The following is a 412,500-nucleotide window of genomic DNA, read 5'->3' on the forward strand; positions in this document are numbered from 1 at the left end:
TTGGCTCTGACCTCTCATACTGAATCTGGCTCTAACCTCTCAGTCTAATTCTGGCTCTGACCTCTCAGTCTAATTCTGGCTCTGACCTCTCATACTGAATCTGGCTCTGACCTCTAAGTCTAATTCTGGCTCTGATCTCTCATACTGTCTCTGGCTCTGATCTCTCATACTGATTCTGGCTCTGACCTCTCATACTGAATCTGGCTCTGACCTCTCAGTCTAATTCTGGCTCTGACCTATCAGTCTAATTCTGGCTCTGACCTCTCATACTGAATCTGGCTCTGACCTCTCAGTCTAATTCTGGCTCTGACCTCTCAGTCTAATTCTGGCTCTGATCTCTCATACTGAATCTGGCTCTGACCTCTCAGTCTAATTCTGGCTCTGACCTCTTAGTCTAATTCTGGCTCTGATCTCTCTTACTGATTCTGGCTCTGATTCCTCATACTGAATCTGGCTCTGATCTCTCATACTGATTCTGGCTCTGACCTCTCAGTCTAATTCTGGCTCTGATCTCTCATACTTATTCTGGATCTGATCTCTCATACTGAATCTGGCTCTGACCTATCAGTCCAATTCTGGCTCTGACCTCTCAAACTGAATCTGGCTCTGACCTCTCAGTCTAATCCTGGCTCTGATCTCTCATACTGAATCTGGCTCTGACCTCTCAGTCTAATTCTGGCTCTGACCTCTCAGTCTAATTCTAGCTCTGACCTCCCAGTCTAATTCTGGCTCTGACCTCTCATACTGAATCTGGCTCTGACCTCTCAGTCTAATTCTGGCTCTGATCTCTCATACTGTCTCTGGCTCTGATCTCTCATACTGATTCTGGCTCTGATCTCTCATACTGATTCTGGCTCTGATCTCTCATACTGAATCTGGCTCTGACCTCTCAGTCTAATTCTGGCTCTGATCTCTCATACTGATTCTGGCTCTGATCTCTCATACTGATTCTGGCTCTGATCTCTCATACTGATTCTGGCTCTGATCTCTCATACTGAATCTGGCTCTGACCTCTCAGTCTAATTCTGGCTCTGATCTCTCATACTTATTCTGGATCTGATCTCTCATACTGAATCTGGCTCTGACCTATCAGTCCAATTCTGGCTCTGACCTCTCAAACTGAATCTGGCTCTGACCTCTCAGTCTAATTCTGGCTCTGATCTCTCATACTGAATCTGGCTCTGACCTCTCAGTCAAATTCTGGCTCTGACCTCTCAGTCTAATTCTAGCTCTGACCTCTCAGTCTAATTCTGGCTCTGACCTCTAATACTGAATCTGGCTTTGACCTCTCAGTCTAATTCTGGCTCTGATCTCTCATACTGTCTCTGGCACTGATCTCTCATACTGATTCTGGCTCTGATCTCTCATACTGATTCTGGCTCTGATCTCTCATACTGAATCTGGCTCTGACCTCTCAGTCTAATTCTGGCTCTGATCTCTCATACTGATTCTGGCTCTGATCTCTCATACTGATTCTGGCTCTGATCTCTCATACTGATTCTGGCTCTGATCTCTCATACTGAATCTGGCTCTGACCTCTCAGTCTAATTCTGGCTCTGAACTCTCATACTGAATCTGGCTCTGACCTCTCAGTCTAATTCTGGCTCTGACCTCTCAGTCTAATTCTGGCTCTGACCTCTCAGTCTAATTCTGGCTCTGACCTCTCATACTGAATCTGGCTCTGACCTCTCAGTCTAATTCTGGCTCTGACCTCTCATACTGACTCTGGCTCTGACCTCTCAGTCTAATTATGCTCTGACCTCTCATACTGAATCTGGCTCTGATCTCTCATACTGATTCTGGCTCTGATCTCTCATACTGAATCTGGCTCTGACCTCTCATACTGAATCTGGCTCTGACTATCAGTCTAATACTGCTCTGACCTCTCATACTGAATCTGGCTCTGACCTCTCAGTCTAATTCTGGCTCTGACCTCTCATACTGAATCTGGCTCTGACCTCTCAGTCTAATTCTGGCTCGGACCTCTCATACTGAATCTGGCTCTCACCTCTCAGTCTAATTCTGGCTCTGACCTCTCAGTCTAATTCTGGCTCTGACCTCTCATACTGAATCTGGCTCTGACCTCTCAGTCTAATTATGGCTCTGACCTCTCAGTCTAATTCTGGCTCTGACCTCTCAGTCTAATTCTGGCTCTGACCTCTCATACTGAATATGGCTCTGACCTCTCAGTCTAATTCTGGCTCTGATCTCTCATACTGATTCTGGCTCTGATCTCTCATACTGAATCTGGCTCTGACCTATCAGTCTAATTCTGGCTCTGACCACTCATACTGAATCTGGCTCTGACCTCTCAGTCTAATTCTGGCTCTGACCTCTCATACTGAATCTGGCTCTGACCTCTCAGTCTAATTCTGGCTCTGACCTCTCAGTCTAATTCTGGCTCTGACCTCTCAGTCTAATTCTGGCTCTGACCTCTCATACTGAATCTGGCTCTGACCTCTCAGTCTAATTCTGGCTCGGACCTCTCATACTGAATCTGGCTCTAACCTCTCAGTCTAATTCTGGCTCTGACCTCTCAGTCTAATTCTGGCTCTGACCTCTCATACTGAATCTGGCTCTGACCTCTAAGTCTAATTCTGGCTCTGATCTCTCATACTGTCTCTGGCTCTGATCTCTCATACTGATTCCGGCTCTGACCTCTCATACTGAATCTGACTCTGACCTCTCAGTTTAATTCTGGCTCTGACCTCTCATACTGAATCTGGCTCTGACCTCTCAGTCTAATTCTGGCTCTGACCTCTCAGTCTAATTCTGGCTCTGAATTCTCATACTGAATCTGGCTCTGACCTCTCAGTCTAATTCTGGCTCTGATCTCTCATACTGTCTCTGGCTCTGATCTCTCATACTGATTCTGGCTCTGATCTCTCATACTGAATCTGGCTCTGACCTCTCAGTCTAATTCTGGCTCTGATCCCTCATACTGATTCTGGCTCTGATCTCTCATACTGAATCTGGCTATGAAATATCAGTCTAATTCTGGCTCTGACCTCTCATACTGAATCTGGCTCTGACCTCTCAGTCTAATTCTGGCTCTGAGCTGTCAGTCTAATTCTGGCTCTGATCTCTCATACTGAATCTAGCTCTGACCTCTCAGTCTAATTCTGGCTCTGACCTCTCAGTCTAATTCTGGCTCTGATCTCTCTTACTGATTCTGGCTCTGATCTCTCATACTGAATCTGGCTCTGATCTCTCATACTGAATCTGGCTCTGACCTCTCAGTCTAATTCTGGCTCTGATCTCTCATACTTATTCTGGATCTGATCTCTCATACTGAATCAGGCTCTGACCTATCAGTCCAATTCTGGCTTTGACCTCTCAAACTGAATCTGGCTCTGACCTCTCAGTCTAATTCTGGCTCTGATCTCTCATACTGAATCTGGTTCTGACCTCTCAGTCTAATTCTGGCTCTGACCTCTCAGTCTAATTCTAGCTCTGACCTCTCAGTCTAATTCTTGCTCTGACCTCTCATACTGAATCTGGCTCTGACCTCTCAGTCTAATTCTGGCTCTGATCTCTCATACTGATTCTGGCTCTGATCTCTCATACTAATTCTGGCTCTGATCTCTCATACTGAATCTCGCTCTGACCTCTCAGTCTATTTCTTGCTCTGATCTCTCATACTGATTCTGGCTCTGATCTCTCATACTGATTCTGGCTCTGATCTCTCATACTGATTCTGGCTCTGATCTCTCATACTGAATCTGGCTCTGACCTCTCAGTCTAATTCTGGCTCTGATCTCTCATACTGAATCTGGCTCTGACCTCTCAGTCTAATTCTGGCTCTGATCTCTCATACTGAATCTGGCTCTGACCTCTCAGTCTAATTCTGGCTCTGACCTCTCAGTCTAATTCTGGCTCTGACCTCTCAGTCTAATTCTGGCTCTGACATCTCATACTGAATCTGGCTCTGACCTCTCAGTCTAATTCTGGCTCTGACCTCTCAGTCTAATTCTGGCTCTGACCTCTCAGTCTAATTCTGGCTCTGACCTCTCATACTAGATATGTCTCTGACCTCTCAGTCTAATTCTGGCTCTGATCTCTCATACTGATTCTGGCTCTGATCTCTCATACCGAATCTGGCTCTGACCTATCAGTCTAATTCTGGCTCTGACCACTCATACTGAATCTGGCTCTGACCTCTCAGTCTAATTCTGGCTCTGACCTCTCATACTGAATCTGGCTCTGACCTCTCAGTCTAATTCTGGCTCTGACCTCTCAGTCTAATTCTGGCTCTGACCTCTCATACTGAATCTGGCTCTAACCTCTCAGTCTAATTCTGGCTCTGACCTCTCAGTCTAATTCTGGCTCTGACCTCTCATACTGAATCTGGCTCTGACCTCTAAGTCTAATTCTGGCTCTGATCTCTCATACTGTCTCTGGCTCTGATCTCTCATACTGATTCTGGCTCTGACCTCTCATACTGAATCTGGCTCTGACCTCTCAGTCTAATTCTGGCTCTGACCTATCAGTCTAATTCTGGCTCTGACCTCTCATACTGAATCTGGCTCTGACCTCTCAGTCTAATTCTGGCTCTGACCTCTCAGTCTAATTCTGGCTCTGATCTCTCATACTGAATCTGGCTCTGACCTCTCAGTCTAATTCTGGCTCTGACCTCTTAGTCTAATTCTGGCTCTGATCTCTCTTACTGATTCTGGCTCTGATTCCTCATACTGAATCTGGCTCTGATCTCTCATACTGATTCTGGCTCTGACCTCTCAGTCTAATTCTGGCTCTGATCTCTCATACTTATTCTGGATCTGATCTCTCATACTGAATCTGGCTCTGACCTATCAGTCTAATTCTGGCTCTGACCTCTCAAACTGAATCTGGCTCTGACCTCTCAGTCTAATCCTGGCTCTGATCTCTCATACTGAATCTGGCTCTGACCTCTCAGTCTAATTCTGGCTCTGACCTCTCAGTCTAATTCTAGCTCTGACCTCCCAGTCTAATTCTGGCTCTGACCTCTCATACTGAATCTGGCTCTGACCTCTCAGTCTAATTCTGGCTCTGATCTCTCATACTGTCTCTGGCTCTGATCTCTCATACTGATTCTGGCTCTGATCTCTCATACTGATTCTGGCTCTGATCTCTCATACTGAATCTGGCTCTGACCTCTCAGTCTAATTCTGGCTCTGATCTCTCATACTGATTCTGGCTCTGATCTCTCATACTGATTCTGGCTCTGATCTCTCATACTGATTCTGGCTCTGATCTCTCATACTGAATCTGGCTCTGACCTCTCAGTCTAATTCTGGCTCTGATCTCTCATACTTATTCTGGATCTGATCTCTCATACTGAATCTGGCTCTGACCTATCAGTCCAATTCTGGCTCTGACCTCTCAAACTGAATCTGGCTCTGACCTCTCAGTCTAATTCTGGCTCTGATCTCTCATACTGAATCTGGCTCTGACCTCTCAGTCAAATTCTGGCTCTGACCTCTCAGTCTAATTCTAGCTCTGACCTCTCAGTCTAATTCTGGCTCTGACCTCTAATACTGAATCTGGCTCTGACCTCTCAGTCTAATTCTGGCTCTGATCTCTCATACTGTCTCTGGCACTGATCTCTCATACTGATTCTGGCTCTGATCTCTCATACTGATTCTGGCTCTGATCTCTCATACTGAATCTGGCTCTGACCTCTCAGTCTAATTCTGGCTCTGATCTCTCATACTGATTCTGGCTCTGATCTCTCATACTGATTCTGGCTCTGATCTCTCATACTGATTCTGGCTCTGATCTCTCATACTGAATCTGGCTCTGACCTCTCAGTCTAATTCTGGCTCTGAACTCTCATACTGAATCTGGCTCTGACCTCTCAGTCTAATTCTGGCTCTGACCTCTCAGTCTAATTCTGGCTCTGACCTCTCAGTCTAATTCTGGCTCTGACCTCTCATACTGAATCTGGCTCTGACCTCTCAGTCTAATTCTGGCTCTGACCTCTCATACTGACTCTGGCTCTGACCTCTCAGTCTAATTATGGCTCTGACCTCTCATACTGAATCTGGCTCTGATCTCTCATACTGATTCTGGCTCTGATCTCTCATACTGAATCTGGCTCTGACCTCTCAGTCTAATTCTGGCTCTGATCCCTCATACTGATTCTGGCTCTGATCTCTCATACTGAATCTGGCTCTGACATATCAGTCTAATACTGGCTCTGACCTCTCATACTGAATCTGGCTCTGACCTCTCAGTCTAATTCTGGCTCTGACCTCTCAGTCTAATTCTGGCTCTGATCTCTCATACTGAATCTGGCTCTGACCTCTCAGTCTAATTCTGGCTCTGACCTCTCAGTCTAATTCTGGCTCTTATCTCTCTTACTGATTCTGGCTCTGATCTCTCATACTGAATCTGGCTCTGATCTCTCATACTGAATCTGGCTCTGACCTCTCAGTCTAATTCTGGCTCTGATCTCTCATACTCATTCTGGATCTGATCTCTCATACTGAATCTGGCTCTGACCTATCAGTCCAATACTGGCTCTGATCTCTCAAACTGAATCTGGCTCTGACCTCTCAGTCTAATTCTGGCTCTGATCTCTTAAATTGAATCTGGCTCTGACCTCTCAGTCTAATTATGGCTCTGACCTCTCGGTCTAATTCTGGCTCTGACCTCTCATACTGAATCTGGCTCTGACCTCTCAGTCTAATTCTGGCTCTGATCTCTCATACTGATTCTGGCTCTGATCTCTCATACTGAATCTGGCTCTGACCTATCAGTCTAATTCTGGCTCTGACCACTCATACTGAATCTGGCTCTGACCTCTCAGTCTAATTCTGGCTCTGACCTCTCATACTGAATCTGGCTCTGACCTCTCAGTCTAATTCTGGCTCTGACCTCTCAGTCTAATTCTGGCTCTGACCTCTCAGTCTAATTCTGGCTCTGAACTCTCATACTGAATCTGGCTCTGACCTCTCAGTCTAATTCTGGCTCGGACCTCTCATACTAAATCTGGCTCTAACCTCTCAGTCTAATTCTGGCTCTGACCTCTCAGTCTAATTCTGGCTCTGACCTCTCATACTGAATCTGGCTCTGACCTCTCAGTCTAATTCTGGCTCTGATCCCTCATACTGATTCTGGCTCTGATCTCTCATACTGAATCTGGCTCTGACCTATCAGTCTAATTCTGGCTCTGTTCTCTCATACTGAATCTGGCTCTGACCTCTCAGTCTAATTCTGGCTCTGACCTCTCAGTCTAATTCTGGCTCTGATCTCTCATACTGAATCTAGCTCTGACCTCTCAGTCTAATTCTGGCTCTGACCTCTCAGTCTAATTCTGGCTCTGATCTCTCTTACTGATTCTGGCTCTGATCTCTCATACTGAATCTGGCTCTGATCTCTCATACTGAATCTGGCTCTGACCTCTCAGTCTAATTCTGGCTCTGATCTCTCATACTTATTCTGGATCTGATCTCTCATACTGAATCTGGCTCTGACCTATCAGTCCAATTGTGGCTCTGACCTCTCAAACTGAATCTGGCTCTGACCTCTCAGTCTAATTCTGGCTCTGATCTCTCATACTGAATCTGGATCTGACCTCTCAGTCTAATTCTGGCTCTGACCTCTCAGTCTAATTCTAGCTCTGACCTCTCAGTCTAATTCTGGCTCTGACCTCTCATACTGAATCTGGCTCTGACCTCTCAGTCTAATTCTGGCTCTGATCTCTCATACTGTCTCTGGCTCTGATCTCTCATACTGATTCTGGCTCTGATCTCTCATACTGATTCTGGCTCTGATCTCTCATACTGAATCTGGCTCTGACCTATCAGTCCAATTGTGGCTCTGACCTCTCAAACTGAATCTGGCTCTGACCTCTCAGTCTAATTCTGGCTCTGATCTCTCATACTGAATCTGGATCTGACCTCTCAGTCTAATTCTGGCTCTGATCTCTCATACTGATTCTGGCTCTGATCTCTCATACTGATTCTGGCTCTGACCTCTCATACTGAATCTGGCTCTGACCTCTCAGTCTAATTCTGGCTCTGAACTCTCATACTGAATCTGGCTCTGACCTCTCAGTCTAATTCTGGCTCTGACCTCTCAGTCTAATTCTGGCACTGACCTCTCAGTCTAATTCTGGCTCTGACCTCTCATACTGAATCTGGCTCTGACCTCTCATACTGACTCTGGCTCTGACCTCTCATACTGACTCTGGCTCTGACCTCTCAGTCTAATTCTGGCTCTGACCTCTCATACTGAATCTGGCTCTGATCTCTCATACTGATTCTGGCTCTGATCTCTCATACTGAATCTGGCTCTGACCTCTCAGTCTAATTCTGGCTCTGATCCCTCATACTGATTCTGGCTCTGATCTCTCATACTGAATCTGGCTCTGACATATCAGTCTAATTCTGGCTCTGACCTCTCATACTGAATCTGGCTCTGACCTCTCAGTCTAATTCTGGCTCTGACCTCTCAGTCTAATTCTGGCTCTGATCTCTCATACTGAATCTGGCTCTGACCTCTCAGTCTAATTCTGGCTCTGACCTCTCAGTCTAATTCTGGCTCTGATCTCTCTTACTGATTCTGGCTCTGACCTCTCAGTCTAATTCTGGCTCTGATCTCTCATACTTATTCTGGATCTGATCTCTCATACTGAATCTGGCTCTGACCTATCAGTCCAATTCTGGCTTTGACCTCTCAAACTGAATCTGGCTCTGACCTCTCAGTCTAATTCTGGCTCTGATCTCTCATACTGAATCTGGCTCTGACCTCTCAGTCTAATTCTGGCTCTGACCTCTCAGTCTAATTCTAGCTCTGACCTCTCAGTCTAAATCTGGCTCTGACCTCTCATACTGAATCTGGCATTGACCTCTCAGTCTAATTCTGGCTCTGATCTCTCATACTGTCTCTGGCTCTGATCTCTCATACTGATTCTGGCTCTGATCTCTCATACTGATTCTGGCTCTGATCTCTCATACTGAATCTGGCTCTGACCTCTCAGTCTAATTCTGGCTCTGATCTCTCATACTGATTCTGGCTCTGATCTCTAATACTGATTCTGGCTCTGATCTCTCTTACTGATTCTGGCTCTGATCTCTCATACTGAATCTGGCTCTGACCTCTCAGTCTAATTCTGGCTCTAAACTCTCATACTGAATCTATCTCTGACCTCTCAGTCTATTTCTGGCTCTGACCTCTCAGTCTAATTCTGGCACTGACCTCTCAGTCTAATTCTGGCTCTGACCTCTCATACTGAATCTGGCTCTGACCTCTCAGTCTAATTCTGGCTCTGACCTCTCACACTGACTCTGGCTCTGACCTCTCAGTCTAATTCTTGCTCTGACCTCTCATACTGATTCTGGCTCTGACCTCTCAGTCTAATTCTGGCTCTGACCTCTCATACTGAATCTGGCTCTGACCTCTCAGTCAAATTCTGGCTCTGACCTCTCAGTCTAATTCTGGCTCTGACCTCTCAGTCTAAATCTGGTTCTGACATCTCAGTCTAATTCTGGCTCTGACCTCTCATACTGAATCTGGCTCTGATCTCTCATACTAAATCTGGCTCTGACCTCTCAGTCTAATTCTGGCTCTGACCTCTCAGTCTAATTCTGGCTCTGATCTCTCATACTTATTCTGGATCTGATCTCTCATACTGAATCTGGCTCTGACCTCTCACTCTAATTCTGGCTCTGACCTCTCAGTCTAATTCTAGCTCTGACCTCTCAGTCTAATTATGGCTCTGACCTCTCATACTGAATCTGGCTCTGACCTCTCAGTCTAATTCTGGCTCTGAATTCTCATACTGAATCTGGCTCTGATCTCTCATACTGAATCTGGCTCTGACCTCTCAGTCTAATTCTGGCTCTGATCCCTCATACTGATTCTGGCTCTGATCTCTCATACTGAATCTGGCTCTGACCTCTCAGTCTAATTCTGGCTCTGACCTCTCAGTCTAATTCTGGCTCTGATCTCTCATACTGAATCTGGCTCTGACCTCTCAGTCTAATTCTGGCTCTGACCTCTCAGTCTAATTCTGGCTCTGATCTCTCTTACTGATTCTGGCTCTGATCTCTCATACTGAATCTGGCTCTGATCTCTCATACTGAATCTGGCTCTGACCTCTCAGTCTAATTCTGGCTCTGATCTCTCATACTTATTCTGGATCTGATCTCTCATACTGAATCTGGCTCTGACCTATCAGTCCAATTGTGGCTCTGACCTCTCAAACTGAATCTGGCTCTGACCTCTTAGTCTAATTCTGGCTCTGATCTCTCATACTGAATCTGGCTCTGACCTCTCAGTCTAATTCTGGCTCTGACCTCTCAGTCTAATTCTAGCTCTGACCTCTCAGTCTAATTCTGGCTCTGACCTCTCATACTGAATCTGGCTCTGACCTCTCAGTCTAATTCTGGCTCTGATCTCTCATACTGTCTCTGGCTCTGATCTCTCATACTGATTCTGGCTCTGATCTCTCATACTGATTCTGGCTCTGATCTCTCATACTGAATCTGGCTCTGACCTCTCAGTCTAATTCTGGCTCTGATCTCTCATACTGATTCTGGCTCTGATCTCTCATACTGATTCTGGCTCTGATCTCTCATACTGATTCTGGCTCTGACCTCTCATACTGAATCTGGCTCTGACCTCTCAGTCTAATTCTGGCTCTGAACTCTCATACTGAATCTGGCTCTGACCTCTCAGTCTAATTCTGGCTCTGACCTCTCAGTCTAATTCTGACACTGACCTCTCAGTCTAATTCTGGCTCTGACCTCTCATACTGAATCTGGCTCTGACCTCTCAGTCTAATTCTGGCTCTGACCTCTCATACTGACTCTGGCTCTGACCTCTCAGTCTAATTCTAGCTCTGACCTCTCATACTGAATCTGGCTCTGATCTCTCATACTGATTCTGGCTCTGATCTCTCATACTGAATCTGGCTCTGACCTCTCAGTCTAATTCTGGCTCTGATCCCTCATACTGATTCTGGCTCTGATCTCTCATACTGAATCTGGCTCTGACATATCAGTCTAATTCTGGCTCTGACCTCTCATACTGAATCTGGCTCTGACCTCTCAGTCTAATTCTGGCTCTGACCTCTCAGTCTAATTCTGGCTCTGACCTCTCAGTCTAATTCTGGCTCTGATCTCTCTTACTGATTCTGGCTCTGATCTGTCATACTGAATCTGGCTCTGATCTCTCATACTGAATCTGGCTCTGATCTCTCATACTGAATCTGGCTCTGACCTCTCAGTCTAATTCTGGCTCTGACCTCTCATACTGAATCTGGCTCTGACCTCTCAGTCAAATTCTGGCTCTGACCTCTCAGTCTAATTCTGGCTCTGACCTCTCAGTCTAAATCTGGTTCTGACATCTCAGTCTAATTCTGGCTCTGACCTCTCATACTGAATCTGGCTCTGATCTCTCATACTAAATCTGGCTCTGACCTCTCAGTCTAATTCTGGCTCTGACCTCTCAGTCTAATTCTGGCTCTGATCTCTCATACTTATTCTGGATCTGATCTCTCATACTGAATCTGGCTCTGACCTATCAGTCCAATTCTGGCTCTGACCTCTCAAACTGAATCTGGCTCTGACCTCTCAGTCTAATTCTGACTCTGATCTCTCATACTGAATCTGGCTCTGACCTCTCACTCTAATTCTGGCTCTGACCTCTCAGTCTAATTCTAGCTCTGACCTCTCAGTCTAATTATGGCTCTGACCTCTCATACTGAATCTGGCTCTGACCTCTCAGTCTAATTCTGGCTCTGATCTCTCATACTGTCTCTGGCTCTGATCTCTCATACTGATTCTGGCTCTGATCTCTCATACTGATTCTGGCTCTGATCTCTCATACTGAATCTGGCTGTGACCTCTCAGTCTAATTCTGACTCTGATCTCTCATACTGATTCTGGCTCTGATCTCTCATACTGATTCTGGCTCTGATCTCTCATACTGATTCTGGCTCTGATCTCTCATACTGAATCTGGCTCTGACCTCTCAGTCTAATTCTGGCTCTGATCTCTCATACTTATTCTGGATCTGATCTCTCATACTGAATCTGGCTCTGACCTATCAGTCCAATTCTGGCTCTGACCTCTCAAACTGAATCTGGCTCTGACCTCTCAGTCTAATTCTGGCTCTGATCTCTCATACTGAATCTGGCTCTGACCTCTCAGTCAAATTCTGGCTTGACCTCTCAGTCTAATTCTAGCTCTGACCTCTCAGTCTAATTCTGGCTCTGACCTCTAATACTGAATCTGGCTCTGACCTCTCAGTCTAATTCTGGCTCTGATCTCTCATACTGTCTCTGGCTCTGATCTCTCATACTGATTCTGGCTCTGATCTCATACTGATTCTGGCTCTCATCTCTCATACTGAATCTGGCTCTGACCTATCAGTCCAATTGTGGCTCTGACCTCTCAAACTGAATCTGGCTCTGACCTCTCAGTCTAATTCTGGCTCTGATCTCTCATACTGAATCTGGCTCTGACCTCTCAGTCTAATTCTGGCTCTGACCTCTCAGTCTAATTCTAGCTCTGACCTCTCAGTCTAATTCTGGCTCTGACCTCTCATACTGAATCTGGCTCTGACCTCTCAGTCTAATTCTGGCTCTGATCTCTCATACTGTCTCTGGCTCTGATCTCTCATACTGATTCTGGCTCTGATCTCTCATACTGATTCTGGCTCTGATCTCTCATACTGAATCTGGCTCTGACCTCTCAGTCTAATTCTGGCTCTGATCTCTCATACTGATTCTGGCTCTGATCTCTCATACTGATTCTGGCTCTGATCTCTCATACTGATTCTGGCTCTGACCTCTCATACTGAATCTGGCTCTGACCTCTCAGTCTAATTCTGGCTCTGAACTCTCATACTGAATCTGGCTCTGACCTCTCAGTCTAATTCTGGCTCTGACCTCTCAGTCTAATTCTGGCACTGACCTCTCAGTCTAATTCTGGCTCTGACCTCTCATACTGAATCTGGCTCTGACCTCTCAGTCTAATTCTGGCTCTGACCTCTCATACTGACTCTGGCTCTGACCTCTCAGTCTAATTCTGGCTCTGACCTCTCATACTGAATCTGGCTCTGATCTCTCATACTGATTCTGGCTCTGATCTCTCATACTGAATCTGGCTCTGACCTCTCAGTCTAATTCTGGCTCTGATCCCTCATACTGATTCTGGCTCTGATCTCTCATACTGAATCTGGCTCTGACATATCAGTCTAATTCTGGCTCTGACCTCTCATACTGAATCTGGCTCTGACCTCTCAGTCTAATTCTGGCTCTGACCTCTCAGTCTAATTCTGGCTCTGATCTCTCATACTGAATCTGGCTCTGACCTCTCAGTCTAATTCTGGCTCTGACCTCTCAGTCTAATTCTGGCTCTGATCTCTCTTACTGATTCTGGCTCTGATCTCTCATACTGAATCTGGCTCTGATCACTCATACTGAATCTGGCTCTGACCTCTCAGTCTAATTCTGGCTCTGATCTCTCATACTAATTCTGGATCTGATCTCTCATACTGAATCTGGCTCTGACCTATCAGTCCAATTCTGGCTTTGACCTCTCAAACTGAATCTGGCTCTGACCTCTCAGTCTAATTCTGGCTCTGATCTCTCATACTGAATCTGGCTCTGACCTCTCAGTCTAATTCTGGCTCTGACCTCTCATACTGAATCTGGCTCTGACCTCTCAGTCAAATTCTGGCTCTGACCTCTCAGTCTAATTCTGGCTCTGACCTCTCAGTCTAAATCTGGTTCTGACATCTCAGTCTAATTCTGGCTCTGACCTCTCATACTGAATCTGGCTCTGATCTCTCATACTAAATCTGGCTCTGACCTCTCAGTCTAATTCTGGCTCTGACCTCTCAGTCTAATTCTGGCTCTGATCTCTCATACTTATTGTGGATCTGATCTCTCATACTGAATCTGGCTCTGACCTATCAGTCCAATTCTGGCTCTGACCTCTCAAACTGAATCTGGCTCTGACCTCTCAGTCTAATTCTGACTCTGATCTCTCATACTGAATCTGGCTCTGACCTCTCACTCTAATTCTGGCTCTGACCTCTCAGTCTAATTCTAGCTCTGACCTCTCAGTCTAATTATGGCTCTGACCTCTCATACTGAATCTGGCTCTGACCTCTCAGTCTAATTCTGGCTCTGATCTCTCATACTGTCTCTGGCTCTGATCTCTCATACTGATTCTGGCTCTGATCTCTCATACTGATTCTGGCTCTGATCTCTCATACTGAATCTGGCTGTGACCTCTCAGTCTAATTCTGGCTCTGATCTCTCATACTGATTCTGGCTCTGATCTCTCATACTGATTCTGGCTCTGATCTCTCATACTGATTCTGGCTCTGATCTCTCATACTGAATCTGGCTCTGACCTCTCAGTCTAATTCTGGCTCTGATCTCTCATACTTATTCTGGATCTGATCTCTCATACTGAATCTGGCTCTGACCTATCAGTCCAATTCTGGCTCTGACCTCTCAAACTGAATCTGGCTCTGACCTCTCAGTCTAATTCTGGCTCTGATCTCTCATACTGAATCTGGCTCTGACCTCTCAGTCAAATTCTGGCTCTGACCTCTCAGTCTAATTCTAGCTCTGACCTCTCAGTCTAATTCTGGCTCTGACCTCTAATACTGAATCTGGCTCTGACCTCTCAGTCTAATTCTGGCTCTGATCTCTCATACTGTCTCTGGCTCTGATCTCTCATACTGATTCTGGCTCTCATCTCATACTGATTCTGGCTCTGATCTCTCATACTGAATCTGGCTCTGACCTCTCAGTCTAATTCTGGCTCTGATCTCTCATACTGATTCTGGCTCTGATCTCTCATACTGATTCTGGCTCTGATCTCTCATACTGATTCTGGCTCTGATCTCTCATACTGAATCTGGCTCTGACCTCTCAGTCTAATTCTGGCTCTGACCTCTCAGTCTAATTCTGGCACTGACCTCTCAGTCTAATTCTGGCTCTGACCTCTCATACTGAATCTGGCTCTGACCTCTCAGTCTAATTCTGGCTCTGACCTCTCATACTGACTCTGGCTCTGACCTCTCAGTCTAATTCTGGCTCTGACCTCTCATACTGAATCTGGCTCTGATCTCTCATACTGATTCAGGCTCTGATCTCTCATACTGAATCTGGCTCTGACCTCTCAGTCTAATTCTGGCTCTGATCCCTCATACTGATTCTGGCTCTGATCTCTCATACTGAATCTGGCTCTGACATATCAGTCTAATACTGGCTCTGACCTCTCATACTGAATCTGGCTCTGACCTCTCAGTCTAATTCTGGCTCTGACCTCTCAGTCTAATTCTTGCTCTGATCTCTAATACTGAATCTGGCTCTGACCTCTCAGTCTAATTCTGGCTCTGACCTCTCAGTCTAATTCTGGCTCTTATCTCTCTTACTGATTCTGGCTCTGATCTCTCATACTGAATCTGGCTCTGATCTCTCATACTGAATCTGGCTCTGACCTCTCAGTCTAATTCTGGCTCTGATCTCTCATACTTATTCTGGATCTGATCTCTCATACTGAATCTGGCTCTGACCTATCAGTCCAATTCTGGCTCTGACCTCTCAAACTGAATCTGGCTCTGACCTCTCAGTCTAATTATGGCTCTGATCTCTCAGTCTAATTCTGGCTCTGACCTCTCAGTCTAATTCTGGCTCTGACCTCTCATACTGAATATGGCTCTGACCTCTCAGTCTAATTCTGGCTCTGATCTCTCATACTGATTCTGGCTCTGATCTCTCATACTGAATCTGGCTCTGACCTATCAGTCTAATTCTGGCTCTGACCACTCATACTGAATCTGGCTCTGACCTCTCAGTCTAATTCTGGCTCTGACCTCTCATACTGAATCTGGCTCTGACCTCTCAGTCTAATTCTGGCTCTGACCTCTCAGTCTAATTCTGGCTCTGACCTCTCAGTCTAATTCTGGCTCTGACCTCTCATACTGAATCTGGCTCTGACCTCTCAGTCTAATTCTGGCTCGGACCTCTCATACTGAATCTGGCTCTAACCTCTCAGTCTAATTCTGGCTCTGACCTCTCAGTCTAATTCTGGCTCGAACCTCTCATACTGAATCTGGCTCTGACCTCTAAGTCTAATTCTGGCTCTGATCTCTCATACTGTCTCTGGCTCTGATCTCTCATACTGATTCTGGCTCTGACCTCTCATACTGAATCTGGCTCTGACCTCTCAGTCTAATTCTGGCTCTGACCTCTCATACTGAATCTGGCTCTGACCTCTCAGTCTAATTCTGGCTCTGACCTCTCAGTCTAATTCTGGCTCTGAATTCTCATACTGAATCTGGCTCTGACCTCTCAGTCTAATTCTGGCTCTGATCTCTCATACTGTCTCTGGCTCTGATCTCTCATACTGATTCTGGCTCTGATCTCTCATACTGAATCTGGCTCTGACCTCTCAGTCTAATTCTGGCTCTGATCCCTCATACTGATTCTGGCTCTGATCTCTCATACTGAATCTGGCTCTGACCTATCAGTCTAATTCTGGCTCTGACCTCTCATACTGAATCTTGCTCTGACCTCTCAGTCTAATTCTGGCTCTGACCTGTCAGTCTAATTCTGGCTCTGATCTCTCATACTGAATCTGGCTCTGACCTCTCAGTCTAATTCTGGCTCTGACCTCTCAGTCTAATTCTAGCTCTGACCTCTCAGTCTAATTCTGGCTCTGACCTCTCATACTGAATCTGGCTCTGACCTCTCAGTCTAATTCTTGCTCTGATCTCTCATACTGTCTCTGGCTCTGATCTCTCATACTGATTCTGGCTCTGATCTCTCATACTGATTCTGGCTCTGATCTCTCATACTGAATCTGGCTCTGACCTCTCAGTCTAATTCTGGCTCTGATCTCTCATACTGATTCTGGCTCTGATCTCTCATACTGATTCTGGCTCTGATCTCTCATACTGATTCTGGCTCTGACCTCTCATACTGAATCTGGCTCTGACCTCTCAGTCTAATTCTGGCTCTGAACTCTCATACTGAATCTGGCTCTGACCTCTCAGTCTAATTCTGGCTCTGACCTCTCAGTCTAATTCTGGCACTGACCTCTCAGTCTAATTCTGGCTCTGACCTCTCATACTGAATCTGGCTCTGACCTCTCAGTCTAATTCTGGCTCTGACCTCTCATACTGACTCTGGCTCTGACCTCTCAGTCTAATTCTGGCTCTGACCTCTCATACTGAATCTGGCTCTGATCTCTCATACTGATTCTGGCTCTGATCTCTCATACTGAATCTGGCTCTGACCTCTCAGTCTAATTCTGGCTCTGATCCCTCATACTGATTCTGGCTCTGATCTCTCATACTGAATCTGGCTCTGACATATCAGTCTAATTCTGGCTCTGACCTCTCATACTGAATCTGGCTCTGACCTCTCAGTCTAATTCTGGCTCTGACCTCTCAGTCTAATTCTGGCTCTGATCTCTCATACTGAATCTGGCTCTGACCTCTCAGTCTAATTCTGGCTCTGACCTCTCAGTCTAATTCTGGCTCTGATCTCTCTTACTGATTCTGGCTCTGATCTCTCATACTGAATCTGGCTCTGATCTCTCATACTGAATCTGGCTCTGACCTCTCAGTCTAATTCTGGCTTTGATCTCTCATACTTATTCTGGATCTGATCTCTCATACTGAATCTGGCTCTGACCTATCAGTCCAATTCTGGCTTTGACCTCTCAAACTGAATCTGGCTCTGACCTCTCAGTCTAATTCTGGCTCTGATCTCTCATACTGAATCTGGCTCTGACCTCTCAGTCTAATTCTGGCTCTGACCTCTCAGTCTAATTCTAGCTCTGACCTCTCAGTCTAAATCTGGCTCTGACCTCTCATACTGAATCTGGCTCTGACCTCTCAGTCTAATTCTGGCTCTGATCTCTCATACTGTCTCTGGCTCTGATCTCTCATACTGATTCTGGCTCTGATCTCTCATACTGATTCTGGCTCTGATCTCTCATACTGAATCTGGCTCTGACCTCTCAGTCTAATTCTGGCTCTGATCTCTCATACTGATTCTGGCTCTGATCTCTAATACTGATTCTGGCTCTGATCTCTCATACTGATTCTGGCTCTGATCTCTCATACTGAATCTGGCTCTGACCTCTCAGTCTAATTCTGGCTCTAAACTCTCATACTGAATCTATCTCTGACCTCTCAGTCTAATTCTGGCTCTGACCTCTCAGTCTAATTCTGGCACTGACCTCTCAGTCTAATTCTGGCTCTGACCTCTCATACTGAATCTGGCTCTGACCTCTCAGTCTAATTCTGGCTCTGACCTCTCACACTGACTCTGGCTCTGACCTCTCAGTCTAATTCTTGCTCTGACCTCTCATACTGATTCTGGCTCTGACCTCTCAGTCTAATTCTGGCTCTGACCTCTCATACTGAATCTGGCTCTGACCTCTCAGTCAAATTCTGGCTCTGACCTCTCAGTCTAATTCTGGCTCTGACCTCTCAGTCTAAATCTGGTTCTGACATCTCAGTCTAATTCTGGCTCTGACCTCTCATACTGAATCTGGCTCTGATCTCTCATACTAAATCTGGCTCTGACCTCTCAGTCTAATTCTGGCTCTGACCTCTCAGTCTAATTCTGGCTCTGATCTCTCATACTTATTCTGGATCTGATCTCTCATACTGAATCTGGCTCTGACCTATCAGTCCAATTCTGGCTCTGACCTCTCAAACTGAATCTGGCTCTGACCTCTCAGTCTAATTCTGACTCTGATCTCTCATACTGAATCTGGCTCTGACCTCTCACTCTAATTCTGGCTCTGACCTCTCAGTCTAATTCTAGCTCTGACCTCTCAGTCTAATTATGGCTCTGACCTCTCATACTGAATCTAGCTCTGACCTCTCAGTCTAATTCTGGCTCTGATCTCTCATACTGTCTCTGGCTCTGATCTCTCATACTGATTCTGGCTCTGATCTCTCATACTGATTCTGGCTCTGATCTCTCATACTGAATCTGGCTCTGACCTCTCAGTCTAATTCTGGCTCTGATCTCTCATACTGATTCTGGCTCTGATCTCTCATACTGATTCTGGCTCTGATCTCTCATACTGATTCTGGCTCTGATCTCTCATACTGAATCTGGCTCTGACCTCTCAGTCTAATTCTGGCTCTTATCTCTCATACTTATTCTGGATCTGATCTCTCATACTGAATCTAGCTCTGACCTATCAGTCCAATTCTGGCTCTGACCTCTCAAACTGAATCTGGCTCTGACCTCTCAGTCTAATTCTGGCTCTGATCTCTCATACTGAATCTGGCTCTGACCTCTCAGTCAAATTCTGGCTCTGACCTCTCAGTCTAATTCTAGCTCTGACCTCTCAGTCTAATTCTGGCTCTGACCTCTAATACTGAATCTGGCTCTGACCTCTCAGTCTAATTCTGGCTCTGATCTCTCATACTGTCTCTGGCTCTGATCTCTCATACTGATTCTGGCTCTGATCTCATACTGATTCTGGCTCTGATCTCTCATACTGAATCTGGCTCTGACCTCTCAGTCTAATTCTGGCTCTGATCTCTCATACTGATTCTGGCTCTGATCTCTCATACTGATTCTGGCTCTGATCTCTCATACTGATTCTGGCTCTGATCTCTCATACTGAATCTGGCTCTGACCTCTCAGTCTAATTCTGGCTCTGACCTCTCAGTCTAATTCTGGCACTGACCTCTCAGTCTAATTCTGGCTCTGACCTCTCATACTGAATCTGGCTCTGACCTCTCAGTCTAATTCTGGCTCTGACCTCTCATACTGACTCTGGCTCTGACCTCTCAGTCTAATTCTGGCTCTGACCTCTCATACTGAATCTGGCTCTGATCTCTCATACTGATTCTGGCTCTGATCTCTCATACTGAATCTGGCTCTGACCTCTCAGTCTAATTCTGGCTCTGACCTCTCAGTCTAATTCTGGCACTGACCTCTCAGTCTAATTCTGGCTCTGACCTCTCATACTGAATCTGGCTCTGACCTCTCAGTCTAATTCTGGCTCTGACCTCTCATACTGACTCTGGCTCTGACCTCTCAGTCTAATTCTGGCTCTGACCTCTCATACTGAATCTGGCTCTGATCTCTCATACTGATTCTGGCTCTGATCTCTCATACTGAATCTGGCTCTGACCTCTCAGTCTAATTCTGGCTCTGATCCCTCATACTGATTCTGGCTCTGATCTCTCATACTGAATCTGGCTCTGACATATCAGTCTAATACTGGCTCTGACCTCTCATACTGAATCTGGCTCTGACCTCTCAGTCTAATTCTGGCTCTGACCTCTCAGTCTAATTCTTGCTCTGATCTCTAATACTGAATCTGGCTCTGACCTCTCAGTCTACTTCTGGCTCTGACCTCTCAGTCTAATTCTGGCTCTTATCTCTCTTACTGATTCTGGCTCTGATCTCTCATTCTGAATCTGGCTCTGATCTCTCATACTGAATCTGGCTCTGACCTCTCAGTCTAATTCTGGCTCTGATCTCTCATACTTATTCTGGATCTGATCTCTCATACTGAATCTGGCTCTGACCTCTCAGTCTAATTCTGGCTCTGATCTCTCATACTTATTCTGGATCTGATCTCTCATACTGATTCTGGCTCTGATCTCTCATACTGAATCTGGCTCTGACCTCTCAGTCTAATTCTGGCTCTGATCTCTCATACTGATTCTGGCTCTGATCTCTCATACTTATTCTGGCTCTGATCTCTCATACTGATTCTGGCTCTGATCTCTCATACTGAATCTGGCTCTGACCTCTCAGTCTAATTCTGGCTCTGATCTCTCATACTGATTCTGGCTCTGATCTCTCATACTGATTCTGGCTCTGATCTCTCATACTGATTCTGGCTCTGACCTCTCATACTGAATCTGGCTCTGACCTCTCAGTCTAATTCTGGCTCTGAACTCTCATACTGAATCTGGCTCTGACCTCTCAGTCTAATTCTGGCTCTGACCTCTCAGTCTAATTCTGGCACTGACCTCTCAGTCTAATTCTGGCTCTGACCTCTCATACTGAATCTGGCTCTGACCTCTCAGTCTAATTCTGGCTCTGACCTCTCATACTGACTCTGGCTCTGACCTCTCAGTCTAATTCTGGCTCTGACCTCTCATACTGAATCTGGCTCTGATCTCTCATACTGATTCTGGCTCTGATCTCTCATACTGAATCTGGCTCTGACCTCTCAGTCTAATTCTGGCTCTGATCCCTCATACTGATTCTGGCTCTGATCTCTCATACTGAATCTGGCTCTGACATATCAGTCTAATTCTGGCTCTGACCTCTCATACTGAATCTGGCTCTGACCTCTCAGTCTAATTCTGGCTCTGACCTCTCAGTCTAATTCTGGCTCTGATCTCTCATACTGAATCTGGCTCTGACCTCTCAGTCTAATTCTGGCTCTGACCTCTCAGTCTAATTCTGGCTCTGATCTCTCTTACTGATTCTGGCTCTGATCTCTCATACTGAATCTGGCTCTGATCTCTCATACTGAATCTGGCTCTGACCTCTCAGTCTAATTCTGGCTTTGATCTCTCATACTTATTCTGGATCTGATCTCTCATACTGAATCTGGCTCTGACCTATCAGTCCAATTCTGGCTTTGACCTCTCAAACTGAATCTGGCTCTGACCTCTCAGTCTAATTCTGGCTCTGATCTCTCATACTGAATCTGGCTCTGACCTCTCAGTCTAATTCTGGCTCTGACCTCTCAGTCTAATTCTAGCTCTGACCTCTCAGTCTAAATCTGGCTCTGACCTCTCATACTGAATCTGGCTCTGACCTCTCAGTCTAATTCTGGCTCTGATCTCTCATACTGTCTCTGGCTCTGATCTCTCATACTGATTCTGGCTCTGATCTCTCATACTGATTCTGGCTCTGATCTCTCATACTGAATCTGGCTCTGACCTCTCAGTCTAATTCTGGCTCTGATCTCTCATACTGATTCTGGCTCTGATCTCTAATACTGATTCTGGCTCTGATCTCTCATACTGATTCTGGCTCTGATCTCTCATACTGAATCTGGCTCTGACCTCTCAGTCTAATTCTGGCTCTAAACTCTCATACTGAATCTATCTCTGACCTCTCAGTCTAATTCTGGCTCTGACCTCTCAGTCTAATTCTGGCACTGACCTCTCAGTCTAATTCTGGCTCTGACCTCTCATACTGAATCTGGCTCTGACCTCTCAGTCTAATTCTGGCTCTGACCTCTCACACTGACTCTGGCTCTGACCTCTCAGTCTAATTCTTGCTCTGACCTCTCATACTGATTCTGGCTCTGACCTCTCAGTCTAATTCTGGCTCTGACCTCTCATACTGAATCTGGCTCTGACCTCTCAGTCAAATTCTGGCTCTGACCTCTCAGTCTAATTCTGGCTCTGACCTCTCAGTCTAAATCTGGTTCTGACATCTCAGTCTAATTCTGGCTCTGACCTCTCATACTGAATCTGGCTCTGATCTCTCATACTAAATCTGGCTCTGACCTCTCAGTCTAATTCTGGCTCTGACCTCTCAGTCTAATTCTGGCTCTGATCTCTCATACTTATTCTGGATCTGATCTCTCATACTGAATCTGGCTCTGACCTATCAGTCCAATTCTGGCTCTGACCTCTCAAACTGAATCTGGCTCTGACCTCTCAGTCTAATTCTGACTCTGATCTCTCATACTGAATCTGGCTCTGACCTCTCACTCTAATTCTGGCTCTGACCTCTCAGTCTAATTCTAGCTCTGACCTCTCAGTCTAATTATGGCTCTGACCTCTCATACTGAATCTAGCTCTGACCTCTCAGTCTAATTCTGGCTCTGATCTCTCATACTGTCTCTGGCTCTGATCTCTCATACTGATTCTGGCTCTGATCTCTCATACTGATTCTGGCTCTGATCTCTCATACTGAATCTGGCTCTGACCTCTCAGTCTAATTCTGGCTCTGATCTCTCATACTGATTCTGGCTCTGATCTCTCATACTGATTCTGGCTCTGATCTCTCATACTGATTCTGGCTCTGATCTCTCATACTGAATCTGGCTCTGACCTCTCAGTCTAATTCTGGCTCTTATCTCTCATACTTATTCTGGATCTGATCTCTCATACTGAATCTAGCTCTGACCTATCAGTCCAATTCTGGCTCTGACCTCTCAAACTGAATCTGGCTCTGACCTCTCAGTCTAATTCTGGCTCTGATCTCTCATACTGAATCTGGCTCTGACCTCTCAGTCAAATTCTGGCTCTGACCTCTCAGTCTAATTCTAGCTCTGACCTCTCAGTCTAATTCTGGCTCTGACCTCTAATACTGAATCTGGCTCTGACCTCTCAGTCTAATTCTGGCTCTGATCTCTCATACTGTCTCTGGCTCTGATCTCTCATACTGATTCTGGCTCTGATCTCATACTGATTCTGGCTCTGATCTCTCATACTGAATCTGGCTCTGACCTCTCAGTCTAATTCTGGCTCTGATCTCTCATACTGATTCTGGCTCTGATCTCTCATACTGATTCTGGCTCTGATCTCTCATACTGATTCTGGCTCTGATCTCTCATACTGAATCTGGCTCTGACCTCTCAGTCTAATTCTGGCTCTGACCTCTCAGTCTAATTCTGGCACTGACCTCTCAGTCTAATTCTGGCTCTGACCTCTCATACTGAATCTGGCTCTGACCTCTCAGTCTAATTCTGGCTCTGACCTCTCATACTGACTCTGGCTCTGACCTCTCAGTCTAATTCTGGCTCTGACCTCTCATACTGAATCTGGCTCTGATCTCTCATACTGATTCTGGCTCTGATCTCTCATACTGAATCTGGCTCTGACCTCTCAGTCTAATTCTGGCTCTGACCTCTCAGTCTAATTCTGGCACTGACCTCTCAGTCTAATTCTGGCTCTGACCTCTCATACTGAATCTGGCTCTGACCTCTCAGTCTAATTCTGGCTCTGACCTCTCATACTGACTCTGGCTCTGACCTCTCAGTCTAATTCTGGCTCTGACCTCTCATACTGAATCTGGCTCTGATCTCTCATACTGATTCTGGCTCTGATCTCTCATACTGAATCTGGCTCTGACCTCTCAGTCTAATTCTGGCTCTGATCCCTCATACTGATTCTGGCTCTGATCTCTCATACTGAATCTGGCTCTGACATATCAGTCTAATACTGGCTCTGACCTCTCATACTGAATCTGGCTCTGACCTCTCAGTCTAATTCTGGCTCTGACCTCTCAGTCTAATTCTTGCTCTGATCTCTAATACTGAATCTGGCTCTGACCTCTCAGTCTACTTCTGGCTCTGACCTCTCAGTCTAATTCTGGCTCTTATCTCTCTTACTGATTCTGGCTCTGATCTCTCATTCTGAATCTGGCTCTGATCTCTCATACTGAATCTGGCTCTGACCTCTCAGTCTAATTCTGGCTCTGATCTCTCATACTTATTCTGGATCTGATCTCTCATACTGAATCTGGCTCTGACCTATCAGTCCAATTCTGGCTCTGACCTCTCAAACTGAATCTGGCTCTGACCTCTCAGTCTAATTATGGCTCTGATCTCTTATACTGAATCTGGCTCTGACCTCTCAGTCTAATTATGGCTCTGACCTCTCAGTCTAATTCTGGCTCTGACCTCTCAGTCTAATTCTGGCTCTGACCTCTCATACTGAATATGGCTCTGACCTCTCAGTCTAATTTTGGCTCTGATCTCTCATACTGATTCTGGCTCTGATCTCTCATACTGAATCTGGCTCTGACCTATCAGTCTAATTCTGGCTCTGACCACTCATACTGAATCTGGCTCTGACCTCTCAGTCTAATTCTGGCTCTGACCTCTCATACTGAATCTGGCTCTGACCTCTCAGTCTAATTCTGGCTCTGACCTCTCAGTCTAATTCTGGCTCTGACCTCTCAGTCTAATTCTGGCTCTGACCTCTCATACTGAATCTGGCTCTGACCTCTCAGTCTAATTCTGGCTCGGACCTCTCATACTGAATCTGGCTCTAACCTCTCAGTCTAATTCTGGCTCTGACCTCTCAGTCTAATTCTGGCTCTGACCTCTCATACTGAATCTGGCTCTGACATCTCAGTCTAATTCTGGCTCTGACCTCTCATACTGAATCTGGCTCTGACCTCTCATACTGAATCTGGCTCTGACCTCTCAGTCTAATTCTGGCTCTGACCTCTCAGTCTAATTCTGGCTCTGACCTCTCATACTGAATCTGGCTCTGACCTCTCAGTCTAATTCTGGCTCTGACCTCTCAGTTTAATTCTGGCTCTGACCTCTCATACTGAATCTGGCTCTGACCTCTCAGTCTAATTCTGGCTCTGATCTCTCATACTGTCTCTGGCTCTGATCTCTCATACTGATTCTGGCTCTGACTTATCATACTGAACCTGGCTCTGACCTCTCAGTCTAATTCTGGCTCTGATCTCTCATACTGATTCGGGCTCTGACCTCTCATACTGAATCTGGCTCTGACCTCTCAGTCTAATTCTGGCTCTGACCTCTCATACTGAATCTGACTCTGACCTCTCAGTCTAATTCTGGCTCTGACCTCTCAGTCTAATTCTGGCTCTGACCTCTCAGTCTAATTCTGGCTCTAACCTCTCATACTGAATCTGGCTCTGACCTCTCAGTCTAATTCTGGCTCTGACCTCTCAGTCTAATTCTGGCTCTGATCTCTCATACTGTCTCTGGCTCTGATCTCTCATACTGAATCTGGCTCTGACCTCTCAGTCTAATTTTGGCTCTGACCTCTCAGTCTAATTCTGGCTCTGACCTCTCATACTGATTCTGGCTCTGACCTCTCAGTCTAATTCTGGCTCTGACCTCTCAGTCTAATTCTGGCTCTGATCTCTCATACTGTGTCTGGCTCTGATCTCTCATACTGAATCTGGCTCTGACTTCTCAGTCTAATTCTGACTCTGACCTCTCAGTCTAATTCTGGCTCTGACCTCTCAGTCTAATTCTGGCTCTGACCTCTCATACTGAATCTGGCTCTGACCTCTCATACTGAATCTGGCTCTGACCTCTCAGTCTAATTCTGGCTCTGACCTCTCAGTCTATTTCTCTCTCTGACCTCTCAGTCTAATTCTGCCTCTGATCTCTCCGTCTAATTCTGGCTCTGACCTCTCAGTCTAATTCTGGCTCTGACCTCTCATACTGAAACTGGCTCTGACCTCTCAGTCTAATTCTGGCTCTGACCTCTCATACTGTCTCTGGCTCTGATCCCTCATACTGAATCTGGCTCTGACCTCTCAGTCTAATTCTGGCTCTTACCTCTCAGTCTAATTCTTGCTCTGACCTCTCATACTGAAACAGGCTCTGTCCTCTCAGTCTAATTCTGGCTCTGACCTCTCAGTCTATTTCTGGCTCTGACCTCTCAGTCTAATTCTGGCTCTGACCTCTCAGTCTAATTCTGGCTCTGACCTCTCATACTGAATCTGGCTCTGACCTCTCAAACTGGCTCTGACCTCTGGCTCTGGCTCTGACCTCTCAGTCTAATTCTGGCTCTGACCTCCCAGTCTAATTCTGGCTCTGACCTTTCAGTCTAATTCTGGCTCTTACCTCTCAGTCTAATTCTGGCTCTGACCTCTCATACTGAAACAGGCTCTGACGTCTCAGTCTAATTCTGGCTCTGACCTCTCAGTCTATTTCTGGCTCTGACCTCTCAGTCTAATTCTGGCTCTGACCTCTCAGTCTAATTCTGGCTCTGATCTCTCATACTGATTCTGGCTCTGATCTCTCATACTGATTCTGGCTCTGATCTCTCATACTGAATCTGGCTCTGACCTCTCAGTCTAATTCTGGCTCTGACCTCTCAGTCTAATTCTGGCTCTGACCTCTCAGTCTAATTCTGGCTCTGACCTCTCAGTCTAATTCTGGCTCTGACCTCTCACACTGAATTTGGCTCTAACCTCTCAGTCTAATTCTGGCTCTGACCTCTCAGTCTAATTCTGGCTCTGACCTCTCAGTCTAATTCTGGCTCTGACCTCTCAGTCTAATTCTGGCTCTGACCTCTCATACTGAATCTGGCTCTTACCTCTCAGTCTAATAACAACAAACCAAATTTTATCCAAAGATAATCAATAGCCCCCAAACCAAAACATAGCAGAACAAAAACTAGGGGTCATAACAAATTATAAAAATATCAACAAATATTTATTAAGGCATAATATATAAACATATACAAAACATACATAACAGAAATTCTAGAGGGCAGCACAAGTGGGGTCTGGCTGTAATATAACAGTCAGACAAAAACCGTAACCCTCTCACCGGTGATGTACCCGAAGTAACAACCCAAATAACAAGATCACATTAAATATAGATGTAAACACTGCTGCAGATAAAGAATGCACCTAGGAATTAGTCTAAGTAACAGACTTCAGGGGATAATATCCCATATAGCAAAAAGTCACTTTTTCAGATTTATAATATATTTATAATAAGAACCAACTCCAAAAAGAATCTGCAATGAATATATACAACGTGTGTAAACAATGCATATCAAAGGAATACACTAGTAGGTAACCTAAGTCAAGTGATAGTACATACCTACAGACATTGTTGAGCAGTGTGAACAGAACAATTGTAGAAGGTTAACTCCGGGACATCCGCGGTGAGGAAACCAAAACACCCCGACGCGCGTTTCGCCTTATCGTGGCTTCATCAGGGGTATGTAATACTGACATATTATACACTGTCTGTAATACTGACATATTATACACTGTCTGTAATACTGACATATTATACACTGACTGTAATACTGACATTCTGTAGAAATGTTTCCCTGGGGGCTTTCCTGCTATTCTGGTACCCTTAGTGCACAGTGAGACGCTCTTTCTAGCTTCTATACAGCTTGTTCTTGTTTTCAGATGGATTTTTGGCACGTTTCTAGTTTGTCTGTCCCATCGTCCTCACAATTGTGTTTCCCATTTGCGAGCCCCCGGGTGCCGGCGATTTTAGCTGTTACCTGTGAGTCTGAGCCAGATCAAAGCAATCAGGGCCGGATTGACGGCTGGAGATGGAATTACCGGGAAACCTGTCATTTGTTGTCTGACGGCTCACACTTTGCCATTCACTTCCTGAGATTTGCAGTTTGTGAAAGGTTTGGTTACCAGTAATAGAAAATCTCAATCTGATTCCTGTCATCACTAAAGGCTGCTAAGTACACTCGCTGTCCGATGGTTAGCGCAGAGTGCAGGGTGCAGCCGGGTACAGCGGGGGTCACACTCAGGGCTCTTACCTTTACATTTCATTCCCTATAGATGTAGATCAGGGGTCAGGTCTAGGGAGGGTTTGTAAGTAAAGACTGAGCCAGATAATCCTGCAGTGTAAAGTATAGTGACCTGTGAGCAAACACCAAATGTCATAATCTATGAGGAAACATCTTAGTAGTAGTCAGTTGTCAGTCTGTCACAATAGCCTACATCTATATGCATAGTACTTAATACTAAGATTATTACTATTACTTAACTTTTTCTACTCTCTAATATTACTACTGTTACTATTAATACTATACTCTTCTCTTTCTCCTCCACCACTTCTTAATTCTTTTTCTCCTTCTCCTCTTTATCATCCCCTCCTCCCCTCTTCTTTCTCCTTCTCTTTAATCTCCTTCTCTTCTCCTTCTATTGCTCTCTCTCTCCTCTTTCTTCCTCTTCTGCTCCTTCGCATCCTCTTCTCCTTCTCATCCTTCTCATTCTCTTCTCCTCCTCCACACTCTTTTCTTTCTCTTTTCTCCTTTTCATTTTCTTCACCTTCTCCTCCCTCTCCTCTATCCCCTTCTCCTCCTTTACATCCTCTTCCTTCTCTTCTACACAGTCCCATCTTCTTTTTTTCCCTCTTTGGTTTCTCATCCTCTTCTCCTCCTCCACTTTTGACTTTATTTCTCCTTCTCCTCCTCCACCCTTCCCTCTCTTTCTCCTCCATCTCCTCCTGTTTTCCTCCTTCACCTTTGACTTTTCTCCTCCTTCTCATACTCTTCTCCTCCTCCCCCTTTTCTTTCTCCTCCTTTTCTTATCCCCTTCTCCTCCCTCTCCTCTTCTTTCTCCTTCTCCTCATCCCCTCCTGTTTCCTCTCCTCTTATTTCTCCCTATCCTCCTTCTCATCCCCTTCTCCTCCCTCTCCTCTTCTTTCTCCTTCTCCTCCTTCTCATCCCCTCCTGTTTCCTCTCTTATTTCTCCCTATCCTCCTTCTCATCCCTTTCTCCTCCCTCTCCTCTTCTTTCTCCTTATCCTTCTTCTCCTCCTCCCTATCTCTTCTTTCTCCTTCTTCTCATCCCCTCCTGTTTCCTCTCCTCTTATTTCTCCTTCTCCTCCTTCTCATCCCCTTCTCCTCCTCATCCCCTCCTACTCCCTATCTCTTCTTTCTCCTTATCCTTCTTCTCCTCCTCCCTATCTCTTCTTTCTTCTTATCCTTCTCCTCCTCCTCCCTTTCTCTTCTTTCTTCTTATCCTTCTCCTCCTCCTCCCTATCTCTTCTTTCTCCTTCTTCTTCAGCTTCTCCCATTAGAACATGTTTTCCTCATTTGACTCTGCACACATCTAAAGATCTGACATAAAGGAACATTTCTAAAAACAATGAAAGTTCCTCCACAAGGAGACGGATGACAGGGAAACCTGAAATGAATGATCGCTGGGACAATCCTTGACTTTCCTGCACTTTCAGGGATGATTGATAAAACGAGGCTCTGGGGTCAGGAATCATTCACACACAAGATTTGCAGCGCGGCGCAGGGTCAGACTTGTTTGCTAACAATAATCTGCTGCCTCAGGAAAATCACTGACAAATCTGTCGCTTCCTCAAGGCCTCTGCTACGTCTCTGAATGATGAAGGGACTGAGCAGAGTTCTGTCTTGTAACCAATGCGCTTCCTCTGATGGATGGCGATAATACGTTTCTGCACAGTTGCGGCAACGCTTTATTTTTATGCACAGTGTACTTATAATATACAGATGGATTCAGGGCCGACTTATCAGCCATGGAGAATAATAAAGGGGCCCAGGAATGTTACAGCCCTGAAGAACACCAATCACAGCCAATAATACTGATGTAGCAGAGCTGAGCGGGTCAAGAGCCCTGGACGCAGAAAAACCTATCTATACATTGAGAGCCAGAGGAGGTGGAGGAGGAGGAGGAGGACTCCGACCCCTAAGAAGGTGAATTATATAGTCTCATTGTATCAACAACAAAAAAATAAATCAAGAAAATATTGCTGTAAATAAATAAAATACATTTTCGATCCATTAATTTTATTGAATTTCCAGTTCCTTGGAAGGTTTGAGTAATGGCGGTTTTAATAAGCTTTGGCGTGAACTGAGACGAGGCTTCACCTAATAGCGTGGATCAGATGACAAAGCCCATAAATGACTGATCCTCCAGTGTCTTACAGTCCGAGATCAATATGGCGAGCTCTGGGGAGAAGACTCTATCGATTATCTGTCTCCTTCACTAAGCATTGATAACCCAAGTAGATCCACTAGTAGATAAAACTACCTAATATCTACTACCCCTATACATAGGAGTCCTGGAAGTCCCATGTAACCATAGAAATAGTCCAACCATACCTACTAGTAGAGAACACTACCTACTATCTACTATCCCTATACATAAGACTCCTGGAAGTCCTATGTAACCATAGAAATAGTCCAACCATACCTACTAGTAGAGAACACTACCTACTATCTACTATCCCTATACATAAGACTCCTGGAAGTCCTATGTAACCATAGAACTATCCCAACCAGATTCACTAGTAGATAACACTAGTTACCAGGGCTTTCTCTCAAACCATTTTCTAGTGCTTTTTGAAGTGTGTTTTGGGTCATTGTCCTGCTGGAAGCCCCATGACCTCTGAGGGAGACCCAGCTTTCTCACACTGGGCCCTACATGATGCTGCACAATGTGTTGGTAGTCTTCAGACTTCATAATGCCATGCACACGGTCAAGCAGTCCAGTGCCAGAGGCAGCAAAGCAACCCCAAAACATCAGGGAACCTCCGCCATGTTTGACTGTAGGGACCGTGTTCTTTTCTTTGAAGGCCTCTTTTTTTTCCTGTAAACTCTATGTTGATGCCTTTTCCTACTTTTGTCTCATCTGACCAGAGAACATTCTTCCAAAATGTTTTTGGCTTTCTCAGGTAAGTTTTGGCAAACTCCAGCCTGGCTTTTTTATGTCTCTGGGTAAGAAGTGGGGTCTTCCTGGGTCTCCTACCATACAGTCCCTTCTCATTCAGACGCTGACGGATAGTACGGGCTGACACTGTTGTACCCTCGGACTGCAGGGCAGCTTGAACTTGTTTGGATGTTAGTCGAGGTTCTTTATCCACCATCCGCACAATCCTGCGTTGAAATCTCTCGTCAGTTTTTCTTTTCCGTCCACATCTAGGGAGGTTAGCCACAGTGCCATGGGCTTTAAACTTCTTGATGACCCTGCGCATGGTAGACACAGGAACATGCAGGTCTTTGGAGATGGAGTTGTAGCCTTGAGATTGCTCATGCTTCCTCACAATTTTGCTTCTCAAGTCCTCAGACAGTTCTTTGGTCTTCTTTCTTTTCTCCATGCTCAATGTGGTACACACAAGGACACAGGACAGAGGTTGAGTCAACTTTAATCCATTTCAACTGGCTGCAAGTGTGATTTAGTTATTGCCACCACCTGTTAGGTGCCTCAGGTAAGTAACAAGTGCTGTTAATTACACAAATTAGAGAAGCGTCACATGATTTTTCAAACAGTGCCAATACTTTTGTCCACCCCCTTTTTTATGTTTGCTGTGGAATTATATCCAATTTGGCTTTTTGACAATTCTTTTTGTGGTTTTCCATTGAAGACAAATTAAATGAAGATAATAATACCAAAGAATTTGTGATTGCAATCATTTTCTGGAAGAACATGAGTATTATCTGACAGAATTGCAGGGGTGCCAATACTTTTGGCAAACACTGTATATCTATTATACATAGTGTATGACACTGTCAGGGCTCCTAGGACTATATATCTATAATACATAGTGTATGACACTGTCAGGGCTCCTAGGACTATATATCTATAATACTTAGTGTATGACACTGTCAGGACTCCTAGGACTATATATCTATAATACATAGTGTATGACACTGTCAGGGCTCCTAGGACTATATATCTATAATACATAGTGTATGACACTGTCAGGGCTCCTGATACTATATATCTATAATACTTAGTGTATGACACTGTCAGGGCTCCTAGGACTATATATCTATAACACATAGTGTATGACACTGTCAGGGCTACTAGGACTACTATATATCTATAATACATAGTGTATGACACTGTCAGGGCTCCTAGGACTATATATCTATAATACATAGTGTATGACACTGTCAGGGCTCCTAGGACTATATATCTATAATACATAGTGTATGACACTGTCAGGGCTCCTAGGACTATATATCTATAATACATAGTGTATGTTGTGGGATGAGACTTGAGGATTCAAATTAAGATTATTCTCAAATCATTTGTTGAGTTTTTTGAGTGTGTTGGAATAACATAAAATAGTCTTTCTTTGGTACAAGCCCCTCATAACAGCCCAATAGAGTAATGTTCATTCCTGTTTTAGAAGTCAAAGGGATAAGGCAATTTCCTCCATATTTATGGTCATGTGAGCAGATCAATAGCTGCACCAAATGTTTAGTGAATGACCCCTTTAATAGTAACTACATAAACCTGATCCCGCTGCAGCGATAATACAGATACACTCAGTCCTATTAATACACCAGCCCCATCGTAGCTTCATCTCATTACAGAGCAGGAGAGGCAGCGGCAGAACGGCGCCTGCGACCTAAGGAATAACAATGTATGTTAGACCGTGGTTAAGATGCATCGGTCAGGCTCTGTGCAGACATGATGAATGTGCCGCCATAAATATGCATTGTGGTAAAGGGCAGTGTAGGATGCGCGGTACAGGAATGGAGTAGTCGCTGCTGATCGCTCTTTAATATTTCATTGTCGCCGTCACTTCTCACCTTGCGCTCCGCTTTCTTTATTCCTCATTTTTATTCTGTTTCTTTTACATATCAGCGGAAGTTTTCAGCCTCTTCTAATCTTGTAATTGGTCTTACTAGAGTCTCAGCCATAACAAAGCAGAAGGATAATTTCTGCAGATGAGGAAAAGTAATGTAGAGGTTAATTGATTGGCAGTCGGGTAGAAGCAGCAGGAATCTCTGATATATCTGAGCGGAGTCCTTTTATATATCTGAGCGGAGTTCTTTCATATACATCTGAGCGGAGTCTTCTCCTTTACATGGGTAAAGAATTACCTCGCTGGTTTTGGAAAAGTAACCTGGACACAATCCTCATCCGCTCCTGAGTCTCCTACAGCGGACACAATAGTTCTGGCATATTGTACACTTCAAAGTGGCGTCAGCTGTGTAGTAATGTATGTCTATGGAGGAATTATTCATTAGGTGTATGCAGGAATTCTCTGCCCATGGATCTCCTCTGTCTCTGCTTTAATCTTTGACTCTTCTTCTTCTTCTTACAACTTTTCAAATGGTTCTTGTCTCTGTCAGTGTATCTTCTGTTCTCTGTGATTGGGCGAATTGAAAAAATTCCATAGTTTTGGGTGTTAGGACCTAAGATTACTTTTGAGTCAAGTTCAGAATGAACTACACCTTAAAGGGGTTGGCCACTTTCAGACCAATATTGACAAACAAATGTACTATAAAAAGTTATACAATTTTCCAATATACTTTCTGTATCGATTCCTCACAGTTTTCTAGATTCCGGCTTGATGTCATTTATTCTGTTACTTCTAGAGGATAAAACTCTGACCATGGTCATGTGATTTACGGTCCATGGTCATGTGATGAGCACACAGGTGCCGCTCGTTATAGTCACAGCACAGTAATCAGACATCTGCCTGGTAATCAGCTGTGCACCTGTGTGCTAGTCACATGACCATGGACCGTAAATCACATGACCATGGACCGTAAATCACATGACCGTGGTCAGAGTTTTATCCTCTAGAAGTAACAGAATGAATGACAACAAGCCGGAATCTAGAAAACTGTGAGGAATCGATACAGAAAGTATATTGGCAAATTGTATAACTTTTTATTGTACATTTGTTTGTCAATATTGGTCTGAAAGTGGCCAACCCCTTTAAAGTGGCATAAAATAAAGAGTATGACACTATCAGGGCTCCTAGGACTATATATCTATAATACATAGTGTATGACACTGTCAGGGCTCCTAGGACTATATATCCATATTACATAGTGTATGACACTGTCAGGGCTCCTAGGACTATATATCCATAATACATAGTGTATGACACTGTCAGGGCTCCTAGGACTATATATCTATAATACATAGTGTATGACACTGTCAGGGCTCCTAGAACTATATATCCATAATACATAGTGTATGACACTGTAAGGGCTCCTAGGACTATATATCTATAATACATAGTGTATGACACTGTCAGGGCTCCTAGGACTATATATCCATAATACATAGTGTATGACACTGTCAGGACTCCTAGGACTATATCCATAATACATGTAAGGGCTCCTAGGATTATATATCTATAATACATAGTGTATGACACTGTCAGGGCTCCTAGGATTATATATCTATAATATATAGTGTATGACACTGTCAGGGCTCCTAGGACTATATCTATAATACATAGTGTATGACACTGTCAGGGCTCCTAGTACTATATATCTATAATACATAGTGTATGACACTGTCAGGGCTCCTAGAACTATATATTCATAATACATAGTGTATGACACTGTAAGGGCTCCTAGGACTATATATCTATAATACATAGTGTATGACACTGTCAGGGCTCCTAGGACTATATATCTATAATACATAGTGTATGACACTGTCAGGACTCCTAGGACTATATATCTATAATACATAGTGTATGACACTGTCAGGGCTCCTAGGACTATATATCTATAATACATAGTGTATTACACTGTCAGGGCTCCTAGGACTATACAGTATATCCATAATACATAGTGTATGACACTGTCAGGACTCCTAGGACTATATATCTATAATACATAGTGTATAACACTGTCAGGGCTCCTAGGACTATATATCTATAATACATAGTGTATGACACTGTCAGGGCTCCTAGGACTATATATCTATATTACATAGTGTATGACACTGTCAGGACTTCTAGTATCCTTTATATCCAGTTTCTAGCTCTGAAAGGCAAATGCTGTCGAAGTTATTTCAAAGTAAATGTCAAATTATTATTCTTTGGGTCTTTTCACACTCCATGTTATAATAGGTGGAAGTCCAGGGGAGGTCTAAAAATTCTTTTATCCTCACCTTCCCTTCCCTCTTTTGGGTGCTCTCTCTTGGCCTCCTCAGTAATATAATGAGCCCAGGATTATAACTGAATATTGTGGTCCTGGGTGCATGACGTCACCAGGAGTTTGTCATACACCGTTAGGAGGCTTGAAAGAGCTAAAGGAAGGTGAGTGTGAAAGTTTTTTTATTTTTATTTTTATTACTTCCTCTTGGCCTCCACCTATTATACTCTGGGTCTGAAGTGACCTCAGAGTACAATATGGTGGCTATTTTAGGTTGCCTCCTAGGACTATATATCTATAATACATAGTGTATAACACTGTCAGGGCTCCTAGGACTATATATCTATAATACATAGTGTATGACACTGTAAGGGCTCCTAGGACTATATATCTATAATACATAGTGTATGACACTGTCAGGGCTCCTAGGACTATATATCCATAATGCATAGTGTATGACACTGTCAGGACTCCTAGGACTATATCCATAATACATGTAAGGGCTCCTAGGATTATATATCTATAATACATAGTGTATGACACTGTCAGGGCTCCTAGGACTATATATCTATAATATATAGTGTATGACACTGTCAGGGCTCCTAGGACTATATCTATAATACATAGTGTATGACACTGTCAGGGCTCCTAGTACTATATATCTATAATACATAGTGTATGACACTGTCAGGGCTCCTAGAACTATATATTCATAATACATAGTGTATGACACTGTAAGGGCTCCTATCTATAATACATAGTGTATGACACTGTCAGGGCACCTAGGACTATATATCCATAATACATAGTGTATGACACTGTCAGGACTCCTAGGACTATATATCCATAATACATGTAAGGGCTCCTAGGACTATATATCTATAATACATAGTGTATGACACTGTCAGGGCTCCTAGGACTATATATCTATAATACATAGTGTATGACACTGTCAGGACTCCTAGGACTATATCCATAATACATGTAAGGGCTCCTAGGATTATATATCTATAATACATAGTGTATGACACTGTCAGGGCTCCTAGGACTATATATCTATAATACATAGTGTATGACACTGTCAGGGCTCCTAGGACTATATATCTATAATACATAGTGTATGACACTGTCAGGACTCCTAGGACTATATATCTATAATACATAGTGTATGACACTGTCAGGGCTCCTAGGACTATATATCTATAATACATAGTGTATTACACTGTCAGGGCTCCTAGGACTATACAGTATATCCATAATACATAGTGTATGACACTGTCAGGACTCCTAGGACTATATATCTATAATACATAGTGTATAACACTGTCAGGGCTCCTAGGACTATATATCTATAATACATAGTGTATGACACTGTCAGGGCTCCTAGGACTATATATCTATATTACATAGTGTATGACACTGTCAGGACTTCTAGTATCCTTTATATCCAGTTTCTAGCTCTGAAAGGCAAATGCTGTCGAAGTTATTTCAAAGTAAATGTCAAATTATTATTCTTTGGGTCTTTTCACACTCCATGTTATAATAGGTGGAAGTCCAGGGGAGGTCTAAAAATTCTTTTATCCTCACCTTCCCTTCCCTCTTTTGGGTGCTCTCTCTTGGCCTCCTCAGTAATATAATGAGCCCAGGATTACAACTGAATATTGTGGTCCTGGGTGCATGACGTCACCAGGAGTTTGTCATACACCGTTAGGAGGCTTGAAAGAGCTAAAGGAAGGTGAGTGTGAAAGTTTTTTTATTTTTATTACTTCCTCTTGGCCTCCACCTATTATACTCTGGGTCTGAAGTGACCTCAGAGTACAATATGGTGGCTATTTTAGGTTGCCTCAGATAGATCTTCATTTGTTCAGTTTCGTAAAAAAAAGAGAACAACTTGGAATATTGGGGTGGAAATCAGTTCACCCATTTCTAGTCCTTATATCTTTTCTTATTTGTTTTCGTTAGAGATGAGCGAGTAGTATTCGATCGAGTAGGTATTCTATCGAATACTATGGTATTTGAAATACTCGTACTCTATCGAATACTACTAGCTATTCGCAGTAAATATTCGATTCAGAGCCAGTGTTGATTGGCCGAATGCTATACAGTGTACAGCATTTGGCAAATCAATGCTGGTTCTGCAGCAGGCTCGTCCTTGCAAGTCGGGAGAGCTGGCAGCTTGCTGTTATGAGGGAGCTGACTTTTTCTCATAGGAATGAATTGACCAGCGTTGATTGGCCAGTGTACAGCATTCGGCCAATCAACGCTGGTTCTGCCGGAGGCTCGTCTGTGAGGAGGCGGAGTCTAAGATCGGACCACAGCAGTCTCCATTGTGGTCCGATTTTAGGCTCCGCCTCCTCACAGATGAGCCTCCGGCAGAACCAGCATTGATTGGCCGAATGCTGTACACTGGCCAATCAACGCTGGTCAATTCATTCCTATGAGAAAAAGTCAGCTCCCTCGTAACAACAAGCTGCTAGCTCTCCCGACTAGCAAGGACGAGCCTGTTGCAGAACCAGCGTTGATTTGTCACAGGCTCGTCTTTGCTAGTCGGGAGAGCTGGCAGCTTGCGGTTACGAGGGAGCTGACTTTTTATCAGCGCAACTGCAAGCGCTGTGCAGTTAAAACGCATGGACCCCATAGACTATAATGGGATCCGTGCACTTTAACTGCGCAGTGCTCATCCTAAACACTCTCCTCCTGCTACTCGTGGACTTGGTGACTCTCCTTTAGTTGAATAGAAACGAGCATTTTTTCCCATAGACTATAATGGGAGTCGATATTCGATCGAATAGCCGAATATTGAGGCTCTACTCAAAACGAATCTGGAATCTCGAATAGTTCACTGTTCACTCATCTCTAGTTTTCATCTTCTATTCTCTGTCTCTGCTTCCATTTACGTTTCTTCTCTTCTTTATCTTTGTTTCTTCTCTTCTCTCTTCATATATTTTCTCTTCTCTCTCTCATTCTATCTTCTCTCTCCATGAATCCTCTTCTCTCTCCATGAATCTTCTCTTCTCTGTCCTTGTATCTTCTCTTCTCTCTCCTTGTATATTCTCTTCTCTCTCCTTGTATCTTCTCTTCTCTCTCCATGAATCTTCTCTTCTCTCTCCTTGTATCTTCTCTTCTCTCTCCTTGTATCTTCTTTTCTCTCTCCTTGTATCTTCTTTTCTCTCTCCTTGTATCTTCTCTTTTCTCTCCTTGTATCTTCTCTTCTCTCTCCTTGTATCTTCTCTTCTCTCTCCTTGTATTTTATCTCCTCTCCCCATGAATCTTCTATTATCTGTCCTTGTAACTTCTCTTCTCTCTCCTTGTATCTTCTCTTCTCTCTCCTTGTATCTTCTCTTCTCTCTCCTTGTATCTTATCTCCTCTCCCCATGAATCTTCTCTTCTCTCTCCTTGTATCTTCTCTTCTCTGTCCTTGTATCTTCTCTTCTCTCTCCTTGTATCTTCTCTTCTCTCTCCTTGTATCTTCTCTTCTCTTTCCTTGTATCTTCTCTTCTTTCACTTTGTATGTTATCTCTTCTCTCCATTAATCTTCTCTTCTCTGTCCTTGTATCTTCTCTTCTCTGTCCTTGTATCTTCTCTTCTCTCTCCTTGTATCTTCTCTTCTCTCTCCATGAATCTTCTCTTCTCTCTCCTTGTATCTTCTCTTCTCTCTCCTTGTATCTTCTCTTCTCTCTCCTTGTATCTTCTCTTTTCTCTCCTTGTATCTTCTCTTCTCTCTCCTTGTATCTTCTCTTCTCTCTCCTTGTATCTTCTCTTCTCTCTCCTTTTATCTTATCTCCTCTCCCCATGAATCTTCTCTTCTCTCTCCTTGTATATTCTCTTCTCTCTCCTTGTATCTTCTCTTCTCTCTCCATGTATCTTCTCTTCTCTGTCCTTGTATCTTCTCTTCTCTCTCCTTGTATCTTCTCTTCTCTCTCCTTGTATCTTCTCTTCTCTGTCCTTGTATCTTCTCTTCTCTCTCCTTGTATCTTCTCTTCTCTCTCCATGTATCTTCTCTTCTCTGTCCTTGTATCTTCTCTTCTCTCTCCTTGTATCTTCTCTTCTCTCCTTGTATCTTCTCTTCTCTCTCCATGAATCTTCTCTTTTCTCTCCTTGTATCTTCTCTTCTCTGTCCTTGTATCTTCTCTTCTCTCTCCTTGTATCTTCTCTTCTCTCTCCTTTTATCTTATCTCCTCTCCCCATGAATCTTCTCTTCTCTCTCCTTGTATATTCTCTTCTCTCTCCTTGTATCTTCTCTTCTCTCTCCATGTATCTTCTCTTCTCTGTCCTTGTATCTTCTCTTCTCTCTCCTTGTATCTTCTCTTCTCTCTCCTTGTATCTTCTCTTCTCTGTCCTTGTATCTTCTCTTCTCTCTCCTTGTATCTTCTCTTCTCTCTCCATGTATCTTCTCTTCTCTGTCCTTGTATCTTCTCTTCTCTCTCCTTGTATCTTCTCTTCTCTCCTTGTATCTTCTCTTCTCTCTCCATGAATCTTCTCTTCTCTCTCCTTGTATCTTCTCTTCTCTGTCCTTGTATCTTCTCTTCTCTCTCCTTGTATATTCTCTTCTCTCCATGAATCTTCTCTTCTCTCTCCACGTATCTTCTCTTCTCTGTCCTTGTATCTTCTCTTCTCTCTCCTTGTATCTTCTCTTTTTTTCTCATTGTATCTTCTCTCTCCTGGTATATTGTCTCTTGATGTTTCTTGTGGTTCCTGTCCATGTATTTTCCCCTTTTTGTCTTTGTACCTTGGTTCTCTGTTTCTGCCTCTGTCTACATCTCTTTTTCTTACATTTTTTTCAATTTCTTTCTGTGCCTTCTTTCCGGACACTATATTCTAGTTCTCAGTGTATGAGGCTCATCCAGTTCCATTCATTCCCTGCTCTGTAGTGCTCTGTGTCTGGGTTGCTGTGTCTTCAGATAGAAGCTTCTACTGCTGTTGCTGGTGAATTATCTGAGGCACATGGAAGGGAATGTGATGTGCGGCTGCTTTAACCTCTCTGAAATATTCATGCTGTGTATTAATGTGACGGCCTGTGGCAGGGCAGCCAAATAAGACTGACGGCAGATTCCAATCTGTTCCCCTGCTGCTCTTACAAATCGCTGGTCTTGTCTGGAGGTTGTGACCTTATCAATGATCAAGCTCTGATATAAATCTTCTAGAATATTCCACTGTTTATTTTACAGGGATGACATATGATGATCCCTACGATGAATATTTATTGTGCTATTAATATTGAAGCAATGATAAAAGAGCAAGGCGATGATAGAAGACGTGTCCATAGTGATGTATTAGGGAGAATATCTATCTATCTATTTATTTATCAATCAATCATCTATTTATCTATCTATCTATCATCTATCAATCAATCAATCATCTATCTCATATCTATCAATCAATCATCTATCTATCTATCTCATATCTATCTATCTATCTATCTATCTCATATCTATCTATCTATCTATCTATCAATCCATCCATCCATCCATTCATCTATTTATCTAAGTCATAATCTCTCTTGTTCTCTCTCTCTCTCTCTCTCTCTCTCTCTCTCTCTCTCTCTCTCTCTCTCATTCTCTCTCTTTCTCTATCTTATATGTAGAGACTGATTCCTGAAAAACACCCCCACATTATCACAGCCTCACCAAACTATACAACTGGTACAATGTAGTAAAGCAGGAAATGTTCCCTTAGCATTCAGTTTCAGACACTGGAGCATTGGAAAGTACAAAGCCAAGTGTCAGATGGAGAGATGTAAAGTACAATGCCGAGCATCAGATGGAGGGGTGTAAAGATCAATGCCAAGCGTCAGATAAAGGGGTGTAAAGTACAATGACAAGTGTCAGATGGAGGGGTGTAAAGTACAATGCCGAGCGTCAGATAAAGGGGTGTAAAGTACAATGCCAAGTGTCAGATGGAGGGGTGTAAAGTATAATGCCAAGTGTCAGATGGAGGGGTGTAAAGTACAATGCCAAGTGTCAGATGGAGGGGTGTAAAGTACAATGCCGAGCATCAGATGGAGGGGTGTAATGTACAATGCCGAGTGTCAGATGGAGGGGTGTAAAGTACAATGCCAAGTGTCAGATGGAGAGATGTAAAGTACAATGCCAAGTGTCAGATTGAGGGGTGTAAAGTACAATGTCAAGTGTCATATGGAGGGGTGTGATGTACAATGCCAAGTGTCAGATGGAGGGGTGTAAAGTACAATCCCGAGTGTCAGATGGAGGGGTGTAAAGTACAATGCCAAGTGTCAGATGGAGAGATGTAAAGTACAATGCCAAGTGTCAGATTGAGGGGTGTAAAGTACAATCCCGAGTGTCAGATGGAGGGTAAAGTACAATGCCAAGTGTCAGATGGAGGGTAAAGTACAATGCCAAGTGTCAGATGGAGGGGTGTAAAGTACAATCCCGAGTGTCAGATGGAGGGTAAAGTACAATGCCAAGTGTCAGATGGAGGGGTGTAAAGTACAATGCCAAGTGTCATATGGAGGGGTGTGATGTACAATCCTGAGTGTCAGATGGAGGGTAAAGTACAATGCCAAGTGTCAGATGGAGGGGTGTAAAGTACAATCCCGAGTGTCAGATGGAGGGTAAAGTACAATGCCAAGTGTCAGATGGAGGGGTGTAAAGTACAATGCCAAGTGTCAGATGGAGGGGTGTAAAGTACAATGCCAAGTGTCATATGGAGGGGTGTGATGTACAATCCCGAGTGTCAGATGGAGGGTAAAGTACAATGCCAAGTGTCAGATGGAGGGGTGTAAAGTACAATCCCGAGTGTCAGATGGAGGGTAAAGTACAAGGCCAAGTGTCAGATGCAAGGGTATAAAGTACAATGCCAAGTGTCAGATGGAAGGGTGTAAAGTACAATGCCAGGTGTCAGTATATAGTATATGTTACATCTCCTCAATATTTTCTTCAAAAATAAGCCCTAGTTACAGTCAGCACCTCTAGTATTAGGCTATCTCACGTCACTGACATCATGGAATCACAGAATATGCATACCACAGCTACAAAATGTCCTGGACAAGTGCCCTGCTACCTCCCTCCACGGCAGGGCAAAATCTGCTCACCTGCTCCTGAGTCAAGCTCCAGAATCCTGGTTCCTGCCTCCAGAGTCTGCCTTCCCAGTGTCACCACCTGGGTCCTGTCTTCTGGCCATCACTATACTATGGGCTTGGCTACCTATGTGACCAGATGGCTGGTGCCAACCCTGATCAGTCCCACAGATGTAGCCACTCCACTACAGCCCCTCCCTCTTAGCGTAAAGGAGAGGAGATAGAGAGGACCCGGGACCACTGTCACACAAAGTGTTTAGTAAAAGAGACTGCCAGTAAGTTTTTTTAAGACCCTCTGACCCTGTGAATGTAAGTTAGGGTTATGATAACCATTTTACAAGATTCACTCGGGTGTCTGAAAAATGAGACGTTCCCCAAAAGTAAGCCCTAGCCTATTTATAAGAGAAAAATGAGAATAAGACTATAAGACCCTGACTTATTTTTGGAGAAACACGATATATCCCTGTTTCCCAAGTGTTTGTTTGGTTTTTTTTGTCAACCAAAGTGCCACCAATGTAATAGCAAACCCCCCCCCCCCAAAAAAAAAAAAAAAGGATTAAAACAAAACAAGCTGACTAATGAAGTTCTAGTGTAATATTCACAGATCAGGTCACACTTTTAGTGCCTTAATTCTTTTGCTATTTCTTTTTAAATAATGTTTTGTTAAAAAAAAAAAAAAAAAAGACATTCAAAAAGCTGTCCAAAATCACTATTATAATTAGCAGTGTGCAGTAAAATAACTGGAAAAAACTAGGCAGGGGACTGGGAAAAGAAGGGGGTGAAGAAAGAATCATTTGTGCAAGTACTAACAATAAGAATGGGAATGGCAACAGCAACACTACTTCTGGTCTTGATAACACCTCCAGTAGCTGCAGTATTGTTGTACTTCTGGAGAATCATCATCTCTTGTAGCCTGTTCCATCACGTTATTACGTGACCTAATATGACTCATGTAGTGACAGCTGTCACCACTAAGCCAGACATGTCCTGCAGCTCGCTCCATCACATTGCAATATACCACACTTTGGTTTCATGTTTTCTCCCATAAAGGCGGCATTTTTGGTACCTTTTTCTCACAGCCACAGCTTTTTCTCAAAATCAACAAAAATTTGGAAAGGTTTATAGGAGTCATAAGCGTATTCTAGACTAAAATATATAGATATATAGTTCTAGGAGTCCTGACAGTGTCATACACTATGTTTTATAGGTATATAGTCTTAGGAGCCCTGACAGTGTCATACACTATGTATTATAGATATATAGTCCTAGGAACCCTGACAGTGTAATACACTATGTATTACATAGATATATAGTCCTAGGAGCCCTGACAGTGTCATACACTATGTATTATAGATATATAGTCCTAGGAGCCCTGACAGTGTCATACACTGTGTATTATAGATATATAGTCCTAGGAGTCCTGACAGTGTCATATACTATGTATTATAGATATATAGTCCTAGGAGCCCTGACAGTGTCATACACTGTGTATTATAGATATATAGTCCTAGGAGTCCTGACAGTGTCATATACTATGTATTATAGATATACAGTTCTATTATGATGCACTTTGTTTTATAGATCCATAGCTATAGATTTATAGATATGTAGTCCTAGAAGTACTGACATACACTATGTTTTATATAGTCCTAGGAGTCCTATAGTCCTAAGAGTCCTTACAGTGTCATACACTATGTATTATAGATATATAATCTTAGGACTCCTGACAGTGTCATACACTATTCATTATAGATATATAGTCCTAGGAGCCCTGACAGTGTCATACACTATTCATTATAGATATATAGTCCTAGGAGCCCTGACAGTGTCATACACTATGTATTATAGATATATAGTCCTAGGACTCCTGACGGTGTCATACACTATTCATTTTAGATATATAGTGTAATAAGTTTCTCTATTGGAGATCCTTCCTCCCAACCACGGTCAGGCTTTATAATCAACATCAGGCTAAGCGAAGATCACTCCGCACAGAGAACTAAATGATCCTGAGTCTTTTTTTTCTTCTTATTTGCTATGATTCCTGGTATATTTTCTATCTGCTATGAGCTTCTATGTGTTCTTTCTTGAATTATTTTACTGTATTATCCATGCTGCTGTAACTCACTGAATTTCCCCATAGTGGGACTATGAAAGGATTATCTTATCTTATTACCCAGTATCCATGTTATATATATTACACCCTCTCTATACAGTATATATTCTTCCCTCTCCATGCTGTATATATTACCCAGTCTCCATGTTATATATAGTACACCCTCTTCATACAGTATACATTCTATCCTCTCCATGGTATATAAATATATATTACATGCTCTTCACACAATATACATTGTATCCTCTCCATGCTGTATATATTACACAGTCTCCACACTTTATATATTACACCCTCTCCATTCACATTGACTTGTTGTTTTCTCTTGTAATTATTCTGCAGGATTCCTGATCCACATCTGACCTTGTAATATAGGAAGGCATAAAGTGCGCCTTCCCGGGGTCTCGCTGCTGCCGGATGAGATTGTCACCTGCCTGTTCAGCAATGTACAGAATAATGGCTGCCTGGATAATTACACACTTAACCTCCTGCGTGCTGTATATCAACCAGGCGCTGCACTGGGACCGGAGATTGACACTCTGCTTGATTCTGAATGCCACGTACAAGCAACAATTCCCGATAATAGATCATGGAGCTTAAATCTTAATGTTTATTCAGTCTCACACCTGTACGGATGTAAACCGATAATACTGACATAAGGTGTAATAATAATACTGCAAATATCACACCGCAACACAAGAGCAATGGGAGTGGTGAGAAATGCATCAAGATCTGGAGAGTAGAAAGAGTAGTAAATGTTAAAGGGGTATCCGATATTAGATCTGTAGGGGACCCCATAGATCAGCTCTACCCAGATGGTTTAGCTCTAGGCAATGTATGCATGCTACGTGCTTTACTGCCCATACACTTCTATGGAAGACTATAATGGCGAGTCAGCAGCACAGCTCATACTATACTATATAGAATATAATGGCAAGTCAGCAGGGCAGCTTACACTATATCCTACTAATATTTATTATCCTCCTCCTATCCTATCCTTCTCCTATACTAATACTAATACTATACTATACTAAAAGTTTGGATGTTTGTTCCTCAATCACGCAAAAATGGCTAAACGTATTTGAATGAAATTTGGCACATAGATCGATTGTAACCTCGATTAACACATAGGCTACTTTTTATCCCGATAAATGACATGGCTTCACGACTGTTATGAAGTTATGTTCACATACTATATTACACTGCTCTTGCAGCAGCTTATCTCAGGTTCTGATAAAGCCAGGTCTGTTATCTCTCTATGTAAACACTCAGCTAACCCTCAGTGGATTGTGTACATGCATTTGCACATTATCTGATATGCTCCAGGCAGTCCTGATACATGATGGAAAAACACCTTTAACCCCTTCCCGCCGATGGCATTTTTTGATTTTCGTTTTTTGTTTTTGACTCTCCTCCTTCTAAACCCCATAACTTTTTTTATTTTTCCGCTACCAGAGCCATATGAGGTCTTAATCTTTGTGGGACAAATTTTTCTTCATGATGCCACCCTTAATTATTCTGTATAATGTACTGGAAGCTGGAAAAAAAATTCAGAATGGGGTGGATTTGAAGAGAATATGCATTTCTGCGACTTTCTTACGGGCTTCGGTTTTACGGCGTTCACTGTGCAGAAGACATGTCCCCTGTATTCTGTGTTTTGGTACGATTCCAGGAATACCAAATATATGTGGTAAAAGTCACCATATTCTGACAGCCGTAACTTTTTTATACTTCCATGTACGGGGATGCATAGGGCGTCTTTTCTTGCGGGGCCGGGTGTACTTTTTAGTTCTACCATTTTCGGGAAATGCTATTGCTTTCATCACTTTTTATTCAAATTTTTATCAGAATCAAAACAGTGAAAAAATGGCGGTTTGGCACTTTTGACTATTTTCGCGTTACGGCGTTTACCGTACAGGAAAAATATTTTTATAAATTGGTAGAGCGGGCGATTTTGGAAACAGGGATATCTAACATGTAGGTGTTTCACAGTATTTAACTACTTTTATATGTGTTCTAGGGAAAGGGGGGTGATTTGAATTTTTCATACTTTTAAAAAAAATTATATTTTTTTTACTTTTTTAATTTTTTTTTTTTTTTTTTTGCATTTATTAGACCCCCTAGGGGTCTTGAACCCCAGGGGGTCTGATCACTAATGCAATGCATTACAATGCTAATACATTGCAAAAATCATCATAGACCAGCCTGCAAAAGGAAATCACTGCAGACCGGCCAGGGACCGATTGGAGGCATTAGCACTGGTTGTCTACTGTGTAAAACAGTAGACACCCGGCGGCTATGGCGGCCGCCCGACTCCCGGGCGGCCGCCATAGTTAAACACCCGACATGCACCGTACTAGTACGGCGGATGTCGGGAATGGGTTAATCCAAACTATTGGCAGTTTGCCAATTTTAAACATGTTGGGAAAAAGAAAATCTAATTTGTTGCAACATTCTAAAACAACGACAGCTATGAAGGAAGCCAGAAATCACAGAGTTCTCCTCAAGTGGAGCTCAGGGGGTTATTAATGCCAACAACACGCTCATTATATGGCGTCCCAGTGAGCTGCTGGGATGGCGGAACAATCACAGGCACGGCGTGAGGAACAAGTTCAGTGACAGGCCAGCTTGACAGCTGCTGAAATGCCGGAGCAGGAGGATCATCAACGCCAACAACATGCTCATTATATGGTGTCCCAGTGAGCTGCTGAGATGCCGGAACAACCACAGGCACGGTGCAAGGAACACGTTCAGCAGCAGGACAGCTTGAGAGCTTCTGAAATGCCAGAGCAAGTGAACCATTGATGGCAGCAATTTGCTAAAAATAGGCATATCATCGATGCGAACAACACGCAGACGAAGTCACAGGCAGAGACTAGTACGCTATAATGGAGAATCATTAGCGTAGCTACCACTATAAACTGCAACTGCAGGAATCAATGAGTCATATAAACTCAATCCGTACCATGCAGCAACTGCAGGAATCAATGACCCCTCCCCTCAGAGAGAGACAAGCAGCTGCCCCCCCCCCCCCCCCCTTCCCTGCAGACTAATAAAAGCATCAGACCCTCCAACGTCCTGAAACAAGCGACCCTCCTACTGGCAGATGACTCCCCAACAGGTAGAGACAAGAAGCGGACTCCCCAACAAGCTGAGACAAGCAGCTGACCCCACACTGGACCCTCAGAAATATGATAAATAGGAGATAATTACAGTCACCTCTTCCCTAAAGCAGATGACATGAAGGACCAGGGGCAGGCAGTGAGACCTTTGTGCCACCATAGTCAGTCTACACATCTCCACCGCCATCACAGCCAGAGTAGAAATTCTTAAATCAAGATTTACTCAGCTCTTCAATGAACTGGAGCCTGTGCAGATACGATGGACTGAGGTGTATCCATAGACTTCACTATCAGTAGCAGACAGCTGGAGAACCTTGGCACACAAGGCTAGAGATGATTGACGCAGCCACACTTTAACCCTCTGATTTGTAGCTAAATTTCCATTGCTAATTTCCAATAAACAGATAAGTGTTAGTGAAGGCTGCAAGTTCTGATTACAGTGTAAGAGTGGATGTATGGAAGGCGAGGTGTGATGGATGAGGCCGCCGATATACATATGACCTGCGCTCAAGGTCGCATACATTTCCTTCTTCTGCCTCTCATCCTCAGACTTGTCAAAAGCTGATTAAATTTATAGTCGGTTATGAATTAAGAAGGAGAATATTCTAGAAAAGGCAAAGACAAATAAGGGCCAAAGTCTTCAAGTATGAAAGAACTTCACAGAATTGTCTACCCCCTGCTACTGCACTGGAAGACAAGAGACATCAGCTGCGCTCACTATTCTTCTGGTGCAGTCACTGTGTACATACATTACATTACTTATCCTGTACTGATCCTAAGTTATAGCCTGTATAATACTCCAGAGCTGCGCTCACTATTCTTCTGGTGCAGTCACTGTGTACATACATTACATTACTTATCCTGTACTGATCCTAAGTTATAGCCTGTATAATACTCCAGAGCTGTGCTCACTATTCTGCTGGTACAGTCACTGTGTACATACATTACATTACTTATCCTGTACTGATCCTGAGTTGTATCCTGTATTATACTCCAGAGCTGCGCTCACTATTCTGCTGGTACAGTCACTGTGTACATACATTACATTACTTATCCTGTATTATACTCCAGAGCTGCACTCACTATTCTGCCAGTACAGTCACTGTGTACAAACATTACATTACTTATACTGTACTGATCCTGAGTTACATCCTGTATTATACTCCAGAGCTGCGCTCACTATTCTGCTGGTACAGTCACTGTGTACATACATTACATTACTTATCCTGTACTGATCCTGAGTTACATCCTGTATTATACTCCAGAGCTGCGCTCACTATTCTGCTGGTACAGTCACTGTGTACAAACATTACATTACTTATACTGTACTGATCCTGAGTTACATCCTGTATTATACTCCAGAGCTGCGCTCACTATTCTGCTGGTACAGTCACTGTATACATACATTACATTACTTATCCTGTATTATACTACAGAGCTGCGCTCACTATTCTGCTGGTACAGTCACTGTGTACATATATTACATTACTTATCCTGTATTATACTGCAGAGCTGCGCTCACTATTCTGCTGGTACAGTCACTGTGTACATACATTACATTACTTATCCTGTATTATACTGCAGAGCTGCACTCACTATTCTGCTGGTATACTCAGAAATAAAGACTTGGAAAAGTTCCCTCTGTTTCTAATGACTCAATATAATGTATGGGGGTCACTTTTTCAATCGAATTACTAAATAAAATAAAATAACTTTTAGATGATTTATTGAGATGCCCTTGTATATTACATGACTTACTCTGGTACATTTGGCCATTCACATCAGTTTTTGATGGTTGTCATTTGTTGGTTCGTTCCATTGTGGGAACGTTTATACAAAAATCCCTCCATCGATATGAAAGACTAAACTGACTGGGGGGGGGGGGGGGTGAAGCAGGTTATTATTTTTTTTTTTTAATCTACATTATTCCCATGCCTCATGTGAGGTTCATTTACTTTGAGTAATTCTATAGATGAAGTATTTTGGGCCCCTGTGGCCTCTGACATCAAACTACTTCTGTGGTGGTACCGGAGGAGGATCTTGGATGGGGGAGTATGCTTGGTCTACTACTTGGAGCCAAACTTGCATTGACCCTCACTGACCTGCTTGCAATAACTCTCTGGAGATCATTGTCTCTGGACTTCATCCCCCAATATTCCCCTAAAAAGGCTTAGTGCTAGGAGCTGCCATAACACTTAACACATAACACACATGGTCCATGGTCCTAGCACATTTAGGTCCTCAAAGTCTTCACTGCTTAACTTGCCCCTCATCCAGCAGAAAGGCTACACAACCATAGACCACCATGCACCTGCTGCTCCCTCCCAACTCAATCCATATTATACTGTGTGGAGGCCACTGTGAGGCATATTATACTTTGTGGGGGCCACTTTGGAGCATATTATACTTTGTGGGGGGCCACTGTGGAGCATATTATACTTTGTTGGGGTCACTGTTGAGCATTTACATCTCTTAGTCTGTTAGGACCCTGCAGATCAGCTGTTTCCCACAGCACACAGCTCCCAGTATTGTTTATATGCCGGGGGCTGCTCACTCACTGTATAACTGCAGTTGTTGGTCCTATAGTTGTTTCCCTTTCAATTATCTGAGATATTGCTGCAGCACCTGTAACTGTCACTATAAAGAATTTGCTGTAGGGAGGGGGTGAGTGGCCCTAGACAAAAGTTTGCATCGGGGACCACAAGATTTTAGTTACGCAACTGTCTACTTCACACAGTGCGGCTACTGCAAAGATGTTCTCTTTATGTTCACCCTCATCTACCTGCCAGGTGCAATGGCCAAGGTTTTGCCCCAGCCTCTTGTGCACTCAGGCCTCTCTCTTGGGGCTTTCTGGGTGTCAGTGTTCAGTGTCCGCTCAGTCTGTTCTTCCAACCTTGGGCTGCATCTTGCTTTTGGACCTTCTGGCCATCCATTCACCACTGTGTGCCCAAGGCCAAAGCAAATGAGTCTTCACATGAACTTGCCCCTCTTGGATTCTCACATTTAGCTCCCTGTTCCAATCTTCACAGCCATCGTCATCCAGCAGCCATGAAGGTGCGTTCCTTATACGGGACCAAGGAATCACCTACACACATCTTTGCCCTCTGTCTCGATGGCTCCCCTGCTGGGTCAATTTCTTCTGGACTCCTCTTTCTTGTGTTGGTAGGACCTTCTACAGGCCCCACCAGTAGATACGGAAGGAGACTCCATAAACCTCTCTTCACACACTTTGCCCTGACTTTGGTGCCTGCCATGTTGGCGAGCCCTCTCCCCGATCCCCGATCGCTGCTCACATTCACAGGCTGTTATTTTTTAATACTTGATTTTTCCTTCTAAGTTATTCTAAAGATAGGAAATGATTCAGTGCAGAAATCTGCTAATTGCGGCTAATTATATGTATCTAGACGGGTAATTGGTCACATCACAGGCTTTAAACAAACACAACTTTCTGTCGGTATCTCCGGCATAATTGCCGCGAACATTATAAAGACGCTTCATTATTATTTGGATTCTAGAAATTACATTCAATAACAAAATGACTCAGAATCCGCCTCAATAACTGCAGATGGGAAGATTTATCAGGACATCAAAGACACAAAGACGACTCGGTGCAGGCTGATCCCAACTAGAAGAATCTCCAATACGTGGCCAGAAGTGAGGACCCAAGGATGGGCCAACAGGGCAGCACAAGTCATCAAGAATTGTACCTTAGTGTCTCAGCTGGCCAAAGGACTTTGATACCTTCGAGAGGTTCTCTCGTAATAGACCCGCCATCCCACCTATCATTAGATCTGGGACCAGGAGTCTCTTTTCATGAATTGAGTTAAGGAGGGACAAACCCTTTGTCCTCCATTTATGTAAGATTATAGTGGGCATGCTCCATGACCTGTGCATGAAGGTCTCTACAGTGAGGGGGAGGAGCTGTGACCATTCCCTATTTACTTCTAGGGACATTATAGTGAGCATGCTCCATAACCTGTACATAGAGGTCTCCGCAGTGAGGGGGAGGAGCCTGCAACCATTCCCTATTTCATACACTTCACGTCATATACTTCATGTCATACACTCCACATCATATTTGTCACATCATATGCTACACATCATATACTCCCCATCATACATTCCACAACAGATTCTTCCTCCAAACCAGATTCACTCCTCCTGAATTGTGATCTGCTTGGCATGGATTTCCACCCTTGCGGCCGGGAAATTGCGGCCGCAAAATCACGGCCGCAAACTAGCGCGGCGCATACGATCCCCGCTCCCATTGAAATCAATGGGAGTGTGTACGGCCCGTAAAGGCTCCCGCGGCGTAGACGTGCCACATCACGCGTCACGTTACACCATGTGAACCCTCCCTTACATTCAGCCTTGGATTTTTTGTAGGTGGCCGCAGCCATTACATCAGAATACTGAGTGACCAAGGTGAGATGGATACTGGAGACTTACCGCGCTGCGAGAGGGAAAGAGGGAGTGCGGACAAGGAGCTCACTGTACGGCTCATGTGGAGACAACCTATGGCGGTCATATGGAGCTGATGTGTATGTGGGGCTCAGTAAGGTCCCCCATACTTGTACCCTAGACTAGTCTTATGGGGGGGGTCTTTCTTGTCTTTGCTTCTGTCATTGCTGCAGAATTCTGTTCTTCTGTTTTTCATGAGCTATTCCTGCAGATCCCAACCGTTTCGTGACACGGCGGCCTCATTCTAGGCCGGGTGCGCTGTCAGCCGCTTCGTATTTGTTTTCGGTTCTTTTCTCCGGTAATTGAGTCTCCTTATTGGAAGTCATTTTTATGAAGGAAGATCTCAGGTTTATGTAAGGCTGAATGTGAAGATGAAAGGACATTCAGACGTCTCGGCTGCGGAGATCCCGGCTCCTCGCCTGCACAATGCCAGGCGGCTCTTCTGTCTCGCACAAGCTTTTATTCCAGATTTTTAAGGTTTTGTGTATTTTTCTGTCAGATTGTCGGCAGCCGAAATCCAGCACATAAAACCTTGAGCAGTAACTCAGCGCTAACAATGTCTCGCACAGACGCTCAGCCAGGAACAGAAATAGGAAAACCATAAAAATGAACATTTGTTAAAGGGAAACTACAGGAAGAGTCCCCTTTGTAGGTGCTGACAAGTCTTTGAGACTTTCATCTTCCCTAATGAATATTCTTGTGCCTGGTGTTTGCCATAAAGCGATCCACAGATACCTTCATAGCGTTGCTTAGCAACAAAGTCTCCTGCCAGTGGGTGACTCAGCTGGATCTCCAGGCCCCCATGGAGACTAATGGTGTCACTTACTGTAATACGGGCGGCTGGGCTGGGGGGGGGGGGGGGGGGCAGGGGGTATTCTCAGCAAATTATTATTATCTGTATTGCATTCTGGTTTTTATAGGTGTGGAAGGGAAACAATGTGTAGGGAGTGATAAATCATGTCCAAGATATATAATATACTAGCTGGTACCCGCGACTTCGTCTGCGGTGATTGTAGAAGTGGGTATATACAGGCGCGGGTAAGGTTTTCGTAGTGTGTATAAGGTATCTTGTATCTTGTTTTTTGCTGTAATTCAGAGAATACGGGAGACTTTTGTGTTGAAGTTACTTTGTATTAGAGCTGCTATATATACGGTGTTGTGAGAAACTTTACATAGTGACTTTGCGACAGAAGTATTTGAAGTTAACCCTTTCCCGCCGATGGCATTTTTTGATTTTCGTTTTTGACTCCCCTCCTTCTAAACCCCATAACATTTTTATTTCTGCGCTCCCAGAGTCATATGAGGTCTTAATTCTTCCTGGGACAAATTTTTCTTCATGATGCCACCATTATTTATTCTATATAATGTACTGGGAAACAGGCAAAAAATTCAGAATGGGGTGGATTTCAAGAAAAAATGCATTTCTGCGAGTTTCTTACGGGCTTTGGTTTTACGGCGTTCACTGTGCAGCCAAAATGACATGTCCCCTGTATTCTGTGTTTCGTTACGATTCCGGGGATACCAAATTTATATGGTTTTATTTACATTTTGACCCCTTCAAAAAAATCCAAAACTGTGTTAAAAAATTTTTTTTTGAAAAGTCACCATATTCCGACAGCCGTAACTTTTTTATACGTGCGTGTACGGGGATGTATAGGGCGTCTTTTTTTGCGGGACCGGGTGTACTTTGTAGTTCTACCATTACTGGGAAATGTTATTGCTTTGATCACTTTTTATTCAAATTTTTATCAGAATCATAACAGTAAAAAAATGGCGGTTTGGTACTTTTGACCATTTTTCCCGCTACGGCATTTACCGAACAGGAAAAATATTTGTATAGCTTTGTAGAGCGGGCGATTTCGGACGTGGGAATACCTAATATGTATGTGTTTCACAGTATTTAACTACTTTTATATGTGTTCTAGGGAAAGGGGGGGTGATTTGAATTTTTAATCCTTTTTATTTTTTTTTTATATTTTTTTTTACTTTTTTTAAACTTTTTTTTTGCATTTATTAGACCGCCTAGGGGTATTGACATGGGTGGGCGGTGTCGCGGATTGTCAGAGCGGTGGGGGTCGGCAAACATGGCTGCTCTGGAGCATTAAAGAGAGCCTCCTGGAGTATCGTTAAGGTGAGGGGCAAAGTGGTAAAGTATATGTATATGTGATTGTGTGGGGTTAGGGGCGAGGCTGCAGAGGGCAATATGAATTTTGTGGCTTGCTATGGTCCAAAGTGTGTGAGATTGCAGAGATGGTGGTGTGAGTTTGGGTTTTGTGAGGGTCCTGGCACAAACGTATGTGCGCTATTGTGACAAAAAGTAGCCTATTATTTAATCGGGTGTATTAACTATGTTTGTGGAAAATTTCAGCCAAATCGGTGGAGCGGTTTTTCCGTGATTGAGGAACAAACATCCGAACATGCAAACATCCAAACACACAAACTCACAAACTTTCACATTTATAATATTAATAGGATAAGAAGACACAGAGCCAAAGTATTATATGTAATTATATTAATTACATGGAGACAGGGAGGCAGTACTATCTGTACCTACATCATTTATAGGGAGAGACAGGGAGGCAGTACTATCTGTATCTACATCCTTTACAGAGAGAGACAGGGAGGCAGTACTATCTGTACCTACATCATTTACAGGGAGAGACAGGGAGGCAGTACTATCTGTACCTACATCCTTTATAGGGAGAGACAGGGAGGCAGTACTATCTGTACCTACATCATTTACAGTCAGAGACAGGGAGGCAGTACTATCTGTACCTACATCCTTTACAGGGAGAGACAGGGAGGCAGTACTATCTGTATCTACATCCTTTACAGGGAGAGACAGGGAGGCAGTACTATCTGTATCTACATCATTTATAGGGAGATACAGGGAGGCAGCACTATCTGTGGCTACATCCTTTATAGGGAGAGACAGGGAGGCAGTACTATCTGTATCTACATCATTTACAGGGAGAGACAGGGAGGCAGTACTATCTGTATCTACATCATTTACAGGGAGAGACAGGGAGGCAGTACTATCTGTATCTACATCATTTACAGGGAGAGACAGGGAGGCAGTACTATCTGTATCTACATCATTTACAGGGAGAGACAGGGAGGCAGTACTATCTGTATCTACATCATTTATAGGGAGAGACAGGGAGGCAGTACTACATACCTCCCAATTTTTGAAGAGTAGAAAGAGGGACAAAATGTGCGGCGCGTGGCGAATTTAGCTCCACCCACTTTTATATTGACTCCGCCCATTCTCATTCATTTTTCATGTGCTCCCACACAGTATAACCCTCCTACAGTCATCTGTAAATTATATGTCTCCCCTCCATCTCTCCCCCAGTTTCATATAACCCCTTCATCTGCCCAAGTTTCATGTCCCCCATTTCTGTCCCCAGTTTCATGTCACCTTTCCATATGCCCCCCAGTTTCATGTACCCCCTCTATCTCTATCCCCAGTTTCATGTCCCCCCCATCTCTGCCCTCAGTTTCATGAACCCATCTCTGCCCTCGGCTTCATGTGCCACCTCCATCTCTGCCTCCAGTTTCATGTCCCCCCATCTCTGCCCCAGTTTCATGTCCCCCCATCTCTGTCCCCAGTTTCATGTCCCCCCATCTGTACCCCTAGTTTCATGTCCCCTCCATCTCTGCCCCCAGTTTCATGCCATTCTCTCCCCCCTTCATCTGCCCACAGTTTCATGTCCCCCCCATCTCCTCTCCTTCACTTGCCCAGCGTCATGCCCCCCCTCCCCGCCTTCATCTGCCCCCAGTTTCATGGGCCCCCTTCATTATGTTCCACCTTAATGGTTAACACAAAAAAACACTTATACTCACCTTCCAAAGCTCCCCCGCAGCTCTCTCCGCAGTCTCACTCACTCACATAGTTGTAGGCGCGATGTGATGTCATCACATTGCGCCTACATATGCAGGAGCCGGAGCGTTAAAGCAGGAGCTGAACTGTGACAGCTCCTGCTTTCATTGACTATGTATTCAACTCATCGGCGTCTGGAGGAAACCAGGACATGCCTGTACCTACATCATTTACATGGAGAGACATGGCAGCAGTACTCTCTGTACCTACATTGTATACAGTCAGAGACAGGGAGGCAGTACTATCTGTACCTACATCATATACAGTCAGAGACAGGGAGGCAGTACTATCTGTTCTTACATAATTTACAGTGAGAGACAGGGAGGCAGTACTACAGAAGAAATGTAGTACTACATGGTGACCATTCACATTGGATATCCTAATGCACTAGAATACTGAGTAAGGCAGAGTCACCCAGAATAACTGTGCTAATAAAGAGGGCAGTGCGAACGCTCCCCAATGATGTCCGTATGTTGCAGTAATAGAGGATATTGGCCGTGTCTTGGTGCGGTCGTCTGGTTGACCTCCTCTCCCGTCTCCTGGTGCAGACCCTCATATACCAGCCTCACATTGTGCTCTGTATATGGAGGTCTCTTCCTCTTCTGACATTTCCTCCAGTCTGCCTCCAGTTACGTCTTTAGGGTAGATGTTATCCGTAATTCTGGCTGCGGTGCTGTCTGGGAAGTCCCTGTTGTGCTCCTGGATGACACGGCTGCTTGTCTATTCTGCTGGAGTCGCGGCTCTCATCATGCTCTTTACTGCATAATTCACCTGCAGCCCCCCGTGGGGTCCACAAGGTGACGCCGCTGCTGCCTTTCATTAGTTTTCAAAGCCACGTTATTTGCATTCTAAAGTCCTCCTCGCCGGCAGCGCACCGCTCCTCCATCCCAGACCTCACAGAATGCAGGTGGCTCCGGTTAATTCTGCTAAGCGTCATATTCCATGCGGAGTGGATATTAAATGACTTCAAGGGCTCAGCCATCAGACGCCAAAAATCACAAAAAGGTCTAGAAGTTTCTAATGGAGTTTGGGGCTTCATTTCATCATTTTCAAGATCTCTGTCAGTGAAAGGAATCCCACCCTGACCTAATCCTCACAGCTGAGGGTTTGTTACAATTGTATCCAGCCCAGCAGCATAAATCTCTCTCCTGCTCACATAGTCGGGTTTGTGTCAATGTCTCAGTCTCAAGCTTAGGTTGTTTATATAACAGAGAATTATCTAGAAGGAAGCATTTGTAGCAGACCCTCAGCTGTGTGAACATTACTACATTTGGATGGGATCACTGGCAGCCAGAAATGAGGAAATGAAACACAAAGAACAGGGGTTGTCCCAGATTATAAGAACCTCACAGTGCAGTACCACGTACAGTCCAAGGAGAGGCGGGGCGCTAGTTCTGGAAGAAACAGCCATAGACAACCTTTATAGTTTTACATATATGAGAAGGGCTTGTAGTGAACTCCCTCTAATACACATCTCACTCACCTCCTGGTTATAACTGTATCTAGGAAAGCTGGGTAATAACCATGAATATTACAGCCCCTTTACTACAGCCCCCAATATTACAGCCCCTAATACTAAAGCTCCCTAACTACAACCCCCTTACTACAGCCCCCTTACTACAGCCCAAAATACTACAGCCCACTTTCTACAGCCCCTTACTATAGCCCCCTACTACAGCCCCCAATACTACAGCCCCCTTACTACAGCCCAAAATACTACAGCTCACTTTCTACAGCCCCTTACTACAGCCCCCTTACTACAGCTCCCTTACTACAGCCCACTTACTACAGCCTCCAATACTACAGCCCCTTACTATAGTCCCCTTACTACAGCCCCCAATACTACGACTCCCTTACTATAACCCCCTTACTTCATCCACCAATACTACAGCCCCTTACTACAGCCCATAATACTACATCCCACTTACTACAGCCCCCAATACTATAGCCCCCTTACTACATCCTCAATACTACAGCCCCCAATACTACAACCCCAAATACTACATCCTCCTTACTAAAAACCCCGATACTACAGCCCTCAATACTACAACCCCTTGTTACAACCCCTTACTACAGCCCCCTTACTAAAGCCCCCTTACTACAGCTCCCTTGCTACAACTCCCTTACTACAGCCTACTTACTAAAGCACCCTTACTACAACTCCAATACTACAACCCCTTACTACAGCCCCCTTACTAAAGCCCATATAAACTCCGACCATCCAGCCATATGTCCCATAATATAATACACCATATGGGAGGCATGACTTGACCCTTGACCTTGTAGAGCCCCATGTCTGTAGATTAAAGCCTCAGACCTGGCATAGGAAATATCCCGTATATAATCCAGAGACCGCGGCATCAACCTACAAAGGTGAAGTCAAGTCTGGATGGAGCCCAAAGCTTGTAATTAAATAGAGTCAAATCTCCGGAGATAGCGGCGACTCACAAAGGCAAATTTCTTGCTCCGATGATCCTTTTATGGCTCGTCACAAAGAACAATCATAAAAGGTTGTGGATGATACGGGCGCCGCTTCTCCACAAGGCTTGTTCTTAGTGCTTTGAAGCTTTTTATTCCTCTGAGAATAGCAATGATGGGTGCACATGAGAGCGACACGAGAGCTACACGAGAACCACCAAGCACTTGAATTAATAACCACAAACTGGGCCGAGGAGCTCGATGAAAAAACCTTAGAAAGCGTTGGAGGGGGAGGGGAGAGCAGATCTGTGACTCGCATGCTATACGATAAAAGAGTCATAAATTATTCAACCCAGTGGACACAATCCCGAAACCGAACAGCCAGAGCTTAACAAGTGCACAAACATGTCCGCCTGTCATACTAAGCCAACAATCAAGAGATAAGAGATAAGCCGCGGACATAGAAGATCTAGAACATTCTGCATGTAAATCACTGTGGAGAGAAGCAAAGTATGGAAGCAAAAGACTCCGACTGTAGGAAGAAACTGTCCTGCACCTTAGAGGGCACGGAGCAAGATGTTATAGATCGGCTGTTGGCCACACCTGCTGAAAAGTCTACGGGGCAGCTCTGATAATTACTAAGGCTCAGTTCCCACGGAGTAACGCACCGCTCATTTAGACACGTAAACACGTGTCAGAGCGAGGCGCTTCAAAACAAATCCCATTGATTTCAATGGGTGCCGGCTTATACGCGCTACCCACTGAAATCAATGGGTTATAAAGCCTCCCATTGATTTCAATGTGTAGCGCGTGTAAGTCGACACCCATTGAAATCAATGGAGTCTGTTTTGAAGCTCCTCGCTCTGACACGTGTTTATGTGTCTAAATGAGCGGCGCTTTACTCCGTGGGAACGGAGCCTAAAACCCCTGGACAGGGCTCTGAACTTCAGTGCTGGAAATTCCCATAGTAGACTATACCAGCAGAATAATGATTGCAGCTCTGGAGTACAATTTAGGATGTAACTCAGGATCAGTACATGATAAGCAATGTAATGTATGTACACAGTGATTGTACCAGCAGAATAGTGAGCACAGCTCTGGAGTATAATACAGGAAGTAACTCAGGATCAGTACAGGATAAGTAATGTAATGTATGTACACAGTGACTGTACCAGCAGAATACTGAGCGCAGCTCTGGAGTATAATACAGGATAAGTAATGTAATGTATGTACACAGTGACTGTACCAGCAGAATACTGAGCGCAGCTCTGGAGTATAATACAGGAAGTAACTCAGGATCAGTACAGGATAAGTAATGTAATGTATGTACACAGTGACTGTACCAGCAGAATACTGAGCGCAGCTCTGGAGTATAATACAGGATAAGTAATGTAATGTATGTACACAGTGACTGTACCAGCAGAATAGTGAGTGCAGCTCTGGAGTATAATACAGGATATAACTCAGGATCAATACAGGATAAGTAATGTAATGTATGTACACAGTGACTTCACCAGCAGAATAGTGAGTGCAGCTCTGAAGTATAATACAGGATATAACTGAGTAATATAATGTATGTACACAATGACAGTACCAGCAGAATAGTGAGCGCAGCTTTGAAGTATAATACAGGATGTGTAATGTAATGTATGTACACTGTGACTGTACCAGCAGAATAGTGAGCGCAGCTCTGGAGTATAATACAGGATGTGTAATGTAATGTATGTACACTGTGACTGTACCAGCAGGATAGTGAGAGCAGCTCTGGAGTATAATACAGGATAAGTAATGTAATGTATGTACACAGTGACTGTACCAGCAGAATAGTGAGTGCAGCTCTGGAGTATAATACAGGATGTGTAATGTAATGTATGTACACAGTGACTGTACCAGCAGAATAGTGAGCGCAGCTCTGAAGTATAATACAGGATGTAACTCAGGATCAGTACAGGATAAATAATGTAATGTATGTACACAGTGACTGTACCAGCAGAATAGTGAGTGCAGCTCTGGGGTATAATACAGGATGTAACACAGGATCAGTACAAGATAAGTAATGTAATGTATGTACACTGTGACTGTACCAGCAGAATAGTGAGCGCAGCTCTGGAGTATAATACAGGATGTGTAATGTAATGTATGTACACTGTGACTGTACCAGCAGGATAGTGAGAGCAGCTCTGGAGTATAATACAGGATGTGTAATGTAATGTATGTACACAGTGACTGTACCAGCAGAATAGTGAGTGCAGCTCTGGAGTATAATACAGGATATAACTCAGGATCAATACAGGATAAGTAATGTAATGTATGTACACAGTGATTGCACCAGCAGAATAGTGAGTGCAGCTCTGGAGTATAATACAGGATACAACTCAGGATCAGTACAGGATAAGTAATGTATGTACACAGTGATTGCACCAGCAGAATAGTGAGCGCAGCTCTGGAGTATAATGCAGGATACAACTCAGGATCAGTACAGGATAAGTAATGTAATGTATGTATACAGTGACTTCACCAGCAGAATAGTGAGTGCAGCTCTGAAGTATAATACAGGATATAACTGAGTAATATAATGTATGTACACAATGACAGTACCAGCAGAATAGTGAGCGCAGCTTTGAAGTATAATACAGGATGTGTAATGTAATGTATGTACACTGTGACTGTACCAGCAGAATAGTGAGCGCAGCTCTGGAGTATAATACAGGATGTGTAATGTAATGTATGTACACAGTGACTGTACCAGCAGAATAGTGAGCGCAGCTCTGAAGTATAATACAGTATGTAACTCAGGATCAGTACAGGATAAATAATGTAATGTATGTACACAGTGACTGTACCAGCAGAATAGTGAGCGCAGCTCTGGGGTATAATACAGGATGTAACACAGGATCAGTACAAAATAAGTAATGTAATGTATGTACACAGTGACTGCACCAGCAGAATAGTGAGCGCAGCTGTGGAGTATAATACAGGATGTAACTCACGATAAGTAATGTTATGTACGTATATAATGTTTATATGTAGAATGGAGTGGACATCCCCTTGAAGCCTGTACTGTAGACACTCCACCACCTATGTACACAGCTTTAAACCACTTCTTATTTGCAGTGAAACTTTATACATCATCATTCTTCCAGAATAGATAGTCAGTGGTTGTCAGTCTGGATCTCTGGACACTTTTAGGTCAGGTTCAAAGTGTTGAGTGCCTTTTCTTCTTGGCTTATTGTCTGTCACTGTGTCTTCTCTCCGCTCGGCTCTCTGGATGTGTTTGCTGAGAAAAGAATTTCTTTCAAATACAGAATATCAATTGTCAGAAGCAAAATCCCCTCCCGCTGAGGCTATAATGTTCTAATGATGGCCTGTCCATGGAAATGCGGCTAAAAACAGCTGCACAAGCTCTGCAACTCACACGGACCCGCAAGCTACAGCTAAAATATCTAATAGTTCAGACACGACATTACTGTAGTGATGCAGATTCCTGATAGATGTGACTTATGTGTCGCTGTCACCCACAAATCAATGCCGCCCCCCTTCCCCACTCCACACCATGAATTCTTATGCTGGATGGGGTCGGTCATAGTTTAGGATGAGTGAACCAGCTCTTTATCATTACAAGCAGGGTTTGGTACGAGAAACATTGGGCGAATGGATTCATTATGACAGGGATTCAACAAGGGATGATGTCAAATACAGTATATAAGATTATATCAGAGGAAGACAGAGCCTTTGTAGGATGTGTTCAAGCTGAGAGACACTTGTGTTATCATCATCATCGCTGCACGATCCAAAGCAATAGCCACAATGTCTACTGAAAACCGGCAACAGTGCAATAGAAGTGCCGACTAACAGGAGGACTAGTGAAGATTAGTCACATGTAATCCATTACAGGAAGAGAAATCATAGGAGTCGGGGTAGGGAGAATTTCTGCACTATGCTGTGACAATACAGGCACTGAACCGTAACTCCTTCATGGCCAACAACCTTATTTTCTAAAATCTTTTTTCCAACAGAGAACTTTCTTTTTTTTTTGTAACACCGTGTCAGATTGACAACAACTGTCCACAGAAAGATTTTTTGTTAAGGGATTATTGATGAGGGGGAGCAATAATATTTTTTTTCACATACAAAGTGCGGTTCTAACAGCAAAACACTAACATATCCATTGCTAGTCTGAAAAACCCCAATCTGTTAAGAATTTTTTTGTCAACCAATATAAATACAAACTCATGTTGTCACAGCTACCGACACTGCTAGCAAAGCTGGTCACACTTCCAAGCCATAAAAGCTGGTTCATTTCTAAAAAAAAACCCATTACTTTTTACAATTAAACCGCCATGTGTGTCTAAAAATCCCATGGTCAAGCAACGTTACCCCCCAAAATAGGGTCATTTCTAATGTTTTAAATTTTAAAACGTGTAAACCCAAGTATCAGTGCAGTATCATCTGCTTACCTGCCATTTTTCCATAGAAATAAATGTTACTGCCACTATGAACTGTGTTTATGTTAGAGAGCTAAAAATTGGATAGAAAGGTTACTAGGAGCCCTGACAGTGTCATACACTATGTATTATAGATATATAGTCCTAGGAGCCCTGACAGTGTCATACACTATGTATTATAGATATATAGTCCTAGGAACCCTGACAGTGTCATATACTATGTATTATAGATATATAGTCCTAGGAGCCCTGACAGTGTCATACACTATGTATTATAGATATATATAGTCCTAGGAGTCCTGACAGTGTCATATACTATGTATTATATATATATATATATATATATATATATATATATATATATATATATATATATAGTCCTAGGAGCCCTGACAGTGTCATACACTATGTATTATAGATATATAGTCCTAGGAGCCCTGACAGTGTCATATACTATGTATTATAGATAAATAGTCCTAGTAGCCATGACAGTGTCATACACTATGTATTATAGATATATAGTCCTAGGAGCCCTGACAGTGTCATATACTATGTATTATAGATATATAGTCCTAGGAGCACTGACAGTGTCATACACTATGTATTATAGATATATAGTCCTAGGAGACCTGACAGTGTCATATACTATGTATTATAGATATATAGTCCTAGGAGCACTGACAGTGTCATACACTATGTATTATAGATATATATATAGTCCTAGGAGTCCTGACAGTGTCATACACTATGTATTATAGATATAGAGTCCTAGGAGCCCTGACAGTGTTATACAGTATTTTTTAAGCCATTTCAAGGTATGATTTTAACCAAACTTGTTTGACCCAAAATTAATCTTGAACCTGAACCTTCCAAATTCAAAATGAATCCTGAGGGATTCATCTCTAGTCAGGTGACTGCACAATGTGGCTGCATTATATATAATGCCATGTGGACAGCAGGTTGTACTATATTCAGGCTATATATATATATCAATGTCCAAGGTGTCAGATTTTTGCCTGTTTGTTATTTCTCAGAAGTTGAAGAATTCTGCTTATGTAGGTGAAGCATTTCACAACGTCCAGGACATGGAGGTCTCGCCCCTTATTAGACTCTGAGTTCCCGTCACTTGTGAACAGCGGGTCGCTCAGAGCTTTCACAGTGTTGGTAATTTGTCATCATTTCCCTCCATTTAGTGCAGTAGGTGGATTGCTGAGCGGCCGTGATTTATAGTAATAATAGGTAAGTATGGACCCCGATACAGGATGTGATGACGGGGCTGCGATGCAGGAATGACTGATGGTGATGGTTTAATAGAGGGTCCTCCAGCGCAAAGGATATGGCGATAATAATGACAATCGTACTGTAAAGCATTGATACATAGAAAAGCAACAACTTTTAAAAGATTTCAATAAATGAATATATTGTATGATATACAGAGCCTACAGTATATAATGGGTGTGATGTGTATCTATAGTCACAGACTACAAACATATGCTGTGTAGTCTGATCCTTGAGCTCAAGGCTAAATTTCTCACAATGGAAGTGACATTATACTTTATACTTACATTAGATATTGACCCCCTTTTCTTAGATTTCCAGTAGATATTGACCCCCTTTTATTAGATTTCCAGTAGATATTGACCCCATTTTCTTAGATTTCCAGTAGATATTGACTCCCCTTTCCTTAGATTTCCAGTAGATATTGACTCCCCTTTTCCTTAGATTTCCAGTAGATATTGACTCCCTTTTCCTTAGATTTCCAGTAGATATTGACTCCCCTTTCCTTAGATTTCCAGTAGATATTGACTCCCCTTTTCTTAGATTTCCAGTAGATATCGACCCCCCTTTTCTTAGATTTCCAGTAGGTATTGTCTCCCATTTTTCTTAGATTTCAAGTAGATATTGACTCCCCTTTCCTTAGATTTCCAGTAGATATTGACCCCCAATTTTTTTTAGATTTCTAGTAGGTATTGACCCCCTTTTTCTTAGATTTACAGAAGATATTGACACCCTTTTCTTAGATTTCCAGTGGATATTGATTTCCCCTTTCTTTAGATTTCCAGTAGATATTGACTCCCCTTTCCTTAGATTTCCAGTAGATATCGACCCCCTCCCCTTTTTTCTAGTGGAGATTTATGTCCATTTTTCTTAGATTTCCAGTAGATATTGACCCCCATTTCTCTTAGATTTCCAGTAGATATTAACTCCATTTTTTCCCGACACATTCCAGTGCCTGCGATTTGCTGGGAGGATGAGAAGAATGTGATTTTTGCAATGAAATCCGATATTGACAGAATCCAGACTTTATTTATTGTTTTCTGCCCTCAGCTATGGTGGAGATTAATCTGGAGTAGCGCGGCGTCGGCGTTCGGATGATGCCGCGGTCTATTACATCCGCGTACACTCGGGGGGCAGAGCTCACATTTCATTATTTTTCGGTGAGTTCTGAGATGTTTAGTGAACAGTTAAACAAACCGATTCCTGTCATTTATTCTTCACCGCGTCTCGACTTCAGATAACAATTACCCGTCTGACAGCTGATCAGCCGCCACCTGCCGCTGGAATATTCTGGAAGTGTCTAATGATTGCTAGATAATGTGACAGCCAGAAATTCTACACAACGTCTTTACATATCTTAGGAGAACACAGCACAACCGCCTCCTCAGTGCAACACCTAGCAGAGCCGAGTTTGTCGTGGCTTAGATATGCTGTAGTTTAACTCTTAGTACAGCTCAGCTGGTGTTCACACTTCCCATTTCTACACATCAGGATGATCACAGCTCAGATATAAGGTAGCATTACTGAGCATACTGCCGTTGGAGGATACAGAAGAATGGAGTACATCGAGCGAGGTGACAGGTGTTCTATACGTGAACAAGTCACCGAAGGGCATCGACCCTTACATCAAAGAAACTGACACCTATAGAGATAAGAACATGTGGAACTATCAGTCCCAATCTACAGCCATTCACATACCCTCCTTGTGATGCCACCGACTGTCCATGGATTCTCACCATTCTCATCACCCCTGACATATAGTTCTTGCAGTCTTCCTGCAGGGACAGAGGGTCCCCCACAATGATATATCTCTGGGGCCCAGCTAGCAGCAGCAAAGAGTCCTGCACTAGGAAAGGGCATTTACCATGATTAAGCCCAGGGCCACAGTAATGTCACCAATGATTGTTCACAGCTATCTCTATGTTCTACCCCACTCAGAGCACCACAAAATGTGTGTGACCGATCTATACCTTGTATAATATGCTCACACTGTAATATGCCTTGGTAGAGAGAGTTGTAGAGTGTGAATGGAGACAGAAACTGGGTTCAAGCAAAGACCATCCCCACACTGCAGTAAAGTAACAGCACAAAGTAAGTTGCATTTTAGCTTTTTATCACACCGGTCCGGATGCCAATTATCGCTGCATGTTTGACCAAAGATGTCAGTCTTTGCAATGTAGCCAGGTCAACTGCCGAGGAATTGTGCCTGAAAGACTTGGAGAAAATCAGCAGACTCTCCATGTATTTTTGTCCTGTGTGAGCATGTGTAATGTAAAATAAAAATTAAGCGTGGGGAAGCCATTTTGTCTCAATACATGAGGTCAGCTCAGGTAATCTTACAATCCGCACCAAGTAAATGTTCATGAACGTAAACACCACCTGTTGCCACTTCTATTTTTAAGTCGTGGGCCTCTCCTTGGAGACCTCCTAATTGAGATGGCCACTCAGGAAAGGGGATCTCCAAGAAAGGGGAATGAATAGCATGCACTTAGCATGAGCTGTCTGCGTGCTATCTAGGAATAACCCACCCACAAGTATTATAAGGACGATTACGCCATGGATCTTCAGTGTTCACTTGTTATCGTTGCGGTACTGGGATGCCTTTACCTGACAATCGATATTGACCTGTCACTGAAGCTTGATGGGAACCGATCGGCATCAATGAGGCATGGCAGGATAGTAAGTAACTCCTAGTTTATTTGCATAATAGCTAAGTCAGTCTGTTACTTTGCATAATAAACTATGTAATCTGATAAGTGTGTGCCTGGCCTGTCTTTTTCTTTGTTCTATTACGGAATCAAAAAGAACCTTAGCAATCCTACAGGAATTCAGAGATCCCTGTCAATTTTGCAATACAGCATGCTCTGGGATGCCTCTAGTGGTACTCCACAATGGACACATTCTGTGTGATCTTAGCCTTAATGTGGTTTTCTGTGTCTTTATTTTGAAGGTTCCCTGGATTGTTTGGACTCCGTCAATAATCACTAACCTCCCATTATTATCTCACCTCCATCAGGGGTACTGGGAAGAGACAGGATGTGGTCAGTACCCAACCAATTGATGTGATGACTGAGAACTGGGGCAGCTGCTTGTTCCTGTCTTAGAAGCCCAGCATTGTATCCCATCACAATGCATTGTATGCTTCCACCTTCCTGCAGTATCTGTACTTGAATACAGGTGTGAGCAGTTATCTGTACAGTCATTCTGTGCAGGGTAAGAGTTTGAAGCATGTCTAGTGCTGCAGCGACCCTGCAGATCCTTCATTCTCATATTCAGTGAGAGTTCTAGAGTTTGGAGGATCGTTATGTGGCACAACAGAGAATTCAATGGACAGCTCAGCAGTATGGAGCCTTAAGGGAATACACGTGTTCCATAGGACTCTGTGCACACAGCTCTAGTAATGGTGGTGGGCATTCCCTTTAGAACACTACAAGGGCCCCTTGACCTCCATTAGCCCTCAATATCAAACTAACAATTATTCGCTATGAAACTCTATAGCTCCATCTGTTCTATGTAATCAATTGGATATTGTCACGGCTCCTGGGGTGTCAGTGAGGGACCTTAACCTGCGGGGCCCCCATACAGCTGCTCCTGTGGTCTGTCCACCCCTACTCTGCTGGTGGTTGGAGAAATATGTTCAGACATATCTGGAAGTCTTATCACATAAAATTCTCACCAAATATTTCGGCATTTTTCTTACATTTTATAGAAACTGTTTCAGAAAATTTTGTTTAGTTCTCATCTCAGATTTACATAATAAGAAGAAATGAAAGATTCAAAGTGAGCGGATTGACAAAATTACAGGAAAATGTCAACAAAATAACACGCAGATCTTTCAGAAAGGTCCGGAACGTGAAATGTTGTCTAAACAGAAACATCTGGAGGAGAAGATCAAGAAAAGAGATAGAGATATCCGGTTATTTAAACTGCATCATGTGATGTGGAACTGAGGACTGGACAATATAAAGGAGGGAGCAGATTACACTAATAAAGCTGAGAACCAGCAGAATAGTGAGTGCAGCTCTGGAGTATAATACAGAATGTAACTCAGGATACGTACAGGATAAGCAATGTAATGTATGTACACAGTGACTGCACCAGCAGAATAGTGAGCGCAGCTCTGGAGTATAATACAGGATAAGTAATGTAATGTATGTACACAGTGACTGCACCAGCAGAATAGTGAGCGCAGCTCTGGAGTATAATACAGGATAAGTAATGTAATGTATGTACACAGTGACTGCACCAGCAGAATAGTGAGTGCAGCTCTGGAGTATAATACAGGATGTAACTCAGGATCAGTACAGGATAAGTAATGTAATGTATGTACACAGTGACTGTACCAGCAGAATAGTGAGCGCAGCTCTGGAGTATAATACAGGATGTAACTCAGGATCAGTACAGGATAAGTAATGTATGTACACAGTGACTGCACCAGCAGAATAGTGAGCGCAGCTCTGGAGTATAATACAGGATGTAACTCAGGATCAGCACAGGATAAGTAATGTAATGTATGTACACAGTGACTGTACCAGCAGAATAGTGACCGCAGCTCTGGAGTATAATACAGGATGTAACTCAGGATCAGTACAGGATAAGTAATGTAATGTATGTACACAGTGACTGTACCAGCAGAATAGTGAGCGCAGCTCTGGAGTATAATACAGGATAAGTAATGTAATGTATGTACACAGTGACTGCACCAGCAGAATAGTGAGTGCAGCTCTGGAGTATAATACAGGATGTAACTCAGGATCAGTACAGGTAAGTAATGTAATGTATGTACACAGTGACTGCACCAGCAGAATAGTGAGTGCAGCTCTGGAGTATAATACAGGATGTAACTCTGGATTAGTACAGGATAAGTAATGTAATGTATGTACACAGTGACTGCACCAGCAGAATAGTGAGCGCAGCTCTGGAGTATAATACAGGATGTAACTCAGGATCAGTACAGGATAAGTAATGTAATGTATGTACACAGTGACTGTACCAGCAGAATAGTGAGTGCAGCTCTGGAGTATAATACAGGATAAGTAATGTAATGTATGTACACAGTGACTGTACCAGCAGAATAGTGAGCGCAGCTCTGGAGTATAATACAGGATAAGTAACGTAATGTATGTACACAGTGACTGTACCAGCAGAATAGTGAGCGCAGCTCTGGAGTATAATACAGGATATGTACTTAGTGCTTCTTCTTATGCAGATTATACATTCTATATGTAACCTCTTTCATGTGGTTCAGACGAGGACCCTCCGGCTCTGTGTACATTCCAGATTGAGGATGGTCAAATATCCACACACTGGGGAATTCATCCTACAGAAGCAGAGCAAGGATGAGAAGTTTATTGTTCCAAACACTGCAATATTAATGTGACAGAGGCAGAGCCGGTGACAGAGCGACGTCTGTGAAACATTCTATCAGCTACAACTCAAGATGCCGCTGCTGAGAAATGATGTTTACTTAATAATTTACTGTCCTGTATGTTTCACTGTGTAGCTAAATTATTCACATTTTACTGTGTGAAAGTGTTTAAAATGTGTCCCATTCTTCACTGATAGCGGAAACTATGGGAAGTAAATTGTCAGGTGAGCAAATATGACCCAAAATAAAATAGATAGATAGATATGTGATAGATAGATAGATAGATAGATAGATAGATAGATAGATAGATAGATAGATAGATATGTGATAGATAGATAGATAGATAGATAGATAGATAGATAGATATGAGATGATAGATAGATAGATAGATAGATAGATAGATAGATAGATAGATAGATACGAGATACATAGATAGATAGATAATAGATAGATAGATAGATAGATAGATAGATACGAGATACATAGATAGATAGATAGATAGATAGATAATAGATAGATAGATAGATAGATAGATAGATAGATAGATAGATAGATAGATAATAAGATAGATAGATAGATAGATAGATAGATAGATAGATAGATAGATAGGAGATAGATAGATAGATAGATAGATAGATAGATAGATAGATAGATAGATAGATACGAGATAGATTGTAGAATTCTTCGGGTGACATATTTCCTAGATAATAATCTTGAATAATCTTGTATCATGATAAAATCTCGGCCATTCTCGGCTCTGCTACATTGCTCTCTCTGGATACTGATGACATCATCCGCACCCCTTACGCCTTCTCGTATAGTTCACACGGTTTATGTTGGACTTTACACTTTTTGCTTTCACGATTGTTTTATTGTCATTATAAAGATGAGAATGTAAAATGTAATAAAATACGGCCACGAAGCGCCGGCGACGTCCAACATGAAAGGTTTACGAGGCCGCCATCGGATTTCTTACTCTCTATAAAATGGGAAATGATTCTGGGCAGGTTTATAATGGATGAGGAGTGGGGGAGGGGTCTTGGAATCGACTCGATGACTTCAGGGCTGATTTTGTCCAGGAGACTAGATCTCTCCGCAGCTGACGGTCCGCTCTCAGTCAGTCAGGTGTAAGGTCTATTCACAACCTCTTACAAGACCTCGCACCTCGTCTCCAGGACATAAAGGAGTCTGGAAAGATGGAATGGAAGGGGAAGTGATTTTTAGGTCATCAAATGTGTCTAATAAGTGTCAAATCTAAAGCGCGTCGTCTACGTAAATAGTGGTGGAAACAAGAGGGGATAGGAAAGATTAGTAATATGTGACATAATGTCAGGTGATATAGCACATATAAATATTATATGGGATACAACACGTCAAAAATATAATGAATTAAAATATAATATATGATGTAATGTCATGTAATAAAAGTCATCAAAACATAACATGATGTAGCGTGATGTGACATAATGCAAACATAGCAAATAACACCTTATCATATGACACATCAAAATGCTATATGTGAGATAGTTGGGATTATGGTGGAGAAAAGAATCTACTGGAGGGCAACCGATAACATGTAAAACTACATACAGATTATACAGTCACTACTAGGGAGAGATCACTGCATACAGATTATACAGTCACCACTAGGGAGAGATCACTGCATACAGATTATACAGTCACCACTAGGGAGAGATCATTATATACATATTATACAGTCACCACTAGGGGGAGCTCACTACATACAGATTATACAGTCACCACTAGGGAGAGATCATTATATACATATTATACAGTCACCACTAGGGGGAGCTCACTACATACAGATTATACAGTCACCACTAGGGAGAGATCACTGCATACAGATTATACAGTCACCACTAGGGAGAGATCATTATATACATATTATACAGTCACCACTAGGGGGGGCTCACTACATACAGATTATATAGTCTCCACTAGGGGGGGCTCACTACATACAGATTATACAGTCACCACTAGGGAGAGATCACTGCATACAGATTATACAGTCACCACTAGATGGAGCTCACTACATACAGATCATACAGTCACCACTAGGAGGAGCTCACTACATACAGATTATACAGACACCACTAGGGGGAGCTCACTACATACAGATTATACAGACACCACTAGGGAGAGATCACTACATATATATTATACAGTCACCACTAGAGGAAACTCACTACATACAGAATATACAGTCACCACTAGAGGGAGCTCACTACTTACATATTCTACAGTCACCACTAGAGGGAGCTCACTACATACAGATTATAAAGTCACCAGTCGGAGGAGCTCTTTATATACAGATTATACTGTCACCGCTAGGGGAAGGTTGTGAGCAGATTTGCCCCTGCCGTAAGCAGACCCCATAAGACATTACACTTATCTGGTAATTGTCACATATCATGTAGCTGTTGACGCGTTTTCCTCACACGTATAAGATATTTACATTTTTCGATGTTACTAAATAGACTTCATTCATCAACAAGTGAGCTCCTGACAGTGATGAATCACCCGCTACGTGACCTGAGACGACGCCTTATTCCTGCTGCATGAGACAGATATAAACCTCTGGATAGAGGACTATGGCCAATATCACCCCAAGAGAGGAAAATCATCACCAGTGTCTGCAAACACTAAACAGAAGATTCATGGGATCTTGGGATGACCTTCTATATGTGTAGTGGCATTATGGGGTAATGTGATCAATTTATAGCAGTGAGAAGGGGCAAATATTCTATAATAGCAGAATTATAAATGACCGCACTGTCAGAAAAATAAAGTCCAGGGTAGGAGGCATTAGATATCCATGTGTAATATCTCTGTACTGTGACATCACTGTGTGTATTATCCCTGTACTGTGACATCACTGTGTGTATTATCTCTGTACTGTGACATCACTGTGTGTATTATCTCTGTACTGTGACATCACTGTGTGTATTATCCCTGTACTGTGACATCACTGTGTGTATTATCTCTGTACTGTGACATCACTGTGTGTATTATCTCTGTACTGTGACATCACTGTGTGTATTATCCCTGTACTGTGACATCACTGTGTGTATTATCCTGCACTGTGACATCACTGTGTGTATTATCTCTGTACTGTGACATCACTGTGTGTATTATCCTGTACTGTGACATCACTGTGTGTATTATCTCTGTACTGTGACATCACTGTGTGTATTTTCCCTGTACTGTGACATCACTGTGTGTATTATCCTGTACTGTGACATCACTGTGTGTATTATCCCTGTACTGTGACATCACTGTGTGTATTATCCCTGTACTGTGACATCACTGTGTGTATTATCCCTGTACTGTGACATCACTGTGTGTATTATCCCTGTACTGTGACATCACTGTGGGTATTATCTCTGTACTGTGACATCACTGTGTGTATTATCCCTGTACTGTGACATCACTGTGTGTATTATCTCTGCACTGTGACATCACTGTGTGTATTATCCCTGTACTGTGACATCACTGTGTGTATTATCTCTGTACTGTGACATCACTATGTGTATTATCCTGTACTGTGACATCACTGTGTGTATTATCTCTGTACTGTGACATCACTGTGTATTATCTCTGTACTGTGACATCACTGTGTGTATTATCCTGTACTGTGACATCACTGTGTGTATTATCCTGTACTGTGACATCACTGTGTGTATTATCTCTGTACTGTGACATCACTGTGTGTATTATCTCTGTACTGTGACATCACTGTGTATTATCTCTGTACTGTGACATCACTGTGTGTATTATCTCTGTACTGTGACATCACTGTGTATTATCTCTGTACTGTGACATCACTGTGTGTATTATCCCTGTACTGTGACATCACTGTGTGTATTATCTCTGCACTGTGACATCACTGTGTGTATTATCCCTGTACTGTGACATCACTGTGTGTATTATCCCTGTACTGTGACATCACTGTGTGTATTATCTCTGTACTGTGACATCACTGTGTGTATTATCCCTGTACTGTGACATCACTGTGTATTATCCCTGTACTGTGACATCACTGTGTGTATTATCCCTGTACTGTGACATCACTGTGTGTATTATCCCTGTACTGTGACATCACTGTGTATTATCCCTGTACTGTGACATTACTGTGTGTATTATCCTGTACTGTGACATCACTGTGTGTATTATCCCTGTACTGTGACATCACTGTGTGTATTATCCCTGTACTGTGACATCACTGTGTGTATTATCCCTGTACTGTGACATCACTGTGTGTATTATCCCTGTACTGTGACATCACTGTGTGTATTATCTCTGTACTGTGACATCACTGTGTGTATTATCCTGTACTGTGACATCACTGTGTGTATTATCCTGTACTGTGACATCACTGTGTGTATTATCCCTGTACTGTGACATCACTGTGTGTATTATCTCTGCACTGTGACATCACTGTGTGTATTATCCCTGTACTGTGACATCACTGTGTGTATTATCCCTGTACTGTGACATCACTGTGTGTATTATCTCTGTACTATGACATCACTGTGTGTATTATCCCTGTACTGTGACATCACTGTGTATTATCCCTGTACTGTGACATCACTGTGTGTATTATCCCTGTACTGTGACATCACTGTGTGTATTATCCCTGTACTGTGACATCACTGTGTGTATTATCTCTGTACTGTGACATCACTGTGTGTATTATCCCTGTACTGTGACATCACTGTGTATTATCCCTGTACTGTGACATCACTGTGTGTATTATCCCTGCACTGTGACATCACTGTGTGTATTATCCCTGTACTGTGACATCACTGTGTGTATTATCCCTGTACTGTGACATCACTGTGTGTATTATCCCTGTACTGTGACATCACTGTGTGTATTATCCCTGTACTGTGACATCACTGTGTGTATTATCTCTGCACTGTGACATCACTGTGTGTATTATCCCTGTACTGTGACATCACTGTGTGTATTATCCCTGTACTGTGACATCACTGTGTGTATTATCCCTGTACTGTGACATCACTGTGTGTATTATCTCTGTACTGTGACATCACTGTGTGTATTATCTCTGTACTGTGACATCACTGTGTGTATTATCCTGTATTGTGACATCACTTTGTGTATTATCCTGTACTGTGATATCACTGTGTGTATTATCCCTGTACTGTGACATCACTGTGTGTATCATCCCTGCATTGTGACATCTTTGTGCTCTGTGCTTGACGCTCTCCCCGTTTTATTGGTATGGTCCATAGTTGATACCATGAGTGCAGTGATGATAGAACTTACCTGTTATCTGACTGTTAACCCTTTAGTTTATTGCCTCTGTCCTATACCCCTATAACTATTACTTTGTATGAAGTTACAGACCTACTTGTGACCTGACATTACTCTGTTACCTCAGGGGTTAATGAATAAGTGATCGCCGAGCTTCATTATACGCGACAATTTTCCTTCTGCACCTGCAGCTTCTTCTAGATTTTACCTTGCTGTCAATCCTCATCAAGAACTGAGACCGAGATTTAAGAAGATGTCTTGGCATCAAAGTATTCGTCTATCATCTCGGTGTGACGGACGATCCTCCCTGATGACATCATTAACCTGACGCCTCTGACAGGGGACGGATCTGACCTTAATAGAAATGAACTTTCTCCGAATCGTTTCTTATTCTATTTGAAGGTTTAATTATCACATTTACATAAAACAATTAGAAGATTTCCGAGGGTGCGAATATTAATGTGGTGGGTGGTGGTGTGAGCATCCACCATGGCTGTAGACGTGTTAGCCGGTACCATGGTGAAAATGGAAGACGCCTCGCAGGACACTAATACGATAGACTTCGCCCACTCGCTTACCAAAAATAACAGTTTAAGCACATAAAATCAGCTAAAAACTCAAGATATTATCGGCCTGTGCTAACATGAGACCAGGAGTCTGCCAAAAGACCCATTCACGTAGGGGGCCTCATCTCCATACTATATGGCTTCACAGCCCCCATAGGCTGCTGTAAAGCCTCCATCATCTGGTGCCACATGACATCTCTAATGGAACAACCTAGGTCATCCCCCAATGGATTCTTATAGAAGTCTCCTCTGTAATCAAATCAAATCAAACAGGCTTTATTGGCACGTCTGAATAAATATTTTGCATTGCCAAAGCTGGTAAAGTGGGGGGAGGGAGTTGGAGTCGGGGGGGGGGGGGGTGGTTTGGGGTATAACAGTCTGTGGAGTCTCATCTTCCTCTTAGTTGGTGACCGCTATTTTGGGGGGAAGGGGGAGGTTGGGGGCATAGCAGTCCGTGGGGTCTCATCTTCCTCTTAGTTGGTGACCGCTATATGGGGGGGGGGGGTGTTTGGGGGTATAACAGTTTGTGGGGTCTCATCCTCCTCTTGTTTGGTGACAGCTGGACACGTATTGGGCAGCGATCTCCACAGTGGCCTCTTCTTCTCCCAGTAGGATGTAGAGTTTCCTCTTCTCGTCTGCAGATGTGAAGCCTGGGATGTGGGCAGAGAGTCTTTCGAAGTAGACGGCATTCACAGCTGAGTATTTGGTGCAGTGTAGCAGGAAGTGGGTCTCGTCTTCTAGGGCCCCCTGGTCACAGTGCTGGCACAGTCTGTTCTCCCGTGGCTTGTACGTCTGCCTGTGTCGCCCCGTCTCCATCTCCAGGTTGTGGGCGCTCAGTCTGTACCGGCTCAGGGTCTGTCTGTGTTTGGGGTGGCGTATTCTCTCCAGGTAGGTGGCCATGGTGTAGTCTCTTTACAATGACTGGTACACGGTGAGTTTCTTGGAGTTATTTATTGTGCTTCTCCATTCCTCGATGTACCGCTCTTTGTCTCTCTCAATGACTCCTTTTATTTGAGCCTTGTTCAGGACATATTGGGTATGTCCAAGAGGAGTAACCATAACATGAGTGTGAACAGGATGACCTCATAATACTATACCTAACAGATACCACCACTTACCATCAGAGGGGCTCTTCAATTTAAGGCGGGATGTAATGGGGCAACTAAAGGGGGTGCATCTGTAACGACTGGTATAGGGCTCGGGAGCCTCAGGGGACCTAAAGGCCGCTTTACAACATAAGAAGAGATTAGTATTATAGATAGCCCAAGGTAAGAGGGGCATTTACATATTTTACATTAGGACCAAGGGGTCAAGGTCAACGGTTGTCAGAATCCATTCGAAGTTGTAGACAAACCAAAGCTCAGGGCAGGAAGCAATCATTTTTTGGTGAAACACAAGAGATCATCAGAATTAGAACAGGACCACAAATCGGGTCATGAACGAGCCGAAGTCAAGGACAAGTCAAGGCGTGCACCACGGGAGGCAATGGCAGTCTTGGGAGGAGAAGAAACACAGCAAGGGTGAAGCCAGTGAGGAGCAGGACATTCGTGTTAAAGCCTGACAGCGGAGATGTGAGAACTCAAATGAGCAAGGAGTGTCAGTTTAAGGGTCAGGGTAGATTGTTAGTGGCCACGTGAAGTGAGGTTGACATTGGACATAGACAGGAGTATAGCTGAGGGGGAGTTGGTGACCCTGGTACTGGATGCCAGGAAACGTAGAGGGAATTTATCAAGATCAGTGTTTCCCTTACCAATTTTGATCCCTTGTTTGGACAATAGGAACCAGAAATTCGTATCTGCTCCAGCAAAGAACTGGTGCCAATATGAGCCTTAATGTTCACTAGTGCCCCTCCAGCTAAGCCATGCCGACTTCTACTGAAACTGGTGTTTGGTACAAAAACAGACATATTGGTGGAGTTAATGTAATACAGGACTGAGGCGGTGGACAAAATCTTATCCCCGGGTGAGGGGGGGTCCAGTAATGTGTCTGTGCACTTGGATGTGACTACAGGTAGAACTGGGAAAGGGGGGGGTGCAGATACTTTCTATCATGTAGTTTACGATCACAGATTCTGCATTAAAATGTGAGACCTCACAATATATTTCCGATAGTTTAAGTTAAAAGCTGAGGACTCCATAAGAAAGTTCTGGAAATAAAAAGGACACTAAAACGAATGAAATCTCGCACATATTTCCCGAGCACAAGTCCGGGCAAAGCTTCGCAGCAGAATAAATCACAGACTGCGAAAGAAATTCACTCTAAAATAAAACATGTAGGATAAAGCGCCTGTGCCTGCGCGTAAATGATCCCGTCCTGTCATAAATGATATCATGAAATGTGACAGGCGGACTACCGGGAGATGGCGAAGATGGCAGCCAAGAACAGGACATGAATACCTAAGGAGGCCGCAGCGCCAGACAATGACCCATAACCGCTTCACTCCTTGGAAGGAAACTTTACAGTTTCAGCATTTTTAGATTCAGGATCTTATTGACTTTTCAACATTTTGCCTTTAAAGGTCATTTATGTTGTTTTATACCAATATAAAGATAGTTTACGACCATTATGTGGTTCTGCGGTGCGGGATCCGGACAGTCATAGACAGTGAACGCCACTCCTCACACTACCCTCCCATCATAGCTGTGCACAACCTGAAATATTTAGGGTCGCGGAAATCTTTTCCACCGTGTGAACATTCCACACCACTCCCCTAGACGGAATGCCGATGTAGCATCGGCATTCCATCGCGGCATCCTGCTCCTGTGTAGACCCGAATGAATGGACCTACACTGGAGCATGTCTTGACCAATGTTCTCTCTAAGCCCTGGAAGCTGCTGAGCGGAACAGCTAGTGAGCTGGGCAAGGCTCCATCAATGATGGGCGACCTGTTGGCCAAACAGTACCACTAATAGTAAACAAGAAAACGCTAATCTAGTGTATAGATAGTATAATGATCCTTCCTTAGTCACCCCCTCCCCCCCACACAGATTGGTGCTGAGGAAAGTGACGGGCTTACCCGGCACTCAGAGCTCAGGAGGACAGAAAGCAATATGGCGGGTGCCATATTAAACAACCGTTGGTTGCTGCCTGTCCTCCTGAGTGCATACCTCCCAACTTTTGAAAAGTTGATAGAGAGGCAAAATGTGTGGTGCGCACAGCATGCTGCGGCAAATTTAGCTCTGCCTACTTTTATGTTGACTCCGCCCATTCTCATTCATTTTCACGTGCTCCCCCACAGTATAATTCTACTACAGTCACCCGTAAATTATATGTCCCCCCTCTATCTCTCCCCCAGTTTCATATACACCCTTCATCTGCCCCCAGTTTCATGCCCCCCCTCCATCTCTGCCCCCAGATTCATGTACCCCATCTCTGCCCCCAGATTCATGTCCCCCCATCTCTGCCCCAGATTCATGTCCCCCCATCTCTGCCCCCAGATTCATGTCCCCCCATCTCTGCCCCCCAGATTCATGTACCCCATCTCTGCCCCCAGATTCATGTCCCCCCATCTCTGCCCCAGATTCATGTCCCCCCATCTCTGCCCCCAGATTCATGTCCCCCCATCTCTGCCCCCAGTGTCATTCCGTCCCCTCCTTCATCTGCCCCCAGTTTCACGTTCCACCTCAGTGTACACATTAAGTTTACCTTCTCATCGCTCCCCCGCCGCTCTCTCCGCACCTCTCTCTCTCTCTCTGTCTCTCTCGCAGATCTGAGTTGAGTGCGCAGACATTAATTCTGGCTGAGCGGGGCGGCTACAATAGGTGAGCGGCCGCCCACGCGCGCAAGCTATTGGGAACAGTGGTCTTGACCCGCGGACACCACGGCTCAAGACACGCTGGAAAAAACAACAGAATGGGGGAATTAGAAAAAAAAATAGAATGGGGGAAATAGAGAAAACCTAAGTGTGCCGGTGATCTTATGGGTTTTGCTTACATGGCATTCGCTGTGCAACCAGATTACCTGTAGTGTGCGGTCTGCGTGATTATGGAGACACCAAGTTTATTCACTATTTGTAAACTTTTAACACATTAACTAAAATGCAAAACTTTGAAATAAAAAGCGGGTCCAGATTTTATTTCTACAATTTTGGGGAATTTCTGATGTTTTGATCGCTTTTACCTGCCATGGCGCTTACTGTATGTGAAACAAACACCTATAGCGCTGTAGTTCAGGCATTTTTGGATGTTTGGTTTTATTGGTCTTTATTGCCAATTTGTGAATTTTTAGTTAACAGCCGTTCCGAACAGCACGCTCACAGCACGCTCCCATAGAAATGAATGGAAGCGGCCTGGAAGGTGCTTCCATTTATTTCTATGGGTGCGTATTGTTCGGATCTCCTGATCCGAACAGTGTTTGCTCATCTCTAAAAATGTCCATTAGAAAAAGGGTTAACTCAAAATCTGTAAAGCTTTCGGCGGCCTCACTTATTACGGCATATTCACACAGGGGAGGTTTTTCGGTTCCTTAGTAGAAGTATATAAGTATATATCGTATATTTTTGTAATAAAAAATCCTCAAAATGCCACAACAACCATAAATAAAAGGTCACCTGCGCCCTTATTGGTGTGTTAATGAGATGGTGGTTCAGAAGGTCCGTGGCGATATTATAAAAGTATGAAGCCGGCCGTACTTTACAATCACAACCCTCCCGATCCATGCATGCCCGGTTCAGTGGGCACGTGTACTGAGTGAGACGAGCTGTGTACTTGACCCTTATCTAACCTATAATTTTCAATGGAGAGAAGGTCGGATCAAATCCATCCAACTGGCCCTGATCTTATGGCCACAAAGTGGACATCCATGAACTCCATCAGCATCGATGAGACAGTATATGACGACCTTCTGTTAGTCAAGTTTTTGAGCTTTTCTTGACATACAGTATCCCACTCATCAGCTTCTCGAGGACAAATAGACCAAGGCCTTAGGTGAAGGAGGCCCTGAGGAGGACGGACACCTCAAGGATTAACTGTCCGTTCCCAAAGATGTCCGACTTTTCAAGCGGACAGCTAAACCCGACATGTAGGTTTTTGCTGTCCGCTTGAAAAGTCGGACATCTTTGGGAACGGACACTTAAGGACAGGCACGGGCTGTAAAAGATCGCACCCGATGTCCATTTAAATCAATGCAAAATGTCACGGACACAGCTAGAGTCCGATGCTAATGTCCGCACAAGATTTTGCACGGACATTAGCTGTCGGATACTGACGGTAGTGTGAACACTCCCAAAGTGATGTAATTGCTGAGTAAGGACAGAGGTGGCGCAGTGAGGCCGAGCTCCAGGTCATACTTCAGTCCATGACACTGTCAGTCCAGCTGTCGGGCCGTTTGTTGTCAGGGAGTCATTGAAGATCTTGTGTTGTCCTTCTCTTAGAAATCTATGTCCTAGGTCAGAAGTGGAGACCTCCATCATAAATGACCAATTCACCTCCCCCACTCTCCTACGTCTGGTCCTTGAACATTTTAATAAATTTCCCATTTAGTGAAGTCAAAACTTTTGAAAGAAATGGCGCCCGAGCGTTGCAGACTGGCTGGAGTCAGCTATGAGAGGGCTGATCCTCCGCGCCAGCATCTCCCTAGAACGTTCCATCTCGCCGGAGGGTATTTCACGAGCAGCTCTGGGTGAACAAGCTCACAAGTGAATTCATCCAAGTGCGGGGCTGAAAGTTTTGACATCGCATAAATCATCCGACAGGACGCAGATGTCGCTCCACCTGACCGCGCCGCCAATGCATTTGATTTGGGTTTTTCGACATCTGGATATTTCCTAATAAATCATCATCGGCTGATTGTAGAAAAAATAATATGTATCTTTCTCTTACTGAGATCCTGTAGGTCATAGGGATTGTTCCCTAAAGGTAGGAGCGGGTGCAAGCGTCTAGTGTGAACGCACTCTTAGTGACATAACTAAGATTCTTAGCACATATTGGTGGAATCCCGGGATTATACAGGGGAATCTACAAGGGATTATGGTAACCCCGGGATTCTGATGCTCAAAGTAGTTTCCTGCCTTTTCTGAGGCAGATTTTAGGTTCCCCGGTAGCCTAAGGTGGTCGGGTGACTCCTGTGACCTATGGGGTGAGTGTTGTTGGGGTCAGGTTTATCCGGTAACAGGAGATCATTGGTGAATGAGGTATCCAAAGACCTCGCTGTATTGAGGTGCACCTACCTGATAGAGGATTACACCTCACTCACCCCTCTCACTCATCTCACCCACAGCCCTTTTTCCCCCTCACCCCTCTCACACCCTCAGCCCTTTCGCCCCCTCACCCTACTTATCCCTTTCATCTTCCTCTCACGTCTCTCACCCCTCTCACTTATCACACCCTTAGCCCTTTCACCCCCTCACCCCTCACACACCCTCAGCCCTTTTGCCCCCTCACCCCTCTCACACCCTCAGCCCTTTTGCCCCCTCACCCCTCTCACACCCTCAGCCCTTTTGCCCCCTCACCCCTCTCACACCCTCAGCCCTTTTGCCCCCTCACCCCTCACACACCCTCAGCCCTTTCGCCCCCTCACCCCCTCAGACCTTTCGCCCCCTCACCCCTCTCACACCCTCAGCCCTTTCGCCCCCACACCCCTCTCACCCTACTTATCCCTTTCATCTTCCTCTCACCTCCCTCATCCTCCTCACCTCACTTATGGTCATTAAATGGTTAATATACTTGTTTTCTTGTCCCTTTTCTGGTCAGTTTTATCCAGATAGATTTTATGTCCTCGCATTTTATTGATAGAGGGTTACATTGTGCAATGTTCAGTCCAACGCACAAAAATGGACGCAGCTCCCTGAGCCTTATGGGTAGAGTCCTGTACACCAGGCTGCTGGTACCGTTGTGTGTCCTGCCATATTCTGAGAAGGTTGTACATTGGAAAGAGCAAACTACACGTTACACACCATGAGCTGTCACATTTACATCAGCATAGCGTGGAAATACATGACGAATACATTACGGCCATATCCCACAGTACACATTGCCCTATGCCTTATCCCGGGTGGATCTTATGTCTCTTAAGGCTTACTTTATGGGTGGATGTGACTTCCACCACATTACTAGCTGACACGTCCAAACCCACCTTTAGATTGTGAGCTATTATGTCTGTCTGCGACCACCATATCACGTCACCAGGTCACATGATGGCGCTGTAGGTTCATACGTTTGGTGTTATTCGGGGTTGTAAGGTCACCATCTCCTTGTCTTATATAATCCACTTGTTCACGCGGTATTGTCTTGCCCTTGACATCTTCTATATGTCAGTCTGTGCAGCGGGTGAACTAGACGGGTGTCACATCCCATCACCCATCACTCCTGTGTGTGGCCGTTTTCTTCCTTTTTGATGACTTGTTTCCTACTAACCTGCCAAACCAATTCCTGTCTATGGGTAATATTAGGATGTGCGATGTGTGAGGTCAAAGGAGAAGCCCCAGGGGTGTAAGAAATGTCATGGATGTGGTGTGAGAGCGGAAGAGACGCAGGAGGACGGCAGGGGCCGCGGGCTGAGGGTTGTAGCCGCTCTGCCGCCATCTCAGGACTTACAAGAAGCTGAGATAAAGTTTGCGAATTGTTCACATTAAAAGTTCTTGCAGTTTTGTATCTCATATGTAGATCTATGCATCATGCTCACAGATTAGGCGATGCTTACCTCCTGTACCTCTCCATGATGTCACGTGCCGCACATCAGACCTAATCACAGGCCTCAGTGATCCAGAGACCAGAAGACAATGGAACAGGCTCCAAGGGGAGAGGGAATGTATGACTGCTTGTTATTTTACTGCTTGTCATCCCCCCCCCCCCCATCACCTTCCTCCCCCAGCCTTAATGTTTTATACTCTGGGGTCTTAAAGATACGTAAAGAAGAAGAAGCTGCTGACAGGAAACCCAGAGCTCACACTATATAGAGCTACTTGATGTGTATGTGGCCCTTTAAGGAGAGGCCTGTAACCCTTTAGGTGCTGTTTATTCACCAGCGCTTGTTTTTCTGATATTGGTGAGCCTTAAATAATTTCTGTCAGAATTTGATTGCTATGCAAATGGCCCCAAGATGAAAGTTGCAAAACTCTGATTACTCTCCGTTGGATTTCTTTCCATTTAATATAAATAACAGAATTTTGCATCAAAGTCTGTATATTATGAATGTAGCAATAATGGAGGCTGTTGTTTTCAGGTGTTTCCTTCCTTCCTCCCTTCCTTCTTTCCTTCCTCCATCCCTTCCTTCCTTCTTTCCTTCCTTCCTCCATCCCTTCCTTCTTTCTTTCCTTCCTCCATCCCTTCCTTCTTTCCCTCCTTCCTCCCTTCTTTCCTTCCTTTCTCCCTCCCTTCCTTCTTTCCTTCCTTCCTCCCTTCCTTCCTTCTTTCCTTCCTCCCTCCTTCCTCCCTTCCCTCCTCCCTTCCTTCCCTCCCTCCTCCCTTCCTTTCTTTCTTCCTTCCTTCCTTCCCTCCTTCCTTCCTTCCTTCCTTCCTTCCCTCCCTCCCTCCCTCCTTCCTTCCTTCCTTCCTTCCTTCCTTCCTCCCTCCCTCTCTGGTTTATAAGCATAAGGGCTAATACTGCAACTTATAATCACAACTTGTGGTCTTTGTAGAATTATACTAGTGCAGAAAAACACGGCCACAAAGAAGTACATAGAAAACATATAGAAGAAATAGAGGGCAGGCAAATAAAGGGGAGCTACACAAGGCACAGCAGCCAGGTGAGATGTAAAGGAAAGAAATAGCCAAGAAATAAACAATAAGCCATAAGACATCCCAGAACTGCAAGGATGAACCACAGCAGCAGCAAAGATCTTACACATGAAGATACCCGGCCAAGTGCTACAACGTCTACAGAATGCTGCAAAACAAGTCAATACAAAAGAGAAAATCATGAACCCCAATACTAACTGACCTGGCTAACACTGAACCCTGACATTCCCCTTTATTTACCCCCCCCCCCCCCCCCCCCACTCACACATTTTCTCTATATGTTTTCTATATACTTCTTTGTGGCTGTGCTTTTCTGCACTAGTATAATTCTACAAGATCTTCAAGTTGTGTTTATAAGTTGCAGTATTAGCCCTTATGCTTATATTAACCAGCCCAGCCTCCGCTAGAATATTCTCGAACCATACCATGAGATTTAGGGGAACCTATCACTCCCCTGCAGCTACAGATGGTCTAGCTCTGAAATTAAAGGCACAAAATAACATCATCCGCCAGTACTTCTTCCTTCCTCCGGTTCCCTCTATCTGGATTGCAGCACATACGCACCTCTATATCTTCCAGCTGGACCTCTCTCCCATCATGTCTCTGATCCCTGTTCTTCACCATTTGAGTTGTTTTATGAAGGTTTAGGGATTTTTATTATTTTTTTTAAATGTAGATTGTGAGCCCCACATAGAGCTCACAATGTACATTTTTCCCTATCAGTATGTCTTTTTTGGAATATGGGATGGAAATCCATGCAAACATGGGGAGAACATACAAACTCCTTGCAGATGTTTTTTTGCCCTTGGTGGGATTTGAACACCAGGACCAGGCGCTGCAAGGCTGCAATGCTAACCACTGAGCCACCGTGTGGCCCTGGTTTAGGAATTTTTTCTCAGTAATTATCAGATTACTTGTTAGAATGGCCAGGACCAGATACAATCGGTACATATGACAGATTTACCATCATTGAGTTATCACTTGGGACAACAAAGTGTCTTTGAGTTCGACTTCTATGGTAAGGAGTATTATCGGTGGATGAAATGGTCTACAGGACAGGATCAGTACAGGACAGGATCAGTACAGGAATGGGATCAGTACAGGGCCAGGATTAGTAGAGGACTGGGATCAGTACAGGACAGGATCAGTACAGGACGGGGATCAGTAGAGGGCCAGGATTAGTACAGGACAGGATCAGTACAGGGCCAGGATTAGTACAGGACTGGGATCAGTACAGGGCCAGGATTTGTACAGGACTGGGATCAGTACAAGATGGGGATCAGTACAGGGCCAGGATTAGTACAGGATAGGATCAGTACAGGACTGAAATCAGTACAGGGCCAGGATCAGTACAGGATGGGAATTAGTACAGGACTGGGATCAGTACAAGATGGGGAACAGTACAGGACAGGATCAGTACAGGATGGGAATTAGTACAGGACTGGGATCAGCACAAGACAGGGATCAGTACAGGAGTAGAATCAGTAGAAGACCGAGATCAGTACACGATGAGGATCAGTCGTCCTACCAGCTGGGAGCATATGGAGAACATGATGAGATTGTTCTTGATGACATGTGTCGTTTACATTCCAGAACCCTCACGGTAGCAGGCTTGTCATCATTGTGAGACTTTTTGGATATTTCTGGAGAAATTTTTTGGGAATGAAGATGAATACAGGAGACTTACCTTCCATTGTAGTGTTAGTGTATCTGACTGTTATGTCCACCTCCATAAAAGACCGTAACTCTCCCCTACCTCACTAATATGGATTGTCAGTAACACAGAAGAACACGTGAGCCATTGTAAGCCTTCCACATTTCAGCCAGAGGTTTGGCAGCTCCTGGATCATTTGTGGCTTCCCTTCCATCTCCTGATCCTTGTGAACGTGGATGATACAGTCTTATGGATAAAACACTTGATAAATTCAGTGGGAGAGAAGATATGGACATAAGTGAGCTGTGAAATCCTCCAAGAGTCTGACAGGTATATTGATAGAAACTGCTTAATAACATTCTTTATAGAGGAACATAATGACCGGCTAATGGAGGATTTATCATCTGTATGGACACAGTAAGTTTGGGGGCTGTACAGTATCATCTGTATGGTCACGGTCAGTTTGGGGGCTGCACAGTATCATCTGTATGGTCACGGTCAGTTTGAGGGCTGTACAGTATCATCTATATCGGCATAGTCAGTTTGGGGGCTGCACAGTATCATCTGTATGGTCACGGTCAGTTTGGGGGCTGTACAGTATTGTATAATAATGGGCAGCACCCTGGCTCAATGATTAGCATGGTAGCTTGGCGATTAGCATGGCATGTTAGTGCTTAGCACCGCAACCTTGCAGCGCTGGACCCCGAGTTCAAATCTTGACAATGGCGACATCTTCAAGGAGTTTGTATGTTATCCCCATGTTTGGTGGTTTCCTCCCACACTGTGTAGACGTACTGACAGGGAATGCGAGCGCTATATGGGATAATGTCTGTATGTAATTTTAGCAGAAATTTTACTGGCGGTTAGACAAGTCTAAGTGACGGCAGCCCAGGGGTCCATCAATAGGGTCTTATGGGGCGTCTTCACTCATAGTTGTATGTGCCATAATGTGATGATTGGAAACCATGACAGGTAAAGAGGAAACTGCCAGGATTGGAGGCGTCGGCCATTACCCAGGACAGGTGAGGTTCCATATTAGTAACAAACACCATCATCTTCTTCACCAATCTATAAACCTTCTTATATATTTTTTAGAACCACGTTGGAAATTATGACCCTCAAGAATAAAGGTGTTGAGACAATCTATTTCTACAAATCTTTATATTTCTCATTCATTTTCATGTCTTGTCTATACCGGAGATGGGGATGGTCGGCCTCGTAGGTCTAAGGTCCTGTGAACTGAACCAGGGAGGTGATTGTTGGGACCACAGTGAAATGCCACCACTATGTGAAAGGTCCTGGAAGGTTCTTAGAGACATTTCAGCTATTACATGTTGGGTACAAATTCAGGACTTTGAGCAATTTCATAAAGTTGATGGATATGTTGTGGTGACTGCAAATGACATGACTAGCGGAGCCCAAAGATGAAGGTGAAGAGTCGATGAAGCGAGCCTGAGGGCCACAGTTATGATAGAAGACAGAAGTAATAATAATAATAATCACATCAGAAATGTCTTACAATGATATTACATATTACTAATAACAATAATTAATATAAACCATAAATCTATTTATTATCGGACTCTTTTATTATAGGAAGGTTTTCGTGACATGAATTAAGAAACTGCTAAGAAAACTCTAATAAAATAAATTCCCTGCCATGAACTGACAGAATGTAAGAAGATAGTCAATGCAATCCTTAGACATGCTGACACCTTATTCTTGGTTTTGGGGTGCAGCGGTTGTCAGATTGTGGATGACATCATCTTCTCTCCTCTCTTCAGTCTGTGCCGCCATCTTTAATGTCAGTACAAGCCCAGGATACCATTTCATATCGGACAATCTTCACAATCTCATTCCAACAAAAATTACGAAGTATTTTGCAGAGATATTTTTTTAGATTACCTCCAAATTTCCAAGAATTATTTTTTCCATATTTTCAGTGTTTTTACGTTTTTTACACTATCAGGTGACCTTGTACATCTCCACGTAAGGGGTCCCAGGATGGCGGACCCAGCCGGCACCAGCACTCCTAAACATCATCTCTGGACTTTCTTCTGCTCTTTCCGCATTTCACACAGAAAATCCTCAATAGAATTTCTAAATAGTTTACTTTTCCGCCTGGAGATTTGGTAAAATGTCACCTCACATGACCCCATACATTACATAGTGTAGGCTCAGACGCCTACACATGGGGGTCATCTAACATAGTGATGGGGCAGAGCCAAATAGTAACACAACTAGAGCTCCAAGACCCTGAGAGCCGCCATGTCTGCCATGTACGCTTTATAACACCGGCGTCTTCTTCTCTTCAAAGTAATTTCGGGCTAGTGGAATTATCTACAATATACACTGAGAGTACAGGTGGAATGGCCTACTAGAGATGACTATGTACTAGTATGTATTCAGCCAGGTTTGTCCAAACACAAAAGTTTGGGGGTTTGTCACCCACTAATCATTATTATACTCTGGGTCTCTTCAGTACCCCAGTGGTCATGTGGGGTGTTCCAATGTCATGATATCATGAAATTTATAAGACTTAAGAAGCCCAGTTACAGGCCCTAACAGCCCCCCAGAGCCAATGATGTCAGGCAGAAGAGACCATGAGCAGAGGTGAGGGTCAGTGACTATGGTTCTTTTTCCCCTGGTCCTTCAATATACTCTCAAATCGGGTCTGATTTCAGTTCTGTTGACCTCAAATATTAAAGGGATCCTATCATTTAAACTAAATTTTTCTGCCTATCACGTAGGAATAGCCTTAAGAAAGGCTATTCTTCTACTACCTTTAGATGTCTACTCCGCGCTGCCGTTCCGTAGAAATCCCAGTTTTCTTCGGTATGCAAATGAGTTCTCTTGCAGTGCTGGGGGCAGGCCCCGGCGCTCAAACGAGAGAACTCTACATCTTCTTCAGGAACGGGTCTTCTTCGCGTCTTCTTCTGGGGGTTGGCTTCAAACTTCTAGACCTCGGGCAAAGCCGACTGGGCACTGTGTAAGCGGCCATCGAGCATGTGCAGTCGGCTTTGCCCCTAGGCCCAAAGACTAGACGCCAACCCCCGGAAGAAGACCCGTTTCTGAAGAAGATGGAGGCATCTCTGGAGAGTTCTCTTGCAGCATTAGGGATGCCCCTAGTGCTGTTTGAGCGCTGGGGCCCGCCCACAGTGCTGCGAGAGAACTCATTTGCATGCTGGCGAAAACCAGGATTTCAACGGAAGATGTCTAAAGGTAGGAGAAGAATAGCCTTTCTTAAGACTATTCCGACGTGATAAGCAGAAAAAATTGAGTTTAAATGATAGGATCCCTTTAAAGTGTTTGCCCGGGCAGCAGCTGTTACCATACATAGGTGGTACGGTTCCCTTACAGGACAGGACGCTGCGCTGAATTGCCTTTACATTTCTTGGGGCCCTCTTTAAATTTTTTTTTTTTTTCTTGTTACCTTTTCCATTGCTTGTCTTATATACAGATGTAACCGGCAGCAATGAGACTGCGTTCTATAGAGAGAGATTTGACATATATATAGGTCACCGTGGTGTGACCCAACCTTCACTATACTTATTGACCATAGGGCTAATGATATATATCTTCATCTATACGACCTCGGTGTGATGACTATAAATCCGAAGACCCTCTTTATATTCTGAATCATTTACTCCTTGTTACCAGATGTTTTTGTGTCTCCATCGACCTGTAGATAAGTCACTTGTCCCTGCTCTACGTCTGACCATGTAATGTATCCGGCACACGTTGCGGCCCAGTCCTATAGCCCCCCCCCCCCTGAATTCTTCATAGATTCCAAAAATAACAAACTTTGTAAGTAAAATAGCCCAGTTTTCATTGCAGATTTTTTTTTTACTGTACAATTTGTAGCAAAAATGTTTTCTTATTCCACATGAATGTCATATTCTAAAACTCCAAGTAGGAAACATGACCATACAAGAGAAGTACACAGCCGCTGACAATATAGCTCCCGCTTCTTGTTCTTGTGTGATATAAAAACATTATACATTATATTCACCTTCTTAGGTGGCTTTTTTTTTCTGTACAAAAATGCTCCAGAATGTCAATGACCAGAGAAATCGTAGAAACAAAATTAAAACAGATCTAACAAGTCCGTGATGGCTGAAAATACTTTTTTTGTTTCTCTCCCTTTCAGTCTCAAGAAAGTCATTAATGAGAATGGCGGTGGACGACTGACAAATCCATATTAGTCCTCCGTAAAACGTCGTACTCTCCAGGTATTTTTTAACTAGGAAGTGCAAGCCGTCAATGAAATCCTGCTACTCCCGGACGATACGCTTGACTGTGTTGCTGACATCTGGAATGACAATTTTTATCTTGTCATATCTTATTAAATTCTGAGCACTATATATTTTGTTAGCTAGTACCCTCAGGGGAATGACAAGGCTTCAGTCACTGCTTTATGGATGGACAAGCTTCTTCCACTCCTCGGCTGTTGCTAAACCAGCTCTATGTGAAGGGCCATTGTTCATACATTCAGGGTTGGTGTATGGGTATAAGATATAAGAAAATTTTTGAAAACCAAGAGATTGATAAGACCTTTACCGACTCTCGAGTCAAGGCCTTTATCTAGTAGTCTCTAGAGGTAGATGAGCAACAGCCAAAGCTGGTGAAGTTTGTCCATCCTCCGAAACCTCCAACCCACAAAATAAGAGAAACTTTTCTACCACATTAAACCTTCCCAAAAATGCAAACAATAAACTCTCACATTTTTTTTTGGAATCCCAGTTCAGAATATTTAGATTTTCTTTTCTAATTTTTCTTAAATCTAACACACACAGAAAGTCTCCTGAAAATGATCCGTAAATCATCTCTAGAAATTTCTGTTTTATTTGTCTGAAAATAACATTTTCCCTTTATTAAGAAGCTTGACGGACTCTAAAATAACACAAGACAAGAGCAAAGAAAGAAACAAACGAGGGGGATAAGAAAAAGAAAGACAAAGGATGAGAAAAGAAAAGGAAGGGAACCAAAAATTTGAGGTGACCACGTAAGGTGCTTTTTTTGGATGGTTGTTGACTTCGTCACATCACCGATGCCTCTGCGGTTCTTCTTCTTAGGTTTGTACTTAATAACAGGAATGATAATTCCTTCCTCAGACGTCTTTTCTTGGGTTTCTATGGTAAGGAGCACTTAGATTACAAAAGGTGCTTCTTCTGAACAGTCCACCAGCGCTTACACAACTGTCTCGACTTGTGTCATGGTAACTCCTGCTGTGGGTTTTGGTGTTACCCATCTCTGACTCCAGAGACCTACTGAATTCATTGGGTATTTTCTTGTATACTATACTTGCCATTACAGGCGCCATATTTACACTGTGCTCTCCATGACCCATTCTGAGCTGTCGTAGGTGCTTCTAGTTGTGTTCCCTGTAAGTTCACTATCATCGTATTGTAGAAGCATCCCATTAACTGAGAGGCTTCTCCTAGTCCAAATATTTGTGATCTTTCGTGGGTAGCTACAACACTGGGTTGTGGCAAAGTCCCCCATGTCAAAAGAACGACTACGTTTTGCTCTTCCCTCCAGAGGTAACATAAGCAGACTACGGACTTTGGACTCTTGGTTGCCCAGCAAAGGCTCTTTGTCTGACTGGTGGACTGTGGTAGAAGTCCTGGATTCTAAAGTATCCTCCTTTTTTTGACACCTCAACTCCAGGGAGGCAAATGCTCCCATAAGTCTATCGATGTTATGCTTAGACCTGGAGACGGGTCTCCATTTATTGGACAGAGTGCTTTGGTTACTCTGCAGACTATAGTCATCACCCTCTGGGCTATTGACCGAACTAGAAGAGGATGAGACACTACTGTGCACTGAGCCACAACTGAACTCCATCAGTTCATTCCTCACCACCACTTTAGGGTTGACTTGTGGTGGCAAGCCATTCTGCACTGAGTTTCCTCCATTAGTCTGGGAATAGACATTGCTGACATTGGCCATCTTGCCCTGGGAATTGTTGCAAATTTTATATCTTACCATTAAGATAACAATGAAGACCAGCAATGTAGCAACTATGATGCCGCCAATAACTAGAATCATAGTTCCCCCTAAGAACTGGCTGTGCATGGACTGGCACTGCTGATAGTCCTCCTGGGTGAAGAACTGAGCACATCCCACAATATTGGTGGCTGTTAGAGTTGTTGCTGTGTCGTCCCAAATTGCCAAGACACACAGGTCGTACGCCGTCCCCGACACCAGGTTATTCACCACAAACGCTTTGTTTGAAGCCGGGATCATCCTTCAATAGAAAACAAAACGAGAAAAAGAAAAAAGAAATCTTTCATTATATTCTGTGCTATGGGTGGGAAAAGTAATTTCAATGTGCATCTAAGATAACAATAGGATTATTAAAGACAATGTATAGACAATCCAGGATCCCCAAAGGATTCATTACCAACATAGAAGATCTTCCTTTATTCCTTCATTTCACTTCATTTGTTCATTCATTCCCATCATTCATTCCAATAATCAATCCCTTCCTTCATTCATTCCTTATTTATTCCTTTTCTTTACTCTTTCATTCTTTTCTTTATATATTCACTCATTTAGCAATTCACTGTTATTTAATCTTGATTTCCTTTTTGCCTTCCTAATTCTCTCCGTCTCTCTTTCCTTCCTTTCTTCTTCTCTGTCGTCTTTTCTCTCTCCCTCCTTCCTTCCTTCCACTCATCCCTCCTTCCTTCTTTCCTCCTTCCCTCCATCCCTCCTTCCTTCCTCATTCACGCCATCACACCCTCAGTCCCTTCCTTCCTCACACCCTCTCTTCCATCTTTCCTTCCTTCCTTTCTTCCTCCATTCCTTCTATTTCCCCTCCCCCTTCCTTCCTCCTTCCCTTTCTTCCTCCATTCCTTCTACTTCCCCTCCCCCTTCCTTCCTCCTTCCTTCCCTTTCTTCCTCCGTTCCTTCCTTCCTTCTCTCATTCATTTCTATATTTTTATATAAGAATACTTTTGAGATTTTGTGTGATATTTTACACATTAATAAACATGGCTGATGTACGAGAGTTCATCGAAATCTAAAAATAGATCAGTGTAAGATCCCAGACTTTAACATCAAATCTTAATAAAATTGTAATATATTGCTAGCTCAGGACTAATCACGGCTGCTCCATACAAAGGACAGAGACATCAACCATAACATCATAAATATACATACCACTAAGTATACAAGGAAAAAAAAACACAAAAACATCAAGTAGAGTATAAGAAAAACACAAAAAGTTCAAGTAGAGTATCAGAAAAACAAAAACATCAAGTATAGTATCAGAAAAACACAAACACTTAGAGAAAAATACAAAAACTTTAAGTAAAGTATCATAAAATTACAAAAATATCACAATGTGCATCTCCACATCTCCACTCCATATGTCTCTAAGGAAGACAACCCTCCAAGAAGACCACCTCTCTAAAAGACAACTCTCCAAGAAGACCACCTCTCTAGAATACAATTCCCTTAGAAGATAACCTCTCTAGAAGACAACTCTCCAAGAAGACCACCTGTCTAGAAGACAACTCTCCAAGAAGATCACCTCTCTGTAATACAATCCCATTAGAAGATCACCTCTCTAGAAGACAACTCTCCAAGAAGATCACCTCTCTAGAATACAATCCCCTTAGAAGATCACCTCTCTAGAAGACAACCCTCCAAAAAGACCACCTCTCTAGAAGACAACTCTCCAAGAAGATCACCTCTCTGTAATAGAATCCCATTAGAAGATCACCTCTCTAGAAGACAACTCTCCAAGAAGATCACCTCTCTAGAATACAATCCCCTTAGAAGATCACCTCTCTAGAAGACAACCCTCCAATAAGACCACCTCTCTAGAAGACAACTCTCCAAGAAGACCACCTCTCGAGAAGACAACTCTCCAAGAAGATCACCTCTCTGTAATACAATCCTATTAGAAGACCACCTCTCTAGAAGACAACTCTCCAGGAAGATCACCTCTCTAGAATACAATCCCCTTAGAAGATCACCTCTCTAGAAAACCAGATTATGGCATATTATGGTTGTCATATTATGATTTTCAGAGAATGGTTGACAGATTATGGATGTGAAACTATGGTAGGCAGATGATGGTTGCCAGATTATGGTTGTCAGACTATGTCTGGCAGATTATGGTTGTCAGACTATGTCTGGCAGATTATGGTTATCATATGATGGTTGTCATTATGGCTCACAGATTATGGTTGTCAGAGGCCTCCTTACACATCTTCTACGATCTGGACAACTGGTTCTCTAGAAGGGGTTGTGGTTTTATCTGTTCTGTGCCAGACATGTCTGGTGGCAGCCCCCACGGACAAGCTCTGCATGCCCACCCATATTCTGCCCCTGATACGGCGCATATCTGCAGCAGAACATTCACAATACACAATGAGAATTTGTACAATGCAGAACAGACGAGGAGAAGAAAAAAAAGATGTTTTCATCATGGAAAATGCAGAGAGTGTTGAATGGATGCGGAGACTTCTAGATATCTCAGTAATCCCTTCCCTCAACCTTCTGTTCTGAGGTTCTGTGATTATTTATTAAAGAGATTTCTGCAAATCTTGTGTAATCTGTTCAGGAAGGCGGCAGAGAAGATACTGTAAGAAACCGCTCGTGTCACACATCAATAGAGTAAACAGCACGGAAATGTCACCTACATAGATACAGAGACAGAGAGGGAGGTAGATAGATAGCTAGATAGACAGATAGATATTAGATACGGTAGATAGATATTAGATAGATTGATAGATAGATATTAGAGATAGATGGATAGATAGATAAATATTAGATAGATAGAGTGATTGATAGATAGATAGATAGATTGATAGAAAAATATTAGATAGATAAATATGAGATAGATAGATAGATAGATAGATAGATAGATAGATAGATAGATGATAGATATTAGATAGATATTTAGATAGATATGAAATAGATAGATATGAGATAGATAGATAGATAGATAGATAGATAGATAGATATTAGATAGACTCATAGATAGATAGATATTAGAGATAGATGGATAGATAGATAGATAGATAGATAGATAGATAGATAGATAGATAGATAGATAGATAGATAGATAGATAGATATTAGATAGATAGATAGATAGATAGATAGATAGATAGATAGATATGAGATAGAGATATATGAAATAGATTGATAGATGGATTGATAGATAGATAGATAGATAGATAGATATGAGACAGAGATAATAATGGAGTAGTCTGAGGTCTAGTCTGGGGTCTATAATGGGGTGGACTTAGGTCTATAATGGAGTAGTCTGGGGTCTGGTCTGAGGTTTATAATATGGTGGTCTGGAGTCTGGTCTGAAGTCTATAATGGGGTAGTCTGTGGTCTTGTCTGAGGTCTATAATGGGTTAGTAAGTGATCTATAATCGGTTGTTCTGAGACCTATGATGGGGTGGACTGAGGTCTATAATGGGTTGGACTGGGGTCTATAATGGGCTAGTCTGGGGTCTTGTCTGAGGTCTATAATGGGATGGTCTGGAGTCCAGTTTTGGATCTATAATGGAGTGGTTTTGTTTTCTAGTCTGGGGTGTATAATTGGGTAGTCTGGAGTCTGGTCTTAGGTCAATAATGGGGTGGTCTGGGGTATATAATGGAGTGGTCTTTAGTGTATAATGGGGTAGTCTGGGATCTATAATGGAGTGATCTTTAGTCTATAATTGGGTTGTTTAGTTTCTATAATGGGGTAGTCTGGGTCTGGTCTGAGGTCAATAATGGGGTGGTCTGGGGTCTGGTATTTGGTGGTTTGGGGTCTATAATGGGGTAGTCTGGGGTCTGGTTTGAGGTCTATAATAGGGTGGTCTGGAGTCTGGTCTGAGGTCTATAATGGGGTAGTCTGTGATCTTGTCTGAGGTCTTCAATGGGTTGGTCTAGGATCTATAATAGGTTGGTCTGGGATCTAGAATGGGGAGGTCTTTAGTCTATAACGAGGTGGTCTGGGGTCTGGCCTGAGGTCTATAATAGGGTGGTCTTGAGTCTGGTCTGAGGTCTATAATGGGATGGTCTTTAGTCTATAATGAGGTGGTCTGGGGTCTAGTCTGAGGTCTATAATGAGGTAGTTTGTGCTCTTGTCTGAAGTCTATAATGGAGTGGTCTTTAGTGTATAATGAGGTGGTCTGGGGTCTATAATGGGATAGTCTGAGGTATGATCTGAGGTCTATAATGGTGGAGTTTGGGGTCAAGCATTAGGATTATATGCGTATTTAAGGAGTCTGATGTTTGGTCTGTATTTGTTTAATTCTTTTAGAGGGGACACTGTGGGGTCCTATATAAATGGGCGGGGCATAAAGAAACAATTGATAAGTAGAAAGCTACTCCTAATAATCCAATTATATGACCTGTGTGAGATAAAACACTCCGCTCTGCTACATCAGGACACTGACTCCGATCCCAGCGATTCCATCATCATCCTGCCTACAAGCCCTGACATCTCCGCGGGGCACTTACTTCTTTTCTTTCTTCTCTAAAAGTTTCTGTTACATTATCCTTCAGTTTAATTGAACTTCGAGTTAATGAGCAGTCGGACGGCGGTGTTGGTGGGGGGGTGTTGGCGTTGCGATGTTTAATATTCCTAGGTCTATGTGGAGCTGCAGCAGGAGAACATTTGCAGTCCCTGGAGACTCCTCGGCTCTTGCTTGGCTAATTACGACAAGGCACAGAGAGGTAAGATGTCTTCTTCACGCTCGCCCGTGTACTCCTCGCTGGGTCATGTGAGGATGACAATTCCCGCAGCCAGGCCTCAAGGATCCCGATTCCTTCCACATAATTACTTTTACACTTTTTAGTCTGAAACTTTATAAGAGCTTCAAAAATAACAGAGGCTGAGCTGAAAAACTGCAACGAAGCGCAAATACCTCAACCGGAACGCTATATGTAATAGATCATGGTTGCCCAGGCATCCGACACATCCTATATGACATATACAGGCCAGAGCTTTTCTTCTCCTTTAAGTTTCTCCCATAGTGACCCCTGCTGGGCACCCCGTTGTGGCCTGGATGCAGAAGGAGTATATATAGTATTGAAATCTGTCCAGAATCTGAACTCCTCTGTGTAGACGCGTTTCATGCCTCAAATTAATTCTAGATGGGAATGTCTAAAAGTGATCCGTAAGTCACATCCTCCGTGTGACGTGCCCCATCTAGGTAATTGGATGTTTTGGCCCCCGTGTAATGCTCCCCAGCTAGGTAATCGGATGACTCGTCCTCCGTATGGCACTCCCCAGCTAGGTAATAGGATGTCTCAACCTCCGAGTGACTCTCCCCAGCTAGTTAATAGGATGTCTTGTCCTCCATGTGGCGCTCCCCAGTTGGGTAATTGGATGTCTCGGCCTCCATGACGCCCCCAGTTGGGTAAACGGATGTCTTGTCCTCTCTGTGGCACTCCCCAGCTAGGTAATTGAATGTCTCGGTCTCCGTGCGACGCTCCCAAGTTGGGTAATCAGTGTCTTATCCTCTCTGTGGAGCTCTCCAGCTAGGTAATCAAATGTTTTGGTCTTTGTATGATGCTCCCTATTTGGGTAATCGGATGTCTCGTCCTCCTTGTGGCGCTTCCCAGCTAGGTAACCAGATGTATCGTCCTCGGCATGGCGCTCCACAGCTGGGTAATTGGATGTCTCGACCTCTGTGTGATGCTCGCCAGTTGGGTAATCAGATGTCTTGTTCTCCATGTGGCGCTCCCCAGCTAGGTAATCGGATGTTTCGTCCTTAGGGTGGTGCTCCAAAGCTAAGTAATCGAATGTCTCAGCTTACGTGTGATGCTTCCCAGCAAGTTAATTGTACAGTTGAGTAATCATATGTCTCGACCTGTGTCTCGTGTGATGCTCCACAGCTGGGTAATTGGATGTCTTGTCCTCCGTGTAGTGCTCCCAACTAGTTAATCAGATATCTTGTCCTCCGTGTGGTGCTCCCCAGCTGGGTAACTGGATGTCTCGGCCTCCATGTGGCACTCCCCAGCTAGGTAATCAAATGTATTGTCATCAGGGTGGTGCTCCAAAGCTAGGTAATCGTATGTCTTGGCCTCTGTGTGACGCTCCCCAGTTCGGTAATTGGATGTCTTGTCCACCATGTGGTGCTCCCCAGCTAGTTAATCAAATATCTTGTCTTCAGGGTGGTGCTCCAAAGCTAGGTAATCGTATGCCTCGTACTCTGTATAACGCTCCACAGTTGGGTAATCTGATGTCTTGGCCTCTGTGTGACGCTCCCCAGTTGGGTAATCTGGTGTCTCGGTATTTGCACTAGTATCGGATGTCAGTGAGGATAAAGCCATGGTTGGACAATCCCTACTTCTTAGAAAGGTGTGTTGGAAATAAGCAGCTGCCCTCCAAGGCACTTCTTACAGTCTTGTCTAATCTGTAGGATAACCTGGCAAGTGTTCAATATTCCTACAGCTCAATCATAGGAAAGACTGTGTATTACACATCACTGCTGGGTGAAGATCCTGGACATAATTCACTACAGGGAGTATGACAAGGGGTTTTCCTTGTCAGTATCCTTCTATCCTCATTTATAACAGCACTCCCTGTGGTTAGGGGTGGAATTGCAAGGGAAATACATCATTTGGATTGAGCCTGCACCATGTGACTGCTGGCACATCGGGGTTTGTATAGTAGGGAGAACGTCACATGAGCTTCTTCCAGCTGTTCTTGCCCCCTGCCTGTTGCAGGTACATCATGATCTGACCACAGCACAGGGCTCATGGTCATATCCCAGAACATTAGTATCAAGGATGACTCCGGAGGCAGCAACACAATGAACATCGACCGCCTTCATTTACTCAATTTATCAGCCCCTCCTGGATCCTGTAAATTTCTCTGACACCTCTGACGGCTCTTGAATATTACAACAGATCAGGGAAGCGGAGACAGGAGGGAATGAAGGTCAATATGTTCCCAGGGCTTCATGGTAATGCTCTGCAACACCCCAAACCCAGCCCCCCATATGAATACTCATCATATCTCTGGGGGCACAAACTAAAAGTAGAAATGTGAAATTATAGGCAAATGTGTAACATTCAGCACCGAGTGTGAACTAGATCATCCGAATCACCTCTCATTATTCACTCACATGTATCTAAGGACTGGTAAGGGTTAATGGGTTCCATTATTATGGCAAGAGGTGACCAGACCCGAGGTGGCCTCCAAAATTATACATCAGTAATCCAACTGGTGCTGAGACTTCCTGCTGTGAGAGGGGAAGAGAGTGCTGGTGCGAGAGGATAGAGAACACTGCTGTGAGAGGGAATAGATAGATAGATAGATAGATAGATAGATAGATAGATAGATAGATAGGCAGTTGTACAAGCGGGAGAACAGACTGTTACAGCACTGTGACCAGGGGGTCCTAGAAGACGAGGCCCACTCCCTACTACACTGCACCAAATACTCAGCTGTGAGGGCCATCTACTTCCAAAGACTCTCTGCCCACATCACAGACTTCACATTTGCAGAAGAGAAGAGGAAACTCTACATCCTACTTGGATAAGAGGAGTAAGAGGGGAAGATGAGACCCCAAAGACTATTATACCCCAATTCACCAACCCCACCACCCATACCCACCATTCTCCCCCCAACCCCAATTCTTCCCCCTCACACTTTACTTGCTTAGATAGATATGAGATAGATAGATAGATAGATAGATAGATAGATAGATAGATATGAGATAGATAGATAGATAGATAGATAGATAGATAGATAGATAGATGATAGACAATAGACATTTTTCTTGAAACAATAAACTTGTATGTCTGATTTGTTCTAGAAATAAACTGCAGTGAATACTTATGAGAACAATCAGCAGCGGTGTGTTCCTGTGATTTTAGCTGCGTCTCACATAATCAGAATCATCCAATTCCTGTTGCGAAAAGTGTCGGAGATTGATTTGAGATCTGGATTCATGAATTGATTATTCCCATTGTTAGGTTGTTTAAATTACAGATTAATGAACCCCACTGTAAGACTGCAGGAGACCGGGCACATAGAGAGCTCCCAGAAGGGTAATACTAGCCGTGTTGGCATTGGTGATTATTACAATGTACCAGTAGAGTTGTAAGCGTCATACCCCTCCCCCATTAATATGCTTCATATTGAATGCTGTTTTTGTTCATAGTAAACAAACTATCATATGTTTTTTTTTTCATTTATATTATAGGGTAAGTCATTTTTTATTCAGACTTACATCCTATATTTTACTCCAGAGCTGCACTCACTATTCTGCTGGTATAGTCACTGTGTACATACAGTACATTACTTATCCTGTATTATACTCCAGAGCTGCACTCACTATTCTGCTGGTACAGTCACTGTGTACATACATTACATTACTTATCCTGTACTGATCCTGTGTTACATCCTGTATTATACTCCAGAGCTGCGCTCACTTTTCTGCTGGTACAGTTACTGTGTACATACATTACATTACTTATCCTGTACTGATCCTGAGTTACATCCTGTATTATACTCCAGAGCTGCACTCACTATTCTGCTGGTGCAGTCACTGTGTACATACATTACTTATCCTGTACTGATCCTGAGTTACATCCTGTATTATACTCCAGAGCTGCACTCACTATTCTGCTGGTACAGTCACTGTGTACATACATTACTTATCCTGTACTGATCCTGAGTTACATCCTGTATTATACTCCAGAGCTGCACTCACTATTCTGCTGGTGCAGTCACTGTGTACATACATTACTTATCCTGTACTGATCTTGAGTTACATCCTGTATTATACTCCAGAGCTGCGCTCACTATTCTGCTGGTACAGTCACTGTGTACATACATTACTTATCCTGTACTGATCCTGAGTTACATCCTGTATCATACTCCAGAGCTGTGCTCACAATTCTGCTGGTATAGTCACTGTGTACATACAGTACATTACCTATCTTGTACTGCTCCTGTGTTACATCCTGTATCATACTCCAGAGCTGCGCTCACTATTCTGCTGGTACAGTCACTGTGTACATACATTACTTATCCTGTACTTATCCTGAGGTACATCCTGTATTATACTCCAGAGCTGTGTACATACATTACATTACATTACTTAGCCTGTATTATACTCCAGAGCTGCGCTCACTATTCTGCTGCTGCAATCACTGTGTACATACATTATTTATAATGTAGTGATCCTGATTTACATCCTGTATTATACTCTAGATCTGCACTCCCTATTCTTAATATCTTAGTAATGGCCATTGTCTGATTAGAGTTGATCAATAAGGTATGACTTAGTGTTAGCCGCTAAATGTAATATCCCATTAATAGCCTGGCAGTCACTGCCATCAGGAGTGCAGGGAGGAGCTGGGCACTGTTCAGTATCTGACTAGTTAGTAATGATTGAGATGACAGTTGCCTGGACTGTACCTGGTTCTTCAGGGGACACCCTAATGATGGTGGAAAAAGAAAGGAAAATAAAAAAAATAATACATAACTGAAGTATAAATAAACAACCCAATCTTCATTGTTGTGCATCCTGGTTCTAGCATTGCCTCATGTCATGTAGTAAATCAATCAGTCGCATTTTATTGCCTGTTTTACATCTTGTGATAGGAGATATTAAAGTTCTTTTACCAGTCACCTCTAATATAGAACCCTGTGCCCTGAGATACAACACATTGTGGCTCAGTGTTCCAGAGTCCAGGGACTCCTTTTTTTCCTAATGGAAGGGTCCCTGCACTTAAGGGGTTTCATTGTCATGTCAAGTCTTTGGTTAACCGTTTCTGAGGCAATCAAGGACTCTATCTCAAAGATGGAATTGCTGATTGTAGGAATCATGAGAGCAATGGTGAACGCCACTCTTGGCCGGTCGTGGGTAGAGTGGATGGTATATGCAGTCCAGAGGACCTAATAAACCTTTTGTTAGGACTCCTACATTAAGAATCTTGAGACTGAACTGGCCATACCTGAAACTAAACAACACTAGAGATGAGTGAGTAGTACTCGATCGAGTAGGTATTCGATTGAATACTACGGTATTCGAAATACTCGTACTCGATCGAGTACCACTCGCTATTCGAATGGAAAAGTTTGATGCAGAACCAGCATTGATTGGCCGAATGCTATACAGTCGGCCAATCAACGCTGGTTCTTCTCTTACCTTTAGAAGTCTTCTCCGTGCAGCGTCCCCGCGGCGTCTTCCGGCTCTGAATTCACTCTGCCAGGCATCGGGCCTGGGCAGAGCCGACTACGCATGCCCACTTGTAGTGCGGACATGTGCAGTCGACTCTGCCCAGGCCCGATGCCTGGCAGAGTGAATTCAGAGCCGGAAGATGCCGCGAGGGCGCTGCAAGGAGAAGACTTCTCGGAGGATCCGGCCCGACCCTCACTCGTGGACTTGGTAAGTATAATTTGATCGAACGTTGCCTACTCCTGAAACGAGCATTTTCCCCCCATAGACTATAATGGGGTTCGATATTCGATTCAAGTAGTCGAATATTGAGGGGCTACTCGAAATGAATCTCGAATCTCGAACATTTTACTGTTCGCTCATCTCTAAACAACACTTGTGTTATTTCCCAAGCACTAGGCAGTAGACAATAGATTCTGCCGGTGAACATTCTGTCCTATAGCGCCTCCTTCAGATGAATATTTCATAGAAATGTATTTACTTTTACTTGTCGTCCAGAAACGCTATAGTTACTGGTACAAATAGCGCAGATTATTCTTCTGGCCTGACGCCATTCTCAGCCAGGTCCCGGTTTCACGTTGGCCGTCACCAGGGAGCATTCTACTCAAATCTATGGACTTGCAACCTTTTAATAAATGAAACCACCTTCTTCTCTGAGATTTATGAACCTGCGCCGATATTTCCCCATATTTTCATTTAACATTTTCATAACGGCTCCAAGAGACGTCCGATTATTAAGAGTCTTTGCTCCGGGCCAAAAAACGCTGAATATTCACGTAATGATAAACCTGGGAAAATCCGAACGTGATGGAAATTCGGAGCTTAGAAAAAAAATCGCAAAGAATAAATGTAAAAAAAACTCTTTACATTCATTTGTTTTTCTAAAATTTTTTTCCCAAGAAAATTCTGCCTTGACTGTAAATGATGGCAGCCACATTTGAAGAGGTCTTTTCTTTCCGTCTTATTTTCCGTGACGCTGCATGATTTATACAAATAATGCATATGGCGATAAAAGATTCACGCCGTACAAAGCTGCGGCTTATGAATAAGCCAACGCTATAATGGAAATTGGCTGCTTAAAATTCTCGGAAGCTTTTGCGCTGTCAGAAATTAGTTGGGTTTCAGAGGAGTTTACAGAGACAAACAGAAGCTTCCGCCGAGCGCTCGACTGCGGGAAAGGTTTTTACATTATTATGAAACATTCACAAAAGCCGCAACAATTAAAACATTTTTTTTTCCTTTTTTCTTCTTTTTCAGAGTCTTTTGATTTTTCTGGAGAGACAGAGATTGGAGAGCTCGACATCTGTGCAGCGAGTGCGGAGATGTGTGAGCAGAGGGATGGAAGTAACAGCGCACAGCGCCTGGGGTGACGGCCAGACACAACAACGCTGCCGCTGAAGTGGTCAGAATGATTCTGCTCACTGTCAGGTGGATTTAGGTCTCTTCTGATTTTTAGACAATTTTAGATTAATTTCTTGAAAGTTTAATTTACTTCTATTAAATGTTTGATAGAAAGTCTCTAGAATATAAATGAATAAATATAGATCAACGTGACATTTAATTTGGTACACACCAGTCATTATACATACACTATACATACTACATAATACATACATACATTATACACACTAGATACATACATAATACATACATACATTATACACACTACATACATACTACACTCATACATTATACATAATACATGCATACATATGTACTACATACAAATATTATACATACTAAATACATGCATACAGTGGCGTAACTAGGAATGGCGGGGCCCCGTGACAAACCTTTGACATGGGGCCCCCCCTAAAAAGACCTCGACCGACTGCCCCTTTTCCCCCGCATTCCTGCAGGCACTATTATGCCCCATAGTGGCCCCCGTACACAATATTATACCCTATAGTGGCCCCTGCACACAGTATTATACCCTGACCCTTACACCTTGTCTGGACACAGTCTTCTCCTAACTTTGGCTAGTTAGACTTTATACGTATGTGACGCTTCCATCTATTCCACATCCTGAGGGTCACTGCTGCTGTCACTGGACTCTTTGTTCACATTAGCATGTTCCCCTTGGGTCCTCCACTACTGTTTCCGCCTTGATTCCACCACTATTATCTAGAGAAACCTCTCACACTTAAAGATATGCGACAAGCAGAATATGAAGACCTAAACCAACAGCATGGTAAAAAATGGAGGTCCTGCATAATACACCTTCTCATGGAAGGGAAGATATCCCTGTATCCATGTGGGTGTCCTGCTCCGTACTCATCCTCCTCCTCACCACTCGCATTTTCCTTCAATTTCAGATCATTCCTCGATTTACAAAGCTTCAAAATGTCAATAAATATGAATTTCTCAATAGAAATATATCACTACTAGAGGTGACCACAAGGAACTGGAGGTGACCATGAAGAGCTGGAAGTGACCACAAAGAGCTGGAGGTAACCACCAAGAACTGAATGTGACCACACTGAACTAGAAGTGACCATGAAAAACTTGACTTGACCACAATGAACTGGAGGTGACCATGAAGAACTGGAGGTGACCATGATGAGCTGGAAGTGACCATGATTTAACTAGAGGTGACCACAAAGCACTGGAGGTGACCATGAAGAACTGGAGGTAACCACCAAGAACTGAATGTGACCACACTGAACTAGAGGTGACCATGAAAAACTTGAGTTGACCACAATGAACTGGAGGTGACCACAAAGCACTGGAGGTGACCATGAAGAACTGGAGGTGACCACAAAGAACTGGAAGTGACCACAAAGAACTGGATGTGACCATGAAGAACTGAAAGGGACCACCAAGAATTGGAGATAACCACGAAGAACTGGAGGTGACCACAAAGAACTAGAAGTGACTATGAAAATCTAAAATTTGCTGAGTAGTTTCTAAGCCGTCTTCTCTGCTTGTGAAAAGTTTATTACTAAAGTCGAGTGAAATTTTAATCGCAGCTACTAAAAACCTAAACCTGCAGTCAGGAACTGGATGGTGTCTGAACTATCGCCAGTTCTACTTGTGTCTGAGTGCAGACTCTCCTGCTGCTCCACTTTATAAACCACAATTGAGAACCATCTGTGGCAGGCGAGTCCATTTGCCAGTTTCACAACGAGCAGATCTGATTGTTTTGTGTTTAGAACATATGCCGCCAGTCTCGTCATTGTCATTGTCAATGTGTCGTCTCCGGCACAACAATCCTCCATCACATCAAATATCACCTCATCTCCATCGTATCACTGCGATCTTATTGTGTACTAGAAGAAACCGCAGAGAAACTGCGCCAGTGAGACGAACGAAATACACACTGCATACATCTAGAGCCCAGATCTCCTCACATACAACCTGCAGCCTCCTAAGATAGTTCAACTGATCTCAGGACATTTATCACTATTGCCATATTACGCTGCAACATGACACAAGTGTATCAATACACAAGGCCTAAGAAGATGCGTGTCATGGCTGTAGGATGTGGAGCCACTCCGCGTGTGGTCTAAGCAACCCTCCTGGGAATATCCCTTTAACTCTCCTGCCGTATTATACTGTGTGGGGGCACAAAGAGAGGGCGGAATCAAAGTAGAAGTGGGTGGAGCTAAATTGAATATATTAAATATATTATGTTCTACTTTCTATCCTTTGAAATTTTGGCAGTAAACACACGCGACAGTCACCGTAAATGTAAATCTGTGTTTATATTTATTTCATACATCTGTGACTTATTTGAAGAGGTCACGGTTAAGTAATTATGGGACAATTTCAGATGTGGAGGTTTTTATTATGCACAATGGGATGTTTTTTTGTCCACATAGAACGCGCTATTATTATAATATTTTTATTGTATACTTATGCCATGTACCTATACTATGTGTCTATTCCATGTGCCTATACCATGCGCCTACACCATGTACATATACCATGTGCCTATACCTATACTATGTACCTTTACCATGTGTCTATTCCATGTACCTATATCATATACCTATACCATATACCGATACCACGTAGCTTTACCATGTATCTATACCATGTACTTAAACCATATACCTATACCATGTATCTATAATGTGTGTCTATACCATGTACTTATACCATATACCTATATCTATACCATGTACCTACTGTACCTATAACATGTACCTATACCATGTGTCTATACCATGTACCTATACCGGTGTCTATACCATGTACCTATACCGGTGTCTATACCATGTACCTATACCGGTGTCTATACCATGTACCTATACCATGTGTCTATACCATGTACCTATATCGGTGTCTATACCATGTACCTATACCGGTGTCTATACCATGTACCTATACCGGTGTCTATACCATGTACCTATACCGGTGTCTATACCATGTACCTATACCATGTGTCTATACAATGTACCTATTCCATTTGTGATGTTGTTATAAGTATATTCTGTATGTTCTTTTCTGCTTACTGCTTGTCTGCCTAGCAACAGTGAGATAGTAAAGGAGGAGGAGCTAAGATTAGGAGGAGGAGCTGAGCTAGGAGGAGGAGCTGAGATAGGAGGAGGAGCTACTAGACGGGGAACCTTGGAGGAAGGATGGAAAAAAAAGTCATTATTTCATAGAGAAATCATTCCAGGCAACCTGCATCCTCACTACAACACTACACCATGTGCCTATATCATGCACCTATATTATGTCCTAAATGATGCACCCGTATCATGTGCCCATACCTTTCACTTATACAATGTATGCATACCATGTACCTATACCAAGTGCCTATAGCTATACCATGTACCTATTCCATGTGCCTATATCCTGCACCTATATTATGTCGGATACCATGCATCTGTAGCATTTGCATATACCCTGCACCTATACAATGTACCTATATCATGCACATATACTATGTACCTATACCAAGTGCCTATACCATGTACCTATATCATGCAACTATTAGAGCAGCTGTCCCCATCACTTATTATCTTCTATAGGACAGTAGTGAGCATGCTCTATGACATATGCAGGTAGGCAGAGTAGGGAAAAGGAACTGAGCTTAAAGAAGACCTTTCACCACCTCCACCCATTCTAGTTCTTACCATGTGTTAATAGTCCCTCCTCCCTCACTGATTGTACCACAGTTGGATTTTTCTCTCTCGCCCCCACCATTCTTGAGTAACAAGTGCAGGTACTTTTTGTGCCTGATGTGCTATTTAAGTTCTGTTATGTCAGGTGGGTGGTGTCAGGCAGGGGGTGTGATTCAGAGATCCAATGAGAGGCAGCTAGTATCAGAGCTCAGAGTCACACCCCCTTGTCTGCTCCTGCCTTACCTTTCCCTCCTGACAGTATAGAGACTAAATAGTATATCTGGAACTAAGTAACAGCATTGATTGCTCCGGAACGGTGGGATGAGAGAAATAACTGTGCTAGAATCAGTGTGTGTGTGTGTGTGTGTGTGTGTGGAATACATTATTTACTTCAGCATTGACACTGTATTAATGCACCAGGAATCTCAATATGAACAATAGAGGAATTATAGGAGGACACGTGTGGCCTGGCCCTGTACTGTGCACCTCTTTATAATGGCACTTGGCTCTGACATCCTTGTCTGCTGCTCACAGATGTGTCCTTTACATAGAGGCTGAAGCTCACACATCATGACATGCCGATAGCGTGCACAGGTGGAGTGTGTCCTTGTGCAGCGCACGCTAGGCTGCCTTCAGACAAGCGGATTGTACGCTCTCCAGACCTAGAAAGATTCACAACTTTACTTTGTGGCATCTCTTGGGATTCAAGGGTAAAGTGAGACTGTCACATATTGACAGCGGCATATGCCACAGCGGCCGCCCAGCATATCCCGCCGCTCCCGGTGATTAATGGCTTTGTTTCACAAGCCTAAAGAGCAGAACTTATCTCACGCTTCAGTATTCAAGAATAATAGTCCTGCATCTCCCTATGCAAACCGAGGGCCCCGGTGACAAGTGCCGCGTCTCCTGCACGTCCCATCTGTCATCTGCTCTGTTTACACCTAAATTGGGAGGACTTGTCTGGAGAACTCTCATCTTACGTGTTTCTTACCTTTACTTATATCTATTTCTAGAACAACTAGGTGACTGACAACTAATGCAACAACCAAGGCCTGAAAGAGATTGTCAGCTTTTCTGAAATTCTAAAACTCTCATTTGTTTAGGTGTCTGTAGAATCGTGAGCTTCAGAAAGCTGTCTGATGACCCCTGTTATGTCTGACACTCTGAGGACCACTACCACTCCATCTTATCTAAAAGATAAGACACCATAGTAATGTGAAAGTGACAGCAACGGATATATCCATGGGTGACCGGAGCAGCCGCTGGTAATAACAGCTTGGCTAATAACGCATAGACCTGCAGGGGATTTTACACATTTAAAAATTAAGATGTGAACCTTCTGCTCTGTCTACTTCAGATCTGAGCCATGAAGCGTAAGAAGCCGTGAAAGAGGAAGAGGAATTGCAAGAAGCCATGAAAGAGGAAGAGGAATTGCAAGAAGCCATGAAAGAGGAAGTGAAACATGCAGTGAACGAGGAAGAAGTCGTGGAAGAGGATGTGTAAGTTGTCGTGTAAGAGGAAGAGGAGACATAAGAAGCCAAGAAAAAGGAAGAGAAAGTGTAAACACCCTTGAAAGAGGAAGAGGAAATGTAAGAAGACATGAAAGAGGAATTGAAACAAGCCGCGAAAGAGGAAGAGGAAATGTAGGAAGTCGTGAAAGAGGAAGTGTGAGAAGTTGTGAAAGAAGAAGTGTAATAGGTCATGTAAGAGGAAGAGGACATGTAAGAAGCCATGAAAGAGGGAGAAAAAGTGTAAACAACCTTTAAAGACGTGGAGGAAGTGTAAGAAGCCGTGAAAGAGGAAGTGGAAGTAGTTGTGAAAGAGAAGGTGCAAGAAGACGTGAAAGAGGAAGTGAAACAAGCTGCGAAAGAGTAAGTGTAAGAAACCATGAAGAGGAAGTGTAAGAAGTCATGAAAGAGGAAGAGGAAGTGTAAGGAGCTGTAAAAGAGGAAGAGGAAGTGCAATTTGTTGTGTAAGAGGAAGAGGACATGTAAGAAGCCAAGAAAGAGGAAGAGAAAGTGTAAACACCCTTGAAAGAGGAAGTGTAAGAAGCCATGAAAGAGGAAGTGAAACATGCAGTGAAAGAGGAAGAAGTCGTGGAAGAGGAAGTGTAAGGAGCTGTAAAAGAGGAAGAGGAAGTGTAATTTGTCGTGTAAGAGGAAAAGGACATGTAAGAAGCCAAGAAAGAGGAGGGAAAGTGTAAACACCCTTGAAAGAGGAAGAGGAAGTGTAAGAAGACATGAAAGAGGAAGTAAAACAAGCCGCGAAAGAGGAAGAGGAAATGTAGAAAGTCGTGAAAGAGGAAGTGTGAGAAGTTGTGAAAAAAGAAGTGTAAGGAGCTGTGAAAGAGGAAGTGTAATAGGTCAAGTAAGAGGAAGAGGACATGTAAGGAGCCATGAAAGAGGGGGAAAAAGTGTAAACAGCCTTCAAAGAGGTGGAGGAAGTGGAAGAAGCCGTGAAAGAGGAAGAGGAAGTAGTTGTGAAAGAGAAGGTGCAAGAAGACGTGAAAGAGGAAGTGAAACAAGCTGTGAAAGAGGAAGTGTAAGAAACCATGAAGAGGAAGTATCAGAAGTCGCGAAAGAGGAAGAGTAAGCGTAAGAAACCGTGAAGAGTAAGGGTCAGAAGCCGTGAAAGAAAAAAGTGTAAGACATCATGAAAGAGGAAGTGAAAGAAGTCGTGAAAGAGGAAGAGTAAGAAGCTATGAAAGAGGAAGTGTAAGACATCATGAAAGAGGAGGTGCAAGAAGCCGTGAAAGAGAAAGAGGAAGTGGAAGTAGTTGTGAAAGAGAAAGTGCAAGAAGACGTGAAAGAGGAAGTGAAACAAGCTGTGAAAGAGTAAGTGTAAGAAACTGTGAAAAAGAAGTGTAAGAAGTCATGAAAGAGGAAGAGGTAGTGTAGGAAGCTGTGAAGAAGAAGAAGAGTAAGAAGTAGTGAAAGAGAAATTGTAAGAAGTCGTGAAAGAAAAAGTGCAAGGAGCTATGAAAGAGGAAGTGTAATATGTCCTTAAAGAGATAGAGGATCTGTAAGAAGCTATTACAGAGGACAACAAAGTGTAAACAACCATGGAAGAAAAAGTGTAAGAAACCGTGAAAGAGGAAGAGGAAGTGTAAGAAGCTGTGCAAAAAGGAGGGAAAGTGAAAAAAACAGTGCGAGAGGAAGAGGAAGTCACAGAAAAAGAGGAGGTGAAAGAAGACATGCAAGAGGAAGAGGAAGTATAAGAAGTCAGGAAAGAGGAAGTGAATAGAGCAGATGGACAAGGGTGGCCCCTTTTAGGAAGCTGAAACTTACCCAGAACAGATCAGATACCTCTCAACTGTCCCGGATTTAGCAGCACAGTCCCGGATTCCGGTCAGTGAGAGTGATGTCTGGAGGAAGTAGATGAATATAATCGTGAAGCAGGAACTTTCCGCAGACAGCTCACCACTGACCGCCGGTGTGCTCCAGCCCCCGGAGCTGTAGATATGATGAGATGGCATCACTCACATTGCACCTGCAACTCCATGAAGCCTCCGTGGGTTGCAGACTAAGCAGCAAGGAGAGGGGAGGAGCGGGGGTTTTCTATGTTAAACTTTGGGGTCTGATGGAGGGGGAACATTAAACTGAAGGCTGATGGAGAGTGGGCATTAAACTGGGGGAACACATGGGAGGGGACATTAAACTGGGGGTATCTGGAAGTGGACATTATAGTATGGGGTCATATAATGTTAGGGTGACTGTAGGAGCATTATACTGTGTGGGAGCACAAAGAGAAATGGATGGGATAGGGAGGAGTCAACATATAAGTGGGTGGAGCCAAAAGTGTCACCACTTGCTATGCGTGCCGCACATACTATACCTCTGGGAGGTATGAGACGACTACCTCTTCCTATATTCTGTGGTGTATATGGAGATGTCTAACACCGTGACAGGATAGGATTGGAGGGTCACTATGGAGGGGCTCTACATGTTCTGGGGCCCTCCTCCCCTATTATTCATGATGATTTGTAGGTAGCTATAGGAATAAATCTTCGCTTTAATACAACCAAGCAGCAGAGACTTTCATAAAGTTGCATATTTTATTCTAATGACAGCAGAGAGTTCTGCGGCCCCATAAATCCCCCAGTTTATCGGGACAGACTGATAGATTTATTGATTCCCGGGGCAATAAATAAGGATCCGCCTCTCTCTGCGCTGATTATATGAGAGGAGCAGATGCAGAGGATTATTACCAGAGCACAGTGGGGATAAAACGCTCCGTGAATGGAGAAGACACCGGAGACACCGGGATTTCACTTACTGCCAAAAAAGTTTACTTAAATCTGAGAAAATTTGTGATAAAATATCAGAATTAGAGAGAAGACTTTTTGTTAGCTCTAAATGCATAAAATTATATGAAGGACAAGATGGCGGAGACCCCACAAGCAGCGGGCTGACGAAACCAAGCCGGAACGCCCACATCTGCATGAAGCCAAGTCTCCCAGGGTCTCCACTCTCATCCAAAACATATAAAAATAGCCTAAAGAATTGCCCCGGACAGTAATATGTGGTCCAGATTGTGTCCTATTCTAATGTTCCAGATTATGTCCTATCCTACTATCCCAAATTATATCCTATCCTAGTGCCCTAGATTATGACCTATCCTAATGTTCCAGATTATTTCCTATCCTAGTGACTTAGATTATGCCCTATCCTACTATCTCAGATTATGTCCTATTTTAGTGCCCTAGATTATAACCTATCCTAATGTCCTAGATTATGTCCTATCCTAGTGCCCCAGATTATGTCCTATTTTAGTGCCCTAGATTATGTCCTATCCTAGTGTCCTAGATTATGTCCTATCCTAATGTCCCGGATTATGTCCTATCCTAGTGCCCCAGATTATGTCCTATCCTAGTGCCCTAGATTATGCCCTATCCTAGTGCCCCATATTATGTCCTGTCCTAGTGCCCTAGACTATTTCCTATATTAGCGTCCTAGATTATGTCCTATCCTAATGTCCCAGATTATGTTTTATCCTATTTCCCCAGATTATGACCTATCCTAGTGCTCCAGATTATGTCCTATTCTAGTGTCCTACATTATGTCCTATCCTAATGTCCCAGATTATGTCCTATCCTAGTGCCCTAGATTCTGTCCTGTTCTAGTGCCCCAGATTATGTCCTATCCTAATGTCCTAGATTATGTCGAATTCTAGTGCCCCAGATTATGTCCTATCCTAGTGCCCTAGATTATGTTCTATCCTAGTGCCCCAGATTATGCCCTATCCTAGTGCCCCATATTATGTCCTGTCCTAGTGCCCTAGACTATTTCCTATATTAGCGTCCTAGATTATGTCCTATCCTAATGTCCCAGATTATGTTTTATCCTATTTCCCCAGATTATGACCTATCCTAGTGCTCCAGATTATGTCCTATTCTAGTGTCCTACATTATGTCCTATCCTAATGTCACAGATTATGTCCTATCCTAGTGCCCTAGATTCTGTCCTGTTCTAGTGCCCCAGATTATGTCCTATCCTAATGTCCTAGATTATGTCGAATTCTAGTGCCCCAGATTATGCTCTATCCTTTTTCTTGTCATGAGACAAGTTGCCGCAGACTAAGAACATCGGGGCGCGAGCTGTCACATTGTATGGGCGGTGACAAGTCCCTCTTCTTAAAGCTTGTGCACCAGAAGATTTATGGGCAGACCTAGTGAAATGTCCCATGTTTGGAAATCCTTGGCCATTCCAGGAGAGTCGTCAGTAGTCAGGAGTTGTTCAGAGACCCCCTTCTCCCAATAGGTGACAGTCTCAGTCTACAGTGGACATACTATCCATGATAATATCCCTTTAAATCTTATCATTGCTCCCGCAGCCGCCGTCCAGTCCGGTAACGTCTACCCACAATAAACGATAGAACGATGATAATAGCCGGAATCTCGCCAGAGCACTCAAGACTGACGGACGACTTCCCAGAATGCCTTGCAGGGGCTGCAGGTTAATCCAGTGTAAATAAATGATGTCCTGGATAAGTATTGAGCGTTTGGTGCGGATATTACAGGATAATGTAGACGAAGCGCTATAAGGAGTGACCATCAGTCATTGCGGCAGACATGATGTCATTAGTATATTGCTGGAAGGTGGAGGACATGGCAGCGTCTAGACACGTGCGGACTTCAGCTGATGGATGTGATGAGTCCTCTGCTCCCGTATAGCAGGATATAATGTCCTATACGCTCCATCAGTCTCTGATAACGCAATGTAACACAAACTGTATAAGGAGGACATTGCATTGCCGGCTGTCCAGGCATATGTGGGCTGTCATGTGGACGGGTCTATCCCTGTATGGTAAATACAGTATACATGACATTGATGGGACCCCTTCTCCTATACTGAACATGCGATGTCCCCAATATCAGACTCAATATGGATAAGATGTGATATTGATTATAATGGAACTCCCGCACAAGGTCCAGACCCCAAAGTCACGTCTTAATGCAGCCTAAGAGGACGCTCTTTATCCTGGATGGATACTGATGACAGGGGGAACCATCTTGGGCGAGGGGTTCACTCATCTCTACAAGGGATCCAGAACACACCTGATACCGACACTTGGGAATATCCTACAGAAAAAGATTGATAAATAAAATAATAGAAAGGAAAAAAAAAGAAAAAACTTTGCTTTGTGATGTTTTTCTTTTGTTAGTTTGGGGTTGTTTGTATTAAAAATCACATGCGAGGATGAGACGATCAGTAACGCGGGATGACAAGGCTTTGGCAAGGTTTCCAGAAGAACATTACTGGGAGCCTGGAAGGAATTGTCTGTATATGCTCCATAATGGGAGGCATCAATCAGCGGCTCAGGCCTCGCTCGTCTTTAGCATCGGAGCCGGGTGGAGATCTGAGGCCGCTGTGATAACAGAGCAAGTGCCAGGAAACTCAGATCAGCAGAAAGTGCAGCAAGAGCCCTAAATATTTCATCATATTATTGTCTGCTCGTGGACTGACGTGACCTGAACTCATCTCCCCCCATCCTTTATCTCCGAGCCCCCATTATAGGCCACTGGTCACTTTATATCAAGGCCACAACCTCACCAGCAGAAGGAAATGTTCCCAAATCACCATCTTGTTTTTAATAATAAATTAGTTCTCCTGGTTCTGTCCTACATGTCTTAACCTAGTAGAAGACCAGAAGTTCCCACCCATTACAGAACACATAATTGTCCTCATTTACCTACAATTAGGGGACCAGAGAAAGAGAGACTGGACCAGTGGAGACTTCTTACAACTATTGATCAATGAGGCACACATGGTATTTCTATGCGGAGAGTAGTCACCGGCTACTATGTGTGATCCCAAGCACTATAATGTTCATATCCTACACCAACTATGTACGAAAGATATGCACTCCTTACACAGGAACAAATTATTCCCATCTGTGGGTGCCAAAAAGTATTTGGGGAGTCCCGTCACAAATTGTGGTATAATACTTCAGCACACCAAAATTAAATGTATGAAAAATTTTATACCATAATATTCATATTAAAAAAAATTAAACACGCAGTCAATCAAAAATAGAGCATCTGGATATTCGATGTCAAAGTCCGAACGTTTCGATCTGCATGACATTAGATGTGGCATATCATATAGAGCAAAAACGCTGCTGACAGACACTACTGCTGAAGAGCAGAGTAGAGTGAAGAGCAGGGCAGGGTGAAGAGCAGGGTGGGGAGAAGAGCAGGGTGGGATGAAGAGCAGGGTGGGATGAAGAGCAGTGTGGGATGAAGAACAGGGCAGGGTGAAGAGCAGAGCAGGGTAAAGAGCAGAATAGGGTGAAGAGCAGGGTGGGATGAAGAGCAGGGTGGGGTAAAGAGAAGGACAGGGTGAAGAGCAGTGTGGGGTGAAGAGCAGAGTGGGGTGAAGAGAAGAGTGGGGTGAAGAGCAGGGTGGGATGAAGAGCAGGGTGGGATGAAGAGCAGTGTGGGATGAAGAACAGGGCAGGGTGAAGAGCAGAGCAGGGTAAAGAGCAGAATAGGGTGAAGAGCAGGGTGGGATGAAGAGCAGGGTGGGGTAAAGAGCAGGACAGGGTGAAGAGCAGGGTGGGGAGAAGAGCAGGGTGGGATGAAGAGCAGGGTGGGATGAAGAGCAGTGTGGGATGAAGAACAGGGCAGGGTGAAGAGCAGAGCAGGGTAAAGAGCAGAATAGGGTGAAGAGCAGGGTGGGATGAAGAGCAGGGTGGGGTAAAGAGCAGGACAGGGTGAAGAGCAGTGTGGGGTGAAGAGCAGAGTGGGGTGAAGAGCAGAGTGGGGTGAAGAGCAGGGTGGGATGAAGAGCAGTGTGGGATGAAGAGCAGGGTGGGATGAAGAGCAGGATGGGGTAAAGAGCAGAATAGGGTGAAGAGCAGGGTGGGATGAAGAGCAGTGTGGGATGAAGAGCAGGACAGGGTGAAGAACAGAGTGGGGTGAAGAGCAGAGTGGGGTTAAGAGCAGGGTAGGATGAAGAGCAGGGTGGAGTGAAGAGCAGTTGAGGTGAAAAGCAGGGTGGGATGAAGAGCAGGGTGCGATGAAGGGCAGGGCAGAGTGAAGAGCAGAGTTTGGTGAAGAGCAGGGTGGGGTGAAGAGAAGGGTGGGATGAACAGCAGGACAGAGTGAAGAGCAGAGTGAGGTGAAGAGAAGGGCAGGATGAAGAATAGAGTGGGGTAAAGAGCAAAACGAGGTAAAGAGCAGAGCGAGCTGAAGAGCAGAGTGGGGTGAAGAGCAGGGCGAGGTGAAGAGCAGAGCAGGGCAGAGTGAAGAGCAGAGCCAGGTGAAGAGCAGGGCGGAGACCTTGGCTCGATATTTTTATTATAATTCACCCCCAAAAACTGATGTGAATAATATATGAAATCTACCCCAGCTCCTGGCCCTGGTGCACAGGACGTAACCTCTTAGTAATTCAGGACACCAATCTTAGTTGCTCCCCCCCCCCCCAATGTGTTCGGTTTTATTCGTTTTACAAAATGCTTTATGTCTTCCAAGAACTCCTCTGTGTGACTGAATGAATTCTACGTCTCCTGTGTCCACTTTCTGCACTCACATGACGGCCTACCATAGAGCGCTCACCCATCCTCTGTGTCGGCTTCATACATTGAGTAAATCTTATTATAGGGCCTAAGACCTTCACTAATAGAAATGCTGAAGACACTTCTGAAGAAACTTTTTACTGATGTTTTTGAATCATTTGATATTTATTCTATTAATTCCTTTTCTTCCTGTTATTTTGTTGCCGTCTTAGATACATATTCAGTAGGGATTGGAATAGGCTAAAAATATACATCAGAAAGAGGAGAAATCCTGACAAAGGAGCATAATAAATAACAGGACCTAATATTCATGCAAAGCCGCGCTAAAAAGAGGATTAGCGGCCCAGAAAACTTTTATGTGATTATACGGCCGCAGTGACGCCGTTCTCCGGATTTACCACCGCCCCGGAATAAAATACAATGATAATTGTACATGATAGAAACCCCCAGGAGGGCGAGAAAAACAAAAAGTCACCGGAAGTGCAAAGATGGAAACATTTCCTGCTCCGAGGGACTCTTTTTCTGTTTATAGGGGTTATGAATATTCACTGAGGGATCTGTTGGATCTCCTGAATCTACGACATATTCTGTGAGTGGATGGGTTGAGATTCTTGAGAACATAGAGCTCATCTAAGGATCTGACCCCACTAGCCCCATGAAGGATTCCAGCTATGATAGATCCCTCTACAACTCAATCCCAACAATCCTTATCGTGGGATCCATTTGGTTTCCTTTGACAACGGAGGTCACGTGGGGGCTTTAAGTTTAGTGTCAGTTATTGGGGCTATTCACGGTTACTAGAGATGAGTGAACACTGTTCGGATCAGCCGATCCAAACAGCACGCACCCATAGAAATGAATGGAAGCACCTGTTACGCCGGCCGGCCGCCGGCAAAGTCAGCGTCACAGGTGCTTCCATTCATTTATATGGGTGCGTGCTGTTCAGATCGGCTGATCCGAACAGTGTTCGCTCATCTCTAACGGTTACTATCATGATCCAAAGGAGCATCAAAATTTAGGTCATGTCCTACTTTTGTCCGTGTACCAGGGTTCTTCCATACACTATAATGTGAAACGGCTGTCCTTTGGGTGGAAGATGATCGGGAAAAATGGAAGTTTTTACAGTTGTTTTGCCCCTCAGTCATCTGAATGTAGCCTTAGTGTCAGACCTAGGTAGCATAAAGGGGGCGAAACTAGCTCTGATGGTGCAAGCACCTGGAGCTTGTCTCCCGATTCCCACACTTTATTACCTGAAGGTATATTTTCACAACTAGTTGGGCAGTAGGGGGCGCTCCGTATGTGAGACCAGTGAAGTAGCAAAGGGGCCCAAAACTGTAGTTTGAGGAACCCACTAACAATGTTCACTCATTTATTACATAGCATGTAGGAACTGATGGATTTCATAGGTCTAGAGATAATTTTACCAAAATTTGTTTTGAGTCCGATTCAATAAAATTGTTCATAAGATGGCTGTGAATAGTCATGTTCGACACCCTGTGGGTTCCCGACACTGCCTGGGCCCTTTACATGTCTTTAGGGCCGGTAGTAGACCTGTCCAGGAGCTCAGAACTGTAGTCCCTCATGTTTGGCCATGCAAGATGGAGGGTCTATCCACAAGTAGGGGTTGAGCGATCGTGTTCGGAAAAGATCGGATTCCAATCGGTGATCGAGAAAATTTCACGATCGCAATCGGAATTCCGAACACAATCTTTTTAGGTGGGATTTGCTTAGCCTTCACACTGAGTATATAGTGTATACTCAGTGTGAAGGCTCTGCTGCAGTTCCATAGGAATGAATGGAAGCAGTCGGCACACAGCCTTAACCCCCTGCGCGCCGGCTGCCTCCTTTCATTCTAATGGGAGACTAAAGTAACATCTCTAGTAGCTACTTAACTCCAGAGATGGCTGCTCCAGTGCCCAGTGTTCTTCTTCGCCTTGCTGCCGCTCCACGCTGCTCTTCTCGTCTTGCTGCCCCACCTCTCAGGTTAGTGTTTAAAGAGCTAGGAAGGTGGGGCTTGTGGCTTAGGAGAGTGTGGGCGGGTACAGGTTGGGGAGACGTGATGTCTCCCCTCCCAGTCCCCCCCCTCACTCTCCTAACCCGCCCACACTCTCCTAACCTGGGAGGCAGGGGGCAGCGAGAAGAGCAGCGTGGAGTGGCAGCGAGGTGAAGAAGAACACCGGAGCAGCCATCTCTGCAGGTAAGTAGACACCAAGGGGGACTAAGTAGCCACAGGATTAAAAAAAAAAACTTTGGCTACTTAGTGATTCACTACACAGCGTGGATTCTAACAATTAAAGCGTTCAATTGTTAGATTCCATGCTGTATAGTGAATAGGATTGCTTTTAAAATCCGATCTCCGATTAATAAAAAAATCCCATTGACTTGCATTGGGATCGGAATTGGGATCGAGATCGGGTTCGAATGAAAAATGATCGGAAATCGGATTTTAAAATCGATCCTGAAAAGTCAAGATCGGCTCAACCCTATCCACAAGGCATTCTGGGGATGTCCACTGGGCTGCCACCATTCTTCTATGACTTTTTCTGATCTGGGCGGCCGCCATTTCTACCAGTTTGTTTTGGATTTCTCCAAATATTAACAAGTTTGATTGTCCTGATTTGGTTCTTTCACAATTACTGGTGACTTGTTATTTGGGAACCTCTAGTGTTAGCCCCATAAGTGGGCACTACTGTGTCCCTCTGAGGAGCCCCTGCCCCAACCTTCTTTAGAATTTCTGGTACATTGGACCTAGTACCGTGGGCAGTACCTCTGGTCTCTGGTTTAGGTCTCCGCTTCATCTGTTCTTTAGTAAAACTGAAAAACGTTTCAGCTCTGAGAGTAAAAACTAAAATAAAAGAAGGTGGAAAGAATTAGAAAGAGATCGAGGAGCGACGTGACCGGTATTATTACCGCCCATAGGCTCCTATCTACACTATCTTTGTAGGATGACACTATAGTTAGGTATGTGACATCATGTGTCATGTCCAGTTAATGGGATCCTTTAGATATGGTCGATGTTCCTGATAAAATAAAATGACTGTGAGGCAATAATAACCTACAGTGACTGTCCAATAATCTGCCATCACGGATCATCTCACCCCTACCGGATCTTCTAGGCGTTGGGGTAAAGAAACCGGAAAGGCCCTGTAATAGAGCATAAACTTAGGGCCCCAAAATACCAAATCTGCTCAGATATATTATATGATGCACACTTCTTACTATTATCAATCTATCAACTCTACAAAGATTATATACATTAACCCACTAGTGGCTGCCACGGTATATGTAGGGCAAATGTGTCCTGGGGCAATAAGCTGAGCTTGCACCTAATGTGGAACCATTTGTGTTATATAGTGGTGGTCAGACAGGATGGGGGGCATCAATGACCTGGCGATGTCACAGGGGGCGCCAATTACATAGTTGGGAGCTTATTGACAGGGAAGTAGTATGTTACTCGCAGGGATCGGACAATATACTGAAATATTATAACTAGAGATGAGTGAACAGTAAAATGTTCGATATTCGTTTTGAGTAGCCCCGCAATATTCGACTACTTGAATCGAATATCGAATCCTATTATACTCTATGGGGGAAAAATGCTCGTTTCAGGGATAGGCAACATTCAATCAACTAGAACTTACCAAGTCCACGAGTAGGGTCGGGCTGGATTCTCCGAGAAGTCTTCTCCCTTGCAGCGTCCCTGCGGTGTCTTCCGGCTCTGAATTCACTCTGCCAGGAACCGGGCCTGGGCAGAGCCGACTGCGCATGTTCGCACTACAAGAAAATGGCCGCTTACAGTCAAAGCGGCCATTTTCTTGTAGCGTGGGCATGCGTAGTCGGCTCTACCCAGACCCGATGCCTGGCAGAGTGAATTCAGAGCCGGAAGACGCAGCGGGGACGCTGCGCAGAGAAGACTTCTAAAGGTAGGAGAAGAACCAGCATTGATTGGCCGACTGTATAGCTTTCGGCCAATCAACGCTGGTTCTGCATCAAATTTTTCCATTCACATAGCGAGTAGTATTCGATCGAGTACAAGAATTTCGAATACCGTAGTATTCAATCGAATACCTACCCGATCGAATACTACTCGCTCATCTCTAATTATAACGCAAAAAGTTTTCAAAAATATATAAAAATCTAAACGTTCCCTTTCCTCATTTTACATTTACCATTTTACGCCGGAAATTTTTTGATTTTCAATTTTGATTTTGACACTTCGCTTTCCAAACCCCAAAACTTCCGTTATATTCCTATTCACAGAGCCATAGGAGGGCTTAAAGTTTGCAGGATAATTGTAATTTGGAAGGGTGCAATGTACTGAGAAACCGTGAAAAAATTAAAAATGGGGTTAGATTGGAAAAAAAACTGCATTTGTGTGACTTTCGTACAGATTTTATATTTCGGACACCGTATACTACTAGAAAGTGATGGCTCTAGGAAGACGGGACAGCGAAATGAAACCCCAAAGGGTTAAGCTCAGAAATCAAACAACAAAAATACTTTGTATATAATAAATGTATAATAGAGTCTAAAACTGCCGGAACATTCAGAACTGCCGATTCTGTGATATTATTAATATTATTATTTTATAACTTCTGGATTTAATTCCATATTGTAAGAAGAACAGAATAGAAGCAGATACTTATTTACCGTCACGCCGGCGTCCTCCACTCTAATTCCCTTATGTATAATTGATCACCACAAATTATGGAGATCGTGCTGGAATAACGTGCTCCATGAATAAGAAATGTCTAGAACTTTCCTTTACTTGGTTTCCATAATTTCAAAAGCATAAAAAAAGTCAACACCGAAACCAAAATGTTTAGTGTGGTGTCAGGCGGTGGATTTAGAGCCTTGAACAGACAGAACATTCTGCTTTCCCATGTCAGATATTCTAGAACATTATTTGGATATTAAGAAATAAATAAAACATGTGGAAAGTCGTCTGGTGAGAAGTCGAATCTGCTGTTACAGAACCCAAGAGATTGCTTTATTAATTCTTAAATCAAATGCACATTTTTGAAGCCACAAAGAAGATGGAGAAAACTCTGCTCACCTTATATTTACTTCATCTCAGTCACTCGCTCTCTCTCTCTCTTTTTCTTTCCCGCTGCTTTCTCTGTCCGCTCTATAGACTCTGCACTCCATCTACTCTGTACTATGGCCACGCTATAGACTCTTTTTTTTTTTTTTTTTCAATGTAGATTGTGAGCCCCACATAGAGCTCACAATGTACATTTTTCCCTATCAGTATGTCTTTGGAATATGGGATGGAAATCCATGCAAACACGGGGAGAACATACAAACTCCTTGCAGATGTTTAGACTCTACACTCTGTCTTCTCTATAGACTCTGCACTCCATCAACTCTTTAGACTCTGTACTCTGTCTATTCTATACTATGAACTCCATCCACTCTATAGACTCTACACTCTGTCCACTCTATAGACTCGGCACTCTCTCCTCTCTATAGACTCTACACTCTGTCCACTCTATAGACACTGCACTCTGTCCACTCTATAGACTCTGCACTCTCTCCTCTCTATAGACTCTGCACTCTGTCTACTCTATAGACTCTGCACTCTGTCCACTCTATAGACACTGCACTCTCTCCTCTCTATAGACTCTGCACTCTGTCTTTCTATAGACTCTGCACTCTCTCCTGTCTATAGACTCTGCACTCTGTCTACTCTATAGACTCTGGACTCTGTCCACTCTATAGACACTGCACTCTCTCCTCTCTATAGACTCTGCGCTCTGTCCACTCTATAGACACTGCACTCCATCTTCTCTATAGACTCTGCACTCTCTCCTGTCTATAGACTCTGCACTCTGTCTACTCTATAGACTCTGCACTCTGTCCACTCTATAGACACTGCACTCTCTCCTCTCTATAGACTCTGCACTCTCTCCTGTCTATAGACTCTGCACTCTGTCTACTCTATAGACTCTGCACTCTGTCCACTCTATAGACACTGCACTCTCTCCTGTCTATAGACTCTGCACTCTGTCTACCCTATAGACTCTGCCCTTTGTCCACTCTATAGACTCTGCGCTCTCTCCTCTCTATAGACTCTGCACTCTGTCCACTCTATAGACTCTGCACTCTGTCCACTCTATAGACACTGCACTCTCTCCTCTCTATAGACTCTGCACTCTCTCCTGTCTATAGACTCTGCACTCTATCTACTCTATAGACTCTGCACTCTGTCCACTCTATAGACTCTGCACTCTGTCTACTCCATAGACACTGCACTCCGTCCTCTCTATAGACTCTGCACTCTCTCCTCTCTATAGACTCTGCACTCTTTCCTCTCTATAGACTCTGCACTCTGTCTTTCTATAAACTCTGCACTCTCTCCTCTCTATAGACTCTGCACTCTGTCTTTCTATAGACTCTGCACTCTGTCTTTCTATAGACTCTTCACTCTGTCCACTCTATAGACTCTGCACTCTCTCCTCTCTATAGACTCTGCACTCTCTCCTCTCTATAGACTCTGCACTCTGTCTTTCTATAGACTCTGCACTCTCTATAGACTCTGCACTCTTTCCTCTCTATAGACTCTGCACTCTGTCTTTCTATAGACTCTGCACTCTGTCTTTCTATAGACTCTGCACTCTCTCCACTCTATAGACTCTGCACTCTCTCCTCTCTATAGACTCTGCACTCCGTCCTCTCTATAGACTCTGCACTCTCTCCACTCTATAGACTCTGCACTCTGTCCTCTCTATAGACTCTGCACTCTGTCTACTCTATAGACTCTGCACTCTGTCCACTCTATAGACTCTGCACTCTCTCCTCTCTATAGACTCTGCACTCTGTCCTCTCTATAGACTCTGCACTCTGTCCTCTCTATAGACTCTGCACTCTCTCCACTCTATAGACTCTGCACTCTGTCCTCTCTATAGACTCTGCACTCTGTCTACTCTATAGACTCTGCACTCTGTCCACTCTATAGACTCTGCACTCTCTCCTGTCTATAGACTCTGCACTCTCTCCTCTCTATAGACTCTGCACTCTTAACTCTCTATAGACTCTGCACTCTGTCTTTCTATAGACTCTGCACTCTGTCTTTCTATAGACTCTGCACTCTGTCCACTCTATAGACTCTGCACTCTTTCCTCTCTATAGACTCTGCACTCTGTCTTTCTATAGACTCTGCACTCTGTCTTTCTATAGACTCTGCACTCTGTCTACTCTATAGACTCTGCACTCTCTCCACTCTACAGACTCTGCACTCTGTCCACTCTATAGACTCTGCACTCTGTCTTTCTATAGACTATGCACTCTTTCCTCTCTATAGACTCTGCACTCTGTCTTTCTATAGACTCTGCACTCTGTCTTTCTATAGACTCTGCACTCTGTCTACTCTACAGACTCTGCACTCTCTCCACTCTATAGACTCTGCACTCTGTCCACTCTATAGGCTCTGCACTCTCTCCTCTCTATAGACTCTGCACTCTGTCCACTCTATGGAGTCTGCACTCTGTCCACTCTATAGACTCTGCACTCTGTCTTTCTATAGACTCTACACTCTGTCCACTCTATAGACTCTGCACTCTCTCCTCTCTATAGACTCTGCACTCTCTCCTCTCTATAGACTCTGCACTCTTAACTCTCTATAGACTCTGCACTCTGTCCACTCTATAGACTCTGCACTCTCTCCTGTCTATAGACTCTGCACTCTCTCCTCTCTATAGACTCTGCACTCTTAACTCTCTATAGACTCTGCACTCTGTCTTTCTATAGACTCTGCACTCTGTCTTTCTATAGACTCTGCACTCTGTCCACTCTATAGACTCTGCACTCTTTCCTCTCTATAGACTCTGCACTCTGTCTTTCTATAGACTCTGCACTCTGTCTTTCTATAGACTCTGCACTCTGTCTACTCTATAGACTCTGCACTCTCTCCACTCTATAGACTCTGCACTCTGTCCACTCTATAGACTCTGCACTCTGTCTTTCTATAGACTATGCACTCTTTCCTCTCTATAGACTCTGCACTCTGTCTTTCTATAGACTCTGCACTCTGTCTTTCTATAGACTCTGCACTCTGTCTTTCTATAGACTCTGCACTCTGTCTACTCTACAGACTCTGCACTCTCTCCACTCTATAGACTCTGCACTCTGTCCACTCTATAGGCTCTGCACTCTCTCCTCTCTATAGACTCTGCACTCTGTCCACTCTATGGAGTCTGCACTCTGTCCACTCTATAGACTCTGCACTCTCTCCACTCTATAGACTCTACACTCTGTCCACTCTATAGACTCTGCACTCTCTCCTCTCTATAGACTCTGCACTCTGTCCACTCTATAGACTCTGCACTCTCTCCACTCTATAGACTCTGCACTCTCTCCTCTCTATAGACTCTGCACTCTCTCCACTCTATAGACTCTGCACTCTCTCCTCTCTATAGACTCTGCACTCTGTCTTTCTATAGACTCTGCACTCTGTCTTTCTATAGACTCTGCACTCTGTCTTTCTATAGACTCTGCACTCTGTCTTTCTATAGACTCTTCACTCTGTCTACTCTATAGACTCTGCACTCTCTCCACTCTACAGACTCTGCACTCTGTCCTCTCTATAGACTCTGCACTCTGTCCTCTCTATAGACTCTGCACTCTCTCCACTCTATAGACACTGCACTCTCTCCTCTCTATAGACTCTGCACTCTCTCCACTCTATAGACTCTGCACTCTCTCCACTCTATAGACTCTACACTCTCTCCTCTCTATAGACTCTGCACTCTTTCCTCTCTATAGACTCTGCACTCTGTCTTTCTATAGACTCTGCACTCTGTCTACTCTATAGACTCTGCCCTCTCTCCACTCTATAGACTCTGCACTCTGTCCACTCTATAGGCTCTGCACTCTGTCCTCTCTATAGACTCTGCACTCTCTCCACTCTATAGACTCTGCACTCTCTCCTCTCTATAGACTCTGCACTCTGTCCACTCTATAGGCTCTGCACTCTCTCCTCTCTATAGGCTCTGCACTCCGTCCTCTCTATAGGCTCTGCACTCCGTCCTCTCTATAGGCTCTGCACTCTGTCTACTCTATAACCTTATGAGAAATCCATTCACCACCATTTTAGAGAGTCAAGCAGAACTGAACAACAATTGAATGGCGCAAAACTCTACCAGAACTTCTTCCTCTTCCTCTTATCACTCAGATCTTCTTCTTTTCATGAGATCCTTTTAACTATCAAGTATTTCCCTAGGCAGAGGACCCCTTTAAGTTTAATCCCCTTTAAATGTGAATTATCTGTATTTCTGAATAGACATTTTGGTCCATGCGTCAGTAAATAGCGCCATCCTTGATCTTTCCACCCTTTGTTTTAATTCTCGTGCCAATGATTTTTATTGCTTTCTATATTTCTGTTGTTTTTTTTTAATTGCATGTGACAAATAATAAAGCTCGATGTCCTTGATTGGTGACAAAGTCTCAGAGCAAAACATTGTGAAAGAAAGGGCAACTGGTGTATAGAAATAGAGAGAGATGTAAGTGGAGGCAAATCTGGGGTGATTGTGTAATGAAAACAGAGGCAGAAAACATCACAAATCTCTGATAAATCACCACAATATTACAGCCAAATGTGAAATAATCTCTGCATCAGATCCCATCTGTAATAGATCTGCACTAGATCATATCTGTCTAAATCTTGCACCAGATCCCATGTGTATAAGCTCTGCACCAGATCTCATCTGTCCAGTTAGATATCCTTATTATATACAGATGCTCAGCTGTGCATTCAATGGGGGGAGATTCACTAAGATAAATGCACCAGAATTCTGGCTTGATTTGAGCAAAGCCATCAATTTTTGCAAATTTTTGGTGGTTTGCAGCAGTTGGCCATGGGAGGTTGTTGGCAGTGGATGGTGGTCATTGGCCGTAGTTGGCAGGGGCTGGCAGTAGTTGGAGATGGGAGTTGGTTGGCAGTGGTTGACGGTCATTGTCAGTGGCTGGCAGTGTTTGGCCATGAGAAGTGGTTGGCAGTGGTTGGCGATAGGAGGTGGTTTGTAGCAGTTTTCCATGGGAGGTTATTGGCAGTGGTTGGCAGTGGTTGACAGTCATTGTCAGTGGCTAGCAGCAGTTGGCCATGGGAGGTTGTTGGCAGCGGTTGTTGGTGATTGGCAGAGGTTTGACAAGGGTTGGCAGTGGTTGGCGGTGTTTGGCAGTGGTTGGCCCTGGGAGGTGGTTTGCAGTGTTTGGCATTGGTTGGCCATGGGAGGTAGCTTGCAGTGTATGGTGGTCATTAGTGGTGGTTTGCAGTGGTTGGCCATGGGAGGTGGTTGGCAGTGGTTGGCAATGGTTGGCTACGCTGACATGACTTCTCTTTCTTCTGCCTCTACACTACTACTAATACAATTCTCTTTCCAGATCTGAATGTGATTGTTGCTGTACAGTAAGTAGCTTTTGACAAATCTTCTCTAGTGCGGTGTGTGAGAAGCGGCACATTACTGCATTAACTCCCCCGCCAGCAGCGCTCGGGTACGGGCCGTATGTTTAAATCCACTTACACTGGCTATTTTCTTATTTAATGCCTGAATAAGTCTTGTATATATGAAAAGTGATTGCTCGGGCTCCGCTATTGTCAAGTGACTTACGGCAATGAAGGGTCTTTTCATCCTTCACACGTCTGATTTAGAAGAGCTTCTCCTCCTTGACAATGTCTCAACGCCAGCAGTTTTCCCAATGAATAACGCAACGCGTCAACTAGAATAAATGGCTCTCCCACCCCAGTGGAGGTGCGGGCGCGGCGGAGTGGCGGGATGTCACATGTGCACGCAAAGGTTAACTATCCAGACGTTCGCACTTCATTTCATGGATTTTTGTGTTTTTGCTCGTTCTGATGTTTGATTTAGTCATTTACAGTCTTGATGGGTTGGGGGACATTCTACGGATGATTCTACATCTTTACTCCCAGGATGGTATCTAAAGGAGATCATCATAATAGACCGTGCACAGTATGGAGAGGACGGTACCTCAGAACTTCTGCTCCCCCATGACAACACTTACTGAGCACGCTCAATGTCCGTACAAAGACACCTAGAAATACTGCGGTGCAATTTGCCCTGAGAATGTGAACACATGACCTCCCTATGACAGGACTAATGAGTGTTGTTATAGAGAGTGACCAATCAGCAGCTCTGAAACAGATGACGTGACATATACTCCATGATGTCACTGGCTACGTCACAAAATCCTTTTAGGAATAGCGGACTGGCTGAGAAGGATAAGGGGGTCCGGGAGAGGTAGCAGGGGGAACCGCCAGAAGTAATGCCGTGGCAGGAGGCTGGGGGGAAAGGGGAAAATGGGGGACAGAAAATTGAGAGTCAGGGGGTGCCAGGGAGGCAGGAGGCCGGGGGAGTGGGGTTACAAAGAGAACCCACATGAAGAGGAGGGTTGCGAACAGGGGCCGCCGCAGAGTTTAGGGATTCCGCGGGAGGGGGGCCCAGAGGTATGTATGTACGCCACCGCGGGAAAGGAGGCGGGGATGTGAGGGGGGTGCTACGACACATGGGGGAAGTCGGAGGTGGGTGTTCAGGCCGAGGTGGAAGGGGGTTGTTGCGGGAGCGAAGGCCGGTGGCTGGTGCGGGGGCCGCCATGGGAGGGGAGGCGGTGGGGAAGAAGGGGGGTGCAGCGGGAGGGTAGCCTAGGGCCAGCATACCATAACCAGCACCTATTGCCCACATGTACGCTGCTCCACGTCAACGCTGATGCGCGGACGGTAGATGCTAATATATATATATATATATATATATATATATATATATATATATATATATATACAGTCCTATGAAAAAGTTTGGGCCCCCCTATTAATCGTAATCATTTTTAGTTCTAAATATTTTGGTGTTTGCAACAGCCATTTCAGTTTGAGATATCTAATAACTGATGGACACAGTAATATTTCAGGATTGAAATGAGGTTTATTGTACTAACAGAAAATGTGCAATATGCATTAAACCAAAATTTGACCAGTGCAAAAATTTTGGTACCCTTATCATTTTATTGATTTGAATACTCCTAACTACTTTTTACTGATTTACTGAAGCACAAAATTGGTTTAGTAACCTCACGGAGCTTTTAATTTCATAGCCAGGTGTATCCAATCATGAGGAAAGGTATTTAAGGTGGATAATTGCAAGTTGTTCTCCTATTTGAATCTCCTCTGAAGAGTGGCATCATGGGCTACTCAAAACAACTCTCAAATGATCTGAAAACAAAGATTGTTCAACATAGTTGTTCAGGGGAAGGATACAAAAAGCTGTCTCAGAGATTTAACCTGTCAGTTTCCACTGTGAGGAACATAGTAAGGAAATGGAAGACCACAGGGACAGTTCTTGTTAAGCCCAGAAGTGGCAGGCCAAGAAAAATATCAGAAAGGAAGAGAAGAAGAATGGTGAGAACAGTCAAGGACAATCCACAGACCACCTCCAAAGAGCTGCAGCATCATCTTGCTGCAGATGGTGTCACTGTGCATCGGTCAACAATACAGCGCACTTTGCACAAGGAGAAGCTGTATGGGAGAGTGATGAGAAAGAAGCTGTTTCTGCAAGCACGCCACAAACAGAGTCGCCTGAGGTATGTAAAAGCATATTTGGACAAGCCAGCTTCATTTTGGAAGAAGGTCCTGTGGACTGATGAAACAAAGATTGAGTTGTTTGGTCATACAAAAAGACGTTATGCATGGCGTTAAAAAAAAACAGCATTCCAAGAAAAACGCTTGCTACCCACTGTAAAATTTGGTGGAAGTTCCATCATGCTTTGGGGCTGTGTGGCCAATGCCGGCATCGGGAATCTTGTTAAAGTTGAGGGTCGCATGGATTCCACTCAGCATCCGCAGAATCTTGAGAATAATGTCCAAGAATCAGTGACGAAGTTGAAGTTAATCCGGGGATGGATATTTCAGCAAGACAATGATCCAAAACACCGCTCCAAATCGACTCAGGCATTCATGCAGAGGAACAATTACAATGTTCTGGAATGGCCATCCCAGTCCCCAGACCTGAATATCATTGAACATCTGTGGGATGATTTGAAGCGGGCTGTCCATGTTCGGCAACCATCAAACTTAACGGAACTTGAATTGTTTTGTAAAGAGGAATGGTCCAAAATACCTTCATCCAGGATCCAGGAACTGATTGAAAGCTACAGGAAGCGACTAGAGGCTGTTATCTTTGCAAAAGGAGGCTCTACTAAATATTAATGTCACTTTTCTGTTGAGGTGCCCAGACTTTTGCACCGGTCAAATTTTGGTTTAATGCATATTGCACATTTTCTGTTAGTACAATAAACCTCATTTCAATCCTGAAATATTACTGTGTCCATCAGTTATTAGATATATCAAACTGAAATGGCTGCTGCAAATACCAAAATATTTAGAACTAAAAATGATTAAGATTAATAGGGGTGCTCAAACTTTTTCATAGGACTATATATATATATATATATATATATATATATATATATCTATATATATATATATATCTCTTTATTAGGGTATCACCTAGTGTCTCATAGATTGTAAGCTCTTGCGAGCAGGGCCCTCAGTTCCATTGTGTGAAGTGACTATTTCTTTGTAATGGATCTTTTTGTCTGTACTTGAACAATACAAATTGTACAGCGCTGCGGAATATGCTGGCGCTATATAAATAAAATGTATTATTAATAATACATAATAATTTATTATGTATTATTATTAATATTACAATAGGTCAACCAAACTGACTGATTCCCTTTAAAAACATCTGTGTCACTGGATTGATATTGTGAGTTCCTGTTTCACAATAACCTATCTGCAGGGCTGGGGTGATATGCTGGTTCTGGTGACACTAATCTATCTATCTGCAGGGCTGGGGTGATATGCTGGTTCTGGTGACACTAATCTATCTATCTGCAGGGCTGGGGTGATATGCTGGTTCTGGTGACACTAATCTATCTATCTGCAGGGCTGGGGTGATATGCTGGTTCTGGTGACACTAACCTATCTGCAGGGCTGGGGTGATATGCTGGTTCTGGTGACGCTAACCTATCTGCAGGACTGGGGTGATATGCTGGTTCTGGTGACAGTAACCTATCTATCTGCAGGGCTGGGGTGATATGCTGGTTCTGGTGACACTAACCTATCTATCTGCAGAGCTGGGGTGATATGCTGGTTCTGGTGACACTAACCTATCTATCTGCAGGGCTGGGGTGATATTCTGGGGTCTGGTGACACTAACCTATCTATCTGCAGAGCTGGGGTGATATGCTGGTTCTGGTGACACTAACCTATCTATCTGCAGGGCTGGGGTGATATGCTGGTTCTGGTGACACTAACCTATCTATCTGCAGGGCTGGGGTGATATGCTGGTTCTGGTGACACTAATCTATCTATCTGCAGGGCTGGGGTGATATGCTGGTTCTGGTGACACTAATCTATCTATCTGCAGGGCTGGGGTGATATGCTGGTTCTGGTGACACTAATCTATCTATCTGCAGGGCTGGGGTGATATGCTGGTTCTGGTGACACTAACCTATCTGCAGGGCTGGGGTGATATGCTGGTTCTGGTGACGCTAACCTATCTGCAGGACTGGGGTGATATGCTGGTTCTGGTGACAGTAACCTATCTATCTGCAGGGCTGGGGTGATATGCTGGTTCTGGTGACACTAACCTATCTATCTGCAGAGCTGGGGTGATATGCTGGTTCTGGTGACACTAACCTATCTATCTGCAGGGCTGGGGTGATATTCTGGGGTCTGGTGACACTAACCTATCTATCTGCAGAGCTGGGGTGATATGCTGGTTCTGGTGACACTAACCTATCTATCTGCAGGGCTGGGGTGATATGCTGGTTCTGGTGACACTAACCTATCTATCTGCAGGGCTGGGGTGATATGCTGGTTCTGGTGACACTAACCTATCTATCTGCAGGGCTGGGGTGATATGCTGGTTCTGGTGACACTAACCTATCTATCTGCAGAGCTGGGGTGATATGCTGGGTTATGGTGACACTAACCTATCTCTCTGTGGGGCTGGAGTGATATGCTGGTTCTGGTGACACTAACCTATCTATCTGCAGGGCTGGGATGATATGCTAGTTACGGTGACAATAACCTATCTATCTGTGGGGCTGGGGTGATATACTGGGTTTTGTTGACACTAACCTATCTGTCTGCAGGGCTGGGGTGATATGCTGGTTCTGGTGACACTAACCTATCTATCTGCAGGGCTGGGGTGATATGCTGGTTCTGGTGACACTAACCTATCTATCTGCAGGGCTGGGGTGATATGCTGGTTCTGGTGACACTAACCTATCTATCTGCAGGGCTGGGGTGATATGCTGGTTCTGGTGACACTAACCTATCTATCTGCGGGGCTGAGACGATGTGCTGGGTTTTGGTGACAGACTTCACCTAAACTGGTGAAACCACAGTGCCAGGTTCCCTTTAAGCATCTAGTGAGATGCCCCCCACCCCCACAACCAATATATCATCTCCTGTGCAGATCTTGGATGAGTTGACATCTCCGCTACGCTGGTTAAAATTTAGATCTTTTTTTTGCATCAAGAATTTTCAATCACTTTTGTGGATAGAATAAAATAACTTCTCTTTTTTTAAAAGATCTGAGTTTATTTAGTAAAAAATGACAGTGATGTATGAGCGCGGCCTCTGATCACAGTACTAATGCCGCTCCACTGCTCAGCGCTCTGCCGCCTCAACAATGGGTGACACATGCCGATTCCTCAATGAAGCCTGGATAGTTGTGCTGATGGTGTAGACCTGCCCGCCCAGCCCATCAAGTAAACAACTATCAGCGCTGGATCTTTTTACTTTCATAGAGTTGATAATCTTCTTGGTCTTTTTGAGATTTCACATTAATAATTCAATTTGCTAAGCATTTGTAAAGAGCTCCTATTCAGATCTGCATTGCATCAGGCACTCCATAGTTGCAGACTACAAATATACGACTACATAGTGTAATTATATATCCTGCCCGGCTTCAGGCTGGCCTCTGCTTTCATAAGCACAAGTTATGTAGTTATGTGTAGGGCACCATGTTGACTAGCAGTCAAAACCAAAATATTAGATCTGCATCCCGGTACAGACCACAAAGTAGCGATACATACACACATGTAAAATATATATTTAAATATCTGGGTCAAAATGTACAAATTTACAACTTGCACCAAAGGTCACCTTGCAGGTCCCAACAATAAAACCTGCATATCCACAGGGAACACCCACTGAGCTCTGAATCCACAGGCCCATAGAGAAAACCCACTGAGTTCTGAACCTGCAGTTCCACAAAGTACATCCACTAAACTCTGCACCTGCAGACCCAAAAGGAACATCCACTGAGCTCTAAACCTAAGCTATCCCAGAAACATCCACTTGAGCTCTGAACCTAAAGCACCACAAGGAACCCCCATTGAGCTCTGAACCTACAGAGCAATAGAGAAAATCCACTGAGCTCTAAACTTGCAGGCTCAAGGAGAACATACACTAAGCCCTGAACCTGCAGCTTGACAACAAACATCCAAAGAGCTCTGAACCTGCAGCTCTACCAGGAACACCCACTGAAGTCTGAACTTGCAGCTCTTCCAGGAACACCCCCTGAGCTCTAAACCTGGGCTCTACCAGGAATACCCACTGAGCTGTGCAGGATCAAAGGGAACATCCACTAAGCTCAGAACCTGCAGATCTACCAAGAACATCCACCAAGTTCACATAGAACATCTACTAAGGTCTGAATCTGCAGATCTGTAAGGAACATCCACTGAACTTTGAACCTGCCTGCAGACCCAAAAGGATGCCCACTGAGCTTTGAATCTACAGCTCTACATGGAAAACACACTAAGCTCTGAACATGCAGATCTATCAGGAAAATCTACTAAATTCTGAACCTGCAGATCAATCATTAAAATCCACTGAGCTCTGAAACTGCAGTTCAATCAGGAAAATCCCCTGAGCTCTGAACCTGCAGATCAATCAAGAAAATCCCATGAGCTCTGAATTTGCAACTCTAGCAGGAATGCCCACTAAGCTCTGAACCCACAGTTCTACCAGGACAATCCAGTGAGCTCTGAATCTGAAGATCTACAAGGAACATACAGTGAGCTCTTAATCTGCGGATCTACCAGGACCATCCAGTGAGCTCTGAACCCACAGCTCTACAGGACCATGCAGTGAGCTCTGAACCCTCAGCTCTATCAGTACCATCCAGTGAGCTCTAAACCCACAGCTCTACACGACCATCCAGTGAGCTCTGAATCTAGATATACCAAGACCATCCAGTGAGCTCTGAACCCTCAGCTCTACCAGGACCATGCAGTGAGCTCTGAACCCACAGCTCTACCAGGACCATCCAGTGAGTTCTGAACCCTCAGCTCTAACAGGACCATCCAGTGAGCTCTGAATCCTCAGCTCTACCATGACAATCCAGTGAGCTCTTAATCTGCGGATCTACCAGGACCATCCAGTGAGCTCTGAACCCACAGCTCTACCAGTACCATCCAGTGAGCTCTGAACCCACAGCTCTACAGGACCATCCAGTGAGCTCTAAACCCACAGCTCTACAGGACCATCCAGTGAGCTCTGAATCTGTTGATATACCAAGACCATCCAGTGAGCTCTGAACCCTCAGCTCTTCCAGGACCATCCAGTGAGCTCTGAACCCACAGCTGTGCCAGGACCATCCAGTGAGCTCTGAACCCATAGCTCTACCAGGACCATCCAGTGAGCTCTGAACCCTCAGCTCTACCAGGACCATCCAGTGAGCTCTGAACCCACAGCTCTACCAGGACCATTCAGTGAGTTCTGAACCCTCAGCTCTACCAGGACCATCCAGTGAGTTCTGAACCCTCAGCTCTACCAGGACCATCCAGTGAGCTCTGAACCCACAGCTCTCCCAGGACCATCCAGTGAGTTTTGAAGCCTCAGCTCTACCAGGACCATCCAGTGAGCTCTGAACCCACAGCTCTACCAGGACCATCCAGTGATCTCTGAACCCACTTCTCTACCGGGACCATCCAGTGAGCTCTGAACCCACAGTTCTACAGGACCATCCAGTGAGCTCTAAACCCACAGCTCTACAGGACCATCCAGGGAGCTCTGAATCCGTAGATATACCAAGACCATCCAGTGAGCTCTGAACCCACACCTCTACCAGGAGCATCCAATGAGCTCTGAACCCACAGCTATACCAAGAACATGCTGTAGATTCATATATAATTTTTTTCAAGTTCAATTTGACACCAATTCTCAAAAAAAAAAATATATTTACGTAAAACTTTAAGCCAAATTTAGTAGAAATGGCGATGAGACAGATATGAACAGCACCTAAAGAAATTGCATTGCCCTGAGAGATAGACTCTGTATCTCAACCTATAGAAACGCAGATATCTTAATATTGGTTATATTTCTTCTACTTAATATTCCGGAATGTTCCACCTGATCTAACATTTTTTTTTTTGCAAAATAAGAGTTTCTGTCATTTTTGGGTGACAGTAATTTGCAGGCGCTGTTGCCGGTTCAGGCTTTGCTATCAGTCTGCTACAGGAGGCAGCTTTATTAAATTACTGAATCGCTAATATTTCTAAAGCATAGCAGAAATAAATGCAGAACAGCGACCCAGTGACAAGGACGTATAGGACAACCCAATGCAAAGAAGACACTGCCAGATAACAGCCTGTGTCCCTCCGAGAATGTGACGACCTGGAAGGACTGTGACCTCCTCATCACCAGCAATTATATGGCACACAGAGGAGAGGACTCCATTATACAAGAGATACAGAGAAATGTAGAAGGCTCCGAGATTTAATAAAACAGACAAAAATAACATCAGCCAATCAGAGATCGTCTCACAGTACATGTGATATAGATGAAGCTTCAGACTGTAAACGAGATGCACTGGATAGAGATGGGTGAAAATCACAAGATTTGTTACAGGTTGAACAAGTTTAGTAAAAACCACAGAGTAAATTGGTTTAAAATAAAAGTAGCAGGACTAATAGGACTATACACTCACCGGCCACTTTATTAGGTACACCATGCTAGTAACGGGTTGGACCCCCTTTTGCCTTCAGAACTGCCTCAATTCTTCGTGGCATAGATTCAACAAGGTGCTGGAAGCATTCCTCAGAGATTTTGGTCCATATTGACATGATGGCATCACACAGTTGCCGCAGATTTGTCGGCTGCACATCCATGATGCGAATCTCCCGTTCCACCACATCCCAAAGATGCTCTATTGGATTGAGATCTGGTGTCTGTGGAGGCCATTGGAGTACAGTGAACTCATTGTCATGTTCAAGAAACCAGTCTGAGATGATTCCAGCTTTATGACATGGCGCATTATCCTGCTGAAAGTAGCCATCAGATGTTGGGTACATTGTGGTCATAAAGGGATGGACATAGTCAGCAACAATACTCAGGTAGGCTTTGGCGTTGCAACGATGCTCAGTTGGTACCAAGGGGCCCAAAGAGTGCCAAGAAAATATTCCCCACACCATGACACCACCACCACCAGCCTGAACCGTTGATACAAGGCAGGATGGATCCATGCTTTCATGTTGTTGACGCCAAATTCTGACCCTACCATCCGAATGTCGCAGCAGAAATCGAGACTCATCAGACCAGGCAACGTTTTTCCAATCTTCAATTGTCCAATTTCGATGAGCTTGTGCAAATTGTAGCCTCAGTTTCCTGTTCTTAGCTGAAAGGAGTGGCACCTGGTGTGGTCTTCTGATGCTGTAGCCCATCTGCCTCAAAGTTCGACGTACTGTGCGTTCAGAGATGCTCTTCTGGCTACCTTGGTTGTAACGGGTGGCTATTTGAGTCACTGTTGCCTTTCTATCAGCTCGAACCAGTCTGGCCATTCTCCTCTGACCTCTGGCATCAACAACGCATTTCCGCCCACAGAACTGCCGCTCACTGGATGTTTTTTCTTTTTCGGACCATTCTCTGTAAACCCTAGAGATGGTTGTGCGTGAAAATCCCAGTAGATCAGCAGTTTCTGAAATACTCAGACCAGCCCTTCTGGCACCAACAACCATGCCACGTTCAAAGGCACTCAAATCACCTTTCTTCCCCATACTGATGCTCGGTTTGAACTGCAGGAGATTGTCTTGACCATGTCTACATGCCTAAATGCACTGAGTTGCCGCCATGTGATTGGCTGATTAGAAATTAAGTGTTAACGAGCAGTTGGACAGGTGTACCTAATAAAGTGGCCGGTGAGTGTATATCTATAATACATAGTGTATGACACTGTCAGGGCTCCTAGGACTATATATCTATAATACATAGTGTATGACACTGTCAGGTCTCTTAGGACTATATCTCTATAGTACATAGTGTATGACACTGTCAGGGCTCCTAGGACTATATATCTATAATACATAGTGTGTGACACTGTCAGGACTCCTAGGACTATATATATCTATAATACATAGTGTATGACACTGTCAGGACTCCTAGGACTATATATCTATAATACATAGTGTATGACACTGTCAGGACTCCTAGGACTATATATCTATAATACATAGTGTATGACACTGTCAGGACTCCTAGGACTATATATATATCTATAATACATAGTGTATGACACTGTCAGGACTCCTAGGACTATATATCTATAATACATAGTGTATGACACTGTCAGGACTCCTAGGACTATATATCTATAATACATAGTGTATGACACTGTCAGGACTCCTAGGACTATATATATCTATAATATATAGTGTATGACACTGTCAGGGCTCCTAGGACTATATATATCTATAATACATAGTGTATGACATAGTCAGGGCTCCTAGGACTATATATCTATAATACATAGTGTATGACACTGTCAGGACTCCTAGGACTATATATATATATATATAATACATAGTGTATGACACTGTCAGGGCTCCTAGGACTACATATCTATAATACATAGTATATGACACTGTCAGGGCTCCTAGGACTACATATCTATAATACATAGTGTATGACACTGTCAGGACTCCTAGGACTATATATCTATAATACATAGTGTATGACACTGTCAGGGCTCCTAGGACTATACATCTATAATACATAGTGTATGACACTGTCAGTGCTCCTAGGACTATATATCTATAATACATAGCGTATGACACTGTCAGGGCTCCTAGGACTACATATCTATAATACATAGCGTATGACACTGTCAGGGCTCCTAGGACTATATATCTATAATACATAGTGTATGACACTGTCAGGGCTCCTAGGACTATATATCTATAATACATAGTGTATGACACTGTTAGGACTCCTAGGACTATATATATATAATACATAGTGTATGTCACTGTCAGGGCTCCTAGGACTATATATCTATAATACATAGTGTATGACACTGTCAGGGCTCCTAGGACTATATATCTATAATACATAGTGTATGACACTGTCAGGGCTCCTAGGACTATACATCTATAATACATAGCGTATGACACTGTCAGGGCTCCTAGGACTATATATCTATAATACATAGTGTATGACACTGTCAGTAGTCCTAGGACTATATATCTATAATACATAGTGTATGACACTGTCAGGTCTCCTAGGACTATAAATCTATAATACATAGTGTATAACACTGTCAGGGCTCCTAGGACTATATATCCCCAATTTAGTAATCCCGATACAGTACAATGTCCCTTATATAATGGACTCATATTGAATAATTGCCCTCATATAGTGGCCCTATATTGTATAATGACCCCCATAAATTATCTATAATACAGTATAATGTTCCTCTATACTGTCCCGATACAGTATAACGATTCCATAGATACTTACGTCCCCAATACAGTGGCCCCCACACAGAATAAGCACTTCCAAATAGTGACCCCCATACAGTATAATGTATATTACATGTCTGCTCCCCGGCCACGCTGTTCCCCTGCTTAAGGGGAACATCATTTGGTCCTGAAGCAGGATGTGATGGGAGGAGTCGGGGAGCAGAGGGGTAAGTTCTCTTCTAATACTTACCTCTTGATCCCTGCGGCTTGTACAATGTAGGCCTAGTGTGGCCTGAACATCAATAACTGGTAGGGCAGGAAGCTTGAGGGTTCCTGCTCTACCAGGAGCAGAATCGAGGTCTGGGTTCCTCTTTTCCCCGTTTCTGTGATCCAGTTGTAATTTTACTGGATTTGCAGAATTAGGCATCACCATCTGCATCCCACCCCTGAAAATACAGAATGAATCTCTGGGTCAGTACAGAGTACACTGTAACATGTGGCTCATATGAACGGCCGCCATGTTGTTCTAATCCTGAGCTCCGCGGTTTCAATGGCGTTTTGCCAGTTGTGAATTTTTCCATCATTTATAACAATGGAGTTCTGGAACCTACAAGTAATAGGCGGGGAGGCGGCAGAAGTTTGCAAACAGCTTTACAGGATCTTTATGTGACCTAATGAATCGTGAGACATATTCAGAAGAGTTAATGAAGCCCAATGACCACACCGTGCCGTGCCGTTGCATAATCTACTGAACCACCGGAGGAGAAATACACAGAACACTTCCTGCGGCGTCAGGCAATGCTCTTACCCCGGGTTATGTACATGACGGACAACTGAAACTTCACAAACAACGACAACCAGTTGTAACATAAATGATAAGGGTTGTCAGCAAGAGGGGAGACCTTAGAACATGTTTATCTGGTCATGGCTCCTCCGACCTGTTAGCTGAGATTAACACCCAACACAACTTTTGAACCATAAGAAATACACACAATGTTGTCCTGCTTGAAAAGCTCACAAAATATGTGCGGTGGTAAATATATATATTTAATCTGGTATTGCAGCACATCCCCATCTAAATGAATACCAGACACCTGTAGTATAAAACTTGTCTTCCCTATTCTTCTGCAATTCAGTACACAGTAAGGGGAGCTGAATACATACAGATTATACAGTCACCACCAGAGGGAGCTCACTACATACAGATTATACAGTCACCACTAGAGGGCGCTCACTACATACAGATTATACAGTCACCACTAGAGGGAGCTCACTATGTATAGATTATACAGTCACCTCTAGAGGGAGCTCACTACATACAGATTATACAGTCACCACTAGAGGGAGCTCACTATGTATAGATTATACAGTCACCTCTAGAGGGAGCTCACTACATACAGATTATACAGTCACCACTAGAAGGAACTCACTACATACAGATTATACAGTCACCACTAGAGGGAGCTCACTACATACAGATTATGCAGTCCCCTCTAGAGGGAGCTCACTACGTACAGATTATACAGTCACCACTAGAAGGAACTCACTACATACAAGATTATACAGTCACCACCAGAGGGAGCTCACTACATCTGGAACTTTGTCTCAGAATTTAGAATTTGGCTATAATTATAGATTATGGATGTCACGGGCACAACATGCCGAACTCACAGACTGTAATGAGTTAAAAGCTGGAGACCCAAGCATAAATGATGTAGATATTGCCTTGGATCCTGGTCCTAGACATCAGCCATGATCAGCTCTCCTCCGCATATCTGGGTGATGCACTATATGGTGCCGCTCTGGCCATTCTCACCACTCTATGATTCATTTTCACTTCTATCTCATATATTGTAACATCCCTGATAACAGATTCCAGAGATGACACAATCAATATCTCATCTCCAAGAAAACCTCTGAAATACAGCGCATGGACCATCGATTCTCGGCTTTCTTATTTTCTGCTCTTAATACTGAATTCGCTGGTTCAGATTTATGGAGAGAAATATGAGGAAGAAAAGAGAAAAAAGAAAAACATTTGAGACAATTTTATTTTTCACGTTATTTTGGTGAAGTTTTTGGGATTGTATAATCTATTATCTGTACCTGAGGAATCTGACGTCAGAGATGTACATCAGGTCACAGCAGGGGTCAATATAGCACCAAGCTCCAATGGTCTTCACTATCAACTCCATGCTCTTGGGGAACCAAAGGGTCACCACCTCCTCACTGGTCTGGTCTAATGGTCCTGAATTTCTGTTGAAGAATAGTTCTGATTTGGTCCAAGTAAATTTGCGGCTTAATGTGTGTGCCAGTCTTTGCCCGAGCACTGAGATTAACAGCATTGCCATTCCCTGCCAGAGCTGGCCGACCACTGAGGTCAACACCCATGTAGATCCCTGCCAGAGCTGCACTACTGAGATCAATAGCAATGTCCATCTCTACCAGAGTCATCCTGACCACTGAGATCAACAGTAGTTCCAATCCCTGCCAGAGCTGGCCCAACCACTGAGGTCAACAGCGGTGTCTATCCGTGCCAGAGACGGCCCGATCACTGAAGTCAAACATCGGTACCCATCCCGGACAGAGCCGGCCCGACCACTGAGGTCAACATTGCTGGCAATGGATTCTTTTATGCCCACTATTGATTACAATGACAGCAGTTTACGCATGTGCAGAACATACAACACCTTTTCCGGCATTGTGTCTGCTATTTATTTAGATTTTTCCCAAATGAATCACAAAAGTTTTGGATTTTCTGGAATTTGAAAATTTTGGTAAGTATGGAATGAAGCTGGTTCGCTTTGAAGGGATTGGCTCATCTCTAATTCCTCATTCCTCTCGTCTTCTACAGACAATTCACTTGAGACTAGAAATGAGCGAGTAGTATTCGATCGAATACCTCCCCGCCATAGGGATGCATGTAAGCGGCCGAACAGCAAGGGGTTAAAGGTTCGGCCGCTTACACGCATCCCTATGGCAGGGAGGTATTCGATCGAATACTACTCGCTCATCTCTACTTGACACGTTCTTTGCAAGTTTCATGGCGGTCAGGTGGCCGGTCACTACTTTTCAGGAGGCCTCTTTGTCAATTATCATCTTATTGTAGGTGTAGTCTCATCATCGAGGTCAGTGGACTGCTGTAGGTTCAGGTTCCCAGAATGGCCACCAGTGCCTGATGTCACCAGGAGTTTCTCTATAACCACCCATTTCTTTTGCAACATTGAGTGTGTGATTATGGATGGACCAGGACATGGGCAGTTCTTTCTGACTCTATGACCTGGGTAATTGACGAGAGGTGTGCCCACCCTACTGTGGATGACCCCTATATCACATACTATACTTATAGTGTCAGATAAAATGATTGAAGGGGCCCACTCTCCAACAACCAATGGGAAATAGATAACAATACCGCCTAGGGTTAGTGTCTTGTGCTCGATTGTTATTGTCTTAGAGCCTGATCCCAATCAAGGAGTTTCTGGTGCTCTGGTGGGGCAGTCCAACAAATGAAGAACAATTGCTCTGATGGGACATTCCCTTTAAATAAATGCTTTGCCTTTAAAAGACCTGTTTTCCCCTAGAGGTTAATGTGAGTGAAATACCGCCAGAGCATGCACAGTCATTGGATCCTCGCCTCGCATTGCCCAGTTGGTAGACATCTCCGGTGGATTGGCAGATTGTCGGTTCTACTTCCAGATGGTCATGTCCAGGTCATAATACGAGATGAAATCTCCACTGAGTGCCCGCTACTCATGTAACGTCTCCACCCTCTGGATGTAATTTCCATTATCCAGGACTCTGATCTGAGCGCTCTCGGCTTCTCCGTGAGTGTCTTGTGGGGTATGTAAATGAAATGTGTTTCCTCCGATTGGCCCTTTCTGATGAGTATCCGTGGATTAGAGATAAAAGCCATTTTCTTCTTCTACAATCCTTACAGTTAGAGCTTTAACCTTCCCCCAATCAATGAGCTAACAGCGTCTGAACGGCGAGGATTAGACCGCCACGCTCATTCTACATTCTCATTTACGTGGTTCTCTAAGTTCGGGCGGCGGGGGATGGAAACCTTAGAACAACATTTAACAAGCACAGAAATTAAAGTCCTGAGATCAATCCCAAATAATGCCGCAAAGTACCCTCCGCCCAAACCTCCGCCACTTCACTGCTAACAAGTCCGAGACTCAATCAGAGCTCAATCAATAAACTCTATTACTCCATTACTTACCCGAACCTGAGATGTAGAAGTCGCACAACGAGGCTGATCAGGAGCACCGCACATAGGAAGACATCCCCGTATACAGCGGTAGACAACACCAGGATACCGCACTGTAATGTAATTTATACCGCTACCCCATTATCTCAATGTGTACTCCTCATGTCACCCTGGGGCCCAATCTTGTAGCCCCTACTATAGTTATGTACATTGGTGGCACAAGGAATGTCATAATGGAGCTAGAACTTGGAATCAAGGTCAGGCGTCTAGGAAACGAATGGTGAATATTAATGGTCCGAGGTCACTATATCTGTTGTGTGAGGCATTATGGGAGCAATGACCAGGATCAAGCCAAGGAGTGCAATAATTTGGTGAGGAGAAAATATCAGGCTTATATATGGAGACCAAGGGCAGGACTTATATAGGATGTCCAAGAATGGAGCTTATATAGGAAGTCCAAAGGGAGGGTTTATATAGGGAGACCAAGGGCAGGACTTATATAGGATGTCCAAGAATGGGGCTTATATAGGAAGTCCAAAGGTAGGGTTTATATAGGGAGACCAAGGGCAGGACTTATATAGGATGTCCAAGGATAGGGCTTATATAGGAAGTCCAAAGGGAGGGTTTATATTGGGAGACCAAGGGCAGGACTTATATAGGATGTCCAAGAATGGGGCTTATATAGGAAGTCCAAAGGTAGGGTTTATATAGGGAGACCAAGGGCAGGACTTATATAGGATGTCCAAGGATAGGGCTTATATAGGAAGTCCAAAGGTAGGGTTTATATAGGGAGACCAAGGGCAGGACTTATATAGGATGTCCAAGAATGGGGCTTATATAGGAAGTCCAAAGGGAGGGCTTATACATGGAGACCAAGGGCAGGACTTATATAGGATGTCCAAGGATAGGGCCTATATGAGGAGTCCAAGGGGAGGGTTTATATAGGAAGTCCAAGGACCGGGCTAATATAGAGAAACCAAGGGAAGGGCTTATTTATGGAGTCCAAGGAGAAGGTTTATATAGGAAGTCCAGGGATGGAGCTTATATAGGGAGTCCAAGGGAAGGGCTTATATAGGGAGTCTAAGGACGGGGCTTATATGGGGATACCATGCACAGGACTTATATAGGGAGTCCAAGAACAGGGCTTATATAGCGGGATTATGCCAGCAAAACAAGGAATCTGAAGACAACAGATTCAGCTAAGGAGTTGTCCATGATCACCAGCAGCTCAGTAAGAAAAGTAACTGTCATAGACGCTGGAATCTCTGAGATTCATCTCAGTAGCAGTGAATTACAAGTTATCTCACACCCATTTGTCATACGGAAACGTGTAGACGAATTTACAGGGTCTCACAAAGATCTACTGGGTCTCTACAGGGTCTCACACACATCTACAGGGTCTCATAGCATCCTGGTCTACGCAAAGTCCCTGTTAATGTTATATTCCTGGTGGTCTACAGAAGTGACAGTGTTAATCTCAGAATACTTTGAGGGTCTAGGACAGTAAAGGCAATATTTCCAGTATATCTGGTGGCCTTGAGCAGTGAAAGGGTTAAGTACTCACGGTGGTCGTGCAAATAAAAAAATAAATAATGGGCTTGGGACTGCTGAAAGGTGATGCTGATAGTAGCTGATACCCTTTGAGATAATTCAGTGATGTAGCAGACAGGAGGCGCTCTGCTGTGCCATACTTCAAAGTTGATAATATCGGAGGCCTTTCTGTCTGGGTCATGCTTACATTTGTTGGGAGTGTTTCTGAATTGAGGGGCCATTCTGGCATATTGGGGGCCAGGTGTCACCAGCCAGGATAGAAGGACTCCCCCATCACTATACGGTATGAATGGGACCCTTGGAGTGATGGTGTAGGGATTATGTAGGCAGTGGCGTAACTAGGAATGGTGGGGCCCCGTGGCGAACTTTTGACATGGGCCCCCCCTCTGACTGACGCCGAAGACCTTGACTGACCCCCTCCTCCGCATTCCTGCGCGCTCTATTATGTCCCTCAGTGGCCTCTGCACACAGTATTATGTCCCTCAGTGGCCCCTGCACAAAGTATTATGTCCCATAGTGGCCCCTGCACACAGTATTATGTCCCTCAGTGGCCCCTGCACACAGTATTATGTCCCTCAGTGGCCCCTGCACACAGTATTATGTCCCTTAGTGGCCCCTGCACACAGTATTATGCCCCTTAGTGGCCCCTGCACACAGTATTATGCCCCATAGTGGCCCCTGCACACAGTATTATGCCCCATAGTGGCCCCTTCACACACTATTATGTCTTTTTAGACCCCAGACTATAATAATTGGAGACCCAGGGGAATAAAAACATAAAAAAAAACACTGTTACCTGTCCCCCGGCTCCGCTGCAGTCCTCCGCTGTCGGCCTTCTTCAATGACGTCAGACCTCACATGACTGGGACGCAGGCCGGGTTCCTGTGACGTCAGACAACTAGGCCGAAGCTTTCCCGGAGCCTGGAGAGGTAAGTAACACAGGTTTTTATGTTTCTTACGTCTCCCGGGCCTCCGATCATTATACTCGGGGGTCTGCAAAGACCCCCGAGTATAATAATAGTCTTTGTGGGGCCTGCGGTGTCACTTACCGATCCCAGCCCAGCCAGGATCGGTAAGTAAATAGGGCCCATTACCGGCTGGAATAACTCCAGCCGCTAACGGCCTATGAAGAAAAAAGAAAAAAACACGGCGGTAGCTGCTGTCGCCGGGCCCCCTAATGTCCCGGGCCCTGTGGCAGCTGCCTCCTCTGCTTCCGTGGTAGTTACGCCACTGTATGTAGGGTCTGTGCCCCGCAGACCGGGCTCTCTGATGAATTATTCTGCTGCTTTCCTGAATAGGTCTCGTAAATCTCATAAATCAACAAATATAAGGAAAAGAATCAATTTTAGAGATTTTTGACTCCCAGGAACAGTAAACTTACGTCCTCTAGAAGTTTCTATGTAGATTCGGTAACTTTCTTAGAAATCTCCAGTGTTTGGCTGAATTCGCGGCCGCCCATGTGAGGATGATGAGAATAATAGGGCGACATTGGATATTATGTGCTATCCTAACAATCTTATTAAATGTTTCCAGTGCTTACACCGCGCACTGTCTGGAACCAGCCTGAGCCGTCTTATTAAAACACTTCAGTACCCAATGAGACGGGAGATGTGGAAGGGAACGTAACACGAGTGCTGGAGGATGCAGGAAACTGATGACAAGCCCCGGAGAAGGCACAAGCTGGAACGGATTTAATGTAAAAATAAGAAACTTCATGACTTGGAGGCGATTTCTCCTCATTTTACATACAAGCCTCATCAAAACATGTAAAAATATAAGCAGCAGAAGAATCGACCGATCCATCAGTAATAGAAAGTAGCAATTAATATTAATACCGCCACATAGTGCGTGTGTCCAACATCTACAGAAACCCCCATTATCCCACAGGGACGGTGACCTAAAGGCAATGTTATTGTTGCCATCCAATAAGATCTTTCAAACATATCTCCTATCGTTTTGTGTATACAGCTCTCCTGCAGACTGATAGGTCTGGTTCTGCTGTCACCTGTTACGTCACTTTATTTTCCACAGATTGCGGTTACCAAGGAGAGGCGACAGAGGGATCGGAGTAACACATGACTGTAAGATCAGACTACGCAAGGTTTGTATGTAGTCTGCAGTCATGGAAACACATTGATCTGCAGAGGAGTTGAATTCACAAAACAGCTGCAAGGGCCCGGGACATTAGGGGCCCGGTGAGAGCCGCTACCGCTGTGTTTTTTTTATTCTTAACAGGCTGTTACCGGCTGGAGTTACTTACCGATCCTCGCAGGGCCCGGGATAGGTAAGTGACGCCACGGGTCACAATTATTATACTCGGGGGTCTTTTTAGACCCCCAAGTATAATGATCGGAGGCCCGGGAAAAGTAAGGGAACATAAAAACACACCTCTCCGCGCTCCATACAGGCATCGGGCCTAGTAGTGTGACGCCCCTGATGTCTCATGACTGAGACCTGTGTCCCAGGTCATGTGACGTCCTGATGTCATTGAAGATGGCCGACACCACTGAGGACTGCAGCGGAGTCGGAGATAGGTAAGTGACAGTGTTTTTTTATGGTGTATCCCCACTCGGACTCCGATTATTATACTCTGGGGTCTGAAAAGACCCCAGAGTATAATAATTGTTCAGCAGTGTTCATTATGGGGCATAATACTGTGTACAGGGGCCACTATCCTATTAATATTATAAAGGTGAAAGTTTGTGAGTTTGGATGTTTGTGGGTTTGTGTAAGTTTGTGAGTTTGGATGTTTGTGGGTTTGTGTGTTTGGATGTTTGTTCCTCAATCACACAAAACCCACTCCACCGATTTGGCTGAAATTTTCCACAAACATAGTTACTACACTGGATTGCGCAATAGGCTACTTTTCGTCACAATAGCGCACATACGTTTTTCCCAGGACCCCCACAAAACCCAAACTCACATCACTATCTCTGCAATCTCACACACTTTGGACCATAGCAAGCCACAAAATTCATATTACCCTCTACAGCAGAGGTCAGCAACCCCTGGCACACGTGCCAAGAGTGGCACTCCTGCCATATTTCACTGGCATGCCAGCAGCACAGGACCTGCAAGAGTTAAATGAAGTCCGAGGTCCCTTCAGTGGGCTGCTAGAGCTGAGGCATAAGGACACTCCCCTTTGAGAGGGGTGCAGGAAACCCAGGGGGTGGAGCTTAATCACTCAGGTCTGTGCCTGCTATAGTGGTCTGCATCCTGCAAACATTCCCCGAGGAGGAAAGGAAGCTGCTAGCAAAGTGAAACTGAAAAACACACAGATACATAGGATTACTATTCTCATTAATGTCAGGCATTTGGGGTTATTAGTTTAGTGTTAGTAATTCCATGTGCCTCACATTAATAGGAATAAACCCCATCATGTCCCTCATATTAACCCCTGTGTGCCCCATATAAATGTTACTAATATGTGAGACATGGAGGTACTAATAAAAGACCTCAATAATGAAGATACTTAATTATTACCTCCAAGTCTCTCACATATCAGTAACTCTTACACAAGGGTTAATGTGAGGGACATGATGGGGTTAATTGCTATTAATAAGAGGCGCATGGAGTTACTAAACTGTCATGCACAGGGCCAGACTTTATGTGGCTTGCTCAAGAGTATCCTGTGCCCAAAACTTACATGTACTGGCAGAAAATAACAAATCATACATTGTCGTATATCCAAGTATATTAACCTGAAATACCTCTGTCCCAAAGACACTATGTACAGTTTATAACAACACCGTATAGCAGCTGAAATACAAATTAACTTCAACACAAAAGTCTCACGTACTCTCAGAATTACAGGAAAAACAAGATACAAAGTTACATTTCATATCCCATACCTTATACACACTACGAAAACCTTACCCGCGCCTGTTTACCCACTTCTACAATCACCGCAGACGAAGTCGCGGGTACCAGCTAGTGGGTCATAATACTGTGTACAGGGGCCACTATGGGGCATAATACTGTGTGCAGGGGCCACTATGGGGGTAATACTGTGTGCAGGGGCCACTATGGGGCATAATACTGTGTGCAGGGGCCACAATACTGTGTACAGGGACCACTATGGGGCATAATACTGTGTGCAGGTGCCACTATGGGGGATAATACTGTGTGCAGGGGCCACTATGGGACATAATACCGTGTGTAGAGGCCACTATGGGGGATAATACTGTGTGCAGGGGCCACTATGGGGCATAATACTGTGTGCAGGGGCCACTATGGGGCATAGTAGAGCGCGCAGAAATGCGGGGGGTTGGTCGGTCAAGGTCTTCGGCGTCGGTGTCCAGGAGGGGGGGGGGGGGGGCATGTCAAAAGTTTGCCACGGGGCCCCGCTATTCCTAGTTACGCCACTGCTGGTTGTTGTAATGTCCAGGGCATTTATATTTTGCTTGTATTGGAGTAATGGGATACAATTATTCGGTGGTCGCAACATCCAGGGAATTTACATGTTGATTGTATTTGGATACAGGATACAATTACCTGGTGGTCGTATTGTTCAGGGCGTTCACATTTTGCTTGGCTCTGTATTATTTGTTTTTATCTATTTTTGGATATTTTTACAGATTTTATCAATTCACTTCATCTTTTATTTTTTTTTGTTTTTCATTTCTAATGTTGAGTTCAGGTCTTTTTGTCTCCTGTGATTGATTGATGTATAAATGGCGTTACCCGTTGCGTCTATACGGCCCGCCAATCGCTGCCGCAGTTTGTGCTAATTCTAAAGTTCTAAAAATAAAGCGAGAAGAGAAATAATAGGAGTAATTATGGCGGTGTCATTCTGCAATACAATAATAAATCACTCCATAATTTTACTGCAAAAAGTTTTAATAAAGTAAAGAATCGGCGCAGTAAAGTAGGTGGCGGGAAGTCGCTGTTTACGGAGCGGGACGTTGATGTATTTACGCCGCTTCCTCCTCCAGAACTTCCCAACAAGATAAATGAGATCATTAAGAGCGCGACGTCTCAGGAACTGGCTCTGGCGGGGACACACTTTACTATTCGCCTACTCTTTACCCTCTTGTATCCTGAGTCATGGTGGCTGGGGTGGGCGAGGGGGCTCTGGGCCACAGGGGGGCTCATCATGAAATGGGGCTTGTCTTCATCAGAACACAAAGGAGCCAACCTCAGATTTCTGTGATGGAGACATTTCTGATTTTAGCACAAGTTCGGGGAATGGTGTGCAGAAATGTCCGGACAAGGCAACACACCCCAGGCCCTTATAATCCTCAACACCCCCCACATGGAGCGTAGTACAGAACCACAAGAAGTTTATGTACAAGATCTGTGCCCATACTCTTGCCTTATACAAGGTTGAATGAGATTTTTTCCATACAGCGCCTCCCTTGACCTTGGATTGTTTCTGGTATTGCAGTCTATCTAATCACTGCAGTACCAGACACAATTATGTAATTCCCACATTATGTTTGTACAAAAACTTAACCCTTCCTATTAAGATCTTTAAGAGGCTCCCAGATGTCAGGACCTTAGATGGAATTAGGATATGGACCACGCAACCACGCATCAATCATTGGGTGGCAGCAGATAGACAACAGGGTAGACATCTTGTGACACAAAATCATGATATTTCGCCATCGTCTCACACTAGACATATCTGGAGAGCTCAGGTAAGGACGGACAGATCTACAACGGGCTGTGTTGACACTTGTACTTGTGACTTTTTCACTGTACATGACTATACGTCACATTATACCGCCCTAGCCTGGGCGCCATCTATCACTGAGCATCCTTATTTACGTTATATATTGTGACATATTGGGAAATACATTATGCAATGTGTAAGTTAAACTTCACAATGAACCATTGAATGACCTATTCCTACCACTAGGTGTCATTGTAGAGAAAGGAACCAAAGGAAGAGTCTTTGTCACAGCACTCCATCTGGCTAGGCATGGTATTGCCAGTTAAACAATAAAATGCATCAAATTTAATGGTCAACTAAAACACTTATGTTATACATGTGATCCAATAAGTATCCTTACTGGGCTGGGACAGCAGAGCTGGCGTTGCGCTGCATATTTGTCTAGTTTCTATACAGAAGTAGCAACATTTTTGACTTTGTGGGGTGATAAGTCATTGATAGAGGTGCGCTAACATTCTGTGCCACAGTGTAGTTACCACGTTGCGAGCCAGTTTCCAGTCAGCTACATCCATAACAGTCTTTACGGTGACAATGGGAGGTTCGGCTTCCGCCGATCCTCAATCATTTTGATTGAAACAGTTAATTTTAATTGCCTTTCCCCAGAGATTAAGAGAAGATGAAATTGTGCCGGGGCTGACGGAATGGAAGGTTATGTAATATTTACAGTTGGGGATCGGCTGGTGATGAGTAAATTAGGATTTAAATTATGTATTAAATGGAATATAAATTGGTGCGAAACGCGTCTGCCAATCTGATTATAATGGAGATTGGAATCTGGGATAATACCGAGGAGCAGATCCTGGAAAGACGTTCTTCACAATCAGTGGCGATAACTCGCATGGCAAATATCATCATTCTCCTCAAACATCAGCCATGAGTCTACGTAGACGCGTCTCCCACACACAACACATTCTCAAGTCTTATCTACTGAAATGAACAAAGGAAGATTTTCAGAACCCTCTGGGCTGGACAAGCTCGTGCCAGTATCATACCTATGGTAGGCATCTTACTCCTTTAGTGAACCCCTACTTTCTAGCAGTATCTTCCATGGATGACGGCATCAGAAAGTCAACCTCTGCTGTGTATCCATGGAGGGCAGCAGTAGTTGGATAACGTCTACCTCCACCTTGGAAAGTTGTGTACATCTATGAGTTCATTGCATTGATGCTGCTTACCCACACTTTGCCTACATTTGGAGAACTTTTGCCCCTTTACATCACATTTGTTCTATATTTCAATCCTGACATTATTCTGTAGGTTGCCCTCACCCATTCTGCCTATGATGAGCTGACACTTGCATGTTGTTAGCCATACTGGGCAAAGCACTCTGGTTTTGCTAGTATAGAGAGCGCGTGAGCGCAGAGAGACGTAAGACAGGCCGCGCCAGTGCAGAGAGACATAAAACAGGCCACATCAGCACAGAGAGACTTAAGACAAGCCGCGTCAGCGCAGAGAGACGTGAGACAGGCCGCGTCAGCGCAGAGAAACATAAGACAGGCCGCGTCAGGGCAGAGAGACATAAGACAGGCCAGGTCAGCACAGAGAGACATAAGACAAGCCGCGTCAGCGCAGAGAGACATAAGACAAGCCGCGTCAGCACAGAGAGACATAAGACAGGCCGCGTCAGCACAGAGAGACATAAGACAAGCCGCGTCAGCGCAGAGAGACATAAGACAGGCCGCGTCAGCGCAGAGAGACATAAGACAGGCTGCGCCAATGCAGAGAGGCATAAGACAAGCCGCATCAGCACAGAGAGACATAAGACAGGCTGCATCAGTGCAGAGACATAAGACAAGCCACGTCAGCGCAGAGAGACATAAGGCAAGCTGCGTCAGCGCAGAGAAACATAAGACAGGCCGCGTCAGCACAGAGAGGCATAAGACAAGCCGCGTCAGCGCAGAGAGACATAAGACAGGCCACGCTTGTGCCGAGAGACATAAGACAGGCTGCGTCAGCACAGAGAGTCATAAGACAGGCCGGTGCAGAGAGACATAAGACAGGCTGCGCCAATACAGAGAGACATAAGACAGGCCATGCCAGTGCAGAGAGACATAAGACAAGCCGTGTCAGTGCAGAGAGACATAAGACAGGCTGCGTCAGAGCAGAGAGACATAAGACAGGCTGCGTCAGCGCAGAGAGACATAAGACAGGCCTGTGCAGAGAGACATAAGACAGGCCTGTGCAGAGAGACATAAGACAGACTGCGCCAGTACAGAGAGACATAAGACAGACTGCGCCAGTGCAGAGAGACATAAGACAGACCATGCCAGTGCAGAGAGACATAAGACAGGCCGCATCAGCACAGAGAAATATAAGACAGGCTGCGTCAGCGCAGAGAGACATTAGACAGGCTGCGCCAGCGCAGAGAGACATAAGACAGGCTGCGTCTTTCTCCGGAGGACCACCACATCTATATTTCACATGCTTGTCAAGTTTCAATGATCTATAACGTGTCACCGATTTCCCATAATCTGGTTTCCCCATTCTTGTGACCTCTGCTCTAGACTTTCATATCATCCAGGCAGTTTGGTGACCTTGACATGTCCTTCCTGCCTGGACGATATACACAGGACTAGGGACGTCTTCTCACATTGCTTTCCCTAATAAATAAGAATGTAGAGAATTTATATATTTCCAGAAAATATCAATTCTTCTTACCTTTAAGTCTTCTTAAGAAAATTTAAGAACCTTTCACATAATTTTTTTGGATAAACAGGAATTTTTTTTTTTTTTTTTGATGAATGATATTACCTCTTTTTGTAAAAATATTCAAAGTTGTACTTTACCTGTAGATGAGAACTTCATCATCTGAGCAATTGTACTGAAGTTGGTACATTTTAACTTTGGGAGCAGACTTGCTCACTGACCACTTAACTAGTGCAGAAGTAGTTGTCACCTCTGACACCACAACAGCTCTCTCCGGTTGAGTCTTGACTTCCCCTCGGGTGGTTTTGCTAGAGCTGGTGATGTCAGAAAGCCTTGATTTGGGTGGAGCAGCCCGACCTGTGCCATTGCTGAGATGTGGCAGCTGAACAATGGATAACTCAACCGGTGCCGTTAACTCCCCGGCAGCATTTGCCGCAATACAAGTGAAGGACCCATAATCCTTGGACGTGGTTATTAAGATATCTAAAGTTCCATTATCATAAACAATTGTTCTAGAGGAGTTTCCAATCAGGCGTCCATCTGGAGCGACCCAATGGATAACTGGAGCTGGATCTCCAATTGCTTTACATTTTAAGGAAGCCGTCTGACCTTCCAAAACAAGCAACTTCTGAGTATGCTGAGTGATCAGTGGTGGCTCACAAACAAACTCCTCTTCTCGAACATACCAGAAATACCTTCCTTTCAAAGCAGAAGGTGACGCACAAGTCTCCATATCATCCTCCCTTTCAAGTCTCCGTAGCCATAGTAGTTCACAATTACAGTGAAGAGGATTCCCCCCAAAGCTTAGAGACAAAGGGGGCAGAAAAGGTGTCGCAGAGATCATGGACGTTTGAGACCTAGCAAATATCGGATCTGGAGGTAGTTTTTGTAGCCTGTTAGAAGTCAAATCGAGTCTGGCCAACTTATGGAGGTCCTGAAATGTTCCCTCTGTAATGTAAGATATAAGATTGTGATCCAAGCTGAGCTGATGTAAATTTATCATCCTTCGTATGGCGTCCCAAGGAATTGTCTTAAGATTATTATACGAAAGATCAAGATCTTCCAGAGTCTGTAAAAGGTCTTCAAAAGCATCATCTGAGATGCTACTGAGTTGGTTATTATTCATGATCAAGTGTTGGAGATTGATAAGTCCCCGGAATATGTCATCTCCTAAACTGGTCAACCTGTTACTGTCCAAATGCAAAGATCGAAGGCTCTCCAGATCTATAAAAGAATAGGGCTGAATATAACTGATGGTATTTCTGGATAACGTAAGGTCTACCAGACCAGTCATATTGGCAAAGTCTTGTCTGTTAATGCTGATGATAAAATTACCCCCGAGGCGAAGTTCAACTGTCCTTCGGTCAATGTCTACAGGTACGAATAGTAAGCCTTTAGAAGGACACAAGGTTCCCAACGACTCTGACAGGTTTTGACAGACACAGTATTTTGGACATGAGTTGACCACTACTGCCATTCCAAACACCAGAAGACTGCAGAGGATTTTTTCCATTGTAAGTCCAGAAAAAGATACCTGCAATGAGAGAAGAGAAGAAGGCTTTAGTATTGGCGTATTTACCAGCTCTAGATACAGGAATATAATCCACATTTGTATTGATTTCTAGAGGGTTCATTATGATATACATGTATAGTCAGACTACCATAACCAAGCAAAGATCTCCTCCAGTCTTCTGTCTATCTGGAGTCTTTGGTACATTTGACTTTATCAGTGTTATATTTTGCAGTTTCCTCCTAGACCTTCTGGATTGGTCCTCGCCACACTACATGATTCCTTTGCCTACTGTTGGGAAGACTCTGATGACTCAAAGCTCAGGGATCTGGTCAAGGGATGGCTCCATAACTAAGTCAAAATGGAGCCCACTACAGTATCTCCACACACCTCAAAATCCGTACCCTAAAAACAGCTCCATAAAACCTCAAAAAAAAAGATTCCTCATGCTCATCTGGTGTATAAAGCTGTGAAGTGTGAAGGTCTACACGTCAGACCAGAGATGAGTGAACCTGAGAAAACTGAGTTTGTAAGGAATTTCACAAAAAAATAAAATTATAAATTCTACCGTAAAGGCAACCTGAGTATTGCCTGTGGCCGAAGCATGTCACTGCAACGTATGATGTTGTTCCTGGCCTCCACAAGTCTCAGCAGGGATGTGGAGGACAGAAGATGTCACCAGGATGGTGGATAGTCTCAGGAGAAGGTTGTTGTGACACAGTCCAGAATAGATCATTTTATAGACCTTCCTCCCCTCCAGACATCGCACTCCGAGGCCTCTAGAAACCCCACAATATAATAAACTACTTTTCCTGACACTAATTTTCCTCCTAGATCTTGTGAACATTTGTGAATCTGAACTTCTTGGATTTGCTCACCTTTAGACTAAGAGTTCATTTACATGGGCCAGTTGAGCAAGTCCGCTATTCTCTATCCTGTCTTCCCTAGACATGTGTTGTCCAACGTGGACAGCAGACACCATATTGGTTAGGTCTATAGATGGAAAGTTTTTGTATTTTCTTCACACGAGAGCACTTTTTGAACTCCCCATATGACCTTGAGAGGTGTGACTTATGGTCCACAGGATGGATGACCTATATGACCTATCACTCAGTGAACCTATGACCAGGTTCTAAGGACTTCCGTGGTGACATCGAAAACATCTACTGGACACGTAGCTAAGATGATGACCCTGCTGAGGTGATACCACATAAACATGTCCAAGACCTGCAGAAGCCTCAGACCAGCCGGAGGACTCACATATCATCACCATGTGCGGAGCAGTGACATCACTGCTACTAACACGACAGTAGACGACGCTCCAGACCTTCTGCTTGGAGACTGTTCAATAGATTTCAGTTTTCTGTGTTTTCTGAGCATTATGTTCATGTTTATAACAACTGCATCACCTTGAACCGGAATCCAGAGAAAACAACAGAGCGGAACATGAAGAACAGAGTCACATGTGGAGGCAAAACCTCCGAATCTGACAACATGAGAAAAACACAGAGAAAAAACATCCATAGAAAGTCTATCTATCTATCTATCTATCTATCTATCTATCTATCTATCTATCTATCTATCTCTTCTATCTATCTCATATCTATCTATCTATATATCTATCTATCTCCTATCTATCTATCTATCTATCTATCTTCTATCTATCTATCTATCTATCTATCTATCTATCACCTACCTCATATCTATCTATCTCATATCTATCTATCTATCTATCTATCTATCTATCTATCTATCTATCTATCTATCTATCTATCTTTCTATCTAATCTATATCATATCTATCTATCTATCTATCTATCTAATCTATCTCATATCTATCTATCTATCCATCTATCTCATATCTATCTATCTATCTATCTATCTATCTATCTATCTATCTCATATCTATCTATCTCATATCTATCCATCTGATATCTATCTATCTATCTATCTCATATCTATCTATCTATCTATCTATCTATCTATCTCCTATCTATCTATCTATCTATCTATCTCCTATCTATCTATCTATCTATCTATCTATCTCCTATCTATCTATCTATCTATCTATCTATCTATCTCCTATCTATCTATCTATCTATCTATCTATCTCCTATCTATCTATCTCCTATCTATCTATCTCCTATCTATCTATCTATCTATCTATCTATCTATCTATCTATCTATATATATATATATCTATCTATCATCTATCTATAATCTATAATCTATCTAACAACTGCATCACCTTGAACCGGAATCCAGAGAAAACAACAGAGCGGAACATGAAGAACAGAGTCACATGTGGAGGCAAAACCTCCGAATCTGACAACATGAGAAAAACACAGAGAAAAAACATCCATAGAAAGTCTATCTATCTATCTATCTATCTATCTATCTATCTATCTATCTATCTATCTATCTCTTCTATCTATCTCATATCTATCTATCTATATATATATCTATCTCCTATCTATCTATCTATCTATCTATCTATCTATCTATCTATCTATCTATCTTCTATCTATCTATCTATCTATCTATCTATCACCTACCTCATATCTATCTATCTCATATCTATCTATCTATCTATCTATCTATCTATCTATCTATCTATCTATCTATCTTTCTATCTAATCTATATCATATCTATCTATCTATCTATCTATCTATCTATCTATCTATCTATCTAATCTATCTCATATCTATCTATCTATCTATCCATCTATCTCATATCTATCTATCTATCTATCTATCTATCTCATATCTATCTATCTCATATCTATCCATCTGATATCTATCTATCTATCTATCTCATATCTATCTATCTATCTATCTATCTATCTATCTATCTATCTATCTCCTATCTATCTATCTATCTATCTATCTCCTATCTATCTATCTATCTATCTATCTATCTATCTATCTATCTATCTATCTATCTCCTATCTATCTATCTCCTATCTATCTATCTCCTATCTATCTATCATCTATCTATCTATCTATCTATCTATCTATCTATCTATCATCTATCTATCTATCTATCTATCTATCTATCTCCTATCTATCTACCTATCTATCTATCTATCTATCTATCTATCTATCTCATATCTATCTCCTATCTATCTCTCTATCTAACCATCTGTCTATCTATCTGTCAGTCTGTCTCTTCCTCTCTCTCCGGTACCTTCTGCCGCAGTTTTCTACAAGGATACCGTGGCCTTGATAACCACTGTAGCATATAAATAAAGAGACTTTCCGGCCTTTTGTATGTTCCTTGCTTGCTTATGTATTGTGTGTAGTCAGCGCAGGATCCGCCTGTAATGTATGAGAATTCCTCCGACAGTAAATGTTATATTTCTCCATTACCTACAGCTGTGGGCGACTACCTGGGGATGGCGGAGCCTCAGATCCTTCTATTGAAGAGAAAACTCACTGACAGCTACAAAAAAAACTCTAAAAGAAACGGCAATCTTTTTTTGTGATGATCTGAATGTTCGGTGTGACGGAGCCGCTGCTTTGAGGCTCTGCAGAGGTGGAGGCTTCGTGCTGCGTCGGCTCTTATCGTGCAGGGGTTAACCTGACCGCATCTTTACAGGCAGAAATTGGACAGCAATTATATTACAATTTGGGTCTTGTTAGCGCTGACGAAACGCAGGACGTTAATTATTGGGTGACGAAGGGATTTTTAGAAGGCGACGGTAAGAAGTGACAGAGCGGAGCCTGAGGGCCTGGAGGAATCCTGCTTGAGAAGTCTAAGATTTCTCCAAGGTCAGCCAAAAGAGCATTGACTGCCAAATGGAACCCAAACGCCCCCCCCCCCCTTCAAGATAGGAGCGGTGCAGCTGATGGGCCCTAAGGTCCCATGCCCTCTGTCCTACCCCCACCACCAAGGGACCACCACTGTTATCTTACCACCATACTGTGAAGGGAAATTGGAGAAAAATTGGAAATTTATAGACATTTTGGGCTCCACCTGAGCACAAAACTTTGGGGTTTCAGCATATTGGGGTCTCTTTGTATTCTCAGCATGTAATAATCAGAGGAATCATGATGTCAGAGCGCCCCATGTGTAGATGACATCATACACCCTGGGGAACTGTTCAGGCCTGTGATGTTCCCCCGGGGTACGTGATGTTACCCAGGATGCAATAAGAGGACCCTGAGAGAATATCAGATGATGTGGGAATACCCAGAGAGGTGAGGGAAGGAGAGTTGGACTATTTTCTTTCTCCATCTACCCTAGGTCTCCAATTATTACCCTCCAGGATCTGAAGAGATCTACATTATAGTAATAGCACTGCCAGCTCATGACAAATAAATTCAGCCCAAAACCAAAATTGCATACAACTATGGAGAGAGGTGTGGACTATGGAGAGATATGTGGACTATGGAGAGAGCTGTAGACTATGGACAGAGCTGTGGACTATGGAGAGAGGTGTGGACTATGGACAGAGCAGTGGACTATGGAGCGAGCTGTAGACTATGGACAGAGCTGTGGACTATGGAGAGAGCTGTAGACTATGGACAGAGCTGTGGACTATGGAGAGAGCTGTGGACTATGGAGAGAGGTGTGGACTATGGAGAGAGGTGTGGACTATGGACAAAGGTGTGGACTATGGAAAGAGCTGTAGACAATGGAGAGAGCTGTGGGCTATAGAGAGAAATGTAGACTATGGAGATAGCTGTAGACTATGGACAGAGCTGTGGACTATGGAGAGAGATATGGACTATGGAGAGAGCTGTGGACTATAAAGAGAGGTGTGAACTATGGACAAAGGTGTGGACTATGGAGAGAGGTGTGGGCTATGGAGAGAGTTGTGGACTATGGAGAGAGATATGGACTATGGAGAGAGCTGTGGACTATAAAGAGAGGTGTGGACTATGGACAAAGGTGTGGACTATGGAGAGAGGTGTGGGCTATGGAGAGAGCTGTGGACTATGGAGAGAGATATGGACTATGGAGAGAGCTGTGGACTATGGAGAGAGGCGTGGACTATGGACAAAGGTGTGGACTATAGATAGAGGTGTGGGCTATGGAAGAGCTGTAGACAGTGGAGAGAGCTGTGGACTATAGAGAGAATTGTAGACTATGGAGAAAGGTGTGGACTATGGACAGAGGCCCATTTCCTGCTACACTGCACCAAATACTCAGCTGTGAGGGTCGTCTACTTCCAAAGACTCTCTGCTCACATCCCAGACTTCATATCTGCAGATGAGAAGAGGAAACTCTACACTCTATTGGGAGAAGAGGAGTCTGCTGTGGAGATAGCTGTCCAATATGTGTCCACCTGTCACCATATGAGGGGAAGATGAGACCCCAAGGACTATTATACCCTATTATAACCCCACCTAATCATCCACCTACCCTACGCCCGCCCATACCCACATGTCCCAAACAAGAACGAGGAGACCCCAAGGACTATTGTACCTCCAAACCAATCACTCCACGTACACCAACCCCCTTCCCCACCACAAACACTCTCTGCTTTAGCAATGCCAAATGTATATTCAGTCATGCCAATAAAGCCTTTTTGACTTTGACAGAGGTGTGAACTATGGAGAGAGTTGAGGACTATGGAAAGTAGTATAGACTATGGACAGAGGTGTGGACTATGGACAGGGGTGTGGACTATGGACAGGGGTGTGGACTATGGACAGAGGTGTGGACTATGGACAGAGGTGTGGACTATGGACAGAGGTGTAGACTATGGATAGAGGTGAGGACTATGGAAAGAAGTGTAGACTATGGAAAGAAGTGTAGACTATGGACAGAGGTGTGGACTATGGACAGAGGTGTACACTATGGACAGAGGTGTAGACTATGGATAGAGGTGAGGACTATGGAAAGAAGTGTAGACTATGGACAGAGGTGTGGACTATGGACAGAGGTGTAGACTATGGACAGAGGTGTGGACTATGGACAGAGGTGTGGACTATGGACAGAGGTGTAGACTATGGACAGAGGTGTGGACTATGGAGAGAGGTGAGGACTATGGAAAGAAGTGTAGACTATGGACAGAGGTGTGGATTATGGACAGAGGTGTAGACTATGGATAGAGGTGAGGACTATGGAAAGAAGTGTAGACTATGGAAAGAAGTGTAGACTATGGACAGAGGTGTGGACTATGGACAGAGGTGTAGACTATGGACAGAGGTGTGGACTATGGAGAGAGGTGAGGACTATGGAAAGAAGTGTAGACTATGGACAGAGGTGTAGGCTAAGGATTTCTTCCTATTATACCTACAGTATATGGAAATGCGAGGATTTCTGTACATAAGATTGACATGCGGCGCCTATCAAATTGCAGCAATTCTGCTGCGGATTTTCTGCTGCAATGTGTGGATGGGATTAGCCAGATTTCAACCCACTCTGCCAATACTGTAAAACGCAACATTTTTTTTTCTGCAGCCAAACTGCTGAATTTTTGCAATGTGGGGCCTCAGCCTAACACTTAAAATGTATCGGGGTGAAGGATTTTGTGCCTATATATATATATATATATATATATATATATATATATATATATATATACAGTATATGGTTTAGCCTTCAAATAGGGTCCATTTCTTTTCCTCTTCTTTTAAAAATATGGTAGAATTAATGTATAGGGCGGTAAATATATAGGAGAGTTAATATAGAGGGCAGTGAATATATAGGAGTTAATGTATATGGCACTGAGTCTATAAGGAGTTAATATATATATATATATAAATGTAAATATGTAGGAGAGCAAACAGCAGTGTCTGGCGGTATTTAAGCTTCTTGGCTTTAATAGAAGGAGTCTTGAGGCGGCTCCGCCATAAATTAGCAGAAGATATTGCTGAGCGCAGCAGATCTGTGAGCTTTGTAGTCACGTGTTCACACAGCAGAAGATAAGACTTAATGCGTCGCTTCTACTTTGGGACATTTGAATAAAATATTCTGGAGCTTGTATGTGACAACAATGACTGCGCTTAGCGGCGACATTTACTATTATAAGGCCAGAAATGCCCTGATGTGATAATAACACAATGTACACGATCACAGCTCCATGTCATGTCATACAGAGAGGGTCTGTGTGTCTGATACTGATCCTGAGCTACAACATGTCTTATCCCACTGTCATATTGTGAATCAGAGGTTGTCACAGCCCCTCCCCTAGAGAGGAAAACTGTCTGTATACCATGTGTAAGGGGGGCATCGTCACTCCTTGGGGAGAGACCACCATATAGGTGTGTGGAGACATATTAAGCCTTTAGCACTCCACTTTGCAAGGGACTATGCAGCCTTTACTGGGCTATTTTCACTGAGATTCTGTCTTCCCAATTACATCAGGGAGGACAGGCTTGCACATTCCAGTGAGCGCCTTCTATTGGTTTGCAACACTGAGGCACCTGACTTCCTAATTACATCATGGAAGACAGATTTGCATATACCATGTGTGTAATATATTGCAGATTATATATAAGATCAAGGGCATTCAATGTCATAGAGGAACTCAATGAGAGATCTCTGCTGGCCTGGGCGATGCTGGGAGTCTCAGTAAAATACTCTCTTCATCTCATGTTGAACATCCCCTAAAGAGACAGTATATAAGAGTAATAAAAGTGGTATATTATATCCTGCTAGTACATTATACCCTGCTAGTATATTGCGTCCTGCTAGTATATTGCATCCTACTAGTATATTGTATCCTACTAGTATATTGTATCCTGCTAGTATATTGTTTCCTGCTAGTATATTGTGTCCTGCTAGTATATTGTGTCCTGCTAGTATATTGTGTCCTGCTAGTATATTGTATCCTGCTAGTATATTGTATCTTTTTTATTAAACCTACAAACCTCGACACTAGAGAACCTGTTGTATGTACTGACAGTATTAACACAACCAATGAATAAATCTAATCCACAATAGAAAAGTGTGTTTAAAATGCCAAGATGAAGTATCAATATATATTCATGTATGACAATAGAGACCAAGGTCTATCAGAACAGCATCACATGGCTACTAACAATCAAAAGAAATATATGTATACATATAGGGTCTACTTACCGCTGCCACCTCCACCCAGAGACCTGATGCGTGTTTCGCACCCTGCTTCAAAGGCTCTGGGTGGAGGTCGCAGCAGTAAGCAGACCCTATATGTATACATATATTTCTTTGGATTGTTAGTAGCCATGTGATGCTGTTCTGATAGACCTTGGTCTCTATTGTCATACATGAATATATATTGATACTTCATCTTGGCATTTTAAACACACTTTGATATTGTGGATTAGATTTATTCATTAGTTGTGTTAATACTGTCAGTACTTATTGCAGTGCGCCTGATAATAACACATTAACCCATTGTGGTTCATATCTATTGTAGTGTTGGACAGTTTTTCATACCATATATTGTATACTAGTTGTGCCATTTATTTATATGAGTGTGCATATCTATATTGTATCCTGCTAGTATATTATATCCTGTTAGTATAGTGTATCCTGCTAGTATATTGTGTCCTGCTAGTATATTGTGTCCTGCTAGTATATTGTATCCTGCTAGTATATTGTATCCTGCTAGTATATTGTATCCTGCTAGTATATTGTATCCTGCTAGTATATTGTATCCTGCTAGTATATTGTATCCTGCTAGTATATTGTGTCCTGCTAGTATATTGTGTCCTGCTAGTATATTGTATCCTGCTAGTATATTGTATCCTATCCTGCTAGTATATTGTATCCTATCCTGCTAGTATATTGTATCCTATCCTGCTAGTATATTATGTCCTGCTAGTATATTGTATCCTGCTAGTATATTGTATCCTGCTAGTATATTGTGTCCTGCTAGTATATTGTGTCCTGCTAGTATATTGTGTCCTGCTAGTATATTGTATCCTATCCTGCTAGTATATTATGTCCTGCTAGTATATTGTATCCTGCTAGTATATTGTGTCCTGCTAGTATATTGTGTCCTGCTAGTATATTGTGTCCTGCTAGTATATTGTGTCCTGCTAGTATATTGTGTCCTGCTAGTATATTGTGTCCTGCTAGTATATTGTATCCTGCTAGTATATTGTATCCTGCTAGTATATTGTATCCTGCTAGTATATTGTATCCTATCCTGCTAGTATATTGTATCCTATCCTGCTAGTATATTGTATCCTGCTAGTATATTGTATCCTATCCTGCTAGTATATTATGTCCTGCTAGTATATTGTATCCTGCTAGTATATTATATCCTGCTAGTATATTGTATCCTGCTAGTATATTGTATCCTGCTAGTATATTGTATCCTGCTAGTATATTGTATCCTGCTAGTATATTGTATCCTATCCTGCTAGTATATTGTGTCCTGCTAGTATATTGTGTCCTGCTAGTATATTGTATCCTGCTAGTATATTGTGTCCTGCTAGTATATTGTATCCTGCTAGTATATTGTATCCTGCTAGTATATTGTATCCTATCCTGCTAGTATATTGTATCCTATCCTGCTAGTATATTGTATCCTGCTAGTATATTGTATCCTATCCTGCTAGTATATTATGTCCTGCTAGTATATTGTATCCTGCTAGTATATTGTATCCTGCTAGTATATTGTATCCTGCTAGTATATTGTATCCTATCCTGCTAGTATATTGTGTCCTGCTAGTATATTGTATCCTGCTAGTATATTGTATCCTGCTAGTATATTGTATCCTATCCTGCTAGTATATTATGTCCTGCTAGTATATTGTGTTCAGACAAGCGTTCGTCTCTCCGTCGTTTGGATCAGCATTGGGTCCACCTGGAAAGACAGAGAATCCATCTGCTAAAAACGTGGTTACCTGCTGACACCCATGGACCCCATAGACTATAATGGAGCCCAATGGGTATCCACTGGTTTCAGTCCTTGCAGGACTTTTCTCTATGCCAATTTTAGACCGACTCTGCGGTGAAGTTTTCTATGAGATGTGAACTGAGCCCAACACTGGGGATTTCTCAGTACACAATGGAGAAAGAATGAAATAAAAACATGAAGACCTGAAGGAAAATGAAAGGTAAGACATATGGCGCGGTATAGAGCGGTGCAGGGATTACTGGTGAGCCAGGTCTTCTCCACCTCACAGATTTCATCTCCACTCAATGGTAATCCAGAAAACCCAGTGACGTGATTTTATTTTCCTTTGTCTTCCGATAACAATCTCCAGGAAGATTTATGTCCCAACATTCCCTCTTGTGTCAATAATGAAAGGAAATGGCACAGAAAAAAGAGGAAAAAAACAAAATGTTTACTTTTTGCTTTTCTACAATTTTTTTTTTTTTACCCATTGACTTGTTCCATAGGGTGAGTGTCCGCCACAGATCTCAGCCAGAATTTACCTGTTTCATTAATAAAGTGGATCTTAAAATTTTGAAAATAATGAAGCGGTAACCGGGTATCTAAGATATTCATGTAGACTGGTGGCGGTGAGAGCGGTGAATACTCCACCCTGGGCAGAAATACTGTATATTGTCTATATGGAGGTTTGCACTGAATGGTCAGGCCAGTTTTCTTCGCCCCAGGACAGACTGATGACTCTTTTGAGACCTTGGGTGTTTTTTAAAAATAATTTTACAAGAGAGAAAGGTAGGAGGAAATTGTGTAATAAATGTCGCCCTTCTCTCTCACCTTCCACACGTCCTGCCTAGAGATGAGAAAACCTTTCAAAATTAGGTTCAATTCACATTTAGCAGTTTGGACCAAAAGTCCAGTTTAGGCCTGAACTGGTTTGTCCCGAGAACTACAGATTACTTTAAAAAGTTGTGTCTGACTCTCCAAGAGCGTCCGGGATTCTGTCCAGCCTTAGTAATGTCAAAGTTATAGCAACAGAAATGGCTAAAGGAATGGTAACAAAAAGTCTGGTAAATAATATCACTAGCTATCACTTCACTGACATACACAGTCTGTGCTGCTGGACTAACAGTGTGACAGACCGACTGAAGGACTTCTATGTCTCTCTATCACTTCACTGACATACACAGCCTGTGCTGATGGAATAACAGTGTGACAGACAGACAGAAGGACTCCTATCTCTCTCTATCACTTCACTGACATACACAGCCTGTGCTGCTGGACTAACAGTGTGACAGACCGACTGAAGGACTCCTATTTCTCTCAATCGTGTTACTGACATACACAGCCTGTGCTACTGAACTAACAGTGTGACAGACAAAAGGACTCCTATCTCTCTCTATCATGTTACTGACATACACAGCATGTGCTGCTAGAAAACAGCGTGACAGACAGAAAGACTCCTATCTCTCTATCATGTCACTGTTCGGGGGATATTGTCACTCCTTAGGGAGAGACCACCATCTAGGTGTGTGGAGACTTGTTAAGCCTTTAGCACTCCACTTTGCAAGGAACTATGGGAAGAATATGCAAATCTGCCTTCCATGATGTAATTAGGAAGACAGTTGCTGCCTCAGTTTTGCAAACCAATAGAGGGCGCTCACTGGAATGTGCAAGCCTGTCTTAAGGCATCATGGAAGGCAGATTTGCATATTCTTCCCATAGTTCCTTGCAAAGTGGAGTGCTAAAGGCTTAACAAGTCTCCACACACCTAGATGGTGGTCTCTCCCTAAGGAGTGACAATATCCCCCGAACCCTGTCCTCTACCAGGTTATAGTCCTCTCTACATCGGGCTGAAGAGATCCAACCAGATCGAAACAGCTGTCCTCGATTGAGAGACTATACCTGGTAATAATCCCAGCGTCATTGCTAAACAAAGGCCTCTTGGAAGGTCGGGCATGAGGCTAAAGGGAGCAGCCATTATTGGGTTATTTCACTGGAATCCTGTCTTAAGACAGGCTTGCACATTCCAGTGAGCGCCCTCTATTGGTTTGCAAAACTGAGGTAGCAACTGTCTTCCTAATTACATCATGGAAGGCAGATTTGCATATTCTTCCCATAGTATCATGTCACTGACATACACAGCCTGTGCTGATGGACTAACAGTGTGATAGACAGAAGGACTCCTATCTCTCTCTATCACGTCACTGACATACACAGTCTGTGGTGTGGGACTAATAGTGTGATAGACAGAAGGATTCCTATATATCTCTATCACTTTACTGGCACTTAAAGCTTGTACTGAACTCTAACAGTGTGACAGAGTGAATCCATTCTTCTATCTCTCTCTAGCAATGAAATGTAGTTCTCATTTTGCAGTCCTAACTCTGCACTTCCCCACACTGTATTATCTGTGCATTAATCCCTATCTCTCTTAGACTGACTGTCTAAGACCATATCTGTCTAATCTCTCCCACATAATGGACGCCTTCTATTTTGGCTTTTTGTACTGCTTGAGTCATCAGTGACCTCTGACCTATATTCTTCACAGGACGCTGCTACTCCATAAATACCATATTAAATATCAAAATTGCAAAATTGTACTTGTAGTACCAAGCATTGCCACATGGTGTGCTGTTGGAGAGTAAGATGTTAACGACCAATATGAGCAAGAGGAATCTATCACTTTATCACATGTCTGAAACTGTGTGGTGACTCCTAGTGGTGTAAATGCTTACTGCACCCCGGCTTTGTACATCTGGACCGCGACATTCCTATGCACAGATAGACCCCTAGTGTTGTCAGGTTGCACACATGGTGAATCTGTCATGAACCCCCAGAACTGGGGCGCACTCGATTCTGTGGCACTGTGAGGTCTCCCACTATAATGTATGCGGTGTACTCTCCGGAGCAGGCGGTGCTCTAATTCTTGTCATTCCCTTGTGGTCTTTGCTGCCTTTGGGGAATTTTTATAAAGATCACAGATGCATATTATGTTTCCTCTCTGCGGATATGTATCGTCCCGCACTGAATATGCATGGCGTCGCGTACACCACAAAGCTGATTACTAATTAATACAGGCAACGCGGCGAGGAGCACGCCAGATTTATACACTAAGTTTTCATCTCAAAAATGAATTTTTACTTTTATCTTTTCTAGTGAAATTGTAAGAAAATCTTCATACAGGCAATTATTGTGCAGAGTCTTGCAGATGCTAGAACGTATTCATAGGCGGCGTATAAAGGAGGATATAGCGGAATACGATGGCAGTTATATACTCTGAGGTCACCACCAATCACCAGTAATAACCAGTATAGGCACTAATGTATGTTTTATACAATGTACTGGGGGTGTGAGAGAGTGAAGGGTGTAGTCTGGGAAGACAAGTATATTTCAGCCAGGCACCTAAGGGGTGTATGGTAAAGACTCACACCAGGGAGGTCAGCTGACTAATCACGCCCTAATAACAGTCTGAGTGTGAAGACTAGCAGGGTGGCACCACACTGACAAAGTTGACCTGTCCAGACCGGACCTCCAAAGCAGGTACTATGCCACCCGTTGCTGTTGCCAAGGTGGGAGACTGGTAGCCAATCTCCTGTATAGTCAGGGAAAAGTTTCATTATGTTTAAGTTAGTTTCTCAACCGAGAAGGCTTTTGTTTTGTTTATCCTGTGGCTTTGCAAAAGCAGTGTATGTGTGACATGTGAATAAAGCCTGAACTCGTGTGCAATCCAGTGTCTGTGTCCCTATTTCCTGCACTGCTACAAGCATCTACCTGAGCGGTTCCCCACAGGGGGTATATATCAGGATATAGTGGAATATGATGGCGATTATATACACTGAGGTCACCATCAATCTGCAGTAATAACCAGTATAGGCTCTAATGTATATCATATACAATGTATTGGGGGTATATATATATATCAGGATATAGCGGAATATGATGGCGGTTATATCCTCTAAGGTCACCACCAATCTGCAGTAATAACTAGTATAGGCTCTAACGTATATTTAATACAACGTATTGGGGGTATATATAAGGATATAGCGGAATATAATGGCGGTTATTACTGTTGAATGGTAACCACCAGTCACCAGTAATAACCAGTATAGACTCTAATGTATATTAAATACAATGTATTGGGAGATATATAACAGGATATAGTGGAATATCATGACGGTCATATACACTGAGGTCACTCACCACCAATACAATGGTATACCAATACCACATATACAATGTGTTGTATGGGGTATATATAAGGATATAGTGGAAGATGATGGCGGTTATATCCTGTGAGGTCACCACCAGTCACCAGTAATAACAGCATAGGCTTAAATGTATATTTTATAGAATGTATTGTGGGTGGTATAAATAAGGATATAGTGGAAGATGATGGCGGTTATATCCTGTGAGGTCACCACCAGTAATAACCAGTATAGGCTCTAATGTATATTGTATACAATGTATGGGGTGGTATATATCAGAATATAGCAGACTCTGAGGTCTGAGGAGGTTACAGTCTATAGAGAACTTCTTTCTATTCAGGAGGAAATGTGTTTGGTCCTATACAGAACTGGCGGCAAATCTTACAAATATTTGTGAAGGAGTCTTCTGAGTTTCGCCCATCTATGATCACATTGTCCCCACCTCCTGATAACTTTCTTTTCCAGTGGTGAGGGTGACATTTTTGGGCATTGTTGACTCTAGGATGACGTTCTTCGAGATGAATGTGATGGCCGCTCCGTACAATACACTACATGCGGGGCAATAACCTGCACTTCAGGACGGCATGTCTCATGACCATGGAAGGATCTAGCTATAAATAAGGGTAATGCGGCATGTAATAAACACTTCACGAGGCGCAGCCCAGAGGATGCCGCTCGCACAGCTGCTCGCCTTATCGTGCTCTTATCACACATTAGTAAATGGTTGCCTTGTTTACAGATGTCATGGCTTGACTAAGGAACATGTGCTAGTAGAGCCGTGTAGCTAAACCCCAACCTTACTTACCACTAACCCCTCCAAGAAAGACATGACACCAGAGGTTGGAAGTAAAGGCCACAGCGGCATTTATTAATTACACCTTCACACGACCAAACACAATAACCATACATTAGCAGAAATGACATCACCACCTTATTAGTATAACTTACATAAGAAAATTACCTAACCTCTACATACCAATAAAGAACTCCCCCTCCTGATTCAACAACCTTGAAAATGTTAACACATCCCCTCCAGAAAGGAGGCGCCTCTGAAGGCACGAACCCCAAGCCACCGTCACCTCCGATTATTACCCCCGGCAGTGATCCACCTAGCCCAGAGGCACCGAAATCGGAGAGTAAAAGATCCTGGATACCCTGACCAAAGGACCGTTATCCAGTCTGGTTCCCTTACCAGTATCCAAACTCCCAAGTGGGTGGAGATAACCCCTAAGTCGTCCTCCCCCATTGTGCCTCCAAAGACCCCTCCTGTGCACGCTACGATGAGCACGTGTGACCCCCTTACACGCGTTCGTCTCCCCACACCCGCACAGCATGCTCAATCCCATCCTGGATACCAAGCAGCCAAATATACTGACCAACTGCATTTAAGTGGACCCCGTCCGACCCGAACAGTTCCGGGGAGGGCCTCTCTAACTCGCGATACCGCACCACCAGGCCACCATTTCGTGCCACAAAACGACCCACAACCCGATTAACCTTCACTCTAGCCCGATCAATGCCCGCTACTGACCGAGCATGCCTGCACCGAAGCTAAGCCACTATGTCTGACCAGACCAAAAGAAGACCCGGGAAAGAAGACAACAGGCGCAGGAGATCCAACTTTATGTCTCGCATAATCTCCCTGGAAGCCCTCAACCCAAGGTCATTCCCCCCCACATGGATCACAAGTACATCTGGAGGCCTATCCATGTCCGCATAGTATTGTAGCACAGATAAAAGACGCGACCATAACAGAACCCGGACACCCAACCATTTAACCTGGACCAATGATCAATCGAAACCCAACTGCCTCCCAGAGGGCCAGACATCAGTACGCAATCCTCCCCAGTGCACGTAGGAATGGCCGACGACCCACACCAGACATGGAGCCGGACCTGTAACACAACCAAAACAGAAAAATAACACCCAACAACATGCCCTACAACCCCCATGGGCCACCCCCATCCATAATTTACAAAAGCTGCGGGCGCACGTACAGGTGGAAATGGTCGGACTCCCACCTACCAATACGCTTGATGACCTCATCAGGCAGACCCCACCTAGCCACCTCCGTCGCCGCACCGATCCTGAAAGAGTGAGAACAATATTCCTTGCAGGGAGGCCTAATGCCTCCAAGCCACGCCGCAACACCTGGATAAACTGAAAGCGGGACAAACAGGACAGGTCCCCATGCACCAACAAGGCTATGCCCCCCTGAGGGCACCTCACCATAAACGACCGAAAACAAGCCACCAGGCAAACCTCCAAACCCGTCAGGGGGCGCAACCGCACGACCAAGCCCCTACCCAACTGAACGGTCTTAGACTTCCGCACTCGGCACACAAGATCCCCGTCAGATACCTCGCAGTCAACCAAGACGGAGATACCAACTCGGACACCCTGAAAGCCCCGAAAAAAAGCTAAGGAAAAAGCAAGCTGGAACAAGACCTCCTCGTAATCCCCAAAGCACACCTGCTCCAAACCTCCAAACAACTGAACCAGAATACCAAAAGACAGCGGCCGCCGCGAGTCCCTAGACCCACACCCCCTCCGGAAACCCCTGACCGCCTGGCTAACCAGGAAGGACTTAGTAAAGTTCACGTAGCCCTTAAATTTAAACCAAAAGGCCAACTCGGCCAACTTCCTAGACAAACCCGCCGGCGAGACCCCCTCACTAAAACACAAAACCACAAAATACAAAACAGACGCCTCCCAGTCCCCAAGGGCCACTCTACCATACAGAACCCACACCAAATGTTCCCATTCGGCCCAAACACTCCAATAACTCCGCCACGTGGCGTCCCCCAAAGACCGCCTCACCAAAGCTATAACCGTCCTCATAGCAGCCGCCAGAGCTCCTCCAGACAGGGAATGCCCTCCAAACCCGCTTCCGGCGCCACCTCCCAAAACCTGTCCCACTGGAAACGAGAAATGGAGTCAGCAATCACATTCTTAGAACCTGGCAATTGCACCTCCATAAAATGTGCATTTAACTCCAACCCCCGCAAAACCAGCCTGCGCAACAACCTCACTACCGGCGGCGAGCTCGCCGTCTGTGAATTAATCGCCTGCACCACCCCCAAATTATCACAAAGAAAGCGCACGTGACGGTCACGCAAGCGCCCCCCCCCCCCCCCAAATCACGGTCGCCACAACAATCGGGAAGAGTTCAAGCAGGGCCAGATTCCTAACCAACCCTTCCTGATGCCAAGCAACGGGCCACCCCCCAGAGCACCACTGGCCCTGAAAGTATGCCACGAAACCGAAAGCCCCAGAAGCGTCTGTGTACAACTCAAGATCGACAGTAGAAACCGGCGCCGCTACAAACAAAGAACGGCCAGTATACTTTGACAAAAACTCCGCCTACACCACTAAATCCTCCCGCAAATCAGCCCCCAAATGAACAAAATGAAAGGAACGACGGACGCCCGCAGCCAGGCACCGACAAAAAACCCGCCCCATGGGCATAATTCTACAGGCGACCCAGCAAGGACTGCAGCTCCCTCAGATGCAACTTCCTCTGGCGTGCCGCCCTCTCAACCAGCGTCCGTAACTCCACTAGTTTATCCTCCGGGAGACGACACTCCATCCTCACAGTGTCAATCACAATCCCCAAGAATTCAACCTCCGTGGCAGGCCCCTCCGTCTTTTCGGGTGCTAACGGAATGCCAAACCATTGGCAAATACTTTCCATGGTCTGCAATAACAAAGGACACACCCACGTACGCGGGGGGCCAATGAACAGGAAGTCGTCCAAGTAGTACAGCACCGAGCCAACCTGAGCTCGCTGCTGCACCACCCATTCCAAAAAGGTGCCGAACTCAATGAAGGGAAAGACGGACTGCCTTCCTCTGCCGGAAGTGCTCATCGTACCGTAAACACGCATTCCCCCCATATACACGGTACACCTCACCAATGGAGTCCAAATAACAAAAAAGGGGCCGAACAATTCTCTGGTGCCTTTTCACCCACCACACAGGCCAGAATCGCAAAGGCCTGCAGCCAGTTGGAGACATCACTGCTACATCTCGGCATAGGAATGCATTGACCAGCGTTGATTGGCCGAATGCCATACAGAGTACAGCATTCGGCCAATCAACACTGGTTCTGCTGGAGGAGGCAGAGTCTAAGATCGGTCCACAGCAGTCTCCATTCTGGTCCGATCTTAGACTCCGCCTCCTCACAGACGAGCCTCCAGCAGAACCAGCGTTGATTGGCCAAATGCTCTACTCTGTATAGCATTTGGCCAATCAACGCTGGTCAATGCATTCCTATGGGAAAAAGTCAGCTCCCGCATATCGCAAGCTGACAGGGATCCCGACATAATACAGTGACTTGGGCATGTTAGATGCCCCCAGACATGCTTCCCCTGCTGTCCCAGTTACATTCCAGAAGTGTTGGCATCATTTCCTGGGGTGTCATAGTGGACTTGGTGACCCTCCTGAGTCGAACAGTGGTTTCCCCCTAAATGAGTATTTATTCCCCATAGACTATAATGGGGTTCGATGTTTGATCGAACAGTCGAGTAATGAGCGGCTACTCGAATCGAACTTCGAACTTTTCACTGTTCGCTCATCTCTACTGGCATTGTATGTGGCATCACATGAAGCTGCTACCAATGCCTTGTGATAAGCTCTTGTAATGGGGCTTACTTCGCCCGCCGTCTGATTCTCACTCTCCCATCAGGAGCCTTTTGTTTCTGGGTTTATGGCCTTGTTGACAACCTCTGGCATTGTAGTGCCCTGCGTGCCCGCTGCTGCCCGCCTTCTCTGGAGCCTTTTTAACATGAGACTATCTTAAAGCCTGGAATTAACTCTGAATCCACCTCATTGTATGATATTGTTCTCCGTCCTCTTCAAAAGGCAAAAAAGACTGGAAAACGGCAATTACCGGAACGTTAAGTACAAGCTAAATGCCAGGTAATAACTGCTGTGAATCCTTCTCGCTCCAAGCAGATTAACAGTCCATAAAAAGAGCTGATGGCCGATGGTTAATAGTCATCATGACAGACGGAGAAGATTCTGCACAAAACCCAAAGAAATTACCTACAATTTGTTTCTCTTAGCTTCCTGTAGAAAAACTGATAAATCTCTGAACCTTCAATGTTATCTCCTGCCACCACTGGGTTCTCTGAACTACTGATGTTATCTCCCACCACTGGGTTCTCTGCCCCTTTGGTGTTATCTCCCACCACTGGGTTCTCTGACCCTTCGTGTTATCTCCACTGGGTTCTCAGCCCCTTCAATGTTATCTCCCACCACTGGGTTCTCTGCCCCTTTGGTGTTATCTCCCATCATTGGGTTCTCTGCCCCTTCGGTGTTATCTCCCACCACTGGGTTCTCTGACCCTTCAATGTTATCTCCCACTACTGGATTCTCTGCCCCTTCAATATTATTTCCCAATATTGGGTTCTCAGCCCCTTCGATGTTATCTCCCACTACCGGATTCTCTGCCCCTTCGATGTTATCTCATCACTGGTTCTCTGTCCCTTTCATGTTATTTCCAAATATTGGGTTCTCATCCCCTTCGGTGTTATCTCCCACCACTGGGTTCTCTGACCCTTCAATGTTATCTCCCACTACTGGATTCTCTGCCCCTTCAATATTATTTCCCAATATTGGGTTCTCAGCCCCTTCGATGTTATCTCCCACTACCGGATTCTCTGCCCCTTCGATGTTATCTCATCACTGGTTCTCTGTCCCTTTCATGTTATTTCCCAATATTGGGTTCTCATCCCCTTCGGTGTTATCTCCCACCACTGGGTTCTCTGACCCTTCAATGTTATCTCCCACTACTGGATTCTCTGCCCCTTCAATATTATTTCCCAATATTGGGTTCTCAGCCCCTTCGATGTTATCTCCCACTACCGGATTCTCTGCCCCTTCGATGTTATCTCATCACTGGTTCTCTGTCCCTTTCATGTTATTTCCCAATATTGGGTTCTCATCCCCTTCGATGTTATCTCCCACCACTGGGTTCTCTGATCCTTCGATGTTATCTCCCACCACTGGGTTCTCTGATCCTTCGATGTTATCTCCCACCACTGGGTTCTCTGATCCTTCGATGTTATCTCCCACCACTGGATTCTCTGCCCCTTCGATGTTATCTCCCACCACTGGGTTCTCTGACCCTTCAATGTTATCTCTTACCACTGGGATCTCAGCCCCTTTAATGCTATTTCCCACCACTGGGTTCTCAGCCCCTTCGATGTTATCTCACACCAATGGATTCTCTGCCCCTTCGATGTTATCTCTCACCACTTGACTCTCTAACCCTTCGATGTTGTCTCCCACTATTGAGTTCTCTGCCCCTTCGATGGTGTCTACTACCACCACTGGGTTATTTAACCCTACAATGTTATCTCCCACCATTGGATTCTCTGACCCTTTATGAAAACCCTACCGGTAAGGACCGTCCACTCTAGTTCCATGTTCACATTTCATCACTTTCTTTCCTCTAGAATTGGCTTCTACCATTTACATATAATGTGTTTTGTTGCTAAGAAACAGAAGTGCAAACATGAAAGTGATTCCAGAAACTGCAAACAAATCATTATTTCATTATTACGTGTTGGCAAACATCGGACGCCGGGGGCCGGTTTTGCGTTTTTTTGTTTATTCTTTTCACCAAAGTTTCTTCATCGTCTTTAACCTTCTATCGATACAGAGACAATCCTGATGACTGCTGAGGGAAGCCGACTGTATTGAATGCCAGGATTGCAGATCATTCTCTCTACTGAACAGAGTGTGGGGGTGTTGGGGGGGGGGGGATATTACTGCTTTTGAGACATAGGCGGAAATTTCAGAATGCCGGCATTTTCATTGCAGATTTTTGTGTTTTCTATCTTGGTAGAAGATTTGGATGATTCATGAGACACAGAACTCTGGCCTAAATCCAGCGACCCCTCTGGCCTAAATCCAGCGACCCCCTCTGGCCTAAAGTGTCCCTCCGCTGAAATCTACACCAGCTCATAGTCCTCGTCATGCCTCCTCATGTAAAGCATGGTAGGTGGAGGATGGAGACTGAAGGGTTGGTTGGTTTCTTGACATCCATGTGCTACAACTTGCTACTCACCACAGACTGATGAGGGTGGTCTTATAGTGCGACCCTTAAGTAATCTCCTGGATGCGGGAGATTCTATGTATGAACATCTATGACCATATGGCAGCACGTAGAAGCTTTCTCCTGTCATGGCGGAGAGACAAACCAATAGGAGGCCTAACAGGAGAGACACTGGAATGACAAACGGCTCATGGTAGGAGGAGGAAGAGGGGAGGGGGCTCCATATAAGACCATTGGACATGAAGTATTCCCATAACGCTCTCTCATAGAAGTCAATAGGTTCTCAGCTCCCTTTACCTGTCCAACAACATGTGTACAGGTCACAGAGCATGTTCGCTACATTCGGTCTATATGTTATAGTCACAGCTAATCTCCTGCTCCTCTATGGCTTCTAATTCTTTAGCATGCTCACTATATTTGTCCATGAAAGTCAATAGATGATGGTAACAGCACATATCACATTTGTCCCCACAGCTTCATGTAAAAATATTGGCTTAATATACCACTAAACATAGAGCATGACCACTACATTGTGTCATAAAAGTCAATAGATAATGATAACAGCTTACCTCCCCCTCCCCACTCGTACACCTCTAGTTAGGATTTAAACCCAGAGCCTCCTCTGTCCATGGCAAGTGCTCTTCTCATTGAGCTACTGTACAACTTCTTGAACCTTCTTTCTGGACAGTTTCTTGCTCCTTATTAACCTCGCCTGATTATCTCCATCCTTGGGGCTCGTTCACACGGGGCAAGAAGGGGCGGATTTTGGCATTGAATCCTCCTCAAAATCCATCCCCTCACAATAGAGGTCTATGCAGACCGCTAGCGTTCTTTTTTCCACTAGAGGTTTGTTACCGCTAGCAGAAAAAAGAAGCGAGCTGCCCCTTTTTTTAGGCGGATTCCACGGCTAATTCAGCCCCAGTGTCTGCCACGCGGCAGCACCCTCCAGACTAGGCCCGTTCATTTGGGCCTACTCAGGATCGGGAAGCTGCGACAGTCGCGGCAGGCGTATTTTGGCCCTAATCTGAAGCGGCTTCCTGTGTCAAAATCACGACCAAAATACGCGGTCCTGTGCCCTGTGGGAACAGGGCCTTGCACTTCCTATTTAAGTCAAGCCTTGCCAGATTATTGCGCTTCCCACCTTTAGTCCATCTACTGCACCTGCCTCATGCTACAACTACTGCTTTACCTGAGTACCAACCTCAGACTGTTATATGACCATGCTTCCTTCAGTCATCTGGACTCCCATTGCACCTTCCAGACCTTGACAATTTCACATATTATTACCTTAACACCTCTATTCACAGAGCATGCCCACTACATTCTGAACATCCCTTTCAGTTTGGATATTTTGTCTTGCAGGCAGTGTCGCTCTTGCCTCACTCTTACTGTTTCTAGATTTCCGATTGTTTTGCACTACAGAAATAAAATGACCCCGGCAGCGATTAATGGAGACCCCCCACCCCCCCCCTTGCAGGACACGGCAGACATCCACCTGTGCTATTGTATTACAGAGAGCAGGAGTTGACCCCAGTGTGATCAGAGTCCAATCCCTGCACTCTAATTATAAGACAATAATTCCCACAAATATTTCACACCGGGGCTCAGGCCGTAAATTCCACATTATTGAAATAAAGGTCAAGTTTACATGTTTAATTATGTCACACAGCTAAGATTTATCTTCATGCAATACAAAATAAGAAGAATCTGCAGGATGAGGGAAAACTCCATCAGATTACTGCACATAGTTATATACATCCACCACTAGGGGGAGCTCAGAAGATTACTACATATACTTATATACACCCACCACTAGGGGGAGCTCAGAAGATTACTACATATAGTTATATACATCCACCACTGGGGGGAGCTCAGGAGATTACTACATATAGTTATATACATCCACCACTAGGGGGAGCTCAGGAAATTACTACATATAGTTATAAACACCCACCACTAGAGGAGCTCAGGAGATTACTACATATAGTTATATACATCCACCACTAGGGGGAGGTCAGGAGATTACTACATATAGTTATATACATCCACCACTAGGGGGAGCTCAAGAGATTACAACATATAGTTATATACACCCGCCACTAGGGGGACCTCAGGAGATTACTACATATAGTTATATATATCAACCACTAGGGGGAGCTCAGGAGATTACTACATATAGTTACATACATCCACCACTAGGGGGAGCTCAGGAGATTACTACATATAGTTACATACATCCACCACTAGGGGGAGCTCAGGAGATTACTGCCCATAGTTATATACATCCACCACTTGGGGGAGCTTAGGAGATTACTACATATAGTTATATACATCCACCACTAGGGGGAGCTCAGGAGATTACTACATATAGTTATATACATCCACCACTAGGGGGAGCTCAGGAGATTATTACATATAGTTACATACATCCACCACTAGGGGGAGCTCAGGAGATTACTACATATAGTTATATACATCCACCACTAGGGGGAGCTCAGGAGATTACTACATATAGTTACATACATCCACCACTAGGGGGAGCTCAAGAGATTACTACATATAATTATATACATCTACCACAAGGGGGAGCTCAGGAGATTACTACATATAGTTATATACACCCACCAATAAAGGGAGCTCAGGAGATTACTACTCTATATAGTTATATACATCCACCACTAGGGGGAGCTCAGGAGATTTCTACATATAGTTATATACATCCATCACTAGGGGGAGCTCAGGAGATTACTACATATAGTTATATACATCCACCACTAGGAGAAGCTGAGGAGATTACTACATAATAGTTATATACAACCGCCACTAGGGGGACCTCAGGAGATTACTACATATAGTTATATACACCTGCCACTAGGGGGAGATCAGGAGATTACTACATATAGTTATATACACCCACCACTAGGAGGAGCTCAGGAGATTACTACATATAGTTATATACACCCACCACTAGGGGTCTCCTAGTAGCCATTGTTTCCTCAGTGGAATTTCTTGTGATCACTTGACTGTACAGTTGATTTCCCGTCCTCTCCCTTCCCCCAGCCTCTATTGGGATAAACACCTGTTACTATTCACCCCTCACCATGTATTACTACATTCCGGGTCACTCCAGATCTGATACGCCTGTTACACCTGTAGTTTCATCCTTTTCTTTTTCACTCTTTCCATTCTGGGAAGTGTTTCAGTTTCCATCCTCGGATACAGCAGTTAAGCCCCTCCCTCATGAGACGCTGGAGATGGCGGTGCCTCGGATATTTTATCACCGCAGAGGATGCGTGTTTTCTGAGCAGATATTTCCATGTATTCTACATGTGGCTCACATCAGACAGACTCCGATATTGACCTAGATTAGACTTTCTGGAATGTTCCGCTCCCATCACGTCCTATAAATATTGGATTCCGGCTCTTTCTGGGGCCTTTGATTTGGTTTCTGCTCAAAGTGCTATAAACTTGGAACGTCTCCAAGTCGTGCAATTAGACGCTGTATCCGCCTCCACCTGCTGTTCTGCTGGTGAGGAGTCTTCTGGGGTCTTGCAGGTTGTCCTCACCAGCCACCTCCATGGATGAGGCCTTCTAAGGTCACCGTCCCCAACCCCTCACTCTCCAACCATTGCCGCTAACTCCTGTTTACAATCTTCGCCTTAAGGTTTCCATGACCACCAAACAATCTCCGCTTGGGTCTGCGAAGTCTGTCAGAACTTTAACCCCTTCCTGCCGCAGACATTTTTGATTTTCGTTTTTGATTCCCTGTCTTCCAAACCCCATAAGGCATATGAGAACTTAGTGTTTGCAGGACACATTGTACTTTGTAATGGCGCCATTTATTATTCGGCACTGGAAAGCCGGAAAATAATTCCGAATGGGGGGAATTGGAGAAAAACTGCATTTGGGCGACTTCCTTACAAGATTTTTCTTGTACCTAGATCACTGTGCAGCCAAAATGACAAGTCCCCTGTATTTTAGGGGTTGGTACGATTCTGGGGAAACCAAATTTATATAGCATTGTTGTATGTTTTTTTGTTTTTTTTAAATTATTTTTTAGCATTTTATTAGACTTTCGCTATGTTGCTATTTCAGCTTCAGTAGAGGCTTTCCTATGGCAGGCCGGGGAGCATTCAGAAGACTTTTAGTCTCGAGCCATCCAGTAACATGTGGACTTGTGGCCATCAGTACAGACCCAATAGCTATGGCGGCCACTATGGCCATCATCTTTAAAGACCCGACATCCACCGTAATAGTATGTCGAATTTTGGGAAGGGGTTAATAAGATACACATCCATCAGAGATTATGAGTTATGGCGATGTATTTAATCATTACCAAAGTTCTTGTGCCTGTGATTGTCCAGTGCACTCGGGCTCTTTTCTCTGCTAATGCTTACCCCTGGCAGACTGGATCTGGCTTTGTTCTCCTGGGTAGCCTCCTTGTTGACTAATTTGGATTTGGTTGTGACTTCTTGGTTTGACTTCGGCTTGGGCTCTCCACTGATACTCGGCTTCTCCTTACACTCCTAGACCTTGGCTTGTTGATTACTCTCTGAGTCCACCTAAGGTAGTTTGCCCTTTATAACTGTACGTTCACCTGTTCTCTAACACTTGTCCTGGCTTTGTGACCTGAGTCCCGAATGGCCAAGTCCATCCTGCCACATGGCGGCCTCTGGTGAAAACATTGCGGGAGCTGTTGACTTCACCTTCCAGGATAGTGTTGGATTATAGGTAGAAGTTTACTTGTAGAATTTAGACCTAAACTGTTTTAGGGTAACAATAACAATAGATGTGCTACACTATTTCCATAGCCTCTATTCTCCTGGAATCTGCACATTTCAGCCCGTTCCCTTTCCTCTGATGACTTCTGCATATGGTTCATCCTTGTTTGGTGGTTGGGTTGTTCTTGATTTAGTGATGTCGGAGCTGTGATGCATGTTTGTAGCCAATCAGAAGTCTTCAATTCTTCTCACATCACGCATTCTCACGCAAACAATGTAGCTGCTACAGGTGAGGATATTACTGGGTGAACACTCCACTGGGTGTGGATATTTATAGGTGTGGACAACACTGGATGAGGTTCGTCATGGGTGAGGATCAATATGGGTGAGTATCATTGTGGGTGAAGACACCATTGTGGGTGGATTGTTATAGGTGTTAACATGACCAGATGAGGATTGTTATGGGTGATGACACCTCTAGGTGAGAATACCACTGGGTGAGGACAGTTATGGGTGAGGACACCACTGGATGAGGATTGTTATGGGTGAGGATCGTTATGAGTGAAGACACCATTGGGTGAGGAGGATCTATACGGGTGAGGATACCACTGGGTGAGGACAGTTATGGGTGAGGACACCACTGGATGAGGATCGTTATGGGTGAGGATCGTTATAGGTGAAGACACCATTGGGTGAGGAGGATCGTTATGGGTGAGGACACCACTGGATGAGGATCGTTATGGGTGAGGATCGTTATAGGTGAAGGCACCATTGGGTGAGGAGGATCGTTATGGGTGAGGATACCACTGGGTGAGGACAGTTATGGGTGAGGACACCACTGGATGAGATTTGTTATGGGTGAGGATCGTTATAGGTGAAGACACCATTGAGTGAGGAGGATCGTTATGGGTGAGGATACCACTGGGTGAGGACAGTTATGGGTGAGGACACCACTGGATGAGGATTGTTATGGGTGAAGATACCCCTGGGTTAGGAAGATCATTATGGGTGAGGATACCACTGGGTGAGGACAGTTATGGGTGAGGACACCACTGGATGTGGATCGTTATGGGTGAGGATCGTTATAGGTGAAGACACCATTGGGTGAGGAGGATCATTATGGGTGAGGATACCACTGGGTGAGGACACCACTGGATGAGGACACCACTGGATGAGGATCATTATGGGTGAGGATCGTTATAGGTGAAGACACCATTGGGTGAGGAGGATCATTATGGGTGAGGATACCACTGGGTGAGGACAGTTATGGGTGAGGACACCCCTGGGAGAGGAGGATCATTATGGGTGAAGATACCACTGGGTGAGAACAGTTATGGGTGAGGATACAACTGAATGAGGATCATTTGGACAGTTATGGCGTGAGGACACCTCTGGGTGAAGACACCACCAGATGTGGATTATTATAGGTGTGGACACCACTGGAAGAGGATTGTTATGGGTGAGGCCACCTCTAAGTGAGAATACCACTGAGTGTGGACAGTTATGGGTGAAGACACCTCTGGGTGAGGACAGTTATAGGCGAGGACACCATTGGGTGAGGATTGTTATGGATGAGGATACCACTAGGTGAGATTACTGATATCACCACAGGTCTTTCTTACAGACACATAGATTGATTTGAATTAACTAGACAGACCATAATGAGCAGAATTGATGGTACTCCGGAGCACTGGCTGTTCTGAAACAGTGAATTTAAGTCTTGTATTATGGGGAGGGGGCCGCTCTGAGCTTATACCCATCACACTGCCTTCTCTCTAGAATAAAACCCTGGGGTCACTTTATTGCCAGTTAGGCGAGTGTAACACTAGTCTTACACAATCACATTAGTCTTGGCCTTTCGCTTCTGCAAGCAATTCTACGTGAAAGTAAGTCATTTGGATGGAAGGCTTCATCCGCTCATGTGTAGTAAACGCGCTACTGATGTGCTTTGCTAACGCTCCGACAAGCACCACACACAACACTTATCTGTCAACTTTTTGCTTGACCTCCAGTGGGACCTGTATTGGGGTCTCAGACGATGTCTAACTCGAGAGTATTTGGAAAGAAGAACTTTAGGACTAGAGGTAGTGACTGAGCGATCATGCAACCAAGAAATTGGGATGGGATTGCGTGAATAGGGAAGTCAAGCGACGGCCTTCGATATATACGTAGTAAAGGGTCAGTCAAACCCCCCCAGGACCTGTGCAGTAGTAGCACCTCTGCACCCTTACAATTCCCCCTGATGCATATAAATCACTGCCCTGTTCTTAGCATCATAGATGAGAGACCCGGTGTGTGCGCCCGACTATTGCATAGATGACTGGACATGGCGGAGAGCTGCTTCTTGGCGTTTTTACATTCACCTCCAGAAACCTTCTTTTCATCTTTGCTCCTTTTTTATAATAAGGGCTATTTTTGTCCATTTAATAGCAGTTAAGCCATTAATCTCAAAGACTGTAATTTCCTAAATAATCGCTCACCTATAGGGACAATAAGGTAAACACGAGGAGAGTGACGCTCCTGCTGCGCAACCACTATTCAGCAACCTCACTGTACCGTAAGTGCCGCCACTTTCTATGCGATGCACAAATTAAAGAGAACTAAAAATATAGCAAAGATTATTTCGAAGAAATGTGGAAAATACTAAATAATATGTATATAATGTATATAGTATAACATCAGGACCAGGGGAGGTCAGGAAGAGACTCACTGTATATAATGTATATAGTGTAACATCAGGACCAGGGGAGGTCAGGAAGAGAATCACACTGTATATATTGTATATAGTGTAACATCAGGACCAGGGGAGGTCAGGAAGAGAATCACACTGTATATAATGTATATAGTGTGACATCAGGACCAGGGAATGTCAGGAAGAGACTCACACTGTATATAATGTATATAGTGTAACATCAGGACCAGGGGAGGTCAGGAAGAGAATCACACTGTATATAATGTATATAGTGTAACATCAGGACCAGGGGAGGTCAGGAAGAGACTCACACTGTATATATTGTATATAGTGTAACATCAGGACGTCAGGAAGGGAATCAAATTGTATATACTGTAATATAAGGACCAGGAAAGTCAGGAAGGGAATCACACTGTATATAATGTATATACTGTAATATCAGGGCCAGGGGAGGTCAGAAAGGAAATTACACTGTATACAGTGTAACATCAGCACCAAAGGAGATCATGAAGGGAATCAATCTAAATATACTGTATATAATGTAATATCAGGACCAGAGAAGGTCAGGAAGGGAATCACTCTGTATATACTGTATATAGTATAATATCTGGACCAGGAGAGGTCAGGAAGAGAATCATACTGTATATACTGTAATATCACAACCAACGGAGGTCAGGAACTGAATCATTTTGTATAATATGTAATATCAGTTCCAGTGGAAGTCAGGAAGGGAATCACACTGTATATACTGTAATATCATGACCAGGGGAGGTCAGGAAGGGAATTGCACTGTATATACTGTACTATCAGGACCAGGGGAGGTCAGGAAGGGAATCACACTGTATATACTGTAATATCAGTTCCAGGGGAGGTCAGGAAGGGTATCACACTGTATATACTGTAATATCATAACCAGTGGAGGTCAAGTCTTAACATCCAGGACACCTCTTGTGATAGTCTAGGCAGGTATCTAGGCCAGTCTATATTGTGGGCAGGGAAGCCGCATGTACAGACCACAGCACATTCACACTGAGCAATCGCACATCAAATGACTCGGACTGTGAGGGAATCTTTAATGTTGGAGCCGCCGCCTTGTTACCAACTTCAATCCCATCTATTTCTGCCGCCCTTTCAAGTTTTCTTCAGTTGGAATGGGTGAATAATCTGCATACTAATAGGTGCGGTGGGGGAGGGGAGAACCCTGTCTCTTGTCTGAGGCTCTAGGAAAATCACAGGATTAAACTCAGGAGGAGAAAAAAGGGAGACTAAAAATATCCAGCAAAAGGCGACCCCGTCCATACAACATAAGTCATCAGGGGTCTCACTAAATAACATGTCCTGTTCTCCAGGACTCACCTGTCATGTGACACATCCATGAGGAAGGTGAGCGCAGCCTGAGGAGCAGCAACCACTAATGGTGAGAAGAACCAAAATCCAGGTCACTGCAGATCATTTTACAATGGCAACCATTCAAGTCTCAATCTCTGCTGACAGGCAAATCCCCATGAAATCCCGCTATAATACACTGCCTCACTTTGCTGCGCCTGCTATAATGCACTGCCACGCTGCCCTGCCTGCTGTAATACACTGCCCCGCCTGCTATAATACACTTCCACGCCTTCTATGATACATTGCCACGCCTGCTATAATACACTGCTATACTGCCATGTCTACTATAATATACTGCCACACCGCCGCACCTGCTATAATACACTGCCACACTGCCCCGCCTGCTATAATACACTGTCCTGCCTGCTATAATACATTGCCACACTGCCACGCCTGCTATAATACACTGCCATGCCTGCTATAATACACTGCCGCACTACCTCGCCTCCGATAGTACACTATCCTGCCTGCTATAATATACTGCCACACTGCCCCATCTGCTATAATACATTGCTGCACTGCCCCCTCTGCTATAATACAATGCCACACTGCCACGCCTGCTGTAACACACTGCCACACTGCCCTGCCTGCTATTATACACTACCCCGCCTGCTATAATATACTGCCCTTCCTGCTATAATACACTGCCTCACTGCCCCGTCTGCTATAATACACTGCCGCGCCTGCTATAGTACACTGCCACACTGCTATGCCTGCTATAATATAATATACTGCCACACTGTCGCGCCTGCTATAATACACTGCCACACTGCCGCGCCTGCTATAATACACTGCCACACCTGCTACAATACACTGCTATACTTCCCTCTCTGCTGTAATACACTGCCACACTGCCCCCTCTGCTATAATACACTGCTGTAATACACTGCCACACTGCCCCCTCTGCTATAATACACTGCTATAATACACTGCCACACTGCCCCCTCTGCTATAATACACTGCCCCGTCTGCTATAATACACTACCACACTGCCACGCCTACTACAATACACTGCCGCACAGTATGTAATATCTAATATTTCTAAGTGTTAGAGTTGTCAATGTGATGGGATGATAGTATGCGGAGAGTGCGCCGACAACCCAGATACTAGAGATGAATGACCCTCATGAGATTTTGATTCTTATGTATTGAAGTTGAGTGCCCCTCCCTGTAAGCACACCTCCCTGTAAGCGCTCCCATCTATACATCACTAGGTATTGGCCCATAGTATCAGCTTTACTTCAGGGACCCAAAGGGGCTGTTCACATTGTACAGATTCTTTGTATCTCCTGTGCAGTTACTGATGTGGCTTCTCCTTTATCTCCAGAAGCCAAGGAACTTTCCAGATAAGAGAGAAGTGTCGTGCAGTGCAGGATGTGAGCGCCGGGACCCGCCATCTCCTACAACGACATTAAGCGGCTTCACTTCAGAGGTTATCACCAGAGACTGGGGAACAATCTGAGGAGTCTTCAGGTGGGGGCTGACAACCGAGGAGCTGACAACTGAGGACAGCTCTCTCTGCGCCCTAAATGATGTCACCACTGCCAAGAGAGGAGGGGGCTGGGTGACGTCTGCTGGATATTTACCGCAGGCCGCAGATCATCTGATTTACATTAGAAAGTAATCACAAGAAATATAGGTGGAGAATACAGGTAAGTAGTCAGAAGAGTCTGCGAGGACCTTGCACTGCTGGGGAGAGGAAGGCAAGGAAAGTGTTGGCGAAGAAAAAGATAGAATTTTAAAGTGCAGTTCAGAGGGTCAGAAGGGGAACTATGGGGATTAGAAGGGGAAATATGGGGGTCAGCAGGGGATCTATGGGGTCAGAAGAGGAACTATGGGGGTCAGCAGAGGAACTATGGGGTCAGAAGGGGAATTATGGGGGTCAGAAGGGGAAATATGGGGGTTAGAAGGGGAACTATGGGGTCAGAAGGGAACTATGGGGGTCAGCAGAAGTGGAATTATGGGGGTCAGAAGGGAACTATGGGGGTCAGAAGGGAACTATGGGGGTCAGCAGGAGATCTATGGGGATCAGAAGGGGAAATATAGGGGTCAGCAGGGTATCTGTGGGGATCAGAAGGGGATCTATTGGGGTCAGAAGGGGAAATATGGGGGTCAGCAGAGGAACTATGGGGATCAGAAGGGGAATTATGGGGGTCAGAAGGGGAACTATGGGGGTCAGAAGGGAACTATGGGGGTCAGATGGAGAACAATGGGGGTCAGAAAAGGAACTATGGGGGTCAGAAGGGGAATTATGGGGGTCAGAAGGGGAACTATGGGGGTCAGAAAGGGAATAATGGGGGTCAGAAGGGAACTATGGGGGTCAGATGGAGAACAATGGGGGTCAGAAAAGGAACTATGGGGATCAGAAGGAGTACTATGTACCCTTAAGGAGAGGTCACGCCAAGGCGTACATGGATTTATAGATCATGCATGTCCTACTAGGAATCCAGGGAAAAGAATATGCAAATATCTATCTATCTATCTATCTATCTATCTATCTATCTCCTATCTATCTATCTATCTATCTATCTATCTATCTATCTATCTCATATCTATCTATCTATCTATCTATCTATCTATCTATCTGATAAGTTCCGTCTTCCGGTAGTATATGATGAATATTTCGTCATTCCTTGTAGATTAGATGTAGATTAGATTATTATGACATTCCATTGAGGTTCTGTGACTCATCCGGATATTTCTGGGTGGTGGGGTGGATACCGCAGTGATATTGGAGATGTGTATTGTGCTGTCTGACAGCTGACATGTCGTGTCATTGTTCGCGTGTCACTATTTATTCCATGCGGCAGACAAACAATCTGCTCATTGTCACACAAACATTGCAACTTGTAACACAAATGGAATGAAATGAGAAGGATCCGACACACTCAGCTCTGCTGCTCGGGTGGGGGATTAACCCCTGAGATCCTGCACAGATGAAGCAGAGCTGAATTCCTGTGATATTATATCCATTAGTCAGGTCAGGGGATACTCCTGATATACATTAACCCTGCGATAGATGCCACTAATGGGTGAAACAACGCAATGATCCACGGCCAGCAAAGTCTTCTACTGTCATAGCACCAAACACTGTCAGAGAATGCTGTGAGCATGCTCTGTGATATGTGCAAGGAGGGGGAAGAGGTGAACTATGACATCACCTATTTATTTCTATGGGACATTGTTATGGGCATGCTCTGTGATATATTTTATTGTACAGGGAGGGGGAGGAGGTGAACTATGACATCACCTATTTACTTCTATGGGACATTGTTATGGGCATGCTCTGTGATATGTCATTGTGCAGGGAGGGGGAGGAGTTGAGCTGTAACCATCACCTATGGGATAGTGTTGTGGGCATGCTTTATATCTGTTTGCAGCGTTCACTGTGCAGCGAGGTGGAGAGGACCTGTGTCTACCACATTTTGGACAATATATTTGACATGTTCTACAAAAACACTCCAAAGAGGTTTTTGTTTAGGGTCGGATGCTGGGAGACAGATTGTATAGTCTGTCCTAGAGAGACTAATCTTGAAGACGTTCTGCTGGTGTCAGCTGTACAAGGCGCGGGGTCTGCGCCCGCCACCCTCCTGACTCTGTCCATCGCCCTGCTCTATATCCACTGCAGAGGACTCTCCTGTTTGGCCCTGACCGTCTCAATCTGCTGGGACTTGTGCTGCCTCCTGCACCCGATTCTAGTTCACCTAGCACAAGGATTTGCCCCGCTCACCTCCTTGCTTTACCTCCAGTAACTTCTTTGGGCCCTTACAATGTGTCCAGAGATCCCTCCAATAATGCACTTCCCCTTTAAGGGAGCATCACTTGGAATACTGATCGTCTTATCACCAACCGTCTGGTTTTAATTTTCTCTCTCCATGTGCAATGAGATAAAGCTGAGCTCGCAGCGACACGAGGCCCCGCCGCTCCGACAATGACGTCCTGGCCCATTTCCCTTCCCTTGAGCATATTAACCGGAGTTCAGCATTGATCTTGCGCAGGTGAAGCTCCGGGTCCTATGGAAACGGCGTGGTACAGATTACCGGCGTATCCGCATAATGAGCCGCATTTATCTCGCACTGATGTGAGTTTTCAATTATAAGCGAAACATCAAAGAGCAAAAGATTAATTAAAGGAGTAACGAGAAAATAAAACTTACATATCCCAAAGGAAAATCTTCTGCAATTAGTCTGCACCTTGCCGCAGACCGGCGCCGTAATTAAGCGATGACCCGGCCCCCTGTTAGCGAATAAACATGGGCGTAGCGCAGAGGATCAGGATAGCAGAGACGCTCGCTTTACCCCACTGCAATTTGCGCTGCTCCATTTTGTCATCATATAAATTAGCATCTGAATAAATACACGGATTACGGGAAGATAAAACGCCGCGGCTTCCATTGTTGCCGGCGACATCAGACAAAATCACAGTTTTAATTGAGTGATTTGTTATCGCCCCTTGAAAAGTGATTAACGGGAAAGACAGATCTCTGAATCGCAGCGACGCAGCAGAAATACCGATACGCGGCCCATCAATCATCGACTTCTCTTGACGAGCGGCTTCTGTCAACGCTACGGCGTCTGCATAACAATTCTACAGGTTACAATCTGCAAAAGTTACTTTGCCCAGAATAGGCCCCACGTGGCTGTACTATGTGCCAGCGGGTGCAGGGCGCCTCCACGGGAGCTGGGAGCCATTGGGCCAGCAACTTAACTTTAGTGATGTCACCAAACTCCACAAGATGACGTGAGACATTCAGGCTGGTCATAAAGTGAAACCTCCATCTTTACTCGGCCTTTTGTAGGGGAGGACTGGGCCCCTAGGAGCCCCTGACCTAGGCGGCACCATGGGCATTCACTGGGCGTCCCATCACTTTTGGGTGGAAGCTCTTTTAATGGTTCCTCCACTCAGTCAGTGCAGGAAATAAATCTGCAGGTAAACTGGAAAGGTTGGTGGATCCCCCTCACGCTATGGGCCCCGGGCCCCGACATGTACTATGAATGGAGCATTCCTGTACTAACCCCACAGCACAAGATAGGAAAATGTCTGTGAGCTACCCTAGCAAAAGGACCAGTCCCAGGTCAGATGTTGTAGCCCACTAGGCCTGGTTGGCCTATGAAGACCTGGAATGTATGTACAACTGTATGTAAGAAGTTGAGACTGAGATACAGCCTGTTCTATATACAGTCCCTACTCTCTATATTGTGCCTGTGTTCTCTATACTGTGCATGTGTTCTCTATATACAGTGCCTGCTCAATAGTTTTTGTACTCTATACAGTGCCTGCTCTATATACAATGCCTGCTCTCTCTACAGTGCCTGCTCTATATACAGTGCCTGGTCTCTATACAGTGCCTGGTCTCTATACCGTGCCTGCTCTCTATATTGTGCCTGCTCTCTCTACAGTGCCTGCTCTCTATACAGTGCCTGGTCTCTATACAGTGTCTGCTCTCTATACAGTGCCTGCTCTACATACAGTGCCTGGTCTCTATATTGTGCCTGCGCTCTATACAGTGTCTGCTCTATATACAGTGCCTGCTCTCTATACCGTGCCTGCTCTCTGTATTGTGCCTGCTCTATATACAGTGCTTGCTCTATATACAGTGTCTCTTCTCTATACAATTTCTAGAGTTTCTATTCCCTGTACAGTGGATGTTCTGTATACAGTTTCTGTTCCCTATATAGTGCCTGTTCTATATACAATATGCGCTATCATATTAGTTACAGTCCATGTTGTGTGTAGACAATGTGCAGTCTTTATGTATAACACAATTCTTTGCTGTCACTGCCAGACCCTCGTATCATCCTGAGATCCTGCTGTAGATGCTGCTGAGTTGCCTTTATTTCTCAAAGTGAAAAACCTTCTTCCACGAATCCCCGACTACTCACTAATCTGCTATAGGGGCTTCACAACTGATAAGGAATGGTGTGAGGTTGTTTATTCCAGTCAATAAACAGTCTGTACATGTCTCATACCGATATACTGTAGACCTATATATACTGTATACTGATATACTACTGATATACTGTACATACACACATATATATATAGTGAATAGTGTACAGCAGTGGTGCCCAATACGTCGATCGCGATCTACCTGTTGATCGTAAAGGAAGTATGGGTCAATCACGTGACATTTTTTATTTTTTTTATTTATTTTTTTTGTGTTTGTTTGCTACCACTCTCTTGTTTGTTTGCTATCACTCTTGCGCTGGTTCAGACATCTACGTTTCAGCGTAGGCAGTGTCATCCCGCCACCTACGCTGATATGCAGATGTCTGCCAGGAGAAAAAGATGCGGCAGCGGGAGCAGCAGCAGCATCGAGGTCGGTAAGTATGAGAACTTTATGTGTGTTTGTTTGTTTTATAATAGGCCGCTACCTGCTGGAGTATTACCGACCTCCCCAGACCTGTTCTTAGACACCCCCGCTTCCCCTTGTACTATAGGCCGTGGCGGGCGGTAGTGAATAGGCCCGGACCAGGCCGCAATCCCACCACTGCTTTTAATACATTTCAGACCCCTGAGTATAATAATCGGAGCCACAGGGGAGGTGAGAGAACATAATAAACACTGTTACTTAGCTCTCTGGGATCCGATGTCAATCTCACAATGCTGCGACCCAGGCCCCGCCCACAAGGCCCGCCCACAAGAAGTTGGTAGTAGATCTTTTGACTTGGTCATTTTATAAGTAGCTCACACGCGGAAAAAGTGGGAGCACCCCTGCTGTACAGTATATATTAATGTTGATATATATATATATATATATATATATATATATATACTGTACACCAATACATATATACCGCTGTACAATATATACTGTATGGCGATGTATACTGTACACTGTTACATAGTCCAAAAATATATACCATGCACTGGTATATGCTGAACATTATCATACCTCCCAACCATCTCGATTTCCGGTTGGAGGGAGGTATGTCCCGATTTCAACTCAGATCTGCGTTGAACACATATGCGGCTGAAGCAAGGAGCTGACACAGGTCAGCTCCTCGCTTCGCCGCTGCGCGCCTCTCTTGCTGACACATATGCGCCTGAAGCGAAGAGCTGACCTGTATCAGCTCCTCGCTTCGCCGCTGCCGCCGGCTACTGGCTTGTAGACGCGATGTGATGACGGCATGACACTGGGGCAGAGATGGAGAGGACGGCATGACACTGGGGGCAGAGATGTGGGGACATGAATCTGGGGGCAGAGATGGAGAGGACATGAATCTGGGGGCAGAGATGGAGGGACATGAATCTGGGGGCAGAGATAGAGGGGACATGAATCTGGGGGCAGAGATGGAGGGACATGAATCTGGGGGCAGAGATGGGGGGACATGAATCTGGGGGCAGAGATGGAGAGGACATGAAACTGGGGGCAGAGATGGGGGGGACATGAATCTGGGGGTAGAGATCGAGGGGGAGACATGAAACTGGGGGCAGAGATAGAGGGGACATGAATCTGGGGGTAGAGATGTGGGGACATGAATCTGGGGGCAGAGATGTGGGGACATGAATCTGGGGGCAGAGATGGGGGGACATGAATCTGGGGGCAGAGATGGAGAGGACATGAAACTGGGGGCAGAGATGGGGGGGAACATGAATCTGGGGGCAGAGATCGAGGGGGAGACATGAAACTGGGGGAAGAGATGGGGGGACATGAATCTGGGGGCAGAGATGTGGGGACATGAATCTGGGGGCAGAGATGGAGGGGGGACATGAATCTGGGGGCAGAGATACGGGTGACTGTAGGAGGATTATACTGTGTGCGGGCACATGAAAAATTAACGAGTGGGCGGAGTCAATACAAAAGTGGGCGGGGCTAAATGTGCTAAATTTTGTCCCTCTTTTGGTTCTTCAAAAGTTGGGAGGTATGCAATATATATATATATATATATATATATATATATATATATATACTGTATACCAATATATACTGTACACTGTTACATAGAGTGCAACAAAATATACCGTACTGTAGTATATAGTAAACACTGATATACAGCATACTATGCATTGATATATACTCTACAACAATATATACTTTACATGATACAGACTGTGCACTGATATATACTGTACACCTATTTACACTTTACTCCATATATACTGTACTGTATGTGTATATAAATTTTCTACTGTGCACTGAAGTAAACTGTGCAATATATACTGTACATCGATATGTACTACTCAACATTATATACTGTACAAGTATGTATACTATACACTGCTATACAATGTACACCAATATATACTGTACAACTATGTATATTGTATGCTGCTATATACTGTACACCGATATATACTACACAACTATATATACTGTACAACAATGTATACTGTACATTGCTACATGGGGTGTATTAAGCCTTGTAGATACCAGCTCTGACCACAAGGAGTGCTGTAAGTGGAAACATGTTCATGAGCTACACAAACCACGGAGCACCATCCTATAGCTTATACAACCCGCCTAAAACATTTGGAGGGTTATTAATTTTTACTGTTCTGAAAAATTGTGAATATTTTTCTCTGATTCCAGGTTTCAGACCAGCCATGAAACCTCCACACTCCGCAGCAATTTCATTAACTTCAGAGTTGGGTCTGACCTGGAGGAACCGTAACCCTAAGCCAAATCTATGTACGCAGATGACCTAAAGTAGCACGGAAACTGTAATCCTAGGAACATGTGGTGGAATATAGAGAGTGCAATAATCCATTGCCAGTGGTATAAAGACCAGCAAGAGAGAAAAACTCACTATAACAGATGATAGGACATGTACATAACGAGAAAAGAGGCAATAGAGTGATGGGGGTGGGGCGGGGGGAGAGTGGTGGGTATGGGGGTGGGGCGGGGGGAGGTTGGATGTGTAGTGGGTGAGTTATCTGGGGTATAATATTCCCTGGGGTCTCATCTTCCCCTCAGTTGGTGGCAGGTGGACACATATTGGGCAGCGATCTCCACAGTGGCCTCTTCTTCTCCCCGTAGGATGTAGAGTCTCCTCTGCTCATCTACAGAAGTGAAATCCGGGATGTGAACAGAGAGTCTTTGGAAGGAGACGGCCCTCACAGCTGAGTATTTGGTGCAGTGTAGCAGGAAATGGGCCTTGTCTTCCAGGGCCCCCTGGGCACAGTGTTGGCACAGTCTGTTCTCCCATGGCTTATACGTCATATATAATTATAATTATATACCGGAGATTCCCAGGGTCTCACAGTATATACAGTATGTACATGATATATTTGCCATATGTCTGTCTCTCTCTGGTACTGGACATATCATTAAGGACATTTCACGTTTCCTATGTTCTTGCAGCAGATTGTTATTTTCTCAGTCACTTCCATCTCGTATAATGTCCTCCTCCCTGCCATCTCCCCGACCTCCTCCCTGCCTTCTCCCCGGCCTCCTCCCGGCCTTCTCCCCGGCCTCCTCCTCAGCCGCCTCCTTGGCCTCCAACTTTTCTTAAGCTGCAGTTTATAAATGACATGGAACCCTAAGGAGCTGTAGCGTTGTCTGCCCTGGAGCCTGAGCGTCGCAGTCACAGATCATCTCCTTTGTGTGCTTTGTATCTGGGGACTTTAACAACATAAGAACACAATAAAGACATTTACATTGGGTTAAAAGCTGAAGACTCCCAGCATGCGGCAGCAGAAGCAGATGAGTGTGACCGGGCCTGGAGACAGCGGAGGACGACACATTCCTTGCAGTCTAGATGAGTCATGCCAAGATGTAATTGTCCCCCGTCACTTGTAGTACTGTTGCACTCTGACTATGACGGGTTACAGATTGTAACAAACACTAAAGAGAGACCATGAGGGACTGAGCACAGGACCTCACCACACCAGGACACAGGGAGTAATCAGAAGAGTCACATAAAGGAGAAGGTGACCACCATTACCACCATCATATATATATACAGTCCTATGAAAAAGTTTGGGCACCCCTATTAATCTTAATCATTTTTAGTTTTAAATATTTTGGCATTTGCAACAGCCATTTCAGTTTGATATATCTAATAACTGATGGACACAGTAATATTTCAGGATTGAAATGAGGTTTATTGTACTAACAGAAAATGCGCAATATGCATTAAACCAAAATTTGACTGGTGCAAAAGTATGGGCACCTCAACAGAAAAGTGACATTAATATTTAGTACATCCTCCTTTTGCAAAGATAACAGCCTCTAGTCACTTCCTGTAGCTTTTAATCAGTTCCTGGATCCTGGATAAAGGTATTTTGGACAAACAATTCAAGTTCAGTTAAGTTAGATGGTCGCCGAGCATGGACAGCCCGCTTCAAATCATCCCACAGATGTTCAATGATATTCAGGTCTGGGGACTGGGATGGCCATTCCAGAACATCGTAATTGTTCCTCTGCATGAATGCCTGAGTTGATTTGGAGCGGTGTTTTGGATCACTGTCTTGCTGAAATATCCATCCCCAGCGTAACTTCAACTTCGTCACTGATTCTTGAACATTATTCTCAAGAATCCGCTGATACTGAGTGGAATCCATGCGACCCTCAACTTTAACAAGATTCCCGGTGCCGGCATTGGCTATACAGCCCCAAAGCATGATGGAAACTCCACCAAATTTTACAGTGGGTAGCATGTGTTTTTCTTGGAATGCTGTTTCTTTTTGGACGCCATGCATAACGCCTTTTTTTATAACCAAACAACTCAATCTTTGTTTCCAAAATGAAGCTGCCTTGTCCAAATGTGCTTTTGCATACCTCAGGCAACTCTATTTGTGGCGTACGTGCAGAAACGGCTTCTTTCTCATCACTCTCCCTGACAGCTTCTCCTTGTGCAAAGTGCGCTGTATTGTTACCGATGCACAGTGACACCATCTGCAGCAAGATGATGCTGCAGCTCTTTGGAGGTGGTCTGTGGATTGTCCTTGACTGTTCTCACCATTCTTCTTCTCTGCCTTTCTGATATTTTTCTTGGCCTGCCACTTCTGGGCTTAACAAGAACTGTCCCTGTGGTCTTCCATTTCCTTACTATGTTCCTCACAGTGGAAACTGACAGGTTAAATCTCTGAGACAACGTTTTGTATCCTTCCCTGAACAACTATGTTGAACAATCTTTGTTTTCAGATCATTTGAGAGCGGGCTGTCCATGTTCGGCGACCATCAAACTTAACTGAACTTGAATTGTTTTGTAGAAAGAAATGGTCCAAAATACCTTCATCCAGGATCCAGGAACTGATTAAAAGCTACAGGAAGCGACTAGAGGCTGTTATCTTTGCAAAAGGAGGATGTACTAAATATTAATGTCACTTTTCTGTTGAGGTGCCCATATTTTTGCACCGGTCAAATTTTGGTTTAATGCATATTGCGCATTTTCTGTTAGTACAATAAACCTCATTTCAATCCTGAAATATTACTGTGTCCATCAGTTATTAGATATATCAAACTGAAATGGCTGTTGCAAACACCAAAATATTTAGAACTAAAAATGATTAAGATTAATAGGGGTGCCCAAACTTTTTCATAGGACTGTATATATATACTAGCCTCTGATTTCGTATGTGGGTTGTTGGCGTCGATGATCCACGTATATTTATCAAATTGCTGCCGTCGATGGTTTGCCTGCTCCAGCATTTTGGCAGCTGAAGCTGTCCTGCTGCTGAACTTGTTCCTCACACCATGCCTGTGATTGTTCCAGCAGCGCGCTGGGACACCATATTGATGAGCGTGTTCTTGGCGTTGATGATCCGCATGCTCCGGCATTTCGCCAGCTCTCAAGCTGGCCTGCCGCTGAACTTGTTTCTTGCACTGTGCCTGGGATTGTTCTGGCATCTCAGCACCTCACTGAAACATCATATAATGAGCGTGTTGTTGGTATTGATGATCCGCCTATTCCGGTGTTTTGGCAGCTGTCAAGCTGGCCTGCCGCTGAATTCGTTCCTGGAGCTGTGCCCATGATTGTTCTGGCATCTGAACAGCTCATTGGGATGCCATATAATGAGCGTGTTGTTGGTGTTGATGATCTGCCTGCTCCGGCGTTTCGATAGCTGTCAAGCTGGCCTGCTGCTGAACTCTTACCTGGCGCTGTGCCCATGATTGTTCTGGCATCGCAGCAGCTCACTGGGACGCCATATACTGAGCGTGTTGTTGATGTTGATGATCCGCATGTTTGAGCATTTTGGCAGCTCTCAAGCTGGCCTGCCGCTGAACTTGGTTCTTGCACTGTGCCTGGGATCAGGCTGGCACAGGTCTCTGGAGTTATTTTGGCCCACTCCTCCATGCAGATCTTCTCCAAGTTATCTAGGTTCTTTGGGTGTCTCATGTGGACTTTAATCTTGAGCTCCTTCCACAAGTTTTCAATTGGGTTAAGGTCAGGAGACTGACTAGGCCACTGCAACACCTTGATTTTTTTCCCTCTTGAACCAGGCCTTGGTTTTCTTGGCTGTGTGCTTTGGGTCGTTGTCTTGTTGGAAGATGAAATGACGACCCATCTTAAGATCCTTGATGGAGTAGCAGAGGTTCTTGGCCAAAATCTCCAGGTAGGCCGTGCTATCCATCTTCCCATGGATGCAGACTAGATGGCCAGGCCCCTTGGCTGAGAAGCAGCCCCACAGCATGATGCTGCCACCACCATGCTTGACTGTAGGGATGGTATTCTTGGGGTCGTATGCAGTGCCATCCAGTCTCCAAAAGTCACGTCTGTGGTTGGCACCAAAGATCTCGATCTTGGTCTCATCAGACCAGAGAACCTTGAACCAGTCTGTCTCAGAGTCCTCCAAGTGATCATGAGCAAACTGTAGACGAGCCTTGACATGACGCTTTGAAAGTAAAGGTACCTTACGGGCTCGTCTGGAATGGAGACCATTGCGGTGGAGTACGTTACTTATGGTATTGACTGAAACCAATGTCCCCACTGCCATAAGATCTTCCCGGAGCTTCTTCCTTGTTGTCCTTGGGTTAGCCTTGACTCTTCGGACAAGCCTGGCCTCGGCACGGGAGGAAACTTTTAAAGGCTGTCCAGGCCGTGGAAGGCTAACAGTAGTTCCATAAGCCTGCCACTTCCGGATGATGCTTCCAACAGTGGAGACAGGTAGGCCCAACTCCTTGGAAAGGGTTTTGTACCCCTTGCCAGCCTTGTGACCCTCCACGATCTTGTCTCTGATGGCCTTGGAATGCTCCTTTGTCTTTCCCATGTTGATCATGTATGAGTGCTGTTCACAAGTTTGGGGAGGGTCTTAAATAGTCAGAAAAGGCTGGAAAAAGAGATAATTAATCCAAACGTGAAGCTCATTGTTCTTTGTGCCTGAACTACTTCTTAATACTTTAGGGGAACCAAACAGAATTCTGGTGGTTTGAGGGGTTGAATAATAAATGACCCTCTGAATAAACTTTTCACAATTTAAAAAAAAATTAAACAAAGAAATAACATTCTTTTTTGCTGCAGTGCATTTCACACTTCCAGGCTGATCTACAGTCCAAATGTCACAATGCCAAGTTAATTCCGAATGTGTAAACCTGCTAAATCTGCAGGCGGTTGAATACTACTTGTAGGCACTGTATATATATATATTGTGCAGACATTGTTTACTATTATCCTAGTAGCCGATACTACAAGCATGGATTCCCTTTACAAATACTGAAATGTGGTGGTAGAAAACACAAATCTATAATATGTGACATCTAAGGTCAAATGAATTAATCCCCCCGGCAATCCGCCGCCGCTTTATGCGTCCTCTGAGCCCGGCGATTAACATCGCGCTGTAAACTACGTTACTTAGTCATGAAAGAAATCTTTAATTTATGAGATAATTCCAGAAACATGAATTATTTACCGCAGTACAAGATGTCGAATTTCTGCAGCAAACAGGGAACAAATCCACCGGCTGTATCCCACTTGTCCGATAAATAAAGCGACAGCCAGCTTCTAGCATTGATGAAACTCTTCATTTACATCATATACTCCATCAGAACTGACAATGGGTGGAGATCCTAGAGGGGTCTCACAAACTTCTATTAGTTTGGTGGATCTGGGCCATGCATGATTATTATCATAGCATGATGAGATCATAGAGGGGTTTCCGGAACGTCTGTTAGCCTGGTGGACCTGGACCATCCATGGACATTATCATAGCATGAGAAGATCATAGAGCAGTCTCACAAACTTCTCTTAGTCTGGTGGACCTGGACCATCCATGATTATTATCATAGTATGAGGAGATCATAGAGGGGTTTCCAAAACGTCTGTTAGCCTGGTGGACCTGGACCATCCATGGACATTATCATAGCATGAGGAAATCATAGAGCAGTCTCACAAGCTTCTCTTAGTTTGGTGGACCTGGACCATCCATGGACATTATCATAGCATGAGGAGATCATAGAGCAGTCTCACAAACTTCTCTTAGTCTGGTGGACCTGGACCATCCATGATTATTATCATAGTATGAGGAGATCATAGAGGGGTTTCAGAAACGTCTGTTAGCCTGGTGGACCTGGACCATCCATGGACATTATCATAGCATGAGGAGATCATAGAGGGATCTCACAAACTTCTCTTAGTTTGGTGGACCTGGACTATGCATGGATATTATCACAGCATGGGGAAGTGATCATAGAGATGTTTCAGAAACTTCTCTTAGTCTGATGGACCTGGACCATTCATAAAGCGTATCACAGCATGAGGAGATCATAGAGGGGTCTTACAAACTTCTCTTAGTCTGGTGGACCTGGACTATTCATAGACAGAATTAAAGCATGAATAGGTCATAGAGGGGTCTCACAAACTTCTCTTAACCTGGTGAATCTGGTGAAACATTTTCAGAACGGTCTCTTACGCTCAGTCACATACCCTTGCTATTATGAAGGGCACCTGGTTTCTGGGGGCCCTGTGAGAGATTCCCCATTGGTCCCAGATCTTCTCTACGGCTCATAGATTTGGTATTTTCTCCTCTTCCAATATCACTTTATGTTGCCGACCTCCTTGGAGTGACAGGTGAGATCTCGGTGAGTTTTTGTTCTATTGAGCCGCTCTCTTATTATTATCAGGATTATTTTTCTTTTACTCTTCTCTTGAGTTTTTTCACAATTCTTTACTTAGAGACTTGACCCCTTTTTTGGGACTTTTCCACCATTTATATGCAGGAGTTTTGGCGACATCGCTAATGACAGTCATTGTCTGTAACTTACTAACAAATTGCAGACTTCTTAGCAGGAAAGGTTATGATCCCGATGGATGGAGGAAGGTGGAAATGAGCCGATGACTGGGAGCCGAGCTGACACCGGCTGATGAGCTCTTGGGTCAAGCTGGCAATTTTGTTCCAGAACAGATAGATGAGATATAAAGAAGATTTCTGTCTGGGAGATGAGGGATGAATAAAATCTGACATTTACCACTGCCGCTCCGCACACAGATCTATGTTACTAATTTTACAAGAAAATTTCACCCATTAACACCAAAGTTTTGCGCTTGTGACTTTCTTCATACTGTATGTCAGTGGTGTCGGAACGAACACGTTCACTGCAAACAGTGTGAACGCTCCTAAGACTGTGGCCAGGTCTGCTGTGGATGTTTCTGCAAAAAATTGCTACTATTTTGCATTGCAAATGTTGAGAACCCCAGCAACAATAATTGATCTGTTGGTGACTCAACACGCGGAGCACAAGACAAGACACAGCAACATTTCCTGCATTGTGTGGATGAGGTTTAAAGGGGTTGTCCAGGATGGTGTCATCTGAGGGAGACAGTAACGGGGGGGACATTTGCAGGCACGATGTGAGTGACGTCATCACATCATATCTACAGCTCCCGGGGCCGGAGCACACAAGGGTACAGTGTTAGGGAGTGGTCGGCTCTTGCATTACCATTGTATTCAACATAGTTTTAACTATGGGGCTGCTGGTGGGGGACATTACACTATGGCGGCAACTGGAAGGGAACATTATAAAGTGGGGGCAACTAGAGGGGAACATTATAATGTGGGGGCAACTGGAGGGGAACATTATAATGTGAGGGAAATTGGAGGGGAACATTATAATGTGGGGGCAACTGGGGGGAACATTATAATGTAGGGGCAGCAGGAGGGGAACATTATAATGTGGGGCTTATAATGTTAGGGCGACTGTAGGAGCATTATACTTTGTGGGAGCGCAAAGAGGAATGGATGGGAGTGGGTGGAGACAAAGAAGTGGGTGGAGCTAAGTATGCCACAGTGCACTGTGCTCATTTGCCCTGTGAATTCTGTCCCTCTTTTTGTCCTTCATAAGGTGGGACATCACACTGCGACGGGGACATGAGAGCCACAGGACCGGACTGCATTGGCAGACACCAGAGCATCGGGGACAGGAATGGTTTTGCTTTTATAAATAATATATATATAATGATCCTGGACAACACCTGGAAGCTTCACCCCCTAGACATACACTGCACCTCGCAGGATAACCAAGAACAGGTTTGCAGCCATGTGTATCCCCGGCCATGTGACAAGACAATGCACAGGAGAAATCCACACAGATTGCCCCCGCTACATAGTAATGGGGTCCTGAAAACCTCAGCAAATGTTTTAGTTCTGCAACAAAAATCTGCACAAATACTGCACATGTGAACATGGCCTCATAGTAACAGCTAGAATACATAAGGATTTCCAAGCAGGAATTTTCCGGCCTCTGCACCTTATTTCCAGCTGTTTGCTTTCTTCTTCGAGTTCGTTTTAAGACAAGCATCAGATGTAAATCTAATCTGAAGTTAGTGGAGTGGAAATGGTTGTTCTCTCGGCAGTAAATGGAAGGCGCTGCACACGGTGTAAGCTGTAAAGACTGGAGTTACTTGTAAATACTGAGATTCTGCTCAATATCTGCTGCCCACAATAACGTGCAATGATTTAAAGGACTGGTATACCTGGAAATAATGGAAGAAGGAGACCAATGTCTGCACAGGCTGTAGTCTGTCTACAGGACACAGGGTCATTCAAGTGGAGAGCTGCTGCAGCAGTCAGGAGCCAAACAGTCAGAGCAGGAAGAGCGTCACCACATCTACATCAATCTCTTGTACTAATGCCATGACAGATATTCCACATGAAGAGACCCAGAGAGACGTCGGAGGAGACATAAGTGCATTTCTTAGTTCCTTGGCCTTCGGCGCTCTGAGAATCAATACAGGTCGTAGCTAGAGTATACCTGAAGACATAGACAAGAGTTCTTCATGAGAAACTCAAGATGCAGCTACTGTTTTTTTTTTCTACAATCCTCTGCAGATTACATCCTGATATATATTTATAGAGATCAGAAGTCAGTTATATGTCACACAATTCTGGGTTCCTGCCGCCACCACTAGGGGGAGCAGCCAAGCCCATCAAGTTATTCATTTGGAAATTGTTCAAGGGGCATCCACAAGGCCAGATCCCCTATGAAAGCACTTATATACCGACTATAGGTCAATGACCTCCCGTACAAAAGCAGTAAAGCAGCTTAGAAGAGACTCTTAAGGTGCTGGAAGATGCTCTTAGAGATTACTGGCAGTGAAACAGTCCTTCAGTGGTTCATAGACCAGTCTTTGAGGTCCTTGTCCATGAGCTACACATCTGTAATGTGCCCTGTCCTGCCATTTATAGACAGTCAGTGACTAATCTGGGGGTTGTAATGAGGGATTCTTCGTAGTGACGTCCATTTATAAATGAGAAGGTTTAAGGGGATGAAGAGAAGGTCCTATGGACGCCCCATCTATGAGCAAGCTGTAGCGCCCGATGTGGCTGATATGGTAATCTGAACACTTGTATAAGATATAGCTGAAAAATGTTTGTTAGAGAAAACTGAGAGCTTGATGATGAACGTTCCCCTCCTCCCATAATTCAGAGGGTGAGGAGATGTCACAGCGAAGGGTCGCATAATAAACAGCCGCGTATTAGATGTAAATGACGAGACTCTCGCCACGGTTTGTCCTCCACTGATATTTCCTCATTAGTCTTTGTTTGCACATATTAGAATAGGAACGATCAATTACATTATTAGAACTAATATGAGTCGGACTGATAAATGGCGACTTCCTGGTAATGAGACTTATACGAGACCAATAAATAAATCTATCACCAAAACCATCAGCATACAAATCATAATTTATAGAGAGAATCCGGAGGAAGATTCCAGAAACATCGTTTATCTCGATGTCAGAAGTGTCCAGATATTATACGGCTCTCCATTAATAAAGCACAGAGCTAAGAAAAACAAATGAGAAGAAAAACCTAAAGAAAAGTGAGAAAAGAAGCAAAGGGAAAAGAGAGGAAAAACGCAAAGATGTGCTAAGGTGACATCTATATAAGGGGAACAAAAGCTCCTCTATGCATGAACATCTATATACAACCGAAGTAACCCCATACCATCCATGTGAGATGGGGCTATGCTTCAATACTATAATACTGCCCCTATGTACAAGAATTACACTGATATAATACTACCTCCTATGTACATGAATATAACTACTATAATACTGCTCCTATGTACAAGAATATAACTACTATAATACTACTCCTATGTACAAGAATATAACTACTATAATACTACTCCTATGTACAAGAATATAACTACTATAATACTGCTCCTATGTACAAGAATATAACTACTATAATACTGTTCCTATGTACAAGAATATAACTACTATAATACTGCTCCTATGTACAAGAATATAACTACTATAATACTGCTCCTATGTCCTGAATATAACTACTATAATACTACTCCTATGTACAAGAATATAACTACTATAATACTGCTCCTATGTACAAGAATATAACTACTATAATACTGTTCCTATGTACAATATAACTACTATAATACCTCCTCCTATGTACAAGAATATGACTACTATAATACTACTCCTATGTACAAGAATATAACTACTATAATACTGCCCCCTATGTACAAGAATATAACTACTATAATACTACTCCTGTGTACAAGAATATAACTACTATAATACTGTTCCTATGTACAATATAACTACTTTAATATTGTTCCTATGTACAAGAATATAACTACTATAATACTACTCATGTGTACAAGAATATAACTACTATAATACTACCTCCTATGTACAAGAATATAACTACTATAATACTGTTCCTATGTACAAGAATATAACTACTATAATACTGCTCCTATGTACAAGAGTATAACTACTATAATACTGCTCCTGTGTACAAGAATATAACTACTATAATACTACTCCTATGTACAAGAATATAACTACTATAATACTGCTCCTATATACAAGAATATAACTACTATAATACTGCTCCTATGTACAAGAGTATAACTACTATAATACTACTCCTATGTACAAGAATATAACTACTATAATACTGCTCCTATGTACAAGAGTATAACTACTATAATACTACTCCTATGTACAAGAATATAACTACTATAATACTGCTCCTGTGTACAAGAATATAACTACTATAATACTGCTCCTATGTACCAGAATATAACTACTATAATACTGCTCCTATGTACAAGAATATAACTACTATAATACTGCTCCTATGTACAAGAGTATAACTACTATAATACTGTTCCTATGTACAAGAATATAACTACTATAATACTGCTCCTATGTACAAGAGTATAACTACTATAATACTGCTCCTGTGTACAAGAATATAACTACTATAATACTGCTCCTATGTACAAGAATATAACTACTATAATACTGCTCCTATGTACAAGAATATAACTACTATAATATGCTCCTATGTACAAGAGTATAACTACTATAATACTACTCCTATGTACAAGAATATAACTACTATAATACTACTCCTATGTACAAGAATATAACTACTATAATACTACTCCTATGTACAAGAATATAACTACTATAATACTACTCCTGTGTACAAGAATATAACTACTATAATACTGCTCCTGTGTACAAGAATATAACTACTATAATACTGCTCCTATGTACAAGAATATAACTACTTTGTGTATATTCAGTGATAATCTCCTTGCCTTCTTTATTTACATGGTTGCGGTGCTGGGTTTATCTTGGCGGTATACATTTATCTATAGACTGTGCATTGCTCTTATGTCAGCCTCTCTCACACCTAATGAGAACTTTCCCGTCGCTGATGATTCGCTTCAATTGATTTTCTAATTACCTAATTACAGGTGGATAATCTGCGTGTGTAGTGTGATCTGTGTCCTGGGCGGCATGGAGCTGGTGAATAGCGGGAAACGGCGCTGTAATGAGCGGCCGGCCGTGAAATGAGACATAATATTAGCGCGGGCCGAGGACACTTCTCTTCCTAATTGCTTTCTTTGCCATCTATTGTCATCTGTCTTATTTACCAGAGGCGACCTGAAAGTGACGGGAGCCAGCGGGCCCTGAAGGTTATGGGCCCCATAATATCAGGCTCAGGTTAGTGGAGTATATACTGTACAGGAGGACACCCCACCTGGAGCCTGAGAGAAGCCAGTTGAAAAAGAGAGATCCCCTTAAGTCGTAGACCCTAAGGTATGTTGACATTAAGCTTTTCTCTGCTATAGAAATCCAAGGATGCGAGTTATAACCCCCTCACAGGCCCAAACCTCCAGGGGTCCTGACACTGACTCCTTGTTTACCCAAGAATACTGATAATAACACCCACTCTGTTACCAAGTAACCCCTTCTCTTACCTAAAACACCAGTTATGTTGTCTTTAACCTCTTCACTGTCCTAGACCACCAGATATGCTGACATTAACTTCTTCACTGCCTTAGACCACTAGGTATACTGACATTAACCTCTTCACTGCCCTAGACCACTAGGAATGCTGTCATTAACCTCTTCACTGTCCTAGACCACCAGGTATGCTGACATTAACCTCTTCACTGCCCTAGACCACTAGGAATGCTGTCATTAACCTCTTCACTGTCCTAGACCACCAGGTATGCTGACATTAACCTCTTCACTGCCCTAGACCACTAGGTATGCTGACATTAACCTCTTCACTGCCCTAGACCGCTAGGTATGCTGACATTAACCTCTTCACTGTCCTAGACCACGAAGTATGCTGACATTAACTTCTTCACTGCCCTAGACCACCAAATATAATGACATTAACCTTTTCACTGCCCTAGACCACAAGGTATGCTGACATTAACCTCTTCTCTTCCCTAGTACAGGAATACTAATAATAACACCCCTCTATAGCTCTACAGACTTTAACCCCTTCTTTTATCTTGGCCACATGGGATACTGATGTTAACTCTTTCTCTTACCTAAACCACCAGGGATTAACCCCTTCTCTTTGCCAGACCTCATTCATTAATCATCCATTACTCTTCACATCCTTAGTCCACCAATAGTGCTGATAATAATTCCTCCCCCAGCCCACCAGGGGTGTACACAATAATCTCTACTCTGCCCAAGACCAGTACTCTGGATTTTAACATGAACATTACAATTTTGTGCTTTCACGGACAGTACATGAATCCCTTTATGTAGATGTGACATGTTTGTGCCTGCTATATAACGTCTAAGGCACTACCTGGCAATATTCAAATCAATCTCCAGCTTGCAAATCGCCCAGGACACTACAAAGGCTTAGATGTATTGGTTGAGTTATAGAAAGTAGCAAAGCACAACAGTGCTCCCCATGTGAGAGGGCCCCTCAGCCTCTGGGCCCCAGAGAAGAAGCCATGTCTATGACTCATATACTATGGTGTAGAGAAGATAGAAAAAGTCTGACTCAAGCAGTGATCCCCAGGAGCTGGATCCCTACAAAAGTCCTCAGGACAGCAGTCTCTATAAGCTCCTGGTGGTCACGTTGCCAGCATCCGCAGTCTTCACCAGTCCCCTGCAGTGGCCAGTCAAAACTATTGGCGGAACTGGCTACTAGCTGCTTCTCCCAGCAACGTGCCCTAAGTGATTCTCCATTCCCATCTCCACAGCGTTCGTTTACTCCTGCTCGATGGGACCTAGTCCAGCACCTCTGGCAGTTTCACTTACTTACTGCTTCTGATAAGAACAGATACTACACTTGATCTTAGCCATAAGGCCGAGAAGTGACAAAGGGATGCTGTACCCTTTTGGGATGCCCCCCATCGGTCGTTTGGAGGTGAGGCCTGTAATGGGCTTCCCTCCTGTCTTCTTGGTGACCTGCCCTGGGTCGACTGGGGCAGGCGCTGGTACTTGATCTGAGTCCAGGAGTAACCCTACAAATTGTACAGCGCTGCGGAATATGTTGGCGCCATATAAATAAAATGTATTATTATATTATTGTATTATCCCAGGTGGTGGCAGCCCAGGGAGAAACTGGACGACTGGTCAGTCCTTAGTACCCTAGGTGGTGACAGCCCAAGGGGAAACGGACGTGTTAGAACTTTCTGCTTCGGTAGTTTGTCCGCTGGTACTCAACACCGCTCCGTACCTTTTGGACCTTGTGGGGATGAGTAAGTCAGGAAGGATTATTTCGGGAAATCTCAATCAACACCTTGGAGCCGCTTCACTTTTCTCTTTCTGTGGTAACCTGAAGAAACATTAGGGACATCTGGGATTCCATCTGCGTGACACCAGAATTGGGAACATCTGAAGTGCTTCGTATCGGGCGACTGGCGCAACACATGAGATATTTATAGATACGCCACTTTATATACTTATTACAAACTTCTCTTACCTCACATTGAACTTTCGTTATAATTTATCCCTTTAAAGATCGCTTCATGTTTTATTCTGAGTCGCTTTAACAACAGAAGACGCTTCAGAATAGTGAATAAAGTGAGAGGACATGAGGATTAGATGCAGCGGACAGACAAACATTTGGGGGGTACATATATAGTTTAGCTTGTTGTCCCTCCATGCCAGTTTAGTGGCTAGACACTTCCGGTGCGGTAACTTGTGCTCAGATATCTCCTCCTCCCCTCTCTTTTACTCTGGTCTCTCCTCCTTCCTCCTCCCCTCCTTTTTACTATGGACTCTCCTCTTCCCTCTTTCCCTCAGTTCTGACCCCTCGGGGTGAACTCCAGCCACCAACCAATAAGTTCCGGACAAGGCATCCGCATTGCCTTGCAGTTTCCCAGCTCTGTGCTCCACTGTGAATTTAAAGTTCTGTAGTGACAAGAACCACCCTGGCATTCTTGTCCTTGGTCCTGCTCATCCAAGTGAGGGGTGAGTGATCGGTCACTAGGCGGAACTGCCTCCCAAGCAGATAGTACCTCAGGACCTCTAATGCCCATTTTATGGCCAGACACTCCACTATGCTGTAGTTCTTTTCTGCTGGCATGAGTTTCCTGCTCAGGTAGGTGACCGGATGTTCTTCTCCATTCACCTCCTGAGACAGGACACCTCCCAGCCCTACATCTGACGCATCCGTCTGGACCACAAACTCCCTCCTAAAGTTGGGCGTAATGAGGACAGGAGATCCACACAAGGCCACCTTTAGCGCCTGAAAAGCATTTTCGGCCTGGTCATTCCACTGCACCAAAACAGACTTTTTACCCTTTAGAAGGTCCGTCAGGGGAGCAGATACCGTGGCAAAGTTGGGTATAAACCGCCTGTAATACTCAACTATGCCCAGGAATGACCTAACTTGTTTGGTGCCCAGAGGTCGAGGCCATTCCCAGATAGCGTCGACCTTGTTGACCTGGGGCTTGATTATGCCATGGCCGATCATATATCCCAAATAGCGTGTCTCCTCCATCCCCAAAGCACACTTTTTGGGGTTGGCAGTCAGGCCAGCTGCTCTCAACGAATCCACTACAGCTTGTACCTTGGACAAATGACTCTCCCAGTCATTGCTAAAAATGATGATGTCATCCAGATACGCTGAGGCGTATTTTCTATGAGGTTTCAACACTATGTCCATTAACCGTTGGAATGTAGCTGGAGCCCCATGGAGCCCAAACGGTAACACGACATAGTGAAAAAGCCCCTCAGGGGTGATAAAGGCAGTCTTTTCTTTGGCGCTATCTGTCAGGGGTACCTGCCAATATCCCTTAGTGAGATCAAGCGTGGAGAAGTACCGGGCCCCTCCCAGTCTCTCAATAAGTTCGTCTACCCGAGGCATGGGATAGGCGTCAAACTTAAACACCTCATTTAGTTTCCTTTAGTCATTGTAGAAATGCAATGTCCCATCTGGTTTGGGAACTAGAACAATAGGACTGGCCCATTCACTTTTGGACTCCTCGATGACTCTCAATTTCAGCATTTTCTGCACCTCCCCTGAAATGGCTTTATCGGCGAGCCTCGGGGACTCAGTAAGGCCTCATCTGTACTTTCACATGGGGCTCAGTAACAATATCATGTTTGATTAGGCATGTACGCCCAGGTTGCTCAGAGAACACATCTGTATTCCTAACTGCAAACTCTTTGCATTCTTGTTGCTGGCTTTTTGTGAGGGTCTCTGATATTCCTACCCCTGCTACTACCTCTGCAGTCCCAACTACAGCCTTTGGGGATTTCACGGGAGACAGTTTAGCTGGAGACGTTTCTGTAAGCAGACTCTCCTGGTTCCCTGTAAGCAGACTCTCCTGGTTCCCTGTAAGCAGACTCTCTTGGTTTAGTGTAAGCAGACTCTCTTGGTTCCCTGTAAGCAGACTCTCTCTGTCTTTCCACGCCTTTAGCAGGTTTACATGATAAACCTGTTCAGGTTTTCTCCTACCTGGCTGATGAACCTTGTAGTTCACTTCCCCTATCTTTTCCATTACCTCATAGGGGCCTTGCCATTTGGCAAGAAACTTACTCTCCACTGTGGGAATGAGTACAAGTACTCGGTCACCAGGTTTAAAGGTCCTTACCCTTGCTGACTTATTGTAAACACGGCTTTGAGTCTTTTGGGCCTCCTGCAGATGTTCTCTAACCATGGACATGACTGCCGCTATCCTGTCCTACATACCAGCAATATGTTCAATAACACTTTTGTGGGGGGTGGGTTCTTGCTCCCACGTCTCTTTGGCGATGTCCAAGAGACCCCTAGGATGTCTGCCGTAAACCAACTCGAAAGGGGTAGCCTGCAGTGGAAGCCTGCGGTACCTCACGGTTGGCAAACATCAAATAGGGTAACAAAACATCCCAATCTTTTCCATCCTTGCTTCCATCTTTCACCACCTTTTTCAGCATATTTTTTAAGGTTTTGTTAAACCATTCTACTAACCTGTCTGTCTGGGGATGGTAAATAGATGTACGCAACTGTTTGATATTAAAAAGTTTACACAATTCCCTGGTGACTTTAGACATGAACAGGGTACCCTGATCTGTGAGGATCTCCTTGGGTAGTCCCACTCGGCAAAACATGGCGAACAACTCTTTGGCTATCAATTTTGCTGACGTGTGCCGTAGAGGGATGGCTTCAGGATATCGGGTAGCATAGTCCATGACTACCAGAATATGCTGATGCCCTCGAGCGGACTTAACTAAAGGACCTACCAAGTCCATGGCAATCCTTTCAAAGGGCACCTCAATAATGGGCAGAGGTACCAGGGGGCTTCGAAAATGTGCCATGGGGGCATGCAACTGACACTCTGGACATGTTTCACAAAACACTTTAACCTCATGATATACCGCCGGCCAATAAAAACACTGCAATATGTCCAGCGTTTTTGTGGCACCTAGGTGACCCCTAGCATATGTTTATGTGCCAACTCCAACACCGTCCGGCGATAAAGCTGGGATACCAGTAACTGCTCTAAGGTCTCGCCTCGCACCCTGTCAACTCGGTATAACAACTCCTGGTTGACAACCATGCGGGGGAACACCTCATCAGCGCCTGGATGCTGAGACACACCATTGATAACACTAACATTTTCCCAGGCCCTTTGCAGAGTGGGATCCTGGTGTTATGCAGTGCCAAAGTTGTCATGAGACACTTTCAAATCTGACATCTAAAGTTCAGTACCAGCCTCCTCGGCTCTACTGCCATTACCTCTAGGGGAGACATAGAGCCACAATCCTCTTTTAACATGATCACCCCTACGGCAGGAACCCTAGAGTCTTGGTCATTAGGTTCAGGCTCAAGGACTTGACCAGACAACACTTGTGGTATTCTTGGAGTTAAATCCCTTGACCCTTGCTTTCCCCGCCACAGAGTCCAAAATAGGGGAAAGTCCCGTCCCAGAATGAGGTCATGGGGCAAGTTCTTAACAACCCCTACCTCATGTCGGCTCTCTCCACAGGAGGTCTGGATGGAGACAATCATGGTTGGGTAGTCCCTTATATCTCCATGTATGCACAGGACCCCGACTGTGCGTCCAGTGACAGTCCCGTGGTCAACATAGTTCCCATTAACAAGGGTCACCCGACTGCCAGAATCCAGTAGTGCCACCACTAAGCACCCAGCCACGGTCACCTGGCATAGGTGGCGCTCATCAACAGTGTTTGGTGTGGCAGCAGTGTATACAAGTGCAGCATAGAGGGACACCCTCCGACCCAGGCTGCAGTCCATGGGTTCAGTGGCATGGGGACAATTAGCCGCAACATGGCCCGGCTTGTGGCACTCCCAGCAGATGACAGTCCTTCTCCCCTGGGTCACTACCTTATCCTGGGGAGCCCGAGATACATTGGCCCTCTGGGCCTTGGGAGTTTGTGGGATTTGGGGGAGCCCCTTCCCAAGGGACTGTGTAACGCAGTATCACTCTACCAACTCCACCAATGCTTTTGCGTTTCTTGGGTCACCATGCCCAACCCATCTCTGGATCTTACCCGGTAAAGACCTCAGGTACTGGTCTACGACAGCCCGGTCCACAATCTGCGCTGGGGTCAATGTCTCTGGCTGGAGCCACTTCCAGACAAGTTGTACAAGGTGGTGCATTTGTGACCTTGGTGGTAACGCCTCTTGGTATTCCCAATCATGGACTCTTTGAGCCCGGACATTCTGGTCCACACGCAGTCGGGCCAGGATCTCTGCCTTCGTGCGAAGGGAATCACATGCATCCTGTTCACTCAGGTAAAAATAAGCTTGCTGGGTCTCAGCAACTAAGAAAGGAGGCAATACCTCTGCCCACAGCTGCGGTGGAAGCCTCTCACGGGTGGCCACTCTTTCAAACCCAGTCAGATAGGCCTCTACATCGTCCTCTGACGTCATCTTGGTCAACGCTTTACGGACCTCTTTCCTGGCATCCCGCTCTGGTTTTGCTGGGTCGGCCTTTTGCTGAGCAGCCAGCAACATGGACATCTGCTTGGCCAAAAGACGGTTGGTCTCCTGTTGTGCTGCATTAGCTTGCTGCTGCTGCTGACAGGCCTCTGCATGTCTCTGCTGCAACAGCCTGTTAGCCTCTTGTTGCGCTGCAGTAGTCTGCAAGTTTCAGCTGTGACTGCTGGTTAGTCTCTCGCAGTACTGCAGTGACCTCTGCATGTCTCCTGTTAGTCTCTTGTTGCACTGCAGTAACCTCTGCATGTCTCTGCTGATGATGATGATTAGCCAGTATCAGCTGTTTCACAATCTCTTCCATAGCTGTGGCTTTCTATCTCAGCTTGTGTATGTCTCACTGCACTTATGCCTGCATCCGAAGCACCATATGTGGGGAATCGCTCAGGTAGATGCTTGTAGCAGTGCAGGAAACAGGGACACAGACACTGGATTGCACACAAGTTCAGGCTTTATTCACATGTAACGCATACACTGCTTTTGCAAAGCCACAGGATAAACAAAACGAAATCCTTCTCGGCTGAGAAAACTAACTTAAATGTAAGGAAACTTTTCCCTGACTATACAGGAGACTGGCTACCAGTCTCCCACCTTGGCAACAACAACGGGTGGCACAGTACCTGCTTTGGAGGTCCGGTCTGGACAGGTAAATTCTGTCTGTGTGGTACAATGAGGTAGGGGGCCTCAGACAAAAAACGTGGGTTGGGGGTTTGAGTGTCCTTAGGGTCTTGTCGTTCTTGTTTAGGGCATGTGGGTATCAGTGAGTATGGTGTAGGGAGGTGATGGGGCTTAGTGGTCTTTTGGGTGGTGGGTTTAATAGTCCATGGGGGTTGGGGGGTTTGATAGTCCATGCGTCTCATCTTCCTCTTGTTTGGTGACAGCTAGACACGTATTGGGCAGCGATCTCCACAGTGGCCTCCTCTTCTCTCAGTAGGATGTAGAGTTTCCTCTTCTCGTCTGCAGATGTGAAGTCTGGCATGTGAGCAGAGAGTCTTTGGTAGTAGACAGACCTCACAGCTGAGTATTTGGTGCAGTATAGCAGGAAGTGCTGGCACAGTCTGTTCTCCCGTGGTTTGTCGGACTGTCTGTGCCGCCCTTTTTCGATCTCTAGGTTGTGGGCGCACAGTCTGTACCAGCTCAGGGCTTGTCTGTGTTTGGGGTGGCGTATTCTCTCCAGGTAGGGGGCAATGATGTAGTTCCTTTGCAGTGACTGGTAAACGGTCAGTTTCTTGGAGTTATTTATTTAGTTTCTCCATCCTTCGATGTACCGCTCTCTGTTTGCCTCTGTGGTCACCTTTATTTGGGCCTTGGTAATCATCTGTTGGTGTTTTTGGTTTGGTGGTTGGCTGTTGTTTGGTTGGGGGGTGTCGGGTTTGCTCAGGTCTCTGTTGTGGCTTAGCCATGCTTGGTAGGAGTCGGGGTTGCTCCCCTGAGTGTGCGCCTGGAAAGCTCTTCTGTATGGTGAGCCATAGGGGGAGTCTGCCTAGCTCTGCCCTGCAGGCCATGTTGGAGGTGTTGCGGTGGACATGGAGCAGGTATTTGCAGAACTCCAGGTGGAAGGTCTCTATTGGGCTGGAATCCCACTTTGACTGGTCTGGGTAGGTGGCTGGGCCCCAAACCTCACTGCCATAGAGAAGGATTGGAGCGATGACTGCGTCAAATATCTTCATCCAGACCCTCACCGGTGGTTTGAGGTGGTACAGTTGTCTTCTGATGGCATAGAAGGTTCTGCAGGCTTTTGCTTTCAGGGTTTCTGTTGCTGTTTTGAAGCTTCCTGATTAGCTGAGCTCCAGCCCCAGGTAGGTGTAGCTGTTGGTTTTCTCCAGTGTGAAGCCGTTCAGTGTGAATTGAGGGGTGGGGGCTTTGTTGTGGCCCTTCTTCTGAAATACCATGACTTTGGTTTTCTTGTGGTTGATGGGTAGGGCCCATGTGGTGCTGAATTTTTCCAGCACTGACAGGCTTTCTTGGAGGTCTTTCTCTTACTCTGGTCTCCCCTCCTCCCGTTTTTTTTAGGGCTCGTTCACACGGAGTAAACGTGGCGCGCAATGTGCCACGTGTACGGGACGTTTGCTCTAACGCGACCGCAAACATGCACCGTCAAAATCGCAGCGCAAACGTCCCGTACACGTGGCGCATTGCGCGCCAGGTTTACTCCGTGTGAACGAGCCCTTACTGTGGTATATCCTTCTCCCTCCTCCCCTCTCTCTTACTCAAGTCTCCATTGTACAAGCATACTGTGTCTATGGCTTCAGGATGCCTCTCATGGAGATCACATCTCTATGTGGATCATAATCATTAAATAACTAATACGAAGCAAAACAAGGCCAGGAGAATCCTCAGCTGGGATGAGTTGTGTGAATGAGGCCCTAGGGATATATATAATATGTCTGCTGGGAATGTCACTGGCACATACACCAAAAGTAGGGCGCAAACATAATGTGAACAGAGCCTTAATGAATCAATATACAGTAGAGCGACCCTAGAGAATAGGAAGCTGAGCCACGTGTGATTCTTCTGATTTCTCATCAGATCTTCAGCATTTTGTTGTAGACGATGATGACTAAATACTGGACACTAAATACTGAGCCGAATGATAAAACCTTACAGACATTCATGTATGGAGTATTCTTATGGTAACCTGCAATACGATGGATACGCGAGTTCCCCCATTATGTATTTCACATTAGGGAACCTAAGATTTATCTAAAGGGGCTGTATAGGTTGATGAAAGAGACCTTTCTCAGAAACAGCGCCCCCCTTGTCCATGGGCTGTGACTAGCATTGCAGTTCATCCATTAAAGTGAATAAAGATAAATTGTAATACCAGGCACAACCTAATGAACATGGGGGCACTGTTTCAGGGAAAAAGACATATTATACAGTCTATCCCCATAGGGGTCCAGCTCTTCAGGACAACAGAGCTAACCAGTGAGTCGACATGTCATCCATGGACCGCGATGCACTAACGTAGTTCGTGTTTGACAGCTTTATCAGAAATCCAGATTTATCTGTTTCTAAGTTTTATTTTCTCTTTTCATTAAAGTCTTTTTATGTTGATTAATTTAGAAAGATAAAATTCTAATTAAATTCAGTTTCATTCAGTTCTGTAATTCAGTATCAGACAAAACGGGAAACATGAAAAGATTCTCCTGTGCTTGGACTTCCCGCTGTGAGAGGAGAAGGAGGAGCGGAGTCATGCACAGTCTGGGTGAGAAAGTGTTAACATGCCTGCCATGGACTATTACTGCAGATCTGGGCCGGCTGCCTCCCATCACCCACTGACCTGAGTGCCTTATAATTTAGGACATTGTGTAATAAAGACACAGTCACTCACCATTAACCCCTTAAAGGGATTCTATGATTAAAAAGCACGTTTTAAACTAAACACGTAGGAATAGCCTTTATAAAGGGTATGCACAGTCAGCGGCTCCATCGGCCATTTTGTGGTGGTCTCATGTAAGAGGAGAATGACCAACGGAGCAGAAGAAAGGGGGCACTGGAATGGATGACAACACTGTGCTCAGAGTACAGGGAAATGCCCCCTGTCCTTTCTGAAGACAATGAAGAAAAATTCAAAAATGGTGGCGTGGACCTTCAAGATAAAGAGGTAATAAACCTACTAATATTATAAATGTAAAAGTTTGAATATTTGCGTTTGTTACTCAATCACGCAAAAACAACTGAACAGATTTGGATGAAATTTGGCACATAGATAGATTGTAACCTCGATTAACACATAGGCTTCTTTTTATTCCGATAAATGATATGGCTTCACGACTGTTATGAATTTATGTTCATATGCTATATTATACTGCTCTTGCCTGTAGCTTTATCTCAGTTAATTGGAATTTGCTGATAAAGCCAGGTATGTAAACACACACATAACACTAAGTCCATTGTGTACAAGTATTTGCATATTATCTGATCTTCTCTAGGCTGACACACTGCATGGGAAAACCACCTTTAATGCAAATTGGTAGTTTCCCAATTTTAAACATCCCAGGAAAAAGAAAATCTAATTTGTCACAAAGTTCTCAAAAAACGAGAGCTATGAAGGTAGCCAGAAGTCAACAGAGTTCTCCTCAAGTGGAACCGAAGAGGATTAAGGAAGCTAGGCATCAAGAAGCGCTTAGAGCATCTGAAACGCCGGAGTAAGCAGATAATTGACACCAACACATTCATTATATGGCGTCCCAGTCAGCTGCTGAGATGCCGGAACAATCCCAGGCACGGTGTGAGGAACAAGTACAGTGGCAGGCCACCTTGAGAACTGGTGAAATGCTGGAACAGGTGGATCATCGATGCCAACAACACGCTCATTATATGGCGTCCCAGCAAGCTGCTGAGATGCTGGAACAATCACAGGTGCGTCACGACAAACAAGTTTAGCAGCAGGACAGCTTGAAAGCTGCCAAAACGTTAGAGCAGGCGAACCATCAAAAGCAGCAATTTGCTGAATATAGGCGGATCACCGACGCCAACAACACGCAGACGAAGTCGCGGACAGAGGCTAGTAATTAAATAAGCCAATGAATCTCCAGAACCAAGGTAATGGTGTTGAAAATTAGTAGTTGCAATAAATAAAACAAAATACAAGAAAAAATAACACACACAAAAATAATCTATTCATATTAATAAAAAAAAATCACAAAAAACAAAAACAAAAAAAGGGTTAAAAAAAGCATGAATAAAATATATAAATTCATTAGCTAAAAAACTGTAACAATTGATTGGATTTTTATTTGTCTTTCCATCAGGAGAAATCATGGCCAGTAAGGTTGGAGCTGCGGTCAGCACAGAGGGCTTCATCACGTCACATGTACGGAACATTCCGATAGTTGTTCTTGGAAACGTCTTTGCATCATTATTGACAATTACTGCGGATAATCTGCCAGAAATGAGCCTCGGAGGGTTTGGAAGTGTTTTGGCTGAAAACCTGAAGCTTGTACAATAAAATTGATGATGTTGCATCAATAAGCCAAACAGTTTCTCTGCGTCTACTAGAGCGCGGCCACAAACACAAGGTAATATACGAGCAAACAACACGAGGGCCGTAAATCTACAGCACGACTTCCACAAGTACAACTACAACATTCCAATCACTACTGGAGGGGAAATATTCAGAATATCACACATTTATCTTATTGACCAGACGATAACGGAGATTTCCACTAAATTCAAGAGATCACAAGATAATACATTAAGAAATACTCGAGAAACAGCAGAAAGTGCAAAAAGATGAAACTCTGTAAAAAATAATAATAATATTAGATGCAGCAAGAATGAACTAATGGCGGTGATATCAATGTGTAACTATGTGCTACAATGTGATACTGAACCCTGAGAACGTACTCCATATGTCCTCTAGTTCTCCAAGAATAGACTAAAAAACATAGCAACAAAAATACAGAAACCGTCTGATAGCAACATATGGGATGGTGACTAAGAAATGTATCAAGTGAGGCAAAGCTACATTAACTTTGCCAGCATAATAGGAAGTATTATACAAATTATATTCTTGTACATAGGAGTAGTATTATAGTAGTTATATTCTTGTACATAGGAGGTAGTATTATAGTAGTTATATTCTTGTACATAGGAGGTAGTATTATAGTAGTTATATTTTTGTACATAGGAGCAGTATTATAGTAGTTATATTCTTGTACATAGGAGTAGTATTATAGTAGTTATATTCTTGTACATAGGAGGTAGTATTATAGTAGTTATATTCTTGTACATAGGAGCAGTATTATAGTAGTTATATTCTTGTACATAGGAGTAGTATTATAGTAGTTATATTCTTGTACATAGGAGGTAGTATTATAGTAGTTATATTCTTGTACATAGGAGGTAGTATTATAGTAGTTATATTTTTGTACATAGGAGCAGTATTATAGTAGTTATATTCTTGTACATAGGAGTAGTATTATAGTAGTTATATTCTTGTACATAGGAGGTAGTATTATAGTAGTTATATTCTTGTACATAGGAGCAGTATTATAGTAGTTATATTCTTGTACATAGGAGTAGTATTATAGTAGTTATATTCTTGTACATAGGAGGTAGTATTATAGTAGTTATATTCTTGTACATAGGAGTAGTATTATAGTAGTTATATTCTTGTACATAGGAGGTAGTATTATAGTAGTTATATTCTTGTACATAGGAGCAGTATTATAGTAGTTATATTCTTGTACATAGGAGTAGTATTATAGTAGTTATATTCTTGTACATAGGAGCAGTATTATAGTAGTTATATTCTTGTACATAGGAGTAGTATTATAGTAGTTATATTCTTGTACATAGGAGTAGTATTATAGTAGTTATATTCTTGTACATAGGAGTAGTATTATAGTAGTTATATTCTTGTACATAGGAGTAGTATTATAGTAGTTATATTCTTGTACATAGGAGGTAGTATTATAGTAGTTATATTCTTGTACATAGGAGCAGTATTATAGTAGTTATATTCTTGTACATAGGAGTAGTATTATAGTAGTTATATTCTTGTACATAGGAGGTAGTATTATTGTAGTTATATTTTTGTACATAGGAGTAGTATTATAGTAGTTATATTCTTGTACATAGGAGTAGTATTATAGTAGTTATATTCTTGTACATAGGAATAGTGTTATAGTAGTTATATTCTTGTACATAGGAGCAGTATTATAATAGCATACCTCCCAACTTTTGAAGAAGCAAAAGAGGGACAAAATGTGCGGCGCGCGTAGCGCGTTGTGGCAAATTTAGCCCCACCCACTTTTGTGTTGACTCCGCCCATTCTCATTAATTTTTCATATGCCCGCAAACAGTATAATCCTCCTACAGTCACCCGTAAATTATATGTCCCCCCTCTATCTCTCCCCCAGTTTTATGTCCCCTCCATCTCTGTCCCCAGATTCATGTCCTCCCATCTCTGCCCCCAGATTCATGTCCCCTCCATCTCTGCCCACGGATTCATGTCCCCCCTCCATCTCTGCCCCCAGATTCATGTCCTCTCCATCTCTGCCCCCAGATTCATGTCCTCTCCATCTCTGCCCCCAGATTCATGTCCCCACATCTCTGCCCCCAGATTCATGTCCCCTCCATCTCTGCCCCAGATTCATGTCCCCTCCATCTCTGCCCCCAGATTCATGTCCCCTCCATCTCTGCCCCAAAATTCATGTCCCTCCATCTCTGCCCCCAGATTCATGTCCCTCCACCTCTGCCCCCGATTCATGTCCCCCCTCCATCTCTGCCCCCAGATTCATGCCCTCCATCTCTGCCCCCAGATTTATGTCTCCACATCTCTGCCCCCAGTGTCATGCCGTCCTCTCCTTCATCTGCCCCCAGTTTCACGTACCACCTCAGTGTACACATTACACTTACCTTCTCCACGCTCCCTCGCCGCTCTCTGCGCGACTCTCTCTCTCTCACTCGCTCGCACACAGTTGTAGACGCGATGTGACGTCATCACATCGCGTCTACACAGCCAGTAGGCCGCGTGCAGTGGCAAAGCAAGGAGCTGAATTGTGACAGCTCCTTGCTTCAGCCGCGTATGTGTTCAACTCAGATCTGCGTCCTCTGAAATCGGGACATACCTCCCTCCAAACGGGACCGCGGGACACGTCACCGGAATCGTGAATGTCCCGCGGAAATCGGGACGGTTGGGAGGTATGTAATGGTTATATTCTTGTACATAGGAGGTAGTATTACCTTACCACTGAGACAAGGCCACCTGGGGCCAGATCACCTATCTTACCACCATGCCAGTGGTTTATCTGCCTGTGCTGTTCATCTGATGACCTCTTCTCTATTAGTCACACATTGGATTTACAGCATGTAAAGCATAAAGTATATTATGAATCAGAAAACATCCAAAGAATCAAAATAAAGTTTCTATACAATAAAGTTCTGTAAACCTCTTGATATTCTGCAAATAACTGCAGCTTTATTGTCTGCCCATTAGAGACGCAGGAAGTGCTGGGGGCATTTACTTTGTCTCTTTTTTTGCCTTTATGTGAAGCTCTTTGGTCAGAATCTTCATCGGTATAAAGTTTTCCGCTTATCATTCATGACAGCAGGGCAGAGAAATTAGGACCTGGAGCCGCTCAGTGGGCGCCCTCTGTGCCGCTGCCCTGATAACGCCGCAGACAGATGTTTTCATATTCGGTAGTCACAGATGCCGCCATATTAGAATAATCACAAGTCTGCACAAATACCTGACGCTGCCCGGAAATTCACTGCATGTTATGTATCAAGGAGGAATTCTGCACGCTCTCTATCTGATCGTCTACACAAGGAAAGGCCGAGGTCTGCAAGGAGGAAGATTGTAAGAATCCGAAAAAATCGGAAATGATAAAGTAATGAAAAGGACTATTATTGTCTGGTCTGGGATCTGAATCACTTTAGTATCTGATCTGAATGTCTGAGTTACTTCTCAATCTGATCTGGGGGTCTGAGTTACTTCTGCATCTGATCTGGGGTCTGGATCGCTTTAGTATCTGATCTGGGGTCTGAGTTACTCCTCAATTTGATCTGAGGTCTGGATTACTTTAGTATCCGATCTGGTGTCTGAGTTACTTCTCAATCTGATCTGGGGTCTGGATTGCTTTAGCATCTGATCTGGTGTCTGAGTTACTTCTCAATCTGACCTGGGGTCTGGATTGCTTTAGCATCTGATCTGGGGTCTGGATTACTTTAGGGGTTTAGTTTCTTAGGGTTTAGTAATTTTCAGATCTGTTCTGGAGTCCGGGTTACTTCTGGGGCTGTTCTGTGGACTGTATTTCTTTTGCGATTTGCTTTAAGTTACTTTTTGGGTCTTTTCTGTATTGTGAATCGCTCTGGGATCTGATCTGGATTCTAAATCACTATGGGGGTCTGATCTAAGGTCTAAATTACTTTGGGGGTCTGTCCTGAAGTCTGAAATACTTCTGAATCTACTCTGGGATCTAAAATTGGATCTGAATTACTTTGGAGTCTGAATTACTTTTGGGTCTAATTTGGAGTCTCCATTATTTTTGGATCTGATTCGGGATCTCAATGACTTTTGGGTCTGATTCGGGATCTTAATTACTTCTGGATCTCATTTAGGATCTCTGTTATTTTTGGGTCTTATTTGAGGTCTGAGTTACTTTTGGGTCTGATCTGGGTCTGATTAATTTAGATGTCTGGTCTGGAGTCTGAAACAATAATTTATGGAATTTCTACATTTTCTACTTCTCCTAGCATGGGGCCTCATTAACATTCACAAAGGTTAGGCAAATATTTGAGGGTGAGAGAATCACTTAGACATTTGGTACAAGCTGCAGACCATTGTTATGACCATTAGTGGGGTCCACCCTTAGAAACCTCGCTATCAGTTTTTCTGAGCTGCAACAGATCCATATAATTTAACTCTTGCTATAGACCCTTACTTCTAAAGATCAGCACCGGCCCATTGGTGACATAGTGTATAAGTAATGCTGAGAAATAAGGTGCTACATCATGAGACTATTCAGCCACCCTAACTATTAGTAGTCATTGTAAAGCAGGGTCTCATTTTGGCTCTTGCTATGGGGACCAAATGTGCTGCATCCCCTGCTTGTAGAGCTCCGCTTGCAGGAAATACAGAGATATTACGTGTTCTTCCAGGTAGTTTCCATTATATCATGGGTTTTATTATTCTTCACACTGGGGTAACACATGGTGGGCCACCACCATCAGCGCGCAAGGTCAGTTGTGAATCATTGTGGAGAGTAAGGGATGAGAAGGTGATCACAGATCCAGATTTACAGTAGAATCTAAGACGAAGGTAATGGCCTGACCTCGGGGACACATCAGGACTGGAAGATGAAATTATGCTTAGATAGACAAAAGGATGTGCAGATCATTCATTCTGGAGCAGTGACAGTCTGTCGCAGGGTCTCAGAGAGATCAGGTTCTTCTTCTATACACTATAGAGGCAATAGTAAGAGATGAGAAGGAGCTGACTTGACCCATCCTTTCTCTAAGATCTAAGAGTAGTACTAGGCTTCTCTTCACCTAGTGCATCAATTCAGCTTACAGACTTGAGCTAAATTCACACAGCCATATTGAACTTTGTCAGCATGTACGTCCCATATCTAAATACCTTGGCTGAGGCAGAAAGGGTAGATGGTAACTGCCCCACCAGCAGCACTAGATACACCCCTAGTGCTGATGTGATACTCCCCTCATTCAGACTATGGATTTCTTCTTCTCAGTGTTTGATCCTTTGTAGGATCTATGCAAGCAAAGAAGGACAAGAAGTGCCACCTACAATACAGTCACACCCCTCTCGATGTAGTAGTACCTACCCCTGAATTAGCCTGTTTCTACCACAGACCCCCAGTGACTGATGCAGATTCTTGTGGCCCATGGGGTTGTATTGATGTTCTTCTAGAAAGTAGAATTTATAGCACACCCTTTAATCAAATAAGGTCGTGATCTGGAGTCTAGAAATTGAGAAGCTACAACAATTGAGAAGCTTCAACAATCGAGTAGGAACAACAATCAAAAAGGAACAACAACCGAGAACTTACAACAATCGAGAAGGAAAAACAACCGAGAACCTACAACAATCGAGAACCTACAACAACCGAGAACCTACAATGATCAAGAACCAATGGCAATGAAGAAGGAACAACAACCGAGAACTTACAAAAATTGAGAACCTACAACAACCGAGAACCTACAACAATCAAGAACCTACGGTAATCAAGAAGGAACAACAACTGTGAAGCTACAACAGCCAAGAACCTACAACAATCAAGAACCCACGGTAATCAAGAAGGAACAACAACTGAGAACCTACAACAACCGAGAACCTACAACAACCGAAAACCTACAACGATCAAGAACCCACGGCAATCAAAAAGGAACAACAACCAAGAGCTTACAACAATCAAGAACCTACAACAATCGAGTAGGAAAAACAACCGAGAACCTACAACAATCAAGCACCTACAACAACCGAAAACCTACAACGATCAAGAACCTACGGCAATCAAAAAGGAACAACAACTGAGAACCTATAACAACCGAGAACCTACAACAATCAATAACCCACAGTAATCAAGAAGGAACAACAACTGAGTACTGACAACAGCCAAGAACCTACAACAATCAAGAACCCACGGCAATTAAGAAGGAACAACAACCGAGAACCTACAACAATCGAGAAGGAAAAACAACCGAAAACCTACAATCAAGAACCTACAACAACCGAGAAGATACAACAATTATGAACCAACGGCAATCAAGAAGGAACAACAACTGAGAACCTATAATAACCGAGAACCTACAACAATCAAGAACCCATGGAATTCAAGAAGAACATCATCTGAGAACCTTCAGCAATCAAGAACCTACAACAATCGAAAAGGAAAAACAACCGAGAACCTACAACAATCGAGAACCTACAACAACTGAGAACCTACTACAATTAAGAAGCTACAACCACTGAGAAGATGCAAGCTGCTCCTAAGTCATGTGGCTAAATAACAATCCCGTACAGCAGAGGATCCTCGGGCTGTGTAATGCTGCAGGACTGAAGCAGTTAATACATTTACATTCGGCGCAGGTTTTCTGTATCTTGACCATTTACAGCTCTTCACAAATTCATTTAACAGCAGAAAGGTCTCATGTTTGTCGATTGTTATCAAAAACTTATTATCCAGCTTGCAGACAAGCAATGTAAGAAGCGGTGGCGGAGATGGTGGCGGCGGTGGTCACTCAGGGGGAGCAGTCTCTTCTGTTTTAATGAGTTCCCAAAACAATGCTCAGCAAAGACAATCCTATAGCAGGTGGAAACCTCTGTATGGACATATATATATGTATACTGGTGAAGGAAGGACATACCTGTGTACATATATACTGCGCACTGCCACTGCTCATATATGCAGTGGATATTCCAGCCTGCAGTTGTCATGGTAACCTAGAGTCTCTTCTCATCGGTAACACGTTTGTCCTTCATTAAAAGTAATCCTATCCTCTTGTGGTATTCGCACTAAAACGAGTAATGTAAGAGACATAGGTTTCCCCAAAGACTGAGAGTGAAGGCAATTTTTGTTGTTTTGCTTTCCGTATGCCATTCACGACCATTGGTTCCAGACTTGTGTTGGGTTAGTTTAGGAGAATTGATAATTGATTCAATGTATTCTATAGACCCGACAAAATCTGCAAAATAAGAAATCTGGCAAATCAGGGAAAATTACTGACACCAGAGGTAATAAATTAGGTCGTGTGCCATGGGGGAAGGGGTTAAAAACGTTGTTCAAGGGGCTTTCTAGTGGATTACAAATTGAAATAAAGGGATCAGAATGGGTTAAAACTATAAGAAACTACAACACTATCTTAGAACCGGCACCAAGTCATTCATTCATCATGGTGCACTTGTCAAGAAAACACCTGTAAGAGAAGACCATCTGCATGAGAAGAACACTGTATGAGAAGACCATCTGTATGATAAAACCTCTTGTACAGTATGAGAAGACCATCTGTATAAGAAGACCATCTGCATGAGAAGACCATCTGTATAAGAAGACCATCTGCATGAGAAAGCCATCTGTATGAGAAGACCATCTGTATGAGAAGACCACTTGTATGAGAAGACCACCTGCATGAGAAAACCATCTGTATGAGAAGACCATCTGTATGAGACCACCCATATTAGATCACCACTTCTATGCAAAGAAGACCAGCTTGAGGGGAACACCTATAGGTGAAGACCACCTCTCTGTGAACATCACCTATTTGGGAAGACGACATCCATAAAAGGACCACGCTTACGAGAAGACCTCCCCTTATCCAGACTAGATTTCCTGAGATAGCTTTTCAGTTTCACCATCTTCACCACCTAGGACACCTTTGCATGCAGTTATGAGCGGACTTCTTACATGTTTATGTATATTAAGTGCATTCAGTGCTCTGTAGGGCATCACTAAGGGAATGTTTTACATATAAATCACATATTCTCTTTCTGAACGATTTTTATTTTCTGTTTGAGGATTATGTTTTTGCTTTCTGTAAATGTTAATACGGCGGCCATCTTGCAGTTTAGAGATTTGTGCTACAACAGTCACATGTACATAAGAAAACTGTTTTTGGAGGATAACTAACTGGCACGTATGGGAGAGTGTAGTGGGCATGCTCTGTGGTCAGTGTAGAAGTCAATGTGCAGAGAGGTGTGACCACTAGCTGATGAAGGGTGTATTGAGAGAGAGAGAGAGAGAGAGAGAGAGAGAGACAGTAGAAGTGAAGTTGTAGATTATCTGGTACTATCTATATACCTATATACTGGACAGCCCTGACCGTCACCAGGCTCGTCATTGCAATGCATTGGAAGCTGTATATATTGGTTGCATCTTCTACAGTACAGTTTGCAAATGCAATCTCTGTCTCTTGAGTCTGTTCCTGCCCTTCCAACCCCAGCCAGGGGCTCAATGAGGCTAAAGACCACCATAAGAGGCATCCCTGGAGAAACAACCCCCACCAGGGGATCAATGAGGCTAAAGACCACCATAAGAGCCATCCCTGGAGAAACAACTCCCACCAGGGGATCAATGAAGATTAAAACTAACACAGGAGGCACCCCTTGAGAAACAACCCCCAACCAGGGGCTCAGTGAGGCTAAATACCACCATAAGAGCCATCCCTGAAGAAACAACTCCCACCAGGGGCAAAATGAGGCTAAAGACCATCATAGGAGGCACCCTTGGAGAAACAACCCCCAACCAGGGGCTCAATGAGGCTAAAGACCACCATAAGAGGCATCCCTGGAGAAACAACCCCCACCAGGGGATCAATGAGGCTAAAGACCTCAATAAGAGCCATCTCTGAAGAAACAACTCCCACCAGGGGCAAAATGAGGCTAAAGACTATCATAAGAGGCACTCGTGGAGAAACAACCCCGACCAGGGGCTCGATGAGGCTAAAGGAGGCACACTTGGATAAACAACCCCCACCATCAGGTACCCTGTAGGACCCTCAGCAAAAGCCAACTCAAGAGGTGACTGGAGGAGACAGCCAAGAGTATTCTCCACCAGTGACTACTACTACTACTACTCTCATCTTCCAGATTGCCTCTAATGAGTTGCTGCACATGCTCTGTGCAGGGATACAGAGATATCAATTAGTTTTGGTGACTGCAGTGAAAACAGGAAAACTTTTTATCAAACATTTTGGAACCAGATATTAATTTGTAATGTATCGTCCATTATTGTCAATCCACCAGTCTAGCATCGAAAATTTGGCTGTTTTTGTAGTATTTTTGGGTTCGGTTGTGTCACTCACTCCAGGTTTACATTTTGCTCATAGACTTCTCTATCGAATTTTAGAAACACCAGAAAAGATATAAGAAGTCTGAGGGAGGCCTCATAAATATACATCAAAAAGTTCTGTTTTCACAGCACAAAAAGAATATTTTAGAAAACATCTTATCAAAAAACCTGAAACGATGTCCGATCCAGCCGGAAACTGACTGGCAAAAAGAGTTGGAATATTGCATGAAAAACTACAAAAAAAAAAAAAAAAAGATTTCCCAAAGATTTCCCGGACACCGTGTGGGAGGTGCCATCATTATGCTATAAAAAATACCGCAAGACCCCTCTGGAGATTTCAGCTCGATATATTCCGTAATGATAATAATAAAAAAACACAGAAAAAAAGAAAAACCCCTAAAATAAAAAGAGAGGAGATGAAGAGACGGAGTCTTGTGTAATGCTCGGGTCGGCTTGTTTTTACCCTTGGAAATTACCTGAGGGATCGTGTCTGATTCATGTGAACACAAAGCCTCAGTCTGTTCCTGCCATTCTCTTTCCAGCCCACGTCGCCGCTTATCTCCTCCAGATATGTTACTTTTTGTAAAAACACATCAACTGAAGAATAAAAAGGAATGGAAATTTTTAGGCTTCCAATTTTTCTGTGGGTGGATAAAATGTGTCAGATTTGCAAACAGAATAGCGAGCAGAATTGTGGAGCAGCGAGAAGATCTGGAGCCACTTTGGCTGATGTTCTAGATATGTGTGATGAATAGGGCCGAGGAGGAGGAGGAGGAGGAAATCCTCTCATCTCCTGACAGGCCATCACCTTCTACAGTCCATGGGGTAACCGGATATATATATATATATATATATATATATATATATATATATATATATATATATATATATAGCCGTACAGGTACATTTCGTGAAGGGTTAGTCAGACGTTTGTACTTTCACCCTACATATATGTCTTACACATCCCCTTTAATAGAGTGGTTTTCAGGTATTATAGTACAGTGAAATACAAGAAACTTGATATCTTTTTACAGAATAATGCTTCCTTCCCCAGGTGTCAGACTGCTCTCTTCCCATCACTCAGACTCTTAACTCTAACAACACTCATAGGCATATGAAGCCTCACACGCAGAAGTCTATGGAGAGGGAAGGGGGAGGAAGAGGCGGCGACTGCCAGCTAGTAAGTGATTTATTGCCTACGTGCTATCTTACAAGATATAATGAGATGAAAGAATGATCTTAGTTACATCATGTAGCAGAAACTCCAGAAACTGATATAAACCTAACCATCTGTGGGAAAGGCCATATTACATGACATCTATTACTACCATCCCGACTACTGCTGCCATCAATATTACTACTATCAACACTGCTACCACTACTACCCTGTTTCCCCGAAAATAAGACAGTGTCTTACATTAAAATTATCTTCCGAAATATATGACCTGTCTTATTTTGGGGGGGTGTCTTATGGAGCGGGGGACAATCGGCAGTCATGCCGGAGTGCCGGCATGACTACCAGTTGTAGGTGGTGCAAGAGGTGGTGGTGGGGAGGTATGCTAGTTACCTTCCCCATCTTCATAGCAGCGCTGGTGCTGCTGTTGGTCACGATGGTGGAAGTGGTTGGCGGGGCTTAGCAGAGATTAGTGAGGCTTCTGGCGGTTGTGCTGGAGAACCTCACTTAGTGGGCATTGCAGCCGGCTGAACGCTGTGCTCCGTGTGTACAGGAAAGCTGGCTGCCTCCTCTGCTGTGATACCACTGTTCCGGCTGCTGTGGGATGAGCTGGGAGAGTGGACTCCCCGCAGCATACGATGCTTTCCCAGCTCATCTTACAGCAGCAGTAACAGTGGTATCACAGCAGAGGCAGCAGCCGGCATACCTGTGCACACGGAACATCGTGCACAGTGTTCTGCCGGCTGCAGTGTTTTTGGGGATGTCTTATTTTCGGGGGGTGCCTTATATTAGGCAATTTTACAAAACCTCCCCCATGCCTTACTTTTGGGGGATGTCTTATTTTCGGGGAAACAGGGTATTACTGCCATCACTGTTACTACTATTACTACCGCTAATACTAGTACTATCGCCTCTTCTACTACTACCAAATGTCAGAGATCCGGTAAGCAGCGCAGTCTGGGACAGGATATCAGACCTGGAAAATAATGAGGTCACCGAGGAAGAAGAGATGGGACTGAGACTCTGAGACTTATATAACACTGAGAGGTAGATAACGCTGAGATATAGATAACCCTGAGGCGTAGATAACACCGAGCATCATCATCATCATCATTAATAATAATAATAATAGTAGTAGAGAACAATCATTAATAACAAGGAATTACACTAAATATTACTAATACTCATCATAATATTAATATTAACAACAAACAATTACCATCACTAGTCCAGCCCCAGCAATGACAGATATACCACTCTTTAACATGGGCCGTCCTCTGCTGCTGACTATACTACATTGCCCAGAGGACCCGAATGATCCAGAGCCAAGCAGTGGGGTGACCTGAGCCTTACAATGTAGATCAGTCCCCTCCAATCACCACTGCCCATTAATACTAACCTCAGTGCCATGTTACTCATATAGCATTGCACAAAATCCTCCTCAAGCTCCAGCACTATAGCTCTGCTGACCTCCATGTACTGACCTCCATGTACTGACCTCTATGTACTGACCTCAATGTACTGACATCTATGTACTGACCTCCATGTACTGACCTCAATGTACTGACCTCCATGTACTGACCTCTTTGCACTGACCTCTGTGTACTGACATCAATGTACTGACCTCTGTGTACTGACCTCCATGTACTGACCTCTATGTACTGACCTCCATGTACTGACCTCCATGTACTGACCTCCATGTACTGACCTCAATGTACTGACCTCAATGTACTGACCTCAATGTACTGACCTCAATGTACTGACCTCTATGTACTGACCTCTATGTACTGACCTCAATGTACTGACATCTATGTACTGACCTCCATGTACTGACCTCCATGTACTGACCTCCATGTACTGACCTCCATGTACTGACCTCTATGTACTGACCTCTATGTACTGACCTCAATGTACTGACATCTATGTACTGACCTCCATGTACTGACCTCCATGTACTGACCTCAATGTACTGACCTCAATGTACTGACCTCAATGTACTGACCTCTATGTACTGACCTCTATGTACTGACCTCTATGTACTGACCTCAATGTACTGACATCTATGTACTAACCTCCATGTACTGACCTCTATGTACTGACCTCCATGTACTGACCTCCATGTACTGACCTCAATGTACTGACATCTATGTGCTGACCTCTATGCACTGACCTCCATGTACTGACCTAAATGTTCTGACCTCTATGTACTGACCTCTGTGCACTGACCTCTGTATACTGACCTCTATGCACTGACCTCTGTGCACTGACCTCAATGTACTGACCTCTATGCACTGACCTCTATGTACTGACCTCAATGTACTGACCTCAATGTACTGACCTCCATGTACTGACCTCTTTGCACTGACCTCTGTGTACTGACCTCAATGTACTGACATCTATGTACTGACCTCTATGTACTGACATCTATGTACTGACCTCCATGTACTGACATCTATGTACTGACATCTATGTACTGACATCTATGTACTGACCTCCATGTACTGACCTCCATGTACTGACCTCAATGTACTGACCTCTTTGCACTGACCTCTGTGTACTGACCTCTATGTACTGACCTCTATGTACTGACCTCAATGTACTGACCTCTATGTACTGACCTCAATGTACTGACATCTATGTACTGACCTCTATGTACTGACCTCAATGTACTGACCTCAATGTACTGACATCTATGTGCTGACCTCTATGCACTGACCTCCATGTACTGACCTAAATGTTCTGACCTCTATGTACTGACCTCTGTGCACTGACCTCTGTATACTGACCTCTATGCACTGACCTCTGTGCACTGACCTCAATGTACTGACCTCTATGCACTGACCTCTATGTACTGACCTCAATGTACTGACATCTATGTACTGACCTCTATGTACTGACATCTATGTACTGACCTCCATGTACTGACATCTATGTACTGACATCTATGTACTGACATCTATGTACTGACCTCCATGTACTGACCTCCATGTACTGACCTCAATGTACTGACCTCTTTGCACTGACCTCTGTGTACTGACCTCAATGTACTGACCTCCATGTACTGACCTCAATGTACTGACCTCTTTGCACTGACCTCTGTGTACTGACCTCTATGTACTGACCTCTATGTACTGACCTCAATGTACTGACCTCCATGTACTGACCTAAATGTTCTGACCTCTGTGCACTGACCTCTATGTACTGACCTCTGTGCACTGACCTCTATGTACTGACCTCTATGTACTGACCTCTGTGCACTGACCTCTATGTACCGACCTGTGTATACTGACCTCTATGTACTGACCTCTATGTACTGACCTCTGTGCACTGACCTCTATGTACTAACCTCTATGTACTGACCTCTATGTACTGACCTCTGTGCACTGACCTCTATGTACTAACCTCTGTGCACTGACCTCTATGTACTAACCTCTGTGCACTGACCTCTATGTACTGACCTCTATGTACTGACCTCTATGTACTGACCTCTATGTACTGACCTCTATGTACTGACCTCTGTGCACTGACCTCTATGTACTGACCTCTATGTACTGACCTCTATGTACTGACCTCTGTGCACTGACCTCTATGTACTGACCTCTGTGCACTGACCTCTATGTACTGACCTCTGTGCACTGACCTCTATGTACTGACCTCTGTGCACTGACCTCTATGTACTGACCTCTGTGCACTGACCTCTATACACTGACCAGTACAGTCAGTAAAGGTGATGACACCACCGGAGCAGGAACGGAATGTTACGTAGAAGTTTCATTTATCATATTTGTCATTTTGTAAATCCCATTCTAGAACCAGTGAGATAAATAACAAACCGCTCATCTCTAGAACTGGTTCCTAACTAACGTTCAGTTATACTGGGGAAATATTAGCAAATGGCTCCATTATGGCTATTAGCAAGAAAAATCCTCCTGTAGACGTGTAAATCTGCAGACGGCGAGCTGGACTGACTTTGATTAAAACTATGAATTCTCAATGTCAGGCGGGTGCCAGAAAGCAAACAATTAATACCAATGTGGCGGGTTGTGAGGGCTAGGCCTGTCATATGTCTTATACACGACTATTAATCCATAGATATTACTCAAACGATCCTATTAACCATTTATTCGACATTTATGAGGAGAGGCTCAAACACTTGTTATTTACAACACACAATGGCACAGAAGAAGCAGAAGAATAATGGTAGTGCTTGAAAAAACTGCATGGTGTGAACCCAGCCCTATGGATAACTGCTTCTTGGCATAGGGGGGCATCATATACAGTTACACTGACTCTTCTGTAACCCCATCCCCCTGCACCTACTGTATACAGAATAGAATATTTTAGGGAGACTAAACTATTCCTCCCAAGCATGAAACGCCCCATCCACATCACAGGAAGAGTGTTAGGAGGTTTAATAGCTTACCCTAGCTTTAATGAGGGGTGTTCTGCAGGATTTCAGAGTTCATGGTCTGTGCCCTTAGAGCTCACGTGGTCTCCTGGCTGAAAAGATCCTCTAAAAGAAGAAACAAAAAGTGAATATTAGTGCAAGGGAAGGATTCTTTACCAAACAGCATATCCTAACAGTCTTAAAGAAGATGGATCACATATTTTCACTATGACATGGACTAGCAGGCAACAGAAAAAATATATATCCTTGTACCGTGTTAGCCAGTGGATATGAAATGAAAGAAATTTTTTGAGAGAAGTCCTCAGTAAGGTATCAACTACTGAGGACTTCTCTCAAAAAATTTCTTTCATAGCAGGCAATAGTCTTTCTTACTGGATTTCGAGTGCAGTTCCCAGTTGTCCAATACCAGATTTCTTCATCAATTCTGAATTGGATGGGATCCCGAACGAGCCCCCATAATCTTATCTTATTACTGCTCTGGTAGAATTTGGTTATTGTCTCACTTAGGCATCTCTCCTTATTGTCTGTGAGGTTCTTGCCTGGTGACGTACTATTATTATAGCACCAAGTAGTGGAGTCACCGCTCTTGGCTATTTAACCCTTTATATTCTACTATCAGTAATAACACAGCTACAATGATGAATAATACAAAAGCTATGACCAATAAGTGATATTATTGTGCAAAAGTAGAATAACATAAAAAAAGCAATATAAACTTGTTTTCACCATAATCCTACTGACCAGCAGGTTAAAGGTAATGAGTCATTTATGATGGTCAGTGCACCTCAGAAAGAGCGGTGGAGACGTCACATAGGGAAGATCGAGGAGAGGGCAACATAAGGTTCAAAGTGCAAATAAAATCAGATAACTGAGAAGGGTGCTTGTCTCCCAATAGATTAAGGCGTGCAGCCAAGTATACAGGAGGTAGGGGAGAGGCAAAGAGGCAGAATCAGAGAATGAAAAGAAAGGGCTGGGCTAAACAGATAGGGAAAGGGGGTCTAAGAGGGTGAGAATGGTCAATGTTGGTGGGAATTACCATCCTGCTTAGGTTCTGCGAGAAGGTCCTCCATAAGATGGATGTGTAGAATCTCCTGTAACCAAGCTACCATGGAAGGAGAAGACCTCCACACCCTTAGCATGATGGATCTGGACGTTACTAGCAAAAAGCCAATCAGTTTATGTATATGTTTTTTAAGCTTACGAAGGAAGATAGAGAGAAGAAGAGGGGCTGAGACATCCTCCAACGTCATCCTAGAAAGGGTGCAGGTACAGGACTGTTCCACCAGATGTGTAGCATCGTACCCCATCACCGTTATGTCTCCAGCATCAATCCGAAGTTGAAGGAAAGATCTCGTGGAGTACAGAGGGAACTGTGTGCCATCGTGAAAGAATTTAGTAGTTTGTCTCCTGAGCTTTACATGAGATAGATAATTTATGGCACGATTGGAAGGCGGAGAGCCACACATCTGGCAGAAAAGAAACTCCGAGCTCCCCCTCCCAGCTCACTGTGAATGTCTGAGAACAAACCATATATTGTTAACATTGGATGGGGTGGCATAGAGGGGGAAACGCAGGGACATACAAATAGACACAGGTCTATGAAGGCATTGGGACTTTTTTAAGGAGGTATAGGAATAGTGCAAGTGCACAAATTGCTGGTGGGAGTTAAGCTTTCAGGTTTCTGGAGGAACCAGATGAGAGAAGGGGATTAGTGAAGATGTAGACAATACTTGAGAGGTGATTGGCCAAGACAGTGGGAGAGAAAGGGTGGGGGAGAAGAGGAACTCTCTGGGGTGAACCATAGGAATCGTTCGAAAGAAGTACAAGAGCCAAGGTATGATGTTCAAGAGGTTGATTCGGCCTTTCCATGAGAAGCCTCTCATATCCCAGTGGTTGAAGTCGGATTGGAGGGTACCCAATATGGTAAAGAAGTTCAATGAGTAGGTGTCAGAGAGGGAGCTTGGGAGGTGTACAGCTAGGTATTTAATGGTGACCAGGCAAAAGGAAAGGTGGAACGGCAGTCAGAGGGATATTAAGTGCGGTGCTTTTGGAAAGATTGATTGTATAGTTACGGAAGAAACTATAGGTGCCAATGGGAGGGGAACGTAAGTGAAGTGATGAAGAGTAAGACGTCATCTGCAAACGCCAATATTTTGAACTGCAAGTCTCTGACATGGAGATCCTTTATGTCCAGGTTATACCGGATAGCCACCACTAGCTGCTCAATTTCTAGGGCATAAAGGATTGGGGAAAGAGAATAACCTTGGTGGATACCATTGTGGATGGTAAGGGGGGGGATGAACATGTGTCATTAACCTGAATTTGGGCCCGTGAAGAGGCATGTAAAGTGTGAAAGCATGGCAGGACCTTGGTCTAGCTGGATAAGGACAACTTGGAGTAAATTTTCATCCACCCTATTGAAGGCCTTCTCCTCATCAAGGAAAAAAACCTGACTTTATTTGGCTACTCCCCTATTAAATGGTGAATAAAATTTGACTATTAGGGTGCATTCACACTGAGTAAAATGGAGTGTAATTTGGAGCGTTTACGGAGCATTTACGGAGCGTTTAAAAAAAAACAAAAAACAATCCCTTTTATGTCTATGTCAACATAAGGAAGAAAAAGTTAAATGACACCTAGACAGGCGAACGGATTTGTCTGAAATTGCGCATATACATACCTTGGGTCCCGGATTGAGCGATAGGCTACATGGAATTCCCGTACACCACCGCAATTCACTCCCGTGACCGGTGCTTTTCACTTTTGAATTCGCTGCAGGACCTGAGACGCTGTAGGACCTGGGATGATGTCATCCCCGCCCCATCAGCAGCTCACCTGGATGGGTGCCGCTTTTCTATGTGGGCGGAGCTATCGGCTGGCCAGTGTCCACAAGAACATGGCGGCTCTCAGAGGTCCAGAGCGTCCTGAACCAGTGCCCGTACTCTGGAGCAGCGAGAAGTGCGTACGCTGCCTACGGGGTAGGAGAAAGAAGCAAGCACATGAGGGAGTGGGTAGGAAAAAAGGGGGTTGGCGGGTGCCAGGGGGGAGATGAGGAAAAGGGAGCCGCTGTGGACACAAGGCAAAGGAAGAAGCCTGCGCGGCGCTACAAGTAGGTCGCGCAGGGGGTCAGGGTTCCGCGGACGAAGTCGCGGGTACTGCTAGTTAATAATAATTAAAATAATAGTGATAACTATAAAAACAAATAATAATATTTTATTATTTTTATTATTCTCATTTCCTAGTTTTTGCTGTATTTATTATTATTATTATTATTATTATTATTATTATTATTATTATTATTATTATCCGCTTTCTAGGTTTTTCAGTAATAATAATAATAATAATAATAGCTACAGCAAAACCAAGGAAATGAGAATTATAAAAAATATTAATTATTGTTATTGTAATTATTATTATTATTATTATTATTAGTCTCATCTCATAGGTTTTGCTGTAGTTGTTATTATTATTATTATTATTATTATTATTATTATTATTATTATTTCCTAGGTTTTCCTGTAGTTATTATTATTTATGTATTATTATTATTATTATTATTATTATTATTATTATTATTATTATTGTTTCCTAGGTTTTTGCTGTAGTTATTATTATTATTATTATTATTATTATTATTATTATTATTTATTATTATTATTCTCATTTCCTAGGTTTTCCTGTAGTTATTATTTATTATTATTATTATTATTATTATTATTATTGTTGTTTCCTAGGTTTTTGCTGTAGTTATCATTATTATTATTTATTATTATGATTATGATTATTATTATTCTCATTTTCTAGGTTTTTGCTGTAGTTAAGGCTCTCGTGTCCTAATTAGTCAGATAATGTGTTAGATCAATAGAGAAGGATTATCCATCTACAATCTGAGGACTAAGCTGTGACCCTCTGGCCGCTGACAGACGAGCTCTGCTGCTGCTATGTGGGCTCTGTCCTACAATGAACCACGGCCCGTATGCCATATTCTTAATGGCATTAGTCAGACTTGCGGTTGTGACATTGCAGACAGGATGAGAACAAGCTCCATGTGACCTTTCGCAAATCATTTAATCTCCTTGTGCCTGGAGCCGGAGTATTTCTCGTAAACAGGGAGGCCACGGTAGGAAATCTACTTCATGTAATTATTATATCACAACCTTTCCTAGCGTCATACCGCAGAATGTGAAATCTATTATACGGTTTTAGTGGATGCGGCAGATTATACTGTTGCTGTCAGGGATTTGTAGTTGTGTTAGAGTCAGGTGTGAACATAGTGGCTTAACTATGTCTTGTGGGTCCCATTGTAAACTTGTGGGCCTCCCTGCCCCTTCCCTGCAGTGAATTCTTGATAGTGACGGTTACAGGTACAGCAGTCGTATCTAACATACATGAAAGGGATACAACTATAGTACCCACAACTGTGGTTATCAAGAATACTGTGGAGATTTGAATAGTGAAGGGACCCCATACTCCCCCATGCTCAACAATGGCCACACACAGTATAATATGCTCCACAGTGTCCCCCCACACCATATAATATGCTGCACAGTATCTCCTACACCATATAATATGCTCCACAGTGTCCCCCACACCATATAATATGCTGCACAGTATCTCCTACACCATATAATATGCTCCACAGTGTCCCCCACACCATATAATATGCTTCACAGTGTCTCTCACACAGTTTAATATGCTCCACAGTGTCCCACACACCATATAATATGCTCCACGGTGTCCCCCGCAATGTATAATGTGCTCAACAGTGGCCCCCACACAGTATTGTATGCTTTATAGTGTCCCCACACAGTATAATATGCTCAACAATGGCTCCACTCAGTATAATATGCTCCACAGTGTCCCGCACCCGGTATAACATGACCCTGGTAAAAGTTATGCACTGGGGCCCCAGTATTATAAATAGTTCGGTGGTTGTCCTGGTAAAGGTTATGCCCTTGGGCCCCAGTATTATAAATAGTTAGGGGGTGGCCCTGGTAAAGGCTATGCACAGGGGCCCCAGTATTATAAATAGTTTGGTGGTTGCTCTGGTAAAGGTTATGACCTTGGGCCCCAGTATTATAAATAGGGGGTGGCCCTGGTAAAGGCAATGCACAAGGGCCCCAGTATTATAAATAGTTAGTATGTGGTGGCCCTCATAAAGGTTATGCACTGGGGCCCCAGATCTCACAATGCCTCAGGGTCTGAAGCCTTAAAGATGTAGTTACTATAAAGAAAACAATTTTAATAAGATTCTGTACCTTCTGGAATCACAATCCCAAATCATAATCATATCCCTGGGGGCTGGTGCTGTCTCCGCACCTGGAAGGATGTTCTGCTTGAAGAGTTTGTTGAGATGGATTAATACTTGTTATTTTGACATTTACTTCTAGAATAATTTCCTTCCTCATCGTTCCGGTTGCTCAGGGACCTGTGAGTCATTTTGCTGTGTATTTTACCTGTTCTGCTCCAGTTCTGGAAGCCAAAAAAGAAACTTCAAGGGGTTGTCCAAGATTGCATGTTGATAGCCTATCCTTACGAGTGGTCATCAATATGAGATTGGAGGGTGTCGTCCGATGGACAAACCAGCTGATATCTGCACAGTCTATGGAATTGGAAGGGGACAACTCCGTACACGGTGCAGAAATCAGCTGATGGATGGGGGGTGCTGGGTGTCAGAACCCCAAGATCACCTACTAAGCATAGACCATCAGCATGCACTCTTTGATGTCCCCTTTAATGGAAGAAGGCAGAAGACCCAAAGAAGGTCCAATCTGGTCTCTTCCACCTTCTGAATTCAAAAACTATCTTTGGTTTTTGTGTTCTAAAGTGAAGTCCAATATCACCAAAGACTAATTGTGTTCTGGCCATCTTGACAATAGAGAGGGAAGAATAAATATTTATTGGGATTTGCCTGTTTTTGGATGATTTTTGATTAAAAGTCATTAAGGCTTTCTTAGTAGTATCTCAGCAGAATGACAACCAATATGGCCCCCATCTTAGGAGTCCCCTGGATTGGTGGACACAAGATAAGTTGTAATTTGTGTAGATGAGGAGTGACATTATTTTTGGTCATTATAGTGTATATATGTAGCCATGTTCTCTCTGCAGTTCTCCTTGAGCTAGTGGTTGGAGACTAGACAATATTATCTAGGTGTCATACACTGCACACAGTATGTAGAGGAGAATCTGCTGTCTATTACATATACTTCTATAGACATGAGGAATCTGAGTCAGGTCATCTGCAGTTCCTTATGAGGTCTTTGTTATATCCCTAGGGTCTATGTTGAAGGTTCCCAATGGCGCTCGCCATGTATCTTATATAAAGTATCTTTGACCATTTTCTTCTACCTTTGGGGTGTATTTGGGGCGTCCATCTACACAACCATGGCAGTCAGTTTGGCAGAGCTCTCCATCCCCTCAGGTCACTCTATGTAAGAACAGAATGTTTTAATCCAGAACATCACACAGCCGGCAGATCGCGGTTCGCCTCTCCGCAGTACATTGTCTTTCACAATGTTCAAAGCTTTTCATAAATAATTTGGATTTGTTTTCTACATCTCCTTAAGTTCAAGCAGCCGGAACAGATTTGACACGTTGAAGTAAAAACACAAGTACAAAGGGAAAAAAATCTCAAAAGCTTTAAAAAAAAAGCTCAGAATTCCAGCAACCTGTGTGAGTAACATGTTTGTATTGTATGGATCTTCAGATATGTCATGTCTTATACTCCAGTCACCTCCAGAGCTGCATTCATGATTCTATCCACTTGTCCTATCAGGCTGAGCCTGATATCTACTGTAAGACAAATACATGTATGAAGCAGAGCGTCTGGCCCTAACACAAGCTATGAGCCATCGCTGGTCATTTATAGTTTCCGCAGTGTGGAGAAAGGGACCTCAGGGGCGGGCTCCTGGATCTGGATGTGACCACAATGTACACGCCCCTGAGCAGAGCTGAGCTCATTTACTTGAAGTTTTATCTGTGGTATAGAAGTGACTTCCAGGTAAGGCCACTAACTACATCACTTCAGGTATACTGATGTACTAGCCCATTCAAGTCCTCATTAGTCCAGCTCTGCTACATCTGTGTGTCTTTTTTATGCTGCAGCTTACTAAGCCGCACCATACTCCAGGCCATCCCGACATTGGAGAACATGCCTCACCACCCTGCCTTCCTGATATACCTATTTTTAGGAATAGCACAATTTACATGACATATTCACTCGATAACCTCCGGACATCCAGGACTCATTTTTAGGGAACCCTACAGATGTTGGCAATGTAGCAGAGCTCAGTTCTGTCATTGGTTTATTCCAATGATTTCCTCAGACTTGGCTAATTCACTCATTTCTTTCCCTTCCCAGAGTACATCATGACACAATGAGCTCTGCTACATCATTTATCAGCTGTTTACTTCTGGTTTTCACGCCCACATTTCCACATAAGGCTTCAAAAATATTAATAAAGATCCCCTCGGGTGGGAGACAGCGATATAGATGGATATAACGGGTTTTGGATCTGATGACAATAACTTCAGCGCTGTTCACTCCAGAAAGGAAACAGCTGCTTGTTATACGGGTATTGTGTGCCGGCTCCATCTGCTCCGACTGTGCTCTATAAGAGACGACAAATACGCGCTCTGCCTCCTCCTATGTCCAGAGACTCTTTGGCTCGGCTTGTGGGTGAAGACGTAAATCCCATCGTGGCTGCCAGTTCTCACAGCGCTCCGCCATCCTCGCCATCTGGTGTTTGTTTCAGCTCTTGTGTTTCTACACATTTCCTCTTTGACAATCTAATAAATAGGGAATCGGATGATTGAGGCCTCAGCCGGAGGGATGACCGTCGCTTCACGAAGATGACCAGCTCCGCCGTGACATCCTCCCCACCAAGTCAGATATTCTTAGAGATCTTGTTTTTTGGGGGTTCGCCAAGTGGGAAGATGTGAAATCCTCAAATGTCATCTCTGATGGTTTGTGTAACCCAACATGGCACCACAGGGTGTCCCTATAAATGTGCTGAGGAAGGTGTCACACTGGGCCCTCGGGGGCCTAAGTATCTTGTCTGACATATAAGGCCCCGTGCATATCGACAAATTCAGGCCAGATCAGTACATTCACCAGGTCTGGGACTCCTTACACAGTGAGGATCTCTGGGAAATCCACCCAATGTATGACCAGAAGGCCTAAGAAGGTTCCAGAGTTATTAATGTCTCAGGAGCTTCATCTTATGACCCTGCTAATTTATTTCAGGACCTCAGGCGTTCATCTGCATTTCATTCAACGCTGTCCTGCATCTTTCCCTCCTCCAAATATCTTTCCATCTTTCTCTTTAATGTCCAGATATATAGAAATGTCAACTCATGGGGGTTGAGGTCATTGTTGGTCACTCCTTGGGCTTTATATTTCATGTTGAGCAGCCAGAAATGTTGTGCAACCTGCAGATCTTCTCTCTATCCTGGTATAGTGGGCGGGCTATTCGCTTTGATGTCATGGCTATGCGGTATGTTCTGACCAATCAGATAGCTGTCTGTGCAGCTGCATCCCCCTCCTCCCTCTTCTAGTTAGTGTTTTACATGGCATGGCTCTGCAGGCCACTGTAAGGAGAGGACGCTGACACTTCTCATGTAAGATTATTACTAAGATTATTATCTAGTGTAGATATTTGATGACAAACAACTGTGCAGCGCTAGGTCAGGAGCTCATGGAAAGCCCATACACCTAGCAATATATTTTTAGGAGAATTGGGAGTATACAAACTTCATGTATATGTTTCCCGTGGTCAGGTTTGAACCCTGGACAACCAAGATACAAGATACCTGTGTGCCAACTGTGTGATATGTATTCTTGGGAGGGTATTTGTACAAGATAACAGTGCTAACCACTGATCCACCATGCTACAGGATAACAGTGTTAACCACTGAGCCATCATGCTACAAAATAACAGTGCTCACTACTAAGCCACCATGCTACAAGATAACAGTCCTAACCACTTAGCCACCATGCTACAAGATAACAGTGCTAATTACTGAGCCACCATGCTACAAGATAAGAGTCCTAACCACTGAGCCACCATTCTACAAGATAAGAGTCCTAACCACTTAGCCACCATGCTACAAGATAACAGTGCTAACCACTGAGCCACCATGCTACAAGATAAGAGTCCTAACCACTGAGCCACCATTCTACAAGATAAGAGTCCTAACCACTGAGCCACCATTCTACAAGATAACAGTGTTAACCATTGAGTCACCATGATACAAGATAGCAGTGTTAACCACTAAGGCACTGTGCTGTTAATGACCAGAGCTGGAAGGTTATTGGAGAAGATGGAGCTGATGTTTTTTCATTTATATCCATTTCTCCTCCATTTTACTAATTTGATGAATCTAGAAACATAAATAAATAAATGTCAAATAATAATAACACAAATATGAATTTATGAATCTGTACAACCAGATGATGGCGCCCCACACCAAGCTAGTTCTGTTCTCCAGGTGGTGGGGCCCCGCACCAAGCTAGTTCTGTTCTCCAGGTGGTGGCGCCCCGCACCAAGCTAGTTCTGTTCTCCAGGTGGTGGGGCCCCGCACCAAGCTAGTTCTGTTCTCCAGGTGGTGGCGCCCCGCACCAAGCTAGTTCTGTTCTCCTGGTGGTGGCGCCAATTGCCGGCAGCCATTCGAACTCCATATTGAATGGCAAATTGGAACATTCTGTCTCAAGGACTGAACTGTCAATCATTCAACATGAATGCATGGCCACTGGACTTCTATTCCGCATGGATATGACATGTGTCGCGTAACAGACATGTCCACCTATCAGTCTAGTGGTGCGGACATTTTCGTCTTAATGCGCCTCACCTGCCCGCAGCGTCCATCTCAGAGTATGCCAATAAATATACAGGCTCGGCCACTGGAATTCTACTGTGTATGGATATGACATGCGTCATGTAATAGACATGTCCACCTATCAGTCTAGCGGTGCGGGCATCTTCATGGTTGTGCTTTTAATGTCTTTCAATAATACGAGGCAGCCGGAGTGAGATATTTCACCAAATGGGCTGCAATGTTTTCTCCCCTCCAGTGATACACAAACAGCAGAAAATGTCATCTCTGAGCAATGTTCCTCCATGTCATAACTCTCCTTCAGATAACGGCTCGGCCTCAATAGCTTATGGCTAGAAAAACTATTTTCCTTGTTAAGTGGAGTCCATTATTTTAATAAGATCTCTGGAGGCATGTTTGCCAATACGTATATTTAATAATGAGAGGCGATAGTGGAGAAGAGGAGAATTTCTGCAATAAATTGCTTTTTGACACAGAATATGTTCTCGCACTTCTCCATCTCGTGTTTGATTACTGCTCACGGTACGAGAGATGAGCACAAATCTACTGGCTATGAATATTCATCTCATTCCGGGCTGTGCCGAGAGATCACACACATAAAGTGATTTACATCAAGGATTACGGAGACACATAAACCTGGAAAATGAACTTGTCCTGAAGATTTTCTAGATTCCATATCCAGTGGCAGAGTAATGAGAGTCATAGTAGACATAATGTTCGCTGATAGGAAATTCACACCATGTAATAAAGACATTAACATTGCTGATTCTACATAACCCTCAGCCTTCATTTATTTTTATATTCAACCTGAAAAATCCAGAAGAATACAGACGAGGAGGAAATCCGATAGATGATACAATACATTCTGTTACATCTCCTACTACACACCCATGGAAATACTCACAAAGCCCAAGATTTACAAGAATATAAGCAGTGAGGATCTAGTAACTAAGTGCAATAATGATCAAAGACAACACTGCCGCTATGTACAAGAATATTACTACTATAATACTACCTCCTATGTATAAGAATATACCTACTATAATACTGCTCCTATGTACAAGAATATAACTACTATAATACTACTCCTATGTACAAGAATATAACTACTATAATACTACTCCTATGTACAAGAATATAACTACTATAATACTGCTCCTATGTACAAGAATATAACTACTATAATACTGCTCCTATGTGCAAGAATATAACTACTATAATACTGCTCCTATGTACAAGAATATAACTACTATAATACTACCTCCTATGTACAAGAATATAACTACTATAATACCACCTCCTATGTACAAGAATATAACTACTATAATACTACTCCTATGTACAAGAATATAACTACTATAATACTACTCCTATGTACAAGAATATAACTACTATAATACTGCTCCTATGTACAAGAATATAACTACTATAATATTACCTCCTATGTACAAGAATATAACTACTATAATACTGCTCCTATGTACAAGAATATAACTACTGTAATACTACTCCTATGTACAAGAATACAACTACTGTAATACTACTCCTTTGTACAAGAATACAACTACTATAATACTGCTCTTATGTACAAGAATATAACTACTATAATACTGCTCCTATGTACAAGAATATAACTACTATAATACTACTCCTATGTACAAGAATATAACTACTATAATACTGCTCCTATGTACAAGAATATAACTACTATAATACTACTCCTATGTACAAGAATATAACTACTATAATACTACTCCTATGTACAAGAATATAACTACTATAATACTACTCCTATGTGCAAGAATATAACTACTATAATACTGCTCCTATGTACAAGAATATAACTACTATAATACTACCTCATATGTACAAGAATATAACTACTATAATACCACCTCCTATGTACAAGAATATAACTACTATAATACTACTCCTATGTACAAGAATATAACTACTATAATACTACTCCTATGTACAAGAATATAACTACTATAATATTACCTCCTATGTACAAGAATATAACTACTATAATACTGCTCCTATGTACAAGAATATAACTACTGTAATACTACTCCTATGTACAAGAATACAACTACTGTAATACTACTCCTTTGTACAAGAATACAACTACTATAATACTGCTCTTATGTACAAGAATATAACTACTATAATACTGCTCTTATGTACAAGAATATAACTACTGTAATACTACTCCTATGTACAAGAATACAACTACTATAATACTACTCCTATGTACAAGAATATAACTACTGTAATACTACTCCTATGTACAAGAATACAACTACTGTAATACTACTCCTTTGTACAAGAATACAACTACTATAATACTGCTCTTATGTACAAGAATATAACTACTATAATACTGCTCCTATGTACAAGAATATAACTACTATAATACTACTCCTATGTACAAGAATATAACTACTATAATACTGCTCCTATGTACAAGAATATAACTACTATAATACTACTCCTATGTACAAGAATATAACTACTATAATACTACTCCTATGTACAAGAATATAACTACTATAATACTACTCCTATGTGCAAGAATATAACTACTATAATACTGCTCCTATGTACAAGAATATAACTACTATAATACTACCTCCTATGTACAAGAATATAACTACTATAATATCACCTCCTATGTACAAGAATATAACTACTATAATACTACTCCTATGTACAAGAATATAACTACTATAATACTACTCCTATGTACAAGAATATAACTACTATAATATTACCTCCTATGTACAAGAATATAACTACTATAATACTGCTCCTATGTACAAGAATATAACTACTGTAATACTACTCCTATGTACAAGAATACAACTACTGTAATACTACTCCTTTGTACAAGAATACAACTACTATAATACTGCTCTTATGTACAAGAATATAACTACTATAATACTGCTCTTATGTACAAGAATATAACTACTGTAATACTACTCCTATGTACAAGAATACAACTACTATAATACTACTTCTATGTACAAGAATATAACTACTATAAAACTGCCTCCTATGTATTAGAATATAACTACTATAATACTGCTCCTATGTACAAGAATATAACTACTATAATACTGCTCCTATGTACAAGAATACAACTACTATAATACTGCTCCTATGTACAAGAATACAACTACTATAATACTGCTCCTATGTACAAGAATATAACTACTATAATACTGCTCCTATGTACAAGAATATAACTACTATAATACTGCTCCTATGTACAAGAATATAACTACTATAATACTGCAGCTATGTACAAGAATATAACTACTATAATACTACTCCTATGTACAAAAATATAACTACTATAATACTGCTCCTCTGTAAAAGAATACAACTACTATAATACTACTCCTATGTACAAGAATACAACTACTATAATACTACTCCTATGTACAAGAATATAACTACTATAAAACTGCTCCTATGTACAAGAATATAACTACTATAATACTGCTCCTATGTACAAGAATATAACTACTATAATACTGCTCATATGTACAAGAATATAACTACTATAATACTGTAATATATGTTGCCCTCCAGTTTCATCCTCTTCTCCTGATATGAGATATTTTAGTACTATGTATATATTTGTATTTCACCTCCTGGGATGATTTTGGGGTGCTCTGACTATTGATCCCCTCTCTTCACTCTTTTATGCGGTGACGTTTTCCTCACATGATGGATATGATATCTCAGATAATTCTATAGATAACTGCCACATCTTCATCCTCTGGGGATATTTCAGCGTTTCTCTTTGCTCCGCTCCCGGAGGATTGATATTTCTGAGGTTCTGGTATCTTTCTGGTTAGGGGCCTTCCAGCAATGTACGAGAATCCAGGTTTTGTATATTCAGACTTCGCTCCCGGTTCTGCTGTCTCAACATCTTCTTTCTAATTAACCTCTTTCCCATACTTCGCAGCCGTTGTATCACTTCTCACTAATCCTCTCATGCCGGCATCGTTCCAATCACATGAAGGATTTCCTGATTTTTAATAGAACTTAATATCAATTGTTAATGCAGAATTTAGGGCAAGTGCCAAACCTTTGGGTCTTCCCCTATTGTCTGTGAGACATTAACCAAATGAAGATTAGCAAATGAGTGGAGACATGACAGTGAGACATGAGTGAGGGTCAGTGGAGAGCTGTGACCCCCTGAGACCCTCTGTTGTCTTGTATTAGTATATATACGTGAGTGTCTCTCCATCTGAAGGCTATATTCTTGAAGACCCAACCATGCACTGAGCAATATCTACTTATTTAACATCAGGATCTACTAGGACATGATGATCAGATCCGTCTGGCTCACACTTATTTTCTCACCTATTCCGAGTATTTGCCAGACTTCCTTTTCTTACTTCATCCAGTTTCCTTTTTTTTTTTCCTTACAAATATCTTTTCATAACTTAACCTTTCTGGATCTTTATTTGGTCTGTATCATCAGTTTTACGTCAGAGGACAGCGAATGTTATGTGACATAAAAAAATGGAGTCAAACAGGTCTTGCAAAAGTCTGACAAGATAACCATAATAGTAAATATAAGAAATAGAAAGAACACAAAGAACTGCGCAGGGATGCAGATTATATATGACATCCCACATGTGACATCTCACAGGTCATCTGACTCCTGACATTCAGCTGTTTGTCCACTTGAGAGGTTAATGATAGTATATTGAAGAGAAGAAAACATACAGTATTACTACAGCATCATCTCATAATGTCTGTCTGTATATATACATTATTACTACAGTATCATCTCATCATGTCTGTCTGCGTAATACAGTATTACTACAGCATCATCTCATCATCATGTCTGTCTGTGTATATACAATATTACTACAGAATCATCTCATCATGTCTGTCTGTATATATACAGCATTACTACAGCATCATCTCATCATGTCTGTCTGTGTATATACAGTATTACTACAGCATCATCTCATCATCATGTCTGTCTGTGTATATACAGTATTACTACAACATCATCTCATCATCATGTCTGTCTGTGTATATACAATATTACTACAGAATCATCTCATCATGTCTGTCTGTGTATATACAGCATTACTACAGCATCATCTCATCATGTCTGTCTGTGTATATACAGTATTACTACAGCATCATCTCATCATCATGTCTGTCTGTGTATATACAGTATTACTGCAGCATCATCTCATCATGTCTGTCTGTATATATACAGCATTACTGCAGCATCATCTCATCATCATGTCTGTGCATATACAGTATTACTACAACATCATCTCATCATCATGTCTGTCTGTGTATATACAGTATTACTACAGCATCATCTCATCATGTCTGTCTGTATATATACAGCATTACTGCAGCATCATCTCATCATCATGTCTGTGTATATACAGTATTACTACAACATCATCTCATCATCATGTCTGTCTGTGTATATACAGCATTACTGCAGCATCATCTCATCATGTCTGTCTGTATATATACAGCATTACTGCAGCATCATCTCATCATCATGTCTGTCTGTATATATACAGTATTACTACAGCATCATCTCATCATCATGTCTGTCTGTGTATATACAGCATTGCTAAAGCATCATTTCATTATCATGTCTGTCTGTGTATACATAGTATTACTACAGCATCATCTCATCATCATGTCTGTCTGTGTATATACAGCATTACTGCAGCATCATCTCATCATCATGTCTGTCTGTATATATACAGTATTACTACAGCATCATATCATCATCATGTCTGTCTGTGTATATACAGCATTGCTAAAGCATCATTTCATCATCATGTCTGTCTGTGTATACATAGTATTACTACAGCATCATCTCATCATGTCTATCTGTGTATATACAGTATTACTACAGCATCATTTCATATAGCGAGAAGGAGCCTATCGCCGGGGACGCCGCACCTGAGTCAGTCCCGGAATCCACGGCAAGATAGGGCAGCCCGCTTCTTTTTTCCACTACTAGCAAGCACAAAAAAGAATTGAGTGGCTCTCATTGAAGTAAATGGGAGCCATTTTTGGAGCCAGATTTTGAGGCACCTTCCATGTCAAAATCTGCTCCAAAAAACTCTGTGTGAACATACCCTTAGTGGTGCGCACACAGTATAATGCCTCCTTAATGGCCCCCTCACACTATAATATCCCCAAAGTGTTTCAACAGAGAATAATGCCACTGTAGTGATCCCCACACAATATAATGAGACCGTAGTGGTCCCCATTGAGTATAATGTCACCTTAGTGGTCCCCACACAGTATAATGTCCCCAAAATGCTTCCACAGAGTATTACGCCACCCAAGAGTACAATACCACACAGTATAATGTATCCTGAGGGTTCTTGATTACTCATAATACAGTATACAATGAAGTCTCTATCACATCTTAGGACCTCCCCTTTCCAGGTAAGCCCCTCCCTTTATTCATACGTACACCTTCACCTGCTTTATAAAGTGTATATATATAAATAACGATTTTGTTACGCTTTCTCTGACAATATGACCTGACCTTTGCTTTCTTTAGGATTTTGGGGGCGAATGTGATGTGTTTGTCATTAGAACCCCATTTCTTTACTGAAGGCAATGGCTGTTGTGTAATGGTGGGGAGGACGGTGACTGAATCGTTATCACATAATTAATGATTGTGTTCCTTCTCCCTCGTTGGTTACCATGGCAACATTCATGTTATTATATATCCACTAGTCCTTCATTGTATCTTCCTGGAGGTCTGACATATTGTATCCAATGTGAAGGCTATCCTGATACGACGCGTGTGCCTCATCCTCTATCACTATTGTGATGTCCTCATGGCAACAGCCCGTTACCATCATTAAGATATCTGATTAACATTTCACATTTTGGATTTAATCCTATAATTGTACCTGACAGAACATTTCCTGAAATACCAGATCTTATACATCACACAGCTGCCATATATAAGGAGATTCCCATGTATGACCGCCACACTGTACCAGAAACACTGCAGTGAAAATCCAAAAAATACGCATTTCTTATAATCATAGCTCAGATTTTCTGATTCAAAGCTCCAAATCCCCTGCACATAGAACTGACTCAACAAGATCAGCATAGTGTACAGCAGAATCTATAATAAAATGGAGGCCTCAACACAGATCAGGCACATTCATATTATTGTATAACATGACCACAAGAGGGAGCTCTGGAGCTTACTGCCCATAGTTATATACATCCACCACTAGGGGGAGCTCAGGAGATTACTACATATAGTTATAAACATCCACCACTAGGGGGAGCTCAGGAGATTACTACATAGAGTTATATACATCCACCACTAGGGGGAGCTCAGGAGATTACTACATAGAGTTATATACATCTACCACTAGGGGGCGCTCAGGAGATTACTACACATAGTTATATACACCCACCACTAGGGGGAGTTCAGGAGATTACTACACAGAGTTATATACATCCACCACTAGGGGGAACTCAGGAGATTACTACATATAGTTATATACATCTACCACTAAGGGGAGCTCAGGAGATTACTACATATAGTTATATACATCCACCACTAGGGGGGCTCAGGAGATTACTACATATAGTTATATACACCCGCCACTAGGGGGACCTCAGGAGATTACTACATATAGTTATATACACCCACCACTAGGGGGGCTCAGGAGATTACTACACATAGTTATATACACCCACCACTAGGGGGAGTTCAGGAGATTACTACATATAGTTATATACATCCACCACTAGGGGGAGCTCAGGAGATTACTACATATAGTTATATACACCCACCACTAGGGGGAACTCAGGAGATTACTACATATAGTTATATACATCCACCACTAGGGGGAGTTCAGGAGATTACTACATATAGTTATATACATCCACCACTAGGGGGAGCTCAGGAGATTACTACATATAGTTATATACACCCACCACTAGGGGGAACTCAGGAGATTACTACATATAGTTATATACATCCACCACTAGGGGGAACTCAGGAGATTACTACATATAGTTATATACATCCACCACTAGGGGGAGTTCAGGAGATTACTACATATAGTTATATACATCCACCACTAGGGGGCGCTCAGGAGATTACTACACATAGTTATATACACCCACCACTAGGGGGAGTTCAGGAGATTACTACATATAGTTATATACATCGACCACTAGGGGGAGCTCAGGAGATTACTACATATAGTTATATACATCCACCACTAGGGGGAGCTCAGGAGATTACTACATATAGTTATATACATCCACCACTAGGGGGAGATCAGGAGATTACTACACATAGTTATATACACCCACCACTAGGGGGAGCTCAGGAGATTACTACATATAGTTATATACACCCGCCACTAGGGGAAGCTCAGGAGATTACTACATATAGTTATATACATCCACCACTAGAGGAGCTCAGGAGATTACTACATATAGTTATATACATCCACCACTAGAGGGAAATCAGGAGATTACTACATATAGTTATATACACCCGCCACTAGGGGAAGCTCAGGAGATTACTACATATAGTTATATATATATCCACCACCAGGGGGAGCTCAGGAGATTACTACATATAGTTATATACATCCACCACTAGGGGGAGTTCAGGAGATTACTACATATAGTTATATACATCCATCACTAGGGGGAGTTCAGGAGATTACTACATATAGTTATATACATCCACCACTAGGGGAAGCTCAGTAGATTACTACATATAGTTATATACATCCACCACCAGGGGGAGCTCAGGAGATTACTACATATAGTTATATACACCCACCACTAGGGGAAGCTCAGGAGATTACTGCCCATAGTTATATACACCCACCACTAGGGGGAGCTCAGGAGATTACTACATATAGTTATATACTTCCACCACTATGGGGAGCTCAGGAGATTACTACACATACAGTCCTATGAAAAAGTTTGGGCACCCCTATTAATCTTAATCATTTTTAGTTCTAAATATTTTGGTGTTTGCAACATCCATTTCAGTTTGATATATCTAATAACTGATGGGCACAGTAATATTTCAGGATTGAAATGAGGTTTATTGTACTAACAGAAAATGTGCAATATGCATTAAACCAAAATTTGACCGGTGCAAAAATATGGGCACCTCAACAGAAAAGTGACATTAATATTTAGTACATCCTCCTTTTGCAAAGATAACAGCCTCTAGTCGCTTCCTGTAGCTTTTAATCAGTTCCTGGATCCTGGATGAAGGTATTTTGGACCATTTCTTTCTACAAAACAATTCAAGTTCAGTTAAGTTTGATGGTCGCCGAACATGGACAGCCCGCTCTCAAATGATCTGAAAACAAAGATTGTTCAACATAGTTGTTCAGGGGAAGGATACGTTGTCTCAGAGATTTAACCTGTCAGTTTCCACTGTGAGGAACATAGTAAGGAAATGGAAGACCACAGGGACAGTTCTTGTTAAGCCCAGAAGTGGCAGGCCAAGAAAAATATCAGAAAGGCAGAGAAAAAGAATGGTGAGAACAGTCAAGGACAATCCACAGACCACCTCCAAAGAGCTGCAGCATCATCTTGCTGCAGATGGTGTCACTGTGCATCGGTCAACTATACAGCGCACTTTGCACAAATAGAACCTGTACGGGAGAGTGATGAAAAAGAAGCCGTTTCTGCACGTACGCCACAAATAGAGTTGTCTGAGGTATGAAAAAGCACATTTGGACAAGGCAGCTTCATTTTGGAAACAAAAATTGAGTTGTTTGGTTATAAAAAAAAAGGCGTTATGCATGGCATCCAAAAAGAAACAGCATTCCAAGAAAAACACATGCTACCCACTGTAAAATTTGGTGGAGGTTCCATCATGCTTTGGGGCTGTGTGGCCAATGCCGGCATCGGGAATCTTGTTAAAGTTGAGAGTCGCATGGATTCCACTCAGTATCAGCAGATTCTTGAGAATAATGTTCAAGAATCAGTGACGAAGTTGAAGTTACGCCGGGGATGGATATTTCAGCAAGACAATGATCCAAAACACCGCTCCAAATCCTCAGGCATTCATGCAGAGGAACAATTACAATGTTCTGGAATGGCCATCCCAGTCCCCAGACCTGAATATCATTGAACATCTGTGGGATGATTTGAAGCGGGCTGTCCATGCTCGGCGACCATCTAACTTAACTGAACTTGAATTGTTTGTCCAAAATACCTTTATCCAGGATCCAGGAACTGATTAAAAGCTACAGGAAGCGACTAGAGGCTGTTATCTTTGCAAAAGGAGGATCTACTAAATATTAATGTCACTTTTCTGTTGAGGTGCCCATACTTTTGCACCGGTCAAATTTTGGTTTAATGCATATTGCGCATTTTCTGTTAGTACAATAAACCTCATTTCAATCCTGAAATATTACTGTGTCCATCAGTTATTAGATATATCAAACTGAAATGGCTGTTGCAAATACCAAAATATTTAGAACTAAAAATGATTAAGATTAATAGGGGTGCCCAAACTTTTTCATAGGACTGTAGTTATATACATCCACCACTAGAGGGAAATCAGGAGATTACTACATATAGTTATATACACCCGCCACTAGGGGAAGCTCAGGAGATTACTACACATAGTTATATACATCCACCACTAGGGGGAGTTCAGGAGATTACTACATATAGTTATATACATCCACCACTAGGGGGAGTTCAGGAGATTACTACATATAGTTATATACATCCACCACTATGGGGAGCTCAGGAGATTACTACATATAGTTATATACATCCACCACCAGGGGGAGCTCAGGAGATTACTACATATTGTTATATACATCCACCACTAGGGGGAGCTCAGGAGATTACTACATATAGTTATATACATCCACCACCAGGGGGAGCTCAGGAGATTACTACATATACTTATATACATCCACCACTAGGGGGAGCTCAGGAGATTACTACATATACTTATATACATCCACCACTAAGGGGAGCTCAGGAGATTACTACATATACTTATATACATCCACCACTAGGGGGAGCTCAGGAGATTACTACATATACTTATATACATCCACCACTAGGGGGAGCTCAGGAGATTACTACATATTGTTATATACATCCACCACTAGGGGGAGCTCAGGAGATTACTACATATAGTTATATACATCCACCACCAGGGGGAGCTCAGGAGATTACTACATATACTTATATACATCCACCACTAGGGGGAGCTCAGGAGATTACTACATATACTTATATACATCCACCACTAAGGGGAGCTCAGGAGATTACTACATATACTTATATACATCCACCACTAGGGGGAGCTCAGGAGATTACTACATATAGTTATATACACCCGCCACTAGGAAGAGCTCAGGAGATTACTACATATAGTTATATACACCCACCACTAGGAAGAGCTCAGGAGATTACTACATATAGTTATATACACCTGCCACTAGGGGGAGCTCAGGAGATTACTACATATAGTTATATACACCCGCCACTAGGGGGAGCTCAGGAGATTACTACATATAGTTATATACACCCACCACTAGGAAGAGCTCAGGAGATTACTACATATAGTTATATACACCTGCCACTAGGGGGAGCTCAGGAGATTACTACATATAGTTATATACATCCACCACTAGGGGGAGCTCAGGAGATTACTGCCCATAGTTATATACATCCACCACTAGGGGGAGCTCAGGAGATTACTACATATAGTTATATACACCCGCCACTAGGGGGCGCTCAGGAGATTACTACATATAGTTATATACATCCACCACTAGGAAGAGCTCAGGAGATTACTATATATAGTTATATACACCTGCCACTAGGGGGAGCTCAGGAGATTACGACATATAGTTATATACATCCACCACTAAGGGGAGCTCAGGAGATTACTAAATATAGTTATATACACCCACCACTAGGAAGAGCTCAGGAGATTACTACATATAGTTATATACACCCACCACTAGGAAGAGCTCAGGAGATTACTACATATAGTTATATACACCTGCCACTAGGGGGAGCTCAGGAGATTACTACATATAGTTATATACATCCACCACTAGGGGGAGCTCAGGAGATTACTGCCCATAGTTATATACATCCACCACTAGGGGGAGCTCAGGAGATTACTACATATAGTTATATACACCCGCCACTAGGGGGCGCTCAGGAGATTACTACATATAGTTATATACATCCACCACTAGGAAGAGCTCAGGAGATTACTATATATAGTTATATACACCTGCCACTAGGGGGAGCTCAGGAGATTACGACATATAGTTATATACATCCACCACTAAGGGGAGCTCAGGAGATTACTAAATATAGTTATATACACCCACCACTAGGAAGAGCTCAGGAGATTACTACATATAGTTATATACACCCACCACTAGGGGGAGCTCAGGAGATTACTACATATAGTTATATACACCCACCACTAGGGGGAGCTCAGGAGATTACTACATATAGTTATATACACCCACCACTAGGAAGAGCTCAGGAGATTACTACATATATGTATAAAATATGCAAATCTAATCTCCTGGATGGAATTAGGAGAACAGAGTGCACTCTGTACACCACCCTATAGAGGGCGGTATCTTTAACATCATGAACGACTCAGTTATAAAGTCTTTTAATCATAATGTGGATTTAATTGCTAAATCAGTATTTCTGTCCCAAAAGGAACAGATTCCCACCTATGGACAGCGCTGTTTCAGCCTATTGGACCATCCTCAGCATAGTGTAGGGATACTGATTTAGCAGGGTGAGAGACTATAGACCAGGGTATGGGGATAATCGTACACATTAGGGAGAGTGTTTGCCTACATAGGCAGTACGGAGACTTACAAGTCATTCCTGCTCCGCTAGGGATTATGGGTAAAAAAATATGCAAATCTAATCTCCTGGATGGAATTAGGAGAACAGAGTGCACTCTGTACACCACCCAGGAGATTAGATTTGCATATTTTTTACCCATAATCCCTAGCGGAGCAGGAATGACTTGTAAGTCTCCGTACTGCCTATGTCGGCAAACACTCTCCCTAATGTGGACGAGTGCCCCCATACCCTACATATAATGTAGTTATATACACCCACCACTAGGAAGAGCTCAGGAGATTACTACATATAGTTATATACACCTGCCACTAGGGGGAGCTCAGGAGATTACTACATATAGTTATATACACCAGCCACTAGGGGGAGCTCAAGAGATTACTACATATAGTTATATACATCCACCACTAGGGGGAGATCAGGAGATTACTACATATAGTTATATACACCCACCACTAGGGGGAGCTCAGGAGATTACTACATATAGTTATATACATCCACCACTAGGGGGAGATCAGGAGATTACTACATATAGTTATATACACCCGCCACTAGGAGGAGCTCAGGAGACTACTACATATAGTTTTATACATCCACCACTAGAGGAGCTCAGGAGATTACTACATATAGTTATATACATCTACCACTAGGGGGAGATCAGGAGATTACTACACATAGTTATATACATCCACCACTAGCGGAAGCTCAGGAGATTACTACATATAGATATATACACCCACCACTAGGAAGAGCTCAGGAGATTACTACATATAGTTATATACACCCACCACTAAGGGGAGCTCAGGAGATTACTACATATAGATATATACATCCACCACTAGGGGGAGTTCAGGAGATTACTACATATAGTTATATATATCCATCACTGGGGGAGTTCAGGAGATTACTACATGTAGTTATATACATCCATCACTAGGGGGAGTTCAGGAGATTACTACACATAGTTATATACATCCACCACTAAGGGGAGCTCAAGAGATTACCAGATATAGTTATGTATATCCACCACTAGGGGGAGCTCAGAAGACTACTTCATATAGTTATATACATCCACCACTAGGGGGAGTTCAGGAGATTACTACATATAGTTATATATATCCACCACTAGGGGGAGCTTAGGAAATTACTACATATAGTTATATATATCCATCACTAGGAGGAGCTCAGGAGATTACCACATATAGTTATATAAATCCACAACTAGGGGGAGCCCCAGGAGGTTACATATAGTTATATACATCCACAACTAGGGGGAGTTCAGGAGATTACTACATGTAGTTATATACACCCACCACTAGGGGAGCTCAGGAGATTACCAGATATAGTTATGTATATCCACCACTAGTGGGAGTTCAGGAGATTACTACATAATAGTTATATACATCTACTACTAGGGGGAGCTCAGGAGATTACTACATATAGTTATATAAATCCACAACTAGGGGGAGCCCCAGGAGATTACTACATCTAGTTATATACACCCACCACTAGGGGAGCTCAGGAGATTACCAGATATAGTTATGTATATCCACCACTAGGGGGAGCTCAGAAGACTACTACATATAGTTATATACATCCACCACTATAGGGAGCTCAGGAGATTACCAGATATAGTTATGTATATCCACCACTAGGGGGAGCTCAGAAGACCACTACATATAGTTATGTATATCCACCACTAGGGGGAGCTCAGAAGACCACTACATGTAGTTATATACATCCACCACTAGGGGAGCTCAGGAGATTACCAGATATAGTTATGTATATCCACCACTAGGGGAAGCTCAGGAGATTACTACATATAGTTATATACATCCACCACTAGGAAGGGCTCAGGAGCTTGATGCACATAATTACAGACAGAGATGAGTACTGGACTCTCTCATTTCTTGCAGCTTCTAGGTCACAGAACTAATTCATCTTGTGGTCTACAGGTCAGAACGTGGTAGTGCAGGAATCTTACAGCTTCTTTCTCTATCAGGGTGAGCTCAGGGTTGGAGGATATCTTCCCACCCCTGAGTATAACACTTTTGTAGCATAGAGGCCTCTCAGACTCCAGGGCACAGGTTTGACTTCTACCTCAACACTAAAGATGGAAGAACCTCAGATTTGTTTTGTCCTGTGTTCAGACCTCTGGTTCAGTCCAGTCTTTTTCTGATAAATCCGGAAGTGACATTATTATACTGTGACCTCTTCCGACCCCAAAGTATAACATGTGGGGGTGACAACAATGAAGAACATTCATATTCACCTTCGGTTACTTCTTTTGGCTTCCTCGTGGTGTCCAGCCCTCTTCTGTACCATCGTGGTCCAATCACAGGCCTCAGCAGTGACCCCACGGGCATGATGCCATAGAAGAGCAGCAGATGCCGCAAGGAGGTCCAAAAAGGTCATGAAAGGTGAATATAAATAATTGTTATTTTTGTCACCTCCTCTGGGCCTCCACATCTTATACTCTGTGGTCAAAAGAGACTCCACAGTATACAAATTCAGCTTATTGATTGTCGCCGTTTGTCCGATACAAATCTCAGATTGTTTGGTTTCCTTAAAGAAATAAACAATTTGGAATATTTGGGTTGAATCCGGTTTGTTGAGAACCGATCTGTCCATCTCTACTCAGCAGCCCCTGTAGTAATGCCCCCATCGCGCCCCATCACCCCCATTGCTCCCATCGCCCCCATCACCCTTGACATCCAGGTTACTGTCACCTCTGCCATTGGTGATCTTTACAGGGACGAGAGTCCTGGTGGTCAGGGCTGTAATGGAGGAAGGGACGTGAGACAAGAGATGACCCCATAAGTTGTCAGCACCGCCCCATGTATCTGGGTTGCGGTTAGTTTTCTCCTTTGCTTTGTTTTCTTCCACATTCGCTGCCGCCTTGAGATGCAAGACCTCAAGTCACGTCAGAGAAGATGACAACAGGAGCGCAGCTGATATTGATTCATCGAGAAGCTGGAATTAGGATTTGGAGACCTTCAGGGCGTCCGCGGAGCTACATTAAATGTGATATTTGGCTTCTCAGCTTCTTGCTCCAGTTAATCTGATGTATAATTCAGGAAGGTGAAAGTACTCGGAGAACTCGCCCCAGAACCTTGTGATGTGGAGTCAACGATTGTCACCAAATATCTGAGGTCTGCGGGATCTGCGGACTCTACTGCCAAACAGAAGATCCCTCATATTAGGCGGCTCTTCATTGTCATCCTTATGCAAAGCGCAGTATCCAAGGGGTCCTCTAGTCAACAGTTATAGGGGTACAGTGGCTGTCATACTTATGGAGGTTCTCTAGCTATCAGTTATGGGGGTACAGTTGTCTGTTATATTGTTATGGGGGTCCTCTAATCATCAGTTATGAGGGTACAGTAACTGTTATGTGGGTCATCTAGTTATCAGTTATGGGGGTACAGTGGCTGTCACACTTTTATAGGGGTCCACTAGGCTCCCTCTACTGGTGACTGTATAATCTGTATGTAGTGAGCTCCCCCTAGTGGTTTCTCTCTCTCTATCTATCTAATCTCTCTTCTTATCTCTCATATCTATCTTTTATCTATCCCATATCTATCTATCTATCTATCTATCTATCTATCTATCTATCTATCTATCTCATATCTATCTCTCTTTCTATCTATCAATTATCTATCTATCTATCATCTATCTATCTGTCTATCTCTTATCTATTTCATATCTATCTATCTCCTATCTATCTATCTATCTATCTATCTATCTATCTATCTCCTATCTATCTATCTATCTATCTATCTCCTATCTATCTATCTATCTATCTATCTATCTATCTATCTATCTCCTATCTATCTATCTATCTATCTATCTATCTATCTATCTATCTCCTATCTATCTATCTATCTATCTATCTATCTCCTATCTATCTATCTATCTATCTATCTATCTATCTATCTCCTATCTATCTATCTATCTATCTATCTATCTATCTATCTATCTATCTATCTATCTCCTATCTATCTATCTATCTATCTATCTATCTATCATCTATCTCTTATCTATTTCATATCTATCTATCATCTATCTATCTATCTATCTATCTATCTATCTCCTATCTATCTATCTATCTATCTATCTATCTATCTCCTATCTATCTATCTCCTATCTATCTATCTATCTATCTATCTATCTATCTCCTATCTATCTATCTATCTATCTATCTATCTATCTATCTATCTATCTCTTATCTATCTCATCTCTATCTCTGTTAGGGATCAGTCTGGGATTTGCAGTGTCTGGAGTACAGAGGTTTCCTTCTGTAGATAATTACATATTCATTCAGCCTGAAGATTCGGTGAACTCATCAATGATCAGCATCAGAAGTCACTGAGCACGTGGTGAGGTCTGATGTAGGTGAAACTAGGAAATTATACATATTAGAATCACAGAGGAAAGAAAGTAACTATCTGTAATACTAAGAGGATGAAAGTGATGAAGAATATAACGGTGGTGATGATGATGATGAGTGTTGTGATTATGGTGGTGATAGTGATGATTACTATGGTGATGGTGACGAAGATACTGATGGTGGTGATGATAATTGATCTTGTACTGATGATGATGATGGTATCCATCCACCGAATCCGCTCCTTCCTCACCCCTGAAACCACTAAGATGCTCGTCCATGTCCTCATAATCTCCTGCTTAGACTACTACAACATCCTTCTCCATGGACTCCCAGCAAACACCCTCGCCCCCCTCCAGTCCAACTTAAACTGTGCTGCTCGTTTAATCCACCTCACCCCCCGATCTTCATCGGCTGCTCCCCTCTGCCAGTCCCTCCATTGGCTACCCATAGCCCAGCGAATTGACTTCAAGCTACTAATGTTAACACAAAGCCATCCACAACCTGTCCCCTCCATATATCTCTGACCTAATCTCCTGCTACCTGCCCACCCGTAACCTCAGATCCTCCAATGACCTCCTACTCCGCTCTTCTCTCATCCGCTCCTCACACAACCATCTCCAAGATTTCTCCCGTGCATCCTCCATACTCTGGAACTTCTTACCAAGACTCATAAGGGCCCCTTCACACGGTGTAAGCGCTCGACTCATTCCAAGCCATACACGCGAGCGCTTCTTAACACTTCGCATTCACTTCAATGGGAGCGCACATAAAGCCGGCTTTACGTGCGCTCCCATTGAAGTGAATGGGAAGTGTTTAGAAGCGCTCGCATGTACGGCTCGGAATGAGCCGAGCGCTTACACCGTGTGAAGGGGCCCTAAGACTGACCCCCACAATCACAGGCTTCAAGAAGGCCCTGAAGACTCACCTATTCAGGAAGGCCTACAACCTCCAATAACACTATCACCGCACCGCCATCTGTACAGTCTCCCCCTCTCCTTCTGTCTCTACCCCCTTCCCTCATAGATTGTAAGCCCTCGCGGGCAGGGCCCTCTACCCCACTGTGCCAGTCGGTCACTGTTAGTATTATATCTACCTGTGTATTCTGTGCATTGTATGTAACCCCCAAATGTAAAGCACCATGGAATTAATGGTGCTATATAAATAAACAATAATAATAATGGTAATGATGATTGTGATGCTGATGACAATGATGATGATGTTAATGATGATGATGGTGAGGAAGGTGATGATGACAATGATGAACGTGATGATGACTCTGTAGCTCTTGTGCTTGTCTCTCCACCTCTCCCTACTCCTCAGCACTGTGTGTTTATAGGTCACATCTTACACAAGGGGGCCTCGACATCTAGATGGGGGGCCGAGGCTCCAGACCTTTGTAGTAGTCATATTGGGCCATGTAAGAAACATGGAAAATTTCTGAAGGAAAGCAAGGTCACAGGTAGTCACCGACTACTGTGGGTCACATGACCTCTATCACTCTTCATTGGACTGCAGGCGGCCACCATGGCGTGAAGGGTTTTACATGATTATTTTATTATTTATGGGTCTGCCTGGACTTTCTGTAGAGTTGGACATCTGTAGACTGTAGATATCTCTGGCCTAATGTCTCCTGTAACATCCATCACATCACTGCACAAGTCAGAGAGTATCCATGAACTCCTCGTTCACTAAGGTCAAGCTCATTGTATGCGCAGTTAAGAGCTGACACAAAGCCCTCCATATATCCTAACACAAGTGACAGCCCCTGATGGCCGCCGCAGATTGTCTCGGGGCCAGCTCTGATTTGCCCCAATTAATTTCCCATTCATTCGATAGGTTCGATTCTCTGAAATATTGGAGGAACAGAAAATGTGTCCTTAGAGAGCGGAGAGCCGATTCCACCCTGACAATGGATTAGACTGGGATGAATCACAGAGACCCTTCCGGGCTGAAGCTGTCGACCTCCATCTGCAGCTGCCGATAAAACCGTTCAAGGCTGCAGATGGGGGCGCCGTGCTCCGACCAGATGTTTTAATTTATTGTTACACTGTAAGTGCAAATGGGATAAGAAATTGTATCTGCAACTTCACAAGCAGATTGTAAAATTATCAATGCAAATAGAGGTCGGGGCTGAAATTGGGCAATTTATTAAGTTTATGTTACAATAGAAGGTGAGGAATGAGCCGTCTATCACTGAACTGCGGGTGGCTGCCATGGCCGCTCATTGTCCTATCCCTTCGCTATTACATTCGGACACAAACACAGATAATGGCGCCATAACTAATACAATGGCCACATTTATTCCTTCCAGTATTTACACCAGCATAAATCTTATCAGGAGGAGACAACAATGTGTGGAGTGCAAGAAGAAGGGAAGCGAGAGAAAGGAAAATGTAGAAGAAGGGCAAGAGGAGAGGAGGAAAGGAGGAAGAAGGAAGAAAAGAAGAGGGAAAGGAAAGTATAAAAGGGGAAAGAGAGGAAAAGGAAAGATGGTGAGAAAGGAAGAAGAAGCAAAAGAGGAGGAAAGTGGGAGTGGGAGCAAGAGGAGAGAAGGAAAAATTGTGAGAAAGAAGGAGGAAAAGAAGAGGGAAAGGAAGGATGGCGAGAAAGGAAGAAGAAGGAGAAAAAGAGGAGGGAATGAAAGATGGTGAGAAAGGAAGAAGAAGGAGGAAAAGAGGAGGGAAGGAAAGATGGTGAGAAAGAAAGAAGAAGGAGGAAAAGAGGAGGGAAGGAAAGATGATGAGAAAGCAAGAAGAAAGAGGAAAAGAGAAGGAAATTAAAGTGGAAGAACGGGCAAGAAGACAGAAGGAAAGATGGTGAGCAAGGAAGAAGGAGGAAAAGAGGAGGGAAGAAAAGATGGTGAGAAGGAAAAAAGGAAGGAAAAATAAAAGAAGGTTCAAGAGAAGGAAGGATGGTGAGAAGGGAAGAAGGAAAAGAGGAGGGAAGGAAAATGGAAGTATTGGTAAGAGGAGAGAAGGAAAGATGGTGAGAAAGGGAGAAGAAAGAGGAAAAGAGGAGGGGAGTAAAGAATGGAAGAGGAGGCAAGAGCAGAGAAGGAAAGATGGTGAGAAAGGAAGAAGGAAAAGAGGAGGGAAGGAAAGTGGAAGAAGGGGCAAGAGGAGAAAAGCAAAGATGGTGGGTAAGCATGGAAGAGGGAACTGTATGTAAAAGGAGTGATATGAGGAAAGATGAAAAGATGATGGAAAAGGTAGAAAGAGAAATTGAAAGATGAGAAGATTAAGGAAAAAGTGGGATAATTATAAGTAACAGCAGGAGGAATGGAGGAGATTGAGTTCACGTTCCCATCTGTATCCTTCTGATTTGTCACAAGACCAGAAGAACAGATAACGATCTAATGATGGACAACAGATTTTTTTTGTCAAGGATTTCTTACGGACTCTGCGATGTCATTTCAAAATGGAGACTCAATGAAGATGTAAATCTAAAGTTATATGGACTGAAAGAATAAGAAAAAAAAGGATGAGAAGCGAGATGAGGAGGAGGAAGAGGACGAAAGTGAATATGATGAGGAGGAGACGCAAAGGAGAGACTGAGTGAAGAATCTTTTGGTCTTTTCTAGAGCTTGTCAGTAAGCGGTGATAACACCTTACACACAAACCTCCAGACAACACAACATCTTGTGATTTCCCTCAATGATATCTCAGACCCCGGTCATCACCTCCCGCAATCTATTATCTGTGAGGGACATAAATAAGAATTAGCTGCCAGCCTGACCTTTCCACAATGCTGACAAATCCCCAGCAGATGACTTCCGGGAGGAACCAGAGACGTCTCCCTGACAGTAACAAATGGTAGTTTTTGTTTCATGCAGCGCCGCCAAATATCACCTTATTATTATCTTCCGGATAAGTGCAATGAGCGTCAGGTTGATGGTGGGATGGAACTGGTTGAATTGTTCATGGAAGGTTTTCAGCTGTTGTTCAGACCCAGTCCAAATGATTAGGATATATCCTAATATACCGCCTACATAATACCACATATCCTAACATACCACCTACATAATACCACACATGATTAGGATATATCCTAATCATTTGGACTGGGTCTGAACAACAGTTGAAAACCTTCCATAAACAATTCAACCAGTTCCATCCCACCATCAACCTGACGCTCAATCACTCCTTCTCTGAAATAAACTTCCTGGACGCAGTCATCAAGATACAGGACAACAAAATTGAGGCATCACTGTATCGGAAGCTGATTGACCGACCAACCTACCTAAGATGGGATAGCTTTCATCCTAAACACATAAAGAACTCCATTGTCTACAGCCAGGCTATCAGATACCATCGTATATGTTCAAACCCTGCAGATAGAGACGAACACCTTGGAGGCCTCAAAAACACATTCTTGAGGCAGGGCTACCATCCAAGAACAATTGATAACCAAATCACCAGGGCCACCAGAATACCAAGATCGGATTTATTAAAATACAGTACCAAACAGGAAAACAATTGGGTGCCCCTGGTTGTCACATATAACCCACACCTGGAGACACAAATTACATCCACTACTACAAAAAGACCACCATATAAAATCCATATTTCCAGACCCTCCTCTCCTGTGCTACAGACAACCACCAAACCTCAGGAATATGATTATTAGCAGCTCGCTGTCACCTCCAACTAACACAGGAACATTTCCATTCGGATAGAAGAGATGCAAAACCTGCCCTCACATACTGACCACTGACAGGATAGAGATACCAAACTCTAACAGGGAATATCAAATCCCAGGTACGTTCACCTGTAACACACCTAATGTGGTGTATTTAATAATGTGCACCAAATGTCCCACTGATAATCTGTATGTTGGAGAGACCGGACAGCAGCTTAGAATGCGTATGAATTCACATCGCCATACAATTAGAGAATGAAGAATGGACCTTCCCATGTGAAAACATTTCTGCAATGAGGATCATATTATCACCGATCACATGAAAATTTTGGTTTTAAGAGGGAATATTAAATCAAGGAAAGAGCGACGGATTTATGAATATAAACTTATGACCCTGCTTCAAACACTGGAGAAGGGGTTAAATCTGTCACATGGGTTTATGGCATCTTACAGAAATCACTGACCTGAGTCCCTGAGAACTGATAAGAACCTGGAGTTGTTTACATTGTTTCTATCAATGACTAATGACCCTCTACCCCCCCTTCCTCCTAGAATTCTATCCCTATGTGCCCTTTTGTACATAAATATGCAGCCTTCAGAAATGGTTTTTAAATTTACTTGAGAAAGGAACCGAGAGGTCCGAAACGTAATCTGTCATCATTATTAGTTAGCCATTAAAAAGGTATCAACTACTGAAGACTATCAAGTTGTTGTTTTTTTTTTTTATATTTCCTACCCACTGGCTAACACGGTACGAGAACAAACATTTTCCTTATATTAGATAGATAGATAGATAGATAGATAGATAGATAGATAACAGATATGACATTCTTTCTATCTATCTATCTATCTATCTATCTATCTATCATCTATCTATCTATCTATCTATCTATCTCCTATCTATCTATCTATCTATCTATCTATTTATCTATCTCCTATCTATCTATCTATCTATCTATCTATCTATCTATCTATCTATCATTTCTTATGTAATTGTTACAATGTCACGACACTGCAGCTCTTCCTGTTCCTCACCGCTTTGTCCTTTTGTATCTTTCCGCCTCTTCTAGATAAGTCATGGCATTTATCTGTAATTGACAGCAAATTGATGGCGAGCAGATAAAAGTGCTGGAGCTGTGATCATATCGACCTCCAGAATGAGGCCCAGGCGGAGAGTTAATGGTTTACACACTTGGGTGACCGGTGGAGGAGATAATGACGTTTTATCACTGGAATCCGATTCTACAAAACAATCTGATACTTTCCTGTTTAGACATAATTGATATTTAATGACCCGACGTCTATAAATAGGGAGTCCAGCTATTGTAGTGGAGCGCCGGGAGATATCCAGGCCATGGCGCAGGCAGTCATTGTGTGAAGGAAGACAAGCACACACCAGAGGTATCAAGGACAAGGTTTACTCATGTACAGATCTGTCTAAGACAGTATGATACTTGATACGATAGTAGGAGGCGCAAAATACAACACGTAGACGACTGACAGCCAAAGATATAGGTCTCATCATATAAAGCCAGGAGGAAGTAAGGACACACAGGAGGGGATGATGCAACCAGGAGGAACTTAGGAGATGGAGGAAGGGAATGGTGCAACAAGGGGGAAGTAAGGAAATGGAGGAGGGGATGGTGGAACAAGGAGGAAGTAAGGATATATAGGAGAGGATGGTGCAACAACAAGGAAGTAAGAAGATGGAGGAGAGGATGGTGCAACCAGGAGGAAGTAAGGAGATGGAGGAGAGGATTGTGCAACAACGAGGAAGTAAGAGGATAGAGGGGGTGATGGTGCAACCAGAAGGAAGTAAGGAGATGGAGGAGGGGATGGTGCAGAAGGGAGGAAGTAAGGACACAGAGGAGAGGATGGTGCAACAAGGAGGGAGTTAGGAGATGGAGGAAGGGAATGGTGCAACAAGGAGGAAGTAAGAAGATAGAGGAGGGGATGGTGCAACCAGGAGGAAGTAAGGAGATGGAGGAGAGGATGGTGCAACAAGGGGGAAGTAAGCATATGGAGGAGGGGATGGTGCAACTAGGAGGAAGTTAGGAGATGGAGGAAGGGAATGGTGCAACAAGGAAGAAGTAAGGAGATGGAGGAGAGGATGGTGCAACAACGAGGAAGTAAGAAGATGGAGGAGGGGATGGTGCAGAAGGGAGGAAGTAAGGACACAGAGGAGAGGATGGTGCAATAAGGAGGAAATGAACGTAATGAAGACACGTTGGAGGAGATGGTGCAACAAGGAAGAAAAGATTGTGCAGATAGCAGGAGGAGATAACGTACAGACAGATGTGAGAAGGTAACCAGGATGAGGTGAGGACACAAGAACATTTGAGAATGCAGAGAGGAGGGGGGGGGGAGAATTCATAAGGAATAGAAGACAGAGCAAAAGTCAATTCAATCACTGATGAAATCTACAGCTCAGAGGATGGAAGGAAATTAATCTAGAAGTCAATGTTGTTGTTTCCCCCGCAGAGAAAAGAGAGAAAATTCATCAACTTATCATCTGATGGGAAACAAACAAAACATAAACGACTTTTTTATTTCATGATTATCGATCTTATGCTCACTAATATCTGGAATGTGGCAAGTGGGAGGTTCCAGGGTGTGACAATTACTGTAAACATGTGTCCTTTTATTACATGCAATTCCCACCAAGTCACTCATCACACAATATGGTGGTGCGTATACACAGGAATAGATCATGGAGACCATTACAGGAAGGGGGAAGGGGAGGGGCCACACGGTGGCTCAGTGGTTAGCACTGCAGCCTTGCAGTGCTGGAGTCCTGGTGTTCAAATCCCGCCAAGGGCAAAAAAACATCTGCAAGGAGTTTGTATGTTCTCCCCGTGTTTGCATGGATTTCCATCCCATATTCCAAAAAAAAAAAGACATACTGATAGGGGAAAATGTACATTGTGAGTTCTATGTGGGGCTCACAATCTACATTTAAAAAAAAAAAAAGAAGGGGGAAGGGGGACACACAGTATTATCTGTATTATCTGTCTGGGCAGTATGTGCAGTATTATGTAGGCTGTATGTGCAGTATTATGTAGGCTGTATGTGCAGTATTATGTAGGCTATATGTGCAGTGATATTTGGGCTGTATGTGCGGTATTATGCAGGCTGTATGTGCAGTATTATGTAGGCTGTATGTGCAGTATTATGTAGGCTATATGTGCAGTGATATTTGGGCTGTATGTGCGGTATTATGCAGGCTGTATGTGCAGTGTTATTTGGGCAGTATGTGTGGTATTATGTAGGCGGTATGTGCAGTGATATTTGGCCGGTATGCGCAGTATTATTTAGGCTGTATGTGCAGTGTTATTTGGCAGTATGTACAATATTATGTAGGCTGCATATCCAGTATTATATGGGCTGTATGTGATTATAATGGGCTGAACATTACAACACAAGTGCAATATACAAATAACACCACTCCCCACTACTCGAGTCCCAAAATACAGGTAGGTGGGAAACTTCTCTTGCTTGTCTCGCTAGCCAACCACAAACTCCCTAATACTGGGCTAGCTGCTTGATCCCAAGCCCAGCTGTGTTACACTAGGGCTGCGCCTGCTCCATTGCTTTCCTTATGAAGCTTTTGTTTACTTCCTTTTACTTGTAGAAGACGGGCTCTAAAGTTCTCCCTAGCAGCGACCTAAGCTCTTGCCAGGGGATATCGGCACACACTGCTATGACCAGTAAGTAAAGACGTGGCGGTGGGTAGAGGGGACACTTCTAATGGGATTTCTGATTTTATACCACCTAGATTCGTGGTTCTGATGTCATGTGAAAGCAATTGCAATGACTCTGCACCCACTATGGAACATACTAGCAATAAACAGTGGACATGAGGCCGACTCTCACAGGTTAAACTTATTTACAGCATTCTATGGAGAAAAATAGAGCTTGTTTTTGCAATGGCATTTATTTTAATTTTCTTTCTTTTTTTGTAGATTGTCCCATATAGGAATCACAATGTACTTTTTTCCCCCCCTACCAGTATGTCTTTGGAGTATGGGAGGAAATCCACACAAACACAGGGAGGACATACAAACTCCTTGCAAATGTTGTTCCTGGCGGGATTTGAACCCAGGACTCCAGCACTGCAAGACTGAAATGCTAACCACTGAGCCACCGTGCTGCCCCTGCAATGTAAGTTATTAACCTGTTTTACTTACTTTCAGTGGAAAACCAACAAACACCCCACACACAACACCTACATAATGTCTGAACAACACCTACACAACCCCTGCACAACATCTACATTTAACCACAATTACAAGTGCTGTGTATTTTTTTGGCTGCTATTAGCCATGCTTGCTCTGAACAGCGCTCTGTGTGGTCAGACACGGTACTACACGAGACACACAACACACGTAATGTCATATAGTTGTTTGTATTTTTATTCTCATTGTATTTGTTGCCTTGGTTACATCTGTCCTACGTGCAGCCACCATCAAATCACATATAACCTTCACATCTAATTCTCACGCTTGAGATCATGCCTTGATCACACCGTCCAGACATCACTAGGGGGCGCTTCACTTGGTGTAGATATTGAACTGTAGCCTAGCACAGTCTGCGGCTGGCTCGAGTAGAGATGAGCGAACCATCTTGTAGCGAATTGGGCTTGTTACGAGTTTTACAAAAATTTGGGCTTTTGACAAAACTCTCCTCCACCCCCTCCCTTAGAAGTGAAAGTGCAGGTGAAGAGCCGAAAGATATTAAAACTGATACATACCTTCCCTCTACGCTCCCTGTGTCACAATGTCAGGAGTTTGGCCCATGACCCCCAATCGCAAACCTCAGACAATCCGGAAGACCCAGAGGGAGTCCAGGAGAGATGAAGGGGCGGTGAGTATACCCCCGGGCCCCCAATTATTATACTCTGGGATCCGAAGAGACCAAACAACCAACCAAACAGCCCATAAATATTTGGCCACCTCTACGTATAAAGATCTGATCTTACGATAGCCCACAGAGCCTGACCCATACAGGTGACAATCTCAGCTCTGCTACATCTGTCTATTATTGGAGGAGTCGGAGCAGACGTTCACTCCAGCTCCGGCTCCATCTTATTTATTCCCTTTTCCATCCTCTTGTTTATCACAAGGTAAAATAAAAATGTTGGCGGCTTTTTTCCAGATTCATGACTTCTTCATACAATAAATCAATATCTGACAAGGTCACGGAGTAAAGAGCTCTTCCTCCAGTGCGGTGTGGAGGAATAAAACAAGATGATGGGTGACCTTTGTGCGGGATGATATACCTGCAGTGACAGAGCCATGAGCGCGCTCTCACATGAAAACCGATTGCTAGAAAAGGGCAAATGAAGGGAGTGAAAGGTTCAGACCACGAAGAAAATCTGCGACACTGTGAATTGTCCTGACAGAACATTCCAGATAATAATCGCCCATTGCTGATGTGTCCGCTGTATAATGCTGATATATATAATACAGAGCGGATACTGCGGAGGCAAGAGGAATGGAGAGGATATACAAAATCACATAGTATAGAAACAATCTATATTATAAAGGGGTTATATCACTGTAGAAAAGAGCAGCCGCCATCTACCAGAGACTGTGACTAAATCTACAAACAACATAGTATAGAAATATTCTATATAATAATAAGGTTATATCACTGTACAAAAGAGTAGCCGCCATAGACCAGAGACTGTGACTAAATCCACATATAACATAGTATATAAATATTCTATATAATAATAAGGTTATATCATTGAAGAATAGAGCAACCGCTACCAGAGACTGTGACTAAATCCACATATAACATACAGTATTATATAAATATTCTATATAATAATAAGGTTATATCACTGTACAAAAGAGCACCCGCCACATACCAGAGACTGTGACTAAATACACATATAACATAGTATAGAAATATTCTATATAATAATAAGGTTATATCACTTCACAAATGAGCAGCCGCCATATACAAGAGTGCGACTAAATCCACATATAACATAGTACAGAAATATTCTATATAATAATAAGGTTATATCATTGTAGAATAGAGCAACCGCCATATACCAGAGACTGTGACTAAATCCACATATAACAAAGTATATAATTATTCTATATAATAATAAGGTTATGTCACTGTACAAAAGAGCACCCACCATATACAAGAGACTGTGACTAAATCTACAAACTACATAGTATAGAAATATTCTATACGATAATAAGGTTATATCATTGTAGAATAGAGCAACTGCCATATAAAAGAAACTGTAACTAAATCCACATATAACATAGTATAGAAACAGTATATATAATAAAAAAGGTAATATCACGGTAGAGAAGAACACACACCATAAACAAGACACAGTGACTAAATCCACATATGGCATAGTATAAAAATATTCTATGTAATAATAAGGTTATATCATTGAAGAAAAGAGCACCCGCCATATACAAGAGACAGTGATTAAATCTGCATATCACATAGTATAGAAATATTACATATTATATTTCTATATTATATTTACTATAGTAAAGTTATTTCATTGCAGAAAAGAGACCACGTCGTATAAAAGAGACAGAAGACTAAATTCACACATAACATAGTACAGAAATATTCTATGTAATAATAATGTTATATTATTGCTGACATGAAAACTCGCCATGTACAAGAGGCAGTGATCAAATCTACATATCACATAACAAATAAATATTCTTTATAATAATAAGTTTATATCATTGCAGAAAAGAGCAGCCGCCATATACATGAGACAGTGGGGGTTTCTGATGCTAGAGCCAGGGCAATCCCATTATCAGTGAAGATTTCTGATGCTAGAGACAGGGCATTCCTCTCTGATCAGTAGGGGTTTCTGATGCTAGAGACAGGGCAATTCCCTAATCAGTGGAGGTTTTTGATGCTAGAGACAGGACAATCCTCTGATCAACGGAGGTTTTTGATGCTAGAGACAGGGCAATCCTCTGATCAGTGGGGTTTCTGATGCTAGAACCAAGACAATCCTCTGATCAGTAGGGGTTTCTGATGCTAGAGATAGGGCAATCCTCTGATTAGTGGAGGTTTCTGATACTAGTGACAGGGCAATCCTCTAATCAGTGGGGTCTCTGATGCCATAGACAGGGCAATCCTCTGATCAATAGGGGTTTCTGATGCTAGAGACAGGGCAATCCTCTGATCAGTGGGGTTTCTGATACTAAAGACAGGGAAGTCCTCTGATCAGTAGGGGTTTCTAATGCTAGAGCCAGGGCAATCCCATGATCAGTGGAAGTTTCTGATACTAGAGACAGGACAAACGTCTAATAAGATGGGATCTCTGAATCTATAGCCAGGACAATCCTCTGATCAGGGGGCTGACTTATTTTTAAAGGGATAGGTCTCCAGTAGCACATAGGATTTAGGCATATGACTTGGCCTACAGACAATCCGTCCTGCTGCTGCCCCTTTCACAAATTGCTAATGTTAATCTCTGACACATTTAGGTCTTCGTAGGAATCCGATTGGAAAAATGAAATTAAATTTCAGATTGGATTTCATCTTCGTGAGACGTGCGACCACAAATCTCATGTATTGGTGTAATCCCCAGAACGCTCCTCAGGGCAGAATCCCGCAGAGCTGTAATCAATGGCGCTGGAGGCGGCCAGGTGCATCTTAATTATAGATCTGATATTTCCTGACATTAGTTTCGCTCATGTTCCTTCCCTCGCGCCTCTGTTTGCACTTCTGCAATGAAATCTTGCTGGATAGTTACAAAATGAGATTGTATCCCCGAGGAAGGGAGAACGCCTGGATTATTCAAACAGGTGAAATGTCACAGCAAATGTCATTCTCTTCCCATTCCATGTTCCTTTTAGATGTAAAGTTCTGTTGATTGCAGATACAGATGTAGCAAAACCCTGACAAAAGGGACCTGCATGGCCCACAATGCACCACAGTAGTTTATGCTGTTTCGTCCAGTGTTAGGCTAAGCCTCCATGTAGCGGTACAGTAGCAAAAAAGGGCTGCTGGAAAAACTGCGAAGGCAATAGAACAGAAAGTTTCTGCTTCCCTTATACCTATAGGCAAACCGCTGGTGTTTAGGAAATCACAGCATGTCCGCTGCATGGATTTTTCTACGAGGTGTGGATGGGATTTGCTGGTAGAGAGAACTTCAGTACTTTGTTGATACCACTATACAGTGCACAGGGGTAAAGTATCTGGTGCTGCCGCTATATAGTTTGCAGGGTTAAAGTCCTCCGGGTCCACCACCATACAGTGCTCAGGACTAAAATACCCCAGCGCTGCCGCTATACATTGTACAAGGTTTCAGTATCCTGGCACCACCACTATACGGTGCATAGGGCTGCAGTGCCCCAGTGCCATCAGTGTACAGTGTATAGGGCAGCAGTACCCTAGTGCCATCGGTGTACAGTGTATAAGGGTGCAGTACCCCGGCTCCACCACCATATAGTGTATAGGGTTGCGGTACCACAGTGCCATCGGTATACAATGTATAGGGTTCCAGTACCCTGGCTCCATCGCTATATAGTGTATAGGGCTGCAGTACTACAGTACCATCGGTATACAGTGTATAGGGTTGCAGTATCCTCGTCCTTAGGTGTTGTCTCCTGATGATCGGTGCGGATGTTTAGGGCTGCAGTTCCCCCACTATATGGTGTATAGGGATGCAATGCCCCAGCTCCACCACTATATAGTGTATAGGGTTGCAGTACCCCAGTGCCATTGGTATACAGTGTATACGGCTGCAGTACCCTGGCTCAATCACTATATAGTGTATAGGGCTGCAGTACCCCGGCTCCACCACTATATAGAATATAGGGTTGCAGTACCACAGTGCTATCGTATACAGTGTATAGGGTTGCAGTATCCTGGTAACACTGCTATAGAGTATATAGGGCTGCAGTACCACAGTGCCATCGGTATACAGTGTATAGGGTTGCAGTATCCTCGTCCTTAGGTGTTGTCTCCTGATGATCGGTGCGGATGTTTGATCGAGCAGATAGTGCTATAGATAAATCATCAGTCTTACCGCGGGGACAGAAAGACCTTTTTACCACTTCATGACCAGACACATTTTTGTTTTTCTTTATGCATGAAGTTTTGATATCTGTGAATTTTTTTATTTATTTATTTATTTATTTATTTTTTTTGGGGGGGGCGTATTCTGGTTTTGGTTTTTTATGGTTCTACGCTGGCTTTATATTTTGTCAGTGCCGCTGAGGAGAGTGGTATACGGAATGAAGAATGTCATGGACGTCATGGAGACCAAATATCGCCATCTCCTCAGCGACACCGACAAAGGTCCAAGAGGAGCGAAATGTCTTTTTTGGTTGCTTAATCAGATGCTATTCCTATTTCTCATCATTAGTGGATGATATATATATATATATATATATATATATATATATATATATATATATGTGCCCGCGATTTCGTCTACATGTTGTTGGTTTTGATGATACGCCTATATTCAGCAAATCGCGCCGTCGATGGTTTGCCTGTGCCAGCATTTTGGCAGCTCTTAATCTGTCCTGCTGCTGAACTTGTTCCTCACTCCCTGCCTGTGATTGTTCCAGCATTTCAGCATCTCGCTGGGATGCCATATCATGAGCGTGTTGTTGGCGCCGATGATCCCCCTCAGCTCTGCTTGAGGAGAACTCTGTGACTTCTGGCTACCTTCATAGCTTTCATTGCGACAAATTTTGCGACAAATTAGATTTTCATTTTCCCGGCATGTTTAAAAGTAGCAAACTGTCAATTTGGATTAAAGGTGTTTTCCCATCTAGTGTGTAAGCATGTTGCCTGGAGCAGGTCAGATAATATGCAAATGCATGTACACAATTCACTGAGAGTAAGCTTACACAGAGAGATAACAGTCCTGGCTTTGTCAGAACCTGAGATAAGCTGCTGCAAGAGCAGTGTAATATGTGAACATAAATTCATAACAGTCATGAAGCCATGTCATTTACCGGGATAAAAAGTAGCCTATGTGTTAATTGAGGTTACAAACTATCTATGTGCCAAATTTTATTCAAATCCATTCAGCCATTTTTCGTGATTGAGGAACAAACATACAAACTTTCACATTTAAGTAGGAAGGATAGGATATAGGATATATGAGTGTATATCTATATGTATAATGTGTATATATCTTTATAAATAATGTGTGTATATCTATATATACTGTATAATATCTATCTATCTATCATCTATCTAATGTGAGTCTATTTCTACACAATGTCTGAGGGTCAGCTAGTCCGTTCCTCCAGGATCAGAATGTTCCCCTTGTAATTACAATGAATTGATCTCAATCTTAGGACATTTTTCAGAATCTGCTCTTGACATATCTTGAAGTTTCCGAAATGTTGTTCTTGGGTCAGACAGTAGAAGTAGTGGCAGATAATCTTCTCTAATCCACTCTGTCTGCCCATATGATGTGCGACCTACAAGACCAGGGCAGGTAATATACCAGTCATCTCAGTTTAGTAATACTGGATGAAGCTTGTGTGTTGGTGCCATCAGGAGACGCCCACGGGCACCCCCAGGTATCTGCTGTATCCCCAAGTATGGAATTAATAGCCTCTATGATGGAGTGTTAGGTCGACCATCAATGCTCTAGAAGTTCCCTTCAAACCTCATTGAAAATTACGTTTGATCCCACAATTGCTCCCTTGTCCACAGTCATCACGTCATTCTGCAGCTTCTTCATCCACTTAGGCTTCCATATTCTGCAGATATTCTCACTCTTAGCTCTTGTTCACACTACATTCGACCCATTCATCAGAAGATTTCCCAATGTCTACAGCACCTTCAAAGGTTCCAGAGTAAGTTCTTGTACAATGTGTGAACAGAGACTAAATCTCATTGCTTTAAACCATCGATTCTTGCAGCGCCAACTACCATGAAGAGGACTATGGAGGCCGGACTTGGAATGTCTGGATGGAAATGTAGGATTTTGAGGCCAAGCAGTCGTGGACTTGGAGTTTGACAATTAAATCAGAGAATAAACACTAAACATCAAAAACTTGGCAATGTCACCAAAACAAAGGACATTCCACCGCGGCTTCCAGTCATCCTGCCCAAAGGCGCAACATCACAGAGATAAACCCTCCTGTGTGCAACACCATGATAAACCAAAGCAATATGGCTGAAGTGGGTTATCACAATGGTCACCACGGATCGAAAACTGCCACTGGCCAAAAAGGGATTAGTAAAGGAAAATGGAGATCTCCGACTCTGGGTGCTGAATGAGACGCTTAGTAAATTGTGTTTGTGCAAGATAATTGTCTACTACCGCCATATCAAATTGCAACATCACAGGAGGCACTGCCATATCAACACAACATAACAATAGTTATATTCTTGTACATAGGAGTACTATTATAGTAGTTATATTCTTGTACATAGGAGGTAGTATTATAGTAGTTATATTCTTGTACATAGGAGCAGTATTATAGTAGTTATATTCTTGTACATAGGGGCAGTATTATAGTAGTTATATTCTTGTACATAGGAGGTAGTATTATAGTAGTTATATTCTTGTACATAGGAGTAGTATTATAGTAGTTATATTCTTGTACATAGGGGCAGTATTATAGTAGTTACATTCTTGTACATAGGAGGTAGTATTATAGTAGTTATATTCTTGTACATTGGCTGTAGTATTATAGTAGTTATATTCTTGTACATAGGAGGTAGTATTATAGTAGTTATATTCTTGTACATAGGAGCAGTATTATAGTAGTTATATTCTTGTACATAGGAGCAGTATTATAGTAGTTATATTCTTATACATAGGAGTAGTATTATAGTAGTTATATTCTTGTACACAGGAGCAGTATTATAGTAGTTATATTCTTGTACATAGGAGCAGTATTATAGTAGTTATATTCTTGTACATAGGGGCAGTATTATAGTAGTTACATTCTTGTACATAGGAGCAGTATTATAGTAGTTATATTCTTGTACATAGGAGTAGTATTATAGTAGTTATATTCTTGTACATAGGGGCAGTATTATAGTAGTTACATTCTTGTACATAGGAGCAGTATTATAGTAGTTATATTCTTGTACATAGGAGTAGTATCATAGTAGTTAGATTCTTGTACATAGGAGGTAGTATTATAGTAGTTATATTCTTGTACATAGGAGCAGTATTACAGTCATTATATTCATGCTCAAAGGGTAGTTTTATAGTTATTCAATTCTTCATACGTAGTGTATGGTATTTATTGCATTACTCAGTAAATATACTGTATATTGAACAATCTTCTTTGCTCCTTTATTACACAAGGGAAATATCAAATAATTTTATATTCAGAACACTTCTCTCCTTGTTGTGATATTTTGTTGTAGGGACAGATTCGGATTTCTTCTTCCGCCTATGGTTGAGCTGCAGTTAGATCGGACACAGCATGCTCGTGACAGCAGAATGAAATTCCATTACTAATGATAAGTCATGGTGACACTGTATGGCGGTATCTCCCTGACTCCATCACCACTGTAGATTAGCTCTTGGTTAGAAAAGTGTCACAGAAACATCAATATAATATACAGTTTACTATAAATACTGCATGAAATGACTAAAGATACAAAATAAACTGAAGCTATAACATAAATGCCGTGTATACGAAGGGCCTGTGTGATATTGCAGAAGGACAGTAAGAACTATCTCGGAGCGGTATACTGAATATGTACAGCACTTATAGGTAAGCTTTTGGGAAGATCCCTGAAATTGATCCCCACATGTGATTCCCCTCTTATCCCCTTATTTCCCTCTTTTCCCTATCAGGCACAACCTTCAGTTTTACCCTAACATGCTATTCTGCATGATGCATAGCATTTGTTATGTGCACTTGTATGGCACTATATACATGCACTGTATGGTTGTATTAAGTGGACAGTGTATGTTGCTATCATGTGTACACTGGTTGCATTGTGTGTACACTGTATGGTGAAGTTAGGTGGACACTGTATGTTACTACTAGCTGGTACCCGCGACTTCGTCTGCGGTGATTGTAGCAGTGGGTATATACAGGCGTGGGTAAGGTTTTCGTAGTGTGTATAAGGTATGGGATATGAAATGTAACTTTGTATCTTGTTTTTGCTAAATTCAGAGAATACGTGAGACTTTTGTGTTGAAGTTAATTTGTATTTGAGCTGCTATACGGTGTTCAGAGAAACTTTACATAGTGACTTTGGGACAGAAGTATTTGAAGTTAACCCTTCCCGTCGATGGCATTTTTTGATTTTCGTTTTTCGTTTTTGACTCCCCTCCTTCTAAACCCCATAATTTTTTTATTTCTCCGCTCCCAGAGTCATATGAGGTCTTAATTTTTCCTGGGACAAATTTTTCTTCATGATGCTACCATTATTTATTCTATATAATGTACTGGGAAGCAGGGAAAAAATTCAGAATGGGGTGGATTTGAAGAAAAAATGCATTTCTGCGACTTTCTTACGGGCTTTGGTTTTACGGCATTCACTGTGCAACCAAAATGACCTGTCCCCTGTATTCTGTGTTTCGGTACGGTTCCAGGGATACCAAATTTATATGGTTGTATTTACATTTTGACCCTTTAAAAAAATCCGAAACTGTGTTTAAAAATTTTTTTTTGAAAAGTCGTCATATTCCGACAGGTGTAACTTTTTTATACGTCCGTGTAGGGGGGTGTATAAGGCGTCTTTTTTTGCGGGGTTCGGGTGTACTTTTTAGTTCTACCATTTTCGGGAAATGTTATTGCTTTGATCACTTTTTATTCAAATTTTTATCAGAAGCAAAACAGTGAAAAAACGGCAGTTTGGCACTTTTGACCATTTTTCCCGCTACGGCGTTTACCGAACAGGAAAAATATTTGTATAGCTTTGTAGAGCGGGCGATTTCGGACGCGGGGATACCTAACATGTATGTGTTTCACAGTTTTTAACTACTTTTATATGTGTTCTAGGGAAAGGGGGGTGATTTGAATTTTTAATCCTTTTTATTTGTTTTTATATTTTTTTTACTTTTTGTAAACTTTTTTTTTTGCATTTATTAGACCGCCTAGGGGTATTGACATGGGTGGGCGGTGTCGCGGATTGTCAGAGCGGTGGGGGTCGGCAAACATGGCTGCTCCGGAGCGTTAAAGAGAGCCTCCTGGAGTATCGTTAAGGTGAGGGGCAAAGTGGTAAAGTATATGTATATGAGATTGTGTGGGGTTAGGGGTGAGGCTGTAGAGGGCAATATGAATTTTGGGGCTTGCTATGGTCCAAAGTGTGTGAGATTGCAGAGATGGTGGTGTGAGTTTGGGTTTTGTGGGGGTCCTGGCATAAACGTATGTGCGCTATTGTGAGAAAAAGTAGCCTATTGCGCAATGGGGTGTATTAACTATGTTTGTGGAAAATTTCAGCCAAATCGGTCGAGCGGGTTTTGCGTGATTGACTAACAAACATCCGAACACACAAACCCACAAACATCCAAACTCACAAACTTTCACATTTATAATATTAATAGGATTATGTGGACACTGTATGTTGATATTATGTTAGCGCTGTATGCGGTAATATTTAGTGGTATGGCGGTATTATTCATGTATGTTCCACTATTGCTGTACTACATGGTTACTATTATAATTTGGTTCAGGGGCTTCACAGACACTGGTCTGTCCTCATATAGCGCCCTTTCCTTTCCCGTTCCTCACTGGGATGACCTATTATTTAATGTCCTTCCAGAAGTTCTGACTATATCACAAGCCTGAAGAGTTAAAGCCGTTCTTTTGTGAAAACAATCAGAGGCTATAATGGCCAATTATTGATTTTCTTATAACGCCGCTCCTTGTTCTGCAGATGAAGTTTATCGTTTCAGGCGATGTTTGGGTGCGCGGGGAGGACTCGCTCGGATCTGTACCTGCAGGTTGACATCTGTAGCCATGTCACATTCTCTTTATTGAGGAGAACAAATGTTAGCATTTTATTTATTACACCGCCACCAATCTTCCAATCAATATTTCTGACAGGTTCATTTATTTTTACATTTTTCCACCTTCTAATAGGAGCAGTGACATGGCGGTAATATGTGCAGAGCATTCAGGGCTGTGGTGTCCACACACCAAGGGATATTGCGTTTCCAAGAATTTATACATATGACTAAGACCATCCATTCATCTAACAACACAATGAGGTCAACGAGTGCAAAGTAATCGCTTATGCTCAGAAGTCCGCCAGCTCCACACTGCAAGATCTCCTAGTTTGGTCAGATTCTTCTAGAATATGTATAACACACAAATTTTACTGCCACATACATCTACTAACACCAAACTCTGAACTGTCCTTCATTACTGCTATACTCTGCACTGTCCTCTACTACTACCACCATCCAAGGCACTGTCTTCTACCACTACCACCCCACTAGACACCGTCCTCTACTACTACTCCCTTGCTAGGCACCGTCCTCCACTACTACCAGCACACTAGGCACTGTCTTCTACTACTACCATCACCACACTAGGCACCGTCTTCCACTACTACCAGCACACTAGGCACTGTCTTCTACTACTACTACCACCACCACACTAGGCACTGTCCTCCACAACTACCACCTCAGTAGGCACTGTCTTCTACTACTACCACCACCACACTAGGAACCGTCCTCCACTACTACCACCACACTAGGCACTGTCCCCCACTACTACCACCACACTAGGCACTGTCCTCCACTACTACCACCATACTAGGCACCGTCCTCCACTACTACCACCACACTAGGCACCATCCTCCACTACCACCACCACACAAGGCACTGTCCTCCACTACTACCACCTCAGTAGGCACTGTCCTCCACTACTACCACCACACTAGGCACTGTCCTCCACTACCACCACCACACAAGGCACTGTCCTCCACTACTACCACATCAGTAGGCACTGTCCTCTACTACTACCACCACACTAGGCACCATCCTCCATTACCCCCACCACACAAGGCACTGTCCTCCACTACTACCACCTCAGTAGGCACTGTCCTCTACTACTACCACCACACTAGGCACCATCCTCCATTACCACCACCACACAAGGCACTGTCCTCCACTACTACCACCTCAGTAGGCACTGTCCTCTACTACTACCACCACACTAGGCACCATCCTCCACTACCACCACCACACAAGGCACTGTCCTCCACTACTACCACCTCAGTAGGCACCGTCCTCCACTACCACCACCACACAAGGCACTGTCCTCCACTACTACCACCTCAGTAGGCACTGTTCTACTCACTTTTAATTTTTTCTTCTGCACAGATTTAATGGGATCTTTTTTGCATACACAATGTGCAGATTGCAGCATCATGACAAATGATATAAGTTTAGAAATGCGCTGACTCCGTCACTTGCTGATAAGATTGTGGCCAATTTCAGCATTATTCTCTATAATATGACTCCTCCCGGGACGCGGTGATTTATTTCCCTGTGAAATCTTCCAGCTATTTTAAGGGTTCTTGGCTTTTTTATTTGCTGCATGTCACATATCCAAGAATATGGAGAAGCAGCCAATTCTTAGATTACAATCCGGGACAATGCCCTGGAGATTGCTGGATTTTTTTCATTGTTTTTCTCGGCTTTAACTTGCATATATTAAAGGGGACCTGTCAGTATGATGACACATAACCCTAAGTGCAGGCAGCAGGGACAGGTCCACTCAACCAACTGAGCTTTGTTTTACTTTTATAAAATTCTTTAAAGACAATGTTAAGCGAAGTTCCCAAAATATCCTCTTCTTTCTCACCAGGCAGAGTAACCTCTGTCCCGCCACCACCCAGGCTATCCTTTTCCTCTCTGCACACACAGCAGTCTCCTTCTTCTTTTCCTCCTATCTTCACACACAGCAGTTTCCTCCTCCTTTATGCATACACCAGTATTCTTGTCCTTTTCCTCCTCCTTCATTACGCACATGAACCAGTCTCCTTCTTCTTCTTTTCCTCCTCCTATCTGCACACACAGCAGTCTCCTTTTCCTCCTTTATGCACACAGCAGTCTCCTTGTCCTCCTTTATGCACACAGCAGTCTCCTTTTCCTCCTTTATGCACACAGCAGTCTCCTTCTCCTCCTTTATGCACACACAGCAGTCTCCTTCTCCTCCTTTATGCACACAGCAGTCTCCTTCTCCTCCTTTATGCACACACAGCAGTCTCCTTCTCCTCCTTTATGCACACAGCAGTCTCCTTCTCCTCCTTTATGCACACAGCAGTCTCCTTCTCCTCCTTTATGCACACACAGCAGTCTCCTTCTCCTCCTTTATGCACACAGCAGTCTCCTTCTCCCCCTTTATGAACACACAGCAGTCTCCTTCTCATCCTTTACTTGCAAACAGCAGTCTCCTTCTTCTTTTCCTCCTATCTGCACACACAGCAATCTCCTTCTCCTTTATGCACACACAGCAGTCTCCTTCTCCTCCTTTATGCACACACAGCCGTCTCCTTCTCCTCCTTTATGCACACACAGCAGTCTCCTCCTCCTTTATGCACACACAGCAGTCTCCTCCTCCTTTATGCACACACAGCAGTCTCCTGCTCCTCCTTTATGCACACACAGCAGTCTCCTTCCCCTCCTTTTGCACACACAGCAGTCTCCTTTTCCTCCTTTATGCACACAGCAGTCTCCTTCTCCTCCTTTATGCACACAGCAGTCTCCTTCTCCTCCTTTATGCACACAGCAGTCTCCTTCTCCTCCTTTATGCACACACAGCAGTCTCCTTCTCATCCTTTACTTGCAAACAGCAGTCTCCTTCTTCTTTTCCTCCTATCTGCACACACAGCAGTCTCCTTCTCCTTTATGCACACACAGAAGTCTCCTTTTCTTCCTTTATGCACACAACAGTCTCCTTCTCCTCCTTTATGCACACACAGAAGTCTACTTTTCTTCCTTTATGCACACAGCAGTCTCCTTCTCCTCCTTTATGCACACACAGCAGTCTCTTTCTCCTCCTTTATGCACACTCAGCAAGGGGCTTTCCGCCGAAACATACATCGTGTTTAGACCTAAATAAAGAATTGAATTTATACAATCTATCTCTGAAAGCGCAGTCCTGGGCGATTTCCATTGGATTTCTCCTCAGTCCGATTACTGATCCTGGCAGGCTTCGGGCCTACTACTGTGAGGTCCCTGACGTCACATGGCCGGGGCCTGTGTCCCGGGTCATGTGACATCCGAACGTCAAGGAAGATGGCCGATACCACCGAGGACTGCAGCGGAGCCGGGGATAGGTAAGTGACAGTGGTTTTTTATGTTTGTGTCCCCCTTGGGTCTTTGATTATTATACTCTGGCGTCTGAAAAGACCCCAGAGTATAATAATTGTTCATGGGTGTCCACAGTGGGACATAATAGTGTGTTCAGGGGCCACTATGGGGAATAATAGTGTGTTCAGGGACCACTATTGGGCATAATAGTGTTTGCAGAGGCCACTATGGGGCATAATAGTGTGTGCAGGGGCCACTATGGGGCATAATAGAGGAATGTGGGGGGGTGGTTAGTTGTTTGGGTCTTCGGTGTCGGTTGGGGGGGGGGGCCATGTCAAAAGTTCGCCACAGGGCCCTGCCATTCCTAGTTACGCCAATACACACAGCAGTCTCCTTTTCATCCTTTATGTGCAAACAGGAGTCTCCTTTTTCTTTTCCTCCTATCTGCACACACAGCAGTCTCCTTCCCCTCCTTTATGCACATACAGAAGTCTCCTTCAGCTCCTTTAAGCACACACAGCAGTCTCCTTCTCCTTTATGCACACACAACAGTCTCCTTCTCCTCCTTTATGCACACACAGCAGTCTCCTTCTCATTTTTTTACATATGGCAGTCTCCTTTTCCTTTTCCTCCTATCTGCACACATAGCGGTCTGCTTCTCCTTTACGAACATAGTAGGTCACCTTTTCATCCTTCTCCTATTTGTACATATAGCTGTCCCCTTCTTCTTTTCCTTTTATCTGCACACACAGCGGTCCCCTTCTTCTTTTCCTCCTCCTATTTGTACATATAGCGGTCCCCTTCTTCTTTTCCTCCTCCTATTTGTACATATAGCAGTCTCCTTCTCCTTTTCCTCCTCCTCCTATTTGTACATATAGCAGTCTCCTTCTCCTTTCCCTCCTCCTCCTATTTGTACATATAGCAGTCTCCTTCTCCTTTCCCTCCTCCTCCTATTTGTACATATAACAGTCTCCTTCTCCTTTTCCTCCTCCTTCTATTTGTACATATAGCAGTCTCCTTCTCCTTTTCCTCCTCCTCCTATTTGTACATATAGCAGTCTCCTTCTCCTTTCCCTCCTCCTCCTATTTGTACATATAGCAGTCTCCTTCTCCTTTCCCTCCTCCTCCTATTTGTACATATAACAGTCTCCTTCTCCTTTTCCTCCTCCTTCTATTTGTACATATAGCAGTCTCCTTCTCCTTTCCCTCCTCCTCCTATTTGTATATATAGCAGTCTCCTTCTCCTTTCCCTCCTCCTCCTATTTGTATATATAGCAGTCTCCTTCTCCTTTTCCTCCTCCTCCTATTTGTACATATAGCAGTCTCCTTCTCCTTTTCCTCCTCCTCCTATTTATACATATAGCCGCCTCCTTTTCCTCCTCCTCCTATTGGACATATGGCCGCCTCCTTTTCCTCCTCCTTTATATACCTTCCATTAAATTCTTCTTGTTAGCCTCTCACCAGTGGCAAACTTTGCTCATATAGTGGAGTCCCATAAATAATGGAGTCCTTAAGACCATGAAGTTGCCCCTTTTGGTAGAGACTAATCATTAAAGAAGAGAGCCATATTGGCTTATTTATAGCAATTTTGCAATTCAAAGGGATTTTACCCTATTTGTTGAGTTCCTGCATGACCAGCAGATCACAAAAGGATCCTTAGAAATCACCTGGGATCTGTGGGGAAACCTACCAGAGGGTTCATTTTTCCTGCAGTTCCCTTCCAACACAGAAGCATTGCAAAGTGTGCGGTGACATTGGCGGGTTGTCTGTGTAATGTAGGACAGGACGGGTCCTCCAGAGAGAGAGCGCCATGTTTTATAGCTATTCTGGCAAACCTATATGACTCTTGAACAGAGGACTCACCCTCCATAATAATGCAGTGGTCAACAACAGAGGGATATGAAAATTGATTTCCTAAATTGGACATCCCCTGTATTGGGCGCTATATTATGTGTGGACAGAGAAAGAACACAATATGTTCAGCAGAGGGCTCAAGGCCTGGACGTCCATGTTGTAAAGCAGCAGTTGTAACCACCACGTTACTAACAAATGGCTGCAGAGGATGATGGAGGGAAATTGCTTAATACAGCAAAGCAAAAGACAGGGTATGGGATAGGAAAACCGTAATCCGTGCATCAGCGGCCGATCTCCTGTGTGCAGGCACCTGGTGAGCGACTGTGCAATGATCCCCCGCCGAGAACTATTTGGTTTGCGAATTGAAATCACTCTGAGCGTTTCTTGGTTCTGCCTCAGTAGGAATCGATCATTCCGCTCACTCTTTGTTTTTGTGGTTCATGATCCCACAAGACAAAGGGCAATCATCCCGCTCCCCATTGTGTGCCGGCGCTGTCAGGAGCCGCAAAATCAGAGGCTGAGTGATAGGATCCAGGAGCTCCGAGACACATCTGAATGTCTACACATGGCACGGAGCCCGGGACCCCTGTATGCAGCAAACCGCACAGACAGAGACGTAGCAGACAATCAGGCTGTGAATCCGGACAATCCACACGTGAAGGCAACCTCGGCAGGCTTCAAGTTTATTTCATGATGTCAATATCCAGCTCTCCATGGTTATCAGGGCCGGGATTGTTCTTGTAGACAGGAGCGTGAATACAAAGGACTGGGGCCGGCAGTCTGTGGGATGAGGGTAAAGCTACTCTGTCTCAAAATCAAGGAAAGGAAAACTTGTACTTGTGGCCAACGGCATGTAAAGATGTAGCTGAGCTGACTTTGTGTACATTAATTTTATGCACCTTGATATTACGTAGGCGCCATCTGCATCATACTATCAAATATATATGGACATCATCCTGCCCCAGTGACTTATCAGACACGCTCAGCTCTGCTACCCCTGTAAGTGACACAAGTCAGTATAGAGGACAGGACTTTGCTTCATGCTTGGATCATTGGAGGGCGCTAGAGAGATGATACATATAATAGGTTGTGCAATACAGAGAGATGGCGGGATCTCCGATACGGGGAGGCCCTGCTCCCCTTTCCCCAAATGTTCTGTTACCAAGTAGTGAGTTAACCATATAACATAATGATGGATGAATTTTCGGTTCTGATCCTGGAAGAGATGGGTGAACCATCACGAGATTCATTATGAGAAGTATTCATGAAGTTCGGCCTCTGGTTTGTTTTGGGCCCGACTTGTTTGGCATGAATTGGACGTGCTATTATTAGACTCTGGGGTCTGCTCAGACCCCCATAGAATAATAATTGGGGGCTATGGGGGATGTGATATAAACACTTATGGTCCCCTTTCCTCACCTCAAGGGGCATCCTTGTCTCAGTGGTCATGTGAGGTATCGTGACCTTAGTGGGGTGCGTGACATCAGCCAAAGGCCTAAAGGGCACAATAGGACGGCCAGATGCCCTGAGAGGTGAGGAAGAACTTGTCAGTGTTTGTTATGTTCCCTCACATCCACAAGGCTCCTCTTCTCATACACTTGAGTCCGGGGAGACCCCAGAGCACAATAGTTTTTTGTGGGTGATGAACCCCAAAAGTTTCGTGTTTAAGTGAAACTTTTTGAAATTTCCAATTCTAAACACATTGGTTTGCTCATCCCTAGTCCTTTGTTTTCCTGGCATTATCTTATGGAGGAACTACAGATGTAATGTCATAAAAAAGAAGATAAATCTCTACAGAAAACGTTGAGGCCTCCCGTGATCTAGAGCATTTGATATATTTGCTATCTCGAGCCAGACTCTAGAAATGATTTGTGGCTGCAGTTTTTGGCATCTTCATATGGAACCCAGCCCTTCCCCCTGTTGTTGTAGATCTATGGCTCACTGCTTGGGGGATCGGCGGGTCAGGAGAAGGATCTTGAAGTCATTCCCTCTATTTTGCACATCTAGAATGGGAACAGGTCAGCCCTCATCCACTAGACTGAACACTTCTCAGTACCCCAGCTCCCCATGGCCCCTTACAGTAAAAATATGGGGTCTAAATATAATTTAACCCCTCAAACCAAGTCTATCATGGCTATAGAGGTCAAAAGCTTTAAAGGGGTTGACCAGGATTTAGAAAAACATGGCTTACATTTCCCAAAATCAGCGCTCCACCTTTGTATAAGATTTCCATTATTACATCTGAGCCACATTTACTTCCATGGAGAAGCGTGGGGATGTTTTTGGGAGGACCCACCTTAATGCCATGTGACTGGATTCCTCTCAGTCCGCCCCTCTATGGCTGCCGCCATTGTAATCTCCCACCTGTAGAGGAGACTTTTTTCGGGGGGCTCCTGCCTTGTTCATGTCTTGTCTGTAGGGTGAGGAGAACATCTTGGCATCTCCTCTCATCTGGCCTCACACTGAGCTGCTGTTATTGCACCAGCCCTCCAGCGAGAGCAGGCGATGGATATTGTGTTATTGTAGAGAATCTCCATCCAGGGAATAACAGTGGTTGCCAAAAGTCATGGGAAAAAAATTATCAGTCCAAAAATGCAATTAGTACAGTACGAGGCACCGGAAAAAAAGCGCTAAATCTCCACAACATCACGGTCGGCTGCTCCCCGCTGCGAGATTTCATGACTAACAGTATAATAACCTCTGGAGACAGAGACGGATTTTCCATGTTTTCAGAGCCTGAGCTTCTTTGATGGAAGCTTAGAAAATAAGTGCAACACAATTAAGAGGAGGGGAATCCATCTGGGGAGATAGCAGAGCATAGTCTACAGATGTAACACATCCGATGGCGGCAACATCACAGAGCGTGACAACAAGCACAATAACAGGGAGCTGATGTAATCTGGAAGACTGAGAGGGTTAAACCAGTCACACTTTAAACAGCACCACCCTTGTGCAGAGGCTGTGCCTGGTATTGCAGCTGAGCACTAAGCTCATCCCAAATTGGAGGTCTAAGCGTGGGGGCAGTTACAGGTTAGCTGATGACTGAATCAGATGGAGAAGTCTGTAATGGAATGGCAGAATCTCTCCTCTGTAGGGTATCGGGATCAGTCAGGTACTGACCCCCCTCTGGTTGGGCACCAGATGCCGCAGCTGCTCGTTTTTTTTACTCTTTTTCTTGACTCTTGTACAGATTGATGATTTATAATCTGCATTAGACATGCCATGGAGCCATCGGGCACTGTGCAAACTGGTAAATGGGGACAAACCACCAAACAATTGAATCTGTGGGATATTTAAAGGCTCACCCCCAAACTGTCCAGGAAGATCCATAACACCTCCTATAATTGTGGGTCACACTTGTACACACCAAACACACATCCAGATCCATTTTGCCTCACAATCCTACACAAAATTGGAGAAGGGTGACATAATTGGCCAGAGGGAATCTCATCATCCCCTCAGCGCTCTCACTATATACATTAGGGCCAGGGTCTACGTTCCTCTTCCTCAGTCCATGGCTTCCACCTTTGCTCCTCTTGAATAGACTGAGTGTGACAAACGTCTTCGTTCTGTTTCCGGCAATTTCCTGAACTCTTTTCACTATTGTGATGATGGTAAGTCATGGCGACTCACACCGAGCCCTACAAAGTAGTCCGGAGGCCGCGCTGACTGTGATGAAGAAAGAGGCTGATGGGGCCTTAAATTGGATGTGTTTTCCCCCTAATGATATAAAACATTGCGGATACGGGAGCGGACACTGGAACAATAGAATTAGCCCTTTGTTGGCGACCAGTGATTGACGATTTTTGACAGGAAACAAATGGGATCATTAATCATTAGGGGCGCAAAGAAATCAGGCGCGGAGCGCTCGACTTGTTCTTATCTGGTAATTGTCATCATTAGAATCATTGTTATTATTTATGCCGCATCATCCGTCTCCAAGGCATGGCCGAGCCGGCAAACGAAAGCAATTTACATGCTATTTACAGGCTATTCATAGCATGAAGGGGAAACAAGGCGGCCTCAATGACTACATTATACGCCAGCGCCACCGGGGATGACTGCATCCTCGCATTCCACAATACTCTTATTATTTTGGGTTATTGTTTGCAGAAATGTCTATTTTGGACCAATCCACCCTCGATTTGTTTTCCAATATGTTATGGGACAAAACTTGTTAGATGCTGAGTACTGAAGACGATGGTGTGGAGGGCAATGTTCCTATAAATGTGTGTCAGGACACATGAACAGGCATGGACCCTGATGAGCTGCACTATAAGCACATTAGTTCTGTCCTCTCTAGTCTTCTGGTCTTTCCAAGATGGGGCCACATGAGCCAGGAGGTGACCTGAGGTGGCTCCAGTGTCTTGTTTTGGTGGCGCGCACATGACCACTGAGGTCAATCAATGGCCTACGGAAAGAACACACAATGTCACAGTTGACCTTTGTGAGTCTCATCCCGGTTATTTAGGTCATTGAGGCTGCCGATTAACCTCAGTGGGGACTTCTACCAAAACAAGACCCCAGAGCATCAGAACCGGACCACATTGGAGCAACAGGACCAGATCATGCTGGGAGACACTGGAACAACAGGATCAGACCGTACTGGGAGACACCAGAGCAAAAGGACCAGACCAAGCTGGGAGACATCATAGCAACTGGACCGCACTGTGAGACACGGGAGCAACAGGACTGGACCAGGATGGGAGACATTGGAGCAACAGGACTGGATCACGCTTCAAAACATCGGAGCAAGAGGACCGGATCAAGCTGGGAGACACCAGAGCAACAGGACCAGACCAAGCTGGGAGACACCAGAGCAATAGGAACAAGTAAGTATGTTTTTTTTTTTTTCTCTTTTCACCTTCCCCAGTGTCATATAAAAAAAAGATTATCATGGACAACCCCTTTAAGTATAAGTCATCGTTATTAAAGTCCAAAAAAGTCCTTTCTAGAGAAATAGAAAAAAGAATCCTTTGTCTTATCACTTATTCCCCTCCAGCAGCCCCTGCACTGAGCACTGTATCTAAAGCAGCGATCACTGTATCTAAAGCAGCGATCACCATATCTAAAGCACTGATCACTGTATCTAAAGCACAGATCACTGTATCTAAAGCAACAATCACTGTATCTAAAGCACTGATCACTGTATCTAAAGCACTGATCACTGTATCAGAATTCAGTGAACAAATCTGTGCTCAGGAGTCCATACACAGATAACTGTGCAGCCTATTGAAGTCTATGAAGAGGTTGAGCAGCTGAGGCAGACAGAGGTCAAAAAGGGAAAACAAGATGTGACAGCAGCATCTACTGAGTGCTTTATCTCACCGCAGAACTGAATAGTGAGTCACCTGATTATCCAAATCTGTGATGAGATAAAACTCTCATTAGATGCTGCATCTACACCTCATTGTATCTCTCTGTCCTCCACCTCACCCCCGTCTCCATAGACTTGGATAGACTAGAGCGCTAAGCTGTGCACAGACTCTGGGCTATAATTTTATTAAGTGTAAACAGGAGTATTCTCTTTACTAAAATAGATTACACATTTTCTGATAGCCATTAGATATATGAAATATATTTCAGATAATATGAGTTTGTGAACACTTAAAGGGGTTACAACAGAATACTAATGTATACATAGTATAGAGGATCTAATATATAATACATGATATAAGGTCGATCTGTAGATGACGGCCATGAGCTGCTACAATGGATAACCCAGGAATGTCAATAAGGGGGCAGAAAGCCGCAACAGTAGGCAGGGACAGACTGTGATGTGCAGCTGATCTTCGACTTGTTATTGGTTACTACATCGCCTGAACTATAAGTGATCCTCAAGGGCGTCTGTGGCTGACCCCATTGTGTGATCAGATATCAAGACCCTGGCTTTAAAGTCCAAGAAGTAAATGCCCCTGGCTGGGTGATAACTGCAAAGGTATCAAAACCACAAAGATAAACTGCTCATTGTAATGGAAAATTTCCTTTTAAGGCAAGGATGGGGGAGGTGAAAGCTCTCTATGAAGCCACGCAGGGCGCCCGCAGGGATTGTCTCCATCACCCATCATCGCCTAGAATATAACATCTGCTGCTCAGGAAATGTCAAGAATTATCTCCATGGATGATTCCAAGATGTTAATGTGTGTAAGGAGGAATACAAGGAATAGCAAGATCCCGGGAACTCAAACCTCAACATGTTGTATGGCCGAAAATGATCTGCTTTAGTGTTGTAGATCTTACAAACTATACTACAGCGCCATATACACCATGGTGGCTGATCGTGCAATACAAGACCAGATATGAAGACCTAAAATACATAAATTACTAGCCACAGACCATGTCACAAAATATGCCCACTACAATTTCACATCAACATCAAAGGATTAGTGTATAATCTGTATGTAGTGAGCTCCTCCTAGTGGTGACTGTATAATTTGTATGTAGTGAGCTCCTCCTAGTGGTGACTGTATAATCTGTATGTACTTTACGCCCCCCATACCCACACGTCCCAAACAAGAACGACAAGACCCCAAGGATGGACGTACCCCCAAACCACACACCCCACGCCACAATACCAAATGTTTTTTCTTCGGTTATGCTAATAAAGTCCTTTTGTATCATGTATCTATCTTGTATGTAGTGAGCTCCCTCTAGAGGTGACTGTATAATCTGTACGTAGTGAGCTCCCTCTAGAGGTGACTGTATAATCTGTACGAAGTGAGCTCCCCCTAGTGTTGACTGTATAATCTGTATTCAGTGAGCTCCTCCTAGTGATGACTGTATAATCTGTATGTAGTGAGCTCCCTCTAGTGATGACTGTATAACATGTATGTAGTGAGCTCCCCCTAGTGGTGACTGTATAATCTATATGTAGTGAGCTCCCCCTAGTGGTGACTGTACAATCTGTATGTAATGAGCTCCCTCTAGTGGTGACTGTATAATCTGTACGTAGTGAGCTCCCTCTAGTGGTGACTGTATAATCTGTATGTAGTGAGCTCCCTCTAGTGGTGACTGCATAACGTGTATGTAGTGAGCTCCCCCTAGTGTTGACTGTATAATCTGTATGCAGTGAGCTCCTCCTAGTGGTGACTGTATAACGTGTATGTAGTGAGCTCCCCCTAGTGGTGACTGTATAATCTGTATGTAGTGAGCTCCCCCTAGTGGTGACTGTACAATCTGTATGTAATGAGCTCCCTCTAGTGGGGACTGTATAATGTGTATGTAGTGAGCTCCCTCTAGTGGTGACTGTATAATGTGTATGTAGTGAGCTCCCTCTAGTGATAACTGTATAATGTGTATATAGTGATCTCCCCCTAGTGGTGCAGACCTACCGTACATAAATTAATTTCATCAGGGTTTGTATCCATTGCCTGTTAGAGAGCTGACGCTTTGCAATAAGGCGATGCAGACAGGATTTTGTGTTCACTGAATGTTTTATAGGCCGGCGGTATAGCTATCGGAGCAGCTGACATGTAGATGTTTATGGCAGGTTTGCTGTAACTGCTGGCGGCTTTATATTACATTCACCTTACAAGACAAGGAGCAGCACTGTGACATTTCTGGCTCCTCTCCAGCCGGCCAGGGAGTGATAGCGGTAAGTGATGTACTTTTTGGAAGTAAAGTAATGTCTTTCCAATACACAGGGCTGAGCACTCGATGTCACTGGATCCCGACCTTCCTCTCATCATGTCCTTGGCTCAGATCTTACTCAGATCCCAAACAGACAACAAGAGATCGACATTGAGCCCTGAATATGCCCTGCTAATGAGGCGTGGCACCTCAGGTGCACTTTCGGAGGGGGCGGTAATTTTACAATTTTTTTTACTTTTTTTTTCTAAACTACAGTAGCTCAAGACAGGCCGTTCTGAAAACAAAACTGAGCAGACCTGTCCTGAGCTGACTTAGAGCTCTGCGTCTCAGCACAGGTAGCGATGATAAGATGTCATCACACCTCCTGCGCTAAGACGCAGACTTCTTATTACTGGGTGAATGAAGGAGGCAGCAGCTCCATCAAAGGATCCCAGGTAGGTGAGGATGCTTTTTTTTTTTTTAAATAGGCTACTACTGTTGGAGTATCCCGAGCAGGTAGCGGCCTGCAAACCCCAACGACAACCACTATTATTATTCTCTGAGGTCTTTTCAGTCCTCAGAGTATAATAATCGGAGCCACAGGGGGAGGTGACGAAACATAAAAAACAGTGTTACTCACCTCTCCTGGATCTGGTGTTACTCCTAGCAGGCGTCGGGCCTTTATGGTAATATCCCACTCAGGTGGACGGTACATGTGACGTCTGAGACATTACCATAAAGGCCCAAAGCCTGTGCTGAGAGTAACACCTGATCCGGGAGAGGTCAGTTAGTAACAGTGTTTTTTATGTTGCTTCACTTCCCCTTAGTCTATGATTATTATACTCCAGGGTCTAAAAAGACCCCAGACAGCGCCGCACCTCCCATGAGGCGACCTGAAGCGAGCGCTTCAGGTGGAGCTATGTCAGTGCCTCAGGGAGGGCGGCATTTTTGATTACCCAAGCCAGTCCAGGACAAGCTGTCCTGGACTGGTTTAGCACCGAGCAGTGGTTTGGGGAGGCCACTGGAGCAGCGCTGCTCCAGCAGCCTCCCCTCATGCTCAGGCAGAGAGCAGGTCCTATCCGTGCCTGCTCTCTGTCTGTGAATGGCGCTAAGCCCCGCCCCCTTCACTCGACCACACCCCTTTGCCCCCCCCCCCTCCTCCCGGGTACGGCTTTCTGTAGTTCGTCTCGGGCGGCGAAAGGGGTAGGTTCACCCCTGACCCCAGAGTATAATAATAGTTCATGGGTGGGCTACTATGAGGCATAATAGAGTTTGCAGGGGCTGCTGTGGGGCATAATTGAGGTTGGGTGGGCCACTGTGGGGCATATTAGTGGTTACAGGGGCCACTTTGACACCTGCAACTTCTATTATGCGCCACAGCGGTCCCTACAACCTCTATCATGCCCCACAGCGGCCCACCCAACTTCTATTATTCCCCAAAGTCTATTGTGCCACCAGGGGAATAATAGAGGCTGCAGGGGCCGCTGTGGGGCATAATTCTGCATACTACGAGCATTTTTAAATGCGTTCATTAGGGGACATTATGAATAGAAGGGGCATTATATTGTCAGGGTCTGGGGTTGCTAGGTGGGGTTGCATAGACACACAAGTCCAGTGTCTTAGTCCAAAACAAAGGTAGAGTTTTATTTTCACTCAAAAAAGTAGTGCAGCAATAAAAGGAAACAATGCAAAAATAAATCCCTGCCTGGCTAGGCTCTAACTAACATAGAATAGGTTACCTCACTTAGAATAACAGAAATCCAAGAGCCAGTAGAATCACTCAGGACACAGCTCCAAAAATATGACCTCTCTGTCAGCTCTCCAGCCAAGCTCTGCCACAGTCTGCTGCTGGAGCTGGCTTCTTAAGCCTCCCTTGATGAGCAGACTCTCTGCAGCTGAGTCGCTGCCAGAACATCCCCAAAGTGTGGACTGGAGGGGGGTGGAATGACAGGTCCCACTACCAACCTACCTGCCATTCCTAAAAATCCAGCCCAGTGCTGAGCATTTACCAAAATGCTCAGCAGACTAAAGTTGTCTGCTGAGAACAAGCATTCCTGGAGTTTTCTCATTTCACCCACCTTAGTAGTCTGGGTGAGATGTACACCCCCTCCATATATATATATATATATATATATATATATATATATATATATATATACTTTATATATATGGGTCGGTGCGGGGAGAAGTGAGGAGTCAAAGACGTCTGTGTCGTAAACTTTACAGAGGAAAGTCACAGCTAGAAGAAGTGGTCATGGTGGTCCAAAGGGAAGAGATGGGAAATGTGAGCAGATGTCTCCTGTAAGTCAGAAAATGTTACTGCACTGTATTCACTGTAATGTTACCACTAGCGCCCCCGGTTACGAGGTGTCAGTCTTAGAAACTGTCACCAACATATATTTGGCCTCTAGTTCTTATACCAGTGGTCTCAAACCCTGGGAGTTCCTCCTTAACTATAATTTAGCACAACCTGTGGTTACTAGTGACAGTTACGCACACTTGCTCCGCGCTGCTCCCAAGACCTTAAGGTATTCTCTATTTCCACCAATTGTCACCTAAATCCTCAGTAACATTAAAGCCGCAGCCGGATAAGATGGGGGTCACATACTTTACATAATGGCCAGGTAGCTCTTGTACAGAATGGCGGCCCCGCGGGAGGATTACAGATCGCAGCCCTGAAGTCTCGGGAAATTGAAATACAAGACAGTAAATGCAGTTTGTATCGATTGTCTAATGTGGGGACTAAAGTTCTCCATTCTGGTGTTATTAGATAAAATTCACGTGTTTAGTGCGAAATCCGCAGGAACCAGATGGCGAGGAATCAGGAGTGGCGACTAAGTCGGCCTTAAAGTCACACATTACTGACTGTGTGCAGGAGCCGAACCTAAGCGCACTGCAGCCAGGAAGAAGTTAATATACCCTAAGACAAGATCCTTAAGTAGGGGGCTTCATGGGGTGAACGGGCGGGCTCAGGAATAGGGCAAAGCTCCCTGCTCATTCCTTGTGTGGACTCTTCAGAGTCCCCTCCGTGCTCAATCCGTCTCACATAGGAGCGGTCACATATACTGTAGCGTTGTATGGTGGCTATTCCTATGACTGCCTGTTTCCCCTGCAGTACTCACATATACTGTAGCGTTGTATGGTGGTTATTCCTATGACTGCCTGTTTCCACTGCAGCGGTCGCATATACTGTAGCGTTGTATGGTGGCTATTCCTATGACTGCATGTTTCCACTGCAGCGGTCACATATACTGTAGCGTTGTATGATGGAGGCTATTCCTATGACTGCATGTTTCCCCTGCAGCGCTCACATATACTGTAGCGTTGTATGGTGGAGGCTATTCCTATAACTGTTTGTTTCCACTGCAGCGGTCACATATACTGTAGCGTTGTATGGTGGCTATTCCTATGACTACCTGTTTCCACTGCAGCGGTCACATATACTGTAGCGTTGTATGGCGGCTATTCCTATGACTACCTGTTTCCACTGCAGCGGTCACATATACTGTAGCGTTGTATGGCGGCTATTCCTATGACTACCTGTTTCCCCTGCAGCGCTCACATATACTGTAGCGTTGTATGGCGGCTATTCCTATGACTGTCTGCTTCGCCTGCAGCGCTCACATAAACTGTAGCGTTGTATGGCGGCTATTCCTATGACTGTCTGCTTCGCCTGCAGCGCTCACATATACTGTAGCGTTGTATGGTGGCTATTCCTATGACTACCTGTTTCCCCTGCAGCGGTCACATATACTGTAGCATTGTATGGCAGCTATTCCTATGACTGCCTGTTTCCACTGCAGTGGTCACATATACTGTAGCGTTGTATGGCGGCTATTCCTATGACTGCCTGTCTCCCCTGCAGCGCTCACATATACTGTAGCGTTGTATGATGGAGGCTATTCCTATGACTACCTGTTTCCACTGCAGCGGTCACATATACTGTAGCGTTGTATAATGGAGGCTATTCCTATGATGGCCTGTTTCCACTGCAGCGGTCACATATACTGTAGCGTTGTATGGTGGCTATTCCTATGACTACCTGTTTCCCCTGCAGCGCTCACATATACTGTAGCGTTGTATGGCGGCTATTCCTATGACTGTCTGCTTCGCCTGCAGCGGTCACATATACTGTAGCGTTGTATGGCGGCTATTCCTATGACTACCTGTTTCCCCTGCAGCGGTCACATATACTGTAGCATTGTATGGCAGCTATTCCTATGACTGCCTGTTTCCACTGCAGTGGTCACATATACTGTAGCGTTGTATGGTGGCTATTCCTATGACCGCCTGTTTCCCCTGCAGTGGTCGCATATACTGTAGCATTGTATGGTGGTTATTCCTATGAGTGTTTGTTTACTCTGAAGTGGTCACATATACTGTAGCATTGTATGGCGGCTATTCCTATGACTGCCTCTCTCCCCTGCAGCGGTCGCATATACTGTAGCGTTGTATAGCGGCTATTCCTGTGACTGTCTGTGTAATATAATTAAGGATTAAGACTTGGAGGCGATGATTGACGTCCGTGCTCTGCAGTGACCCATAGAGTAATAATCTGGAGATATGAGGGATATTCTGGCCACTTGTCACCTCCAGGGGGCTGATACAGAAAAAACACTTTATTACCAGAAATCCGAACATGTAAATACTCACAAGCCAAAGAAACGTAAAAGCAAGAAACAAACGTCATAAAGGATTATGGATCTTCAGTCCTCATCCCCATAGTGCGCGCAGCACGGAAGGTGCCCAGTCAGATAATACCTCAGGAGGAGGAGGCCCGACCGACGGCTCCTCCACATCATAATCCTTGTGAACTTCCCCGGCAGCGGATTACATATTGGATATTCGTCCTCCCGCGCAGCTTTGTTGTCTTCTACATAAAAGAGAAGCTATTTTTGTGTATTGTTTTAAACTACAAGCCCCATCATCATCAGGCCTGTGAATGGTTCATCGTAATAAGTCGCCATGCGTCAATATACCCAGATAATGAGTCTATAATGTATCAGCCATGGGGCGACGGCAAAAATAATGGTGAATCCAATAGGGAGAGTTTCATTATTCTGATCCCGAGAACTGCAAATCCCCTGAACAGACTAAGGGGTCGAGCCCTGCACCCCAGAATCCAACAATTCACTGGATTTTATCATATAAATTTGGACCCCGACTTGTGATAGACTCGGGAAATGATATTTTTAAGTTACTGGTCATTGATATTCCATTGTTTTAAACTACTGGACTTTTGGGGAGCAGCAGTTTGCAGAATAATGGTGCGGCTTCTTGGAAAGTTGGCATGGCCTATATTGAAATGCCTTGTGCCAAAAATATTGAGTAAACTAAGCCAACTAATAGGAGTTTTATGTTATGAAATTACTGCTTTGGTAATTCCTGAAGGTAATGGAACTGCTAGTTATGCAATTTCCTAATTTCCTAAGGCAAACAGCAGGCGAGATAACTATAATCCTACATTTCTCTGGTTCACACCATAAGGTATTCACCAGAGCCCATCCAAGGCCAGGTTATAGCTCCAGGACAAGGTGTCAGCAACTTACAGGCTAAGGATAAACAAGAAACCCTATGGGGAGTATACACGAGTCAGAATCAGGAAAGGATGTGAATTGCCAACATGAAAACAGAGTCCAAGCCATGGTCAAGGAGGACACAGGTAGAGCCAAATGAGCAAAACAAGGGATAACTAAGAGTGTAAGCCAAAGTCAGAAAAACAGGAGTTTAGTAGAAAACAGGGAAATATACTAGGAGTGAATCCTGAGAACACAGAGTCTAGAAAACTAAGGCAATCACAGGCAACTGAGCAAAGAAAGATTCAGCTTACAATATCCCACCTCAGCCCTTGACCAGATACTGAACAGATACAAAGTCTGACTGGTAGGCATAACAACCATTGCGGCAAGTGAGATGCTTTACAGAATCCCCCAGCAGTGAAGCACAGAAGAGAATGATGACTGCTGGGTAGAGAAGCATGAGTACAGATATTCAGATTCCAAATAGTGCAAAATAATTCTAGACAGTGTTATAATGCCAAAGAAACATCATTCAGCATCAGTCACTGTGATAAATCTGTATAGTATAAAATCTGGTGTAGTATAAGACTGTCTAGTATAAGGTTACACTGTCAAATATTACAAAGGATTAGTAATCTGTAGAATATATCATCCAGTATTTTTATATTTTTTTTTAATTCTTTTTTTTTTTTTTGCCTTTTTTTAGATCCCCTAGGGGTCTTGGATACCAGGGGTCTGATCACTAATGCAAAGCAAAAAAACATAATTTCTATTGCAGGACATATAGAGTACATAGAGTAGCCTGCAATAGAAAATTATTACAGACAGGTGTGGGAGCCTTCACAAGGCTGTTGGCTGTCATTGAATGGAAATGGGATGCTGGCCCCGAAGCTTGCTCTAGGTACTAGTGATCCCCGGGAAAAAGGCAGCGCCCACATGCCACCGGTAAAATGGAGTCTTGGTCAGTTTTGACCGAGGGCCAGAGGGGTTAACGCATGAGATCAGTGCGGACATAGATCGTAGGCATTAGTGCCAGGTGTCTGCTGCATAAAACAGCATACACTCGGCGGCTATGACAGCAGCCCGGGTTAAGCAGCCACCATTTTTAAACAACTGACAATCGTCGTACTAGTACGGTGGATGTCGGGGAAGCGTGAATAATCTGTAAAAAGTATCATCCAGCATAAGTCACTGTGATAAATCTGTACAGTATAAGACTGTCTAGTCCAAGGTTATACTGTCTAATATTAGACAGGATTAGTAATCTGTGCAATGGATCATCTATAATCAGTCACTGTGATAAGTCTGGTGTTGTATAAAACGGTCAAGTTTAAGGTTACACTGTCTAACTTTACACAGGATTAATAATCTGTACAATGTATCATCCAGTATCAGTCACTGTGATAAATCTACACAGTATAAAACTGTCTATTCTAAGGTTACACTGTCTAATATTACACAGAATTAATAATCTGTACAATATATCATCCAGTATCAGTCACTGTGATAAATCTGGTGTAGTATAAGGGGGCAATCACACGGAGTAACGCCGGGCATGTATCACAGACGTACACGCCGGCGTTATGGCAGACTGCCGAACACTTCCCATTCACTTCAATGGAAGCGCTCGTAAACGCCGCTGTTACGAGCGCTCCCATTGAAGTGAATGGGAAGTGTTCGGCAGTCTGCCGTAATGCTGGTGTGTACGGCTGTGATACACGCCCGGCGTTACTCCGTGTGAATGCCCCCTAAAACTGTCTACTCTAAGGTTACACTGTCTAATATTATACAGGATTAGTAAAGTGTATAATGGATCAGTGACTGTGATAAATCTGGTACAGTATAAAACTGTGTAGGATAAGGCTAGATTCACTATTCACTGGAGTCTCTGTAGGATTCTATCTTCAAGGAGGACTTTTCTCTCTATTGGTTTCAGTATAAAACTGGCAAAAACACAACAGACTCTTCGACAGACCCCGATATATTCTATGGGGCCCATGGGTGTCCACAGGTAACTACTTAGACCTGGAGAACCGGACACTAGTGTGATCCTAGTGTAAGTTTACTCAGTATTAGGAGATCCCCCACAAGGGTCGTCCCAGAGCGGATTTATGTGATGGAACGCGGCAGCTCTTCTGGGCTCGGTATCAGATACTTATATACTTTTTTCTTCCTCACTTTCTTAAGCGTATTTCGCTGTACATCAATTATGCTAATTTTCGCTTCCCCATCAGACATTAACACTTTGTGTGCCGTTCACCAATCTCCAGAAGTGAATGAATTCCCCGGTAAGTGATTTTCTGAGTGAATGATGTAAAAGCCGCACCATTAATGATCGGCCCATCAAAGGTGTAAAAAAAATAACAATTGGGGAAGGAAACTGTGCAGCTCCAGGCCAGAGTGCGCTGATAAGCCGACCGCATCTGGAGATGTTGTGCTGGGTCTTACCTGTTCCGATCCCATCTGGTGTGGAACACAATCCTAATATACTGGAATAATCAGCCCCGGAGGTGCAGGAACCTCCAGCAACCCTGTCTGTGCCAAATTCAGTTTCTCGCCTCGACCTAGGGTCGTGGATCTGCTAATAGTAGAGGGATCGCAGACTCTGTACAGGAAACTCAGAGTCATCTGCGGTATCTTTGTTTCATTAGATTTAAGTGTGGAATATTTTGTTGTGTTGTAGTTTTCCCTGGGGAATAAGGTAGCCATATTTGAGATACTTTTTGTCTGTATATACAGTGCATCAGAGTGTTTGCTTTATGGCACCTGCAGTAAATTACACTTAATGGAAAGAAAAGTTTCCATAGAATGTTATAGTCTCCAGGAAATGGTGCAGGAAAGCCTGGTCCCCAGAGAGACTGGATGTAGTGTGTGTATATAGCATCTATATGGCCTATATGTTTCTATCCTACCATCAGTTTCCTGGCGGTGTAAAATCCCGTTGATGCCAAAGGACATTAAAGGTTCTCTTTAACTAGGTCTCGGTAAATACAATAGATGCCATGCGCTGCCCTGTCCATCTCCTGCACCGCTGCATGCCATTTGATCCAGGTGGCCTTCCCTAGTCTACTTTATTGCAAATTCAGCCCTGCCTTTACTTTGTTGCTACATTGATTCTGCAGTGTGACCACAACCAGCAGTTGCAGCTAGGTATGGCTTGGCTCTTCCTCGGTTCTAAAGCAGCTGAAAGTCAGGTCAGTGAACCCCCTATTCTGGTCCATCCAGCTCCTGTTCTCTGTAGTCCCTGCTTCTGGCCACCTTATATAGTCTGTCTGTTCCTGGTTGTGCCTGGTAATGGTAGCACCATCGGCCTATACACGACTACTGCCGATCTCTGACTTGACTTAGTCCTGGGTCTTACGCTTGGTTCTTGAACTGTTCTCCTTGAGATGACCCTAAGGGCCCCTTCACACGGCTGATACGCTGGCTGCTTTAGAACGTGTAAACGTTCCGTAGCAGCGGCGTCTAAAGCAGATCGCATTGTTTTCTATGGGAGCCGGCAGATGCGCGCTCGCCATAGAAATGAATGGGCTGCTTTTTCCATTCATTTCTATGGGGAGCGCACGTATGCCGGCTCCCATAGAAAACAATGGGAACTGCTTTAGACGCCGCTGCTACGGAACGTTTACACGTTCTAAAGCAGCCAGCGTATCAGCCGTGTGAAGGGGCCCTAAAGATGATAATTTATATTTTCAGTGACGTTTGCCATGTAATTTGCTCTCTTTTTATAGTAACTATAATAATAGACCTATCATGTAATACAAGAAATGACTCTGCTGACTCTGCCCCAGTCCATACAGCAGAGCTACAAATTGTAGAAAGTGCCCTCATAGGTCTGCTGAGGTCACATGATCAAAAATAGTGTCACATTAATTAAAAAAAAAAACTTAAGAAATAAAATATAATAAAATGATTCAAAGAATCTACAAATGAGGAAGAAAATATAATTGATATTGTTTAGTTTAAGGAGTAGGTGTTTTGGGTAAGGTAGGGGAAAGTTTGGGGATTAGGGGGGAGAGGTTGATCCTTTGAGCAAGTATTGACAGAATTGCAAAGTGGCAAATATATTATACTGTAGTTATAAAGAACTATGAAAAGACACAAAGCAACATATCAGTAGACGGGACGAATCCAGAGATAGGCAGACAAAAAGATCACTGCAGAGCGAGGAATGACCCCAAGAATTTCACATGAGTGTAAAGTGCCCTATTAAAGCTAATAAAATACAATGGCACAACATCATGTACTATAATAAGCAAATAATATTACCCATACTGGAAAGAGAAGTAACAGCCGTCCTCAATCCGGATGGCCCAATGGGATGTCAGATGAGCTGGCCCTGGAAGAGAGAAGAACAAAGGTGTCTGTAGTGGACAAGGTGCAATGATATGATTATTATAAATCCAATGTATATGAATAGGATAACATTGATATTAAGAAATATCAAGAGCAATCCTACAATGAGGACCCAACCTGGCTAGCCTGACTGTCTTTTGCTATTGCAGAGATTGAGCGATGTACAAAGGATTGCCAGAGAACACCCAGCCAACTGTCCTTAATGGAGGGAGCCACAAGTGTCAGACACAGGCAGAAAATAGTATTTAGTAATCTATACAATGTATTATCTATCATCAGTCACTGTGATAAATCGGGTGTAGTATAAAACAGTCTAGTTTAAGGTTAAACTGTCTAATATTATACAGGATTAGTAAAGTATATAATGTATTATCCAGTTTCAGTCACTGTGATAAATCTGTACAATATAAGACTGTCTAGTCTAAGGTAACACTGTCCAGTATTGCACAGGATTAGTAATCTGTACAATGTATCATGCAGTATCAGTCACTGTGATAAATCTGTACAGTATAAATCTGTCTAGTTTCAGGTTACACTGTTTGATATTACACAGGATTAGTAATCTGTACAAAGTATCATCCAGCATCAGTCACTGTTATAAATCTGGTGTAGTATATAAAAGCTAGTCTAAGGTTACATTTTCTAATATTATACAGGATTAGTAATCTGTACAATATATCATCCATTATCAGTCACTGTGATAAATCTGTACAGTATAAAACTGTCTAGTACAAGGTTACACTGTCTAATATTACACAGAATTAGTAATCTGTACAATGTATTATCCAGCATCAGTCACTGTGATAAATCTGTACAGTATAATCTGCCCCATTTATTTAAAAAACAAAACAAAACTAATTGAATCTATTCATACAAGTTGACTTTTATGTCCCTCCAGATGAGACAGGCTGAATTTGTGTACACTGTGGGGGAGGTAGTTCAATAGCAGCAATGGTCCAACCAGTCAGAGACAGGGACACAGAATCTGTTACAAACAGGTTTATTTTAAAAAACAGCAAAATAAATAAACCTTCACGTCCGGCACAAAAATGAGAAAAATAAAATACAGCCTTAACGTCAGACAAAAATAGTGAAACAAAATCCTGCCCATCCGAGAACTAACTAAACTATAAATATTAACTGTATGTGTGGCTTACTAGAAGCCACACAAATCAACCAAAAGTAGCACAATACTGTTTCACAGTGTCAGGACAGACCCAGCCACCTCCTCTCGCTACCTTGATCTGTCCTGAAGTGCAGGCTCAGCAATCTTTTATGGGCTAGTAACGAATCTATGACCACAACTGGAGCTGAGGACTACTCAAGACCCACACTAGACCACAGATAAGTCAGAAATCTGGGGGAGATATAGCGAGACTCCAGCAATCTGCCTGTCACCTTCTCACAAGACACTGGGGGGAGTTATAAAGATTGATGTTCTGTACGTCAGTCCTAATGAAGTTCCTTCTGGCATTAACTACACCGAAATTAACAACTATCAGCAGTGTGTCATAGAGCCATGCTGTATATTGCCCAGTAAGCCATGTATAGTGTCCAGGAAAGATCCTAGAAGCCACGTGTAGAACCCAGGAAAGGACCTTCAAGCCACCTGTAGTGCCCAGGAAAGGTCCTACAAGCCACGTGTAGTGCCCAGAAAAGGTCTTACAAGTCACGTGCAGTGCCCAGTAAAGGTCCTGCAAGCCACGTGTAATGCCCAGGAAAGGTCCTACAAGCCACGTGTAGTACCGCGTAAAGGTTCTACAAGCCACGTGTAGTGCCCAGTAAAGGTTCTACAAGCTATGTGTAGTGTCCAGGAAAGGTCCTAGACCCACATGTAGAACCCAGGAAAGGTCCTGCGAGCCACGTGTAGTGCCGAGGAAAGGTCCTACAAGCCACGTGTAGTGCCCAGTAAAGGTCCTGCGAGCCATGTGTAGTGCCGAGGAAAGGTCCTACAAGCCACATGTAGTGCCCAGTAAAGGTCCTGCGAGCCATGTGTAGTGCCGAGGAAAGGTCCTACAAGCCACGTGTAGTGCCCAGTAAAGGTCCTGCGAGCCACGTGTAGTGCCCAGGAAAGGTCCTACAAGCCACGTGTAGTGCCCAGTAAAGGTCCTGCGAGCCACGTGTAGTGCCCAGGAAAGGTCCTACAAGCCACGTGTAGTGCCCAGTAAAGGTTCTACAAGCTATGTGTAGAGCCCAGAAATGGTCCTACAAGCTCAGCCCCCAGTATATCAGGGCACTGTATTGTTCCAGATTAGTGGGGTGCAGGATTCAAACCCCTCTGATCCATGGCTGTAAACCCCACACTGCACCACTGCGGTCCAGGGGGGTGGGGCAGCGTCTTCTGGGACTTGTTGTGCAGATTTCAGTAAATAGGATGTTATTAATTACCATAGTTTTCGATTTTTACCCCTTCTCCGCGCTTTGCATATTTCTCCTAATCTGGCACTGCTCATCAGACATCAATGGCAGTGTCGAGTGTTTGATGTCAGATAATAGATGTAATATTTATGTGACACGGACAGGACGCACTACACGTGTAATGAGCCGCCCCCGTGTGTCATACAATATTTACACCAGCAGCAGCAGCAACAAGAGGACTCCTGTTATTACATGTAACATTAACTCTGAGGTAAATACAGAACACTGAGGTCAGTATCATAGGCCGAGGTAAATATAATACACAAAGGTAAGTGTGATAGACTGAGGTAAATATAATAGACAGAGGTAAGTGTGATAGACTGAGGTAAATATAATATACAGAGGTAAGTGCGATAGGCCGAGGTAAATACAGTACGCTGAGGTAATTATGATAGGCTGAGGTTAAATTATTATTATTATTATTATTATTAATAATAATAATAATAATTATTATTATTTATTTATATAGCATGGTGCTGTACATTATTGTATTAATCCCATGGTGCTTTACATTTGGGGGTTTACATACAGTACACAAAATATACAAACAAATATGATACTAACAGTGACCGACTGGCACAGTGGGGTAGAGGGCCCTGCCCGCGAGGGCTTATAATCTATGAGGGAAGGGGGATAGAGACAGAAGGAGAGGGGGGGAGACTGTACAGATGGCAGTGCGGTTACAGTGTTATTGGGGGTTGTAGGCCTTCCTGAATAGGTGAGTCTTCAGGGCCTTCTTGAAGCTTGTGATTGTGGGGTCAGTCTTGGAGATGGTTATGTGAAGAGCAGATAAGAGCAGAGCGGAGTAGTCTTTGGAGGATCAGAGGTTATGTTTGGGCAGGTTATATATATAATCCAGAGGTAAGTATGATTGTGTGAGGTAAATATAATCCGCAGAGGTAAATGTGATAGACTGAGGTAAATATAACCCAGAGGTAAGTATGATAGACTGAAGTAAATATAATCCACAGAGGAGTGATAGGCTGAGGTAAATATAATCCACAGAGGTAAGTGTGATAGAGGGTGCATTCACATGGTGCAGTTATGATGCGGTTCCAGCTTTAATTAAAAAAAAAAAACGTGCTAAAACAAATTTGGTAGGGGTGCCCCGAGTCTGGAAAGGTTGGGAAACATTGACTTAGAAGTCTTTTCCATGAGAACAAGCATAAGAGTTTGCCAATGTGTTAATGCAGGTAAGTCAGAGAAGGGAGACTGTCCTTAATCAGATGGGCGTAGAACCCAAATATCAGCACCCTCGGCCCCTGAAATTAAAGCACTTCATCCCTCTTTGTTACCACTCTCATCCCACCTTGTTAAACTCTCTGTATCGCCTTCTATATGTCTAACTGCATCCACCACTGTATTCCTCACTGTATCTCTCAGTGTATCCCCCCTTGCCATATCCTTCACCCTATACCTTGGTTTATTTCCCCTCCCTGTATCCCCCACTCTATCCTTTTCTGTATCCCTCACTCTTTCCCTTGGTATACCCCCCTCACTGTATCCTTTTGTGTATCTCTCACTGTATCCCTCGATGTATCCCCCTCACTGTATCCTTTGGTATATCCCCCTCACTGTATTCTTTGGTGTATCCCCCTCTTCATTGTATCCTTTGCTGTATCCCCCTCTCTGTATCACTCACTGTATCTTTTGCTATATCCCCCTCACTCTCTCTCTTGCGGTATCCCCCTCTCTGTATCCTTCACTATATTCCGCGCTCTTGTATCCGCACTCTCCTCCTCCTGTGTTTTCCTCTTCGCTTTCTCTCATTTTCTCCTGATAATAGACTTTCTCATAATCCATTTCCCATTTTGCTTGGCCCCGAGTTTTGCAGAAATTGTGCTTTAATAATGTCATTGTAGCAGTTGTGGTAAGTGCAGGCTGATATATAACGCGGTAGCTTCGCCATGAACATTGCGGCCACCAGAAAATTACTGCCACAAATCACCACCCGGTTACTAACATTTCCTCCTCACAGCCTTCACCTACTATTTTGAGGTTGAGGAAAATTAGGTGAAATTGTATCTGAAGTTGAGATCAATGTCGGGGGGAGGGGGGTATCTGTTATCAGGGCGATGGCAGTGCCATCTTGTATGGATTAATTGGTCATTCAGTCTCTGTAAATCTATCAGGATGTTTTCAGTGTGTGGAAGGCAATTGGGGAACTCAAGGTAAGCCCACGAGGAGAGCATACAATCTCCATGCAGAAGCTGACTTTGGTCATGTATGAACTCAGAAGCCAATGGTGCAGGACAACACCCAACAAGCCACCACGCTAACCACTGAGCCACAATGCTAACCACTGAGCCACCACGCTAACCACTGAGTCACCTCATTAAATACCAAGCTACAATGCTATCTGCTGAGTCACCACACTAACTTTTGAGCCACCATGCTAACCACCGAACAACACATTATATAATGAGTCACCACACTAACTGCTGAGCCACCATGCTAACTACTGAGCTACCACGCTAACCAATGAGCCACCATGCTAACCGTCGAATCACCAAATTAAATAATAAGTCACCACGCTAACCGATGAGCCACCACATTAAATACTGAATCGCCACTCTAACCACCGAGCCACAAGGCTAACCACTGAGCCACTGTATTAAATACTAAGCCACCATGCTAACCGCTAAGTCACCACATTAAATAACGAGTTACCACGCTAAACACTGAGCCACCACGTTAAATACCGAGCCACCACGTTCATCACTGAACTATCCTTTGGTAAAGATAAATACATCTAACCTCCACCAACGCACACACATCTTGTTGGACCTTCACCCACTGATATTAGAGGGTCGGACCTCATATTGCACTTCCTTACAACTCTTACTCTGCTAGCACAATGTTCCTTGTCTGGTCTTACCTGCTTAAGGATTTGGTTCGCTTCCTGTTGACATCTTTCATGTATTTGTCCACTTGGCCCATTTTCAGTTCCGCCTGCACTAAGTGTTATGGGAGACATTTTCTAGATATTTCTAACACATTCTCTATTTTCACAGGGAATATTTGCAAAAAAAAAAAGTTTTTGCAAGGAGATAACCCGAACCAAGATTGGCGACGTCCTGAACTGGAACAAAATGAGTCAAGAAGACGGAGAGAGAATTGATATGAGCGGTGTGGAGGGCAGTAAAGCGAGGATTTGCAGCGGTGCAGGGTGTGCTGGCCATTGGTATTCAGGTCAGTCGTGGAGAGAAGATGTGGTGGGATCATAAGTGTCGGCCGTGAGTGATTTCTGTTTGCTCTCCGTATGTTTCATGGTGTTTGGGGGCAGATTTATTATTGGTGCAGTGCAGCTATTAACTTGGGAGCAGCTCATCTTTAGGGCCATGTATTCACCGCTCTGGATCCTATTACTGAGACGCTCACAACGGAATTGACTTGAGATTTAGTTTTCCTAACTCCAATATTTTTGAATGACCCGAAAGGACGATTCTGCCATTACCGCAAACTCTATAAGGCATGACATGAATAGTTCTATCACCTCCATGAAGAGTATTTATTTGGCGCTGTGGTGGTGTCGTTCACAGTCATAAATAGCCCCGGGCCAGAAAATCACGGTGGCAATATTACAATAACGTGGCCAAAGTAGCAGCAAAACTAGATAGGTCATCTGGTCTAGTCAATGACCCCAGAGTACACTCAGCCAGATTATAGGGGCAAAGGTCCCTGGGTTTCCACTTTCTAGGAGCCTCCATCTACCTCCCTAGATGGTTAATTATTGGTCACTGTATGGTGGTATTTTTGGACCCTGTACTGTTCTATTACTGGTGCACTTTGGGAATCGTGGCTTGTTGAGCTGCTCTTATTAATCTTTTATCATTTTGTTGTTTTTTCATTTTCATCTTTCAATCTAAGAGGCCTCAGACTGGTCCACCAAAATATCAGAGGATCCTCCAGTGGCTCCAGACTCTAACACAACAATGGTCCAATAGAAGACTTCCAAAGTTGAAGGATACCATTATCTATTTTATAAAATAAAACAGCACCGAGCGGTACATAGTATTATACCGTCTGGTAATAAAACAATACAAATAGGTGGAATAGGAGATGCTCTCACCTGGGCAGGTTGTGAACTTAGTCACACCCACCGTAAATCACAATGCAACCGATTTTCCAGAGGGTTCCTCTCTAGGTGGAAACAGCAGCGAGATCCAGGGAACATACTAGGATGTCAGGAGATGCCCTGGAGGGACCAGATGGAGACTCAGAACCTGCGTCCAATAGGAAGGAACTGTTCTTCACCAAGGATACATATCCAAAACATAGTGACCAACACTACGCGTTTCAGTGTTCATACCCCTTTTTCAAGTGTACAGGAAAAATTAAGCGCTGTGCTTTTTTTCCTGTACACTTGAAAAAGGGGTATGAACCCCAACACCCATAGAGTTGGTCAATAAAGGTCTTTTTTAGATATTGATCTTTGGTAAAGCGTGGTTACTTCTATTGAATCCAGGTTCTGGGTCTCCATTTGGTTCCTCCAAAACACTATTTTCTAGGGACTTATAGAAGGAGAGTCTCGGGAATTTTTTTTATGTGGTGGGCCCAAGGAGCCTTAGCAAATCAAGCTTACAATAAGATAAGGTGTCTTTCAGAATCATGTTTGGCCTCCACAGACCTAAAGTGCAGAGAGCACATTAGCCTGGACAATTGGGTGGTTACAGAGCCAAGAACAATCTACTTGGAATCTTTGACATCCACTACATGCCACTTAAGATCTGCATTTAGGGTCCTCCCAACTTTTGCAGATTTCAGTGGCCATGACCAAGGACTAAGTGCAGGTACCAAGGTAGGTGACATCTGTAGGTCATATCTGGATAGTACTTAAGTCATACATTTCTGGCATAGACCTATATTACCTCTACCAAGCACGCAGGGTTGGTAGAGTCTTCCATTACTATCAGTCATGTAATGCAGGCGAGTATGAGTTAAAACTTAGCCTACACAGCTCATTGCTTCTCTAATGCCAGCAATCTACTATGGAGAAGAGGACAACAAGCAGTAACCATGAAATCACCGTATACCTGAGCCACATTGTGGTCCTTTGTATATACGATTCCAAGTCTACAAGACCTCAGCAAAACCCACAGGGACATGAGAACATACAACCCCGAGTGTTGCCACTGATGGAAACCCAAGCCCCCGAGGCCGCCCATGGTTTGCAGTGCACTCATGTAGTTAATCATCCCGATGGGCATTCGCTTTCTCAGAAAGAGACAGAACTTGAACTCTTTGAAGCTGAAACCCAAAGAAGACGTCTTGTCTCCATCTCGGTGCACAGTCTCTGCTCATCTCTGGTGACCTCCATAGAGTTCCCAGTAATTATTGATGTCCACAGTTGTGAAAAAGATTTGACTGAAAGTCATGAAAGTTGCCGGTCCTGACACGGCTGCAGCGGCGCGGCCATTGTATTATTCATGCCCTCGCAGGAGAAGAAGCTTTGATTCACGGCTGCTAAAAGGCACATTATAAGAGGAATCTGTCTACATCAAATTAAAAGGAAAATTGTGTTAATGAGAAAATCCATAGCCGGTTAAGTCATGAAAAATGGATTTGGCATTAGGAAGGGGACGAGTGGATTAGATTACTATGAAGTAGAACATCCAGTGCAGCCAATAATCGTCACCTCATCCTCGCCCGTAAATGAGGAAATGCACTCATCCATATTACAAGATATTACAAAGAAGAAGAGAGACAAAAACAGCAATGAACAGAAGGAAACGTCTTAGATAAACTGACCAGGGGAGTAACACCAGGCTCCGGGCCCCAGTGCAAAGTCTGTTAAGGGCCCTCACCCTAGATATGCCATCTGCAAATACATGGCAGTGGAGCAACTCTTAGACCTCCCCAGGCACAAGCGCCACTGCTACCTATAGATACAGCGCTAGAGACACCTATTAATTCTGCCTGGTCTACTTTCAGGGTGTCAGGACACATTCGGCAAATTGACCTGACATTGTTGTGATTTATTTTGGGTTGTAGTGAATTGGTTTATAATATTAAGATCATAGATTGGGCAGTTCATGTCATAAAGTGCAGATTTTTATTCTGGTAAGATAAGATAAAATAAGACAATCCTTTAATAGTCCCACCATGGGGATATTAGTGTGTTACAGCAGCATGGATAATACAATAACACATTACAAGAAAGAACACCTACAAGCTCATAGCAGATAGAAAAGATACTGGGAGTCATAGCAACTAAAAAGAAAAGAAGATTTCAGGATCATTTAGTTCTCTGTGCAGAGTGATTTTTCACTTAGCCAGGTGTTGATTATACAGCCTGAGCGCGGCGGGGAGGAAAGACTTCTGATAGCTCCTTCTCACACTTGGGGTGAAGCAGTCGGTCACTGACAGTACTGCCCAGTGCTATCATGGTCTCATACATGGGATGGGAGTTGTTCTCCAGCATGGAGGTCATCACGGACAGTATCCTTCTGTCACCCACCACCTGTACTGGGTCTAGGGGGGTCCCCAGGACAAAGCTGGCCCTTCTAACCAGCCTTTCAGGTCTATTTCTATCCCTGGCTCATATACTGCTCCCCAGCAAGCCGCTCCAAAGAAGATGACTGATGCCACTACAGAGTTGAAAAAGGCCCTAAGAAGTGGCCCCTGGACTCCAAAGACCCTCAGCCTCCAGAGCAGGTAGAGCCTGCTGTGGCCCTTTCTGTGCAGCGCATCCAGGAGATCAGTCCAGTCCAGCTTATTATTGAGGAGCACACCCAGGTACTTATAAAAAGGTTTTAAACCCTATATATTACTGTTAGAATGTAGTGGGCATGCTCTGTGTCCTGTGCAGGGAAAAGGGAGGAGAAGACCTGTGACTGCCATCTATTGACTTCTATGGGAGATTGCAGTGGATATGCTCTATGCAGGGATGTGGAGGAGGTGGCCTCTCTCTTGTCATTATGACTCTTTGATATGTATGGAGACCATGGTACAGGAAAGAAGGAGGAGGACATGAGCTGACTATCACCACTTACCAAATATGGATCTTGTGTTATCTACCCCAACTTTGTATCAGAGGTGTTTCCTGTCACTCTAACCTACCCTGTGATAATAGATAGGGCAGACTGTCCAGGTTCAGGCAAGGCATTTTGGTTCTCTTGACAGTTGAGGAAAATTGTACAACCCCCACCTTATAAATGTCTTTAAATAATATGGTGAATGGGTCACTGGCAGAGAAAGGTCAATAGATATAATATTGGTGGTCTATGTAAGAGAATGGGTTAATAGGGCAAGGGTCACTGATCCCTCAGTTCCATCTCTGCCTGGCTCCCGATAACTGGTCTATATATGGATGTAAGAGCAGGAGAGGTCAGGATCGCACTACGTGGACATCAGGTCTAAAACTTGGAGGGGTCTTGTGGTAAGTAGCTCAAAAAGGATTCTTGACATACCTCAGATCCTAACCTACCGCCGACCGATCATAAGTGGTACACAAAACCTTCATCACACTCCAGAAGGCACCACGAAATACAGAGTCCACTGGTACGCTGTGACCCTGACCAGGGGTAGTGCTATAGAAGGGGAGAGGTGGCTGCTCTACCCAAGTGACGGCTCCAGACAGGATCTAGTACTTGAGGGAGCTATAAAGCCCCTTTGCCTACTGGTATTCGAAATTTCCAAGTTGGTGGAGAATGATACAGACATTGCATCGGGGCAAGAAAACACAACTTACTGCTTGTCCCGTGAGCAGTTACTGGAAAAAGAAATGTTTTCCCCTCTGTGAGGACACAAATGGGTCAGAGCCTCAACGGGTCCTGGTACCTCCAGCTGACATTCCCCCCCATGTTTTCAGGGCCACCTCCTATAGAGCTCAGGTTGGAGCCTTTCCCTTGTTACTGATGTCCACAACCTGTGCAGGACTGTGACGGGGTGAATAGACAGGTCCTGCCTGGGGTGGCAAATCCTGATGTGGGGACGTTTATAATGCCCTTCTCTGGAGCGGAGTCTTGTATAGATCCCACTGATGCAAAGAGATCTGACTGCTGAGCTCCAGGGGGCAGTGGCGGGTCCTGTGCATGCAACTAGCAGACCCCTGCAGCTTGGGGTCTTCTATTATGTTTGTGATCCTGGAGGACGAGATTAAAGGAAGGGTAAAGAAGAATCTCCATCAGCAGGGGTGGACTCAGGATTAATCAGAGGTTCTTGGTGCTGCTGGCAGGAACAGTATTAACAGATTGCTGCTGTAGACAAACTCATTGGCTCATTAATCTCTCCTCCCCGGCCACAGAACACACACAGATAGTTTATTCCCAGCCAGGATTCTGCGCCCCACACCATGACAACGTGTCCTCTGCCGTATTACTGCAATCTGAGGGGCGAAACATGCCTGCCATGTCATAACTATAGAGCCAGGCCATCAATAATCACTAAGATGTCTAGGGCCCAGCAATGGAATTGTTTCTGCGGGCCCACTGCAAGGACCCCTGCGGATCAGCTGTACTGACACAAGTAATAACAATGTGAAATGTAGAAAAACAGGGCACTCACCCGCCACGGGATACATAAAACATTCGTTTTTATTTCATCCTCTTAAAAAAAGGTCAAACCTTGACCATCGGGGTACAGAAGACGGAATGATGCAAAGAAACAAACAGCGACGATCGTTTCGTGCTCAGTGCACTTCGGGAAGCCTGACGAAGTGCACTGAGCACGAAACGATCGTCGCTGTTTGTTTCTTTGCATCATTCCGTCTTCTGTACCCCGATGGTCAAGGTTTGACCTTTTTTTAAGAGGATGAAATAAAAACGAATGTTTTATGTATCCCGTGGCGGGTGAGTGCCCTATTTTTCTACATTTCACATCGATATGTCACTGCCTGTCTAGGTTTTTTCACAGTGAGCACCACCCTGGGATTTAATTTATTCCATGGTTTTTTGGCTGTTGCAGCCGGGAATTTTTGCCAATACTGACACAAGATTGTGAATACAAGCGTTGCCGCAGTAGTGCCGCTGACTACTTTGTTCTTTGCAAGTAATAACAATGCCATGTCTCTCACCACTACACTAAGTATGGTCAGCGATCAGCACGGCTCCTGGAATTGTTACCATTAGCATGGCTCATACAACTATAGTACCCACAATATAGTGAGTGAGCAGCACCCAGCATGGAAACAACACTGGAGGCAGCTAATCTGCGAGGTCCTAACAGTCTAAGAGATCAGTGGGGGTCAAACACCCAGGGCTCCTGTTGATCAGCTGTTTGAAGATCCTGTGGTGTTTTTGCAAGTGCCCTCACCCCTCACTATTTACATTGCACAAATAAGTTTTATAGTGACTGTGCAATGTAATTACAGTTTGTGATAATATAATTTGTCTGCTATAAAATAGAAGAGGTGTGTTGTAAATAATGAATGGAGCACCACACCGTATAATATGCTTCATCATAGCCCCCACATAGTAGAATATGCTCCATGGAGGCCCGCACAAAGTATAATGCTGAACAATGGTCTTCACACAGTATAATATGTTCCAAAGTGGCTCCCACTCAGTGTAATATGCTGCACAGTGGCCCCCAGACAGTATAATGCTCCATAGTAACCGCCACACAGTATAATATGCTCCACAGTGGTGCCTGAACAGTATAATATGCTGCACAGTAGTTCCAACACAGTATAATAGGCTGCACAGTGGTACTAACACAGTATAATATGTTCCACAGTAGCCCACACACAGTATAATGCTCCACAGTGGTTCCCAAACAGTATGATGCTCCACAGTGGCCCCCACAGTGGCTCCCACTTAGTGTAATATGCTCCACAATAGTTCAAACACAGTGTAATATGCTGCACAGTGGTTTCAACACAGTATATGATGCACAGTCACACCCAAACAGTATAATATTCTCCACCGTAGCCCCTCACACAGTATAATAAGCTGCACAGTCTTACCCAAAAAGTATATTATTCTTCACAGTAGCCCTCATACAGTATAATATACTGCACAGTGACCCCCACACAGTATAATATGCTCCACAGTAGCCCCAGAAAGTATAATATTATGCTCAGTGGTCCCCAAAATAGTATAATATGCTCCTCACAGTGACCCAATATAGAATAAATTGCTCCCAAGAGTCCTCCCTAAGTCACTTGAGGCACACCCCACTAAATTCAATGAATATTCGTGAGGTTCATCACTCGGATTTACTATACACTGGGGTTGCATGAGAGTATACTAACTGGAAGCCCAGGGGTGGTGATTAAATATAATACTTGTACTCACTTCTCCTGGGACTCCGATGGCTCTCAACACCTTCTTTGTGGCTATTCCAGCCTGTGACTGAGGTCATGCAGCAGCATAGTGATGTCAATAGACCCCGTGTGACCACTGAGGCCCAATTACAGGCCCCAGCAGTAACATCTGGGGCGTGTGACCTGAGTCATAGGCAGAAGAAGACCGAATAGGACAGTGCAGACAGCCGAACGGAGCGAGGATGACCAGGAGAGGTGAGTATAAGTGTTTGTTATTTTTCATCACCCCCGGGCCTCCAATTATTATACTCTGGGTCTGAGGTGACCCCATTGAATAATAATAGTACTATTAGAAAGGAGGCAACATAATGCCGGGCCCCTTTCTATTAACGATATGTATAGCGGTCAGGGAACCAAGCTTTCCCCCATTGCTATCACGGTGCTCCGGCGGGCACTGCAATACTTTGCGATTTTTATGCTGCCTGTTACCAGATCTTCAATGCCTATTAAAAAAAAGCTGTGGGGTCCAGTAGGGCCCAATAAAGGCACGGGGTTCCCTGAGGGATACACCGGATGCCAGTCCGACACTGAATAATCCTATGTGTACAGCTGGTAGAAGTTATACATCTTGTATATAGTGATATGGACCATGCTGGTACAACCTAGGTATCTCCTGTATATAATTCTATATGTACAGCCAGTATAACCTGGGTATCTCCTGTATATAATTCTATATGTACAGCCGGTATAACCTGGGTATCACCTGTATATAATTCTATATGTACAGCTGGTATAACCTGGGTATCTCCTGTATATAATTCTATATGTACAGCTGATATAAGTTATACATCTTGTATACAGTGATATGGACCAGTCTGGTATAACCTGGGTATCTCAGTTGCTCCTCAGCTTCTTACACTGCTCTTATATCCTCTTCATATATTGAGGATATAGAAGAGAAAGATAGTGTTTTTAGAGATTAGTCTCTTTCCCCTTTTAGAAGCCCCGGCCGCGCCTCCCACTCAGCCATATTGTCCTGTATCTCTCGCTAATGAAAGCTTTCTGGCAGGAAATCTATAATATTCTGAAAATAATTGCACAGTAAAATCGGCATTTCAGCGAGTATTTATAATGGGTAATAAAGCGAGGTTTTAATGTATTTGGAGCAGGGATTGGAGGGATTTGTGATTATCAGAGACAATATTGTAACATTTCTATTACTCATTATTATTGATGTTCAGCCGAGGTCATGGGTCATGAGTTAAGACTTGAAGCAGACCTGCCCTTTCCTGAGACTTCTTTGATAAGCTGCCATGTTGGTGCCCACGAGGAGTTGCAATGTCTATCGCACTATTATATGACATATATTTTCCAGTATTTAGCAGTTTTCCCCTCTGCAGGCTCTGTCTGTAGTTTGCAGTTCTCTCTGAGCTGGTGGCTGGAGAATAAGTCTCATACAATATACAGAATAAGTGTGGGGGGATTTGCTTTATCTTGTACTGATCCTGAGTTACATCCTGTATTATACTCCAGAGCTGCGCTCACTATTCTGCTGGTGCAGTCACTGTGTACATACAATATATTACTTATCCTGTACTGATCCTGAGTTACATCCTGTATTATACTCCAGAACTGCGCTCACTATTCTGCAGGTGCAGTCACTGTATACATACATTACTTATCCTGCACTGATCCTGAGTTACATCCTGTATTATACTCCAGAGCTGCGTTCACTATTCTGCTGGTGCAGTCACTGTGTACATACATTACATTACTTATCCTGTACTGATCCTCAGTTACATCCTGTATTATACTCCAGAGCTGTGCTCAATATTCTGCTGGTACAGTCACTGTGTACATACATTACATTACTTATCCTGTACTGATCCTGAGTTACATCCTGTATTATACTCCAGAGCTGTGCTCACTATTCTCCTTGTACAGTCACTGTGTACATACATTACATTACTTATCCTGTACTAATCCTGAGTTACATCCTGTATTATACTCCAGAGCTGCGCTCACTATTCTGCTGGTGCAACCACTGTGTACATACATTACATTACTTATCCTGTACTGATCCTGAGTTACATCCTGTATTATACTCCAGAGCTGCACTCACTATTCTGCTGGTTCAGTCACTGTGTACATACATTACATTACTTATCCTGTACTGATCCTGAGTTACATCCTGTATTATACTCCAGAGCTGCGCTCACTATTCTGCTGGTGCAATCACTGTGTATATACATTACATTACTTACCCTGTACTGATCCTGAGTTACATCCTGTATTATACTCCAGAGCTGTGCTCACTATTCTTCAGAGTTTAAATACCCCAGCATTCCCTGGATCTACAGAGGGGATTCTCCTGACTTGGCCACTGTTCACATGTTTTTTCTTTCAAACAGGGAAGTTTTCGCTTCTTTTATGTAATTCTGAGGCAACCCTTGAATTGCTGAAGCCAGACTGGTGGTAATAAGGATGACTGGGGCAGTTTCATTCTACAGAGGGGGTGAAGAAAGCTCCACCTGTGTTCCGTTGCGATGCCCATGATGGAGATGACTTAGTATGGCGGTGTGATATATGAGGCTGCACGTTCTGATTCGTGTCATTATATAATTTAATGGGACTCAGACACGGGGTCGGGCAGGTCCTTGGCCGCAGACATAAAGCTTTACTTTGTGCCAGGGCTGAAGTAACGGGGTTGTGATTCCAAAAGGTTCTTCTGGGTTATTGTAGGTCGATCATCGCCTGTATCAGCCGCAGACATTACTTTTATTATGGTATTACCCACTGGAAGATCGCCCGGAACATATAAAAGACGCCGCTGATGCCAAAGACACTTCCATCTGAAGAGAATATTTTATGCATCTGGTAATACTAAAGAATGGTCCACCTGTGGCAGTACTACAAATCCCAGCATGTGACTATCAGTTAGGCTGGGAGTTGCATTTGCTGTTGGAGGGTTACAGAGTGGAGGCAACGGCCATAACGTAAAGATGCCAAAGACAGGGCTGGATCAATAAGAAAGAGTGCAATAAGAGTGGAGGCCGAAGGCCCCGCTGTAAGTTCTAGCTATGGGCCCCCTTGTTCTCTAGACACAGAGATGCTGAGGGCCCCAGTAGTGCAGCAACATTATTGGTTACAGAAGATGTTATTGGCCTCTTAACTTTCTACTTTACTTTTAGGGTTTATTTACACAAGGAAGCCCTAAAGACAATGGACACCCTAAAGGCAATAGACGCACTAAAGACAATGGATGCCATAAAGACAATGGACAAGCTAAAGACTATGGATGCCCTAAATGCAATAAACACTCTAAAGACGATGGATGCCTTAAAGGAATCCTATCAATAAAACACAATTTTTTGTGACTAACACGTAGGAATAGCCTTAAAAAAGGCTATTCTTCTCCCAACTTTAGATGTCTTCTCTGCGCCGCCGTTCGGTAGAAATCCCGGTTTTCATCGGTATGCAAATGAGTTTTCTTGCAGCACTGGGGGCGGGTCCCAGTGCTAAAAAAGCACTGGGGGCGTCCCCAATGCTGCTAGAGAACTCAACAGGACCGCCTCCATCTTCTTCAGGAACAGCCTCTTCACGCATCTTTTTCCGCCGCTGGGGGTCAAACTTCTAGACCTCAGGCAGAGCCGACTGCGCATGCCCACAGGCCACAAGAAAATGGCCGCATACTTACTGTCGGTATGCTGGAGAGTTCTCTCGCAGCATTGGGTATGCCACTAGTGTTGTTTGAGCGCTGGGGCCCGCCCCCAGTGCTGCAAGAGAACTCATTTGCATAACAACGAAAACCATGATTTTTACCAAACGGCGGCACGGAGAAGACATCTAAAGGTAGGAGAAGAATAGCTTTTCTTAACGCTATTCCTATGTGTTAGGCACAAAAAATAGTTTTTTAATGATAGGATCCCTTTAAAGGCAATAAACACCTTAAAGACAATGGATGCTCTAAAGACAATGGATGCCCTAAATACAATGGGTGCCCATAAACCAATGGACACATTAAAGGCAATGGACACCCTAAAAACAATAGACACCCTAAATGCAATAGATGCCATAAAGACAATAAACACGCTAAAGACAATGGATACCCTAAAGGCAATGACACTCTAAACACAACGGAATGCCTAAAGACAATGGACGTCCTAAAGGCAATAAACACCTTAAAGACAATGGACGTCCTAAAGACAATGGATACTCTAAAGGCAATGGATGCTCTAAAGACAAATGGATGCCCTAAAGGCAATGGACTGATTTAATGCAAAATTAAGCAATATTGAGACTAGTTTGCCATTTAAATTTCCTTCCATTTTACATCTGGTGTGTGCTACAGGGAGGAACCCACAGACCCAACATCCAGCATGACTTACTAGAAGGATTCACAGATCCAATACCCAACGTATTTTACTAGGAGGACTCACAGACACCACATCCAGCGTGTCTTACTAGAAGGGCTCACGGACCCTACATCCGGTGTGTCTTACTATGACGACTCACATACCCCACATCCAGCGTGTCTTACTAGGAGGACTCAAAGAACCAACATCCAGCGCGTATTGAGAAAGTGCCCGTGACCTCACGTCTTTTCAGTATGGCCATTCATAGTAATAATAATACATTTTATTTATATAGCGCCAACATATTCCGCAGCACTTTACACATTGTAGGGTTCAAGTACAGACAAAAAGAGACGATACAAAGAAATAGTTAATTCACACAATTCATGATTCTGAATCCGATTGCCTATAACTCTTTAGTGTGCTGTTCCTGTTAGTCTTCCTAGAAATTTCATGATTGCACTAACCATTAAGTGTTATCTAATGAGTTGTGTCCTGCAGTCTCCACAATTCTCATATCATAGGGAATAAGATAAGATAATCCTTTAATAGTCCCACAGTGGGGAAATTTCAGCATGTTACAGCAGCATAGTAATACAGATACAGGATAATACACAGTAATACACTCACTGGCCACTTTATTAGGTACACCATGCTAGTAACGGGTTGGACCCCCTTTTGCCTTCAGAACTGCCTTAATTCTTCGTGGCATAGATTCAACAAGGTGCTGGAAGCATTCCTCAGAGATTTAGGTCCATATTGACATGATGGCATCACACAGTTGCCGCAGATTTGTCGGCTGCACATCCATGATGCGAATCTCCCGTTCCACCACATCCCAAAGATGCTCTATTGGATTGAGATCTGGTGACTGTGGAGGCCATTGGAGTACAGTGAACTCATTGTCATGTTCAAGAAACCAGTCTGAGATGATTCCAGCTTTATGACATGGCATTGCATTATCCTGCTGAAAGTAGCCATCAGATGTTGGGTACATTGTGGTCATAAAGGGATGGACATGGTCAGCAACAATACTCAGGTAGGCTTTGGCGTTGCAACGATGCTCAATTGGTACCAAGGGGCCCAAAGAGTGCCAAGAAAATATTCCCCACACCATGACACCACCACCAGCAGCCTGAACCGTTGATACAAGGCAGGATGGATCCATGCTTTCATGTTGTTGACGCCAAATTCTGACCCTACCATCCGAATGTCGCAGCAGAAATCGAGACTCATCAGACCAGGCAACGTTTTTCCAATCTTCAATTGTCCAATTTCGATGAGCTTGTGCAAATTGTAGCCTCAGTTTCCTGTTCTTAGCTGAAAGGAGTGGCACCCTGTGTGGTCTTCTGCTGCTGTAGCCCATCTGCCTCAAAGTTCGACGTACTGTGCGTTCAGAGATGCTCTTCTGGCTACCTTGGTTGTAACGGGTGGCTATTTGAGTCACTGTTGCCTTTCTATCAGCTCGAACCAGTCTGGCCATTCTCCTCTGACCTCTGGCATCAACAACGCATTTCCGCCCACAGAACTGCCGCTCACTGGATGTTTTTTCTTTTTCGGACCATTCTCTGTAAACCCTAGAGATGGTTGTGCGTGAAAATCCCAGTAGATCAGCAGTTTCTGAAATACTCAGACCAGCCCTTCTGGCACCAACAACCATGCCACGTTCAAAGGCACTCAAATCACCTTTCTTCCCCATACTGATGCTCGGTTTGAACTGCAGGAGATTGTCTTGACCATGTCTACATGCCTAAATGCACTGAGTTGCCGCCATGTGATTGGCTGATTAGAAATTAAGTGTTAACGAGCAGTTGGACAGGTGTACCTAATAAAGTGGCCGGTGAGTGTATATTACAGAAGTAGACACACATATGGTGAGAAGAGAAGATATGCTAGGAGTCCATAGAAGCTAAGGAACAGAGGAAGAAAGAAGGAAGACTTCATAGTCATAATCATTAGTTCTCTTTGTGGAGTGATCTTCGCTTAGACTGATGTAAATTATACAGCCTGGTCGCGGTTGGAAGGAAGGACTTGCGATAGCGCTCCTTCTCACACTTAGGGTGAAGCAGTCGGTCACTTACAGTGCTGCCAAGTCCCATCAAGGTCCCATACATGGGGTGGGATTTGTTCTCCCACATGGAGGTCACCACGGACAGTATCCTTCTGTCACCCACCACCTGTACTGGGTCCAGGGGGCTCCCCAGGACAGAGCTGGCCCTTCTGATCAGCCTGTCAAGTCTATTTCTGTCCCTGGTTGATATACTGCTCCCCCAGCAGGCCACACCAAAAAGGATGGCTGAAGCAACCACAGAGTTGAAAAAGGCCCTAAGAAGTGGCCCCTGGACTCCGAAGGCCCTCAGCCTCCTGAGCAGGTAGAGTCTGCTGTGGCCCTTTCTGTGCAGCGCCTCCAGGTGATCAGCCCAGTCCAGTTTATTATTGAGGAGTACATCCAGATACTTATAGGTCCTGACTACCTCCATACATGTCCCTTGGATCTCCACCGGGGTCGGAGCACTTCTCCGTTTACTAAAGTCCATCACCATCTCCTTGGTCTTCCCAGCATTAATCCTGAGCTGGTTCTGCTGGCACCATTCAACAAAATCCCGGTTTAAGTCTCTGTACTCCCTATCGTCGCCATCAGTGATAAGGCCGACTATAGCAGAGTCATCGGAGTACTTCTGTAAGTAACAGCTGGAGGAGTTGTGCCTAAAGTCAGCAGTGTACAGTGTGAAGAGAAATGGGGCAAGAACTGTACCTTGTGGTGCCCCCGTACTACAGATCACAGTGTCAGACACACAGTCCCGAATAGTGGAATTGACTAAATCTGAGGTCAGGAGAGCGGGCGCCTCCCCAACAGCTACTTATCTAAAGACTTCAGGAGCTGGTTTAATGATATTCAGTGCCCAAAAACTGGCCCACTTTGTTCCATCTCCTATTGTTGTAGTCACTCTTAATTCTCTATGGATGAATAGGTGGTAGTCACAGCCACACCCCCTCCAGTGACACAATTATTATTTGCTGCATAGTAATGCTAGACTATACCGATAGGTTCCAGATGACATCATGTCCTGATGTCACGGCCCATCTCCAGGTTGGGGGCGCTTCACTTCTGGCTTGATGTATCAGTCAGGATCCTGAATGTTTCGCTCACAGAGGATTGTCTAGACTGGATGTAACTGTAACGAACCCTCAGCTGTGACCTGTTCAACCCCTGGATGTCAGCAATGAATAATCCCATGCGAGCAGGATGAGAGACAAACGAGAATACCGGAGTATCCCGGAAATAAGCGCCTCCAGACACGGACATCAGAGGGACTGAAGTGAATTTTAGAGAATTCTGAGAGGAAATAAGACACAAAATAAATCTAAGAAATATGATGGATGGAAAATCGAGAAAAGAGCAACAAGACGGGAAAGACACCAGAGAAAAAAGTCATTAGGAGATCTGTAATTAGGAGAAAAAACATTTACTTAATGGAGGCGTCTGCAGATCTTCAAATGGGTCTCCCTGGATTTACCGTCAAGAAAATTGTACAGAAAGATAGAACGTAACACTCAATGAATAAAATATGCCGGGATGAGAAGAGTCGGCGACCGATCTCTAAGAATAGCCAAGATGAATGGAAGTGGAGCAGAAGAAGCCCGGGATGTTCCATTGTGGAGCGCACATGGCCGCAGGGGGGAATATTAGCGGACTCTCAGGGCACGGAGTTTATTTCATTCCCGTCTGCACATCTGTTGACCTTGGCGCTCCGGAGGATCAATTTATTCCTCTCAGTCATCGGCTCCTTGATCAGAAAAACCAATGAAATCATTCTGAGCTTATCACTGCAATAACTACTAAAAATAAGTGTGAATGAATCTTGTGCAAGGAAAGCAAGAAAACCTACAGCTAGAGAGCAGCGCGGGTCCGAAGGGATGGGGCATCGCGGGTTATTTACCCCCCAGCCGGCACCATAGCCAAGAGACCCCTGATCATGGACATTTTGCCATTTAGAAGCCCGGACCACAGATTGGTAATGGAGCGAGTGTCCAGCAATATATCAGTGTAACTTTGGAAGTCTTCCTGTGGCCAGGCCCAATGAAGAAGATATAAACTGTCTATAGATTGCAGGATAACCCCTCTGCCCCCTCATGAAGGCCCCCTAGTGTCCTATCTACAGGTTATAGAGCAGATTGTACATAGTGTCCTATCTATAGGTTATACAGCAGATTGTATATAGTGTCCTATCTACAGGTTATAGAGCAGATTGTACATAGTGTCCTATCTACAGGTTATAGAGCAGATTGTATATAGTGTCCTATCTACAGGTTATAGAGCAGATTGTATATAGTGTCCTATCTACAGGTTATAGAGCAGATTGTACATAGTGTCCTATCTACAGGTTATAGAGCAGATTGTATATAGTGTCCTATCTACAGGTTATAGAGCAGATTGTATATAGTGTCCTATCTACAGGTTATAGAGGAGCAGATTGTATATAGTGTCCTATCTACAGGTTATAGAGCAGATTGTATATAGTGTCCTATCTACAGGTTATACAGCAGATTGTATATAGTGTCCTATGTTCAGGTTATAGAGCAGATTGTATATAGTGTCCTATGTACAGGTTATAGAGCAGATTGTATATAGTGTCCTATCTACAGATTATAGAGGAGCAGATTGTATATAGTGTCCTATGTACAGGTTATAGAGCAGATTGTATATAGTGTCCTATGTACAGGTTATAGAGCAGATTGTATATAGTGTCCTATCTACAGGTTATAGAGGAGCAGATTGTATATAGTGTCCTATCTACAGGTTATAGAGCAGATTGTACATAGTGTCCTATCTACAGGTTATAGAGCAGATTGTACATAGTGTCCTATCTACAGGTTATAGAGCAGATTGTATATAGTGTCCTATCTACAGGTTATAGAGGAGCAGATTGTATATAGTGTCCTATCTACAGGTTATAGAGGAGCAGATTGTATATAGTGTCCTATCTACAGGTTATAGAGCAGATTGTATATAGTGTCCTATCTACAGGTTATAGAGCAGATTGTATATAGTGTCCTATGTACAGGTTATAGAGGAGCAGATTGTATATAGTGTCCTATCTACAGGTTATAGAGGAGCAGATTGTATATAGTGTCCTATCTACAGGTTATAGAGGAGCAGATTGTATATAGTGTCCTATCCAGGGGTGAACCTTCCCCTTTCGCCGCCCGAGCTAACTGCAGAAAGCCGCCCCCCCCCCCGCCGGGAGGAGGGGGCGGATCTTGGGCGTGGCCGGGCGGGTCGGGGGCGTGGCCAAGTGAAGGGGCGGGGCTTAGCCCCGTTCGCCGGCAGAGAGTAGGCCCGGAGACTGCCTGCTCTCTGCCTGAGCGTGAGGGGAGGCTGCCGGAGCAGCGCTGCTCCAGTGGCCTCCCCAAACCACCGCTCGGTGATAAGCCAGTCCAGGACAGCTTGTCCTGGACTGGCTTAGGTTAGGAAAAATGCCGCCCTCCCTGAGGCCCTGGCATAGCGCCGCCTGAAGCGCTCACTTCAGGTCGCCTCATGGGAGGTGCGGCACCTATCTACAGGTTATAGAGCAGATTGTACATAGTGTCCTATCTACAGGTTATAGAGCAGATTGTATATAGTGTCCTATCTACAGGTTATAGAGCAGATTGTATATAGTGTCCTATCTACAGGTTATAGAGCAGATTGTATATAGTGTCCTATCTACAGGTTATAGAGCAGATTGTATATAGTGTCCTATACAGGTTATAGAGCAGATTGTATATAGTGTCCTATCTACAGGTTATAGAGCAGATTGTACATAGTGTCCTATCTACAGGTTATAGAGCAGATTGTATATAGTGTCCTATCTACAGGTTATAGAGCAGATTGTATATAGTGTCCTATCTACAGGTTATAGAGCAGATTGTATATAGTGTCCTATCTACAGGTTATAGAGGAGCAGATTGTATATAGTGTCCTATCTACAGGTTATAGAGGAGCAGATTGTATATAGTGTCCTATCTACAGGTTATAGAGGAGCAGATTGTATATAGTGTCCTATCTACAGGTTATAGAGCAGATTGTATATAGTGTCCTATCTACAGGTTATAGAGCAGATTGTATATAGTGTCCTATCTACAGGTTATAGAGCAGATTGTACATAGTGTCCTATCTACAGGTTATAGAGCAGATTGTACATAGTGTCCTATCTACAGGTTATAGAGCAGATTGTACATAGTGTCCTATCTACAGGTTATAGAGCAGATTGTATATAGTGTCCTATACAGGTTATAGAGCAGATTGTATATAGTGTCCTATCTACAGGTTATAGAGCAGATTGTACATAGTGTCCTATCTACAGGTTATAGAGCAGATTGTATATAGTGTCCTATACAGGTTATAGAGCAGATTGTATATAGTGTCCTATCTACAGGTTATAGAGCAGATTGTATATAGTGTCCTATCTACAGGTTATAGAGCAGATTGTACATAGTGTCCTATCTACAGGTTATAGAGGAGATTGTACATAGTGTCCTATCTACAGGTTATAGAGCAGATTGTACATAGTGTCCTATCTACAGGTTATAGAGCACATTGTATATAGTGCATACCTCCCAACCGTCCCGATTTCCGCGGGACAGTCACGATTTGGGTGACATGTCCCGCGGTCCCGGTTGGAGGGAGGTATGTCCCGATTACAACTCAAATCTGCGTCCAGAGGACGCAGATCTGAGTTGAACACATATGCGGCTGAAGCAAGGAGCTGACACAGGTCAGCTCCTCGCTTCGCCGCTGCCCGCCTCTCTCCCTGACACATGCGGCTGAAGCTGCTGGCGTGCTCGCTTCGCCGCTGCGTCTCTCTCTCGCTGACACATGCGGCTGAAGCGAGGAGCTGACCTGTGTCAGCTCCTCGCTTCGCTGCTGCCGCCGGCTCCTGGCTTGTAGACGCGATGTCAGGGAGAGAGGCGGGCAGCGGCGAAGCGAGGAGCTGACCTGTGTCAGCTCCTTCAGCCGCATGTGTCAGTGAGAGAGGCGGGCAGAGAGCGGCGAGGGAGCGGAGGAGAAGGTAAGTTTAATGTGGAGGTGGAACGTGAATCTGGTGGCAGATGAAGGAGAGGACGGCATGACACTGGGGGCAGAGATGGAGAGGAGGGCATGACACTGGGGGCAGAGATGGAGAGGAGGGCATGACACTGGGGGCAGAGATGGAGAGGACATGAATCTGGGGGCAGAGATGGGGGACATGAATCTGGGGGCAGAGATGGAGGGACATGAATCTGGGGGCAGAGATGTGGGACATGAATCTGGGGCAGAGATGGAGAGCACATGAATCTGGGGGCAGAGATGGAGGGACATGAATCTGGGGGCAGAGATGTGGGGACATGAATCTGGGGGCAGAGATGGAGGGACATGAATCTGAGGGCAGAGATGTGGGACATGAATCTGGGGGCAGAGATGTGGGGACATGAATCTGGGGGCAAAGATGAAGTGGACATGAAACTGGGGGCAGAGATGGGGGACATAAATTTGGGGGCAGAGATGGAGAGGACATGAATCTGAGGGCAGAGATGGGGGACATGAATCTGGGGGCAGAGATGGAGGGGACATGAATCTGGGGGCAGAGATGGGGGACATGAATCTGGGGGCAAAGATGAAGTGGACATGAAACGGGGGGCAGAGATGGGGGACATAAATTTGGGGGCAGAGATGGAGAGGACATGAATCTGAGGGCAGAGATGGGGGACATGAATCTGGGGGCAGAGATGGAGGGACATGAATCTGAGGGCAGAGATGTGGGACATGAATCTGGGGGCAGAGATGTGGGGACATGAATCTGGGGGCAGAGATGGAGAGGACATGAATCTGGGGGCAGAGATGGAGGGACATGAATCTGGGGGCAGAGATGGAAGAGGGACATGAAACTGGGGGCAGATGAAGGGTGTATATGAAACTGGGGGAGAGATAGAGGGGTACATATAATTTACGGGTGACTGTAGGAGGATTATACTGTGTGCGGGCACATGAAAAATTAACGAGTGGGCGGAGTCAACACAAAAGTGGGCGGGGCTAAATTTGCCGCGGCGCGCTACGCGCGTCGCACATTTTGTCCCTCTTTCGGTTCTTCAAAAGTTGGGAGGTATGTATAGTGTCCTATCTACAAGTTATAGAGCACATTGTATATAGTGTCCTATCTACAGGTTATAGTGCAGATTGTATATAGTGTCCTATCTGCTCAGCTACAGATGGAGCAGCTTTTCATAACCAGGCCACAAGAATGATGTCTGCAGATTTGACTACTTGTACTATTGGACAGATAGTTTGGCCACAGATTTTAGGATTGTACAACAGGACTTGTCATTTTCCTGTTCCCATGGTCAGCACCGCTCTCGTTCATTGGCTATGGCATATTCCTAATTAATTTATTTGGTCTGAGCTGCAGTACAACATTCATCCATGGGTAGGAGGGGCGCTACTGCTGAGGACAATGCAGATTCTAGGCATGGACAATCCTTTATAACTATACATTAATACAGAGTTAGCCATGTAGAATAATGTGACCCTCCAGGCAGAGCCGTCTTCGGCCTATTTGCTGTGATGAGGTTTCCTATTTTTTTGCTTATTCTTACGTTCCTGGGTAAAACTAAATAAACGGATAATTCTTAATGCAGCAATTCTGTAAATCATGAGCCATGGACTGAAGGAGCTAGAGATTGGAGCCATCGTCTCTGGGGACTTTATGGATGTGAACAATTGTGGTTTGCGGCGCTGAAGGTTACAATGTCACACCAATTGTCATTTGTAATGGAAAACATCAGGCGCGGCAGCGGCGACCGTCTCTATCTCCATATCTGCTCTAACCGGGGAAGCTTAAAACACTTTAATTGGACTTTGGGATCAGAAATTGCATTCAGTCAGCAGAACAATTTATGAAGAGGAGCAGCGGGTCAGCAGGCAGCGGGGAATCACATGGGGAGAATCGTGTACAAAGCCATGAACATCCCCCCACACAACGAGCGTCACATAGCAAATATATGATCGGAACATGGAACAATACTTATACCATGGAATAAAGTGTGGAAGGGGTATGACATGACAGAAGTCTCCCGGTGACCCAAAAATAGATGAGAAATGAAAAAAAATAGAAGGACATACTAATAAATAACTCTAATGATACGAGCACATCCCACCTGGAGGAATGGAGTCAGGGTCACTCGTCTGTGGGGGTCTCTTCATTCATTCTGACCCCGACCTACAAGTCTTCAAAGTGATAGGAAATAGAGTATAGGAAGACGGAGGACACACAAAATACTCCGGAGACTCCTCGCCGGATACATCACAATAACTGCAGGACAGACAAAGCATTACGTGTTGTGTTTAGTGTGATTCTGTCTATTATACTGTATTATAATGTACAACTCTATGTATTACTGAGTGCGGGAGCCTGGGAAATATTATATTGTATCAATAATTACTTGTATAGCTTGTTAGATATTTATTATCATAAGGATCAATCACTGGATTATTAATGATATTATAGAATTATTATAACGCTAGGTTCACACCAGCGCCCGGAGTCCATTCTCAGCTTTCCGTCTTCTGCATGCAGAAGACAGAGAGCTGTCAGACCGTTTTATGCGCTCCGCCGCGAAACCGTTTTAAATCGGACACAGAGTACTGCATGTCCGACTCTGTGTCCAATTTTAAAAAACTGGTTTCATGGCGGAGAGCATAAAACGCTCACGGCCGGACATCTTTCAAACCCATTCAAATGAATGGGTATGAAAGAGTCCTGCAGGTTTCCGTCTCCTGCTCAGTTTTGTGCAGGAAACGGAAACCTGTATGAACGGAGACCGGGCGCAGATGTGAACGAGCCCTTACTATAATTAATATTATTATTATAGAATTGGATGCATAGCTTGTTATATAGTTACTATCATAGGAAGTAATCATTGGATTATTAACCAACATCCGCCGTACTAGTACATCAGATGCCAGTTGTTTAAAGATGGCAGCCGCTCGGGAGCTGGGCAGCCGCCATAGCCACCAGGTGTCTGCTATTTTATACAGCGGGCACCCAGAAGTGTCTGTGATTCTCTTAGAGCTTCTTCTTCTTCTTAGGGGGGGTGGGGGTGGGGGCTTATTGGGATAGTTTTAGGGACAGGGTATATAGGTAGGGGTTTAATTACTGGGTTTATGTGAGTGAGGCCTGTTTTTTTTGTAAGGAATCACGCCTCCTGTTTGACCAACTTAACTATTCTTCGAAGTGCATAATCTGGTTGACTTTAGCGACCCATTCCTGTATAGGCGGAGGGTCTTGCTGTAACCAGTGTCTGGGTATCAATATTTTTGCTCCTTCAAGAAGTTGTGTGGCCATGCACGACTTTGACAATCGGAAGCCTGAAGTAGGACAAGAAAGTAGAACCACTTCCGGGGTTAGCCCAAAAGGGTTGTTTGTTATTTTCCTAATATGACTCTGAATCTTTTCCTAATATGGTTTGAGTTTATCGCAGAACCACCATATATGGGACAACCTCCTTCTACTGGACTGGCATCTCCAACAGGTGTTTGAACTAGCTAGTTTGTGAGCATAAAGCCAATCTGGCGATTTGTGCCATCTGGTGCAAATCTTATAATGGGCTTCTTGGAGACGGACACCGGAAGAGAAGCCATGTGAATTTTTTAGTATGGCGTGCCGATCTGCTGTGTCAAGTGAGAGGTTTTTTTCTTTTTCCCAAGATTTCAGAAAGGTCAGTATCTGCTGTTCGGATTGATGGTGCAGAAACTGTTTATAGATTTTGACTTTTCGCAGAAGGGGGAGTCCACTGAGGGCAAACTTTTCAAAGTCTGTTAGGGGGCAAGATACGGGCCCAAGAGTCTTCAGGGCAGAAATGCATTTGCTAAAGTGTGCATAATGTTAAAAAATTAAGAGGGGTGTTTGGAGTCAAAGTATGTAACTGTTCGAAAGACAGACGGCGTTTTTCTGCTATAACGTCCTTCAGCGAGAGACTACCAAGTCTTGATAACCATTTGTAATGCTCTTTTCTCACTTGTGTTGTGGAGTGGAGGAAGTTGGTGTCTGCCGTAAAGGCGCTCATACCCAACACCCACAAGCATCAGGAATCAGAATACCTGGAGGGATATGAACCCAGGACCCCAGTGCTGTAAGCCAATACTAGCCGCTGAGCTGCTGTGGTGACCATTTAGCCCCAATATTTGCTAGCGGAGTTCCTGGGTTTTCTAAAACTCTTTTCCTTCACCTCTGATTTCTTCTAATGAAGAAGCTCATTGGAGGTCAAGAACTTTCCTCAAGAGTCTGCAGAAGGACCTTGAGAAGGAAATACAAAGCCGGCCACTGGTGTGGTCATAGCAAGAAAAGACACCATATAACCTTCGCTATGGGACACTTCACCTGCAGTGACTCATCCCTGCTAGGGTTGAGCGATCGGGATCAGGAAAGATCGGATCCCGATCAGCAATCGTGCAAATTTTGCGATCGGTTAAGAAAATGATTGAAAATCAGATTTTAAAAACGAGCCTGAAATCTCAAGATCGGCTCAACCCCACTGTATATATTATTAACCATACAATTATGGTTGACTGATCAGGAAAGATCGGATCCCGATCGGCAATCGAGCAAATTTCACGATCGGGATCGGCAGGAAAATGATCAGAAATCGGATTTTAAAAACGATCCCGAAATCTCAAGATCGGCTCAACCCTAATCCCTACTCATACAGCTGAGAATTTGTTACAATGTATCAATCTAGGCAATTCCTCCTGTTCAGATCCCTGGAGTCACAGCACAATGTAATAAGCACCTCAGCTGTTTGAGATAGACAATGGGACAAGAAATTTTCAGCTTTTTCTCTTTTTAATTTTTAAGTAATTTAAAAAATTTGTAATAAGAAAATATTTCCGGTCTGCAAAAATTAAATAAATAAAACTGCATTTCTTGGCTGACGTCATCCGAGATGACGTTTCTCTCATTCAGCCTGCTCTGTATGTAGTAATGTGAGCAGTTCCGTATGTCAGACGTTGCGCTGACTTTACTCGATGTACTGGTTTGACTATTTCCTCCCAGGGTCAAGTTATAGAAAAATCATCATCAAAGATTAACCCGAAGCTACTGAAGTTCTATGGAGCTGCCTATGCGGACACTAAGTGGTGTCTATAGAGAGAGTTTGTTATGACCCTTCTACACATTAACTATAAAGTCAAACTGAGCATTAAAATCAGATTTCACTAGAAGATAAATACAGAAACATCTCTAAAAGATCCTCCAGGGTCATCCCAGGCAAGCAAATGAACATATGGGGTGATAGAAATGGACGATTACCAGCACTGAACAATTCCACTTAACCTTTCACAGAGATTGTTCTTATAATTCTAGACACACATTACAGATGCTAAACTTTTATTACAGAAACGTTTTATACACTTATTAAATTAATGACAATAATTCTCCATCATTCACTTCTTATAGAACAATTCACATGAATATCAACGGTGCAAAAGGTTGTAGGAATAGAAATTACCCATAATCCTGGAACTGCAAAAGCTACAAATCTCAGCAAAGTACAACAATAGCGTCTGAGATGTACAAGAAATTAATTAAATAAAATACTGCTCCTATGTACAAGAATATAACTACTATAATACTACCTGCTATGTACAAGAATATAACTACTATAATACTGCTGTTATGTACAAGAATATAACTACTATAATACTGCTCCTATGTACAAGAATATAACTACTATAATACTGCTCCTATGTACAAGAATATAACTACTATAATGCTGCTCTTATGTAATAGAATATAACTACTATAATACTACTCCTATGTACAAAAATATAACTACTATAATACTACCCCTATGTACAAGAATATAACTACTATAATACTACTCCTATGTACAAGAATATAACTACTATAATACTGCTCCTATGTACAAGACTATAGCTACTATAATACTGCTCCTATGCACAAGAATATAACTACTATAATACTACTCCTATGTACAAGAATATAACTACTATAATACTACTCCTATGTACAAAAATATAACTACTATAATACTACTCCTATGTACAAGAATATAACTGCTATAATACTACTCCTATGTACAAGAATATAACTACTATAATACTACTCCTATGTACAAGAATATAACTGCTATAATACCGTCCCCTATGTACAAGAATATAACTACTATAATACTACTCCTATGTACAAGAATATAACTACTATGATACTGTCCCCTGTGTACAAAAATATACAGTATATACTCGAGTATAAGCCGACCCGAATATAAGCCGAGGCCCCTAATTTTAGCACAAAAAAACTGGGAAAACTTATTGACTCGAGTATAAGCTGAAGGAGGGAAATGCAGCAACTACTGGAAAATTTCAAAAATGAAAATGGTTGGAGTTTTTGGGTGTAGTAGGTGCTGGGGAAGGGGAGGGGGTGTTTTGGTTGTCTGTCTGCCCCTTCCCTTGAGGACTGGGTTTTGTTTCCCCCACTAGGAATTCAGCCTGGCTGAATATAGGGTATTTAGGATTCAGTGATTTAGAACTTTTATTAACTTTATTTTTTTATTATATTTTTTTAAAGCTTCTTTTTTTCACTATTTTATGGGAGATTCTATACATTACTATTGCGGCTGGTCATAGACACCTCCTCCCAAAAAAAAAAAAAAAATTTTTTTTTGCTTGACTCGAGTATAAGCCGAGGGGGGTTTTTTCAGCACAAAAACTGTGCTGAAAAATTCGGCCTATACTCGAGTATATACGGTAACTACTATAATACTACCTCCTATGTACAAGAATATAACTACTATAATACTGCTCCTATGTACAAGAATATAACTACTATAATACTACCTCCTATGTACAAGAATATAACTACTATAATACTACTCCTATGTACAAGAATATAACTACTATAATACTACTCCAATGTACAAGACTATAACAACTATAATATTACTCCTATGTACAAGAATATAACTACTATAATACTGCTCCTATGTACAAGACTATAGCTACTATAATACTGCTCCTATGTACAAGAATATAACTACTATAATACTACTCCTATGTACAAGAATATAACAACTATAATACTGCTCCTATGTACAAGACTATAGCTACTATAATACTGCTCCTATGTACAAGACTATAACAACTATAATACTGCTCCTATGTACAAGAATATAACTACTATAATACTACTCCAATGTACAAGACTATAACAACTATAATACTACTCCTATGTACAAGAATATAACTACTATAATACTACTCCTATGTACAAGAATATAACTACTATAATACTACTCCAATGTACAAGACTATAACAACTATAATATTACTCCTATGTACAAGAATATAACTACTATAATACTGCTCCTATGTACAAGAATATATCTACTATAATACTGCTCCTATGTACAAGAATATAACTACTATAATACTGCTCCTATGTACAAGACTATAACAACTATAATATTACTCCTATGTACAAGAACATAACTACTATAATATTACTCCTATGTACAAGAATATAACTACTATAATACTACTCCTATGTGCAAGAATGTAACTACTATAATACTACTCGTATGTACAAGAATATAACTACTATAATACTAGTCCTATGTACAAGAATATAACTACTATAATACTACCTCCTATGTACAAGAATATAACTACTATAATACTACTCCTATGTACAAGAATATAACTACTATAATACTGCTCCTATGTACAAGAATATAACTACTATAATACTACTCCTATGTAGAAGAATATAACTACCATAATATTGCCCCCTATGTATTGTTTGTATAATGGTATATATTCAATATATAGTGCGATTATTTGTATTTCTATTATATCATTACAAGCACACTCCTCCTGAAATCCTCTGTGCTGCTGTGGATCCTGCTCCTTCCCTCTGTCACACAATCTTGCTATGGTCAGGTTCAGTACTCAGTAAGGTTTATTTGCAGGAAATGTTTCACTTCTAGAAATCTCAGAATCTTATTTACAGGGCAGAAAATGAATTATAAAGCTACAATGTGTCGTCCAGTGAGTCTCCAAGGACAGGAAAATCCGATAATCCAGTTAGAGCATGCAGCGGTGGCGACACAGGATCAGGCCTTTGGATTCTCCAAGGAGAGAGAACAATACAGGGGTAGGTTATGTCTATTTACGTAGGTGCATACGGCATAGGTAGGTATGGGCAGTGTGTGCATGTAGTATATGCAGGTATAAGAAGTGTGTGCATATAGTTAGGGCTGGTTTTAGACAAAGTGGGGTCCTGGGCAAGTTTACAAGTGTGCCCCTAAGTTCTAAGACATGCTGTCTTAAGCCCTGTCCAGCCCATTGGTGCACAATGACGCTGACATAACCCACATCTATGATGTCATTGAAGACAACATGACGTAGCGCTGGAGCCCAGGACCTGTGGACATTATACTCTGGGAGACCCCAGAGTATTATACTAGTTAAGGGGGTGTGATACCCAAAAAGTTTGTGTTTTGCCAAACCCAAATTTTTGATAATATTTGCACTAAACACCATAGGGGACATTATTGTGCGTGGAGGGGCCACTATGGGACATTATACTGTGTGGAGGGGTCACTATGGGACATTATACTGTGTGGAGGGGTCACTATGGGACATTATACTGTGTGGAGGGGTCACTATGGGACATTATACTGTGTGGAGGGGTCACTATGGGACATTATACTGTGTGGAGGGGTTACTATGGAACATTATACTGTGTGGAGGGGTCACTATGGGACATTATACTGTGTGGAGGGGTCACTATGGGACATTATACTGTGTGTAAATTGAGCGTTATACTGAGTTTTGTTCATAAAAAGGGGCAATGTGCCATGTGGGGGTCCAAGTCAAAAGTTTGCTATAGGGCCCAGGCTTTACTAGTTACGCCCCAGTATATATACTATGTCTATTTATGTGTATGTACCTCTCTATATATTATGTATGTATCTTTGGGGACTCAGTTTTTACATCGAGCACTTTCATCATTACAGATGAAAGTGTTCATTCCAGTGTTAACAGTATCAGGTCTTGTTCACATGGTGGAATCTGGTGCTGATTTTACAGCAGATTTCGCACCCAGATTCCTCCCTCATTCTGTCTCCCACTGAAAGCTATTGGAGGCTGGAAAAAAAAACCGTCCTGCTGGATTTTGCCGCGGATTCAGAGGCTGTGACCTGAGACTTCCCATTCAGTGGTGGAAGCCTCAAAGGAATGCTGATACTCTACAACATGAGGGGGGCAGAAAATAAGGAGGAGTCCGGGGCCTAAAATAAGGAATCTGGGGGTAAAATTAAGAAAGAGTCAGGAGCCAAAAATAAGGAGGAGTCTGGGGCCAAAAATAAGGAGGAGTCCGGCGCAGAAAATAAGGAGGAGGCTGGGGCCGAAAAGAAGGACTCTGGGACTAAAATTAAGGAAGAGTCTGGGGCCGAAAATGAGGAGTCTGGGGCCAAAAATAAGGAGGAGTCTGGGGCCGAAAATAAGGAGGAGTCTGGGGCAGAAAATAAGGAGGAGCCTGGGGCCGAAAATAAGGAGAAGTCTGGAGCAGAAAATAAGGAGGAGTCTGGGGCAGAAAATAAGGAGGAGTCTGGGGCAGAAAATAAGGAGGAGCCTGGGGCAGAAAATAAGGAGGAGTCTGGGGTAGAAAATAAGGAGGAGTCTGGGGCAGAAAATAAGGAGGAGTCTGGGGCAGAAAATAAGGAGGAGCCTGGGGCCGAAAATAAGGAGGAGTCTGGGGCAGAAAATAAGGAGGAGTCTGGGGCGGAAAATAAGGAGGAGCCTGGGACAGAAAATAAGGAGGAGTCTGGGGCAGAAGATAAGGAGGAGTCTGGGGCAGAAAATAAGGAGGAGTCTGGGGCAGATGTCCACCTCCAATTCCTCTTAACTATCCGATGTCTGAACAGAAACATATACATATATAGATACCTACACACAGGCACATATAGAGATATACACGTACATACATGCAGGCACACATTTACATGCATACATACATGCATATATAGACACATACACACATATACATACAGACACATATACACATATAGAGATATACACATATACATACATGCATACACATATACATACATACATTTGCATACAGGGACATATATATATATATATATACACACACAGTCCTATGAAAAAGTTTGGGCACCCCTATTAATCTTAATCATTTTTTGTTCTAAATATTTTGGTATTTGCAGCAGCCATTTCAGTTTGATATATCTAATAACTGATGGACACAGTAATATTTCAGGATTGAAATGAGGTTTATTGTACTAACAGAAAATGTGCAATATGCATTAAACCAAAATTTGACCAGTGCAAAAGTATGGACACCTCAACAGAAAAGTGACATTAATATTTAGTAGCTCCTCCTTTTGCCTCTAGTCTCTTCCTGTAGCTTTTAATCAGTTCCTGGATCCTGGATGAAGGGATTTTGGACCATTCCTCTTTACAAAACAATTCAAGTTCAGTTAATTTTGATGGTCGCCGAGCATGGACAGCCCGCTCTCAAATGATCTGAAAACAAAGATTGTTCAACATAGTTGTTCAGGGGAAGGATACAAAAAGTTGTCTCAGAGATTGAACCTGTCAGTTTCCACTGTAAGGAACATAGTAAGAAAAGGGAAGCACAGGGACAGTTCTTGTTAAGCCCAGAAGTGGCAGGCCAAGAAAAATATCAGAAAGGCAGAGAAGAAGAATGGTGAGAACAGTCAAGGACAATCCACAGACCACCTCCAAAGAGCTGCAGCATCATCTTGCTGCAGATGGTGTCACTGTGCATCGGTCAACTATACAGCGCACTTTGCACAAGGAGAAGCTGTATGGGAGAGTGATGAGAAAGAAGCCATTTCTGCAAGCACGCTACAAACAGAGTCGCCTGAGGTATGCAAAAACACATTTGGACAAACCAGCTTCATTTTGGAAGAAGGTCTTATGGACTGATGAAACAAAGATTGATTTGTTTGGTCATACAAAAAGGTGTTATGCATGGCGTCCAAAAAAACAGCATTCCAAGAAAAACACTTGCTACCCACTGTAAAATTTGGTGGAGGTTCCATCATGCTTTGGGGCTGTGTGGCCAATGCCGGCACTGGGAATCTTGTTAAAATGGGGGTCGCATGGATTCCACTCAGTATCAGCAGATTCTTGAGAATAATGTTCAAGAAGCAGTGACGAAGTTGAAGTTACGCCGATGGATATTTCAGCAAGACAATGATCCAAAACACTGCTCCAAATCGACTCAGGCATTCATGCAGAGGAACAATTACAATGTTCTGGAATGGCCATCCCAGTCCCCAGACCTGAATATCATTGAACATCTGTGGGATGATTTGAAGCGGGCTGTCCATGCTCGGCGACCATCTAACTTAACTGAACTTGAATTGTTTTGTAAAGAGGAATGGTCCAAAATCCCTTCATCCAGGATCCAGGAACTGATTAAAAGCTACAGGAAGCAACTAGAGGCAAAAGGAGGATCTACTAAATATTAATGTCACTTTTCTGTTGAGGTGCCCAGACTTTTGCACCGGTCAAATTTTGGTTTAATGCATATTGCACATTTTCTGTTAGTACAATAAACCTCATTTCAATCCTGAAATATTACTGTGTCCATCAGTTATTAGATATATCAGACTGAAATGGCTACTGCAAACACCAAAATATTTAGAAGTAAAAATGATTAAGATTAATAGGGGGCACAATCTTTTTCATAGGAATGTATATATATATATATATATATATATATATATATATATATATATATACACATGTTTACACTCATTTACACACAGACACAGATATACATATAAAACAAACTGTGTCTGAGCATGTGAGACTGACATGTGAGTGTGTAGTTGTGGTGTAAGGGTCAGTTCACATGTGCAGCGCCCGCACGGGTTTTGACACAGAGAGAGCCGCGTCTCTCTCTGGTCAAAACCCGCCTGCCGCGACCATCGCGGTCGCGGCTTTCCCCTCCTATATTGGCTCAAATGAATGAGCCAACACAGGAGGGTGCTGCCGCTAGGCGGAAGCGGCAGTCCAGCACGCCGCGGCTTCCGCCTGAAGAAAGGACATGTCGCTTTTTTTCTCCGCTAGCAGCAGCCCGCCACTAGCGGAGAAAAGAAGCCCGGCGTTCTGCATAGACCACCATTGTAAAGGGGCGGATTTTGAAGCGAAATCCGCTGTCAAAATCCGCCCCTTTGTTCATGTGTGAACGAGCCCTTAGTGTATGTATAATTGTGTTTACATGTATGTAATGATTGTGTGTGTGTTTGTATATATGTATGTTCGTTGTGTGGTTGTAGGTGCATTTCTATGTACCTTGTTTATTTTTTATGTGTGTTTGTGTTTATGTATGTACATTGTAAGATTGTATAACAAAAGCATAGCACATGGAGGTCAAAAAACATCCAATATACATAAATGACCTCAAAAAAATCAGTCCAGTCAAGGATATAGCTTAATCGAATAGCACACAATACAAACAGAGAGGACTGGAAAGTCCATTATAACACACTAAGACTGTAGAAACAAGGCCACCCACAGGGCAGGGACCTGTATCACAAATCACCATACAAATGGAAATTTACACACATATGTGATTAAGATACCTTTAGGGCGTCCGATGCTGCTTTTCTCTTTGTCTGATCCATTTGTATGGTGATTTGTGACACAGGTCCCTGCCCTGTGGGTGGCCTTGTTTCTACAGTATTGTTAGTCTTAGTGTGTTATACTGTGCATTGTTTTACATGTTTTTGTATCAATAAAACTATATTTTTAGAAATATTATAACGGTGAATGTCTTAATTACTTGGACTTTCCAGTCCTCTCTGTTTCTATTGTAAGATTGTAGATGTGTTTGGCTGTATGTATGTATATATGTTTTATGGTTCTAGGTCTGTTTTTGTGCATCTATGAACATTATATGATTGATTGTTAGTTTGTTTGTACATGTGAATGTTGATTGTTTTGATTTTTGTGTGTATGTATTTAAGTTTTATGGTTGCAGGTATGTTTGTGTGTATGTATGTATGTATGTATGTATGTATGTACATTGTATGACTGTAGGTGTGTCTGTGTGTGTATGTAAGTTTATGCAGTGTATGATTGAAGGTGTGTGTGTATGTACAGTGTATGATTAAAGGTGTGTTTGTGTGTATGTACAGTGTATGATTGAAGGTGTGTGTGTATGTATGTATGTATGTATGTATGTATGTATGTAAAGTTTATGATTGTAGGTGTGTGTGTATGAATGTACTGTATGATTGTAGGTGTGTGTGTGTATGTACAGTGTATGATTATAGGTGTGTGTATGAATGTACAGTATATGATTGTAGGTGTGTGTGTATATGAATGTACAGTGTATGATTGTAGGTGTGTGTATGAATGTATGTACATTCTATTATTGTAGGTGTGTGTGTATGTATGTATGTACAGTGTATGATTGTAGGTGTGTGTATATGAAAGTAGTGTATGGTTGTAGGTGTGTGTGTGTATGTACAGTGTATGATTGTAGGTGTGTGTATGAATGTATGTACATTCTATTATTGTAGGTGTGTGTGTATGTATGTATGTACAGTGTATGATTGTAGGTGTGTGTATATGAAAGTAGTGTATGGTTGTAGGTGTGTGTGTGTGTATGTACAGTGTATGATTATAGGTGTGTGTTTATGTATGTACAGTGTATGATTTTAGGTGTGTGTATGTATGTACAGTATATGATTGTAGGTGTGTGTATGAATGTACAGTGTATGATTGTACATGTGTGTACATATGTATGTGTAGTATAAGATTGTAGGAGTGTATGTATGTACAGTGTATGATTGTAGGAGTGTATGTATGTACAGTGTATGATTGTAGGTGCGTATGTATGTACAGTGTATGATTGTAGGTGTGTATGTATGTACAGTGTATGACTGTAGGAGTGTGTGTGTATGTATGTACAGTGTATGATTGTAGGTGTGTGGATGTATGTATGTACAGTGTATGATTTTAGGTGTGTTTCTAGAGGTGTGGACATGTATCCATTTACAGTGTGTGTATATACATGAGTGTTTCATCCTATAGTGTTATACACTGACAGTCAGCAGAGATGTTGACAGTGCTGCGAAGCCTCAGGAAGTTGTGGCGCCTCCGCTGATACAAGCAGAGGTGACAAATGTTCTCTGGGAGAGAGTATGATGTGTGATTACACGGAGTCTAATGAGACGACACATGTGGAGCGGCGCGGAGGTGCCGGCGCGTCTGACAGGCCTCATTGGACATAATGCAGATTTGATGTTGCGCAATCGCACAATAACCATCAACATGAAGAATGGAATCTCCTGCCGGTACAAGGAGACGTGTTCATGGCATATGTTGTATTGGGCATCACATTTGGGTGAAATTCAAATATTGAGATCAGAACGAACAAGCAATAATAGTGTGAACAGCAACAGAGGAGACAAAATCCCGAGTCTGTCATCTCTTCTTAGTAATGGAGGCTCAATGGGCCAGAAAAACTAAAGAGACCCAAACAGCGAAATAAGTAACACAAACTGTAAAGAGAAGTATCTGACACCGGGATTGGGATAATACACACAGTGATGTCACAGTACAGAGATAATACACACAGTGATGTCACAGTACAGGGATAATACACACAGTGATGTCACAGTACAGAGATAATACACACAGTGATGTCACAGTACAGGGATAATACACACAGTGATGTCACAGTACAGGGATAATACACACAGTGATGTCACAGTACAGGGATAATACACACAGTGATGTCACAGTACAGGGATAATACACACAGTGATGTCACAGTACAGGGATAATACACACAGTGATGTCACAGTACAGAGATAATACACACAGTGATGTCACAGTACAGAGATAATACACACAGTGATGTCACAGTACAGGGATAATACACACAGTGATGTCACAGTACAGGGATAATACACACAGTGATGTCACAGTACAGAGATAATACACACAGTGATGTCACAGTACAGAGATAATACACACAGTGATGTCACAGTACAGGGATAATACACACAGTGATGTCACAGTACAGAGATAATACACACAGTGATGTCACAGTACAGGGATAATACACACAGTGATGTCACAGTACAGGGATAATACACACAGTGATGTCACAGTACAGGGATAATACACACAGTGATGTCACAGTACAGGGATAATACACACAGTGATGTCACAGTACAGGGATAATACACACAGTGATGTCACAGTACAGAGATAATACACACAGTGATGTCACAGTACAGGGATAATACACACAGTGATGTCACAGTACAGAGATAATACACACAGTGATGTCACAGTACAGAGATAATACACACAGTGATGTCACAGTACAGAGATAATACACACAGTGATGTCACAGTACAGAGATAATACACACAGTGATGTCACTGTACAGGGTAATACACACAGTGATGTCACAGTACAGGGATAATACACATAGTGATGTCACAGTACAGAGATAATACACACAGTGAAGTCACAGTACAGAGATAATACACACAGTGATGTCACAGTACAGGGATAATACACACAGTGATGTCACAGTACAGAGATAATACACACAGTGATGTCACAGTACAGGGATAATACACACAGTGATGTCACAGTACAGAGATAATACACACAGTGATGTCACTGTACAGGGTAATACACACAGTGATGTCACAGTACAGAGATAATACACACAGTGATGTCACAGTACAGGGTAATACACACAGTGATGTCACAGTACAGAGATAATACAGTGATGTCACAGTACAGAGATAATACACACAGTGAAGTCACAGTACAGAAATAATACAGACAGTGATGTCACAGTACAGGGATAATACACACAGTGATGTCACAGTACAGGGATAATACACAGTGATGTCACAGTACAGGGATAATACACAGTGATGTCACAGTACAGAGATAATACACACAGTGATGTCACAGTACAGGGATAATACACAGTGATGTCACAGTACAGAGATAATACACACAGTGATGTCACTGTACAGGGTAATACACACAGTGATGTCACAGTACAGGGATAATACACACAGTGATGTCACAGTACAGAGATAATACACACAGTGATGTCACAGTACAGGGATAATACACACAGTGATGTCACAATACAGAGATAATACACACAGCGATGTCACAGTACAGAGATAATACACACAGTGATGTCACTGTACAGGGTAATACCCACAGTGATGTCACAGTACAGAGATAATACACACAGTGATGTCACAGTACAGAGATAATACAAAAAGTGATGTCACTGTACAGGGATAATACACACAGTGATGTCACGGTACAGGGATAATACACACAGTGATGTCACTGTACAGGGTAATACCCACAGTGATGTCACAGTACAGAGATAATACCCACAGTGATGTCACAGTACAGAGATAATACACACAGTGATGTCACAGTACAGGGATAATACACACAGTGATGTCACTGTACAGAGATAATACCCACAGTGATGTCACAGTACAGAGATAATACACACAGTGATGTCACAGTACAGGGATAATACACACAGTGATGTCACTGTACAGGGTAATACCCACAGTGATGTCACAGTACAGAGATAATACCCACAGTGATGTCACAGTACAGAGATAATACACACAGTGATGTCACAGTACAGAGATAATACACACAGTGATGTCACAGTACAGGGATAATACACACAGTGATGTCACTGTACAGGGTAATACACACAGTGAAGTCACAGTACAGAGATAATACACACAGTGATGTCACAGTACAGGAATAACCCACACAGTGATGTCACAGTACAGAGATAATACCCACAGTGATGTCACAGTACAGAGATAATACACACAGTGATGTCACAGTACAGGGATAATACACACAGTGATGTCACTGTACAGGGTAATACCCACAGTGATGTCACAGTACAGAGATAATACCCACAGTGATGTCACAGTACAGAGATAATACACACAGTGATGTCACAGTACAGGGATAATACACACAGTGATGTCACAGAAAAGGATAATACACACAGTGATGTCACAGTACAGAGATAATACACACAGTGATGTCACAGTACAGGGATAATACACACAGTGATGTCACTGTACAGGGTAATACACACAGTGAAGTCACAGTACAGAGATAATACACACAGTGATGTCACAGTACAGGAATAACCCACACAGTGATGTCACAGTACAGAGATAATACCCACAGTGATGTCACAGTACAGAGATAATACACACAGTGATGTCACAGTACAGGGATAATACACACAGTGATGTCACAGTACAGAGATAATACACACAGTGAAGTCACAGTACAGAAATAATACACACAGTGATGTCACAGTACAGGGATAATACACACAGTGATGTCACAGTACAGGGATAATACACACAGTGATGTCACTGTACAGGGTAATACCCACAGTGATGTCACAGTACAGAGATAATACCCACAGTGATGTCACAGTACAGAGATAATACACACAGTGATGTCACAGTACAGGGATAATACACACAGTGATGTCACAGTACAGGGATAATACACACAGTGATGTCACAGTACAGAGAATACACACAGTGATGTCACAGTACAGGGATAATACACACAGTGATGTCACAGTAAAGGATAATACACACAGTGATGTCACAGTACAGGGATAATACACACAGTGATGTCACTGTACAGGGATAATACACACAGTGATGTCACAGTAAAGGATAATACACACAGTGATGTCACAGTACAGGGATAATACACACAGTGATGTCACTGTACAGGGTAATACCCACAGTGATGTCACAGTACAGAGATAATACCCACAGTGATGTCACAGTACAGAGATAATACACACAGTGATGTCACAGTAAAGGATAATACACACAGTGATGTCACAGTACAGAGATAATACACACAGTGATGTCACAGTACAGGGATAATACACACAGTGATGTCACAGTACAGAGATAATACACACAGTGATGTCACAGTACAGAGAATACACACAGTGATGTCACAGTAAAGGATAATACACACAGTGATGTCACAGTACAGGGATAATACACAGTGATGTCACAGTACAGGGATAATACACAGTGATGTCACAGTACAGGGATAATACACACAGTGATGTCACAGTACAGGGATAATACACACTATCATCACTAGAGATCAGCAGCTCAGTTATTACGAGATATATGCACATATGTGTGTATACATTTGTATATTTGTGTGTATATATATATATATATATATATATATATATATATATAATGTTTATTTATATTAATGTTTGAATTTATTTGACTGTATACGTGTCTATATGTATATATTTGTGTGTGTATATATGTGTGCATATATGTGTTTATATGTATATACACAGTCCAGTCCTATTAATGTGACCACCGCCTACTTTTGACGTCAACGTTACATAACCAATCGCAGAAGTCACGTGTCATCAGCCATCTGGGTGCACTCATCATTGTGGAAGGCATGATGGATCAACACAAGTATGCATCTATCCTTGCGGACCATGTTCACCCCTACATGTGAAATGTTTTTCCTCATGATGATGGCATCTACCAGCAGGACAATGTGATGTGTCATAAAGCTCACAGTGTACGTGCGTGTTTCGAGGAGCACCAGTATGAGTTTACTGTACTCCCTTGGCCAGCAAATTCCCCGGACTTGAACCCAATTGAGAATCTGTGGGACCACCTCAATCAGGTTGTTCACGCCATGGATGCTCAACCGCGTAACCTAGCGCAGCAGGACACGGCACTGGAGTCGGCATCAACATCCCACTGATCATCATCACAATATCCCCTCTCTTCCTGCACGTCTCGCAGCGGTCCGCTCTGCGAAAGGTGGTTATTCTGGATTTTGGCAGGTGGTCACATTAATGTGACTGGACTGTGTATTTCTATATATACGTATGTTTTTATATAAATGTTGACTAACTTTATATGTCCAGGCACCATCTGCATGTTACAGGACATGACTGGTGACGGCTCATACAGCTTTATGTTTGTGTAATGACAGTAACTTCTATTACAAAATTGTCTGACCCCTGTATAAGCAATGCTACCTCCGATGCCGCCCCTGCTACCTCTTGTGTCACCCCCTCTACCTCATAGATTGTAAGCTCTCTTGAGCAGGGCCTTCGGTCCCATTGTGTGAAGTGACTATTTCTTTATAATGTATCTATAGTCTGCACTTGAACCCTACAAATTGTACAGCGCTGCGGAATATGTTGGCGCTATAGAAATAAAATGTATTATTATTATGTGTATGTATATGAACATATTTGTGTGTATACATGTATGATTATATATGTGTATGTATGTTTGTATATATGTGTACTGTACTTTGCCGCTGCTGCTAGCACATACAATGGAGATGAATAAAGTTTCATTCTATTTTCTTTTGAGCTTCCTCTGTCTTTCCCCTGAGCCCTGGGGGGTTGTCTACAATGTTTATACATGTCCCTTATATAAATAGATGCTCACAATAGATGGACAATCTCTCCTAATCCCAGTCACATCTCCACCCACCACTGCAATCTACCCCCAACCTATCTTCCCCCCACATAGTCACGTCTCCATCTGCCCTCACACAGTTACAAATTCACCCAACACTACAATCTACCCCCAACCTATCTGTCCCCCACATAGTCACATCTATACCCACCACGATAATCTACCCCAACCTGTCTTCCCCAACATAGTCACGTCTCAACCCACCACTACAATCTACCCCAAACCTATCTGCACCCCACTAGTCATGTCGTCTCAACCCACCACTACAATCTACCCCAAACCTATCTGCCCCCACTAGTCACGTCTCAACCCACCACTACAATCTACCCCAAACCTATCTGCACCCCACTAGTCATGTCGTCTCAACCCAACACTACAATCTAGCCCAAACCAATCTGCCCCCACTAGTCACATCTCAATCCACCACTACAATCTACCCCAAACCTATCTGCCCCCACTAGTCATGTCTCAACCCACCACTACAATCTACCCCAAACCTATCTGCCCCCAATAGTCACGTCTCAACCCACCACTACAATCTACCCCAAACCTATCTGCCCCCACTAGTCACGTCTCAACCCACCACTACAATCTACCCCAAACCTATCTGCCCCCACTAGTCATGTCTCAACCCACCACTACAATCTACCCCAAACCTATCTACCCCCACTAGTCATGTCTCAACCCACCACTACAATCTACCCCAAACCAATCTGCCCCCACTAGTCATGTCTCAACCCACCACTACAATCTACCCCAAACCTATCTGCCCCCCACTAGTCATGTCTCAACCCACCACTACAATCTACCCCCAACCTATCTGCCCCTATCTGTAGTCACATGTATATGTAACAATAACTACAATAGTGTAGTTATCAGTATATATCTATGGTTATATCCATGCCCATACATTAAATCTACATATATTTGAGGATATCATCAAGACTGTAGTTATCGGTATATATCTATAGTTACATCCACGCCCATACTTTATATCTAGGTTCATTGGAGGATATGTAATCATTATCATCATCATCCTCATGACTGTAGTTATCGGTATATATCTATAGTTAAATGCATGTTCCTATATTATATCTAGATATATTGGAGGATGTGTCATCATCATCATCACTACTGTATTTATCATTACATATCTATATCAACGCCCCTATATTATACATTGGAGGATATGCCATCATCATCATGACTGTAGTTATCGATATATATCTATAGTTATATCCACGCCCATATATTATATCTAGATACATTGTAGCATATTTTGTCTAGGTGGATTCATTAACATCTTATCTACAATCCCTTAGTTCTTGTGTCTCCTCCTATGTCTTCTCCTCACCAGGAGTTCCTTCTGAGGCCTTCAGGTCCTATTTGATATGTAGATGGAGCAGGAAGGATAACAAGAACTTGGATGATGTTTGCTAAGCCTTGGGATATGCAGATGTGATCTCCTGGGTTGTTGGACTGGTTTTCCTTGCTGGTCTTACATCTCTTCTTTGTGTCTAGAGGAGCCATTGTTTGCTGTGAGATTACCAGCTGCATGTGACCAGTATTTGACCATGGGGGTCCGCATATGGAAGAATGAAGCTCCAATCCAACTCCTGCCCAACCACCACCATTACAATACTAGGGAATCAGCCTATCAGCAGGCAGCTTTAGTCTTACAATGCTGTGTTATCCAATGAGATCTCCTCCACATGGTAGTCAGAATACATTGTGTATACAAGGAGTGTCCTCACATATATACCATGACATCTAGCCTGCTTGGATAATTGATGGAAGAATCTCTCTGAATCTTCAGCTGCTATCATCCACATTTACCTCACACAAGGTCCTTCCTACAGGCCAGAGAAAGGATTCATCTGTGGCAGAGCGGTGGAGAAGAGTCCAGGAGGTGGTCAAGGAGCCTGCACCATCCACATCACCATGATCACGTTCTTCATCACCATCACCATTCTCATCATCATCAATTCCATCATCATAATGTTGGTCATCGTAATCCCCATGAGGATCATGCTAATGGCCATCTTCACCCTCCTCATGATTACGACCATATGCAGAATCGTCATCTCCACTGTCAACATCAGCAACCTCGATATCCCCATCATAATGACTTCACATATACAAGTTGCATAAAAACTTTGCAAAACAAAAACTAAACTAAAGGAGGAAATCTTGAAGAAATGAGAACGAAGATGAAGCTTTCACAGTTGAGGTCAGAATCGGCTCCTGTTCATATTGCAGGTTTTCTACTTACAGAATGGACGTGGCTCATGGAGACTTGACTTCACTAAGTATCTCAGTTTTCTAGTGGAATATCATTTCTTGGGGTCTTGGGATCTAGAGTCATTGTTACCCACTATGAGGATGTCCAACCCTTGCTATAATTGCCATGACCCTGGATTAAGAGGAACTTCCAAGATCTGACATGAACAACATCCGGCATTATCATTCATACCACCTCGTGGCATGACCGAGTATCTTCTACCTAAACTCTTACCACACTTACACTAGACCCAAGCTTTCTGGGGCCAATTATCAAGTGTCGTATCTTCAACCCAAAGCTGGAACTTAAGTTCATCCACACCCAGTTTAAGACCAGAGGATCCTCCAGGGGCCCAGGCTCTAATACAAGAAGGCTCCAGCAGAAGACATCCACCTTACAAGGATACTATGGTGTATTTCCTAGGGATTGACGTAAGTTGTGAATGATGTTGTGGATAGGGCCCAAGAAACCTCAGTTTGACCCTGACACATAAACACTACTAGAGATTCTTGGCTTTAGTCTCCACCAAGTTTAAGTGCCGCAAAATACATTCACAAATTACTAAGACCCGAAACTGCTAAAAAATGTCTTTTATTGTTCTTTATTTTAGCTTCATTTGTTTCACAGATATGTATTATGATGTTATATCCGGAAATTGGAACTTTGTGTTTAGTACAGCTTTTAATGAACAGTTTAATGAAAAATAAAATTTGTTATTATTAATAGTAGTATTGTATTGTCATTGATATTAATATTATTTGTAGTAGTAGTAATATATTAGTAGTAGTAGTAGAAATTAGAGATGAGCGAACAGTAAAATATTCGATGTTCGTTATTCGTTCCGAATAGCATCTCAATATTCGACTATTCGAATGAATATCGAACCAAATTATAGTCTATGGGAGAAAATGCTTCGTTTCAGGGGATCCCACCATTTGACTCAGGAGGGTCACCAAGTCCACTATGACACCCCAGGAAATGATGCCAACACCTCTGCAATGCAACTGGGACAGCAGTGGAAGCATGTCTGGGGGCATCTAACACACCAAAGACCCTCTATTACCCCAACATCACAGCCTAACAACTACACACTTTCCACATTCAAAAAAACCTCTATCAAAGTGGGAAAATACCTGGAAACCTTCTTTACTCCCCAAATGGATGGACACAAACCCCAATTTAAGCTCAACAAACATTAACAAGCACCCCTTTAAATCACATTTCCCATGACAACCACAGATGGAATAGACAATGGGAAATCCTTCAGTCCCCACCCTTAGCTGTCATTGTGGATGTGAGTGTGTGTGATGTGGTAAGACCTTCCAAAATTCACTTTTCTAGCCCTTAACTTGAGCCCTTCCAAATTAAGTTACAGGCCCTTAAGCTGAGCTCCCAGCAGAGATTGAGGCCCTTCAGGTGACTTCAGCCTTTTACCTGCAGAGTTTTAGGCCCTTTAACTTAGTTCAGCCTTGTACCAGCAGAGATTTGTGGGCCTTGGAGTGAGTGGAGCCTTTAGAAAGCAGTGTTTTTGGCCCTTGGAGTGAGTAGAGCCTTTAAAATACAGTGTTTTTGGCCCTTTGAGTGAGTGAAGCCTTTAAAATACAATGCTTTTGGCCCTTGAAGTGGGTACAGCCTTTAAAGAGCAGTGTTTTATGCCCTTTTGGTGACTAGAGCCATGCAGCAGCAGTGTTTCATTTTTTGGCCCTTGGGGTGACCCCTAAAAAATTAGATTTCAGGCCCTTGGGGGTGAACCCTAAAACATTAATTTTCAGGCCCTTGGGGTGAGCCCTAAAACATTAATTTTCAGGCCCTTGGGCTTAGCCCTAATACATTAATTTTCAGGCCCTTGGGGTGAGCCCTAAAACATTAATTTTCCGGCCCTTGGGGTAAGCCCTAAAACATTAATTTTCAGGCCCTTGGGGTGAACCCTAAAACCTTAATTTTCAGGCCCTTGGGGTAAGCCCTAAAACATTAATTTTCAGGCCCTTGGGGTAAGCCCTAAAACATTAATTTTCAGGCCCTTGTGCTGAGCCCTAAAGCATTAATTTTCAGGCCCTTGGGGTGAACCCTAAAACCTTAATTTTTCAGGCCCTTGAGCCCTAAAACATTAATTTTCAGGCCCTTGGGCTTAGCCCTAATACATTAATTTTCAGGCCCTTGGGGTGAGCCCTAAAACATTAATTTTCCGGCCCTTGGGGTAAGCCCTAAAACATTAATTTTCAGGCCCTTGGGGTGAACCCTAAAACCTTAATTTTCAGGCCCTTGGGGTAAGCCCTAAAACATTAATTTTCAGGCCCTTGAGGTAAGCCCTAAAACATTAATTTTCAGGCCCTTGTGCTGAGCCCTAAAGCATTAATTTTCAGGGCCTTGGGGTGAGCCCTAAAACCTTAATTTTCAGCCCCTTGGGGTGAGCCCTAAAACATTAATTTTCAGGCCCTTGGGGTGAGCCCTAAAACATTAATTTTCAGGCCCTTTGGGGAGCCCTAAAACAATAATTTGCAGGCCCTTGGGGTGAGCCCTAAAACATTAATTTTTAGGCCCTTGGGGTAAACCCTAAAACATTATTTTTCAGGCCCTTGGTGTAAGCCCTAAAACATTAATTTTCAGGCCCTTGGGGTGAGCCCTAATACATTAATTTTCAGGCCCTTGGGGGAGCCCTAAAACAATTTTCAGGCCCTTGGGGTGAGCCCTAAAGCAATTTTCAGGCCCTTGGGGTGAGCCCTAAAACAATTTTCAGGCCCTTGGGGTGAGCCCTATAACCTTAATTTTCAGGCCCTTGGAGTGAGCCCTAAAACATTAATTTTCAGGCCCTTGAGGTGAGCCCTAAAACATTAATTTTCATGCCCTTGGGGGAGCCCTAAAACATTAATTTTCAGGCCCTTGAGGTAAGCCCTAAAACATTAATTTTCAGGCCCTTGGGGTAAACCCTAAAACATTATTTTTCAGGCCCTTGGTGTAAGCCCTAAAACATTAATTTTCAGGCCCTTGGGGTGAGCCCTAATACATTAATTTTCAGGCCCTTGGGGGAGCCCTAAAACAATTTTCAGGCCCTTGGGGTGAGCCCTAAAGCAATTTTCAGGCCCTTGGGGTGAGCCCTAAAACAATTTTCAGGCCCTTGGGGTGAGCCCTATAACCTTAATTTTCAGGCCCTTGGAGTGAGCCCTAAAACATTAATTTTCAGGCCCTTGAGGTGAGCCCTAAAACATTAATTTTCATGCCCTTGGGGGAGCCCTAAAACATTAATTTTCAGGCCCTTGAGGTAAGCCCTAAAACATTAATTTTCAGGCCCTTGTGCTGAGCCCTAAAGTATTAATTTTCAGGCCCTTGGGGTGAGCCCTAAAACCTTAATTTTCAGGCCCTTGGGGTGAGCCCTAAAACATTAATTTTCAGGCCCTTGGGGTGAGCCCTAAAACATTAATTTTCAGGCCCTTTGGGGAGCCCTAAAACAATAATTTGCAGGCCCTTGGGGTGAGCCCTAAAACATTAATTTTCAGGCCCTTGGGGTAAACCCTAAAACATTATTTTTCAGGCCCTTGGTGTAAGCCCTAAAACATTAATTTTCAGGCCCTTGGGGTAAGTCCTAAAACATTAATTTTCAGACCCTTGGGGGGAGCCCTAAAACAATTTTCAGGCCCTTGGGGTGAGCCCTATAACCTTAATTTTCAGGCCCTTGGAGTGAGCCCTAAAACATTAATTTTCAGGCCCTTGGGGTGAGCCCTAAAACATTAATTTTCATGCCCTTGGGGGAGCCCTAAAACAATAATTTTCAGGCCCTTGGGGTGAGCCCTAAAACATTAATTTTCAGGTTCTGCCGGAGGCTCGTCTGTGAGGAGGCGGAGTCTAAGATCAGAATGGAGACTGCTGTGGACCGATCTTAGACTCCGCCTCCTTCGGATGAACCAGCGTTGATTGACCAAATGCTGTACTCTGTATGGGATTCGGCCAATCAATGCTGGTCAATGCATTCCTATGCCGAGATGTAGCAGTGCTGGCCATGCGCTCAGCTCACTACTCCGGAGATGCAGCCGAGCTGAGCGCACGGCCAACACTGCTACACCGGAGACCCGCTGCTACACCGGAGAACCGCTGAACCCTGCTGCACACTCTGTATGACATTCGGCCAATCAACGCTGGTCAATGCATTCCTATGCCGAGATGTAGCAGTGCTGGCCATGCGCTCAGCTCACTACTCCGGAGATGCAGCCGAGCTGAGCGCACGGCCAACACTGCTACACCGGAGACCCGCTGCTACACCGGAGAACCGCTGAACCCTGCTGCACACTCAGCTCTGCTGCATCAGAGATGCGCTGAACCCTGCTGCACACTCAGCTCTGCTGCATCAGAGATGCGCTGAACCCTGCTGCACACTTAGCTATGCTGCATAATATAATATATTACTATTAATAATATATTATAAGAAGTAGCATTTGTACTAGCAGTAGTATATTATTATCAATAGTATATTAAAGGAAGTTGTAGTATACTTTTAGTAGTAGTTGTGAGAGTGTGAGGGTGTAGTCTGGGAACACAGGTATATTCCAGCCAGGCACCTAAAGGGTGCATGGTGAGACCCACACCAGGGAGGTCAATTGACTAATCAAGGCCTGATAATAGTCTGAGTGTGAAAGACTAGCAGGGTGGCACCACACTGACAGCTGACCTGTCCAGACCAGACCTCCAAAGCAGGTACTGTCCCATCCGTTGCTGTTGCCAAGGTGGGAGACTGGTAGCCGTTTCCAGTAGAGTCAGGCAAAAGTTTCCTTATGTTTAAGTTAGTTTCTCAGCCGAGAAGGATTTTGTTTTGTTTTTTTCTGTGCCTTTGCAAAAGCAGTGTATGCATTACATGTGAATAAAAGCCTGAACTTGTGTGCAATCCAGTGTCTGTGTCCCTGTTTCCTGCACTGCTACAAGCATCTACCTGAGCGGTTCCCCACATAGTATATTATAAGAAATAGTAATATATTATAAGAAGTAGTGGTAATAGTAGTAGTAGTAGTAGTATATTATAAGAAACAGTAATAGTAGTATATTATTATTAGTAGTAGCATATTACTAGTAGTAGTAATAGTAGCAGTATAGTAGTACTACAATAGTATAAAAAGTAACAGTAATAGTATATTAGTAGTAGTAGTAGTACTATATTATAGGAAGTATTGTTTCTACTAGTAGTACTATATTATTATTAAAAGTACATTATAGGAAGTTGTAATAGTATATTATTAGCAGTAGTAGTAGTATATTATAAGAAGTAATAGTAGTAGTATATTAGTAGTAGTGGTAGTAGTATATTACAAGAAGTAGAAGTAATAGTAGTAGTAGATTATTATCAGTAGTAGTATATTATAAGAGGTAGTAGTAATAGTAGTAGTAGATTATTATCAGTAGTAGTAGTAGTATATTACAAGAAGTAGAAGTAATAGTAGTAGTATATTATTAGTAGTAGTAGTATATTACAAGAAGTAGAAGTAATAATAGTAGTACTATATTATTATTATTAGTAGTATATTACAAGAAGTAGAAGTAATAGTAGTAGTATATTATTAGTAGTAGTATATTACAAGAAGTAGAAGTAATAGTAGTAGTAGATTATTATCAGTAGTAGTAGTATATTATAAGAGGTAGTAGTAATAGTAGTAGTATATTAGCAGTAGTAGTATTATATTACAAGAAGTAGAAGTAATAGAAGTAGTATATTATTATTATCAGTAGTAGTATATTATAAGAGGTAGTAGTAATAGTAGTAGTAGTATATTATTATTAGTAGTAGTATATTACAAAAAGTAGAAGTAATAGTAGTAGTATATTATTATCAGTACTACTAGTAGTATATTATAAGAGGTAGTAGTAATAGTAGTAGTATATTATTATTAGTAATAGTAGTATATTACAAGAAGTAGAAGTAATAGTAGTAGTAGATAATTATCAGTAGTAGTAGTAGTATATTATAAGAAGTATTTGTAATAGTGGTAGTATAGTAGTAGTAGTATATTACAAGAAGTAGAAGTAATAGTAGTAGTAGATTATTATTATTAGTAGTAGAAGTATATTATTAGAAGTAGTGGTAATAGTAGTATATTATTATTATTATTATTATTACTATTATTATTAGTAGTAGTAGTATATTATAAGAAGTAGTAGTAGTAATAGTAGTATAGTATTATTATTAGTAGTATACTACAAGAGGTAGAAGTAATAGTAGTAGTATATTATTATCAGTAGTAGTAGTTTATTATAAGAAGTAGTGGTAATAATAGTAATATATTCCTAGTAGTAGTAGTAGTAGTAGTAGTAAATTATAAGAAGTAGTAGTAATAGTAGTAGTAGTATATTAGTAGTAGTAGTATATTACAAGACATAGAAGTAATAGTAGTAGTATATTATTAGTAGTAGTAGTAGTATATTACAAGAAGTAGAAGTAATAGTAGTAGTATATTATTATCAGTAGTATATTATAAGAAGTAGTGGTATTAGTAGTAGTAGATAATTATCAGTAGTAGTAGTATATTATAAGAAGTAGTAGTAATAGTTGTAGTATAGTAGTAATATATTACAAGAAGTAGAAGTAATAGTAGTAGTAGATTATCAGTAGTAGTAGAAGTATATTATTAGTAGTGGTAATAGTAGTATATTATTATTACTATTATTATTAGTAGTAGTAGTATATTATAAGAAGTAGTAGTAATAATAGTAGTAGTATAGTATTATTATTAGTAGTAGTAGTATACCACAAGAGGTAGAAATAATAGTAGTAGTAGTAAATTATAAGAAGTAGTAGTAATAGTAGTAGTATATTAGTAGTAGTAGTATATTACAAGACGTACAAGTAATAGTAGTAGTATATTATTATTATTATTAGTAGTAGTAGTATATTACAAGAAGTAGAAGTAATAGTAGTAGTATATTATTAGTAGTAGCAGTAGTAATATATTACAAGAAGTAGAAGTAATAGTAGTAGTATATTATTATCAGTAGTATATTATAAGAAGTAGTGGTAAAAGTAGTATATTATTATTATTATTATTATTACTATTACTATTAGTAGTAGTATATTATTATCAGTAGTAATATATTATAAGAGATAGTAGTAATAGTAGTAGTAGATTATTATCAGTAGTAGTAGTATATTATAGGAAGTAGTGGTGATAGTATATTATTATTATTACTATTATTATTACTATCAGTAGTAGTAGTAGTATATTATAAGAAGCACTGGTAATAGTAGTAGTATATTATAAGTAGTAGTAGATTATAAGAAGTAGTGGTAATAGTAGTAGTATATTATTATCAGTAGTAGTAGTATATTATAAGAAGTAGTGGTAATAGTAGTAATATTACTATTAGTAGTATAATATAGGAAGTATTATTTGTACTAGTAGTAGTATATTATTATTACTATTATTATTATCATCATCATCAGTAGTAGTAGTAGTATATTATAAGAAGTAGTAGTAATAGTAGTAGTATATTAGTAGTAGTAGTAGTATATTATAAAAAGTAGTGGTAATAGTAGTAGTATATTATTATCAGTAGTAGTATATTATAAGAAGTGGTAATAGTAGTAATATATTATTATCAGTAGTAGTTGTATATTATAAGAAGTAGTGGTAATAGTAGTAATATTACTATTAGTAGTATAATATAGGAAGTATTATTTGCACTAGTAGTAGTATATTATTATTACTATTATTATTATTATTATCAGTAGTAGTAGTATATTATAAGAAGTAGTAGTAATAGTAGTAGTATATTATTAGTAGTAGTAGATTATAAGAAGTAATAGTAGTAGTATATTATTATTATTATCAGTAGTAGTAGTAGATTATAAGAAGTGGTAATAGTAGTAACATATTATTATCAGTAGTAGTAGTATATTATAAGTAATGGTAATAGTAGTAATATATTACTATTAGTAGTATAACATAGGAAGTATTTGTACTAGTAGTAGTATATTATTAATAATAGTATATTATAGGAACTTAGGGTAGTATATTATTAGTAGTAGTATATTATAAGAAGTAGTAGTAATACTAGCAATAATATGTTTAGCACTATTATTAGGGTCCATTCACGCAGAGGAAAATGGTGAGGAATTTGGTGTGGAATTTCAGCGCTGAAAAAAAAGCCTTCCTTTGACGTCAGTGGGTTCCTTAGAAAAAGGAACCCATTGCCCATTAAAGTCAATGGAAGGCTTTTTTTTTTTCAGCGCTGAAATTCCATACCAAATTCCTCACCATTTTCCTCTGTGTGAATGGACCCTCACTCTTATTCTGTAAGGTGTCCATGACAAGATCAAGCAGGATTCATTTCTTTCACAATATGCAAATCTGGAGCACAGAGGGAGGTTCCAGTGCTTCAAGCTGCTGTTCCCGCACTGCCCCGGAGTGACCCCACCCCCCTCTTTCTTTTTGAGCGACTAAGCCAGGAAGCTAGGATGAAATCTCTCCAGACCTCTGTCATGTTCTCTGAAGCACAATTACTTATTACCGCAGTGGGGGACCTCGAAATTTGGAGCAATACAGATAAAGTTCTTATATTCAAGTATTCCTCACCCTGCTGACAGTCTCCCTTTAAGATGGATTGCACCCCAAAAGTGTCTCAATGCACAATAAGCTGTCACTTGGCAGGGCCCGCAGACCTGTTTTGTGATTTTCCTTCCCAATATTCAGGATCTCAGTCTTTACCCTCGTACAGTACATGACGTCCGGTCCTCGCTGGTTTTTCGCTCGTCTTGGTGTTCGCTGCTTTCTTCATAAATATGGTAATTTTTCAGAAGTAATTATATTTTCTCTAACAAGTGGCGACTACTCATAAATTTCTCCTCATTTCCTTGCACATAATAACTTTTTGATGTTAAATAATTTACAGGACAATTTTTTGGTTAACTCCTCAGTTGCTGCAGGTGAAATTTTAATAAAGGAAAAAACAGAAAATCCTGGTTTGTATATAGCTCATAAAGTGATTTTAGGCATTCCCTCTGTGTCTGAGGGGTAACCTTATAGGGCGTTCTGCTGTGATCTGAGTAGGACAGCCAGCAGCAAGTGTTAACTTCTTCTGTAGCGCCACCACAGGTGAAAAAAAGCATTACACAGTTCTCATTGAAATATATATTCTGTGTATGTAGTGCATGGACATGGGGGGTCCTCCAGAGAGAGAAAGACCCTCTTTACAGGTGCTGGGACTTCTCAAAGCCTGCAGGAGTTGTAGAGGACTTCATATAAGGAGACACATGGAGCCACCTGGTTTTCATGATCCTTTCACCTCCCGAGCCTGACTTGGTACTCAGGATTTCCTTTATAGGTGCCTGAAGGGGTCAAACTTCAACTTTTGCTGCCCCTTTCAGGGGTTGTTCAGTAATAGTGGAACATTGGGGTTATATTGTATTTTTCGGACCAAAAATTTATGGGGAAAAGAAGGGTGCGTCTTATAGTCCTAATGTGGCCGCCTGGCATCCACTGTAATAGAGAGGCGGATGCCGGCGAGGGTTAGACGCCGGCACAGGTGCCGGGGCCTGAGACATCGCTACGCTCCTCTGCCCTGCATGAAGCCAGCAGGGGCAATGCTATTCCGCTCCTTCGTCCCCCCACTGCTGGCTTCATGCAGGGCAGAGGAGCGCAGCGATGTCTCAGGCCCCGGCACCTGTGCCGGCGTCTATCCCTCGCCGGCATCCGCCTCTCTAGTACAGCGGATGCCGGGTCAGTATCGGCGGCCCCTTCTCCCCCGGGGCCGGTCCCCACCGGCCCCATACCTGTAAAGTTGCAGGCCGGCTCCTGTGCGGCGATATCGCAGGAGCCGACCTGTTCAGGGTAACAACCGGGAGCCTAATGAAGGCTCCCAGGCCTGTCACTGTTATATATTAGTATTGCGGCTGGGTCTATGACCAGCCGTAATAGTAATATACAGAATGTCCCATAGACGGCAATACAGTTGTATTGCCGTCTATGGGACTTGCAATCAGGTGACTGCAGGTTCAAGCCCCCGGGGGGGGAATAAAATAGTACAAAAAAAAAAAAAAAAAAGCTTTAAAAATATATAATAAAAAAAATGAAATAAATAAAAGTTCTAAATCACCTCCTTTCCCTAGAATATATATAACAGTAGAAAATCATATATCAAACACATACACATTAGGTATCCCTGTGTCCGAAAATGCCCGGTCTACTAATAGTTTTCCTGTATGGTGAACGTCAAAATCACAAGTGCTAAACCGCCGGTTTTTTTTTCAATACAAGGTGATCTAAGCAACAGACATTCCCCAAAATGGTATAACTAAAAAGTACATCTGGCCCCACAAAAAAAAAAAAAACACTCTATGCGTCCCCGTGCAGCTGCAGGGTCACCTGTCAATGTGGCCTTGCAGCTGTTGCAAAACTACAACTCCCATATATTAAATATTTTACAATTTTTTGCTTCAAATTTTTTTTCCCCTATTTTCCTCCTCTAAAACCTAGGTGCGTCTTATAGTCCAGTGAGTCTTATAGTCCGAAAAATACGGTATATGGAGCAGCAGCAAAGGAAGGGGGTGCTAAGAGAGACCGGGTCCTGCACATCTAAAAGTCAAATGTAAGGAGCAGTAGCAGAAGCAGATCAGCAGGGACCCGGCAGTATCAGAAATAGAGCAACAGGGATCCGGCAGTATTAGGGCTAGTTCACACGTGAACTGCCCGCATGGGTTTTGACACAGAGAGAGACGCGGCGAGCCGCGTCTCTCTCTTGTCAAAACCCGCCCGCCGCGACCATCGCTGTCGCGGCTTAACCCTCTGAGCCGATATAGGAGGGAGCTGCCGGGGGCGGAAGCCGCGTGGCTGAGCCTGCGCGGCTTCCGCCTGAAGAAAGGACATGTCCTTTCTTTTCTCCGCTAGCAGCAGCTCGCCGCTAGCGGAGAACAGAAGCCCGGCGGTCTCCATAGAACACCATTAAGGGGAGGTTTTGGACGCAAAATCCGCTGTCAAAAACCTCCCCTTATACTCACGTGTGAACTAGCCCTTAGAAGCAGAGCAGCAGGAATTGGGCAGTATTAGAAGAAGAGCAACAGAGATAAGGCAGTATCAGAAATAGAGCAGCAGGGATCAGGCAGTATTAAAGGGCTAGTTCACACGTAAAAACCTCCTGGCTTATTTTGGTCCTGAAAAAAAACGCTTCCTAATTAGGAAGCTTTTTTTTTTTACCTTGCCAAGCTTTTTTTGGAGCTTTTTTTTTTTTTGTAAAAACCGCTTCTAGAAAAAGCCAGGCTGTTTTCCCCTCCCATAAAGAGAATGGGCTAAAAAAAAAATGCTAGCGGTTAGAAGCCGCGCAGCAGGAACTGGGCAGTATCAGAAGCAGAGCAGCAGGGGACTGGGCAGTATCAGAAGCAGAGCAGCAGGGGACTGGGCAGTATCAGAAGCAGAGCAGCAGGGGACTGGGCAGTATCAGAAGCAGAGCAGCAGGGGACTGGGCAGTATCAGAAGCAGAGCAGCAGGGGACTGGGGTTGGGGAGAGGCAAATACTTTTCCTTTTCTTTTTTTTAATGCAGTATTAGTGATTTTGCATACTTTTTCTCCACAGGTAAAAAACAAACATATAGGACAACCCCCCCACACACACACACACACACAAAAAAAAAGTCATAAAGAAGAAGAAGGATCATGAAAACCAGGTGTGTCCCTGAATGCAGCCCGAGCACCACCATTGTCACCCTCAAAATCTAAAGATTATCTAAATGGAGATATTACTGGTCACAAAGGGCTTGGCAAGGTTTAGGAAAATTATCCCCTAGAAATAGCGCCACTCTGGTCTATAGGCAGTGTCTGGTATTGCACATTAACCCTATTTAACTGAAGACCAGACACGGTAAATGGACAAAAGGGATGTCTGCGAGCGGGATATAAGACCAGGACAACGTCCGCACTGACTAATGTGTTGACTGTTTGGTGATGCTCTTAAAGAAGACATAAATAATGGAATCTGCAACTGAGGCTCTAACTGGACAAAGCTTAAGCCTGCACGGAAGGGGTTAATACTCATTGGTCTGCTGCCAGTGAGCTTGGTGCTTGTCACAAGTACACAGGCAGCTCCGGCCCACTCCCCTTATGTCTGCTCAGCAGAAAATACACTGGATGTATAATATTGAGATATGAAATGTCTGTAGGCAGCAAGATAAGGCAGAGCTATCCCAGGATCCTCCACTAGCTTCTGGCCTCCAGCACCTTCCAGCCTCCGGCACCTTCCACCCTTCACCACCTTCCAGCCTTCACCACCTCCACCACTTCCTGGCTTCTACCCTCCGCCCCGATTGCGGATGGCAGCCACCACTGCCGCAGATGATAGAGTGGAGGGCTCGGCTTTAATGTTCCATCTTCATTTTGCACTATTTTATTTCTCTTCTTTTTATTTTCTCCAATCATCATTTTTTCTGACTTTACAATCTGAGAATCTCATAAAAAACAACCGGAGAAATTGTTGATGAAGCGATGCCGCAGACACTGGAGTTAAATGAAGTATTGATTTTAAGAGGCCGACACGCCAAATTTCGCTCCGTGATCCCACAAAGGCAATTTTTTTTCTCTAAATGTAAAATTGAACGGTAGAACATTAGATATAAATAAATGGCGCTCACCGCGCGGAGACAGCAAGAAGCTCCCGGCAAATCCTCCCGCTTAGCAGCTAGAAGATGCTACAAGGACAGCGGTAATGTCTGCGGGCATACATCACTGCACACACTACCTAGTGGCTGCAAAACGCTACAGCGCTGCAAAACGTGAGACATGGCAACATGTGGGAGAGAGGGGAAACTGTAGGGGAGTCATCTATATAATATACCGTAGTAACAATGTGTCCTGTATATATTACACTAGAGGGACCGCTCATTATACTACATGTAATAAGAGGATTAGGAATTAGAGAGAGATAGGAAGAGGAGGAGAAAGAGGGGAAGGTGTACGGGGAGTCAACTGTATAATACACCATGGTAACAATGTATCCTGTATATATATATATATATTAGGAGGGACCGCTCATTCTACTACATGTAATAAGAGGATTAGGAATTAGAGAGAGATAGGAAGAGGAGGAGAGAGAGGGGAAGGTGTATTTGGGAGTCATCTGTATAATACACCATGGTAACAATGTATCCTGTATATATATTAGGAGGGACCACTCATTATACTACATGTAATAAAAGGATTAGGAATTAGAGAGAGATAGGAAGAGGAGGGGAGAGAGGGGGAGGTGTACGAGGAGTCATCTGTATAATACACCATGGTAACAATGTAGGAGGGACCACTCATTATACTGCAAGTAAATTACTGCCAGGATTGGGGAATGTAATACAAAGATTAGGACTTAGAGAGAGATAGGAAGAGGAGGAGAGAGAAAGGAAGGTGTAGGGGGAGACATCTGGATAAATACACCATAATAACAATGTAAGTTACATGTAAGTCACCGCCAGGACTGGGACATGCAATAAGAAGATTAGCAAACAGAGAGAGATAGGAAGAGGAGGAGGAGAGAAGGGAAGGTGTAGGGGAGTCATCTATACAATACACCATAGTAACAATTTGTCGTGTATATATTACACTGGAGGGACCGCTCATTCTACTACATGTAAGTCACTGCCAAGACTGGAACATGCAATAAGAAGATTAGCAAATAGAGAGAGATAGGAGGAGGAGGAGAGAGGGGAATGTGTACGGGGAGACATCTGTATAAAACAGCATAGTAATAATGTGTCCTGTATACAGTCCTATGAAAAAGTTTGGGCACCCCTATTAATCTTAATCATTTTTAGTTCTAAATATTTTGGTGTTTGCAACAGCCATTTCAGTTTGATATATCTAATAACTGATGGACACAGTAATATTTCAGGATTGAAATGAGGTTTATTGTACTAACAGAAAATGCGCAATATGCATTAAACCAAAATTTGACCGGTGCAAAAATATGGGCACCTCAACAGAAAAGTGACATTAATATTTAGTACATTCTCCTTTTGCAAAGATAACAGCCTCTAGTCTCTTCCTGTAGCTTTTAATCAGTTCCTGGATCCTGGATGAAGGTATTTTGGACCATTTCTTTCTACAAAACAATTCAAGTTCAGTTAAGTTTGATGGTCGCCGAACATGGACAGCCCGCTCTCAAATGATCTGAACACAAAGATTGTTCAACATAGTTGTTCAGGGGAAGGATACAAAACGTTGTCTCAGAGATTTAACCTGTCAGTTTCCACTGTGAGGAACATAGTAAGGAAATGGAAGACCACAGGGACAGTTCTTGTTAAGCCCAGAAGTGGCAGGCCAAGAAAAATATCAGAAAGGCAGAGAAGAAGAATGGTGAGAACAGTCAAGGACAATCCACAGACCACCTCCAAAGAGCTGCAGCATCATCTTGCTGCAGATGGTGTCACTGTGCATCGGTCAACTATACAGCGCACTTTGCACAAATAGAAGCTGTATGGGAGAGTGATGAGAAAGAAGCCGTTTCTGCACGTACGCCACAAATAGAGTTGCCTGAGGTATGAAAAAGCACATTTGGACAAGGCAGCTTCATTTTGGAAACAAAAATTGAGTTGTTTGGTTATAAAAAAAAAGGCGTTATGCATGGCGTCCAAAAAGAAACAGCATTCCAAGAAAAACACATGCTACCCACTGTAAAATTTGGTGGAGGTTCCATCATGCTTTGGGGCTGTGTGGCCAATGCCGGCATCGGGAATCTTGTTAAAGTTGAGAGTCGCATGGATTCCACTCAGTATCAGCAGATTCTTGAGAATAATGTTCAAGAATCAGTGACGAAGTTGAAGTTACGCCGGGGATGGATATTTCAGCAAGACAATGATCCAAAACACCGCTCCAAATCCTCAGGCATTCATGCAGAGGAACAATTACAATGTTCTGGAATGGCCATCCCAGTCCCCAGACCTGAATATCATTGAATATCTGTGGGATGATTGGAAGCGGGCTGTCCATGCTCGGCGACCATCTAACTTAACTGAACTTGAATTGTTTGTCCAAAATACCTTTATCCAGGATCCAGGAACTGATTGAAAGCTACAGGAAGCGACTAGAGGCTGTTATCTTTGCAAAAGGAGGATCTACTAAATATTAATGTCACTTTTCTGTTGAGGTGCCCATACTTTTGCACCGGTCAAATTTTGGTTTAATGCATATTGCGCATTTTCTGTTAGTACAATAAACCTCATTTCAATCCTGAAATATTACTGTGTCCATCAGTTATTAGATATATCAAACTGAAATGGCTGTTGCAAATACCAAAATATTTAGAACTAAAAATGATTAAGATTAATAGGGGTGCCCAAACTTTTTCATAGGACTGTATATTACACTGGAGAGACTGCTCATTATACTACATGTAATAAGAAGATTAGGAATTAGAGAGAGATAGGAAGAGCAGGAGAGAGAAGGGAAGGTGTACAGGGAGTCATCTGTATAATACACCATGGTAACAATGTATCCTGTATATATATTAGGAGGGACCACTCATTATACTGCATGTAAATCACTGACAGGACTGGGGAATGTAATAAGATTAGGAATTAGAGAGAGATAGGAAGAGGAGGAGAGAGGGGAAGGGACAGGGGAATCATCTGTATAACAACATGTCCTGTATATGCTGAAGAGATCACAAATACAACGACCTCAATCTGCTGACCAAAAAGTGGCATGTGGGCCGTAGGGGCAGAAATGCACCACAATGTACTAATAATGCAGAAAGTTGAGGCACATTTTTGGCCCCTTTCAGGCACATCTGCCTTAGTGAATGTCTGTCCCAGATTTTTCCTAACATCTCTCTAGTTATATGTAGATAAGACAGATGTAATCCCAAAGATCATCTTCAATCACTGGGAGGCGTCATATCTTGATGTTTTTGAATCTTTTTGAACCTTGTTAATTTTTGGGCTATACTATAACCCTCGTAGAAATTTGCACCAAATGAGATCAGATTAGCCAATCTTAATCTGAGGACCCCTGAGTTCACGTTCCACTTCTACTCTGTAACCAGGGTTGACCTGTAACCCCACATGTTGCCCCCCATGATACAGCCCTGAGTCTGAGCTCTCCACCATGGGGTTACATCGAAGGATTTGTAGAAGCTTTCTGTCAGATCTCTAATCCTGGTGTCCATCTACAGTCAGTCAGGACTTTGCTCCTCCATCTTTGGTTCCTCAGGATAATACGGTATCACCACCAGTCACATAACGCTGTTTGTTTAGGGGAGAAATTTGCAAGTGAAATTACAAGCAGTAGAAAATCGAAAATTATTGGCCCAGACTTGATTTGGTTTTCCTGGATTTGCCATCTCATGACCTTCATGCTCACTAGATAGATAGTCCTGCTCAGCTGGAAGGTCGGTCACCATGGTCAACTGTCCAATGAGACTGAAGGGGTAAGACAACCTCCCGGGGAAGCTGTCGCTTGAGTCTAGGAATAGGTGGGGGTCACATCTGTCAGACCCCAATCGATTGTACATGACCATGTCATCACAGCCTGTTATCTCTATGAGATTTGTAGTTTTCTGATTATTGTATTCTTCTCCTCTCACCCTCCCGGCCAGCACCTCGCCCGCATCCCATGTATTATGGAGTCAGGTAGAACTCAATTTCCTGGTTTTATCTCATATAGAAATTGCCTGGTGGCAGCTGAACATATTTACTGCAGCAAAACAGTTTCAGCTCCGCTCCCCGGGTGTAATAACCGCCGCCTGCTCCCCCGCTCTAATATCGTCCTCTCTACCTGAGATCCAGGTTTAACTCAATCCTGACAATGACCTTTGGGAAAACGCACAGAGCGGAGCGGGATGCTGACATTTCTGAGAGAATCTCCTATACAGTATATACGGGTTGTCACATGACTGAAAACTTGAGAGCCAGGGAGTAGCCGGGGAGAAAAGTGGGGGTATAGGCATGAGGGGTGCAGAGCGGAGTAGACATGGGGAGACGAGGGGGGTATAGACATGAGGGGTGCAGAGAAGGGGTATAATAAAATCAAATCAAACAAGCCTTATTGGTACGTCCGAATAGATGTTTGGCATTGCTAAAGCTAGTAAAGTGGGGGAGGGGGGAGGGGAGTTGGATTCGGGTGGGTGAGTGGTGGGTATGGGGGGGTGGGGTGGGTGGTTTGGGGTATAACAGTCCGTGGAGTCTCGTGTTCCTCTTAGTTGGTGACTGCTATATGGGGAGGTGGGGTGGGGTATAAACAAAACAGGTGAAGAGCAGGGGTGCAGACATGGGGAGACGAGGGGAGTATAGACATGAGGGGTGCAGAGAAGGGGAGTAGACAAGGGGAGATGAAGGGGGGTATAGACATGAAGGGTGCAGAGAAGGGGAGAAGACATGGGGAGAAGAGGGGGGTATAGACATAAGGGGTGCAGAGAAGGGGAGTAGACATGGGGAGACGAGGGGGGTATAGAGATGACAGGTGCAGAGAAGGGGAGTAGACATGGGGAAATGAAGGGGATAGGCATGAGGGATGCAGGGAAGGGGAGTAGACAAGGGGAGACGAGCAGGGGTATGGACATGAGGGGTGCAGAGAAGGGGTATAAACATAACGGGTGCAGAGCAAGGGAGTAGACATGGGGAGAAGAGGGGGTATAGACATGAGGGGTGCAGAGAAGGGGAGTAGACATGGGGAGAAGGGGGGTATAGACATAAGGGGTGCAGAGAAGGGGAGTAAACATGGAGAGACGAGGGGGGTTATAGAGATGAGAGGTGCAGAGAAGGGGAGTAGACATGGGGATAGACATGAGGGATGCAGGGAAGGGGAGATGAGCAGGGGTATGGACATGAGGGGTGCAGAGAAGGGGTATAAACATAACGGGTGCAGAACAGGGTAGTAGACATCGGGAGACGAGGGGTGTATAGAGATGAGAGGTGCAGAGAAGGGGAGTAGACATGGGGAAATGAAGGGGATAGACATGAGGGATGAAGGTAAGGGGAGTAGACAAGGGGAGACGAGCAGGGGTATGGACATGAGGGGTGCAGAGAAGGGGTATAAACATAACGGGTGCAGAGCAAGGGAGTAGACACGGGGAGACAAGGGGGTATAGACATGAGGGGTGCAGAGAAGGGGAGTAGACATGGGGAGAAGAGGGGGGTATAGACATAAGGGGTGCAGAGAAGGGGAGTAGACATGGGGAGAAGAGGGGGGTATAGACATAAGGGGTGCAGAGAAGGGGAGTAGACATGAGGAGACGAGCGGGGGTATAGACATTAGGAGATGAGGGGGGTATAGTTATTAGGGGTGCAGAGAAAAAGTATAAACATGGTGAGAAGAGTGGGTGTATAGACATGATGGGTGCAGAGAAGGGGTTTAGCTTAGACTTGGGGGGTGTAAAGCAGAGTAGAGGGTGCAGAGTAAGAGTATAGACATAGCTGGTGCAGAATAGGGGTATGGTCATGAAGGAGCAGGGCAGGGGAGGGGTGATATACCTTTGGGGCAGATGTGGCATTTGCAATAGGGCCAGATAAGAAGACTAATGGAGAGAAGGTGTCACTACTGGAGGGTCAGTTAGTATTATGAAGTCTTCAGTATTAATATAATAGTAATTATTATATTGCAAGAATTATATTGCATTCATGGATAAGGCTTGAAAAAGCACCATATAGGTGCAAAACATATATTGCCCGTCGTACTAATGCATTACCTCTCTCCCTGCATCATGTTTTTATGGATGTTACAATAAAGGATAGTTTTAAAGACAGACACCCTGGGCGAACGCCCTCTTGCTCTTTTTCTTACTTTTTTATACCAGATAAAAAGACTGTAATACCTGGAGTATGTCATGGGGTGGGGGTGGTCCTGGTGCACAGACATGTACTATACCACAGTTAGCAACACTTGAAAATTGCTTCCAAGGACATTGGGAGAGATTTATTTAGGGTGCAGCTTAAAATGGGCATGGTTTGCAAAGTATACAGTATTATAGTAAACACTGGTATATTGTGCTGGTAAAGTTCCCGGAATGCCAATACTGCACACAATATAATGTCGCTCAGTGCCCCAACACAATATATAATAATAATACATTTTATTTATATAGCGCCAACATATTCTGCAACGCTGTACAATTTGTAGGGTTCAGATACAGATACATAACAAAGAACGTCATTTCACACAATGGGACTGAGGGCCCTGCTCAAGAGAGCTTACAATCTATGAGGTAGAGGGGGTGACACAAGAGGTAGCAGGGGCGGCATTGCTTATACAGTGTTCAGACAATTCTGTAATAGAGGTGACTGTCATTACACAAATAATACTGTATGAGCCGTCACTAGTGGTGACCTTTAACATGTGGATGGAGCTTGAACAGATAAGTTAGGCTGAAAAGGCACAATATCAAGTGGGGTAGTGTGGGAGCGGGGACAGAGGAGGGATAAAATTTAGGGATTCTAATTGTAGTACGGAAGGGTTGACATTAGGAATTGTGATAGGCCTGTCTGAAGAGATGTGTCTTTAGTTTGCGTTTGAAGCTGTAGAAATTGGGAATTAATCTGATTGTCCAGGGTAGAGCATTCCAGAGAAGTGGTGCAGCTCGGGAGAAGTCTTGTATACGAGCGTGGGAGGTTCTGATAATAGAGGATGGAAGTGTTAGGTCATTGAGTGAGCGGAGAGCACGGATTGGGTGATAGACAGAGATGAGGGAGGAAATGTAGGGAGGTGCGGCATTATGGAGAGCCTTGTGGATGAGAGTGATAACTTTATATTTTATTCCAAAATGAATAGGCAGCCAGTGTAGTGACTGGCACAGACCAGAGGCATCGCTGTAGCGTCTAGCCTGATAGATGAGCCTGGCCGCTGCATTCAGAATAGATTGTAGAGGGGAGAGTTTAGTGAGGGGAAGACCGATTAGTAAGGAGTTACAGTAGTCAAGGCGAGAATGAATCAGAGAGACAATAAGTGTCTTTAGTGTATCTCTGGTGAGGAAAGGGCGTATTCTGGAGATGTTTTTGAGGTGGAGGTGACATGAACATGCGAGTGATTCAATATGAGGGGTGAAGGAAAGGTCTGTGTCAACCATGACCCCGAGGCAGCGGGCCTGCTGCCTAGGAGTTATAGTAAGGCCTGAGACTGCAATGGATATATTGGATATATGGATATATTGCCCCTCAGTGGCACCCACACAGGATAATGTCCTATTAATGCACCCACACAGTACATTGTTCCTGAAATGGTCCCTACACAGCATAATCCTCCACTCAATACCCATGCAAAATGCAGTATATAACCCCTCAGTGTCCCTCACAAAGTATAATATAATGCCCCCATAGCTGCACTCTCAGATTCACAACTCTGCAGGTGTTGCACAATGATGTATGCACCAGGCATCAGAAAGCAACAAATAGACACCCGCAGCAAGGAAGAAGTGGGGAGCAGACTGTGAGTAATGAATCGATATGTCCGGGACCCCCATAAGGAGCATCTCCAGCAAATCTGCAAGCTCAGGGTGACAACCACAGCACCAAAGATGCGAGAGCAAACAGCGGCATAGGAAACATCACCGATTATATAAAAAACTAGCAAGAGGACCTGGCTTCGCACGGGTATATTACATTTTATGTTTGTGTAGTGGCCCCATAAGAATTGTCCAATTTTGCACTGATGTATTTTGTATGTAGTTTGTGTGTATGTCCATAAGCATCATGTGATTATGTGTATCTCATTTTGGATATCAGTGAAAAACCTGTGATCAGTTGTTATGGATATCTGGAGTAAAGCTGTATCTAATCCTTCCCCGTGTAGTACTGTGTTTAGACGCAAGTATCTAATCCTTGTTGGTGTGGTACTGTGTGCAGGTGCACATATCTAATCCTCCGGCTTGTGGTACTGTGTGCAGATGCGCGTATCTAATCCTACCCCGTGTGGTATTGTGTGAAGAGGCGCATATCTAATCCTCCGGCAAGTGAAACTGTGTGCGGACGTGCGTATCTAATCTTACGGCATGTGGTACTGTGTGCAGATGCGCGTATCTAATCCTCTGGCATGTGATACTGTGTGCTGAGATGCGCATGTAATTCTCTGGCGTGTGGTATTGTATGCAGAGGCATGTATCTAATTCTGCCCCATGTGGTACTGTGTGCAGACGCAGGTATCTAATCCTCACCTATGTGGTATTGTGTGCAGTGGCGTGTATCTAATCCTCCGGCATGTGGTATTGTGTGGAGAGGTGCATATCTAATCCTCTGGCATGTGCTACTGTGTGCAGAGGCACATATCTAATCCTCCCCCGTGTGGTATTGTGTGATGTGGCGTGTATCTAATCCTCCGGTGTGTGGTATTGTGTGAAGACGCATGTATCTAATCCTCTGGCGTGTAGAACTGTGTGCAGATGCGCGTATCTAATCCTCTGGCATGTGGTATTGTGTGCAGATGCGCGTATCGAATCCTCCCCCGTGTGGTACTGTGTGCTGAGACGCGTATCTAATTCTCCAAAGTGTAGTACTGTGTGCAGACACACGTATCTAATCCTCCCATGTGGTATTGTGTGAAGAGGCGCGTATCTAATCCTACAGCGTGTGGAACTGTGTGTAGACGTGTGTATCTAATCCTATGGCATGTGATACTCTGTGCAGACGCGTGTATCCAATCCTTTGGCATGTGGTACTGTCAGGGGTGAACCTTCCCCTTTCGCCGCCCGAGCTAACTGCAGAAAGCCGCCCCCCCCCCCTGCCGGGAGGAGGGGGCAGATCGGGGGCGTGGCCGGTGGATCGGGGGCGTGGTCGAGTGAAGGGGCGGGGCTTAGCCCCGTTCGCCGGCAGAGAGTAGGCCCGGAGACTGCCTGCTCTCTGCCTGACCGTGAGGGGAGGCTGCCGGAGCAGCGCTGCTCCAGCGGCCTCCCCAAACCACCGCTCGGTGATAAGCCAGTCCAGGTCAGCTTGTCCTGGACTGGCTTAGGTTAGCAAAAATGCCACCCTCCCTGAGGCCCTGGCATAGTGCCGCCTGAAGCGCTCGCTTCAGGTCGCTTCATGGGAGGTGCGGCACTGGGTACTCTGTGCAGACACATGTATCCAATCCCCCGGCGTGTGGTACTGTGTTCAGATGCGTGTATCTAATCCTTCGGCAGGTGGAACCATGTGCAGACGCACGTCTCTAATCCTTCAGTGTGTGGAACTGTGTGCAGAAGCGCGCATTTAATCCTCTAGTATGTGGGACTGTGTGCAGACGCGTGTATCTAATCCTCTGGCGTGTGATACTGTGTGCTGTTCTGTGTATCTAATTCTCTGATGCGTGTATCTCAGTCTGGACATCAGTGTTGTATTGTGCATGTGGAGTGACCGTGTGTATTGCAGTTGGAATATGAGTGAAAGACTTGCAGGTTTGTATTTGCTAAGGGGGGGGGGGCATTGTGTTTGGAATGCTGTATCTCAGCAACGGTACGTCTGAGCAAGTTGGAGTCTCGTCTTAAACCTTCCCGGATATCTGAAGTATCTCTGTACCACATTTGGTGAAGATTGGTACATTCGTTTGGTTTGCATTAGAGAACAGACAGACAGACAGACGGACAGACAGACAGAGACAGAAATTCATTTTTATAATATAGAGAGATAGACATTATAGATACAGTCTTAGGAGCCTTGGCACTGTCATACACTATGTATTATAGATATATAGTCCTAGGAGCCCTGAAAGTGTCATACACTATGTATTATAGATATATAGTCCTAGAAGCCCTTTCAGTGTCATACACTATGTATTATAGATATATAGTCCTAGGAGCCCTGACAGTGTCATACACTATGTATTATAGATATATAGTCCTAGGAGCCCTGACAGTGTCATACACTATGAATTATAGATATATAGTCCTAGGAGCCCTGACAGTGTCATACACTATGTATTATAGATATACAGTCCTAGGAGCCCTGACAGTGTCATACACTATGTATTATAGATATATAGTCCTAGGAGCCCTGACAGTGTCATACTCTATGTATTATAGATATACAGTCCTAGGAGCCCTGACAGTGTCATACACTATGTATTATAGATATATAGTCCTAGGAGCCCTGACAGTGTCATACACTATGTATTATAGATATATAGTCCTAGGAGCCCTGACAGTGTCATACACTATGTATTATAGATATACAGTCCTAGGAGCCCAAACAGTGTCATACAATATGTATTATAGATATATAGTCCTAGGAGCCCTGACAGTGTCATACACTATGTATTATAGATATACAGTCCTAAGAGCCCTGACAGTGTCATACACTTTGTATTATAGATATATAGTCCTAGGAGCCCTGACAGTGTCATACACTATGTATTATAGATATACAGTCCTAGGAGCCCTGACAGTGTCATACACTATGTATTATAGATATATACTGTAGTCCTAGGAGCCCTGACAGTGTCATACACTATGTATTATAGATATATAGTCCTAGGAGCCCTGACAGTGTCGTACACTATGTATTATACATATACAGTCCTAGGAGCCCTGACAGTGTCATACACTATGTATTATAGATATATAGTCCTAGGAGCCCTGACAGTGTCATACACTATGTATTATAGATATATAGTCCTAGGAGCCCTGACAGTGTCATACACTATGTATTATAGATATATAGTCCTAGGAGCCCTGACAGTGTCATACACTATGTATTATAGATATATAGTCCTAGGAGCCCTGACAGTGTCATACGCTATGTATTATACATATAGTGTCCTTAATCTCTATATGTCTGGACAATCATAATGCTATAAGAGGGGAGGGTAATAGAATATTGCTATAAAAATGCTGCTATAGGAATTAATCGCAGGACCTAACACTGTTTATACCGTAATATAGAAAGTTGCCATTGGTGAGCGCTTTGGCCTCTTCACTGCTCACCAGATACAGTGTTGGTGCAGATTTGAGTTTCTCCCTTGTGCCCCCATCCCCTCCCCCCACTAGATTATTATCAGCCACTATAAGTGCCATCTCTACTTCATTAATAAATCATGACCTATTATCTGCAGGAAGATACAGAATCTATGAAGAGGAAGAAGCTGAAAGCCTTTCCAGTGGAGTAGTCGGCGACCAGGACACATCAGCACAGGACTCAGACCCAGTCTATCTATTGTTATCACAGTAAATATCCAGATAATGAGGAATATCAGACCCTGAACATCATCATCCAGGAGTCTGGAGCATCAGGCAGCACGCACCTGTACCACTAGGTGACACTCTAGAGTATTGCACTGGGCACACAGTGCACTGTGCTTCAGGCAACAGCGCATCCAGTGGTCAGGTAGGGAATTGCAAATAAAATCATCATTGGATTTAATGCATAACATCATGACCCACAGAGTTATCCCTAAGTCTGAACAACACCAAGTAACTCAAAACTCGGGGCCGGGCAGGAGTTTCAGTATAACCCTCCCCCTATACAATCCATTCTGCATGTTACTCTATGTCTGTATGTGTCTAGTATGTACAGTATGTGCAGTTCCATGATACAGAACTGTCAGTCACTTCTATCACACAGCACTGTCAGTCGCTTCTATCATACAGCACTGTCAGTCTCTTCTATCACACAGCACTGTCAGTCACTTCTATCACACAGCACTATCAGTCTCTTCTATCACATAGCACTGTCAGTCACTTCTATCACACAGCACTGTCAGTCACTTATATCATAGAGCACTGTCAGTCTCTTCTATCATACAGCACTGTCAGTCTCTTCTATCATACAGCACTGTCAGTCTCTTCTATCATACAGCACTGTCAGTCTCTTCTATCATACAGCACTGTCAGTCTCTTCTATCACACAGCACTGACAGTCACTTCTATCACACAGCACTATCAGTCTCTTCTATCACACAGCACTGTCAGTCACTTCTATCACACAGCACTGTCAGTCTCTTCTATCATACAGCACTGTCAGTCTCTTCTATCATACAGCACTGTCAGTCTCTTCTATCATACAGCACTGTCAGTCTCTTCTATCACACAGCACTGACAGTCACTTCTATCACACAGCACTGACAGTCACTTCTATCACACAGCACTATCAGTCTCTTCTATCATACAGCACTGTCAGTCACTTCTATCACACAGCACTGTCAGTCTCTTCTATCATACAGCACTGTCAGTCTCTTCTATCATACAGCACTGTCAGTCTCTTCTATCATACAGCACTGTCAGTCTCTTCTATCACACAGCACTGACAGTCACTTCTATCACACAGCACTATCAGTCTCTTCTATCACACAGCACTGTCAGTCACTTCTATCATACAGCACTGTCAGTCACTTCTATCACATAGCACTGTCAGTCACTTCTATCACACAGCACTGTCAGTCACTTCTATCATACAGCACTGTCAGTCTCTTCTATCATACAGCACTGTCAGTCTCTTCTATCACACAGCACTGTCAGTCTCTTCTATCACACAGCACTGTCAGTCACTTCTATCACACAGCACTGTCAGTCACTTCTATCATACAGCACTCAGTCACTTCTATCATACAGCACTGTCAGTCACTTCTATCATACAGCACTGTCAGTCACTTCTATCACATAGCCCTGTCAGTCATTTCTATCACACAGCACTGTCAGTCATTTCTATCACACAGCACTGTCAGTCACTTCTATCACACAGCACTGTCAGTCACTTCTATCATACAGCACTCAGTCACTTCTATCATACAGCACTGTCAGTCACTTCTATCACACAGCACTGTCAGTCACTTCTATCACACAGCACTGTCAGTCACTTCTATCATACAGCACTCAGTCACTTCTATCATACAGCACTGTCAGTCACTTCTATCATACAGCACTGTCAGTCACTTCTATCATACAGCACTGTCAGTCTCTTCTATCACACAGCACCTGATTGGCTGTACCTTATACAGAGGATTCATGGATTCTCCTGGATTAATATGATCTGATACAATGCCATGCCACAGAATTCCCAGTCTGCAGGCAGCAGTGTACATACAAGACATCACCTCCGTTTATACACCTAACTCCCTATGATTTTTCTAGTATGTCAGTATTCACTGAAGTTGTAGCATTCTATTTATGCACTAGGAGCCTCTGGATGAACAGAAGTCCTGCATAGGCTTAGTCTATAATTTGAACAGCGACAGGTGTGTGGAGATGGAGGACCCTCTATAGGACATGATGCTGCGTCTATGGCAGTTTTCCTGGACTTTTGCAGACTTCCTCTTTAAGGGACTGACCTTCAGGCGCTACAAGACGATGAAATTATTTTTAGACTCCTCCATTTTGCTGGTATTTTTAAGGTGTCACCTATTCTATCCGGAACATTTTCTGATTCCTCTCAGAATGATCAATGACTGTGATGTGACCCGTGTTGTGACAGGAGGGGGGATGGAGTCACATGGGAGTCACGCCGCAACCTGTGATATTCTGGAGAACGCTGGCCCGCATCATTGCACGCTCAGCTGAGTACACACCGCACACTGTCAGGATAATAATAGCAAGAGAACATCTGTACACATCTATATACCCATCTAGATACATATATACACATCTATTCACATCTATATACCCATCTATACACATCTATACACATATATATACACAAACACATCTACATACCCATCTATATACATATATACACATCTATATACCGATCTATATACCCATCTAGATACATATATACACATCTATTCACATCTATACACATCTATATACACATACACATCTATATACATCTATATACCCATCTATATACATATATACACATCTATATACTCATATATATATATATATATATATATATATACATGCACATCTATATACATTTATAGACCCATCTATATACATATATACACATCCGTATACAACTATATACCCATCGATATACATATATACATATCTATACACATCTATATACATATATATATAAACAAATATATACATATATACGTACATCTATATACCCATCTATATACATCTATATACCCATCTATATATATATATATATATATATATATACACACACACACACATCTGTACATAACTATAAACACATCTATGTATCATACCTACCTATCAATTATCTCTTCCCTCCCTCCCTTCCTCTCTTCTCCTTTCCTTTCCTTTCCTTTCCTTTCCTTTCCTTTCCTTTCCTTTCCTTTCCTTCCTCCCTCCCTAAGTAAGAAGGCATGGATTGCAAGTCCCAGAACACCCTGCTGTCTGCTGGGGGTTGTAGTTCTACAATGAAGCTGAGCAGATAAGCGATAGCATTGCAGACATAGTAACAATATATACAATGTATGTCCGTATAGGGATTAATACAGCAGGCACTATAAATCCCAGGGTGTCTTGTTGTCTGATGGGAGTTGTAGTTCTGCAGTGAAGTTAAATAATCTGTAGTAAAATCCCAGCTATAGATGTTTTGTATATAGGGGGGGGGTTATAGTCTGTCTCTGACTAACGCACCCCTCATGTGCTGCTCACACTCCGCACCGCTCCGCTATCAGAGGATTCATTAGTCACTGACTGTTTGTTATTAGGTGAATATTCTAAAGCTTCTGTCTGTGCACAGATAATGGGGGACGTTTCGTACTAAGGGGGTCAACGTAGTGAGGGAGGGTCCAACTCAGTAATAACAAAGGATTCAGAACTGCCACATAGTAACAGCTCCCAAATTATCACTCCCAGTCTGCAGGAAGCAGTCTCCATACAAGACATTACCTCCAGTCTGCAGGCAGCAGTCTCCATACAAGACATCACCTCCAGTCTGCAGGCAGCAGTCTCCATACAAGACATCACCTCCAGTCTGCAGGCAGCAGTCTCCATACAAGACATCACCTCCAGTCTGCAGGCAGCAGTCTCCATACAGGTCATCACCCCCAGTCTGCAGGCAGCAGTCTCCATACAAGACATTACCCCCAGTCTGCAGGCAGCAGTCTCCATACAGGTCATCACCCCCAATCTGCAGGCAGCAGTCTCCATACAAGTCACCCCCAGTCTGCAGGCAGCAGTCTCCATACAGGTCATCACCCCCAGTCTGCAGGCAGCAGTCTCCATACAAGACATCACCTCCAGTCTGCAGGCAGAAGTCTCCATACAAGACATCACCTCCAGTCTGCAGGCAGCAGTCTCCATACAGGTCATCACCCCCAGTCTGCAGGCAGCAGTCTCCATACAGGTCATCACCCCCAGTCTGCAGGCAGCAGTCTCCATACAGGTCATCACCTCCAGTCTGCAGGCAGCAGTCTCCATACAGGTCATCACCCCCAGTCTGCAGGCAGCAGTCTCCATACAGGTCATCACCTCCAGTCTGCAGGCAGCAGTCTCCATACAGGTCATCACCCCCAGTCTGCAGGCAGCAGTCTCCATACAGGTCATCACCTCCAGTCTGCAGGCAGCAGTCTCCATACAGGTCATCACCTCCAGTCTGCAGGCAGCAGTCTCCATACAGGTCATCACCCCCAGTCTGCAGGCAGCAGTCTCCATACAGGTCATCACCCCCAGTCTGCAGGCAGCAGTCTCCATACAGGTCATCACCCCCAGTCTGCAGGCAGCAGTCTCCATACAGGTCATCACCCCCAGTCTGCAGGCAGCAGTCTCCATACAAGTCATCACCCCCAGTCTGCAGGCAGCAGTCTCCATACAAGACATCACCCCCAGTCTGCAGGCAGCAGTCTCCATACAGGTCATCACCCCCAGTCTGCAGGCAGCAGTCTCCATACAGGTCATCACCCCCAGTCTGCAGGCAGCAGTCTCCATACAGGTCATCACCCCCAGTCTGCAGGCAGCAGTCTCCATACAGGTCATCACCCCCAGTCTGCAGGCAGCAGTCTCCATACAAGTCATCACCCCCAGTCTGCAGGCAGCAGTCTCCATACAAGTCACCTCCAGTCTGCAGGCAGCAGTCTCCATACAAGTCACCTCCAGTCTGCAGGCAGCAGTCTCCATACAAGTCATCACCTCCAGGCAGCAGTTTCCATAGAAGGTCCAACCCCCATCCTTCTTGTTTGCAGGCAGCAGTTTCCATACAAGGTACCCCCCTGTTTGCAGGCAGCAGTCGCCCGGTTCTCCCAGTATATCAGCAGCAGTCTGAGTTTATCCAGCATGTTCCAGGGCTGGGCTCCATCGTAGAGAGTGTGTGCAGTGCATACATATCAGCAGAGGGTTCGGGAGCTCCACACTGCATATATGGGGTCACTGACATCAAGCTGCTGGAATGGCAAGGGTTAATGCATAGGTCTAGGCCCCAGCATATCTTTATATAGGAGAATCTTTGCCCCCTGCTTGGTTGATTCTGTGAGGACGTGACTCTCTCCGAGCTGTACTGACTTCTTAGACGGAACCAGCTGGAGAGCTGCAATGTCAGGAATGTTGTGTCTTCAGGTACTCACCCCACCATCCGACATGCAGAGACCCCCATAATCCACATACTGGACCCCTGCACCCTATCTCATACCCCAGGTCTGACAGCCTGCCCCGTCTGTAGCTTCCTCTGCCCCATGCTCCCCTTCATTTTCTTATTTTACTGCATCGAAAAAGATTAACCCTCCATCCATACTTATGTAGCTGTCATTAACCCTTCCTGGGAACAGCACCCTGCAGACGACAGCTGCCCATCACCATTAGTGACCATGCATGGAAGCTAAACCTGGCAAGATGGCATTCTGAGGATCAGACCCAAAATAAGCAAAATAACATCCACAAAATCTCCGTTTCAGTGTTGTGAGTGTAACAAAGCAGGCAGCGAGGAAGAGGAGGAAGAAGAAGAGGAAGAAGCTCTAAAATAACTGCCAAAGAGTCAGAAAACTCTGACATGGTAAATAACATTGTGAAATATAGAAGATCCAGGCTCACAGTGTAGCGTCATGTAATAAGGGAGAGTGTAATAATGTGGGATAGAAAGTAATATAATCTAATATAATAGAGAGTAATAGAGTGAAATATAATATAAAGTAATAGGATAGAATCTAGTATAATATAAAGTAATAGAGTGTAATAGAATCTAGTATAATATATTGTAATATAATCTAGTATAATATAAAATAATAGAGTGTAATATAATGTATATTATAACAGGAAGAGAGTATAATATAATATAAAGTAATAGGATAGAATCTAGTATAATATATAGTAATGGAGTGTAATATAATGTATAATATAACAAGAATAGAGTATAATATATTGTAATATAATAATATAATATAACATAGTAATAGAATAGTATAATATATAATAATAGTATAGTATATTATAGTATAATGTAGTATAAGTCAATAGAGTAAAATATAATGTAACATATAGTATGATGTAGTATAGTGTAATATTATGTAGTATAGTGTAAGATAATAAGTGTAGTATAATGTAGTATAGTATAATGTAGTATAGTGTAATATAATGTATAATCTAGTACAGTATAATGTAGTATAGTGTAATATAATGTAGTATAATATAAGGTAATAGAGTATAATATAATGTAGCATAATCTAATATAGTATAATGTAGTATAGTGTAATATAATGTAGTATAATCCAGTATAGTATAATGTAGTATAATCTAGTATAGTGTAATATAATATAATGTAGTAGAGTGTCATGTAGTATAGTGTAATATAATGTAGCATAATTTAGTATAATGTAGTATAGTATAATGTAGTATAGTGTAATATAATGTAGTATAATCCAGTATAGTATAATGTAGTATAATATAGTATAGTGTAATATAATGTAATATAATCTAGAATAATGTAGTATAATCTAGTATAGTATAATGTAGTATAGTGTAATATAATATAATGTAGTATAATTTAGTATAATCTAGTATAATCCAGTATAGTATCATCTAATATCTACAGTCTATGTGATGATTCGTGAGCAGAGAACAGACTCTCTGCGCCTCTGTGGATCTTGAAGGTTTTCCTATCTGAGATCTCCAGTAGATCTTATTAGAGCCTTAATCTATTCCCAGCTCACTTTTGGTTCCGCGCCATCCCCTCCCTCCAGAGGTAGTAAAGGCATCTCTAGCCATGACAGGGTTAATCACGTCTTCACCTTTATCTTGTGCCATCCTGCACAGCCTGTCCTCCAGGTAAGGCTCAGCCGCCCATGTCCACAACATTGTCAATCCAAACTTCTTCCCTGGCTGGATGGCGGCGGTGACTTACCTGTGAGAAGTGACATGGATCCCGCTCCACAGACAATCCAGGCTATGCCATGTATCCTGCAGGACGGCAGCTCCAATATAATCCAACCCTCGACTCCAAGAGGCAACCAAAAAAATGCAAACCCGCGGCAGATCCTGACAAGAGCGAGGAAGATGAGCGAATCCCTCGGACTCTAAGCACTGTACATCCCACTGTAGGCAGCACATCCGCCGCTCGCTTCCCTTTGATGCTTCCAGATTTTGGAGAAGCCACCAGCAGAAGATAAAAGCTCCTTAGATGTAGGGATTATGTGGGTCTTAAGGCTGCCCCCTGCATGGTGGGCACTGAAGGTCTCTGCCAGAGATAGAAGGCAGGATGGAGGAGAGGAGAGCGCTCTGATCCCCTCTGAGTGCTGGAGATGGCAGAGCCTGGGAAAGGAGAAGCAGCAGCCTGGGAGGGATCTCGCAATCTCTCGCTCGCTCTCCCTCTCGCTCGCTCTCCCTCTCGCTCGCTCTCCCTCTCGCTCGCTCTCTCCTTCGCTCTCTCTCCCTCTCGCTCGCTCTCTCCTTCGCTCGCTCTCCCTCTCTCTCTCCCTCTTGCGATAATTCAGGGATTGCAAATTTCCCCGCGCCCCGGTGCATTCAGCTCCTGTAACCAAGCAAAGACCAGCAAATAATAAAACCCAGACAAAAAGAGAGAAACCCGGAAAGGGGAAAATAAAGAGGCGAGTGCGGGGATGAAGCAGCAGATTGGCGGAGTAATTCTGGAGCCGTGCACTGTCCTCATAATCCAGGGCATAATAATAGAAACTTAAACCCGTGTAGACACCGCCTGACACGCCAAATCCTCAGATCAACACTCAACATTTGTCATAGGCCGGCATGTCACTTGGGTTTGGGATTTCGGGAAAGGAGGAGAATGAGGTGTAACGTCCCCCTATCTGCGTCCAGCACATGGAAGATCCATGGAAGACACTGGAGAGGGGTGGGAGGGAGGCAAGGGGGCAGAACAGAACATGGAGGGTAGTGAGGGGGCAGAACAGAACATGGAGGGTAGTGAGGGGGCAGAACAGAACATGGAGGGTAGTGAGGGGGCAGAACAGAACATGGAGGGTAGTGAGGGGGCAGAACAGAACATGGAGGGTAGTGAGGGGGCAGAACAGAACATGGAGGGTAGTGAGGGGGCAGAACAGAACATGGAGGGTAGTGAGGGGGCAGAACAGAACATGGAGGGTAGTGAGGGGGGCAGAACAGAACATGGAGGGTAGTGAGGGGGGCAGAACAGAACATGGAGGGTAGTGAGGGGGGCAGAACAGAACATGGAGGGTAGTGAGGGGGGCAGAACAGAACATGGAGGGTAGTGAGGGGGGCAGAACAGAACATGGAGGGTAGTGAGGGGGCAGAACAGAACATGGAGGGTAGTGAGGGGGGCAGAACAGAACATGGAGGGTAGTGAGGGGGGCAGAACAGAACATGGAGGGTAGTGAGGGGGGCAGAACAGAACATGGAGGGTAGTGAGGGGGGCAGAACAGAACATGGAGGGTAGTGAGGGGGGCAGAACAGAACATGGAGGGTAGTGAGGGGGGCAGAACAGAACATGGAGGGTAGTGAGGGGGGCAGAACAGAACATGGAGGGGGGCAGAACAGAACATGGAGGGTAGTGAGGGGGGCAGAACAGAACATGGAGGGTAGTGAGGGGGCAGAACAGAACATGGAGGGTAGTGAAGGGGGCAGAACAGAACATGGAGGGTAGTGAAGGGGGCAGAACATAGAGGGTAGTGAGGGGGCAGAACAGAACATGGAGGGTAGTGAGGGGGCAGAACATGACATGGAGGGTAGTGAGGGGGCAGAACAGAACATGGAGGGTAGTGAGGGGGCAGAACAGAACATGGAGGGTAGTGAGGGGGGCAGAACAGAACATGGAGGGTAGTGAGGGGGCAGAACAGAACATGGAGGGTAGTGAGGGGGGCAGAACAGAACATGGAGGGTAGTGAAGGGGGCAGAACAGAACATAGAGGGTAGTGAGGGGGCAGAACAGAACATGGAGGGGGGCAGAACAGAACATGGAGGGTAGTGAAGGGGGCAGAAGAGAACATGGAGGGTAGTGAGGGGGGCAGAACAGAACATGGAGGGTAGTGAGGGGGCAGAACATGACATGGAGGGTAGTGAGGGGGGCAGAACAGAACATGGAGGGTAGTGAGGGGGGCAGAACAGAACATGCAGGGTAGTGAGGGGGCAGAACAGAACATGGAGGGTAGTGAGGGGGCAGAACATGGAGGGTAGTGAAGGGGCAGAACATGGAGGGTAGTGAGGGGGGCAGAACAGAACATGGAGAGTAGTGAGGGGGGCAGAACAGAACATGGAGAGTAGTGAGGGGGGCAGAACAGAACATGGAGGGTAGTGAGGGGGGCAAAACAGAACATGGAGGGTAGTGAAGACGAAGAACAGAACATGGAGGGTAGTAAGGGGGCAGAACAGAACATGGAGGGTACTGAGGGGGGCAGAACAGAACATGGAGGGTAGTAAGGGGGGCAGAACAGAACATGGAGGGTGGTGAGGGGGCAGAACAGAACATGGAGGGTAGTGAGGGGGCAGAACAGAACATGGAGGGTGGTGAGGGGGGCAGAACAGAACATGGAGGGTAGTGAGGGGGCAGAACAGAACATGGAGGGTAGTGAGGGGGCAGAACAGAACATGGAGGGTAATGAGGGGCAGAACAGAACATGGAGTGTAGTGAGGGGGCAGAACATGGAGGGTAGAGAGGGGGGCAGAGCAGAACATGGAGGGTGGTGAGAGGGCAGAACAGAACATGGAGGGTAGTGAGGGGGGCAGAACAGAACATGGAGGGTAGTGAGGGGGGCAGAACATGGAGGGTAGTGAGGGGGGCAGAACAGAACATGGAGGGTAGTGAGGGGGGCAGAACAGAACATGGAGGGTAGTGAGGGGGGCAGAACATGACATGGAGGGTAGTGAGGGGGGCAGAACAGAACATGGAGGGTAGTGAGGGGGGGCAGAACAGAACATGGAGGGTAGTGAGGGGGGCAGAACAGAACATGGAGGGTAGTGAGGGGGGCAGAACATGACATGGAGGGTAGTGAGGGGGGCAGAACAGAACATGGAGGGTAGTGAGGGGGGCAGAACAGAACATGGAGGGTAGTAATGGGGGCAAAACAGAACATGGAGGGTAGTGAGGGGGCAGAACAGAACATGGAGGGTAGTAATGGGGGCAAAACAGAACATGGAGGGTAGTGAGGGGGCAGAACATGACATTGAGGGTAGTAAGCAGGCATAACATAACATGGAGGGCAGTGAGGAGGAAAAAATTTGGCATTAAGGGTAGTGAAGGGGCAGAAGATAAGATAATCCTTTAATATTCCCACAGTGGGGAAATTTCAGTATGTTTCAGCTGCATAGTAATACAGATACATGATAATACACAGTAAATATTACAGAAGTAGTAGACACACATATGCTGAGAAAGATATACTAGGAGTCCATAGCAGTTTAGGAACAGAGAAGAAAGAAGGAGGACATTCATAATCATTTGTTCTCTGTGCGGAGTGATCTTCGCTTGGTCTGATGTAGATTATACAGCCTGATCGCGGTTGGAAGGAAGGACTTGCGATAGTGCTCCTTCTCACACTTGGGGTGAAGCAGACGGTCACTTACAGTGCTGCCAAGTGCCATCAAGGTCTCATACATGGGGTGGGATTTGTTCTCCCGCATGGAGGTCACCACGGACAGTATCATTCTGTCACCCACCACCTGTACTGGGTCCAAGGGGCTCCCCAGGACAGAGCTGGCCCTCCTGATCAGCCTGTCAAGTCTATTTCTGTCCCTGGTTGATATAGATACAGAACATGACATTGAGGGTAATGAGGGGGGAAGAACAGAACATGGAGGGTAGGTGGGGGGCAGAACATGACATGAGTTTAGTGAGAAGGGAAAACATGACATGGAGGGTAGTGAGGGGGCAAAATATGACATGGAATGTTTTGAGGGGGATAAAACGTGACAGGAATAAATACTGTCATGTCACCCGCTGATCGCTATACCAGGACTAAATACTGTCACATCACCTGCTGACCACTATACCAGGACTAAATACTGTCATGTCACCTGCTGACCACTATACCAGGACTAAATACTGTCATGTCACCCGCTGACCGCTATACCAGGACTAAATACTGTCACATCACCTGCTGACCGCTATACCAGGACTAAATACTGTCATGTCACCCGCTGACCGCTATACCAGGACTAAATAGTGTCACATCACCCGCTGACCGCTATACCAGGACTAAATACTGTCACATCACCTTCTGACCGCTATACCAGGACTAAATACTGTCACATCACCCGCTGACCGCTATACCAGGACTAAATACTGTCATGTCACCCGCTGACCGCTATACCAGGACTAAATACTGTCACATCACACACTGACCGCTATACTAGGACTAAATACTGTCACATCACCCGCTGACTGCTATACCAGGACTAAATACTGTAATGTCACCCGCTGACCGCTATACCAAAACTAAATACTATTACGTCACCAACTGACTGCTATACCAGGACTAAATACTGTCACATCACCTTCTGACTGCTATACCAGAACTACTGTAAATACTGTCGCGTCACCCGCTGACCTCTATACCTGGACTAAATACTGTCACGTCACCCACTGATCACTATACCAGGACTAAATACTGTCTCATCACCTACTGACCTCTGTACCAGGACTAAATACTGTCACATCACACACTGACTGTTATACCAGGACTAAATACTGTAATGTCACCCACTGTCCGCTATACCAGGACTAAATACTGTCATGAAACCCACTGACTGCTATACCAGGACTAAATACTGTCACGTCACCCGCTGACCGCTATACCAGGACTAAATACTGTTACATCACCCGCTGACCTCTATACCAGGACTAAGTACTGACACGTCACCCGCTGACCTCTATACAGGACTAAATACTGTCAGATCATCCATTGACACTACTACGCTGGTGTTTCCGCAGGTATAATTGACATGCTGCGATTTCAGCTGCGAGTATTTTTTCTGTACTGTGTGGATGGGATTCTAGTATACTCACATACATACCTACACACTCATACATATATATACATATACCATATATTCTCACAGATATACATTAATATATACTCACACATATACATTATTATAGCATATATACATTATTCAACAATGATATACATTCATATACCATATATAAGTCACATATATACTTATATGAATGTAGGAATACTATATGTACTCACATATATACACTCACACATATGCATTATTATAGCTTACTGTATATACTCATACATAACTATATACAAGCATACAGTACTCACACAGTATACAAGACACATCCTGTAAACAAATGTACACATATATACATATTAAATATACATATTTTACAGAAATAATATACTCACATTTTCCAGCAGTGAAGCATCGCAGCAGACCGCTCCTGTCCCCACACACTGCAATCTGAGAGAGGATCCACTGTGAGGAGGAGGGGGATGGGGGAAGCCCGGGCTGCACAGAAACTTCTTCCTAAAATGAGGCAATACCTGAGGCTGCTTAGTGACCGGAAGGTAAAAGCAGCCATTACCTGATGCTGAAGCTGCCCCTGGTGTCCTCCCAATATATACTTTCCCACAGGATGTTCCTGTATGTGTCAGGGCCCTGGGCAATTGGTGGCATACGGCCATTTTTAATCATTAGTGTTTCCTGCAGCCTGGGGTCCCTGAGGTTGCCGATCCGGCCCCTGAACATTATTAGTGCTCATTTTGTCAATGCAAATGAATTGGTCGGGGCCCGATCGGGATGATGAGGGCCCAACCCTGACCATCCTGATAGGGCCCCTGATCAATGCATTTGCATTGACAAAATGAGCACTAATAGTGGAGGCTTGAATCTATCGAAGTAATCCAGCCATATAGATGTAGGGGAGCCGACTTGGTAGGTACAGTAGAGCTGAGCCTGCCATTTAATAGAATAACAATATCTTCAGAATTCCCTGTGGTCATCCTGAGCATTCATAGAGTCATCACAGTCACACACAAAGATCTACTACATGAAATAGTAACTTCCCAAGGGAATAAAAAAATACAAAAATATACAATATAATGGTCAAAAACCTGTAATAAAAATATACAAACCTGTAAAGCCAAATTGTGTGAAAGATGGGAAAAGCCAAACACAAAAATAGAAGTGACTTGTGAGATCTCCTAAATGATCAAAACAGCAAACAAACAGTTAAATATCAGATCCGGCTCCATCTACAGACAACTCCTTGAATAGAACATTCCTCATCTATATAATACAGGAATCCCAAAATATCACAGAGGTAAAAGCAACCAAACGGTTTACAATTCATGTTTAACAATTTATCATCTGCAAGTTTTATAGGAGAAAGATCCGAAGAGAAAAATCTCCAAAACCGTAAGATCATCCAAGAATATAAGAAGCTGAAAAAATATAACATCCATATACTAAACAGCCCCCTGGTGGCTAAACTACTCTGTAATAGCACTGCTCCTATGTAAAAGAATATAACTACTATAATACTGCTACTACATATAGGAATATAACTACTATAATACTACTCCTATGTACAAGAATATAACTACTATAATACTACCTCCTATGTACAAGAATATAACTACTATAATACTACCTCCTATGTACAAGAATATAACTACTATAATACTGCTCCTATGTACAAGAATATAACTACTATAATACTACTCCTATGTACAAGAATATAACTACTATAATACTACTCCTATGTACAAGAATATAACTACTATAATACTACCTCCTATGTACAAGAATATAACTACTATAATACTACTCCTATGTACAAGAATATAACTACTAAAATACTGCTCCTATGTACAAGAATATAACTACTATAATACTACTCGTATGTACAAGAATATAACTACTATAATACTGCTCCTGTGTACAAGAATATAACTACTATAATACTACCTCCTATGTACAAGAATATAACTACTATAATACTGCTCCTATGTACAAGAATATAACTACTATAATACTGCTCCAATGTACAAGAATATAACTATTATAATACTGCTCCAATGTACAAGAATACAACTACTATAATACTACCTCCTATGTACAAGAATATATCTACTATAATACTACTCCTATGTACAAGAATATAACTACTATAATACTACTCCTATGTACAAGAATATAACTACTATAATACTACTCCTATGTACAAGAATATAACTACTATAATACTACTCCTATGTACAAGAATATAACTACTATAATACTACTCCTATGTACAAGAATATAACTACTATAGTACTGCCCCATGTACAAGAATATAACTACTAAAATACTACCTAATATATACAAGAATATAACTACTATAATACTACTCCTATGTAAAAGAATATAACTACTATAATACTACTCCTATGTACAAGAATATAACTACTATAATACTACTCCTATATACAAGAATATAACTATTATAATACTACCTCCTATGTACAAGAATATAACTACTATAATACTACTCCTATGTACAAGAATATAACTACTATAATACTACTCCTATGTACAAGAATATCACTACTACAATACTGCTCCTAAGTACAAGAATATAACTACTATAATACTGCTCCTATGTACAGGAATATAACTACTATAATACTACTCCTATGTACAAGAATATAACTACTATAATACTACTCCTATATACAAGAATATAACTATTATAATACTACCTCCTATGTACAAGAATATAACTACTATAATACTACTCCTATGTACAAGAATATAACTACTATAATACTACTCCTATGTACAAGAATATCACTACTACAATACTGCTCCTAAGTACAAGAATATAACTACTATAATACTGCTCCTATGTACAGGAATATAACTACTATAATACTACTCCTATGTACAAGAATATAACTACTATAATACTACTCCTATATACAAGAATATAACTATTATAATACTACCTCCTATGTACAAGAATATAACTACTATAATACTACTCCTATGTACAAGAATATAACTACTATAATACTACTCCTATGTACAAGAATATCACTACTACAATACTGCTCCTAAGTACAAGAATATAACTACTATAATACTGCTCCTATGTACAGGAATATAACTACTATAATACTACTCCTATGTACAAGAATATAACTACTATAATACTACTCCTATGTACAAGAATATAACTACTATAATACTACCTCCTATATACAAGAATATAACTACTATAATACTACTCCTATGTACAAGAATATAACTACTATAATACTACCTCCTATGTACAAGAATATAACTACTATAATACTGCTCCTGTGTACAAGAATATAACTACTATAATACTACTCCTATGTACAAGAATATAACTCTATAATACTACTCCTATGTACAAGAATATAACTACTATAATACTGCTCCTATGTACAAGAATATAACTACTATAATACTACCTCCTATGTTCAATTATATAACTAATATAATACTTCTCCAATGTACAAGAATATAACTATTATAATACTGCTCCAATGTACAAGAATACAACTACTATAATACTACCTCCTATGTACAAGAATATATCTACTATAATACTACTCCTATGTACAAGAATATAACTACTATAATACTACTCCTATGTACAAGAATATAACTACTATAATACTACTCCTATGTACAAGAATATAACTACTATAATACTACTCCTATGTACAAGAATATAACTACTATAATACTACTCCTATGTACAAGAATATAACTACTATAGTACTGCCCCATGTACAAGAATATAACTACTAAAATACTACCTAATATATACAAGAATATAACTACTATAATACTACTCCTATGTAAAAGAATATAATTACTATAATACTGCTCCTATATACAAGAATATAACTATTATAATACTACCTCCTATGTACAAGAATATAACTACTATAATACTACTCCTATGTACAAGAATATAACTACTATAATACTACTCCTATGTACAAGAATATCACTACTACAATACTGCTCCTAAGTACAAGAATATAACTACTATAATACTGCTCCTATGTACAGGAATATAACTACTATAATACTACTCCTATGTACAAGAATATAACTACTATAATACTACTCCTATGTACAAGAATATAACTACTATAATACTACCTCCTATATACAAGAATATAACTACTATAATACTACTCCTATGTACAAGAATATAACTACTATAATACTACCTCCTATGTACAAGAATATAACTACTATAATACTGCTCCTGTGTACAAGAATATAACTACTATAATACTACTCCTATGTACAAGAATATAACTCTATAATACTACTCCTATGTACAAGAATATAACTACTATAATACTGCTCCTATGTACAAGAATATAACTACTATAATACTACCTCCTAGCTGTGAGGACGTGTTTTTGTAGCTCTCCTGAGGCTCCTGATGTCTGGAGATAGCCCAGGGCGGGGCCACCCTGGGTGGGGAAGTTCCCCTGCCAAGGCCCAGGCTCCAAGGCCTTCTCTGGGAAGCAATTCCCAGACAACTAAAAAAATGGATGGAAATCCTAAAGTCCCCAGTAATGGGAATCGTGTCCAGTGTGTCAGCAGTCCTAGTGCAGCAAGCCAAGGTGGGAAGAAAGTTGTAAAGGAAGAAGTAACGGAAGCAAGCAGTAGTACGGTGCAACAACCAAGCAAAATGGTTGAATGTAAGGAGCAAACTTTGCAGCCTGTGCAGACTCCATTGCAGGTTGCAGGTGTCCAGTCCACCCCACCCTCCTGCAGACAGAGGAGAACATCCCTGGAGAAGCAGACCATGCAGGAGAACATGCAGCAGTCTGTATTGGTACGGTCTGAGCGGACAAGATCTGGAAGCGGTAACTACAAAAATGTAGTGAAGGCAGTGGAGGAGATCAAAGGGAGACCAGCGGGGAAGCTTCAAGGTACCAGCAGTACAGTCACTGGAAATAAACTGGGACATAGTCCCCAGTCTGGACATTGTGGGCCCATGGCAGTGACAACAGCCGTAGCATGTCAGAAATCACAGGCTACACCAACCAGAAGCCATACTGGGGGTAACCAACCTGCAAAGCTTTCCAACAATGCACAGACTGTCACAGCTACTGAGCGAGCACCAGAACTGTGCCTGGCAGATGAGATACCAGCACTGGTCAAGCGACTGGAGACATTGAAGGCCAGTAAAATATATCTGCAGAGACAGATTGAATGTGCGTATAATCTAAAAAAGTCTGCATGCCCTGAGAAACTGGTGTTACTGGACAGGAAGCTGAGCGCACTGGCGAAAGAGCTCGCCGAGAACGTACGGGAGACCGAGACTGTACTGGAGCAAATGGGACCGGTGGGAGAATCATACAGAAACCAGCAGCGGTTCCAGGAATACCAGAAGTCACCATCACCTTGTGCTAAAGCTGGGTCTGAACCCTCTCAAGGTGGCAGCCAGCAGTCCCATGTAAAACCAGTTCTGCAGCCAGCAAGTTTCCCTTTTAAGGAAGGGAATTTGTACGGGAAAGCGACCAGTGTTCAGCAACAGCAAAAACCTGCAGCAGTTCTCAGCAAGGCACCACAAGTCCCAGCAACCAGCACTTTGCAACCAGGTCATGGACCCCTGCCTAATGGTAATGAAGTAGCAGCTGTGCAGACACCACAAGTCCCAGGAGACAAGTCATTGCAGCAGGACTATGGACTCTTACCTGAAGGTACTGGGGGAGTAACATATTTGGGGTTACAGGTTGTGGACTCTGTTGTGCAGGACTCTGCTGCCGCTGACTGTAGTGGTAATATGGACTCTGCTATGCAGGACTCTGCTGCCGCTGACTATAATACTAATATGGACTCTGCTGTGCAGGACTCTGCTGCCGCTGATTGTCTGACTAATGTGCCTGATATTATGGATATTCCTGTATGTGATAACGGCCCAGCAGGGGAAGGTGTTTCTGGGGGGGATCCTTCACTATCTATGGCGTCAGACCCCTCTGCAGTCCAGTCTCTGGAGTCTGGTGATATTGCAGACATAGAGGTTGATGGTGGGGCGGACACAGGACAGTCCAGTGTGCAGGACTTTCCCCCTCTGGATACTCGCACAGTAGCAGAACCACATGGTACAGGTGCTCAGCAGCCCACACAGCGCCCACAAACACGCCAAGATGGCGGATCCGGCCGTACCTCCTCAGGGAATGCCTGGAGCCGCGGTGCTCCATCTTTTGCATCAAACTCCAGTTATACAGGCCAGGCTTTCAGGAGGAGGAATGTAGTCAGGTTTAGGCACGGAGGTGCCAAGGAGGATCTGCCGGATAGGAGGTTTGTGGTCCGAGAGCTCCTATGTACCCAGATGGGCTTTGTGCCGACTGATATCCTGGCCGTCATAAACCTTCCTGACCGCCAGGGGTATGATGTTAGTTTTAAGCTGATGTCTGATCTGGACCGGTTCTGGGCCAATCTCACCAGGTTGAGAGATACGGAAGGTTGGGATAAGTTCAGTTTCATCCCCATCTCTAGGCCAGATACAGCCTCTGTCACAATTGTATTTTGGAATGAAGCCGTTCCCCCTCAGGATATTGTCATCTGGCTCAGGAGGCATTGTGACCTCATGTCCGATCTTAGTAAGAACAGGGATGAAGACGGGGTCTGGACCGGTGGGTGGAGGGTCCTGGTGAAGTTGCGTCAGCAGAACAACATAACCCAACATCTGCCCAATTCGTTCTTTATAGGCCGAGAAAAAGGGATCTGCTTCTATGCGGGTCAGCCTCGCCGGTGCTTCAAGTGTGGGAAGGCCGGCCATGTGGCCAGTGTATGCTCCATGGTAAAGTGTAGCCTATGTAATGAAATGGGCCACGTGAGTGCCACATGCCAAAGCATTAGGTGTAACCTGTGCGGTCGGATCGGTCACCCCCACAGAGATTGTCCTGATGCCTGGCATAACATCTGTAAGGATAGCCCTGATGAGGACTTGCTGGCAGCGGCTGATGACATACAGGAGGAGGAGGAGGCGCTATTGTCAGGGTCAGTAGTCACGGAGGCGGAGCCTCAACCACATACAGGTGATACCACCCAAGACCAGGCCGAGTCAGGTCCCATTGAGACGACCATGGAGGTTGTCGAGCAGGTTGTACAACCCTCAGTGGTCGTCTCTTCTCCTGCCCGATCATCCAACAATAATAAAAGGAGGAAGAAGGATAAAGCCAGCCGTAAGCCTGAGGGTGAGTGGACCACGGTAGAAAAGCCCACAAAGATGAGAGTAAGTAGTGCAGGCGAGGTCACTGCAACGGGGAATAGATTTAGTGTCCTATCAGAGTCAGACGGAGAAGCAGAACTAGACAGAGAACTCTCACGAATGATGGCGGAGTATGAGGATGAACCAGAGGGCGATCCTCCCAATAAGAGGAGACCCCACCGAGATGAGGGGCAGTCCGAATCAGACATGGAAACAGCTGGTCACCAGGACACCTCTGACTCTGATCTATGACAATGGGGCCCATCTCTCTGTTTCTCATATTCCTAGTTGTTCTGATGGCAGGTTTCTATCTTAAAGTTATCTCTAGTAATGTGAATAGCATCCGAGCAAGGAGGACAAGACACGCAGTGTATGAACATCTGAGATATCTTGATGCCGATGTCTATTTCTTACAAGAAACCCGTTTAAATACTTTAGGACTAATACGAGAAGCAGAGAGAGAATGGAAATCTGGCCCGTCCTTCTGGTCTCTGGCTGTGGAGCCTTATGCCGGGGTTTCTATACTGTTTAACACCCCTGATGTCACCATACACAGACTCACTGAGGTTCTGATGGGGAGGTGTCTGGTTTTAGAAGTTACCATCCGAGGCAGAAGGCTCCGACTCATTAATATCTATGGTCCACCGCAGTCGGTGATTGAAAGGGCACGTCTGTTTGATGAAGTCAAGCAGTACTTGTTTACATCTGTTCCGGTAGTCATGGCAGGGGACTTCAATGCCACCATGTCATCCAGTGACAGACCTACTGGTCGGCCTCTCACCAGGGACTGCAAGGTCTTAAGCAGAATTATTTCACAGGCTGGTCTGTCTGATGTGTTTACTGAGGGTGGTAGGAAACCAAAATTCACTTACTCCTGCGCTGGTAGATGCAGTCGGATAGACTTAGCTCTGGTCAGTCCCGCTGAGCATGTTAGTGAGAAAAGTGAAAAGACAGTCCCTTATTCTGACCATCTGGCTTTGTATTTTTGCTTGGGCTCCACAAAACGCCCTGATATTGGGAGAGGCCTATGGAAGCTCAATTCCAGCCTCTTGGACGATGACTGTGTCCGGAGTTGTGTCCACTCTCTATTTCAGAACCAGCTTGAGAGAGTGGTGTTTTATGACAACATGGCAGACTGGTGGGAGGATGTCAAGGAGGAGATCAGATCCCTCTTAAGGAGACTGTCAGTTAAGAAGGGGAAGAGTAAGTATAGCCAGTATCTCAGGCTGCGGAAAGAATTAGAGTCACTCTATTCGGCGGGCGGGGATAACCAACAGAAGATTGACCGGCTGAAATCTGAGATCAGTCAGTATCAGTACCGCAGGTATACATCCCTGGTTCTTGAACGGGATTATGGGTCCTTAGGGGCTCCGGATCCTTTTGAGAATTGCAGGGAGCGGGTGGCAAATAAATCGGTCACAGGTCTCACTGACTCCCAGGGTGTGTTACAGGAGTCTCGGGAGGGTATCCTGGGGGTGGTGAGAACTTACTATGCTGACTTGTTTCAGAAGAAGGTTTTGGATAGAGAGAAGGTGGCTCAATTCTTGGAGGCAACTCCAGGTCCTGATACTAATGATTTGGACTTTTCTCCTTTGACAGCAGAGTTAACAGTGGAGGAGGTGAAAGAGGCCATAGATAAGTTACATCTGAAGAAGGCACCAGGTCCAGATGGGATTACAGCTGAGTTCTATAAGAAATTCCGAGACCTCTTGGCACCAATTCTCGTGGATGTATACAAAACTAGTCTAGAAAACCACCTGATGCCTCCATCCATGAGAGTGTCCTCCCTGATCCTGCTGTCTAAAGGTAAAGAGCCTAGTGACATCAAGAACTGGAGGCCGATTGCCCTCTTGAATGTCGATAGGAAGATTCTTGCAAAAATTCTGTTCTCTAGATTAGTTTGTTTGTCCCCGGCACTGTTGGCAGGCTCACAGTTTGGCACAGTTAAAGGGCGGAACATCTCTGGAGCAGTTATCTCGATAAGGGAGATGTTTGAGAGATGTAAAGCTCTGAGGTGTGGGAGATATGTTGTGAGTCTTGACCAGGCTAAGGCCTTTGACAGAGTAGACCATGAGTATCTATGGGCGACTTTGACAAAGTACGGTATTCCGGGACAATTTGTGGATTGGCTGAGAACTTTGTACCGTGAGGCGGAGAGCTTTCCTCTGATTAATGGTTGGCAGGGTGATGCTTTCAGGGTTGAGGCAGGGGTGAGACAAGGTTGCCCACTGAGTCCATTACTGTATGTGTTTGCCATAGACCCGTTTCTTAGGTCACTGCAGGAGTGTGATTTTCAGGGGGCGCCGGTCCCCCACTGCTTGCCCCTGAGAGTTGTTGCCTACGCGGATGATGTGACTGTGGTGATATCTGAGCCTCGTGAGGTGGAGATGTTGTCTGCAGCCATCAGAAGTTACTCAGAGGCCTCCGGGTCTCTTGTCAACCTTGAGAAGAGTCAAGCTCTCTGGACGGGTCATACTGGTCCTACATTTGATCTGCCGCAGTTTGCCCAGGCCTCCTCCTATATTAAGATCCTTGGGGTGAAATTCGGGAGGGATGATAATTGCAGACTAAATTGGGAAGAAAAGTTGGAATCCGGAAATGCAAAGGTTCAGCGATGGAAGAACTGGAGGCTGACCTATAGAGAAAGGGTTAAAATGTTGAAGACTTACCTGGTCCCTGTCTTCTTGTACGTCTCTGTTGTCTTTCCTTTGCCAGAATCTTTCTCCGCTAGGCTCTTTAGCCTGTTCTTCCAACTTTTGTGGGGGAACAGGTTGAACCCAGTAAAAAGAGGGATAACCTACCTACAGAGGAGAGAGGGTGGGCTGGATATGTTAAATCCAAGGGTGTTTTTTGACTCCATGTTTCTAAAAGTAAATTTTGGTTGCCTGGACTCAGATAACAGCTCCCTGTGGGTAAATAGTATCAGGGACTGGATATTGCCTTTTGCAGAATCCTGGGTGCGAGGCGGCAGCCTTAAGAGGGGTCGATCGACTCGTGACTACCTCCCCCAGTATCTGGACTATGGCATAAGGTGCCTGAAAAAATGGGGTATTGAAAAGACCTATCTGGTGAGTAAGACCAGGAGAGATCTATACACCAGGGTATGTAAGACCTTCTATTGTCTCCAGCCGGCATTGAGGGACTGTACATCTATAACCCTGCAGGATAGTCTGAGGCTCCTCACTGGTCGGAGGCTCCCTGCAAAGTTCTTTGACATTGCCTGGCTATCTCTGCATGGGAAACTTTTTGTAAGAGGCAACTTAAAGCATCTCAGTGTGACAGATCGGGCATGTCCATTAGGTTGTCAGCAGGAGGAGACCATGGCACATTTTATATCAGAGTGCGGGGGAGGGCGAAAGATCTGGCAGGAAATATCCCGGAGGCTGAAAATTCCCCGATTACAATCACTCAAATACCCCGAAATCATATATGGCATCCCAACTAATATAGGTGACATTAACCGGGAGACCCTGTATATTATTATTACTGTCATCAAATATTATCACTGGCATACGAGGACCCAGGTGTCCCTACACAGAGAGCCCTTCCGTCATATGACCGCTGTCACATATATCATGTCTGAACTGAGGTGGATAAAGTCTCTGGAGGTCAGAAAAAAGTCTGATAATGTAAAATTGTGGAGAAATGTATATATCGATTGCTGAATATTCTGATAACACTGCAAATAAGTCTGTTCATTTATTTATGGATTTATTTATTTTTTCCCCCTCTTTATCCTGCCAGCAATGGACTCTTAAGTTAAAGTGATTCTCATTTTTGTTATCTGACAGACATGTCTGATTTATGTTATATTATTATTATTATTAATTAGTTATTAATTCTGCTGGAATGTAATGTATTTTTGTTTTGTTTTTACTAATAAAAATTACCTCCTATGTTCAATTATATAACTAATATAATACTTCTCCTATATAGAAGAACTAGCCCATGACTTTGTCTGTGTGTTATTGGCTTCGATGACCCGCCTATATTCAGCAAATTGCTGTTGTCGATGATTTGTCTGCTTCGGTGATTCGGCAGCTCTTAAGCCATCCTGCTGCTGAACTTGCTCCTCACGCCGTGCCTGTGATTGTTCCGGCATCTCAGAAGCTCGCTGGGACACCATATAATGAGCGTGTTGTTAGCTCCGGCATTTCGGCAGCTGTCAAGGAGGAACAAACATGCAAACACACAAACTTTCACATGTATAATATTAGTAAGCTACTGTATAACTACTATTATACTAGTCCTAGGATCCCTGACAGTGTCATACATTATGTATTATAGATATATAGTCCAGTCTTAGGAGCCTTGACACTGTCATACACTAAATATTATAGATATATAGTACTAGGAGCCCAAACAGTGTCATACACTATGTATTATAGATATATAGTCCTAGGAGCCCTGACAGTGTCATACACTATGTATTATAGATATATAGTCCTAGGAGCCCTGACAGTGTCATACACTATGTATTATATAGATATATAGTCCTAGGAGCCCTGACAGTGTCATACACTATGTATTATAGATATATAGTCCTAAGAGCCTTGACACTGTCATACACTATGTATTATAGATATATAGTCTTAGGAGTCCTGACAGTGTCATACAATATGTATTATAGATATATAGTCCTAGGAGCCCTGACAGTGTCATACACTATGTATTATAGATATATAGTCCTAAGAGCCTTGACACTGTCATACACTATGTATTATAGATATATAGTCCTAGGAGCCCTGACAGTGTCATACACTATGTATTATAGATATATAGTCCTAGGAGCCCTGACAGTGTCATACACTATGTATTATAGATATATATAGTCCTAAGAGCCTTGACACTGTCATACACTATGTATTATAGATATATAGTCCTAGGAGTCCTGACAGTGTCATACACTATGTATTATAGATATATAGTCCTAGGAGCCCTGACAGTGTCATACACTATGTATTATAGATATATAGTCCTAGGAGTCCTGACAGTGTCATACACTATGTATTATAGATATATAGTCCTAAGAGCCTTGACACTGTCATACACTATGTATTATAGATATATTTAGTTCTAGGAGTCCTGACAGTGTCATACACTATGTATTATATAGATATATAGTCCTAGGAGCCCTGACAATGTCATACACTATGTATTATAGATATATAGTCCTAGGAGCCCTGTCAGTGTCATACACTATGTATTATATATATATATATATATATATATATATATATATATATATATATATATATATACTTCCTGGGGGTGTCTGGTGTTCTGGCCAAACACAAACATCTAAATCTTTTCATGACCCCTGTCCTTCTTTACAGAACTCCCAATCAATATCCATGACTTTGGGAGTCACTGGTGTATTGCCACATGCCCAATGGTCCTTTACATCTGCCAGGTGTGGATTTTGGCCCTGTATTCATACAATATTCAGAAAATTCGAGCACCATTCATCATGCGACCGGTAAACAAATTGGAAAAAGCCAGACACAACATGATCCAAGCACTGTCCATTTGGAGGAGAACCTCCGTTATGCCACTTGCAGGTCACAAGTGGTACTGCATGGTCTATTCCTCTGGCTCGTAGGCTCCTGTATCATGGGGCTAGTGGGGTAGATGTTGGCAATTTGCTTAGTATTCACCTTGCCCAAGAAGTTTGAATGGTGCCATAAGGACTAGCAATCTACAGGGCACACAAGACTCTGCGTGGGTCACTATAGACCACAAGTGACGTGACCGATTCTGCCCACTCAGTGTTATAGTCACTAGAGATGAGCGAACAGTAAAATGTTCGAAGTTTGATATTCGTTTCAAGTAGCCCCTCAATATTCAACTACTGGAATCGAATATCGAACCCTATAATAGTCTATGAGGGGAAAATGCTCGTGTCAGGGGTAGGCAACATTCGATCAAATTATACTTACCAAGTCCACGAGTGAGGGTCGGGCTGGATCCTCCGTGCAGTCTTCTCCTTGAAGCGTCCCCGCGGCGTCTTCTGGCTCGTCATTCACTCTGCCAGGCATCCGGCCTGGGCAGAGCCGACTGCGCATGCCAGCACTACAAGCGGACTTGCGCAGTCGGCTCTGCCCAGGCCTGATGCCTGGCAGAGTGAATGAAGAGCCGGAAGATGCCGCGGGGAAGCTGCACGGAGAAGACTTCTAAAGGTAGGAGAAGAACCAGCATTGATTGGCCGACTGTATAGCATTCGGCCAATCAATGCTGGTTCTGCATCGAACTTTTACATTCTAACAGCAAGTGGTACTCGATCGAGTAGGAGTATTTCGAATACCGTAGTATTAGATCGAATACCTACTCTATCGAGTACTACTCGCTCATATCTAATAGTCACTTTAACAGATATGGTAGTATACAGTAATACGGCTCATCTGAAGCCAATATCAGTGTAAAGAAGAACATTCACATCATTAAAGGTGACCGCCCTACAAAATCCAATCATCAGCCAATCAGCGCCGTAGTCAGAGCAGCTCAGACGTTTGGTGCCCGGTGACGGCCGGAGGAGGCCGTAGTCAGGCGCTCTTTTCACTTCTTTTTTTCAATTTAGTATTTCCATTGTCATCCTCTGGTCTGCAGTTTAATCTCTGTGTTGCCTTGGGTTAGTAAATCAATGTGCAGCAGTGGAGGTGAAGCTTCCTCCATATTACATTAATACCGGAATGGGCGGCCGCCGGAGCCACGAGTTGATGTAATCGCAACTCCTCTCCAGCCTTTTATTACTCAGCTCGGTGAATTTCCTGTATACATGGCTCGATCCACTTCCTCCCGCACAGTCTGCTCCACAACAGATGGGTCTTACATGAGCATCCGAAAAAAACTGAAACTTATTTCATCGTTCACAGCAAATTTTAGCACATAAAAAAAATAACCTCAGAAAAGAGAGTAAAATATGGAGTTTATTGCCAACAGAAACAGGCGACAAGGAGACTGACGCACTCGTTGAGCGCGCCAAAGGTTTGGGGGGTTAGTTATCATTTTGTAAACAGTTTAATAATTTCAATGTATTTCTCCAGAACGTCAGCAGTGGGTGTCAGATGTGACATATAGATCCCGGCAGAGTCTAATACGATAATAACAGGTATATTAGGGGGCATTCACACTATGTAACGTGGCGTTGATTCTCCACGTCGCGTTACATCGTGTGAATGCCCCCTTACACTGCTAGACAGGAGGACAGCAGTGCTTTATACCAGAGACTGCTCAAGTCCCATAGCGGAACTGAGAAAAAGAAGAAAAAAAGCCACACAAATGGCCTATACCCAGAAAAACAAAATAAAGCTACAAATATATGTGGAATGGCCGTGCCCAAAACGGCCCTTATGGTAAGGCCATTACTTAGCCCACACAGTGAGCGCCATGAGAAAAGGAAAAAACATGGCAGCTATCATGGAGAGGTCATTTATATCATTACGCAAATCACCAGAGCAAGCGATAACTGGACTCTTTATTACACAACTGATAACAGGAGCGGGAGCGTGCCATACAGAACAGAACAAAATCCATGCAAGAGCAACATCTGGAACCAAGAAGAGTGCTCTAAGAGACACGCAAAGGGAGAATTACAGTCCACTGACTTTCCAGGCCGTATAGCTGTATCCACCATGTCCTTGTGAGGGCTGGCCGCAGACTGAGCTCCTCTCTCCAGTAGGGATACTTCCACCAGTTACTGTATCCCATTATCTTTGCCCGCAGTCTGAGCTCCTCCCTCCAGTAGAGATACTTCCACACTTGCGCCCGGTCTCCGCTTTCAGGTTTCCATCTTCTGCCCGAGAAACTGGACAGGAGACAGAATCTGGCAGACAGTTTTCAAACCCATTCACTTGAATGGGTTTGCAAAGTTTCCGCCCATGAACGTCTTCTGCCCTTTGCGTCTGGTTAAAAAAAAAAAAAGTTTCGCCGCGGAGAGCAGAAGACATTCATGGGCGCTCACTGGCGGACACTGAATGCCGGGTTTCCGTCTCCTGTCGGCAGAAGACGGAAACCCACGAAGCGGAGACTGGGCGCAGGTGTGAACCTGCCCTAATAGAGGTGGAGACCTGCAGTACCCTTCATGGCCACTACACGGTGTACTGAGCTACGCCTGCTCCTGTCTTTGCAATTTGGGGCTTGATTTTTTTGTCGTCTACATTGATTTATTTTGTGATGTTCATTGAGGATTTTTGACCAAATTTTTTTTTTTAACATTAGAGTTTATTGAGATTTTTCAAAGAATTTTTACACAACAAAAAAAGGAAAAAAGCGGGGGGGGGGGATGTTAAGGGGAACAGGGAGAGAAGGGGCACAACTAAAATGAGTCTCTGAGGTGGCAAGGATGGACGGACTTCGGATGGTGCTCGCAGGGGCCAGGGGAGGGGGAAAGGAAGGAACAAAAGGGCTCTGACGCAGCAGAGCCAATATACAAAGATGAACAAGAACAGCATATATAGTATGGGAGGAATAGAACTAAGTGATAGCATAGGGGAAAAGGACTTGGGCATAATAGTAGATCACAAATTCAACATGAGCCAACAGTGCGGTGCTGCTGCAAAAAAGGCTAATAAAATTCTGGGATGTATTAAGACAAGCATTGAATCTAGATCAAGAGAGGTCATTATTCCGCTGTACTCTTCCCTGGTCAGACCACACCTGGAATACTGTGTACAGTTCTGGGCGCCTCAATTTAAGAAAGACATCGATATATTGGAGCAAGTCCAGAGAAGAGCAACCAAAATGGTGGAAGGTCTGCAAACCATGTCCTATGAGGAGCGGCTAAAAGAACTGGGATTGTTTAGTTTGCAGAAGAGAAGGCTGAGGGGAGATTTAATAGCAGTCTACAAATATCTGAAAGGTAGTCACAGTGCAGAGGGATCTACCCTATTCTCATTAGCACAAGGAAGTACAAGAAGCAATGGGATGAAACTAAAGGGAAAGAGATACAGATTAGACATTAGGAAAAACTTTCTGACAGTGAGGGTAGTGAGAGAGTGGAATAGGCTGCCACGGGAGGTGGTGGGCGCTCCATCAATGGAAATCTTCAAGCGGAATCTGGATAAACATATAGCTGGAATGATTTAGGAAAACCTGCACTCGCAGGGGGTTGGACCCGATGGCCCTTGAGGTCCCTTCCAACTCTACCATAAGAATAAGAATCTATGGATGGAAGCAGAACAAACCGTAAGTTTCAGCTGAATCAAAATATCAAAACAATACAACAGATCAGGTAAGACTATAATAAGTAAAAGCTGCGAGGCAAAACCAGGGGAACAGAGGACAAATAAACCAGACAGAGCGAACTCAGACAGGAGACACAGAGGGGAAGAGGGAACGGAAGTCTGCAGAATAATAGAAATGGTTCCAAGTCTGCTGATGTCTGGTGTCCTCCAGCCACCAGGGTCTCCATCGTGCGAATAGACAGTACTTTGTTAAGCCATGCCAGGAGAGGGGGGGGGAGGGGGTTGTAGTCATCCATAGCCTAGGGATCACTGAACGAGCTGCAACTAACAAAAACCCGAGGAGTCTGCGGGTAGGCTTGCGGAACATCCGGGGAAAAATGGAAAGAAGTAGCGGGGCTGGTTCATCTGCCAAGTCGATTCCTGTTACTCGTGCAATAACCTGTCTGACTCCAGTCCAGAAGGGGCGCAGAAGAGGGCAACCCCACCAGATGTGGGCCATCGCACCACGGTCCGAGAGGCATCTCCAACATCTATCCGAGACCGAGGGGAAGATACTATAAAGCAGTGTGGGGACCCTATACCATCTAGAGAGAATCTTTTAATTGGTCTCCTGCGCCTTACATGAAATAGAAAAGTTATGACATGCGTTAAAGGCCAGCGACCAAACCTCAGGGGGGAAGGAAATTCCCAATTCCCTAGCCCAACTACCAGCAAAAGAGGGTGGCGAATCCCCCACCCCGTCCCACAAAAGACCATAGAGTAGGGAAATGGTGTGAGAGGGGGGTGAGGAGGAAGTATAAAGGCGCTCGAAAGGCCGCATGGGTCTATGGAGGTCCCGCGCAGATCTCAGGGAGAGGTAGAATTGAGATAGTTTGAGGTACTGCCAACGGAAGGCAACAGTATTGGGGCAGGACGCTTGTGCCAGGAGTTTGGGGCAACGAATGAGAGAGGATGTTGAGGTGACCTGCTGGAAGCAAAGGACAAGGGAGCCCATTCAACTGAGCAAGAAACGGGATCGGAACGCCGAAAGGAAGTCTGGGTTGCCCGTTATAGGATTCAGTGGACCATCATTATTGAACAACACGCGCAAGGCACTGTATCTACGAGAGACACCCATAGTCTGACGGGCTACATAGGGGAGAGGATATTCCTTGTCCTTAGACCAAAACTTCTCATGAAGCCAAGGAAGGGCCATAAGAGGGAAAGGGCTCAAAGAGTCCTCCAGAGCAACCCAGAGTTTGGAACGTGCCGAGTGATGCCAATTGACCGAATTTTTTTAATGTCTTAAACTTTGTAATAATCCAGATGAGGCACCAGAGAGGCAAAATTACTGCGACATAAAGGATTCCTCCTCACTGCCATGGTTTTATGGCTTTGTTTCCTCTTTGTTTTTTCTTTTTTCTTTCAGTATTTCTGTATTTTTTTATGCCATGATTGGCCCTGACCTCAGTCCTTGCACATGAGTCGCTGAGCTGTGTAGTACACCAGCCTTCACGTCACACATGGTCAGTAGATCTTCATTATTCAATTATTCTTAAAGGGCTATCACATGCACCTTAAACTTGTCTCTGACAAATCCCTCAGACCCCACACAGTATAATGCCCCCAACTCAGACCCCACACAGTATAATGCCCCCAACTCAGACCCCACACAGTATAATGCCCCAACTCAGACCCAACACGGTATAATCCCCCCCAACTCAGACTCCACACGGTATAATGCCCCCGACTCAAACACTAAACAGTATAATGCCCCCAACTTAGAGCCCACATAGTATAATGCCCCTAACTCAAACCCCACATGGTATAATGCCCCGAACTCAGACACCACACAGTATAATGCCCCAACTCAGATCCCACACAGTATAATGCCCTCAACTGAGACCCCACATGGTATAATGCCCCTAACTCAGACCCCACATGGTATAATGCCCCTAACTCAGACCCCACATGGTATAATGCTCCTAACTCAGATCCCACACAGTATAATGCCCTCAACTGAGACCCCACATGGTATAATGCCCCTAACTCAGACCCCACATGGTATAATGCTCCTAACTCAGACCCCACACGGTATATTGCCCCAACTCAGATCCCACACAGTATAATGCCCTCAACTGAGACCCCACATGGTATAATGCCCCTAACTCAGACCCCACATGGTATAATGCTCCTAACTCAGATCCCACACAGTATAATGCCCTCAACTGAGACCCCACATGGTATAATGCTCCTAACTCAGACCCCACATGGCATAATGCCCCCAACTCAGACCCCACACGGTATATTGCCCCAACTCAGACACTACACAGTATAATGCCCCCAACTAAGACACTACACAGTTTAATGCCCTTAACTCACACCATACATAGTAAAATGTCTTCATTTCATACCACACAGTATAATTCCCCCAACTCAGACCCTGCACAGTATAATGTCTTCAGCTCAGACTCCGCACAGTATTATTCCCTGAGCTCTGACCCCACACAGTTTTTTGCCCCCAGCTCAGAATCCATACAGCATAATACCCCCTGCTCAGACCACACATAGTATAATGTCCCAATCCCCACACAGTACAGGGCTCAGAGAGCAGTGCATATAGGTCATGGTATTAACCACTGTTAGCATTTCCGTTCCTTGTATGTTTTGTGCGCCAAATCAGTCTATTTTGAAAAAGGGGCAGGGAGTCCTGTCACTGGTGAGTACTGAGACCTATAGTCAAGGCTCACTCCTTGGACCCCGGCAGTAACTAATGAGTTCTTCCATTAGTTGTGATAGATGTGCTCATTGTGCCCTTCAGAGACAGATGGTGCCGTGGTGCCCTAGTGGCATTAGCCTATTCCCACATACCTGGGCCACCTGCAAGTAAGTGAACTGTGGATGGGAAACCAAGTGAAGGACCAAGACAATGCAGCAGTGCACCTTATAGGGAACAGGGTCCAAGTGTGGCTACAAATGAAATCAATTCAGTAGCCCAGTCCACAACTACTATGTTAGAGATACCATCATGTAGGACCACCTCTTCTCACCAGAATACAATAACCAAACAGATAAACCCTATTTTCTTGAGAGCTGGAGGTTTCAGAGTATACAATGCCCAAGGAAATACTGACCGGCAGGGGTATAAATAGGGGCAAGAAATGTGAGTTATGGAGGCTTTGTAAATCCTCAAGACACTGGAGACCTTGGCCATCATATTGGCACAGGACACATCATCTATTCTTCTGCCCTGTAGGGCAAACTAAGAAGATAATGAATATATCCCTAGTAAAGTCAATCCTCAAACTGCTGTAGTAAAGGCCTTGGATCTGGGAGACGTTTGGTTAAATAGTGAAGATAAACCCAAGTGTCGATATAAATAGGACAGTTAATAATATGCGCTTAATCCCAAAATGCCGGTGCCGTGAGCAAAGCAAACACTTCTAAACCCACGTAATAGACAGGGTGAATTTTATGGTGGTCGATATATCAAAGGGAAGCCTGAAAAGTTGTATCTGTTCCTCACAGGGCGAGATATTAAACCTGATTAGATGTCACCCACGATATGAGACGAGGATCGGGATGTGTTTGATCTCTGCAGAGTAAAAGATTTTCGAGGGGCGATGGAGCGCCGCTTCTGATGTATCACCTCCTTAGTCAATGTTATTACTTCCCCTGGGAAATCCTTCATGAAATAATATTTAACCAGACTCTGGATCTCGCACTCGCTGGAGATATGTATTGGATATTAATCAATATTTCCAGAACCTTTCCAGAAAACTCTTCATTTGTTGGTATCAAACCAAGTCAAAATAACAATTACTAAGAAGAGGTCCCTGTGTGGGATACAGAGGGCTGTGCAAGATACAGAGGGCTGTGCAAGATACAGAGAACTGTGCGGGATACAGAGGGCTGTGCAAGATACAGAGGGCTGTGCAAGATACAGAGGGCTGTGCAAGATACAGAGGGCTGTGCAAGATACAGAGGGCTGTGCAAGATACAGAGGGCTGTGCAAGATACAGAGAACTGTGCAGGATACAGAGGGCTGTGCAAGATACAGAGGGCTGTGCAAGATACAGAGAACTGTGCGGGATACAGAGGGCTGTGCAAGATACAGAGGACTGTGCAGGATACAGAGGGCTGTGCAAGATACAGAGGACTGTGCGGGATACAGAGAGTTGTGTGGTATACAGAGGGTTGTGTGGTATACAGAGGGCTGTGCGGATACAGAGGGCTCTGCAGAATACAGAGGGCTGTGCAAGATACAGAGGGCTGTGCGGGATACAGAGGGCTGTGCGGAATACAGAGGGCTGTGCGGATACAGAGGGCTCTGCAGAATACAGAGGGCTGTGCAAGATACAGAGGGCTGTGCAAGATACAGAGGACTGTGCGGGATACAGAGGGCTGTGCAAGATACAGAGAACTGTGCGGGATACAGAGGGCTGTGCAAGATACAGAGGACTGTGCGGGATACAGAGAGCTGTGTGGTATACAGAGGGTTGTGTGGTATACAGAGGGCTGTGCAAGATACAGAGGACTGTGCGGGATACAGAGGGCTGTGCAAGATACAGAGGACTGTGCGGGATACAGAGGGCTGTGCAAGATACAGAGGACTGTGCAGGATACAGAGGGCTGTGCAAGATACAGAGGACTGTGCGGGATACAGAGGGCTGTGCAAGATACAGAGAACTGTGCGGGATACAGAGGGCTGTGCAAGATACAGAGGACTGTGCGGGATACAGAGGGCTGTGCAAGATACAGAGGACTGTGCAGGATACAGAGGGCTGTGCAAGATACAGAGGGCTGTGCAAGATACAGAGGACTGTGCAGGATACAGAGGGCTGTGCAAGATACAGAGGACTGTGCGGGATACAGAGGGCTGTGCAAGATACAGAGAACTGTGCGGGATACAGAGGGCTGTGCAAGATACAGAGGACTGTGCGGGATACAGAGGGCTGTGCAAGATACAGAGGACTGTGCGGGATACAGAGAGCTGTGTGGTATACAGAGGGTTGTGTGGTATACAGAGGGCTGTGCGGATACAGAGGGCTCTGCAGAATACAGAGGGCTGTGCAAGATACAGAGGGCTGTGCGGGATACAGAGGGCTGTGCAAGATACAGAGGGCTGTGCGGGATACAGAGGGCTGTGCGGAATACAGAGGGCTCTGCAAGATACAGAGGGCTCTGCAAGATACAGAGGGCTGTGTGGGATACAGAGGGCTCTGCAAGATACAGAGGGCTGTGCGGGATACAGAGAGTTGTGTGGTATACAGAGGGCTGTGCGGGATACAGAGGGTTGTGTGGGATACAGAGGGCTCTGCAAGATACAGAGGGCTGTGCAGGATACAGAGAGTTGTGTGGTATACAGAGAGTTGTGTGGTATACAGAGGGTTGTGTGGTATACAGAAGGTTGTGCAGGATACAGAGGGCTGTGAGGGCTAAGGTGTAGCTAGTGGTTGAGCACGGGGTGGGGTGGGGGGACATGTTTAAGTGGGCCCCCAAATTAGGTATAAAGATATTATAGATATACAATGACCTTATAGTGGTAGATATTGGCTCTACACAGGGCTCTGCAGACAATTTAAGTGAATCCAGTGCAGTAACATTTAGTGACTTACCAGTGCCGTCTTGTCTAATCATTTGCATTTCCATTCCATATCTCTTCCATCTGGACTGTCATGGCCACTTCTTCCAGTCTCTGTAAAGTTTGCAGCGCAGACATCTTTGGCTCCTTACTTTTCCATGCACCTGACCCACATTGTCCTCACCTGCACACCCATCCTGCTGCTACCCTCAATTATAAAATATATAATATAACCCCCCATAATGAATAATACCCCCAAGTGCATCTTTACATTAATAAATTCCCTGTGTACAGCCTATAAATAATGCCCCTTATTAATAATGGTGTTTCCTAATTAAAAGGTAAATTTTTTTTAGTGGGGTTCTAATAACTGGGTCCCCCAGGATCAACTGCTTGAACGGACTGTGACACCTGTGTAAGCACTGTGACCTCTTCTCTATTTAGTAGAATGTGAGCCCCATATAGGGATCACAATGTACTTCTTTTTCCTTTCAGTATGTCTTTGTAGAATAGGAGGAAATCCACACAAGCACAGGGAGAGTATACAAACTCCTTGCAGATGGTTTTCCTGGCAGGATTCGAACCCAGGACTCCAGTGTTGCAAGGCTGCAGTGCTAACCACTGAGCCACCGTGTTGCCTCCCCTTCTCTATTTATATAGTATCTTACATCTCATAGCGGCCATATAAGGTACCTACAGCCTCGTCCTATACACGACTTTGTGACAAGGCTGTAGCTACATCACATGGTCAATGTGTGATATACACAGGGGCCATGGCCCCTCATACAGCTGATCAACGGGGATTCACTGATCTCTTTTTGATTATCTATTCTGAGGATATATCATCAATAAAAACATGCTGTAAAACTCCTTAAACCTGAGGCCCCACGTTGCGGAAACGCAGCTTTTTTTACTGCAGACTTTGCACACATAAGTTTCACCTGGGATTGATGACATTTGCTGCAGCTTTGGCCGTGACCTTGATTTCTGAAACAATGAATATTGTGGACGCCTCTGCTGGATTATCCTGTGTAAACCTGAAATCTGCTCATTAACCTTCACCGACGCCATAATGGAGAGCGATCTTACATAGATTAATATTCGCTCTCCGCACCGGCGTAATCTTCACTGCACTCACCTGATGAAACTGTCAATGAAATAATATACTGTTAGGGAATTGACAGGAATGTGTGTGAGCGCTAAACCCGAAACGGGTGTGGACAACCGGAAGTCATATCGGACACTACAGTATACAGATAATTCTTATAATCTGAAATACTAATCCCAAAATTGGTGGTGACTGCAGAAGACTCGCAGCAGACACTAAAGTATACAGAGAATTCTGATAATACTGACCTGAACGGACTCTGGTCTTACCTTGACCTGCCATTAACTTGAACATGACTTTATAGTTACTTGACATTGACCTGACTCTTGCTTTACATTGACCTGACTCTGGCCTTACATTGACCTAACATTGACCTGACCTGACTCCCGGCCTGACATTGACCTGACCTGACTCCCGGCCTTACATTGACCTTATATTGATCTAACATTGAACAGTCACCAGTAAGGTTCAAACCGACCTAAGGCTATCCTAACATTGACTTCTGGACAGAAGTGAAGGGGTTACCTGGTGTAATGTGCTGCTTCATTTTACCAGTCTTCAGAGGGGGTGACAGTGATGCTCCAGCTCGCCAATATGTAGTCAGTCCTAGCAGGCACCAACCCAACTATCAGTGATGGGCAAGATGGTATACAAAGTCGCAAGAGGCGGGTTTAAAAGAAGTCAAGGTATATTGGGTGTGTCAGATAGTGCAGTATACTAGACCGCGAGGCAGGTGACCGAGGAACTTCCTGAAAGCCAAATCAGAGTGAATCAGAAAGGGTGAGTCAGAGAGGTCTGGACTGTATTAGACTGTATTATACGGTATTACACTATAGATAGAGAGGTCTGGACTGTATAAAATGGTATTACAGTATAGATAGAGAGGTCTGGACTGTATTAAATGGTATTACACTATAGATAGAGAGGTCTGGACTGTATTAGACGGTATTACACTATAGATAGAGAGGTCTGGACTGTATAAAATTGTATTACACTATAGATAGAGAGGTCTGGACTATATTAGACTGTATTAGACGGTATTACACTATAGATGGAGAAGTCTGGACTGTATAAAATGGTATTACACTATACATAGAGAGGTCTGGACTGTATTAGACGGTATTACACTATAGATAGAGAGGTCTGGACTGTATAAAATTGTATTACACTATAGATAGAGAGGTCTGGACTATATTAGACTGTATTAGACGGTATTACACTATAGATGGAGAAGTCTGGACTGTATAAAATGGTATTACACTATAGATAGAGAGGTCTGGACTGTATTAGACGGTATTACACTATAGATAGAGAGATCTGGACTGTATAAGGGCCGCTTCACATGGCGTAGGCACTCGGCTCATTCCGAGCCGTACACGCGAACGCTTCTAAACACTTCCCATTCACTTCAATGGGAAGTGTTTAGAGGCGCTCGCGTGTACGGCTTAGAATGAGCCGAGTGCTTACGCCGTGTGAGGCGGCCCTAAGATGGTGTTACCCTACAGCTAGAGAGGTCTGGACTGTATTAGGCTGTATATCACTATAGCTAGAGAGGCCTAACAGTATGTCTTTGGAGTATGGGAGGAAATCCACGAAAACACGGGGAGAACATACAAACTCCTTGCAGATGTTGTTCTTGGTGGGATTCAAACCCAGGACTCCAGCGCTGCAAGGCTGCAGTACTAAGCACTGAGCCACCACGTTGCCCCAGGTTTGGGCTTTATTAGGTGATGTTACACTATATCTAGAGAGGTCTAGACTGTATCAGGCCATACTGTACTCTATCTAGAAAAGTCTGGACTGTATTCAGTAGTATTACGCTGTAGCAGGTGAGATCTGGACTGTATTTGGCACTGTTATGCTGTAGCTGGTGAGGTCTGGACTGTATTCAGCGGTGTACACTGTAGCAGGTGAGATCTGGATTGTATGTGGTAGTGTTACACTGTAGCTAGATAGGTCTGGACTGTATTCGGCAGTGTTACATTGTAGCAGGTGAGGTCTGGACTGTATTTGGCAGTGTTAAGCTGTAGCTAGTGAGTTCTGGACTGTATTTGGTGGTGTTATACTGTAGTTGGTGAGGTCTGGACCATACTCTGGGGTGTTACGTTATAGCTGGTGATGTCTGTGCTGTGTTGTGCGGTGTTATGCTGTAGCTGGTGAGTCCTGGACTGTATTTGGTGGTGTTACACTGTAGCTGGTGCGGTCTGTGCTGTGTTATGCGGTGTTACACTGTAGCTGGTGAGATCTGGACTGTACTAGGCGGTGTTATCCTGTAGCTGGTGAGGTCTGTGCGGTGTTATGCTATGGATGATTATTGTGTATTGATATCTCGCCTTCATCTCTACAGGAGACATTTCTCTCGGATCGGTTTCGTCTCATCCTCCAGGTAATTATTCTCCAATCTCCTCGCTGTCGTGACCAGGAAGGTAATATCACATTGGTTTTCCTTTAATATGCGGCAGCCGAGATAAATCTGTTGTGTCTTTTGGGAGAACAAATAATTTCTCTAATTGTTTCCCTGTGGAGAAGAAAATAATGTTTTACGGCATCAATTTCATCTGTGTGTCTGGCGCTCAATATTGAGACACTTACAAGACGGAGATAGACTAGAAAACTCTGAAATGTGGAAAAGAGATGAAATGTCTGCAGCGAGCCAACACTGTCACCGTGTATCAGATGTAAGAGAGTGTGGGAAGTATCGGCCCTCCATTATTTATCCATGGATGACCCATCACCTTCTGGCCATGTCCATTGATGTGGCACAAACTCCAAGAACTCCAAATGTGCAAAGAAAACGGAGGGAAAAAAATTACACAAAGAGAAATTTTCCCAAAAAAATCTAGGGCTGGATGGGATGAGAGACGCCCAGCAGACAAAATGGTCAAATCCCTCTATTCCCAGTGTATCCAATCATTATCCCTCCCTTACAGAAGCTATATTATACAGTGCGTACTGCCAGTGTTCTGTGCCTGACAGCGTACTACAGCTCCCAGCAGTTCCCTTTTCTACCTGCTGCACATTGCCTGCTTGTCCACACTGTACTTCTTGATTCCGCCACTGCTGTCCATGGCCCTTTGAACCTGTTTACTTACATCATTTAGAGGTCTTTGAGTCCCATCAGGCTTCGGGGTCAATTAGTATCTATAGCTAAACCCCTGTTGGTGCTACTTAAAGGGGCAGCATGTATGCCAGTAAGTCTTTTCCAGCCATGTCAGTCTGTGGGTATAAAAGTCTGCCAGGCAGGGCCGCACCTATAATGAGGCGAGGTGAGGTGGTGGCCTCAGGCGGCACTCCGGAGGGGGCAGCAGCCGCGGCAATTAGATTTTTTTTTGTACTTTTTTTTCTAAACTAGTGCAGGACAGGGCCACTCTAAAAACAAACTGAACGTCCCTCTCCTGCGCTGGTTTAGACCTCTGCATCTCAGCACAGGTGGCGTCATCATGCCTCCTGCGCTGAGATGCAGACGGCTTATTACTCGGACAAGTGAAGAGGCGGCGTCAGCAGGAGCAGCGTCGAGTATGCCTGCTGGAGTATCCTCATAGTATGAGTATGCTCATAGCTGCCCCCCACTTCCCCTTTTGCTATAGGACGTGGGGGTGGCTGTGAGCAGGCCTAGGGTGCAAACCCATTACCGCTATTATTATACTCAGGGGTCTTTTCAGACCCTCAAGTATAATAATCGGAGCCTCAGGGGAAGTGAGGGAACATAATAAACAGTTTTACTCACGTCTCCAGAATCCGATGTTAATCATAACAGGCTTCGGGCCTGTATGGTAATGTCCCTGATGGCACGTAGTCTGGGACATTACCATACAGACATCTGGGACAGTACTATACAGGCCCGAAGCCTGTGCTAGCACTACCATACAGGCCCATACAGTACCATAGAGGCCACGTGATGTCTGGGACATTACCATACCGGCCCGAAGCCTGCTAGGATTAACATTGGATCCTGGAGAAGTGAGTAAAACTGTTTATTATGTTCCCTCACCTCCCCTTGGTCTCTGAATATTATACTCAGGGGTCTGAAAAGACCCCTGAGTATAATAATAGTTCATGGGTGGGCCACTGTGGAGCATAATAGTTGGGTGGGCAACTGTCGGGCATAATAGAGCTTGAAGGGTCCACTGTGACCCCTGTAACCTCTATTATGCCCTACAACAGCCCCCCTGCAACCTCTATTATGCCCCACAGTCTATTGTGCCACTGTGGGGCATAATATAGGCTGCAGGGGCTATATTATGGCATTTCAGCCCATGGGTTGGGTGTGTGAAGAAATCAAAGATGTCTGTGTTGCAAACTTTACAGAGTCAAGTCACAGCTGGAAGAAGTGGTCATGGTGGTCCAAGGGGAAGAGATGGGAAATGTGGGAAAACATCTCCGGTAAGTATTACTACCTGCACAAAATATTACTGCATTATGTTCACTGTAATGTTACCACTAGCACTCCCCCATACCTGCTGCCTGAGGCGGACGATCAAAAGATGGGGGGCATCTTTTGATTATCCGCCTCAGGCAGCAGAGAGACTAGGTTCACCACTGCTGCCAGGGCAAAGCTTCCTAGATCACTAGTGTCCTGCTAAGGTGTTTCTGTCTGCTTGAGATAATTGTGTTTGACCTTAGCTTGTCTCCAGACTTGCCCTTACATTTTGTCTTCTGACTTCCTGGTGTTGACCTCAGCCTGTTTCTGACCATTGAACCTGTGCTGTTAACCCTGACCTTAGCCTATATTCACACACTGCTTTTGTCTGTAGCTTTGGTGTATTATATCGTAGTCCCTGACCTGTTTGCAGTGACTTGGTCTCCATGCATTGAAGTCCAGATCCCTGTATGAGACACACACATGTAAATTCAAAAATTATAACTTTATAAATGCTATAGACATGCACAGCGCCGAGCATGCAGTGTGCAATTGTGTTTGTGTTGAATTGAAGACCGTGTAGGCACTTAGACAACACCCTTAGGAGGGTCCTCAAATCTCTGTCTATTACTGCTTGCTGAAGCCATGGACTCTACTGACAAACCATCTGGACAACATAATAACCTTTGTTACAGGGTTGCTGGAGACCTTGTGGTGTTTGCCCCTTTTACCCTCTCTATCTGCCCTGTGATAGTTATACAGATATTCTCCAGATATTTCAGGTTTCTGGGCTGTCGCTGGGCTACATTAAGTTTCTGCTCCCTCCAAAGAGTTTCGATTGGGTTCAGGTCTGGAGACTGGGTAGGTTACTCTAGGACTCTGAATTGTTTCATACAGACCCAGAATAGGTCTACAGTGTGAACACAGGGGAAGCAGGATGTGGTTCCCTTCTGTTGGACTTGCACTTCCATTCAATAGCACAGGCCTATTTATTTGGAATAGAGAATGCCTTTCAGTTCCCCATCTCCCCAAGGCTATTTAAGTATAGTATGCTCAGGATCCTGCTTCTCCTGTGTTCACACTGTAGACTCTATCTATCTATCTATCTATCTATCTATCTATCTATCTATCTATCTATCTATCTATCTATCTATCTATCTATCCAGGGGCGTAACTACCATAGAGGCAGCGGAGGCGGCTGCCACAGGGCCCGGGCCATTAGGGGGCCCGGTGACAGCCGCTACCACTGCGGTTTTTTTTGTTTTTTTTAATAGGCCATAACGGGCCCTATTCATTTGCCAATCCTGGCTGGTAAGTGACACCACGGGCCCCACATATACTATCATTATACTTAGGGGTCTTTGCAGACGCCCAAGTATAATGATCGGCGGATCGGGAGAGGTAAGAAACATAAAAAACACTGTTACTTACCTCTCCACGATCCTGCCAGGCCTCTGTCCTGACGTCCTTTCTGACGTCTCTGACGTCACATGAACCTGGCCTGCGTTCCGGGTCATGTGACATCTGACGTCATTTCAGAAGGACGCCAGTGGAGAAGACAGCGTAGGAGCCGGGGGACAGGTAAGAAACAGTAATTTTTTATGTTTTTATTCCCCCGGGTCTCCGATTATTATACTCTGGGGTCTGAAAAGACCCCAGAGTATAATAATTGTTTATGGGTGTCCACTATGGAGGATAATACTGTGTGCAGGGGCCAGTAAGGGACATAATACTGTGTGCAGGGGCCACTAAGGGACATAATACTGTGTGCAGGGGCCACTAAGGCACATAATACTGTGTGCAGGGGCCACTATGGGGGATAATACTGTGTGCAGGGGCCACTAAGGGACATAATACTGTGTGCAGAGGCCACTATGGGGCATAATACTGTGTGCAGGGGCCACTATGGGGCATAATACTGTGTGTAGGGGCCATTAAGGGACATAATAGAGTGCGGAGGAGGGGGCCGGTCGAGGTCTTCGACGTCGGCGCCGGTTGGGGTGGCCCATGTCAAAAGTTCGCCATTCCTAGTTACGCCACTCTATTTATCTATCTATCTATCTATCTATCTATCTATCTATCTATCTATCCATTTCTTATCTATCTATTTCATATCTATCTCATATCTATCTAGCTATCTATCATCTATCTATCTATCTATCTATCTATCCATCTCCTATATCAATCTATCATCTATCTATCTATCTATCTATCACTCTATCTATCTATCTATCTATCTATCTATCTATCACTCTATCTATCTATCTATCTATCTATCTATCTATCTATCTATCTATCTATCTATCTATCATCTCATATAGAACATGTGATTCTGGACTACAATGTCATGCACTTTAATTATAAATGTGTGTGCTTTCTGTCTCTTTACAGTTTCTGCCACTAGATGTCTCCCTTCTAGCTGATGTGCTATTCTCTCCCTGTTACCCTATTATTAGGGAATGTCCCTCCCCCTCTCCAACATCATCCTCATTAATAGTAATAATTAACTCATTCTGGGGCAAACACCATTTGACAAGTGTTCGCCTCTTCTCCCTGGGCACAGTGGGTGGTTTATAGGGGCCCTAAAAAATATCTGTACTGTGCTACTACACAGATATGGATTGGGGATTCTTCCTTCGGAGCTGGAGATCCTGAGTGTAGTCTTAAGTGACAGGTGTATTGGTCCAGATTTTAAGGTGTCTGCAGACCTTGAGCCAGGAGGTGTCTCCAGACGCCATCCAAGATATTCTTATTCCCTGCCCTAAATAAAGAGTGAGCAGAGCGAGTCTGGTGTCTGAGAACAGAAGACACAGGGGACGCCTTCTGGGCTGCCCCCAGCTGGACGAGCACCCCTACTGCCCCCCAACCAAGATGGTCACAAACACCAGTACCCCAACCAAGATGATCACACCCACCTGCACCCCAACCAAGATGGCCACACACCCCTGCACCTAAACCAAGATGGTGACTCCTACCTGCACCCCAACCAAGATAATCACACCCACCTGTACCCCAACCAAGATGGTCTCATCCACCTGATTTATTTTGCACATTTTGTCCTTAAGGACTTTTTGTTACTTGTTGAGAAGATTCTTTAAGTTTCTCCTCTGTTGCCTTTCAGAGGTCTTTGCCTTGTTAAGAAAGCTGGGCCTGACAGCTAAGGAGCTGCACTACTGAAGACTGTGTGGACCTCTCTGTCAGTAAGACTGTGTTTGTATCAGAGAGACAGAAAGGAGATAGATTGTGTCCTAGGAGGCTCAGACAGAGAGGAAAGGAGGACCATGCAGGGGTACAGCTTCCCTCCTCCATACTCCCATCATACCCTGCCATTCTCCCACCATACTCCATCATCCTCCCCCATACTACGCCATCTTCCCCCCATACTCCACCATACTCCGCCATCCTCCGCTATACTCCCCCATATTCCGCCATTCTTCCCCATATTCCACCATTTCCGCCATACTCCCCCCAAAGTCCGCCAGCAGCGCTGCTCCAGCAGCCTCCCTGCACACTCAGGCAGAGCGCAGGCAGTCTCCGGGCTTGCTCTCTGCCGCGAACGCCGCTAAGCCCCGCCCCCTCTGCTAAGCCCCGCCCCCGCTCTGCCCCCTCCCCCGGCGGCGGGGGGGGGGGCTTTCTGCACTTCACCTCGGGCGGCGAAAGGGGCAGGTTCACCCCTGGCCATACTCTCCCCATATTCCACCATTCTCTGCCATATTCCCCCCATACTCCCTCCCCCCCAT

At 43.6% G+C, this 412,500-nt stretch overlaps 1 protein-coding gene and 1 pseudogene across 3 annotated transcripts; both read right to left on the reverse strand.

Moving 5' to 3' along the window:
* Positions 1-89,439: 89,439 nt before the first annotated feature.
* LRFN2 (leucine rich repeat and fibronectin type III domain containing 2) lies at positions 89,440-376,649 on the reverse strand. 3 transcript variants are annotated; one of them, XM_075267365.1, is made up of 6 exons: positions 376,254-376,649; positions 299,173-299,242; positions 229,993-230,082; positions 151,846-153,239; positions 91,603-91,864; positions 89,440-89,926 (listed from the first exon to the last, which is right to left on the reverse strand). In XM_075267365.1, exons 4-6 carry the CDS (start codon positions 153,216-153,218, stop codon positions 89,858-89,860), a joined length of 1,704 nt encoding a protein of 567 aa, XP_075123466.1. In that variant the 5' UTR covers positions 153,219-153,239; positions 229,993-230,082; positions 299,173-299,242; positions 376,254-376,649; the 3' UTR covers positions 89,440-89,857. The 3 variants fall into 3 exon arrangements, with proteins under 3 accessions (XP_075123466.1, XP_075123465.1, XP_075123464.1); XM_075267364.1 differs by lacking the exon at positions 89,440-89,926 and having other exon boundaries at positions 90,452-91,864; positions 299,179-299,242; XM_075267363.1 differs by lacking the exon at positions 89,440-89,926 and having other exon boundaries at positions 90,452-91,864.
* On the reverse strand, positions 204,968-205,067 carry LOC142198744 (U2 spliceosomal RNA; annotated as a pseudogene).
* Positions 376,650-412,500: the final 35,851 nt, after the last annotated feature.

The sequence above is a fragment of the Leptodactylus fuscus genome, chromosome 3 (assembly GCF_031893055.1).
Source record: "Leptodactylus fuscus isolate aLepFus1 chromosome 3, aLepFus1.hap2, whole genome shotgun sequence".
Taxonomy (NCBI): domain Eukaryota; kingdom Metazoa; phylum Chordata; class Amphibia; order Anura; family Leptodactylidae; genus Leptodactylus; species Leptodactylus fuscus.

What these genes read in the sequence shown, in the direction of transcription:
- LRFN2 (XM_075267364.1), bottom strand. Translation starts at nt 153,218, where the DNA reads ATGGAAAAAATCCTCTGCAGTCTTCTGGTGTTTGGAATGGCAGTAGTG. An exon ending in GATGAAGTTCTCATCTACAG is followed by an intron (nt 91,865 to 151,845) that starts GTAAAGTACAAC and finishes TTTCTATTGAAG; the next exon opens with GATGATCCCGGCTTCAAACA.